Source organism: Rana temporaria, chromosome 3 (genome assembly GCF_905171775.1).
Source record: "Rana temporaria chromosome 3, aRanTem1.1, whole genome shotgun sequence".
Classification (NCBI taxonomy): domain Eukaryota; kingdom Metazoa; phylum Chordata; class Amphibia; order Anura; family Ranidae; genus Rana; species Rana temporaria.
Genome location: NC_053491.1, coordinates 382,040,582 through 382,615,980, shown reverse-complemented (window position 1 = coordinate 382,615,980; position 575,399 = coordinate 382,040,582). Strand labels below are relative to the sequence as shown.

Sequence of the window (575,399 nt, the reverse complement as noted above, 5' to 3'; positions counted from 1 at the left end):
AACTTACGGCGGTGTAACGTAAAGGCGTCCGGCTTCAAATGGGGCGTGTACCATTTAAATTAGGCGCGCTCCCGCGCCGGACGTACTGCGCATGCTCCGTTTTGAAATTCCCGCCGTGCTTTGCGCGAAGTGACGTCATTTTTTAGAACGGCGACATGCGTAACGTACATTCGTATTCCCGGACGTCTTACGCCAAAAAAAAAAAAATTGAAATTCGACCCGGGAACGACGGCCATACTTTAACATGGCTCGTCTAAAGTTAAGCCATGTAAAAGCAGGCTTAACTTTGCGACGGGAAAAAATTACTAGCGACGACGTAACGAACGCGAAAACCTTCGTGGATCGCCGTAAAACCTAATTTGCATACCCAACGCTGGAATACGACGCAAACTCCCCCCAGCGGCGGCCGAAGTATTGGATCCTAAGTTTCCGACGGTGTAAGTCAATTACACCTGTCGGATCTTAGGGCTATCTATGCGTAACTGATTCTATGAATCATTCGCATAGATACTCTCAGAGATACGACGACGTATCAGGAGATACGCCGTCGTATCTCCTCTGTGAATCTGGCCCCGGGTGTCCAACCTGCAGATCAGCTGCCATATGTGGCCCTCTGGTAGTTATGGTGCAACACATATTCTTCAGTTTGGCTTCTAGTAGTTAAATCATTTGGCTTATTTCTTTCACACCTTTTCTTTGCTGCCCGTCCCTTTTTTTGTTTTAGGTTTTGTTTCAAACTTTTATGGATCCTGCTGATAGGAATATAAAATATGGCACAAGTAATTTAAAAGACCAAGAGGCAGATCCACATACGCTACGCCGCTGTAACTTACTTTTGTTTGGTTTGAATCCTCAACGAATTTGCGCCGTAAGTTACGGCGGCGTAGTGTATCTCTTGCGGCATAAGGGCGCGGAATTCAAATGGATGTAATGGGGGCGTGTTTTTTTTTAACTGCGCATGCGCTGTCCCTGGGGGTATCCCAGTGCGCATGCTCGAAATTTAACCGGAACAAGCCAATGGTTACGACGGTGACGTCATTCTACGCAAATTCCTATTCGCGAACGACTTACGCAAACGACGTAAAAAATTCAAAATTGTACGCGGGAACGACGGCCATAATTAACATTGAGTGCGCCACCATATAGCAGCTTTAACTATACGCCGGAAAAAGCCGAACGCAAACGACGGGGAAAAAAGCGCCGGGCCAACGTGCGTTCGTGGATCGCCGTAAATAGCCAATTTGCATACTCAACGCTGATTTCGACGGAAACGCCACCTAGCGGCCGCCAAAAAATTCCATCTAAGATCCGACGGCGTACGAAGACGTATGCCTGTCGGATCTAGTCGAGATGCCGTCGTATCTTGTTTTGAGGATTCAAAACAAAGATACGACGCGGGAATTTTGAAATTATGCCGGCGTATCAATAGATACGCCGGCGTAATTTCTTTGTGGATCTGCCCCTAACTAACTGGTGATCAAGATATAAAGCGCCCTCCTGACTTCCCACCGTTGCGCTAATAGAAAAAGCTCCTAGCTGCCACTTTAAGTAAATGAAATGTGTACAAATAAATATAGTGACTCCAAAATCAAATTAAGTGTGTGTTTCAGAGGAATCCACTTCCAGCAAAGTGATTCAGATACTCCGCATAAGTGATAAAGAAAAGCGCACAATAGTGTAATACTGAAAAGGCAGTTTAATAAAACACAGCACACAATCTGCAACAGTTACACCCACAAAAAAAGCTTTGGTTCAAGCAGTGAATTATAACACAGCACAGCAAACTTCTTTAATATCCTCAGACTGGTTGCACAATGGTCACGGCGGACCTATGATCAGCTTGGAATAATCTCACCACTCCACTGCACAGCACTGTATGAGCTTTGCACCATACACATGGATCAATCACATAGGTTCAGATACTCTCCGTGTAGCCACGCCCCGACATGTTTCGTGACGAATCACTTATTCATGGGCTGGAAGTGGATTCCTTTGAAACACTTTTGAAAGATCCTGATTTTTGAAAGATCCTGATTTTTGAAAGATCCTGATTTATGCTTTGCTGCCAAAACACGCGCGTGTGAGGCATATTGTTCTGGTGAGTGGCCAATTTGATGGGTGAAAGAATCACTGAACACATTGGGTGTGGTGGAAGACTGAAGATTGCAAGGATCTCTTATCACTTATGAACTTTTTTGCTTTATCACCATTATTTAGATTCACGGGTTTATTAATTAGTTTATTTGCTTTTCAATTTTTGAAAATTCAATTTCTTTATTTAGTTATATGTTTATATGTGGTTGTGTAAACAAGACACTTATTTACTGCAGCGCTGCTCAATATTTATGACACTTAATTAATTTAAAAGAGGGAACACACTTAATGACACTTAATTAATTGCTGTAGGGAACACAAATATGGAAGTATTGATTTGTAAAGGAGTTGTTGTGATAGCAATGATTTGTAGCAGTCTCATGTAAAGTGTCTTCAGTCTATGACTGTTGCCTGAAGCATGTCCACCATCTCCAACAACTCCTACTGCTTGTCCATAGTCTGCGACCATCTCCTATTGCATGTCTGCAGTCTCTGACAGCTTTCTGTAGCATTAAATTCACTGAATATTGTGTGCAAACCTTTGGTTATATCAGGGGCTGAACATGAAGCCCCTATATCAAGTAACCACCACTGGTTTCAGCCTTACTGTTTTTAAGAAGCAGATTTAGGACGTCGGCACCAAAATTACCATTGTTCAATCCGGACAATTATACATAAATTTAAGTGTACTGTATGTAAAACCAATTAAAGCATATTGTATGTTTAGCCAAAACATTTTTTTATAGTTTATGCTAGGAAAGTGGTAAAATACCATCAAGTTATTTTCTGTTCTCTATGCCCAGCTGGAGAAATTGCCTTCAAAGTATCTATTACTGGAAAAAGATTTCCCCATGGTAAAATGTTCCCTCTATTTCTGTTTCTGTTCCATGGACAGTGCAAAATTATGTATTTTTTTCTCGTTCTCAGTTATAACAATGGTAAACCAGGACAAATACAAATGGCGAATCTACCCAAGGGGATACCATAAATATTTGTCAGGGGTTCTAATCCTCTCCTACTTCATCTAAAACAAAGTGGTGCCTATACATGCACTTTAACAATAATGCAACTGGAACTCAATGGGGAAGCAACAAAGGCCCAGATTCACAAAGCACTTATGCCGACGTATAACACGTTACACGGCGTAAGTGCCAATGTGCTCCAATGTGCGGCAGACCCACGAACCAACATGCGCCCAAAAACAGGCTACACCCCGCCGACGTAGCTTGCACATGCCGGCGTAGGGTGGGCACACATATGGACTGGGCGCATGGTGCTGCTCCCATTGATTAGCCATTCAAACATGCAAATTAGGGAAATACGCCAATTCACAAACGTGCGTGTGCCCGGCGCATGCTACACGAGATGCGGGTAAGTTGTACGTCCGGCGTAAAGTTATTCCCCATAAATGAGGTGCAACCCGGCAACAGACATGGACAGGTCTGCACCAGGGAACACAAGCCGGCGTATTGTGCGTTGGACGTGTGTCTGGCTGGGCATACATTATGTTCACGGCGTACGCGGTGATCCGGCGTAGCTTAGTCAGTTGTGCCGACGTGGTTGTGAGCAGGCGCAGGGGGTGCTGTGCATGCGTCCATGTTACAGCGCATGCGCAAGTTCGTGATACGTACCTGTCTGGCGCTCGGGCCATCATTTGCTTGGGGTCACGCCCACTTCCACCTACGCTGGTGTGCGCTTTCGAAACCCACGCCACGCTGGCGCAGCGTTGGGAGCACTGGCTTACTGATGCAATGCTTGCCTCTCCGCGCTACGTTGGTGTGCCGTACGGTGTGTCTCTACGGCGCCGTAATGTGCGCCTTGCTCTCTGTGAATCTGTGAGTCTGTTTTCATCCGTTCCGATCCGCCAGACAGATGGAAAATAGGGTTTCCATCTGTCTGAATTTAGCAGATCGGATGTTAGCGGGCATGTCACCGCTGACATCCGTCGCTCCATAGACCTGCATGGAGCGTCTGCCTAAAAAACTGACAGGCGGACCTGAACGGTCTGCCCGTGTGAAAGGGGCCTTACAGGAGTGCATTTCTCTTCCTTGGGGTAGATTTCTTCTCACTTCCTGTTGTCTCCCTCCATTTGAAGGTGGAGTCATTTGTAAGTCGGATGTTTGTAACCCGGGGACCATCTGTATAAGGTACCATATGTACAATGATGAGAGTAGGGGAGAACAGAATCGAAGATTTAACAAATAGACAGTTTTTTCCCTCTCCCTTCCCCATTTTCATCTGTTGTACTCTTATATTTCTTGAGAGGGTGGAATAATTTTTTTTTGACCTATTGGTCTTTTATTTTGTTTGTAATAAAGATTGGCATTCACCTTTTAAATTTATACTTATGATTTTGCTGTTAAACTCCCTCAGGGGTGCTTATTTTTTGTAGTAATCTTCTGTCACCAAGACTTTCAGGAGTATCACTTGAGACGTCCCGTTCCCCAGTCTGGCCAGCTAAGTCAACACAGAGGGAAACAGACACATGGCTGTTATACCATACTGATTGGCAAACTGTGAACTGATCACATTTTCTCTGCATAATAATCTTGTGCTCAGTTGTATATGCAAATGTACAGTATACAGGAACAGTCACACTCAAATATCTGAATACAAGATAAATAAACCATAAATGCATAAAAAGATGCGCTGTTCCTTTAAATACTATCTAACCAGTGATAAATGTTATCAAAAATTAATATTCATAATAATGTTTAAATAAATGAATACATTACTTAACCACTTCAGCCCCCGGAAGATTTGGCTGCTCAATGACTGGGCCATATTTTGCCATACGGCATCGCGTCGCTTTAACTGACAATTGCGCAGTCATGCAATGTTGTACCCAAAGAAAATTGACATCCTTTTTCCACAAATATAGCTTTCTTTTTTCTTTGTGCTATAAACAAAAAAAGAGCGACAATTTTGAAAAACACACAAAATCTTTTAATTTTTGCTATAGTAAATATCCCATTTAAAAAAATAAAAAATAAATCCTCAGTTTAGGCTGATAGGTATTCTTCTACATATTTTTGGTGAAAAAAAATCGCAATAAGCGTATATTGATTGGTTTGCGCAAAAGTTATAGCGTCTAAAAACTATGGAAAAGATTTATGGCATTTATATAGTGTTTTTTCTTTTTTACTAGTAATGGCGGTAATCTGCGTTTTTTTTTGCGGTATTGCAGCGTTGCGGGGGACAATTCGGACACTTTTAAAACATTTTTGGGACCATTGACATTTAGAGAGCGATCAGTGCTATAAATATGCTCTGATTACTATGTAAATGTCACTGGCAGGGAAAGGGTTAACACTAGGGGCCGATCAAGGGGTTAACTGTGTTCCCTATTGTGTGTTCTAACTGTGGGGGGAGGGGACTGACTATAGGAGATGACAGATCGTGGTTTCTACTTTGTAGAAACACACAATCTTTTTTCTCTCCTCAGACAGCACAGGACTTTGTGTTTACATACACATACCCCCATGCTGCCGCTTGTGCACGCAAAGACGCGCAGCCAGCAGTGATCGTGCCCGGCGGCCACACGCATCGGGTTCCCCGCTGTGCAGTGGGCGCATGCCTCCGGAGGCGCTCGCGTGCCCTCTGTGGCTCTCCTGGGCAAAGTCGTACATGTACAGGATTTCGCAGAGGAGAGCCATTCTGTTGCAGTATATCTGCGTGAGCCGGTCGGGAACTGGTTAAAGTGTAAGTAAACCCCCCCCTATCGTTTTTAGCCAAGGAAGCTGCCATCTTTGCCTCTGTTTAATCTACAACTCCTATGATGCTGCACATGTTATGACTTTAGCCATTGGATGGTTTGACAGTTTGGTTGAGAGCACAACCAATGGGAGTGTTATATTTCCGGCACGTGCCAGAAATGAAACAGTTTTATGGATGGGTTTACTTTTGCTTTAAAGCAGAGCTCCAGGCTCCTTTAGAAAAAATTAAAGCGGGGGTTCCGCGGGAAAAATGTTTTTTTTTTTTAGGTGCATCCACCGCTCTTCATATAATACATTTTTAACTCACGTGTCTCATTTTTGTATCCCTTCGCATCGACAATCGGCCTTAGAGAATGATTTATAAAAAAATATATCCATCTTGCTTGTGGGCACTGTGAAGCCCACAAGCAAATACTTCCGGGATACAGGGGCAAATCACGCGATAGTTCTTCTTGTTAGGTACAGAATCGTCTCCTGGGCAGCGTCACGCTGTGCTCCCAGGAGACACTGGGGCGATCGGAGATAAACCGACACGCCCACTCCCGCGGGAGGTGAACCAGGAAGTGCCTCTTTCGGACAAGACAAATACGGTATGGCATCAATATTTACATTTTTGCATAGCCAACTTTAAGTATATACACTGAGCCGGTGTGATTAAGCAAGACTTTGAAATTAGGGTGAACCTCTGCTTTAAGTCAGCAGCTACTATTAATATTAGGACACTGGTCCATGAATCCAGTGGTGTCTTCACCCAAGCTGATTTTTCAATCGGCTCTCAGGTGCTGCTCCCGACTGAGAGAAACCATCAGTGAAGCCTTATGGCTTCATATCTGGTTCTCTACTGCAAATGCGCGAAGTGTGCTGCGCTTTGTTAAGGCCCAGGGGCATGAAAGGAGCAGGGGGGGCGAACTAGTGGCTAAGGTCGCCATGGCTAAGTCACCTGGAAGTGGGAGTGGGTACCTGTCCGAACAAGGTACCCACCCCCCAAAAGGTGCCAAATGTGTCAGCGGAGGGGGGAGAAGGCAAACAAGCGTAGCTTCTCCTTTTGGGTGGAGCTTCGCTTTAAGTGATACAAAAAATCAATAGTGCATTAATATAAATCATGATAGCCCATGCCAAAAAAATCTAAGCAAAAAAGTGATGATGGGACAAATTCACTGCAATGTTGTGTTTATCCAGGTGCTCACACCACACCACCAATTGCATTATCCTCTTACAGGGAACAATTGATTTATATGTTATAGGAGGGCAGCGGCACATGTGGTAATATAAATCATTGCTCCGCACCATGTTCTAACTCCGATATTCCAAAGATGGCCCCCAGTACTTCACTATCTCAATCTCAGGCCCCGTACACACGACCGAGGAACGAACTCGACGTGCCAAACACATCGAGTTCCTCGTCGAGTTCAGTGTGGAAGCCGCCGAGAAACTCGGCGGGCCGACTTTTCCCATTGACTAACGAGAAAATAGAGAACATGTTCTCTTTTCGGCCCAACGAGTTCCTCGTCGGCTTCCTCGCTGAAAAGTGTACACACGACCGAGTTTCTCGCCAGAATCCAGCTCCGACCGAGTTTCTGGCTGAATTCTGCCGAGAAACTCGGTCATGTGTACGGGGCCTCTGTGTAACTGCCATAAAGAGGGAACAAAAACAAGCCACATTGTGTAATACTGGCAGTAAAAAACTGTTTATTCACAGTAGGGTACTCACAATGTAAAAGATAGAGACAAGCACAACAGCATCGCCAGCACTCATGGCAGGGAGCATGATCTGCCCCAGCGCATCGTATCTGAGATACGCTACGCCGCCGTACCTTACCTGGCTTTGGTTCGAATCCATAAAGATTTTGCGCCGTAAGTTACAGTGGCGTAGTGTATCTCAAGCGGCGTAACGGCGCGGAATTCAAATTGGGTGGGTAGGGGGCGCCGAACGAACTGCGCATGCGCCGTCCCTAAATTTCCTGCTGTGCATTGCGCGAAATGACGTCGCAAGGACGTCATTGGTTTTGACCTGGACGTAAATTACGTCCATCCCGATTCACGAACGACTTCCGCCAAAAAAAAAATTTAAATTATACGCGGGAACGACGGCCATACTTAACATTGAGTACGCCACGAAATAGCAGCTTTAACTATACGCCGAAAAAAGCCGACTCGAGACGACGTAAAGGAATGCGCCGGCCGCTCGTACGTTCGTGGATCGTCGGAAATAGCTAATTTGCATACTCAACGCGGAAAACGAAGGGAACGCCACCCAGCGGACGCCGAAGAATTGCATCTTAGATCCGAAGGCGTACAAAGACGTACGCCTGTCGGATCTAACCCAGATGCCGTCGTATCTTGTTTTGAGGATTCAAAACAACGATACGACGCAGGAAATTTGAAAGTACGCCGGCGTATCAGTAGATACGCCGGCGTACTCTCTCTGTGGATCTGCCCCATTCTCTTGTGATGAAACACGTCAGGAGGATCCTAGCTGAGACATGCTCTCCCCCATGAGCGCGCCAATGCTGTTGTGCTTGTCTCTTTGTTTCACATTGTAAGTACCCTACTGTGCAATAAACAGTTTTGTTTGTTTGTTTGTTTGTTAATGAATATTCATTTTTTTTATGTCACTTATCACTGGTTAGATAGTATTTAACCACTTCAGCCCTGGAGGATTTGGCTACCAAAGGACCGGCCCCTTTTTGCGATTCGGCACTGTGTCACTTTAACTGACAACTGCGCGGTCGTGCGACGTGGTTTCCAAACAACATTGACGTCTTTATTTCCCCCACAAATAGAGCTTTATTTTGGTGGTATTTGATCACCTCTGTGGTTTTCATTTTTTGCGCTATAAACAAACATACAACATATAAACAAATAAACAATTTTGAAAAAAAAGCAATATTTTTTACGAAAAAAATATAAAAACTATTTTTATAGCGTCTACAAAATAGGGGATAGTTTTATGGCATTTTTATTGTTATTTTTTTTATTAGTAATGGTGGCGATCATTTTTATTGTGACTGCGACATTATGGCGGACACATCAGACACTTTTGATGCTATAAATTCACATTTATACAGCGATCAGTGTTATAAAAATGCACTTATTACTGTATAAATGGGACTGGCAGGGAAGGGGTTAACCACTAGGGGGCTAGGAAGGGGTTAAGTGTGTCCTAGGGAGTGACTCTAACTGTAGGGGGGGTGGGCTTACTGTGACACGACACTGATCACTGTTCCTGATGAGAGGGAGCAGACGATCAGTGTCCTGTCACTAGGCAGAATAGGGAGATTCCTTGTTTACACAGGAATCCCCCCCGTTCTGCCGCTCCGTGACACTGGCAGACACAGAGCTCGCAGCAGGGGCACACGCGCCACCAACGGTGCGCACGTGCCCACACAACGGCAAATTTAATGGGACGTACCTATACGCCCATTTGCCTGTCTGTGCCATTCTGCCAATGTAAAAGTGTGTGCGCTGGTCGGCAAGTGGTTAAAGGGACAGTGAATCTTATTCATTTATCTTAGTGACGATTGTCACTGAAAAAAACAAAAGGTAGGAAACCCAAAATTTTATAGGGTTTACCGGATCAGTGGGGGGAAATCTTTCAATGATGACACTTATTCTGATGACAAATCTATGAGAGAATTTTCTCTTTTGTTGGAGCAATTTCCTATCATTTCTGGTTGTGGCTCTTGGACAGAAAGTGATGGTAAATCTACCCAGGAGGACAAAGACAGCAAAGAGATTAAAAAATAAGTTTAGGCCTTTAATATACTTTTAAATAATTGAATACTATATTTTCATGTTTAGTGTGCACTTCTACTGCCATTCCTTTCTGGTTGTGATAACATTGTGGCAAGTGCTGAAACCTTCAATCTACAGTGGGGATCGAAAGTTTGGGCACCCCAGGTAAAAATTTGTATTAATGTGCATAACGAAGCCAAGGAAAGATGGAAAAATCTGCAAAAGGCATCAAATTACAGATTAGACAGTTTTATAATATGTAAAAAAAAGTTAGATTTTATTTCTATCATTTACACTTTCAAAATTACAAAAAACAAAAAAATGGCGTCTGCAAAAGTTTGGGCACCCTGCAGAATTTATAGCATGCACTGCCCCCTTTGCAAAGCTAAGACCTGCCAGTGTCATGGATTGTTCTCAATCATCGTCTGGGAAGACCAGGTGATGTCAATCTCAAAGGTTTTAAATGTCCAGACTCATCTGACCTTGCCCCAACACTCAGCACCATGGGTTCTTCTAAACAGTTGTCTAGAAAACTGAAACTGAAAATAGTTGACGCTCACAAAGCCGGAGAAGGCTATAAGAAGATAGCAAAGCGTTTTCAGATGTCAATATCCTCTGTTCGGAATGTAATTAAGAAATGGCAGTCATCAGGAACAGTGGAAGTTAAAGCAAGATCTGGAAGACCAAGAAATATATCAGACAGAACAGCTCGCAGGATTGTGAGAAAAGCAATTCAAACCCCACGTTTGACTGCACGATCCCTCCAGAAAGATCTGGCAGACACTGGAGTTGTGGTACACTATTCCACTATAAAGAGATACTTGTACAAATATGGTCTTCATGAAAGAGTCATCAGAAGAAAACCTCTTCTACGTCCTCACCACAAAAATCAGCGTTTGAACTTTGCAAATGAACATATAGACAAGCCTGATGCATTTTGGAAACAAGTCCTGTGGACCGATGAGGTTAAAATAGAACTTTTTGGCCGGAATGAGCAAAGGTACGTTTGGAGAAGAAAGGGCACAGAATTTAATGAAAAGAACCTCTGTCCAACTGTTAAGCATGGGGGTGGTTCAATCATGCTTTGGGGTTGTATTGCAGCCAGTGGCACAGGGAACATTTCACGGGTAGAAGGAAAAATGGATTCAATAAGATTTCAGCACATTTTGGATGGTAACTTGATGCCATCTGTGAAAAAGCTGAAGTTAAAGAGAGGGTGGCTCCTACAAATGGATAATGATCCTAAACACACCTCAAAATCCACGGGGGATTACATCAAGAGGCGAAAACTGAAGGTTTTGCCATGGCCTTCACAATCTCCTGACCTCAACATAATTGAAAATCTATGGATAGACCTTAAAAGAGCAGTGCGTGACAGACAGCCCAGAAATCTCAAAGAACTGGAAGACTTTTGTAAGGAAGAATGGGCAAAGATACCTCAAACAAGAATTGAAAGACTCTTGGCTGGCTACAAAAAGCTTTTACAAGCTGTGACACTTGCCAAAGGGGGCAGTACAAGATATTAACTCTGCAGGGTGCCCAAACTTTTGCAGACGCCATTTTTTTGTTTTCTGTCATTTTGAAAGTATAAATGATGGAAATAAAATCTAACTTTTTTTGACATATTATAAGAATGTCTAATCTGTAATTTGATGCCTTTTGGAGATTTTTTCATCTTTCCTTGGCTTCGTTATGCACATTAATACAATTTTTTTCCTGGGGTGCCCAAACTTTTGATCCCCACTGTATGTGTTAGTGAACAGTTAACTCTGGATTATGAAACACAAAGGGGTAGCTCTTAATCCTTGCAAATAGTCACCTTGGTAATATACTGCATTTTAAATAATAGCCAGTCCCTCCTTGGTCAGGAAGATTGGGGGGGAGTAACACAGGATTAATGGGCACTGAAGGATTTCTAGAAGAGAAAGACTTAGGAGAAAATCCATCGTCACACTTACAGTAGAAGGAGTTTGGTGTGCGGGGACCTATCCTGAGCAGGATGGCGGTGTGGAATGAGCTTCAGAGATCCAAAAACCTCCTTCTTGTTATCTCCATCCCTCTTCTTCTGCTTCCTCTGCCCTTATTGCACCCCAGCAGTGTAAGTACCCTTTGGCCGTAAATTCTTATGTTTGAACTTTGCCTAAACCTTATCAGGATTTATTATTAAGTAAGCATAAAAGTGCAATGACATTGTGGAAACTGAAGTAACTCGGCAAGAAAGGAACATTTAGTTTACTTCAAATTGGTTGCTGTTGATTTCTATGCTTTGCATATTGTTCTGTCTACATTACTAAATTAGCTTGTATTGCTTTATGATAAATTGATGAAACTTGATCACGGACCTGATTTGCTAGTAAATAGGAAGTAGCTGCGCTCCGCACAACTTCAAATCACATGTGTTTTCTTTGACAGTTGGAATCTGAAAGTTTAAATAAAATTTGTAGCTGTGGGCAACACAGGCAGGTCTTATTTCGTACAAGTGGATAGCTAAAGCTGATAGATCCTACATGTGTTTGATTAGGGATAATGCAATGCAAAAATGGCAAAGGGCCTTCCTCAACCAATTGAATTTCTTCTTTCACTGATCTGACTACCCGTGCAGGGCAAAGGAACGGGTTCACTTTAAAGGAAGCACAGCAATTAGATTAATAATCTCCTTCCCTATCACCCCCCCCCCCCTTTGGCTGCTCTGTTCAGCTGCCCGGAAACAAAGAAAGGAAGCTTTGTATAATCTCCAATTTGCGACATGGAGCTTGCACAAGGCTGATGACTCTCTTCTCACCTCCATTTGGCAGAACTAGGTGTCTGAATGGCTGCCAAGCACTTGTGTTGTCACATGGCCGGAAGGGCAGTGGGTCACATACTCCCCATACCCAGAAGTACTCCCCATACCCAGAAGTACTCCCCATACCCAGAAGTACTCAGTATTTTTCACCACTCCTCACAGCTAAACAGAGAAGTGGGGAAGCAAAGCAAAGGTAAATATAGGCTGCTGGTGCATCTACTAATAAAGTGAACACGCTGCTTGGCTTTACAGCAATGGAAATACATGGAGACTGTAAATGCTAACCACCTTTGGAGAATGCTGGTGGTCTAGCTGTCTCTGGCCTTAAAACTTTATGTGTCATTGACCCAGAAAAAAACATGCAGTATTCAAAAGGAAAGTCATGAGAGGGGTAAACAGCCAGCAGCTGGTTCACACAGTGCCCAAGGCTTTAATGCTGCTCAATAAAAACCTGTGGCATTGCCTAACAAAAAGACAGGCTTGATCTACCTGCTTGCAGGGGGGGTAGGTGGGTGGTACCTCCTCCATGTTCCCCTGCTTGTTGGGCACAAAGTGCAAGTTACATAGGAGGCCTACCCCTGGGAGGGTTCTTCTGGGCTTTGCTAGGCATCATGGATAGTGTCACTACATGACACACATGGTACCTTTACTTGAACAGATAACTGAACCCTCTTCATGTTAATATACACCACCACAGTCACGTTTGCTATTGGGAGGGACATGCAGAGCCAATGCCCTCTCCACCTGTCCAGCATATCTCCGTTACCTCACTCCTTGTGATGGAATGGGGCCCCAACGTGCACCTAGCATGGGCTCCATGTGCACACTTCCTTGACTCTTCCTTTTCCATACCTGGGCACAAGCTGAGAACCTCTGCAGTGCTGATCTGATCACATTGCTATGTGAGATAGACCACTCACGGAGAGAGTGCCGACAGCAAATCCTCCTGCAAGAGGCTACCCCACTTGCCACATGTGCACACTTATGACAGGCTGCTTATAAAACATTTCTTAACCTTGGTAACCACTTGTGTCTTCACACTGTATTAAATCTTGTACTGCTGTCTCAACTGACCCAACTGTTAACTATGTGTGCCGGTTACTTGCATTACACCTATTTAGTAACCAGGCAAGAACAACGTTTCAAAAGCTTTACTGAAAACTCCCAGCATACTAAATAAAGTGCATAGTCTTTTTCTAACATCTCTAAGCCCTAACTCAGGCTTTGTAGCTGCCCCAGCATACCTGCACAGGATAGTATCCATTGTGGCAGATCTCCAGAGTCGGTACACTGTACACTGTAAAATGGACTCTCACAACGGCCACAGGTCTTTTACTATGTGCACCCCCAGATTGGACATCTGTCCCTTTTTTTTTTATACAGCGCAGGTCTAAGGGGTCAGACCCAAGAAAGCCCACCAAGAAAGACCCATGAAGCATTTGAACTCTAACCGTTCCAGCTGGGGCAGCATTAAACATTACCTGCTTACATGCTGGCATTTTTTGGGCAATTTGGTTACATTTTTGGGCATTTTGTCAAGTCACCCCTGAAGAACCCATGGGACATTGGTGTAAAATGGCTGATCTATCATATACATAGTTAGTATATTTGTTTGAAATGAGGGAAGAGGTTGTCGCCTTGCTGCCTGCTTGGATGTCTAATATGGGTAGATCTGTAATCTGAAAGTTTGGATTTTTTGATCTTGGGGGCCTACTCCACCCAAAAAAATAATATAAGTATTGGCAAAAAGACAGTGTTACATAAAATGTGGGACCTGCACTATTGGTGAGACTACCTATCATTGTGGGTGGGAATCTTTAAGGCTTATTCATTCGGTGCTGAAATCCATATTGAAGAATATGCTAGTGTCAGAGAGCACAGGGTGAATGGAGGGACAGTTTGCACTTGTATGTGTTACATTCGACATGTTAGAAAAGATGACTTCATAATTGGATGCTGGCAGCGAAGATGGGTGTGGAACATATAGATACTTTAAAGTGTATGTACAGGCAAATTTATTTTAAATTGGATAGTGTAGAGAAGGGTAGGGAAGGGTTAGAGCCCTTATAAAGGTTTTCTTTGCTTTTACTATCTCACTTTCCCATTATTCTAGACACAACAGTAAATCATCCCAACGTAAGGGTAATTCTATTCTCAGTTCTCATTTAAACAATTGTCCCAAATAGAGGATTTATCTTTACCTCCTGTTCTGCTGACAAATAAAATGTAAAATTTAGGATTTTCCATCGCTTCCTGTCTCAGTAACAGTGGTCACCAGTGACACTGGGAGCAGGACACCAAGTATACCCAACCCATACTGCACTCTATATCACACTTATTCCAAACCTAGACTGCACCTATACCAACTCTATACCTCAGTATTTCGAACCTTTTCCACATCTGAACCACATCTACCTAGTACCTTTCTCAAGAACACACTGTACCTATGCTGCATGCAGGTTTACTAAGACTGTCATTAAGTGCACCGACATTCCTAAAGGGCCCCAAGGATAGGTGGCAGAAGAACATCTCAAAGGACTTCCCCTCTCGTACTACAAATTATTATGCAAGCCTCCTTTTTCCCCGTACCCGCTCTGCTACCATCTTACCTTCTTTTTTTTTACTGTGAATACCCAATCAGTCTAGGACTAGCATCACCACCATAAATGCGCTCTGGCAGTATAGTTCCAGCACTCAGAAGAGTAAACTTTACTACTGCTCACTGTTGCACTTGAGGTGGTCTTATTACTTATTACTGATCTTGACACCAAGTGCTGTCTTATGCCTAGTCCTTACATTTAAAGCGGGAGTTCACCCAATTATATATTGTTTTATCTTTTCCCCTTAGATGGATGCTCGTTTTGTCTAGGGGAATCGGCTAGTTGTTTTAAAATATGAGCCGTACTTACCGTTTTCGAGATGCATCTTCTCCGTGGCTTCCGGGTATGGGTCTTCGGGAGCGGGCGTTCCTTCTTGATTGACAGTCTTCCGGCGGTCGCATCCATCGCGTCACTAGTAGCCTGAAAGAAGCCGAACGTCGGTGCGGCTCTATACTGCGCCTGCGCACCGACGTTCGGCTTCTTTCGGAAAATCGTGACGCGATGGATGCGACCGGCGGAAGCCTCTCGGAAGACTGTCAATCAAGAAGGAACGCCCAGTCCCGCAGCCCATACCCGGAAGCGGCGGAGAAGATGCATCTCGTAAACGGTAAGTATGGATCATATTTTAAAACAACTAGCCGATTCCCCTAGACAAAACGAGCATCCATCTAAGGGGAAAAAGGGTCATGTGCGAGTGAACCTCCGCTTTAATCACTTTGTATGCTGTATTGTGTAATTACCATTGTTAATCAGATCTTTGCTCTCCTAGTTACCAACCATATTGGGTCACAATATATTAGGTTTGTCTTTAATACCTGGTTTGGTGCCTGTTTTCTTTGATATAGCACCATTATTGGTTACTGAGTATTACTTTCAGTGATTTCCTGGGATATTGTACATTTGTTTATTCAACCTTGTTTGCCAGACGGGCTGAGGTTCTAGAGAAATTTGAGGCAAAAAACAGAGAATCCATCCTATCCAGCGGCTTCCACGGGATGGTGCTAAAAAAAAATCTATAATCCAACAAACAAGTTAAAGTAATGTTAAAGGAATAAAAAAATATATATACTTACCTGCTCTGTGGAATGATTTTGCACAGAAAAGCCTTGACTCTCCTCTCCGCAAATGTGCAAGCTCGCTACTGAGCCCTTCTCTTTGTGTCCATTGACATACAGAACAAGGCTCAGCCCCACACCCGTCTCACTGGCTGTGATTGATGGCAGCAGGAGCCAATGGTACCTGCTGCTGTGTCTACACCAATGTGGAGGGACAGAGAGGGGAGAGCAGCTGCTCTTGTGTACATTACTGGACTTAAAATGGGCTCAGGTAAGTATTGGGGGGGCCTGGGGGGAGGGAGCTGCACACAGAAGTTTTTTTGGAATGCATAAGTAAACAAAACAAAAATCAGCCTTTAGAACCACTTTAAAGTGAATGAAGACCTTTTTGCTGCCTCGGAGGCGGACACTTTGTTGGCTAGTATCACAGCAGAGTAACAATCTCTGCTCATAATATCGCTAACCGGACTCTATTCGGTTGCAGGTGTTGTGCCAAAACAGCAATTTGTCAAAATCTCCAATTACTAATGGTTTAAAGCGGAGCGCCACCCTAAAGTGGAACTTCCACTCATCGGATTCCTCCCCCCCCTCCGGTGCCACAATTGTCACCTTTCGGGAGAGGGTCTTTGTCAGGTATCCTTTCCCATTTCTGGGAGTCCGGCCACGGACGTGACGCAGCAGTGACGTCACCGCGGGGCTCCCTCCTCCTCCACTGGCCGCTGGGCTAATAGTAGAGAGGAGCGGGGCCTGGCGCATGCGCAGTAGGGTTCCCGGAGTGAAGCCGAAAGGCTACACTGCCGGGTTCCCTTACCCGCAATGGCAGCGGCAGCACCCGACAGCTGACGGAAACATCAGCTGTGGTGCCGACATCGAGGAACTGCAGAACAGAAGTATCCATTTATTAAAAGCCAGCAGCTTTAAAGAAACCGGAAGTTAAGTAGTTGGAGTTTCTGATGAGTTGGCTATTTTGACAGAACATCGGCAGCTCTGAGCCCTGATTAGAGGGAAGGGACACATTCCCTTCACACAGCAAAGAGAACAAGCACAGCTGTGAATATGGAGTCACACGCTGAATGCTGCAGCTCTCTCTCTCAGCTAAGGACCGCTGTTAGCTGACATCACAGATCTACTCCAGGCTCAAGAAGTATCCCGACCATACTGTCAGGATTCACCCAGCTGCCCGATTGACAGCTGGTTCCAGCTCTCAGCACGCAGCTGAGATCTGCATACAGTTGCACCTGCCTCCCCCCTCCAGCCCGACACTCCAAGGAGCACTGGAGGGGCAGAATGGAAAGAACGGTGACTGGCTTGTAGCAGATCAAAAACTGAGAAATCATTGGTCGTGTGATCACTCAGTTCTCAGAGTCAACGTGGGATAGCTGCAGCATCAGACCAATAGAGTTAAGTATAGATGTTTGCTCTTTTTTAAATACCGTATTTATCGCGGTATAACGCGCTCCCGCGTATACCGCACACCCCTAAAGTGGCCCCCAATCCTGTGGAAAAAAAGTTTTTTTGTTTTTTTGTACTTACAGTTTTGGTGTCTTGCGCGGCGTCCATCAGCGGCCTCGTCGGGTCCGGCGTCCTTCTGCGGCGTCGGGTGTCCTCTTCGGCGGGTCCGGCGTCCGTCTTCGGCGGGTCGGGTGTCCTCTTTGGCGGGTCGGGTGTCCTCTTCGGCGGGTCCGGCGTCCTTCTGCGGCGTCCTCGTGTCCTCCCCGCTCGTTTCCCGCGCCGAGTTTGAATACTGCGCCGACATATACAGAGCGCAGTACACTCGTGTATTGTCGGCAATGCTCGGCTACCCGCGCTGACGTCCTGTACGTCCAGGACGTGAGTGCGGAAGGAGCCGAGACTGCCCGACTATACCCGAGTGTACTGCGCTCGGTATATGTCGGCGCAGTATTAAAAACTCGGCGCGGGAAAGCGGGTATCGGCGTATACCGCGCACCCATGATTTTGCCCTGATTTTCAGGGCAAAAAAGTGCGCGGTATACGCTGATAAATACGGTACTCAAAACTTCTCCTTTAAGCTACAGCTAGTCTGCGAGTTAGGGCTCACATACACTACAAGATATAACCAGTCAGGCACCTAAAGAACTGAAAACCAGGAGGTTAATTCGCCCAGATTTAAGAAAGTTCTTAGGTCACTTTAATCTCTTCTGCCTGCAGACCTAGCAGGTGGTACCCCCCCCCCCCCCTTCTGGTTCCTCTTTTCTCCACTAAGGCTGCTACTTTTCTGGGAAAAAATACCAGCTTTATAATCTCTTTACTTTCAGTAAGACTGGAAACAAGTCCCATTTTTACTGGCCTGGTCAGTAAAACCCCAGCAGTACTCACTTTCCAACCGTCAGAAAATTTACAAACAGTTTGTAAAAAATTTGGATTTTTTTTTACAACTGTCTGTAAATATCAGGGGCTTATCACTTTTCATGCTGTGTTGACCTTTTAAGTGTAAACCAGGCAAATTACGTGATATGGGTATTGTCAGTGTTTCCATATTGTGTTTAAATACAGATTGTCTCATGCCGCGTACACACGATCATTTTTCGGCAAAAAATGTCATTTAAAATGATCGTTTGTGGGCTTCACATCATTTTTCGGGTTTTGAAAAACGACAAAAAAAAAATTCCGAACAGGTTGCATTTCTTAACGACGTTTTAAACTATGTATTTTTTTGGAAAAAATTATCGTGTGTGGGCTAAAACGACGTTAAAAACCTGCGCATGCTCAGAAGCAAGTTATGAGACGGGAGCGCTCGTTCTGGTAAAACTACCGCTCATAATGGAGTAAGCACATTCATCACGCTGTAACAGACAGAAAAGCGTGAATCGTCTTTTACTAACACGGAATCAGCTAAAGCAGCCCCAAGAGTGGCGTCATCCGCATGGAACTTCCCCTTTATAGTGCCGTCGTACGTGTTGTACGTCGCCACGCTTTGCTAGAGCATTTTTTTAAAACGATGGTGTGTGGGCAACGTCGTTTTAATGATAAAGTTGGAAAAACATCGTTTTTTCTACATGCCGAAAAACGTCGTTTTTTTTCATGCCGAAAAATGATCGTGTGTACGCGGCATCAGTTTTGAGTTCTGTAATTCTTAAGGTTGTCAGTAAAAAAAATGTGCTCTGTCAGTAAATTTTCTATGTTTTGTCAGTAAAAAATGCTGCAGGAGGTCGGCAACACTGCTAATTTTGGATTAGTAAGCCATGAGAGAGCAAACACACTACAATTACACGTTAAGGAACTTTCAAGTGATGGGTAGTGATAGCATTTGTAAGGCCGGGTACACACGAACAAACATGTACGGTGAAAGCGGTCCGTCGGACCGTTTTCACCGTACATGTCTGCCAGAGGGCTTCTGTACGATGGTTGTACACACCATCGTACAGAAGTCCGCGCGTAAACAATACGCGGGGCGTGTCCGCGTCGTCGCCGCGACGATGACGCGGCGATGACGCGGAGACGTGGGCAGGCCTGCCATTTAAAGGCTTCCACGCATGCGTCAAAGTCATTCGACGCATGCGAGGGACGGCGGGCGCCTGGACATGTACGGTAGGTCTGTACTGACGACCGTACATGTCCGAGCGGGCAGGATTCCAGCGGACGGTTTTAAAACACGTCCAGGAATATTTGTCTGCTGGGAAAAGGCCCGGCGGGCAAATGTTTGCTGGAATTCGGCCCGCTCGCGCCCACACACGACCGAACATGTATGCTGAAACTGGCCCGCGGACCAGTTTCAGCATACATGTTTGGTCGTGTGTACGGGGCCTTAGACATAGCAGTGTGCACAACACGTCATACCAGTGTAGGGACTTTGCCTTAAGATGGAGAACCCTAGTCTAAATGTAATGTTTTAAATGTAGCATAGACTGATATAGAAAAACTGGACAAAAAAAACATCAATCCATAAACCATATATGATTATCAAAATTCTTAAAAGAAAGTTGATATAATGATCAAAAGTCCCTCTATGAGTAGGTGCTGCTGTAGTAAAATCCAAAAGAGGCAGGATGGAAGGAAACCAAACAAATTGCAGCACAAAACACAACTGTTTGATGGAACCAGTCTGTGATGAATTATTCTGCCACCAAATCGGCTAGGTGTGGCCCTGAGGTGCAATGACGTGTCTGGTGTGGACAAACAGCTGGTGAAAGGTAATGTCATGTGAAGTCATGTAAAGAACTCTACTGCCATGTCCAGATGAGAAAGTAAGCAAGAAAAGTCCTATGCCGCATACACACGACCGTTTTTCATGACGAGAAAAATGCCATTTTTAAATTGGTTCGTTAAAAACAGATGTGTGTGTGTAAGCGGGAATGGGATGTGGCAATTCACAGAGGGAGACACACGTAAAGTTCTCTGAACAAAAACAACGTTTATTACCGTGGAGCGGGAGTAGTAACAGTCATTGCAATCGAACGGCAAATAGTTCCTTTCCAGACCTGGAGACACACATATGCAGTACAGATTCTGTGGTACACAGCTACGTGGATTTCTGAGCTCCCCAGGCACTTCCCGCTTAATGACACACCTCCCGCACTCACAGCGAGACACCGGTTTGGGCCGGTAGCAGCTGGCGTCTTCCACCCGAACAGGGTTACCACCACAGGTCTACGTAGGAACCCTGCACTAATCCTCACAGCAGGGTCTCTGTCTCAATCTGCCTGCAACCACGTTCTGCCCCAAAACGTGTTAGAGCTTTCCTATATAAAGAAACCACCCCAAAATGGCCGCCCAAATCTCTCGAGATCTCGTGCGGCCTATCAGGACACAGGGCTCCTCCAAAATGGTGTTGGAGACACTCCAGAGGTCAATAGTGTTAACATAAGTACATACATAAACATAACAACTCAACTGCAGTGTGAATACATACGATCACTTTACCACTTGCTCTTGCAGCACTAGACTGCCCTATCACTGACAGCTGCTTACATTGCCACCCCGTTTAAGAAGTGCAATCCCTTGCTTTACCTAGGGAGAGACAATTACCACAGTGCGATAAGATAACAAGCAAGTCAATAAGCAAAACAACAGTTCAAGGTATAGTCAGCATAGCGGACAGGTTTCAGTCCCCGTGTCGTACGCCTTGGGAAGCGAGGCTCCAGATCCCCCAAATGTCCATCCCCATCAGCTACAACAGGGCACTGTTTCTCACCCACGACAGGGTCAATAAGTGCTACTTTATCCATAAGAGGTTGATCCTCCTCAGGGATGGGGGCCAGTTGCACATCTGCAAGTTCCATTCAGTTACAGTAGCCGGATTCTCTGTGGCTCCTTCTGCTGGGGATAAGCTCTCTACTGCAGGCAGAGGAGGCAAACACCATGTTGCAGAGTCACTGTTGAGAATTTCCTGGCTGCAGTCCCGTCTAGCTGACGGTGGGAAGACAGGAACAGGATTATCCGTTTGTGACTTCGCACTGAACACACAGGGACGAAGGAGATTACGATGCAGTCTTTTACATGGCCCATCTGGCTTCTCTGAGACCAGATACACAGCTCGCCCCGTGAAAGGTTGGTGTTCGACCCGATACGGACATGGCTCCCACTTAGGCTCCAGCTTGCTGCCCCTCAGATGTTTGGGATTCCTCACCAAGACTCTGTCGCTCGGTGCAAGTGGCAACAATTGGACAGCACTTTCCTCGGCTAAATCTTGGTGCTTTCCCAGCACTATTTGTTTGGCTTGGTCCAGGCGGTGCCAGTGATCTTGGACCCACTCATCTGGGGTCCTTGACATAATAGGCTCTGGGGTTTTTAGGAGTAAATCCACCGGTAACCAGCCGTAACGCACAAACATCATAAAATGAGGAGTATAACCAGTGGCTCTATACACAGTCTGATTGTAAGCCCAAACAACATCTCCTACATACTTCGGCCAACGTTCTCGATGCTCCTGCTCTAAGGTGCGAATTAATCCCAACAAGGTGCAATTAAAACATTCACAGGCCCCATTTACTTGGGGGTGGTAAGGAGTAGTATGCGACTTCCGAATACCACTAAGACGACAGTTCAGAAAACACCTTAGACTCAAAGTTCGGCCCTTGGTCCGACAGAATCCTTTTGGGGCACCCATGGGGCTGGACTAAATGGGTCCAGAACAGTTTAGCCGTGGTGGTGGCAGTCTGATCTTTAGTTGGCACTACGATGGCAAACTTAGAGAAGTGGTCCACAAACACCAAGTCATAGCGATACCCTGACGATGTGTCAGCCACTGTCAGGAAGTCCATGGTCAGCAATTCAAAGGGTTCTCCCGTTCTCACCACCAGAGGGGTAGTTTGCTCTGTCCTTCCCTTGTGGATGGCACAACTCCTGACATGCCCTTTGCACCTACTTAGACAGTCCCGGACAAAATATGTACTTACGAATAAGGGCCTCTGTTCGTTCCGCACAGAAGTGTTCTCCAATCCGGTGAAATATTCAACAAACCTCCAAGGCCTCCGATTGAGGGATAACCAGCTGATGAATAACTCGCGACTCTCCAGGAACCTGTACTTGTCAGTATAAGAGTCCATTATATCTTTCCAGCCGATCCCACTGTTTTAGCAGCTGGCACAACGTCGGTGAGAGCTTTCTTCGCTCCCTGGAGTCTGGCTTCTGATTCCTGTCCCAGTATCTAACGAGCTGATCCAGGTCAGAATTGTTCTGCTGGAGTTGCAACCATTCTCGAGGAGTGTGAATTTCTGACCCTCCTAGTAGGCCCTGATTACTTTGCAGAGTCGTTGAAGCCAGTTGCTCCTACGTGTTGACACGTAGGAGCAACCCTCGAGTTGTTGATCTAGATCATCCTGAGGCCGGTCAAAGGGAAATCGAGAGAGCGTGTCAGCATTACCATTGGAGCGCCCGGGTTTGTAGTGAATGGTATAGCTGAACCGGGCCAATCATGCCACCCAGCGTTGTTCCAAGGTGCCCAGTTTCGCCGTCTCTAGGTAGGCGAGAGGATTGTTGTCAGTATATATGTCCACCCGGCCACTCACCAAGTACTCAGCAAACTTTTCGGTGACGGCCCAGACTACCGCTAACAACTCCAGTTTAACCACTTCATTACTGGGCACTTAAACCCCCTTCGTGCCCAGACCAATTTTCAGCTTTCAGCGCAGACGCATTTTGAATGACAATTGCGCGATCATACAACACTGTACCCAAATTATATTTTTATCATTTTTTCCCCACAAATATAGCTTTCTTTTGGTGGTATTTGATCATCTCTGCGATTTTTTTTTTTTGCACTATAAACATAAAAAGACAGAAAATGTTGAAAAAAACACAATATTTTTAAATTTTTGGGTAATATCCCAATTTAAAAAATAAAATAAAAATTTCCCTCAGTTTAGGCCGATACATATTCTTCTACATATTTTTGTTAAAAAAAATCAGAATAAGCGTTTATCGATTGGTTTGCGCAAAAGTTATAGCGCCTACAAAATAGGGGATAGATTTATGATTTTTTTTTTTTTTACTAGTAATGGCGGCGATCTGCAATTTTTTTGTCAGGCCTGCGATATTGCGGCGGACGTATCGGACACTTTTGACACAATTTTGGGAGCATTCACATTTATACAGCGATCAGTGCTATAAAAATGCACTAATTACTGTATAAATGTGACTGGCAGTGAAGGGGTTAACACTAGGGGGTGAGAAAGGGGTTAAATGTGTAGCCTGGGTGTGTTCTAACTGTGTGGGGGGAGGGGGGTGACTGGGGGAGGTTACCGATGCTGTGTCCCTATGTACAAGGGACACAGATCGGTCTCCTCTCTCCCTGACAGCACGTGGAGCTCTGTGTTTACACACAGAGCTCCACGTCCCTGCTGTAACCGACGATCGCGTGTACCCGGTGTACATCGCGACCGCCAGGCACACGCACCGGTTCCCGAGCGATGTGCCGGGCACGTTGTTTCCCCGCTGCTTGCCCCCAGCGGCGCGCACGGGGAAAGACAACAACAGGACGTCTAAAGACATCCACTCGGCACTTGAGAGCCGCGCTGTGGACGTCTTTTGTCCATAGCGCGGATCCCAAGTAGTTAAAAGAGCTGTGGTTGACTGGATTACGTTCGATAGGGCACCCATGGGGCGCAAGCTCCGACTTGCATAAGCAATGACCCGCTCAGTTCCATCTTGCTCCTGAGCAAGCACAGCCCCCAATCCTTGAAGGCTGGCATCGGTGTACCCCCGGAAGGGTTTACGGTAGTCCACGTAGGCCAATATGGGTGCAGAAGTCAGCTGCGCCTTGAGAGCCTCCAATGCCTCACTCTGTCCTGCCCCTCAACTGTCAATGATACTGGGAGAAGATTTACCCTTGCGATGAGCAGGCTGACCGCACAGCAACTGGGTCAAGGGGGCTGCAATAGTAGCAAAGTTCGGAATGAATCTGCGGTAATAACCCACAAGTCCCAAAAAGGAGCATAGCTCTGTTACTGTTTTAGGGCTTGTCCACGCCCGTACAGCCTGAATTTTATCTGGATCGGGGGACACCCCCTTTGCCTCGACCACATGCCCCAAATACTGGATTTTGGTTCTCATGAGATGACATTTTTCTGGTTTGAGCCAAAGGCCATACTGGGTCAGCCACTGAAGGACTTGATCCAGATGTAGCAAATGGTCCTCGAACGTTCTGGAGAAGATGATAATGTCATCTAAATAAATCAGGACAGATTCAAAGTTCAAGTCTCCCAAGCAATGTTCCATAAAACGTTGAAACGTACTGGGGGCATTGGTCAGGCCAAAGGGCATCCGATTAAACTCGAATAGTCCCAAAGGGGTGATAAAGGCCGTTTTTTCACGATCTTCCTCTTTTACGGGGACCTGCCAATATCCGCTGGCCAAGTCCAGCGCAGAGAAGTACTGTGCCTGCCCCAAGGCCATTAGGGATTCTTCGACCCGGGGCAGTGGGTAAGCATCCCGATGGGTACAGGCATTCAATCTGCGATAGTCCACACAAAAGCGTAAGCTGGCATATTTTTTTCGCACCAGAACTATGGGTGCAGCCCAGGGGCTACGACTCTCTCGAATCACCCCCACTTTCAGCATACCGCGTAACAAGTCTTTGACCTCTTGACAAAGAGCGGGGGGTATATTACGATATCTTTCCCAAACAGGAGCAGTGTCTCCGGTGTGGATGGAATGATCCAAAGCATTAGTATAACCGTAGTCCTCAAGGCCTTGAGAGAATGCATCATATGTCTGTGAACTAATTGCTGGAGCTTGTTACGTTGATCAAGAATCATTCCCGGCACCGGAAGCGCCAGTTGTGCTAACAATTTCGGAAGATGGGCTTCTGCTGAATCAGGTAGAGCCGTTTGCAAAGCAGCGCAGGCGGCCTCCACCCCAGGGCAAGGGTCAGTAATGCAGCTTTTGGTTACTGTATATAACTCGGCAATGGTTACGTCCGTGGGCACTTGAATAGGGGTGGACCCCAAGTTAACCAGTTGCACCAACACCTGCCCCTGACGGACAACAGACTTAGGCCCCATACACACGAGAGAATATATCCGCGGATACGGTCCAGCGGACCGTTTCCACGGATAAATCCTCTCAAAGATTTCCGCAGATTTCTATGCGATGGAGTGTACACACCATCGCATTGAAATCCGCGCGGAAATCCTCTGGCGATGACGTGTCGCGCCGTCGCCGCGATTATGACGCGGCGACGGGCGCGACGCTGTCATATAAGGAATTCCACGCATGTGTCAAATCATTACGACGCGTGCGGGGAATCCCTTTGGACGGATGGATCCGGTGAGTCTGTACAGACGAGCGGATCCATCTGTTGGAATGGATTCCAGCAGATGGATTTGTTGTGCATGTCAGCAAATATCCGATCTGCTGGAATCCATCCCAGAGGAGATTTCTCCGCGGAAACAGATCCGCTGGCGTGTACACACCATAGGATCTATCCGCAGAAACCCATTTGCTGGGATTTATCTGCGGATGGATTCTATCGTGTGTATGGGGCCAAAGTTCTGGCTACCAGCCATTCACCTTTGGTTTCCAGATTGCGTTGTGGCTCTACCATCACAGTGGCCCCTCTTACGTGTCTTCTAGCCGCCACAGGAAGGGGGCACACTAACTCCTGGCGTGGGGGTATAATAACCTGATGTCAGGCAGGGAGGCGGATAAACCCCACTTTCTCAGTATGTTTATGGCTCTGCGTCTGAACTGCCTGACAAACTTTGATCAGATTCTGCAGCTGTGGTTCCGATTGCCCAGATGCTTGTGTTGAAGCCTCCCGAAGGAGGCGTGTTAAGTCCAGTTCCTTTAGGGCGTTAATGCCCAACACTACTGGGATCTCTGGGAAAGAGGCATTCCGAGTCACCACGATTCCAACCCTAGGGAGGGTTTGCTCATACACATTCATGGACATCCAAGTGACCCCTACTACTGGAATAGGAAGGTTGTTGGCAGCTTTCAGTCTCAAACAGGTGGGGTCTAGCATTCGGGTCGGCCCAAAATGTTGCTGGTAGAACGAATAGGCCATGGTAGTGACTTCTGATCCAGTGTCCACCAGACATTTGGCCAGCTGTCCGTTGAACATCACTGTCGCCACGGGGCAATCAGAAATCATTGTAGGATCACGTTGAGGCGGTGACTGAACATTTCCCGCGGGTCGCCCCTCTACCACAGGAATTACCAGTTTAAAGGATGCCTTTGTACGTTCTGGGCTCCCCGTTTCTCACAGTCCCTTGCGATGTGGCCAAACCGTCCACACTGCCAGCATTTGCGGTCAGTATCTGGGTCCCTCCAGAGTGGGTTGGTCACCGCCCGGGGTTGTTCTGACTCTCTCCGCAATGGCCTCTTGTAGGATCACTGTAAACTTCACCGTACCATCAGCCCTCACTCGATCCTTTAAGGCTCTTTTTAATGAAGGGGACCACACACCAGCGAGGAACTGGTCCCGTATTAGCTGATCGGGGTTAGCAACTTCCGGTGGGGGCCATTTTCTCCTCTAACCGGCACCAGATCTCCTGCAATGCCACTGCAAATTGAGGAATAGTCTCTCGATCATACTGCTCCCGACTGTAGAAATTCTTTCGGAGTTCGGCTATGGAGTTACTCTCACCATACAAACTTTCTAAGCGGGCCACAATGGCGGCTCTGTTATCTCTCTACTTCTTAGGCAGAACCATCACAGCCCGGCGGGCTTCTCCTTCTAGCGCATTAACAGCCAAATCTGCAAAGTGTGCTGCGTGTATTTCGAACAATCGGACCGAGCTGTCCAGTCTCTCCACCCAAACTGTCAGGGGAATATTTGCACCATTGAATTTTGGGATCAGGGCTAAGGCCGCTCTGTACTGTGCCATAAAGGACCCTCTAGCCGCTCCCCCGCTTGAGGACAATGGTACTGACATCCTGCCAACTATGCCAAAATGTAAGCGGGAATGGGGTGCGGCAATTCACAGAGGGAGACACACGTAAAGTTCTCTGAACAAAAACAACATTTATTACCATGGAGCGGGAGAAGTAACAGTCATTGCAATCGAACGGCAAATAGTTCCTTTCCAGACCTGGAGACACACATATGCAGTACAGATTCTGTGGTACACAGCTACGTGGATTTCTGAGCTCCCCAGGCACTTCCAGCTTAATGACATACCTCCCGCACTCACAGCGAGACACCGGTTTGGGCCGGTAGCAGCTGGCGTCTTCCACCCGAACAGGGTTAACACCGCAGGCCTACGTAGGAACCCTGCACTAATCCTCATAGCAGGGTCTCTGTCTCAATCTGCCTGCAACCACGTTCTGCCCCAAAACGTGTCAGAGCTTTCCTATCGTTGTTGAGAAAAAAACATTCCCCTCTGGGTGTTCTGTGTACATAGCAGGGATTTAAACAAACTGTGTTGCAGATTCCTACCTTCTGTTATTAAGAAGAAATAGCTGTTTGTCTGTGTCCATGTGCTAAGTCAATCTGTATGAGAGTGGTTTTATAATTATCAATCAGCTGCTGCATCTGCAGGGCTCTTATGAAAAAATTTGGCACGGTCTGCATCTCTTTGGGAGAATCTCCTATTATTGTTGTAATTGTATACACTACATTATATTATTTTTTAGACCAAAGTGGAGTTACTCTTTAAGGCTACATGCCCACAGTCCTTTGGTCTATGTACACCCAATAGCAACATTTTCAGATGCCTGGGAGGCACAGATGCAGTGACCAGCAGTATCACGCTATTCTCACGTTTAGGGCCAAATGCATTCAGGGGCATATGCCTGAATGTAGGAATTGTGTATATGTGACAGGTACAGTCTTTTCTTTCTAAGTCTTAAAATCTTTTTTTTATTTTTCCCTTTGCAGGAATCATCTTGTGCCTACGTGCTGATAGTGACAGCGGTATACTGGGTGTCGGAGGCTGTGCCACTAGGAGCTGCGGCATTGGTACCAGCATTTCTCTTCCCTCTGTTTGGAGTGCTCAAGTCTAGTGAGGTCAGACATCCATAAAAGCTAATATGTATAGCATAACAGCAACTGACTGCATGTATTCCTTCTCTGACACAGCACTGTACATCAACGTTTGGCATCCCAACAATCCTATTGGCTGTACTGTATTACTATAGGGTTGAGCTATATGATATACAGTCATTGTGGTATATATAAATGCAATTAAAAAAAGATTTGTGGCTCAGAGTTCTGCATTTGTACATCTAAAACAGGGGTCTCCAAACTTTTCAAACAAAGGGCCAGTTTATTGTCCTTCAGATTTTAGGAGGGCCGGATTGTGGCCAGCGGGGGCAGAAAATGTCCCGGGCCCAGCATTGGTGAGAATAAATATGGCCTTTAGGGTTGCTGGTCAGTAGGAGGAGGAGTAGGGCCCATATCAGTAGGAGGAATTGAATTCCATCATTGGCATCAGTAGAAGAAATAGTGCCCCATTGTAGGTGTCAGTGGGAGGAATAGTGCCTCATATCAGTTGGAGGAATAGTGCCCCAAGGGCCGAATAAAGCCTAGCAAAGGGCCACATCTGGCCCTCGGCCGCAGTTTGGAGACCCTCTGATCTAAAAGAATGTCTAGAATGCTCTTCAAATTGTGGTCTCCTGCTATCCTTTCAGATTGGAGAGACTTGACTTCTTTCTAAATGTTTGGTTTCCAGTCTCTTCTTCAGCTAAACAAGACATGTCAGTTCAGATATACCTGGACATCTTGGGGAAAATGTATCTAAAGCCAAACTTTTTTTATGTTTTTGATGGAATATGGAAGTGTAGAATCCCTGTCAGACTTTTACTGCTGTCTGTGTCTCCGCTGAAGAAATAAACCCTCTCTATGTGTCCTGTTGACCATTGTCCCTTGGACAGGAAGTTATTTGAAATCCGAAATTTTAAGTTTTTCACCAAAACATGAGGCGAGGGTAAATCTTTCCATGGTTTGGCTTATGTTTTTCCTGGTTTCCCAGGGACAGTGTATGGTTGTCTTTTGTCTCAGGTGATATCCCCCAGGGGCGGACTGACCCATCGAGCACTCTGGCACCGCCTGAGGGCCCGAGGCCATTAGGGGCCCGGACCCAGCCACTACTGCTAATGGCGCGCTGCTCTCCGCCGACCCCTGCGTCGTGACATCGCCTGGGACGGAAGAGAAGAGAGGAGGGGCCGGTGGGTAGCAGCGCACCGTTAGCGGTAATATTTGAGGCATTGGGTGAGTGAAGCTGAGACACCAGGGCCGTCATCGGAGGGGGGGAGGGTGGCGAGTACAGATGTATGTGGCCCGGTCCCCAAAATGACCGCAGGAAGGCCCATGATACTCTCCTGGTACCGCCACCCCCTGTGTTCTCTCCCTCCCCAGTGTCCCCCTGTGTTCTCTCCCTCCCCAGTGTCCCCCTGTGTGCTCTCCTCCAGTGTCCCCCTGTGTTCTCTCCCTCCCCAGTGTCCCCCTGTGTGCTATCCCTCCAGTGTCCCCTTGTGTGCTCTCCCTCCCCAATGTCCCCCTGTGTGCTCTCCCTCCCCAGTGTCCCCCTGTGTGCTCTCCCTCCCCAATGTCCCCCTGTGTGCTCTCCCTCCCCAGTGTCCCCCTGTGTGCTCTCCTCCTGTGTCCCCCTGTGTGCTCTCCCTCCAGTGTCCCCTTGTGTGCTCTCCCTCCCCAGTGTCCCCCTGTGTGCTCTCCCTCCCCAATGTCCCCCTGTGTGCTCTCCCTCCCCAGTGTCCCCCTGTGTGCTCTCCCTCCCCAGTGTCCCCTCTGTGTGCTTTCCCTCTCCAGTGTCTCCCTGTGCAGGTGTGGCTTGAGTGTGGGCAGGGACACAGGGTGCCCCATGATCTTCTATTGCCTGGGGGGCCCCATGAGTCAGTCTGCCCCTGCCAGAGGTAGTGATTGCCAAGCATCACTGGGAATTGTACAGTAAAACACCGACCTGCACTCTCACATTCGAGGTTCATATAATATGGCACTGGGGAAGTGAGGCTCTGTGCTCAGCCATTAATAGAGTGGTCTGTCTCATAGTATGGAAGCAGCTCCTGAGCTCAGAGGCATGACAATGATATCATGCTTCCAGGATGACAGCTGTCAGATTGATTGAAAATGGAAGCTTGGTAGGGGGTTCTCTGCTCACTGTAGGGGCCCTGCTTATCATGGCCTACCAATCCCCAGCCCTGAACATCAACTGCCGACCCAAGGAGGTGAGGGGGAAGAAACACAGACACATGGACTGAGACAATGCACAAAACTTTTTCTGTGCCAATAAAACTGAACTCTGTGTTACTACTGCCACTTAAACTCTGTGTTACTTACTGCTGACAATTAAACTCTGTGGCCCAGATTCAAGAAGCAATTGCGCCCGTGTAACCATAGGTTACACGGCGCAATTGCTTACTTGCTCCGGTGTAACTAATGCTCCTGATTCAGGAACCTCGTTACACCGACTGCAGCCTAAAATCTGCGCGGCATAAGGCTCTTATGCCACGCAGATTTTAGGCTGCATTCTTGCGTGGGCCGCTAGGGGACGCTCCCATTGTGATCAGCGTGTAGTATGCAAATTGCATACTACCACTGATTCACAAACTTGCGCGGGCCCCCGGCGGGATCATTTACATTGCGCGCGCTTACGCCGGGCAATTTTGCTGGCGTGCCCTCGCAATTTACGGAGCTACTGCTTCGTGAATCAAGGGCAGCGCAAAATATTTGTGGGGGCGCAGGGCAAAATCGTTGCCCTGCTCCCCCGCAAATATCGCGCAAATGTACCTGAATCTGGGCCTGTGTTAGTTACCACTGACCCCTGAACTCTATGTTACTTCTGACTCCTGAACTCTGTTACTTACTCCTGACCCTTGCACTTTGCATTGCTTACTCCAGACTATTGTGGTCTGCATTACTTACTATTGACCGCTTCACTCTTCATTATTTACTTGTAACCCTTGCACTCTGCATTCTTATTACTCCTGATCCCTGCATGCTGTGTTACTTACTTCTGGCCACTGCACTTTGAGTTACTTACTATTGACCCCTGCCCTCTGCATTACTTATCATTAACTCCTGCACTTTGCAATACTTATTTCTGACCCCATCACTCTGTGTTACTTACTACTGACCCCTGCACTCTGCAATACTTGTTATTGCCCCTGCACTTTGCATTATATACTACTGACCCCTGCATTCTGTGTTACATACTCCTGACCCCCTTACACTGCATTAGTTAATAGAGAACCCTGCACGTTGCAATACTTACTCCTGACCCCTGAATTCTACATTACATTTTACGGTCAACACTGAGGACAAGGGGGCACTCTTTACGTCTAGAGGAAAAGAGATTTCACCTCCAAATACGGAAAGGTTCCTTCACAGTAAGAACTGTGAAAATGTGGAATAGACTCCCTCCAGAGGTGGTTCTGGCCAGCTCGGTAAAGTGCTTTAAGAAAGGCCTGGATACTTTCCTAAATGTACATAATATAACTGGGTACTAACATTTATAGGTAAAGTTGATCTGGGGAATATCCGATTGCCTCATGGGGGATCAGGAAGGAATTTTTTCCCCTGCTGTAGCAAATTGGATCATGCTTTGCTGGGGTTTTTTGCCTTCCTCTGGATCAACTGTGGGTATAGAATTGGGTATATGTGATTGTGCGATATTATTATTATTTTATTTCTTATGGTTGAACTTGATGGGCTTGTGTCTCTTTTCAACCTGACTAACTATGTAACATACTACTTAGCTTTGAACTCAGCATTTTTTGCTCCTGACCCCTAAGACCTGGTTCACACTGGGGCGACTCGCCAGGCGACACAGCCGCCTGACAAGTCGCGTCCCATTGTAGTCAATAGAACCGTTCTAATAGGAGCGACGCAAGTTGCTCCGACTTAGAAAAAGGTTCTTGTACGACTTCGGGGGCGACTCGGGGCGATTTGCATTGACTTCTATACAGAAGTCATTTTGCAAGTCGCCTTAGAAGTCGTCTTCAGGTCGCATGGCCGAGTCGCCCCCGAAGTCGTGCCGCCCCAGAGTGAACCGGCTCTAAATGCTGTGGTTATTACTTATGATATTAGAACTCTGCATTACTTACTACTTACCCATTGCACTGTAAATGGAAGTGAATGCCAAGTTTCTCACTGAAATTTAAAATGTGGGATAGGTTTATATGTTTACATTCACATTTGTATTATTATATTTTTCTCTTTTTTTAACAAACCTTCATTACTTTTTAAGAGGGCCTTGCTATTGAAAAAAGCATGCTAAACCCTGGTGATCTTTAATCAGTAGAGTGGCAGTGATGTGCCAGGTGCTGGAACACTCTCTGCGTTCCAGCACCCAGCAATGAAAGAAACCAGAACTGTCAGTGATTTATGCCTGAAAGTTGAATTATACAGTCGAGGCTCCAATGGGTGCGAAAGCTTGGAACGCGGGCATGTGTTCAGGTAATGATTGCCAATTACATACATTTTAGGTCTGATTTTAATCCCACACTACATTCCATACACAATGAAGCAACACCCGATTTGAAATCTATTAATTTTCTCTTTACACCTTGCTTGTTCCAAACGTCTGTGACCAATTGTTTGAGGGGAAGGCGTGTTAAAAAAGGGGGTGTGGTGTTGTGGGTGTGGCTATAAGTAAGAGTGTCATTTTTGGGGTGGGGTTTAAGGTGGGAGTGGTCAGTAAGGTGATCCTGGATTCATTTTGAAAATCTGGTAACCTTATTTAATGGGGACACCTGTCACCTTTTTCTTTGATGTCTGACTGTGTCCCTGTGACAGGAAGTTAATAAATACAGTGGGGTAAAATAATTATTTGATCCCCTGCAGATTTTGTAAGTTTGCCCACTTACAAAGAAATGAAGGGTCTAGATTTTTTATCATAGGTGAATTGTATATGATAGAGACAGAATATCAACCAAAAATCTGATACAAATGTTATAAACTGAGTTGCAGTTCAGTGAGTAAATAAGTATTTGATCCCCTACCAACCAACAATAATTCTGTCTACCACAGGTACACAAATTAGTCCTGTCAATCTAAAAAGGTGCTCCTAACGATAACTCACTATGTTTACAAAAGACACCTGTGAATGATCTCAAGGCAGTTGGGACCACAGTCACCAAACACAACATTGGTAACCCAATATGCCACCATCGATTGAAATTCTGCAGTGCCCGCAAGGTTCCCCTCCTCAAGAAGGCACATGATCAGGCCTGTCTGAAGTTTGCCAATAAACATCTAAATGATTCAGAGAAGGTGCTGTGGTCAGATGAGACCAAAATTGAGCTCTTTGGCATTAACTCGACTCGCCATATTTGGAGGAAGAAAAATGCTGACTATGAACCTAAGAACACCATCCCTACAGTCAAGCACGGAGGTGGAAACATTATGCTTTGGGGCCATTTCTCAACTAAAGGTACAGGCTGACTTTGCCGCATTGAGGGGCCATGTATTGTAAAATCTTGGATGAGAACCTTCTTCCCTCAGCCAGAACACTGAAGATGGGTTGTGGATGGGTCTTCCAGCATGAAAATGACTCAAAACATACTGCCAAGGTAACAAAGGAGTGGTTCAAGAAGAAGCACATTAAGGTCATGGAGTGTCCTAGCCAGTTTCCAGACTTTAATCCTATAGAAAATTTATGGAGGGAGCAGAAACTTTGAGTTGCCAAGTGACAGCCAAGAAACCTCAAAGCTACACTAAAGATAAAAAAAAAGAAAAAATAACAAACATGTTATACTTACCTCCACTGTGTGGCTCGTTTTGCACACAGTGGCCCCGATCCACGTCTTCTGGGGTCCCTCGGCGGCTGTCAGGGCTCCCCCTCCGCAAGAGCTTTCCACCTTCATGCGAACGAGCTCCCATGGTGGAAAGCTCTTGCGGGCGCTCTCCCGTGATACAGCGGCGGGCATATCACTAGGCCCGGCCCCCCAGCGTGCTGCATCATCGGCTGTGATTGACAGCCGTGCCAGCCAATGGCTGCGCTGCTATCAATCCGTCCAACCTAGCCAATCAATGGCCAGGCTGGGAACCAAAGAGGATGATGGGGATGAGCATGGGACTTTCGAGGGGTGAGGTAAGTATAACGGGGGCTCGGGGGGGGGGGGCAGTGCTGTCGGATTTTTTTTCACCTTAATGCATAGGATGCATTAAGGTGAAAAAACATTCACCTTTACAACCCCTTTAAGGATTTAGAGAAGATCTGTAAAGAAGAGTAGACCAAAATCCTTCCTAAGTTGTGTGCAAACCTGGCAACCAACTACAAGAAAGTTCTTACCTCTGTGCTCGCCAACAAGGGTTTCTCCGCCAAGTGCTAAGTCATGTTTTGATTGGGAATCAAATACTTATTTTACTCACTGAACTGCATCTCAATTTATAACATTTCTATCATGTATTTTTTTGGTATTTTTGGTTGATAGTCTGTCTCTAATATTTAAAATACACATATGATAAAAAAAAATTATATACCTTTCATTTCTTTGTAAGTGGGGAAATTTACTAAATCTGCAGGGGAAGTTATTATTTTTCTCCACTGTATACAGTGCCTTGAAAAAGTATTCAAACCCCTTGAAATTTTCCACATTTTGTCATATTACAGTCAAAAACGTAAATGTATTTTATTGGGATTTTATGTGATAGACCAACACAAAGTTGCACATAATTGTGAAGTTGAAGGAAAATGATAAATGGTTTACAATTTTTTTTTAGAAATAAATATGTAAAAAGTGTTGCGAGCGTTTGAATTCAGCCCTATTTACTCCGATACATCTAACTAAAATCTGGTGGGACCAATTGCCTTCAGTAGTCACCTAATTAGTAAATAGAGTCCACCTGTGTGTAATTTAATCTCAGTATAATAACAGCTGTTCTGTGAAGCCCTCAGAGGTGTGTTATGCCTTGTTTCCACTGCACGGATCGGTTCGGGTCAGAAAGAATGGAGCGGTTAGAATGGGACCGGTCTATTCTGCAGAGCATTTCCACTGCAAATCGGACCATCCGGGACCATGCAAGGTTTAGGACAAAAGCCTAGCACGTCCACCAATCAGTGAGATGTATTTGTAGGTCCGCCCTAATGGAACCGTTCCATTCTCTATGGCCCCACATCTGAAGCAGGACCCAGAATGGTCCGGTACGGTTCGCTTTTATGGCACGCTTTCATAATGGAAACACCCAAAAAAGCGTACCGTACCGAACCGATCCGCTCAGTGGAAACGAGGCATTAGAGAACCTTTGTGAACAAACAGCATCATAAAGGCCAAAGAACACACCAGAAAGGTCAGAGATAACGTTGTGGAGAAGTTTAAAGCGGGGTTAGGTTAAAATATCCCAAGAATGAACATCTCACAGAACACTGTTCAATCCATCATCAGAAAATGCAAAGAGTATGGTACAACTGCAAACCTACCAAGACATGGCCGTCCACCTAAACTCATAGGTCGGGCAAGGACAAAACGAAATATTGAAAAAAAAAAAAAAATTTCCTTCCACTTCACAATTACGTGGCACTTTGTGTCGGTCATAAAATCCCAATAAAACACATTTACGTTTTTGGTTATAACATGACAAAATGTGCAAAATTTTAAGGGGTATGATTACTTTTTCAAGGCACTGTATACCCAATACGACACACAGCAACACAAAAAAAGAAAAAACTTTCTCTATTAAAAAACTTTAAAAGTTTTACTTTAGATACATTAAAGAAGGAAGCTCTCCTAAACCAATCCACCTAAACTGATATATGTTGCTGTAGCAATAAGAGATCCGCAGAGACTGACTGGGGTAACAAACTCTGGCATGCTTTTTGATAGCCTTATCAGACACCATGGCTATGCTTTGAGAAATCTGCAACACATTTCAGCACAAGGTCACTGAGGAGTCTAATGTTTTGTTCTGTGGCTTTGGGGCTGATTTCTGAGTTTTTGCAACTCCTGGACAGTGTGTTAAACGAATCCGTACTTGGAGTTACATTTTTCGCTCATGGCTGAATATTACATTCTGGGAATTTTTGCAAAGCTCGATCTGTTTATTTTATACACAGGAATAACAAAAGACAGATCTTGACCTGGACATTTAGGCCTTGGCCTTCTTCCTTTTGTCTGAAGCTTCTCGGCGGTGATGATTAAACCCAGTGTTACTGGTGCCTCTGCCGCAAAACCCAGCCATTTCATTTTACCAGCATATCTTATCAACCTGGCATAAATTGACTACCTGCTCTTTTGGAACTACAGGTCCCCATTAGAAGTACACTGCTCCAAAAAATTAAAGGAACACTTTTGAATCAGAACTCCTGGGATATTGATCTGGTCAGTTAAGTAGCAGAGGGGGAGGGGTGTATACAGAGGGGGTTGTTAATCAGTTTCAGCTGCTTTGCTGTTAATTGAAATTAACAACAGGTGCACTAGATGGGCAACAATGAGACGACCTCCAAAACAGGAATGTTTTTTCAGGTGGAGGTGTCTGATATTTTTTTCTCTACTCATGTTTTCTGACTGTTTTTCACTAGTTTTGTATTTGGCTAGGGTCAGTGTCATTACTGGTAGCACGAGGCGATACTTGGACCCTATAAAGGTTGCACAGGCATTCCAACTCCTCCAGGATGGCACATCAATACGTGTCATTGCCAGAAGGTTTTCCGTGTCTCCCAGCACAGTCTCAAGAGCATGGAGGAGATTCCAGGAGACAGGCAGTTACTCTAGGAGAGCTGGACAGAGCCGTACAAGGTCCTCAACCCATCAGCAGGACCGGTATCTGCTCCTTTGTGCAAGGAGGAACAGGATGAGCACTGCCAGAGCCCTACAAAATTACCTCCAGCAGGCCACTGGTGTGAATGTCTCTGACCAAACAATCATAAACAGACTTCATGGGGGTGGCCTGAGGGCCCGACGTCCTCTAGTGTGCTCCGTGCTCACTGCTGGACACTGTGGAGCTGGATTGGCATTTTCCATTGAACACCATAACTGGCAGGTCCACCACTGGTGCCCCATGCTTTTCACAATTGAGAGCAGGTTCACCCTGAGCATATGTGACAGACGTGAAAGGGTCTGGAGAAGCCGCAGAGAACTTTATGCTGCCTGTAACATCGTTCAGCATGACCGGTTTGGTGGTGGGTCAGTAATGGTCTGGGGAGGCATATCCATAGAGGGACACACAGACCTCTACAGGCTACACAATGGTACCCTGATTGCCATTAGGTATCGGGATGAAATTCTTGGACCCATTGTCAGACCCTACGCTGGTGAAGTGGGTCTTGGGTTCCTCCTGGTGTACGACAATGCCCGGCCTCATGTGGTGAGAAAAAGGTGCACTCGCCCCCTCCTCCATGTTGAGGGCATGAGGCCTGGTATGGTTCGGGAGGGGGAGGGGGCACTCACTCATCCCCCCCCTTTCCTGACCTGCCAGCCTGTATGTTCGGATAAGAGTCCCAACTGTCCCTGATTTCGAGGGACTGTCCCTGATTTGAAGCAAAGTCCCTCTGTCCATCATTCCTCCTCATTTGTCCCTCATTTTGGCCTGATCAATATAGATGTGTATAAAATTCACTTTTTATCTATCAAAAAGTGTTTTACAGCACTAAACCTTTCATCTGACTTCTAAAATGCTGCATTTGTAAATTCCAATATAAAGGAATAGTAGTGGTAAAAAAAGCACTTGTGGGTTTAACTAATCTTGTTTTTTTGTACAATTCTCCTTTAAGGGGGCGTGGCAAGGGGTGTTTCCTAGGCCTGCATACTTTTGGTGATAGGTGTCCCTCATTCCCATCTCCAAAAGTTGGAAGGTATGGGTATGGATTTTGGGGGGGACCCCACGTGGCGTGAGGTTTCATCCATTCGGACTCAAACAAAGTTGGATCAAAATCAGATCTTGTTCATTAAAGTCACATGGAAGTCAGATCCGAAGTCGCAGGGCAAAGTCGGATAAGAAGTCCTGTGAACATGGCCGCACTTATACAGGGTAAAACAGAGGACACCTGTTTTGGTGACACCGGTCTAAATAGGGATTGCCCCTTACTACTACTAGGGAGGTTTTCTCTTACTTCCTGTTGTGTTTCTGGAAAAAGAAGTGAAGGGGAATCTGCCCAGTGGGGACAAACACAGAAAGAATTCTATGGTTTAATAATTTCCCCTCTCTACCCAAAACTAGAAAATAAAGTCTTGGCTTTCGATATGCTTTAGGTAGATTGCTCATTCTGATTGTAATGTGCATGGACAACTTACGATGCAGAAAAGGAGGAATGTTGACGCATGGTCAATTGGTTACATTCCTAAGGTAAAACAAAAACATTTCCCAGTTTGTATTTTAAGTTTTAATCTTTTGGTTGTGCAGATTGTAAATAAATAAAATCTCCTGCCTTTGGCTGTCACCTTGCCTTGTACACAGGCAGCACATGGTCTGTTTGGAGTAGATGGCAGAACATTATAAACTTTCACTTCCTCGGTGGGGTGTCAGAGGGATCAGGAAACACAATGCAGCCTTTCAACTTGTGACCACGGGACTCCAGCCCACCGAAATAAGCAGAGTTTTATTAGAAATAACTGCACATGAATCACAGGAGGGGGGGGGCTGGGAAATGAGGTCATCCCAGTGGGGCAAAGGTGGCAGGACTGCCAAACACGTCACCAAGGCTACTGAAGAACTCTTATAATGGCAGATTTGTGCAAGAGGACCTGTCCTGGAAACACAACATGAGCCTGGAGTAAATGTCTCTACAGCTAGCTACAAAACATTGAGGCCCAGATTCTCAAAGGGCTTACGACGGTGCAACGCAATGTGCGCCGTCGTAAGTCCTAATCTGGGCCGTCGTATCTATGCGACTGATTCTTAGAATCAGTTACACATAGATAACCATTAGATCCGACAGGCGTAAGGCTCTTACGCTGTCGGATCTTAAATGCAATTTATTTGTTCGCTGCTAGGTGTTGCCTCGTCGTTTTCCCCGTCGTGTATGCAAATTAGCGAAATCCGCGAATTCCCGAACGTACGCGCGGTCGACGCAGTGAAGATACGACATTTACGTTAGATTTGCGACACGTAAAGTTGCCCCTGCTATATGAGGGGCAACCAATGTTAAGTATGGCCGTCGTTCCCGCGTCAAAATTTAAAAATGTACGCCGTTTGCGTAAGTCGTCCGTGAATGGGGCTGGATGCCATTTACGTTCACGTCTAAACCAATGACGTTATTGCGACGTCATTTAGCACAATGCGCGTCGGAAAATTTTAGGGACGGCGCATGCGCAGTACGTTCGGCGTGGGAACGCGCCTAATTTAAATGCCCCACGTCCCCTACCCGGATCATTTGAATTAGGCGGGCTTGCGCCGGGGGATTTACGCTACGCCGCCGCAACTTTACAGGCAAGTTCTTTGTGAATAAAGCACTTGCCTGTAAAACTTGCGGCGGCGTAACGTAAATGACATACGTTACGCAGCCGCAGTTTTGCGCGATTCTGCGAGAATCTGGGCCTGAGAGTCATTGAATCAAACAGTGGACTATAAGAAGGATTAAAGCAAAGCTCCAGCCAAAAACAACAAGATAAACATGAATATCCTATTAAAAGATAAAATAAGAAAATCAGCTTGTGCAATGTTCACCTTTAATTCAGAGATTTCCTCCACAGTACTTTTCTTCTGCAACTAGATATCCTCAGCCTGAAGGCCAGCATCATTCAACCCACTGTGACTGGACAGTGAAAGGAGAAGCAGTACAGTAATGCGCTCATCTATATGTAACTCTGCTCGCTCCACCTATCAGAATGCTTCTTGTCATTAACTGATCAGCTTCTTGAGCTTCTTCTTCCTCATAAGAAAAAATAAATAAAAATCAGTAATGTATTAATGATTACAGAGCTGTATTATTTTGTGCCATTTATATCTGCCTGGGGTCAGTGGCTGCCCGTAATGCAGGGTGCAGGGACACTGCCCCCCTATCAATGCGTCTGGCCCCCTATTCTAAATGCGGGGCGCAGAACGCATGGATTCCATTTTGTGCAGCCTTGCCAGGAGGAGAATGAGGTGGACGATGGAGCAAGGAAACTGTGTGGCCTGGGAGGGATGCCAGGTTGAGGAAGGGCTTGGCCTCTGGGCAGAAATCTAAAAGAGGAAGCTGTGTTGTGTAGACTGGGAGGAGACCCTGGGTTGAGGGGAACTCTGCCGTAGGGTTGTCACCTGTCCGGGATTCACCTGGACAGTCCGGGTTTTGAATCTTGTGTCCGGGTTTTAGGCAGACTGAATCCCGGACACATTTTCCAGACCGGGCTGTGGCTCCCCAAGTAACCAAGATAGTCACACACAAATCTGTTGTCATACGGGAGCAAGAGCAATTTGGCCACACCCACTGCACGCTATGCGCACCACATTACTATTCTCCATGGAGCACCCAAAAGTATTCCAGGCCACTAAAGTGTTTTGGGTTTGGCTTAAAGAAAAGGTGGCAACCCTACTCTGCCACCAGGCTGGGAGCTGAGAAAGGAAGAAGTACTGAGGGATCTCCACTATCCCATGGTCTCGGTTGAGAGACACCCTGGCTTGCGGAGAAGGACCTGTACAGTAGGAGGGCTGAACAGTCATCTCTTCAGGGCAGCAGTGTTTCCATGGACACTGTGAGTACTTCTACTTCCCCCTGGGCAGAAAGGGTTAAAGTTGCCGGATGTAAAAACAAGCAAGATTTTCTGGGACTGTGCTAGCAAGCTGTGACCCAATCCCTTGCCCTGGGCTGAGCAGCTAGATTTGCTAGAGAAAGGAGAAATAGGGCTCCTGCAAGTGAGATACTGCTACAATTCTACTGTGGGAAACAGAATCCCTCCCTGTAAAGGCAGTTCATAGAGACTGTTCCAGAGGGAAAACAGTCAAGTGCATGTTCATTCTCCTGGATCACATAGAAAGAAAGTTGTCCTCATTATTGTTTTTAACCACTTGGGATCCGTGCTATGGATGAAAGACGTCCACAGCGCGGCTCTCAAGTGCCGCGTGGACGTCCTGTTGTTGTCATTCCCCGTGCGCGCCGCTGGGGGCGCGCAGCGGGGAAACAACGTGCACGGCGCATCGCTCGGGAGCCGATGCGTGTGCCTGGAGGCCGCGATGTCCGCCAGGTACCCGCGATCAGCGGTGACAGCAGGGACGTGGAGCTCTGTGTGTAAACACAGAGCTCCATGTCCTGTCAGGGAGAGAGGAGACCAATCTGTGTCCCTTGTACATAGGGACACAGCATCGGTCACCTCCCCCAGTCAGTCCCCTCCCCCCACACAGTTAGAACACACTCAGGATACACATTTAACCCCTTCCTCACCCCCTAGTGCTAACCCCTTCACTGCCAGTCACATTTATACAGTAATTAGTGCATTTTTATAGCACTGATCGCTGTATAAATGTGAATGGTCCCAAAATTGTGTCAAAAGTGTCCGATGTGTCCGCCGCAATATCGCAGGCCTGACAAAAAAAACGCAGATGACCGCCATTACTAGTAAAAAAAAAAAATCATAAATCTATCCCCTATTTTGTAGGCGCTATAACTTTTGCGCAAACCAATCAATATACGCTTATTGTGATTTTTTTAAACAAAAATATGTAGAAGAATACGTATCGGCCTAAACTGAGGGAATTTTTTTTTTTTTTTTTTTTAAATGGGATATTATTATAACAAAAAGTAAAAAATATTGTTTTTTTTTTCAAAATTTTCTGTCTTTTTATGTTTATAGCGCAAAAAATAAAAATCGCAGAGATGATCAAATACCACCAAAAGAAAGCTCTTTTTATGGGAAGAAAATGATAAAAATATAATTTGGGTACAGTGTTCTATGACCGCGCAATTGTCATTCAAAATGCGTCAACGCTGAAAGCTGAAAATTGGTCTGGGCACGAAGAGGGTTTAAGTGCCCAGTAATGAAGTTGTTAAAGTGATTGTTCTGTTATTGTTCTTTAAAGTGATTGTTCTGTTCTCGCTACACGTTTGCCCCTGGTGTATATGTAGCTCAACATACAGCTTAAACCTTGCATCCTAAATAACCAGACTGTGTGTAACTTTGGATCTTTATTACGATGAACAGGAGGTGGCCATATAAGATGCGTATGAATAGTAGGTGGGAGAATGGATGGACAGCGGCACTCCAAAAAGTCTTGTTGAAAAAAGACGTGCTCTTTATTGTAAAAAGGAAAAAATGCATAGCACACAACAGCATACAGTGGGATAGACAGCTGACGCGTTTCGCATTAACAACTAATGCTTAGTCATAAGCTATGACTAAGCATTAGTTGTTAATGCGAAACGCGTCAGCTGTCTATCCCACTGTATGCTGTTGTGTGCTGTGCATTTTTTCCTTTTTACAATAAAGAGCACGTCTTTTTTCAACAAGACTTTTTGGAGTGCGGCTGTCCATCCATTCTCCCACCTGCTTAATTCTATGCATTGCCAGCACCCGTGTGATTCCTGAGTGGACATTGATTACCTGCCTGTGCTCACCTGGAGCGGCGGTCTCCCTACCTATCGATGCGTATGAATAGTGGTGAAACTAGAGATAAACAAAAAAATGAACATATAAGAATTATATGAACACAAACAAATGTCTACTAGGCAAATAGATTAACAGGGCCGGATTCAGATACCTGTGCGTATCTCTCCGGCCGGCGTAACGTATCCTAGATACGTCATGCCGCTGTAACTTTGGGCGAAAGTTCCGTATTCAGAAAGAACTTGCGCCCTAAGTTACGGCGGGGTAGCGTATGTGGGCCAGCGTAAGCCCACCTAATTCAAATGGGGATGTGGGGGGCGTGTTTTATTTAAATTTTGCTTGACCCCGTGTATTTTACGTTTTTTTTTTATGGCGCATGCGCCGTTTGCGAAAACATCCCAGTGCGCATGCTCGAAAATCCCCCGCAAAAGTCATTTCTTTCGACGTGAGCGTAAATTACGTCCAGCCGTATTCGCGAACGACTTACGCAAACAACGTAAAAATTCAAAACTCGGCGCGGGAACGACGGCCATACTTAACATTAGCTACGCCTCATATAAGAGGGGTAACTATTCGCCGGAAAAAGCCGAACGCAAACGACGTAAAAAAAAAAGCGCCGGGCGGTCGTTCGTTTCTGAATCGGCGTAAATACTAATTTGCATATTACTCGCGTAAAAATACGGAAGCGCCACCTAGCGGCCAGCCTGAAATTGCAGCCTAAGATACGACGGTGTAAGACACTTACACCTGTCGGATCTTAGGGATATCTATGCGTAACTGATTCTCTGAATCAGTCGCATAGATACGACCGGCCGGACTCAGAGATACGACAGCGTATCAGGAGATACGCCGTCGTATCTCTTTCTGAATCCGGCCCACAGTCTTTATCATACCAGCAATGCTGTAGCAGGAGGATCAAGACCTAGGAAACATGTGGTGCAGACTTAGCTGACTCCGTGTGGACTGTCCAGTGGAAAAGAGATGAAAGAGTGGTGATAGGAAGTGAAGACAGTTTTTAGTAACACAACAGGAAATGTACATTACCATAGAACACTGCCCATCAACAGTCCTTTGTTAAGAGTGACATCTAGTGGACAATATTTGAATTACAAGTCCAGAAGATATTACTGTATTTCCTTGTAGGCCAAAGGCATGACAGTGATACTAAAGTCTAGTTTTTTTTTTTTTTTTTATAAAAATAACAAACGTGTTATACTTACCTACTCTGTGCAGTGGATTTGCACAGAGCAGCCCAGATCCTTTCCTCAGGTCCCTCTTTGGGCCTTCTGGCCCCTCCCTCCTGCTTAGTGCCCCCGCAGCAAGCAGCCTGCTATGGGGGCAGCCAAGCCAAGATGCAGCTCTGTGTGTCCATTCAGACATGGATCTGTGACTCCCTCTCTCTCCTCATTGGCTCACTGACTTTGACAGCAGTGAGAGCCAATGTCACCCTGCTGCTGTCTTAGCCAATGAGGAGGGAGCTTTCCGGGCAGCCGAGACTCTCGTGCAACATCGCTGGATCAAGATGGGCTCAGGTAAGAATTAGGTGGGCTGCTGCTGCATTATGTGATGCCCAACTTGACTTAAAAGGCAGAAGTTTTTTTTTTATCTTATTCTTAATGCATTCTATGAATTAAAATGAAACACACTTTCATTTTAATTCATAGAATGCATTAAGAATAAGATAAAAAAAAAACTTCTGCCTTTTAAGTCAGGTTGGGCATCACATAATCTCTATACCCTATCCAAGTTGTTTTCCCCAATAAAACAAGCCCATGGGCTTATTCCTTGTCTCTGAATGAGCGTTGAAAATGTGTGTTGCCTGGCTGTGCAGGAATAGGGGGCACTTAAAATCCAGCGGCTCCTGTGGGGGTAGTGCTAGACATGTGATAGCCCTCTCCTTCTTTGAGGCTGAGGTCACATATCAGCCACATACGGCTAACAGCAGGGGTCTGGTGCGTGCCGATTCACCATTTCAGGTCCAATTTTAGCCCAAATTTTGGGCTGATGTCAAACCTGAAATGGACCAAAAGATGCACAGCGTTTTTGTGCAAAACGCACCGAACCTGCTGCAGAGATATGTAAAACGGCTCCATAGAGAGTCGGTCAAAATCTCATGTTATTGCTGATTGGATGCGGGAAACCTGCATCCAATCTGCAATGGTGTGAACCCAGCCTGAGAGTGTTTAATTGTTCTTTATGCTGGCCCAGCTCCTCAGCCCCTCCCATCATCTTCCTATATACTTTTTTATGTGGCTGCTGGGACTGCTGACATCACATACAAGATGGTGGCACCTATCAGCTCTATTAGGACTTTTAGGCCCCGTACACACGACCAAACATGTATGCTGAAACTGGTCCGCGGGCCAGTTTCAGCATACATGTTCGGTCGTGTGTAGGCGCGAGCGGGCCGAATTCCAGCAAACATTTGCCCGCCGGGCCTTTTCCCAGCGGGCAAATATTCCTGGACGTGTTTTAAAACCGGACATGTACGGTCGTCAGTACAGACCTACCGTACATGTCCGAGCGCCCGCCGTCCCTCGCATGCGTCGAATGACTTCGACGCATGCGTGGAAGTCTTTAAATGGCAGGCCCGCCCACGTCGCCGCGGCGGCGACGCGGACACGCCCCGCGTAGTGTTTACGCGCGGACTTCTGTACGATGGTTAGTACAACCATCGTACAGAAGCCCTCTGGCAGGCATGTACGGTGAAAACGGTCCGACGGACCGGTTTCACCGTACATGTTTGCTCGTGAGTACCCGGCCTTACAGGTAATATCTATATAGATTGTTGTTGAACAGTCTGGCAATAGGGTCTCTTAAAAAAACTGAAAACTTCACCCCAAAACCATTATAGTTTCCATATTTGTATTACGTTGATTTCTTCCACTTGTTTTTTTCTAAAGTTATATCAACTCTATAGAGCTGAGCAGCAAATGCAATCACTCAGTACACATGTTTTTGGATAATTTCCCCGAAGCTCTGGTTTCCCCAGAATTTAGGCAGAAAGTTGTTATTTACTGTTCCACCCAATCACAGGAGCCCATTATATTAATGAATTTCTGATGTGCAAACACGTTCTCCAACCAGATCTCCCAGCTGGCAATATGAAGAATGATATGTTCCCATTTCCTTTCATTTATCTGGCAGTCTCCATGCTTTTTTATTTTTCATGTGGTCTTCTTTATAAACTGACTTTACTGTAAAAGCCTCTAAAGTAATCATCCCAGACACCACTTTCCTTGGACGTAAAAAAACACAAAAAACATCCAAATTCCCATTAGACTACACAGTAATAAAAAAATGTCTAAATCATTGAAAGAATGAGCAAAAAAAAGAAAACAACTTTCACTGTGATTTCAGCTGAAATAAACCTCATTACATTTCACTGGCTCATTTATCATCGTGATTTTCCATTCACTGTTTTTATAACGGCCTTGAGCATCAGACAGATAATTAAAAAAATCAATTAATACCCTAATGTACTTACAAGAAGAGGGAAGAAGAAATACAATTTTTGTTCAGGTTTTAATTCTGTCTGTGATTCTTATTGGGGAGATTTTCTCTCTATTCCTATCCCTGTGCGACACCATATAAGAAAAGGGGGTGGACAGCAACAAAAACATTGTCAGATGTTCTAACCCTTCTCCATCCAGTGCCTGGTAGAGAAGATGGGCCAGATTCTTGTACATCCGTGTATCTCTGCGGCGGCGTAACGTATCCGCTAGGGATGTCCCGATACCGATACTAGTATCGGTACCGATATCGAGCATTTCCCCGAGTATTTGTATTCGGGGGAAATGCTCCGATGCCTCAGCCGATACCTGGGCAGGCAGGGGAGTTGCAAGTCTTCTCCCCCATGCTCCATGCAGTCTTTCCCCCCCCCCCCCCGTGCTCCGTGCAGTCTTTCCTCCCCCCCGTGCTCCGTGCCGCTCTTCTCTCCCCCCCCCCGTCCGTGTCACTCTTCTCTCCCCCCCGTCCGTGTTGCTCTTCTTTCCCCCCCGTCCGTGCCACTCTCCCCCTCAATTTGTGAGGATGGAGAGCGGAGGTTGGAGCCGCTAAATTTAGCGGCTCCTACCTTTTCCGAATGGACAGTCAGTGATCACTGACTCTGTCCATTCACATAACTGAGCATCGTAACCTGTGTTTACGATGCTTCAGTTTGTGAATGGAGAGGAGCTTCTCTCCATTCATTTCAGCTGAGGCTGCAGAGAAAGGGACTGGGGAATCTGTGTCCTTAGTCCCTTTCTCTGTCTTAAAGGGGAGATTTTAGAGGTTATTTAAGACCCCTGATATCTCACCAAAGACCCCCAACAGGGCTGATAAAAAAAAATTGCAATAAATATTTAAAAAAATAAAATAAAAATAAAATGTAAATAAAAAATAAAAAACAAACACCCCCCCCCCCCCAAAAAAAACAAAAAAAATCACTGTTAAAAAAAAATTGGAAAAAAATACCGCCACTGTCACATGACATTTGAAAAAAGTGTCGGTATTTGGTATCGCGAGTACTTGAAAAAAAGTATCGGTACTTGTACTCGGTCTCAAAAAAGTAGTATCGGGACAACCCTAGTATCCGCCTAATTAAAATTTGGATCAGGGGGGCGTGTTTTATGTAAATCTACTGTGACCCGACCTGATTGACGTTTTTCACGAACGGCGCATGCGCCGTCCGTGGAAATCTCCCAGTGTGCATTGCTCCCAATACGTCGCAAGGATGTATTGGTTTTGACGTGGACGTAAATTACGTCCAGCTCCATTCACGGACGAGCTATGCAAACTACGCAAAATTTTCAAATTTCGACGCGGGAACGACGGCCATACTTAACATTGTTACGCCGCACTTATGCCACCATATAGCAGGGGCAACTATACGCCGGAAAAAGCCTAACGTAAACGGCGTAACTTTACTGCGTCGGCCGGGCGTACGTTCGGGAATTCGCGTATCTACCTAATTTGCATACTCGACGCGGAATTCGACGGAAGCGCCACCTAGCGGCCAGCGTAAAAATGCAGTTACGATCCGACGGCGTAAGAGACTTACGCCTGTCGGATCTAACAGCTATCCATGCGTAACTGATTCTAAGAATCAGGCGCATAGATACGACGGCGCAACGCAGAGATACGACGGCGTATCTGGAGATACACCGTCGTATCTCGGTTGTGAATCTGGGCCGTTGACTTGAGCCTTCTCTGCTGCAGTTTTCCTTTCACTTACAGGTCTCCTCCCTTTCCCCACTCTGGGACTGGATAGAGAAAGGAGAGGCAGCAGACTGATGAGGTTTACTCTCTGTAATGCCCCGTACACACGATCGGTCCAACCGATGAGAATGGTCCGATGGACCGTTTTCATCGGTCAAAACTGATCGTGTGTGGGCGCCATCGGTTATTTAACCATAGGTTAAAAAAAAGCCAACTTGTTTTAAATTTAACCGATGGATTCCTAACCAATGGGAAAAAAAACGATCGTTAGTAGGCACGACCATCGGTTAAAAATCCACGCATGCTCAGAATCAAGACGACGCATGCTTGGAAGCATTGAACTTCGTTTTTTTCAGCACGTCGTTGTGTTTTACGTCACCGCGTTCTGACACGATCGTTTTTTTAACCGATGGTGTGTAGGCACAATGGAGCATCAGTTAGCTTCATTGGTTAACCAATGAAAACGGTCCATCGGTCCGTTCTGATCAAATGGACTGATCGTGTGTACGCGGCATAACTCTGCTCTCTCCTCTTGTCAGTATGCTCCATGCACCGCAACATACCTAATTTGCTTCAAGTGCTGCTTCTTCCTTCCCCAGTCTGAGCTCTGCTGTACAGGGACTGCAGAAGCTGATACCAAGCCAACTTTGTCATCCTAAAAATTGGCAGCAGTCTTTCACCTGGTGATTTGCGATGAAGTTATAATATTGCAGTCTAGTCAGTGGGGGAGAAAAGACTGAGGAAATGCCTGCTACTGCCTGCAGAAGATTGATGGAGTCAAGTTAACCTAGGCCAATTCACTCACTGGAATACAAGGATTCAATTCTTCTAATTAATACAGCTGTTTAAAACATAATACTGTTGCTGTATATTATGGCATGTCAGGAATGTGTTTATATTGAAGTTACTGGGTCCACTTAAAATATTTACTTCAATATAATAGTTTCTTCCTGTAGGTGGCTGCAGAATATTTTAAGAATACAACACTACTGCTTATGGGAGTCATCTGCCTGGCTGCGTCAGTGGAGAAGTGGAACCTCCATAAAAGGATCGCCCTAAGAATGGTCATGTTATCTGGGGCAAAACCAGGCATGTGAGTATATACAGGTTCATGTCTGAGACATGCTAGTCTATGATTATTGGTAGCTAGCAAACTAAGTTAATGCAGGGTTCCAACCACAATTAGCATTTTTTAAATGTATGTCCTTTTATCCTGCGTTTTTATAATATAAATCCGGTCACTTACTATTTTGCAATCCGCCGCCGCTCCGCATAGATATTCAAAAAAGATAGTTTATAAAACTATGTCCACACCGTTGTCATTTTTCTTGTGGCCATTGTGAAGCACTTACTTCCTGGAAGTCTTGGATGAGGAGTGATAATTGGACAGCGCACTGCATCCTGGGAAATGATGACACACTTTACCCAGGAGCATTAGAGGGAGATGATGTCAGAATCCTAGGTGATTCCAAAGGCAGATTTTGTGGGACCGCATAGCAACAGGCATTTCCAGATGAGTAAAAAAAATGTTTTTTCTTTTTTAGGTCTAATGAGCACAATAATGGGAAAAAAATTGGGATGGAAGCTCCACTTTAACTTAAATTAGGAGGAATCTGAGAAATTATTTTACTAAGCTATTTGGTTCTTCTATAATTTTTCGGCATGAAAAAAACCTAGTTTTTCAAAAACGTAATTTAAAACGATCGTGTGTGGGCTTAACATCATTTTTCAGGTTCTGAAAAACAACAAAAAAAAAATTCGAACATGCTGCATTTTTTAACGTCGTTTTAAACAATGTTTTTCGTTTTTCGGGTTGTAAAAAATGATCGTGCGTGGGCTAAAACGACGTAAAAAAACCTGCGCATGCTCAGAAGCAAGTTATGAGACGGGAGCGCTCGTTCTGGTAAAACTACCGTTCATAATGGAGTAAGCACATTCATCACGCTGTAACAGACAGAAAAGCGCAAATCGTCTTTTACTAACACGGAATCAGCTAAAGCAGCCCAAAGGCGATTGGAACTTCCCCTTTATAGTGCCGTTGTACGTCACCGCGCTTTGCTAGATCATTTTTTAAAAACGATGGTGTGTAGGCGACGTCGTTTTAATGATGAAGTTGGGAAAACTTTGTTTTTTCGACATGCTGAAAAACAATGTTTTTTTTCATGCTGAAAAATGATCGTGTGTACGCGGCATCACACATTTTTTTCTGCTGCTTCTAGGTGCATCTGGCTTTTTCCCCTGCCTCTCAACTAGGGATGAGCTGAACACTCCCTGGTTCGGTTCGCAGCAGAACATGCGAACAGGCAAAAAATTTGGTCGAACACGTGAACACCGTTAAAGTCTATGGGACACGAGCATGAAAAATCAAAAGTGCTCATTTTAAAGGTTAATATGCAAGTTATTGTCATAAAAAGTGTTTGGGGACCTGGGTCCTGCCCCAGGGGACATGTTTCAATGCAAAAAAAGTTTTAAAAACTGAAGTTTTTTTGGGAGCAGTGATTTTAATATTGCTTAAAGAGAAACAATAAAAGTGAAATATTCCTTTACATTTCGTACCTGGGGGGTAAGTATAGTATGCCTGTAAAGTTTCCCGTGTTTAGAACTGTCTCTGCACAAAATGACATTTCTAAAGGAAAAAAAGTCATTTAAAACTACTCGCGGCTATAATGAATTGTCAGGTCCCGGCAATACAGATCAATGTCATTGAAAAAAAGAAATATGTGGGGGTCCCCCTGAATTCCATTACCGGGCCCTTCAGGTCTGCTATGGATATTAAGGGGAACCCTGCACCAAATAAAATAAAAATGGCATGGTGTTTCCCCCAAAAATCCATACCAATTCATATTAAAATCACTGCTCCTGGAAAAATGTTAGTTTTTAGAACTTTTTTTTGCATTGATACATGTCCCCTGGGGCAGGACCCGGTCCCCAAACACTTTTTATGACAATAACTTGCATATTAACCTTTAAATTTAGCACTTTAGATTTCTCCCATAGACTTTTAAAGGGTGTTACGCGGCTTTTTGCCGTGAACACCCAAAATTGTTCGCTGTTCGAACGGGCAAACAGCCAATGTTCGAGTTGAACTCAAGTTCGACCCGAACATAAAGCTCATCCCTACTCTCAACACTCCTCCATGTTTTGGTGGCAAACAATCCACCCAATTGCAGAATATAAACAAAAAAGTCAGTGCTGCTACCCATACATCACATAGAAAGCAAGGTTCCCGGGTGCTCGATCCACAGTCGCTGGCTGAGTAGAGTAATGAAGAAAAGATGATCCGCACTCTGGACGTTGCTCTTAAAAATTAGTAGTGTTTCTTAACAAGCCACAGTGGACAAACGCAAATAGTAATGGTTGACGTGTTTCAGCCTATAAGGCCTTAGTCATAATCCGCCCAACTGCCCCCCGGTCGATCGCGTCACGGACGGGTGACCACCCCTCCTCCCGATTGGCCCCGCACTTATACTATCTCGCAGACAGCGCTCCGGGCGGCAGCCTCTCTCTCTCCTGGCAGCCAATCCGATCGGATCTCCTTTCGGCCAATCGGGGGACGGGTCCTCCCAGGACCCACTTTTGATTGCCTGGGAGGAGAATCAGTGTTACAATAGCGAATATTCATTCGCTATTGTCACACAACTGGGAGGGCTTTGGGCGCATTGCTCTAAGCCCCAAACCCACCCTTTTTTTAAAGCCTATAAGAGCCTCTTGCTCTAATCACATGCTTAAAAAAACCTGATTGAAATCCATGCGTCTGGCACCCTGCATGTAGATCAGGGGGCCGGGTGCATAAATACAGCGGGTGGTGCCCGTGTGCCCCCTATGGACGGGCCGCCACTGCTTTGGGGTTGATTTACTAAAACTGGAAAGTGAAAAATCTGGTGCAGCTGTACATGGTAGCCAATCAGCTTTTAACTTCAGCTTGTTCAATTAAGCTCTGACAAAAGAAAAAAAAAAACTGGAAGCTGATAGGTTTCTATGCAGATCTGCACCAGATTTTGCACGCTCCAGTTATAGTAAATCAACCCCTATATGTCCATGTACATGTGAGCATTTAGAGGCAAGGGCGTTTAGAAGCGGAAAAAAAACAGCAGCCAGTGCATCCAGCAGCAGCAGAGTTTCAGCAGAAAAAATGCTTGATGCGCCTGAATGCCTGTAAACGCGTCTAAATGTGCCTAAGTGGTAGACTTGTTTAGCTCTTCAGTGTTTTGTTTCAATGGGCAGAGAAAATCCAGTGTGCATGAGGCCATAAGGTAAACTCCAGGATAAGCATATAGGGTCAGATTCACAGAATAGATACGACGGCGTATCTCCTGATACACTGTCGTATCTCTTGTCCTATCTATGCGGCTGATTCATAGAATCATTTCCGCATAGATAGCCCTTAGATCCGACAGGTGTAATTGAATTACACTGTCGGATCTTAGGATGCAATACTTCGGCCGCCACTGGGTGGAGTTTGCGTCGCTTTCCTGCGTCGGGTATGCTAATGAGCATTTACGGCGATCCACGATGGTTTTCGCGTTCGTTACGTCGTCGCTAGTAATTTCTTCCCGTCGCAAATTTACACCTGCTTTAGCATGGCTTAACTTTAGTCGAGCCATGTTAAAGTATGGCCGTCGTTCCCAGGTCGAATTAAAAAAAATTTTTGTTTTGGCGTAAGACGTCCGGGAATACGAATGGGCGCTACGCACGTTGCCGTTCTAAAAAATGACGTCACATCGCGCAAAGCACGGCGGGAATTTCTAAACTGAGCATGCGCAGTACGTCTGGCGCGGGAGCGCGCCTAATTTAAATGGTACACGCCCCATTTGAATTGGGCGGGCTTGCGCCGGACGTGTTTATGATACACCGCCGCAAGTTTACAGGTAAGTGCTTTGTGGATCAGGCACTTACACTGAAAACTTGCGGCGGTGTAACGTAAACGGGTTACGTTACACGGCCGCAATTATTCGTGAATCTGGCCCATATTGCCTAAATACAAGAGCCATGTGTATTCACCCTTGAATCTTGATGTGCTTCGTGTATTTCTTCCACATCTGTGCAATATTCCAGTGTGAAACTTTCCCTCTGGGCAGGAACTTCCATAATAAAGACCTGCCACTGCTGCTCTTTCTTTTTGTGCAGAGTGACTGGTCTTATCTCCGCCCCCTCTAGTTTTCTGTAGACAGCCTGTTTTGGGTGGAGCCTATTGTGCCCCTCCCACAGCTCTGCTCTCTGCACAGGCTAGAGGGAACACAGTGATGATATCACTGCTACTTTGTATCTGATCGTATTATGCGCTGCATTATATCTGACTACATGTGAGTTGCCTGTACACTTCAGATCCACAAGTCAGTATTTAGAAATTTTCTGTGACTCTTTATATATATATATATATATATATATATATATATATATATATATATGTGCATCTTGTCGCAATGAATAGCACACAACAGTGAGAGTATAGGCGCAACAACACATATTTTAAAGTCACTTGAAAGTTACTTAGTTGTCGTTATGCCACCTTCCTTGATGAGTGATTGTAAAATAAAACAGTATGAGTATATTTATATAGATACTAATCTATAAAGCAGGGGTGGCCAACCAGTGGCCTGGGGGCCACATGTGGCCCGCGGAGCCCTTTGATGTGGCCCACAACCTCCTACTCTGGAAGGGTGGGTTGGCAAGCCCAGATTGCAGGTTGCCGACCATCCATACCACAGCATTAGTGTTGTGAATGAAGCTGGTGGTAGAGGAAGAAAGTAAGAAGAAAGAGCCCCATAAGCTGATGCTTCCTGAACAGCACCGGCTTTTGCCACGGGCAGAGACTATAGCAAAGTTCAGCTAACCTGCAGGATAGACACATGTGCAGTACGCTGCACCCGCGGTGTGGGCAAACTACAGCACATCAGTGTGAAAGCAGTCTTAGGCCCTTTTCACATGATCAGCCTGACCCAATCGGATCCTCAATTTACCTCTATAGAGCGGCAGATGTAAACAGACTTTTGTCCACTTACGCCCGCCTACCGCCAATCCGCAAAAAAAAAACAGAAGGGAATTTGTCCCCTTCCATCTGATTGGATCGGAGGGCCTATAAAATAGCCGTGACCTGTCATTCTCCCGCTCTGCTCATTGTAGCCTGCGACTGGTTACCAAGTTGCTTAAGTGGCCCTCGCTCTTCAAAAGGTTGGGCACCCCTGCTATAAAGAATTGTATTCCTAGCTCTATTCATCCATATATATTGGCAGCACAGTGACCCCTACAGGCTACAAAGTAAAACTTGTAACATTGACAAGATATTGGGGGTCATTTACGAAAGGCAAATCCATTTTGCACTACAAGTGCATACTACAAGTGCAAAGTACACTTGCAATTGCACTGAAAGTGCACTTGGAAGTGCAGTCGCTGTAAATCCGAGGGGTAGATCTGAAGTGAGGGGAAGTCCTGCTGATTTTATTATCCAATCATGTGCAAGCTAAAATGCTGTTTTTTATTTTCCTTGCATGTCCCCCTCGCATCTACAGCGACTGCACTTTCAAGTGCATTTTCAGTGCAATTTTAAGTGAACTTTGCACTTGTAGTTTGCACTTTTTGTGCAAAGTGGATTTCCCTTTCGTAAATAACCCCCATAATGTGGTTGTTTCAGTAATTGGGGGTTTAGGGCCCATGGGTTTATATTGCAGTGCTAAAACAGTAATAAAGCCACATTACAGTACTGAGGCATTGCTCTTTATGTTCTGCACAGGCTCTTGATGTGTTTCATGTGCTGCACGGCTCTTCTCTCCATGTGGCTCTCCAATACTTCATCCACCGCCATGGTGATGCCGATAGCAGACGCCGTCCTGCAGCAGCTGACAAGCGCTGAAGATGACCATGAGGGGACAGTGGCCAATGGCTCATCTGCAGCTGAAAATGGACAACAAAAAAGTAGGTCTCTTCTACTTTCACTGCATGTGATTTCCTTTGTGCAGGCCCTTGAACGAAAAGGTAAATGTTCACTTTTCCATGTTATTTTTGGTGACACAGCTGCATCTATGGACTGCAGCATTATCAGTTACAGGCCTCAGCTGGCATAAGCAGGCCATACACGGTCAAATTTTCGAACACATTTTTTTTTTCAAAATCAAAACTTTTTTTTTTTTGTGATCCGATGATGCAACAATTGATTTTCGAAATTCAGCCGACAAAACTTTCATGTTGCCGGGAATATTCTTTTCTTGCACATGCGCATTTTTTTTCTATTACATTTCTCGAACGATTCTCCCATCATTGATCAGAAAATGTTTTGATTTTCAAAAAATTTCCAACATGTCGGATTTCTCAAATTTGTTTGCTGCACGAAAATTGGCTGTTGCTGCAGCCCACGAACGGTGCGAAATTTGTACGAAAATTCTTTGATACGATTTTCGAAAGAAAATTCTTTCGAAATTCGAACCGTGTATGGCCGCCTATAGGCACAGCATTCTGTAGACATAGCTGCATCTGCAGTTCGCTTATGGCAACAAGATTGTCTGAAACCTTATTTTTTGGTGTATAGAGAAACAAGGTGACCCTGTTAGGTTACAAAAAAAATCTTGCTGAAAGTTTCCTGCAAGAGAAGGGCTCCTATACTTCTATAATGTCCTAACTCTCCTCCCTTATAACACTGCAGCTTCTGCCAGACTCTTCTGCAATTGGCGAGTCTGAGGATCCCTGATTCCTGTGTCTTCTGTTATGTGTAGTGGTTTCATCCAACCCCTACGTCACTACCGTGCTCTGTGGTGATGTAGTGCTTGGAACAGTGCAGGAACATGGTTCTTTATCACCCAAGGCAAAAAGGCCAAAGTGTTTTCCCACCTCCATGAGCTGTACACAACCTTAGTAGCATATGTTGTATGTCCTGCTCTTTGTGTGCCTCCTTCTAGTTGAAGCATTCACAGCCGCTGTCTCTACTGCCCACTTCTTGGCCAGACAATGGGTCAAAGGCTGGAACCACAGCATGCAGCAGAGGACACAAGTATCCGACACTCCTGGAAGTGTCAAATCAGAAGAGGCTTGCAGAAGCTGCTGAGCCAGAACAGAGGGAAGGTGGAAAACACCTTGGCCCGGATTCAGATACAATTACATATCTATCGGCGGGCGTAACGTATCTCAGGTACGTTACGCCGCCGTAACTTAGGGCGCAAGTTCCGTATTCAGAAAGAACTTGCGCCCTAAGTTAAGGCGGCGTAGCGTATGTGGTCCGGCGTAAGCCTGCGGAATTCAAATTCTCCATGCAGTGGGCGTGTTGTATGGTAATGAAGGCTGACCCCAACGCATGCGCCGTCCGTGAACGTATCCCAGTGCGCATGCTCCAAATTAACCCGCAAAAAGCCAATGCTTTAGACGTGAACGTAAATTACGCCCAGCCCTATTCGCGAACGACTTACACAAACGACGTAATCGACGGAAAATTTGACGCTGGCCCGACATCCATACTTAACATAGGAAATGCCTCATATAGCAGGGGTAACTTTACGCCGGAAAAAGCCTAACGTAAACAACGTAAAAAAAATGAGCCGGGCGGACGTACGTTTCTGAATCGGCGTATCTACCTAATTTGCATATTCCTCGCATAAATCTACGGAAGCGCCACCTAGCGGCCAGCGTAAATATACAGCCTAAGATACAACGGTGTAAGAGACTTACGCCGGTCGGATCTTAGGGAAATCTATACGTAACTGATTCTACGAATCAGGCGCATTGATATGACCCCGCACACTCAGAGTTACGACGGCGTATCCGGAGATACGCTGTCGTAACTCCTATCTGAATCCGGGCCCTAAAATTTTAGCTGTAGTTAAGACTGTTTTGCTCTAAAACACAATATCAAGTTATCAGATATGTAATAATTAATATGTTTGGCTGTAATTATGAGTATTATTATCCAGGTTTTTGGTTAAGCTTTATCTGATGTGCAAAATTTCTTAAACTTTCTTCTTTTTCATTCATTGTAGGTGGAAAGCAGAACCAACCTTCCATTGAACTTATATTCATCAATGAAGAGTAAGCATACAGTATTTATTTGTATGTGAGTGTTTAAAATGTATCCAGCCACTGTGAATAAGAGACAGCTTCTATTTTAATAAAACTTTTTTTTTTTCTTCTAGGGCAACAGCCAAGGACCTAAGCAAACTCATCCAAAGCAAGGTAAGAGCATCTGTACCCTAGATAGAAATATTGCTGATGTTTTGGAACCATATGGAATTTAAAAGTTGAGAGTATTTAATCTCAAGAAGTAAAAGTGAAGCCATTGAGTCATTTTAACTTTTCCTTTTAACTGTTTAACTTTTATCGGCAGAATCTCAATGGGGTCCATATGATTGCCAATCCAATGACCTTTGTTAAGCCTGCCACTAATGGACAGTCCATCCCACAGGTAGGTAAATCCTGTTCCTATAATGTTGATAATTATCTGTGGCTCAACTGCTTAACCATATTATGCAGGAAAGCATGCTGGGACTTATCCTTCGTCAACATTTGGAGAGCTTCATGAGTTCATATCTTACAGCTGCTGCAGTTGGTCCCTATAAGGTAGGGGTTGAGGTTAATATGGGGTTAAACTATATCTTAAAGGACATAAGCTCAACTTGTCTTTTAGTTAATTCTCTATTTCAGCTGAGTGCAGGCTGCCATATTAAATACTTACCTTCCTCTGTGTACCAGCGATCTTCATTGTGCAGCAGGCCCGGACTGGCCATAGGGCAAACCATTGTGCGGGCCGCATATCACGTCTCCCCAGGGGTGTACCAAGGGGTTGCAGGCCGAGAGGGGAAGCCCAGTTTACCTAATAGCAGAGGTCCCCCTGCTGCCCACATGACCAGTTAGAGGAGAGGAGCTGCTTCTACTCCTCCCCTCCTCTCCTCCTGTATCTGCCCCACCCACTCTCCCCGACAGACACTGTTCTGCTGCCTAAGGGATGTGGGCGGGAAGATTCAAGCTAAAGCCAAACAGAAAGGAAAGATGGAGTCTGATATCCATCCATCCAGTTCCTTCTGCCTCTGAGTGAGTGCACTGATGTAGGGGTGCCCTTCATTCCCTTCTCTCTCTTCACTTTTCTTTCTTTCTTTCTTTCTTTCTGTCTCCCTATTATCTATCTATCTTTATATTTCTTTATCTATCTATCTATCTTCCTTCCCTTCTTTCTTTCTTTCTATCTTTATCTATCTATCCATCTAGCTATCTTTATCTATATATCTATCTATCTTTATTCCTTTCTTTATTCTTTATTTATATCTTTATCTATCTTCCTATCTATCTATATCTATCTATCTATCTTCCTTCCTTTCCTTCCCTTCTTTCTTTCTATCTTTATCTATCTTTCTTTCTTTATCTATCTTCCTTCCTATCTATCTTCCTTCCCTTCTTTCTTTCTATCTTTATCTATCTATCTTCCTTCCTTCCCTTCTTTCTATCTTTATCTATCTTCCTTCCTATCTTTATCTATCTTTCTTTCTTTATCTATCGTTCTTTCTCTATCTATCTATCTATCTATCTATCTATCTATCTATCTATCTATCTATCTATCTATCTATCTATCTATCTATCTACCTTTCTTTCTATCTTTATCTTTCTATCTATATCTTTCTTTGTATCTATTTTTCTTTCTTTCTCTCTCTCTCTGTCTATCTATATTTCTTTATCTCACCCCACATCCCATCATTAACCACGCCGCGCCCCAAACCCCCCCCCCCCGCACCCCCCACCCCCGGGCTGCTCAGTCTAAAATGCCCGGGCCTATTTTTTGTCCCAGACCAGGCTAGTTGTGCAGCCCTGCCTGACAATGCACAGCCCTTCCAGGCCCCACTCATTCCCATAGGTGAGCCGTATTCCACTGGAAGGAAAAAGTACACATCATACACAGCAATGAAATGGGTTGCAGTGTACTTCATATGTTTGGTACTTTGGTTAAAAATATTTTATACATCAGTGAAAATCCAAGAAAAAAAAAAGTTAGCCCTATAACAGGAAAGTGCTATCTTCTCTGTCTGTGCCAGTTGAGGAAAGGTACTCAAACGTAGACAGATCTATTCTAAGCCATAATATATCTTCTTCTACAGACCCAAATCTTGGTTCTTCCATCCTCTGAGACCAAAGATCCAAAAGAACAAGGAAAATACAGATCCAAACACGACCACATGATCTGCAAGTGTTTGTCTCTCGGTGTCTCCTACGCTGCCACCATCGGGGGTCTGACTACGATTATTGGAACTTCCACCAGTCTAATTTTCCTGGAGCACTTCAAGAAGTAGGTATCTCAGTGCCAGTAATGCCACCCAGATTTTATTGCTGAATAATAAAAATCCAGATCTTTTTTAAAGTGTAATGATGACACACAGAATGCAAAGTATCCAGTCAAACTTTATTACTTTTTACTTTTTTAATTCCTTTATTTATTTTATCATATTTACACACTCATGACCAGTACAACATCTGGATAAAACAAAGGTAATACTATTAGCCAGATTCAGAGAGAGTTAGGCCGGCGTATCAGTAACTCGGAATCTGCGCCGTCCTAAGTTTAAGTGTATGCTCAAACTGAGATACACTTAAACCTAGCTATCTTAGGGTGCAATTTTTCCTTTGGCCGCTAGGTGGCGCTTCCGTTGAGTTCGGCGTAGAATATGTAAATGCCTAGATATGCCGATTCATGAACGTACGTGCGCCCGTCGCAGTAAAGATACGCCGTTTACGTAAGGCATTTTCCGGCGTAACGTTATTCCATCAAATAGCTGGCCTAGTCAATGTTAAGTATGGCCGTCGTTCCCGCGTCGAAATTTGAAAATGTTACGTCGTTTGCGTAAGTCGTTCGTGAATGGGGCTGGACGTAATTTACGTTCACGTCGAAACCAATACGTCCTTGCGGCGTACTTTGGAGCAATGCACACTGGGATATGTACACGGACGGCGCATGCGCCGTTCATAAAAATCGTCAATCACGTCGGGTCACAAGTAATATACATAAAACACGCCCCCCACATCCCCATTTGAATTAGGCACGCTTACGCCGGCCAATTCACGCTACGCCGCCGTAACTTAGGAGGCAAGTGCTTTGTGAATACAGCACTTGCGGCGTAGTGTAAATGCCATACGCTACACCGCCTTAAAGATGCGCGCCCCTACCTGAATCCAGCTATTAATCTTATTCAAATAAGTGGAATACTGGAAAGGTAGCTCTATATTTAGCCAATCAAGCCTAAAAACTACTTTAGCTTTTCAGAAACCTATTACACCCAAAGCCCACCCACTCCACAATTAAAAATCTTGAGATTTGATATATGTCATTACTTGTTGCCATCCCATTGCCAGTCATTTAGAATGATATACGGCATTTATATGTCTCTCTATAAATCTGCAATTCTGTTTAAAATACTTTGTTTCTGATCATGTCTTATTGGCTGGTATGGGATTCTGCACTTTGCTTGTTGCTCTTTGTTTTATTAAAGAAGACCTGGCACTATGACCACAGAAATAACTTTGACAGAAATTTGAACTTTTCCCCTCTCTATCCCAAGCTTAAAAAAATATAAAATTGTCTGGAGTTAAAGCGGATCTCCACTCTAAAGTGGAGTCCCGCTGATCGGCACCCTCCCCCCTCCGGTGTCACATTTGACACCTTTCAGGGGGGAGGGGGGTGCAGATACCTGTCTACAGACAGGTATCTGCACCCACTTCCGGCCCTACGATGCGGGCAAAAGACGGGTTTTTCCCTTGCTTCCCGTCCGTCCCCCGTTGTGTGCTGGGAACACTCGGCTCCCAGCACACAGCGGGAGCCAATCGGCGGGCGCAGCGCGACTCGCGCATGCGCCGTAGGGAACCGGGCAGTGAAGCCGGAGCGCTTCACTTCCTGGTTCCCTCACCGTGGATGGAGGGGGGAGCAGCAGGGTGACGAGCGATCGGCTCGTCATCTGCTGCGATCGGCGCTGGACTCCAGGACAGGTAAGTGTCCTTATATTAAAAGTCAGCAGCTGCAGTATTTGTAACTGCTGGCTTTTAATATATATTTTTAGTGGCACATCCGCTTTAAGCTTTAATATGATCACATATCGGAGTGCTGGCACCAATTTGTATCTAAACGCTGTTTTTTTAAAGTGTACTGTGGAGCTGCCCTAATGAAATATCCAGCAGACCCCGATCTTTGCTTTTCGCCATTCACTAAATGCAGAACTAAACCCACAGAATCCGTGGCAACTGTCCAACATCATGCAGAGTGTAGAAATCTTTTCTGCAGGGTTCCTGGTCCTCTTCTTGGCAATGAACTTCCAGCATGGCAGTTGTTAATAGCTTTTGGTCTTTGGGCTGCATTCAAGGCGGTCTAACAGGGACCTGCTCCTCCTCCCCTCGAATCCCCTGAGAAAAGACAATGCATTGTTTACACTAAATGTAAGGTGATCCCTGAATGGAGGAGAGAATCCCGTCATTCGTCCATCTCTCCCCAATTCAGAGATCAAATTACATTCCAATGCACAGGCTTTTCTTAATGAATGAGAGGGGAGAGGTCAACATAGGACTGTCTTAAATGCAGTTCAGCCTGAAGGCCTAATGCCGTGTACACACAACCGTTTTTTTCATTGGAATAAACTAAGACGGGTTTTTCCGACGGAATTCCGCTCAAGCTGTCTTGAGTGGAACACCAAATTCCGACAGTCAAAAGCGCGGTGATGAACAACACTACGACAAGCCTAGAAAAATTAAGTTCAATGCTTTCCGAGCATGCGCCAAATTGTTTCCGAGCATGCATGTTTTTTTCTCCGTCGGAATTCCATACAGACGGAATTTCCGACAGAATTTTTTTCTGTCAAAAAAAAAGAGAAAATGTTCTCTTTCTAAAGCCTCGTACACACGATCGGACATCAAACAAACTTTCCCTTGGATTTTTGTCCGAAGGGAGTTGTCCGGCCACACCCATAGCATACACACGCTCAGACTTTTCTGAAAACTTTTCTAAAACTTTCCCAACATCACATGGTTTTTCTGCTCTTTTCTGCTCTTTACCGCCACCCTTTGGTTAACTTCTGCTATTGTTGGTTGATTTGAACTTTGTACAAAAGTCCGATGGCTTGCTGTACACACGGTCGGACTAGGCACCCTCGGACTTTTGTTGTCGAAAAATGTGTCCGTTTGCAGACCGAACTTTTTGTCCGATGAAACCCGAAAATGTTGGTCCGATGGAGCGTACACACGATCGGACAAATTTGAAAACTTGCAGATTTTGAAGTTTGTTGGCAAAAAGTCAGACCGTGTGTACGGGCCTTAAGTCCGTCGGAATTTCTGACGGAAAAAGTCCGATGGGGCATACACACGGTCGGAATATTAGATGAAAAAAATTTATATGACTTTTTTCATTGGAAATTCTGACAGTGTGTACGCAAATAACCCTTTGTTGTGCCAAAAGTTTGGTGCCAGGAGGACCGAGCACCCAGCAGAGGAGATTTCTACACATAGCTGCAGCCTGCACTATGTGGGACATACTTCATTACAGGTAAGTGATATGACTGCAGCTATAGGGGAAAAATTCATTTTTGACTAAACCTTACCTTTAAAACAACAAAGTGGGTGATTAAGTTTACCATTAGAGTATATTTTATTATTTGTTTTGTAACTTTGTTTTCTTTTGTCACATATTATTACTAAATCTGCAGCCGCTACCCAGATGCCGAGGTGGTCAATTTCGGAACATGGTTTGTGTTCAGCTTGCCCATTACCATCACTGTGCTGCTGCTGACCTGGGTGTGGTTGCATTGGTTGTTCCTGGGATGCAAGTGAGTACATTAAACAAAATACCATGACACATAGGGGGCGTACTCAGTAAGGAAGCTTTTCTTTAAAGTCAACCTTTTAGTAACTGACATGACAGACAGCAACAGAATCATTTTTCAGAAAAGCTCCACTTGTTATCATAAAAAGCATTCCCTCAATCTCCTCTGCTCCAGTTATCATATTGTAACATTGTCACTGTAACAGAATGCACAATCAGCAAAATGATCAGACAAAGGGTAGTTTTAACTTGACATTAACTAAAATAAATAAGAGTAGTGAGAACATTGACTCAGGATCCTTTTTTTAGAACCAATGCATATTTGTTAATCTATGTGGGATTGCTTCTTATCTATAAATGTATTTAGATAATTTCTGGGTATGGTAGGGGGACAGCGGTGCACTTATTGATAATTATAAATTGACCATATTATGCTTTAGTTTTAGGGAAACCTGTTCTCTCAGCAAGAAGAAAAAGACCAAACAGGAAGAACTGTCTGAGAAGAGAATCCAGGAGGAATATGAGAAGTTGGGAAAAATGAGGTATATGAGTGCATATGTACAGTTTTAAATGTTTAAAGGAAAATTATGGCCAAATCTCTTTTGGCCATACTTCTGTGGGTCACATGAGTGCCCTTATTTCTGCACTCCTGTGACCCAGAGTCAGCTGACAGCAACCTGAACCCTGCTGTCGGTTGACGTCACAGAGCCAGTCCAAGCTCTGGAGGGATCACGACATTATTGGCAGCTGGTTTAGCCTTTTAGCATGCCACTGCTCATTCACATCCCATCGCACCAGGGAGTGCTGGAGGGGCAGAGGAGAGAGCTGGTGGCTGGTGGGGGGTCCCGCGGCCACGGTCATGGAGCTTTGGACCAGGTCCCGGGCGCGCGCCCGTGACCCACGGCTGGGCACTTAAAGGGGACGTACAGGTACGTGCCTGTGCCCAGCCGTGCCATTCTGTCGATGTAAATGTGCAGGAGGCGGTCCTTAAGTGGTTAAAGCAAGAAAAGTACTGAGAAGCCCCAAAACCGAGGCACTAAAATCTTCCACCAATGCATTTGTAAGATGAACAGGGTGTCTGTCCCCATCAGGCAGATCTAAAGCCAGCCAAAGAAAGCTATCCTGAGAATTTGGCACCTCTAAGGTCCAACTATCCAACCTATTTTTGTTCTACCTATTTCGGATGTGACGCCAATCATCAACTGATACTATAAAAATTGTTATCAATTGGTTATCAGGGTGCGCACTAAGCACCCTCAGAAAGTTTCTCTCTAATGGCACTTAGTGCACAGGCCCAGCATGTGGTCCTGTTTTAGGCCTGATTCACATCTATGCAGGTTGCAGTTTACATATTGCAGGTGAAGTTTGTGTTTTTCAATACACGCTTTTGATCCATTGAAGTCTATGGGAACAAAAACCAGAAAAAAGTCCCTGGCCCTTTCCATAAAATGCACAGATGTGAATTTCATCCATAGGAAACCATGTTAAATGGACTGTAGCGTGTTTCTGCAAAACTGAAAGCGCACTAAAAAATGCATAGGTGTAAAACAAGCCTTGCTGTGTTCTGGGCCAAAGCTGGGAAAAGCAGAGTGGGAACAAAGGAAGATAAATAAATAAGTTATTATAAATAATAAATATAATTTATCAGTTCCATTTTATTTATTATTTGTAAAAAAAAAAAAGAGAAAATTAGATCTCTATCTCATTCATTCATTTATTTATAATGCTACTGAATGAGACAATGTCCATTTTTAATGCAGTGCCTTGAAAAGGTATTTATACCCCTTGAAATATTCCACATTTGTCATGTTACAACCAAAAACGCAAATGTATTTTATTGGGATTTAATAAGATAGACCAACACAAAGTGGCACATAATTGTGAAGTGGATAAATGGCTTTCAATTTTTTTTACAAATAAATATCTCAAAAGTGTGGCGTGCATTTGTATTCAGCCCCCTTTACTCTGATACCCCTCACTAAAATCTAGTGGAATACAGGGCAATCTTAGAAGAAAACCTGTTAGAGCCTGCAAAAGACTTGAGACTGGGGTGGAGGTTCACCTTCCAGCAGGACAACGACCCTAAACATACAGCCAGAGCTACAATGGAATGGTTTAGATCAAAGCATATTCATGTGATAGAATGGCCCAGTCAAAGTCCAGACCTAAATCCAATTGAGAGCCTGTGGCAAAACTTGGAAATTGCTTTTTTTTTTGTTCCTCTCTCTTCCTCATCTCTACCTTCTTCTCCTTCTCCATGCAAAAATGTCATATGGGATACGGAGACTCTTTGGATCCTGACGCTCACAGTTTGAACTTTAGTCTACAGTTCACAACTACATATGCAATGACCTGAGTGATGCTGACCTTTATGCCGCATACAGACGGTCGTTTTTTGTGATAGAAAAAAACAACGTTTTATGTGATGAAAAAAAACGATGTTTTTCAAACTTCATTTTCAAAAACGATGTAGCATACACACCATCATTTTTTCTCAAAGCTCTAGCAAAGCGCGGTTACGTTCAGCACGTACAACGGCATTCTGTTCCATTCAAACTCGCGTCCTAACTTGCTTCTGAGCATGCGCGGGTTTAAAAACGTCGTTTTAAACGTCGTTTTAGCCTACACTCGGTCATTTTAAATGACACAAAAAACAACGTTTTGAAAAACGACACAAAAAATTGAATCATGCTTCAATTTTTTTTTGTCGTTTTTCACAAGACATAAAACAACGTTTTCCCCCCACACGGTCATTTTAATAACGTTTTTAAAAACGTCGTTTTTTTTCATCACATAAAGTGATGGTGTGTACGCGGCATAATTCTTGGAATTGTTCCTTGGAATTCGCTACACGTATTTACTGTGCGTTCTCTTGCAAAATAAAGTATTAAAAAAAAAAAAAGGGAAATTTCTGTTCACAGATGCTCTCCATCCAGTCTGACAGAGTTTGAGCTATTTTACAAAGTAGAATGGACAAAAATGTCACTCTCCAGATGTGAAAAGCTGGTAGAGACACCCCCAAAAAGACTCGCAGGTGTAATTGCAGCACAAAGTAATGATATTTATTTGTGAAAATCATTTATCATTTTCCTTCCACTTCACAATTATGTGTACGAGGCTTGAGACTTTTTAACCCCTTTAAACTTCTTCACAACTTTATCCCTGACCTTTCTGGTGTGTTCCTTGGCCTTTATGATGCCGTGTGTTCACTAAGGTTCTCTAACAAACCTCTGAGGTCTTCACAAAATGGCTGTATTTACAGTATACTGAGATTAAATTACACACAGGTGGACTCTATTTACGAATTAGGCAACTTCTGAAGGCAATTGTTCTACAAAATTTTAGTTAGGGGTATCAGAGTAAAGGTGACAGACTACAAATGCACGCCACACTTTTTAGATATTTATTTGTAAAAAAAATTGAAAACCATTTATCATTTTCCTTCCACTTCACAATTATGTGCCACTTTGTGTTGGTCTATCACATAAAATCCCAATAAAATACATTTAAGTTTTTGGTTGTAACATAACACTTTGTGGAAAATTTCAAGGTGTATGAATACTTTTTTAAGGCACTGTATATGCCTGACAAAATAAATAAGTGCCCGCGCTATGGTATGTGCAATGGATAATCAAATGTATTAAATTAAGACATATTAATTAAACAATAGGCTGCTGCTGACGTGTAAAGTAAAAAAAAAAACTAATAGTAATACAAAATGATTAAACTCAGCGCTGCTCCTAAATATACAAATAAATAAGTGAACAATAATATATTAAAGTGCTTGTGCAAACACATACGGTGCAATCAAAGTGCAATGTAAACAAGTCCTTTAGTGCAAAATGAATGTGTCCACTTCTGCTTGTGAAGATAAGAGTGCCACTCCATGCTCCCCTCCTGGGCCCCCACTCACCAGAAGTAAGCTTTAAATTTGCAAGGTCTTTATCCCACATCACTAGTTGGGGTGTGTCCCATCAACCACAAACTTTAAAGGATTCCAAGGTCTTTAATCCACATCTATGGTTATTTCTATATAGCTGTTCTTGTCCGTACTTCTTTATGTTATTAATCCTGGTATCCGTTTACCAAAAATGTCTTCCGATTTTCATTTACATATAAAGATGTTTGCAACCGTGGAGGCATACCTAGCCCCCATGGCTACACCCTTAACTTGTTTCAAAAATCGATGTTCATTCATTGTATACCAATATTAAACAAAAAGATGCCATTGACGAGATAAAGTGGGCCTTAAATTGTAAAACCAGTTTGAAGAGTACTCAGATTGAATTTATGGTGGATATATTAGAATTGGTAATGGGTAGGAATTGTTTTTGGCATGCTAAACAATTTTTTAAACAAATTAAGAGTGTGGCCATGGGGGCCAAGTATTCCCCCACGGTTGCAAACATCTTTATGAGTAAATGGAAATCGGAAGACATTTTTGGTAAAAGAGAACCCAGGATTATTAACATACAGCAGATATATATTTTCACATATTCTTAGTATGGGAGAGCACTGAACAAATATTAAAATAGTTCCTACAACAAATCAACATCAATAAATATAATATTTCCTTTTCAGCTAACTATAGTAGAGAGGCAATTATATTATAAATGCTTGTGCACACTCATTTTAAAAGTAGGGACAGGAACAGCTACTTTATATTGCTACTTCTACTGGCCACCACCCAAAATGGATTATGGGCATACTGAAAGGTCAATTAATGAGGATCAAAGGAAATTGTGATCAAAAGGAAGATTATGATATACAATCTAATATGTTGGTAAACAGATTTGCCCAAAAAGGATATAAATGCCCTTACCTACAGAGAATACAGGAGGAGGTTGGCTTAACGGATAGAGGAGAATTACTCACCCCTAAACCACGAAAAAAAAACAGCTTTTTAAATAGCCTTCTGCACAGAATACAATAGACAATATAAACAAATTGAAAAAGTGGTAAGAACACACTGGCCAATCCTAATGAGGGACCCAATACTTGCCAAAACACTTCCCAATCGACCTAAATTAATTTATAGATGACCATCCATATTAAAAGACAAGATTGTAAAGAGCATCCCTGACCCACCAAAGAAACTGGTAACCTTTTTGGATAAGGTTGGTTTCTTTAGTAGTGGCAAATGTCTAACATGTAGAACATGCAAGAGTGAAAAGAAGAAAACCACCCATTTTCAATCCAGATTCACAGGACAGGTGTATAAAATATCTAGGTTCATCACATTCAGGTCCACACATGTCACAAACCTTTTTAGAATGTGAGTGTGGATTACAGTATGTGGGTAGAACCACCAAGGAGCTAAAAGTAAGAGTGCGTGAACATATTAATAACATCAAAAAAGGATTCCGCAAGCACAGTTTATCAAATCATTTCAAAAGATTCCAAAACAGAGGTCCTTCAAAATTTACCTTTTGTGGGATAGATAGAGTAGAAAGACATTGGAGGGGTACTAACATAAAAAAAGCCATATCACAGAATGAAACTAAATGGAAATACCAATTACACTCAATGACACCTACAGGGTTGGATGTAGATTTAGATGTAAATTGCTTTATTTCTAATTATTGATGTTTTTATAATTTATGTATTTTTTTTATGTATTGTATTGAATAATGTATTTAGTTGATTATCATGTTTGTGATGGGCATACACATGAGTAGAAACCGGTATATTATATTGATATACCAGTATTAATTTATCTGGCATGGTGCCTAGTTTGGAAGAATTGGTAATTTTATTAGAACAGGATTTAAAGATATTGGGCCAGATCCTCAAAAGAGATACGGCGGAGTAACTGCTGTTACTCCGTCGTATCCCTGGTCCTAACTATGGAACTGATCCACAGACTCAGTTTCCCATAGTTAGGACGAAGATCCGACATGTGTAATTGAATTACACTGTCGGATCTTAAGGATGCAATTCTAGGCCGGCCGCTAGGTGGCGAGGCCATTGAGGCCGGCGTAGAATATGCAAATGACCAGTTACGGCGATCCACGAACGCTCCGACGGGCCCGACGCTCTAAATCTACGTCGTTTACGTCGAGTTCCGCCGCGTAAAACTAGGGCTAAGCCCTAGTTGTCCTAAGCCATGTTAAGTATGGCCGTCGTTCCCGCGTCGAATTTTAAATTCTACGTCGTTTGCGTAAGACGTCCGTGAATGGCGCTGGACGCCATTTACGTTAACGTCTAAGCAAATGACGTCGGAGCGACGTCAGTTAGCGCAATGCACGTCGGGTAATTTACCCGACGGAGCATGCGCAGTACGTCCGGCGCGGGAGCGCACCTAATTTAAATGGGACTCGCCCATTTGAATAGGAACGCCTTGCGCCGGACGGATTTAAGTTACAGCGCCGCAAAATTCCAGGTAAGTGCTTTGTGGATCGGCACCTAACTTGGGAATTTTGCGGCGGAGTAACTTAAATCCGAAAAGTTACGTTGCGCCGCGGCTTTGTGGATAACCCCCACCAAGTATACTTATTGTCTCGGCCAATTTGAGCTTCTTATGCCACCAGGAAGTAAGTTGGATTGTGCAGGAGTACCAAAATGGCGATAGTAGTGCATAATAGACGTAACGTGAAGTACCAATATGGTAGCTGACTACTTCCTGTATCTATAGGAAAGGCAGGTTAAGCAGACAAGGAATACAAATATGGCTCCTAACATACTTCCGACGGAAGCAGGAAGTCAATAATACAATGCGGTTAGCATCATTGTGGCCATTCAAACTTCCCCATCTAGGTAAGCTGAAAAATATAATAGCACTATAGAGGTAACCGCCACACACAATGTATCAGACGCGGTACATGTTTTATGCGATGGCCGGCAACTTCTTGTGCTCATGGGAGAGTGGGTTGAAACAACAGGGAGTAGCAATATGGCGGCCAACACACTTCCGTCAGAAGCAGGAAGTAGAATAACACACAACGTAGTTAGTGAGAGGAGTAGGAGGTTTGGGTGTATTGTTTTTTTTTCACATATAAGGCAGCCAGTCAAGGTCATCCCTAGCTTCTAAAACCGCCCAGTGGGAGGAGCAAAACGCGTCAAATGGGAACCACACACATGAGGTTCAGTAACGGCTGGCAGCACTCCAAGGTGGCGATTTTTACCTTTATGCCTTTCTTTGATGTATGTGCATTTCTTTGTGTTTTTAACAAAACATTTTAGCAATATTACGCTATGTGCATCTCTCTGTTCATTGACACATGTTATACTCATATCATCATATTGGAGAAATTACCATAGATATGGATTAAAGACCTTGGAATCCTTTAAAGTTTGCTATTCGTGGGATACACCTCAACTAGTGATGTAGGATAAAGACCATGCAAATTTAAAGCTTACTGCTGGTGAGTGGGGACCCAGGAGGGGAGCATGGAGTGGCACTCTTATCTTCACAAGCAGAAGTGGACACGTTCATTTTGCACTAAATGACTTTATTACATTGCACTTTGATTGAACCTTATGTGTTTGCACAAGCACTTTAATATATTATAAAAAACAATGGATTAATTGAGCGCACTCCTAATATAGTTGTAGAACCTACTACTATAAGGGCAACGGTAGTTAGCAATAGATATTCTAGGGAAATTATAAACATAAGTCCATTATCGTGTGTCCATCTAGACTAAAACTTCCGCAGAGGTGACAGCCAGCTTGCAGATGAAGGTAAATCTGAAATGTAGCAAGAGGAAAAAAGCGGCGCCTTCTGAGCGTAGTAAATAAGTGTTTATTAAAAAGTATAAAAAGACATTAGAAATGCACTCACAGAGGAGCTACAAAACACGACTTATCTGTATGGGGGTTCATCCGCTCTAATCCCGGGTACTGCTGATGCTGCGGGGTCGCCGTGGCTCCTTGCCTCTATCGGCAGCGGTGGGGAAACCAGACGCTCTCAGGGAGTAGAGAAGGAGGATGGAGTTCCCGAGCGCACAGCCGTAGATGACGTCACTTCCGGGTCAGGAGTCAACGGGGAGGTGCACGCGTTCAAAGCATGCATGCTTCTTCATCAGGCTCTTTCCTCTTACTTTAATATATTATTGTTCACTTATTTATTTGTATATTTAAGAGCAGCGCTGAGTTTTATCATTTTGTATCACTGTAAAAGCCTGCTTGATGTTTTCTTAAAGTGGAGTTCCACCCTAAAAATGTACTTTCTATTAACAGCTTGCCTTTAACCACTTGACCACTGGGCACTTAAACACCCTTCCTAACCAGACCAATTTTCAGCTTTTGGTGCTCTCACGTTTTGAATGACAATAACTCAGTCATACAACACTATAACCAAATGAAATTTTTGTCCTTTTTTTCCCACAAATAGAGCTTTCTTTTGGTGGTATTTGATCACCTCTGCGATTTTTATTTTTTTCGCTATTAATGAAAAAAGAACGAAAATTTTGTAAAAAGATGAATTTTTCTTCATTTCTATCATAACATTTTGCAAAAAAGTAATTTTTCCTCATAAATTTGGCCTAAAATGTATACTGCTACATATTTTTGGTAAAAAAAAAAAAAAAATTGGGAAATTATTTAGTCTGGGTGAAAGTTATAGGGTCTACAAGCTATGGTACCAATTTCTGAAAATTGAACAATTTGATCACATCTGAATACTGACAGCTTCTCTCATTTCTTGAGACCCTAACAAGCCAGTAAAGTACAAATACCCCCCAAATGACCCCTTTTTGGAAAGTAGACATTCCAAAGTAGTTATTAAGAGGCATAGTTAGTTTTTTGAAGTTGTCATTTGTTCCCACAATTCTTTGCAAAATTAGGATTTTTTTTTTTTCACACCATATTGTCATTATAACAGGTTATTTCTCTCACCTGGCATGTATATTCCACAAATGACACCACAAAATATATTCTGCTGCTCCTCCTGAGTATGGCGATACCACATGTGTGAGACTTTTACACAGCGTGGCCACATACAGAGGCCCAACACCGAAGTAGCAACTTCAAGCATTCTAGGAGCATAAATTACACATCTAATCTCTCAACCACCTATTACACTTTTGAAGGCCCTGGAGCACCAGGACAATGGAAACGCCCACAAAGTGACCCCATTTTGGAAAGCTAACACCCCAACGTATAATCTATGAGGCATAATGAGTCTTTTGAACAGTTAATTTTTTTGCCAATGTTTTTGGAAAATGTGGAAAAAAAATGAAAATGCATTTTTTTTACACGAAGTTGTCCATTTATAGGATATTTCCAACACATAGCATGTACATAGCAAAAATTACACCCCAAAATATATTCTCCTGCTCCTCCTGAGTATGGCGATACCACATGTGTGAGACTTTTACATAGCGTGGCCACATAGAGACCCAACATCCAAGAAGCACCATCAGGTGTTGTAGGGACACAAATTACACATCCAATTTCCTTACAATCTATCACATTTTTGAAGGCCCTTCATATTTCTAACACAGCATTTACATACCAAGAATTACACCCTAAAATACATTCTGCTGAGTAATGGGTAAAAAAAAAGGATTACCTGTGGTTTTAGTAGTGCAATTGTCCACAGGAGGAGAGCCCTGATCCAGGCAGCAGGCAGGGACGTGGTCAGCGACAGTGAATGGAATTGTCCAGGCAGCAGGCAGGAATATTGTCCATAGTCGGTACAGGCAGGGATACTGTCCATATATAGTCCAGGGCCAGTGCAAGTAGAAACATTGCCAGCAGTGCCAAAATATTGGTCCTGGTAGTAAGCAGGAACATGGTCCAAGTAGCAGGCCAGGAAAGAATGGGGACAGGGGTAGAGGCTTCTCCCACCCAAATCTCTTTGAAGCCTCCGGGCAACCAGACCCTAATCTGGGAATGAGAAAACTAAAAATTTAGTTTTTTCATCCAGAAAAACTATTCTGGAGCCCCTCACATATGTGAGACCCCTGTGTTCCCACTAGCATAGCAGGGTAAAAGATCAATCCAAGGGGCAGGCAAAAATCGTGGTCAAACAGTCCAGGGTCAGTTCCAGAGCGGGCAGAAGTAGGTACAGTTTATCGTTAGGCAGAAGAGTAGTCGTATAACAGGCCAGGGTCATTTCCAGAGCAGGCAGAGTAGGTACAGTTTATCGTTAGGCAGAAGAGTAGTCGTATAACAGGCCAGGGTCATTTCCAGAGCAGTCAGAGTAGGTACAGTTTATCGTTAGGCAGAAGAGTAGTCGTATAACAAGCCAGGGTCAGTTCAGGAGCAGGCAGCGGTATGTACAGTGGCATAAGAGGTGTGGCCGTAAATGATAATTACGTTTACCATACTTTCCTAATAATCTAGTAAAGTATGGTAACGGCGGAAACATTGATTGAAACAAAGGCCTGGTTGGGAAGGACAATCAGGGCAATAATATGTAGTGTCTCTTCTAGTTCCTGCTTTGGTGCACACACGGCATCTCTTCTGACGTTTTCGGCCTGATTCATGGGGGGGGATTTTCTCAATAAAGTGTCGTTCATGGAGTCTGCTCACGCAATCGGAGCGAATGCCATCTGGTGAGTCTTCAGGGTACAAAAGGGAGGAGACAATTTCTTCTTGGTAATAAAGATAAGATAAGGGGGTCCTTGTAGATTTACGGTAAATGACATAAGTGTTGTAAATGGCCAAATTGAAAAGATATATGGAGACTTTTTTATACCAATGGCGGCTTTTTCTTGTGGAAAGATAGGGTTCGAGCATCTGATCATTGAAATCGACTCCCCCCATGAACAGATTATAGTCTTGAACACATGCCGGTTTTTGGACAGGGCCGTTTCTTCTGAGGATTTCCACGTGGGTGTCATCATGTATCGTTGAGAGCATGTGTACATTTAGTTTGTCCCTCCACCGGATAGCCAATACTTCTTCATTCCGCAAAGACGCCGTCTCCCCATTTCGCAGTCTTTCCATAATGAGCCTTTGCGGGAAACCCTTCCTATTGGGTCGCACTGTACCACACGCTGGAGTGCCCATCCGGTGAAGGTTGCGGAAGAGGGGCAAGCTAGTATAGAAGTTATCCACATAAAGGTGGTAACCCTTTCCAAAGAGTGGATATACAAGCTCCCAAACAATCTTTCCGCTGACTCCAATATATTCTGGACATTCAGGGGGATGCAGTTGGGTGTCCTTCCCTTCGTACACCCGGAAGGCGTAGACGTACCCCGTGACCCGGTCACATAGCTTGTAGAGCTTAACCCCATATCGGGACCTTTTGTTTGGGATGTACTGCTTGATGCCAAGCCTGCCTGTGAGGTGGACCAATGACTCATCCACGGAAATATTTTGGTCGGGGACAAATAACTGGGGAAATTTCTCAGAAATTTTTTTTAGAAGTGGCCGAATTTTAAATAATTTGTCATGTGATGGGTCATTTCGGGGAGGGCACTGGGTGTTGTCGTTGTAATGGAGGAAACGCATTATCGTGTGGTATCTGGTTCTTGACATAGTGGATGAAAAGACTGGCATGTGGTGGATGGGTTTTTTGGACCAATATGAGTATGATTCATTTTTTTTTTAGATCCCCATGTTAAACGTTAGGCCTAAAAATAATTTAAATTCCTCCACTGTCAATGCTCTCCATTTATAGGGACGGGCGTAACTTGAATCAGGGTTGTCTCTTATGAATTGCTGTGCATAGAGGTTGCACTATGCCACGATGGAGGATAATAGGTCTGGGGTAAAAACTAAATGAAAAAAATCAATAGGGGCAAAGTTCTCTCTGTTCACCTTAACACCTGGCTGGGCGGTGAAAGGGGGGATGTTTGCTGCTCCTGAATTGGGGGGAAGCCAAATAGGGTTTTCAAGGGCATAGGGAAGGCTAGCATGGGTCCTAACCCTTTGGGGCTGAGATGACACTGTGCTGGTTCTTGGCCTTTGCTGCAGTGGTACTTCATTTCTTCTGGACGGCACTGAGCTTCTAGTTGATGCCACTGTATTTCTGGTGGATGGCACTGAGCTGCTAGTTGATGCCACTGCATTTTTGGTGGATGGCACTGAGCTGCTAGTTGATGCCACTGCATTTCTGGTGGATCGCACTGAGCTGCTGGTTGACGCCACAGCGCTACTTGTGGTAGCCTGCTGCTCCATGTCAATACGTCTTCGTTTCATGGGAACACTTGGCTCTTCCTCTGAATCTGAAGAAGACCCACTGCTTACAACCGGTTCATATTCTGAATCAGAATCAGAGAGCTCCCCGCTGCTCTCGTCGGTCAAGCACATATGTTCGTATGCCTGCTGAGTGGTAAAAAACCTTTTTGCCATACTGGTGACTGTAGGCTGTGGTGACAAACTATGGTAGGGAAACGAACAGATATGGCTGCACTGATGGGTGCTGATGAGGCTGGTCTAATGAGGGTGCACTGATGGGTACTGAAGGTGCACTGATGGGAACTGATGAGGGTGAACTGACTATCTGCCACTGATATGCACTGATAAGGTGGCGGTGATGAGGATCCACTGATGAGCACTCACTTATGGGCACTATTGGGCACTCTAGTGGCACTGATGAGCGCTGTAGTGGTGCAGATGAGCACTATAGTGGCGCTGATGTGGTACTGATGGCACTAATGTGGCACTGGGCACTGGTGGCACCGATGGGCACTGGTGGCACCGATGGGCACTGTTGGCACCGATGAGCACTGTAGTGGCACTGATGGAGCACTGGTGGCACCAATGGAGCACTGACGGACACTGATGGCACAAATGGGCACTGATGGACACTGGCGGCACTGGTGTAGCACTGACGGACACTGGCGGCACTGATAAGCACTGTAGTGGCACTGGTGGTGCACTGACGGGCACAGATGGGCACTGATGAGCACTGTAGTGGCACTGATGAGCACTAATGGACACTGGCAGCACCGATGAGCACTGCAGTGGCACTGGGCACGGTAGTGGCACTGACGGACACTGGCGGCACTGATGAGCACTGTAGTGGCACTGGTGGCAACGATGGGCACTGATGAGCACTGTAGTGGCACTGGTGTGGCACTGATGAGCACTGGCAGCACCGATGAGCACTGTATTGGCACTGGGCACGGTAGTGGCACTGATAGAGCACTGGCGGCACTGATGAGCACTGTAGTGGCACTGGTGGCAACGATGGGCACTGATGAGCACTGTAGTGGCACTGGTGTGGCACTGATGAGCACTGGCAGCACCGATGAGCACTGTATTAGCACTGGGCACGGTAGTGGCACTGATAGAGCACTGGTGGCACCGATGGGCACTGGTGGCACCGATGAGCACTGTAGTGGCACTGATGGAGCACTGGTGGCACCAATGGAGCACTGACGGACACTGATGGCACAAATGGGCACTGATGGACACTGGCGGCACTGGTGTAGCACTGACGGACACTGGCGGCACTGATAAGCACTGTAGTGGCACTGGTGGTGCACTGACGGGCACAGATGGGCACTGATGAGCACTGTAGTGGCACTGATGAGCACTGATGGACACTGGCAGCACCGATGAGCACTGCAGTGGCACTGGGCACGGTAGTGGCACTGACGGGCACTGGCGGCACTGATGAGCACTGTAGTGGCACTGGTGGCAACGATGGGCACTGATGAGCACTGTAGTGGCACTGGGGTGGCACTGATGAGCACTGGCAGCACCGATGAGCACTGTATTGGCACTGGGCACGGTAGTGGCACTGATAGAGCACTGGCGGCACTGATGAGCACTGTAGTGGCACTGGTGGCAACGATGGGCACTGATGAGCACTGTAGTGGCACTGGTGTGGCACTGATGAGCACTGGCAGCACCGATGAGCACTGTATTAGCACTGGGCACGGTAGTGGCACTGATAGAGCACTGGCGGCACTGATGAGTACTGTAGTGGCACTGGTGCGGCACTGACAGACACTAGCAGCACCAATGGGCACTGAAGTGGCAGAGGTGGCACTGGTGGGGACTGTAGTGGCACTGGTGGGGACTGTAGTGGCACTGGTGGCACAGATGGGGACTGTATGGGCACTGGTGGGGACTGTAGTGGCACAGATTGGGACTGTAGGGGCACTGATGGGTAGTGGTAGTGGCACTGTGTGGCAATGCTGGGCACAATATAGATGTCACTCACTTGAAAAAATCCCTTCTCTCCTCACACGCTGTATCGGTGTGAGGAGAGAAGAGAAGAAGACCTCCTGATGACCTCTCTATGTTTACATTTTGACTGCTCCCTCATTGGAGGGAGCGATCAGGTGGTGAAGAGCCGCTATCATTGGCTCTTCACCGTGATCCGTGTAGCGTCGGATCCCCTGAACGCGGCGAGCATTGACACTTCCGCGTGCGCGTCGTAGTGGACGCGCAGACGAGGAAGTGCACGAGGACGTCCCAGGGACGTCCTGTCAGAACTACTCGACCGCGCTGTAGCAGTATTTTTGCTATAGCGCGGTCGGCAAGTGGTTAATGTAAAAAATAAATAATAATTAAAAAAAAAACATTTTTACTCACTTCTATCTGGCTGTTATTATGCAGATTTCGTAATCTGCTTAGTTCCTGGTCCTAGTTGGTTTAACTTCCTGTCCTAAGACCCCATTGCCTCCTGGGAAATTATGACACTCATTTCCCAGGACTCTCTGGGTATTACTGTGCCTAAAAATCGCCCAGCATGCACCTCTCCCTGAAAACCAGGAAGAAAAATTAACTGGGCTTCACATGCCCACACATATGATGGATACGGCCACAACATGAGCTGGAGGATAAGGCAAGTGTTTGCAATGATTTCTGGAAAGATTGGGGAGCTATTAATATGTTTTAGGGACTATTTAATGTGATTCATTTTAGCTTGCAAAAAAAAAAAAAACAGCCACTGACTTCACCGTACGTCCCTGTTCTGCAGAATACTTCAGTTTTTATGCAAGTATTACAGCACTGCACCATCCACCCCACTCCCTTTTGTTGGTAGCTTGGTGATCCTGGAACACCATTGCTGGTGATGCTAGAGCACCCACTACAGGCTTCTTGCTGCCTCTTACATATGGAGAGCCCAGTGTTTTAAAAAAAAGCAGTATAAAGATGCTTTTCTCACCCATCAATCATATTCAAACCAGCTTTAAAAATGTGTTTGTGATTGGAGGTACAGAAAGCAGAGACAGAAAAAAAATTACACACCTCAGACTCCAGGAGGTTCCCTCATACTGCCCATAATGATCCTGCATAGAAGTGTGTGCTTTTCATTCATGGAATCACACATTACACACCGTCTACATAAGAGCAGAGTAAAGCAGTGGCGTATCTAGGGTATGGCAGCCATGGTAAGTGCCATGGACGCCATATGTAGGGGAAGCTGTTAAGTGGCTGGGCAGCAAGGCATTTACCAGGGTCTGAGGGTCTCTTCTTCTCCCCTCCCGAGCATAGGCAGGATCTCCTTTTCAGCACCTTTGCTAATGGACAATGGCAGCGCTATCCTTGCTGCGTTCAGCCACAGCCCTCCCCTGCTCTCCCAGGCTCTCCCATTCCATCTGGTCGGATTGGCAGCGCACAAAGAAGAAGGAGGAACATCAGTTTCTCCCTCTCCTCTGTGAAAACTGAGGCCTTATATGATGAAGATTTTATCACTTCCAGTATTGGTTCTGCATTTACCTTGCCTTGGAGGGCAGAGGAGGGATCAGGGGTCTAATAAACCCCAGATTTCTCCATAAAGAGGATATGTCACTACCCAAGGTATCACAAGGGATGATACATATCACTAGTTTTGTTAGCTGTTTTTTTTGTTAAGGTTATCTGAAAGATGGGTTTCCAATGTTTTGACAGGGGCGTAGTTTCAGTGATTGCCATAGGCGCTATTTCCACTAGATACGCCTCTGGAGTAAAGTCTCTGATTTCAGTAACCAATCAAATTTCTGTTTTCTACATTTATATCGCTGTAGACCACTTCACTCCATCTTTATTGATTTTGGTTGTGCCTTACAGAATAAAACCATGTATGTATTTTTCAGCTACCCTGAAAAGGTTACTGTTTTCTTCTTCATCCTGATGACCCTCCTCTGGTTCACTCGTGAGCCGGGCTTTGTACCTGGCTGGGAATCCTTATTTGAGAAGTAAGTATGCAGCATAGATACATTGTTAGTATTAACTGCTCAAAGTTTGTTGGTGCTGGGTCAGATAACATGGTTGGTATCCTTGAGAAAATAAAGCTAAAATGTCATTAGTCTTGTTGAACTGGCTGTAACACAACTCCCAAGTCAAAGTGAAACCGTATGTAACTCCCAATAATTAACGCATGGCATTTGTTGCCCTTTGGTCTGTTAAATATATAATTAAAAGTATTAGGTATTTTTTGCACTTATGGAACAAATATAGCCAATTAGAAGTCTTATGTGCTTTTAACTCCCAGGCTCTCTGCCTGTAGTGTACCTTATCAGTTATCAATTGTTCCCAATTGTCTCTAAGGATTTTTGGCATTGTCACCCTAATGCCTCGTACACACAACCGGTTTTCCCGACGGGAAAACTGCCATTTTTGTCGGGAAAACCATCCGTGTGTATGCTCAATAGCAGTTTTCCCGACGAGAAAACTGCCCGCAAAAAAAATAGAACCAGCTTTCTTTTTTTCCCGTTGTGATTTCCGGCGGTCTTTTTTTTAGTCGCGAAAACCGCTCGTGCGTATGCTTTTCCAAGGGGAAAAGAAACACGCATGCTCATTCTGGTAAAACTAGCGTTCGTAATGGAGATAGCACATTCGTCACGCTGTAACGGACTGAAAATCACAAAGACGGAAAAGCGCAAATTGTCTCTCACACAAGGATTAGCAAAAGCAGCCCAAAGGGTGGCGTCATTTGAATGGAATTTCCCCTTTATAGTCCCGTCATATGTGTTGTACGTCACCGCGCTTTGGTTTGGCGTAATTTGGCATGAACGTGTGTATGCAAAGCAGGCTGGAGAGGAATCACATCAGGAAAAACATTGTGTGTACGAGGCATAAGACAGGACTACAGAACCCCTCCCCATATGTTATGGCAATATTAAGAGGGGGAGGTGTTCTGTAGTCATGTCTTAGGGTGAAAATGCTAATAATCCTTTCATTTAATACAGTAAGTTTTGTCACCCAGGAATAGGAAGCGTGTTACTGGTAGGATGGCCAGGTGAAAATATAGAAAATAAAAGTCTTTCAAAAAAAGAATGCAGCTGCCATATCTAGGCATTGGTAATCTGCAATATATTACATTTATTTTTTGGGTTTAGGTACATTTTAAATAAATCCTTTCTCCCCTATTATTTTATGCTGTTTATTATATCATTTTTTTCTTTTCTCCTTTGTGGCTGGTTCACACTAGAACGCACACATTCCTGTACGTTCTGGCTTTGACAGCCCATTGATTTCAATGGGTTGCCAAACATAATGAAACGTTGAAAAAGTAGTGCGGCTGGCGGTCAAAACGTTCCTATCCTAAACGCGATTCTTCCGCGTTCATGAGAGGAAGGTTGGGGGAGGTCGAACCTCCCCTAACTGCAGCAGCTCCTAAACAATCCTAAAACCCTATTGGGTAGATTCAGGTACGGGCGCGCAATTTTAAGACGGCGTAGCCTAGCGTGTTTACACTACGCCGCCTTAAGTAAGAGAGGCAAGTACATGATTCTCAAAGCACTTACCTCCTTACTTAGGGCGGCGTAGTGTAAACGCGGCGGGCGTAAGGGCGCCTAATTCAAATGGGTTGGAGGGGGTGTTTAACCACTTCCCGACCCCCGCATGTACATATACGTCCACAATATGGCACGTACAGGCACATGGGCGTACACGTACGTCCTCGCCTATTAGCGGGTGGGGGGTCCGATCGGGACCCCCCCCGCTACATGCGGGGGTTGGGTCCGCTCGGGGAGCGATCCGGGACCACGGCGCGGCTATTTGTTTATAGCCGCTCCGTCGCGATCGCTCCCCGGAGCTGAAGAACGAGGAGAGCCGTGTGTAAACACGGCTTCCCCGTCCTTCACTATGGCGGCGCATCGATCGCGTCATTCCCTTTATAGGGAAGACACGATCGATGACGTCATTCCTACAGCCACACCCCCAAACAGTTGTAAACACATACTAGGTGCACCCTAACTCCTACAGCGCCACCTGTGGTTAACTCCCAAACTGCAACTGTCATTTTCACAATAAAGAATGCAATTTAAATGCATTTTTTGCTGTGAAAATGACAATGGTCCCAAAAATGTGTCAAAATTGTCCGAAGTGTCCGCCATAATGTCGCAGTCACGAAAAAAATTGCTGATCGCCGCCATTAGTAGTAAAAAAAAAATAAAAAATAAAAATGCAATAAAACTATCCCCTATTTTGTAAACACTATAAATTTTGCGCAAACCAATCGATAAACGCTTATTGCGATTTTTTTTACTAAAAATAGGTAGAAGAATACGTATCGGCCTAAACTGAGGAAAAAAAATGTTTTTATATATGTTTTTGGGGGATATTTATTACAGCAAAAAGTAAAAAATATTGCTTTTTTTTCAAAATTGTCGCTCTATTTTTGTTTATAGCGCAAAAACTAAAAACCGCAGATGTGATCAAATACCACCAAAAGAAAGCTCTATTTGTGGGGAAAAAAGGACGCCAATTTTGTTTGGGAGCCACGTCGCACGACCGCGCAATTGTCTGTTAAAGCGACGCAGTCCCGAACTGTAAAAACACCTTGGGTCTTTAGGCTGCATATTGGTCCGGGGCTTAAGTGGTTAATGGTAATGAGGCTTGACCTCACGTTTTTGACGTTTCTTGGCTACTGCGCATGCGCCGGGCGCCTACATTTCCCAGTGCGCATTGCGGCTAAGTACGCCGTACGGGCCTATTGATTTCAACGTGGACGTAAATCCCGATTCGCGGACGACTTACGCAAACAACGTAAAAATTTCGAATTTCACGGCGGGAACGGCGGCCATACTTGACATTACTATTCCACTAGGGCCTAGCTCTAACTTTACGCGGCCTATCTCTTACGTAAACGGCGTAAAAGTACTGCGTCGGCCTGGTGTACGTTCGTGAATCGGCGTATCCCCTCATTTACATATTCTACGCCGACCGCAATGGAAGCACCACCTAGCGGCCATCCAAAAAATTGCAATCTAAGATAGTACGGCGTAAGCCGTCGTATCTTAGATATGTTTAAGCGTATCTCTGTTTGAGCATACGCTTAATCATAGGTCGGCGTAGATTCTGAGTTAGGTCGGCTTATCTACTGATAAGCCGGCCTAACTCTTTGTGAATCTACCTATATGTGTATATGGACACGTAGGCTATTTTTTTTAAGTTGCATTTAGGAGCTTTGGCAAAAAAACAAAAACAAAAGCTCCTAAACTCAAGTTTGCTGCTAGTGTACATGAAGCCTTACCCTGGCTCCTTTCCCTACAGAGGAGCCCAACTAAAGTCTCTTACACTGTACACGGAGGGTGCTACACTTAAAGCGTTTGTTACCCCAACACTTCATAATCGTTCTCTTCGTTCTTCTCAAGACCTCCTACTCTCTAGCTCTCTCATCACCTGCTCCCATGCTCATCTCCAGGACTTTTCCAGAGCCTCTCCATAATAATAATATTGCTGATACGTGCCTTCTGTACCATATACATGTATGAGAAAGTATCCTTTTCTATTTGTGTTGTTTCTGTTGTGTGAAATCCCTGGTGTTCCACGTGCTTTCCTATTAAAAACTGACCACACTAAGCAGATGAGCACACCATGGTCAGTTATCTAGCCATGCTCGGAACTCAGTGTACTCTCCTCCAATGATCAGACTTGTCCTGCACCCCCCCCCCCGCACATTCATTCACTGGGAAGCTCAGTGTGCTGCTGCTGCTGCTTCTCGTTCCCCAGCTCTTATGCAGCTGAGAACAGAGGGAATGTGATCACTTATGAAAAAGGGGCAAAAATGTATTTATAAATTTTTTTTATTTTTTTTACAAAAATGTTTTGCCTTTCGTTTCTATTTTAACCACTTAAGACCCGGACCAATATGCAGGTAAAGGACCTGGTCCCTTTTTGCGATTCGGCACTGTGTCGCTTTAACTGACAATTGTGTGACGTGGCCAAACAAAATTGGCGACCTTTTTTTCCCCACAAATAGAGCTTTCTTTTGGTGCTATTTGATCGCCTCTTCGTTTTTTTTGCGCGACAATTTAAAAAAAAAAAAATCAATATTTTTTACTTTTTGCTATAATAAATATCCCCAAAAAATATATTTTTTTCCTCAGTTTAGGCCGATACGTATTCTTCTACATATTTTTGGTTAAAAAAAATTGCAATAAGCGTTTATTGATTGGTTTGCGCAAAATGTATAGCGTTTACAAAATAGGGGATCGTTTTGTGGCATTTTTATTAATAATTATTTTTTACTACTAATGGCGGCGATCAGCGTTTTTTTTTCATGACTGCGACATTATGGAGGACACATCAGACACTTTTGACACATTTTTGGGACCATTGTTATTTTCACAGCGAAAAGTGCTATAAAAATGCACTGATTACTGTGAAAATTACACTCGCAGTGAAGGGGTTAACCAGGAGGGGGCGCTGTAGAGGTTAAGTGTCTACTAAGGGAGTGTTCTTATTGTGGGGGGGCGTGGCTGTGCGTGTGATGTCACTGATCATCGTTCCCTAACACAGGGAACAGACAATCACTGACAGGAAGAACGGGGAAGGTTTGTTTACACTCACCTCTCCCTGTTCTTCCTCTGTGTGACCCGATCGCGGGTCTTGCGGGCGCGGTCACGGAAGACAGGACCGGGTCGCGAGTGCGCCACCGGCGGCGCGCTCACGACCCATGGCTGGGCATCTTATGGCTGCATTCACACCTGAGCGTATGTCATTCGGTTGGTTTTTCCGGCGTTTTTTTCTGGCGTTTTGTCGCGCGTATTAATGCTTATTCGGATTTCTATTTTTTCCCCTCTAGTGTTTGAGTGTCGCGCTTCAGGCGATAAAAAGGCTCAGGTGTGAATGCAGCCTAAAGGGGACGTACCTGTACGTCCATGTGCCCAGCCGTGCCATTCTGCCAATGTAAATAGTCGTGCGGTGGTCCTTAACTGGTTAAACAGAATAGGTTTGTTTTACAAGGTGATCCTTTACAATCATAAGTTTGACTTCATAGCGAAATGATAAATGGGGGAGACTTTTTGGCTTGGTTACAATGATTCCTGGAAAGTATTTAAAGTGTTACTAAACCCTAATAAAAACATACAGTAGAGCAGACCTCACCATGTTTCCATGCCTGCTTTTCATTGAAGCCTGTGATAACTTTTAATTCCTCCTTTGAAAAAGTTTACTGTTTTTGCATGGCTCCATTACTTACAGGGGGCCATTACAGCTTGCACTCCTTATGTTTTAAAACCAGGTAGCTCCAGTGCCAAGCCACTCCATTATTCCTTCCTTTTCTAGGCCAATGATTTAAGGAGGGCACATGCTCCCCTACATGGAAGTTCGGGGAAGTGGCACTGTGTGACCTGGAGCCAGCGGCCAATAAAATCTACTGGGGCATGTTTCACTGCTCTCTGGGAATTTAAACTGGGAGTTTAGTTCTATTTTATGTGGTTTCCCTTGTTACTTTATAAATCTGGTATATATCAATGTTAAATGTGTTTTCTATTTTAGAAATGGCTTCCGGACAGATGCCACAGTGTCAGTATTCCTCGGATTTCTGCTCTTTCTTATTCCAGCCAGAAGACCTCAGTTTAGGTGTTTCCGGAAAGAGGAATCAGGTGAGAACCTCAAAGTCTGTAACGAGCAAAGAAAAGCTCTTCCTGAAAAGTGGAGTTTTACACTTTTCCAGGTTTGTTAAAAACAAAAACAAAAAAAACAGTCCCCTCTAGATAAAATACAATGAAACAGATTCACTTTTTATCATGTTTTTCTTTTTTACGAAGTTCTTTCTGAGAATATTTACTGAATGGTGAGGGGGGTCTACATTCATTGTAATCACATGAGCAGTCTCGGTGTTGCAGCAATCTCAGTAATGGTGACTATAGATTCTTCAATAAATGATCAATTCTTTTTCAATCTGTCCTGATAGGAATAATTGTTCTAAAGTCAACAACTGAAAATGTACTGATCCTCCACTGTTGCTGAGCGCCATTATGTCATCCATTAACCACTTCCATACCTGGCACTTACGCACCTTCCTGCTCAAGCCAATTTTCAGCGCTGTCGCAATTTGAATGACAATTGCGCGGTCATGCTACACTGTACCCAAATTAAATTTTTATCATTTTATTTCCACAAATAGAGCTTTCTTTTGGTGGTATTTGATCACCTCTGCGATTTTTTTTTTTTGCGCAACAACTAAAAAAAACGAAATTTTTGAAAAAAAAATTATTTTTATTTTTTTCTGTTATTTTTTTTGTAAATAAGTAAGTTTTCTTCTTCAATTATGGGCACTGATGGGCACCGATGAGGTGGCACTGATGGGCACCAATGAGGTGGCACTGATGGGCACTGATAAGCGGCGCTGGTATGCTGCACTGATGGGCATTCATAGGCGGCACTGATGGTCACTCATAGGCAGCACTGGGCACTCTTTGGTGGCACTGATGGGCACTCATGGGTGGCACAGATGGGCACTGGGCATAGATGGGCACTAAGAGGTGGCACTGATAGACACTGGGTGGCACTGATGTACAATGAGGGGTGGCACTGATGGCATTGCTGGGCATCATTCCAGCCAGTGCCCATGTTGCCAGTTAGTGCCCATTTGTGGGCACTGATTGGCATTGATTGTGTTAAGTTTTTTTTTGCTCTATTAAGCACCGGGGGCACTCCCTTGTGGTCCAGTGTTGGCATCCGAGGGGGGGCTGCGCGGATAAACAATCAGCGCGAACCCCCCCTGTCAGGAGAGCTGCCGATCAGCTCTCCTATACTCGCGTCTGTCAGACGCGAGTGAGGAAGGGCTGATCAACGGCTCTTCCTGTTTACATCGTGATCAGCTGTGGTGGGACACAGCTGATCACGTGGTAAAGAGCCTCCCCTGGAGGCTCTTTACCGAGATCGGAGATGCAGGGTGTCAGACTGACATCCCGCATCACCGATCGCCGCGCTTCCAGTCAGGATTTCACAACCACCCTTTAGTGTTTCGTCCCAGGGTCATGTGATTTTCTCAGGGGGAACAATAACTTAGAAATTGCATGTGTAGCAACCTTTATTTTTAGCCAACATTAAAGTGGTTGACCCCAGTAGTGTATTTAGGTTTTGTGCTGCCCTAGGCCTGACTAAACTTGCGCACCCCCTAATTTAAATATGACCCACCCCTTCCTGTCAAGGCCACACCTCTTTCTGTTTAAGACCCGGCCTGAAATTTTCGAGTGGGGGACACTAGTTCTTAGGGCCTGGGGGGGGGGGGCATTGGATTCCCATAATTTGCATAGATTTCCTCTCACTTCCTGTTTGGCTATGGGGCAGGAAGTGAAGGGAAATCTCTGCAATGGGACAGGGATGGTAAAAAATTAATTGACAGGGGCTATAACCCTCCCTTACTCTATCCAAAATGAAAGAAAAAAGTGTTGCCTATAGGGGACTCTTTCTGTGCTGCCCCTCTGCAAAGTGCTGCCCTAGGCCTGGGCCTTGTTAGCCTAGGCCGTATACAGCATTGGTTGACCCAAAAGCAAACATCTATTATATTGCAGCTTACCAGTTCTCAGATGTGATGTCCGTTTGTTTTCTTTTTTAGGATTTCTTTCTTCTATTTTCATCTGGTGAGCCAGCCAGTAACTCTGTTGTTTTTCAAAAGAACAAGCGTTTCAACAGAATGTATCAGTTACAGATATGAGACAAACTATTTAATACTAGCAGGGGTTCTTACATTGATTAGCTTTGATTTACCGTATTTATCTGCGTATAACGCGCACTTTTTCCCCTTAAAACAGGGGAAAATCGTGGGTGCGCGTTATACGCGATCCCCTGTCTCTGAGCGCCGCCGCCATATACCGAGCGCAGTACGCTCGGGTACAGTCGGCTAGGCTCGGCCACGCTTGCGGTCACGCCCTGCGGGAGGAGCCGAGCGTGGCTGAACCTAGCCGAGTGTACCCGAGTGTACTGCGCTCGGTATATGTCGGCGGCGGCGCTTGGAGACAGCTCGGAGACAGCGGGGGAGAAGCAGGGAGGACACCACGAAGGCCGAAAACGGACGCCGGACCGGACAAGGCCGCCGATGGACGCCGGGCAAGACACCGAAGAGGGATATTTAAACTGTAAGTATTTTTTTTCCAGGAATTTCCCTCCTAGAACTGGGTGCGCGCTATACGCCGGTGCACGATATACCAAGATAAATACGGTATATAAAATCTTTATCCCAAAAGGAAAAACTGTTTGCTGTACCTTATAATGTATTAGGTGGAGCTTGGCTTCAATTCGTTAGTGTATCTAAATCATCTAATACATTTAACACTACCCTCCCCCCAGACTGACAATGCTGCTGTCCAGAGGTGCCCCTGTGCTCCTTCATCCAGAGTGAGGCTCTCTAATACAGGAGGTGTGTTACTGGCTAGAACACCAGGTGAAAACAGAAGAAAAAAAGCTTTAAAAATAAAACTATTGCAGCCACCACATCTAGTGATTGGTAAGTTGCAATAAATACAATTTTGGGTTTTAGGTAACCACTTGCCGACCGCCTAACTGGGAATTTATGTCATGACTTTGACGTTGAATACTGGGGTTATGGCTGCAGCTAGATGCCATAACCCTGGTATAATTTTTCCCCTTAGGTGGCCGGCTTTTTGTAAAGTGGTCCCTGCGGCGGATTCATTGCAGCATCACTTTTGAAAGTGGTGGGAAAGGTGCCCCCCTCCCTCCTGCCGCTTCCTGGTCATTTCCAGGTGTACGTTACTCATCGCGGAGCCCGGGTACGATCCGGTGTCAGCAGTGTTTTCTCATATGGCCAAGATGGCCACCGCTTATCTCTATGCCCTTTGAGGACTGGAGCGATGTCATGATGTCACTTCAAGTAAACAAGTTGGGTGTGGTTTTTTTTTTAAGCAAAATATAATTTTTTTTTATCTTTTCCTTTTAAGGGTAGAGGAGAGATTTGGTGTCTTTGAGCCCTCCAGAAAAAGTACCTGTCATGCTGTTCTCGTAAGGGATGGTTTGCTACATTCCTTGCGATAGCAATATAAGCGATCAAATTTTTTTTTAAAGTGACAGTGTAAAAATGAAAAAAACGTAATAAAAAAAATATATATAATTTTTTTTTTAAAGCGCTCCTGTCCCTGCGTGCTCACGCACAGTAGCAAACACATTCGCAGGCCAACATATGTAAGGTATCGTGAGGTATCATCACGAATGGCTGAGTGAGAGCAATAATTCTAGCACTAGACCTTCTCTGTAACTCTAAACTGGTAACCTGTAAAAAAATGTGTAAAGCGTCGCCTATGGAGATTTTTAGGTACCGTAGTTTGATGCCATTCCACAAGCGCGCAGAATTTTAAAGCATGACATGTTAGGTATTGATTTGCTCGGTGTAACATCATCATTTATATTATACAAAAACATTGGGATATGTATTATTATTTTTATTCATTAAAGTGTATTTTCTTTAAGCGCTGCGCAAAAACCGTGTGACATAAAAAATTGCAACAACCTCTAGACCTCCATTTTGATCTCTCGGGTCTCTGCTAAAAAAAAAAAAAAAATATATATATATATATATATATATATATATATATATATATATATATATATATATAAATTATGGGCCAGATTCACGTAGAATTCCGGCGGCGTAACGTATCCCATTTACGTTACACCGCCTCAAGTTTTCAGCGCAAGTGCTTGATTCACAAAGCACTTGCCTGTAAACTTGCGGCGGCGTAATGTAAATCCGTCCCGCGCAAGCCCGCCTAATTCAAATGGGGCGTGTATCATTTAAATTAGGCGCGTTCCCGCGCTGAACGTACTGTGCATGCTCCGTTTTGTAATTTCCTGCCGTGCTTTGCGCGAAATGACGTCGCACCGACGTAATTTTTTGAACGGCGACGTGCGTTACGTCCTTTCCTATTCCCGTACGACTTACGCAAAAAAAATTCAAAATTTCACGCGGGAATGACGGCCATACTTTAACATGGCTAGTCTAAATATAAGCCATTTAAATAGCATGCGTAACTTTACGACGGGAAAAGCCGACGTAAGAGAATGCGACGAGCGCACGTAGCTTCGTGGATCGCCGCAAAAACAGCAAATTAGCATACCCGACGCGGAAAACGATGCAAACTCCACCCAGCGGGCGCCGAAGTATTGTATCCTAAGATCCGAAGGCGTACGAAGCCGTACTCCTGTCGGATCTTAGCCAAATGCCGTCGTATCTTTGTTTGAGAATTCAAAATAAAGATACGACACAGCAAATTTGAAAGTACGCCGGAGTATCAGTAGATACGCCGGCGTACTCTCACTGTGAATCTGGCCCCACATATATAAATGTTTTTGGGTTCTACATAATTTCCTAGCAAAAAATACAGATTTTTACACTTTACAACAAATGTCAGAAAAAGGCTGGGTCCTTAACGCTTCAATGGTATGAAGCCTGTCTTGGCCTCATGCAGAAGTTACTGCGCCAGCCATGTGGAGACTGAATAAGAATCCTGTGCACCACCCAGTGGCCAAAAGTAGAATTGCATTTTATTTCTGGATGCATAACCGATTTACCTTATCCTGGGTAACAACTTCAATATGTCTTCAATGTGCCAACTCAATGCGGGAAGAAGGAATGTGTTTATTGTGGACAATTTTACAGAGATTCTTATTTTAATCATTTCCAATTGTGCGCAGTCTGCAGTTTAAGTTTATTTCAGGAAACTGGAGTAAAAGTGCCACAAATAGGCAGACATGACATCAGGGTAGAGAAGATCCAGGAAAGGCACAGAATATGATCACACATATGTTATACGGACAGCTGTTTGCTTGTGTCTGACTGTATTGTTTGTCATAAAAAGTTATGTTGTGCAAAAAACAAACATCTGCACACAATGTCATATGATCCCATAATTGAGGACAACTGTGAATTTATAGACACATTTGATTAGAACCAGATTTATAGGAGAACCAGTCACCTCCAGTCATGTCTAATTGTGTTATTAAACCTTACTTCTTAGCAGTGTTAATTTTGGCAGCAAATTTCGATTTAGTTTTAGTCTTATGCACCGTACACACGATCAGATTTTCCGTCTAAAAAACCTTGGATGGTTTTTCTGACGGAATTCCGCTCAAGCTTGGCTTGCATACACACGGTCACATAAAAGTTAACTGAACTTTTGACCGTCAAGAACACGGTGACATACAACACTACGACAAGCCGAATTGTTTCCGAGAATGCATCGGAATTTTGCGCGTCGGAATTGCTACAGACAATCAGATTTTCTGATAGGATTTTTTTTCGTCTGAAAATTTGAGAACCAGCTCTCAATCTTTTGTTGGCGGAAATTCTGACAGCAAAAGTCCAATGTAGCATACACATTCAAAAGCTCACATCGGACTTTTGCTGGCTGAATTTCCGATCGTGTGTATGGGGCATTAGAGCTAAAATGGAAAAACAAAACTGCGCTGATAATCACACTAAATTAACACACTATAGGCGGCAGCTAGCCGCGCCACAAATTTTAAAACACTCTTGAGAGTATGGTATATAGAAAAAGTCCATATATAAGTAACATGAATCACTTAAGTAAAAGTCTGTGAGGAAATAAACATATCATTTAGGTGATAAGCATACATTCATGTAGGTTAAATCACTGCAGATAATGTCCTACGATTCACACCATCAAGTGACATGTAAAAACAGTATAGGTGAACCCTCCACCGGAATAATAGGCCGCTTACCAGAGGGCAAGCAAAACGAGCAATTGGCTATAGCCCAGCCACGGCCTTTATCTCCTCAGGGACCCCGGATGGAACTGGTTAACCAAAGGTACTCGATGGCAGCCAACTTTATATTCTGATTTGGTCCAGGGCTTCCGCGTTCTGATAACTCCAGGACTGGGCGTTCCTATCCCTGCCTCAGAGCTAAAATGACATTTTAGTTTTAGTCCCATTTTAGTCAATTCTTTTAGTTTTAGTCGTATTTAGTCGACTAAATTTCCAGGACATTTTAGCTAAAATGTCCTACATCTTTGCCGGGTGTTACTTCCGGGTATCGCAGCTCTGGCGCTGTGATTGGCCGGAGCCGCGATGACGTCAAGGGAGCCGCCAGTCATGGCACGGCCTCCTTTAGGAACGGCACGATCGCTATTACTAAAGGGCGCCTGCACCGTTGTCTACTGCGCATGTGCCATAGACATTGGCCCCCGTGATGTTTGTAAATATCTCCTAAACCGTGGAGGTTTAGGAGATATTTCACACACCTACAGGTAAGCCTTAATCTAGGCTTACTTGTAGGTAAAAGTGATTGTAAAGGGTTTACAACCCTTTTAAAGGACTGTTCCAGCTTATACAAAGTTCCAAAACTTTAAATGTTTTCCTTCTTTAGAAAACAGCAAGGACAAAGATGAAGATGAGCCCTACTTGGGTGGACCAATGCTGACCTGGCAGGAGTTCCAGAAACACATGCCCTGGGAAATTGTAGTGCTGGTTGGAGGAGGCTATGCCCTGGCAGCTGGCTGTAAGGTAACTCCTGGCATTTACCATTTTAGGCTTGGTTCACATATTGATGTATTTATTGGTTTTATGCCACATTGTAAGTAATGAGAAGTAAGCATATAGGTAGCGCGAGGGGCTAAAGAATGATTAGGTATTACAGAAGAATCCAAAAGGAATACAAGAACAACCATAGTTAAACCTTCATGCAATTGGCGTGATATTGAAGGATAGATAATTAATGCAAAATGGAAAGAAAAGTGAAAAAAAAAAGAGAAGGAAAAAAGGAAGTGTGCCACGGCCTACTCACACACATCTCAGGATGGCTCAACTCCTGAGACCAACCCACAGAGATGACATCTGTAAGAATGAGAAAAAAGAAGAACCAGAAAGAAGGTAGGAGGGAGTAAGGGAAAGTCAAAGTCTAGGGAAAGAAGGGGAAAAAAAGACTCGGATATGCTGTTGGAAGCAGTCAAAGAAAGCTCGAACAAGCCGGTTGAAGGGAGGGAAACTCATAGGAAATCCAGGGTTCCCAGACTTTAAGAAATTTAGGATGCGAGTCGTTCACGATGCTAGATATCTGCTAATGGAGCATCAAGGCAGTTATACATGACTTTGCCCTTTGAAAGGCAATGCGCGGAGTCTTGCAGGTCTGGGCTATGGTCCATTTAGCAGAAATAAAAATATGCTTCTGCTGGAGTGCGTATAGGCCGGGAATCGGGCAATGCAATAGGGCCAACTTTGCGTGCCTGTGGACCGTTATATAGAAAAGGGTCTGGAGCGGGCTGAAAACCATGGACCAGAACCCCACCAGTTTCGGGCAGGACCACCAGATATGCAGGACATCTCCTGTGCCCACAGTTGCGAAAGCATCTGTCAATACTCCCCGGGTAAGCATAGGCAACGTGGGCAGGGACCCAGTGCCATCTGAAAATAACCTTATAGGCAGCTTTGAGTGTATTGGTATTAAAAGAACATTTTGCCACTGATTTCCAAGCCTACTCCAGTCCTCTAGATCTATTTGGGATTGGAGGTCCCGCTCCCATATTGGATGCATTTCAACTGCATTCAATTCGCATAACATGTGAATCGGACTGGCTTTCAAGGGAGCCGGTTCACACATGTGCGGAGCAACCGTGTCAGTTGTTGATAAGGGTACTATGTGATTTTGGGTCCAGTATAGGTGCAAATTCAAGTAAAAATTTGCATCCGAATCGCACTTACACGGTGAACAAACCTGCACTGTACTCAGGATTGCAAACCACAGCGGATGTGTGAACCCAGTCTCATATATGGCAGATAGATTATCATGAATGTGGATTCACATTAAGGAATATCACAACTGTTATGATTTTTAAGGGTCAGTCCATTAAAAACTGATATTTTCAAAAGTGCCAACTGAGAAACCATTGCCCCTTTCACAGCTGATATGCTTAGCATTGTTTAGCTCAGACATGACATATAAACAAAGCATATCCTTCTATAGTGTGTAGTTGTCTCTATTAAGAGCACCAAATGTCATTTCTGTCTGTTGCTTCCTTCGTCTGTTAGTGCATAAATCACTTCCTGACATCAAGAGAAAAAAGGTGACAGGGGGGAATCTCCAGCTGATTGACAGCCTTATCTCTGTTCCTGTTTGCTGTGTGGAGGGGGGTGTGTCCCTTCCCTCCAATCAGTTCTTGGAGCTCTCAACAATGAGCTCTGCAGAGTGTAAAGCCTTGTACACACGATCAGTCCATCCGATGAGAACGGTCTGAAGGACCGTTGTCATAGGTTAACCAATGAAGCTGACTGATGGTCTGTCACGCCTACACACCATAGGTTAAATAACCGATCGTGTCAGAACGCGGTGACGTAAAACACAACGACGTGCTGAAAAAAGCGAAGTTCAATGCTTCCAAGCATGCGTCGACTTGATTCTGAGCATGCATGGATTTTTCCTTGTCAAATATCTTTATTTGTGATTTGTTAAAGGAATTGTACAAACATTGTAAAATAAAGAACATTACAATTAAGGAGAAAATTCTTTCGCATGTATGTTATCTTGAAAATTTCCTATAACAATAACGATATGTCCATGTTGAAAAAGTTTGTAACGTTCTTACAGTATGATATTTCCGTGGTAGAGTAACTTGAAGTTTAACTTAATACCATACATTCTATATTAATATATCCAATAACAGATCTGCTTATCATGTACCACAGTGAAAGCTTCAATATTTGTTATCCATCAAAGGTAGCTAAAGTAGAATATATATTGTAATCCTAGTTGCGGTCCATAACGCAAGGACAAAAACAAAGACAGAAACAAAACAAAACAAAAAAGGGGGGGGACAGGAGGGAGAGGATAATGCAAGGAAGTCTGCAGGACTAGGTCGGGAGACGACTTCATTATGCAAGAAATGCAGCAATCGCTACAATGGCTGGGCTACCATGGCATCAAAACATCATTATTAAAAGTATTAGACATTGTATAAGTAATCCAAGGTTTCCATTCTTGTTCGAACTTGGTAATCGTGTCCGTGTCTATGGCCGACATTTTGGCGTGAGTCATTGCTGTATTTGTTCTGGTGTGAACTTCCTCCACTGACAAATTTGGGGATTTCCATGCTTTTGCAAGTGTTTGCTTAGCGGCTGTAAAAAGTTGTCTTATAAGTTTAAATTGCGCATTCGATATTTCAATAGGTTTTAAGTTGAGTAACGCTATTTTGGGGTCTAGCGTAATATTCTTTCCCGTTAAAATGTTTGCTATTTGAAATATTTTCAGCCAAAATGTTTGCGCTTTCGGGCACGACCACCAGGTGTGATAATAAGTTCTTATGTTAGAGCATCCCCTAAAGCATAGTTCTGAGTAATTGCGTGTAAATTTAGCAATTCTAGCTGGCACCAAGTACCATCTAGAGAGCACTTTGTAATTTGTCTCTGACGCTATCACATTTGGGGATGCTGTTTTGATATTATACCATATTTGACTCCAGTAAGAGTCACTCAATTCTGTGTTCAAGTCCTCCTCCCATCGGCGGACATATAAAAGTTTCCCTGTGTTGGGTTGTGTAATTATTTGGGAGTAAATGGCAGATATCAGGCCTCTTGCGTGAGGATCTTTTGTACAAATGGTTTCAAAGACTGACAGCTGAGTTGGCAGGGCAGATGTGTCTGCCGAGGGTTGAAAGAAATTTTTTATTTGCAGGTACCTGAAGAGTTCCTTTTGAGGGATACCATATGAATCACATAATGTTGGGAAGGGAATAATGGAAGAAGAATTTAAAAATGTATATTTTTGAGTGCAATCCCTTTTCACCCATTCTTTGAAAGTGCCCGGATAAACCCACGCTGGGTAAAATGCAGGGTTCTTGAAGAATGAGAGTAATGGCGAGTGCGGGGATTGTAGATGGTGCTTAGATTTGATTTTGTCCCATAAGGTTAGTGAATGTTTAAGAATGGGATTACTTACATATTTGCGTAATTTTGGGGAGATCCAGAGCATGTTGGAAATTGAGATAGGGTCGCTTTCTAACGCTTCTATAGCCACCCACAGTGGTGATTCGTGTTTTGCGTGGTACTTTACTAAATTTGCTAATTGTGCCGCATGATAGTAATGTAAGAAGTTGGGATAACCCAGACCTCCGTTAACTTTGGGTAAATGCAGGGTTTGGGGTTTAATTCTTGGTTTGGAGGAGCCCCATATGAAGGATGAAACTCTTTTTTGGATTATTCTAAAGTAATAAGCCGGTATGGGGATGGGAAGTACTCTAAAGAGGTATAGTAGTTTTGGTAGGATTGTCATTTTAATGGCGTTTATTTTACCAAACCACGACAGCGGGAGTTGGGCCCAAGATTTCATGAGGTTTGTTATGTGTTTTTGGAGAGTGGGGTAGTTATACGAAAATAGGTCAGATATTGCGGCTGTTAGGTGTATACCTAAATAAGGGATGCTTTTTGTTTGCCATTCAAAAGGGAGACCTGACCTAGCGGCACTTAGTTCTATGGTAGACAGTGAAATATTTAAGGCTCTGCATTTTTTGGGGTTTATTGCTAGACCTGTGAACGACACAAACTGATTCAGGATAGGGATTAGGTTGGGGCCTGAGACCTGGGGCGACGAGAGGAAAAGAAGAATGTCATCTGCGTATAAACAAATCTTGTGTTTGATACCTCCCAGTTCTATACCAAGGATTGTAGGTTCAGTTCTGATCTTTTGAGCGAGGGGTTCTACAAGGAGGGCAAACAATGGGGATAAAGGACATCCTTGTCTAGTACCTCTTTGTACTTTGAAAGTCTCTGATTTGTACCCCGCATATTTAACGTATGCTTTGGGGTTCTTATACAACTCCAGGATCCACTGTATGTAATTGGGTCCAAATCCCCATTTCCGTAAATTAAATTCTAAATATGACCAAGAGACGGAGTCGAAAGCCTGCTTTAAATCTAAGGAGACAAAACACGCTGGGATTCCTCTCTTTTTAGCGATGTGTGCAATTAAGTTTGCCCTCCTTATATTATCCCCCGCCTGCCTATTGGGCATGAATCCTACCTGATCACGATGGATCAGTGTTCCGATAAATTTGTTTAGACGGCGTGCTAGTATTTTTCCTAACAATTTAATGTCAATGTTCAGCATAGATATTGGACGGTAATTTTCACTTAGGGTAGTGTCTGTGTGTGGCTTAGGGATCATGCAAATAGTGGCCATTAGTGAATCTTGCCTGAAGGATTTTTGCTTTAATAAGTCATTAAATGCTTCTGCCAACCTGGAGGAGATTAAATCCTTGAATGTTTTATAATATCTAGCTGGGAACCCGTCCTGGCCAGGCCGTTTGTTCAATTTTAGGTCTTTGATGGCTTCTGCTACCTCCTCTTGCGATATTATCTCGTCTAACTGTGATTTTTGAACTTCGTTTAAATGTGGTAATTTGATCTGTGAGTAAAAGGCTTCAGCCTCTGATTCGTTAAACGAGGTTGCTTCCGAATACAGTTTCTTTAAGTGCGTGCTAAATTTCTTCACTATCTTGCTTGGGTTACTAGAGGTATAGTTATTTGCGATTTTTAATCTTATTGGGTTATAGGTTTTGTTGATCGAGTTTAGCGCTCTTGCTAAGTATGTCCCCGATTTGTTGGCATTTTTATAGTACGCGTGTTTGGACCTAAGTAGGGTTTTGTCTGCAGATTCTGTGAGGAATAGGTTGTATTCTAATCTCGCTTTATCGAGCCGGGCTTTAGACTTGGGAGTGTGATGCTGTTGGAAGGCCATGTACGCTAAGTCGTGTTCTGTTTCAAGGTTTTTTGCTAATTGTTTCCGTTTGCGCTTAAGGATTCCTAGTTGTCTCTGTAGGATCCCTCTCAGTACCGGCTTATGTGCTTCCCAGAGTGTAAGTGGGGAGATTTCTGGGGTTGCATTTAATTCTAGATACTCTTTGAAGTTACGTTCAATTTCTGAACAGTATGTTGGGTGTTTAAGCAGTATCTCCGGGAGATACCAAGTTGGGTCATGATTCTTCGGAATCGCTGATGCTACTGTGGTAAGTACTGCGTTGTGGTCTAACCAGGGAATGGGAATGATGCTGGATGCGATCACCTCCGGCAGCATTCCTGTAGTTAAAAATATGTGATCTATGCGGCTAGAGGATTGATGAGGATTAGAATAATATGTATAGTGGCGTTTTGTTGGGTTAGTTTCTCTCCAGGAGTCCACAAGATTGTATTTGGCTAACAGATTGGAAAAATTCCATTTAGCTTGTTTGTTTGGGGGGGGAATAGGGCGTTTTGTCTAGGAAAGGGAGGAGGACCTGATTGGAGTCTCCGCATACAAATAGGGCTCCCATCTTATGTGCATTGATTGTTTGGAAGAGGTGTGACATAAATGCCAGTGGGTTAACATTAGGTGCGTAATAGGACACAATGGTCACTGCCGAATCCATGATGTATCCAGTTAGAATTATGTAACGGCCCTCTGGATCTTTAATTTCTGACGTCAATGTGAATGGTGCTGTTTTGTGGAATGCAATTAAGGTACCTCTCTTTTTAACAGAGGCAGATGCCGAGTATACTTGCGGATAGGATGCGTTATAGTATTTTGGGGTAGCGGTAGGGGTGAAATGAGTTTCTTGTAAGCAGATTACGTGTGCTTTTTTGGCCTGAAAATATCTGAATGCTTTTGTGCGCTTTTGTGGTAGGTTTAAACCTTGGACGTTAAGTGACAGTATATTCAACGGAGCCATGGTAGCCAAACCAATATGCAATTCTTACCGTGATTCCATGAGTTGTGTTCTCCCGACCCAATCCGTGCAGACAAATAGGGAAGAGGGGTAGGAGGGGGTTGCAGGAAAAAAAATGTAAAAAGAGAAAGAAAATAAGAGGCATTAGTACATGTTACTTTTTTAGGCAATAGTATTCTGAATAAGCATTCAAGTAAGTCCCGTGATGGGGAGAAATTGTCCCCATCAGGGGAGAGGGTGCTCTCGTCTAGTCCCCGCATATTATTGCAAGGACCAGAGGAGAGCTCAGTGGAGCGCATGTAGCATCCGTGTCATGGAGGCCCGCGTACTGAAATATTTTGTTATATCCGTTTGGATATCTCTAAAAGGTTGCTATAAATAAACCTGTTATAAGCTAAACGAGCTAGATTTGCACCTGGGCGTGCATTTTTGACATGTGGGGGTCAGGGGAGGCTTCCTTACTAGCAGCAACAGGTTGTGCTGGCTGTGACTCGATGTTCTAATGCTAAATAAATAAGGTGGAAGTTTTCTTGGAAAATGTACATAGCGTGTGACAGGATGAATTGAACTAAGTTCTTTTGTTTTGTACAGGAGAAGGTGGCTGGGTCATTGGATTATTTTCGCCAATAAACAACTAAAATCAAGCGTTTTCAGGGTGTTTTACTCTGGGGGTACCAAGAATTGGGTGAGGGCTAAATTTAGCTGTGAACTCAAGTGACGTGACTTGTAAATAATGGGGGGTTACCCATGCGATCACGTTTTTTCCTTTAGGGGTGAAGGGAGTGATAGAGTTGGTAGCTTAAATTACATAAATAAAAATAAATATTAAAATATAAGCAGAAATACTTTCAAGCTATAATATTCAATCAACTCAGGGATGTTGTAAAGCTGAGGGGAGAAGAAGTAGATAGGTTTGAAGATTTTTGTAAAGTAATTTCAGTCCATTGAGTCCTCTTGGTCCTGGGTCTGTGCGACAAATCTGCCCCGTTTGTGCGTCTGCTGTATGCCGTTGTTGTGTCCCTGATGAGGTGGGCTGCTGTGAGAAGATGTAGATGCTGGTCTTCTGCGAGCCATATTTGTTGAAGTGGGACCTTCCACCACCTTGAAATCCATCAGGGCTTGGCGTAGCTGATCTGGGTTTCTACAGACAATTTTTGTTCCCTGAATTGTAAATCGCAGGGAGAAGGGGAATCCCCATTGGTATTTTATATTGTGACGCTGTAACTCCAGCAGGAGAGGTTTCATGGCCCTTCTTTTTGCTATAGTTAGCTGTGATATGTCTGCAAAAATCTGGTATTCATACCCTTGAAAAGACAGATTTTTTTTGTCTCTAGCCGCCTCCATTATTTGTTCCTTTGTCTTATAAAAGTGGAACTTAGCTATTATGTCCCTAGGAGGACCGTCAGCTTTTTTTGGTGTCAGTGCCCTGTGGATCCTGTCCATTTCCAACCTTTCTACCGCTATTCCTGGCACTAGCTCTTGACATAGGGCCAATGCGGTGGCTTGCAAGTCTATGACTGACTCAGGGATTCCCCTGAACCTAATATTGGACCTCCTGTCGCGGTTCTCAAAATCCTCCAGTCTATTCTGCAGTATTTCATTTTCCTCTTTGAGAGTGTCTAATTCTGTCAGGCATTCTTGTGTATATGTTTCAATTTCTTCCACTTTAGTCTCTAAAACTTCTGTACGATTTCCAATTTCTCTAATCTCTTTTGTGAGGCTAGTAGTTATTTGGTCTGAGGTAATTTTTAGGGCTTTGTGAAGCATTCTTTCAAACTGCTTCAGTAATGCTGAGGGGATTGCTGTGTCCTGTTTATTAGCTGGCAACATGTCTGTGACCTCCTCCTCCTCCTCACTATCTGAGCCCAAGTTACACTGTGCTGCCATAAGTTTAGCTGAGTGTGACATTCGTTTCATCCCCTTTCCTGAGGTGATTTTGTCTGTGGAGCCTGGCGCCTTTTTAGCTGCACTTGCGGTCTGCTGTGCTCCGCTAATGGAGATAGATTTGTTCTTGCTCCTTGCTCCCCCTAACACCATTTTTCATTCGGGGGGTGTCCCTCACCTCTCAGGGATATGTGTCCGTGTTACCGCTCGTTTGTAGCTCGGTTTACCGGTAATTATCTGCGGGTAATCTCCTACACGGAGCGGAGCTTCAGCCTGACATGTCCGTCCCGCTGGGCTCCGCGCATGCGCCTCGCATGCATGGATTTTTAACCGATGGTTGTGCCTACTAACGATCGGTTTTGACCTATCGGTTAGGAATCCATAGGTTAAATTTAAAGCAAGTAGCCTTTTTTTAACCTATGGTTAAATAGCCTATGGGGCCCACACACGATCGGTTTTGACCGATGAAAACGGTCCATCAGACCGTTGTCCTCTGGTTAACCTATCGTGTGTACGAGGCCTAACTTCCGCTCTCCAGACCCTTTTTTTCTGACAGCTCAGACAAGCTTTAAAATTCTGGACTTTGAATGGATGTAGAGAAGACAGGTACAATTTATTTAGGAGGATTTGTTTAATCTTTAATTAAAGTGTTACTAAACACAGGACAGGACCCTGCATTCGCTATATCTGGTCTCCCACAGTACACAGAACATGGAAATGCAATTTTTTTTGTAACTATAAACTGCTCAATACCTTTTCTCATCAGCAGTATATAGCAGTCTTGTGATTTCTATCAGTTTCTGGTGAAGCTGTCCTATGAGGCTGCAGGGCTCCTGACCCTCTGTCTGGACAGTGCTGATTGGTCCTGTGCTGATCACATGCAATAAAAAAATAAACATCTCTAGCAATACACACCAAATTGAGCATGTGCAGCCTGACTCCAAAGGCTCTGTCTTATCTGGACTTGTCCTAGGGGAAAATGCAGGGAAGGGAGGGTCTGTTCATACAAGATCGAGCAGCCTTTTTACACAATGCAGAGGATTGACCCCTTAGGTTCCACATTGACTATAACAAGCATGCTTTACTGCATATACTGACTGATTTTACTGTTGTGGGTTTAGTAACACTAATTCCTCCTTGCTCCTTACAGACGTCAGGACTTTCCACCTGGATTGGCCGGCAGATGGAATGTCTCAGCAGTCTCCCATCCTGGGCAGTCAGTCTCCTGGCCTGCGTTCTTGTCTCTGCGGTGACTGAATTTGTCAGTAATCCGGCCACCATCACCATCTTCTTGCCCATACTATGCAGCCTGGTAAGTTTTTTAGCCCACACTGGCTGTATTACTTATTGAGAGCCATGCAATATGGGACCTGAAAATGTTTGGCACTATACAGACAAATTTCAATCACATATCTGGATTTCTAATCGTCTATAGACGATAGAGGGGTAAATATGGATAAATACGGGACCTGAAAATGTTTGGCACTATACAGACAAATTTCAATCATATATCTGGATTTCTAATCGTCTATAGCCGATATAGGGGAAAAGTAAGATATATGGATAAAGGTAAAACCAATGACGTAAAGGCTCTTTTCACTTCTATTTTAATAATGAGTTGAATGTATTATTTTTTTTCTGTTCTCTTTTTTATTAAGTACAGAATGACAATATGGATTAAATAAAAAACAGGAAAACAATTTGGTAAATAGGGAAAAATGGAATGTATTGCATTGTATAAATAAAATGTCTACTTTAAAGTGGAGGTCCTCTCAAAAAAAAAAAAAAAAAAAAAAATTACACCAAAATCCTGTAAAAAAACAAAAACAAAAAAAAATGTTCATAAAAGCTAGTTACAAATTGATAAGCATTTCTTGTTCATATAATCAGGCTGTATAAATAAATAAATAAAATAAAAGTTTGTATTGGGCCCCTTTCACATTCGGTTTTTCTCAGCAGGGGATCTGTCCGCTGATCCCCTGCTGAGCTGAGTGAAGCGGCCAGATGATAGGTTGGTGTCCTATCCACTTATACAGAGCAGACACGGACACGGACACAGCCCTGTCTGCTCGATGGGCAGTCAGATGTAAACAGGGCAATGGTCCGATTACACCTGACTGCCCTTCAATTCAATCTGGCCAGATGGAGGAGAATGGATCCCCTTCTTTTGATTGGAGGTAGATGGGTGTAAAACGGACACAAGTCAGTTTACATTTTTACATTCTCCACTCCATAGAAGACAATGGATGGTCCGATCAGGTCCGCCTGAAAAATGGACAGGTGGATTCGATCGGAGCACTTGTGTGAAAGGGTCTTTAGGGTATAGAGTAACGATGTGAAGCAGTACAAAAAAATGTCACAATATATAATTGTTTGATGGTCATGATTTTTGCTACTACAGCTCTTGGGCCAGATTCTCGTAGATCGTCGCATCTCTGCGGCGGCGTAACGTATCTCATTTACGTTACACCGCCGCAAGTTTTACGGGCAAGTGCTTGATTCACAAAGCACTTGCCTTTAAAGTTGCGGTGTCGTAGTGTAAATCCCCCGGCGCAAGCCCGCCTAATTCAAATGATCCGGGTAGGGGGCGTGATCATTTAAATTAGGCGTGTTCCCGCGCCAAACGTACTGCGCATGCGCCGTCCCTAAAATTTCCCAACAAGCATTGCGCTAAATGACGTTGCAAGGACGTCATTGGTTTCGACGTGAACGTAAATGGCGTCCAGCCCCATTCATGGACGAGTTACGCAAACGACGTAAAATTTTCAAATTGCGACGCGGGAACGACGGCCATACTTAACATTGGATACGCTACCTAGGGGGCATGTTTATCTTTACGCTGCGTATCTCTTACGGAAATGGCGTAAATTTACTGCGACGGGCAAGCGTACGTTCGTGAATCGGCGTAAAGACTCATTTGCATATTCTACGTCGACCTCAATGGAAGCGCCACCTAGCGGCCAGCGTAAATATTGCACCCTAAGATATGACGGCGCAGGCCGTCGTATCTTAGGCATGTTTAAGTGTATCTCAGTTTGAGAATACATTTAAACATACGACGGGCTTAGATTCGGAGTTACGTCGGCGTATCTACTGATACGCCGGCGTAACTCTTTGTGAATCTGGGCCCTTGTGTTTTTCTTTGTTTTTGTTACTCCTACACCACCTCTTTCAACACTTTACCTCTTTATATTATTTTTACTGGAAATTGTTTGAACAAAGGCTACATTTTTTTTTTCTTTTGCAGTCAGAGGCTCTTTATATTAATCCTCTATACACCCTTATACCAGTCACCATGTGCATCTCGTTTGCTGTGATGCTTCCCGTGGGTAATCCACCAAATGCAATTGTATACAACTACGGCCACTGCCAGATAAAGGACATGGTAAGAAATATACATTCTAAATGTTCTATTTTGAAGGCTTGGTGCCTGAGCTGCTAAAGCTGGGTACAATTGTTCATAGAAAAAAATAAAAAACTGTCACAGGGAAAAAAAAAAAACTGTTGCATGTATAAATTCAGGTATGTAGAGGTTTTGGGTTTTCCCCTTGGCAGAGTCTCTTTAAGGCTCCATTCGCACTAGTGCGACTCCTCCAAAGTCAAGTAATTTTGAGTGCAACTTTACACTCTCTGGCACTCAAGTCACAAGAAAGTTGCACCAAAGTTCTGCAGGAACCTTTTCAAAGTTGCTGTGATTAAGTTGGAGCAGATTGGAACAGGTGCCATTTAAAAATTAATGGACTGCGACTTGCCATACGACTTTTGTGTCCAAAGTCGCATGACAAGTCGCACTAGTGTGAAGGAAACCTAAAGGCTATTTCAATTTTATCCACTTCCACGGCAGCCTGGACAGAGTATCCGTCTCTAAGCTCACACAGGAGACCTATTGGCCTTACAGTTCTAAGTTGACAATTCTCATTTTATTTTAGATGGTTTTGGGGAGAGGTTTCTTTGTGTTGCCTATGTAACATGAGGAAGACTATCATTCACTTTTTTGTCCCACAGACATAAGAGGAAGCAAATCTTTCCAAAGAGAGGTAAATTATCACTTAGGCCCGTTTCACAGGCTTCAGCTTGTATAAGAAAAAGTGTAAACAGCAAGCTTTAACAAAGCATTTGCAGAGATTTCAGCAAGTTTTGTTGAAGCTTTTAAACTACCATTCAGCTACAGTTTGTAAATGTTGAACACAGATCCTAATGGGAGTGTTGATTGTCACTTTAAACAAGCTGCTAGTTTGCTTCAGAACTTCTGGAGGCTTGTTGAAAGCCTGCTAGCAGCTTGCTTAAGGTGGCACTGGCAATCAACACTCCCATTAGGATCTGTGTTCAACATTTACAAACTGTAGCTGAATGGTACTTTACAAGCTTGCTGAAAGCTCTGCAAATGCTTTGTCAAAGCTATCTGTTCACACTGTTTGAATACAAGCTGAAGCCTGTGTGAAACAGGCCTTAGATAGTTGTCACCAGAATACCCTCCCTAAGGCACCTTTCACACTGGGGCGTTTTTCGAGCGTTATTCGAGCGAAGCCTCATCTGCAATCCCAATGTGCTGGTAAAGCACCGCTAAGACCCTAATGTTTCAGGGCGTTTTTGCAGTGCCTCAGTGTGAAAGGGTAAGGTGTTTTTACAGCGCTTTTCAATTCATTTCAATGGAGAGGGGCGTTTTTGGAGCGTTTTTTTCAGCGCCCAAAAGCTGCTCCAAAGATGCTGCTTGCAGGACTTCTCTCAACGCCCCGCCAGTTCAATGCCTCCATGTGAAAGGGTAAGGCGTTTTTACAGCGCTTTCAATTCATTTCAATGGAGCAGGGCATTTTTGGAGCGTTTTTTTAGCACCCAAAAGCTGCTCCAAAGATGCTGCTTGCAGGACTCAGTGTGAAAGGGTCCATTGAGATGCATGGAGAGCGTTTTATGAGCGCTATTTTTAACGCTAAAACGCTGTAAAAACGCTTCAGTGTGAAAGGGGTCTTAGAGGATTTCTCCTCTATTCCTGTTCCAGTAACATACAGTGTGTGTCGATACTAGAGAGAGAGAGAGTGAATCTCCCCGTCCTAAAGGATTTTTACCAATGTTCTTGTGGGGAACAAGATGTAAAAGGATACTGTAGCTATTATCAGGGTCGAGGGGTTTTCTTCCCTGCTGAATTGATATATAAAAAATAGAAAAACTATGGTCTGGAATTCTCACCAATTTTATTTTATTTTTTATTGGTACTAAACCCAGGACCCTGCAGTCACTATATCTTGTCTCCCACAGTACATAGAACATGGAAATGAAATTCTTTTAGTAAATATAAACGGCTAAATACCTTTTCTCATCAGCGGTATATAGCAGTCTTGCGACTTCTATCAGTGCCTGGTTAAAGCTTGTAGGAGGAGTTTTGATACTGCACTGGCTGTCCTATCAGGATGCAGGACCCCTGACCCTCAGTCTGGACAGTGCTGATTTATCTTTGTCTCGTTTTTTTACATCACAGAAATCTGACCTTTTAACAGGGGTGTGTAGACTTTGTATATCCACTGTATAGAATGATTTTACTGTTGTGGGTTTAGTAACACTTTAACTAGTTCTGAGTGTTTAAAACGGTATATCAGTTAGTGCTCTCCTCAAGTCTCAAACTCAATTCCCAGAGTAGCAAAAAAGTAAATGCCTTTATACAGGTGAAACGCTAAAAATTTGAATATTGTACAAAAATTCATTTATTTCACTAATGCAACTTAAAATGTGAAACTAATATATGAAATAGACTCATTACATGCAAAGCAAGATAGTTCAAGCCGTGATTTGTCATAATTGACAAATGAAAACCCCAAATCCACAATCTCAGAAAATTAGAATATTACATGCAATCAGTAAAACAAGGATTGTACATATCGGACCTATGAAAAGTATAAACATGCATATGTACTCAGTATTTGGTTTGGGCCCCTTTTGCAGCAATTACTGCCTCAATGCGGCATGGCATGGAAGCGATCAGCCTGTGGCACTGCTGTGGTGTTATGGAAGACCAGAATGCTTCAATAGCGGACTTCAGCTCTTCTGCATTGTTCGGTCTCATGTCTCTCATCTTTCTCTTGGCAATGTTCCATAGATTATCTATGGGTTCAGGTCAGGTGAGTTTGCTGGCCAATCAAACACAGTAATCCCACGGTCATTGAACCAGGTTTTGGAGCTTTTGGCAGTGTGGGGTAGGTGCCAAGTCCTGCTGGAAAATGAAGTCAGCATCCCCATAGAGCTTGTCTGTGGAAGGAAGCATTAAGTGCTCCAAAATCTCCTGGTAGACAGCTGTGGTGACCCCAGATTTAATGAAGCACAGTGGACCAACACCAGCAGATGGCATGGCTCCCCAAATCAACACAGACTGTGGAAACTTCAAACTGGACTTCATGCATCTTGCAGTGTGTGCCTCTCCATTCTTCCTCCATACTCCGGCTCCTTGGTTTCCAAATGAGACGCAAAATTTGCTCTCATCAGAAAAATGGAAAATTGTTATCAATACTTACCGTGATTTTCCTTTCCTGGCCTGTCCTCACGTCAGCACACAATGGGTTAACCCCTACCTCTTGTCCTCCAGTACCACTTTATTTTAGCTGATAAATAGGGGGCCCCTCCTCCCTTGCCCTTGTTCCACTTAACTGGACAGGCTTATAGGGAGGGAAAAGCGCTGTGCTGATGTGAGGACAGGCCAGGAAAGGAAAATTATGGTAAGTATTGATAACAATTTTCCATTTTCCTGGCCAGCCTCACGTCAGCACACAATGGGATCTAATTTAGCTGATATAGGGTGGGGAATATGAACATAAGACTCAAGGCTATGCCACTGGAGGGCAGGCTGAACCTCTACACAAGCCTTTGAGATTTCCTATAATGGGAGGTTATTGTTTGGCCAAACACTGAACAAAGCAATTAAGCGAATGACAGGAGGAAAAGTCCGGGCGGTGGCTACAGACTAGTAAGAGGAAGCCACGATCCTTCACTCAAGCCCACCGAACTTCAGAAGGTGCAGGCTGCAGATTTAACAGATCACAGTGGAGAATTCCAAAAGTTGACCACTTAATTCATCCACTTTATGTTCACCAAATGTCCAGAAGAGAAAAAAAAAAGTTTGCAAGATTTTCATACTGCTACAAGGCCATCATGACAGTGATGCCGGAAACATAGAATCATCTGTGCATCAGAGTTTTCCAGGGGCAGATGGCGCTAAACATGCCCAGCAGAGGCCCTCGTCAGGACAGGCTCTTGTCGTGTTAGGCTCTGCCGCCATCGCGGCCTGGACTGGTCATTAATTGGGATTTATGTCCTGTGCGTGACCCAGACGCATGCAGAGATTTTGAACGGTGGCGGGACTTTTTCTTCCGCAAATGTCTTGTTTTAGGGCTTCTGCTCCTATAAAGACAAAACACCTCCTGGATAGACAGGATATAGCCAATAAGCTTTTTTTTTTTTAAGTAATTTTACCTTGCATTGGTAAAAGGAATCTCTCGGGGTGGCAGTGGATTTGTGAGAATATCTGTTTAGCAGGTGTGAACAAATGAGGTTAATCATTTAGTGGAGACAGCCTAGTGCACACTGACACAGCCCAGCCACCCCTCCCTCTCTGTGAAGGAGACTCATAGAAAAAACTCTTCTCACTAGCTGTAGCAAACAGCACTGAATCCTCTGGCTCTCTAAGTTTTATATTCAGGCTATACCCGACGCCCCGCCCAACAGAAAAACACAGGGAAGGCAGCCAGCACGCTCCTAAGGCGCCGATATTTAGAGAGCATGATAATACAGCAGCACCACAGCCCAGGAAATGGTAAGCTCTATGGGCCAGATTCAAGTAGAATCGCGTCGGCGTAACGTATCCTAGATACGTTACACTGCCGCAATTTTTCATCGCAAGTGCCTGATTCACCAAGCACTTGCGATGAAAACCTACGCCGGCGGCCTCCGGCGCAAGGCGGGCCAATTCAAATGGGCGTGCGAAATTTAAATTAGGTGTGCTCCTGCGCCGGACCTACCGCGCATGCTCCGTTTCCGAACTCCCGCCGTGCTTTGCGCGAAGTGACGTCATTTTTTTGTACGGCGACGCACGTAGCGTAATTCCGTATTCCCGGACGGCTTACGCAAACAACGTTATTTTTTAAATTTCGACGTGGGAACGACGGCCATACTTTACACAGCAATACGATTGCTGTGTAAAGTTAAGGCACAAAAAAAACGACTAACTTTGCGACGGGAAACTAGACTAGCGGCGACGTAGCAAACGTGGAAAAACCGTCGGGGATCGCCGTAACTCCTAATTTGCATACCCGACGCTGGTTTACGACACGAACTCCCCCCAGCGGCGGCCGCGGTACTGCATCTTAAGATCCGACAGTGTAAAACAATTACACCCGTCGGATCTTATGGCTATCTATGCGTAACTGATTCTATGAATCCGTCGCATAGATAGAAACAGAGATCATTTGTGAATCTGGCCCTTTAAGCCTTAATCTGCCCGCCTAGCTCCTGCACATAGAGCGTCCAGTGTAAGAAAAAGGTACTACCTTTATTGTTCTGGACCTTCCAGTCCCAGGAGAGGCTTGAACCTGGGTGGGTTGGTTCGGCAGGATTTTTTTTTTTCTTGTCTGCATCTTCTTCATTCAACGAGTCTGGTGGCCTGGAGTCTGACCAAAAAAAAGGAACAAGGGCAAGGGGAGGAGGGGCCCCCTATTTATCAGCTAAATTAAGGTGGTACTGGAGGACCGGAGATAGGGGTTAACCCATTGCGTGCTGATGTGAGGCTGGCCAGGAAAGAGGACTTTGGACCACTGAGCAACAGACCAGGTCTGTTTTTCTTTAGCCCAGGTAAGGCGCTTCTGACGTTGTTTGTTGTTCAGGAGTGGCTTGACAATAGGAATGCGACATGTGAAGCCCATGTCCAGGATCCGTCTGTGAAGTGGCTCTTGATGCACTGACTCCAGCCTCAGTCCACTCCTTGTGAAAGGCCCCAACACTTTTGAATGGGCCTTTTCCTGACAATCCTCTCCAGGCTGCGGTCATCCCTGCTGCTTGTGCACCCTTTTCCCTTCCACATAACTTTCTATTAATGTGCTTTGATACAGCACTTTGGGAACATCCAACTTCTTTTGCAATTACCTTGTAAGGCTGCTTTCCCTCCTTATGGAGGGTGTCAATGATGGTTTTCTGCACAACTGTCAGGTCAGCAGTCTTTCCCATATGATTGTGATTCCTACTGAACCAGACTGAGAGACCATTTAAAGGCTTAGGAACCCTTTTGCAGGTGTTATGGCTTAATTAGCTGATTAGAGTGGGACACTTTGAGCCTAGAATATTACACCTTTTCACAATTTTATGAGATTGTGGATTTGGGGTTTTCATGAGCCGTAAGCCATAATCATCACAATTATGACAAATCATGGCTTAAAGTATCTTGCTTTGCATGTAATGAGTCTATCTCATGTATTAGTTTCACCTTTTAAGTTGCATTAGTAAAAAAAATTAAGTTTTGCACGATATTCAAATTTTTCGAGTTTCACCTGTATACTCCTACTCATTATTGAGTTAGTCTTTACTTACTCCAATTATATATGTATATCTTCTACTGCATTTTTCTTCAAATCAGCTTCTGCTTATCTTTTGACAAACAATGACCACATATTCTCCTATCCAATATCCCCAACAATGGGCTTGAACCAGAAATGCGTCGGGTATCGGAGATTTTTCAGAAATTGTAGAGTATTAACAAAATAATTCTATGCCTGTTAAGTACTTATGTTATGTTTTTGTTATTCCTCAGTTTTTTTATGTTATGTTTGTATGTATGTGTGATCAAATTTTATATCTATAAATAAATGCTTTTGTTCCTGCAATAGTGGTGTTGTGGCCTTTAAAATCCCAATCAAGGGGGGGTTTCTTTTTTCCTATATATCAGGGATGTGGCAACACTACACCAATCTCTGACATGGTTAAAACGTATCTATATTTGAGTACACTGAAGTCTGTAGCTTGTATAATTTGTTCTAAATGTTGTCTTCTTGTAGGTGAAGGCAGGCCTAGGAGTGAACCTGATTGGTCTGAGTATCATCATGGTGGCTATTAACACCTGGGGCATCAGCCTTTTCCAGCTGGACACATTCCCAGAATGGGCAATGATTCACAACACCACGGAGCACCTGTGAGCCGGCCTGGGTACCCGGGGTCGACTGGGACTGCTGGAACATCTGTGTCGCAATAGCAGAACAGAGAGCACCAGAGAGTTCCCAACAGGCCTGCGATAGAGCTGCACACCAAAGGACCACTAGTTTTCACCGACAGCTGCTGTCTGCTTTTGTATGACCTAAATGTAATCCCTTTACATTTCTCCCAATACACCAGTTTGTAGGGGCCCATTTTCTAGTGTCCATGTAGCATTTTAAAGGATTCTATCAAAATGCAGAACAAACACCACTGTGAAAAGCCGCAGAACAGGTTGTTTCTCCATCCTGGACATGATGCTTCTATCTTATACTTCTTTTTTTATAATTGCCTTTTTTTTTGTATCTTATACTTCTTACATGGGTATTCTGCTTTTTAACAGGGTCCCTTTTAAGCAGACTAAATAGAATAGTAAATTATAAATTTAATTTCTAGTTTCAAAATGCATAGAAACCTAAAACAAGTATATTTGTCTATGCAGAAACAAAGCAACAGGTTTGATGTAATGGGATAGACCCCCAGCATACTGTGCCTTTGCTCCCCGACCACTTCATGCAGCCATTTAAAGTAAACCGGTCATCAGAAACATGCTGCCACCACTGGTCTCTCCTGCAAATGCTGGTTACTTGGCTATTATGCTGATACCACTTGCTTCAGTACTTTGAATCACTGACCTGGAACAGGAATGCAGATAAAGTCTTATTTTTTTCAAACTTTTTTGATTTTGCATATTTATCCCAGGTCAGTAAATCTTAAAATATTAAAGCCACTATCAGCCAGCAATTTTGTGAGGAGTCCGTTTTTTTAATGCTTGCAGTTCCTGGGGGGAAACCACTGCTCCAGACTTCCTTTGGCCAATGGGTGCAGTGACCAATGTAGTCACATGGTCTCTGGTGAAGTAGTTTGGAGTGAGTTAAGTTTGGCAAAACCAGCTCTACTTAAAAACTGATTCTAGCTAGCTCTTTCTCCAGGAAAGGCATTAAAACAAAGATTTTTGCTGGCTATGGATTTACAAAACAGAATACAGCCGTGGTAAAAACGTTTTGAGAATTACACAACTATTATCTTCTACAAAGTCTGTTGCCTCAGTTTTTTATGATGGCCAAATTGCATATACTCCAGAATTGCAATGTCCCTCATTGCCATGAAATGAACTTAATCCCTTAAAAAACATTTCCACTGCAATTGTGAAGAAAGCTTCAGGGTGCCCAAGAAATCCAGCAAGCACCAGGACCGTCTCCTACATTTAATTCAGCTGTGGGGATCGGGGCACCACCAGTGCAGAGCTTGCTCAGGAATGGCAGCAGGCAGGTGTGAGTGCATCTAAATCATGGTGCTGAACCTGTGGCTCTCCAGCTGTTGCAAAACTTACAATTCCCATACTGCCTCAGCCTTTGGGAGACATGCTTGTACCTGTCAGCGGCTTGCAATGCCTCATGGGAATTGTAGTTCCGCAACAGCTGGAGAGCCACAGGTTGAGCACCCATGATCTAAATGCACATTGAGACAAGACTTTTGGAGGATGGTCTGGCGTCAAGAAGGGCAGCAAAGAAGGCACTTCTCTCCAGGAACAGACTGATATTCTTCAGAAGGTACAGGGGTTGGACTGCTGAGGACTGGAGTAAAGTCATTTCTCTGATGAATCCCTTTTCCAATTGTTTGGGGCATCCAGAAAAAAAAAAACCTTGTCCAGAGAAGAAAAGGTGAGCGCTACCCATCAGTCCTGTGTCATGCCAACAGTAAAGAATCCTGAGACCATTCATGTGTGGGGTTGCTTCTCAGTCAAGGAAGTGCACTCTCTCACAAATTTTGCCTAAGAATACAGCCATGAATAAAGAATGATACAAAAACATCCTTCAAGGGCACTTCTCCCAACATCCAAGAACAGTTTGGTGACAAACTATGCCTTATCCAGCATTTTGCCATAAGGGGAAAAGTGATAACCAAGTGGCTTGTGGAAACAAAACATCAACATTTTGGGTCCATGGCCAGGAAACGCTCCAGACCTTAAGCCCATTGGGAACTTGTGGTCCATCCTCAAGAAGTGGGTGAGCAAAAAAAAACCCCCACAAATTATGACAAACACCAAGCATTGGTTTTGCAAGAATGGGCTGCCATCAGTCAGGATGTGGCCCAGAAGTTGATGGACGTCATGCCAGGACGAATTGCAGAGGTCTTGAAAAAGAAGGGTCAACACTGCAAATATAGACTTTTTGCATAAACTTCATGTAATTGTCCATTAAAGCCTTTGACACTTATGAAATGCTTGTAATTATACTTCAGTATATCATAGTAGCATATGACAAAAAGATCTAAAAACACTGAAGCAGCAGATTTTGTGAAAGTTAATTTTTGTGTCATTCTCAAAACTTTTGGCCATGGCTGTAGGTAAAGTCAGGAAGAATTTCCACACTACAGTGGAGCTGTGTTGTGTTGACTGAGTCACAGATCATGTGTGTTGTGTTGACTGAGTCACAGATCAAGTGCCTTGTTCCCCATCAACGAAACCCTGGCTGTTCGAAGATCCATAGAAAATGAAGCTTACTTGTTTTATGAATACTATTGTTTATTTGATCATTATCTCAAAGTCCCATAGAACCCTAGTTATGAGGACATTGCTGGAGAAGGTCGAGAGCCTCATGGGAACGAAGCTTGCTTTTAGTTAAGTTAATGAGGTGCTTAACAGAGGACAAGAGGTCACACAGGGTAGCTAAAATTCAAAAGTCTGCATATATACCCATCAAAAAACACAGGAGCAGGGAGAGCCAGACAGATATTGAAATCTATAAATAGTTAATTGTTTTCCGTTAAATATTCAACACGTTTCAGATTTTCTAAAGGGGCTTCCTTCTTCACAGCTAAAAACAGTGATCTGAGCAACAGCAGATCAGTTTTTTTTTTTGTTGCTCTACATCTTTACAGTAAAGCAAAATCCTATCACTGAAATCTGATATAATTTCTAACATGTTAATGAAATTTGAAACCATGTTCAAGCTTTGTAAATCTGCAGCTTTCATTAAAATAATCCCTGGTGAACGTGCCACACACTTCCTATTATGGGTTAACAACGCTTTGTGCCCGTCTCCCAATTGCGCTCCCTGCAATGCTGCACGTACCCCTGGTGGATTCTAAAAGAAGTTGTGCCGACACACATGGTGCAGACATGGTCTACAATGGTCACTACCAAGAAGCTGGTGGAAAACAATTATATGCAGACAGGAAGGGGCTGAAAGGATCAGCAGCTCGGAGATGAAGAAAAATGAAAACATATTATAGCAAAATGAAAAACATGATGTGAATGTATAATATATATGTAAAGTGCTGCGTAAATTGATGGAGCTATAAAAGGTACCTGTAATAATAATAAATTATAGTGTTTATAACATACAGTGGTTTACCAAACCTTCATCCATTTAGGATTTAGGAACTGCCTAAAGCCCTGATGAAAGGGGGCCTTTAATCCTCTTGCTGCCACCAACACCCATATCTCTCTACAATGCTACCACATAGGAAGGTGGTTCATAGGGCCATGGTTCAGGTTAACGCTAAATTGATGAGAGTTAATGGCTTTTAAGGTGTCCGTTTATGAAGCAGTGAATTCTATTCACTGCTTCGTTCCTCCTCGGCTATCACGGGTAAAGCTTTTTTCTCCTCTGTGTGCCGGTTTATCAAGCGGAGGAAGATCGCTTCACCCTTGGAGGGAGTGAATGATCTACCAACGCTTCTAACACTGGAGAACTGGCCCCTGATACTGGAATCTCGTGAGACTCTACGAGATTAGGGGTGGACTGACCATTCAGGCTCTCGTGCTGAGGCAAGTAGGGACTATGAGAGCAGTGGCGTAATAAGTGGGGTATCACACTCTAGGGGGGGTTTCAGGCCGGGCCACCCCCCTCCCGGTTTATATCAAGGACAGCGCTGGCAGTGAAAGGCACAGGCAGTCAGGGAGGAGGCAAGCTGGGGGGGGCTGTGCGGGGTGCAGGGTGACACACCGCTGCACAAACCATCCCCTCCTCTCGGCTGCGCGGCTGTGTCTGAGCACTGGATGGAAGGGGAGGGGGGCTCAAAACATGATACGACGGCATCTCGGCTAGATCCGACAGGCGTACGTCTTCGTACGCCGTCGGATCTTAGATGCAATTTTCGGCGGGCCCGCTAGGTGGCGTTTCCTTTGAAATCCGCGTTGAGTATTCAAATTAGCTATTTCCGACGATCCACGAACGTACGAACGGCCGTCGCATTTTTTTTACGTCGTTTCCGTTCGGCTTTTTTTCGGCGTATAGTTAAAAGCTGCTATATGGTGGCGTACTCAATGTTAAGTATGGGCGTCGTTCCCGCCTCGCATTTTGAATTTTTTACATTGTTTGCGTAAGTATGTCCGTGAATGGGGCTGGACGCCATTTACGTTCATGTCGAAAACAATGACGTCCTATGCGACATTCATTTGAGCAATGCACCCTGGGATATTTAGGGACGTCGCATGCGCAGTTCGTTCGGCGCGGGGACACGCTTCGTTTAAATGAAACACGCCCCCTACCCGCCGAATTTGAATTCCGCGCCCTTAACGCCGCGAGAGATACACTACGCCGCCGTAGCTTACGGCGCGAATTCTTTCGGGATTCAAACCAAACAAAGAGTAACTTACAGCGGCGAGCGTATCTTATCTTTTGCTAGAAAATTTAGAACCTTCCAAACATATTATATATTTTTAAAGCGGTGGTTCACCCACACTAACAACATTTGAGCATTAAATTAGGCATAGTAGCGCGAGCTACAGTATGCCTGTATTGATTTTTTTAGCCCGGTACTCACTGTGCAATCCTCTATAGAAGATTCCGAGCTCCCCGCGGGGAATGGGCGTTCTATCAAGAGGGGAGATGATTGACGGCCGGCTATGGCACGTCACGCTCCCCAAAGATAGCCGGAACAGGGGTCTCGGCTCTTCACGGCGCCTGCGCACAGACTATGCGCAGGCGCCGTGAAGCGCCAAGTCCTATTTCGGCTATTTCCGGAGAAGCGTGACGTCCATAGCCGGCGTCAATCATCCTCCCTCTTGATAGGGAACGCCCATTTCCCCCGCGGGCAGTCGGATCGTTCTATAGAGGATTGCACAGTGAGTACCGGGCTAAAAAAATCAATACAGGCATACTGTAGCTCGCGCTACTATGCCTAATTTAATGCTATACAAAAAAAAAAAAATGTTTCATTAGGGGTGAACCCCAGCTTTAAATAAAGTGTAATTAAGTTGAATTTTTTTCCCCCTGAAAATATGGATTTGGATAAAACTATGCAACTAAAAAAAAAATTGCAACCATGATTTAAATTTTCCAGGGTTTGCATTTTCAGAAGATAATTTTGTATACTGATGCTTCAGGCCTAAAATGTGTGACCAGGCATAAGCATTATTTATTTTATTACACAAAGGTGCTGTACTGCATCCAAATTGCATTCTGGGTTATATTACTGGACTGTTTAAAACTCACAATTCACACAGTGATCATTTTTAATGTAAACAAATAATACGCTGTTTTTATAGTAACAGTTATTGAACTTTATTAAACCCTCTAAAGCAAAAAGCGGCAGTTATCTTTCGAAAGATGCAGTCTAACGTTTATCTAGTTTTCCCATCGCAGAGTCAACCGCAATATGCACTTCCGCTGGGGCGAAGAGGTGGTAGGATGACCCACAAAAGACATTTCTGCTGGGAAAGAATGTCAACACTGAATGATATAGTTCCGAGTGCGATCCGCAATGCCATCCGCCCCAAGGAGGCTTACAGATATAGAGAGATGTAGACCAGAGACACAGGGATTCCTGGCCAAGATGCAGCACTAAGACTTGTCACCTCGGGGGTTTCTTTTAGCATCTAGATCTTTCTTGAAGTTTTCCAATTTTTTGGACAGGTCAGGCACCTTAAGAAGAAGAGGAAAGAAAAGGATTTAATGAGAAACCAAGTCATTGCAATGAGTTTTAATCTTATTGAAAGGAATTTGATGCCGCTTTTATACGCTGTGGCCACATTTTCAGGACCTTGTGCAAGTACTTCACCAGGTGGTGATCTGTGTGTCAAGGAAATGCAGGTCAGCACCCTCACTGAACAAAAGACAATTACAGTGGTTTACACTGAAAGTGTACAAAGCTCTGTGTACATGCTTGCAATAATATGGGTAGAAAAGGGGGCATCAACGACAATTCCTGTGCCCTACTATTAAGCTACATACACATGGGTATATGGAGTTTTGCAATGTTGGCAGCAAGATCCTGCATTTAAGTTGACCAAACGCAAATGTTTTAGGCAAGTGTAATACTGAAAATTAAGAATGCGGTTAGAAGTGTTAGTTTATTTTTTATCAATGAACAAAATGGAAAGTAAATGAACAGAAGAGGAATCCAATCAATATTTGATGTGACCGCCCTTTTCCCCTCAAAACGAAATTCTTCTAGGTACACTTGCACACAGTTTTTGAAGGAACCCGGCAGGTAGGTTGTTCCAAAGATCCTCTGTGGATGTAGGCTGCCCCAAATCCTTCTGTCTCTTGGTGTGATCCCAGACAGACGGGATGATGAGATCAGGGCTCTGTGGGGGCCAAACCATCATTTCCAGGACTCCTTGTTCTTTTTTTTACACTGAAGATAGTTCCTAACGACATTGGCTGTATGTTTGGGGGTGGTTGTCCTGCCGCAAAATAAAATTTTGGGTCCAATCACACGCCTCCCTGATGTTATGGCATGATGCATAAACATCTGCCTGTATTTCTCAGCATTAATCCTGACCAAATCTACAACTCCATTTTCTGCACCCCAGTTCCTATAATTTCGTGCATGGTTAAGTTGCTTAATCTTGTTTCCATGTCAGAGGTGTGGCTTTTTGGCCAAAGATTCTTCCGTGAATACCACTTCTGGCCAGACTTCTGTGGACAGTAGATGGTGTAGTGGGTCCACCAGTCTGTGCTGATGGCACTGCTGTACATCTTTCGATGGTTGAAGGGAAGCATGATAGCCCTTTCATCTGCTGCATTATGTTTCCTTGGCCAACCACTGCATCTACAGTCATTAACGTTGTCCGGTTAATGAAACGGGAAACAAAAAAAAAACTTGAGGCAGCACATCTTGAAAACCCTGTCCCGCTTTGAAATCTTTGAGTGAGACCCCGCTGATGCAGGTATAACTACTTTGGGGTCTTGTTACTGTGCTCTGTCTTGCATGGTGTATGACCTGCAACATAAAACCGTCTTCCACAACCTCATCTTAGCAGAGTTTGTCTGTTCCTCACCCAGTTTTAACCCCTCCTACAGCTGTTTTTGTTTCAGGTCATGACCGTTTGAACCTACATATGAAATTCTTAATACCCGACTCTAATCCTACAAAATCGCTGACTTTGTGCAAGTGTAAGGATTGATGCTGGTTTTAAAGGGGGTTGTAAAGGGAAAACATTTTTTTTCATAATAAGCATCCTTTACCTGCAGACATTCCTCTTTTCACTTCCTCATTGTTCGTTTTTGCTCAGGAAGTTGCTCTATTTCTTCTCCGTTTTGTTTCACTTCCTGCTTGTCTGATTTACTGACCACAGTGATGGGAGGCTTTACGGCGGTGGTCAGTGACGTGCTCGCCCCCTCCTGGAACTACATTGTGCGGCAGAAGCTCTCTACGTGTTAGAGACTTCAAGGAGGTAGGTGAATTACTGGCGCGTGCCGCAATGCATACTGGGAAATGTAGTTCTTACATGAACGAGCGATGCAAACCCAGGGAAGTGAATGAGAGAACAGAAACTAGAATGCCGGAGGGTGATATAGATGAAGGAATTTAATAGGTATTTACTCTTAACAGAATCATTACACTATTCTGTTCTGTATCTTGCAGACATTAATTTAGGCAAAAAAAAATTTCCTTTACAACTCCTTTAAAGCCAAAAGGGTAGTCACATCAGATATTGATTTGAGTTAGTTTTCTTCCATTTGCCAATTTGTAAATGGATTAAAACATTCATGTTTGAAAGCATTCTTACATTACAGCATTTCTTCACACCTGTCTAAAACACTTACACCCTATTGTTCAATACAGGGTTGACAAATTTGCTTGGAATCTAGGAGCCAGCTAAAAAAGTTAGGAGCCAGGAAAACGCACCCCGTCCCGACGAGCTTGCGTGCAGAAGCTAACACATACGTGAGTAGCGCCTGCATATGTAAACGGTGTTTAAACCACACACGTGAGGTATTGCGCCGCGAGTTGGTAGAGCGAGAGCAATAATTCTACAGCCCTAGTCCTTCTCTGTAACTCAAAACATGCAACCTGTAGATTTTTTTAAACGTCGCCTATGAAGATTTTAAAGGGTAAAAGTTTGTCGGCATTCACGAGCGGACGCGAATTTTGAAGCGTGACATGATGGGGTATGTATTTACTCGGCGTAAACATTATATTTCATAATATTAAAAAAAATGGGGATAACTTTACTGTTGTCTTATTTAAATAAAAAAAAAAGTGTCATTTGTTCCCCAAAAAAGTGCGCTTGTAAGACCGCTGCGCAAATACAGCGTGACAGAAAGTATTGCAATGATCGCCATTTTATTCTCTAGGGTGTTAGGATAAAAAATATATATAAATGTTTGGGGTTCTAATTAGAGGGAAGAAGATGGCAGTGAAAAATGACATTAGAATTGCTGTTTAACTTGTAATGCTTAACTTGTAATACCAACGGCCACCACCAGATGGCGCCAGCTCACACATCTGGTGGTAATAACTTTTAATACCAACGGCTCACCACCAGATGGCACCAGCTCATCTTCCAAGCCAAGTCGCCAGGACACCATTTCTAGTCGCCATGGCGACCTGGCGCCCGGGATTTGTCAAGCCCTGGTTCAATACATTACCAGAATTGCTGTGATTGTTCCATGAAATACATGCTCCCCCATACCTGGAAGTACTGGTTACCCAACAGAGTTCCAATAGAAAAAAGAAGCAAAGTAAAAGGGGAAAGAAAGTATGAGCTATTGATGGGACTCGTTATTTCTGTACTTTATGCAAAAAAGCAGTCTATATGTAAATTATGAACACATAGGGTAGCTCCAATGCACATGTATTACTGCCAAGTTGTAAACAGAAACAAGTTTTTTTTTATACATTAGATACCCTGTCACCACCCTTGCCCCTCCCTACATAATCTTTAACTATAAAGTGTCACTTAAGTGACAGCTAGGGGTCTGCTGAAATCACATCCAAGAGGGTGGCTCCCGGCAGCAGTCTGAGGTCTTTTGGATGTCTACACAAGAGAGGCTTTTTACAGATAAATAGCCTAAAAATGTTAAACACCACATTTATTTATTTATTTATTATTTTTGGATAGCTTGGGAAACAGGTTACAGCTATTCAGTGCGTTTTAACCCTGCTTCACTTCATCCAAAGTAAAAAAAAAAAAAAAAAAAAAAAAAAAAAAACAGAAAAAGAAACTAAGGCCCGGATTTCAGATACATTTTCGTATCTATCGGGGGGTCGTAGTGTATCTCAGATACACTACGCCGCAACTTAGGGCGCAAGTTCCGTATTCAGAAAGAACTTGCGCCCTAAAGGTTACGGCGGCGTAGTTGGTAAATGTGTCGGCGCAAGTCCGCCTAATTAAAAATGTGGATGATTGTGGGCGTGTTTTATTTAAATTTCTTGTGACCCCACGTAATTGACGTTTCTTAAGCACGGGCGCATGCGGCCGTCCGTGAACGTTTCAAGTGCGCATGCTCCAAATTACGCCCCAAACTGTCAATGCTTTCGACGTGAACGTAACTTACGTACAGCCCTATATTCACGAACGACTTACGCAAACAACGTAAATACGACGCTGTTCGTTTGTTTCCAACGTCAATACCCAACATGACTTACCCCTGCTTTATGAGGGGGAACTTTAGCGCCGGAAAAAGTCCTTACGTAAACGACGTTAAAAAAAATGCGCCGGGCGGACGTACGTTTCTGAATCGGCGTATCTACCTAATTTGCATATTCGACGCGGAAATCTACGGAAGTGCCACCTAGCGGCCAGCGAAATTAATTGCAGCCTAAGATACGACGGTGTAAGAGACTTACGCCGGCCGTATCTTAGTAAAATTCTGGCGTATCTTGCTTTCTGAATACAGAAAGAAGATACGCCGGCGCTTCGTAGAATTTACGCGGCGTATCAATAGATACGCCGACGTAAAGGCTATCTGAATCCGGGCCTAAGACTATAAAAATTATATGTAAAGGAAACCTACAGTGGATATAAAAAGTCCACACACCCCTGTTAAAGTGTCCTGTGATGTAAAAAAAAAAATAATAAAAAAAAAAAAAAAAAAAGAAGATCAGCAGAGAGAGAAAAAAAATTATATATATTTTTTTTATTAAGGGGTAGAGCATTGCAAACATTAAAGCGGTATTAAACCCAAAAACAATCACTTAATGCAACTTGCCAATCCTTAGATGTGATGGTCATTTTTTTTAAGGTTTACTTGCCCTCATTTTTACCTGATAATCTGGCCAGTAAGTCTGTTTTTAAAAGCACACGTTTTCTTGCAGATGAAGCACTTACCGTTTAACACTGACAGGGGTGCTTACAGTGATCAGTTTGTATTTATGTTAAACCTTTATTTCAAAAAGGAGAATTTTTGCCGCAACTGCTTATAAATCATTCACTTTAGTGTATTGCACCATTCTAAAATGAAAACTTTAATGGGTCATTACAATTCTGGGTATTACACAACATAAAAGTCTATAAAACAATCTGTGCTATCTTGTTCACTCCACAATATCTTTACTAGGGCCCCCACATGTGGCCGAGGTCCTCCAATCATAAAAGCCCTCAACCTCTGTTAGTACTTCCCCTATTACAGAAAGAGATCTTAGCTTTATAGGTACTTTATCTTCTCTGGTTACAACTTTCCTGTCAACATGGGCACCCTGACTGGTCTGCGGCTAAGTAAACTGTGATGCACGGGTGTTCTGATGGCTTAATATGGGAACCAGCATATTAAACGGTTGTAAAGGTTTGTCTTTTATTTTCTAAAATGGTTCCTTTAAGCTAGTGCATTGTTGGTTCCACTTACCTTTTCCTTCAATTTCCCTTCTAAATGTTCCCCCCCCCCCCCTTTGTTTGAATTTCTCACTTCCTGTTTCTCCTCAGTAAGCTTTCCACCATCATGCGAGCGGTGGAAAGGTCATTTAGAACACCTTACTGAGGAGGAACAGGAAGTGAGAAATTCAGACAAAGAAAACAAAAGAAAAAGAACATTTAGGAAGGGGAAGATTGAAGGAAAAGGTAAGTGAACCAACAATGCACTAGCTTTAAAGGAACCTATTTAGAAAATAAAAAACGAACCTTTACAACCCCTTTAACCGTTTCAGCAACATGAGCTACAGTAGCTCTTCTATTGAATCAGACTACATAAGCCATCTTTGCTCCTCACATCAATGAACCTTGGCCGCTCCATGACCCTGTTGCCAGTTTGCCGATTTCTTTCATTGGATCACTGTAGAACCAGAGCTGATGTATGGGAGCTGTCCTGACTTAGTTGTGTAGCCATTACAATTTAGTCGCTCAAATCCTTCCGCTTGCCCATTTTTCTTCTTTCGACACATCAACTTCAGGGACATGTTTACTTGCTGCCTAATATATTCTACCCACTTTCAGGTGCCATTGTAACAAGATAAGCAAAGCTATTCACTTTGTCAGTCAAAATGCTAAGGCCGATTGTTGAACTGTATATAGAGCCGTCATAAATACTAATAAAATCAGCACTCTGGTAAAACAAATATTTAGTCAACCTTTAAAGGGTTAGTTCATGCGCAAGTTAAGTTTTAGATACAGGTGAGGCATGAGGTGCAAAGTCACCCCTGGTATATTGTATGTCTTATACGCCAACAGTTTAAGCTCCTAGCCATAATTCCCGGCCTTGTTGCTGACGACCTCGTAGTTTTGAGTGTCCCCGCCCAACTTTGTGTATTCCAGCTTTTCCTACATTCTCTACAATTTATAAAAATCCAGCAGAGATCATGGGAGTGCCTCATGATGCACACGTCGGAGGGTTTAGGATAATAGCCCAGCGCAAGGATGGTGGAAACCCCTCAATGTGCACTGCAAGTAAGCAAGCCCACAAACTCAGCACTGGAATGGTAGAGCTCCTCATAATGGGCACATCAGCTGTACAGAGCAAGAGAATTCCATGTAGGGATGGTGGGAGCCCCTCATAATGGGCACATCAGCTGTACAGAGCAAGAGAATTCCGTGTAGGGATGGTGAGAGCCCCTCATAATGGGCACAGCAGCAGTACAGACCAAGGGCAAGAGAACCGGATAGGGAGAGAGTGCAAGGCACAGCAGCAGTACAGACAAGGGACAGTGGGAGCCCCTCATAATGGGCATAGAAAGTGTGCAGACCAAGGGAACTCAGTGTAGCAATGGTGGGAGCCCCTCATAATGGGCATGGTGTGCAGCTCCAGGAACTCGGCATAAGGTTTGTGGGAATCCCTCATAATGGACACAGCAGGTATGCAGGCCCAGGAATAGCACATTGATCTCACTAACAGAAACAGTGTGTGTGTGTGTGTGTGGGGGTGGGGGTGGGGGGGTGTTAACCCTCTAGCATCTGCCAAACACTGAAATATCAGTTTAGGGTTGACTGACCATTTAAGCCCCATCTAATATTCCCAGATAGATTAGACAAGTACTCACCTCATACGTCTGAGCCAAGTACATTCCCACCACATTCCCCAAGGCAAACCCCAACTGAAAGGGAAAAAAAAAGAGAGAGAGACCATCAGCTGTCTGTATACATAACAAGAAACCCATACCTCACCCAGAACTCTGTACCAACTGTAGGCTTGATTCACAACGTATTATGCCAGGATGAGGATACTTAAGCAAGCCAAAGATTACACAGTTTTCATTCCTTCAACAACAACAGGTGTAAGGAAAGAAAATCACTTGATACACTGACTGTCGATGGGGGGAATCCCTACCACTGCACTATTGTGTTTTGTTTGACAGCAAACCTGCCAGCAGAACACATGGATCACTGCTAGCAGGTATAGCTACCTGCAGGGATCGCATGCAAATTATATATATATATATATATATATATATAATATATATATATATATATATATAATCTGGTTGCACTGAAGTCGATTGATGGACTGACTTCAGTACAACATGCCTGGCCATAGATGGATCGATATTGCTTAATCTGATTTCACTGCACACTGAGCTTCTACAAAAATAAGTGCATTTATTATTTTTCTCTAAAGGAGAACTAATCCTTTTACTCTCCCCCAGTCCATCAAAAAAATAAATAAAAAAAAAACACATACAAGTGAGACGCTCAGGTTACATTAAAAGCGTTGTGCACAGGCTTAGCGTCCATTCTCTAGGAGCAAGCAGAGGTTCTGACATAGATTGTGACTCTTCCTCACTCCTCACAACACTTAAAGGAAACCTAAGAGCAAGGATGTGTACCCATAGACCTGTTTTTACATACATTACTAAGGGATCCCTCCCTACAAGATACACTGAGCTGTCATACTACAACCTTAGCACTTTCCAGCCCAGCTAGGGAAGGTTAGGTGTTCTTCTTAAACTCTAATAACTCACCAAGAACTGAAACATGATGTATCCCTCGACCTGCAAAAGCTTCAACTACTCCAGGACACTTAACTTCCTACTTCCGCAGGAAGCTTTCCGGACGCCATTTTTATATAGGGCAATGCAATTCAAGTTCGTAGGTTCCACTATGGGCGGTGGCGACATCTAGTGACCAATAGTGAGAATGCAGTATGGTTTTTACCTAAAAGCGCACAATTAGCAGATAAATCATAGATGTAGAAGGCATCCACACTCTTAACAGGATACTGTTGTAAAGACGCAACTGAAAACGAGATTGGTAATCCGCTCCAGCATTATATAATAAGAAATTGGATGGCTAGCATTTTCTGTTCCAAGATGTGAAAATTATTATTATTATTTATTTATTTTTGCCCACAAATCTTTAATGTTTTTCTGTTTTGGATCCCAGTCCGCTAAGGGGTCCTCGTTTCTACAAGGTTTACTTTTATTCTACCTTTTCTGGGACCAAAGATCAGATAATTGTTAAGCAATATCATAATTCCTAACATATATTCTGGATAGCTTTGAAGTATTTAATTGTTCATGGCTATCTGCCTTTTAAAACCCATTTGTACCAGAACACGGTGCAGGAAACACACTCCAGTTGTGATCTGCAGCCGGTGTCAATATTAAGTTAACCACTTCTGCTCCTGAAGGATTTAATCACTTCCTGACCAGGTCATTTTTTGCGCTATGACTAAGCACTAGATATTAGTGTGAAACGCGTGAGCTGTATATCCCACTGACTGCTGTGACTTGTAGTACTTTTATCTTTTTACTAATTATGCATTAATTACGCTTTATGCATTGCCGACACCTTCTGAGAGGACATTGATTGCCAATTGCATCCATCTCGAGCGGTAACCTCCCTTTCTAATTTTTTTGCAATACAGCACTGCGTTGCTTTAACTGACAATTGCGCAGTCGTGCAACGCTGTACCCAAACAAAATTGATGTCCTTTTTTTCTCCACAAATGGAGCTTTCTTTTGGTGGTATTTGATCACCTCTGTGGTTTATTTTTTGTGCTGTAAACAAAAAAAGATCAACAATTTTGAAAATAAATAAATAATAATTTTTTACCCTCTGCTATAAAACATTTCCAAGAAAAATGTAAAAAAAAAAAACGAATTTATTCATCAGTTTAGGCCGATATATATTCTGCTACATATTTTTGGTAAAAATAATTTCAATAAGCTTATACAGATTGGTTTGCGCAAAAGTTATCGCTTGTACAAAATAGGGGCTAGATTTATGGCATTTTTATTATTATATTTTTCTTACTAGTAATGGCCGCGATCTGTGATTTTTAGCGGAACTGCAACATTGCAGTGGACAGATCAGACACCTATCTGACATTTTCGACTCTTTTTTGGGAACCAGTGACATTATTACAGTAATCAGTGCTAAAAATATGCACCATTATTGTATTATTGACACTGCCAGGGAAGGGGTTAACCTCAGTGGCGATCGAGGGGTTAAATGTTTTCCCTGCAGGTGTTTTCTAACTGTATGGGGGATGGTGTGACTGGGGAAACACACAGATCCATCCTCCTGCTTAGCAGAAAGACAGGACCTGTGTGATCTCCCCTGTCAGAACGGAGATCTGCCTAGTCTACGCAGGCAAATCCCTTTTTGTTCTGTCACTGCGGGGAACGATCGTGGGTGGCCCGCAGACCCGCTGATTGGCTCCCCTGCAGGCCAAAGGGAGTTCCTGGGCCAATGTACACCTACGGCAAATTGCGGGATCGTGCCACCTTGCCGCAGTATAAGGACAGTGGCTGGTCGGAAAGTGGTTAAAGTAGTAGTAAACTTGGGCATGTTTAAAAAACAAACAAAAAAAACCCTGCATAATGTGCTAGTATGCAATGCATACTAGCACATTATGAAATACTTACCATAGAACAGCTGACAGGGATTCCATCTTCACCTGGTCTTCCTTCCGGGTTTGGAGGCTGCCAGGCAACGATTATGTCACTCCCACGCATGCATGCGGGAGTCACAGGAACGGCACACACTCTGAAGGAACGGCACGGGTATGACGTTCCTTCAGAGCACATGTGTCGATGACATCACCGGTTGCATGCTGTGTGAGTATCTCCTAAGCACCGCAAGTTTAGGAGAAATATCCTGTACCCAAAAAATCTGGTCACCTTACTTTAAAGACACCTCAAACACAGGTCACAAAGGCAGTGTGTTTCCCCACACCTGATTGCATGGTACTGAAGTAGCAGTGCATTTCCAAAAGTAGTGCATGCACTACTTTTGGTGCAGTGAGATTTTAGCCCATTCAAAATGAGTGCACTGAAATCGCACTGCACATGAATCGCACTGGAATGCACAACGTCATCCTGTGCAATACCCAGTGTGAACCAGCCTGTACTGTACACACCCCAGAGTAATACAAAATAAATGTAGCGCTACCACCGGAGGAGCCGCTGATTTGTTTTTGGGATCAGCGTTTTTTAAGTTACCTTGATGCAGTCTAGGGGTGCAGTTGAAGAAACAGAGCAGTGAGCGAAGGTCCAGACAGTGAATAAAGGTTTTCCAATGCTTTATTTCCAGGCCAACATCAAATGGGAAAGGAAAGGCTGATGAAGGAAAAGAGAAAAATCTTGCTGTGTCAGGCCTGGATATGAACCGAGCAGTCCTGCTGTCAGTAGTATCAGATTGTGGTTCGTCGCCACTCTAGCCAGAGTGGGTGAAGTGCCCCCGGACAGACCCCTATCATAAGCCTGGCAGCCGAGGTGTCATTTTAGATTTAGCTGGGAGGAACAGGTCTCTCTCACAGGCCTGGCTCTAGGGCCTCTGCTACAGGCCTATTACTTTAAGCGTGCTAGATGGATGATTGAAGCAAATCCTCCCAGTAAGTTTTAGCATAGGTCATCGGATGACAGCAAAGCATACCTGTCAGCATTCCAGTCACCAGATCCCCGATTGGTTCGTTCAAGCCCTGTTGGACAACCTGCCTCCGGGTTCTCCTCAAACTGACCCCCCAATCGAACGCCACCCAGCCTGGGATCCTCTCAATAGAACTGGGACCCAGTAAGTCACTGGAGTCCCTTTTCACCTCTGGATGAGGTTCTGCGTAGCCTGCAAATGTGGACAGGTGGGCCGCGCTGGCAGGGTCCATGGATGCGTGCACCCAAAAGGTGGATGCCGCACCTGGAACCGGGACCCGCAAAGATTTTAGAGCACATGACATCTGTCACAGATATACTCTCCCCCAGCATGCCCCGCGAGGGAAAACTCCTCTGATTGGCTGCTGGGGAAAAAAAATTCTGCCAGAACCCCTCTGGTGCCGACTGCCGGCCAGGGATGGCACTGCATCCCTAGAGCACAGACTGACCCAGTGGACATTTCTGGAACGACAGAAGTCCCAATTTAGCAGATTGCGAATGGGACAAAATAACTCTCCCATTCCCCACTAACTTTAGCGTAGTGCCCATACTGAAAGTAAGGGGGCGCTATATAAACATGACAAGATATTTACTGTGTAAGTAGAAGTATTTTTCAGTGAAAGAGTTCAGTTGGCTATGGCCCCCAAGTCATTCTAATGGTCCTTTAAGCCAGACTCACATCTATTCAAGTCCACTATTGTCTGTTTAAAAGGATGGAAAATATGGTATTGGTAAACTAAACAAAAAAAAACCCATACATACTGAGCTCTAACCCCGATGAAGTCACGTGATGATGACAACACGCGTAGGAAATACGGACACCGGAAGTGACATCCTGGCTGCGAGCTCGCCTGATACACTGCACTTATTATTTTATTAAAATGTGAGTACTTGTCCCTTTTGCTGCATATGTAATAAAACTAATTGAGTTTAAAAACATACTACACTATAGAACTTCCCTTACATTTCTTTATTAGAGATGTACAGAACTGTTCGCCGGCGAATAATTTGCGGCGATTTTTGCGCGTTCGCCGCTGCGGGCGAACATATGCGATGTTCGATCCGCCTCCTATTAATTAACATTGAGCAAACTTTGACCCTCTACCTCACAGTCAGCAGACACATTCCAGCCAATCAGCAGCATACCCTCCCTCCCTGACCCTCCCACCTCTCGGGGCATCCATTTTAGATTCATTCTGAACCTGCATTCTTAGTGAGAGGAGGGAGAGTGTTGCTGCTGCTGAATTTATAGGGAAATCTATAGCTAGGCTAGTGTTTTCAGTGTCCATTCCAGTCCTGAAAGACTCATCTGATCTCTGCTGTAAGGACAGCACCCCAAAAAGCCCTTTTTATGGCTAGTATATCAGTCTTTTTTTTTCTCTCTGTAATCTAATTGCAGTTGCCTGCTAGGCAGCATGTGTGTGTCAGGATCACAGCGTACACTATGCCCAGTGCCACCCACCACTCATCTATCTTGGTGGCACAGTAGATAACATTAAAAAAAATTTTTTTTACTGCAATAGAATAGTAGTCAGTTGCCTGGCTGCCAGCGTGTGTCAGGGGTACAGCGTACACTGTGCCCAATGCCACCCACCACTCATCTATCTTGGTGGCACAGTACATAACATTTAAAAAAAATATATATTTGACTGCAATAGAATAGTAGTCAGTTGCCTGGCTGCCAGCGTGTGTCAGGGGTTCAGCGTACACTGTGCCCAGTGCCACCCACCACTCATCTATCTTGGTGGCACAGTACATAACATTTAAAAAACATTTTTTTTTACTGCAATCGAATAGTAGTCAGTTGCCTGGCTGCCAGCGTGTGTCAGGGTTACAGCGTACACTGTGCCCAGTGCCACCCACCACTCATCTATCTTGGTGGCACAGTAGATAACATTTAAAAACATTTATTTTTTTACTGCAATAGAATAGTAGTCAGTTGCCTGGCTGCCAGCATGTGTCAGGGGTACAGCGTACACTGTGCCCAGTGCCACCCACCACTCATCTATCTTGGTGGCACAGTACATAACATTTAAAAAAAAAATATTGGACTGCAATAGAATAGTAGTCAGTTGCCTGGCTGCCAGCGTGTGTCAGGGGTACAGCGTACACTGTGCCCAGTGCCACCCACCACTCATCTATCTTGGTGGCACAGTACATAACATTTAAACATTTTTTTTTTACTGCAATAGAATAATAGTCAGTTGCCTGGCTGCCAGCGTGTGTCAGGGGTACAGCGTACACTGTGCCCAGTGCCACCCACCACTCATCTATCTTGGTGGCACAGTACATAACATTTAAAAAAAAATATTTGACTGCAATAGAATAGTAGTCAGTTGCCTGGCTGCCAGCGCGTGTCAGGGGTACAGCGTGGACTGTGCCCAGTGTCACCCACCACTAATCTATCTTGGTGGCACAGTAGATAACATTTAAAAACAAAACAAATTGACTGCAATAGAATAGTAGTCAGTTGCCTGGCTGCCAGCGTGTGTCAGGCTCATAGTGTATACTGTGCCCACTTGCCCAGTGCCACCACTCATATATCTGGTGGCATAGTAGATTAAAGTAAAAAAAAAAAACAATTTTGACTGCTATAGAATAGCAGTTAGTTGTCTGCAGGCGTGTGTCAGGCCTACAGCGTCTACTCTGCCAACTTCTGCCAGTGCACAGTGCCACTCATATCTGGTGTCACAGTAGCTTGCACGCATAGTACAACTAAACAAATAAAAAAAAATGACTGGCAGAGGCCCATTTGTTTTCTTCCTGGAACGTGCCCTGCGAAGAGTGCTGGATCAGGCCGTAGATGAGCAAGAGGAAGAGTTGTGGTCACCATCACCACCAGAAACAGCCTTATCAGCATCACTTGCTGGACCTGCAGAAACACTGGAAGAGGAGGAATGTGGCTTTGAGGAGGAGGAATACCAACCACAGCAGGCATCCCAGGGTGCTCGTTGTCACCTATCTGGTACCCGTGGTGTTGTACGTGGCTGGGAGGAAGAACAGACCTTCAGTGAGATCAGTGAGGACGAGGAACGGGACATGAGTAGCTCGGCATCCAACCTTGTGCAAATGGGGTCTTTCATGCTGTCGTGCCTGTTGAGGGACCCTTGTATAAAAAGGCTGAAGGAGAACGACCTGTACTGGGTGGCCACGCTACTAGACCCCTGGTATAAGCAGAAAGTGCCTGAAATGTTACCAAATTACCGGAAGTCGGAAAGGATGCAGCAGTTCCAAAATAAATTAAAAAGTATGCCTTACACAGCATACAAGGGTGATGTCACAGCACAATGGGAATCTAACAATGGAAGAGGTAAAAGTAATCCTCCTCCTACCATGACCATGCCGGCAAGGACAGGACGCTTTACAGACATGTTGTTGATGGAGGACATGCAGAGCTTTTTCAGTCCTACGCGTCGCCACAGCCCTTCGGGGTCCACCCTCAGAGAACGACTCGACCGACAGGTAGCAGTGGCGTCTCCAGCTTTCATATTTAGGGGGGGCACATGGGGGGACAGGGACAAAAGTAGGGGGGCCAACTATAAAATGCAATTTTATATATATATATATATCTCCTGGGGCCCTTTACTACGATCCCACAACGGGCCCTTTTACATGTTCTGCAGTAAGCTCCCTTCCTACTATACTGGGGCCCCCCAGGGTGGCAGAAAACAAGAGATATATGTCACCAGCACACCAAGAAAATATAAGGGTCCAAAGCAGTGGGAGAACTTTCAGGGTTGCAAAGGTTGTCTTGCCACCGGGGCCTGGTGTTCTGCCACTGTGGGGTTCCCCAGCTGTCCTGTCCCTGCTATTGACAGCGCTGGTCTGGCATCTGTCTCCTTGGCAGCGGCGACAGTCTATTAGGACCTAGTGCTGGTGACATTATGGGTGCATGCAGGGGAAGGCTGGCACTATTGGTTATAGAGAGCTGAGCCCCCAGCTGGTCACCTAGCAGCAGTAATGCTGTATAACCTTCTCTGTTGACATGCTGATCGGGTTGTGATCCAGGTAATGCTCCCAGTCAGATCTAATAAATACAGTATTTATTAGCATCAAGAGTACAACCACATATATATATATATAGCATATATATATATATATATATATAGCATAGCTGAGAGTGAGAGGGGTTATATAGGGGGATTTCCCTGCTACTTTCCTTTTCTGCCAGTGTCCAATAACCCAAAGGTAGTTACATATACAGTTGTGCTCATAAGTTTACACACCCTGGCAGAATTTATGATTTCTTCGCCATTTTTCAGAGAATATGAATGATAAACACAAAAACTTTTATTTCACTCATGATTAGTGTTTTTTTTTTTTTTTTGCTGAAGCCATGTATTATCAATCAACTGTGTTTACTCTTTTTAAAATCATAATGGCAACAGTAACTACCCAAATGACTCTGATCAAAAGTTTACATACCCAGTTCTTAATACTGTGTATTGCCCCTTTAACATCAATGACAGCTAGAAGTCTTTTGTGGTATTTGTGGATGAGGCTCTTTATCTTCTGCCCATTCATCTTGGCAAAAATCCTCCAGTTCCTGTTAATTATTGGGCTGTCTTGCATGAACTGCACATTTGAGATCTCCTCAGAGTGGCTCAATGATAGAGGTCATGAGACTTAGATGGCCTCTCAAGAACCTTCACTTTATTCTGCTATAGCCAATGACAGATCGACTTGGCCCTGCTGATGAATGCAAATGTTTCTCTTATGCATTTTTTTGATAACATACTGCATTCATCTTGCCATCAATTTTGACCACATTTAGTGTGCCTTTGTAGCTCACACATCCCCCAAAACATCAGTGATCCACCTCCGTGTTTCACAGTAGGAATGGTGTGTACCTTTCATCATAGGCCTTGTTGACTCCTCTCCAAATGTAGTGTTTATGATTGTGGCCAAAAAGCGAAATTTTGGTCTCATCTCTCCTAATGACTTTGTGCCAGAAGGTATGACTGTGCTGTTTGGCGTATTTTAAGTGGGATGATTTGTGGCATTTGCGTAGTAATGGCTTTGTTCTGGCGACTTGACCATGCAGCCCATCTTTCTTCAAGTGCCTCCTTATTGTGCATCTTGAAACAGCTACACCACGTTTTCAGAGTCCTGTATTTCACCTGAAGTTATTTGTGTGTTTTGCTTTGCATCCCGAACAATTTACCTGGCAGTTGTGGCTGAAATTTTAGTTGGTCTTCCTTACCGTGGTTTGGTTTCAACAGAACCCCTCATTTTTCACTTCTTGATTAGAGTTTGAACCCTGCTGATTGCCATTCTCAATTCCTTGGATATCTTTTTTTTAGCCCTTTTCATGTTTTATACAGTTCAACTACTTTTTTCCCGCAGATCCTTTGCTTTTCCCATGACTCCGAATCCAGAAACTTCAGTGCAGCATTGGATGAAAGATGCAAGGGTCTGTCAGGAGTCCAGAAACTCATTGACCTGTTATACATATACACACAAAAATTACATGCAAACAGATCACAGGTGAGGATGGTTACCTTTAATAGCCATTCAAAACCCCTTTGTGTCAACGTGTGTGCATGTTATCAGGCCAAAATAACCATAATAACAATATGTAAACTTTTGATCAGGGTCACTTGTGTAGTTTTTGCTGCCATTATGATTTAAACAAGTAAAAACACAGTTGATTGATAATAAATGGCTTCAGCCAAACACCAACCATGAGTGTTATTCATGTTCTCTGAAAAATGGCCAAGAAATCATAAATTCTGCCAGTGTATGTAAACTTATGAGCACAACTGTGTAACCATATAAACGCAGTCATAATGATTTAAAGAAGCCTGTGTCCTGTAAGGTACCATCAGGAAAACTATATCTTCTTTGTCTATTGAAGGACAAAGATGTCCTAAACCTTTGGGTAGTCAAAAAAAAAAAAAGTCCAGCTGAAGGGTAGGCAACACAGCAAACAATTATTTACAAGCCCAAGAAAATAGGAAATGGAACTGCCTGTAAAAGGTTAACAGTCTCAAAAATAAATAAATAGAAAAGGTGGTAAGAGTTAGACATTGGTTCAGACTCAGCTGGCGAGAAACAGGAGAGAAATTTAAATATGTATTCCAAGTCCGACAATAGACTTTGTAAAAAGTAGATGTCTCAAATTTTAGCATCATGAGGATCACAGTCTCAGATAAGCCTCAGAACTTGGGTGTAAACAGCCATGCATTTAAAGTCTGTGACCATACAGCAGGATGGAAAATCAGTCCTTGAGAAAGAAGATCCTGATAATCAGTTAGAGCCCATGGAACATCTGCTAAAACTCTTACCAGGACAGTATACACATCCACTTGGGCTAGTCTGAAGCAAAGAGGATCACTGGAATTCCCTTCAGTTCAATCGTGCGAAACACATAAGGGAGAGGTTTCAGACATAAATCAGGGTGTAATGATCCCAGGCAGCCACCAGGGTATCCACTGCTTCTGCTAGAGAATCCCCCCACCTATGTCTCTGTCCAGTTTGTTGAATCTGGAAATCCCCATCCAGTATTCCCCATCCGACACAGGTCCTCAGTGTAGGGACCACTCCCAATCCAGGCGCTATTGGCTGGAAAATCTGCCTCCTAATTGTCTACACCTGGGATGTACATGGTGGACAAGAGTAGAACATGAAGTTCTGCTCAAGAGATGATCCAATCTACATCTCTTGACCCATCTTGATGTACACCACTGCAATGGCATTGACTGAATTTGGATTGAATGACCATCCAAGCAGGATGATTCAATTCTACAGAAAGTTAAATCACTTGAAGTTCTAGGATGTAGATTGGGAGACGAGAGTGTGATCATGACCAAGTCCCCTGCACCAATAGGCTCTTTCCCCGCCAAACAGGTTGAAATCCATTGTGCCTTCCAGAAGAAGGGACTTCTCCGATTCCAGAAACAGCAAACCAGGAACAACATGGTCTATAGTGTGATATTAATTGGTTTGTCCAGGGACTTGAATGACTTGTCCTGCAATAGACAGGGTGGTGTGCTGTAAAGGTCTGGAGTAAAACTGTGCAAATGGAACTGCCTTGAAGAGGCTACCAATAAAACTAGGACTTGCATACAAAAGCTGAGAGAGTTGGAAGACTCCTGGCATGGGAGCTTGAATCTGAGATCAGAGTAAAGTTTCTCCTGTGGAAAATACACTCTGGCCTGAGTTGTGTCCAAGACTAGACAAGATACTTCAACCAATGAGTTGATTCCAGTAACAATTTTTGAAAAACCAGGACCCAACCAAACCATTGCAATGTTTGGACAGTCAAAACCACACTGTTTGAGACAACCCCACGATGATGGGACAGCAGGTGGTCTCCAAGTATCCAACAATAAAGATAACATAAGCTTACAATACGGCAAATACTGGTGCCAGCACCTTGGTGAACACCTAAGGTACAAAAGAGAAACTGAAGACGAGGACCATAAACTGGTATCGTAAGGACTATGTGGATATGCAACCTATAGAAATCTTAAGGGAATATGGAGACTATGACCTTGTTGATTCCAATGACAAATTTCTGAGCTCCAAGTGAACATATTCAGAACTTTGATATCCAAGCTAGATCAGATGTTCTCTTAGGTTTGGGAATGGTAAACAGGTTGGAGTAAGATCCTTAAACACGTTTTGCCACATAACTGGGACAATGACACCTTGGTCCAGAAGACCCAACAAGGCTCAAAGGAAAGTTGGAGGTGAGAAAACCAAGAAGGTGGCAGGAAGTGAAACTCCAGTTTGTAGCCCTAGCATACCACCTCCTGCACAAATGTGCCTCAGATGCAAGCATTCCAGGTGTCCACAAAGGATAGCAAACTTCAATCAACTCCAGAAAGTGCCTTAATGTCGAAGAAGGCTTGTCAATGGATTTGTCAAACTGAGAAACAAAAATTAAAAATTCAACATTTTAGAGTACAGTACAGGACACAGGGAGAGTATTCATATGTCATGGGTTAAAGGAGTGTACCTTTAGGTGACTGGACACTGGCAAAGCTTCCCCGGCACTTCTCCTATAACCCCAACCTATTCCATGAGTTCTCAGTTTTGTAGCAAACAATGGAGTGTAAACCAAGGAATGGAAGGGAGGATGGCCAGTGTCCTGTGATGTACATCAAGATACAGATTTTATAGGCAAGACAAAATTCCTCTGATCTTAATCATGCAGTACAGGGCGCAGGCAGAATATTCATACACCACGGGACATCCCCAAGCAATGAATAAGAAGGGTGGGCTACAAAGAGGTAAACCGAACTGTACCAACAGGCCAAAACAACAAGGGTCAAAAGACCCAACCTTAGAGTGCCCCTGCAAAAACCTTGTGACCAAAAATCTGTATCACTAAAAGATTGGACATCCACCTGTAAAACCTTTGAAAAATTTATACAGACCAGGTGACAGTTTTACAGAACTGAGCTGCAGAGGCTTGGTGCAGAAATGCCCAGGGAGCCCCCACCAATCTGGTAGAATTATTGTGCAAAATTGTGGGAGGAGACTTCTCTTTGAGACTGTAGATGTAACACCCTGATGTTTAGGCAGGGTTGCTATTAAATTTGCCAAGTTATAGTTGCCTTGGCCAATTGATTTCACCCTAATTCTGGAATTGCTGCACTTCTCTCTTCTGTCACTAGATGGTCCGTTATATGGTGGCATTAGCCAAGACAGGGGCATTTCAAGGACAGATTAGGAATTAATGGGGCATCTCAGCCAATGGGCAGATATTTTCTTTGGTCTCTTGGCCTGCTGGGAGAGCCTATTTATTTGGGTGGAGTCAGGTGGCCATCTGGATTGCTGTCCGGGTGGACGTGTGTTGTAATGCCCCGGGCTGCTAGGCCATAAGCCTATCTCAGGGACATATGGCTGCTATGCTGTCTGAGGGCCTATCCAGAAGCAAGAGAACAGAGTAGGGTTGGGACTGCAGCTTGCAGTGCAACCAGAAGCAACGGTTCTGCCGGCTGGTCGGAGGTAGAGGAGAAAGCTGTCGCCACTAAGGGACTATCCACTTTGCTACCGGAGACCACTGCGAATAGCTGATGCAAGTACCCGAGCAGTATTCTCACCAGCTGGGAAAACTTTAGCAGGTGCCAAGCCAGGGACCCAGCCAGTGGAGGCGACTCTTGCAGAGCATTATTGTGTGCCAAGCCAGATACCAAGCAGGCCAATGGGGTGACGCTTGAGGAGTATTTGCAAGTGCCAAGCTAGAGACCCAGCAGGGATGCGGGGGTGACGCTTGATGAATATACTGAGTGAGAAGAACAGAGGAACTCAAAAGATCTAGTGGCGAGTGGATCTGTTAGTTCAGTGAAAGACTGGGAGCTCAGCTGAGTGAAGGTCTACAATAGGAGATTGTAGAAGAAGTGGAGTTCATTAAAAGGCATTGTTAGAAACTGTTACAAGATTGTTGCCATAGGGGAAAGTGGTTCTACTCATGCAGATGTGGCGTCTAGTCCCTGCATGGCTGTCTGCCTATAGAAGTCTCAGAGTCTCCCAATTAACATTGCATCTACTAAAGGGTGTCCTGGCCCTAACCCTCTCCCCCACAGTTCTGTTTAAGAGGCAATAAATCTCTTTGCATTCAAAAAGTGTCTGGCGCCCATCAATCTACTTTGCATTACACCCACCATGCATTGTAACCCACTCTACACAGAAGGATGTCAGCCGTTCCTAACTCTGGAGGTAATCATTGGGCCTCAGGAGGCTCGGGACTTGGCTACATAAGCTTTTGCAATCAGATAACAAATCCATTGTGCAATGATGGACTTTGAACCACGGTGTCACCTTTGAGGTTCCAAAGACAGTACAAAAACAGGGAATCCATCTGTCTGATTAAAGCAGTAGCCTGGAGGTATACTCTAATGGATCCAACTCTAAAAGATGGCAATGAAGCACAGGTTGCTGAAAGGTGGGTGTAATACGAGATACACCTTGAAGAAAGGTTCTTAAGGGAGAGTGAAGCCAGAGGCCTTTTGTCGTGTACACACGATCATTTTTTGGGTTCTAAAAAATTACGTTTTTTTTTTATGTCATTAACCGTTTAAGGACCGCCTACTGTATATATACGTCCACAGAATGCCACGGCTGGGCAGATGGACGTACCAGCACGTCCTGTACATCTACCCAGCCGTGGGTCGCGGGAGCGGTCCGAAGCTCCGGGACCGGACCCGATCGCCGGTGGAGTCCCGCGATCGGTCCCCGGAACTGAAGACCGGGGAGAGCCGCGTGTAAACACGGCTTCCCCGTGCTTCACTGTGGCGGCTGCATCGATCGTGTCATCCCCTTTATAGGGAGACACAATCGATGACGTCACTCCCTACAGCCACACCCCCCTACAGTTGTAAACACACACTAGGTGAAACATAACCCCTTCAGCGCCCCCTGTGGTTAACTCCCAAACTGCAACTGTCATTTTCACAATAAACAATGCAATTTAAATGCATTTTTTGCTGTGAAAATGACAATGGTCCCAAAAATGTGTCAAAATTGCCCAAAGTGTCCACCATAATGTCGCAGTCACAAAAAAAAAAAAAAAAAAAATTGCTGATCGCTGCCATTAGTAGTAAAAAAAAAATAAAAAAAAAAAATTAATAAAAATGCAATAAAATTATCCCCTATTTTGTAAACGCTATAAATTTTGCGCAAACCAACCGATAAACGCTTATTGCGATTTTTTTTTACCAAAATTAGGTAGAAGAATAGGTATCAGCCTAAACTGAGGAAAAAAAAAGTTTATATATTTTTGGGGGATATTTATTCTAGAAAAAAGGAAAAAAATTAGCATTTTTTTCAAAACTGTCGCTCTATTTTTGTTTATAGCGCAAAAAAATTAAAACCGCAGATGTGATCAAATACCACCAAAAAAAGCTCTATTTGTGGGAAAAAAAGGACGTCAATTTTGTTTGGGAGCCTTGTCGCACGAGCGCGCAATTGTCTGGTAAAGCGACGCAGTGCCGAATCGCAAAACCTGGCCTGGGCCTTTAGCTGCATTTTGGTCCGGGGCTTAAGTGGTTAAAAACGATTGTGTGTGGGCTTCAGAGCATTTTTCGGGTTCTGAAAAACGTCCAAAAAAAATTTGAACATGCTCTATTTTTTCAGAATGTTTTTAACGTCGTTTTTCGGGTTGTAAAAAATGGTCGTGTGTGGGCTTTAACGACATGAAAAATCCACGCATGCTCAGAAGCAAGTTATGAGACGGGAGCGCTAGTTCTGGTAAAACTACCATTCGTAATGGAGCAAGCACATTCATCACGCTGTAACAGACAGAAAAGCACGAATCGTCTTTTACAAACACAAAATCAGCTAAAGCAGCCCAAAGGGTGGCGTCATCCGAATGGAACTTCCCCTTTATAGTGCCGTCGTACGTCACCGCGCTTTGCTAGAGCATTTTTTTTTCACGATCGTGTGTAGGCAAGGCCGTTTTAATGATCGGGTTCAAAAAAACGTCGTTTTTTCTAGAGCCTGAAAAACGTCATTTTTTAGAACCCGAAAAACGATCGCGTGTACGCGGCATTAGAAAAAAAAAGCATAAGGCCGAAACATGTACTTTCAGACTGCCTAAGGCAAAGTTTGCAGACCAGTTTGTAGGAAAGACAGAATGTGTGGCACAGTGTAATCCCTAGGACTGAATTGCCTATGTTTACAACTGGAAAATAAGGATTTCCAGGTGCAATAATAGATTTTTCAGGAGGCTTTACTTGCTTTTTAGCAAAATAGGAATCACAGACTCAGAAACCTCCAGCATTTAAGACCTGAGTTTCAACAACCATGCCCCATTATAGGCAGAGACTGAGAAGCAGGATGGAATAGATGGTTTTCACATAGAAGATCTGGCCTTTTGGAAAGAGGCCAGGGGTCATCTGCTAGAAGTCAGTATGTCTGTGTACCAGGTTCTTCTGGGACAATTTGGTGCAATTAGAATCATTTTTTTCTCTCAATATATTTTAATAAGGTGGGATTTGCACTGGAGGGAAGGCCTAAATTAGCCTGCACAGAGACGAGGAGATTATCAAATCATTTAAAGCTAGAGGACCCCTGGTTCTGGCAACAGCCAGAGGTAGTTTGTTGGCTAAGATGTCCACATCCAGAATCCCTGATTTTTAGCATACCAGATTGAAGACAGCTGGATGAAGGGTTCACTCCCCTTGATCAAGGCAATGGAGGCTGAAATAATCCACTTTCCAGCTGTCCACTCTTCAGATGGGGACCACAGAGATCGCTAGACAGCGAGTTTCTGTCCACGAGATGATCTGATTTGCTTCTTTCTAGGCAGCCAGATGGTTGATGTAGGCCACTATTGTTGCACTGTCTGACAGCACCCTGACTGGGGATACAGTGCTGCAGAGCCAACATAGTTACATAGTTACATAGTTAGTCAGGTTGAAAAAAGACACAAGTCCATCCAGTTCAACCACAAAAAACAAAAAATAAAAAAACACAGTAAAATCCTATACACCCAACTCCATACCCACAGTTGATCCAGAGGAAGGCAAAAAACCCCAGCGGAGCATGATCCAATTTGCTACAGCAGGGGAAAAAATTCCTTCCTGATCCCCCGAGAGGCAATCGGATTTACCCTGGATCAACTATACCTACAAATCTTAGTACTCAGTTATATTCTGTACATTTAGGAAAGAATCCAGACCTTTCTTAAAGCAATCTACTGAGCTGGCCAGAACCACCTCTGGAGGGAGTCTGTTCCACATTTTCACAGCTCTTACTGTGAAAAAACCTTTCCGTATTTGGAGGTGAAATCTCTTTTCCTCTAGACGTAAAGAGTGCCCCCTTGTCCTCAGTGATGACCGTAAAGTGAATAACTCAACACCAAGTTCACTGTATGGACCTCTTATATATTTGTACATGTTGATCATATCCCCCCTTATTCTCCTCTTCTCAGACTGCTCTGAGGTCCAAGATGTTAATGAGGAGCTTGGTTTCCTCGACTGCCAGGCATGAGAACACTCCTCTCCAGCCTGAGAAACTTGCATTTGTTGTGATAAAATTTCAAGTGATAAGGAAGGACTTCTCCACCGTTAGGGCTGGGGTGGTGAGCCACCAATACAGGGAATTCTGTGTTTGGCTGGACAGGAGCATGGTAAATAAAGAGAAAGAGCCTGCTTTTTGCAGGTCGACAAAATGTTTAGTTAGAGAATTTGTGAATGGAATTGGGCTAATTGTACTGCCTTGAAGGTGGCTACAATTTAAGCCTAGAACTCTCGTAATCTCATTGTGGGATGTCTCTTGGATCTCAGTTCTCCAGCATGTGCTCTTAGAAAAATATTTATTTTCTGAGAGAAAGACATTTGGCTTGGGATGTGTCCTAGGACCAGACCCAAGTATTCCAGCAGAAGGGCAGATTTGTTGAAACTGATCACCCAGCCAAAGGCCTGGAGTAGCCGAATTGTCTTGCGGACATCTTCTGATGATTGAAAGGAAGGACAAGTCCTTTAGAAGAAGGTAGTCTAGAAAGCCTGTAACTTGGATGCCATGAGTTCTGAGAAGGGCAATCAAAGACCTTTGTGAACACTCTGGGAGCAGAAGATATGCCGAAGGACAGTACGACAAACTGGAAATGGTTGTCTGCCACTGTGAAGCGCAAAAAAAGTGCTGATGAGGTGGGTCAATATGAACATGCAGATAGGCATTGTGGATGTCCACGGATGCCATGTATTCTCCTTTTCTCAGAGCAATTACTGACCTTGCAGATTTCATGCAAAATTCAGCATTTTGAGGGAGTTTGTTGAGGGATCCTTTGAACCTGTCTTGTGGAAGTGCTGGTACAACTCCCTGCATTTGTGGGTTGTGCCGGAATAACAGGTCCGATTCATGGAGGCTCCAACTCGCAACGTAAAAGGATCTGCTACTGATGACTTGGTGCCAGATACCATAGCAAAGTGGGGTATAGTGGAATCCATACCTGAACAGATCAGAGCTGCTTTGGCGGCAAAAGGGGGACCTACTCAATAATATGTGGGTGGTCATAACGTTAAAGTACTACAGAGGCCATATTTTAATGTGAAGAGGTTACCTGAATATTTATTTCTTATGGTAGCTTGGGAAGTTCTGGCTTCTCTTGGTTATAACGTTACCTATAAGGCTAAATAGTGAGACATTAAAAGTTTGGGAAAAACACTTTGAATTTAAATACCCCTGTACCTGTGCCTTGGAAACCACTTGTGTGCATGGTACTGAAGTATGGCTTGCATGATAAGGATTGTAGTGTATGCTAGATATGTAAAACCAGGAACTGGCATATATAATGGTACAGGGAAATCCAATCTTACCTGTTCAGGGTCCAACTCTCGCTCATCACTGTGGGCAGACCCCTGAAAGGGTCTTCGGGGGCCGGGTGACATAGGAATGGTATACAGCCTGGGATGTGTATAGCACCCCAACTAAACTCATTGCACCATGTGCCAAGGCGATCGCTGAACACGGTTTCCAGTGCCCGAAGCAAACATTACAGGCTGACCCTACTTCCGCAGGGTCCAGTTCTTGAGGGGAACCAATCCAAAACTGCTAGTAAGCTATAAAGGCACTAAGGAGTCAGATCTTGATCAGTATCATTTAAAAGAGGAAAACTAAATCTGGTCCGAAAGAGCAGGAAAGAAGAAGGCATCCCATCATCTAAGGACACATGAAAAGAACTGAAGCCTAAGTGGGCAAGGTTTTAATTGTACACTAGGGGGGCGAGTCCAGCAAAGCTTTTGCCAGTGTCCAATTACCTAAAAATAGCAGCATATAATCCATGGTCTATGAATCATTTCCTGTGTCCTGTACTGTACGATAAATAAAATAGCACAGATGAAGAAAAAACGTCCATCATTCTAGGACACTAGCAAAAAGGCATCCTGGAAGTGGGCTGGCCTACAGTTTTGTTTGCTATTGTCCAATTCTCATGTAGGTATAAGTCTAATCTGAGAGTTGAAGACTTCCTGTGTCGCTCAATAAACAATTCCATGTCCAAACATGGGGCAAGGGTGGGCATATTATGACAGTGCCACCCAATATACTGCCAAAGTTTTTCAAAAGAGAATGGTTAGCCATGTCCTTCATTTTAGGTATCTGTTGTGAACAATGGGTCCAGCTGAAACACTGAAACTTAACCGTTTGACCATATAGTGTACAAGAAATGTGCCCTGATCACTTGCCACAGTACCAACTAATAATTTAGTAATTATTATGCGAGTGAGAGGTATTCAAATGGATCAGCATGAGAAAACCATTTTTGAAATATACATTTTTTGTTGTTTTTAATTAGCATGAAATGGTGGTAAAAAAATGTCACATACAATTTATTTTAGTAGAATTGGATTTCCAAAAAAGGTGAAAAAGTCTGTCCATAATTTAGAAAGTAGAAAAGAATTCTAGAACATTCTGGTGCGAGTTATTTCAGATCACGCTCTGGATACTCGAAGAAGGCCTCTTATTCTCCTGACCAGCGCCTGGATGAAGCTGTGCCGAGACCGAACTTTGCAGTAGACACTCTCAATGTCTAGCAGGCGCTTCTGCATGGATTCACCGAAAATGTTGGCACCTTCTCTCTGCAGCTGATTGGGGCAGAATAATAATAAAAAAAGAGATTAGTATTGGCAATTTTATTTAGTTTTGAGATTTAAATCTACTGCAGTCTGTCCTTTTGTTCACACATATTTCTATGACCTAGCACTCAGGAGAACAATCTCACCCACCTATTGCAAAAACACACTCCCAGCCATTATAGCAGTCAGATGTGTTCACATGCCCGTGATGTTGCCAATATAAATCTTATATTGGAGTCAGCAAATGGCTTAAAGGAACACTAAAGGCAATTTTTTTTTTTTTTAAATAACAAACATGTTATACTCCACTGTGCAGCTCGTTTTGCACAGAGTGTCCCCGAACCCTGTCTTCTGGGGTCCCTCGGCAGCTGTCTCTTGTCCTCCCAGCAAGAGCTTTCCACCTTCATGCGAGCAATGTTTTTTCACCTTAATGCATAGGATGCATTTACCCTCTACAACCCCTTTAATTACTATTGGTCATGGATTTTTTAAACCAAAGATGTGCTATATCAATGAATAACAGAATAAACTATAGATTATAACACCCTTTTTAAGGCTCACCATATCAATGTCTTGTTGGGTAATCTTGCTTTGTAATCTGAAGTCAACGTTTGAATCGTTCAGTGTATCTATGGAGGCAACAAAGATTAACATACCAGAGCTAAAACGGTTATGTAGGTTATGATTTTGTACATGCAAACAATCTTACAATAACACCACAATAGTGTCCCCCCCCCATGTCTTGCATGAGACTGAGAAACACTTTACTCACCTTGGAACTTTCTATTGCTGAAGGTTGTGTTGTTGAACAGTGAATCTGGGCTGTCGTTTGGGGTGTACTGGAGCAGGTAGTATTCTAGGTGACGCCATAGTATGAACAGACATGTTTCTATGATATCTAATTTTGCGACAGGTCAAAGAAAATGAGTGAAGATAAATTTACTCTAGATGGGATGGATGTGCTCTCATGCCTAGCATGGTCAGTTTTAAAATAGGAAAGCAGGGGGGGCTTGCAAGATCAGCAGGTATTTCATACAAAAGGAAGGAATACATTGAGAACAGGATACTTTAACATAAGTACATGGTATAACAGGCACATACTAGGCATTTGAAATGTAGGGGTAACATACAGGTATTCTTTAAGGTGCCAAGGAAACAGAGGGGGGGGCTGCACAGGTAGAAAAACTCACGCGACACCCTGCACAAAAAGACTTTACCAAGGAATAAGGTGCAATAGGTCTCTGAAACAGAAAGGCCAAAGCTGAAATCTGTCCCTTGATGGTACTTAACACAGGAGAAATCTGACTAGAAAAAAAAAAAGATGCAACACAAAATACTATTGTGAATAAAAACTTACACATCAAGCAATAAAGGCTTTAAATGTACAGTAGTGCACCTTCATAGAGGTTGACTTCCTTGTCTTGAAGGGTAGGGATTACAGAGTCAGAAACACCCCTATCCCTCAGGACTTGGGCTTCAACAGCCATGCGGTCAAAGACAGTGGGGCCTTAAAGGAGGATCCAAGATTGAATCCTGTGACAGCAAAACTGGCTGAGTTGGAAGAACCCATGCCTCATCTGCCAAGAGATTTACGATGTCTGCATACTAGATCCTTCTTGGCCAAACAGGTGAGATCAAAATCCCTGCAACACCCTCTAGCTTTATCCTGCGCAATAGTCAAGGAAGAAGACGCAGTGGAGGGAAGGCATAGATCAGGAAAAACTGACCACAAGGAGTCAGCAGGGTATCTACCGCAAATGCCTGGTGATCCCTGGATTGGGACACAAACCTGTCCAATTGGTTATTGAATATCGACACCAAGAGATCCACATCTCACATCTCCCACAGCAGACAAATCTCTGCAAAAACCTTTGAATGAAGGGTCCCATTCTCCCAGTGTCAGTCAGCAGAAAGTCTCCCAGCCATTTTCTACTCTGGCAAAACGCCTAGAAATTTCCCCAAAACTTGTATACAAGCCAGTGGGCGGATCAAGCCTGCCTTTTAGTTGCATAAAGCCACAAGTTTTCATTGTGCATCATTACAGCCTTCCAGCCACCAGTTTCCTAACAACCAATGACATCATATCGTTGATAAGGAGGATGTTGAGCACTTGTTCAACATCCTTGTTTGTCCCTCCCTATCAGCCCTGGGGTCAAATTAGCTGAACGAGGGAGAGAAAGCGAGGAAGAGGAGAAATATTGGCATACTAATCAGTACCAAAGGTGTGTTGGCTTTGGAAGAATTATTTCCTCCAACGTTGGGTGTCCTACGTGTGTGGTTATTGCTGTATTATGTAAAGCCTTACACTGCTCTAGAACAGTGTTTCTCAAATCCAGTCCTCAAGGCGCCCCAACAGGTCATGTTTTCAATCTGTCCATTATTTTGCACAGGTGATTTGATCAGTTTCACCACCTTAGTAATTACCACAGCCGTTTCATCTGAGAGAAATCCTGAAAACATGACCTGTTGGGGGTGCCTTGAGGGCTGGAGTTGAGAAACACTGCTCTAGAATACCTCCCTGAATCCATCATAAGGACCTTCGACTTCATCAAAAGGAAATATTTCCCTGCATTCAGCATCTGCACAGATATCCACCATTGTAGAGGTGACCTGGTCTTAAAAGTCAGATTCCGCGGCAGATCCAAGGACTCCTGACGTCTGTGCCATACTGACAGGATATTGAGCTGAAGAGCTCTGAAGTAAAACTGGCTAAGGCAGCTACCATCTTTCCCCCGGCACCCTCATGCATGCCCGAATTAAGGGAGCTTCCCTGGGACTCCATCTGAGATTGAATAGAAGGTATTTTGCCTGTAGAAACATTACTGTTACCTGTGTCGAGGACGAAGCCTTCATACCCCGAAAAGGTTGAGTTGGAACCAAGGCGTACTTCTGAAGGTTCAGCAACTAAAGAAAACTTTTATAGGATCTGTACCATAATTTTACATCAGTCTCTAAGCTGATTGCTCGCTGAGGAGCAGGTAATCCAGGTACCTCACAATGGGATACACTGGGGGTCCTCAAGAACCGTAGAACTGAAGCCAACCTCTTGATAAACACTGGGGACTGTGAACAGGTCAAAAAGGCGATGCCACAAACTGATAGTGGCGATCCTCCACAGCAAATTGCAAATACCATTCTTGAGGCCAGAAGTCCCCTTGATGAAGCAAAGCAATCAACGATCAGGTGATTTCATCCTACATTTATTACTATAAAAAGGAAATTGTTGAGAACCTTAAGGCCTAGAAAATGGCTGATGCCTAATTTGGGGCTAAGGGGAACCAGAAACAAGTTGGAACCTCTCCAGTGTGGGTGTGATGACCCCCTGCAGCTCTGGGAAGACTGCAGTCCCAAAGAAAACTGCTCTTTTATGTGGCTCCAAAGATACCCTTGAGTGCAAATTTACCCCAAACAGTATATACTTTCTGAAAGCAGAGACCCTGGAGAATAATAAAAAAAAAAAAAAATACCGACTGTCGCAATTTATGTTGTTACACAATATTTGTGTGACCATTTATCAAATGCAAATTTTCAGGAAAAAAAAACAAAACACAGACATGAATTTAAAGCACACAAAACACAATATAATACCCGATTCTTTGATAGCGATAAACAATGTTGCATCAAGAAAACGGATACCAAGCTTGTCAAAACAACTCAAATTGCATGCACACATGAAATGGCCATAAACGACGTTACCTAAAATGTTTCATGGGTGATGCTTTAAAACCCTTAACAGGTTATCAGTGTATAGTTGATCAAGAATGATGTCCCTAGAATTACTGTTCATAGTCTGACAATCCTGGGTTTACAAAATGCGTGTGGTACCTACTCATGCGTTTGCACATTTTTTTTTTTAGTTTAAACTTTATTGCCATCAAAAGGGGGCCAACACACCCCTAATGTGATAGCTTTGGGGATGGTAACAGATACTCTTTTTGGAGACCCCCCCAATGTCTCTACCGTCCTCCAATGCAACTAATCAAGCACAGATCATGCTTGATTAACTGCTTCCCTGGCTGTAGCAGCCAGGGAATGACAGCTCTGAAACCGGAAGTTGATGAAAACGTTGTTTCAGACTTCAATAAGTCACAGAGGAGATTGGGGAATAGAGTTAATTCCATCTCCTTGGGGATAGAGGAGCACAGAGCAGATGGGGGAATGGATGTCTCTCTATCTCCTATGTGTTTAGCCATCTCTGCTAAAAAGAAGTCACTGACCCTTTCCAAAAACGCTGAGGCACAAAAATGCATTGTGTAAATGTGTTCCATAGGAACCCATGTTAAAAAAAACATGTCCTGCGTTTCTACAAAAAGCAGGACAAAAAAAAAAAAAAACGCACTGGTGGTGAATGGCACCTAAAAGTCTTCCCCCCAGCAGAAAGTAGTCACTACTCTCCTGTTCAGCCACTGCTGCATGAATTAAAAGGGGGAGATTTTACAGGTAAAATAACATGAATACATACACGTAATAATATTATTAGGAGGCTTTTTCCTTTATCAAAGAGCTACTTAAAGTGGACATAGCACAAAAGCACAAAATGTGTAACACTTCCAGATATGTATTGCCTCTACCAGAGATCAAAGATACAGCAGCTACAGACAAAAGTTTGGCTTTGCTGTGTGATGAGTTTCACCAGTCTCCTTCCGTGCCAAAGCATACTTCTGTGTGCTGGAGATTTTATCTATCCCGACTGGCATCTCAAACTGGGACAACTGAAGATAGAAGAGATATCACTGATTGGAGAATACCTTCCAGTTTTTAAAGACACAATGCAGGACAGAATATTGCGGTCTTGGCAATACCTCTTTAATTTCATCGGGTGGAAGTTGCTCCACATTCTGTAACTGGCTTACGCTCTGTCGATGGATGTCCGTAGTAAGTGAAAAAGTCGCTGAGCATTGCTTAAGGAGAGAGACAAGACAATGCCAAGACTGGGGAGTCTCCATGAGGAAAAGACGGATGTCTGGGAGTCTGTAGTGTAAACAAATAAATAAAATAAATAAAATTAATAAGCCACATTATTTTTCCCACTTACTTTCTCTTCCTGCAGCATTGTCACCCTATGGAAAGCATAGTATAAAGTCGGTCCATGGAGTTTTGCTTTTTTCATTTAACCCCCTGGACGAATACATTTTTTCATCTATCCAAACGAGTTGGATGGAGGAGTTTACCCTGTTTGGGACATTGTAGCTGTCTCATCGAGAAAAGTTTTTGCAGCATGTCCAATTGACTCCTGTTGAGCAGGGACAGCCATACACTGATCGAAACTTGGCCTAGTCCTTGCTGTACCACCTGAAATTCAATTAGTGTATGGCCAGCTTGAGATTGATAGATACTTTGTCAATGGACTAAAAAAATCTTCCATTTTGAAGCTCTTTCAGCAGCTGATTTTAATCTACTACTGATTTAGCTTCTTTTTACCACTTCATGGTTGTACTCATGGTTTATCAATGCAGCCCCCCCCTCCCCTCCGTGGATACCCACCCCAGGATGCCCATTAGGTATGCTACCCTGACCACCAGGGAATATGCTAATCAGTGCCCAGGCAGATGCCAATCATGCCCATCAGCAATGCTTGGCAGTGCCATCAGTGATGCCTATAAGGACCCCCTATCAGTGCCCGTCAGTGCCACCCATAAGTACCCATCATGTAGCCTTTCAGTGCCACCTATGAGTGCCTATCAGTGCCACCTCAGTGGGTCCAGCCGTAATCAGTGCCTGTGTCAAGCTCGACAAAGGAGGCAGCTCCCGAGTTCCATCTACCAGTGCGCATGCTCCTAAACGCAGTTGCATCACCCACCAGTGACGTCATCACGCCCGGCGACGTGTTCCAGCCCACACTATCGGCCGGATCCAAGCCTCGGTTTCATCTTGGTAGTCCCTAGAGTTCCTGCTGGCTAGGATTTCTCCCCCACAGGCTGAAAAATCAGCTCTTCAGAACGCCGCTCTGCAGTGAACACTACACCAGTGTGGATGGACTCATAACCTCCATGTAAGTGAATAATGCACCTGTATCTCATTAAAATGTTTATAGTTCTAACCTAAAGGCGCTTGCAGGGCCGATCCTAGGCAGGGTGCATTGCAGAGGTGGGGGCGCCGAACATCTAACAGACTCTCTAACAGAAGCCCTCTGTGTCCATCAGAGGCCCCCTTCAGTCCAATAAAGTACTCTGCTTCTCTTCCGTATTTTGTTTATTGTTAAGCAGATCATGTAAGGATCCCAGGGTAATGAAGACTTTGTGGGGGAGCATCTCTGTGTTGAGTCATTGCCATAGAAACATTTGTAAAGGGGAGGAGTTAGTAAAATGACGACGCCCATGTGGGGGCGCCAGAAATATTTCTGCACCCAGGCGCCTGTGACCCTAGGATTGGCTCTGGGTGCTTGTGTTTCTTTTCTCGTTTGCATATCTGGAGTCTGCTTTCAACTCCCCCCTCAAAGGCTGCCAAGATTGTTTTGGACTGCTAAAGTGATCTATACAGGTCTCCCCTCTTCATCTCTCCCCCTCCACATACACTGTGTATGCACTTCAAGGACGTATTGATGGACTAATGTATTAAATCTCATACTATTTTTTTCATTTTGATGAGTGCCTGTGACATGTGGAGCAGCAAGTATCAACCCCCACAGCACCAGAAGATCACACCTGTGGGGGTATTTGGCACATGGGACATAATTCATTCATGCAAGTGGTAATATAAAAAACAAAATAAAACAAAAAAATGCTTCACTTCAGCTTTAAACCTTGCAGTGTTCGTGTTTAAATCCAATGCCATGACTGCTGCCCTGGGTTCTGGATTTCAGAGTGGCGCTTTCACTTGAAGCATCTCTTGCATGAAGGCTCTAGAGTTAAGTCTCCCTACACTGTAGCATCAACAGAAAACACACTGCCTTCTAGCCTAGGATGGCAAGGCACTCCCCTGCTCCTTCATCCTCCCCCACCCACTTTCTTTCAATCTAACAGACTGGAGACTGGACCGTCTACTGTTAACCCTTTTCTGCGAAGGCCAGAAGTTCAGGAAGCAGCGCTAAGAGCAGGAGTCCGCAGCAATAAAAGTTGTAAATCGCAAATACTGGGGTAAGAATTTTTAGTAAATAGTTTACTGGGGGAATTCGTATTCAATTGTGCTCAATGTGTTAAACTAAAAAGAAAACATGTCAATAAATGCTGTATTAGTGTTTATACTCACTCATCCATTATAGGATTAGTCTTCTGTATACTGCAAAAAACCTGGTTGATCCGCACCTTCACTGTCCCTCCCCCTGTCTGTCTCCTCCACTGCAGCATGCAATTCTGAAGGGTAGCTACAGCTAGTGCACCTTGCTCAGTTTTAGTGAGTTTCCTGTCTGAACAGCTCACAGGACTATAGAGTTCCACACGATGGGCATATACACACCGGTTAAATGAAAGTCCACCCCCTCCCCCTCCTCCATGCCAAACACAATTGGGACAGGATCCTGTCAATCATGTAGATCTCCGCCCACACCATGTTAGAAAGAGCTAGGCTGGTTTGCAACGCTTATCAAAAAAGTTACTTAAAAAAATAAAATAAAAACATTGTATTAAAAGAAATACAATGGCAATCATCGATATACATAAACGGGACTGAGAAGTGTTTCATCTCAGGTGAAGCAGAAGCAAAATAACCATGAATAGGAACTCCTCTGTGTCCTATGATGTACGATTAAAAAAAATAACAGATCTAGTGGCAGATCAGTGGGTGATTAAACTATGTTATGGGGGAAAAAAAACCTGCTAGGTTAATGCCATTTACAAACTACATCCAAAAAAAGGGATTTTTAATACAGCTTACCTGTAAAATCCTTTTCTTGGAGTACATCACGGGACACAGAGCGGCATATTCATTACTAGTGGGTTATATGGAGTACCTTCAGGTGATGGACACTGGCAATCTCAAACAGGAAGTGCCCCTCCCTATATAACCCCCTCCCATAGGAGGAGTACCTTAGTTTTGTAGCAAGCAGTATGCCTCCCAAAATGGTCCCCATAAGAGGGGTGGGAGCTCTGTGTCCCGTGATGTACTCCAAGAAAAGGATTTTACAGGTAAGCTGTATTAAAAAATCCCTTTTTCTTTCTCGTACATCACGGGACACAGAGCGGCATATTCATTACTAGTGGGATGTCCCAAGCAATGCTTACAATGAGGGGAGGGAGACATCTTCCCAAGACAAAAGGATTTAATTTAGAGATATACTCAAATCATAATAAATCCAACTTAGTTGAGAAAAATAAATTTAAATCTTTAAATTTTACTCAAAAGGGAGCCCCCGGAATCCGAGGGTCTCAAACTGCAGCCCGCAGCACTGCCTGCCCAAAGGCTGTATCAGTATTCCTTCTTACGTCCAACTGGTAGAATTTTGTAAACGTGTGGACAGAAGACCAGGTTGCCGCCTTGCCAACTTGAGCCATAGAGATCTGGTGATGTGCTGCCCAGGAGGCGCCCATGGCCCTAGTAGAATGAGCCTTTAATGATACTGGAGGAGGCAACCCTTTCAAGCCGTAGGCCTGAGTGATTAACTGTTTAATCCACCTCGAGATGGTGGATTTTGCAGTTGCCTGCCCCTTCTTGGGCCCATCCGGTAAAAATGAACAACACATCTGTTTTCCGGATCTTCTCTGTAGCTTTAAGATAGGCCTTCATGGCCCTGACAATATCCAAGGTATGCAGCAACCCTTCCTTTCTGGAAGTAGGTTTAGGGAAGAAGGATGGTAATACCAAATCCTGGTTTAGATGAAAACTGGATATAACCTTTGGTAGGAAGGAAGGATGAGGGCGGAGAACGACCTTGTCCTTATGTAAAATAAGATATGGTTCCTTACAGGATAAGGCTGCCAGTTCCGATACTCTTCTGGCGGAAACTATGGCAACCAAAAAAATACTACTTCCTTGTCAGTAAAACCAAAGGAATTTCAGCCAACGGCTCAAAAGGTTGTTTCTGTAAACTTGACAGAACAAGATTTAAATCCACGGACAAAGCGGGGATTTAACTGGAGGATTAATGCGTAAGACCCCTTGAATGAAGGTCTTAACCAGCGAGTGGGTGGCCAGCGGCCGCTGAAACCATACTGACAAAGCTGAAATCTGTCCTTTGATTGTGCTTAATGCCAGTCCTTTATCCACTGCGAGCTGGAGAAAACTTAATACCCTATCGATGGTGAACTTACGAGAAAGCCATAACTTGGACTCACACCAGCCTGCATAGGCCTTCCAGACCCTGTAATAAATCACCCTAGAGACCGGTTTCCTGGCTCTGATTAGGGTAGAGATTACTTTCTGAGACAGACCTCTACCCCTGAGAATCAGGGATTCAGCCTCCAGGCCGTCAACTTAGATGCCGTAAGGCAGGGTGGAGGATCGGACCTTGCGATAGCGTACTTGGCCGTAGAGGAAGAGTCCAAGGGTCTCCCACTACCATCCTTAGGATTAGTGAATACCATGCCCTTCTGGGCCATGCTGGAGCTACCAGGAAGACTGGTATGTGCTCCACCCTGATCCTGCGCAGCAGGCAGGGTAGTAACTGGAGCGGGGGAAAATGCATAAAGAAGTTTGAACTGATGCCAAGGGCAAACTAACGCATCGGTTCCGCAGGCCCTGGGATCCCTTGTGCGGGACATGAACCTGTCTAGCTTCTTGTTCAGTCTCGATGCCATGATATCCACGTCCGGCACTCCCCATTTCTGGCAGAGTGTCTGAAAGACCTGTGGATGCAGAGACCACTCCCCCGGCAACAGAGTCTGGCGACTTAAGAAGTCTGCCTGTAGTTGTCGACTCCGGGAATGAATATAGCCGATATGCAGGGCACATGGGCTTCTGCCCACAAGAAAATCAAGCTCACTTCTTTCTGAGCGGCTTGACTCTTGGTTCCCCCTTGGTGATTTATATATATGCCACCGCCGTGGCATTGTTCCGATTGTATTTTCACCGGGAACCCTTGTAGTTTGGACGTCCAAGCCCTGAGGGCTAGTCGAGCAGCTCTGAGCTCCAAGATATTGATGGGCAACTGCTTCTCTGCCGCTGCCCAAGAGCCCTGGCGAGTGCAACCATCCAAAATTGCTCCCCAGCCCATCAGGCTGGCGTCTGTGGTTACTATCTTCCAGGTCACAGGACTGAAAGTCTTTCCCTTCAGGAGATTCTGAGGGTTTAACCACCAAGCTAGACTTTGCCGCACTCTTGGTGAGAGTGGCCAAGGAATTTCTAAGGCCTGAGGCCTCTTGCTCCAGGCTGACAGGATGGCTGCCTGCAGGATGCGAGTGTGGCTCTGAGCGTACGGAACCGCCTCGAATGTGGCCACCATCTTGCCTAGTAGCCGCATACATAGGCGAACAGTTGGCCTTCTCTTGCTTAGAACCATTTGTATTAGCTCTTTGATGGCCTTTAATAGGGGTAGAAACACCCTCTGTTGTTCTGTATCCAATCTCATGCCGAGATAATCCAGCTGCCTTGTGGGCAGGAATGCTGACCTGTCTCGATTTAGGACCCAGCCGAACCTCTCGAGGTACTGAACCGTGAGGGCCACTGCTCTTTCCAGGCCAGGAGACGAATGGTCTACGACCAAGAGGTCGTCCAGGTAAGCCAGGACCGTGACCCCCTGGATCCTTAGATTGGCTAGGATTGGGGCTAGGACCTTCGTGAATACCCGGGGGGCCGTAGCCAACCCGAAGGGGAGCGCCACAAATTGGAAATGACGCTGAGCCACCGAGAAGCATAGAAATACTTGATGTGGCTGAAAAATTAGCACATAAAGGTAAGCATCCTTTATGTCTATGGACGCCCTGAAGTCGTCCTTCTGGAGCACGGCGACAGCTGACCGAATAGTTTCCATCCGGAATGAGCGGACCTTTAGATACGCATTTTACTCCCTTTAAGTCCAAAATTGGCCTGACATCGCCGTTGGGCTTTGGGATGATAAACAGGTTGGAGTAGAACCCCAATCCCTGTTCCCGGACTGGTACTTCTACTATCACCTTCTGGCATAGCAGATGATTCAATGCCGCCATCAATGCGGCTCCTTTCACAGGGTCGCCTGGTACTCTTGACTCCTGGTAATGAGGAGGGAATTTTAGAAATTCTAGCTTGTAGCCCGTGGTCACGGAAGACCGTACCCAGCAGTCGGGAATGGTGGCCTCCCAAACCTCTGCAGAGAGACGCAGCCTTCCCCCCACCATCGTGGGTGGGGGCGCCCCTTCATAGGGCCGACTTGGGGGCTGGCTTCGCAGGCTTGCGGTACCACTGCTTCTTGCCCCCAGTGGCTTGGCCCTGCGGCTTATTGTTAATGCCTGATCTTGCAGAAGGCCGTCGATACTGTTTGGTATTAGAGGGCCCCTGCCCCGGGGAGGGCTGGCGCCTAAATGCGGGCCCTCGTGCCTTCTTCTTGACTGGCAAGAGAGTGCTTTTGCCGCTTGATATAGTCTGAATATATCTATCCAAGTCTTCTCCGAAGAGACGTCCTCCATGGAAGGGAACCCTACCAGGAGTTTTTTTGCACGGGGGCTCAGCCTCCCAATTCTTCAACCATAAGAGCCTTCTCATATGGATTAGAAATAAGAATAAACGTGACGCCTGCTGGATGGAGTCCTTGATAGCATCCACCGTAAAGCGTATAGCCTTGGGTATATCCAAAATTCCTCTGCCTGCTGGGCAGGGATAAGTTTAAGCATTTGCTTAGTCTTATCTGATAATGCTTGGGCCACTCCAATAGCAGCCACAGCGGGCTGAACTATCGCCCCTGCTGAAGTAAAGGAGGCCTTAAGTAATGTTACCAAGCGTTTATCAACCGGATCCTTAAACACCTGCAAGTTAAAGATCTGTTCACACATGAGATGGCTGCGTCCACAGTAGGGACAGCCCATCTCTTTGAAAACTCTTCCTCTAAGGGTTACCTGTCTGGCTTAGCCCAGTCCTGAAAAATCAGGTCCTTTAACAAAGGATGTACCGGGAATACCAAATTGGCTTGGGGCGCTTTCAGGGAGCCCAATGAGGATACCGCGGAGGCCAGAGGCTGAGGCACAGGTATCTTAAAAGCCAACCGCACCATATCCGTTAGGGACTGAACCCACAGTCTTTCTGCGTGAGAAGCTGAAAAAGGTTCCTCTATTGTAGAATCCTCAGAACCCAAATGGTCAAGGTGATCCTGACCTCCCTCGTCAGTCGGAGAGGATATCCTCCTCCAGAGACTCAGACCTGGGAGACGGGGATCTAACCCGCTTCTTCCCTGCCAAAGATGCCGTAATTAGAGCGGCCATCCTCCTTTCCAATCCACCCAAGGTGGAGGCTAACATCTCTTCCGTTACATAGGAAGGAGCTGGTTGAGTAGGGCCAGCCATAGCACCTAGCAACCCTGATGGCTCACCTAGGACAACAACTTCCGGGCATTCCGGAGTAGTAGGGGCCACTAGATTTTGGATATCCTCAGAGCCCAATGGAGAACCTTTTGGTTTTTTTAACCGTTTTAGCGTTCTTAGCGCTACCTGCACCCTTAGGAGCCATAATATACAAATTCTGAGGCACTCCGCTAGTATACAACTGACTGTAATAGCTGGAGAAAATACACATATAATCAAATAAATGTGAAACAATAGGATAGGGTAATGTTAGAGGGACTCCAAACCTCCCATAACCTATAAAAAGGGAAAATCAATACTGAGCCCCAAGGGCTTCAACCAGAAAAAATCTTTTTTTTTTTTTTTTTTTTTTGTCTGGTATTGACCCCCTAATGCTGGGCTAGGTGAGCACCCTAAGTGTTCAAAGGCGCTGCTTAGTACACAGGCTTGAATGCAAACTTTTAAGCCAGAGGCTCCTTAGTAAGGTGTACTTCCCACAACTGCCACCGGGTGTCACTGTGCCAGAAAGCTCTGTCAAACCTTCCTATGCTGTAGCCAGCATCGCTGCTCCGTGTCCCCTCACAGCCTTTACAGACTGAACAGCCCTCCAGGATTTATCCTCCCTGTGTGCAGGGGGGAGGAGCCGTCCGGCGTCAACCGCCCCATCCCCGCAGCACCGCCGCGTATGCGCGCGCACAGATAAGTAAAAGCGCGCGCACGCGCGCGCGTCAAACGCCGCTAGGGGAAGCAGGAAGCCATGTGGAGAGGAGACACCAGGACCTTAGACGCTGGAGCAGCCGACACAGGTAAAAGGGAAGCTTTAAACTGTCTCCCTAATGGTATGGTTCCTTCTCTGTGGAACACCCTGCCCAAAAAAAGGCCCTCCTTGTGACAGAAGCAGCAGCAGCCTACTAGCCCAGCCAGGGGAACTATACCTGGGTGTTTTGAGCCATCCCGTTTGAAAACTTTGTGGTTCTCCTTTGCCCATGCACAGAGGCATAAATAGGCTGCCCAAGAATCCCCTGTAGGAAGCCTACTGACAAACCAAGTTCCGTAGGCCCCCTGCTTACCTTTCCACGCCGCAGGGTATTGCTCTGCAAGAGGCCCAATCTTCACCCTTCACCGTGGGTATGGTCATAGACCTTCAGGGACTGGGGTCTTAAAAGAACACCACAACCTGGACCTATACAGCACCACTGGCAACAGGTATTCTCTAGGTTAGAAACCAGACCTGGAACCCAGGGTCCAGCCCTCCAAGGAGAGGCATTATAGGCAAAACCCCATCCACGAATTGGGGGCCCGGGTACCGTCCACTTTGGCTATGAAGCACCTTGGACGGATCCGGTCAGCTGGCCCTGGTCCCAAGGACTACTACAGGCACAGCCTCAACGTGCACCAACACCTAAGACACTGGCGAAAAAACTAAGGTACTCCTCCTATGGGAGGGGGTTATATAGGGAGGGGCACTTCCTGTTTGAGATTGCCAGTGTCCATCACCTGAAGGTACTCCATATAACCCACTAGTAATGAATATGCCGCTCTGTGTCCCGTGATGTACGAGAAAGAAATATATTTTTTATAACATTTTGCCAAAGTTCCACTTTAAAGTATAAACAACACACACACACACACACACACACACACACACACCAGAGTCCTTTTGTAGAAGCTGTCCAATACACAAGATAAAGTAGCCAATCGGGCAAAGCACAAACATTTTAGTAGACCGGCCACAAATTTAAGAGCATGCATTCCCCAACATCTAACAGAAAAACTCTGGCAAATCATTGGCTGTTTTAGGAAGTCACCCGGTATTTTAGGAAATTTAGCTTATTGGTTACTGATATGAACTTGTTCTGCGGTTTTGAATGACTGAAAAGTTAAAAAACATATATTTAACAGCTCGTTGGGAACTTGTGACATCAATGTGGTAAAAATCATAAAAAAATAAATTGGTTGGCCATTCTACCCCACAGCTGCAGCAACAGGTTTATTGACCATAAATGAAAATACAAAGCTTCCCAATCACATACCTAATCTTGGGCCTTCTCTGGAAGTGCTCTCGCTTAGACTGGGGGTGAATAGACACACCATTTGCTGAAGGTTGGGGGAGGTTTGTATCATTATTGTATGGCAGTATTCCATCACATTGGCACAAACCTAGAGGAAACAGGACATGGGAGATAGGAGGTAACTACATTCAATATGTCAATTAACAAAGCCAAGTCAACCAAAACTTGACTCTAGGTAAAAGACTCCTCTACACGGAGAACTAGCTAGAAGGCACAGCTTACCTGCTGCATGGCCAGCTCCATATCGTCTCTTTTGTTCACGCCATCTAGCTGGGATCCATCATTTTGTAAATTGAGCTGCCGGAGTTTGTCAGAGCCTCCAAAACGGCTTAATAAAGTTAGGCTGAGACGCTAAAAATAAACAAATAAATTAGTGTTTTTCCAAGCGTTCAGGCTGGTATTTTTTGGGTCGCTCCTTAAAACAATTGGCAAGTTTAAAGCTGAACGACAGGAAAACAACTAAATGGACAGATAAAATGCATATTTCAGCAGATATGTCAATCGTAAGGATGAGCTGCCGCGTGTTCGCAAAGTCCACGTGCAGAGCCCGCCAGGAAGTCGGCACTGCGCTAATTACAGGCAGCGAGACATTGTCCCAGGAGCCACACATCAAGTCAAAGCATGCTGTGGAATAGTGAGAGGCAGTCTCCCCACCAGGCCACGCCCCTAACTACTACTACTACTCTTTTTACAGGTACTATTTCAGTCTATTTTTCAAGCAAACAGGGTGGGCTTAAGGTGAACCTGTGCCCAGATTATGGAAAATAAAGCAGTTGAGGAGCTTTAAACCAAGGCCCCACTCCCTAGCACAATCCTATCTGCCAGGGCAGAAAACCCAATTTTTCTTTGCTGCAGTAACATTTGCAGGTCTTGTACCTCCCCCTCAACCCATGACGAACAGTGAAAGAAATGGCAAACAGATTGTCATGCATCCCCTTTCCCAGTCTGAGCAGTACTATACATGGAGTTATAGGTTTAAATGTTGTCAAATTATGGTATCCATACAGCATAAATTTAGAAGATGACAATTATTAAAGTATTAATCAATACAGAGTGGCATTAATTTGTGTATTTTATATAAGCCTGGAGATCAGCATTAATAAGTGAACTAAAAAACATAAAAAAAAAAAAAAAAAGGAAAGGAAAGGAAAAGAAGTTCCGGTACCTGAAATCTGTTAATGTGTCCATGCAGTTCCATCAAAGAACCATCGTTCAAACTAATGTCCAACTCGTTAATCACACCTGGAAAATGACATTGACTGTGAGATTCTATATGCAAAAATCCTTTACTTGAAGGACATATTATTCAGTGTATACCTGCTAACAGGCACTACATGACAATTAGATGGCTGGTGGTGCTGGCCAAAGAGGACAAGCAACTATCTTAAGTGTCCAACCTCTTAGTAGCTAAGCCATGTTATTATTCACTGTTCTTGAGGAAGTCATTGACACCAAAACATGTCAGGTGGAGTTACATCATGGTGACATCAGCATGTAGTTGCACGCAGGTCTCGACTCTAGTGAAACTTTTGCGGTGCAGGCATCCGTAAGCCCTGGTTCACACTGGTGCGTTTTGACATGCGATTTGGCATGTCAAATCGCATGTCATAACGGCGGTATTTGCCGCAAATTGCCGGCAATGGCACCATCCTAATCGGTGCGACGCCGCATCTGCCGCGCTTCACCGATTTCAAAAAGTAGTTTCTGTACTACTTTTTGCGATTTACATTGACATCTGTGCAGAAACCTGCACAGATGTCTCTAAAATCGCGGCTGAAATCAGGACTGCCAGCGGGAGTGAAATCCTGCGAGTTCAGCTGAACTCGCACGGCCTCACTTCCGCAGCCCAGTGTGAACCAGGGCTAAGAGCCCTTTCACACTGAGGCAGTTTTCAGGCATTTTAGCTTTAGGAAAAGTGCCTGAAAACTGCCTCCCATGCGCTAGAAAAAGTCCTGCAAGCAGCATCTTTTGGGCAACTTGGGAGCCCTGTATACAGCGCTCCCAAACTGCGCCTGCCCATTGGAATGCATGGTAGCGATTCGAAAGAGCTGCAACATGGGCGATTTTAACCCCTTCTTAAAGAGGTTGTAAAGGTTTGTTTTTTATTTTCGAAATAGGTTCCTTTAAGCTAGTGCATTGTTGGTTCACTTATCTTTTTCCTTTGATTTCCCTTCTAAATGTTTTTTTTTTGTCTGAATTTCTCTCTTCCTGTTCCTCCTCAGTAAGCGTGCCCCCATCATCCGAGCCGTTCTGGCTGGGGGTTAGTCAGCGTGCTCGCCCCCTCCCTTGGGACTACATCGCTGCGGCAAGACGATGTGAACATTCAGTGTCTCCCCGCAGGGATGTAGTCCCAAGGGAGGGGGCGAGCACGCTGACTAACCCCCAGCCAGAACGGCTCGGATGATGGGGGCAAACTTACCAAGGAGGAACAGGAAGTAAGAAATTCTGGCAAAAAAAAAAAAACATTTAGAAGGGAAATCGAAGGAAAGGGTAAGTGAACCAACAATGCACTAGCTCAAAAGGAACCTATTTAGAAAATAAAACACGACCCTTTACAACCTCTTTAAAGGGATAACAGCTCCCCACTAGCGGCCGAAAAGCTGACACGCCCGCGGCCCCAGTGTGAAAGGGGTCTAAAGAAATCTCCCTCTACCGAGTCTGGCTGCAGCCTATTTAACTGTCGGCAGCTGAAGCTGCTGCCTGTTCACTTCCTGGATTTACACAGGAGGCACACCTCCAGCTCTGTAGGTTTCATTGGCCCCCTTATGACTCACCCCCCCTCCCTTCTTGGCAAACTCTCACAAGAGTGAGAGCTGTGCATGATGTCATAAGCCTAGGCTTTTCATTAGACAAGAAACAGGAAGTGGGCTGGTATAAGGTATTTACTGGCAGAAAAAAAAAATGTTTTACTATCCAAAGAACAACAAGGACAGATTTAATAGATGGAAAGTTGAAAAAAGGACCGAAGGTCCGCTTTAATAAGGGAAGTAAGACTGATTGGTTGGTTTGGTTCAGGATCACAATTTTTTTTTTATATAAGCAATGTTATTAGCCCTGCTTGAGTTCTCCCGTGTTGGACTACAGAACAGTTCCCTTCATAAAGACAAGAAAAAAAGGAAGGCGTTCTGTAGTTGAGAAGGGAAAACTGGACAGAGCTAAAAAAAATAAAAATAAAATAAAAAATAAAAAAGACAGCTTGGGATTTCAGTGCAACAAAAGGCAGAGTTGTCAGCTCAAAGTTTGGATCTCACTTGATTTCTGGCTGATTTTTCTGTACTTTGTGTTTTTAAAGGGATAAAGCATAGGAAAATGTACTGCAGAGATTTAATTATAGTCATCAATCGCATTAGGCGTTTCTGTATAAGTACGTAAAGTGAATGACCTGGCAAAGCAGCTTTGCTGAGGAGTCCTGTGAGTAGAGCAAGTTCCTGCAATGATCCTAGGCTCCCGTCTTGGCCTCTCAGAATAGCTTGAATCGTGTCAGAATGAGCAACCAAGAACTGGAACACCTGGCAGACAAGAAGCAGAGGCGCAAATTACAAAGTAATCCTAAAACAAACACTGCAAACATCTCAAAGGTTTCTGGGCATTCACCTGTCCGGCAGCCTGTAGGTGCTGAGCAGTGCTGGAGGTCAGGATCACCTCGCAAAGCAGAAGAGCAGGTAACAAGATCTGCCTGTATCTTTCCAATGGTGCAGAGATAAAGATGGGGGTCTCTCGTAACCCATATGATCTGAAATAAAGAACATAAACTTCATGAATAGGTCAGCTCTAAAAAGGTTTTCTGCTCTTGCTTTAAAAGTATCAAACCAATCACATGAGATTATTGAAAGATTATACTGTCCACTGAAGTAGTATCAGGGTTTCTCCTTCAAAATGACATCCTACCACCATGTAATTTTTTATTTATTTTTTAATTACTGGTTTTTAATACTTTGGGGAACTGACCTGAAACATTTGTCAAGGTGTGTGGTTCACTATCACCTGGATGGTATCCAGACCTAAATATTTCAACCTCTGGGTTGGGACTAAAGTCGATATTTGCAAATTCAATACCCATCCAAACCTCTTTAAAGTGTGCACCATGTGAGACACATTGGTCTCCAATACCCACTAAGTTGGGTGGAGAGCAGAGTCTGTCAGCAAAAACAATGTTCTAGAATTGCCCACTAAGTGTTTGGGAGGAACAAACAGCTCGTCAGGGTGTTTTCCCATGATCACACCAGAGAGAACTAATGAGGACTCCGATGATGGAATAGAATCTAAGCCGGAGTTCACACTATTCCAACATGAAACTCCGATGACTTCCGATCCGACTTCAATGAATGGGATCCGACAATACCAGGCCCTTTCCGTCTGGTATGAATCTCACTCACTTTGCACCCCCCCTTTCCTGACCTGATGTCGCATCACTGTGAACCGGGCCTTAACGAAATTTGGCCGGTTTAGCAGGGACCAGCTGAACTTTGATACATGTTTGGCCACTCCTACTCAACAAAAATTGATCTAATGATCGACTTATGTTGAACTGGCGCTGTCAGAATTCAATGTCTTAGCAGGGCGGATTCCTCTAGCCACCTTGATTTTGTGGATAGAAGAATCTGTCTGCTTTTTATTTTTCTTCAGCCTAAAGTAAAAAAAAAAAAAAAAAACACACCACACACCATTACCAGCCTTTAGAAGGCAACATAATTATATAATTCTAGGCTGCAGAAGCCAGCACTGTCAGTGAACACACTACAAGCTGCCCCAGAGTCAGGGGCACCTAAAACAGGGGAACTGTCCTCCTCATGTCTAGAATCAGACACACTGTGACCATGTGGCGGTAAAGCAACTTAAAGTTCAGGGTAACAAACAAGGCCAAACAGCTGGTAGTTAATGAGTCAGGTGACCAAAGCCACTGTGTGGAGGCATCAGGAATGGACTAAACATCAAAGATCCATGTGACTCTTTGTAACCAGAGGCAGCGAGATGCTTCTGCAAAACTCTATAGCAGTAAAGAGTACATGGGCATGCTGCAGTCCATCCAGTGGATGTCATCATCACCCTATATTTTCTGTGGTGGAAACCAGCAGGAAGCAGGGCATTTAAATGCACCCAGTGACCATTGTAACTGAGGTAGCTCCCAATGCCTAGCCCAACCTGCATACTCACGGAGTGAGTCTTCAGTGACAGGGCAAGTGTTGAGGCAATGCCACCAGCTCTGGACCTGGAAAGTGTTCCATGACTAATTTATAATACCAGATCAGAGTCTAGAAAGTACCCTGCACAGAACCCAGTACCCTGCAATGTCCAGTCCAGTGGGTTTTGGATGGAGCCCTCAAAAAGTCAAGCTAAGGACGGTTGCACCAGACAGCTGCAAATCAAAAGTACCAGCACTAGCTAAAAGAATAAGGAAAATAGTGGTAGTACAAATCTTAATCTTTTACACATCAGAGCTGAACAAAAGAATTTTCGTCTGCCAGCTTGCTATGGGGGCACCCAAGCTGAGCCGCTGCTCTGTGTGTCCATTTTATGTGACTTCTGCACATAGAAGGTTTTTTCATCTGAATGTATAGAATGCATTAAGATAAAAAATCTTCTGCCTTTAGAACCACTTGCCCTTCAAAATATTTTTCTTTTAATTAGGAGATGTTTCAAGACTAGGCATACAAATGCAAAAACATACAAATCAATATCATATGTACGTTATCAAAGATTGTCAAAAACCAGATTCACCATGTAAAACTGAGACATGTAAAATGATAAACCAAAATTAGGCCCCCAACAAGCACAGCATTATTCACCAAGAAGTGTAGAGAGCAAAAAAAAAGCAGCGCTCTTCGATGTATGAAACACCTTGCTTCCAAACAGTTCAGGCTGATTACACCCTATGACAGGTGGGTCCAAATAAAGCTTTCTCTACTCGGTTCACACTGGGGCGACCTGGGATCCGACTTCAAGACGCCCCAAGTTGCGCGGTCGAGAAAATGAATGGAAGTGAATGGGAGCCGTCTTAAGTCACTCCGACTTCAGAAAAGGTTCCTGTACTACTTTAATCCGACTTCTAGGCGACCTGTACCCATTGATTTCAATGGAAGTCACCTCAGAAGTCGGATCCCTGTTCACAGTGAGGCAACTTTACAGGAAGTCCCCCCGGTGTGAACCTGTTCTAAGGCAAGCTCCTCCCTCCCACAGGGGAACTCCACGCCAAATAAAAAAAAAAAGGTTTTTTTTTTTTTTTTTTACACAGCGACATGGGTTCCCCTACAGGAGCATACCTAAAAAACGGCGTGGGGGCCCCCCCCCCAAATCCATACCAGACCTGTATCCGAGCACGCAGACCGGCTGGTCAGGAAAGGGGGTGGGGACAGGCGAGCGCCCCCCCCTCCTGAACCATACCAGGAGGCATGCCCTCAACATGGGGGGGGGTGCTTTAGGGCGGGGGGCACCATGTGCCCCCCCCACCCCAAAGCACAGTGTCCCCATGTTGATGGGGACAAGGGCCTCTTCCCGACAACCCTGGCCGTCGGTTGTTGGGGGTCTGTGGGTGGGGGGCTTATCGGAATCTGGTAGTGTCGTGGTTGGGATTTGAACCAGTGACCCTTTTTACTGCTAGACGAGAGAGCTACTCACTACACCACTGTTCTGCCCGGTATGGATTTGGGAGGGACCCCCACGCCGTTTTTTTCGGCGAAGGGGGTTCCCCTTGAAATCCATACCAGACCTAAGGGCCTGGTATGCTCCTAGAGGGGGAACCCATGCCGTTTTTTTATTTAAAATTTGGCATCGAGTTCCCCCTCCTGGAGGCGACGTCAAGTCGTGTTGTAAGTCGCGTTGTGATTCATACTCAAGTCGTGTTCAAGTTGCCTCCCAAAGTCGCGCTGAAAGTCGTGTTGCCCCTGTGTGAACCGGCTCTCAGTGTTCTTTTGGGATTTATCAGGTGTATAAAATGTACAAAACCTTCACCACACCTTGTGATACAGCTGTCAGCTTCCCTTATAAACCCATGGCTTTGCTAATGCTTTCTGAAGCCAGATTGTGCTTACATTGTTAAGCAACAGCTTCCTGAAGGTGGGTTGTTCCAAAAAAAAGCAAGCAGTTTGAGTAGTGCAACCCTTATGCCGCGTACACACGGGCAAACATGTACGATGAAACTGGTCCGCCAGACCGTTTTCACCGTACATGTCTGCCCGGGGATTTCTGTACGATGGCTGTACTAACCATCGTACAGAAATCCGCGTGTAAACAATACGCGGGGCGTGTCCGCGCCGTCGCCGCGACGACGTGGGCGGCCCTGCCAGTTAAATGCTTCCACGCATGCGTCGAAGTCATTCGACGCATGCGAGGGATGGCGGGCACTCGGACATGTACGGTAGGTCTGTACAGACGACCGAACATGTCCGAGCGGGCAGGATTCCAGCGGGCTGTTTTAAAACAAGTCCAGAAATATTTGCCCGCTGGGAAAAGGCCCGGCGGGCAAATGTTTGCTGGAATCCTGCACGCTCGGGCCTACACACGACCGAACATGTCTGCTGAAACTGGTCCGCGGACCAGTTTCAGCAGACATGTTCGGTCGTCTGTACGGGGCCTTAGAGTTACATGGCAGCACGGTGTGTATATGACTTCTCTTCAAGTCAGAACAGCTTTTATCTATACCAAATTCAGTAGGAATGCAAAATATAGCCTAAAGCAGATGGTGCAGCTCAGTAGGAGTTAAAATGCAGGTCAGAAGGAAGTCAAAGTGTGAAGGAAATCAGAAGCATGGCAGGTTGAATGCTCTTGAAAAATCTGCATTTTCACAAGCTCATAAACAGTTCAAAGGGAGCGGAAGGAGTACAATGTAACAAAGCAGGACAGCAAAAATCAGGGCACCCCTCTCTAACAAATAGATAACACAACTGGACTCTTCAACTTACCCGTGTTGGTCAACCTCTGGGCGCATATCATACACTTGGCACTGTGCCAGTCTTACAATCACCCCGCACCGCAGCAGCTCCAGTGCACCCTGCTGGCTTTTGGCTACTCGGGTAAGAAATGCCTATATAAAATAAAAATGTACAAAAAAATAATTATGCCTCACTCCAATTTCTACAAAGACATTAGCTACTAACTCAACAAAATAAGTCTACTTGTCTGCGGATTAGTGACAAAATGCACAAACTGAAAATCTTCTCTACACTACTCTAATGCCGCGTACACACCATCACTTTATGTGATGAAAAAAACGACACTTTCTGTGAAGTAAAAAATGACGTTTTTGAAACTTCAATTTTCAAAGACGAAGTTGCCTACACACCATCGTTTTTCTCACAATGTTCTTGCAAAGTGAGGTTACGTTCCACCACGTTTTACCATTGAAGTAGCTTCTGGGCATGCGTGGATGAAAAAACGTCTTACAAAACGACGTTTTTTGCTACACACGGTCAATTTCTGTGAAGTAAAAAGTGCACTTTTGAAAAACGACACATAAAATTGAAGCATGCTTCAATTTTTTTTTGGTCGTTTTTTACAAGACATAAAACGACGTTTTCCCCCCACACACAGTCAATTAAAGTGACGTTTTTAAAAACGTCATTTTTTTTCATCACATAAAGTGATGGTGTGTACGGGGCATAAGAGCTTCACTTTTCCCACATTTTGTTATGTTCCAAAAATTTGTTAAAAATGAAAAAATCCCATGTACATAAGTATTCACACACAGCCTTTGCCATAACACTTAAAATTGAGTTCAGGTGCATCCTGTTTCCACTGATCATCCACTTGATTGGAGTAAACTTGTGGTAAATTGAGTTGATTGGACATGATTTGGAAAGGCACACGCCTGTCTATATTAGGTCCCACAGTTAACAGTGCATGTCAAGAGCACAAACCAAGTCATGAAGTCCAGGGACGTCTCTGTAGACCTCCAAGACAGGGTTGTATCAAGGCGCAGAAAAAAAAATCTGCAGCATTGAAGGTCCCAATGAGCACAGTGGCCTCCATCATCTGTAAACGGAAGTAGTTTGGAACCACCAGGATCTCTTCAGTTTGGGTGCCTGGCCAAACTGAGCAATCGGGGGACTAAGGCTTTAGTCAGGGAGGTGACCAAGAACCCGATGGTCTCTGTGGAGAGAGGAGAACCTTACAGAAGAACAACCATCTCTGCAGCACTCCACCAATTAGGCCTGTATGGTAGAGTGGCCAGGCAGAAGCCTCTCCTCAGTAAAAGACACATGACAGCCGGCCTGGAGTTTGCCAAAAGGCACCTGAAGGAATCTCAGACCAAAAAAAATGCAGCCACCACATCCAAAGACCAATAAGATGCAATATATTAAATCTTTGTTTTTGGGCTTAGAAGTGCTTTATTATCTAAGGGAGGGGATGAGATTACAAAAAAAGTTCAATTTGTAGTGTTCACTATCCTTTTTTTGTTCAGATATTCACTGCTTCCCACAAATTTGAAAAATCATAAAAGCACAACCCATTACTGCTAGTAACAAATATACAGACATATGAAATAAATATATGTCATTTTTTTTACAAACAATGTCTCTGCAGTTCAGAACTACTTTAGAAACCACATACCATTTTAGATTCGTAGATGTACAGAGCCTTCAAGGCTGGAGACTGAGGCAACAGAAGATTCTGTAAGACAATGTCATCCTGAGCCAAAGCGTCTACCAGCACCTTAAGATATCCGCTGTTGGACAGATAGAGAAGCCACTGTTGCTGCTTGTCCATACAAACCATCCGGTCTAACAATGCCAGTGCCAACATCTGAAGTACAAAAGAAAGACATTTAGGAAAAGGGAATTTTGCACAACAGAACACAACACAGCAGAAAATGAGGCATAGCACCCTCCTTACCCTGCTTATCTCACGACCATCGCAGGCATCTCTGCAGACGACTTCCATCAGAGGGGTCCAGTAGCTCTCAAATATTGCCAAATTGTCCCTCTGTAATTTACTGAACACATCTTCAGGAGCTGTGAGCCTCTCCCACATGGACTTATTAGCTGAATGAAAAAAAAAGTAAGATGGCTGAAAACACATAAACATAAAAATAGGAAGAAAATAAAAAAACAACTGTTCTACACATCTTCCATGGAGTAATGCTTGCTTACACCCTTACCACTGCAGTTCCAAAAATACTGCATCAAGTGTAGCTCTGGACGTATCTGTATAGCCACAGAAAAGTGGGCCACACAACAGAACATATTTTTACATCTGCTATTAGTACATTACACCTTGATGCACCCAAGTCAAAAATGTGAATGTAATGCACATTAAAAGCAGAACTCCAGATTTTGTTACACTCTCCATAGTTCATTTGGGCCAGCTTCTATGTCCCTCACCAAAATGTGAGGCCTCTGGACACGCTTTATAAACTGTATGTAGCGGAGTCCACATACAGCATAGTGTTCCCAGGGCAAGCAGAGGCCTGTCTGTCTTATACCCGAACACAGAGTTTGAGCGGCACTTAGCCATTCATAGAAAGCAATGTATTCTAGCAATGAATACAAAGCTTCTTCTGATTGGCTGAGTCAGAGGCGGGCTGATGAAGTCACAACCTCTGATTCAGAGGAACTGTATATAGCCCCAGCAGCCTCATATGTTAGTGAAAGACATAGTTTGGGCCGAGCCTGTAACAAAGCCTGGAGTTCAGCTTTAAAGTTTTACAGCAAAATTGTTACCTGTACACTAATCACTCATAGGCCTAAATGGAACATTGCTCCTGCAGTACAGGTATGAATTTCCTTCACATTGTTTAAAATAATAAAAAGCATGGTTTGTGTGTGAAACATGTTAGCTTTCCTTTCCCTGCTTGAACTTTTTGTGCTCTCTCAGTTTTTACTTTAATAAAGGCATTTTTTTGGATCTCAGCTTGGGAGTACAGCTAGTCTGACTTTTTTTGATTACTACAGGTATTAAGGTCAATTGAACATTACCAAGTAGGCAGCCTGGCTCTAATGTTTTTTTAGGCAGGGCTGAAGGCTGAAATTACTATTACAACATCATCTTTACAGGTCAACGATCTTTATAATTCGGATACAAAAATGTGGTCTAGATCATCCAACCTATTTTATGCTACTCAAGATTTTTTTTTTTTTTTTTATCAATAACAGTTTTATTCAGGCTACCCAAGATTTTAATGGTGAAAGGATTTTTTTTTTTAAACCTAAACCATAAAAAAAAAAAAAAAAAAAGAAGATAAAACAATTTTTTTTTTCTTCATGCGTGATCTGGTACATGGGAGACCTAATCCAGCACCCCCACATAGTTCTGCAGTAATAGATCACTTCTAACACAAGCCTATTGCTGGCTGGGGGCTTTCTGCTCAGGAGGGGATTTTGGCTTGAAAGCTACAAAAAAGCACCCAAGGCCAATCCTTAAAGAATCTCAAACAAACATTTGATTAAACTAGGAAAATATGGACCTTTCTTACCTGCTTCTAGTGTATCAGGTTCATCCGGTCTCTGGGCAATTTGCAAATAATAAAGCAAAGATCCGTATAAATGGGTCCGAACTTTCTGCAGCCCACCTCCTGTACAAACAGCAGACACAAAAACGGTTAGCAGAAATTTAAAGCTGTAAAAGTCAATCAAAGAGACCACAAACAGCTAAATATGCATTAAAAAATACAAACAAAATATTCTACCAGCTAAAAGCAGGGATCTGTTGTGGAACTACATATCCCATGAGGCATTGGAAAACTCTGACATTCACAGACATGACCATGTATGCTGGGAATTGTAGTTCATGAACAACTGGAGGGCCATAGTTTGGAGACCCCGGAGCTAAAGGATTTGTAATTCTGTGCAGTCAGTCTTTACAAAAAACTTCAACAATAAAGTCAGGAACACTATTATGTCCTAATTCAGCGCACCATATCACCTCTCTACATCAGACAAGTAACACAGGAACCAGAAAATAGTGAGAGTGGCTTGTATGTAATTATTAGACTTGTATGCCATGCAGATATGCAGACATTATGTTTGTTAGAAATGAAAAGGCTAAATTACCGTTTCTGACACTGCAGCTGTGCGATCACGTGATCCCCCCTGTGCTGGCAGGCCTCAATCTATATGGAGAGAAGTGGGAGAGACTGCGATACCCCTCTGCTGGCTGGCTGATGTCACAGTGGAATCTCCACCCTTCATGCTTCTCTCCATAGATCAAGGCCGGCCAGCACAGGGGGGATAACATGACCGCACAGCTGCAGTGTCAGAAACTGTATTTCGCCCTTTTCATTTCTAACAAACACTTACACTATTGTTAATGGCTGCATATGATACAATGATATGTGCTGCAATATGCAGCTGAATAGAGGCGGGGAGGAAATCGATCTCATGCTGACGGGGGAGGGAGACTGTCAGGAGAGACAAAAACTGTGGATGACAAACCACGTAAACTGACCACGGTAATCAGGGATTAGCAGCCATGATTATCGTTAGGAAGAGAAGATTTTCACAGCACAAGCACTGTGCTGTTATTCATGCATTAAAGCAGGGGTCTCCAAACTGCGGCCCGAGGGCCAGATGTGGCCCTTTGCTAGCCTTTATCCGGCCCTTGGGGCTTTATTCCTCCCACTGATATGAGGCAATATCCTTCCCACTGACACCAACAAGGGGGCACAATTTCTTTCACAGATACCAATGATGGGATACAATTACTCCTACTAATAGGGGCACTACTCCTTATCTTACTGACTGCAAACTCTGAGGCTAATTTATTCTCACCAATGCTGGGCCCGGGACATTTTCTACCCCACAATCCGGCCCTCCTAAAGTCTGAAGGACAATAAACTGGCCCTTTGTTTGAAAATTTTGAAGACCCCTGCCTTAGTGTTTTTTTTTTTTTTTTATAGGGTTACAAACATTTTAATGAAGTTTGACGCCAAAACACTAGCTATGTAAAACCAGCAATGCCTGCGCTAGGAGAGATGAGGGAGATTGTCAAGCAGTCCCATTACATTCATACCGGTCTTGAGAATGAATTCTAGCAGTTTTCTGAGGATCATATGAAGTGATGAATCTCCAATCGAGACATATCCTGTGGACAGAGATTTGCTTCCCGCAGAAGCAGCAAAGGACCCATCTAAGATGTTTATGTACTGTGACTGGCTCATCCCTGAAATCGGCATTGGCTGCTTCTGTTCAGTGCATATGGCCTGTTGCAGGTGTGCTGTAAGAGTAAAGACGGCACCAGCTACTACAGGCATAAGCTCTTTTGTAGCGTTGTCATCCAGGATCTGTGGTAAAAAAAAGGAGACAAATTAATAACTTTGCTGTCAAGTTAGCAGTTGGCAAACAATCTAAATGACATAATGATCTGCAGTTGCAATTACAGAATCACTCAACATTTTTAACAGGGTTTAAAAGGTGTCAGACAAAGAGGAGTAGCTAGATGCCTGCTGGGCCTGATACACCGACAAGGAAAATCAATTCTTGTTAATTGTTGATCAATAACTGCAATTTGCTCAGTTGGCAACAAAGCCTGCTGTTTAAATGTAATGGAACGCAACTATGGTCTTTCCTTACTACAGCAAGCACAGCACAGCCGGAACAATCACAGGGGACACCCTGCACTAAGGCTTTACCAAGGAATAGGGCTCAGTAGGTCCAACACCCCATTTACACTTTTGCGACATGTAATATAACTTTCGACATAAAAGTCACAGGACAAATCGTACCCCATGTTTTCGAAAGATAACCATTCATATATGCGCGACTTAAAGTCCTAGCGACTTCAAAGTAGTTTATGTACTACTTTGGTCTGACTTTCCTGCACTTGAGGGCAATAGACTTCAATGTTAACCCTCAAAAGCAACAGTGGGTCTGACTTTGCAGAGGGACAAATCACACCCAACCAGTTGCGCTTCAAAGTCATGCAAATTTAGAGTTGCACAAATGTAAATGGAGCCTAAAAACACAAACGCTGAGATCTATCCCTTGATTGTTCTTAAAGCCAAAAGACAGTTTCACATCAGACTGGCTAAAATCCAAAATGCAGCCCACAACATACTATAAATGAAAAAATGTTCACCAGTCAAATAATTTTTTTCCCCCCATGCATGGTAGTACTCCTTCCTGGAAGTCAACTTTCTTGTCTTGTGGAGAGCAGAGATTACAGAGTCAGAAAACTGGATTTTTGTTCTCACTGCAAAATCATTTTCTCTTGAGTTCATTGAAGCACACAGCTGAATTTCTCAGATAGATTTGATGCCAACACCTTCAGGAGCAGGACTCTAGTGAAAAAAATGTAATTAAAGGCACACCTAGGGGGCAGCCCTCTTGTGGTGGCCAGACCCCCCCCCCCCCCCCCCCATCGGCAACCCAGGATTCAGTTAGTAGCCAGCAGTACAAGAATGACAACCAGTGCCAAAACATGACTGGGCTGGAGCTGTCTTTTAGTGAGAAAAAATAAAATAAAAATGTATGATGTGTACAAAAATAGGATTTTTTACTCACCGTAAAATCCATTTCTCCGAGTTCATGGACGGACACAGCAGCTTTGACTTTAGGGTTATGTACCCTTTCTCTAGGAGAGACTAGGCAGACAAAAACAGCACTTTTAGTGTTAAACACTTTTTAGTACAGCACCGCCCATGGGGGCGTGTCCCCCGGGTACATCCCACTCTCTGGAATCATCCAGCCCCAGTTCGTAGACAAGCAGTAGAAACAAGGAGGGGTGGGTGCTGTGTCCGTCCATGAACTCAGAGAAATGGATTTTACGGTGAGTACAAAAATCCTATTTTCTCTTTCGTTCATGGACGGACACAGCAGCTTTGACTTTAGGGACGTCCCCAAGCAGTGTCCAAATTTTTGAGGGGTGGGAAAAAAACACAGCAAACCAGGTTTCACCCCAAACAAACCAGAGTTCCTCAACGGAGGAACTTCAAACTTAAACTGCCGCCTGTAAAACCTTGCGGCCAAAAGAGGCATCCGAAGATGCACTCACATCCACCTTATAACATTTTGAGAAGGTGTGGATTGACGAGCAGGTCGTCGCCTTACAAATCTGTAAGACAGACGCTTGGTGACGGAAAGCCCAAGAGGCACCAATCGCCTTGGTCGAATGCGCCGTGACCTGAAAGGGAGGCGCCCGCCCCTTTAGGGCATAGGACTGGAGCACGACTTGTCTGATCCACCTAGAAATGGTGGCCGACAAGACCGCCAGACCTTTTTTAGGACCAGTCACCGACAAGAAACAGCGAGTCCGACCTCCGAAACAGAGCCGTAGCAGAGTACACCCTTAGGGCTCGAACCACGTCCAAGGAATGTAAAGTGGCCCCTTTTTCGGCTGAGGGCATAAGGATGGAAGAACAATGTCCTCATTAATATGAAAGGCCGAAACAATCTTTGGAAGGAATGATGGCTGCGGTCGCAGCACCACCTTATCCTTATGGATGACTAAGTAGGGAGCCTTGCAAAACAAGGCCGCCAGTTCCAATACTCATCTGACCGAGGTAATAGCTACCAGAAAAACCACCTGAGACAGAGTCAACAAGGGATCTCCCGAATGTCCTCGAACGGAGCTTCTTGAAGCTCCGAAAGAACTAAATTCAAGTCCCATGGAGGTAGCGGAGGACGCACAGGAGGGGCCACATGACGGACTCCCTGCACAAACGTACGCACCAGAAAGTGCGACGCTAAGGGTCGCTGAAAGTAGACAGCTAGAGCCGATATCTGACTCTTCACCGTACTCAAGGCTAGAGCCTGATCCACTCCACGCTGTAAAAACAGCAAAATTCGGGACACCACGTATGAACGGGGGTGCCATTTCATCTCTTCACACATAGAGATGTAGGCCTTCCACGTACGATGGTAAGTCTTTCATGAAGTAGACTTCTGTGCCCGTAGCATGGTAGAAATCACCGGGCCCGACAGGCCTCGGTCCTTCAACACCCGGCTCTCAACAGCTACGCCGCCAAAGCCAGCGACTGTAAAGCAGGGTGAAAGATAGGACCTTGTCACAGCAGGTCTTCTCTCAGGGGTAGACGCCAAGGAACGTCTGCCACCAGCCACACCAGGTCCGCGTACCAAGGACGGCTCGGCCAATCTGGGGCGATCAGGATTGTTGGTATCCCCACCCTGCGAAGCAGGCGAGGAAGAAGCTGCAGGGGAGGGAAGGCGTATATTAGGCGGTAGTGACTCCAAGGCGCTACCAGCGCGTCTGACGCGTCCGCCCACGGGTCCCTCGATCTGATCACAAATCGTGACACCTTCCGATTGAGACGGGACGCTAGAAGGTCCACGTCTGGAGTGCCCCATTTCTGGCACAGAGTCTGAAACACCTCCGGGTGTAGCGACCACTCTCCTTGGTCTAGCTTTTGGCGACTTAGATAGTCGGCTTGCCAATTCAGCACCCCCGGAATGTACACCGCCGACGTAGCTTTCGGCCACCGGAGGATGTGCGCGACTTCCGTCGCCGAGCTTCGTGTGCCCCCTTGATGACTGACGTATGATGACTGACGTATGCCAGGACTGGACTGGATTCTGACCGGTTGGCCTTGTAGGCCCAGAGACCACTTGAAGAGACACAACGTGATCGCTCGGAGCTCCAGTACATTGATCGGAAGACGGGACTCCTCCCGAGTCCAACGCCCCTGGGCTGACTGGACACCCCAGACACCCCCCGCCCCCAGCTGGAGAGGCTGGCATCCGTTGTGATCACTGTCCAGTGACACGGCAGAAACGACTTTCCGTTCCTGAGTACCGGAGATGTCAGCCACCACACTAGGGAGGACTTGGTCAGTCGACTCACCCGAATCTGGTAATCCAGAGACGAAGGAAGCTTGTTCCATTGTGACAGAATCTCCTTCTGCAACACTCGAGTGTGGAATTGGGCATACGGGACTGCCTTGAAAGAGGCCATCAGACCTAGTACTCATGCAAAAGCAAAGTGACACCCATTTCTGGGTCACCAACCGCTGCACCGCAGAGTGCAGGATCTGCAGCTTTTCTGCTGGGAGGAAAACTTTTGCCTCCGAAGAATCCAGGACCAACCCCAGATACTCCAGCCGCTGAGACGGTACCAGTACCGACTTCTGTAAATTCAGTAGCCACCCAAACTCCCAAAGGGTCTGACAGGTGATAGACACGTCCTCTTCTAACTCTGAGCTTGAGGAAGCTCTCAGAAGAAGGTCGTCCAGGTATCCCACGATAGCGATCCCGCGCTGCCGCAGCAGGGCCAAAATCGGGGCGAGCACTTTGGTAAAAACCCGAGGTGCCGAGGCCAGGCCGAACGGAAGGGCCACAAATTGAAAGTGGTCCTCTCCGATCGCAAAACGCAGAAATCTCTGGTGTTTTGCACATATGGGGATATGCAGGTATGTGTCCTTTATGTCCAAGGACGCTAGGAAATCCCCCTGATGGAGCGCCGCTATTACTGAGCGTATTGACTCCATCCTGAACTTTTGTACAAAGCAATTGAGGGCCTTGAGGTCCAGGACTGGACGGACCCCGTCCTTCTTGGGGATTACAAACAGATTGGAGTAAAACCCCTGAAAGCGTTCCTGTGAGGGAACTGGCACAATCACTCCTCTGTCCAGCAGATCCTGGACAGCCCCTGACAGATCCTTCAGGCGACCCGGAGGAAGCCGGAGGTTGGAGGGAAAAAATCTGTTTGGCGGACAAGAGAGAAATTCTATCTTGTACCCCGAGGACACTACTTCGCAAACCCAACAGTCGGAAAGAAGAGACCTCCACCGAGCCGCGAATTCGCGAAGTCGGCCCCCCACCCGTGTCGTGGGCGAGGCAAACCTTCAGGCGGAGGCAGGCTTGTCCGCAGGCTTGTTGGGCTTGCGGTACCAGGTGCGCTTTTGTCCTTCAGTGGACGTCTTAGAACCCTGAAAACATTTTCCTGTCGCACTTGGCGAGCGAAAAGACCGCTTGGGGGTAGTAAATGAGGGTCCTTGCCTACGGCGAGGCTTCTTTCCCTTCCCAGACTGCGGGAGCAGAGTGCTCTTACCGCCTGTGGCATCCTTAATGAGGTCATCCAGGGAAGCCCCAAAAAGTCGTTCACCCTTAAAGGGTAAGTCCACCAGGGACTTCTTCGAGGACTGGTCCGCAGACCAACACTTCAGCCACACAAGGCGGCGTAGTACCACCGCGGAGGCCCTGGAAAGCAAGGGAAGCGTATCCAGGGCTGACTCACAGACAAATTTTAGACCAACTGGTCGGCCAGGTCAATGCAGGTCTCAGAAGCACCCTGCGCCTCCAGCTCCTGCACCAGGGACTTAGGCCGTTCGGTAAGAGTCTGACACCAGAGCCCTGGCCAAAACCGGTCTCACTGCCGACCCCACCACTGTGAATAAAGAGCGGGCCACAGCCTCAGCTCTCCTGTCTGCGGGGTCCTTAAAGGTGGGAGCCCCTTCCACAGGCAACGTGGTAGCTTTGTTCAGCCTGGACACAGGGGGGTCCACTGATGGAGGAGATACCCTTTTGGGGAGGATTTCCAAAAAAAGTGGGTAACGGACCGCAAAGTACTTTGGTACAGCAAAAGCTTTCTGCTGCCGATCCCATTCCTTGTATAACAAGTCGTCCAGATACGGAACACAAGGAAACACTTTCGCGGTGCGGGGGGCTTGCGGAACCCAAAAGGGACCGGCATGTCTGATGCCTCCTCCAAATCCTCAAGTTTTAGAGTATCCCGCACTGCAGTGATAAGAGCTCCAACAAATTCCTTATCCTGATTTGACCCTAAAGCAGAATCATCCTCACTGTCCGCGTGGGTTAAGTCTGCATCCCCTGAAATGACAGAATTGTGGTCAAAAGCAGAAGCAGCACCTGATTCTGCGTCAGAGACATCCCCAGAAGCAGGCTCAGGTAGGGGGCGCTTTTTACCCCCCCTTCTGGCCACTAGCCGCTTCCATCCTGGCAACAAATGCCTCCAGGACTGCCGTCACAGCATCCAGCGAGGCCACAGGAGCAGGGGCACTAAGGGTTAAGTCTGGCATGAGTGGGGAAGAAGCCTCACATGAGGGCCCTGGTGGTTCAGACTCCATGCTGTCCACAAAAAAATGTTGCCACCTTAGTAAACAGACCCAAAACTGACCCACCGGTCACCCTCCTGGCTGAAAATAGAGAGTAGGGACCCCCAGGATAGGCTGTACTGCTGAGCAGAGAAGAGAGAGAGTGCTGCTGTGCCGTGTCGTTCTTCTCAGAGAGAAGCCGCGGTGTGCGCGCCGTTATTTCAGGCACTAGAGGCCAAGGAATTTCCAAAATGGCCGCCGAAAAGCACAAAACAGCATGCGGGCTACAGTAAAATGGCCGCCGAATGCATAGAACCGCGGCTCCGGCAAAATGGCAGCCGTACACGTGCAGTAAAACACAGTGAAACGCACAGCCCAACACAGTCAGAGCCCCTCAGTAAAAAATAGCCCCAGTACAGTAACACACAGTACCACCCCCGCAAGGACAGCGCCCCACCGGTAGTCGCAGGTGGACCCCCACCTTACAACCGTCACCCAGAAACTGGGAAGGAGGGAGAGGAAAGGGAGAGAGGAAAGCAGGGAGGACCCTCAGTCGAAATGCACCAGCCGAAATCACCCCTTCGAAGCAAGGGGAAACTACTTACCCGTCCTGAGACCACCGGCTGCAGGCATTCCAAACAGAACCAACGTCAGCATGCGGCATGGCTGTCGGCCCGGCACACTGTGACACAGCCAAGAGACCGGTCATATGTGCGCCCTGAAACATGTAGTTCACCGGCCACCCCTGGAGCAACAGGGCATGTCGTGGACGGCCTAGTGAAAGACCGGCACGCGCCCGATGGCCGAACATGGGACGACTACAAGGATTCAAAATCCAGCCTGTCACCCAGTTGGCAGTTGATAGAGATCCCAGGATCCAAAAAGCAGGAACAAAAAAAAATTCAAAAACAAATTAAGGCGAAAAAAATCGCCCAAAAACTCCAGAGCACAGGACTCCAGAAAAAGGCCAAGCTCTCCTGACGCTAGGCAGATGAAAAACTGAGGCTGGATGATTCCAGAGAGTGGGCGGTGCTGTACTAAAAAGTGTTTAACACTAAAAGTGCCGTTTTTGTCTGCCTAGTCTCTCCTAGAGAAAAGGTACATAACCCTAAAGTCAAAGCTGCTGTGTCCGTCTATGAACCAAAGAGAAAATCAAGTTTTCTCTGTCGTCCATTAAAAAAGCTGAACTTCTCACGAATGGGTGAGTTCTACAGAGCATAGCGAGGATTGTTCGCTGCTCTGCTTTATACTGTCTGTTCTTTACTTTCCAAATAATCAATAAAAACAAATAAAACAGAATGGGTGAGTCCTCAACAAAAAAAATTAAAACAGAAACTGACCCTAAGTGGAACCCACACCACTGCCTGCAAGACTTTCCGGCCAAAGCGGGCACCCGAAGCAGCAGCTATATCCACTTTATAAAGCTTGGCAAGCGTGTGAAGTGATGACCATGTAGCTACTTTGCAAACCCGAACGAAAGCAGAATACTGAAAAGGCCAGGACGCGCTAAGCACCCTAGTACAGGGCTCTGCAAAATCCGGCCGCAATTGCGACAAAAAATAGTGACCCGGGGAAGCTTAGGCCTGTAGAAGGCTGCGGCCTCAATTACCGGCCAGCCGTGATCGCGCGGCAGGGGCGCACGGAGACACAGGATCCTGTGTCTCCTTGCGTCCCCACCGGCCGGTAATTGAGGCTGCGACTTTGCGGCCTTCTGAAGGCCTAAGCTTCCTTCTGTGATCTTGTGGTGCTCGTTGGCATTACAAGTAAAACAGCAATCCAGCAATTCTAATGTGTTTTCATCTCCTTCCCTCTAATTAGAGCCCCCAAGCATTATATATATTTGTTATTCTAACACCCTAGAGAATAAAATGGCGGTCGTTGCAATACTTTCTGTCACACTGTATTTGCGCAGCGGCCTTACAATCGCACTTTTTTGGGAAAAAAAAAATGTAATTAAAAAATAAGACACCTGTAAAGTCATCCCATTTTTTTTTATATTGTGAAAGATAATGTTACGCCGAGTAAATTAATAGCCAACATGTCACGCTTCAAAATTGCGTCCGCTCGTGGAATGGCGACAAATTTTTACCCTTTATAATCTCCATAGGCGACATTTAAAAAAAACTCTACAGGTTGCATGTTTTGAGTTACAGAGGAGGTCTAGGGCTAGAATTATTGCTCTTGCTCTATCGATTGCGGCAATACCTCACATGTGTGGTTTGAATACCGTTTACATATGCATGCGCTACTCACGAATGCGTTCACTTCTGCGCGCAAGCTCGGCGGGACGGGGCGCGTTTTCTGGCTCCTAACTTTTTTAGCTGGCTCCTAGATTCCAAGCAAATTTGTCAAACCCTGCCCTAGTAGTTTGTGCAGCAATTGGAAACTGAGCCTTCCAGCCCACAAGCACATAGGCCTGGATCACCTTCCTACGAATGCACATTGAAATGGTAAAGGATGAGGCAGCTTGACCGTGTCTAGGACCTTCTGGAACAATGAACAGTGCATCAGACTTCCGAGATGCTGTGGCCAAGAGATAAACACCAATAGCTTGCACCACATCCAGGCAATGTAGAGCGGCTTCTCTCGGATGAGAACGATGGAAGACACAAGGAAGGTAAGACTATGTCCTTGTTAAGGTGAAAAGCTGACACCACCTTTGTTAGGAAAGACAGCCCGGGACAAGAACCACTTTGTCCTTATGCAACACTAAAACAGGCTGCTTAAGGAAAGAGACGCATGTTTGGACACTCGACATGCAGAAGTGATGTCCACCAAGAAGACCACCTTTTGTGACAAGGTTAAGAGATAAATATCCCAGATATTTTCAAAAGGGATGTTTTTTGTAAGGTTGACAAATCAAGATTTAGGTCACAAGGCAATAGAGACCTAGAAGGCAGAGCCATTTCGGGTGACACCCTGAATAAAAGTACAAACAAGAGATAAAAGCCAAGGGATGCTGGAAGAGAACGGCCAACCTGTGCTCCATGCCCATTTGAAGAAAGGGCAGAATTTGGGCAACCGGAAAATTGAGGGAATGGACCCCCGCAAAAAACAAAAGTAAGCCTTTCAGGTGCAATAGTAGATGAATCGAGAAGTAGACTTCTGAACCCCACGCATGGTGCAAATAACAGCAAGAGACAGGCCCCTGCCAAGCTGTCAAAGCAAGGAACTGTAAAGGCTACTAAAAATAACAAAAAAAAAAAAAACACCTTAAAGTGAACCCAACATGTTGCTTTTTTTAAACTTACCATTCCCGCCGCAGGATACTGCTGGAACCCAGCTGGATCCAATTTTCACCCATCATGGCGGGCAGAGTCTCTTATGGACCGGATGCCCCTTAGCATTCTTGGGGTCACACCCTTGGACCCGTACAGCACCCTGCCTAGGACAGCCTTTGGCTTCTTTACATAACCAAGGGTCCAGTGCTCCAAAAGGAGGCACATTACAGGCAAAAAACATTGGTCTTGATTGGTATTGATTCAAGGCAGGACCTTCCACCGGTCGCAGTGCAGAGACACTGGTGAAAAAACTGGTACATCCCGAATGGGAGGGGTTATATAGAGGGGGACTTTGTGTCTTTTGGTGTGAAAGTGTCAATTCACCTATAGGTGGCGTATAACCCAGATAGTAATTACTATAGCTGCTCTGTGTCCAGCGTGCAAATGCGTTGGAAAAGCTTGTGGTAAACACCTTTCTTATACAAGCTGAAGGCAGTATGAACATTGCCTAACTAAAACCAATGGAAACCTTTCTGACTTGTGCATTCTGTCATTATATCTCAGTCTCACATAAGTCTATTAAAGAGGAACTTAAACCTAATTCTCCCTTTTTTCCGCCTTTACTCACATCCAGCAATATTCTGCTGTGCTCCTCTGCCACACACTGGGTCCCCGTGCCGCCATCCTACTTTCCGATTTGGGAGTCAGCTGTCTCTTCTGGGTTCTTGCACCCAGCCCCTAATGATGCGCTATTAGGTCAGCCCTTCATCCACTGTGTGTCCCTGCACCAGTAGCCTCATGGTATATGTAATGGGAATATGCCAGGAGGCTGCAAGAGCAGGGACAGGTCTTTCTTATCTAGGTGAGAATGAAGGCAGTGTGTATGCCGGATTAAAAAAAAAAAGAAATGTAAATCTGTTTTTTTTTTTAAACAGCAGAGGGGGAGGGTTGCAGTAGGGAAATGTCCAGTTTTGGCATGAAGGCCTACTCAAATTTATACTGGAATATTGAATGACAGCAGTGCAATAAGGATATATACATTTATATAATTTAGCTGACAAAGAGGCAAGGATAACACCCCTCTGTAAATGATACCTTATCATGTACATCTTGCAGCAGGTCTCGGATAATCAGCTGCCTTTGCTCAGCTGGAACTAGATCCTGAGGACAGGCTGTCAGTATGATCTCCACTAACTGTCTCCAAGACTCCAGAACATGACGTTTGGCATGGAGACACTGCAGGAGACGGTTCCTCTGGACAACAAACTGTAGGATAGTATTTATTTCCTGGGGAAAGAGGGAATACAAAGACAACGTAACTAACACAGAAAGGAAATTCATTCAATGTACATTAAAAAAAGTATCCATGTTACCAAGTTGTTCCCCTTGGTAGCTTTAAATTCCTTTAGATTTACCACCTAAAAAACGATAATGAGGGCCCGATTGGATAAAAATTAAATGGATGGTCTATGCAGCGCACAGTTTATCCATATGTATGTAGCAACCCCCCCCCCCCCCCCCATTTTCAGAGGCCTGGAGGTGACAGGGAGGGGTGACATTGTTCCTCAGGGTGAAGGTTACTAGGCATGGTGAATGATGTAAATGGTAGAAAGATGGACGCCAGTTACTTTTATGCTTGAACAAAGAGAAAAGTTTATTTCTCACAACAGGAAAAATATGGGAGAGAGGGGTAGGGCACAGGACACTCAAAAACAGCAGCGACTAGCAGACCGACTAGCAGACTCCTTAGACAAAAATATGCAGATAAAGTAAACAGCAGTACAGGAAAAGGGCCTTTAAGCTGGAATCAGCAATCTGTACTTGCTTAACTCCCGGAATGTGCAGGAATTCTATAAAATCCATAAATACTACAAATTAGCCAGGCTAGCTACCACCCAGCAGAGCCAAATTTACTTGTAGCCCTGTGTAAGGATAGGAATAAATCCTGGACTGCCGCACTCCTTAAAATGATGTCTTTATTATGTAAATAAAATCCAAACAACAACCAAAACGATGCAGTCAAAATAAAGTGAACAGGAAAAAGATAGCCGACATGTTTCACATCGTGTGATGCTTACTCATATGGTTTAGTGGAACGGAAGCAAAGCCAAGGGATCAGCAGTTTTTAGAGCGGTATCATCTCTCACTTCATAGCCCTGTTTAAGACAAAGGTGCAGCACATACCTGATGGTCACCCCTAATATGAGCTTGCTTAGCATAAAACCTTAACCATTAAATATAACATGGATTCTGCTTATGGCTAGAAAAGCATCCACGTTACTGGGAAGACACATTCAGCCAAAGGAGCATTTGTGAGGTCAAATTTTGATGTTTGACAAGAAACCTGGCTCACAGTTGGTGCATCAATGTATCCTAAAGTTTAGTAGTGTTGAGGACAGACCTTTATGCATGTCACATGACTTTCTACACAGCAAGCTCACCAAATCAATGTCTTATAGCGCTGGCACGGGGGCACAGCCATGCTGTTAAAACTGACAGTATACGGTGTGCATCACTGCTGTAGAACCTTAGAAGCACTAATTAGATGGCTAAACAGGTAACTTACCTCCATAATTAAAGGTCTCTGCCCAATCGCTGCCATTCCCTGTAAGGCATTCACTTCCGCTAACAGAATGCGCTGGAGATGCTGAAAAATTACAAACAAGTTAGTAAGTGAACATGTGGCACACCTTTTATCACTAGAGAGAGTAAAGATCCCAACAGAAAGGTTGCCTTACCCTAATGCTGCAAACGGTCTGTCCTTGGCGGTTCTTGTGCTCACAGTTAACCATTACTTGCTCTATCTGGCTGCGGTCAAAGAAATCCAACTGTGGCAGCTCTGGGATCTCCTGGCTGAAGTCGATTGAGTCTAGTATGCTCAGAATCTTTCTACGGGCTACATAGACAATGATTGGGAGAATTAAAGTAGATTAATCCGTAACTTTACAAGTCTACATTAACATATTTGGACATGTAATAAAGCAACAGTATGGTTTTCAAAAAAGCTCCACCATTTAGAATTTAAAAGCCTCGAGGTCTGGTCCAGTGATTTTTCCCAGGGTGAGAGAATACCGTCAAATCAGCAGCAGGCAGGAGAAAGCATTTCCTCAGTCTCCTCTTCCCAAGTGGTTATTGCTGCAATACTCACCTAGAATATCCTGGAGTGAACCCCATCTTCCCCACCATTCCCAGGTTGAATAATGGCCAACATTAGCAAAATCATTTCTTGTGAGCCTAGATGGTCATAGACATGCCCCTTGAAATATATTTTTTGTTCTACAAAGAGAAAAGCACAAATCTTTTTTTTTACCTTTGGAGGTGGTGTCAAAATGAAGAAAAGTACTGACGTTCCTGCTGTCATCTTCCATTCCCAATTCACCGTCTGCTGTTTGAACAAAAGGGAAAATTAGGACTGTACTCAGGAATTTAACCAAGGTCTCCGTTTTCATAACTTTACATGGAAACTGTCAGAAATCATTTTCAAGCTAGCTCCAAATTGGCTTCTATGCTTTGGCTGAAATCAAACTGTTATACTGGAATAGATTTACAAATTCTATACACAAAAAAGCAGCTGTGTCAAATTCCATGGCAAATGAAGCAAACACCTTTAAGGGAATAGTTGAAAAGGCAAGTTTATCTTAAGGTTGACCTCCAGGTAGATGTAAAATACACAAATGAAGGCAATTATAAAAAGGACATTTTTTAATTTATTAAATAAAAGTTTAGATTTACCTGCTCTGTGCAATGGTATCACACAGAGCGCCCCACTATCTCCTCTTCTGTGGTCCCCTTCCTGCGTCCTCCACAACTCGGCCCTTCTCCGAGTGCTGTTTTAGCAAGCTGTGTGCGTGTGGGTACCCATGAGGGAGTGCCAGCGAGCAGGTCAGAGCAACTGTATTAACAATCCAAAGTTAGTACAGCAATCTCCCCTGCTGTTCTATTGTGTTCCGATAGGGGGATAGCCCTCCGCCAGAACACCAAGTTAGCACTCTCAGTCATACACTTAGGCCCCTTTCACACGGACAGATAGAATGGTGCTTTTAGCTGTGTGTTTTTAGCTGCGGATTTTCTAGTTTTCTACTGCAGCTAAAAGCACACAATGCTTTCCTATGGCCCCATTCACACACAGCGTTTAGCTGCAATTTCATTACATGCGGTTTGGTGCGAATAAAAAAAAAATGAATTGAATGCGTCCAGGAGCGATTTAGCGCAGCTATATGCACATAACCGCAGGTAATCGCAGTCTTGTGTGTCAACTATGGATAGCAGCGTAAGAAAAAAAAATAAAAAAAGAACAGGAAGCACATCATAATAATAAAAAAAAAAAGTTGCTATGGGAATGACTACCGCAGCTAAACGCGGCCGCATGTAACCGCACGTAAACGTAGGTAAATGCAAGATACAAATGCAGCTAATTGCAGTGCCTGGAGCCTCGAATTTCACAGAACATTTACATGGTTTTAACTGTGGCAAAACAGCCGTCCGTGTGAAAGGCGCCTAAGAGCGCAGCTCAGGAGCCGATTGGCAGACCTTTGCCAGTCATGTGCCTTCGACAGAAGCTCGACCAGCTTCTGTCGGACCGGCTGCAGTACACACGGGCCGAATGCCGCCCGAAAATTGGCCTGTGTGTAGGGGTGCTTTACGCCGATTTCTTGAAGACAATCAAATTTGTTCCACAGGGTACTTTCTGTGGGGGAATGATTACATAATTTCTCTCAGATGGTAGCACTTCCTTCATTACCTCTCACTATTGCTGATGAACAGACTAGGAAAGATAGAATATGGATAATTCAAAATATGGATAATGAAACGGTAACACATATCTGCAAGCATGCACACAAGCACAATAGTAACTTGCACTTTCAGCACATCTGCATTTTCAAAAATACGCTTTAGTTCTGCTTTATTGTAAGCCTAACAATAATAACTATGAAAATATATAGCATGATTTAATCCAGTGCAGAATAAGAGAAAGAACAATCATCATTCTGTAAACCCGGGCCTCACCTGCATATGGTCGCACAGGCATGTCATTTAGTAGTAAGCTAAGCAGCCTATGTGTATGGGAACGCTGGCGATTTAGGGATGTAATGCGCAGCTCAATGGACGCAGTCTTCATCAGCCAGGACATCTGATTCAGAGTGGCGATCTCATGTTCTGATGAGGGGAAGAAAAAAAAAATCACATTTCTATCAGCACCAGACACAAATACAGATTTCTTGCAAAATAGATGGTTTAAATATAAAAAAAAATTCAATTACATTAGAAAGCACCATGCTAAAAAGAAGTAAGGGCTTGTTTGTTTTTTGCAGATTTATTTTTACCTAGGTGGATGCAGCATCAGTCCAATGCTGCATCTGTCCCCCGCTGGCTCCAACACTGAGAATTGAGCGATCAAACACTGCTGATGACTCTGTTTTTAGGGCTCCCTTAACAGAAATCTGGTGACTGTCCGCTCTGAGCGGTTGGCTCAGGCTCTCAGCAGCTCGATGAGAGGCTAAACTGGGTGCCGGTCAAAGCACATGGGTGGATCCCGGCCATATGGTCGCAATTTTGCCTGAGCCTGGACTGGCCATGTGGCGTCAGGCGACAGCAGGCTGCAGAAGTACATACAAATGAGCTTTGGCTTTACGTCTCCTTTAACTGTGCTTAAAAATACATTCCAGGAGAGGTTTTTCACATATTTTCTATTTATTATTACTACTACTATATTTGTATAGCTCTAAACCCAACAACAAATATATAATGTTTTGCAGCTCACAAGTCCTTAGATGTGGTGGCTGCATTATTTTTCTTTCTAGCCAAGAACATTTTTTTTGCAAGTGCAGAAAATAAACCTGTGTTCACTTCCCGTGTCTTTGTTAATTTCTGTGGAGGAAACAGAAGTCTCAAAAAACAATCTTGGCTGCTTTCTCAGCTATCTTCTGTAAACTATGAAGCCATCTACCTTTATGTCATGCAGAAGAGGGGGAGGCATTTCTCTAAATCAGGAAAGTGGACTAGGGGGACAACCCCACTCCACTATAGATAGATCTGTGTGGTTCAAGGCCAACTCAAAAAGACCCCAATCCTGCCCCACCTTCCCCTCCTCTCTATAGCAATCTTGTCACTCATTCCCTGCAATGGCTGCAAAACACTTATTGCTTCAGGGAACATATGATCAATCGGTAGGTCCGAGTACATGACAGAAGGGGTGACACTACCACGTTCTGTGAACCCCAACACCAGCTGCTACCTGCCATTGTGGTGGCAGCTACAGCAGAGGAGGTGAAGTTAAAGTGAATTTGAACACATTTTCAGGAGGAATTCAAGACAACAAAAAATAAATAAAAAAGGCTAATATTTCCTGCATACTGTTTAGATATAATTAGCATTTCTAATGGTTTCCTAAATGGATAGCAAATCTTCACTTTAAGTGATGTCCAAATCAAAAACAGGTTCACTTAAACCACATCACACTTTCAGCACCCATAAACATAACCTACCTGCCACAGAGAAAGGTAGGTGCTGCAGTTGGGTAATCAGGAAATCTTGACTGGTCCGAAGGTAACGCAGGGTTGGGCCTGAGGTATCAGCACAACCGCATAGCTGATAGATCACCTGAAATGACAATGCAGCATGCAGTTAACCAATGGAACAAACGGATCCTTCATTTCCTAAAAAGGGCTTACAGCTTTAAGCCAGTTGGCTCCATAACACTAAGTGGTGGAGGGTGAACCACAGAGGAGTCACTTCTTTTGATGAAGCACGACACAATGGATTTGAAGATTTTGAATAAAAATATATAGTGGTATATATACACACACACACAGTATATGCATTGGGATATTATTTATACAGTACACTGGGATGTGGTAGTTATTTCACAGAAGCGCTGCATTTATTGTTTTAATCTCTAAGTGCTATCCCGCTTCTAAATAGTTGCTTTCAGGCAACAAAAGGCAGTCCTCACTAGACACCTTGGTAAATAGAACCCAATCTTCACAGGAAGCTCTATTGATGTGGTCCCTGCCAATCAGAAATAGGTGAAACTGCCATTAGGACAGGAGAGCCTTCACAAGTTCTCTTTATCATACCCGATAACACAGTTCTGCCAGGTGTGGGGACTCTCTGACAGCAACTGGTCCCGTTCTTCCATCAGTCCCTTTCTTAAGAATATCCAGAATAGAGTGAAGACAGGTTCGTGGGCAGCCCAAAACACCTGCAAATTAGTGAAAGCGATCATTTTAGAATAGCAAAACAAATAGATTTGTAATAACATAAAAAAAACTGTTGAAAATGTTTCTCTCATTAGACTGCTGAAACACTGCCGATTACAAGCTGTAATCAAAGCTTTTCAGTTTTCTCAGAAGGAACTCTGAAATTGTGGATCACAGAGCCCCCCACCCCCGAATGTCATTATTATATAAAGCAGTGATCTGCAGCCAAGTGTAAACATTTAGCAATTGAGGTATAGATAAGTACAATGGATAAGAGTTGGAATTAACATACCAGAGTCCTGAAGATTTGTTGTATTAACTGGCTTCTTCAGCTCAAACCCCAGCAGATAGAGGGCCAGGTTTGGTGGTTTCATTTCCAAAGAGGTAATCAGAAGGTCCAGGATGTGTATTTTGGTTTTGTACTGAACAGAGGCCTGCTCACTTTCTTGTTCAGGTTCTGAAAGGCAGAAATAATTGACACATTAAAAAGAAAAAAAAAAAAAAAGATGAATGCGCATGACAATTCAGAAAAAAATAATCTAACCTCGTGTTCCAGTTTTCAGGCCAGGCTAGCGAGTAGGTCACTGTCTGGTCCCTGGCTCCCTTGCAGCTTAACCCCATTGCTGGAACTGCTGTTAAATCAGGTACCTGGTTCAAGCTAGCAAGCATGGCTGTGACAGAATGGGCTGCCAGCAAGACCTAGTAGGCATGCCATGTAACGCAATAATAGGATTTTTATAACAGCTTACCTGTAAAATCCTTTTCTTGGAGTACATCACGGGACACAGAGAAGCATAGTACCGTATTTTTCGGACCATAAGGCGCACTTAAAATCCTTTCATTTTCTCAAAAATCGACAGTGCGCCTTAAAATGCGGTGCGCCTAATGTATGGTTGTGCTTTCTGACCTAGAACCGATTTTATGTGGTACAATGCGCTCAAAAAGCACTGCCTTGAAAAGCTACGAAGCTGCACTGCTTGGATTGAGCATTACGGCCATCGTAGTCAGGAGGTGTGTGCATTCATTCATTAATTTTCTATACCTGCTGCCCCAAAAATGGCTCCTGTTAAGAGACATGCTTATGAAGCGGATTTCAAACTCAGCGCTATCAGTCACGCAGTACAACATGGAAATAGAGCAGCTGCGAGAGAATTCAACATTAATGAATCAATGATACGGAAGTGGAGGAAGCAAGAAGACGCCCTGCGCCAGGTAAAGAAGACCAAACTGAGTTTCCTAGGGAACAAGGCGAGATGGCCACAGTTGGAGGACAAAATTGAACAGTGGGTTATTGAACAGAGAACCGCAGGTAGAAACGTCTCTATGGTCTCTATTTGACCCAAAGCAACAGCGATAGCACGCGACATGTAGATCAACAACTTTCGAGGAGGTCCCTCTTGGTGCTTCAGTTTTATGAACAGGCGTAATCTCTCCATCCGCACAAGAACTACAATCTCACAGCAACTGCCAAAGGATTACGAAGAAAAGCTGGCCATTTTCCGCACCTACTGCACGAACAAGATCAATGAAAAGAAGATCCGGCCAGAACACATCACCAACATGGACGAGGTCCCCCTCACCTTTGATGTCCCTGTAAACCGTACTGTTGAGAAAACTGTGACCAGTACGGTATCTATACGCACAGTTGCGGAACTACCGCCATAGCGACCCACGCGGGGACTGCACTTAAAATCCTTTCATTTTCTCAAAAATCGACAGTGCGCCTTAAAATGCGGTGCGCCTAATGTATGGTTGTGCTTTCTGACCTAGAACCGATTTTATGTGGTACAATGCGCTCAAAAAGCACTGCCTTGAAAAGCTACGAAGCTGCACTGCTTGGATTGAGCATTACGGCCATCGTAGTCAGGAGGTGTGTGCATTCATTCATTAATTTTCTATACCTGCTGCCCCAAAAATGGCTCCTGTTAAGAGACATGCTTATGAAGCGGATTTCAAACTCAGCGCTATCAGTCACGCAGTACAACATGGAAATAGAGCAGCTGCGAGAGAATTCAACATTAATGAATCAATGATACGGAAGTGGAGGAAGCAAGAAGACGCCCTGCGCCAGGTAAAGAAGACCAAACTGAGTTTCCTAGGGAACAAGGCGAGATGGCCACAGTTGGAGGACAAAATTGAACAGTGGGTTATTGAACAGAGAACCGCAGGTAGAAACGTCTCTATGGTCTCTATTTGACCCAAAGCAACAGCGATAGCACGCGACATGTAGATCAACAACTTTCGAGGAGGTCCCTCTTGGTGCTTCAGTTTTATGAACAGGCGTAATCTCTCCATCCGCACAAGAACTACAATCTCACAGCAACTGCCAAAGGATTACGAAGAAAAGCTGGCCATTTTCCGCACCTACTGCACGAACAAGATCAATGAAAAGAAGATCCGGCCAGAACACATCACCAACATGGACGAGGTCCCCCTCACCTTTGATGTCCCTGTAAACCGTACTGTTGAGAAAACTGTGACCAGTACGGTATCTATACGCACAGTTGCGGAACTACCGCCATAGCGACCCACGCGGGCGCTATGGGGCCCGCAGCCGAGTGGGGCCCGGCAGTGTTGCCAACAGGAAGCCTGCAGGACTCGGCAAAGATCGTACAAACTCGGCTGGGCGGCTCATGCGCAGTAGCGAAATGTCGCCATCTGGCGCCATTTTTGAATGGGCAGTGGCGCGTCTCGGCATCAGTGGAGCGGGCTTTGGAGTCGGGCAAGGCGGTGCAAACTATTCCTGCCCTATGACTGCGGATGAGCGCCGGTGGATGGATTCCCCTCCCAGCACCTTCTGCAGCCTGCCCAGTGAGTATGGGATTGCCCGGCCGTGCCGCCCTCCTGCTGTGTGCCTGGATGGGAGCTCCGGTGGATGGATCACATCCCGGCGCCTGCTGCAGCCTGACCGACCCCCCCATAAAGAAAGTGAGTCCCCGGCCGTGCCGCCCCCCTGTGTGCCTGGATAGGAGGAGCGGCGGGGACAGCTGCACATGGAGGAATTGATCTTTCCATATTCCTCCTGCAGCCGCTGAATGACCGCTTCTTCTGCGGGCGTTCATTGGCTGCAGGAGGAATATGGAAAGATCAATTCCTCCATGTGCAGCTGTCCCCGCCGCTCCTCCTATCCAGGCACACAGGGGGGCGGCACGGCCGGGGACTCGCTTTCTTTATGGGGGGGTCGGTCAGGCTGCAGCAGGCGCCGGGATGTGATCCATCCACCGGAGCTCCTCCTATCCAACTTTTTACTGCCAACGTGCTCCCTAGTTCCTCCCAGTTCTCCCTGCATACCTCCTCTGCTCCCTGGCTCCTCCCCAGTGCTTTCTGGCCCCCCGTGCTCCCTGGCTGCCCCCCCCCCCACTGTGCTGCCCTGTCCCCCCCCCCTGTGCTCTCCCCCCCCCCACAGTACTTTCTGTGCTCCCCCATGCTACCCCCACTGTGCTGTCCAGTCCCCCCCCCACTGCTCCTTCGCTCCCCCGCAGTGCTCTCTGGTCCCCTCTGTGCTCCCTGGCTCTCCCCCCTCACTGTGCTGTCCAGTCGTCGTCGTCCCCCCAATAGCTCTTCACCTCCCCTCCAGTGCTCTGTGCTCCCTTGTTCCCCCACACTGATATCCCCACCACAGTGCTTTCTGGTCCTCCCTGTCTCCCCCCCCCCCCTACTCCCTCCCAGTGCTCTCCAACCCCCTGCTCCCTGGATCCCCCAACATTGCTCTCCAGCCCCCTAGAGCTCTCTGCTCCCCACGTACTCCCTACAGGAGGGGCTGCAGACATGGACGGGGCTAGAGATCCCTCTCTCCCCTCCCCCTCTTGTTCCTGAGCCAGGAAGAGTGGGCTGCTGGGGACCAAGCCTGCCTTGAGACTGTAACTTTAATGGAGGTCATCTGTGTTGCACTGCTGAAGTGCTGTCAGAGTCAGTAATTTTCATATGTGCCCATATCTTGTCTTCCCCGAGCCGTAAATGGGTAGCAGTCTGTTTTCTGGGCACTGCAGTCTGAGGCTCTTTTGCTGTTGGGGACAAAGGCTGCATCTCTCTGTGGGGGGGGGGGGGGGCAGAGGCTGCGTCTCTCTGTGGGGGGGGGGGGGCAGAGGCTGCGTCTCTCTGTGGGGGGGGGGCAGAGGCTGCGTCTCTCTGTGGGGGGGGGCAGAGGCTGCGTCTCTCTGTGGGGGGGGGCAGAGGCTGCGTCTCTCTGTGGGGGGGGGCAGAGGCTGCGTCTCTCTGTGGGGGGGGGCAGAGGCTGCGTCTCTCTGTGGGGGGGGGGCAGAGGCTGCGTCTCTCTGTGGGGGGGGCAGAGGCTGCGTCTCTCTGTGGGGGGGCAGAGGCTGCATCTCTCTGTGGGGGGGGGGGGGGCAGAGGCTGCGTCTATCTGTGGGGGGGGCAAAATCAGTCTCTCTCTCTCTTATAATAACCTGCCTTGCTATATATATATATATATATATATATATATATATATATATATATATATATATATATAATTAGTAATGTCTTGTTCAATGGCATTAGTTCATTTTTTTTGGAGGGGGGGGGGGCCCCATACAACATTTTGCTATGGGGCCCTGTGATTTCTAGTTACGCCCCTGTATACGCACTACAGGAAACGAGAAGTCATCCTTCACTGTAGTTCTCGGTTGCCAGGCCAATGGCCAAAAACTACCACCCATGGTAATTTTCAAGAGGAAGACTTTGCCAAAAGAAAAGTTTCCGGTTGGCATCATTTTAAAGGCTAACCCAAAGGGCTGGATGGACAAGGAGAAGATGAGCGAGTGGCAGAGAGGTTTATGTCAAGAGACCGGATGGCTTTTCCCACAAATCTCCGTCCCTATTGATCTGTGACTCCATGCGCGCTCATCTGACCGATACTGTCAAAGCCCAAGTGAAGAAAACTAATTTGGTGCTTGCCATCATTCCGGGTGGATTAACCAAAGAACTCCAGCCGCTAGATATTGGTGTTAGCAGGTCGTTTAAAGTTAAATTGCGAGCTGCGTGGGAGCATTGGATGACAGAAGGCGAACACACATTCACCAAGACAGGAAGGCAACGCCGGGGCAAGTCACGCCACCATCTGCCAGTGGATCGTGGATGCCTGGGCGAAGGTATCAGTCTGCAGTGTCATCCGAGCTTTCAGGAAGGCCGGAATCATCACTGAACAGCTAAGTAACAGCAACGAGACTGACTCTGATAATGATGATAATGATGAGGGATCCAGGCATGCTTGATGCCGAAATCGCCCAACTGTTAAACTCAGACACTGAAGATGAAGAATTTGAAGGATTTGTGGTAGAGGAATAAACTAAAAAGTCAGTGTATTGTTATGTATTTTGTGTGTGTAACACTGAACAATGTTGAGAGTTATTGTGAAAGAGTTGAATAAAGAGTTGAATAAAGTTTGACTTATCAGAGTTTTGTTTCATTTAATGCGCCTTATAACCCGGTGCGCTTTATGTATGAAAATAAACCTGTTAGCAGTGGATCAAAGATATTTCGCCTTATAACCCGGTGCGCCTTATGGTCTGAAAAACCAACGTTAGACCTACCGGTAACGGTATTTCTATGAACCTTCCAGGACGGCACCCGAGAGATGATGGCTCCTCCTGCAGGAAACACAATCACATGACAGTTTAAAAGGCCCCGCCCTTCCCCTTGCTCCTCAGTATGCAATAGAGTAATCCTGAACTGGTTCACAAGGGACGTAGTCCTTATAGGTACTTACCTTTTTTCCCTCCACATAGGGTGGGAAGTAGGCCTGCCGTCCTGGAAGGTTCATAGAAATACCGTTACCGGTAGGTCTAACGTTGGTTTTCTCTTACCACCTTCCAGGACGGCACCCGAGAGGATAATTGAGTAATAAACACAGGCCTACCTTCAGGGTGGGACCACAGCTTGTAGCACCTTTCGACCAAAGGCTAAGTCTTGCTGTGACAACATTTCCACACGGTAGTGCTTCAGGAATGTATGATGGCTGGACCAGGTGGCCGCACTGCGGATTTGTTCCCAGGAGGCCCCTGCTTTCTCAGCCCAGGAAGTTGCTATGGCTCTGGTAGAGTGAGCCTTGATCTTTTTGGGGGCTGTTGCTCCAGTACATACATAGGCTTTGGATATTGCTTCTCTAATCCATCTTGAGACTGAGGCTTTTGATGCCTGCAGTCCCTTCCTGGGCCCAGCGTGTAGAACTAGTAGGTGGTTAGATCTTCTAAAACTTTTAGTTCTCTCTAGATAAATGAGAAGACACCTTCTCACGTCTAACAAATGAAATTTCTTTTCTTTTTCGTTCTTTGGTTCAGAACAAAAGGACGGCAATATTATGTCTTGCGTCCTATGAAATAGGGATGCCACCTTCGGCAGGTACAGGGGGTCTGCTCTGAGGGTGATCCTATCTGGCTGTACCCTCAGGAAGGGCTCTTTCATGGATAGCGCCTGCAAATCCCCTACCCTCCTGGCCGAAGTAATGGCTAACAAAAAAGTCAACTTTAAGGTTAGAAACTTAAGGGGAACCTCTTTCAGAGGTTCGAATGGGTGTATAGATAACGCCTCTAACACCCTAGTTAAGTCCCAAGGCGGACAATTATATTTTTGGACTGGAGAAATTCTTTCTCTAGCTAACAAAAAACGTTTTATAAGGTCCTCTTTCGCCAATCTTTTATCCAGATAGACTGAAAGAGCCGTTATTTGGACCCGAAGGGTACTAACTTTTAATCCTAAATCTACCCCATCCTGGAGGAAGTCCAGGATAACCGGGATAGAAGTTGAAGCTACCTGTCTTTCCTTACGCCAGGAACAGAAGGTCTTCCATACCTTTTGGTAAATCTTTTGAGTTACTGGTTTTCTGCTCATGAGAAGGGTATCTATGACCCTCTCTGAGCAGCCTTTGCGTTCTAGAATCTGGCGCTCACTAACCAGGCTGCTAGCTGGAAGAATTCCGGCTTTGGATGGAGTACTGGGCCCTGCCTGAGGAGATCTGCCCTGTACGGGAGCTTCAGAGGCTCCACCATTGCCATGGCTCTTAGGTTTGCGAACCAAGTTCTTTTTGGCCACCATGGTGCTATCAGAAGAATCTGGCCTGGAGACCTGCTGAGTTTCTGAAGAACTCGCGGAATGAGCGCTACCGGCGGGAAGGCATAGGCCAGCCCGAAGCGCCAAGTCTGGGATAGCGCATCCAGACCTTCCGACTGTAGTTCCCAGGAAATCGAGAAATACCTTTCTACCTTCCTGTTTAGTCTGTTGGCAAACAAGTCTATTTCCGGTTCCCCGAAATACTGGACTAGGTGTTGAAACACCTCTGGGTTCAGTTCCCATTCCTCCTCCCTCAACTTGTGACGGCTGAGGAAGTCTGCTTCTATATTGCTCGTCCCCTTTATGTATATGGCTGAGATAGAGAGTACTCTTTCTTCTGCCCAGGTTAGGATTTCCCTGGAAAGTTCTAGTAGGGGACTGGACCTGGTCCCTCCCTGGTGACCTAGGTACGCTACTACTGTAGAGTTGTCTGAGCTTACTTGGACTTCTCTGCCTCTGATGTCTTCCTGGAAGGCTATTAAGGCTTCCCCCACTGCTCTGAGTTCTCTGTAATTGGATGACCTGCGAGCTAGTGAGCTGTCCCATTGCCCCTGCGCTTTTTTCCCCTCCAGGTGGGCGCCCCACCCCCAGGAACTGGCATCCGTGGTAACCTTCACTGGGTTCCACTGAGCCCACGGTCGCCCTCCCCTCAGGTTTTGGGGAGATGTCCACCACTCCAGGGAGGACAGAACCTGGGGGGTGAGTAGTATATCCTGATCTAAGGACTCTTTCCTTTTGTCCCATGAGGACAGGAAGAAGAAGTGTAATGCCCTTGCATGAAGCTGAGCCCAAACCACCGCTGGGATGCTTGCTGACATCAGGCCTAGAACTCTCAGAACATTCCGTCTGGAGAGTTTGGGGTTTTTGATAAGGTTCCCGACTGCTGAGGCTAGTTTTAAAACTTTTTCTTCTGGTAAGAAGAGTCTCTGCTGCCTGGTGTCCACTACGTATCCCAGGAAGGTCTTGACCTGTTCTGGGTTGAGGGAGGATTTTTCTATGTTGATTATCCACCCTAGGCTCTCTAGGAGTGCCATTGCTTTGTTGGCATCCAGCGTGACTTGGGCGGCTGATTTTCCTGAAATCAGCAAGTCGTCTAAATAAGGTATAAGGGATATGCCCTGAAGGTGCAGGTATGCCACCGCTTCTGCTAGGACTTTTGTAAAAATCCTTGGGCTGGAGGTTAGCCCGAATGGTAGTGCTCTGAACTGCCAGTGGAAGGTTTCTCCTTCCACCACGACCGCAAACCTCAGATATACCTGGTGATCCACGTGGATTGGCACGTGGAGATAGGCATCTTTGAGATCTAGGGTCACCAAGAAGGCCTCCTTCATGAGGTTCTTTCTTACCGAATAAATACTTTCCATAGCAAACTTTTTGTATTCCAGAAACTTGTTCAGGTTTCTCAAGTTTACCATTAGACGGTATTTCCCGGAGGGTTTCCGTACTACGAAAATATGGGAATAAAATCCCTGGTACTGCTGAGCTTTTGGTACTGGTACTACCACTAGTTGTTTGGCTAAGTCCTGTATGCCCTCCAAGAGGGCAGACCTTTTCAGGGTATCCCTGGGAAGGTGAGTAATGGTGATCATGGTGGGGGGTGTAGCCAGAAATTCTAGGCGATAGCCTTTTTGAATTATTTGGCAGATGTAATGACTGTTCGAAATTTTTTCCCATAGGGGAAGGAATTGAGATAGTCGACCCCCCACTCTGACTACGTCGTCACTTGGACGGTTTGTCGCTGGGTTTTGGAGGAGGGAAAAGGAGGTTGTTCTTCCTGTTCCCTTTGCCAAAGTTCCAACGCCTAAAAGGTTCCTTTTTGGCTTTTTGTCTACCCTGCCCCTGGGGGCCTCGAAAAGTTTTCTTGAAACCTTCTTTTTTGGGTTTAACTGGGAATTTTTTACCTTTTTCTGATGACCTAGCCAGGACATCATCCAGGTCTTTCCCAAACAACAGGGAACCTTGAAAGGGGATGCCACAGAGTTTTCCCTTGGATGTAGCATCTCCTTCCCAGGCCTTGATCCAAACTGCCCTCCTAGTAGAGTTAATGAGGGCTGCTGTCTTGGCTGCTGCCCTTGCAGATTCCGTAGCTGCATCTGCTAGGTAAGCAATCACCTTCCTCACCACTGTAAGTGACTCAACTACCTCCTCCGCCTCCGCATTCTGGGCGAGGTGGTCGGTGAGTGTCTCTACCCAAACATCTGTATTCCTAGCTACACATGCTGCTGCTAAGGCTGGGCTTAGTGCTGCCGCATTGGCCTCCCAGGCTTTCCTAAGGAGAGACTCTGCTCTACGGTCCATCACATCCTTGATGTTACCTGTATCCTCAAAGGAGAGATCAGACAATTTAGTGACTTGCGACAAAGCCGCATCAAGTCTAGGAAGCTTAAAAAAGACTTCCTCATCTTCCTGGGAGAAGGGGAACCTTCTTTTCCAGGTTTTTTGTTTGATTATTCTCCTTTCAGGGTCTCTCCACTCCTGAAGGACTAACTCCTTGAGGGATTTGTGCAGGGGGAATACTTTAGATTGAGCGTCACTCAGGCCCCTATAAACTTTATCCTGTGCTGAGGTAGGTTTAGGGGTCTCAGGAATTTCCTCTGTGGCGTAGATAGCCTGGAGGAGACTCTAGATCTTCTACAGCAAAGAGGTGTTTTCTTGGACGTGTGTCCTCCTGAGACTGACTAATGGAGTCTCCATCTACCTCCCCTGAGCTGTGCCTAGACCTAGGTAGACTGGCTACCTCACTCTCTTCACCATCTGCTTCCCCCAAAGGGGGATTTTGTGAAGGTGTAAAGAAAACACTTGGGCCCTTAGAAAAGGGGGTCTCCTGAGAGGAAGTGCCTTCCTTAGGGGTAAGTTCCTCTGTCTCAGTCTGTGCCGACTGCCCGGCTGCCTCCCGAAAGGCTTTGACTGTTGCTAACATTTCTGTTTGCATGGATGAGAGAAAACTCTTCATCATGGCAGCAGCCTCCTTTCCCGCCAGTATATTAATACATTTGTAGCAGAAAGGTTTTGTGTAGGACTTGGGGAGCTTCTCTCTACAATTCCCACATTTTTTAGAGGAACTATGCCCTGTAGCGGAGGGAGACTGAGCTGAGGCCTCCTGGGGTCCGCTGGGGGTTTCTGAAAGACATGAAATATACATTTAAATTGTCTTTTTTCCCCCAAGACTGCTGGCTGTACTGGGGAGGGGAGGAAGTAGACGAGAAGGGACCAGATCCTGCTCCGGTCGTTCCCTAAAAGTTTGGGAACTCTCACCACTTCCCCCCTCCCTTTCCAGGGGGATTGGTACTTACCGCCCCCCGACCTGGATCTGCCAGCGGTCGTGTCGGTCTTTCCGTCCTCTTCCATGAGGAGGGTGACTCGGTCCTGGCTGTCGGTACTCCTGTACTGGTCACCGCAAGCCGACCCGTCCACCACCCACGCTGTCTCCTCGCTCCACTGGGAACTTCCGGGTTACGCCGTCCGGAACCGCCCACTTCCTGTGATGCAGTTCCTGTCTCAGAATGAGGCCTGGAGCGCGGCGTTTTTACGTCTGGAGACCCGGGAAAACGGCGATTCGAATGGTGGTGGATTCGATGGCACGCAGTGATGGCTCACCTCCCCGCAGCTCAGAGCACTGGTGCTTCCATAGGGCGACCTGTGAGTTTGGACCGAAGTCTACAGGTAAGTTCAGCCCTCCCCGGCCTCCCTTAAACCTGTCTCACAGGGGTACCTTCGACCCTCCCCGGTCTCTAGGTTTCCATAAACAAAACAAACGTGTCGCTGTGTTGGAGAAACACAATCAATACTGAGGAGCAAGGGGAAGGGCGGGGCCTTTTAAACTGTCATGTGATTGTGTTTCCTGCAGGAGGAGCCATCATCTCTCGGGTGCCGTCCTGGAAGGTGGTAAGAGAAAATACGGTAATTAATATGTGGGTTATAGAGTCTAACTTCAGGTCATGGACACTGGCACACCCTTAAGGCAGGAAGTTTCCTCCCCTATATAACCCCTCCCATACCGGGAGTTCCTCAGTTTTGTAGCAAAGCAATAAGTGTCCCAAAAAAAAACATCAAAAAGGGGCGGGAGCTCTGTGTCCCGTGATGTACTCCAAGAAAAGGATTTTACAGGTAAAATGTTATAAAAATCCTATTTTCTTTATCGTACATCACGGCACACAGAGAAGCATAGTAATTACTATGTGGGATGTTCTAAAGCAGGGGTCTCAAACTCAAATTACCTGAGGGCCACAAGACAAGTTTCCATATCCCATGGGGGGCCGCATGCAAACTTTCAAACTTCAAAAACATTCCTGGTGTCAGGGAACGCATTATTAACCCTGCCACTGGAAATTTTTTGGATATACTTAACCAGATCTTGCCCAAACAAACGCTCCCTTGTGGAAGGGAAACCCGGCTAGAAGCTTTTTGCACGGGGTTTCAGCAGACCAGTTGTTCAACCAAAGCAGCCTACGCATATGTACTAACAGGAGCGTAAGGCGGGAGGACTGTTGTATAGAGTCCTTGATGGCATCAACTGCAAAGCACAATGCCTTGGGCAAGTCGGCCAATTCCTGAGTTTGCTGAGCCGGGATATCTTTCAAGACCTGTTTCATCTGGTCTTTTAAGGCTTGGCAGATACCAATAGCTGCAATTGCAGGTTGGGCTACCCCTCTGATTGTAGAGAACAATGTTTTTAACAACATCTTCAGTCTATTATCTGTCGGGTCTTTAAACATCTGCACGTTGTCCACCGGACAGTTCAGAGTCTTGTTCACACAGGAGATAGCTGCGTCCAACGTAGGGACACTCAATTTTTTTAGTGAACCGAGCTGGATGCTGGCTCTAATAGAGGTAACTTGAAGGCCGAATGGACCATCTCAGTAAGGGACTGCACTAACAACCTTTCGGACTGAGAAGCCGAGAACGGTTCCTCCAGGGTAGAATACCCAGGGTCAGAGACATCTGACTGACCCCTCTGCCTGATCCCCTGAGGGTAAATGTACCTTTTCTGAGGATGGTTGTTCCGTCAAAAGGAACTCTGCAGGGGGAGAGGGAGACCTGGTGCGTTTATCTCTAGAGAGAGAAGATGCAATTAAAGTCACCAATCTTTTTCTCCAGTCCACCCATGGCTGAGGCCAGAGCCTCCTCTGTTACAAACACTGGAGCAGGCGGGGTAAGGGCAGCTGAGGCACCTAACAGCCCTGATGGATCACCCAGGGCCACCTCTAATTTATCAGGAGAGAAAAAAGCTGCAGGAGCATACCCGAGATCCTCTGAGCCTGATGGCGAACCCTTTTTTGCATTTTTAGTCCCTGAGCCCTTTGCCACAGTAAAGCCGAGCTACTCACAACCAGGAATTGCATCCACTTGCGGACCTATAGACCAGCACTGACGCTGCTATTTGATGGTCAGCGAGATGCAGAGCACACTATGAGCCTTAAGAAAATGCCACTGTCAATTTGTGCACAAAAGAGCTCTGTGTCCACCATCAGCCAGTATGGGTGAGGCAGCCTGAGCTTTATGGTCTAGGTTCAGTCACCTGACCTGCTCTGTCCTGCAATTGCAGTCTCATAGCGAGCAGCTGAAATAAATCCACGCGCGCTTATTTGAAGGCCGTGCACATGCTGCGCGTCTATCCCAAGGCCGCACGCGCACCTGTATGCTTATATATCTTAGGCTACTGCGTGCACGCGACACCAACGCGCCCGCGCACAAAGTCTGCTGTCAGCCGAAGCCAGCATGGAGAATCAAACAAACTTTCCTGTAGCCAAAGTTTTTTGGAGGAATTTCCCCAGAAACCAGCTACCAGCAGGCGGAGGGTAAATGACGCACTACAGGCAAGTACTCATTATACATACATCTCACAAACACTGCTATCAGGACAATGAACGGGGAGAGAAGGCACAGACAGGCAAACTTTAGGCAAACTAGCATAATGGCTCAAAAGAAGAAAACTTTTAGAACCAAGTTCTGAAAGACCCTTCGCTTACCTTATACAACGCTGCATGGACAGGAACACCACACCCCTGGACCCATATTGCACCCTGTCAGTAAGCTTTTGGTATTGGGAAATTGACCAAGGTACTAAAAACCCAGGATCCAGCCCTCAAAAGAGGAGCATTACAGGCAAAACACCGTTCTTCTCAACCGAGGCCCGGGTACCGTCCACTTTGGCTAAGAATCACTTTGGACGGATCCGGTTGTATGGCGGTTTTTTAAATCCAACATGGATCCCTCCAGAGGAGCTCCTCAGAGCACATGTTCACTCGTGACCAACACCTTAGACACTGGTGAAAAAAAAAAAACTGAGGTACTCCCGGTATGGGAGGGGTTATATAGGGGAGGAAACTTCCTGCCTTAAGGGCGTGCCAGTGTCCATCACCTGAAGGTAGACTCTATAACCACATAGTAATTACTATGCTTCTCTGTGTCCCGTGATGTACGATAAAGAAATAGGAATGTGCAAAGTAGGCTGAAAACACTACCACAGCATCAGGAGGCTGTGGTTAGCACTGTCATGCTATTACAGGAAGTGCAGTGAGACAGCTAAAACCAACAGGATCACCAGGTATTAATTATTTGTTTAACTTATTTAACAAACCAAGCTGTTCAGACAAAGTAGCAGTTAGAGGGTAGAGACAAACCATTTAAAACTAACAGGGGTGCTTACAATGGACAACTTTTATTTAAAGCAAAACCTTATTCCCAAAAGGAAAACACCATTTACTGTAACTGCTTATAAAACTAAGATCAGCTTCAAATTGGTTAGTGATGTCTAAATTTGCTAGTCTAACACTACCCTCTCATCAAGCTGACAATTCTGCTGTCCAAAGGGGTCTGTTTAACTACTTTATTCAGAGAGCAGACACCAAGACAGAAAATGTGTTACTGGCGAGATCACCAGGTGAAATAAGAGAAAAAAGATCGAAAAAAGGAAAAAACATATCTACCACATCTAAAGATTGGTACACCGTATTTATCGGCGTATATCGCGCACTATTTTCCCCTTAAAATAAGGGGGAAATCGTGGGTGCGCGATATATACGCTGATAGCCGCTTTCCGCGCTCAGTTTGAAATCATGCGCCGACATATACCGAGTGCAGTACACTCGGGTACATTCGGCCAGGCTCGGCTTCGCTCGTGCTCACGCATAAACGTCACAGAGCGTGAGTGCGAGCTAAGCCGAGCCTTGCCGAATGTACCCGAGTGTACTGCACTCGGTATATGTCGGTGGAGGCGTTCGAACTGAGCTCGGGAAGCAGGGACTCGACGTGAGGCGCGCACTGGAGAAGCCGGGAGGACACCATCGAGGCCGCAGACTGACGCCGGACCGGACGATGGACACTGGGAAGACACCAAAACTGTAAGTAATAAAATCATATAACTTTTTTTTTACAGGAATTTCGGGGGCAATATTAGGGGTGCGCGGTATACGCGGGAGCGCGTTATTCCGCGATAAATATGGTAAGTTGCAATATATTACATTTTTTCTTTTATTACTGGTTTAACATTTGCGTTTACAGCACTTTAAGACTACCTTTTTCCCCCGGACTCTCTCTGCAACCCATTTCTCCAATACACCGGAATCATTTGTACAGTAAACCTGCCATAATAATAATAAGCAACAAAAAGCAACCACAACCTTGGTGCACTTACCTTCCATGGGAATAACAGCCTCCTCTATATCCTCATTGTCCAAACATTCCACAAAACCAGCCATCAGCTTCTGGCTTATATTCTGCCACAAAAGAAGGGAAAACCAGGTATAAAAATTTACAGGGAGTGGGCACTACAAATGTCTGAAAGGCATCAGTTTCTAGTAAACACTTTAAGCGTCATCAATAAAAGGACGCACATAAAACTGGCCAGCAACTATTGCTGCAAAGATTTATTTCTACCTGGTCCTGGGTAAAATCTCCCACAAGCTTGGCTTGTATGTTGACATTACAGGATATACTATGCAGGATCTTGGAACTTTCAAAGGCCAGTTCAGGGTTGCTGTTACTGTGATAAAGGTACCTGAGAAACAGACAAAGAAGAATTTTTTTGTTAACGTTATGCCTACCATACTTTATAAAGTTTGCCAGCATACAAATGAGTTCTGACTGTTAGACCTAGGAGGTTCTGTATATGCCGATTGGTTTGTACTGCAACAGAAGCTCTGTGAGTCTCTAAACTTTAAAAGCTGAACTCCAGTCAGATATAAAAAAGGACACAAATGAATGTAGGTTTGTATTCGCAAATGCATCATTCAATTTAATTTTGTTAAATGCAAGCAATTTTGGTAACTGAATATGGACTTGGTATCAGCCTACTATCATTTTTTTGGTAGAGCAGAGCACAGACTGGGAGAGGAAAAAGAAAAAGAAAAAAGAGCCTATCAGTTGTGTTGCAGGGCTCCTATGCCAACATGGGACATGCTAACTGGAAGAGAGAGCAGAGCGACAGAGAGATGAGATAACCAGTCTGCAGCTTCACCATTCACAGGCAATGTGCACATTTATCCATGGTTTTATGCTTTTGAAGGCCCAGCAAGTACAAATACATTTTGATCTGCAGGAAATAAACTCCGCTCCCAAGTTCTGTTGTGGGCTGACAACACACAACATTATTGTGGATTGAGTGATGTCAGCACTGCCCACTGTCTTTTGTTAAACTACTCAACCATCCCGAGTCTCAGATCAATTAGAAGTAAAATAGGTGACGTTCCATCGTCAGGGTTTACATACAATAGTGGCAGCAGACAAAAACTGGGGCTCTTGCCTACTGATCAGGGCCACACTGAGGCAGAGCTGTGCAAATCTCAGTACTGAACAGCCAATACAAATCCTTTGGCAGTTAAAGGGGTTGTAAAGGTAAAAAATGTTTTCCCTAAATAGTAGAGCTGCATGATTAATCGCGGAAAGAATAGCGATCTCGATTCTCTCCGCGGAATGACCCGAGATTCTTTTATTTCACGGCCGGTTCCACGTAACCAGCGTGGAACGCAAATGGCGCCGATATCGGAACCGACGTCAGCAGCCTGCGCCGCTGGATGGATGCCTGGGCTTCTCTTGCAGATCTGTACAACTGTAGTGTGTATCCAAGCGCCACCCAGTGGTTGCCGGCGGTACTGCTTCTGATGTATTAATCTTTCTCACAGTTCTGTGAAACTGTGTATCCATGCGCCACCCAATGGTTGCTGGCGGTACTGCTTCTGATGTATAAAAAAAGAGACCAGTGATATGTCTAATGTTAAAGACCATATATCTCCTATGAAAAAAGCAGAATCAAAGTTTGATTCTGCTTTTTTTATAGGAGTTATATGGTCTTTAACATTAGACATATCACTGGTCTGTTTTTTATATATTCATATTTTCAGATAAATCACAGGTTTATTTATTTGGGGGGGGGGTGTAAGTGAAGGAGGACTGCACTAAAGTAAAGGAAGCTATTCAGGGATTTTTTTTTACCTTTACAACCCCTTTAAAGTGTATCCAAAACCGAATAATAAGCATCTCTCATTTGATCCCTTCTTGTCAGCTAAATATACCATTAAATATAATTTTTTATTTTTTGCTGTTATATCTTGTAAAAAAAAGTGCACAAGAAGGGGTTACGGAGAATATGTCAGTGTTCTTTGCAATGCTTCAGAAATGAAGTAGGCAGGACTGAAAATACACTTGGGGAATGAACATAGTGTAACAGACCTAAAACCTAAACTGAGAACATGGAGCAGATCCAGTTCCTATTTAAAGTGGGTGTATGCCCCTTTGTGAATTAGGCGCAATCTGCTCTATTTTCAATGCTGTGTCTGTGTCAGGCACGGCATAGAAAATTAAATAGCTGGATCATGTAGAAGGCTATTAACCCTGGATTTTCTAGGGTTAACAGCCAGACAAAGGAGCTTTTTTCTTCCTACAGTATATTGAAAACTTCTGCAATCACGTATTATTTAGGGCCAGAATCTAGGCCAGTTTCTACTTCATTCTGAAGCAGAAACTGGCGCAAGTAGACCTGAAAACACAGGCCTATCAGCTTTGTTAGAGTGGCACACACTACTTATGCTAGTTAATATCCTTACTGTGTTGTCATGTCATAGAAAAAGGCTGAAATTTTCTGGCACATAAAGTACAGTGCCTTGCGAAAGTATTCTGCCCACTTAAACTTTGCGACCTTTTGCCACATTTCAAGCTTCAAACATAAAGATATAAAACTGTAAAAAATTTTTGAAGAATCAACAAGCGGGACACAATCATGAAGTGGAACGAAATTTATTGGATATTTCAACCCTTTTTTAAAAATAAAAACTGAAAAATTGTAGCGCAACCTTTTGCTGCGATTACAGCTGTAAGTCGCTTGGGGTATGTCTCTATCAGTTTTGCACATCGAGAGACTGAAATTTTTGCCCATTCCTCCTTGCAAAACAGCTCGAGCTCAGTGAGGTTGGATGGAGAGCGTTTGTGAACAGCAGTTTTCAGTTCTTTCCACAGATTCTCAATTGGATTCAGGTCTGGACTTTGACTTGGCCATTCTAACACCTGGATATGTTTATTTGTGAACCATTCCATTGTAGATTTTGCTTTATGTTTTGGATCATTGTCTTGTTGGAAGACAAATCTCCGTCCCAGTCTCAGGTCTTTTGCAGACTCCATCAGGTTTTCTTTCTTCAGGTTTTCGTCCTGTATTTGGCTCCATCCATCTTCCCATCAATTTTAACCATCTTCCCTGTCCCTGCTGAAGTAAAGCAGGCCCAAACCACGATGCTGCCACCACCATGTTTGACAGTGGGGATGGCGTGTTCAGGGTGATGAGCTGTGTTGCTTTTACGCCAAACATAACGTTTTGCATTGCTGCCAAAAAGTTTGATTTTGGTTTCATCTGACCAGAGCACCTTCTTCCACATGTTTGGTGTGTCTCCCAGATGGCTTGTGGCAAACTTTAAACAACACTTTTTATGGATATCTTTAAGAAATGGCTTTCTTCTTGCCACTCTTCCATAAAGGCCAGATTTGTGCAGTATACAGGGACTGATTGTTGTCCTATGGACAGAGTCTCCCACCTCAGCTGTAGATCTCTGCAGTTCATCCAGAGTGATCATGGGCCTCTTGGCTGCATCTCTGATCAGTCTTCTTCTTGTATGAGCTGAAAGTTTAGAGGGACGGCCAGGTCTTCGTAGATTTGCAGTGGTCTGATACTCCTTCCATTTCAATATTATCGCTTGCACAGTGCTCCTTGGGATGTTTAAAGCTTGGGAAATCTTTTTGTATCCAAATCCGGCTTTAAACTTCTCCACAACAGTATCTCGGACCTGCCTGGTGTGTGCCTTGTTCTTCATGATGCTCTCTGCGCTTTAAACAGACCTCTGAGACTATCACAGTGCAGGTGCATTTATACGGAGACTTGATTACACACAGGTGGATTCTATTTATCATCATTAGTCATTTAGGTCAACATTGGATCATTCAGAGATCCTCACTGAACTTCTGGAGAGAGTTTGCTGCACTGAAAGTAAAGGGGCTGAATAAATTTGCACGCCCAATTTTTCGTTTTTTTTTTTTAAAGTTTGAAATATCCAATAAATTTCGTTCCACTTCATGATTGTGTCCCACTTGTTGATTCTTCAAAAAAAATTACAGTTTTATATTTTTATGTTTGAAGCCTGAAATGTGGCAAAAGGTCGCAAAGTTTAAGGGGGTCAAATACTTTCGCAAGGCACTGTACTTTTTCTGTACTTACAGCATATGTAAAAGGAAAAAACACGGGGAAATGTGCATGTGTTACATGTAGATAGGGCGGATGAATACTTACCTGTCATCGCATTCTTGTATCTGTAGTTTGTTGCCGTTACTTCATTGGATATGTGCAAGTACAGTTTTTAGCCCAATAAACTCCTTTAAGAAGGTTTTACACTATTGGAGCTCTTTTTTGTTTTATTTTAGCCATGGCTGGAATGTCTGGGTAACCAGAGTCCAAGTCTGTAGGAGTTGTATATGGATAATATACCACCACCACTGCTTTTCCTTGGATCTTGCTAAAGGTGGATGTACCCAGGCGGATTTGACCTTCTGTAATTAGAGGGTCCTGGTGTTCCAGTAAGAGTACATCTTAACCTGTGTGTCGGTGGCTCCATTAAAGTGGAGGATTTACCTTTCTACTTTCCCTCTCTTGCACCACTTGAGGAGTTTCTATTTTCCATCACCATTGAACTATGTGAACTTGTGCGTTTGGACTCTATTGACCCCTTTCTTTTGTTACACTTTTTGTATATTTATCTCTTCAGTGCAACTTACTTTTTATATATATGTGGTTTGTGTTGTATCTCATATTTGTTGCTGCTTTATATTTATTTTACACAAGCACAATATTACGTTATAGTTTCTTCCAGAGATGTGTTTGATACATTTTGCAGTGACATACCCCTGGGGGGGGTTGGGGGGTTGTGGGACGCCTTCTATAAACTGTATGCATTTAATCTGTGTAATTAGCTGGTTACCTGAAGTTTAGCTTTTATGCAATTACTATTTATCCATTTGAAAAAGTAATTTGAAAACAATGAAAAAAAATTCTGGCACACCTTGCAATATTCACCACATGATCCGCCTTCTTTGATCGGAGGTTGATGCCCTGGAGCAGCTGTTCTAGAGGGGTGACAATGAGGGAGAGGTGGCTTTCCCGCAGTAGGTCCATGAAAAGATTCTCCTTCTGTAGAGCAAGGTTCAGGAGCATGAAACAAAAGGCAACCGCTTTCTCCAAGTGCTTCTTACCTAGAAAGCATAAGTTGGGGGAATGATTTATAAAATGAGCTCAGGGACATGGTACACAGGATCGGAGCAGTATGAGAGAACATTCAACTTCTCCGACCTAAGAATACTTTTGAAATAAGTAACTAAATCACCAAAAGTGAGAAAAAAAAAAAAAAAAAAAAAAAAAAAAAACTTACATCTTTCTTAGAAAGAAAGGGAAGCGAATATATAAATCCAAATGTGTGACATTCTCACATACTGTGGACATATGGTGCTAGCATTTTTTAAAGAAAACAGTCAGGGGTCCCCCGATTCAGCGATACTCATCTCTCACTCCTCCATCATATCGAGGAGCATACTGACCTCCCATGAAGCAGTGCTTGTGCTCAAGCCTAAAAAAACATGAATTTGCAGCTGCTGTACACAAAGTGCTAGTCACCCAAAAACTGGAATATATAGAAAGAAAAGGAGGGTGCACTGACCTTGTGTATTACCAAAGATAAAAATGTATTTAAAATTGTAACAAAAAGAGTAATACTCGCAAACAAGCGTTTTAAAAAAAGGCTCATCAGTGCTCCAGCAATTCGGAACCATCTCTCTAGACACCTGCAACCTGGACCGGATGTTAGGAGGAACCAGATGGCATTGCAGACAGCTTACAAGGGAGAACCCTCTTCATCAGAGCCACAGCAATAGTAGACTGACCTCCTCAAATTCCTTTTGCACATAGCCATATCCATGTATCTAGGTGGACGCCCACCAGAGCCCGCCACACCAATCCGGATGGGTGCCATCCACCATGTCAATCCATCATAACATAACATTTCTACATAGAGTCGACCTTTTCCCAATGAGCAGGGAGCCATGTCCCTGCGCTATCGACAGGGCGCAACTTCAGCATGCACTAGGCTGTCGTCTCATATAGCGATTAGGTCTAGCAATCCCCATATCACATTGTAGCATAATAGTAATTGATTTCCATGGGATACACCCATGTATACACCCATGGAAATAAATCAGTATTATGCTACAATGTGATATGGGGAATACAAGACCTAATCGTTATATGGGACGACAGCCTACTGCATGTTGAAGTTGCGCCCTGTCGCTAGTGCAGAAATATGAAAGTGCCTGGTCTCCCCTTCCTCAACTCCGGGGGGGGGGAACTATATGAACGACTGGGCGTCTCCGTCCATCCTGTTATATTGAGTTACTTATGAAGGACCTGCTATTTCAGTGTGGTTTCTCCACCTAACAGTGGTACATATGTGGAGGTCTCCTGCCATCATCTTATAATCGCAAGTTTGAATTGGTTGGCTGGATAAGCGTATGCGTTTTTAAAAAAAAAAAAATTTATCACCACTGTTTCTATCTCCAGATATTCATCTGTGCCTGAAAAAGCAAGGTTTACCTTGCGAAACACGTAGCGAGAAAATCAGCACAGACCATTAATTTGTGATGAAAGGTTTTTAATTTTAAGCGTCTTAATGTTATTCACCTATGTACTCCCACTGTAGGTCACCATGTGACAATAGGTTTTTAAATGTATGTAATATTTCTATTTTTGAATACTAAATTCTTTTGTACATTCTATACCTTTTTGGGTAGGACTTGTTAAAAGTCCTGTGGGCAATGAAATGTGGTTCTGTTTGTACAATTTGAGACCGAGACATGCCCTTATTCCATGTGTACCAGCCTCTTTTGTGAAAAATTCATGATGCACTTAGCTGAAACCGACATAAAATTTTTTTTTTTTTTATGTATGTATGTATGTATATTTATATATATATATATATATATATGTTATTAAATTTAAGTTAAAATTAATATTAATTTATTGTCGGGCATTATCGGCACATTTTTGTGATGTTAAAAAAATCCTGCTTGCTGCATTTTTGTTGCATATTTGGTCAGTTGAAAAAAATAAATAAATAAAATTTTCACCAAAAATGCACCTCCACATTGAAAAAGCAGCAAAAACTCAATAATGCACCTGTGTTGCATTTTTAAGTCACATGACCTATGAAAAGCGCACCATAAAGCAAGGTAAAACCACAGCCAAATCCCCGGGCATTTTCAGCAGCCATCACCTGCACTTTTTTTTTCTTTCGGCACAATGCTGAAAACCCAATTTTCGGTGCATTACTAGCCTTAAGTGACACTTTAATGCAGTGTTTCTCAATTCCAGTCCTCAGGCCCCCCCAACAGGTCAGGTTTTCAGGATTTCCATTATTTTGCACAGGTGATTTGATCAGTTTCACTGCCTTTGTAATCACCACAGCCTTTTCATCTGAGGGAAATCCTGAAAACCTGACCTGTTGGGGGGGCCTGAGGACTGGAATTGAGAAACACTGCTTTAATGCAATGAATCCAACAATTTCTCCACATTACCTGGAAAAGGGGAGTAGGTGTCCAACTGTGTGACGCCCTCTTCCAGCAGGCTAAGGCACAGTGCCAACGTCTGGGAATCATTAAGAAGGTGATGCATAAGGGTGAAACCAGGAGGCTTAAAAGCAGCTCTCTCTTCCCCTGAAAACAAAGTGAAAAGCTGGAATAAATTCTGAAAACCAAACATGCAGCTGTAAAAAAAAAAAAAAAAAAAAAAAAAAAAAAATCAGTTAATTTAAGCGATCAATCCACTCAGAAATTAGGTTTCATATTTTGGATAATGCTGGTTACTTAAACCTTCCACAGACTTCTTTCTCACATACTTCAGTAGAGAAATCTCACCAATTAATTCTGTTCCACAACTGAAAGCACAACATATGCTAGGGAATGATCTCTCTACCAGAGAAAATGTATAAAAGCTGGTAGGTACATACCAGAGAGAAAAAAAAAAAGACAGTGTAATTAAATATTAGATTTAGGTGCACAGATTTATGTATGCACTGAGGTTATGACTTTAGTTTATGGTTAGGATTTACATGAACCCAAAGCCTCCTCAGATTCCCTGCTAGTGGTGAGAATGTCATGTGGTTGTCATAGACTTTGGGACACCCAAGGCTTGCGGCTTATAAACCAGGATTTAGACTGGAGAAAGGTTTAGCTTACTTTTACCCAACAAATTATCATCCTGAATAATTCAGAAAAAAAAAAAAAAAAAAGCATATAACAGCACAATAACTGAACATGTTTACCATTAAATAAAAAAAATAAAAAAAAGAAGACACAAACCTTGCATCTCCACAAATTGATCTACAAAATCCTCAGGCTGTGGCTCATAATCTCTGAGGAGCTTGTAAAAAACATCAAGGACAGCCTCTGCCACCTCCCACTGCAAAATTAAATAAGAATAAAAATAAAAATAAAATAAAAAAAAACACCACATCATAAAACTAGACCTAGCACTTGTACATCTGAGCTTCTAAAGCTATGAATGTGTATGTAAAGCTAAAATTAACTTTTGAATATAACGAGGAAGTGTTGAAACCCTTGCTGGGTCTCCAATTGTGATCTGTGTCCCTTGTACAGAAAATGACGGGGAAAAAAAAAAATAGATTTTAACAGAATGAACAGAGGGGAAATTTTCCAATGGGAACATTCGTTCTGGGCAAAACTAATGCACGCGGTCGGTTTTTTGTGATGAAATAAAACAACATTTTTAAAAACGTCATTTAAAATGAGCGTATGTGGGCAAAACGTAGTTTTGTGTCTTCTGAAAAACGACAAAAAAAAAATTCGAACATGCTTCAATTTTTTAGGTCGTTTTTCAAAACGTTTTTTGTGTCATTTAAAATGATAGTGTGTGGGTAAAACAACGTTTTTAAACCCGCGCATGCTCAGAAGCAAGTTATGACGTGAGCTTGAATGGAACAGAGTGCCGCCGTACGTGCTGAACGTTACCGCACTTTGCTAGAGCATTTTGAAAAAACCATGGTGTGTAGGCAACGTTGTTTTTTAAAATGAAGTTTGAAAAACGTCTTTTTCCATGAGAAAAAAACGATGTTTTTTTACAAGACAAAAAATGTCCGTGTGTACGCGGCATAAGAGGCGATTTCCCTTCGCTATGGAAATGTTTACCTCCGGTTGTGATTCTGGGACAGGAAGTAAGGGGGAAATGACCACCGTAATTACAGTGAGTTTTTTAGTAGTAGTGAATGGAGGCAATTGCAAAGTGTCAATGCCTGCCAAACGCTACAGGAAGTATTCTTTTGCTCTTGTTTAGCAGGGAGGATTCTTCTTAATGTATGTTATCCGACAGGGTCACTTTGAAGACTGCAGTACAGAAAAAATTATACTTTTAATGCAAAACATATTCACATATACACAATGGTTTTATTATACAACCTGGAAACACAAACTCCTAGGTTTAAAGGGAAATATAGGACCTTCCCTGAGTGGTATTTTCTGAGGCAACACTCAGGATGGCCTGTACAATCCATTCACAGTGTACCTTTTCTGCAGGCCTTCTGTAAGCTCTATTGTTGAAGCGGAGGAACACAGAGTCTCTGAGAAAATCCAGGTATGGCTCAAATCCAGGAGGTCGCAATCCTGCTCCGAGGTTGGATGGAAAAGAACTCTCCACCAAGGTGCCAATGAGGTGGCAGAAGGCTCGGGTGAGTGGGTACTCCTCAGCACGAGACTCAATTTCATTCAACTCCACCTTGCCAAAGAAATCACAATTAAACAAAAAAATTGCAATGCTTGCATGAAGTTCATGATAAACACTCACCTGCCAACTTCATTACCCAGATTTAAAATCTCAATATACTAGAAAAATAAAACCTAGGAGCTAACAATTTGCACTGAGCTTGGTGGCCAGTTAAAGTGTTTGAAAAGGCAGAATGTTTTTTACCTTCCTGCATTCTATGCATGAAGCCCGATCTAATGTGCAAGAGAGCCGAGGCCCTCCCAGGTCTGTCGCTCCTGATTGGCTCAGATACAGTGGAAGCCATTGGCTATGTACCATATGCAGCTTGTTATGGGGGCATGCGGCGGGGAGTAACCAAAAGCATTGATCCCAGAGGAGGAGGAGGATCTGGGCTGCTCTCTGCAAAACCATTGCACACAGCGGGCAAGTACAACATGTTTTTGTATTTTAGGATAAAAAAAAAAAAACACAAGGCATACATTCACTTTCATTTATTTGAAAAAAAAAAAATTAACTGATCTATTACGGTATATCTGTTTACTATAACATCTTTGGTTTACATGAAAAAAAAAAAAAAAAAAAAAAGAAGAGAACATTTTTTTTTTAGACAAGGAACTCTGATATTGCAAATTCATATTTTGCATCAAAGCCCAAGTGAACTTTTAGAAATCAACTAAATACATTATGGATGCATCAAAATTAAAAAAGGTATGCAAAGTATTACATGAAAAATATACTAAAAACGATGGCTCTATGAAGAGAAGTCTTATTAGTAAAACTGGACAAGTTAAGCCTAGGTTCAATATGGTGCAAGTTGAATCCGTTTTGCAGTGTGATTTGAATGCAGTTTTCATACACCATTTTTCTCTCTCTATTACAGCCAGTCAAGTCTATGGAGCCAAAAATCGTATCAGTGTGAGCCAGGGCTAAGTCACTTGGAAAAGAATTGCGGATGTTAGCTGCTCCTATATAGCAGGGGTCGGCGGCCCACACCCAGCCCGCCACCACTGAATGTTCGGCCCGTCAGTGCCTGTGATTACTTCACGGGCACCCGGCCCGGACATTTTTGCCGATGTCCTCTTCACTGGACAGCAGCGAGTGGCCGTCATCACAGGGCTGGATGGGGGCAGGAAGTTGGGAACTGCTGGAGTTTACCTTTTCATTAAACAGCAGGTGATTGGTTGCTAGGATCAACTGTGAAAAGTTAACTTCAGCAGTTCTCGCCCTCATCCAGCCCTGTGATATCAATCTCTGCTGCTCTGCTTGCTGTACAAAGGTGTAAGGTAGGAGAGTTCTACCTAAACCGCATGCGTTTGTGGGGTGGGGGACAGAGGACACTACAGTGGGGGGGTGCAGGGGGACAGAGGATGCTATAGTGGGGGGGGGGGGGGGTGCAGGGGACAGAACTGCTATAGGGGGACAGGCACCCCTTCTCGCTTGGGGACAGGGACCCCCATCGGGACAAGGACCGCATCACCCATTGGGACGGGGTACCCATCTCCCCTAAGGGAGGATACCCCATTTTCCCTAGAGGGAGGAACCCCGTCTCCAGACAATGCTGGCTAGCAGGGCTGGTGTCAGCCACCCATGGGTGCCAGGATGGGGGAGGAGGCAGTAAAAGCTGAATCCCCAGTACATACTCCCTCAGGATGAACTGGCTTTGTATTAGTTAAGCACCTCAAAATGAGGCAAACCTGTACTGTCAATTCACATACATTGAATCTGGCCCTTAAGTGGAAAAAGGTTGCTGACCCCTGTCCTATATAATGATTTTGAGTAACATATTGCACACATGTAAAGAAAACAGAAGAGGGCACCAACAGCCAAGTGTAGAGAAGTTATTAAAACAAAAATAAAAAATGGTTAAAATGCACTCACTGCGTAAAAAGAACAAACTGCAAATCATCAGGGAAGAGCTGTCTGTAGAATCATAGGTAGTGTCAATGCCGTCATCCAGTGCGAAATGCAAGCAGGGCAAGATGTGGCTGGGAGGCTTCTAAAACATTGTGGCAAGCCATGCAGCACTCGGTACCACATGTCACACAGAGGCGGCATGGCTACACATTTCAGGGCTAAAACCGCCCATTTGTCAAGCCAAAATCACTTTCCAGCCGCATTCCTGACGAACTGTGCACTACCCTATGGTTCCATAATATGCAGTTAATACATTTAACCCTTTTATTCTTCTTGTCATTAATCCTCTACACCTAGATGTTGGTGCCTTGTTCTGGTCTCTTTAAATGTATGCAAAGTTTTACAGTTTTTTTTATTCTGTGGTCTCTCTGCAGAGGTCCAACACAAATCTGCTCCCAATGGATGGAGGCAGTGGAGATAAAAAAAAAAAGAAAAAAGAAAATGCTGGGTATGAGTTTTTTTATATTGCTTTTTAATAAAATTTTAAAATGTTTTATAATCCAAGAGCATCTCTCTTATTTTTGGCGAGTTGCTTTTGAAAGAGAAGGAGAGCCTGCACATTGGAGGGGGAGAGAGGAGTAAAGCGTGGAACCAAATAAAACCGTTTTGACCAACTGGAGATAAGCAGTCAAAATCATCTGAAGAATCCAAATCTCTTCAGGCTTGTTTACATGAATTGCCAGGGGGCGGTAAAAGCAGGAAATTGAGCCACAGGTTTAACCGCCCCAAAACACCCATCTGAACATAGAAACACAGCTGCTCAGGGCTGTACACATGCCGCAGTAAAAATAAAGTAGTGCAGGGCTTGACAAATCCCGGTTGCCAGGGCGACTAGAAATAGCGTTCTGGCGACTTGGCTTCGAAGGTGGGCAAAAAAAAACAAAAATTTTGAACACCGTTTACATATGCGGGCGCTGCTCACGTATGTGTTCGCTTCTGCGCGCAAGCTCGTCGGGACGGGGTGCGTTTTCTGGCTCCTAACTTTTTTAGCTGGCTCCTAGATTCCAAGCAAATTTGTCAAACCCTGAAGTAGTGTATTGCATTTGATGGGCTGTACCACAACTGAATGCGACCCACACAAATAAATGGGGTTGCACCACAGCCACATGCAATGTACATAGTTGTCATGTGCTTGGTCGGCATTTTGATAGTTAAAACAGGTAGTGAGGAGGCAACACATCCCGTCCTTAACGCATATCAATTGCCTTCTAAAAACCAATCTGTATTGGCAGTAATAGCCCACGTGATGAATTGACACAATTGTTGGAGGGCACGGAGAAGTAACTGAAAACTGTTTAAAGCACATCTTACACTGGGCACTTCTTTTCAGACATTTTTTTCGGAAGATGAATTGTTTTAGGGTCACAGTTCTCATCATAAAAACTCAGTCTGGATGTGCGTTTTTCCTGCTCTATTTTTATTAAACTGAAATAAGGACATGTGTATTCCAGTGCATTTGATGCTTTTTACAGCGTTCCAGTACAGTCCAGTGCAGGTAAAATGCAGCATGTTCTACTTTTTTTTTCTGGAACTACAAGCACTGGTGTGAGCTATGCCATTAAAGACCTCATAACCTACTTTCCATGTAAACACACTGGACTCCATGTGGTGTGAACAGGCCCTTAAAGTGGACTTTTTTACGACATGCACAGTCTTATTTGTACGTAAAATTACAGAACAGCAGATTCCAATGTATTTGGAAGGTGTAACTTCATGTCTGTATACCATGTATCCTAGGTTCCCCTCTTTGTTTTTGTGTACCAATACCTTCTCTATGTATAACACAATGATCTGTGTTTTTTCCCCCCTATGTTCTTACATCAATAAAAATGATTGAAAGAAAAATTCCATTGTGTCATTTGTGAGATTTTTTGCTTGAAGGTTTATTTTTTTTTTTTTATTTTTTTTTTTTTTCCACTTCAGACTCCACCAAAGATAAAAAGGATCTTTTAGGCGAGGAGGGGGCCAGACTCTTGGCCCATACTTCACATGCCGATATCATCTCCTCTATGGTATCGCATCATAAGTGGGTGGTAATCTTTTATTTGATATATATATATATATATATATATATATTATCCTTTTTTTTTTTTTTTTTTTTTTTTTTCCCTTTCTTTCTTTTCTTTCCGTTTAAATATTTCAAAAAGGAAAAAATTACTTTCCCTCCCTTTCCATTTCCACTTTAATTTTCAGAGAAACTACATCACTCTGGAGATCTGTATGGGAAAAAACTACCCATCCTAACCCTCCCCCCCTCCCCCCTCCCTCATCTTTCCCTGCCAGTATCTATTTATTAATTTGATAGTTTCGGAGCCAATATTATACCCAAGCTTCCCTTTCTTAATTACATCACTGTCCCTTGCGCCCTGGTTCTTGCTTGTATGTGTGCGAGAGGCCTCCCGGAATCTCTTGGGCCCGGATGGTCTCTCCCACATCAATCCTATCAGTACGTGCTTATCCAAGTCGTGTCCAAAAGGGGAGAAAGAAAAAAAAAAAAAAAAAAAAAAACCCCAAAGAAAAGAATCAAAAAACATAAAACATAAAACATACCTGTCTCCCCCTAGTTCACTGGATATCCATAGCATCAGCGAAACCTATTGTGTATTTAAATTTTTTCCATTTTTCCCATTTTTCTACAAATTCTTCCCAGTTCGCCTCATCTTTAAATCTTAGATGTTCTAAATTATAAATTTCCTCCACTCTGTTACACCACCCGTGCAGGGAAGGGCTCTCTTTTTTCTTCCAATTACGCGCTATCTGGTGTTTTGCTGCGTTCAAGAGTTGTGGAACCAAAGTTTTCAAGTATTGTTTTGTGGGAATTCGTGATCCATGTAATACGCATACCCAAGGGTCATCTGGGAGGTCATTATTTGTAATTTCCTGGATCTTTTTCCTTATTTCCCTCCAATATGTTTTTATTTTGGTGCATTTCCACCAAACATGCGCCATTGAGCCCACTTCACCACACCCTCTCCAACATTGTTGTGAGGTAGATTTTGAAATTTTATGTAATTTATCTGGTGTAAGGTACCATTGAACCAAGCATTTATAGTTTAGCTCCCTGGTATCATTATTTATTGAGGTTTCATGGACCCTAGTTATTATTTGATTGATCTCAAAATCATTTACCCGGGATCCCAACTCTTCCTCCCACTTCGCGATATATGGTAGAACATTCTGTGATTTTGTTTCATTTAATATCTGATATATTTTAGAGATGATGCCCTTCTCCGTTTTTCCTTCACATAAATTTTCGAAAGGGAGTAAATTTGTTTCTGCTCTAACTGGTTGGGGAAGACTATCAAAAAAATGTTTTAATTGTATATAGCGCCATTCATTAATAAGAATCATATCCTGTTTATTTTTTAATTCCTGAATTGTTAAAAGCCTGTTAGACCTCATAACGTCTTTTAATTTTATATTTTCTTGCAATATCCATTTTCCAAACCTATTTTTTTCTCCTGGTAAGAAATACTGTGTATCCGTTAAAGGGAGTAGGGGTGAGTTATATTCCCATTTATTTTTTTTGTGAATTTGATCCCATATAGTTAAAGCATATCTCGTAATATAGTGCGTTTCTAAATTAATTCCTCTATACTGTGCCGGTACCCAGATTAGTTTTCCCAGTGGTAGTTTACTCGTCGTGATTTCTAAATGTACCCACCTTTTTTCTGTATTATTTCTTGCCCAATCCATGAGGCGTGTTATTACAATTGCTTGGTGATATTTTTTAATATCCGGTGCCCCTAACCCTCCCTGTGATTTATCTTTAATCAGTATATTCATTTTAACCCGTGGTTTTTTCCCCCTCCAAATAAATCTTACAAGGAGTGATTGTAATTTTTTAAAATAGGTTTGGGGAATTGGTATCGGAAGCATCTGTAATTTGTAAAGTATCTTTGGCAAGATTGTCATTTTATATATGTTTATTCTTCCAGTCCAGGACAATTGCCCCGGAGCAATTCTATTTAACTCGGTTTTAACCTCGTTTAATAACGTCATAAAATTAATTTTATATAAGCTCTCTCTAGAGATTGCTAGCTTAATTCCCAGGTATGTTAATTCCTCTTTCCAGGCGAACTTAAAATCTTTTTGTAAGGCACTTCTATCTTTTTTTTGAATGTTAATACTCAAAATTTCTGATTTCGCGGGGTTAATTTTGAAATTGGATAATTTACCATACTCATTTATTATTTCCATCAGGTTAGGTAGCGTGGTCCTGGGGTTCATAACGTAAAATAATATGTCATCTGCATAAGCAGCAATCTTATGTTCCTCGCCCCCGGATATTAACCCCGCGATATCCGAATTTTGTCTTATTGTTCTTAGGAGGGGTTCTAATGCTAACGTGAATAACATGGGTGATAAAGGGCATCCCTGTCGGGTGCCATTTTTCATTTCAAACAGCTCTGATAAACACCCATTGACTTTGACTCTCGCTGTCGGTCTGTTATATAAAGCTCTTACCCATCCTCTCAATCTCGGGCCAAAGCCCATTGATTCTAAAGTATTTTGCATGAAGCCCCAGTCTACCCTATCAAAGGCCTTTTCGGCATCTATGGCTAGGAGTAGACCTGGGGCTCCACTTTTCCTAATCTCCTCTATCGCTAATAGGGTTCTAATCCCATTGTCCCTTCCTTGCCTACCTAAAATGAATCCCACCTGGTCCGTGTGTATCATTTCCTGCATCACATTTTCCATCCTTATTGCAAGAATCTTGGAGAAGATTTTTAAATCAATGTTTAAAAGGGAGATCGGTCTATAACTGGAGCATAAAGAATCATCCTTGCCCTCTTTGGGGATTACTGATATAATCGCTTCCAACGACTCTTTCATCATCTCCCATTTTTCGCCAATGCCATTAAAATAAGAGCATAATTTGGGAATTAATATATCTGAAAATTTTTTATAGTATGAGCTGGTCAAACCGTCCGGGCCAGGGCTTTTCCCATTTGGTAACATGCTTGAAGGTTTAGATATTTTATCACTTAGTGCTTTAGTTTGAGAGCAATAGGAGTGCTGGACTGTAAACACTGACTGATTGAAAGTTCACAAGCTTATTATAAAACAAAACAATGGCTACACAGACACACATGAAATACAGCCATAATTACCTCTATTCCAGCACCCTGTCTCTGTCCAAGGGGTCTGACGGTTTGCAAAATCTGAAAAAATTATGAAGAAGAAAAAAAAAAAAAAAGATAAATAGATGTTAGGCATCATTAAAAAAAAAAAAAATGTAATAATAATAATGAATACCATCACACTTCACATGAATCAACAGAATACAACATTACCAACTAAGGTATTTTGTGCAAGAAAATCCCACCCTTTTTGCCTTAAAGTGATTGTAAACCCTCACATATACCCAGTGAAGTGACTAAGGTGATCCTCAGAGATTAAACAAATTCTCCTACATAAGTTGTACCAGTTTACCTACGGTATTCTCTACATCCATTTAAAGTGCAGAATTTATAACGGAGAGCTGGAGTTACACTCTATAGAGGACTACTATTCTGTTTTTTGCAGGACTTTTTATTTTTTGTTGACAGCTATCCAATTTAGCGCGTAGAGTAATAGAAAACCAACAGACCCAACAGTCATGACATGCATGCTGCTGATTCTGTGTAATTGAATCGTTAATTGAAAGAAGCGTGTTCAAAATAATAGCAGTGTGGAGTTCATCCAGTGAGGTCAAATCAGTCTGTGACAAAACAGATGTCAAACAGGTGGCCCTTATTTAGGGACGAAGACAGCAAATGTTGCATATGCTGAGTATAGTACACTTCTCTTTAAAAATCGTAGTAAAATGGGTCATTCTAGACATTGTTCAGAAGAAGACTGTACTTGGATTAAAAAGTTGATTGGCGAGGGAAAAACATATAAAGAAGTGCAGAAATTGATAGGATGTTCAGCTAAAATGATCTCAAATGCTTTAAAATTGGCATCTAAAAACAGGAAGACGTGGAAGAAAATGGAAAACGACTATTCGAAGAATAGCCAAAATGATTCAAAAAGATTCAGTCAATGATCAGCTCCAGGGTAATCAAAGAAGGTCTGAAGTTACCTGTGAGTACTGTAATAATTAGAAGACGCCTACGTTGAAAAAAAAAAAAAAAAAAAAAAACATGTACTGAAGAGGTTACAATTTGCCAAAGAACACACTGGCCTAAAGAGAAATGACGCATGATTTTGTGGACTGATGAAAGCAAGATTGTTATTTTGGGGGTCTAGTGGGCTGCAGACAGTTTGTCACACGACCCCCAAACACTGAATTCAAGCCACAGTGCACTGTGAAGACCGAGAAGCATGGTGGCGCAAGCATCATGATATGGGATGTTTCTCATACTATTGTGTTGGGCCGATTTATCGCATACCAGGAATCATGGATCAGTTTGAATACATGAAAATACTTGAAGAGGTCATGTTGCTATATGCCGAAATGACGACAACGACCCCAAACACACCAGTAGGCAAGTAGTACAATGGAACCTCGGATTGCGAGTAACACGGTTAACAAATATTTCGCAATATTTTAATATTATTAAAAAAAAATCCTGACTGGGTTTGCGAGTGCTTTCTCGCAAAATGAGCAGCATTCAAGCCTCTGCTGTGTGCAGTACCGCATTTGGCTAGGAGTGTGGGGGCACCTGAGCCGTTCGGAAAACACTCGGAAATACTCCGTTCCTACTCTGTTCCTGTGGGTTTCCAAAAACAGCGTCTCTCCGCCCCCCCCCCCCTCTGGCCACATGCAGTATTGCATGTCATAGAAGTCAATGTGATACTAATTATTTTAGTTTCCATTGAATTCTATGGGAAAACTCACTTTGATATGCGAGTGCTTTGGATTACAAGCATTATCCTGGAACAGATTATGCTTGTAATACAAAAGTTCCACTGTATCTTGATTCCAGACCAATAAGATTAACGTTATGAAGTGGCCAGCCCAATCCCCGGACCCTAATCCAAAAGAAAACTTGTAGAGCGACACAACAACAAATGCCGTTTCTGTGGTAAAACCAAGAAATGCAGAAGAATTGTGGAATGTAGTACAATCATTCTGGGCTGAAATACCCGTTCACAGGCACCAGAAGTTGGTCGACTCCATGCAACACAGATCTGAAGCAGTTCTCAGTAACAGTGCTTATACAACTAAATATTAGTTCACAGATTCACAGGAAAGCTAAATCTCCAATCATTTATCAGTTCATATAGTAAATGATTGAGTTTGTAAAGAAATAAACAGACACTGATGTTTTTTGGAGTAGCCCAATATTCCCTTTTCTTCACTTTCTGTAAAGTAACAACAGATATGAAACATTGTTCTTCATGTTTTGATTTGGAATAGACTGTGCAGTGTTCCCATGGCATTTGTGTGTGTATGGATATAAAAGCCATTATAAGGATTTTGAGCTTTACTCAACTTTTTTTTAAAACACACTGCTATTATTTTTGAACACAACTGTAAATGCATGTTGTGGTTACTAGAATTAATATCTCTGCGTTTTCAGCTTTGGTTGTACATTTAAAGTGGTTGTAAACCTTTAAAAAAAAAAAATATCTCCTTAACCTACACGGTTAAGTAGATATTTCCAAGAAAGACAGCAGCGATGTCTACGGCGCACTGAGCGTGCCGGTACCAACGGCATCATGCCATTAGTGGCGGCTCCCACACGCATTCGCGGGAGTGACATCATCGCTGCACCGGCCAGTCACAGCGCGGGAGCAGCAATACCTGGAAGTCTCTCCGGGTATCATGGCAGTGACAGAGGAGGTGTCATTATGCCTTTGTCTTGCAGGGTTTTTTTTTTTTTTTTAAGAGAGGGTTTACTTCCTCTTTAATAAAAATTTTCTTCACAAGCACAGTTTCTGTCTCTGTGATACATTTATTCAAATAACATACAAAATGACAAAGGCAAGCCACTCCCAGGAAGTTTTAGAAGACTTACCTGAGTGTATTCCAGGGACTGCCAGAGAGCAGCGGCGATTTCTGGAGACTTCCCAAATGCAGCCAGTGTATTCAGCAGCTCAGCTTTCAGAACAGGAGGGATACTGCACTGCAGCAATCCCAGGATCACGACTACCGGTGTCCACTGGGCATGCTCACAAAGAGCCAGGCGGGCACTCTCACTCTGATTAGAATTACAAACAGTCAAAACATGGCACAGCTAAATGTACATACCAATACAACCTGAAACAGACTTTGCAATAGGCACAAGCAACTCTGGCCAAAAAAGCACTAAACTTCTGCCACACAATAACCCTCAATGCATTTCTAAAGGATATTGTCTGACGCCCCACAAATCACAATGTAAGCTGAAAAATGCACAAAAGCATGAAAAGCAGGGACTTTATGCTAAACAACATAGGGTGGCAGAAGGAAATCTATATAAAATCCAGTTTACTTTAAATACACATGTACATAAAAAGGTTAGCAATAACTGACAAATTTAGCGGACAACGCTCATTTAAAAAAAAAACAAAAAAAAACAAGTTTTACCCATTCAATGACGGTGGTGGTGAGCTGCAGGCATGCGATAAGTCCATCCATTTCACGCTGGGTGATTCCCCTAAGCGGTGGGTGGCGCAGGTGAAGACTGTCTGGGTTGGGTAGGTCCTTCCGTAAATGCTCATGGTACAGTCCGAGTGAATGAAAAAAGTGATCCCAGGATACAGGACTGCCACCTGCTCCCTGCAAGTTCTCTGCTGAGGTTGAATCAAAACTTTGTAAAACAATTGCTTGTAGCTTTTTTTTTTTTTTTAAACAAAGAAACATTTAATACAGGGTGCAATCATGACCTCTAAAGGGAGCATCAATTTTTCTTTTTGGAAAGCTCTGGGTCTATCCGACCAAAAATTATATCAGAGAGGCCGCCGCTTCCACACACAGATCAAGGATCCTTCTCTGTAGCATGCTGGCCAGGGACAGGCTTTTCTACTCGGGTTGTGACTGCTTTCTAAAGAAAATTAACTGGCTGTGGCTGATAAAAAAAACAAAGCAGTACAGCCCTGTACACACGATCGGATATCTGATGGAATCTAATCCGATCGATTTTTTTCATCGGATATCCAATGAAGCGGACTTTCATCAGTCTTGCCTACAACACACCATTGGTCAAAAATCCGATTGTGTCCAACGCGGTGACGTAAAACACTACGACGCGCTGAGAAAAATGAAGTTCAATGCTTCCGAGCATGCGTCGACTTGATTCTGAGCATGCGTGGATTTTTGACGGATGGACTTCCCCACAGACGATCGTTTTTTTATCCATAAGAAAAATTTAAAAACACTGATCGTGTGTACAGGGCTTAAAGACTATCTTATGTTGCACCTGGAAAGTATTTAGCTGAAACTCAAAGTTAAATTTGACTGTTCCATCCAAGTTTTTTATTTGTTTCTGTGGACAAAGGCCATTACCTTCTATTCTTTAAGCATAACAGTCGCAGAAAACCAGACACACTCTCAACCACTTTAAGACTGGGCCTATTTTTCAAACTTTGCGTTTACAAGTTAAAACATTTTGTTTTGCTAGAAAATTACTTGGAACCTAAAAAAAAATTCTAACACGCTGGAGAATAAAATAGCGGTCCTTGCAATACTCTGTCATATCGTATTTGCACAGTGGTCTTACAAGCACACTTTTTTTTTTTTTAAATACACTTTTTTGAATAAAATAAATAAATAAAAACAGTAAAGTTAGTTCAGTTTTTTTATATTGTGAAAGATAATGTTACGCTCAGTAAATTGATACCCAACATGTCACGCTTCAAAGTTGTGCCCGCTCGTGGAATGGCGGCAAACTTTTACCCTTAAAAATCGTGACGTTTAAAAAAAATAAAAATACTACAGGTTGTATGTTTTGAGTTACAGACATGTGTGGTTTAAACACCGTTTTCATATGCGGGTGCTACTCACGTATGCGTTTGCTTCTGCACGTGAGCTCAGCAGGACGGGGTGCGTTTAAAAAAATCGGCGATCGGTGGTGTGGTGTGTCAGTCTGACGCACCGTAACACCGATCTCAGTAAAGATCCTCCGGCAGAGGCTCTTTACCACGTGATCAGCCGCTTTCAATCACAGCTGATAACGATGTAAACAGGAAGAGCCGTTGATCGTCTGACAGACGCGAGGAGAGACGATCGGCGGCTCTCCTGAAGTGGGGGTTTGCGCTGATTGTTTATCAGAACAGCCCCCCCTCGGATGCCCACACTGGACCACCAGGATGCCGCCCAGGACCATCAGGGAAGCAACCAAAATGTGGATGGCCAGGTAAGTCCCCATGGCCATTCACATGTACAAATGTATGCATAACATATGCCAATCAGTGCCCACAAATAGGCACTGACTGGCACCATCATGGCACAAACAAAATTTGTGATGCCCAGCAATGCCACCCACCAGTGTCATCAGTGCCACCCATAAGTGCCCATCTGTGCAGCCATATCAGTGCCCGTTATTGAAAAAGAAAAGGTACTTATTTACAAAAAAAAATTCACAGAAACAAAGAAAATGTTGTTTTTTCCAAAATGTTCGCTCTTTTTTTATTTGTTGCGCAAAAAATACCATCAAATACCACCAAAAGAAAGCTCTATTTATGGGAACAAAATAATAAAAGATTTGTTTGGGTACAGTGTAGCATGACCGCGCAATTGTCATTCAAATTGCGACAGCGCTGAAAGCTGAAAATTGGCTTGGGCATGAAGTTGTATAAGTGCCTGGTATTGAAGTGGTTAAAAAAAAAAAAAAATGTAAACATCCCTTGTAATAGAAAAAAAAAAAAGCATGACAGGACCTCTTAAATATGAGATCTCGGGTCAAAAAGACCTCAGATGGCATATTTACACAAAGAAAAAAAAAGAAAAGAAAGAGTTGCTTTAAGAGCTATGGGCGGAAGTGACGTTTTGACGTGGCTTCTGCCCTGCATTGGTTTGGAGCCAGGTGGGGGCCATCTCCCCCTTATTCAGCTCCATACCTACCATGGAGAAGGATTCGATCACCTCCGATGGCGGCTCCAGAGAGCAGCAGCAGGAGCCCCCCCCCCCTGCCGATAAGAGCGTTCTCGTGGCGAATCGGTCGCAAAAAAACAAACAAAAAACTTTTATCTAAAAAAGCAGACCGCCTACTCTTGGAGAGGATACTGGGGTTATGGTAGCTAGCTGCTGCCATAACGATACTCCTCTTCAAAGTACTGCTGTATAATGATGCCGGGCGGTCCATAAGTGGTTAAGCAACATCATTATAAATACCATATACATGTAAAAACCATGTATGCACTCACCGTGGCTGCTACCATTGACTTTGAGGAAGCTGAAGCAGTAGTGAGAAGAGCGTGGACCACTGGCAAGCCCTTGTAGCATCTTCAAGTATGGTATGTACAGAGTGGGTGGTAACAAATCGCTCATCTGTCTCACAAATTTGGACAACAGCACCTGCATGGAAAGTGCAATTTAAATCTGTATGACATGTTGGACGCCTGAACAAAAAGGTACATATCTAAAAAATAGCAATATAAAACTTATCATTAGCGAAAATAGGGTCTGCCATACTAAATTGGCTGTCACAATGACCCACTACTCTTGATGTCACAGACCAGAAACAAGCAGCCCACAAAGAGATATGCAATGCCTCCTCCAATAGACAAAGTTTATTGCAGTGGTACACCATTTCCCTCAGGAATTGTTAACAGAAATTAAACTTCTGTAAAAAAAACAAAAAACAACACAAAAACAAAACTAAAGTGGGCAGGTGGTCTTGCATCATTTGGAATACCCCCTATAGGCTACTCAGTTATCTCTGGCTCACAAATCAATGAAATGCAACTTAACCTCCCTTACACCCCCCACACCATCTGAAAATAATCAACTAATGGTGCACGATACAGACCGACTTTTAAAGATTAAAAGCTTATTCTAAAGGGGAAGTTTAGCTTTATGCCATTCCTGTCCGGCCTCTTATTTTTTTATCTGGTTATGAGGTTTTGAAAGGTCGGCATGGAGATCCATAGGGACTTCACCAGTATTTGTAGCTGCTGACTATTTTTTTTCTCAAACAGATTGAAGAACCACTTTAAGTCAGTCAATGTCAACCTAATATTTAAAAAATGGTGATGTACCTGACGTTGAGGTGGTCTTTGATGAGGAACCCCAAGATACGACCCCATCAAAGAAGTGCTTTGGAGTGGTTCGGCTGGACACCAATATTCTAGAGCCAGTTCAAGATTGAAGGGGTCTTTCGTGTACAGCTCACTAATCTGAAAAAAAAAAAAAAAGAAGAATAGACACATTATATATATACACACACACACACACAAACAAAATGGATATAGAAAGTCCACACACCCCTGTTAAAATGTCAGGTTTCTATGATGTAAAAAAATGAGACAAAGTTAAATCATTTCAAAACATTTTGCACCCTTAACGTGACATATAAACTGTCCAACTTAATTGATAAACAAACTTAAATCTTTTAGGGGGGGGAAATAAAAAAATAAAATGTGATTGCATTAGTGTGCACACCCTCCTATAACTGGGGATGTAGCTGTGTTCAGAATTAAGCAATCACATTCAAACTTATGTTACATAGGAGTCAGTACACACCTGAAATCATTTACAGTTTCCCTGATTAACCCCAAATAAAGTTCAGCTGTTCTAGTAGGTCTTTCCTGACATTTTCTTAGTTGCATTCACAGAAAAAGCCATGGTCTGCAGAGAGCTTCCAAATCATCAGAGGGATCTCATTGTAAAAAGGTATCAGTCAGGAGAAGAGTACAAAAAAAATTCAAAAGAATTTCCAAGGCATTAGATATACCATGGAACACCGTAAATATATAAAAACATTACATTTCCATACAACAAATAAAATAAAGTGATTTCTCGATTGCTGTGAACAAATATTCCACCACTATGCTTTTACCAAAATTCTTGAATATAATATGCTGTGCACACAGTATTACAAGACGTCCGCTCGCTCACCACTCTGATGGTGTGACGTCACGGGCTCGGCCCAAACCCGTGACGTCACTCCATCCAAGTGGTGAGCAAGCGGATGTCTTGTAATACTGTGATAAGCGATTTTATCTTTTTACTCTTGCAACTGCAATGTTTTATGGGGAGGTTGGAATAAATGAGTGAAATGGAGAGCACTAAGTTAGTTTTGTATTTGCACGATCACAAACCATATCCCGATAGGAAATCTTGTTTGCGAGTTGTCTAAGAGAGATATCAATATTGAACAACAGGCTGGAGCAGAGATTTCATTCAGAGCTTTTTTGGCTCAATGTTGAAGTGAGCAGGCATAACAGCTGGTGGAGGTGTGCACAGCATATTATTTTGAAGTTGATAAACATATATATGAACTTTTATTTTATTTGTTGAATGGAAATGTAATGTTTATATATTTTTCAATGTGTTGAGATTAATTTATTTAACAGGCACATGAAAGTCGGTAGCGCTGCACTATTTACACAATAAACAGTGACATTACCAAGAGCTGGACGTCCCTCCAAAATTGATGAATAGATGAGAAGAAAACTGGTCAGGGATGGTGCCAAGAGGCCTACAACAACAATAAAGGAGCTGCAGGAATATCTGGCAAGTACTGGCTGTGTGGTACATGTGACAACAATCTCCTGTATTCTACATATGTCTAGGCTATGGGGTAGAGTGGCAAGAGAAAGCCTTTTCTTACGATGAAAAACAAGCCCGTGTTATGGTCTAATGAAACCAAGGTTGAACTTTTTGGCCATAATTCCAAAAGATGTTTGGTTCAAAAACAACATTGCACATCACCAAAAAGAACACCATACCCACCGTGAAGCATGGTGGTGGCAGCATCATGCTTTGGGGTTGTGTTTCTTCAGCTAGAACAATGGCCTTAGTCAAGGTAGAGGGAAATATGAACAGTTCCAAATACCAGTCAAGTCAAGATGTGCCATGCTGATACTCATACCCAAAAAAAAAAGACTGAGTGCTGTAATAAAATCTAAAGGTGCTTCGACAAATTATTAGGTTAAGGGTAGGCACACCCTTATGCAACCATATTATTTTATTATTACTTCCCTCCACCTAAAAGATTTCAGTTTGTTGTTCACCCGAGTTGTACAGTGTATAGGTCACATTAAAGATGGAAAAAGTTCGGAAATTATTTATCTTTGTCTCATTTTTTTTTTTACATCACAGAAACCTGACATTTTACATCCACTGTGAGGAAGAAAAAAAACAGTTTATTGTACAATATTTTTTAAAGACAAAGGTAAATAATATGTTTGGTAGAATATTTGGGTTGGAGGGTTCAGCTTACCAATAACATAACATGTTCAAGATCTCGCCGTAATGACATGGGGGGCTCATTACCCATTTGTATGCTCATTTGAATTAAACGAGCATCTTCTTCCGCCCGGTTCCTTAGCTGTTTAACCTGCAAGGACATAAAAAAATATAAACTTCATAAAAATTACAACTTATAAAAAGCTTACTGGTTAAAATGAAGAAATTTGTTTATTTTTTTGGGGTATACAACCGCTTTAAACGAAAACTGCATGCCAAACAACTCGCATGGTAAGAAGTTAGCTTTTAGAAATTTAAATGCATGAATTACAGTAAGAATTATTGTTTTGGCACAAAGGCAATGAACTCCTATTACTACCCAACACTACTACACTTGACTCAATTTACTTTTACAATCCCTCTGCATAATTCACTGCAGGCAGGTTGGGCAAGATTTTCACCATGTGCGGATTCCCTCATTGAAAAAAATATAAAGGGGCAGTGGTCTAGGTTAGGGAACATACCAACTACATTTAGACACGGGTCCTTGACTGTTCGAATAAAAAGCTATGCCAGAGCATTGTCATATGGCAGAAGGAGTGACATCATTGCTCGTCCTAGTCTCGAACACTTGGGGTCAAGAGGGATTTTAGCGCCAGAAAAGAGTGCCAGGAGAAACACTAGCAAGGTGAGTATCAGTGGGTCGGAGGGGCCATTCGTAAAGAACAATTACATTTTGCCCTAAATGCGCGAGGTAATAACCAAGATGATAAACTAAAGAAGTTGAGGATCTTCAGTCAATAAATTGCTGTTGAGAGGTGACAGGATAAACTTTGCTGCCAGGAAGACACAAAAGAGTTAAAAAGGATAGTATCTTATCTCCATATTCTCTCTTTTCCCCCTAATCAGTAGCCTGTGAACTTCAAGCGACTCTACCAGCAGAAGTTTTTTTTATCCTAATGCATTCTATGCATTAAGGTAAAAAACCTTTTGTGTGCAGTAGCCCCTTCATACTTACCTGAGCCCCATGTTGATCAAGCGATGTTGCACGAGAGACCGCTGTCTGAGACTCTGCCTCCTGATTGGCTAAGACAACAGCGGAGCAACATTTGCTCCCACTGCTGTCAAAGTCAATGAGGGCTCCATGTCTGAGCCTAGGTTCACACTTGTGTAATGCGGTACAGCGCCAGTTCCCGCATGGCATCTCTCTCGCAGGCAATTAACACTGCCCTCTGCAAACCACATTGTTAAGGACACCCCCAGATTGGTTCACAGATGGCAGTGCGAACTGTGAACTTGTGCAGGAATCGGATCGCATAAGTGAGAACACCCTTGCGATCTGATTTCAGTGCGGGGAGAAAAAAAAAGTCTCTGCACTTTTTTCTACAAATCTAATGCGAGTTCAACCATACAACTGTATGGCTGAACTTGTATCTAGGCTAAATGGATGTGCGGCGCTGCAGCTCGGCTGACCTCATAGCAAGCTGCTTGCTAGGGGGGCACTGGCAGGGGGGAGGGGCCAGAAGGGCCGAAGAAGAATCCGAGAAGAGGAAGATCTGGGCTGCTAGGTGCAAAAATCACTGCACAGAGCAGGCAAGTTTAACATGTTTGTTTGTGAATTTTAAATTGAAAAAAAAAAGCACAAGGCTTTAGTATCACTTTCAGCACTGTAAACATTTTGTCAGCCTTCCTTTCTAGCTAAACTAAGACATACAATCAAGGTTGTAAATACATATTTCAAAGTGATTCTAAAAAGGCTCAACATTTTTTTTTTCTCAAAAATATTTTCGAATGTTACTTACCTGCTCTGTGCAATGATTTTGCACAAAGCAGCCCCAAACCTCCTCTTATCTGGTCCCCCACCAGCACGCCTGGCTCATTACTCCACTGAGTGCCCCATAGAAAGGTTGCTTGCTGTGGGGGCACTCGCGCATGCTTGCTCGCCAGCCAGATCTGAGTGTCCATAGGAAAACAGAGTGTGGCTTGGCCCTGCCCTTTCCTCACTGTCTGATTCAATGCATTAAAAGGAAAAAAACAAAAAAAAAAAAACAAAACAAAAAAAAAACACACACACACACACACCTTTTACCTTTAGAACCACTTTAATTACAAAATGTTAAATAAAAGTTTTTGAGACCCAGGAGAGGGGAGAGTTCTCAGTAAGGAAGTTACTGCTCTGAGCTTCAACAAAATGGCAGCCCGCAGCAAGCAATAACAGGAGCAATGCTGGAAGCAATTTACAGCACATACTAATTTTGGTAGCATAATTATTTATGTGGAACATGTGTTCTTTTGTTAATGAAAATTGTTATCAAAATGTTATGGGTATTAAAAGTCCTGCTTTATTTTGCACAAGATTGACTATTCAAAATAAAAAGGAACTTGTTTAGAAAGTGCACATCGTGTTAGAATTTCTCTTCCTGGTTAGCACTGCAGTAAAACCTGGGCATACACTAAAGACAGCTGATTGGAGGAAAGGGACACACCCCCTCTCCTCATAGGTAGAGACTTTCAGCTCTGATCCTTGAATCGTTCATCTCTGTGCTAATCTATTTATAGCATGTTTCCCCAACACAAAACTCCGGCTGCTTTCATCATATGTGACGGAGAACTTTTCAGAAGTTATCAGGCCGATAACAGAAGCACAGAGCAGGAGACAGCTACGGGACATAGTGCTTCGAAGAGAGAGGAGAAAACACTGCAGATATATGTGCCCAGCTCAAATTTCATGAACCGGGTTTACATCCACTTTAATATATATATATATATATATATATATATATATATATATATATATATATATATATATATATATATATATATATATATAATCACACAATTTCAGTGAGGATTCTCAACTAATTTTCAAAAATAAGCCTCGGTATTTCTATAAGGATTCTGTATGTAGAGAAGTCGGGTATGGGAGAACACTAAAACAAAAGTGCAAATCAACAAGGACTAGCCATTCTAAACAGAACAGGTACCACAAATCACCCTTTCCAACAAATGTAATAAAAAAAAATAAAAAAAAACAACTCTTCTTTGCACCACTATAAACCTAGATTTTTGTAGTTATTAAAGGTTTTTCCCGCTTTCAGAACTAAACCATCCAATGTGATCCCCAGAAGCCTACAAGGGGACCAAAACAAGTGTTGTCTAAAAAGCACGGCCTCCCATCAGTGACATAAACAAATGGTGAGAAGAAGGATCTGCGACATACTTTCATAGGCATCCGAATAAGAAAATCCGTGATGAGAGTGTGAATCCTGCGGATGAAGAATTCTTCATGGAAGAAGGTTTCGGCACACACCACTGCATCTGTAAGGAATAGGAAGGCATTGCCTCCTATAGCCATCTCAGCTATTACTTCATCGGCCTCTGTGAATTCTGCAAGAGCTAGTAGAAAACAGAAACATTGAATTCAGAGAACATATATTAAGAAAAAAAAAGGAGTGCTTGTGCTGTGCAATATGGCCCCCTGAAATACCTGGCTGATCAATGCAGTTTCTGCCCTCCCCTTTGTAAACTGACCACATTTTATTAGGGCTGCCTGACACCGTGGTCAGTTTATGTGCCTCTGTCATTGGCTGTGTCTCCTGTCTCTCCTCTGTGCTCTTCCCCGTCCTCTCTCCCTCCCTTCCCTGCCTGTCAGCTCCGTGTCCGTGCCCACCCCCTACTCAAATTAGGGTTAAATTTACATTATCCTCTCATGTGATTCATGTAATGCCCCCTGTGACTGCGATATATTGCAGCTGTATACCTGTTTACAAAGCGCAAGTCGGTGCTCATGTGACCTGCCGCGGGCGGGGCTGCCTCTCTCCTCCTGACGTCAGCGGGGGATCCTCGGCCCTGTCCGCTGCAGCTGTCAGGTTCGAGAGAGGAGAGAGCCGGCAGGTCAGATGAGTGCCGATCTGCGCTCTGTAAACAGGACTGTATATAGCTGCACATTTTTCTTTTTTTTATATATATATTTTTTATATATAAAAAGCAGTGTCACAGGAGGACATTACACAAATCAACCGAGAGGGGAACGTAAATTTAACCCTGTGGGTTAATAACCACTTTAAGCTGAACTCTAAACCGATATTAAAAAAAAAGGCACACATATGCATCTCTGTATTCATAAATACATCATTAAAGCAGACAGCCGAAAAAAACAAATAAAAAAAAAACATGGTATTTTTGGTTAACTTGTAAAATCTTTCTTTGCGTACATCATAGGACACAAAATATCTTCATATTCATTACGACTGTGTTATACTGCATCCTTCAAGTTAATGGACACTGGTAAAAACACACATAAAATCAACTCCTACGCATAACGCTTTCCAGCTAGGCAAGGCTTCAGTTTTTTGTAGCAAGCCATGAACCACAAAAAGGCAGAAGGGTGTGATCCCGATGTCCTGTGATGTACTCCAAGAAAAAGATTTTACAGGTAAATCAAAAACCCATTTATTTTTGTTTTTAAATCTTACATCTCAGGACACAGGGAATCTTCATATTCCTTAGGGCACACAAGTCCCAAAGCACTGAATATGAGGCCACCACGGCAACACCCAAACCTTAACAGATAAGAACCTGATGTAGCAGCCTGCAAGACTTGCCAACCAAAGGTAGCACCATCAGCAGCTTGAACATCCACTTGGTAAAAGTATGAATCAAAGACCAGGCAGCAGCTTTACAAATGTTGAAGTTACAAATGTTGAAGTAACAAAGACTTATGACAAATGGCACAGAAGACACCACTATTGCTGGTACATAGTTATTCTAGTAAAAAAAAAATAAAGAAGACGGACGACATAAGTCCATCCAGTACAACCTAACACACACACACACTTGATCCAGAGGAAAGCAAAAAAAAAAAATCCCCCAGTAAAGTATGATCCAAAAAAATTACTTCTGATCCACCAAGTGGCAGTTTTATATTCCCTGGATCAACTAGGAATGCACCGATATATTGTCTACTGAAAATTATCGGTCGAAAATAGGGTTATCATATCATAATGGCATGCTGCGTTCCATTGACGTCAATGCAAAATTTACCAGCCACATCGATTTTATTAAAAACATTTTTTTTTTTTTTATTACAAACTGGCCATTTCAGTTTTGGTTTTCGGCCATCACTAGAAGGATTCAAGGTTGTTTTTTTTTTTTTTTTTAACGAACAGGCCAAAACCAGCTCTTGAGGTAGTATATTCCGCATTTTCACTGCTCTTACTGTGAAGAAGCCTTTCCATATTTGGAGGTTAAATCTCTTTTCCTCCAGACATAAAGCATGCCCCCTTGTCCTCTGTGATGACCTCAAAGTGAATAACTCTACACCAAGTTCACTATATGGACCACTTGTTATTATACAGGATGAACATATAATCACCTCTAATAAAGCGAGAATAAATTCAGTTTAGTTGATTTGTCCTCATAGCTGAGATCCTCCATTGCCATTATCAGTTTGGTTGCCCTTCTTTGCACTTTCTCCAGTTCCCTAATATCATTTTATGAACTGGTGCCCAAAACTGAAATACATATTCCAGATGAGGTCTTACTAATGATTTTTACTGGAGCAAAATTATCTCTCTCTGCAATCCATACCTCCCTTAATAGAAAAAAGGATTTTGCTCACTTTAAAAACCGCAGCTTGGCACTGCATGCTATTAAGCTCATGATCTACCATAACCCCCAGATCCTTCGCCACCATAGATTCTCCCAGTTATACTCCACCTAGTATGTATACCGTGTGCATAACTTTACATGGTAAAACAAGCCATCGCTGAAAACTTGGGAACTTTGCGCTATAGACCAAAAGCTTGTGTAAGCTGACAGATCTATTGAGAAATGGTAAATTTGGAAGCTGCATGGCCCTTCCTAGGGCCTTCAGGAAACACAGAGAAAGAGGAACAAGAGGAAATCAGGCTGACAAATTGCAGCTGTTGACTTCAGGTAACATCTGATATCACAAACCACATCCAAGGCATGAAGAGCTTTGTCCCCTTGCATCTGAGGCTTGGGGCATAAAGAAAGTAACACCTTGGAGGTACAATGCAAGATTTTCCCTGGTACGAACTATCTACAGCTCTATTGTTTAAATGGGAAATCCTGATCCCCATATACAGGGCCTTGAAAAAAGTATTCACATCCCTTGAAATGTTCCACATTTTGTCATGTTACAACTAAAAATGTGAAAAGTGTTTTGTTGGGATTTTATGTGATAGACCAACACATTTATGTGTTGGGGTCTTCATGGTATTGGTTCAATAGGAATGGACTAGGGCCCTGGACCTGTATAGAACCCTATAGATGAACTGCTTCTACTGTTGTATTAGAAGACAGTGAAGTGTTGATTGAAGAATCCAAAGTAAAATAATAAACCAGTTATGCTATAAGTGAGTTCTCCATAAGGGGGAAGAGGTCCATCATGAGCCTCTTAAATGGAGAAACAGCACAAAAAATGGAGTTACACTTACCGGTAACGTCCTTTCCAGTAGTCTTTCAGGACAGCCACAACTTGAGAGATAGGCTCCTCCTCTTCCTTAGGAAACACTGCCCAGCCTTTAAAATCTCTCCTCCCCCTGCTAGATCTCAGTTTTTATACGAGCACTCCGGTCCGCTGGGGAGACACAAGAACATGTTAGTAATCCATAGTTAACACATCAATATCATACTATGTTCCTGGATTAGTTACCCTCCCTTCTTCCTACTTTTCGGGAGGGTAACTAGGGCTGTCCTGAAAGACTACTGGAAAGGACGTTACCGGTAAGTGTAACTCCATTTTTCCCTATCCGTCTTTCAGGACAGCCACAACTTGAGAGGATAATCGAGTACTTACAATTTAGGGTGGGACCACGGCTTGCAAGACTTTTCTCCCAAAGGCTTGTTCACCTGCTGACACCAAGTCTACTCTGTAATGCTTGATGAAAGTGGCGTAGCTGGACCAAGTTGCGGCTTTGCATATTTGATCTGGCGTCGCTCCAGCCCTTTCAGCCTGAGAAGTAGCCACCGCCCGAGTAGAGTGTGCCTTAATTCCTGTAGGGACTTCCCTACCAGTCAAGGAGTAAGCCTGCCCAATAACTAGTCTGAGCCACCTAGCAATAGTGCGCCGAGACGCTTTCTGTCCCTTTCTGGTCCCAGAAAACAAAACGAACAAAGAGTCTGACTTCCTAAAAGCTCGAGTCAGCTCCAAGTACTGTAGGATACATCTCCTAACATCTAGTGTACTAAACTTAAATTCCCTTTCACCAGAGGGATTGGAACAAAATGAAGGTAACACAACCTCCTGGCTTCTATGGAACTTGGAAGCCACTTTCGGAAGGAAGGCCGGATCGGTTTTAAAAACAACTCGATCCGGAAAAATTACACAAAAAGGAGGACGAATGGACAGGGCTTCCAATTCACTGACCCTCCTGGCAGTAGTCACTGCAACTAAAAAGACTGTTTTAAATGTTAGATCCTTTAAAGAACACTTGTCTAAGGGTTCAAAGGGCAACCCTGTTAGCACCTGCAAAACTAGTGATAGATCCCACTTGGGGAAGGGAGGTCCCTGGGAAGGTTTCTGTCTGGACAAAGCCCTAAAGAACCTGATGACCCAAGGGTTGGATGCTAGAGGGCTTTCTAGAAACACACTGAGTGCTGAGACCTGGCCTTTAAGGGTACTCACTGACAAGCCTTTATCCGCTCCGCACTGGAGAAATTCCAGAACGGACTTGTGGCTTTGTGTTGGAAAGGAAAATTCCTGGCACCAAGTATTAAAACGAATCCAAACTTTTCTATAAATAGAACGTGTCTCCTTCTTCCTACTGTTAAGAAGGGTGGCAGTCAGTTTGTCCGAAAAACCTCTGGACCTCAGCAAGGACTCCTCAGTAACCACGCCGCAAGGTTCCACCTGTGTGTCTGAGGGCACAGAACTGGACCCTGCGAGAGGAGATCCTCTCGAAGAGGAAGAAAAAGAGGGGGCTCTGAGGTCAGTTGCTTGAGAACCGAAAACCAAGCCCTCTTGGGCCAGTGGGGTGCCACAAGGATAAGTGAGGTGTTCTCCAGCTGAAATTTTCTCAGGACCAGTGGTAGAAGAGCTGGGGGTGGGAAGGCGTAACAAATCTCGAATCGCCAGCTCTGGGATAGGGCATCTATCCCTCTTGCTCCCTCTCCCCTGCCCCGAGAGAAAAAACAAGGTGTTTTTGCGTTCTCCCTGGATGCGAAGAGATCTATCTCCGGAGACCCCCATCTCTTGACCAAAAGATGGAAGACCTCCTGATTGAGGGACCACTCGTCTTCCCTCAGTTGACTTCGACTGAGGAAATCCGCTGTACTGTTTTCTATCCCCCTTAGAAAAACTGCTGATAAGGACAGGGTGTTTGTTTCGGCCCAGCGAAAGATTCTTGTTGTTATGGCCGACAGGGCTACACACCTGGTGCCACCCTGTTTGTTTACATAGGCCACGGCCGATGCATTGTCTGACCTCACCTGGACGTGGTGTCCTCGAAGTCTCTCCTGAAAGAAGATGAGAGCTAAACCGATCGCCCTCAGCTCCTTCCAGTTGGAAGAATGTTTCAGCTCTGCCACTTCCCAAACACCCTGTGCTGGAAGTACCCCTAGGTGAGCTCCCCAACCTCTGCCGCTGGCATCTGTGGTGACAACCAATGGAGACCGGATATGCCATAGACGACCCTGTGACAGATTGGTGATCTTTCTCCACCACCAGAGGGATCTCTTTACCTGACTTGGGACCTGTACCAGGACGTCTAGGTGTTCTGAGCTGTGGTCCCAGATTCTGAGTACAAAGGCCTGCAGGGCCCGAAAGTGAATCCCTGCCCACTGGACTGCCGGTAGAGTGGAAGTTAACAGTCCTAGTGTTGACATCAGGAATCTGATTGAAACCTGAAGGCTGCCCTGGAGGGCAGATACCGACTTTTCTAACTTTAGAGCCTTCTCTAATGGAAGGAAGACCTTTAGCAGGGTGGAGTCCAGGGTGTACCCTAAATAAGGAATGCGTTGCGATGGTATTAGACTGGATTTTTCCAGGTTTAACAGCCAACCTAGGTCCATAAGGGTCTTTTTGGTTAGTTCCAGGTCCCTGGAAACTTGTTCCGGAGAGGCTGCAAACAGAAGCAGGTCGTCCAGGTACGCTATTATACCCACTCCCTGAAGACGCAGAAAAGCTATCGGTTCCGCCAGGACCTTTGTGAACACGCGGGGTGAGGAGGATAGACCGAAAGGCAAGGCCTGGAACTGTAGGTGCACCACCGAAGTTCCCAAGTCTATCGCTAGCCGTAGAAACTCCTGAGACCCCTCTGCAATGGGTACGTGCAGGTACGCGTCCCTGAGGTCCAGGGAGACCATAAAGCAATTCTGTGGTAGGAGGGCCCTTACCGTGAAAATTGACTCCATACGGAATCTTTTGTATGTTACTGACTTGTTCAGCGGTTTCAGGTTTAAGATTAACCTGTACTTGCCAGAGGGTTTCTTTACCACGAAAACGTGGGAGTAAAACCCTTTTTTCTCCTCTCCTTTTGGGACTCTGCAAACAACATTTTGGACCTCCAGATCCCTCAAGGCCCCCACTAGAGCTTCTGCTTTTTCCTTGGCTCTGGGAAGCTGAGTGACTAGGTACCTCTGTGGCGGAAGGAATGAGAACTCTAGGGAATACCCCCTTCTCACTATCGCCAATACGTACCTGTTTGGGGAAAAAGACTCCCATTGTGGGAGGAAGGCCCCCAACCTTCCCCCCACTCTGATCTGGGAGTCATTGTTTTTTGGGGGGTTGGTCAGGTGGGCGAAAAATCGCTCCTCTTCCCCTACCCCTAGGTGTCCAGATCCTTTTTTGAGTCTCTGGTTTTTGGACCCCTGTTTGTCTCTGGGGACGAAACCCTCTCCCTTTTTGTGGAGTTTTACGTTTAAACGGAAACGATTTTTTCTTATCCGCCGTGCGGTCTAAGACTGACTCCAGGTCAGGACCAAAAAGGAGATCTCCTGTAAAAGGAATCCCACATAACTTAGACTTGGACGCAATGTCTCCTGACCAAGTCTTGAGCCAGAGAGCTCTTCTGGCAGAATTAGCCAGGGCTGCTGACCTGGCTGACATGCGGACGGATTCTGCTGAGGCGTCCGCAATGTAGGCTACCCCTTTTAAAATTGTGGGGAAGGAAGCCAAAATAGTGTCCTTGTCCGTATCTGCCTCAATATGTTCTTGGATCTTTGAGAGCCAGTGTTCTAAATTACGGGCCACTACTGTAACTGCTAATTCTGGTTTTAAATTGCCAATTATGGACTCCCATGCTTTTTTCAACAATGAGTCCATTCTCTTATCCATAGCATCCGTCAAGTTACCCATATCCTCAAATGCTAAATCAGTCTTTTTAGAGACTTGTGAAAAGGCCGCATCTAATTTAGGGTTCTTATTCCAAACGGACGTGGAATCTTCCGCAAAGGGAAACCTTCTCTTAAGGGATTGAGAAAAGAAAGGCTTTCTTTCAGGGTCCTGCCACTCCTTCTTAACAGTATCAACCAGAAGTTCGTGCACTGGGAAAACCCTGCCCTTGTGTTCCCCTAGACCTTTGTACATCTGGTCATGGAGACTAAGAGGTTTAATATCCGTGTGAATGCCTAGGGTCGTGTAAATGGCCCCTAGTAGTTCCTCAACCTCATCAAGAGATAGCTTGTATCTGGAAGACTTCTTGGACTCACTGTCCTGGTCTTCTTCACCTGACTCTGCCTGCGAGTCGGAAGCAACATTCTCCATTAAGGAGTGCTGCCCCTGAGAAGGGCCTGCAAAATCAACTGCTTCCGCTGAAGGATCAGGAGAGGCAGGTGCAGGACCCTGAACATCAGGGTGGGCTGTAACCTGTGTGGGTACCAGGGGGGGTTGCACCCTTTCAAACAAGGTTTTGAAAGAGGAAAAGGTAGAGGCTAGTTCCTTAACTGAAGCAGCTAGACTATCCTCCTGTTCTGCATCCCTTTCCCTAACTAGAGTGTTTATGCAATCTCTGCATAAAACTTTTGCCCAAGAATCAGGAAGGGAATCCCTACAGGAAGCACATTTCTTCTTAGAACTATGTGTCCTTCCTGTTTTTTCTTGGCTCTTTTCTAGGCTCTTCTGAAAAATAGAAGACATAAGGACCCACATTTAAAAGAGCAGAGATATAAAAAAAGTTTTTTTTTTTTTTTTTTTTTAAAAACCAACAACATGGTTACAACCCTCTGGGAAGCACTAGACAGACACTACTGCTAGGTGCCCTTGCTGTCTATCCCTCCTCTCCCCCAACCACCAAGGGAAAATAGAGGAAGGAAAAGAGACATAGTCTAAAGTTTTGGGAACCCTCCCCAGGAACCCTTACCTTGGACTGGCTGGAGGTAGCGTCCCTAGTCGGGTCCCGTTCCGGAGAGGTCACCGACATAGCGGGGTGGTTGCGCTGTGTCTAACTCGTCCCAACGAGTATCCGACACCTCCAGCAGGACGCGTGGGTCTCTTATCAGCGCCGCGACCCGGAACCGGAAGTCGCGGGTCATAGGGAATCCTTTCCGAGGCGCACCGGAAATGACGTCGCCCGCCACTCGGCCCGCATTTTTTAAAAGAGAAAAACAATGTGCGGCCTGTAATCAGGGTGCCCGGAGCTGAATTCCCCCGCCGCGGTCCTGTGGACACGATAGGGACCCCCCCACAAACCGTCTGTCGCGCTCGACCTGGTTGGGGTGCGTTTCTTTTGGCGGAAAGTTCTTTCGCCCAATCTCCTTTAGGAAGCCCTTGCCTCCTCCATAGGAAAATAATGATGGCCACAGTCCCCTGACTGCCCTGCCTGGTTCCTTAGCAGTGTCTCCCCACCGGAGGAAACACTAAGAACTGAGGTCTAGCAGGGGGAGGAGAGATTTTAAAGGCTGGGCAGTGTTTCCTAAGGAAGAGGAGGAGCCTATCTCTCAAGTTGTGGCTGTCCTGAAAGACGGATAGGGAAAAGCAAATTAGTGTGCTACAAGGGGTGTGCTGGCAGAAGGAGAGAGAGAACAGGGACAGACAGAGTAGCTCATTGTGCTGCTTATTCTTTCACTGTCCAATCAAAGGCTAGGGAAAGGACAATATCAAAATGTGAAACAGTAGAACAAACAAAAAAACACACACATCTATTGCCCTTCCAGACGGGGCTGTTCTGTGTGGCAGAGCTGTGAAATTCTCAGACCTTGATGAAAAGATATTTCATTTTTTAGCAGGTAAAAAAGCTCCCATATATGCATTTCAGCTGTGTATTTAGCAGTTTGCCTAGAGTTCAGTTTTAACACACACACACACCTTGCATTGTGCATTTATGTTTATGTACCATCCTCCCTGTGGTGTTTGCTTTAAATTCTATTACCTGATGATGATAGAGGCTTGTGCTTGGTGCATACCTGTAACTTCCGATAACTGAGATACACCCCGAAGAGTGAGGGCCCATGCCAGACGGACAGTAGCTTGAAGCCCAGCTGATTTCCACGGCTTGGGGTCTTGAAGGCGCTGGTGAATGGCTGTCACGTACGGTCTCTCGTTGAGAAGAAGCGACTGTTGAATTAGTTCTAGGAGAGTGCAGAGCATACTTAGCCCTCAATGAAGCAATACAATTTTTTTAACATAAATAAACTATAAAACACATCAACCAGGAGGCAGCAAACTATGTGTGGTCATACCATCTCGATCATCTGTCCCATGCTCCAAAAAGCCCACATCCAAGCAGTATAGGAGGGTCATAAGGAGGTACAGATTTACGCTGTCCAGGGTGCCATCTGCTTCCAGGGTAACTTTTTCAAGGTATCCAATCAAAAGCAAGGTGTCATCTTTACGCAGAGGAGACTGGCAGGCCCAGGAGAAGAGGCTCTCTGCCAAAGACTCACGGCATTCCTTTATAAGGTCTGTCACCTAAATAACAAAATCCCCAAATTACTATCAATGATTGGGCACTTGCTGTGCAACCATCAATACCAAAAAATTGGTCTAACATCACTGGTGGGGAGGGAGGGAGAGGGAGACACACTCTTGACAATGAGGTGCACATTCTGAACAATTGGTTTGCAAGGTGTAAAAGACCATCTACATCAAACTAGAAAAAAAATTGTAATAATTGAGCAGGCCTTTCACAGATCATACAGTTTTGACATCTCGACCTGGGCACTTGACAACAATTCACACCTTAAGGGTTATGTTGACACCAGCCGCTGCATCACAACGTGGCAAGTGCTGATCTTGGCGCATTGCACTGTTAGTTTTTTTTTTTTTAAAGCAAACCTTATTGAAATGTTACACAGACATCTCAAAGTTCAATTGGCCACTGCACAGTGTGAGGCTGTGAACTGTCTCAGGCTGCGTTGCTCTGAAAAAAAAATAAAATAAAAAAAAAAAAACACACTGCATATGGTGTGAACGTAGCTTCAGCCATGTAAATCGAAGAATAAAACACTTCCCACCCAGCCTTTTGTCAAGTGATGATTGGGTGGGACCTTTGTCGTTCAGGGTGTACGTCCACCAGACACAGCCAATAACTGATCAGTGTACCAGCCTGCTGCCATTACCATGTGATCAATCGCAGCAGGTCACATGACAATTGTAAACAATGAATGGCTTTGATTTATGCCATTCATTGTATACAATTCTGTTGCTAGCTGTGAATAGTGAGTTATCACATAGTACACACAGGGCCAATCACAGCCCATCTGTACCATGCGATTAGCCATGGCTAATCACAACAATACACACTGAATGAATCAATTTCAGTCTGTAAAAATGGGCTGAGCTGTGTTCGGGGGAAGATCAGAGCCAATCACTGGGTGCCAGGGGCCAATCATTGGTCAGTATCCAGTGATCATCATGTGCAGTGACAAATCACAACACAGCCGGGCGCGCCCCCTACCCAGAAAAAGCAGAATTTTTATTACACGCGCGCGATTCTGCGCAGATGGGCCACACTAGCAGAAAAGGCGACCTTACACTTGTCCCCCAACCCCTAACCCACCCCCCCGTCCCGCAATCACCTGCAGTCAGGCACCAGGACGCAGCTTCACCAGTCTGGGGTAAAGTCTTGCTTAGAGCCCCCAGCGATGTGACCACGCTGTCACTCACATCTCCCAAGAAAGTCTATATATTTCCGCCAGCATACCAAGGATCTACAATCACCGTCCAAAGGTTTTTATTGCAGAGAGATCACATCAGAGATAAGTGCAACATTTTGGAGTCGCACAGGACCCCTTCGTTAGGCAATCCTCTGACATCAGATGACGTCAAATACCGCCAAAATATGTTCAAAAAGCTAATGGCGAGAGCAAAGTGTAACATGCATCAAAAATAAATTACATAGTAAGGGGGAATATAGTCTGTATAGATCCCATCATTACAGCTTCTCCTAATCGGGCACATCAGCCTTTTGAATATATTTTGGCGTTTGATGTCAAAGGATGGGGTGGCACTATTTTTCTTATGTTCCAATTGGTGATCGATGTACAAATATTCTGTTTTTCCACTGTTACACTATCACATGATGAAGGGGTCCTGCACGACTCTGAAATGTTGCACTTAACACTGTGATGTGATCTCACTGCAATAAAAGCATTTGAACGGCGATTGTTGATCATTGGTGTGCTGGCAAATATATACACTTTCTTGAGGTTTCCAGGATCCAGCTGGTAATCGTTAGAGCACCCACTATTGATGAGCCTTGTTTTCCAGGAACGTGTGTGATAAGAATATAGGCAAGACCGACTCCCAGTCACTGTTTATAATTGGAAACTAGTGGAACAGGCTTCTGATCACAGTGACAGCTAAATCACACAAATCCCATGTAATGTCTGCAGCTTATGAACGTTTAACTGCTTGCCGACTGCGCACCGCCATTCTACGTCGGCAAGCTGGCTCTCCTGGGCGAGAGCACGTCATACTACGTCGGCTCTTTCAGCCGCCACTAGGGGCGCGCCGCCGGAGGCACGCGCCCCCCGTGCGTGTGCCCGGCGGGTGCGATCGCCGCCGGGCACACGCGATCGCTCGTTACAGAGCGGGGACCGGGAGCTGTGTGTGTAAACACACAGCTCCCGGTCCTGTCAGCGGGGGAAATGCTGATCTTCTGTTCATACAATGTATGAACAGAGGATCAGTGTTTCCCCTAGTGAGGCCACCCCCCCCCCACAGTAAGAACACACAAGGGACATACTTAACCCCTTCCCCGCCCCCTAGTGTTAACCCCTTCACTGCCAGTGGCATTTTTATAGTAATCCAATGCATTTTTATAGCACTGATCGCTATAAAAATGCCAATGGTCCCAAAAATGTCCGCCATAACGTCGCAGTACCGAAAAAAAAAAAAAAAAAAAAAAATCGCTGATCGCCGCCATTACTAGTAAAAAAAAATATATTAATAAAAATGACATAAAAATACCCCCTATTTTGTAAACGCTATAACTTTTGCGCAAACCAATCAATAAACGCTTATTGCGATTTTTTTTTACGAAAAATAGGTAGAAGAATACGTATCGCCTAAACTGAGGAAAAAAAATGTTTTTTTATATATTTTTGGGGGATATTTATTATGGCAGAAAGTAAAAAATATTAATTTTTTCAAAATTGTCGCTCTATTTTTGTTTATAGCGCAAAAAATAAAAACCGCAGGAGGTGATCAAATACCACCAAAAGAAAGCTCTATTTGTGGGAAAAAAAGGACGCCAATTTTGTTTGGGAGCCACGTCGCACGACCGCGCAATTGTCTGTTAAAGCGGCGCAGTCCCGAATCGCAAAAAGTACTCTGGTCTTTGGGCAGCAATATGGTCCGGGGGGTAAGTGGTTAAAGGAAAAGCTGCCTCCAGCTGGAAAGGGTTAATTTAGCCTAACATTCCACAAAAATAAATTCATATTTACATATGTATTAGAGAATAGGCACATAGAAGGAATTTCTCAAGCAGTAGTGATCTTGTTTAGTTTTGCAGTTCACTTGCCTCCTTTCGATGTTTCTCATTGCCCAGCCCTCGTTCCTTCTGAAGTTTATCAAATTCATTGTTCACATTGATCTGAGAAACCAGAGTGAGGATCTTCTGAGTCAGCCCGCTCTCCATGAGATCATCGACGAAATGGGTTGTCATGGCCACAACCTCTGGGCTGTGAAGGAGAAGAGAAGACTGTAAATTGGGCCTTCTGTAGGAAAACCATCAATTAGATAATCAATATAGAGTGCTTGGATGGAGCGCCACATTAAACCCAGCATGAGATTTAAAGTTTTTCTTAGGCTCCTGTATGGAAAAGCAGAAGACTTATAGCTAGATTCACATAGAGTTAGGTCGGCGTATCAGTAGATACGCCAAACTAACTCGGAATCTGCGCTCACCTAAGTTTAAGTGTATTCTCAAATAGAGATACACTTAAACCTATCTAAGATACGACGGCTTGCGCTGTCCTATCTTAGGGTGCAATATTTAGGCTGGCCGCTAGGTGGCGCTTCCATTGCGGTCGGTGTAGAATATGTAAATCACTAGATACGCCTATTCACGAACGTACGCCCGGCCCCCGCAGTACAGATACGCCGTTTACGTAACGCTTTATCAGGCCTAAAGTTATTCCATCAAAAGTTATTCCATCAATGTGCAATGCACACTGGGAAATGTAGGCGGATGGCGCATGCGCCGTTCCAAAAAAAGTCAATCACGCCTATTTTGAATTAGGCGCGCTTGCGCCCGCCGCATTTACGATATGCCGCCGTAAGTTAGGAGGCAAGTACTTTGAAAATACAGTACATGCCTCTTTGACTTAAAGCGGGGGTTCACCCTTAGAGGGCACTTTTCCCCCTTAGATTCCTGCTCGTTTTTCATAGGGGAATCGGCTATTTATTTTAAAATATGTGCAGTACTTACCGTTTACAAGATGCATCCTCTCCGTCGCTTCCGGGTATGGGCTGCGGGAATGGGCGTTCCTTCTTGATTGACAGTCTTCCGAGAGGCTTCCGACGGTCGCATCCATCGCGTCACGATTTTCCGAAAGAAGCCGAACGTCGGTGCGCAGGCGCAGTATAGAGCCGCACCGACGTTCGGCTTCTTTCGGCTACGAGTGACGCGATGGATGCGACCGTCGGAAGCCTCTCGGAAGGCTGTCAATCAAGAAGGAACGCCCGCTCCCGAAGACCCATACCCGGAAGCGACGGAAGAAGATGCAGCTCGAAAACGGGTAAGTACTGCTCATATTTTAATACAAATAGCCGATTCCCCTAGACCGAACGAGCAGGAAGCTAAGGGGAGAAATTTTTTTTTTTTATAAATGGGTGAACTCCCGCTTTAAGGCGGCGTAGCATAAATACGATACGCTACGCCGCCTTAAGGTTGCGGCGGCGCCTGTGAATCTAGCTTTTAATTTTTCTCTGCTGCAGGTCAGTACCACCTACAGGCCTTGTCCTTCCATTATGTCCCACTCCCTATTCCTTCCCAGATTTCTGCAGTGTGAACCCAGAAATGCAGCATTTCTGTGCATTCCTGGTTCACAGCTGTCAAAATCGACAGAAAAGCCAAGTAAACAGCAGACCAAGCACAGTCCTATGCCTAATCCGCTGGAGCAGAGGAAACATTAGGGGTCCAACAGACTCTGATGTCTTTATAAAAAGTATTATTCACCTACCCTATGCCAAAGCTGGAGGAACTTAATTTCCCCCTTCAGATAAAAATAAAGTTCATTGAAAATAATAAAAAGTGTTAAAATGTGAAATAAAATAAAAAACGACAGTTAAAAAGAGAAGTAAAGGAATTTTTTTATTTATTCTTGCCTAGGTGGATGCAGCATCGGTCTGCTGTATCTGTCTACCAGCGCCTCTGCACTAAACACTGACCATTTGAACACCACCGATCGGTCAGATTTCAGAGCTCCATGAGCAGAGAGCTGCAGACTGTCAGACACAGCTCTCTGCTCTATTCCCTCCTCACTCATTGGAGCGCTGGGCTGTGGAGGGGGCGGCTGACTCAGGCTCAGGAAAGGCACCTGGCAGACCCAGAATCTCATTGTCGGGATGACGCTGTGCCTGGACTGACATTGGTGACGTTAGCAGAGAGCGGACTTCAGAGCGCTCTCTGCTAAAAACGGGTCACAGGAGTGCAAAACGAATTGCACTCCTGTGATCCATAGGAGAAGTCCAGACAAACGAGCTTTGGCTGGACTTCTCCTTTAAAAAATAAATAAATAATAATGCATTTCCATCCCACACACAAACACAAACGTAAAACAATTGCAAAGAACATTCTAGATGTCACAGAGATACCTCATTTACAGTTAATTCTAAACTCATGAGCTGTAAAGGCATTTTGAGATTCAACTAATGAGAATTTAAGGTATTATAATTTAGTTATTTTAGAAAATATATTATGGTCTTGAGGTAAAGTAGTTCTATAGCCAAATATTCTCATTTTAACCACAAAATGGTTACAAAGAATACATAAAAAAGGTATGTGGGGAGTGAGTGGCTAAAAACTGAACGTAGACAATATATGCCAATATGAGAAGTAATGATTATATAATATGAATAATGAGGCTTTATTACACAATAAGGGCTTTAAAATAAAACTACAAAGTACCTGAGATCCAATGTAAAAGTCCTTCCTTTCCGGGACTGGATCAGAGTTCTTAGAGAATTGGCAATACATCTTTTCCCATCCCAGAATAACAGAACAGCAACGAGTCCACGTGTCAGACCAGGAAAGTGAGGCTGTTGGTGTTCTCCTGCACAGGTGCAATTCATGTTAATGTGGGCAAGTAACTCTCTAAAAGAATCATCATGAGTTAACTGAACAAATGTAAATCACATTTTCTTGTGGATTTCCAGCTAAAAATACAGGCTCTAAATAACAAATCATGTTCATTTGAAGTGCAACAAACATAGCCGAATAGACAAGGAAAACTGAATTTTTAGTGCAGTTATCCTTCCAAGCATAAAAACGTATAAAACACACACCTCGCCAGTCCTTATATGGAGGTAGCTGCAATTATTAAATTTTTTTCAGTCATCCCCCTCCCCCCTTTATTTTACCAACTGACTCGACTTAACACACTTCTTGTCCTAGGGCAGTGTTTCTCAATTCCAGTCCTCAGGCCCCCCCAACAGGTCAGGTTTTCAGGATTTCCATTATTTTGCACAGGTGATTTGATCAGTTTCACTGCCTTAGTAATCACCACAGCCTTTTCATCTGAGGGAAATCCTGAAAACCTGACCTGTTGGGGGGGCCTGAGGACTGGAATTGAGAAACACTGTCCTAGGGTGACAGCTTTCACTTCCTGTACCAAGTCTATGGACGAGGGAGCAGTGTTGTCACCCTAGGACAGAAAGTGTGTTGGACTACAAAAACACATTCCTTCATCAGGAATGGGCCAAGGCATTGTCCCATAGTTCACTGCAAATGGATAACACTAGCTGATATTTCTGTGCAAAAAAAAAAACAAACAACAACAACACACACACAAAGTCAGGAGTTTAATGACTTTCTGGCAGGATCAACATGTATTTGCACTTAGAGTATTTAAAACAAAATTATTTCCAGAGAGAATAAATTATATACAATTATATAAATGTATAAAGTGCTGCAAACAAGTGATATAAAGTGCAATAATAATAAATATTTAAAACTTGATATTAATTAGAATAAAAAACAAAGCGTGTAGAATTAGAAACAAATGGAAATAAAGTCCATTGTGAGTGTAGCAAAAGGTGCAAAAGGGCTGGCGAATCTCAGAAGGGGAAAATCAATTCCCCTGGATCCAGGGTGCAGAGTGTAGTGTTGCTGGTGCTCTGTAACAGTAACAGGTGGCACTTTGGTGTAAGTAACACCCGTGGGTGTACTACCCCCTTGCCTTACTGCAGTAGATTTTTTGAGGCGTGTGTTGGGCCAGCTATAAGAGGAGGTTGGAGGCTGGTATGTTTTTGAGGCGTGTGTTGGACCGGCTGTGAGGGAAGGTTGGAGGCTGGTAGGTTTTTCAGGCGTGTGTGAGGATCAGCTATGAGGGGAGGTTGGAACTCTTCTGGTCTTCAGAGGTGGGAGGAGTCTTTCCAGCTTTCTTTCGGCTTTCTCTGCTGGGGAAATGAGAACTCTTTCCACCAGTAGGGTCCTTCATGGAGAAGTCCAAGGCCTCACTCACATGATGTGTATGAATCTGTACCTTGTGCATTAACACCTTTCTCTAAGGGCCTTAGAGAACAGAGGCTACATATGGGCAACACAGATGCTTAGTGGTTAGCCTTGCAGCACAGGGGTTCTGGGTTCAAATCCTGGCCAGGACACAATCTGCATAGAGTATGCATGTTCTCCCTGTGTTTGCGTGGGTTTCCTCCCACACTACAAAGACATGCTACCTTTGCGTTGGTGGTGCAGTGGTGAGCATAGGTTCCTTCCGAGCAGTTGACCCGGGTTAGATTTCCAGCCAATGCCATCTCCAAGTACATCTCCAAGTCCCCAGAGAGAAAAGCACTATACAAGGTCAATGCTGAGTGCATCTAAACGCATCAAAAATACACCAGAGAGCATTTAAACGAATAACAAATACATCATAGCACACCTAAACGTATCAAAAACACAACAGAATGCATGTAACCGCATCAAATATACAGCAGAGAACATTAAAAATACACCACAGTGCATCAAAAATACACCAGAGGTTGACTAATATGGATTTTTCTCTGGCCAATGCCGATATTTAGAAATTGGGGTGGCCAATGGCCGACATATAATGCCGATTTTTGTGGCCGATATTTTAGGCCGATTTAAAAAAAACACACACACACACCCACTCCACTCCACCCTGCTTGCTCCTGTCACTCTACCACACACACTTGATGTCTTCAGTACAGATGGCACTGGCAGGTGGCACTGATTGGCAGGCACTGGTTTGAAACTGACAGATGCCACTATTGGCACTGGCAGGTGGCACCGGCAGGTTTCACACTGAGCTGATAATGTAACTGTGTGTGAAACTGACATGTAACAGAGGAGAGAGAGAGGAGCGGTCAAAATTGAGCTGGATGTTGAGGTGGGCGGGACCCAGCAGCTATCAAACACCAGCCAATGATTGGTCTCCTTAAGAAAGGGGCGTGGCCACATACTTGTAGTGACCCGCCCAGATCCCATCCCATTGGCTGGTGTTTGATAGCTGCTGCATCCCGACCCCCCCCCCCCCCCCCGACATCAAGCTCAATTTTGACAGCTCCCCTCTCTCTCTGCATTCAGTTACGTGTCAGTGTCACACATTCAGCGGCTTTGGCAAGCATCAAGCACCGCACTGAGTGTGGAGAAGGGAGGAGGGTGCGGTCAGTGTTAAATATCGGCCTAATTTGGATAATAATTGGCCAATGCCGATTTATAAAAAAATTGGGCAAATAAATCGGCCGACCTCTAATGTAAACTAGGGGATTTTCAGGCCTTTGCGATCGTATGCGTGTAAATTTGTAAGATTTCAGTCTAGAACATTTGAGCCATAGTACAACTCCACCAGATGTGTGGAGCCTCGAAAGCATGTAGGTGGGCAAGATGGAAGGCATTTAGAAATCTGAGCAGGGACCAAGTACCGGCGGAATAGCACTTTATAATTTGGTAAAGAAGGGTTGGAGCCGAAGGAAGCGGAAAATTTCAGAGGCAGGAAGACCAGACGATTCACATAACACAGGAAACGTTTTGAAAGCCTCAGGGGTGGTAAAGGAGTGGGCGCAAATGAGACTGGCAACAGACCAATTGTGAAAGGAGGAAGGTGAGGACCACACAGGATTACGTAGGTAGGACCAGGGGTTTTTTTTGTTAAAAACAAAGACTTTACAAGTCGTTTATTCAAAGTAACAACAAATGGTCCAACCAACGCGTTTTGGGGAGAAAGACAACGTCCAAGAAGTGTAGTCTCTCTTCTGCCGAACGAGGCTTAGAGAAAAAAGAAGGCAAAGTAATGTCCTCATTTAAATGAACTTTTGGCAAAAAGGATGGAACAGGTGGTAACACATGTCAACTCCAACACCCTCCTAGCTGAGGTGATATAATTTAGGAAAGCTAGCTTGCGTGACAGCAAATCTAATGGAATTTCCTTGATAGGTTCAAATGGTTGTTTCTGTAATACACAGACAACACCCAAGTTCAAGTCCCAAGGACACATAGGTGACCTAATGGGGGGAAGAAAGCGAGTTGCCCCCTGTATAAAGGTTCGGATCAGTGAATGGGAGGCTAAAGGCCTTTGGAAGAATACTGATAGGGCCGAAACTTGACCTCTGATTGTATTCAAAGCCAATTTGATTTTTACAGCGGACTGAGAGAGAGAGAATTCTCCCAACGACGCCATTTTTTGGCTTCAAATCAAGCAATACAAGTCTTCCAGACCTTATGATAGATCTTCCTAGTGACAGCTTTTCTAGCATTTACTAGGGTAGACAATACTGGTCCCGAGATGTCGCGGTCCTTTAACACCATGGCTTCAATAGCCATGCCGTCAAATTTAGAGACTGTAAATTGGGGTGGAATATAGGACTTTGAGGCAGTAAATCATGGTTTCTGTGGAAGTATACAGGTAAAAAACATCCAGACACAAGCACAAGGTACACTTTGTAAACCCCCACAGCTGGCCCAAAAAATCTCCCGTATGGTCACCGCACACAGGTGTCCAGCCGCTAGCTAGGTTGACGGATTGTTGCAATCACTGGGACACTCCACGATAGAGATATATATACATATATATATATATATATATATATATATATATATATATATATATATATATATATATATACTGTATAAAAATAAAGGGGTTTCACTTACCCGTCCAGGCGCAGGGCAGCTTAGAAACTAAGAGCCCAATCTTCACCCATCACGGCGGGTTCCTGTCACTTGAGGACCTTCAAGGACTGGATACCCTTTTCATGTTTAGGGTCCATTCCCTTGGACCTGTACAGCACCCTGCAGGAATGCCTTAGCGCTGTAGTGTCCAGGATTCCACGTTACAGGGTCCATCACCCGGAGGCAGCTTACAGGCAAAACCTTGCAGGATCTTGAGTCTTCTTTGCGAGGCTCGGGTACCATTTATCTAAGCTGTAAAGCCTGTGTCAAATGGATCCAAACGATCAATCCCTTGATTCATTTTGGAACCGTTTATGGGAATAGAGACCTGGAGCTCAGCGAGCTCAAACAAAAGTGCAATCCACCTTGTAGACATAGGAAAAAAACTGAAGTAACTTCCTGTATGGGAGGGGTTATTTACGGGATCACTTACTGTCTAAAGACCTTGATCTACCAGTGTTTATTCACCTGATGATGGAATATAATCCAGCAGGTAACGAATATTAGCCTGACTCTGTGTTCCATGATGTATGAAAAAGAAACATCAATTTATTTTGTAGGGATTTTATGTGATAGACCAATACAAAGTGGCACACAATTGTGGAGTGAAGGAAAATGATATTTAACATTTTTTACAAATAAATATCTTCTATCAGGACAACAACTCTAAACATTCAGCCAGAGCTACAATGGAATGGTTCAGATGAAAGCATATTCATGTGTTAGAATGGCCAAGTCAAAGTACAGACCTAAATCCAATGTAGAATCTGTGGCAAGACTTGAAAATTGCTGTCTGACAGAGTTTGAGCCATTTTGCAAAAATTTCACTCTAGACGTGCAAAGCTGGTAGAGACATCCCCAAAAAGACTTGTAGTTGTAATTGCAGCAAAAAGGAAGTTCTACAAAGTATTGACTCAGGAGAGCTGAATAAAAACACTCCGCACTTTTCAAATATTTATTTGTAAAAAAAAAAAAAAAAAAAAAAAAAAAATTGAAAAACCATTTATCATTTTCCTTCCACTTTATAATAATGTGCTACTTTGTGTTGATCTATCACATAAAATCCCAATAAAATACATTTAAAGTGGTTGTAAACCCCACTTTTTGACTTTTACCTACAGGTAAGCCTATAATAAGGCTTACCTGTAGGTATAAAGAATATCTCCTAAACCTGTACGGTTTTAGGAGATATTCCCCTCGCAATGCGCCGCTGATTGCAGCGGGGATCCTCGGCTAAAGGGCCGGCCCTTGCCGGAATGAAATCTCCCGCGCGCATGCGCGGGAGTGACGACATCGCCGCTCCAGCCAATCACAGCGCTGGAGCGTCGATACCCGGAAGATGACATCTCGCTCGGCGTGGACCAGGTAAGTTCCCTACACCTCGTTTTAAGGTAAGTATTTCATAATGAGCTAGTATGCGGTGCATACTAGCTCATTATGGCTTTTATTTTTCAGGTGTAAAAAAACAAAAACAAAAGCGGGTTTACAACCGCTTTAAGTTTTTGGTTGCAACATGACAAAATGTGGAAATATTTAAGGGGTATGAATACTTTTTCAAGGCTGGGTAAATGTTATGAAATATTTGGCTTGTTTGTTCTATTCGTGCAGTTCCCCTTTCAATAATTAGATCTATGAAGATTATTTTAATGACAGACTCATCACTCACCAGCTAAAAGAAGCTCCACAGCTGCCACTTCTCCGATATTGAACAAGTCGCTGAGAATGAAGGCCTCCTTGATGAGAGACTCTGGGAGAAGCTGAGTCCCCTGCCGGCCTTTAATGGCCACTCCCTCTGCGCTGGCTTTCTGGATTTTTTCATGTTGCTGGTGACTTTTTGGCTGGAAAAAAAGAATTCCCAAACAAAGAAAAATTTAAATGTCAATAAACTCACATAATAAAAAAAAAAAAATCAATAAATTGTGTATACCATGCTGTTCATACACACTCAGTTAATATGATATTCGTATACTGTATTAAAAACTGGTTGATCCTGTTCACCTTCTGTTCATGTCCCCAATTCAGCTAAGGATTTAGTAGCTGTAGTGGCAACTCTGCACATGCTCAGTTATCACTGAGTTTCTATGCTGAGCATTTCCTCCCTACCACATCTGAGCAGCCCATGTGACTAGAGTCCCACACGTGGGCGTATATATAGTGGTAAATGACAGACCACTCAATCCCTCCTCCCCATGCCCACTAACAAAGACAAAAACAATGAGGGTGCGATATTACATGTAAATTGATGGAGGCTTTATCTCCCTCTTATTCTAAGACACAGGCTGGAGGGGTGTGACACAGCCTGTGACTCACAGAAATCTACCCACACCATGTTATTGTTGAAAAATAATAACGATTTTATTTCAAATATATATTTGTATGACAATTTAAAACAGTTTGATATTAATATTTTTACTCTGTATTCCAAAGGCTGTTTTTTTATTTATTTTAACCTTCTGGCCCTTTAAGAGGTTTATGATGCTGGGAGATGGGGCTGGGGATAAGCACATGTGACTGTCGTAATTCGCTGTCACATGAGCCAAAAACTCCTTGATCGCTGCTAGCTTTCGGTTAGGCCCCCGTAACTGTCTTGATCGAGCAGCGAGCATACTCTCTGTACAACCGTTTGAGCAGCAATTCATGCAATCATGCAGCCCCTCGGCGCCAAGCACTGAGAGGCCGCATATTTGCGTGCAGCCAGCGCCAAGGGGTTAAACATGTGACCAGCAGCAGAGGACTAGAAGCCCAGCTGTAGATCGATAAGAAAAAACAAAAAGGTACTTTGATTTAAAAAAAAATTATTAAAAATAGTTACAGTGCCATCATCCACATACAGAAAGAGAAGGGATACTGTAAAATAAACAGTGCCTGTTTATCATCACTTTAAACCACTTATCTCAGCATTCTGAGCCAATCTCCAGACAAACAGGTAAATATACATTTATATTACATATGCCAGTCTTGTGATTCACACTGCTGTCACACAACACAGCCAAGCCAGGAAAACATCATTTCTTATTGTAGCTTCCAGTGTCAACTCCAACCTGCAAATGTGTAAGCACCATCACCTCTGTCCAGTAAGGAAGCAGGCGACACAGAAAAATGCAAAAACCAAACAGGATTGTCATCTGCCTTGTTCTGCAGTGTGGCAGTGGTTTGTGGATCTCAAGTCTTAAAGTGATCCTGTCTCCACAGGGTCACTTGTATGCCTCTTATCAAAAGAGTGAATACATTTATCTTTCCAGCGGCCTGTGTATTGAAATGACACCGCTTGGTTGCCCATCAGCTCCAGCAAACATTCGAACCATAAGATGGGTCAAGTACCCATTTCAAATGCAGCACACTTTGCTCCTCCCACTGACATACATCCAATAGTGATGTATAAGTATAAGTAGGAAAAAACACAGAATGCGGTGAGGCAGCAGGCAATACTCACACCTGATAGTGTGGAATATCTGAAGAGCCATGGGGGTTCCAAAGCTGTGGCATTTATAGATGTTTTTGTATACAAGAGAACCTGCGGGATTGTTGTACATACATTGGGGAAATTATTAGATCATTTGCCGATTTTGTGAGTTTGCCCACTTACAAAGAAATTAAGGGTATATAATTATCATAGATGTATTTAAATGATAGAAACAGAATATCAAACAAAAATCCAGAGAAAAAATTAAATAAAAAAACACATAAAACAAATGCTATAAATTAAGATGCAGTTCAGTAAGTAAAATAAGTATTTGATCGGTGATCCCCAAGCAAAACATGACTTAGTACTTGGTGGAGAAACCCTTGTTGACAAGCACAGAGGTAAGACGTTTCTGGTAGTTGGTTACCAGGGTTGCACACATCTCAGGAGTTTTGGTCCATTCTTCTTTACAGACAAAGTCAGCCAGTACCTTTAGCAGAGAAGCAGTCCCAAAGCATCAGGTTTCCACCTCCATGCTTGACTGTAGGGATGGTGTTCTTATGGTCATAGTCAGCATTTTTCTTCCTCCAAACACTGCAAGACGAGTTAATGTCAAAGAGCTAATTTTTAGTTTCATCTGAAAAAAAGAACTCCCTCCCAATCCTTTCTTTAGATGTTCATTGGCATGACTGTAAATGCGTCTTGAGGAGGGGTACTTGCCACGTTTGCAGGAAGAAAAATGCTGACTATGACCCCAAGAACACCATCCCTACAGTCAAGCATGAAGGTGGAAACATTATGCTTTGAGGCCGCTTCTCTGCTAAAGGTACAGACCAACTTTGCTGCATTGAGGGGCCAATGGATGGGGCCATGTATTGTAAAATCTTGGATGAGAACCTTTTTCCCCTCAGACAGAATACTGAAGATGGGTCATGGATGGGTCTTCCAGCATGACAATGACCCAAAACATACTGCCAAGGCAACAAAGGAGTGACTCAAGAAGAAGCACATTAAGGTCATGGAGTGGCCTAGCTAGTCTCCAGACCTTAATCCTAAATAAAATTTATGAAGAGAGCTGAAACTTCAAGTTGTCAAGGCTCTAACACTGAGGGGGTTATTTACTAGGGTTGTCCCGATACCACTTTTTTAGGACCGAGTACAAGTACCGATACTTTTTTTCAAGTAGTCGCTGATACCGAATACCGATACTTTTTTTAAATGTGTCCCCAAATGCAGCCATGTCCCCCCCCATATGCAGCCATGTCCCCCCACAGATGCAGCCATGTCCCTCTAGCCATGTCCCTCACATATGCAGCCATGTCCCTCTAGCCATGTCCCTCACATATGCAGCCATGTCCCTCACATATGCAGCCATGTCCCTCTAGCCATGTCCCTCACATATGCAGCCATGTCCCTCTAGCCATGTCCCTCACATATGCAGCCATGTCCCTCTAGCCATGTCCCTCACATATGCAGCAATGTCCCTCTAGCCATGTCCCTCACATATGCAGCAATGTCCCTCTAGCCATGTCCCTCACATATGCAGCCATGTCCCTCACATATGTAGCCATGTCCCTCACATATGCAGCAATGTCCCTCTAGCCATGTCCCTCACATATGCAGCAATGTCCCTCTAGCCATGTCCCTCGATGCGGCGGCGCGATGCGGCGGCAGCGGTGGGGGGGGAAAGGGGGGGGAAGTATTCTATTTAGGTATCGGGGGTATTTGCGCGAGTACGAGTACTCCCGCAAATACTCGGTATCGGTCCCGATACCGATACTGGTATCGGTATCTGGACAACCCTATTATTTACTAAAGGAAAATTTACTTTGCACTAAAAGCGCACTTGGAGGTGCAGTCGCTGTAGATCTGAGGGGGACATGCAAGGAAGATAAAAAACAGCATTTTAGCTTGCACATGATTGGATGATAAAATCAGAAGAGCTTCCCCTCATTTCAGATCAGCCCCTCAGATTTACAGTGACTGCACTTCCAAGTGCACTTGTAGTGCAAAGTGGATTTGCCTTTTGTAAATAACTCCCTGAGACTCGAGTGATCAAATACCACCGATTGCTCAGTTCTCAGAGCTCCCTGAACAGAGAGCTGGAGATAGTCAGTCAGCACTCTCTGTTCAGAACGAACTGCACTCCTGTGATCCACAGAAGTACAGCCAAAAGAGCTATGGCTGTACTTCTTTAAAATCCAGGATGTACATGCCTGTTCAGACCTAGTGCACCACAATATCACTTGCTTTACTGCAGCCCAATGCAGTGCTCAGTGTAACTCTAGGTCAGTGATGACAAACCTGGGCACCCCAGATGTTTTGGAACTACAATTTCCCACGATGCTCATGCACTCTACCGTGTAGTTGAGCATCATGGGAAATGCAGTTCCAAAACATCTGGGGTGCCAAGTTTGGCCATCACTGCCCCAGGTTCACACCTATGTGTGTGGCTGCGGGTGCAGGAATAGCAGCAATTCTCGCACCTGCAGTGAAAAAGTTCTGCTGTGAGAAAATGTGTAGGGCTGCCATTCTCTTGGAATCCCCCCCTCAAACGCAGCGCATATGCAGGATTTGCAGGGAAATAACATAGTCAAAATGACCATTCGATTCCCCTGCAGGTCGTGTTTTGAAAAAGGTGGAAAAAGGTGGAAATACAGGCACAGCAGCCCATTTAAAATGGGCTGCTGTGCCCACGCAAACGCGGTCCGCAAAAACGCAAAGGTGCGTACCTAGCATCAGTGTATTGCCATTAATTTTGAATAGCACCCCAATGCACATACAAAAGTTGCATACGCATCTCATACATTGTGGTGCACTGTAGTGCAGGTGTATGTCTATTTGGATACTTTTTAAAACAAATGCCATAACACATGTGCTGCAGCAAAGCTACATGGTATAGGGCATTCCCCTGAACTGGGGTTTACACTAACATTTTAAAGGAGAACTGTAAGTCTAAGAGGGGTGGTGAGGGTGTACTTTTTTTTTGTTTTTCTAAGTACTCACTAGAAAATATTTTAGCAAGTATCTTGTAATGACTCATTTCAATACCTACAAAACAGAGGCAGACAAAAGGTCCGTAATAAACCTAAATTTGTTGAATCCCATGTCTTTGAGGGGACCGTTGTCTACAACCAATAAAGTTTTGCTTTAATTAGGAACATGGAAAACATACTGGGTTTTTAAACAGGGAGATGAAATCAGGTTTGTGCTTCTTTAACAAGATATCCAGGACATGCACTGCTTCAGGCTGTCTCTTCAACAAGGCGCTATCCACTGTCTGCCAGATGTCTTTGTATGGACCCCATAGACTGGCCACTGCAAAAAAAGAAAAAGATTAGCAGGTTACGCGGTTATCACAGAGTAGTGAGTAAATAAGAGAAATTATTTGTTTTCCATACCCTTTAAACTGAACTTTCTGCAGTGGACAATAAAACGTAATTTTAGGGAGACCATTCACTAGAATGAACATTGTGGGGCATATTTACGAAAAACAGCATGGTACAAAATCTGGTGCAGCTTTGCATAGAAACCAGCTTCCAGGTTTTATTGTCAAAGCTGAAAGCGGAGTACCACTCAAAATTGGAACTACCACTTTAAGTACTCATGACCCCCTGACATGCAACGTTCGGTATGTTATTTTTGGGAGGGGGGCGGGTACCCAGTTGACGGGTACCCAGCTCCCACATCCTCTCCTGGTGCGTGCCCGGCTGTAAAGCCGCATGCTATCACTGCCAGGTGCCCACACATGCAATGCCGGCAACGTGGAAAGGAGGGGGGAGAGGAGCGAGGCTTCAGGCAGCCGCATCGCTGGACTGTGGGACAGGTGAGTGTCTGTTTATTAAAAGTCAGCAGTAGCCAAGGACGTTTAAATGGGTGAAACACTGCTTGAAGTTAGAAGCTGATTGGCTACCATGCACAGCTGCACCAAATTCTGAATGCACCCGTTTTAGTAAATCCATTTATATGTTGTTTTTGCCCCTTCTGGGCATTGATTTGTATGATATATTTTATTATATGCCCAGCTTTTAAGTCCTCTTTATTAAAAAAAATGATAATACACGCTTCTGCCTTACAGCACCAGGGTCCTTAGTTCAAATACCAATAAGGACCCAGGAAATGTTTACATTTGTTTTCATAATTATTTGGGAATATCATGAATTATTACTTGCTGACTGAAAAGCATACATAGTAAGCTGTGCACACGGTTGATAATGTGTGGGTACAGTGCGAGCAGCAGCATATAAAGACAGTGAGGCAAGGATTGGCAACTACACCAGAGCTTTCTTCAGAGGTCATACACGTACTTCTCCAATTACTTAAAGCAGAACTTTACCCATAACAACTTGATAAAAATAATGTTCTTTAGCAAGGAACATACATTCTGCGTACCGCGTAGCGCCGTCACTGGTCCCCGCTCTCTCCTGGGAACAGTGTGTTTTCCAGAAGACAGCGGGGCTGCGGGTAGAGGCGTGTCTGCCGCAGTCCCGTATGCCCGGAAGTGGGTGCAAATACCTAGAGGGGAGTTCAGAAAAGCGGAAACTCCATTTTTGGGTGGAGCTCCGCTTTAAGACCCCAAATTCCTCCTCTGCTCTTGAAAGCATTCAAAACACACCAATATGAGTGTTTTTGAATGCTTTCAATTTTTAAAAATGGTGCCGTTGACATCCTGGTAAACTTGCCAGCCAGCCGGTCAGGTGGGTCCCCGGGGTGGACATCCCCTCCCACTGCTTGTAAAAGCAATCCAGCAGCTAGTTATCAATGCTACTGTCTCTTTGTATTGTGGGTCTGTGATGTCCTTCTCCGTGGATTTTATACAATAAAGCTATTTTTTTTCTGAAATTTGGTCAACCCCCCTTCAACATCATCCCGGTATAACCACCCAAAGTCCAATGATGTACTGGTACGTTGATGGTCTGGAAGTGGAGAAGTGATCACATGGCCTCTGTTCTCAGCTGCAGTAAGGGCTTAGAGAGGCAAGAGTGAGGGGGGGGGGACAGCAGGAGGCCCAGGAACAGAAGTACACTGATCTTCTCAGTAAATACATGGGGGGTGGGGGCAAGTGTCAGCAGTACGCTGATCTTCTCAGTGAATAGATGGGAGGGTTGTCCACATAAGGGGCGCATCAGCAAAAGGCATAGAAACAGCAGTACACTGATCTTCTCAGTAAATAGATGGAGGGGGGGGGGGGGGGGGCGTGCATCGCATCAGTAAAAGACATATAAACAGCAGTAAACTGATCTTCTTAGTGAACAATTATAAGGGGTGGGTGTCAGCGGGAGGCATAGAAACAGTAGTACGGTACACTGATCTTCTCAGTGAACAGATATAAGGCGGGTGTCAGCAGGAGGCAAAGAACAAAATTACACGGATCTTCTCAGTGGATATTGGGGGGGAATGTAAGCAGGAGTAGTAGTACACTAATGTCTGTGAATAGACAGGGTGGGGGCGTGGGCAAAAGGCATAGAAAGCAGCAAAAGGGGGGGGTGTCAGTGGGAGGTATAGAAACAGTAGTACGCTGATCTTCTTCTCAGTGAACAGATACAATGGGGGTGTCAGCAGGAGGCATAGAAACAGCAGTACACTCTTCTCAGTAAAAACATTGTGGGGGCGTGTCAGCGGGAGGCAAAGAAACAGCAGTACACTGATCTTCTCAGTATACTGATATAAGGGGGGTGTCAGCAGGAGGCATAGAAACAGCAGTACACTGATCTTCTCAGTAAACAGATATAAGGGGGTGTCAGCAGGAGGCATAGAAACATAAGTACACTGATCTTCTCAGTGAATAGATTGTGGGGGGGGGGGGGGGTGTTAGCAGGAGGCATAGAAACAGCAGCACACTGATATCAGTGAATAGATGGGGGGGGGGGTGTCAGCAGGAGGCATAGAAACAGAAGTACAGTGATCTTCTCAGTAAACAGATATAAGGGGGTGTCAGCAGGAGGAATAGAAACAGAAGTACACTGATCTTCTCAGTGAATAGATTGGGGGGGGCGTGTCAGCAGGAGGCATTAAACAGCAGCACACTGATCTTCTCAGTGATTAGATGTGCAGGCATAGGGGAGGGTGTCAACACACATTTTGGACATTGGAGGACAGGCAGGCAGTTCTTCCAGCACAGCCAGAAAACTAAGCACTCTCGGATGGATGTGCCCAGTGTGGTCAGTTTAGAATAAGGAAGAAGAGAGACTGACACGCACACCAGGTATTTTAGTTAAAGGAAGTAAGAAAAAGAGAACAGGATATGTTTTAAGACAAGTACATAGTACAGCAGACACATGCCAGAAATATGAAGTAATCAGGGGACATAGGCTTTAGTTAGCACTCCACATGTGGGCTCCCTCCTGACAGGCCTCCTACTTTATTCTATGGAGGAATGCAACTGGAGGAGTGAGGCTGGAAAGTGAAAAAGGAGCTGGTGGCTCCTGCCCCCCCCAAATATATGACTCCACCTGAATGTACATCTTTTTTTTTTTTTTTTAAGGAGAGTGATCCTTTAATATGCACTTTATCACTGTGGAATTGGTTAGTAAAATAATATTGGGGGGGGGGGGGGGTCTTTATACGCGTGTGTGTATGAAAGAGGGCCAGTGGTGATCTCTGTCACAGGCTGCACATGTCCGGACTCCCCCATTACTCTATGAAGAGACACGTGCACCACCAGGAGAGTGTCTACAGTGCTGCCTGTTCCCTCACACCCAGAACCCCATATCGCCTCTCCTACCCCTCAGTCAGAACAACAACTTTCATTTTTACCTGAATTTACCGCCAACGGAGCCTCCATCTTAGTAGCAGACCTCCCAACCGGAACCAGCCGGCTCTCTCCAGGGGCTGTCCTCGGAGATGCCTGATAAAATCTTCCGCGATAAATCGCAGCTAAAATAATACCAAACCAGATTCTTCCGCCTACTTCTGCTGCTAAAATGACGAGACCAACGAGTAAAGCAAACTATTTAACGCCGCTAGATATTTCTATAATCTGCTGCTGAGCTTCCAAGGTGACAGGACCTCCGCGGCTGTCCTCGCAAATGCCCGATAAGAACTCACATTTATCGCGCTATCCAAACGGTGTTTTTCCGTTAGTTTTAAATTCCATTGTCTGTTAGATTTTATATTCTTGTGAAACGATCTGTTCTTTTTTTACTTTTGAATAATTTTGTTTCTGAACCGTTGTGACAGTACCGCGAGTTTTGATGGGAAATGTAGTTCCGTCCGCGCTTGATGCCGTACAGGCCAGCAATCATCGGACTATCTTTCCCATCAACCACTGCAGGAAGACTCCTTTTTGCTTAACAGGGACTTAGTAATAACAATACTGTCATTTAAATAGACGTTTTCAGTGATTAGAGAGATATTTGCTCCTTTTAGAAAAGGGTTTGCTAAGAATGGTCAAAGTTAGTGGAATGCCCCGCGCAAAGCACGCCGGGATTGTAGTCCGAGCAGTGTTGTCAGGCGAAGAGTCACCAGGAGGCTGTACTACATTTCCCGTCATGCCCTGCCGGCCATGCTACGGCCTCGTTCTCCTTCCCTGACGTTTGGCGCCTGCGCACTGCACGCCCCCTCCCCTCAGCTGCCAGAACAGAGTATCTCACCCCCTCCTCCAATGTAAGATGGTGGTGGCCGTCTGGTGGTGAAGAATCTCCCCAGCACAAGAGCAGACGAGCCCCGCCTGGACCGCCAAGTGTCATAGCGCGCCCCAAGCCGGAGCTGACGGGAGTATTATCCGCCCCCCCAATACACAGTGCCAGAGAGGAGGAGGAGCCGCCGGTCCGCCCCCTGCCGCGCGCCATTACCAGCCCAACACTGGAGAGAGAGCGGCGCGAGGGTAAGAGGAGAGATAAGGGGGGCGGCTGTCATTCCGGGGGGGTCACGTGCGGCCTCCACTTTACAGACCCGGCCCGTACACAGCCTCCAGTCTTGCCACAGGAGGGCCTCACCCACTCCTAACACACATACTGCCATAGGGAGCCCTGCAGGCCTCACCCATCTCATATATGGCTCAAGGGCCTCTAACCCTCAGGTCTCCATTCAGGCCTTGCACTGACCTGAACAGACTCATCCAGAGCATGGGCAGCCTCTAATCTCCTTACAGGCCTCACCCTAATCATGGTCAGCCTCTATTCTCCCCACAGACCTCACCCTGATCATGGACAGCCTCTATTCTCCCCACAGACCTCACCCTGATCATGGACAGCCTCTATTCTCCCCGCAGACCTCACCCCGATCATGGACAGCCTCTATTCTCCCCACAGACCTCACCCTGATCACGGACAGCCTCTATTCTCCCCACAGACCTCACCCCGATCACGGACAGCCTCTATTCTCCCCACAGACCTCACCCCGATCACGGACAGCCTCTATTCTCCTCACAGACCTCACCCTGATCACGGACAGCCTCTATTCTCCCCACAGACCTCACCCTGATCACGGACAGCCTCTATTCTCCCCGCAGACCTCACCCTGATCACGGACAGACTCTATTCTCCCAGCAGACCTCACCCTGATCACGGACAGCCTCTATTCTCCTCACAGACCTCACCCTGATCACGGACAGCCTCTATTCTCCCCACAGACCTCACCCTGATCACGGAGAGTCTCTATTCTTCCCGCAGACCTCACCCTGATCACGGAGAGCCTCTATTCTTCCCGCAGACCTCACCCTGATCACGGAGAGCCTCTATTCTCCCCGCAGACCTCACCCTGATCACGGACAGCCTCTATTCTCCCCGCAGACCTCACCCTGATCACGGACAGCCTCTATTCTCCCCGCAGACCTCACCCTGATCACGGACAGCCTCTATTCTCCCCGCAGACCTCACCCTGATCATGGACAGCCTCTATTCTCCCCGCAGACCTCACCCTGATCACGGAGAGTCTCTATTCTTCCCGCAGACCTCACCCTGATCACGGAGAGCCTCTATTCTTCCCGCAGACCTCACCCTGATCACGGAGAGCCTCTATTCTCCCCGCAGACCTCACCCTGATCACGGAGAGCCTCTATTCTCCCCGCAGACCTCACCCTGATCACGGAGAGCCTCTATTCTCCCCGCAGACCTCACCCTGATCACGGACAGCCTCTATTCTCCCCGCAGACCTCACCCTGATCACGGACAGCCTCTATTCTCCCCGCAGACCTCACCCTGATCACGGACAGCCTCTATTCTCCCCGCAGACCTCACCCTGATCACGGACAGCCTCTATTCTCCCCGCAGACCTCACCCTGATCACGGACAGCCTCTATTCTCTCTGCAGACCTCACCCTGATCACGGACAGCCTCTATTCTCCCCGCAGACCTCACCCTGATCACGGACAGCCTCTATTCTCCCGGTAGACCTCACCCTGATCACGGACAGCCTCTATTCTCCCGGTAGACCTCACCCTGATTACGGATAGCCTCTATTCTCCCCACAGACCTCACCCTGATCATGGACAGCCTCTATTCTTCCCACATACCTCCCCCTGATCATGGACAGCCTCTATTCTCCCCACATACCTCACCCTGATCATGGACAGCCTCTATTCTTCCCACATACCTCCCCCTGATCATGGACAGCCTCCAGTCCTCCCTCTAGATCTCACTCCAATCACAGATGGCCTCCTGTCTCCCCACAGATCTCACCCTGATCATGAGCAGCCTCTAGTGTCCAAACCTTGGCCAGCCTCTAAGTTTACCCTGATCAATAGGAGAAAAAACAGTAAAATAACATTTGAGAAGTGCGGTAGCCATAAAAACCAACAGTCTGTATGCCGCTTGATTCTGATTGGTTGCTAAGAGTAATACTTGCCACTGAGTACTTTGTTCCTTTTTACAACATAAGCTCATCAGTAATATGAGGACCTGTCTAACCTTTTCCTTCCCGTCAGGCGGGCCCTTCATGTGTAAAGTTATTGGTAGATCTAAAAGATTTCATGCTCAGATTGTAACGTGTGGGGTGAGCTTTGGTCTCCTTACACTGCTACAGATATCACCCAGATCATGAGTAGACTTGGTTGAAGACAATAAAGTGTCAATTAAGTGCAGTATCCATAGCAACCAGTACTCTGCCTAATAATGGTCTGACGTGTTAAAGTGGAACTAAACCCATCTATGTAACTTTAAAAAAAAAAAACTTTACATTCCTGACAATCTAACTGTCACATTGGCCTGTGCTGTCACCCAAACTGTCAAATCAACAAATGTCTGGTGTCATAACTGATCACATGTGCAGCATCATGGCCATTGCAGATCAGAGGCCAAGATGGCAGCTTCCTTGGCTGATAAGGAGGGCTTAGTTCCACTTTAACTCTGTTTGCGATGAATTACTGTACTTTGCATGGAGTTCTTTGCTCAGACTTTATACCGATAATTAAATGCTTCCAGATCTGATCCTGCCTGCTCATACCCTCCAATCTACCCATTGGCATCATCCACCAATATCATACATTAAAGAGGAACTAAACCCTCCTATTTTTTTTAAGCCAAGAATGCTGCCATCTTGGCTTCTGTTTGATCTTCAACTATAATGATTCTGCTCAGTTCTGACACCAGACATTGATGGTTTGGTTGAGAGCACAGTTAGTTATATTCCTGCCACGTGCACGTAACTTTTTTTTTAACTGTTACATTGATGGGTTTAGTTTGGCTTTAAGCTTCTCAATGCTGCTATCAGGAAGGTATTAATCCTCCAGGTCTCCTCTTGCCCTTACAGTCTTGGGTCTCTTTGTTGGCCTCCCTTTATTGTGTGTACAGTGTTTAGGGCTTAGCCTTGCTCATTGCAGCTTCCAGGGCTGAGCCCTCTATCACAGCCAGCTTCCAGTTCACCCTTCATTAAGGCTTGATACCTCTGATCCTAAGGATTAGTGTGATCACATCAGTAGCCAGTTGCTTGAAGTGTATGTATGGTCAAAATGTAAAATCATATATTCATTTCCACATTAAAGCAGCAATAAAAACAAAAATGTATTCGATCGCAGTTCACCGATCATTAGATGTGGCGGTTGTATTTGTTTTTCCTTTTTATGCTTTTCCCCTCTGTTTTCACCTTGTGATCTGGCCGGTAATACACACTTTCTGTGTTGAGTGCCCCCCACTACTGTTGGAGCACGGGGGGCACCTTTTGGAGAGCAGCATTTTTAGTCCGGGGCGGAGGGGCAGTGTTGGATGCACCAGCAGATTAAGATACACTAACCAAACTCCAGCTCATACTTTATAAGCCGTTGTGGCAACAGTTTTTTTTTTCCTTTTTGGGATAAAGGTTTTGCATAAAAGCTGGCGGTTGTAATCACCTGTCAGTGTTAAAGATGTGGAATATAAAAAAAAAATCTATATTCCCCTGTGTGGCTGCAGCTGGCCCCCGTCGGCTCTAAGACCAAGAACTGAGTGATCACGGTATCGCTGTATTGTTGCTTCAGTTAAGACAGTGATCTGACTTCTGAGGCGACTTCCATTGAAATCAATGGGTACAAGTCGCCTACAAGTTGGATTGAAGTAGTACAGGAACCTTTTCTGAAGTCGGAGCGACTTCAGTAGTGTACATTAAGACGGCTCCATTCACTTCCATTGATTTTCTCAACCACACGACTTGGGGAGACTTGAAGTCGGATCCCAGGTCGCCCCTGTGTGAACTGGCTCTAACAGTCTTAACATTCGAAAACTTTTCCTTTAACTTCCTTGAACTCTGTGACATGTATTCACTATGCCCTGTGAGTATGCACTGCTGTGTGTCACACATTTCACCAAACCTGCCTTCTGTACTACAGAGGTGCTAAGAAACGTTTCAGGAGGTGGAGTCAGTACAGGAAGCACACCACATATGATATGCCTGCTTGCAGACAGCATTGTACCATGGGATATATAGTCCAGAGGAATGGAAATTAAACTTTGATGGACTTTAGACAATTCTGCACAGTTGTAAAAAACATGAAGAAGGGGGGCTAAGGAATCCCGATAATTTCTATCTTTAAAAACGTTAAGGGGAGCTGTGGCTGCTGACTTTTAATAAAGACACTTGCCCAGGGATCCGTCGCTGTTATCGCCTGGGTTAGTCCTTTACTGGTTTTCTGTTCGCTGCCATCTTGCTTGCGGGAAGCTGGTTCCCCATTGCTTTCTGAATGGACCTGAAGTCCCCTGGGACCTGTAACAAGTCCTAGTAGGTTGCGTGGGGGACTTCCATTGTGCTGGTCTAGGGGAGCCGAGCCGAAGTGGGAGTGGTTACCTGCCGGGAATAGATAAGTGGGAAAGGAGGGGAGGAAAAACGTTTTATTTTTTTTATTAGGTGAAGTTCTGCTGTAAGTTGGTCAATAAAGATTCACTCAAACCTCCAGACTTTCTACATTCTCCCTTTCATATCTCCCAAAATTCTCCTGACCTCATAGCACAGCTTACAGGAACTACAAATAGTCCTGTGCACTTCCCCTGGCTGTATGAATGAGAATGGAATCGGCTCCTGAGTTTGGGAGGAGATCCTTGTCCAAGGCTGTCCCAAAATGGCAAAGTGGGTTCTGTGGGATGACTTCCTCTCACTGCGAGGTCTGTGACACATGCTAACTGCTCTTATATTTACCATGGCTTGTGTGTGTATACGGGTTACAAGTGGCTGTCGCATTCTTTTCACATTCCCTATTGCAACATTGATACACGCCTGTACTTATCTTATCTTTACAGTTTGATGTAACTGAAAAATCTTGTCTTTTTTTAAATGACCCTAAGAAGTTTATTGCGTTTTGTATCTTGTCAACTTCAGATCTGTCTAATAGTTATCAGCTGTTCAGCTTTCCATACCTGATCTCCATGTGTTGATATTTCAGATTATGTATATAAAAGTTAGTGAATATACCGTACATCTTCTACTGTGGTGACATTTTTGTGTGTGTGTTTTGGCTTTTGATTGATGTCATTGTGAGGAAAGCATCTATATTTTGTTTGCTTTGCTCAGCTGAAACTGTCTGATATAGTAATTGACAGTTGGATGTATTGGGGCTCCAGCTTCAAGCATTGTTTTTCTTTGAGGCCTGGTTCACACTAGTGCGTTGCTTTTTTGAGCTGCGTTGTCGTTGCAAATTTCTCTAGAGGGTGTTCTGCAGATCAACTGCTGTTTAGCTGCAGATCAGGTGCGAATTTGGAGACCTGGGAGAAGTTCCAGGTGAGAGGAGAGTGGGGGAGAATTGTATTGAGCTGAATGAGAGAAATTCCTGCAGAGAACTGAACACATGTGCGAATTAGATGCGTACCCATAGAAGATAATGGGACTGAATTTGCACCTGAGCCGCACCGCAAGACATAAAAACCGCATGCGGTTTGGAGGCAATACGCAGTGCGGATGCATCGCACATATGTGAACCAGCCTCATTGAAAACAATGTATTTTGAAATGTCCTGCGAATTAGATGCGGTTTAAACCGCACTCAATTCGCATAGGTGTGAACCTGGCCTGAATGTTCATGGGTCTGCACGGGGATGCAGAATGTTGACGTTCTGTGTATTGTCTTAGGTCGTAGTCTGTTACCTAAAAATATCTATAGCCAAAACACCTTTTTTTTGGGATGTAGTGGAAATAGGTTGGAACACATGTCGTGTTTTACTGATATCTGAGACTTGATTAGAAAGATTTTTCACTTTTTTTTTTTTTTTTCTCCTGTCCTGGTGACACCTTTTTGGGTCCCTTTCACATGGGTGCCATCCATCTTGATCAGCAGGGGGTCTGTGAAAAGATCCAATGCTGGTGTAGAATAGATGTCACTTTTTTGTGACATCCATATACATTCAGTTTTCAGCTTTCCAGACCTATGTTTCATCTATGGCCAACTGGATGTAAACAGAATTCCGTTTTAGGTCAGACTACTTCAGACCTGCCATGTTTAGGTCACAGATCTTGTATTTTTACAGATCTGGATGATAGTCGTGTGTAAATGGATGTTTTACTCTGGTGGACTAACCTGAAGTTTCTGTCGGGTCAACCTAAAAACTGACAAGTGGACCTGTTAAAAGTTCATGTTTTTTCACCTTAATGCATTCTATGCATTAAGATGAAAAAACATCTGACAGTTACCTGAGCCCGTTCACCTGCTGCGCTCAACCTCCGATGTCCTCTTCTCCACTCAGTCTGGCCGTTGATTGGCTAGAGTCCATGGATTGATAGCAGCGCAGCCATTGGCTCGCGCTGCTGTCAATCACATCCAATGGTGGGGCAGGGCCAAGTGATACAGTGAGCGACTGTATCACTGGAGCGTGCCCGCGAGGACTAACTCCCATGGGAGAGAGCTGCCATGAAGGGGTTAGTTCTTGCGGGGAGGAGCTGAGACAGCCGCCGAGGGACCCCAGAAGACCTTCATGGCAGCTCTCTCCCATGGGGGGTTAGTCCTTGCGGGCACGCTCCCGTGATACAGCCGCTCACTGTATCACTTGGCCCTGCCCCACCATTGGATGTGATTAACAGCAGCGCGAGCCAATGGCTGCGCTGCTATCAATCCATCGACTCTAGCCAATCAACGGCCAGACTGAGTGGAGAAGAGGACGTCGGGGGCGAGCGCAGCAGGTGAACTGGCTCAGGTAAGAAGACCAGGTTTGGGGCCACTCTGTGCAAAACGAGCTGCACAGTGGAGATAAGTATGACATGTTTGTTATTTTAAAAAAATGATCCTTTACAACCCCTTTAAGACCACCCCTGTGAAAGGGACCTTGGTCAGCTGTTAGTTTTGCCATCGGTACAGTTTTAGAGTTCCTCTGTGTAAGTTCTTGTCCTTCACCAGTTATCTTTTAAAAAGGCCTGCGTTACAAGTATGGTGACAACCTATCAGTGCGTTCTACTAACGTGCTCTGGAATGGCTGCATGTTTGGATTTCTGGTGCACTCAATCACTGTGCTATGTACGCAATTGCTAAACTCTGAACTGTAGTTTTGCCATCATTGGTACAGAGCAGTCCTCTCAATGTACATGAAGCCTGCAGCTGTGGAAAACTGCACTGAGATTTTATGTGAACGATAAAACTAGTTGGGATCAGCATTGGTCATGTGCTAAGACGCTATATTCAGAAACTCAAATGGTTGGGTTCTGGCTTTTTTTGAATGCTTTAAATAAAAATGCACATTCCCTAGCTTTTCAGTGTCGCTTGGGTGTTTTTTTTACCCTGAATCTGATGAAGCTTTAGAACGCTGTCAGCGGCATTTAAAGGCATTTGCCTTTTGCCACCTTGGGAACAGTCTACATACCCTATAATGCAGTGGTCCCCAACCTTTTTGGCACCGGGGACCGGCTGCGTGGAAGAAAATTGTGCACAAAAAATGGGCAAGGGGATCTGTACTTTTCCCATTCTAGCAATGAGTTGCTATTGCTTGCCTTCCTCTTGGTCCCTTGCTGCCCCAATCTGTCACTAGATCTTATTAGATAAGCCTTATACTTCTGGTTTTGGAATGGCATATAATGCTCCCAGCTGCCTCTTGAAGCTCATTGCTTTATATCTCAGAGGCTAATTGCCAAGAGAAAACTTGCATAGCTCTTCCAGCACATTTGGATGTCGCCATCATGAGGAAGTTAAGTTTATATAACCTTTGGTCACTGCTCTGCAATTATACTGTTGCATTGCTTAGAAGACCTGGACTGTGGAAGTGATGTCCAGAAGAGGCAAAGACCTAATCACCAGTCCTGACTGTATTTCCCCTGCAGTTATTCTTTCCCCGCGATTGACTTTACTGTGCCTCTGTGGAGACAGCCATCATGGTAAGGGAGCATAGATTTGATTTTTATCTCGGAATTCTTCCTCTGATGACTGTTGATTTATTAGCTGGTGGGATAGTGATCAAGGAGCGGTAAGAGGCATAAATTCAAGAAGCAGCAGGGGAGGTGAAGAAGCACAAATCTATGGAATACACAAAGCAGAAGTAGGTGGATCTTTGTTCTGCATATCCTCAGGTACAGCTTGCTTTCCACCATGGGGAATGGTGAGCAGCACAGTAGTAACATCAGCAAATCTTATTTGATATCGGGTGACTAGCAGTCAGAGGCAGCAGAGCCTCATATGATCTTGCGCTGTAAATTCATCTATGAGGCTCAAGGCACAGGAAGTAAAGTAAAAAGTACATTTTACAGGGTACTAAGGCACTAGAAAGTAGTTCCAAAATCTTTTTTTTACCTTAATGGATTAAAGCTGAGTTCCACCCAAAAGTGAAACTTCTGCTTTAAACACTGGTTTTGAGTGGGACTTCCACTAACGGGCCGCCTAGGCAACTCATACTCTTCCCCCTAGGTGGCCCCTCCCTCTCAACAATGTTCTGGGACACATAACAGGTCCCAGAAGATTGCCTTCCACTAGGAGAGCCCAGCATGACTCGCGCATGCGCAGTGCGACCCTGGCCGTGAAGCTGCAAGCTGTCACGGCAGAGTGCCCACAGTTTCAATGGAGGAGAGGAGCGAGGCTCTGTGCGGCTGCATCGATGGACCGTGGAACAGGTAAGTGTCAACCACTTGCTGACCATCTGCCACAGTTTTACTGTGGCAGAGTAGCACTGCTGGGCGAAGCGACGTTGCCTTACCGGCACACCTCCGGAGCCGATGCGGGCGTGATGTCCGCCAGGCACCCACGATCACTCGTGACAGAGCAAGAGCCAGGATCTTGGTTCTCTTAGACCCCTTTCACACTGGGGCCGTTTGCAGGTGCTATTGCGCTAAAAATAGCGCCTGCAAACCGACCTAAAACAGCGGCTGCAGTGCGCTAGCAGGACCGCTCCAAAAGTCCTGCTAGCCACATCTTTGGAGCGGTGTGCTTACCGCTCCTTCCCATTGAAAGCCATGGGAAACCGCGGCTATATCGCCGGCAATGCGCCTCTGCAGAGGCGCATTGCCAGCGGTATTGACCCTTTTTCGTCCGCTAGCATGGGGTAAAACAGCACCGCTAGCAGTCGAATACCGCTGCAATTCCGATGGTAAAGCGCCGCTAAAAATAGAGGTGCTTTATCGTCACCGCACCTCCCGCCCCAGTGTGAAAGGGGCCTTAGGGGAGGGGAGACTGATCGTGTGTTCATACAATGTATGAACATCGATCTCGCTCTTCCCCCTGGTAAGTCCCATCCCTGTACAGTTAGAACACAGTAAAGGGGACACAGTTAACCCCTTGATCGCCCCTAGGGTTAACCCTTTCCCTGCCAGTGACATTTATACAGTAATCAGTGCACTTTTTTAGCAGGGATCGCTGTATAAATGTGTGGTCCCAAAAATGTGTCCCGATAAAAGTAATTTCCTGACTAGTAAAATAATTAAAGTAAATAATAAAAATGAGATAAAACTACCCATTTTGTAGATGCTTTAACTTTTGCGCAAACCAATCAATATACGCTTATTGCGATATTTTTTGTAAAAAAAATTTAAAGGGGAAAAAAAAAAAAACATACGTCTTTTACTTTTTGGTATAATAAATATCCCACTTTTTTTTTTTTTAAACTTGTTGCTCTTTTGTTTATAGAGCAAATAATAAAAACCTCAGAGGTGATCAAATACCTCCAAAATAAAGCTCTGTTTGTGTGTGGGGGGGGGGGGGAGGACACAAATTTTGTTCGGGTACAGCGTTGCACGACCGCGCAATTGTCAGTTAAATCGACAGTGCCAAATTGTAAAAAAGTGCTCTGTCAGGAAGGGTGTAGACTCTTTCGGGGCTGAACGATTAGAAGTCAGCAGCTAAACTTTTTATAGCTGCTGACTTTTAATAAATAAATAAACAAAAAGTCTGGAACTTACCAGTCTGAGATCCATCACTGTGCCAGACTGCAGTCTCCTCTTCACTCTTTTCCTCTTCCACAGAGACTTGGGCAGCTCAATCAAAATGTTGGGGGGGGGGGCAGAGCCACGCCACACCACTCCCAGCTTACCTCATAAGTGCACACATACATGTGCCTCTATAGCAAGCAAATTACTATGGGGGTCAAACAAAGTAGAGGAAGAGTCTAAAGCGTCTGTGAGGTACCCAAGAAGAGGCTTGGTGCTGCTCTTTGCAAAACCATGGCATAGCCATAGAGAAAGTACCGGTAAGTATAATTAATTTTTTTAATGGGGAGGGGGGGGGATACTAGGCTTTAAAATCGGTAGCTTTCTGCCCCCCACATCCTAAATGCTTAGCAGAGTACCCTCTCGATCCCGCGCTGTGCTCATCTGCAGCTTTTCTCCTTTCTTCCTGCTTTCACAGTACCTTCTTCTGTGAGCGGGGGCCATTGCCCCGACTGCTGTTAGTCAAATCCTGTAAGCAGGGGGTGGAGCCAAGCTGCGATGTGTGTCTATGGACATACATTGGAGGGATACATTTTATAGGAAAGTTTGTCATAATGTGCTAGCATGCGGCACATACCAGCACCTTACGGCCCCCTGCAGGTTAGGGTCACTTTTTTTTTACGCAAACTTTACTACTGCTTTAAAAAGCAGGGCCACAAACCCTCTTGGTCAAAGATATACCAAGAACATTTGGGCTGAACAGAGAGACATCATTTTAGCTTAGGCCAGGATTGTGGAAGCAACTTCAGAAATGTAAAACAGCTAGAAGGTTAGGGATTAAAAACATGTAATGTTATCTCCTGAAGTGGGATGTACCCACCCTTTCATGGTTTGGAATGGCGTCTATCCTAAAGATGACGGTTTTGCCCCGTCTGCTATACAAGATGCAGACTGTCCCGATTCGCCTACAGGAAAATGTGTAGATCCTTCCTGTGGGGGGCAAAGTCAGCCCGTATGGGCTGGGCGAAATTGGTACTGCCTAAAGGAAAAGGTGGAATAGGGCTCCCAGACAGCGGTATTATTGGGCAGTTCATATGTCGAGAGTGGTAGACTGGAATGTGCATACCTGTTGTAAAAGCTGGGTGAGCCTTGAGAGTCTGATTGTGGGAACTGAACTTGGCTTGCTACCCTGAGTTTCTAAGCAGAATGTGCCGCCTAACCTACATGGTCATCCAATGGCGGGGGCGACCCTCCAGGCTTTTGATGGGGCTTGTAAAGCCCATGCTCTGTCAGGCATTGACTGCCCGATTACACCCCATCAGAAATAATACGGATTTCTCCCCAGGCTTATCGAAGTCTTTCCTTTTAGCGGAAAGGCCACACACATATGCAGGCAAAAATATAATGAGTTAAAGCGGAGTTCCACCCAAAAGTGGAACTTCCGCTCATCTGATTCCCTGACTTGTCTTTGACTGGTATCCTTTCCCACTTCTTGGAGTCTGGACCGTGGCCTTTGACGTCACCGCCAGGGCTCCCTCCTCCTCCCCTGGCCGCTGGGCTAGTAGGAGAGAGGAGCGGGCCTTGCGCATGCGCAGTAGGGTTCCCAGCGTGAAGCCGAAAAGCTACACTGCCGGGTTCCTTACCCACAATGCCGGCGGCAGCACCCGACAGCAGATGGAAACGGCTGCAGGTGCCCACATCGCTGGACTCCAGGATAGGTAAGTGTCTCATTATTAAAAGCCAGCTGCTGCAGTATGTGTAGCTGCTGGCTTTAAGTTTTTAAAAAAATTTGGGGGTGGAACATCACTTTAAGTTCCACTTTATGGAATTGAGAAGCCAGTCTGTCAAGTCAAGATTTTTACCTTAGGAGACCACTTCATTGACAACAACTATCAGGCACCAGCTGTAATCATCGTTATGAGTAAGCTTGATCGACTCGAGTGAAACGCGTTGACATATTTGCTCCCTGTGCACTGTCTGGCTGGATTCCAATATTTTTTTTTTTTAAAGAACTTGACTATGTCTGTGGTGTGCCACCATTTCCTGTATTCCTATATTGTATCCGGTGGCGAGCCAAGGAGAGCACCCACAGCTGTTATTGCAGTGTGTTACTTGTGATTAGACTTCCAGTAACACACCTCCTGTATTGGTGAGACACAACTCTGGAGGAATGAGAACAGGAGACCCAGTGGCATTGTCAGTTGGGGGAGAAGGTAGTGTGAAATGTATTTGCAGATTTAGATACACTAACAAATTAAAGCCAAACTGTAACTTACACATTAAAAGTAGTTACAGCAAACTGATGTATGTTGGGTTTTTTTTTGGTAAAGGTTTTGCGTGGATTTTAAGAAAGCTAATGCTTTTAACTCCCTCCGTCAGCGTTGGGCTTCGTGTACACTGGCCTACTTTGCCGCGGAAGACGCTGCAAAATCACACCACGGATTTGTGTTCCTATCCTGAACGCGATTCTTTCATTTTCAGGAGAGGCAGGTGGAATCTCGCCTAAATACGGCAGCTCCTAAACTCTGCTGAAAGCCTATGTGTACATTTACACACTGTACATAGGCTTTTATGGAGATGAGTTTGAGGTTTGGCAAAAAAAAACGCAAAATCACCTAAACTCCTGTCATTGTAGGCTAGTGTACATGAAACATAAAGTGATTTGTCTCATCCGTGCAAACTGATAGATTCTGCTGGACCGATCGGTGTTTCCATGTAGGGACACATCATCGGTCTCCTCTCCTTGACAGGACTTGGATCTGTGTGTTTACACACACAGATCAACGGTCCTGCTCAGTTACTGGGCAATCGCGGGTGCCTGGCGGACATCGCCGCCGCCAGGCACGTACATCGGTTTCCCAGTGACGTGGCGGGTGCGCTCCCCCTAGTGGCTCGGGAAGGCGCAACTTCATATGACGTCCGCCCAGAACGAGAGATTGGCGGGCGGTAGACAAGCAGTTGACATGGTTTCCTATGGATGTAGTTCACATCTGTGCATTTTATGGAGAGGGCCAGGGATTGTTTCTGGTTTTTGATTTCATAGACTTCAATGGAACAAAAATGTGTATTGAAAAATGCAACAGCAATATGCAACCTCCATAGGTGTGAACCCGGCCTCAATGTGACCTATAAACTGTACAACTCAATTGAAAAATAAACGAAAATAATGTGGTTGCATAAGTGTGCACACCTTCTTATGGAGGGTGTGGCGATGTAGCTGTGTTCAGAATTAAGCAATCGCATTCAAACTCGTGTTAAAGCGGGGGTTCACCCTTAGAGGGCACTTTTTCCCCTTAGATTCCTGCTCGTTTTCTCTAGGGGAATCGGCTATTTGTTTTAAAATATGTGCAGTACTTACCCGTTTACGAGATGCATCCTCTCCGTCGCTTCCGGGTATGGGCTGCGGGAATGGGCGTTCCTTCTTGATTGACAGTCTTCCGAGAGGCTTCCGACGGTCGCATTCATCGCGTCACGATTTTCCGAAAGAAGCCGAACGTCGGTGCGCAGGCGCAGTATAGAGCCGCACCGACGTTCGGCTTCTTTCGGCTACGAGTGACGCGATGGATGCGACCGTCGGAAGCCTCTCGGAAGACTGTCAATCAAGAAGGAACGCCCGCTCCCGAAGACCCATACCCGGAAGCGACGGAAGAAGATGCATCTCGAAAACGGGTAAGTACTGCTCATATTTTAATACAAATAGCCGATTCCCCTAGACAAAACGAGCAGGAATCTAAGGGGAGAATTTTTTTTTTTTAATAAATGGGTGAACTCCCGCTTTAAGTAGGTGTCTGTACAGAACTGACATTATTTTAAAGTGCCTCTGATTAACCCCAAATAAAGTTCAGCTGTTCTAGTAGGTCTTTCTTGATGCATTCTGGGCTTAAAAAAACATCTGTTCTCTTTGGAGTAAAAAACTTCCATATAGAGCATTATTGTACAAAGTTTAGACAACTTTAGGAGAGTTTTACATTTTTTCTGGCAGTGAGCTCCAATCAGAAACGTGAATGAGTTTTTTTTCTTCCTGCCTCTAAACGATGTTATCAAAATATGCCTCTTAACGTCCTAATGTACATGGACACATAGGATAAGATTGAGTTGCTTCTACAGGCAGAACACAAAACTCCTGTAGAAGCAATGTTTTTTACGCCAGTGTGCATGAAGCCTTAAAGGGGTGTTCCAGTCATTTTTTATGTTTATTAAAAGTCAGCAGCTACAAAAGTGTAGCTGCTGGCTTTTAATAAACATACACTCACCTGCTCCACGTTCCAGCGACGCGCCGGCCGGGGCTCCGCTCCTCTCCCCCCCTCTCCGGCCGGCGTCTTCATTCTAAGTGTGGGCACCTGGCCGTGACGGGCAGGCACCCACTGCGCGAGCGGCGCTGCGCCATCCCATTGGACAGGCGATTGCCTGGGACCTGTCACGTGTCCCAAGCGATCGCCTACAGGGAGGGGCTGCCAAAAGGCGATTAGGCTTTTCGCCTTCGCAGTCCCTCGGCGGAAGGAGGAAGTGGGATCGAAAGTCCCACTCCTCCTGAAGCCGCCCCCCCCCCCAAAAAAAATCTGTAAGGTGGCGAGGAGTGGATTAAGCGGAAGTTCCACTTTTGGGTGGAACTCCGCTTTAAGGTTAAACCACTTCTCCAGTCTCATTGTGTGGCCTTGTGTCCTACACTGGGATCACCAATGAGGTATTTGTATATGGCAGGGTTCGACAAACCCCAGGCACCTAGTCATATTTATGACTAGAATTGGCAACCTGGCGCCTGGGGGGGCACAGCTGGGGTATCCTGTGTCTGCAGCAGCGCTTTGTCAGCAGTATAGCTGCGCGTAAAGCTTTGGTCGTTAAAAAAAAAAAAAAAAAAAACCTGGCTCCTAACTTTTAGCTGGTTCCTAGATTCCAAGCAAATTTGTCAAGCCCTGGTATATGGTATTGTATAACATTGTCACCTGGTTTTGCTAAAAGTGTATATAGATTTTACCAGCTGGTTCCTTATTCCTTCCCTTGTGAAACTCTCAGTACCTTATTATATTGTGAATGTGCCTGCTGGTAAGATGCAGTCAGGTGGTACTTTGTGATTCTTGCAGTGTGGATATGAAAATGAAAGGAAAAGTTTCCTTGCTGTGGACACACCATGACACTTCATTTCAGTCTTCTCTATGATTTAGCTTGTCATAGGTTTATTACTCCTAGTTGTACCCTAATGGTAAACACTGCCTTCTCCACATGCCTCTCCTGATTCTTCCTCTGTACATATTCTATTTTTGGGATTGCAGACGTGCTGCTTTCCAATCATAGCCCTGCGCCACCTCCTTATTTTAATTTCTGTGCTGTACTAGTCCCTGAGCTAGGACAGATCACCCACGTATGCCCCTGAACTGGGAATTGTGTGATATGGAACTTCCCATATGGCCACTGTTCCAGTCACTTATAAAGAGCTGTTTGCTTACAGATTTACCTTCCTAGTGCTTCCTGATTGCACAGTGATGTAGTGTATGTATGTGTGATGATGTGTACACTCTGACTTGGACTGACCTTTGTATATCTTGCTGTGTGTGTTGCAGGAAGCAGCTTGTCATGTAAACCTAATTCCAGCCCATTTCTGCTGGATTTCTTAACTTTTGTATAAACGATATGATCACTTTGTTTTGAAGTTTTTCTAGTTGTTTTACATCTGATTATTTTTAGGTTGTCTTTACTTTCTGGAGCTGACAGTCTTTGCAAACTTCGATTGCTAGCTGTTGCTACTTCATATACTACTTGTCACGTACCTTACTGTGGCGCCCGAGATGAAGGTGGCCTCTTGCACAATTCCTGTCCAAGCACCCCTGGTAGTGGAGACAGCGACTGCTAGGGCAGTGAAAGGGTGCAGGTGCCTGGCAGCTGTGGCAGTGAGCTGTGACTTAAAGACACGGGAGTCCTTCCAGTGGTGGCATGGAGTCTGGTCACAAGCCTTGTTCAGCAGGAGGTAGGCAGGCAGGTGCTGAATCGGGATCAGTTGCAAGGTCGGAAACAGGCAGAAGTTGGTAACGTGCTGGCGGTGGGGTACCAAATCAAGAGGCAAAGCCGTAGTCATAAATCCAAGCCGGTAGGGCCGAAACAACTAATCGATTAATCGTCAACTAATCGATTATGAAATTAATCGATTAATTGGGCAGTAACATAATGGGGTTAAAACAAAAATTAGCCCTTTATAGTACAAAAAAGCAAATCGCTACTGTAAATATTACTTTCACTGTCCCACAGTAAAAAAAATTAACCCCTTACAGTAGCGATTATTTGCTCTTTTTGTACTTTATTTTTGTTTTTTAACCCCATTATGTTACTAAACATCTCAGGCCGGGTCACACCTCAGTTTTTTGGTGCTTTTTGCAGAAACAAACTACAGTTCATTTACATGTTTTCCTATGGGACACGTTCACACCCATGATTTTTTTCAGCTGCTGCGTATTTGGAAAGGGCAAGGACTTTTTAATGCAAAACGGTGCTATTTAGTTTTTTTTGGTTCAATATACTTCAATGGAGAAGCTGCAGAAAAGCATGTAATGTGTTTTTGTGGCAATTTGTGTTTTGTAACCTGCCCAACAACAAATTGGCCCAAAAAAAAATAAAACATTTACATTTTTTTTTCTAAGGCTATTATCCGATTAATCGGCCAACTAATCGATTATGAAAATAATTGTTAGTTGCAGCCCTACAAGCCGGGGTCGGTAACATAAGAAGCAGATATAGCAGGCAGGGGTGATCCATGAGAGTTGTCAGACGTAGCCCAGTCAGGAACAAGGTCAGCAGACATGGATAAGAGTCAGAAGTACAGGAACTAAAGCTGAAGACAATCCAGCACTGAAGCCAGGTAGACTCAGTTTAAATAGGCTGCTGGGGGCCAGAATCTATAGATGTGTGCATGCACGTATGCGCCAATGTGCTTGTTTTTGCTTGTCTTGGTCTGAAACTCTGTACATGCGCATTAGCTAAACGGGAATGAGCCCTTATGACACGTACACACGATCGGAAATTCGGACAACAAAACCGTGGATTTTTTCCCGGCTGAATTTTGGCTCAAACTTGTCTTGCATACACACAGTCACACAAATATTGTCGGAAATTCCGAACGTCAAGAATTGTGTAACCCCACATCCCTAACAAGTTTGGAGAAGCAGAGAAAAGGGATCAGAATCAGTGTACTTCTGGACCTTTTTATAAAGTATTCAGATAATGTCAACCTGTCCATTTTTTTTTTTCATGTACATCGGTATGTTTCTTAAAACCATAATTTTTTTTTTTTTTTTTTTTATATATACTTTTTGGTGTTTTTTTTCTTCAAAGCGGGGTTCACCCGAAAAAATGTTTTTGACATTAGATTGAGGCTAATTGTGGGAAGCACAATCGGGTGTTTTTTTTAATCAATGCAGTACATACCGTTTTAGAGATAGATGTTCTCCGCGGCTTCCGGGTATGGTCTTCGGGACTGGGCATTCCTATTTGATTGACAGCCTTCCGACCGCCGCATACAGCGCGTCACGAGTTGCCGAAAGAAGCCGAACGTCGGTGTGGCTCTATACGGCGCCTGCGCACCGATGTTCGGCTACTTTCGGCAACTTGTGACGCGCTGTATGCGACGGTCGGAAGGCTGTCAATCAAATAGGAACGCCCAGTCCCGAAGACCATACCCAGAAGCGGCGGAGAACATCCATCTCTAAAACGGTAAGTACGGCATTGATTTAAAAAAAAAAAACACCCGATTGTGCTTCCCGTAATTAGCCTCAATCTAATGTTAAAAATGTGTTTTTCGGGTGAACCCCCCGCTTTAATTATGAAGTAGTAAAATATGTACTCGACCTGTAGGACCAAATAAGTTTATAAAAAATAAATAAAAGGGCAGACTCTGTGGATCCGTTGTTCTTTCTACTGTCATTGTTTTTTTGTTTATTTATTTAGAATTTTTCTTTTGTTCTTTTCACATGCTTGTCTTGGTTTTATTACCCACTGGTTGTTCAATGTTCTCAATGATCCCGCTGGTTGGTGATCTCCCACCTCCAGATCTAATGTCTTCTAAGATCTTCAAATAACAATTCAGCTTGGAACTGCAATGGATTTTTATGATATAGTAATAAATACCCAGAGATCTGATTTAGTGAATAATCGCATGCGTGAATTTTGGAGTCTTTCACATAGTTCCTATATGCTGACCTATAGTAATAGTGACATGTTTCAGGCCATAAATTCCACAAATGACCTACACCATTTCTTGACCAGGCGATATAGGTATGTTTGGTCTATAATTAAATGCTTGTTTAAACAAAACAATGCTATCAGCAACAAGGCCCAGCGGTCAGGTAGACTAGCATTTATTTTGTAAACCGATGACATCGGACTTGTTGCAAGAGTGTCATTCATTGTGGTTTATGTTTAAAAAGAATATGGATGAGTGTTAAATTGGAAGCGGCAGATTAGGACAGCAGAGGGAGGTTTGCTGGCTGGTTCTGTCCACTGAATGTAAGGGAAATGATAGACTGTTTCTACGCCATAAGGCTCCATGCACAAGGAGACCTAGGTGAAGAGCTTTTTAACCTTGGTGCATTATATGCATTAAGGCGGGGTCAGCAACTTTTTTCCACTTCAGGACCGGATTCAATGTATGTAAATGCCCGGAGGGCCGCATTCACCTGCTAATAAATTAACATCATCATAATCCTAACATAGTAATTAGGGCCGAAACAATGAATCGATTAATCAACAACTAATCGATTATGAACGATTACAATTTTCATAATCGATTAATCGGCCAGTAACATAATGGGGTTAATAAAACTAAAATTAGCCCTTTATAGTACAAAAAAGCAAATCGCTCCTGTAAATATTACTTTCACTGTCCTACAGTAAAAAAAATGAACCCCTTACAGTAGCAATTATTTGCTCTTTTTGTACTTCTTTTTGTTTTTTTAACCCCATTATGTTACTAAACATCTCAGGCCTGGGTTCACACTAGGGATGTCCCGATACCGATACTAGTATTGGTACCGATACCAAGCATTTCCCAGAGTACTTGTACTCAGGGTAAATGCTCCGATGCCTCACCCGATACCTGGTCTCCGTGTGCTGCCTTCTCCTTCTCCCCCCCCCCCCCCCCCCGCCGTGCTCCATGTGCTGCCTTCTCCTCCCCCCCCCCCCCGCCGTGCTCCGTGTGCTGCCTTCTCCCCCCCCCCCGCCGTGCTCCGTGTGCTGCCTTCTCCCCCCCCCCCCGCCGTGCTCCGTGTGCTGCCTTCTCCTTCTAACCCCCCCCCCCCCCCCCCCGCCGTGCTCCGTGTGCTGCCTTCTCCTTCCCCGTGCTCCGTGTGCTGCCTTCTCCTTCTCCTCCCCCGTGCTCCGTGTGCTGCCTTCTCCTTCTCCTCCCCCGTGCTCCGTGTGCTGCCTTCTCCTTCTCCTCCCCTGTGCTCCGTGTGCTGCCTTCTCCTCCCCCGTGCTCCGTGTGCTGCCTTCTCCTTCTCCTCCCCCGTGCTCCGTGTGCTGCCTTCTCCTTCTCCCCCCCCCCCCCCCCCGTGATCCGTGTGCTGCCTTCTCCTCCTCCACACCCCCCCCGCCGTGTTCCGTGTGCTGCCTTCTCCTTCTTCCCCCCCCCCCCCCCCCGTGATCCGTGTGCTGCCTTCTCCTCCTCCACACCCCCCCCGCTGTGCTCCGTGTGCTGCCTTCTCCCCCCCCCCCCGCCGTGCTCCGTGTGCTGCCTTCTCCTTCTAACCAGACCCCCCCCCCCCGCCGTGCTCCGTGTGCTGCCTTCTCCTTCCCCGTGCTCCGTGTGCTGCCTTCTCCTTCTCCTTCCCCGTGCTCCGTGTGCTGCCTTCTCCTTCTCCTCCCCCGTGCTCCGTGTGCTGCCTTCTCCTTCTCCTCCCCCGTGCTCCGTGTGCTGCCTTCTCCTTCTCCTCCCCTGTGCTCCGTGTGCTGCCTTCTCCTCCCCCGTGCTCCGTGTGCTGCCTTCTCCTTCTCCTCCCCCGTGCTCCGTGTGCTGCCTTCTCCTTCTCTCCCCCCCCCCCCCCCGCCGTGCTCCGTGTGCTGCCTTCTCCTTCTCTCCCCCCCCCCCCCCCCTGCCGTGCTCCGTGTGCTGCCTTCTCCTTCTCCCCCCCACGCTCCGTGTGCTGCCTTCTGCCCCGCGCTCCGTGTGCTGCCCCCTCCGTGCCGTCTTCTCCACCCTCCGGCTCCTACCTTTTCCGAATGGACAGAGTCAGTGAGCTTCTCCATTCATTTTAACTGAGGCTGCAGAGAAAGGGACTGGGAAATCTGTGTCCTTAGCCCCTTTCTCTGTCTCAAAGAGGAGAGACCCCTGACATCTCACCAAAGACCCCCCAACAGGGCTGATAAAAAAAAAAAAAAAAAAAATGTAAATAATAATAATAAAAAAACACACACACTGATAATCTCCATCCCCACCCCAAAAGTAAAATAAAATTGTAAAAAAAATTACTGCCAATGTCACATGACATTAAAAAAAAGTATCGGTATTCGGTATCGGCGAGTACTTGAAAAAAAGTATCGGTACTTGTACTCGGTCTCAAAAAAGTGGTATCGGGACAACCCTAGTTCACACCTCTGTTTTTTGGTGCTTTTTGCAGAAACACACTACAGTTCAGTTACATGTTTTCCTATGGGACACGTTCATATCCATGATTTTTTTTCAGCTGCTGCGTATTTGGAAAGGGCAAGGACTTTTTAACACAAAACTGTTTTTTTTTTTTTTTTTGGTGCAATATACTTCAATGGAGAAGCTGCAGAAAAGCATGTAATGTGTTTTTGTGGCAATTTGTGTTTCGTAAACTGCCCAACAACAAATTGGCCCAATTTTTTGAAAAAAATGCAAATTTTTCTTTTTTTTAAGGCTATTATCTGATTAATTGAAACAATCGGCCAACTAATCGATTATGAATATAATCGTTAGTTGCAGCCCTAATAGTAATAACAGTACAGGTGTACTTCACTTTAAGGTGCTTCACTAATACAAAGCCAGTGATCTGGTAAATCACAGATTTATCGGCTGCTTCCTCCGCGCTCCACCCTGACAGATCTGGGACAGGAGGACGCAGGGAGTGGAGAAGGACATGACGGGGGACCTTGGGAGCACAGAGGAGGACACAGAACACTGGGGGTGATCAGTGTGGCGGTAGAGTTGCAAGCACCAATCTCCTTGTGTAGATTTCAATAAAGCACTAAAAGCTGGGGGAGGAGGAGAAGTCTGTCAGCTGCTTTGACATCTATACAGGGAGATCAGAGCTTGTAACAGCCCTCACCGATCACCCCCCTGACTGCCCATGTATCGGATCAGGCACCGTGCAAATGCTGGGTATCAGTGCAACCCTACTTCCTGCTCTGAAGTCCTTCACAGTGGTTGTGCTTTGCAGGTTTTTTTTTCTCTCGATGTTTGTCTTTCAATGTGCATTCAATAACTTGTCTTTTCTGTTAAAGGGGTTGTAAAGGTTTGTCTTTTTTATTTTCTAAATTGGTTCCTTTAAGCTAGTGCATTGTTGGTTCACTTACCTTTTTCCTTTGGTTTCCCTTCTAAATGTTTTGTTCCTTTGTTTGAATTTCTCACTTCCTGTTTCTCCTCGGTAAGCTTTGCCCCCATCATCCGAGCGGTGGAAAGTACTTGAGAACAGCTTACTGAACACCTTACTGAGGAGGAACAGGAAGTGAGAAATTCAGACAAAGAAAAAAAAAACATTTAGAAGGGAAATTGAAGGAAAAGGTAAGTGAACCAACAATGCACTAGCTTAAAGGAACCTTTTTAGAAAATAAAAAACAAACCTTTACAACCCCTTTTAGAAAGAGACTGTAACTGTGCACAGCTGCCCCTAGTGGCTGACCTATAAATATTCAATAGAAAAAGGGTGACGTCTGTGAAAGCCATGTCAAAAACTGGAATATCAATGGTAACTTAAATTTGTGAATGACCCTGTTAACCGACTCGGGAGGGAAGATGCTGCAAAAATTAAGCAAGTGGCAAATTTATTCCAGTGCGGTTCAGTGTGTTGCTTTGACTGACCAATGTAAAGCAAAGGATTCGGACAATTTCATTAATTATAGTTGTACAGGAAATTGAAGGGGAAAAGTACAAAAAGTGTTTTTGGTGTCAATGAGCCCTTAGTCATCATTGCTGCTGTGAATGACTGCAGTGGAGGAACTCGTCATCTTGTGAGTGTGACAATGACTTCATATGTGTTAGTCACCCGTTGTATAGACACTCAATTCTCTTGTAGCAGCAGCACACAACTTTTTATCTAATATGCAATGACGATTACATTTTAGTTCGTAGAGACTTTTCAGAAAAGCAGCCAAATCATGTCCTTTAGGATGCACTACTTGCATCATTGGTCAATTGCTCTTTTTACTATTGTTTCAATATTTTATTGTAAAGAATGGTACCAATACAGATAGTACAATGCATTAACAAAAATAGAATGAATAGCAAAGTCGCGGTCGCAGCCGCTATGCGATCAGGAATAAATGCATAGTATACAAAAAAAAAACGACATTCGTGACAACATGCGAGTACAACACTTTCTGGTGATCTGCCCTTCGAACTATACCTTGTCACATATAAGAAGAAATGAGAGGAGATACCTTAGAGGTTGTGTGATCATCGTGCAATGATCAGGATAGATGGGAACATCTAGTAGGTCTCGTCAGAGGAGGTAGAGAGAGGATGTGTTTCCAGTAAGGAAATACCGGGGAAATTAAGTGCATCGAGGGGGGGGGGTAGCGAGGGAGGAATCTAAATAGACCATAGAGAATTCGTGTTACGAGCTCATTGCATATCCCTATAGAGATGCATTGTAGGGAGGGACAGGGTGGGTGAGGTATGGGGGAGAGGGGTCCAGATGGGGCGAGGTTGGGTATCAGAAGTGGGAGATTTACCGTGTCTCACCACAGCTCTCGGAGGTCCACTAAGGTGCGGCCGATTTATACTCGGTCGTTGAGGTGAAGTGCAACCAGCAGGCCCAGGTCTCGGTGAATTTAGAAGGCGTATCGTGAGCCTGGTGTATCAAGTTTTCCATGTCAGCAACTTGATTCACGCGTCTAAACCAGTCCTTTTTACTAATTCTTATTCATGTAATTGTTTGTGTGAACTGGGAACTTTGATAAGTACTGTTGAAGCAACGTGTTGATATGAAGGCTAAAGCCTCATACACACGTTCTGATTGTTAGCAGGGGATTGTCTGTTGTCCTAAAATCTGACTGTTGGTACGCTCCTTCTGACAATTGTCCAACTTTCGGCCAACAAATGTTGGATGACAGGCTATTTACATTTTCAGTGGACCACGGCTTGACTGCTGATTTTCGTATGGCCAGTACACAAATCCGTCACACAAGTCGAAAGTACAAACGCGCATGTTTGGAATCAATGCTCACCAAACACGAAATTAGAAGAAGGGGCCCATAGGGCGGCGCTCAAGCTAAAATTCCTCGTAGTACGTCACTACGTCTTGTGTTTGTTAGCCGACAATTGTGTACCATTTAGTATGCAAGACAAGATCCAGGCACAAGCCCTTTGCACAAAGATCAGATGCTCGGTTGGCCAACGATCGGATCGCGTGTACCAGGCTTAAAGGGGTTGTAAAGACAAAAATATTTTCCTCTTAAATTAAAGTCTGACAGTAGCTGATAAAGTAAAAAGTAATGTTTTGCATTATAACTAGTTTGATACCTGTTGAAATCGAGCCGTTTTATTCACCTCCGTCACTCCTGAATCATTATTCTCACTGACTTCCTGGTTTGCGGTGCGCATTCATTCTTGCTACATCGCGGCCTAATGGGAACTACAGTTCCCATTAGGCTTAGCCTCCATGCCTGTGAGGGATAAGAGAGCATCTTCACACAGGGCTGTAGTCATAGGGAGGGGGTGAGCACATTCTGCTTTCCACCATGCAAAACGGCTCAGATGCTGGTGGAAAGCAAGTAGAGGAGTGACAGGAAATTGCATTTTCAAACCTGGATTACTGTATTTTGGAGGTCAAAAGGAAAAACAAGGTAAGTGATATTTAAATGCTCTTGCTTACAGCAATCAATTGATCTAATAAAAAAACAAATCTTTAGTGTTCCTTTAACACTTCGACAGGAAGTAATGAAAAATGCCCTACAGTGGGGATAAAAGACAAAAATAACTCTAAGGAGGGAGACATGAGTAAGCACCCGACCTTGGTGTGAAACATGTAATCTGATACCTGTAGTTCACCTTTTGTATCCAGTGCTTGAATAAAGAAATTGCACAGAAGTGCGGCCGTCCAGCCTTTTGTTCTATGAGGAGGGAGAAAGGATGATTTGGGGGACCAGAACAGCATGGGGGGGGGGGTAGAGCATGGGGATTTGAGCAGCAAAGGGGGGGAATAGAGGAGCATGGGGACCTGAGCAGCAAAGGGGGAATAGAGGAGCACTGGGGACCAGAGCAGCAAAGGGGGAATTGAGGAGCATTGGGGGGGGGGGGGGTAGAAGAGCATGTAGCTGAAAGCCTGGCTCCTAACTTTTTTAGCTAGCTCCTAGATTCCAAGAAAATTTGTCAAGCCCTGCCATACAAGCTTCATGGTGGGATTTGCCCTCAGGGACCCCATTACCACATCACCACAGTGCTTTAGGGGCCAGTTCAGAACTTGCAGTCCTTGTCCATAATATTATTCAATGTGCATTAATGCATGTTTTGTTTCGAAGTGTGTTACATTAAGGCAATGGGCTCCAAACTGCAGCCCTGGGGCCGGATGCGGCCCTTTGCTTGATTTTTCCTGGCCCTTGGGGCACCATTTCATTCACCGACACCAACAAATGAGCACAATTCTTCCCAGTGACACCAACAATGGGGGCGAATAACACCAATGATGGGGGACTATTCCTTCCAATGACACCAACATGGGGTACAATTACTCCCAACAACACCAAAGATGTGGCACAATTCTTCCCAATGACACCAACAATGGGGCCAAATAACACCAATGTTGGGGGACCATTTCTTCCAATGACCAAAGATAGGGCACAATTCCCCCCAATGGCATTAACAATGGGGGGAGGGAGCATAATTCCTGTCACTGACACTAAAGGTTGGGCCTTGTTTACACCAACTGATGCTGGAACTTTTTCTACTTCCTATGGCCACAGTTCGGCCCCCCTAAAGTTTTAAGGAGAGTAAACTGGCCCTTTGTATAATAAGTTTGGAGACCCCTGCATTAAGGCAATCCGCTTATATAAATGGGCTGGTGATGCACCAGAATGTCCAAGTAAATGGGCAGGAATTATTTTTGGTGACGAGCTGCAATGCTGGTGTATTCTTAGTGAAATGGGGGTGCCATTTAAAATGAATAGCCCTGTGCTAATGTTACATGATCTGTGATACTACAATGTAACGCCTGGGGGGAAAATGTTTTCGACTTGAGCACTTTATAATGTGTGGAAGGCAAAAACATCCTGGAGAGGTTTACTAGTGCAACTTTCTTTTGGCATTTGAAGGAGCATTACATTCTTATTGCATTGATGTCACTCAGGCTTGTTGATTGATTTAAACGGCACAGACAATATGTATAGAGGGTGCGGAGGCCGGTCCTCTCATCTGTTTGCTGAACAAGATTTTGCTCAAGCCATAAGATTATATATATATTTTTCCCCTCTTTCATTCATTCACTCGTGATTTGCTTTCCAAGCAGAGCAATAAACTGCAAGCTCAGTTAAAACTAAAAATATCCCACACAATTTTAATGCTTACTTGATATTTTTTTTTTCAACTGGTTAAAACTAGACTAGTAAGCCTTTAAAAAAATAAAATTTGGCTAGAGTGGAGGGGGAATTAGAAGACTAGTTAGTTTTTATTGCTGCCGGTGCCCCTATTGGAGGGATTAACCCTCTCTATTTGTCCTGTTTACCCCGATCACTAAAAGTAAAAGAAAATCCCAAACTTTGGGCTGTCCCCAGAACAGTAAAAGATGGTAAATCTTCCAATGGGGACCCTAGTTCTGATGACCTGGGGGGCCCCAAGGGATAACCCTAATTTGCAGGGATCTCTCACTTCCTGTTTGGCTATGGGACAGGAATTGATGGGAAATCTCCCCAATGGGTCAAAGATACAGACGGGGGTTATAACTTTATCCAAAATGGGTAAAAAAAAATTAAAAATTGCCTATGATTCTTTAACCACTTAGGGACCGGCTCACGTACATTTACGTCATCACCTTAAAGATGAATATCTCGGTAACGGCCGCTGCTGCTGCCACAACCAAGATATCCATCTTTTCTGTGGCCGGTCCTGTAAACGATAATGGTGGTCTCGGCAGCGGTTTTACCACAAGATAACCGTTATCGGCGGCGGGAGAGGGCCTCCCTGCTCTCCTGCTCCCTCCGTCGCTTGCCGAAGCCATTGGCAGAGGCGATCGGGTCCTTCACGCTGCTTGCCATGGATACGAGTGAGGGCAAGATGGCCCCCACCCATCTCCATAGCAGGGTGGAAGGGACGTCAAAACGTCACTTCCGCCCATTCGTCTTAAATGCACTTTTTCTTTTTTTTAAATAACAGTTAATTTTTATTTATTTTTATTGCATTTTAGTCTAAATATGAGATTTTGCACTCTCCAGTTTTAGTAACTCAAGTCCATAGTGTGCTTGTACTTCATAGTCTGTTCAGCCTGAGGCTAGATGCAGGCTGAGCTTGAGCAAGGGGCGTGGCGGCTCAACAAGTACCTAATGTGGGCATGCTGTGTGTCTGCACAGTGTCATGTGCCTCATGAAAGGCCCAACATAGGATACAAACCGACCACTCTAACGCAGATTGCCTTCTGAGCTTTGTGTGGTCAGGTTACAACAAGGAAGAATGCTTCTTGCCAGGATGATCAACCAGATACTTCAGATGGAAGAAGTACATGAAAATGACAGATTTATAAAATTCAAATATGTGAAAGCGTGCGCCCATTCACATGCACATTTTTGGTACCATACACTTGGTCATTTTCCTAGCTGCTGGCAATGGGCACTGCTGTGTCATCCTGTCTGCACATGGGCATGTTTCAAAGCCTGATGTTTCAAAGCCTTATTTCTTCTGAGAAATCCTCACTTCCTGTTCTTCTGTCTGTAACTCCACACAGTAATGTGAGGCTTTCTCCCTGGTGTGGAGTGCCGTGCTCGCCCCCTCCCTTGGGCTACAGGAGAGTCAGGACGCCCACTAACACACAGCTCTTCTCTATCTGCAACGTAGAGAGTGTCCTGACTCTCCTGTAGTCCAAGGGAGGGGGCGAGCACGACACTCCACACCAGGGAGAAAGCCTCACATTACTGTGTGGAGTTACAGACAGAAGAACAGGAAGTGAGGATTTCTCAGAAGAAATAAGGACATTTAAAAGCAAAATTGAAGGATGAGGTAAGTGAAGGAGGACTGCACTAAGGTAAAGGAAGCTATTTAGGGAAAAAAATTACATTTACAACCCCTTTAAAGGCTTAGTTCACACTTCCAATAAAAGTTTCCTTGCATTCAAGCCTAGACTAAAAATTGCTCTAAAACTTTTTAAAAAGGTTTTGTTGTTTTTGGGGTTATTTTTAAATGTCAAATTTTGTAGGCTGTCAGAAAAATTCCTTATGTGCGTGACCCCCACCTTGCCTAGTTACCAGATTGCACTGTGAGTTGGGAGATGTACACTTATTATCTGCTAGGCTAAAGAGAACTGGAATATCATTGTTCTAAGTAGAGCTATTTTATAAAATTATCGCTTAAACTCATATATGTCTTGATTAATATTACTACATTTTTAAGGGTAACTTAGGGGTGTGCTTCAAGAAATAATTTACTTTAAGTGTTTTAATGGACAATTTTCGCTTATTGTTGCTTTACTTTAATTGTACTAGCCAGTCTTTGTGTAAATGTGTCACAGATTCACATGACAGTATTTTTCATTTGCCTCACAAGTATGGAGCCTGCTTACACCAGCACTATAATAAAATATCATCTGTATTTTTATAAATGATGGTTTACCATGATTAGATCATTTACTGCGTCTCCCCATGGACAAGCACAGTAGGCTTAGTTTCCACTCAGGTTTATGAATTGCTGGTATTACAGGAGTGGTGCACAGTTGCCTGTCCACTAGATGGATTCTTCTAATAACTGATCTCAGCACTCTGTCCTTGTTAGTGTTCATTGGCAACAGTGATTTACATTTGAATACTTTTGCCTTGCAGTGTTGGGGTCCTAAGTTCAATTCACACCAGGCATGCTCTGCACCAGGTATATACTCTGTAAAGTCCCTTAAAGTGATTCTAAGCCTATTTTATTTTTTTAAATAATAAACATGTCATACTTGCCTGCTCTGTTCTATGGTTTTGCACAGAGCAGCCCCAATCTCTTGGGTACACTGCTGGTGCTCTTAGTATTGTTGGTGTGCCACCATAGGAAGCGGGTTCGATCCCGAGCAACACTGTCCTATGTCGCAGGATTTGATTGACAAAATAATCGACCAATCACTGTGTGTGTGTGTGTGTGTGTGTGTGTGTGTGTGTGTGTGTATGTTTCGCTCGCTTGCTCTCTTTTCTATGAGGAGGGAGAGGGCAGAGCTGGATGGAGATCGGGTTTGGATAAGTATAAGGCTCCATGCACACTGGATGCTAAAATAATGTTATAAAAACGCCTGTAGCTTTGCAGAGTCTTTATAGGGATTCGTAGCCCCATTGCCAAAAGGGGCATTGCCGAGGAATATGGAAGGTGGATTAGGGTAAGAAAAAATAAATAAATACGGGGCACAGACTAGGTGGCCACATTTGTCTACCGAAAGGAAAGTGGTCTGGACTCGGACCTCTACCTACTGGAAGGATATTCTTTTGCATCCCCAGGGTGTTGCTTAACATGAAGTAACTGTGTTTTGCCAGTGCAGAAAAACCCACCTGGTTATTGCTGGGTCCCACATCCTTGCTATCCATTATTTTCCCTGCCATTTTGTTGGTTGTCAACACTTGGGGATTACACATGGCTGACTTCTCTCTCTCGCATTACCTGCTTCCCTATACTTATGAAGTTTTTAGCCCTACATTCGGAAGCAGCAGGGTTAGCAAGGGAAGGTGATTATGTGCAGTTGCTGGGGTGGCCACTTAATTGAACCTTTTTGTTATGCTTTGCATGGGTAAAACACAGATGCATGTTAAGGGACTTCGAAGTTCTTAGTATTAATAACATTGGATACTACAGCTGTAAGGCCCCATGCACACGAGACACTGCTAAACTCGAGTTCAGAGGCATTTGGGCATTTTTTTTCAACTGCCCCTGAACACATTTAATGTTATCCTATGTGTCCATGCACACGATCACGTTTTTTAGCGTTTCAAAGCAGTTGGGTTTAGGGCCGTTTTTCCAAACCCAAAATTTTGGGTTCAGAAGCTTTCAGCTTTTGCGTTTTAGACGCAAATTGCGGCAAAACGCCGCTACACGCGGCACAAATAGTTTGATTCTGAGCTTGGGGAGGGTCTACAGTGTTTTGGGGATAAACGCTGACAGACGCAAATCGCGGTAAAACGCCGCAAATCGCGGCAAACCGCCGCGCAATTGGCGGGAAAAACGGGCGTTTTAAATGCCGGTTTTTGCCTTTGAAAAGCTGAGATTAGAGGCGTTTGTAATAGCGTCTCGTGTGCATGGGGCCTAACTGTGTAAAGTTCCTTACATTCAAGTGTCCATCCCACACCAGTCCACCAACATATCCGTTCACTATTGCTGGCTTCTAGATTTTGGGATGTCTAGGCCTGATTTGTATCCCTTTCATTGTCATCTTTCCACCATGGTTTAGTTTGAAAGGAAGTATTTTGGAGTTTTGTGCCAGAGCCAGCTTTGTGAAAGGCTCTTTCTGTGTCTGGCAAGTGTCCTCAAGTGCAGCTCTGGTTGCCATGGTTCCATCAAGTCAGAAAGTGAGGCCCAAATCGGTTTGTGAATTAACCACTTCAGGTGCTGGAGGCCTCAAGGTTCTACATATTGAGGCAGGTGAGAAAGTCTAAAATTGTGCATGCAGTATTTTTCTCTCCAACTTCTAGCCTATAACTGCTCCTAAAGCTTCTGTTGTAGAGTGCAAATAGTGTAAGTACTCTGGGAATCCATGCTGAAAGAAAAACCCTAAGAGCTTATATTCAAATGCCCTAAATTATTTTTGCTGATACTCTATAACAGGGGTCTCCAAACTGCGGGCCGAGGGCCAGATGTGGCCCTTTGCTAGCCTTTATGCGGCCCTTGGGGCTTTATTCCTCGCACTGATATGAGGCACTATTCTTCCCACTGACACCAACATGGGGGCACAATTTATTTCACTGATGCAAATGATGGGATACAATTACTCCTACTAATAGGGGCACGACTCCTTATCCTACTGACTGCAAACTCTGAGGCCATATTTATTCTCACCAAAGCTGGGCCCGGGACATTTTCTACCCCCACTGGCCACAATCCGGCCCTCCTAAAGTCTGAAGGACAATAAACTGGCCCTTTGTTTGAAAAGTATGGAGACCCCCCTGCTCTAGAACTTATTGCAAGTTCCTTCAAAGAGTATGTTAGGGAAAACTAATAAACAAAAACATATGCAGTACATAAAAAATACCTATGGATCCAGTGGATCTCTCTCCTGTTGAAGCTTGCAACTCTGCCTCTGGGGTTCGGAAAACCCAAGTAGTGTTGTCATCCCCGCCTGCATTCTCATCTGGACTACAAAAAAATCACCTGTTTCTGTTATGGAGATGAGGGGGGATGAGATTTTCTTTGCTTCAAAAGGAAAACCAAGGCCAGACTGACGGGCACACTTTAGGTGCCACAGAGACAACGTTTCAGCTTGGAGAAGCTCCAGTCTCTCCCCAGAGAAATTAAGTTGGCAGCTACAAATACTGCAGCTGCTTAGCTTTACTATAAGGACATTTACCTGTCCAGGGATCCAGCATTGTCCTCACCCGAGCTGATTCTTCAATTTTCTTTGGCGCCAGCATCTTAAGTAAGGGAAACTGACAGTGGAGCTTCACAGCCAGATTCCCAGTGCACATGTGTGAGCCGTGCTACGGTTTGTGAATGTTCCTGCCTGTTTTCTGGGACCTCTGTGTCCCAGAAGGTCCCTGCAATCTGAGTGGTAGCCGCTGCCTCTCCCAGGCTCTGCCATCCGATCGTGTAGCCTGGGAGCACTCCATCTGGCGGTGCCAGCTGCACAGAGAAAGCGGAACTGGCATTGTTCCTCCCTCTCCTGTGACCCCGGAAACCAAAAGCGACTGAGAATTTTGTCGCTTCCGATTCTGTCTCTGTTTACATGGCTGTTCGCTGCCAGCAAAGCAACTGATAAGACCAATCTGTGTCTGATCAGCTGCATTGGAGGCCAGAGGAGAGTATTTTGGGCCTAATAGTCCCCCGTTTTCTCTCCATAAAGAGGACGACCAGTCATGGCCCATGCTGTCGAGGGATTTTGTAATAGCAATAAAGTTAAAGCGGGGTTTCGGCATAATTTATTTTTTTGCAAGCTAAAATTAATCGCATTAAAACATATTCATAGATCCCCAATCATTCCAGAAACACTTGCCTTATATCCTCCAGCTCATGTTGTGGCCGTAACCATCATATGTGTGGGCATGTGAAGCCCAGTTATTTTCTTCCTGTTTTTCAGGGAGAGGTGCATGCTGGGCGATTTTTAGGCACAGTAATGCCCAAAGACTCCTGGGAAATTTGTGTCATAGTTTCCCAGGAGGCATTGGGGTCTTAGGACAGGGAGTTGAACCACCTAGACCAGGAACTAAGCAGATTCCGAAATCTGCCTAGTAACAGCCAGATAGAAGTGAGTAAAACGTTTTTTTAAAGGCAAGCTGTTAATAGAAAGTTAATTTTTAGGCTTTAATACAAAAAAAAATATAAAGAAAGGGCATAAAAATTGTTTTAGATAAAAAAGAAAATTTAAAACATCCCTCCCACCTCAATGCTTTTTATGCGCAAATGCAAGCGCATACACAAGTCCCACACGCATATGTAAGCGGTGATTGCACCAGTCATGTGAGGTATTGTTACGAACGTTGGAGCAAAAGCAAAAATTATAGCACCGGACCTCCTCTGTAACTCTAAACTCACAACCTGCGCATATATTATTATTTTTATTTTTTTTAACGTCCCATATTGAGAATTTTCAATACTGTTGTTTTGTTCCATTCCACAGGCATACGCAATTTTAAAGCATGACATGTTGGTTGTATATATTTCCTCAACTGCTGGTCTTCACCTCACTGGAAAAGAAGATTTAGTTGGCATACAGTTATTATTGTTGGAGGGCAACACTGAGCAAAGAGCTCGACACACAACATATGTATATACAGTCATGGCCAAAATTGTTGGCACCCCAGCAATTGTTACAAAAAATCAAGTATTTCTCACAGAAAAGTATTGCAGTAGCACATGTTTTGCTATACACATGTTTATTTCCTTTAGAACTCTCCAGCGCTTTGTTGCCATCCATTTCTGGGTGCTTTTTGATGTATGTTAGGGGTCATTGTCCTGCTGGAAGTCCCAGTTTTTGGTAAACAGTAGAATGATGTGCTTTACCAAAGAGCTTTATCTTGGTCTCATCTGTCCACAAGACTTTTTCCCAGAAGGATTTTGGCTTGCTCAAGTACATTTTGGCAAACTGTAGTCTTGCTTTTTTTAGGTCTCTGTGTCAGCAGTGGGGTCCTCCTGGGTCTCCTGCCATAGCGTTTCATTTAAATGTTGACGGATAGTTTGCGCTGACACTGATGCTCCCTGAGCCTGCAGGACAGCTTGAATTTGTTTGGGGCTGCTTATCCACCATCCAGACTATCCTGCGTTGCAACCTTTCATCAATTTGTCTCTTCCGTCCACGCCCAGAGAGATTAGCTACAGTGCCATTGGTTGCAAACGTCTTGATAATGTTGAGCACTGGGGACAAAGGCAAATCTAGATCTCTCGAGATGGAATTTTAACCTTGAGATTGTTGATATTTTTCCACAATTTTGGTTCACAAATCCTCAGACTGTTCTGTTCTCTTTCTGTTGTCCATGCTAAGGATGAGCTCTGGCGTGTTCGCATCTCTGTGTTCACGATCTCTGCAGCCGAGCATCGGGACAATGTCTCCCGGGCTGTGATTAGCGCAGCGCCGTGCACACTTCCTGGCGGGCTCTGCACGTGTTCTATGCGAACATGCCAGAGCTCATCCTTAGTCCATGCTTAGTGTGGCACACACAGACACCCCATGCAAAGACTAAGTGAACTTCTCTCCTTTTTATCTGCTTTCAGGTGTGATTTTTATATTGCCCACACCTGTTACTTGCCCCAGGTAAGTTTAAGACCCGGTTCACACTGGGGCGACTCGTCAGGTGACGCAGCCGCCTGACAAGTCGCGTCCCATTCTAGTGAATAGAACCGTTCTAATAGGAGCGACGCAAGTCGCTCCGACTTAGAAAAAGGTTCTTGTACTACTTCGGGGGCGACCTGCATTGACTTCTATACAGAAGTCCTTTTGCAAGTCGCCTTAGATGTCACCTGGCCGAGTCGCCCCCAAAGTCGTGCCGCCCCTGTGTGAACCGGCTCTTAAGGAGCATCACAATTTTGAAAGGGAGCCATGATTTTTGACCAGACCATTTTTAGAGTGTTGTGTGACATTATGTCCAATTTGCTTGTTTTTCCTACTTTTTTGTTTTGTTCCAATACACACAAAGGGAATAAACATGTATATAGCAAAACGTGTTACTGCAATACTTTTCTGTGAGAAATACTTTTCTGTAAAAATTTCTGGGTTCCAACAATTTCGGCCATGACTGTGTGTGTGTGTGTGTATGTACAGTGAGGAAAATAAGTATTTGAACACCCTGCTATTTTGCAAGTTCTCCCACTTGGAAATCATGGAGGGGTCTGAAATTGTCATCGTAGGTGCATGTCCACTGTGAGAGACATAATAAAAAAAAAAAATTCCAGAAATCACAATTTATGATTTTTTAACTATTTATTTGTATGATACAGCTGCAAATAAGTATTTGAACACCTGTCTATCAGCTAGAATTCTGACCCTCAAAGACCTGTTAGTCTGCCTTTAAAATGTCCACCTCCACTCCATTTATTATCCTAAATTAGATGCACCTGTTTGAGGTCATTAGCTGCATAAAGACACCTGTCCACCCCATACAATCAGTAAGAATCCAACTACTAACATGGCCAAGACCAAAGAGCTGTCCAAAGACACTAGAGACAAAATTGTACACCTCCACAAGGCTGGAAAGGGCTACGGGGAAATTGCCAAGCAGCTTGGTGAAAAAAGGTCCACTGTTGGAGCAATCATTAGAAAATGGAAGAAGCTAAACATGACTGTCAATCTCCCTCGGACTGGGGCTCCATGCAAAATCTCACCTCGTGGGGTCTCAATGATCCTAAGAAAGGTGAGAAATCAGCCCAGGACTACACGGGAGGAGCTGGTCAATGACCTGAAAAGAGCTGGGACCACCGTTTCCAAGGTTACTGTTGGTAATACACTAAGACGTCATGGTTTGAAATCATGCATGGCACGGAAGGTTCCCCTGCTTAAACCAGCACATGTCAAGGCCTGTCTTAAGTTTGCCAATGACCATTTGGATGATCCAGAGGAGTCATGGGAGAAAGTCATGTGGTCAGATGAGACCAAAATAGAACTTTTTGGTCATAATTCCACTTACCGTGTTTGTAGGAAGAAGAATGATGAGTACCATCCCAAGAACACCATCCCCACTGTGAAGCATGGGGGTGGTAGCATCATGCTTTGGGGGTGTTTTTCTGCACATGGGACAGGGCGACTCCACTGTATTAAGGAGAGGATGACCGGGGCCATGTATTGCGAGATTTTGGGCAACAACCTCCTTCCCTCAGTTAGAGCTTTGAAGATGGGTCGAGGCTGGGTCTTCCAACATAATGACCCGAAGCACACAGCCAGGATAACCAAGGAGTGGCTCTGTAAGAAGCATATCAAGGTTCTGGCGTGGCCTAGCCAGTCTCCAGACCTAAACCCAATAGAGAATCTTTGGAGGGAGCTCAAACTCTGTGTTTCTCAGCGACAGCCCAGAAACCTGACTGATCTAGAGAAGATCTGTGTGGAGGAGTGGGCCAAAATCCCTCCTCCAGTGTGTGCAAACCTGGTGAAAAACTACAAGAAACGTTTGACCTCTGTAATTGCAAACAAAGGCTACTGTACCAAATATTAACATTGTTTTTCTCAGGTGTTCAAATACTTATTTGCAGCTGTATCATACAAATAAATAGTTAAAAAAATCATACATTGTGATTTCTGGATTTTTTTTTTGGATTATGTCTCTCACAGTGGACATGCACCTACGATAACAATTTCAGACCCCTCCATGATTTCCAAGTGGGAGAACTTGCAAAATAGCAGGGTGTTCAAATACTTATTTTCCTCACTGTATGTATATGTGTGTGTGTGTGTGTGTGTGTGTGTGTGTGTGTGTGTGTATATGTGTTTTGTCTTTGGAGGTTCTGAGTAATTTTCTAGCAAAAAATATTTTTACATGTAGGAGAGAAGCGCCAGGATTGGCCCGGTCGGCGAGTGGTTAATTACTCTGCAGACCATGTGTGGCAGAACTGAAAGGTTTTATTAGGGGATACAGTGTTCGGATTGTGTCAATCCCAATTCCCTCAGAGGAAGTGATAACCTAGATGTTTGTAAGCAGATATGGAGATGAGCAAACTCTTAACGTACTGCAGTGTTCAGTTACAGATTTCTAGCTGAAGCATTGAATTGGGTATTTACAGCTTGACAAATAACTGTTATAGTAATGGCCAGCAGAATGTTTTTTTTGTTTTTAAATGTCCAGGTCCTTACTAAACTGTTTACTCAAGTTAGATGACTCAGGCTGGGTTTACACTTGTCCGACAAACGGTCCTACATTGGGAGCCTCATGTAGCATGACGTGTGAAAAATCAATGTTTCCCTATGGGAGCGTCTTAACTGGTCCTACACAAGTCGGTCCGACTTTGAAAATGCTCCCTGTACAACTTTTGGTCCTACATTGATCCTACTTCAGGCCCATTGAATATCATTGAAGTTGGACCAAAGTAGTATCCTGTTCATGAAAGTAGGATGGATGTAGGACCAATGTAGGATAAATGTAGGACCAATGTAGCAGAGCAAAGTAGGATGAAAGTAGTGTAGTACCCAGCCTAAGGCTTGCTTTGTACTGAGGTTATGAGGTTGTGACTTAAAGTGGAGGTTCACCCGGAAATGTTAATTTTTAACATTAGATTGATGCTCATTATGTCAAGGGGAATCGGGTAGTTTTTTTAAAAACGAAGCAGCACTTACCGTTTTAGAGAGCGATCTTCTCCGGCCGCTTCCGGGTATGGGCTGCGGGACTGGACGTTCCTATTTGACAGGCTTCCGACGGTCACATCTATCGCGTCACGATTTTCCGAAAGTAGCCGAACGTCGGTGCGCAGGCGCTGTATAGAGCCGCACCGACTTTCGGCTACTCGTGACGCGATGTATGCGACCGTCGGAAGCCTGTCGGAAGACTGTCAATCAAACGCCCAGTCCGGAAGACCATACCCGAAAGCGGCGGAGAAGATCGCGCTCTAAAACGGTAAGTACTGCTTCGTTTTTAAAAAAACTACCCGATTCCTCTAGACAAAATGAGCATCAATCTAATCTTAAATTTTTTTTTTCGGGTGAACTCCCGCTTTAAGCTGGGTATACACTACATTCGGACAGTGTGTACAGCTGACAGTCTCATGGCAGGCTTCTGTCGAACGGTCTTGCTGGAAATCCAGCATCTGATCAGCAGCTAAGTGTGTTCTGGAGGGGGGGAAGTCCCCTTGTGAGAATGCAATAGCACAGCGGGGGAAATTGCCGCACCAACATCACTTGTGTTAGTACGGCGATCTGTCTCTTTTTTTTTTCACCCCGCTGGGTTGAACGAAAAGAAACTGAGTGTAGAGGTCGACCGATATATCGGTCGGCCGATATATCGGCCGATATTTGGCCGTTTTTAAGAAATCGGCATCGGCCGATTATTGTAAAAAAATCGGCCGATTTTCGGCTGCCGCGCTAAACCCCGCTCCACGAGAAATGAATCCTTCAGCCACGCTGCTGGTAGCCTGCGCGCCGGCCCCTCCCCCCCTACCTCGATGGGCTGTAGCAGAAAGCAAACTTGTCACAAGCCCAAGCAGCTGCAGTAGTTGCTTGTCTGCGCGAAGAGATCACAAAAGCTTCCTACAGCCCGTCGAGGTAGGGGGGGGCGGGGCCGGCGCGCAGGCTACCAGCAGCGTGGCTGAAGGATTCATTTCTCGTGCTGCTGGAGACTGGGGTAATGTACAGTATTCCTATCATCTCTGATAGGTGCCTCGGCTCTCTAGTGATTGTACTCCAACTCACGTGGGAGCTCACAGGTGTCATCCAATGGACAGTGCTGGAGGGAACAGTGTGTACATGTTAGAGCACACACCTCTCCTGTATACACACTCATTTTATATATATCCATCCCCACCCACGGCCAGCTCCATCCATCCATCCCCCTTCACAATACATCCCCCACCCACAGCCAGCTCGCTCCATCCATCCATCCCCCTTCACAATACATCCCCCACCCACGGCCAGCTCCATCCATCCATCCCCCTTCACAATACATCCCCCACCCACAGCCAGCTCGCTCCATCCATCCATCCCCCTTCACAATACATCCCCCACCCACGGCCAGCTCCATCCATCCATCACCCTTCACAATGCATCCCCCACCCACGGCCAGCTCCATCCATCCATCCCCTTTCACAATGCATCCCCCACCCACGGCCAGCTGCATCCATCCATCCCCCTTCACAATACATCCCCCACCCACGGCCAGCTCCATCCATCCATCCCCCTTCACAATACATCCCCCACCCACGGCCAGCTGCATCCATCCATCCCCCTCTACAATGCATCCCCCACCCACGGCCAGCTTCATCCATCCATCCCCCTTCACAATGCATCCCCCACCCACGGCCAGCTCCATCCATCCATCCCCCTTCACAATACATCCCACGGCCAGCTCCATCCATCCATCCCCCTTCACAATGCATCCCCCACCCACGACCAGCTGCATCCATCCATCCCCCTTCACAATGCATCCCCCACCCACGGCCAGCTTCATCCATCCACCCCCCTCTACAATGCATCCCCCACCCACGGCCAGCTCCATCCATCCCCCTTCACAATGCATCCCCCACCCACGGCCAGCTGCATCCATCCATCCCCCTTCACAATGCATCCCCCACCCACGGCCAGCTTCATCCATCCACCCCCCTCTACAATGCATCCCCCACCCACGGCCAGCTCCATCCATCCCCCTTCACAATACATCCCCCACCCACGGCCAGCTCCATCCATCCACCCCCCTCTACAATGCATCCCCCACCCACGGCCAGCTGCATCCATCCACCCCCCTCCCTCCATCCACAGCCAGCACCATCCATCTCTCCCCCTCCACAATGCATCCTCCACCCACGGCCAGCTCCATCCCTCCATCCCCCTCGACAATGCATTCCCCACCCAGGGCCAGCTCCATCCATCCACCCCCTTCCCTCCATCCACAGCCAGCACCATCCATCTCTTCCCCTCCACAACGCATCCCCCCTCCAAGGCCAGCAACATCCAGCCATCCCCCTCCACAATGCATCCCCCAGGCACAGCCAGCACCATCTTTCCCCCTCCACAACGCATCTCCCACCCACGCCCAGCACCATCCATCCTCCTCCACAATGCATCCCAATCCAAAAATCGGCCCAAAATATCGGCCGCAAAAATCGGCCTCATATATCGGCCATCGGCTGCCCCGATTTCTAAATATCGGCATCGGCATCGGCCAGAGAAAAACCCATATCGGTCGACCTCTAACTGAGTGTACCCATCTTTGTTTTTGTTTTTTTTTGCTTTGTACTGAATCTCATGGCAAAGGTCTCTCCTGGCAAGTAGTGCCCCTTTTTCCCCCCTCTATCCCTGCTGGGGAGTTCCCCCTTTCATTTAATAGAGGTTTTGATTGTAGAGGCCACAGAAATATGTTGACATGCAATTCCAGTCAAAACCTAACTAAGCTTAAATCTTACTCCATTCTAAGTTTATTCCATCTACCCTGTAAAAAAAAAAAAACACTCACCAGCGCCGGCCTCAGTGTGAAAGAGAGAGCAACGACATTGGCTGTGCTTGTGCGATGACGCCACCCATAGGCTTACTATGGGGCATGCGTTGTTGGCTGTACCTCCCTCTACACTGAAGCCAGCGCTGGGACACAATCATGTGACCAGACTGTAGTGCCCTCAGGATAGGCACGTATAGACTTAATTTCTTTCACAGGGTAGATGGAGGTAGATTTTTGGCTTGGTTTTAGGTTTTGACTAGAAATGGTTACACTATTTTTTGTAATCTCTAATATTTTTGCAGTGGACTCCCCTGTATGTAATGCCTGCTTCTTTCACATATGTTGAGAATTTTTAGACAATCTTCTGGTCTGAGGTGGCGCTCGGCTCGTGCTCTCCCCTACTCACTCCCTCGTCTTTTCTCTTTCTCTTTTTCTCTTTCTCTTTTTCTCTTTCTCTTTTTCTCTTTCTCTTTCTCTTTTCAAATTAGCTTTATTGGCAGGACCAAATACATGTAAGCATTGCCAAAGCAGTTGAGTTTGTATAGTCTGTGACACAATGTCACTTATTGGGCAGCTATCTTCACCATTGGCTCCTCTTCTCCCAGTATAAATTGGAGTTTCCTCTTCTCTTCTATAGAATTGAAGTCCTGGTTGAGAGTGGAAAGTCTCTGGAAGTGAGTGTCCCTCACTGATGAGTACTTTGGACAATGTAGCAGGAAGTGGTCCTCATCCTCCGGGACCCTCTGGTCACATTGCTGGCACAGTCTACTCTCCCTTGACTTGTAGGTCTGTCTGTGCCATCCTAATTCCATTTCCAGGCTCATTGTCTTTGGGGTCTTGTAGCACCTCCAGGTATGGAGCCAGTTTGTAGTCTCTCTGCAGTGACTAGTAAACAGTTTTTTGGAGTTTATTTCATTTCTCCGTTCTCCAACATATTTTTCTTTTGGCGTTATTCATTATGTTTTTTATTTGAGTTTTTGTCAGGCCACATTGTTGAGAGTTTTGGATAGACAAGGTGTTGAGTTGTTGCAGGCCACACAGCTTGGACTGGTCCTTGCTGTTCAGTAAAGCTCTATGGTGGTATGAGTTGGGACTGCTGTTTTGTAGGTGGCCCCAGTATGATGGCGTCCTCTTCTGTACTGCAAGAAGTAAGGGAAATCTGCCTAACTCAGACCGGCAAGCACTGTTGGAGGTACTCCGATGGACTTGGTCGAGGTGCTTGCAAAATTCCAGATGGAATATTTCTGTTGGGCTCGGGTCACATTTGGATTGGTCTGGGTAGGTGACAGGACCCCAAACGTCACTGCCATAAAGAATTGGGGCGATGACGCTATCAAATACACTCACTGGTGGTTTTAGGTGGTACAGCTGTCTTTTTGATGGCATATAAGGCTCTGCATGCCTTGTCTTTTAGTGCCACTATGGTTGGCTTGAAACTTCCTGATTTGTTTATTTCTAGGGCAAGGTATGTGTAGCTGTTTCATCAATGGTGCAGTTGTCTATTGTAAGGGCCAGTTCACACTGCTGCGACTTGGGATCCGACTTGTCAGACCTCAAGTCGCTTGACATCAGTAATCCCATGTTGGTCAATGAGAGCCGTCTTAATGTACACTTCTGATGTCGCTCCGAATTCAGAAAAGGTTCCTGTACTACTTCATTCCGACTTCTAGGCAACTTTGTACCCATTGATTTCAATGGAAGTTGCTTCCAAAGTCGGATCACCATCTTAACTGAAGCAACTTTACAGGAAAATAAAATTGTTTACTCAGGCAAACCCCTCCCTCCCACAGAGCTGAGTATTCTTTGATTGGCCACAGCCAAAGTCGCCTGTCCTGGAGGCAATTTTAAAGGGGTTGTATAGGTAAAAAAAAATCCCTAAATAGCTTCCTTTACCTTAGTGCAGTCCTCTTTCACTTACCTCATCCTTCAATTTTGCTTTTAAATGTACTTATTTCTTCTGAGAAATCCTCACTTCCTGTTCTTCTGTCTGTAACTCCACACAGTAATGTGAGGCTTTCTCCCTGGTGTGGAGTGTCGTGCTCGCCCCCTCCCTTTGAGGGGGCGAGCAGGAGTGTCAGGACGCCCACTAACACACAGCTCATTTCTCTATCTGCAACTTAGAGCTGCAGAGGGAGGGGACAAGCACGACACTCCACACCAGGGAGAAAGCCTTGCATTACTTTGTGGAGTTACAGACAGAAGCACAGGAAGTGAGGATTTCTCAGAAGAAATAAGGATATTTAAAAGCAAAATGGAAGGAGGTGGTAAGTGAAGGAGGACTGCACTAAGGTAAAGGAAGCTATTTTAGGGATTTTTTTGTTTTGTTTTTACCTTTACAACCCCTTTAAGTTGCGTTGTAAGTTGCTTCAAGGCGCGCTGAAGTCGCCATGCAAAGTCTTGCTGCAAGTCAGGTTGCCCCTGTGTGAACCGGCACTAAAGGGAGGGCTCTTTGTTTTTGTATTTTTCTTTTGGAACACCATGAGTTTTGTTTTGCTTGAGTTGATTGGTAGTGAATTTCTCCAGTATTTCTTTTTTTCGCTCACTCTTCTCTCCTCGGGAAGCTTATGTAGAAAAAGTCACTGCTTTTCCATTCACACCGCTAAAAATAATCCACCACGTGGGCCTGTGAAAACGAAAGACTGTTGTCTGTTTATATTTATCTGTTACAGAGGAAGTCTTTTGCCGAAATTTTTTATTGAATAGGAAGAATATTTAATTCACCTCTGTGAGCCTGTTCCACTATGCACACTAAAGCATTACCCACCAATGGAAAAACCTACTATTAGGGACAATTTTGGCAGCCTGATTGCCAGCACATCTTAAAGGATCCATTCACCTTTAAAAAAATAAATAATGTGCTCCCCCAAGGGCATAATGCAAGGCTCATGCAGTCTGAGTGTAGCTGTCTGCCTGTACCTCCGATTACAGGCAAGCAGTTCCCTAATGTCCGGACTCCATGAACTATGATCGATGATCTGCAAAGGCTGACGATTGTCGTTCGTTGATTCACAGGGATCTCTTAATGATGCAGCTGTGTGGGCGGAGCCCCACAACTTTGTGAATGTTCAAAATAACAAAAAGTTCCGTGCTGCAGATCAATCGTCGATCACGACGCCCACCGCTGACCTGAAAAAAGGATAAAAAAAAAACTTTAGGTCCAGACAACGGCGCTTGCTAGCTCCACTATCTGACGGCTGTTAAACAACTGAGGGGCACCATGCCCTCAGTTTGTGACGCTAAAAGGGGGAGGTGCCACCCTGCCCCTTGGCTATTTAAGTCTCTTTAAATGCTACCACTTCTGCTGCTTATGCCTTCACTGTGGAAATTACAAACTTACAAATCGTAGCTTACACCAGGCAAAGGCCCTCCCTCCACCCCTTTTTGTGACGTTGTTTGAGCCTGGCGATTGGTTGCTCAGGTCCTGAGCACTGCATCCTCAGAGGACGGCAAAACAATCGCATGCCCCCCCCAACCTGGAAGTGCTGGGTGTTTTCAAGGGCTCTGGTTGGAGAACAGAGTAGTGGGGGAGTATGAACAAGGTAACAGTAGCAAAGGAGGTGGGTTCTAAAAAGTATGTTCCTTTGCTCTTTTACTACATGTCGTTCATGAAGTTGTGAATTTGGGGTTTTGTGATGTATATTTATGGCTAATTTTTTTGTTTTCTCTTATTTCAGATCGCTGCATCCAACAAATTTTAATTTCACTAAGTTATTCTCAGCCTGGAAAATACCATTTTTTTTGTTTTGCTTTCTACTCCTGTATTTCTGGGATTTTTTCAAGATGTCGCGCAGCCCTGACGTGAAGGAAGATCCTGTGGAGTGCCCTCTTTGCATGGAGCCTTTGGAGATAGATGACATTAACTTTTTCCCTTGCACATGTGGATATCAAATATGCCGCTTCTGTTGGCATCGTATACGCACAGACGAGAACGGGCTCTGTCCCGCATGCAGAAAGGTCAGCTTTGGGAAAATTCTGCTCTGGGCCTTATAGCAAGCCTGTATTAAGGAAGTCATGGAGGTCATCATTGCTAATGTCTTAAAGATCTGGCGACCTGGCTGTCATTCTAAACGGCCAGCTTTGTTGATATTCATCTCACTTTCCTGGAAAATTATGCAAACAAGGAGTTCTGACATACAGAAGATGCATATTTTGTTCCTGGTCAGTGTTTCAGAAAACACTAAGGGCCAGTTCACACCAGATGCAGTTCCGTTTTTTCTGCACCAATACAGTCAGTCTCTGCACTGAAAACTGACTGTATGGTGGGAACTAGAGCCATTGGAATACATGGAAAACTCTGCTCATGCATTTTTAGTGCAGAAAAAATGCGCACAGGGCTGTACGGAACTGCGTCTGGCGTGAACTGGCCCTAAAACGCAGACAGCCAGGCAGCTAGTAATTTCTGAAAAGGGTCAGCAGCGGCAGGCTCCATATTTCTTGCATGACAGGTTCTCTTTAATCATCTTGCATTCTGTGGAGTTTAATGGTATAAACCCTTATTAACTACTTAAAGAGGAACTTCACAAGAGGGTTTGAAAATGAAATCCGCAGCTACAAAATCTGTAAGGGCTCATTCACACGTGTGTTGATTATGAAAAACAAAGCCATGCACATTAATGTGCCTATAGCATTTATGATGTGTTCATGATGTGTTTTTGTTGTGTTTATGAAGCTTTAAAAAAGCTTCAAGAATGCTTAACCACTTGACCTCCAGAAGATTTACCTCCCTTTATGACCAGGCTGTTTTTTTACGATACGGTACAGCGTTGCTTTAACTGACAATTGCACGTCGTAACGTTGTACCCAAATAACATTTTATGTTTTTTTTTTTTTTTTTTTTCCACACATTTTTGATCACCTCCGCGGTTGAATTTTTTTTGCGCTATAAACAAAAAAAGTCATCAGTTTAGGCCAATATGTACAGTATTTTTCTACATATGTTTTTGTAAAAAGATCGCAGTAAGCGTATGTTGATTGGTTTGCGCAAAAGTTATAGCATCTACAAAATAGGGGATACATTTTATGGCTTTTAAATAGTTTTTTATTTTTTTTGCTAGTAATGGCATGATCTGCCTTTTTTTTTTTTTTTTTTTTTATTTTTTTTATTACGGTGGACAGATTGGACACTTTTGACACGTTTTTGGGACCATTGACATTTATACGGAGATCAGTGCTATAAAAATGAACTGATTTACTGTGTAAATGTTACTGGCAGGGAAGGGGTTAACACTACGTGGAGATCAAGGGGTTAAATGTTCCCAAGGGAGGTGTTTCTAACTGTGGGAACAGTGTAGTGACTGGGGGAGGAGACAGATCGCTGTTCCTAATCCCTAGGAACAGGCGATCTTTCTATCATCCCCTAAGAGAACGGGGAACTGTCTGTTTACATTGACAGATCCCTGTTTCTCTCAGGAGCAATCGTGGGTGGCCAGTAGACATCGCGGCTGTGCCCATCGACGTGGGAGCCCCATAGTGTTGTTAAATGGGCCGACGTACAATGATGGTGATTCACCCAGGAGAGCCAACCTGCCGCAGTACAAACTTTCAAGTGGTTTAAGAGGAAGTGTAATGTAGAGGAAATTATCTACTTTGTGGTGTGTTCAGGTTGTGGTGTGATGGCTCTTTTATGAATTTTTTTTATACTTTGATTTTTTTACCCTTAGCTTGGTCCAGGTCAACTTTACCAACACACCATGTAGGTGCTGTAAAGGTACAGAGCGTTACGGCTGACCAGCATTGATGTCTTATGAAAGCGATATGCTGCGCTGCTTAACCGCTTGCCGACCAGCACACTACGATATATGTTTGCACAATGGCCCAGCTGTGAAAATGGCCCTTTAAAGCGGAGCTCCACCCTAAAGTGGAACTCCCGCTGATCGGAACCTTCCCCCTCTCCGGTGTCACATTTGACACCTTTCAGGGGGGAGGAGGGTGCAGATACCTGTCTAAAGACAGGTATTTGCACCCACTTCCGGCCACACAGTCTCGGGTAAACTGCAGGCATAAAGTCTCCTCCCAACCCCCATCCCCCCCCAAGTTGTGTTCTGGGAACACTCGGCTCCCAGAACACAGCGGGAGCCAATCGGCAGGCGTAGCGCGACTCGCACATGCGCAGTAGGGAACCGGGCAGTAAAGCTGGAACGCTTTACTTCCTGGTTCCCTCACCGAGGATGGCGGGGGGGCAGCAGAGTGATGAGCGATCGCTCGTCCTCTGCTGCGGACGGCGCTGGACTCCAGGACAGGTAAGTGTCCTAATATTAAAAGTCAGCAGCTGCAGTGTTTGTAGTTGTTGGCTTTTAATATTTTATTTTTTTCAGCGGACATCCGCTTTAAATCGTGGCATAGTGGGCGTGCACAGCCTACTACGTGAGCATGCCCGCGGGTCCCGTCGACTCATTGTCCACCGGGGCCTGCGATCGTGACACGAAGCGGCAGAACTAGGAGATGCCTATGTAAACAAGGCATTTCCCTGTTCTGCCTAGCAACATGACAGGGATCAACTGCTCTGTCATTGTGAGCAGTGATCTGTCATGTTCTAGTGAGACAATCCCCCCTACAGTTAGAACACAGCAAGGCAACACAGTTAACCCCTTGATCGCCCCCCTAGTGTTAAACCCCTTCCCTGCCAGTGTCATTTATACAGTAATCCGCACGGATCGCTGTATAAATTACAATGGTCCCAAAATAGTGTCCGATGTGTCCGCCATAATGTTGTAGATTGCCGCTACTACTAATAAAAATTATAATAAATGCCATAAATCTGTTCCCTACTTTGTAGGCGCTATAACTTTTGCGCAAACAAATCAATATATGCTTATTTCGATATTTTTGAAAAAATAAATGTAGAAGAATGCACACCGGCCTAAACCAAGAAAGAAATTATTTTTTAATATGTATTTTTGGGGATATTTATTATAGCAAACCGTAAAAAAAATTTTTACAAAATTGTCGCTTTTTTTTTATAGCGCAAAAAATAAAAACTGCAGAGGTGATCAAATGCCACCAAAATAAATCTCTGTGGGGGGAAGGACTTCAATTTTGTTTTGGGTGCAACGACTGCACAATTATTAAAGCCACGCAGTGCCGTATGCAAAAAGTGCTCTGGTCAGGAAGGGGGTAAATCCTCTCGGGGAAGTGGTTAATTTTCAATACGACACAACGCTATTGCTTTTGTTTGAACAGCACTGTGTGGTGGCATAGTATTATTCACAGCAGACCTTGAAGGCTGGTCATGAGGCTTTAAAAATGCTCATTAAATGGTGCATAAACACAGCGTATTGACACGTGTGAAGGAACCCTAATAACCAAGTCAGTACACGATGTCCAGAGGTGTCTCCTGCTCAGCTGATGCTTCTCAGGTCTTTGAATTTTCTGCACCGCCGTCTTGGATTTGGGAACAGACAGTAATTTCCTGATGACTCACCACCGGACCCCGGCTGCATACAGTGAGATTGGTCCTGCAGCTTCCTAGTACATGTGACGTGTATCCCAGAAGAACATACCCAAACCATGGTCCTACCACATTTCATCTCCACTCTGTCAAAAGTATGAAAACTATAAGCCAAACTCCAGAACGTAGCTTTTCTTTCTGTATTTAAAGTTCCACCCACAAGTACAAGTTCCACCGCCTTAAGCACTCCTTACCCCCTGACATGTCATTTTTGTGGGGGGGCGAGTGTGTATCCTCTTTTTAGTGGGACTACATGTCCCACTTCCTGCTTCATTTCTTCGGCCTCCTAGGTGACGACTCCTCTTGCCCTAGGTGGCCCCTCCCTGCCAGCGATCTTCTGAGACACAACTCAGGTCCCAGAAGATCGGCTGGCCAATAGGAGAGCGCAGCGTGACATGCGCAATGCCCGTCCAGCCGTGAAGCCTTACGCTTTCACGGCCAGGTGCCCACTGTTACTATGACGGCATCGAGGAGGGGGAGAGGAGCGAGCCTCCGGTCGGCCGAATCGCTAGGCTGTGGGGCAGGTAAGTGTCGGTTTATTAAAAGTCAGCAGTTGTGATTTTTGTAGCTGCTGACTTAAAGCGGTGGTTCCCCCTAAAACAAATTTCTAACAATAGATTCGTAAGACCCGTTACACTGCGGGTAGGCTGGCTTTTGTTTTTTCGTACATACCGAGATCTCGCCGTTTCGTCCCTTGGCGGTGGGCGTTCCTAGTTGATTGACGTTCCTCGGACGGGCGCATACGTGACGTCACGACTTTCCGACAGAAGCCGAACGTCATTGCGCAGGCGCCGTATAGAGTCGGCTCTATACGGCGCCTGCGCAGCGACGTTCGGCTTCTTTCGGAAAGTCGTGACGTCACGTATGCGCCCGTCCGAGGAACGTCAATCAACTAGGAACGCCCACTGACAAGGGACGAAACGCAGAGATCGAGGTATGTAAAAAAAAAAAAAAGCCAGCCTACCCGCAGTGTAACGGGTCTTACGAATCTATTGTTAGAAATGTGTTTTAGGGGGAACCACCCCTTTAATAAACGAAAGAACGGGTGGAACTCTGCTTTGGTTTGTCAAGAGATTGCATTCATTGACGTCTCCACTTGAAACCAACCTTCCTTGACGTGTTTGACCACTGCCAGCTTGCTCACAAGGATAGGGAAAGACTTCCTCTATCCTTGTGAGCAAGCCAGCAGCGGTGCAAAGCATCAAAAAAGGTTACCGTGTATACTCGAGTATAAGCTGACCCGAATATAAGCCGAGGCACCCAATTTTACCACAAAAAACTGGGAAAACGTATTGACTCGAGTATAAGCCTAGGGTGTCCATCTCCATGCCTCGCCTCACTGTGCCCATGCCTCGCCTCACTGTGCCCATGCCTCGCCTCACTGTGCCCATGCCTCGCCTCACTGTGCCCATGCCTCGCCTCACTGTGCCCATGCCTCGCCTCACTGTGCCCATGCCTCGCCTCACTGTGCCCATGACCAGACTGACGTTTGACATGGGAGTCTATGGAAGGGGTGCCCAGATTTGAAAAATCGGTGCTCCCCAGCCGTAGGTTTCCTTAGACAACAAACTTTGCACACTTGTAGAGGAAGAGTAGAGCTACATGTGTGCCAAGATTGCGGTCCAGGGGACCTACGGCCGGCCGGTTCCGGGTCCCCAAATCCGGGAGATCAGGCGCAAAAAGGTGACTCGAGTACAAGCCGAGGGGGGCATTTTCAGCACACAAAAATGTGCTGAAAAACTCTGCTTATACTCGAGTATATACGGTAGTTTTAGGTGGAGACATCAATGTATGCAGACCTTTTTTTTTTTTGGGGGACAAATCTCAAACACGGGAAAAAGAGCCGAGTTCTGGTGTGCGGCTTCTATTTTTTTTATCCGTTTACTGAGTGTATCCCAGGAGGCTACAGGCAGGCCAGGCCAAAGCGAGTTCATCCTCATCTAGGAGACGATGGAGTGCGAGAAGGTTCAATCAAATAAACTTGCAATTTCTTCAGACTTGGGGAGAGAGACTGCGTTTGACCTTTTACAGGTAAAGGCCCACTTTAATAACTGCTTTAAAATTGGTCACTGGTCATGAGAAATTAAAAGTTGAACTCCTGGGATAAAATGAAATACCACAGACATGTTTTCTTACGTGACCATTGTATTTCTTGTAATAAAGACCAGTCACTGCTGCTCTCTCTCCTTGTGTAGGGTGACTGGTCTGGTCTCCGCCTGCTGTAGTTATCTGCAGGCAGCCTGTAGTGGGTTGGGTCTACCAGGTTCCCCCTGATCTGCCAAGCTGGTTCCAGGTATCGTGGAAGTTCCTCTGCAGGCGCAATCTGATCTGCCGATATGGTTCCGGCTAACGAGAAAGTTCCTTTAAGGACTGCGCTGGCGCAAACTTGCCGACGGAAATCTCCAAACCTCGGCCGGCATCCAGGGCGACGTGGATTTCGAGGAAAGTGGCCACTCGGCCTCCTGGCTCTTTTTTTAACATCCTCCAATCCACGGGGATGTTAAAGAATGAGCCTGGATGCCGGGCGAGGTTCGGAGATTTCCGTCGGCAGTCCTTGAAGGAACTTCCCCGTTAGGGGAACCTTAAGGACAGGTCACCCCCTACACTTCTGCTTTCTGTAGAGGCTGTGTAGACAGCGATGCCACTTTACTTTTACACAATACCATTTAGGTATGCAAAGGCATTTGGTGTACTCCAATTGGAATGCTATCCTTTGACTATTGAGGAATACATTTAAACATGTTTTGCCTGTTCTGTCAGGTTTTGTTGTGGTTTTCACTAGAAACTTCCAAAGTGAGGGGAAATCCTGTAATAGACCGTAGTAACCATAAAATGTGTCCCATTGGAAGCTTTACCCTCACCTTTGTTCTGGTAAGAGTTTACATTTAGGTTTTCCCTTCACTTTCTCTTTAGAAGACAGTGATCACAAGGACACATAGGGGGATGACATTTCCCAGCAGGGACAGACAGTAATAAAAACTGACAGATTTTAACATTTCTCCTGTTTTCAGGCTCCTTTCAGACCTGAATGTTTCAAAGTCACACGTTTTTACGTGTTTTTTGCTGAAATTTTGTTCAGGTCACCAATGTAAAAGGCAGAAGAACGCCTGTAATCTGCGCCAAAGTAACTCCTGTTCTTCTTTGAGCTTGGGGCGTTTTTCAGGTGTTTGCTTCAGGGGACACAACGCTCAGCTATGAACAGGTGCCATTGAAATGAATGGGATTTTGCTTGTTGGGCATTTTTTTTAGCGTTTTATCAGCTGAAAACGCTTGGGTGTGAATGCAGCCTTAGGCATGTTTTGAATCTGATTTGCGATCCCCCCCCCCCCCCCCTTTTTTTTTATTCATTTATATGTGGGTTTCCGTATAGGAGCAAAGAGCTTGCAGTTGGGTGTGTTTCAATCTGCAAGCTAATGTCCCAGTATGCATTTTTTAGTATCTAAACCCAAGAGCAAAAAATTATTTTTTGATCATATAGAACACATGATAAGCTTTCTTAGACAATTGCTACAGCTACCGTTCATCTATGCAGTTTGCTTTTGATCCCTTTCTGCAGTGTACTTTGCATTTTTGCGCACACATTTTTTATACGTTTTGCATTTTGTGTGCTTTTTCTTTTTTCTTTTGCCCGATTAGTTGTTGGAAGTATGTTTATTACTGAATCATACTTGCCTAGGTGGGTGCAGCATTGGTCCGATGCAGCAGTTCCCCTCAGCACAGCCTCACCTGTGCTCATCAATGCGGCCTCACCGCGCCCACCATTGCAGCCTCACCGCGCCCACCATTGCGGCCTCACCGCGCCCACCATTGCGGCCTCACTGCGCCCACCATTGCGGCCGCCTCATCCCACATTGCCGATTCACTTTGCCCCCTTAGAAAATTGTTCAAAACAGAATTTGCATTTGATAAAGATCTGTCAATTTCCATGTTTGCACAAAAGTTTGGCAGGGGAAAGAACTTTGCTGTGCTTCCAGGATTAACTTCAGCCTGCTCATACACTAGGTTTTTATTTTTGGTCTGTTTTTGATCGACTCCACCACTTAAGTTTAGAAAATTGTTTGTTTCAGCCACAAAATCACACATTTTTGTATTCTGAGAATCAAGTTGAGCCCTTATTTAAAAAGTTGAACAAGCAAGCATTTTTGAACCATTTTCTACCTACAGTATATATGGCCCCGATGGCACTCCACTCCCAGGCTGCCCAGCTTCTCGCCAGACCTAATTTTCCACTCGCAAGTGGAAAATTTGAGGTCTGGCTTACTTTTTACAAATGCTATTTTCCTTTTCACCTGGTGATCCTGATATTAAAGCGGTGGTTCCCCTAAAAATAAAATTTTGACATCGCATTTAGCAAATAAATTACAATTAGAATCGGCTTGTTTTATTTAAAAAATACCTCCGTACGTATCGTTTCCTATATTCGGTCCCACCGCCACTTCCGGGTACAATGCAGGCGGTGGGCGTTCCTAATTGATTGACAGGCATCCGACCGACGCATCCATCGCGTCACGAGATGCCGAAAAAACCCGAACGTCGGTGCGCATGCGCCATATAGAGCCGCACCGACGTTCGGCTTTTTTCGGCATCTCGTGACGCGATGGATGCGTCGGTCGGATGCCTGTCAATCAATTAGGAACGCCCACCGCCTGCATTGTACCCGGAAGTGGCGGTGGGACCGAATATAGGAAACGATACGTACGGAGGTATTTTTTAAATAAAACAAGCCGATTCTAATTGTAATTTATTTGCTAAATGCGATGTCAAAATTTTATTTTTAGGGGAACCACCGCTTTAACAAACTTCACACCTCTCACCTAGGGTGACAACTCTAACTTACCATATTGTATCTGTGGAGAAGTAGTGTTGTGACCCTAGGGCAGAGTTTCTCAACCTAGAGTTCCTATAGAGGTTGCCTGGGGTTTCTTGAGAAACGTGTGCCTCTCAGATAAGTTCCCACTCATGATCTATTTAGTTATCTGTAAGGGGGAATTCATCCCAGTGACCATCACTAATGTATCATGAGTTGTAGAATTCCATGCAGCAAATATTTTGTAATTCAGAGGTAATTTGGACATAGCTGATAACTTTGTTCTCTCTCTGCAATGTTATCAACCCTCTGGATTTCTGGCAGGATCAACAGGTATTTGTAACAGACCAAAAGGGAGCAAATAAAAGGTCAGTGTTGGGGTTTACATTTAAATTTTCAGTTTTGTTTGGCATGTGCCTTTTAATCTATAGAGGTTTGCAGGCCCACCATCTCACTATTATTGGGGGTAAAAATCGTAAAAATTGGATGACCTGTATTTTATTTTTTATTAAAAGAAATTGTGAGTGACTGTTCTTTTAAAGGCCATTTCCTGTCTCACAGCCATATCCAGAAGACCCTGCTGTCTACAAACCTCTCTCCCAGGAAGAGCTGCAGAGGATAAAGAACGAAAAAAAGCAGAAACAGAATGAACGCAAACAGAAAATTTCAGAAAACCGAAAGCATTTGGCCAGCGTGCGCGTGGTTCAGAAAAATCTAGTCTTTGTAGTGGGCCTTTCACAACGCCTCGCAGACCCAGAGGTACATGACTGCAAAAAATGTGCATTATTGAAACACAAGTTTTAGGCTGATGTTGATAAATATAGTAGAAGTATTTGGTTATCTGTAGCAGAAAATGAAAATCCATGTTATATGCTAAAGGATAAATATCAATCTTTTGTAATGAAATCTGATCTGTTGAAAGATTCCAGCATTTTGCCCAATTTTGAATGGTTTCTAAAGTGTAGTTCCACCAAAAAGGGGAAGTTCCGCTTTAAAGCCTCCTCCCTGGCTCCTGTTTGGGAAACGGCTTGTGGGGAGAAGGGGTGGCCAGGTACTTGATTTTGACAGGTACCCGCTCCCACTTGCTTTTGGTCGCCGGAGGCGATTGGAACAGATTTTCTCCTTCTCCTGGAACTCTGCTTTACCACTTGCCGACTGCCTAACTGGGAATTTATGTCCTTACTTTGACGTTAAATACCGGGTTTATGCTCACATAGGTCACTCCCACATATGTAAATTGTGTTTGCACCACACGTGTGATGCCATGAATTTCTGAGCGAGCGTAATATCTCTAGCACTAGACATCCTCTGTAAATCTAAACTGGTAACCTGTAAACATTTGTCAAGCGCCTATGGAGATTTTTAAGTACTGCCGTTTTTGAGCAATTTTAAAGCATGACATGTTGGGTATCTATTTACTAGCGTAACATAGTTTTTCATGTTCTACAGAAACTTTTTCACAGAAAAAGGTTTGAAAATCCGTGTGACATTAAAAAAACATTTCAATGACCACCAATTTATTCTCCAAGGTTCCCTGCTAAAAAAAAATTTGGGGGTTTTAAGTAATTTTCTAGCAAACCATACAAAAAATGTTTACGTTATAAACGGCAAATGTCAGAAAAACGTTGGGTCCTTAAGCAGTTAGTGTGTGTCAAGACAAATACTTTTTTTTTTTTGGATAAAGTAGGGAAGGGTTAAAATTCCTGTGTGTGTTTATTTTTTGCTTTGTACTGTTTGAGAAATTTCTTTTCACTTCCTGTCCTGGAGATACAATTGGAAGTGGGAGGAGGAAATCTCAGCAAAATGGGGGAAAAAGTGTGTGTGCCCTTAGTGTGAGAAACACAGGTTTGCACTAAGAAATAATGGCATGGATTCCTAATAAATAAGTGTGTGACTTTCTCATGTTCATTGTACCAGCACAGAGCTTTAAGCCCTGTACACACGATCGGTTAGGCCGATGAAAACCGACCGATGGACTGTTTTCATTGGTCAAACCGATCGTGTGTGGGCCCCATTGATTTGTTTTCCATCGGTTAAAAAAAAATAGAACATGTTTTAAATTTTTCCTATGGATAAAAAACCGATGGGAAAAAAACGATCGTCTGTGTGGAAGTCAATCGGTCAAAAATCCATGCATGCTCAGAATCAAGTCGACGCATGCTCGGCAGCATTAAACTTAATTTTTCTCAGCACGTCGTAGTGTTTTACATCACCACGTTTGGACACGGTCGGATTTTTGACTGATGGTTATCCGACGAGAAAATCCATCGGATTAGATTCCATCAGATATCTGTGTGTGTGTGTGTGTGTGTGTGTGTGTGTGTGTTACAGGGCTTTACACTTCAAAGAATCAGTGTTAATCTGCACCAGATATTCACAGGTGTTTAGGATCAGCCTTGCCCAGCAGCCTTTATAAATTATTATGGGCATTTGAGCAGCCCTGGATGCAGATTGTACATCCACGGCCCCTTTTCAAATCGGTCACAAACCGATAGGTTATGCTGTTAAAGCACATTTGAGCTTTGTGCAAACGCCTGTGAATACCCAGCGCAGATTTACACTGATTCTTGGCGGTGTATGGCCTTGATCAGCCGTGTGGCTGAGGCTTTACATATAATGTTGGGCAGTAAATTGTCACAAATGTATCTGAAAGCTGGACTTGTGCCTGACCATACACTATTCTCATTGTACAATTTTCCTTATATTTACCAAAACTATAATATGAGGACAAACCTAACCAATCTATGCATAAAGTATCACATCAGGAAAGCCCTTGTATTTGTTTTATGCTGGATCTAAATGAAATTGTACAGTGTATGGTCAGCCTTAGAGACTGTAATTTGCCCAATCAGGACAGCCCACCCTTTGATCCACTGTTATTCATCTTGACCATGCCCTTGCCTTACCTACACACTGCATCGTTGAAGCCCCATTAAAATATCTCCTCCTCCCGTGATGCAATGCTCGAGCCTAGATGCCAATCGCCAGACATAAACACTGTCGCAGCTTACACAGGGTTTGTCTCCTGGCTTTGATAGAGGAACGGAGTAGCAAAGGTGAGGCATGTCAGAGGTTGGGCTAACAAGAGACTGTCGCTTTGCCTTGAATGGGCAGTGACATCGTCTCTTTTAAAAGACTGTTTCCAACTTAAATTGCAGGTAAAAGGACAGAAAAATCAAGTCTTTTAATAGCTTACAGCAATTAGGAATTGACGCTTCCTGAAGTAGTCAAATTTACGTAGAATAGGCACCTCCCTTCCTGCTTTTTATACCCATTTTCTCTTCTGGGAATGTTTGTGCTGACCCAGCTTTTCTGCCTCACATAACTAATCTTTTATGTAGCTTATTGGGGGGGGGGGGGGGGGAGTGAAGGGGAATACTATAGAGTGGCACTTGGTGACAGCTGTGAGTCTACTGGGGCTGGTGACATACCAAAGATGGTGGCTCCCAGCAGCTGCTTCAGGGCCCTTGGCTATCTGCACAATGGAGGGTTTTACAGGTAAATAACATGCGTAAAACAAATTGTTAATATATTCTTAAAGTGAAAAAATATATTTAATCGGCGCAAAAAAAATTATTGTGAAAATAAAATAATCAATATAATTAACCTACTAATAGGCTTGATGTGATTGCTGCCCACTCCACTTAGTGTATCCACTTGTGACTCTCAATAGGTAATAATCAAAATTATATAATAGTGTAGTGCAACCAAAAACTCATAACTCAATTCCAAATATTAACAAAATATGACTCGAATGCCTGCTCACCTTTCAATATTGACCCCACTACAGAGTCGCACAAGCCTGTTGTACTATCTCTCAGGATGCCTCGGGAAACCCTTCCTCCTCCTGGTGTTCCTGGACAAGACAGACCTTCTCCTGGGTTCTCACGATATGGACCCCACTACAGAGTCACACGCTTGGTGAAATCTCTCTCAGGATACCTAAAGCACATATCCTCATGTCTATGCACCTAGACAGCTCAGACCTTCTTGGATCTCCATTCAGTCATGTGTAGCCATATAAAACAAAGGCAAACCATAGTGCTCTCTGCTAATAACCTTTAATAAAACGTAACTCTGATAACATTTTCACATACAATCGTGAAATGCATGCATATCGTCAATCATGAGAAGAGGAAAAACTTCCTAAATGGCGGTACCTCGCACCTGTACGCGTTACTCTCTCTAATGAGCTTCTTCAGCAGGCGAGGAGCCGTCCAAAATGAGAGGAATGAATAAATTAACCTTATCATTAATAATCACACAATTGCGGACACCTGTATACTCAGCTGAGGGGGATCATCATGGGTGATACTGGATGTTGTCACATGACATCATATACTCTTCCTACCTGTAATTTGTGGGACTTCCACCCACACGTGACATCATATTCTCTTCCTCCCTGCTTAATGTCTACCTTGTGGGAACTTACGCCTTACTCCTCAACAGGAAGTGGCATATCTAAGATGTGAACCTATCACTCAGGGCTAAGAGAAAACCAGAAATGATGTTCCTGACCCTGAATCTAATCGATTCTGATGTTAACTTCCACCCTTACATGCTGCCCTGTTCGTAAATCACAAAAATATAAACCCAGGAACTAGCCAACATTATGGAAATCTACTCGCTCTGTGTGTGAGGGATATGATATGCATGTATTTCGCATTTGTATGAGTTTTTTTTATCCCCGAGTTAAGTTTTAATAAATGTTATCCGAGAGCACTATGGTTTGCCATTGTTTTACATGGCTACACATGACTGAACGAGATCCCGGGAGGAGGTCTGAGCTGTCTAGGTGCACTGTGATGAGGATTTGTGTTCTCAAGGTATCCTGAGAGATTTCACCAAGCGTGTGCGACTCTGTATTGGGGTCAACATTGGGAGGTGAGCAGCCATTCCAGCTAGAGGTGGTGGTCACTGAAGTCAATGGATATCAGTGAACTGTCACTGAAAGTTACACTACGGTTGGACTTGATTGATGAGTTTTTGGTTGCGCTCCACTATACAGACGGTCCCCGTGTTACAAGCGAGATAGGGTCTGTAGGTTTGTTCTCAAGTTCAATTTGTATGCATGTCGGAACAGGTAGCTCCAGCCAATTTGTAAGCTTGGCCGTAACATTTGTTTGCCCCTGTTCAGAAGATTACACCTTACATTCTGTTCCAATGACAATTGGATTTGGAAATTGTTGGGTTGTTGTGGAAACAAGAATTGGTGATGAAGCTTTAGCTGAGAAAGCTTTTTCCCATAACTAATTTCCCTTCCTAGGGGTAGATTTCCTCTCACTTCTTGTTGTCTCTGTCCGTTTGTAAGTAGGAGTTATTTGTAAGTCTGATGCTTGTAACCCGGGGACCGCCTGTATACAGTTGTGCTCATAAGTTTACATACCCTGGCAGAATTTGATTTATTGGCCATTTTTCAGAGACTGAATAAAATTGCAAAAAACTTTTCCTTTCATTCATGGTTAGTGTTTGGCTGAAGCCATTTATCAATCAACTGTGTTTACTCTTTTTAAATCATAATGACTGGTGATTTTGGCCTGATAACCTGCGCACAAGTTGACACAAAGGGGTTTGAATGGCTATTAAAGGTAACCATCCTCACCTGTGATCTGTTTTCTTGTAATTAGTGTGTGTGTGTGTGTGTGTGTGTGTGTGTGTGTGTGTATAAAAGATTAATGAGTTTCTGGACTCCTGACAGACCCCTTGCATCTTTCATCCAGTGCTGCACTGACGTTTCTGGATTCTGAGTCATGGGGAAAGCAAAAGAATTGTCAAAGGATCTGCGGGAAAGGGTAGTTGAACTGTATAAAACCGGAAAGGGATGTAAAAAGATATCCAAGGAGTTGAGAATGACAATCAGCAGTGTTCAAACTCTAATCAAGAAGTGGAAAATGAGGGGTTCTGTTGAAACCAAACCACGGTCAGGTAGACCAACTAAAATTTTAGCCTCAACTGCCAGGAAAATTGTTCGGGATGCAAAGAAAACCCCACAAATAACTTCAGGTGAAATACTGGACTCTCTGAAAACATGTGGTGTGGCTGTTTCAAGATGCACAATAAGGAGGCACTTGAAGAAAGATGGGCTGCATCGTCGAGTCACCAGAAGAAAGCCATTACTACGCAAATGCCACAAAGTATCCCGCTTACAATATGCCAAACAGCACAGAGACAAGCCTCAAACCTTCTGGCACAAAGTCATTTGGAGTGATGAGACCAAAATTCTGCTTTTTGGCCACAACCATAAACTCTCTATTTGGGGAGAAGTCAGCAAGGCCTATGATGAAAGTTACACCATTCCTACTGGGAAACACGGAGGTGGATTGCTGATATTTTGGGGATGTGTGAGCTACAAAGGCGCAGGAGATTTGGTCAAAATTGCTGGCAAGATGAATGCAGTATGTTATGAAAAAAATACTGTAGGAACATTTTCGTCAGTCATGAAGCTGCTCATGGGACGTACTTGGACATTCCAACATGACAATGATCTAAAACGCAAGGCCAAGTCAACCTGTCATTGGCTACAGCAGAATAAAGTGAAGGTTCTGGAGTGGCCATCTGTCTCCTGACCTCAATATCATTGAGCCACTCTGGGGAAATCTCAAACGTGCCGTTCATGCAAGACAGCCCAAGAACTTCCAGGAACTGGAGGCTTTTTGCCAAGAGGAATGGGCAGATTTACCATCTGAGAAGATAAAGAGCCGCATTCACAAATTTCACATCAAAGTAATGTTTGATCTGCTATCTGTCATAATGATTGAATACCTTGATAAGTTATCAACTTTTTGTAGAATATATTGTTACATTTTTAATTATTGCTTTTTTTTTTTTCTCGTTTACAGGTTTTAAAACGACCAGAATACTTTGGAAAATTTGGTAAAATACACAAAGTGGTCATCAACAACAGCACATCCTATGCTGGCTCACAGGTCAGTAAATGTTTTTTTTTTTTTTGTTTTGTTTTTTCTGAGTACATAAAGCAAAAATAACTAGGTTCAAAGTTATACGCCTCCACGTAGATGTACTTAAAGCGGTAGTTCACCCTCCTTTCCATCATTAGACCATTAAATTCGGCATCGTAGCGCGAGCTACGGTATGCCGGTCTTAAATTTTTAATCCCCGTACTCACTGTGGTATCGTTGATTGAAGAATCCGACTCCCGCGGGGAATGGGCGTGCCTATGGAGAGGGAGGATGATTGACGGCCGGCTCTGGCACGTCACGCTCCCCGAAGACAGCCGGAGTAGGTCTCGGCTATTCACGACGCCTGCGCACAGGCTATGCGCAGGCGCCGTGAATAGCCAAGCCTATTTCGGCTATTTCCGGAGAAGCGTGACGTGCCAGGGCCGGCCGTCAATCACCTTCTCTCACCATAGGAACGCCCATTCCCTTTCCATTTGTTTAGCAACCTGCTTCCTTGGTATTCTGCCCAACCTGCTTCCTTGGTATTCTGCCCTACCTGCTTATTGTAGATTAAAAGAACAGCGGAATATCGTATTTTGGTCCCTCCTCCTGTGAACATGTTCACAGTGTTTTACAGCCCTGAGCAGTTCTATAGGTGTCCCAAATCGACTGCTGTAAGTGCATGTTGCTTTGCAGGGGGTTGAAGAAGCTCGTTTTGGCTGTACTCGTTCGTTCTGCGCTCCTGTGAGCCTCTTTCAGCAGCGGAGGGAGCAGAGAGTGGGGACTGACAGTCACCAGCTCTTTGCTCATGGACCCCTTGAACTGAGCGATCGGTGGTGTTAGATCTCTCGGTTCTCAGTGTTAGAGCTGGCGGGGGAAAGATGTGGCTTTGGATGGATGCTGCATCCACCTAGTAAAGTATGATGCTGCAAAAAAAAAAAAAAAAACACCCCTCAAATGACATCTCCTCCTTTAACCACTTGCTTACTGGGCACTTAAACCACCTTCGTTCCCGGAGCAATTTTCAGCTTTCAGCGCTCTCACACTTTGAATGTTAATTACTCAGTCATACAACATTGTATCCAAACAAATTTTTTGTCCTTTTTTTCATACAAATAGAGATTTCTTTTGTTGGTATTTGATCACCTCTGGACTTTTTATTTTTTGCGCTATAAATGAAAAAAGGCGATTTTTTTTTTTTTTTTTTTTTTTTTTTTTTAAATGAATTTTTCTTAGTTTATGCGATTAAAATTTAGCAAAATATTAATTTTTTTTCATAAATTTTGGCCACAATTTATACTGCTACATGTCTTTGGTAAAAATAACCCAAATTAGTGGATATTATTTGCTCTTTGTGAAAGTTAGAGAGTCTACAAGCTATGGTGCAAATCATAAAAAAATTATCACACCTGTTGTACCGGTGCCTATCTCATTTCTTGGGGCCCTGAACACGCCAGGAAAGTACAAATACCCCCCAAATGACCCCTTTTTAGAAAGTAGACATTCCAAGGTATTTAGTAAGATGCATGATGAGGTTTTTGATGTTGTAATTTTTTCCCACAATTCTTTGCGAAATTAATATTTTTTTTTTTTTCCCCCTCACAAAATTGTCATTGTAATAGGTTATTTCTCTCACATGGCATGTGTATACCACAAATGACACCCCAAAATACATTCTGCTACTCCTCCTGAGTATGGTGATACCACATATGTGGGACTTTTTCACAGCCTGGCCACATACAGAGCCCCAATATGCAGGGAGCACCATCAGGTGTTCTAGGAGCATAAATTACACATCTAACTTGTTGACTACCTATTACACTTTTGAAGGCCCTGGAGCACCTGGACAATGGAAATGCCCACAAAGTGACCCCATTTTGGAAAGCTAACACCCCAACGTATAATCTATGAGGCATAATGAGTCTTTTGAACGATTCATTTTTTTCCAAACGTTTTTGGAAAATGTGGAAAAAAAATAAACGCAATTTTTTTATGCAAAGTTGTCCATTTATAAGATATTGCCAACACATAGCCTGTACATAGCAAAAATTGCACCCCAAAATACATTCTGCTACTCCTCATGAGTATGGCGATACCACATGTGTGGGACTTTTTCACAGCCTGACCACATACAGAGGCCCAACATGCAAGGAACACCAACAGGTGTTCTAGGGACACATAGCATGCACATGACAAGAATTACACCCCAAAATACATTATGCTAAGCAAAGGGTAAAAAAAAATGTACCTGTGGTTTTAGTAGCGCAGTTGTCCACGGGACGATAGCACTGGTCCAGGCAGCAGGCAGGGACTTGGTCAGCAAAAGAAAATTCAATTGTCCAGGCAACAGGCAGGGATATTGTCCATAGTCACCACAGGCATAGGTCCTACAGGCAGCAGGCAGAAGTAGGGCCTCGTTCAGGACAGAATGGGGACAGGGGTAGAGGCTTCTCCCACCCAAATCTCTTTGAAGCCTCCGGGCAACCAGACCCTAATCTAGAATGAGAAAACAAACAATAGGTTTCTTCATCCAGAAAAACAATTCTGGAGCCCCTCACATATGTGAGACCCCTGTGCTATGAATCCCACTAGTCCACTAGCAGGGTAAAAGATCAGTTCAAGAGGCAGGCAAAAAGAATGGTCAAACAGTCCAAGGTCAGTTCCAGATCAGGCAGAGGTATAAACAGAATCGGTAGGCATAAGCGTGGTCAAATAACAGTCCAGGGTCAGTTCCAGATCAGGCAGAGGTATAAACAAAATCGGTAGGCAGAATCGTGGTCAAATAACAAGCCAGGGTCATAAGCAGAGGTATAAGGGGTGTGAAGGTAAATGGCAGGAAGGGACTAATAATTTAGTGAGGAATGGTAAATGTGGAAACAGTCAACTACGCAGAGGCCTGGTTGGGAAGGGCATTGGGCACAATAATGGTGTCTCTTCTCACTCCTCCTTTGGAGCACACCCGGCATTTCTTTTGACGTTTTTGGCCTGTTGGTCTGGGAGGGACTCTATCTGGGAAGTGGCGCTCGTAAAGACGGCTAACCACATCGGAACGAATGTTTGCTGGTGGGTTGCTGGGATATAAAAGGGCAGTGGTGATTTCCTCCTGGTAGTAAAGGTAGGATTTGGGTCTTCGAGTGGATTTCCGATAGATTACAAGTATTGTACATGGCCAAATTGAATAAGTAAATAGAAACGTTCTTGTACCACTGGTATGATCTTCTTGTGGAAAGGTACGGTTCCAGCATCTGGTCGTTCAAGTCGACACCCCCCATGAACTTATTGTAATCTTGAATGCATTTTGGTTTCCGGATTTGCCCATTCCTCCTCCTGATGGTAACAAATGTGTTTTTGTGGATGGTAGAAAGAACGTACACATCCCTTTTGTCCCTCCATTTCACGACCAGAACTTCCTCATTCCGTAAACTCGCCGTCTCCCCTTTTTTTTATTTTTTGGTGACAAGGCTTTGAGGAAAGCCCTTCCGGTTCGACCGTACGGTGCCGCATGCGGGTGTCTTTTTTCTATAGAGGTTTCGGAACAGGGGCAAACTTGAATAAAAATTGTCCACATACAAATGGTATCCTTTCTCCATTAGTGGGTTTAGGAGTTGCCAAACTATTTTCCCGCTGGTCCCAATGTAGTCTGGACAATTAGGGGAGTGTAGCTGGCTGTCCTTTCCTTCGTATACGTTGAAGGCATAGGTATATCCGGTGGCTCGGTCGCATAATTTATAGAGTTTCACCCCATAGCGGGCCCTTTTGGAGGGAATAAATTGCTTTATGCCGAGCCTGCCAGAAAACTTTACAAGTGACTCGTCAACACATATGTTTTGGTCCGGGGTAAACAACTGGGGGAAAATTTGGGAAAAATAATTAAGTAGTGGCCGAATTTTATAAAGTTTGTCAAAATTTGGGTCATCTCGGGGAGGGCACTGGGTATTGTCACTGTAATGTAGGAATCGCATGATCATTTGATATCTGGACCTGGGCATTTTTGAGGAAAAGACGGGCATGTGATAGATGGGGCGTTTTGACCAATATGATCGTACTTAGTTTTTATAGTTTAGTCCCATACAAAATACGAGGCCCAAAATTTTTTTGAATTCCTCCACTGTTACGGGTCTCCACTCGAAGGGACGGGCATAATAGGACGTGGGGTGACTGGGGTGACTGGAAATAAATTGTTCGGCATAGAGATTGGACTTGGAAACAATTGAGGAAAGCATGTCTGTAAAAATTAGATTGAAAAAATCGATCGGGGCAAAATTTTCTGTGTCCACTTGGACTCCTGGCTGGGCCGTGAAAGGGGGAATGTTGGCTTCTCCTGAATTAGGAGGAAGCCACAAGGGGTTCTGAAGGGAATAGGGAAGGCTGGCATGGGACCTACTGGTACGTGACCTTTTTTGACGAGGTGCTGCGGTTCTGATGGATGAAACACGGGTGCTGGTGGATGGCACCACGGTGCTGGTGGATGGCACTGCCTCCTCAGCAATACGCCTTCGTCTGACAGGTGGACCCTCCTCCTCCTCTTCTTCCTCTTCTTCCTCCTCCCCCTCCTCCTCGGATGTCTCTGTTCCACTGCTAACTACTGGCTCGTAGTCAACGTCAGATTCGGCATCTGAATTTGCGGAGGAATCCAAATCGGGGAGCTCCCCGTTGCTCCCATCGGCCGCAATAATTTCGTACGCCTCCTCGAGTGAAAAAGAACGTTTAGCCATTGTTGTTGATGACACTGACGGCAAATGGCACGGGTAGATGGCACTGGCAGGTGGCACTGATGGCAGATTGCACTGGCAGGTGGCACTGATGGCAGATTGCACTGGCAGGTGGCACTGATGGCAGATTGCACTGATGGCGGATGGCACAAGCAGGTGGCACTGGCAGGTAGCACTGGCTGATGGCAGGGGCAGGTGGCACTGGCTGGTGGCACTGGCTGGTGGCACTGGCAGGGACTGTGGGCACTGATTTATGTGATTTATGTGTTTTTCACTCACTGTAATCGCTCTGTAACTCACTCTCTCCTCACACGCGGTCTGTGTGTGAGGAGAGAAAGCCGGCGATGAGAGATGATCTCATATGTTTACATTTGAGATCATCTCCCATTGGACGGCTAGATCGAGTGCTGAATGGCCGCTGTGATTGGCCATTCAGCACGATCTGTGATTGGCTGTGTCCAAGGGACACGGCCAACACAGTTTTTCGCCCGATGCGCGCTCGCGGGGACGCGCAGGGCGATGTAAACACAGGACGTCCACCCGGCACTTCAGGTCCGCGCTGCGGACGTCTTTTGTCTATAGCGCGGATCTGAAGTGGTTAAAGGAGGCTGTTACCCAGACAGCTTGAACAGTATAAAATGTAAAGCTGAACATTTAAATATATTCATTGAATTACTTTTACATTGAAGGGAATTGCTGGCACTAACAAAAAATTATATCTTGATTATTACTGCAGTGATGACTGAGAGATCACTCTTCCAATTCAGAGACGTACCAGTACATCGCTGGATGGGAAGTGGTTAAAGAATATAGAGTTGAATTAATTGGTGTGTTATATCAGCTTCATAAAAAAATGTCCAGAAAGGAGTTAATGACTATGGGGTAAAATGGGCTACAAATAAAGTTTTTCTGTAACTTTAGAAACAAATAGTAAATTTAAATTAGTTGCTCAGGAACTGCACCTAGCTAATTTTAATATATTAGTGTTTTGTTTAAGTTTTAATAAGCAAAAGACCGTAGATGTCTTTATTTTGTGATCAGTACTGAAATTTCTTCTAAAAGCAAGTTATACACAGATCAGGACTCTGATTGCTGGTCCCAACAATGGAAGCCTGGATTCAATTAGCATGTAGTTTTAATGTTATTTAGTTAGTTATTTTGACTTGCAGATGTTAATGGGTTCTTCAGACTTGGAGTATAAGCCCCTGTTCACACTGGTGCGACTTTGAAATTGCTCTACTTCAGTGTTTTCAATGACGCACATCTGTGCAATTTGCACTGCCGATTTTTTTTTTTTTTTTTTTTTTTTGCAGCTTGCCACTTAATTAAACAGAAGTGCAAGTCACAATGTAATCTGTAAATAGTAATGCAGGAACCTTCTTCTGAGTCACAGCGATATGAGCGGTTCCATCGCCAGCAATGGGATGCGACTTGTCATGACATTTGGAACTGTCAAATCGCATGACAAGTTGCACCGTTGTGAACAGGGACTAATAGGGATTCCTGTTATGTACACACAAACTACAAGAATTTATTCAGTTTCTCAATTTGAGATTATTTGTGGTGCACTGCCTGCAGCAAGCTCATTACAGCAAAGTAAATACAATTCTACTTGGTAGCGAGATATCCCTAAGTCTGTGCTTGGGCTAATTTGCCTGTTCTGTCTCTTTCAGGGTCCAAGCGCTAGCGCATATGTAACGTACATACGGTCAGAAGATGCACTTCGAGCTATACAGTGTGTAAACAATGTGGTAGTAGATGGAAGAACACTTAAGGTGAGAGGCTTTGGTAAATTTTGTTAACTTTAGTGCTGTGTTAGCCTGTTTTGGTATCATCTGTTTATTTTTTTTAGAATTCGATATCTTGCATAGTTAAGTTGAAAAAAGACAAGACCATCTCTAACCATATCAAGGTCCATTTAATTATCTCCTAAAGACTCAGAATCCTTCCTACCTGCCCCCCGCTCCTTCGTTCCCCACTGCACTTATCTGTATTTATTTTTAACGATTTGCCTACTGACCACTTTTACTCCCTTCCTGTCCAAGCCAAGCTTTCATCGCTGTCGCATTTTGAATGGCAATTGCACGGTCATGCAACCCTGTACCCAAACTAAATTTGCATCTTCTTTTTTTTTTTTTTGCTAAAAGGGACCGAAATAAATGAAATTTTTGCTAATTTTTCTCTTTCACTAATGTGCGCTGATGAGGCTGCACTGATTGGTGGACTGCACTGATCAGCCGTGCAGATCTCCCCTGTGAAGAAATGCTGCTGATCAGCTCTTTGCTTCTCAAATACTGTCAGTGTGAGGAGAGGAATGCCGATAACTGGATTTTCCTTATTTCCATGTGATCAGCTGTGATTGGACACATTTGGTCACATGGGTAAAGAGCCTCCTCATTGGCTCTTTACCGAAATCGGTGATGCGAGGGACCGAAAGCACCACCGATCGCTGCGCACCCCCGCGGCGATAGTGGGACGAGGTCATATGAAGTCATCCCACAACAAGAGAGCCACTGTGTGCCCATCAATTCACAATACGCTGGGCATTGATCATCCACTGTCGACTGTTGCCAGTGTACAGATTGGTAGAGTTGAAAACTCTGCACACAACCGCAGAACTTGTGTAGAAGCATATTCTGTAGGTTTCCAGACATTGGTCATGTGACAGTGCTGACCATTGAAAATCTCTTCTTGGGGACAAAAGACCTTCATTGGCCAGCACTGACCAGTGACCTGGAACAGTTGCACAGATTAGGCTTCTACACAGCTTACAGGGCTATGTACAGACTAGTACACTGGCAACTGTGTGCGGTGTATGATTGAAAACAGAACCAGATAAGTGCAATGGGGAAAGCAGAGGCAGAAAGGCTTTTGAGTGGGATTTTCTTTTTCCAGGCACAAAGGTGGAGATACCAGTTAACCACTTGCCCTCCGGAAGTGTTACCCCCCTCCATGAGCATGCAATTTTTTTACGATACAACACTGCGTTCATTTAACTGAAAATTACACGGTTGTACGATGCTGTAACCATATTTTTGGTTAAAAAAAAAAATCCCAGTAAGTGTATATTGATTGGTTTGTGCCAAAGTTATAGCGCCTACCAACTGTGGGATATATTTATGAAATTTTTATTTAGTTTTACAAGGCAGTGAACAGCAACTTATAGCAGGAATGCGATATTGCAGCAGACAATCGGACACTGACACTTTTAAAACTTTTTTTTGGGGATCAGTGACACTAATACAGTGATCAGTGCTAAAAATATGCACTGTCACTGTACTAATGACGCTGGCTGGGAAGGGGTTATCATCAGGGGCGATCAAAGGGTTAACTGTGTGCCTAGCTGGTGTGTTTGTGGTTTTTTTTTTTTGTAGTGTGGGAGGTGCTTTTACTAGGGGGAATACATGGATCCTAGTCCCTGCTTTGCAGGAACACAAAATCCATTCATTCTCTCCTGACAGAATGGCAATCTACCTTGTTTTCATAGGCAGACTGATGTTCTGCTTCCGTACTGAAATATCGGCGGGTAAAGGTGGCTTCTAATGCTTTGTATGGATAGGGGACTAAAGGGTAGGTTTTTTGTTTGTTTTTTCTTCTTCTTTTTTTCTCTTTCATTAAAGAGTGCTGATGCACAATGAGGGGAGAAGTTGCATGGAAACTAATCCTTTTTCTCGATCGGCAAAATGCCGACCACACCTTTTTCAGTTGATATGTTTCAGCCGCATCGCTAGTAAATGCCATCCCACCCTAGTAGTTGCCACTGGTCCACTTTAAGATTTTCTTCTGAGCTCTCCTGCCAATGTCCTTCATACCTTTATCTCTAAGGGTGCAGCTGAACATATTTCTTCTTCTTTTTTTTTTTTTTCTTTTTTTTTTTGTTAAAGGCATGTATGTGTGTTATGTGTTTTTTTTTTTTTTTTTTTTTGACCTGTAAACTGTGTACTGGAAATTGGCTTTGTTCAGTCATAATGATATGACTGAATGGCAGGGGCCTTGGGTAGCACCAATGAATGGAAACACAACAACCTGCTATATTCATCTGAGATTTGTGTCCCTGGCATCAGGCAAGATTTCAAGCCTTATGTTTGTTCATAGTGGCAGAGCCTATGAGTCACATATCTTTTATGTTGGCAAGGTATTGTGTAATGTTCTTCTATAAGAACTAGAAATGAGAATACTGAAATTCTGGCAATTAAAAATAAACATGCATTTCAACTGTGCATTGTAATATCTACCAAGGCATTTATTAGTTTAAGTCAATGCAAATGCCAAAGTAAATTTAGCTTTCTGTTCGGCTTATGATCCAGACAGAACAGTCCGCTTCTGGACCTCCCTGGAGGTGAGAGTAGTTGAAGAGCAACTTGTCTGATCTTCCAGAAAGCAGGGGGTGGGGAGCTGAAGTTTCACTCAGTGAGAAGAGCTGATTGGAGGGAAGGGCACACCCCCCATTACACTGCACATAGGAACAGAGCTGAGGCTGTCAATCATGGGCTGTGTGCTGGAGCTCCCTCCCCTTCACCTTTTTATTCTATTGACATCAGAAAGCCTGCCAGAATTGGCTTCTGCTGATGATGGAGGAATGGGAGAGCAGACATAAATGACAATTGGTGCCCTGAACTGAGACAAGTACACACTATAGCATTATATGCTTTGTTCATATTTTATGTCTGAGGTTTGCAACCACTTTAATAGAAACCTGGACATGAGTCCTCCACTGATTAGCCTATCTTAGTGCTCACCCCTCCTTTAGGGTGCATTTTTCAACGTTTTAGAAGCCTCTATTGACCCTCAATCTACAGTATGTGTTGGTGTTATGAATGCAGCTATAGGAGGCCAATACCTACAAAGATTTGGGTACTTCTGCAGCCATACCTGAAGAAGGTGCACATAGAAAAAGGGGCCCAAAGTGCACTTCTCGGCACCAGGGAAAATTAAAATCACTGATTTTGAGACTCCACTAATAAATTAGAAGGGAGTATAATGATGATCATACAGATACCAAACCCCCTATCAAAATGATAAAATCATATATTGATAAGATAATAGGATATGTGCAGCAGCTGTTTAAAATATAAATGAAAAGCATCATATAATAATAAAATAATATGTACCAAGCACATGGAACATGGAACCATAAAAAGTACAATTGGTAAAACAGCGCTAATACTGGATAAAGTCCAACTTCAGAAATAAATACATAAATATAAATGATGACGTAGCAAAAGTCCTAAAGTGGCAAGTGCTTCTAGAGCTTGGATTGGTAGTGCACCCTACACCAGCTCCCAGTCTTCACCACAAAATTGAGGCACACTCCTCCGCTGGGGTTCACACTCACCAGAATGTAGAATAAGATTTCTCTCACTTAGACCTCCGTCATCACCTCGGAACCAGCAAGGGTTCATTTCCATTCACGGTTCATATAAAACACAAAGGCACTGACGTGGTGTAATCCTGCTTTAATAAATCAAAACCCTGTGTACAAACACCCCCCTTCCGATATACGTACTATTAATATACTTGTAAAAGAATATAAAAAGAATAGGAGTAGTTACAGCTGTCCTCCGAACACAGGGGTCGCACAGCGCTAAGGATTCCTTCCTGGTTTCTAACAGCAGCCGGTGAAACGCACTTCCTGGTTACGCCATCGTAGCCACGCACTGACGCGTTTCGTCACTTCCGACTTCCCCAGCTATGTGAAACAATACATCTAATAATGAAACTGAACTGAGTTAAATGATCAAATCTGCTGGCGTTCAACCTTACGGTTTACCTGTAGTTAAAAGTAAAGAGGAATTGCGTGGGTGAAGGTTTTACCTTGTGCAAATCTTAGTATAGCAAATGCCGGTTGCACACGGGCCGTAAATCAGCTGAGGTCAGCCAGTACAGTAGAAACCGGTCGACATATTGCCTATTTGTACAACTGCCTGTCCAACAGAAGCCAGTTACCCCTATCAGAGCGCTGTTGAATTGGCTACTGTACACACGGGCCAAATGTCGTCCGTTTCTATTGAACTAGGCTTTAGTTCTAATAGGTGTCTGTCTGCTTTCTGACTCCCACCACCTACAGCAAACACTGTGCAGAGATAACACATAAAAATATATTTTAATTCAGGGATCGACAAATCCTGGGCGCCAGGTCGCCATGGCGACTAGAAATGGTGTCCTGGCGACTTGGCTTGGAAGGTGGGCAAAAAAAAAAAAATTTTTTTTTTGAGCAGGCGCCATCTGGTGGTGAGCCGTTTGTATTACAAGTTAAGCATTACAAATTAAACAGCAATTCTAATGTAATTTTTCACTGCCATCTTCTTCCCTCTAATTAGAACCCCCAAACATTATATATATGTTTTATCCTAACACCCTAGAGAATAAAATGGCGATCGTTGCAATACTTTGTCATGCCGTATTTGCGCAGCAGTCTTAAAAGCGCACTTTTTTGGGAAAAAATTACACTTTTCTTAATTAAAAAATAAGACAACAGTAAAGTTATCCCCATTTTTTTTTAATATTATGAAAGATAATGTTACGCCGAGTAAATTCATACCCAACATGTCACGCTTCAAAATTGCGTCCGCTCGTGGAATGCCGACAAAATTTTACCATTTAAAATCTCCATAGGCGACGTTTAAAAAAATCTACAGGTTGCATGTTTTGAGTTAGAGGAGGTCTAGGGCTAGAATTATTGCTCTCGCTCTACCAATCGCGGCTATACCTCACGTGTGCTTTGAACACCGTTTACCTATGCGGGCGCTGCTCACGTATGTGTTCGCTTCTGCGCGCAAGCTCGTCGGGACGGGGTGCGTTTTCTGGCTCCTAACTTTTTTAGCTGGCTCCTAGATTCCAAGCAAATTTGTCAACCCCTGTTTTAATTGCTTTTAAAGTCTGTGGCTAGCCAGACAACTATTAAAGCTCAGCTCTGTGCAGAATTGAATCCAGTGCTGCAGATGTGTTTGTTAACAGGCTTTCTCGTGCTGATGTTTTCACCTTTAGATTCTGACTGCCAAAAAGATATGTCCCTGTCACGCAGGCAGTGACATGGGCATGCTAAGAATGACTTTGCCTCCTGTTAACAAGATGCATGCCTCAATTGCACAAGCACAGCAGTCCATTCATTTGAATGGACTGCTGTACCTGCATTTCCTGTAGGGAATAAAGTCCCAGAATCCTTTTTTTTATTATTTTATTTTTTGGCTGCACTGAAACTGCATGGTGCTTTGGAAACAACACTTTTTCAGTGCATTGGGGTGCCATTAAGCGTTAATGGCATCCCTGCGTATTCTGTTAAAAGCAGCGTGTTTGTGCAGCTGCGATCTGGTGCTAAAGTGTGCGGTTTGCATGCACTTTTACACTTAAACAGATGTCCATTGCCTAGGGTACTACAGTATCAATATGACTGTATTTGTGGAAAAGATGATACTTGGTACAAGCATCTGGATGAAGAGCGTGATGTGCTTTATGGTGTGTTATATGGGAGTTTAATGATTGGGGTTAGCTCTACTTTAAGTGGTGCCTGAGGTAATATCTGTTCATCCTTGATTTATAGTTTTCACTATGACCTCTTCCCAAACTGTGGTATTCCTGTATAGCTGACGGTTTTCTTTTGTTTTCAAGGCATCTTTAGGTACAACAAAATACTGCAGTTATTTCTTAAAAAATATGCAGTGTCCAAAACCAGACTGTATGTATCTACATGAGTTGGGGGACGAGGCGGCTAGTTTCACAAAAGAAGAAATGCAGGTAATAGAACCATGTGACTACCTTATGTCATTTAGCATTATTTTGTCTTTTAGTTTGTGCCACTCCAAGATAACACTAGCACACTTTATTTATTGTTTTTTTGTTTTTTTTTACAACTGTTGTGCACACATGGTTTGCTGGTGATCTCTTGGATTTGGATTGTCTGCACTGAATCTTTAATGTTGATCGCCTGTGAATTTAAAGTGCATTTATTGTAAACTACAGGAAAATACTTTAATATGCAATGAAACTTTATACTTGACTGTCTCATCCGCGATTCTTTCTTTCTTTCTTTCTTTCTTTCTTTCTTTCTTTCTTTCTTTCTTTCTTTCTTTCTTTCTTTCTTTCTTTCTTTCTTTCTTTCTTTCTTTCTTTCTTTCCCCTTGCCAGATTGACAGCACTGTGCAATGCAGTCAAACCTGATTGGCTCACAAAGCAGCTGAACACTTATTATATACCAGCTTTATTTGAAGAAAAAACACAATTGCTATTAGGTTTTTGTGTCTTTTCTGCCTGAAAACGCCTCCCCATTTTTAACTAGGATTTTTTTAATATTTTTTTTTGTTGGTATGCACACGGTTTGTGGTGCATTCACATTGCAATGTGCACATGCTACATTTGTAAGCTGCCAAGAGTGGGAGCCTGGATAAAATATTGCAACTCTAGCACGCATACACATAAGTTTCATCATCAGTGGTCACGTAAATACAATACAAATACATTGCATCACTTAAGTTTAGTAAACTAATTTTCGATATGAGACTAGCATGCAAAAAAAAAAAAAAAAACGGATGATCATTCACCTGATAATCCTCATTGTGTGTACCAGGCTTTAGTGGTCAAAGAAAGAAGGCACTGAACATGTAGAGCTGTTATTGGTGGAGGATAAACTGAGCTGTATATATACTATGCTGCTTTTTAAGAAATATATGTGTATTAACCTCCCTGGCGGTACGATTATTTCAGAAAAAAGATGCTGAAAGCGGTACAATTATTTGCAAGGAAATTTGGCGTTTTATATTGTAGGCCTGTAATTCTTAGGAATAACTCACTTAAATCTGATCAAACAAGAGTCTAGTAGGCATCCCGGGTATGATTTTTTTTTTTTTTTAAAACAAAATTATAAATCATAATAAATAATTATAACAATTAATAATATAATTATAATAATTATTCAATAATGTAATCAACTCAAAATCACTGAAATTTGCTCAGTTGCAGAATTGTCGCTGTCATTACTTTTTATTTTTTTATGATGAATTTCCCCACAAATCGCTATCGCACAATTCTGCAAGTGATTATAATTTATTATCGCTGTTTTCTAGCTGCTCTATAACCATTTTTGACATAAAGGGACACTTTTGGTTGCTATGGACAATCTACAGTTTGCAGGCAGAAAGAACAGTTTTTATTATATAAAAGAACATGTAGGACACTGGGCAGACCACTAGGGACAAGGGGTGTGTGTATTTTTTACATTACTGTAATCTATAAGATTACAGTATACTGTATGTAAGGTGTTTGTTTACCTTTTTGAATTTGGCGCCGTTCTCCGCTCCCGTGTGTCGTAACGTCGCAGGGAACGGAGATCGGCGGCACACAGAGGCACTGTGTGAATCGAGTGAGGTCCCGCTCGCTCACACAGCGCGGTGGCATCGCTGGATCCAGGGACAAGGTAAGTAAACACTTCCTGTGGATTCAGCGAGGCGAGCCAGAGTCTGACTCGGGGTTACCGATCGCAGCAGAAAAATCTCAGTCAGACTCGGGAATACCGCCAGGGGGGTTAATTGGGTATAGTTTAAATCTGACAGAAGTTTGGTTTTAGAAATGAAATGCCTTTTTAAACTTTCAACAGCAAGCTAAATATTGATACACAGGACCCAAATATTGACCAGTTCAACAGAAACCGGCCAACATTTGGCCCGTGTGTACATCAGCCTGTCTGACAGAGCTGGCCGAAGGGGCATGCTGAAAAACCTGATCAGCGCTGGCAGCCAATGGTCTGCACCCTCCTCATTTACCCCGTCTGTCATTCCAAACAACAATAAGTCGTCAGTGACAGACAAGACAGAAATGCATTTGATCTCACTAACAAACTGTCTTTAAGTACAAAGTTTATCATACACAAACAGCAAACTGCTTCTGTGCCAAGCACTCGTATTTGAGTTGATTTTTTTTAACACTGTACAAGATTGTCTGAGCTCATTTATTATGCATTCAAATTTTGATTGATGCAAGTCATTAAAATCAAAGAGTAATAAGAAATGCTTGCAGCTATGTAATAACTCAAATTGCCTCTACAAAATATCTGAAATATAATTAGTAATATGCTAATCATAATCCCCGCTTTAATAATGAAAATGGCATGTGGTAGATGTCACATACCCAAAGATTGGTTTGTTAAATATAGGCACTTCCAAACTTTTCCTTTTAGCACAGCGTGCACATAATTGTTGGTTATGTTTCCCATAGAGATTTTTTAACTGAATTGCTTGTCCAGAACACATTTAAAGTGATTAGAAAGTCTATTTTTTTTTTTTTTTTTTTTTACTAAAATCGAAACGATCTACTTATCTGCTCTGTGCAAGGGTATTGCACAGAGGACCCTGAGCCTCCTCTTTAAGGTTCCACACTGGCTTTCTCTGCCCTGCCTATTCTCTGTGTGCCACAGTTGGAAGCCGCTTTATATGGGGGCACACATGTAAGCACGCTCTCAAACCAGGCTGTGTGCGTCCATAGACTCCCACATTTAAATACAACCTTTCTGTTTTGGTTACATACCTTAATTTATGGTCAGTGTCAACATCACTGTCTGTGTTTCTCTATGCAATGTTGGTAGATTATTTGAAAGTGTGCTTGTTCCTAGGCAGATTGTATTTGTGGTGCTGAACCTCCATGGTTAAAAGATCTGAAATCCAATAAATGAAAGAAGCAGGCCAGGGACTGTATGGCTGGGAAACAAAGCGCTAGATCCGTGATGGTGAACCTTGGCACCCCAGATGTTTTGGAACTACATTTCCCATGATGCTCATGCACTCTATAGTGTAGTTGAGCATCATGGGAAATGTAGTTCCAAAACATCTGGGGTGCCAAGGTTCGCCATCACTGTGCCAGATGATGATGGATGCTCTACAGCAGGGGTGTCAAACTCAATTTCATTGTGGGTCACATCCGCATTATGATTGCCCTCAAAATGTCCGGTTGTATCTGTAAGATTAGATGTCCAGCGCATCACCTCTCCTTTACATTAGATGTCAAGAGCAACGCCACCATCAGAAATTGAGTCCCCCACTCTCCCTTACATCACAGTGCACCCCCCTTTCCTTATGCTACTGCTGGGAAGAAGCTGGATGCATTGCTTGAAAGCAGAAAGTAAGGGTCTGGAGTAGGACCAGAGGAGGGCTGGATTTCTCCTGCAGCTGCAAGAGAGGTGCGAGGGCCACATGAAATGGCCTGGAGGGCCAGAATCGGCCCGCGGGCCTTGTGTTTGACACCTGCGCTCTACAGCATGGATTTTTTTTCTTTTATATGCTAAGCAGCATTTTGAAACCTTTGCAGCGAGCCAAATAACAGATTTAGTGGCACATTTGAAACCTTTGTTGCTGAATGCTTCCTTCATGTAGGTCTGTCTCTTTTATATACAAATGCATTGCAGATGTGTGAGAGGATTTGTTGATCTGTGTGGTACTCTCTTATCTACCTGATCTGGCTGTAAAATTGTTTACCATGTTAATTTATTATTAGTAGTGACAATGGGGAAATAGCTGTAAACATAAAATCCCATTTAAATACAAGTTTACACAAAAATAAACACCACTCTTAAAGTGGTTGTAAACCCATACAGACCACTTTAACTTACAGGTAAGCCTAGATTATTGCTTACCTGTAGGTGCAACAAATCTCTCCTAAACCTACACAGTTTAGGAGATATTTGCAGAAAAGACTGCACCGATGTCTACGGCACATGCGCACCGTAGACAACGGCACAGGTGCACTGAGCGTGCCGTTAGTGAGGGCGACCGCGCCGTCACTGACGTGTGACGTCATCGCGGCTCCAGCCATTCACAGTGCCGGAGCCTGCGATACCCGGAAGTAACTCGGGTATCAATGGCCGCGGCGGAGGTGAGGAACGAGAGTCGCTTCGATCTCAGGTAAGTAATTCATAATGAGCTAGTATGCTATGCATACTAGCTCATTATGCCTTTCTTTTGCAGGGTTTTTTTTTTTTTTTAAGAAATGCTTTAGAGCAGTGGTTCTCAACCTGGGGTCGGGACCCAGTTGGGGGTCAAATGACGATTTGCCAGGGGTCACCAAATCCTGGGCTGTTCCTGATGCCCGTGCTGCTCTCACCTTTTTTGCAGCCACCCAGCAGGGCTGTTCCTAAAGCCCGCAGCCACCCATTCAGTTCACAGCATGGCTGGGGGGCAGAGACTAGAGGTCAGCTGACTGGTAAGAAATGTGAAGTGGGAGGGGATATAGGAGACCCGATCTCCTGATTTCGGCATAGGTGTCACTGCTACGAGACACCACAAAGTCGGAGACACAGTGAGTAACACTACCTGTGATTATAGTTGCCATTATAGGTCCCCACTACAATTCTCAGATAAGCAGATGACCTTGATCAAGAACACCTAAGTTGACCGATCAGAAATCCCCTCCCAGCACTGCCACTCATTCCAACTCTGCCTAGCACTGCCACTGATCTCACCCCCCACCAGAACTGCCACTCGTCCCATTCCCCCTACTAAGGAGTAAGAGAAAGAATAAAAATAGAGAACACATGGAAGGGAGAGGAAAAGAGGGAGTGGAACAAAGAAAAAGGAAAGAAAGAATAAGAGAAGGAACAAAAAAGACTAGAGAGGGATTGGGGGGGGGGACAAAACAAGAAATTAGGATATCGAGAGCTAAAAGGGAAAGAAAGAAGAACAAAGAGAAACCGTGGCACATCCTAAAATGTACCAGAAGGGGTTTTAATACTGTACAAGTGGAAAGGACTCAGGGAGCCATAAATGTCTGTGGGTTAGGGGTGCAAATTACTTGTCTTGCCTTGGGTGCTGACAACCCACGCTACGAAAATAATTTTACTGTTAGGGGTCCCCACAACCTGGGAAATTTTATCAAGGGGTCACGGCACTGCTTTAGAGGGTTTACTTCCTCTTTAACCCCACTAATCGGTTGTGTGTGTATTTAGCCTTCACTGTAATATTTGTTGTTGTTGCAGGCGGGCAAACATCAGGAATATGAACAGAAGTTGCTTCAGGAACTCTACAAACTTAACCCTAACTTCTTACAGTTGACTACGGGTACAGTTGACAAGAACAAAAACAAAGTGACACCCTTGCAAAGGTATGATGTCTAAGTACTGCCACATCACAGTCCGGTCTCCATCTGCATGTCTGTGTGCATGTGGTGTCCTCTGGATCTTTTTTTTTTTCATTCAATTTTTAAGTTTATTTTCAATAAAAGAAGGTACAATTAAATTAAATTAGCGTGAGATACATCAATGACATATATAAATATAATCAATAAAATATATTTCACATAAAATATTCCTTTCTTACTGTCTTCCTTCCTCACCCAACTAGTTTATAGACTTAGTATCATATAATATGGGAAAGGAAATATAAATAAGCATATAGAATAAAATTATATAATATAATAATTTATATTTAAAAAAATGCCCTTGTATATTAAGGAATTCATTAACCTCCTAATACCACCCAATATATTAAGGAATATAATGTATATACCAGATCACATTTTTAAATCCACTAAAAGGATAGAATTTTAGAACATTTCCACCTCTCTGACACCCCTAATAGGACCATTCTGTGTCCAAGAAGTAGAGCAATCCCTTCAATCCAACCTCCTTCCAAAAATTAAAATTGGATTAAATTGGTAACTGAAAATAGATTCCATAAAATCTTCAACTAACTTAATTTCCCAAAAGGAAAGAGGGAATCCTATAATTAAGTTTATATAAACATATCCTCCCAAAGTAAAACGCACAGAGGATGTAATAAACTAAGGATATCACCCTTATAGAAAAAATAAAAGAAGTAAAAATAACTATAAGGGGGAGTGAAAGAAAGAAACAAGAAGATTAAGGCTGCATTCACACTACAACGCTGCGTATTTTACTGCGAATTGCCGCGACAAAACGCAGTAAAATACGCCGCGGTAACATACACAGGAGGGGTGATCAACATTGTCGGCTATGGCCGAAAGCCGCCTGATAAAAAGGTCCGGGACTTGTTTTGGGCTTCAGGCGTTTCGGCGTTCGGCGTGGAGATGTGAACCATCTCCATAGCCGACAATGTAAACTCACCCCTCCAGAGTATCAGGGGCTGCTGCGGCGTCGCGCTTCAGGCGTATATACGCCTAGGTGTGAATGGGCACTAAGAGAAATAGGCAGCCTGCCTGCCAACGGTTCACTTCAATCTGAAGTCACAATTATTATCAATATATTCACAGGGAATAAGATATCCCCGTGTATTTCAACCAAGGTTCCCAAATTTCATGGAAAAGAGTAGATTTATCTAACACGGAACAGATCCTCTTTTCTTGTTCCATAATCCATGTAACTTTTCTCTTCATATACAAAATGGAAACAGTTGTTTTTTTCCATGCAGCTGCGATAGTGATTCTGGCACCTGTCATAATGAACAGGATGAGCTGTCTGGTAACCTTGGAAATCTGAGGTAACATTCCATTAAGTAAAGCAATTGTAGGAGACTGATGTAAGTTACAGCCCGTGACTCGTCTGACGTTATTAAACACCTTATTCCAGTATCCCCCTATTTTGGGACATTCCCACCAAATATGTATCATAGATCTCATAGATCTTTTTTTATGCCTTTACATCTTTGTAAACTGTTATGCTACTTTTTTGTGTTTTTAGTAAGGACATACTGTGTTTCTGAGGAGTACTTGTGTCATTTTTCTTTTGAAAATAGGGATGTTTTTTCAGTGAGAAAATGTTTGTAATGGGCTCAGCTAATAGCTATAAATTCACTTTGTGTATGCCAAATGCCTTTGCAAACCAAGATATTACCTTGTAAAAGTAGTGGTGACCTCATTGCTGTGCTTTACATGGCCATATAAGATGTGTGAGAAGGGCCTAGCAGGTTCACATAATTAGTCTACACTACACAGAAAACTACAGGAGGGGGCAGATACAAGACCAGTCAACCTGCACAAGAAGAGAGAATAGCAATGACTGGTCTTTACCACAGGACGCCCCTTGCACAGGTAATGTTTCACACTAGATCTTGGGCGTGCGCAGGGGTGTTCTTGTTGTGCCTGGACACACCCTAATCTGGAGTCGGCAACCTGTCAATCGCAATCTGCCCGCCGATCATGGGCAGGTGATGGGTAGACCATAATCTTTCCTTGCATCTCCTGGAAACTGGACAGAAAGGGAAGCATTTACTGGGTCTGATCTAAATTTTATTCCTGTAGCCACTGAAATTCTGCTTCTCCCTCCTCTCTGCCGCCAGCATTTAGCGGCTGGAAGAGGGAAATGCAGTGAATTGGTATCCTTATAACCCCCCCCCCCCCCCTCCATCATCCCTGTTCCTCTTCTTTAAGATCAGTCACTTCCTATGTTCGTTCAGAACTGACTGAATCATAGTAAACTGTTTTCTATGCCTCATTTTGTGAATGAACAGAAAGCCACTTGGCACAAAGTACTTCGTGTTCATTCACTGTCCACTGCAGAGAAAGGCACTGGGGAATCGCTGTCCTCGGTCCCTTTCTCTGTCTCAAAAGTGAGACATCATCTGTTTAAACCCCTGATTTTTCGTCAAAGCCTCCCAATGGGACCTATAGATAAAAAAAAAAAAAAAAACCTGGCATCGTCCACCAATGCCCTACTGATTGACACCATCCACTGCACTGTTTAGCTTTTTACATTTTGAAATGTTTGTGTACATTTTATTTATAAGAGTGTGTGTATATATAATATATGCATTTTCGCTTTGGGGTACACCCTCCTAATCCAGTAGGCTGCGCACACCTATGCCCTTGATTACTACACACATCTGGAAAAAAAATAAAGCGGAGGTCCACATAGACACGCTACTTAAAATACAATAAAAAACATTAGTAGAAAAAAAAAATTTGTTTACTTACCAGAAATGGCTATTAGGCAGATCGTCCTAATCTGCCACATCCTATTCCATGGCAGTCTTCATTCTTCTTCTCCTCGCCATGTCTTCTGGGAAATTTGGGTGCACCCATGTGTCCCAGAAGACAGCTGGTCATTCGCAAAGCGCCGCGTGACTTGCGCATGCGCAGTAGGAAACAAGCAGTGAAGCCGCAAGGCTCCACTGTCTGTTTCCCTAGTGAGGATGGCGGCTCCGGCACATTATACGATTAGCGGGTGGGGGTGGCGACATCGCAGGCACCCTGGACAGGTAAGTGTCCTTATTAAAAGTCAGCAACTACAGGGTCTGTAGCTGCTGACTTTAAAAAAAAAAATTTACGGCTGGAACACCGCTTTAAGAATAAACCTACAGACCCTATCCTGTTTGTAACTTGGAGACTGCCTGTAGTTTAAACATCACAAATGCATCAACAATTCATCAAAATATATACAAAATGGTGTCAAACTTGGTTCACGTGCAAAGAATTCTAAAATTTCTGTGCATACCCAATGTCCCAATCAGCATAAAGTCCAGTGTGTCAGAAAATATGCCTAAACATATTGGGGACAAAACACCACTGGATGTTCCCACTCCTTTTCACAATTTTCACCATCCTACTGTTATGCTCACCCCAATATAAGACCTCTGTAAATGCAAAGGGTCAAAAATGCTCAAATACGCACATGGTTCCTAGGCTTAAATAGCACTCCAGGTTCTTTGTTCCACCACTTTTTCTTCTTTCTTCTTTCTTCTTCTTCCCAGCGTATTCCACCTAAAAGGAGCACTGTCCCCCAGTCAAAAACACAAAGGCAGGTAGGATCTAATGCTTGAAGGGGTTATACCCCAAGGGCAGCTGCAGGTATCACCCCAGTACTGTTGTGTTTTTTTTTTTTAGAGTGGGAGGGGACTTCCGCCGCTCTTCCCGCCCCACCCGGAGACCCAATCCACGATCCGGCACTTTCGCCAGTTATGCTGGACTGAAACAAAGCCAGAAACTGCTTCGTTCCAGTATCCTATATAAAAACAGGCTACGTCACAATGTCGCTTCCGGTTTACTCGGCTGCCAATGGTGCGAAAAAAAAAAGACAGTTTTCAGAATCGCCGTTTTTGTCAATCTGAATACTTTGAAGTGCAAAGGAGGGATTTGGTGTCTTTTAGACCTCCATTCCCTCCATAAAGAGTACCTGTTGCAACCTATTACTGTCACAAGGGATGTTAACATTTCTTGTGACAGCAATAAAAGTGATCCAAATTTTTGTCAAGTGACGATGTAAACATTTTTCAAGTGCCCCCTGTCCCTGTGAGCTTGCACAGCAAAGAAACCGCATGCACAAGTCGCGCCTGCGTATGTTAAGTGTTTAAATCACACATGTAAGGTATCGCCACGATTGTTAGAGTGAGAGCAATAATTCTAGCAAAAATAACTAGTCTAACCTGGCAACCATTAAAAAAATATATATATAAAATGTTTGGGGGTTCTAAGTAATTTTTGAGCAAAAACTACTGATTTTTACTTGTAAGCAACAAATGTCAGAAATAGGCTTAGTTTCTACTTATTTATAGCATCACTGATTATTCATAGACCCAGGATTATAGGCTGGTACCTGGCAAAGCTTCTGAGGACATTCCCCCTGGGCATCCCACTTGAGTCCTGCATTTTTTTTTTTTTTTTGCTAGTGTCCCTATGGAGAAATCACTCTTAAGTTAAATATTTTACCTTTGAGATTATTCAATCACCACTTCAATGTCTTTTAATATAACCATAGAAGCAGTGTATCGAGAGCTGTGTATTCTTGATAAAGCCTTGGCAGTCATACCCAGATGCCACACCATGGAAACGGTCTGTAATGCTGCTGCAGGCGCTGGATCCTGCTTGGGCATTAATCGCTCCTAGGGCGTGGTCCAACCCTCTGGAACCCAGACTCTGAAGATGCCTCTGGGGGTATGTCCACCATGACGAGTGAAGCTTGGACCTGATTTAGGGACATGTAAGACAGGGTACCCTCTTTCTGACCATTACTGTAGTCCCACAGCAAGTATTCTACAGAATATATCCATTGTTTATTTTACACTATTTATGTGTATCCTGAATAGTATGCATTGCGATGTAAAAAATATTAAGAAACCATTAATGTATTTGGAATATATGTATTCTCTATAATACAGTTCAGTACATAACATAGGGTTAAAACATATATGGGATATAGAATAATGGGTCTGTTTGGCTAGGGTACAAAAAAAAGGGGGGGGGGCATACAATATGGAAATGTGATACAACTGTAGAGTAGCTTGGGTTACAGAGACAATATAGGCAAGGACGTCACCATATAATATAGTCATATACTTGGGAAAGGAGATATAAAAGTGGGTTAACAAAGTAACAGTTATAAAGTATGACATTCTGGTGTCCAGTAAATCCATTTTTCATTAAAGATATGCATGCTGTCAAAGTGTGGTAGAATTCTACTGACAAGTGCATACCATATAGGTTCTAAGTATTTACATTTCCAAAAAAAGGGAGATGGTTGCCTACTTCGGGGCAACCTCTAAAACAGTCTGGGGAAGCTGTGGGGTAAAAGGAGTGAATTTTGTCTGGGGTCATATACCATCTAGTGAGAAGTTTTAATGAGGAGCAGCACGGTTGCATTTACGTAGGTTCTCAATCCTATCAGACCATTGGTCAACAGTAAAGGAGCAATCTAGTTCAACTTCCCAATGCAACATCGGACCAGACTTTTCAGGTTGATGAAGACTATTAAGGTTGTTGTATAGTTGGGAAATCAGGCCTTTGTCTCTAGAGGAGGATATGCATATGTGTTCAAATAAATTGCCCGTGGGGTTGATGGAAATAGAGTAGTGTGCTGCAATAGAAGTCATGAATTAGGGAGTATTGAGGGAAATCTGAGGGGGGATGGTTAATTTTAGCTTGTAGTGAGTTAAATGTAAGTGATTTTAAAGTGGTGAGATCATTATTGATCCAGTTATAAAATAGGGTCCTATCTAGGAATGCAGGGGGGAATCTGGGGTCGCCAAGGTATGAGGCCAACGGAGGGGTTTGAGAGGAGAGTTAATAGACATCTTTAATTCTGTTCCATAGTTGCAAAAGATGGGCAACTATTGAATTCCGTTTGGGAAGAGTGTGATGTGGCTTTGTTTGACCACATAATGCCTTTTAGGTTTAATGGTAAAATAGAGGTGGACTCGATTCTTAGCCAAGGAATATTGGTGTCTGAGGAAAACCATTGGGCTAATTGTACAAGTCTGGCAGCTAGAAAGTAGAGCCAGAGGTTCGGAAGTCCCAGTCCGCCACTATGTTGTGTTCTATGAATGAGAGAGTAACTACATCTGGGTTTTTTATCGTTCCAAATGAATCTGTTAATTTCACGTTGGAGAGCTTCTAAATGAGTTTTGGGGACATGGATAGGTAGTGCTCTGAAGTAGTAGAGTAACTTGGGGAGGATGGTCATCTTAAAGGCGCATATCCTACTTAGGTAAGAGATATGATAAGATGACCATACTTTTATCAGTGAGCTAATATGAGAGAATAAGGGGAGATAATTTGTTTTGTATAATAGGTTATGTGAGGCTATAATATAGATTCTGAGGTATTTAAGTGAGTGAGGGGACCATATGAAATTAAAGTCTTTTTTCAATAGTGATAGTAGATCAGGGGGGACAGTAAATGGGCAGAATAGAACATTTGTTTTTGTTGATAAATAGACCAGAGAGTTTGTGGAATGAATGAAGTTCTGAGAGGAGATTAGGGATTGAAGTAAGTGGGTCTGTTAAAAACAAGAGGGCATCATCAGCATATAAACTAATATTTAAAGTGGTGGGGGTCTCTGCAGTAGCCGTGAATGTTGGTATTTAGTCTAATGGCATGTGCAAGGGGTTCAAGGCCTAGAGCAAAAAGGAGGGGGGAAAGGGAAAGCCCTGCCTAGTTCCTCTGCTCAGGGGGAAGAAGTCTGAATTGCTACCTGGGATCCTGATTCTGATTTTAGGGAGATGGTAGAGGGCATTAAATCCATGTATACATTTTTCAGAGATGACAAATTTAGGTAGAAGGTGATTTAGATAAGACCAGTTAACACTGTTGAAGGCCTTGTGAATGTCAAGGCTAAGTAGACATAAGGGGTGGGAGTGAAGGTTGGCATCTCTGTTATCTACCATTTGTCTACCAGGGATAAAACCTGTCTGGTCTATATGGATTAGGGAAGAGATAACCGAGGCTAACCTGTCTACTAGTAATCTACCAAAAAGCTTAAGGTCATTGTTGAAGAAATTGGGCGGAAATTGTGAGGTAATGTGTGATCTTTTTGAGGTTTGGGTATTAAGGACAAGTTGGCCAGCAACATGTCGCAAAACCATATTTTAACACCGGTCTCAGCATTTTGATTCTAGCGGTCACTGTCCTCTGACAACTAACTGCTTTAATACAGCCATCGCTGTCCCGGACTCAAAGGCACCAGGCCCTTCTCCAACCCTCCTTTTCTATCTAAGGCAGATTACAATGTGCTTGCTCTAGGACAGTGTTTCCCAACTCCAGTCCTCAAGGCACACCAACAGGTCATGTTTTCAGGATTTCCCTCAGATGAAACGGCTGTGGTAGTTACTAAGGCAGTGAAACTGATCAAATCACCTGTGCAAAATAATGGAAAGCCTGAAAACATGACCTGTTGGTGTGCCTTGAGGACTGGAGTTGGGAAACACTGCTTTAGGAGATTAGAAGGGAGACTGGAGGCAGGTTCAAAGGATTGTGTTAAAAGCTGTTCATGGAATGAAAAAACCCAATGGGGGGGGGGGGGATTTGTCCTATCAAAAATGCCTGAACAAGTACCACCAAAGTCCAAAATTTGTTTTGGAATCCGCAAGGTCAGTTATTGCCTCTCTAAGACAAGGGAAATGCCTGGCATCTGAAAGGCATAGTACACAGGGGCCGAATGTCAGGCGACATCGGCCGGTTCAATAGAAACTGACAGACATCTGGTTTGTGTGTACTGCAGCAGGTCCGACAGAAGCTGGCCTTTTGGTCGGCTCCTGTTGAAGGTGCACGACCGAAAAAGGTCTGTCGATCGTGTTCTTGAGGGGGGGCCTTCCCCCCTGTCAGAACACAATAGCACAGCAGGAGAAATCTCTGTACTAACATTGCATAGTTAATAGGGTTGTCCCGATACTAGTATCGGTATCGAGACCGATACAGAGCATTTGCGTGAGTACTTGTACTCGGGCAAATGCTCCCGATGCCTGATCCGATACCTGGGAGAGAGAGGCAGCGTGTAATGCCTGTGTCCCTGTATAATGCTCAGACGGCGGCCATCCAGTGTACAAAAGCCGCGCCTCCTCCTTGTCTGTGATAGGGGAACACTCCCAGAAAGTGAGTTAGTGTTCTGCCTATCACGGACACCCTCTCATCCTCATCCCATGGACGAGGATGTCTGTGATAGGTGGAACACTAACTCACTGATGGGAAACAGAGTTCCCCTATCACAGACGAGGAGGAGGCGCGGCTTTTGTACACTGGATGGCCACCGTCTGAGCATTATACAGGGACACGGGCATTACAATTGGCGTCATTGAGAAGGGAATTGCGGTCTTTGGCCTGGCAGACTCTTTGAGGTAAAATGAGAGAGGTTTAGTGGGCTGAGCGCTAAAAATTTCCATCCAATCCAAGTGTTGTGTCATGTGCTTTCTATAGATTCTTTTTTATGAAATTCTTTTTAGATTTTACATGAAAAGCCTAAATGTGGCCAATCAGAGACGTGATAACATTTACTTTCCAGCTATTTGTTGGATGAACAAATAATCTATCTGTCTGTCTGTCTATCCTTTATTGTAATTTAAACCACATTCTACAGTTATGGAAGTGGATGTCTGTCAGTGCCAGCCATCAATGCGTCACTGTCACATGACTTTAAAAAAAGAATCGGTATCGCCGAGTACTTGGGGGGGAAAAAAAGGATCGGTACTTGTACTCGGTCTTATAAAAATGGTATAGGGACAACCCTAATAGTTACAATTCTGTATCATATCGTTTTATTAGGACAGTTGTAAATATTCAGGCTTAAATTTAATGTACACCTATAATACCATCCATTTTTAAACCACCCCTTCACAAAATCATCATGCAAATAAAAATTTCCAATATAAATAAGAAGCTGCACTAAATCCTGCAATCATGAATAATCATATGGTAAATGATGTGGCATGAAAACAATTAAACATCCAGTGAATAAAATATGAGCAAAATATATCATAAAAATATCAATCCTATGAATGTGGTATAATGAAATGGGTGCAAAATCCAGTTTTAGGTGAACATAAAGTCCTTTCAATAATAAACAAGTGTCCGCAACGTACAAAAAGGTGTATAACTAACGTTGCTTGATGAAATCCACCACCAAGCACCAACAATTGGCATACACTTCTTACCAGATGGCGTGGACCATAAATTATTATGGTCATAAAAACACAAAATAACCCTGCATCCGAGAGAGGCTGTGGCTGCTCAGCAGCAGCTCCAAATGGATCGGGGGAAAAAAAAATGAACAAGCATAGTGAAGCCTGCTAACATTTTAAGTCCTTTTATTTAAAATATGTAAGAAGTACCTTCGATAGGTGGTAAACAGACAAGTCAAAAACCAGCAGACTGTCAGCTCATGAGAAAGAACGTTATGGGTAACGGCTAAGCAAGGGTGATGTCTTCATTAACGGCCAATTCGGATGCGTTTTCGTCATTGATGCCTTCTTCCCAGGGGCAGGGGCAGGCCAAACGTCAAAAAAAAAAAAAAGGTTCATTCAAATAATTTTTGACTTTGAGACCCAGTGACCTTGTCACTTTGTCTGCTGCTCTTTTGCTCTAAGGTTAGTTGGAGAGGCTGGCAAGTTTCCATAAACATCGCATTTACTGCTCTCTGCCTAGGGCCTTTATTGAAGAGCATTATAATAAAGAACACACCTACCTGCTCACCGCTGTGTTCTGGAAACTTTAGTTGTGCAGTCCCCTGATTGGTTGCTTGGGCATGAACATCTAAGGGATATAATGCTCAGGAACAAAATGGTTTACTGGCAGAGAGGGTGAATAGCTATAAGACGCATACAACAGTACAGAACAGGAGATGCAAGTTTTCTGGCGAAGGGAACGGCTGGAGTTCAGCTTTAATTAACTTTAGGTAAACGTGGTTTTTGATTTTTATTATAATTCTGTGTTTTCTTTATCGTACATCACGGGACACAGAGCAGCATAGCCATTACATATGGTTATATAGTGTACCTTCAGGTGATGGACACTGGCACTCTCCGACAGGAAGTTCCCTCCCTATATAACCCCCACCCATAGTGGGAGTACCTCAGTTTTTTCGCCAGTGTCTTAGGTGTTGGTGCACGTTGAAGGTTGTGCCTGCAGTTTGTCCTTGGGACCAGGGCCAGCCGACCGGATCCGTCCAAGGTGCTTCATAGCCAAAGTGGACGGTACCCGGGCCCCAATTCGTGGATGGGGTTTTGCCTATAATGCCTCTCCTTGGAGGGCTGGACTCTGGGTTCCAGGACTGGGTTTTTTAACCTATGAATACCTGCTGCCAGTAGTGCTGTATAGGTCCAGGTGTGTGGTGTTCCTGACTTGGACCCCGGTCCCTGAAGGTCTATGACCATACCCACGGTGAAGGGGGAAGATTGGGCCTCTTGCATGAGCAATACCCTGCGGCGTGGAAAGGTAAGCGGGGGGCCTACGGAACTTGGTTTGTCAGTGGGCTCCCCACAGGGGACTCTGGGGAAAAGCCTTTTTTATGCCTCTGTGCATGGGCTAAAAGAGAAACCACAAAGTCTGCATGACTGGATGGCTCAAACACCCAGGTATACTGTTCCTCTGGCTGGGCTAATAGACTGCTGCTGCTGCTACAAGGTGTTTTGCTCCATGAAATGTAAAAGGGAGCATGTCAGGTTTAAATTACTTACTTCCTGATGTCTGTGTGTCTCCAGCAGCTCCCGGGCTCCTCTCCCCACATGGATTCTGCTTCCTGAGAGCGGCGTCGGGAGCGCGCGCGCGCGCGCGTGCGCGCGCACTGTTATAGGCGCCGACGCTGCGTGGAGGGGCGGGGGACGCCCAGGGAGTTCCCTCCCCTCTGTACATCAGAGGGAAAAACTCTATTTAGCCTGTCAGTTTGCTGAAGGCTGTGAAGGGACACGGAGCAGCGATGCTGAGCTGAGCAGGATAGGTTTGCCTATGTTATGCTGACACAGTGACACCTAGTGGCCGTTTTTTTTTTTTTTTTTTTTTTTGTACACACCTTGCTAAAGAGCTGTTTAAGCTCATATTTTCTCTGAAAAGCCGGTGTACTAAGTAGCAGTCAGAGTACTTAGTATTTGGTACTCTCTTAGCCCAGCATTAAGGGAAGCAATATTAGGATATGATTAAGCCCTTGGGGCTCAATATTGCTATCTCTTGTTAGGTTTTGGGAAGTTTAGTTTCTGTCTAACATTACCCTAGCCTAAATTTTTTTCCTCATTTATTTAAATGTGTGTTTTTCTCCAGCTATTACAGTTAGTTGTATATTAGCGGAGTATCTCAGATTTGTTATTATGGCTCCTAAGGGTGCAGGGAACGCTAAAAATGCTAAAGGTGTTAAAAAGCCGAAGGGTTCCCCATCGGGCTCGGAGGATATTTCCCAGAATCCACCTGCCCCTACCTCCCCGGAGGATCCGGAGGTTGCTGCCCTGGGTGAGCCATCGGGGTTGCTAGGTGCTATGGCGGGCCCTATTCAACCAACTCCTTCCTATGTCACGGAAGAGATGTTAGCCTCCACCTTGGGTGGATTTGAAAAGAGGATGGCCGCTCTTATTACGGCCTCTTTATCCGGGAAGAAGCGGGCTAGGTCCCCGTCTCCCAGGTTTGAATCTCCTGAGGAAGATGTCCTTTCCACTGAGGAATTGGAAGATACAGGAGACCAGGCTGAGGATCATCTGGAACCTGGTGTTCCCGGTCCATCCTTTGTTAAAGGACCTGATATTTCAGGACTGGGTTAAGCCAGACAGGATTTTTTTGCCTCCTAAAAGGTTCGCAGTTATGTACCCTTTAGAGGAGGAGTTTTCAAAAAAATGGGCTGTCCCCACTGTTGACGCAGCCATATCATGTGTCAATAAAGCTTTAACATGTCCAGTGGACAATATTCACATGTTCAAAGATCCTGTGGATAAAAGGCTTGAGACCTTACTAAAGGCATCCTTTTCCACAGCGGGGGCAGTGGTCCAGCCAGCTGTAGCTGCCATTGGCGTCTGCCAGGCTTTAAAAGACCAGGCCAAGCAGGCCCTAAAGGACCTCCCGGCTCAACAGGCTCAGGACTTAGCCGATCTACCTAGAGCCTTATGTTTCGCGGTAGACGCTATCAAGGATTCAATCCAACAGGCGTCCCGCCTATCCCTGTATTTGGTCCACATGAGAAGATTACTTTGGTTAAAGAACTGGTCTGCAGAAACCCCCTGCAAAAAACTCCTTACAGGATTCTCCTTTCAAGGAGAGAGATTGTTTGGAGAAGATCTTGACAAATATATTCAAAAGATCTCTAGTGGTAAGAGCACCCTTTTGCCGGTTAAGAAAAGGTTCCGAGGTCCCTCTTTTAAGCGCCCAACCTCTCCAGTTCCAGGGCCCTCATTCTCTAGGCAGTATCGACGGCCTCCTGGACGCGCAGCTGCAAACAGGCCCCAGGGGCAAGCTGCAGGGAACAAGAGACCGTGGAACCGTAAGCCGGTTAAGGCTGCCCCTAAGGCAGCCTTGTGAAGGGGCGCCCCCACTCTCTCGAGTGGGGGGAAGACTCCGGTTGTTCTCGGAGTTGTGGGGGGCCCAAGTTACCGACCAATGGGTTCTGTCCTCAGTAACTCAGGGGTACAAGCTGGAGTTTCGGGAGTTCCCCCCTCCTCACTTTCAAATGTCAAGACTTCCAGGCGACCCTCAGAGACAGGCATCGCTTCTGTCCGCCCTAGAGCGACTCCTATCTCAAGGAGTGATTATGGAAGTACCAGCAGGGGAGCAAGGACAAGGGTTTTACTCAAACCTCTTCGTTGTCCCGAAGCCAAACGGCAACGTCAGGCCTATTCTGGACCTAAAGTTATTAAACCGCTTTTTAAGAGTCCGGTCTTTTCGAATGGAGTCCATTCGTTCGGTGGTGGCCGCCCTCCAAGGAAAGGAGTTCTTGGCCTCCATCGATATAAAGGACGCATACCTGCACGTTCCGATTTTCCCAGGCCATTACAGGTATCTGCGTTTTGCCCTAAACTATCGGCATTATCAGTTCGTGGCTCTTCCGTTCGGACTAGCCACGGCCCCTCGGGTTTTTACGAAGATCCTGGCCCCCGTATTAGCCATCCTAAGGGAACAGGGCATTCTGATCATGGCCTACCTAGACGATCTTCTGGTAGTCGACCACTCAGCGGCCGGTCTAAATCGGGCAGTGTTGCTAGCAGTAAACTGCCTAGAGTCCCTGGGTTGGGTTCTAAACCGGGACAAATCGGCTTTACAGCCCACAAGAAGGTTGGAGTATCTAGGTCTGATTTTAGATACAAGACAACAACGGATCTTCCTGCCCCAGTCCAGAGTGGACTCGATAAGGGAGTTAATCCACATAGTCCTAAGCAGCACAAGGCCATCTATACGCCTCTGCATGCGCCTGTTGGGAAAGCTAGTGGCCACCTTCGAGGCAGTGCCCTATGCCCAGATCCATTCTCGGAGGCTACAGAGAGCAATTCTCGCGGCCTGGGACAAAAGACTCCAGGCCTTGGATCTTCCCATTTCCCTTCCCTATGCGGTAAGGCAGAGCCTGTGTTGGTGGCTAGTCACAAAAAATCTTCTGAAAGGAAGATCGTTCAATCCCCCCTCATGGAGGATAGTAACCACGGACGCCAGCCTATCAGGTTGGGGTGCAGTCCTAGACGATTTAACCCTACAGGGGAAATGGTCAAGGGCAGAATCAGCCCTACCCATAAATGTCTTAGAGATCCGAGCAGCTCGGTTGGCTCTTTTGGGCTGGACGGAGGTTCTGCAGGGCTCCCCAGTAAGGGTACAATCCGACAATGCCACTGCCGTAGCTTATATAAACCACCAGGGTGGCACCAGGAGTCAGGCAGCCCAAAGGGAGGTAGATCGGATCTTTTCATGGGCAGAAGCCCATGTCCCCTGCATCTCAGCTATCTTTATCCCCGGGGTGGACAATTGGCAAGCGGACTTCCTCAGCCGCCAACAGATGTCCCCAGGGGAGTGGTCCCTCCATCCCGAAGTGTTCCAGGTCATTTGCCGGAAGTGGGGTACTCCGGAGGTGGACATTATGGCGTCCAGATTCAATGCCAAAGTAGCAAACTTTGTCTCTCGAACGAGGGATCCATTGGCCTGCGGGACAGATGCCTTGGTGTGTCCTTGGCATCAGTTTTCGCTAATCTATGCCTTCCCTCCAATACGGATGCTACCCCGTCTTCTTCACAGAATTCAAAGGGAACGCAAGCCAGTGATTCTAGTGGCCCCAGCGTGGCCCCGAAGACCTTGGTACTCCTTGATAAAAAGGATGACCGTAGAGGAGCCTTGGGTCCTCCCTCTACGTCCGGACCTCCTCTCACAAGGGCCATTCTACCACCCTGCCTTACAGGCCCTAAATTTAACGGCCTGGCGGCTGAGTCCCTGATTCTCAGAAACAGAGGCCTTTCAGGGCAGGTCGTTTCTACCCTTATAAACGCAAGAAAACCAGTTTCCAGGTTAATATACTATAGGGTGTGGAAGGCCTATATTACCTGGTGTGAAACCAGGAAATGGGATCCCCGCAAATATACTATTGGGAGAATCCTGGAGTTTTTACAGTTGGGAGTGGAAAAAGGTTTGGCGGTCGGCACAATCAAGGGGCAGGTGTCTGCCTTGTCGGTCTTCTTCCAGAGATCGTTGGCTGCCCATTCCTTAATGAAATCCTTTTTACAAGGTGTTATTCGGGTGAATCCCCCGATTAAAGCTCCCCTGTATCCTTGGGATCTAAATTTGGTTCTATCGGCCTTGCAAAGGCAGCCCTTTGAGCCCTTGTCCGTGATTCCTTTGGTCCTTTTGACTAGGAAACTAGTGTTTCTGGTGGCCATGGCATCCGCCAGAAGGGTGTCGGAGTTGGCAGCCTTGTCATGTAAGGCACCTTATTTATTATTGCATAAGGACAGGGTCGTTTTGCGGCCGCTTCCGTCCTTCCTGCCTAAGGTGGTATCAAATTTTCACCTTAATCAAGATGTGATTCTTCCATCATTTTTTCCAAAGCCTTCTTCTAAGGAAGAGAGGTTACTACATTCCTTGGATGTAGTTAGAGCTGTAAAGATTTACTTGGAAGCTACAGCCCAGATTCGTAAGACGGACGTCTTATTCATTCTGCCGGAAGGGCCCAAGAAGGGCCAGGCAGCGTCTAAGGCCACTATTGCTAAGTGGATTAGGCAGACGATTATTCAGGCCTATGGCCTGAAGGGGAAGAGTCCACCCTTATCGGTTAAGGCTCATTCCACTAGAGCTATAAGTGCCTCTTGGGCAGCGTATCACCAGGTCCCTATGGCTCAGGTCTGCAGGGCAGCAACCTGGTCATCTGTCCACACATTTGCAAAATTTTATCAAATGGACGTTAGGAGGAACGCTGATTCAGCCTTTGGGCAGGCGGGTACTGCGGGCCGCAGTTTAATCTCCTCTTGTCCGGTGGCACCTCTTGTTTGGTTTTTTTCTGGTTGTCTCCCTCCCCTCATGGAGCATTGCTTGGGGACATCCCATATGTAATGGCTATGCTGCTCTGTGTCCCGTGATGTACGATAAAGAAAAAGGGATTTTTATTAACAGCTTACCTGTAAAATCCTTTTCTTGTAGTACATCACGGGACACAGAGCTCCCACCCCCTCTTATGGGGAATTTTGGGATGCATATTGCTTGCTACAAAACTGAGGTACTCCCACTATGGGTGGGGGTTATATAGGGAGGGAACTTCCTGTCGGAGAGTGCCAGTGTCCATCACCTGAAGGTACACTATATAACCATATGTAATGGCTATGCTGCTCTGTGTCCCGTGATGTACTACAAGAAAAGGATTTTACAGGTAAGCTGTTAATAAAAATCCCTTTTTTTGTTTTTGACCCCAGCCCTGAAAGACAGACCATAACATCAGAGCCAGACAATACAGTAGCTGCAGTGATCTAACTCTTCAGCTGGTACCTCTTTTAATGCTGCTGGATTGTCTTTTCTTTTAAGCTGCTTTCTATATTCTCAAAGTGACAGAATCTCCTAAAGTTGACCACCTGTCCTGGCTCACTGAGAATGTCTGCAGACTCGTACATTGCCAACTGGCCTCTAAATAATTGTTATACTTTGACAGTTGTGAGTTTCATTTTGTGTAATTCAATTTTCATATAATGGCACTTGTGGATTCTTTTAACTTTTGTTTGGTGCTGCTTTAGAAGCACATGCCAAATTTAATTCATAGAGATATAGTTGTCTCAATGGAACTTTAGGGCCAGTTCACACCAGATGCAGTTCCGTTCAGTTCCGTGTGCTTTTTTTTCTGCACTAAACATGCATGCACAGTGTTTTCAATGTATTCCAATGGCTCTAGTTCACCCCATGCAGTCAGTTTTCGGTGCAGAAACTGACCATGAACTGACTGCATGGTGTGAACTAGAGCCATTGTAATACATGGAAATTTTGCGCAGAAAAAAAGCTCACGGAACTGTGTCTGGTGTGAACTAGCACTTAACGAATTCAAGTCAGCACCAAGTTGACAAATCCTTTTGGGGTCTTTGCTTGTGATAATTCCCAGAATTTATCATGGAAAACGAGCATGAAAGTATCATCGTATACATTTGTGAATGAAGTCTGTGAGTAACTAATCATTTAACTAATCACGTTTGTGGATTAGCATGAGGTCACAAAGTCTTGTGTTCTTTACATATAGAATTGAAGGGGAATTTTAGTCCATCTGTAGTGGTGTATTTTTTTTTTTTAACATTTTATGCATATTTGAGATCAAGCTCAACTGACCTGCAGATGCCATACGCCCCCAAGATGCATTACTTTACTCAGACTGGTTTCCTAACTTGCTATTTTGCACACGCCTTTTATTTTACTTGAATTCAGATTATTTCTTCACCACTTTTTTTTTTTCCCCTTTTTGTTTTGCATCTTTTCCATTTTTTTTGTATTCCTTTAGACCCAACAGTAATATCACAGATGCCTGGCCGTCATTACAGAGTTCAAGCAGTTCCGCCAACGGTTTAACACTGGAACACGGAAAGTCGCCTCCTTTCTTAGACAATGGCTTAGATACCGACCATTTAACTCCAGACGGTCCCGACTCAGACTTTGGGTAATTGGACTGCCTCTCTTGTGTGGTTCTCTCCCTTTTTTTTCATTTCTTCTAGTTTTGTAACATCCTAGTTTTCTTGGTCGTTTTTCATTTTGTCATATCCCATTCCATAAGGACCATTAAATTTCATTTCATCTTTCATTTCTTTCTTGACTTGCGTAGTACATTCCTACACTTTTATGTAGAGTTTCTTAAAGACTGACTAGAATTTGTGCAACATCAGTGACCTTAAACTGTTTATAGATTGACACAAATTCTTGACGCTCCCTTCCACTTTATCTTCATCTACTGTCTTGCTTCGGTTTAAAAGGAGCAGAAACTAACATTCTTCTTTTTCTTTTTTTTTGTTTGTCTTTTAGCCTAACCTATTCTTGCAGTTTTAATTTTTGTGTAGTCTTAATCTTTCAGACAGTGTCTGCCAAAAACATTTCTGTTTCTACAATACTGCTGCTTTAAACCCCCTGTTTTTCACAAATTTTTAGGCTGTTTTGGGATACCGCTGAGCATAATGTTTCCAAATTTGGCAGGGTCATAGAGGACGACACAAGGTATGTAGATATGACTCATTAGGCTAAACCGTTCTTTTTTGACAAAAGATGGGGTTTCAGAAACCTTTTAGAAATTTAGTTGTAGTTGAAACAAGTGATTAATTTGGCGGTTTAATTCCAGTTTTGGTCTTTTACCTTTTATAATGGTGTTATAACTTCTCTTTCAGTAATTCTTACCTTTTCCAAATCTTAAAATTAAGTGAACCTTTGTCTCATTTGATAAGCAAGACTAACCGTCATTGGTGTTTAATTGTCATGTTAGTCTGGTACTTTCAGGTATTCAGATCTTTGTTATATTTTGGGTTTTTATCTCCAACTGTTGCAAGTTGTGATTCTAAAAACCAATCGGTTTACTTTCTTTTGACCTCTGTTTACAAATTTTTGGACATTTTACACACATGCTGTTTTGCTTTTGGTTTGCCCTCTTCCATCTTTAGTTAATCATATTGGTGTCTGTGTCAGCATTTGTAGCGCTGGCCATAGACTGTTTGAATCTTGAGATTCAAACTGTGCAGGGACATGCTAAATGTTGATAAACCTGGGTGCAACCAGCATGCCAGACTTCACTTGCGATTATCGCTAGCGTCTGCTATAGCTGCAAGCAAGAATCACTTTCTTCTCCTAGCAAGAATCACTTTCTTCTCCTGGCAAGGATGGCTACCCCCGCCCTGCCGCCGGAAGAGTACAGCGGCTCGACATGAAGGCTTTTTTTTTTTTTTAATAGCTTATGTGTGGAGGCACATTGTTAATGATCTCCAGGCATGAGTCCAAATTGAGCCCCAAACCTCTCTCTCCTCCTCTAGATTAAGTAACGTGTTTTCTTTGATTTTCTTATGTTAATTGTGCAGTACGGGACACAGACTGATAATTTTATAGGTTGAGAATAAGTGTGTGTGTGATGTACAGTACGAGACACAGACGAAGTATTCATAGACTGAGACTATACGTGTGGGGATGATATATCTTTTGGGGTCGCCTTCCTTTTTAACCCCCTGCTTACCTAGTTGCCAGTCCTGGATAGTTAAGGTACTCGCTTGAGCTGTGGATTCAGCGGTCTACTGAGATTGGCTTCTCTTCTCTACCCCTACCCTCCCCTATTCGGTCCTCTTCGGTGATATCATTAAGCAGCTTCAGGCTTCTCTTAGTTCTGCCGGCAACTCTACAATAACATGCGTCTAGGCCTTGCTCCTTTCTCAATGAAAGACCAAGCCTCCTGGGATATGTGACGTACATATCCCAGGAGGCAGAGCGGGCAAAGTGCAAGCCATTTGCATAGGCTGGATCTAGGCAGGCCAGATGTTTAATAAAAAAAAAATAATGCTTTATGTTGTGCAGCGGAAGGGAGAAGAGGTGGATGGGAGGCAACATTTCATGGAGGGTGAAGATCAGCTAAAACTAATTTTTTTCTTAGGAGTCCTCAAACAACTTTCCTTCACTGTCTTCTGATGGAACTATAGAAGCAGTGCATCTGGATCAGTGCAACTTCAGTAAAACTTTGAGAACTGTACCCAGACCCACTGCTGTGGGGAACGTCTGTATTGTTGGTTTGTGCACTGAATCCTGAATGTTTGCTTGCCTTGATGCTTTGTGCAATGAATTTAGTTAGCCTGGCCTTAGGGTTCTATAGTGGTCCATGGTTGTGGTCCATCCCTATATATACACCAGACCATGAAGGCCCTGCCCGAGGGGTATGCCCACCACGATGGGCAAAGCCTGGACCCTATGTAGAGATCAGTGATATGAACAGGTAAGACTGGGTTACCCTGTATCTCTGACTGTTGTAAAACCAGCACTGTTTCCCTGTACATTGTAAACTTTTCACACTTGACACTTGAACTTAGGCTCAGGTGTTGCATGACTGCACAGGTTGCACACTTTATTGCCACTTTTTGCTATAAGACAATCTGCACTTGGGTTGCTGCATACTTCAACATGCATACCCTATTTTCGCACCTTGCTCTGTGTGTACCCCAGAGGGGGAATACCCTCACCCATAACAATACCAAGTAGACGAGTGCTATGCCAAAGGCGCAGGTAAAAATTTACTCTGCTGAACACTCGCTTTCACAGTGACTAAGCTTCCCTTGTACTAGAGCAGGACACAATTTTAACACCAGTCGGTGAATCGGATTCTAGCTCCATCTCAGGCGCACAATAAGTGATCTACCTGATCTGGAACAGACTTTTCTGCAACTTTGTAACAATTCCTAAGCCAACTAACGGCTGCAATTTCAGATCCAGTTTTCCCTGCCCTAGATGAGGCCGGTATAGATGGGAATGGAGAGGATGTGGATGCTGGCAGTGTTGGAGGAGACTGCGGAAGACCTCTTACCCCCAGGTTCTCTTTCACCTGCTGTTACAGCTTCACATAGTAAGAATGCCAATGTAGATATACCAACTTCTTCTGTATGCAAAAGCCTCTGCATTGCTGCTCTTGCATCTCCCCTGTCTTGCTATGCCCGCATGGTCAGTTATTGTCTCTCTGAGACAAGGGAAATGCTTGGCATCCGTAGACATCCAAGGTGCCTATCTGCATATTCCTACTTATCTACCTCATCCACCCTGTTTTAAGAAAAAGTCACTTTGTCACACTGCTATTTAGCCTTTCCTCTGCCCTCAGAGTGTGCACAAAGATCCTTGTACCTCTCTATTGGCCTTTATAAGATCCCAGGGCATCCAGGTCATCTAGACAACTTTCTCCCAAAGGACTCCTCTCCCTTATGCTAGAGACTTGAAGTCAAAGAAATGCCCCTCTGTGAGATTTTCCATGAGATTGGGTTTCGTGGTAGTCTCCTTCCAGGCTGTTCTATTTGCCCAATTTCATGACCCCCCCCCCCCCCCCCAACTTATTTTGTTGGCATAGAACAAGCATGCCTCTTTTTCCTGGGGAGGAGTGTTCAAGTTCCTCAGAGTTCAGGGAAATGTGATAATCGGTGGTAGCCAGGAAGTAATGCAGTCTTGAGAGAGGAAAGCCAGATTCTCATGGACAAAGAAACACTGTTCATAGCAGTCTGACTACATCCCAGGAGGGGACAACTGGAAGGCTGATTACCTTAGTTGTCACTACCTAGACCGAGGGAAATTAGTTCTTCACCCCAACATCTTAATCAGTTATGTCAGAGATGGGGGACCCCAGGAGTAGATATCCTGGTCTCCAGATTCCAATAGTTACCCCTGTTTGTAGCTAGGACCAAGGATCCTCTAGAACTGACATCTCTGATGCCCAGATAGTTCATTGGTTCTACTTAAGATTTAATTATGCCTTCCCTCCAGTGCAAATTCTACCTCCGCTGCTCTACAAAACTGGCCCAGAAGAAACTGGTACACAGACATACTCGGACTACTGGGACACAACCCCCTGGCCACTTCTTAATAGGTTAGACCTGCTGTCTCAGGGCACCCTAATTCATCCTGCCTTCTCCATCTTTAGCTCTAACGGCATGGTTTTTAAGGAATGGAGAAATTTGAGACTGTTCCAACTTTGTTAAAGGCAAGAGAAGCCACTTTGAGAATGATCTGCTATTGTACCTGGACATCTTCCTCTGCTTGGTGTAAACACAGCCACTCCAACCACAGAGTTTATTATGTTCCTTAAGCTTTTTGATAGGACGGATTTTAGCCTTGACCATTCTTGGTTTCTAGCCTCTTTGATGTCTATCACATCTGTCAAATGTGTCCAAAGCCCTCTTGTAAGGAGCCAGTCTTCATTCTAAGCGAAGACCAGATTTGCTGGTTGGAAGCTGAAGAGTGGGAACTTTGAGTGGAGAGTAAAAAACAGTTTTGCTTTTGACTGCTTCTGATTGCTGTGTTGCGTTTTTAAGTTCGTTTTGGGGTCTTTCCTTGCAGCTTTTTAACACCTTTTCTGTCACTTTTTTTTTTTTTCTTCAGACTACTAATTAACCACTAGCCGACCAGCCGCCGCAGTTTTACGGCGGCAGGTCGGCTGCGCGAAATCACGTAATATAAAGTGATTTCGCATTTCAGCCACTAGGGGCGCGCATGCCCGGCGGGCGCGATCGCTCGTTACAGAGTGAGAACTGGGAGCTGTGTGTGTAAACACACTGCTCCCGGTCCTTTTCAGGGGGAGAAATGACTCATTGCATGTTCATACAATATATAAACAGCGATCTGTCATTTCCCCTAGTCGGTCCCACCCCCTTCAGTTACAACACACCTAGGGAACATAATTAACCCCTTCCTCGTACCCTAGAGTTAACCCCTTCCCTGCCAGTGACATTTTTACAGTAATCAATGTATTTTTATAGCACTGATGGCTATAAAAATGCCAATGGTCCCAAAAATGTGTCCGAAGTGTCCGACATAAGGTCGCAGTACCGAAAAAAAAAAAGCAGATCGCCGCCATTACAAGTATAAAAAAAAACATTAATAAAAATGCTATAAAACTACCCCCTATTTTGTAGACGCTATAACTGTTGCGCAAACCAATCAATAAACGCTTATTGCAATTTTTTTTTTTTTTTTTACGAAGAATACGTATCTGCCTAAACCTGAGGAAAAAAATCGTTTTTTATATATATTTTTGGGGGATATTTATTACAGCAAAATGTAAAAAATATTCTCCTTTTTTTTTTCAAAATTGTTGCTCTATTTTTGTTTATAGCGCAAAAAATCAAAAACACAGAGGTGATCAAATACCACCAAAAGATAGCTCTATTTGTGGGGAAAAAAAGGACGCCAATTTTCTTTGGGAGCCACGTCACACGACCGCGCAATTGTCAGTTAAATCGACGCAGTGCCGAATCGCAAAAAGTAATTGACCAGCAAAATGGTCCGGGGCTGAAGTGGTTAAGGGGAGTGGTTAATTGGTCACATGTGCTTCGGGTCCTATATAACTTTCTGTAGAATTATTTTCTGAGCTTGCCACCTTTTTGCTTGCTGTAACTAAGACCAAGTGGAACTGGACGAAGTGGTGATTTAAAAACCAGATTTGAAAACAGGAGATTAGAAGAGGAGTCATCAAGCCTGTAAGTAACATTTGAAATGTCCTGTTTTGTATTATTATTTATTATAACTGGGGAAGTGTGTGCTAGCAAGATTGAAGGTTTTATGTAGTGCACAGTGTGCCACATTTACAATAATGGAACTTCTATATGGGATTCTGTAATCGTAAGGACTGATAGAATAATTTGTCGCCGGGATCGCCTCAACCGAATGGTTTGCAGTCTTCCTGGTGCCAGGGTTCGGCATGTGATGGACCAGGTTCATAAATTACTGGAAGGGGCTGGCCATGACTCCGCTGTCTGTAGCGAAAGGAACTCCAAGGTGATATTCTCTGAAATATTGCCTGTGCCATGCGCAACACAGGAAAGGAGGGGGGCGATTAGAGACTTGAATGAATGGCTAAAGAACTGGTGTAGGAGGAGGGATTTGGGTTTTAAGAGCACTGGGCTGACTTTTCATTGGGGTGCAACCTATATGCTAAAGGGGGTCTACTGTGCTGGGGGAGAGGTTTATGGGAAGGCTTGAGGAGTATTTGAACTAGAATTGTGGGTGAATTGGATTATAATGGGGCAGACAGGGGTCAGCCCCTATTGGTGGGTGGAATGATTGGGGTAGGGCTATGGCAGATATGAAGGTTCCTAGGTTACAAACAACCATTGGAAATGGTACTTTTAGTCCAAAAAGAAAAAAAATATGCATACATTTGCAAAATGTGACAATGAATTGAAGTGTTTGTTCACCAATGCCAGAAGTCTGCCAAGCAAAATAGGGGAGTTGGGAAAGGACAAAACACGTTTGGGGTGAGCAGCATTTTCGCTCTACCAGAAGTAGCATCAAAGATGCAGCTGCCTAAAAACCCCATTGGGGAAAATTTCTCTGATAATAGGGGAGTTGGGAGCTCTGGTGCATGAGGAGAACTATGATCTAATTGGTATTGCTGAATCTTGGCTTCATTCTTCTCATCACTGTTGGCTATTAATATTCCTGGTTATGCTCTCTTTTGGAGAGAGAGGGTAGAACGGGGGAGTGGTGGTGTCTGTTTTCTATGTGAGAAGTAATCTCAAAGTCATTGTGAAAGAAGACCTAGTTGATGAAGAGTGTGATGAGTCTAAAGCAATATGGGTGAAATTGAACATTGGTGTGCATACTACAAAGGTTATCATTGGAATTTGTTATAGACCTACCAGTGTTAACGAGTAGGTGGAGACTCTGCTCCTTGCCCAGATGGAAAGGGCTGGGACAGTGATAATAAAGGTAAATGTTAGAATACCTGGAAATTAACTGTAGGAATGGCACCGCTGGGAAAGTTAAAGGGCAAAAATGTATAAACCCATTACAAGACCATTTAAGGTCCTGTTGTTGAGGCCCCGACTAGGAATGATGCTTTGCTAGACCTGGTAATCTCAAACCATGCAGAGCTTATTGCCAATATTTATATAAAATAACATCTGGGTGAACATAACATGATTTCCTTTAAGGTTGGCTGTAAAGAAACAAATGTATAACTGGAAAAATAAAAACAACTTTAAGAGAGCAAATTTTCCAAGGATGAGGGCTGCTCTCCAGGACTTAGACTGGAGGGAATATTGGCATCAATAGACACAGAACAGAAATGGTAATTCTTCAAAGACTGTATGCAATCTCACTGCAAAGTATATTTAAAGGTTTTATTTTTAGCCCTTAAAACATATACTCGTGTGGCTCATGGACAAGTTAAAATGGCTATAAATAATAAAATAACTTTAAAATAATATAAAAATGAAGGAACACTTTCATTGTTTCAATACTACAAAGAATGAAACAAAATATGTAAAAAAAGAAATCAAGGATGCAAAAATTCTAAATGAACAGCACATAGTACAAACCCCCAAAACTTCTTCAAATGTATTAATAGTGAAGAGGTCAGGTCTGAGCATGTATTTTACAAAATAATCTCGAGTGTATGATGGGACAAAGAAGGCAAATTTATTAAATACTTTCTTCAGTTATGTGTATACAAAAGCGCATGGGGGCGCTCGTGTCCATAATGGGGATGGTTTTGACACAGCCCCAAATGATCCACAATGGCTCAAAAGTGATGTGGTCCAGAAATATTTAGACAGACTACTAGTTGGATAAAGCACCTGGACCAGGTGGCATCTACCCACGGATCCTAAAAGAATTGACCTCTGTCTTTTCAAATCCATGGTTTCTAATTTTTAGGGACTTGTTAATGACTAGAATGGTACCACTGAATTGGCTCTGGGGCAAACGTGGTGCCTATATTTAAAAAAGGCTCAAATTCTTTAACAAGTAACTATATACCTGTTAGTTTAACTTCTATAGTCGGGAAGAAACTGGAGCGTTTAATAAAAAACAGACAAGTTCTTGCTGGAAAAAATAATTTTAAGCAACAGACAGCATGGTTTCTAAAAGACAAAAAATTTCAAACAAACCTGATTTGTTTTTATGAGGAGGCAAGTAAAGTCTTGGACTTGGGGGCTAAGAATATGCATGCATCATACATACTAGGGGGAGTACAACTGGGGGAATCCATAGTGGATAAGGATCTGGGTTTTTGGTAGATCATAAGCTCAATAATGGCGTGCAATGCCAAGCTGCGGTTTCCATAGCGAGCAAAGTCTTTTCAACCTATGTAACGATGTAGGCTTGCACCTAAGGTCTACTTTTCTTCCTATAGTGGTACTAATTTTCCACATCAATGAAGACAAAGTCCTGCCCTTTCGGCACCCTGCTCAAAGGAAATTGCTTTTCACTTTTTGAACGTAGTCTGAGCTATCAGTCAACCTTTAAAGCAACAGCTTCTAATGGGAGGCAAACTCCCTATTCGTCCTATCCTCAGGACCTCTTAAGAGACATCCTGTTTCAAGTCCACTGTTGTTAAATGGATAAGATAGCTCATCAGAGCTTTTTTTAAAACGTATCCGTAGTGCATTTCTGTGGTGTGACCTGACCCTAAAAATGCACGCACAGTGTTTTCCATGTATTACAATGGCTCTAGTTCACACCAGTGCAGTCCGTTCCAGTCAGTTTCCAGTGCAGAAACTGACCCGAAACTGATTGCATTGGTGTGAACTAGAGCCATTGGAATACATGGAAAACACTGTGCATGCATTTTTAGTGCAGAAAAACAACGCACGGAACTGCATCTGGTGTAAAATGGCCCTAAGAGGTAGTCAATAAGTTAAATGTGTAATTTATGTCCCTAGAACACCTGACGGTGCTCCCTGCATGTTGGGCCTCTCTATGTGGCCAGGCTGTGTAAAAGTCTCACACATGTGGTATTGGCATGCTCAGAAGGGGGAGTGGAATGTGTTTTGGGGTGTAGTTGCAAGTATGCATGTGCTGTGTGTGAGAAATAACCTGTCAATATGACAATTTTGTGGGAGGAAAAAATCCCCCCAAAAATCGTCATCTTGCAAAGAATTGTGGGGAAAAAATACAACTTCAAAAAACTCACGATGCCTCTTACGTAATGCAGAGTTCCACACAAAAGTGTGACTTCCGCTCATTTACCTTTTCATTTTTGCAGCGAGAGGGCGGACCTCGAATTTAAGACCTTGAAATGTCTACTTTCCACAAAGGGGTCATTTGGGGGTGTATTTGTACTTTCCTGGCTTGTTGGTGTCTGAAGAAATAGGCTGTCAGCACATCAGGTGTGATCAATTTTCAATGATTGGCACCATATCTTGTAGACTCCATAACTTTCACAAAGACCAAATAATATACACTGATTTTGGTTATTATTACCGAAGATATATAACAGTATACATTTTGGCCAAAATTTACGAAGAAAAAATATTAATTTGCATATTTTTTAACAAGCGAATAAAACTGCATTTATTTTATACACATTTTTATTTTTAGCGCAAAAAAATAAAAAACCCAGTGCTGATTAAATACCACCAAAAGAAAGCTCTATTTTTGTGGGGGAAAAAAGGACAATTTTGTTTGAGTACAGTGTTGCATGACTGAGTAACTGTCATTCAAAATGTGAGAGCACCGAAAGCTAAATATTGGTTTGGTTACAAAGGGGGTTTAAGTGCCCAGTGGGTAAGTGATTAAGCTGAGCCTTGTATACTTGGGCTGTGGATGTTCTATTACACTGAAACGCATCCTTGGAGCTAGATGATTATTATAAACAAATGTATTAGTAGTCATTCTCTATGTCTATTTTTGCCTTAACCACTTAAGGTCCGGACCAATATGCTGCCAAATGACCCAAGGGGTTTTTACAATTCGGCACTGCGTCGCTTTAACCAGTTCCCGACCCCCGCATGTACATATACGTCCACAATATGGCACGTACAGGCACATGGGCGTACACGTACGTCCTCGCCTATTAGCGGGTGGGGGGTCCGATCGGGACCCCCACCCCCCCCCCCCGCTACATGCGGAGGTCGGGTCCGCTCGGGGAGCGATCCGGGACCACGGCGCGGCTATTTGTTTATAGCCGCTCCGTCGCGATCGCTACCCAGAGCTGAAGAACGGGGAGAGCCGTGTGTAAACACGGCTTCCCCGTCCTTCACTATGGCGGCGCATCGATCGCGTCATTCCCTTTATAGGGAAGACACGATCGATGACGTCATTCCTACAGCCACACCCCCAAACAGTTGTAAACACATACTAGGTGCACCCTAACTCCTACAGCGCCACCTGTGGTTAACTCCCAAACTGCAACTGTCATTTTCACAATAAAGAATGCAATTTAAATGCATTTTTTGCTGTGAAAATGACAATGGTCCCAAAAATGTGTCAAAATTGTCCGAAGTGTCCGCCATAATGTCGCAGTCACGAAAAAAATTGTTGATCGCCGCCATTAGTAGTAAAAAAATAATAAAAATGCAATAAAACTATCCCCTATTTTGTAAACACTATAAATTTTGCGCAAACCAATCGATAAACGCTTATTGCGATTTTTTTTACTAAAAATAGGTAGAAGAATACGTATCGGCCTAAACTGAGGAAAAAAAATGTTTTTATATATGTTTTTGGGGGATATTTATTACAGCAAAAAGTAAAAAATATTGCTTTTTTTTCAAAATTGTCGCTCTATTTTTGTTTATAGCGCAAAAACTAAAAACCGCAGATGTGATCAAATACCACCAAAAGAAAGCTCTATTTGTGGGGAAAAAAGGACGCCAATTTTGTTTGGGACTCACGTCGCACGACCGCGCAATTGTCTGTTAAAGCGACGCAGTCCCGAACTGTAAAAACACCTTGGGTCTTTAGGCTGCATATTGGTCCGGGGCTTAAGTGGTTAACAGACACTTGCGCGGTCGTGCGACGTGGCTCCCAAACAAAATTCGCGTCCTTTTCTTCCCACAAATAAAGCTTTCTTTTGGTGGTATTTGATCGCCTCTGCGATTTTTTATTTTTTGCGCTATATACAAAAATAGAGCGACAATATTGAAAAAAAAATCAACATTTTTAACTTTTTTGTTATAAGAAAAATCAATTAAACTAAATTTTAGTCAAACATTTATGCCAAAATGTATTCAGTCACATGTCTTTAGTGAAAAAAAAGGCAATAAAAAAAAAAAATAGCTACCTAGCGGGAACAGCGACACTAATACAGCGATCAGAATAATGATTGCTTAGTGACACTGGCAATAGGGAGTAAAAGGGTTAACTAGGGCGGTGATCAAGGGGTTAAAACTTTATTAGGGGGGGCTACCCTGGACCTAACACTAACTGCCTGTCACACTGACACTAAATGCAGTGATCAGTACATATATGATCACTGCATTCAGTGACACTGTGACAGGGGGGTGGGGGGGTGATCGCAAGGGGTTAAATGTGCCTGCATGTACTGGTGTCAGTGTAGTGTTGTGCAGACTCACTGTGTGATGTGATCTCTCCTCAGCGGCGGTTGAAAATACCGACCCACGTCTAGGCAGGTATGTGGATGTGCCTGTCCATGCCATTCTGCTGACGTAAATGTACATGCGGCGGTCCGGAAGTGGTTAATACAAGCAATCTCAGTACGCTATACCTATACTTGTGATCTTTTCACTGTATGTGGAAGCATTATGGTTCCTTTTTGTGGTTCTCTTGGGTTTACGTTGTGTAAATGTATAGTTTTTGGGCAGAGAGAAGCTCACTTTGTTGTGTAGTGTACCTTTTTTTTTTTTTATCTGTCATGGACTTCAACAAAATCTGTTCACAGGGCATGCATATTTCTTCATATTTTAAGCTTTATAGTAAGGTAAACTGAAATGTTTTTACTGGCTATAAATCGCAGTAAATCAGATCTTTTTATTGGTGATCTCCATAATAAGCAATAATTATCTAAGATGACCTATACTGCGAAAGCTGTGCTTCAAAAAGTCAAGCAGAGGGCAAGGGACTAGTCCACCATATTGTCTGTGATCCCCCTGCAGCTGAGCTTTTTACCATTACAGATTTGCTATGCCCTGTTCTACACTGTTTCCTCCACTATGTGGAGGTGGCTATCTTGGTAGAGTAAGGACTTTGCTTTACATGTCAAGCTGTCCTCCTTGATGACTGGTGGGGGCAACCATCAGGAAAGAAGTAGTAGAAGAGATGGAGGAGCCACAGACTGAATGAAGCAAGAGTTTCTTGAATAGTACTGACATCCTCTACATCAAGTGAGACCGGTAGTTGGATACAGCAGTGTCTTAGATGCTCTCACACTGCAGGTGTGTGGGCCTCAAGGCACAGGAAAAGTTTTGCTATTTTTCAGAAAGAGTTCAAGACAAATGGTGAAACTTTCACAATATGATAAACCTCTCCAGTTTTTTCCCTTTTTTAAAATGGCAAATTATCACTTTCTGTGTGTGTGTCCCCCCCCCCCTTTTTTTTTGTGCTTTATCTGCGTCTTCTAAACGTCTCCTGCATGATTGTTATCTGGATTTAGTGAGTAAATCCAAGTCTTTTATTTTGCATTAGATGCATATGATCTTACTGTTTTTACTCTATTTTGTTAGGCTAGCCATGCAGTGGGTATAGAAAAAAAATCATATTTTGATGCTACAGCTGTATTTATATTTACTCAGTGCAACTTATAACATCCAAGTGAAAATAGAACATTTAAAAAAAAAAATCAAAAACAGAATCGCTGAGTTGGGAAAAGGATCACCCCCCTAATGTCAGTATTATCTTGGACCATGCTTTGCTTTAATTACAGCCTATAGTCTGTTGGGAAATGTCTCTACTAACTTTGCACATCTAGACTTTGCAATATTTGCCCGCTCTTCTTTACAGAACTGCTCAAGTTCAGATAAATTTAATGGTAACCGCTTGTGGACTGCAGTCTTCAAGTCATTCAACAGGTTTTCAATGGCAAGGATATTCACCTTTTTTCTCCCTCAACCACTGTGGTCATTGTTGCTGTGTGCTTTTGGGTCATTGTCATGTTTTGAAGGTAAACCTTCTTCCCATTAACAATTTTTTTTGGCAGAGGACAGCAGATTTTCCTCAAATTTCATTTTTTGCCCCATCCATTTTTCTTCTATCCTGACCAGTGCTCCAGTCCCTGCTACAAAAAAAACAACCCCCATAACAGGATATTACCACCTCCATGCTTTACTAATAGGAATGGTGTTATTTGGATGGTGGGTGAGCTGTATTGGATTTCCACCAGACATATCGTTTTGGTGTTGAGGCCAAATAATTAAATTTTAGTCTCATCTGACCACCTTAACCACTTAAGACCCGGACCAAAATGCTGCTAAAGGACCCGGCCAGGTTTTGCGATTCGGAACTGCGTCGCTTAAAAAGACAATTGCGCGGTCGTGCGACATGTTTTCCAAACAAAATTGGCGTCCTTTTTTTCCCCACAAATAGAGCTTTCTTTTGGTGGTATTTGATCACCTCTGCGGTTTTTATTTTTTGCGCTATAAACAAAAATAGAGCGACAATTTTTTAAAAAAAATACTTTTTGCTAAAAAATATCCTCCAAAATATATAAACATTTTTTTTCCACAGTTTAGGCCGATACGTATTCTTCTACCTATTTTTGGTAAAAAAAAATCGCAATAAGCGTTTTTGGTTTGGTTTGGTTTTCGGTTGGTTTGCGCAAAATTTATAGCGTTTACAAAATAGGGGATAGTTTTATTGCATTTTTATAAAAAAAAAATTGTTTACTACTTATGGTGGCGATCAGCGATTTTTTTTCGTGACTGCGACATTATGGCGGACACTTCGGACAATGTTGACACATTTTTGGGACCATTGTCATTTTCACAGCAAAAAAATGCATTTAAAATGCATTGTTTATTGTGAAAATGACAGTTGCAGTTTGGGAGTTAACCACAGGGGGCGCTGTAGGGGTTATGTGTGACCTCATGTGTGTTTACAACTGTAGGGGGGTGTGGCTGTAGGTGTGACATCGATTGTGTTTCCCTATAAAAGGGATCACACGATCGATGACGCCACCACAGTGAAGAACGGGGAAGCCGTGTTTACACACGACTCTCCCCGTTCTTCAGCTCCAGGGAACGGTCGCGGGACTCCAGCGGCGATCGGGCTTCGGACCGGGTCGCGGGCACGCGCCCGCGACCCACGGCTGGACAACAGCACGTACAGGTACGTGCATGTGCCCAGCCGTGCCATTCTGCCGACATATATGTGCAGGAGGCAGTCCTTAAGTGGTTAAATAATCCTGAAGATTTTGAGGCCACGTGGAAAAAAGGTGTTGCAGTTTAGGATTTTAGGCTTCACTTGCTGCCTTTTTTTTGTTCTGGTCAGTAATTCAAGACTAGCTTTTTGAGATGGTGAATGGTAGCCTCCATTTTAACCTCATGCAAGGTTTACATCACTTTCAAATGAATGACATAATGAGAATATTTACACTCCGTATTTAGGCATTACAAACGGACATGTTTTTTTTTCTTTTGTAAGCCAACTTTAAAGTCTATCACTTCTGCTTTTTTTTTCAGTTCTGTTGACAAGTCACCCGAATCATTAAGTATAGGAAACGGAGATAACTTACAACAGGTGAGTAATAAAGCTCTGTTCTGGAAAATTGGATCATTCTTTCCCACTTATGGAATCTATTACCAGCTTAGTTATGAATAAAGTAATTTTACGACCAGGCAATAAAATTTGATTTTGAAATGGAGGTTGATCGCACACTAACCTGTCGTTCATATTTTGTTGCGCTAAATTCCAGGCAGATATAAGACAAATGAATCCAGGCCAGTTTGAAACAGGGGAACTGACAGGATCACCAGACATTTCACACAAAGGAAGAAATACAAAGAGAACAGGATACTTTAACACAAGTACATGGTACAACATACACATAGCAGGAATATGAAATGTGGGGCAACATAAGTCCCATGAAGCATATGCCATCCTATGTATGGATTCACCTTTTATTTACATTTGATATTTTTACTGAGCACCGGGGTATAGCCACCACTGTACCTCCTATGCTCTGATGCTGGAACTTAGGATCTCTGATACTGAAGCTACAGAGTTGTGCAGTTGCTGTACCCGCCTCTCCCCTTCGCTTACCCAATCACAGAAAACTTGGTATTATCTGAACCCATTCACAAAATACAAAGCAATCTATGAATGGACAGCTCAAAGGGAGGGCTGGCAGGCACACCTCATCTGCATCTTTCCTGTCAAAGCACATACACCTTGCTGTTGGGTAAAAAAGTGTTATACAATTTGATATACAATTTCCTTGTGGCAAAAACTGGAATCGGTAATCCCATTTCCAAATACATTCCCCGCACATAGAGACACCTGCCAATGAAGTCTTCTTCGTCTATTCTGTTTACCCTTCCCCTAGCTGCTTTAATCCAAACATTTTGTTTACTATAAGGCCTCATTCACACAGGCGGACTCCGTCGCTACGGGCCGTTCAGGTCCATGACAGGCGGACCTGAACGGCCCGTCGTGTGAATGAGGCTTAACACTTGTATCATAACTGCTTGGCTGATCTTCTGCAAACTCTGTCCCACCTTCCTGTTTACATGCACTTCAGCTATGGCTGCATTGCATTTCTCAGTGATGATGACCACACTAGAAAATGCCTGTGCCAGCCAATTGTTGTCGCCATCAAAAGTTCATATGACCGTGTAATAGCACAGGAGCACAACTGAACAACAGGGAGTGTTATTTTAAAAAGAAGTATGGCCAAAGCTCTTTTGGTCATACTTTTATGGGTCACAGGATTGCACTTAGTTCTGCGCTCTTGTGACTATAATTCAGCCAACAGCAGCCTGTCGACTGACTTCGCAAAGCTTGTCCAGGCTCTGCTGCTCTTCTGGGATACCTACAACAATATCTGGTTGCACCCAGGTTCCCAATTGACAGCTGGCTTTAACCTCTCAGTGCACCGCCAGTGAGCACTGGAGGAGCAGAGAGCCGGTTACTGACAGTCACAGCTTTTTGCTTGGTGAATACTTTGGAGAGTTAGTAGGGGATGGCTGCAACCTCAGACTGATGCAGCATCCACATAGGTGAGGATGTATGTGTTTTTTTTTTGTTTTTTTTTTAATCCCGCGATTCTCCTTTAATGAAAACTACAAATTTTAGAATATTAAAAATCACTTTTGACACTCCATTTTACATTTTCATAACAGCTATAACATGTTAGTTTTGGATAACGTTAATGATGGAGCACAGTTCCTCCAACTGACACCATGGATGGGGGATTGTTTACTCTCACTGATGTTGAGACATGTTGTACTCCCATTGGCCACAGTCCGGCCCACCTAAAGCTTGAAGGACAGTAAACTGGCCCTTTGTTTAGAAAGTTTGGAAACTCCAGCATTATAGGAGAAGTTAATCAGTCTGAACATGTTACACCTGTATTTAGGGTGTATCATGTTAAGCAACCTCCCTCTGCACCCCTGATTCCCCCCACACCATTCTCCATGACAGTGGGCGAGGGATCCTCTCACTGCACCTGCTGTGATATATTGAAAGTGGCATGGCTGTATGGGGCTCTGCCATGTAATTTATTCACATGAATCTGTGAATGAGAAAACTACAAGTCCTGTCATCCACCACGGCAGTTGAGAATGGACTACGAGTGTACTGATTAGCGCACGCTGTCCATTTAAACTCCCTCCAGCTTATCAGTTGACAAGCTGGTACAGGAAGAAAGCTGGAGAGAGTGAGTGCAGGAGCCTGAAATTGATGATCATGGGTATAATACTTTGCAGGCTTCTGTGTAAAAAAAAAAAAAATACAGATTATTAACCTGCAAAAAAGGTGCTTTTGTTTTGTGAAATGTGAACTTGGCATTTAAATTACCACTTCATACAAGGTCTTCAAGTGGAAACCCACTCTTTATATGTAACCTGTGCAGTTATATGCCTAAGATTAGTTTTGCTAACTGTTTTCTTTTTTTTTTTTTTTTTTCATAGATATTAACAAGTGACACCCCGTCTCCTCCGCCAGGTTTATCCAAACCCAACACAGCCATCCCCACCAGTTCAGCAAATCACAGCGCACGGTCTCCCTTCGAAGATGCCATGGCAGAATCACAGTCTCTGTTCTCGGACAACTTCCGACACCCAAATCCCATTCCCAGTGGACTTCCTCCTTTCCCCAGTTCCCCACAGACATCAAGTGAATGGCCCACAGCTCCGGAGCCACAAAGCGTCTTCACATCAGGTGCCTAATGTTTCTTATAATGGAAGAAATTATTATATAGTCGCTTTTTTGGTTTGTGTGTTTTTTTTATTTTTTTATTTTTTTAAATAAACATTATTTACTTGCCTGCTCTGTGCAATGGAATTGCACATACCGGCCCCCGAGCTTCCTCTTCTCGAGTTCCCCCTCTGACGCTCCTGACCCATCCTCCTTTCAGTGTACCCTCAAAGCAAGCCATGTCCATAGACAAAGCACGGCTCCCTTGTCACAGGATTTGACTCACAGTAGTGTGAGCCAATGACTCCCACAGCCTCAGTAAAGCCTGTGAGAGCATGGAGAGTAGAGAGCCACAACAAAGGGGCACAGCGATGGATCAAGTGAGGACTCAGAAGGTGGGGGGGGGGGGTGGCGAGGAGGCAATACCGCCACTTAAACATTTTTCTTATCCAAATGCAGGAAATATATTGCGCTAAAACATTTTAGGGCTTATCCTGCTCGGAAATTAACAATAGTCAAGTGATCTGGTTAAATGCTATAAACAGTTTTTTGTTTTTTTATATCCTGTTACGGTCAACCTTAAATAACTGAGCTCTAGAAGCATGGATTAGTTTCCTGTATTGCCTGTGGTCTCCCTGCAGCATTTTTTTTCCTGATTACTGACGTACCACGTCGTCTTCATTGTGTCTCAGTGTGGAAGCTGCCATCTTGGTAGAGTCAGGGCTTTGCTTCTTAAAGTTGGAGCCTCCAGTAAGGAGAATTGTGAGCAGCACAGTATTGACATCACCAAATCTCAAGATTCTAGCAAGATGGAGAAAGCAGTGTTTTAGATCTCACTTTGAGGCTCTCGCATAACAGGAAGTGCAAATGGTTTTCAGTAGTAATTCTATACGAAAAAAGTAGATGGCTTTATACAGTACAGGATTTGTATTCTGACAAGTTTTTCTGGTACTGTTCCTAGGAGAACACTCGTATAACCCCACCTGTCTGGAAGACTACAGTTTTGCTAGTGTCCTTAGGTAAAGGACTTCTCATTTGAAGATTTTATTTTTATTTTTTGCCACAAGTGTAGTTCTTTTGAGTTTGACTACTGTGGTGGATAAAACCTGGATTCTTAGAGGGCTCAACAGAAATAAGGTAATGCAGGGTTTCCCTGTACTGTGAATCGGTTATAACCATACCAAAATTGTAGTGCCTAGCACTCAGGGGATTGCCCTGGTTTGGCATTTAATCCTTGTCTGGCTTTTCCTGCATTTTGTTTGACAATCATGCCTGTGTATTTTTAGGTCTGCTCTGAGTATTACCATTTTACTCCCACACCACCAAAATTAAGGTTTCATTATTTGGGTTCAATTTATAATAAGCTTCACTAAAGGAGGGCTATATCGAAGTGATTGCGTGGTGTTTTTTTGTTGTTTTTTTTTTAAAAGTAAACCTGTTGCTGACGTTGTCTTTTGTTTATGCAGAAACAATCCCGGTCTCCTCATCTACGGACTGGCAAGCTGCATTTGGCTTTGGCTCTTCTAAACAGCAAGAGGACGACTTGGGCTTTGATCCCTTTGATATCACCCGCAAAGCCTTAGCAGACTTGATAGAGAAGGAACTGTCTGTTCAAGACCAGCCAGCACTGTCTCCCAGCTCTCTTCAGAACCCCTCTCCACACACTACTGCCAAAGGGCCAGGATCTGGTTTCCTTCACCCCACCACAGTCACCAATGCCAACTCTGTCTCTAGCACCTTTCCTGTTTTACCACAGCGGTTCCCACCCTTTCAACACAGAGCAGTTTATAACTCGTACAGTTTCCCGGGCCAGGCAACACGGTATCCGTGGATGGCCTTTCCTCGCAATAACATCATGCACTTGAACCACACGGCAAACCCAACCTCAAACAGTAATTTCATGGACTTGAGCCACCCTTCTCAACACAACACAGGTCTGGGAGGGATTCCTATTTCAGGTATGTTTTTAAACTTTCTTTCGTATCAAAGGGGTTAGAAAACCTCTGTTCCTGGTCAGTGAAAGTCTTAAAGGGTGGGCTACATTCCTTAAAATGGTCCATACTGCTGGGCAAAAGCCAATGAAGTTAATTCTTGTACTGGACTGAGCGATTTCTTCCTTTGCTGAATTTCACTTTATCTGGTCATTTATTGTATGTTAGATCATAGACAGCTTTCTAAAGCAAATTTATTGGATATTTCCTAATTTGTGTAAAGTTCAGTTAAGGTCCTTTTCTGTTTCAGCATGATTGTGCCTTTGTGCATAAAGCTAGGTTTATAAAGACCTGGTTTGCCGAGTTTGGTTTAGGCTATAAGTACATTGAGCATATAGCCCCATTGCATGGGTCTCTGGTGTTTAGCTGCAGGCAGAGGGAACAAAGACCCATCTCTGCTGCAGGCAGCCTGTCAGCTTCTGAGAGGCTGGCAGCTAGACAGTGCACCTAATGGTATTCCCATTCCCAGACAATGGACTCCTTGCATGCCAGGCATTTGTTCCTGGGCGCATACTGCCCTAAACGTTTATGTATACCTCCTAGCTGCACTGTCCATCCACAGCATCTGTCAGCCTCTCAAAGATTTTCACAGGCTGCCTGCAGTAGGCGCTGGATAGAACACTTGTGTGCTCTACCTGCAGCTACACCAGAGCCCCATGCTTCAGGTCTACACACCCAGTTTGCAATTAGACCTTAAAGGAAGTTGACTGACCTGCATGAAGCCCAGACCTCAACCCTACTGAACACCTTTTTAAGATGAATTGGGACCCTCATCCTGCCACACAGAGTAAACTCCTTATTAAACCGTGGTCTTTGCCACAAACTTTTGGCTATATAGGGTATTTAAAACCTGGATATAAAGAACACAAAGTTGCCAACGTGTTATTTTGGTACAGGAAGGAGCTAAAATGTCTTAAAGTTAACCTGTCCTGAGTGAAATATAGGGCTGCCACTAATACCTGTCTGTTTTGCTCACCACCTGCCTTCATTACCTTTTGAGTGACTGACTTGTAAAATGTATGTACATCCTGAATCTCTTAAAAGTTGACATTGTTTTTACTAGTTCAATGACTCTAAGCATTAAAGCAAGAGTATTAAAGGCTAAGTTCACCACTTCTTTTTTTTTTTTTTTCTTCTGAATTCCTACTTCCCAATGTACCACTGTTGCAAAAAAAGAAAAAGCCTTTTCTATATTCTAGGGCAGGCCTTACCTCAGCCTCCAGTTTCTTGTATAAAAAAAGTCCTCCATGACTTCCTGCTATCCATCCTTTGGGACATGAAAACTATTAGATTAAGGAAGTAATTCACAAGCTGACCTCATTAATGCACACCCTGCACATGTCCTCCCCCTCCAGGAGATTTCTTCCACCCACCTCTGTGGTTGCATGCAGTATTAATCGGTATGCACTTTTCTCCCTGGATACATATCCAGTGTTTACATCTGCTGATTGTTTTGTACCTTGCCTACTTGTATAGATTGTTCATTTTGCAAAGTGTGCAAGAGTTCTGCAATCAGAGGCAGTGCTGTAGTATTGAAAATATGACAAGTGTGTCCCTGGAAGTCTGTAGAGCTCGCCATACAATCTGATTGTACAATTGTATTGCAAGGGCCTGCTTGATTGGATAGAGAGTGATTTAGATGGGTGTGTCCTCCTATTCTATAGTTTATAGTTCTATGCAGACCATACATTATAAAAAAATAATAATAATAATTCAGTTCAACCAGTGGCTTGAACGAAACAAATGTGCAGATTCCCCATCCACAGATTCGATGTGGATGGGGGAATCCTTCCCATTGAGCTATTGTATTCTGCCAGCAAGGAGCCTTCCCCAACGGGAGAATACAATGATCAGTGTTGTCAGCTATGGCCGGTGGCTCTTATCAGTCAGGAAAACCCCACAGGCTAGTTGTGTACAAGTAGACTTGTGTGTGTGTGTGTGTGATCAGCTAGCCCATACATGGATCGAAATTCAGCCAAAACCTGATGAAGTTCAGTACTTGAATTAAGACAAAACCTCACGCCAAATGTTTTTCTTTTGTGGATGAATAAAACGAAATAAGCTGCTCCCCTGAAAGTGTAGAATAACTGACTTTAAGTGAAAAGAAAAAATTAAGGGGGTGCTATTGATTCTAATGTGTTACCAACTAAGCGAGTTTCTACGGTACCTTACAAAAATAAGACTGTTTCAACCTCGTACATCAAATACATTAAAGTGCTAAATTATAATGTGAATTGTAAACCAAGTTAAAATTAAAAGTCCAAATCTTCAGTGATGTCTTCAGTATGACATATTGTGGGAAAAAAAAAATCACCCCCTTGCAGTGTATTCAAACACATACCCGATGTGCTCAATAGGCTGTCCTACTCACCAGACAGCCATGACCTCTTTACCTAAAAAGGTCCAATTGTGCTCAAATTGTAAGGTCTTGAAGCTTGCTTAAAAGGTCTTAGGGCTATTTCAGGAGACTTGTCTTTTTATCCTCCTCTCCAAAAAAATAAGGGAGGGAACCAGTAGCGTAATTTTTATTTAAAAGCTTAAAATTAAATAAAATGACTGCATATATATATATTTTTCCGGCACAGGGGATAGCCCGCATACATGCTGGAAGGAACCAGCTCATGCTCGAGGGTCGGCATGTGTTCCACTGCCGTGTTGAGACAAACTGGAAGCCAAGGGCCCGGAAAGCCCGAAAAGCGCTTTGACGTGCATTTCGCTTTACAACGTCATCAGGAAGTGTTAACGTCACAACGCTTCCGGTTTGTCTCAATGCGGAAGTGGAACGCATGCCGACCCTCGGGCAGTGATGGTTTCTTCCGGCGTGTATGCAGGCTATCAGTGCCAGAAGAAGACACCCATATATGTAAGCAGGCATTTTGTTTCATTTTAAGCTTTTAAACAAACACAATATTATGCTATTGGTTCCCTCCCTCTCATATTTTTTATTAATTTTTTTAACAAGAAAGGGTTTATTTAAACCTTTACATTACAAGCGATGAACAGGCACAGTCGGTAACATTTACATTACAATAGGGATTACTGCAAAGAGCAATTTGCTGATATCCCAGAGGAGAAAGGGGTGTGAGACACCTAAAATACAGAAGCATGGTCCTCTGACACGTGTATTGTACTATATGGATACATGAGGAACCATAGAGACGGGGGGCCACAAGTGATGAGATTAATTACAAACTCTATGTATTAAAAGGCAAGGGAACAAGTGAAAAAACGGTTATCAAGGCACAGCTTCATGACCTAGAGCATAGTCTGTAATCGAAGCCCCAAGCGTCGATCCATCCTGACCAGATTTATGGAATTTGTTAGGGCAATTCTGGTTAAGATAAGTGATTCTTAACAGTGGTAAAACAGAGCGCCAAGTAGATACCATGGGTGGTGCAGCATCTTTCCAATGGAGAAATATCTCTCGAAGTGCATAAAAAGTGGCATAACTTAAAGGATCACTAAAGGAATTTTTTTTTTTTTTTTTTTTTTGCTAAATAGCTTCCTTTACCTTACTGCAGTACTGGTTTCATGTCCTCATTGTTCGTTTTTGCTTTGAAGTTGCTGTAATTCTGCTGTGATCTTCACACTTCTTGCTTGTCTGGCTCCTTATGAAAAATCTCATGGCAGCTTTTCACTGTGGTCCAAGCTGTGTGTCTAAAACTCCTCAGAACCAATCAGATTCATTTTAAAAACAAATCACTGCCCTGGATTTGTTTGTTTTTGTTCTGTGGGTCTCTTTACTTTTCATAAACATGAAACCAGTTTAAAAACGAAAGTGAAACTACAGGCACATTATATGATTGAATTTAATCTATTTTTAATCATTTTTAAAAGGAATCAGTTAACTTTAATGTCTCTATACCCTGTAAACAGTCATTTCAGCAAAAAAAAAAAATTTCCTTTAGTGATCCTTTAAGAACAACCTATTATATTGGCCCTTAACGTTAATGCTGAAAACGTTAAGCAGCATAAACCTGGGATCCGACTCAAGTGTTAGAGAGGTAATCCTATTGAGATCAGTAAAAATCTGACCAAAAGGCATCAAGACGTGGACAGGACCATTCCATATGGAGAAAAGAAGCAGCCTGAGTACCACATCTGGGACAGGATAACTGGGGCCACCGGGTTCATAATGGTCAATCTTTTTGGGGTGAAGTAGGCCCTGTGCAAGAACTTCACATGTAGGAAACGGTCTCTGGCTGAGACCATGTTAGTCACAAGAGGACAAACAACCCTCCCAATCCTCCTCAGTTAAGCCAGGGATGTCTACTTTCCACTTGTCAAAAGTCTTTTCTAATTTATTAGTAGGGGGTATGGATAACTGGAAGTACAGGGGAGATAGAGGTTTGTCTATTACCTTAGCAATAAGCAATCCTTCAACGGGGTCCGATTCTAGGGTAAGAAAGGGTGGGAACTGTTTATGAAATACCTGGCGCAGTTGGTAGTAGCGGAACAACAGCCACCGTGGTAATGTATACGCATCTTTAAGGACGGGGAAAGAGCGCATCTTGCCGCCTGAAACATGTTTAAGATTCACTATCCCTCTTGTTGCCCAAACCTGCGGGTCACAAACACTATTCAGATGCAAAAGATTTGGATTACCCCAAAGGAGGGTATGTGGGGAGAACATATCCAGAGAGCTATAATGGGCCCTCACCCTGTGCTACACCAAAATGGTGGTACAAATCATATCTGTAATTCCGGGGTGTGATTTTGCTCCCCTGAACACCAAGGTACTAAGGGTGGAGTACGACACCATGATGGCCATCACCAGAGTAACCGCTGGGTTATCTTTAGGTTTGGAGAATCGCCATCTTACTGTTACCAGGAACGCCACCCAGAAATAAGCATGAAAGTTAGGTAGGGAAAGGCACCCCTGGGTGAGAGGGAGCTGTGAAGTAGAGATGGCCAAATGCGGAGGCCTCCCATTCCACACAAAGAAGGATATAAATCCCCGTAGTTTGTTGAAGGAAACTGGAGGCACCAGAGGGGAACTACGGAAGAGATAAAGCAATTTGTATAGATATACCATCTTAAGGTTCACTCTACCCACTGGAGTAAGAGGGAGAGACCTCCAGGCTATACATTTCTGAAAGCAGGTCCTAAGCAACAGCAAGAGGTTCAGCTCAGAATTTGAGGAGAAAGGGGCCCTTATCAGTACGCCTAAATATTTGAATTCTGTAGTCCAGGTCAACGGAGTACTAATCTGGGTGTGGGGATCTGAGGCATGTAACGGGGATGTTGGTGACTTTCTCCAGTTAACCTTGATGCCCGAAAAGTATCCAAATACATCTGATTTGAAGGGTCGTAAGGAAGAGAGGAGATGTCTTTCAGGAACTGGAGAGTGTTGTCTGCATACAGGGATATTTTGTCTACAATCACCCCCACCTGGATGCCCTCAACTGAGGGAGCAGACCTAATGCACACAAACAGGGGTTCCATTGCCAACGCAAACAGGTCAGGGGAGAGCAGCCCTGTCTAGTACCCCGAGTCAGGGGGAAAGGAGAGGACAGTGAGTTTTTGGTCCGTATGTGGGCCATAGGGTTGTGATAAAGCAGTTGGACCCACTTAATAAATCGAGGGCCGCTTCCAAATTTAGGTAGGACGGCCCAGAGGTAGCGGCACTTCACTGAATCAAAAGCCTTTTTCGGCATCCAAGGAGGTCACCAACCCTGAACCGTCCCCGTCCGCCCTAGAGAGATGTGTAAGCAGGCGTTGGATATTAATGTTGGTTCCCCTACCTGGCATAAATCTGGATTGATCTGCATGTACCAAAGCCGTGATTAGAGTGTCCAATCGACCTGCCAGGAGCTTAGCTAAAAATGTTACACCCACATTGAGGGATATTGGCCGGTAGGAGGAACACTGCTTCGGAGCCTTACCAGGTTTGAGAAGCACCACAACAACCGCTTCAGACACGGAAAGAGGAAGAGACCCCTCCTCCATTGCGTTTTGAAGCATAAGCCTAAATGTAGGGAGCAGTTCCTCCACATATGTCTTCGAATTCAGCAGGGAGGGCATCGGGGCCCGGTGTTTTACCATTTTGAAGAGAAGCCACCACCCGCCAGAGCTCCTCCGCGTAATGGGGCCATCCAATGCATCTCTAAAACTAGATGTTAAGCATGGCGGCTCAATTTCCTCCAGATAGTGGAATAGTTCCTCATCCGTGCCCACCATCCGAGATCTATACAGCTCTTGATAATACGATGCGAAGCAAGCATTAATAGAGGCAGGATCAGTCATCAGCGACCCATTAGTCACAAATGCCAAAGATAGACTCAGGCAAAGAACTCTCCCTAGCCAACCATGCCAGCATACTCCCAGTTCTTTCCCCATGTTCAAATATGCATTGGAATTAATGTAGAAGCTGGGTTTTAGCAGATGTTAGATGCAGAAGAACATCGCTGTTACCTGAAAATCCAGAGTAAACTCGGGAAGCTCTTGACAGGGAGTATGCCACCTCAAGGGCAGCCACCCTCTATTCATCCCTCAGCAAATCTGCAAACCTGACGGACATATGACTGCAGACTGCCTCTGGAGAACACTTTAAAAGCATCCCAAGAGGTGGACAGAGAGATAAAACGGTCCTGATCCTTCCAGTAGTGTATCATGTCAAATCTATAAGGCTCAGAAACCCTTGAATCGGACAACCAGAACCCAGACATGTGCCACAAGCTATCCTGCAGGGCAGTAGATGCATTCAGTTTCAAGGCAAGAGGAGCATGGTCTAAAATGCTATGAGGTAGGATGGAGATGTCCCGAATTCTAGAAAGGACAGACCCCCCCAGCTTTAGACTAGATCTATACAGGAAAAGTTTTTTTCTGAGGTGGAATGACAGGTGTAGGCGCGTTGATGGGGATGACGCCATCTCCATACATCCTTCAGATTGGAGGCTTTCATCCAAGCAGACAGCTCTGAGGGAGTACACACCCCGATGGAAAGTCTGTCCATCCCAGGATACGGGACCATATTGAAAAATCCAAGGATCATCTATCTGTACAGTAGGTATCAATTTTGGCAATCAATTGGTATATGAGGAATGGTAATGTCCCCTACCCAGGGTCTCTTAAAACTCAAGAGATTACTGCCTACTAAATGGGTCTCTTGCAAAATACAAATCTGGAGACGGTAGGAGTTCTAAAGTTGAAAGATGAGGGACCTCTTCACTGAGGGGTTCAGGCTACTGGTGTTCCAAGACACTATATTGGTCATCCATAGGCACTAGGCAGTACAGAACTAGGCAAAGATATCCAAAAAGGGACTAGAAGCAGAACCCGGACCACCGCATAAAACATTTCATGCAAACATGGCACCCTAAGATATGAAGGGGCATGTCCGGCAGCCAATTAGCACACATTTAGCACACAATTTGGGACCGGATCAGAAATGTGGGTGCAGTCTCCCAGCAGACGCTAGGGGTACAAACTTGAGCAGCATAACTGCATAGAGCAGTATGCGTAATCACACAGGCTATGGGGGGGGGGGGGGCAGTGGATAGTCTATCCAGGCAGGAGTAACAAAGGATGTGTCAAGGGATGACAAAACATCTCCCTCCCAATGGAGTACCATGGGACCTGTAGTGAGCTGGCGACGGGAGGTATAGTAATTTAAGGAGCCAGTCAGTAGCCAGTGTAGTAGAAGCGTAGACCTAGGAGGCACTTGATCTCTGCATCCTATGTAGAAGATCGGCCATCAGCAATGATCAGCGTCAAGGCAGGGTGTCAATCCAGTCTGAGGCCTCCTGTAAAAAAAAAGCAGACAAACTGTCTTCCACCCGCAGCCTTGCTGGTAACAAAATGCTGTATTTTATACTCTTGTAGCGGAGTCTTTCTCTCACCGCCTCAAAAGATTTTCTTTGCCTCAGTTTCCAGCGAATATTCTGGGAAAATCAGTAGATTGGCATTTCGAAGCGCAGCTCACCTTTTGGATCTGGCCTCCCTCATCACTAGGTCATGATCGCAGATATGGAGCAGTTTTAAGATGAAAGTGAATGGTGGTGCTCCTTGGGGGGGCTCCCTCTCATTTTTAATGGGCTACCACGGTGGAGAGTAGGATAGAAAGACAAGTTTCCTGATATATCCCCCAAGAACATTTAAGCAAGCTCTAAGACCTTACTATTTACCATATTTATCGGCATATAACACGCACTTTTTTTCCCTTAAAATCAGGGGGAAATCGTGGGTGCTTATTGTACGCCGATCCCCGCCGTCTCTGAGGGCAAGAGGAGCATCGCCGACTTAGACCGAGCTGAGCCGTGTGTACTGTGTGCTAGCCTCGGCTCCACTCGCCGTCACGCCCAGTCCCGCCTCCTAGCCTTTACGTCCCGCCATTGGACTGTTGTGTCCATCATAGGAGCCGGGCCAAGGGGCGGTACTGGGCAGGACTATGAGACGAGCCGAGAGGAGACAAATACACAGGACATCCGGCTCTGTGTATCTCGGCGGCGCTAAATTTAAAAAGACAACGTGCTACAATGCTGTGCAAGGCTGCAGATGGACGCTGTGCAAGGCTGCAGATGGATGCTGTGCAAGACTGCAGGTGGACACTGATAAGGGCTTTTAAAATGTAAGTTTTTGTTTCCTCAAACTTTCCTCCTAAACATTTTTTCCTTAAACTTTCCTAAACTTGGGGTGTTATATGCCGATAAATACGGTAAGTGCTTTTTTACCATCTCTTTAGGTAAAGAGGTCATGGTGAGTAGGACATCATATTGAGCACTGTGTGTGTGTGTGTGTGTGTGTGTGTGTGTGTGTGTGTGTGTGTGTGTGTGTGTTTTTGGATAGATTGCAAGGTGGCGATTGTGTGTATTTTTTTTTTTTTTTTTACACCTGGTTTTCAATTATAATTTAGCACTTTAATGTATTTGTATGAGGTTGTAGCAGTTTTTTATTTTTGTAAGGTACTGTAGATGCCCTCTTAGTTGGTAACACATTATAATCACTAGCGCCCCCTTAACTTTTTTTTTCCACTTGTTTAATACATGTATGGCCGACTTAAAGGTGTTTGTACAGAAATTGTGCAATCAGATTGTATAATATAGGGCCATCTTTATACACCTAAAATAAGCTAGTTGTGGTTTATGTGCCTTTAATTGTTAATGGCACCCCAAATGCAGAAGCAGACACATTTTGCTGTGTGAAAAAATGTGCGACAAAAGCAGCAAAGTGCAGAGTAAAAAAAAAAGTTTACACTGTGACACTCCAAAATGTCTCACAAGCTACTTTGCCAAGTGTAGGACAGCCCATTGAAATCAAGTACAGTGTATGGCCTTAAAGGAAGGAGGAGGATAGTGGATGAAAATAAGAGGGAGATGTGGTCCAGAGAAGTAAAACGTGCCCTATTCCTTGATGCAGTAAGACCATGCATGGTGGAGTATGAAGTTTCCTGGATGGTCACCTGATGCTACAAGAATTCCTTTTTTAGAATGCATTTTTTTAAATTTTGAACAGAGATGTACAGCATTGAAGCTTACATGAACTAGGTAAGTGACATATAGGCACATTGGGAAGGCTTGGGCAGAAAATACATTGAAAAAGGCTTCTGTTATTGTGAAATTCTGCCTGAAAGGGTTAAAGTGGCCAACCGGCTCACGCAGATAGACTGCGGCAGAATGGCTCTCCTGGGAAAAATCCTGTGTGTATATATACGGCTTTGCCCAGGAGAGCCACCAGAGGGCGCATGAGTGCTGCAGGATGGACACGTGCCCGATGCGCATAGCCGGCGGGTGTTATAGCCACCAGCCATGCTCGATCGTGTGCAAGAGAGCAAGCACAGGGATTTGTGTGTTCACACACACACATTTCTGTTCTGTCAGAGGAGAGGAGACAGATCGTGTGTTTCTACAAAGTAGGAAAACTGATCTGTCACCTCTCCTAGTTAGTCCCATGAACACAGTTAACCCCTTGATCGCCCCCTAGTGTTAACCCCTTCCCTGCCGATGACATTTATACAGTAATCGGTGCATATTTTTAGCACTGATTGCTCCATAAATGTCAATGGTCCCAAAAATGTATCAAAAGGGTCAGATCTGTCTGCCGCAATACCGCTAAAAATCTCACATCGCCATTACTAGTTAAAAAAAAAAATGCCATAAATCTTTCCCATAGTTTGTAGATGCTATAACTTTTGCTCAAACCAATTAATATACGCTGCTTGTTTTTTTTGTGGGGGGGGGGGGTATACCAAAAATATGTAGAATACATACATTTTGTTTTATTTTTTAAATAGGGGGATATTTATTATAGCAAAAAGTTAAAAATATTGTTATACTTTTTTCAAAATTATCGCTCCATTTGTGGGGAAATAAAGGCACAAATTTTGTTTGGGTACAACACTGTATGACCGCGCAGTTGTCCATTAAAACGACGCAGTGCCAAATTGTAAAGTGCTCTGGTCAGGAAGGGGGTAAAATTTTCTGTGGCTGAAGTGGTTAAGCATGGCAGCCAGTTGGCTAATATGTAGAGAGAACTGGTATGCAATGATGGCCTTCACATTTCTTATGCGACACGGTTCTCTAAAGCCCAATTGAAGGTTTCACAACACAAAATACAGCTGACTGGGTCTCCACTGGTCTGGCACACACCAGCACAGTTCTCCTGTCAACTGTGTCGCTCAGGGAACACATGAGTACTGGTGTTGGCCACGTAGTCATTAACTGATGCAACATATGTTATCAGGTTATTGTGCACCATCGCTCAGACTATGGACATACAGTGATACCTCGGTTCACGAATGCTTCTGTTCACGAACAACTCGGTTCACGAACAGAAAAGTTCATAAAAATATGCTCCGGTTCACGAACTCCGCCTCGGTTCACGAACAGGAGCCACGGCCATTTTAATGCTATTTCCAGGCTGTCACATGGTCGTGACTTCCTGTAGGAAGACCGTGGAGAGAAGAAGACACACAGAAAGAAGTGCTGTGAGTACTCTGCAAACATTTTAAGTGATTTTTGGATTTTTGGTGTGCTTTTTAGCACATACAGTACTGTACTGTACTACAGTAGTGTCCTTGCTATATTGTACAGTTCACTGGACACCCAATATGGCTCCTAAGAAGCATAGTGGAAAGAAGAAAGTGCAGAGCAGCAATGCAGGTGACAATGTGCAAAGTGGAAATGCAAGTGATAATGTGCAAAGTGGAAATGCAAGTGACAATGTGCAAAGTGGAAATGCAAGTGACAAGAATGTGCAGCGCAAGCATGGTGGCAAAAAGAAAGTGCAGAGCAGTAGTAAAGGTGACAGCAAGGTTGTGAAGAAAATATACATTACTATGATGTACTAATGTGTATTGTGTGTAGTTTGTGCTTCAAAAACCCCCAAAAAAAGGTCAGCACAGATTAACCGGATTTACATTGAACCCTATGGGAAAATGTGCCTCGGTTCGCGACCAATTCGGTTCGCGACCAGAGTCAGTTCACGAATTAAGTTTGTGAACCGAGGTATCACTGTATTCTTAACAAGCATTAAAAGCTTTACAACAAGCCATCCCTAACCTCTCTAGCTGCTTCCACAATGAAGTAAGTCATTCTTAAATATCAATGCAAAGACTGAAGTTGGTTTCAGTCAGTTTTTAACAGCTTAGAAACACCTGCTGTGTGTTTTTCATGAATTTTTTATCCACTTAGCACTGGCCTTGCACATACATGCGGCCTTTTGGCGTGCGGGCCGGCCGGCCTTGATGCTGAGCAGCTGCATATTATGCGACCCATTGCTTACAACTTACCGTGCTGAAAGTGCACTCCCAGCATGGTAGCTGGCAGGGAACGGTAAGCTTTTGATGCCTACTTGTTATCGGGAACTTTCCCATCCTGTCACAGCCAATTACAGCAGTCACATGACCGCAATGCTCTCCTCCGCCTCCCAGGTTTTTAGAACTCTTAAAGGGCCCGGGAAGTGGTCGGTGGTAAAGGGTTAAAGTCCTCCTACTGCTGGTTCAAAAAAATGTAAATACTTTTATTGTGTATATTCTGGAAGCAGGTTCACTCTAAAATTGCTACATGGACTGACAGTCATCTCATTAGACTAGAGCTACACAGTAGATTTTAGTAGTTTACTGAAACTGCTAGTGATTCATCTCTAGGAAGCAGCATGTAATTGATCGTCAAATGGAAATAATGACTCTCCATAGAGAAATCTTCTTGAGCAACATCTGGTAGCGATCATTTGAGTTGTTGATTTATGTGGTACCTGTGTGGCTTAAATTAGAAGTTCAGTCAAACATGAACTATACTTAAATCCACTCCCACCCCCATTTTAAGCCTTTTCTATCCACCTGGTGCAAGGAAAGATCTATATTCTTACCTATTCTGAGGGCGCTCCAATCCGGTCCCAGTGCCGGCTTCAATGTAGAGGAGAAATAGCGGACAACGAATGCCCCATTGTAAGGTTATGGATAATGTCATTGCCTAGACTCTGCAGCCGTTGTCAGCAGTCTCCCCTCTTCACTGATGGTGGCACTGCTGGGGACCTGATCATGTGACTGGACCAGAGCACCCTCAGCATAGATAAGCATGTAGACCTTTCCTTTACAGGATAGATAGAATAGGCTTAGAATGAAAGAAGATTCAATTATAGTTCGACTAAACTTCCTCTTTAACATTTAAAAAAAAAATTGTTTTTTCCTCCCCCTCTTTTAACCAGTTTGGACTTTCAGATGAAATCGGCAAAGTACTTTCCAGATGCATAAAATAAAAAGGTGTGCAAAGTTTTAGGGTCCCCCCCCCCCAGAAAGGAGCCACAGCCTGAGAAGAAAAGCCTATCCAATGCCAATGTGCTGTAGAGAAGGAAGCCGTGGTTTCTCTGCAGAGGTCTGTCATTCCCACTGCAGATTCAGACCTATAGCGCTGCAGTCAACACAGCTCTGGCCCCCTACTGATTGTGGAGCTCCGGCTGTGACTCGGCAAAGTTTTGGGTATTTCCAAATTACCTTTTGTAAAGTCTCTGAAACTGTTACTACTACTTTTTGTAAAATTTCTGGAACAAGTATCCATGCTTGTAGCACCTATAAATGTAATTGTAAGCCCAGTGGGCTGGTTGTGCCGTGGCTGGTTCACCACTGTTCAAAGGCACATAATGCTAGAGATACTTTTCACCTACAGTCTGTGGGAGAATTTTAATGAAGGCATTCATTTTTAATATGAAGACAAAACTCCTATGTAGAAAGCAGTGTATGTGACTTTAACCAAACACTCTGCTGGTGAATTAATCACTCATTTAAAACGCATGCACCTATAAGATTCATCTGTAGTCAATGTTTAGTGTCAGTTTCATTACTTTATAAATGGGCTTCTTCAATTATTTGTAAAAGGTTTTTGTTCTACTTTTTAGGCCTCTTTCACACGGGTAGTCAGATCCAGACCCAATCGGGTCATCAGTTGCCCTCTATTGGGCGGCAGATGTTAACACGGACACGCGGCCCGTTTACATTTAAATTGCCCGTAGGGGGAAGGTGAGCTATGTCCGTGTCCACTCTGCAGAAGCCGAGCCGACACAGATTTGTCATCCGACCGCAAAGTGGGGATCGGCACAAAGATCCCCCGCTGAGCAGGCGAATCCACTGGCAGTGTCCACCTGTCTAAAAGAGCCCTTAGAATAGGGAAGGATTAGACCCTATATTTGTTTATGGCTGGCTGTTTCCCTGCTGGGGTGACCATTTATAAAAATATCACCAGCACACCATTAACAAGAATTAAAATAAAACAATTTATTTGGCTCCCTAGGACACGGTTGTATTTCAGCTGAGGATCCTTTTCTCAGGCAGGTAATGACTTCCTCACAAACAAATTTCCCAGCGCACTTGCCAGCCAGCCTCCAAACAAACCAAAATGGCCCTATCTAACAATTCACATTAAAAGCCAAAGGTTTAGTTGCACAAATATATGTGGAAGCTGCAATGCCCACGTCAAGGCTTCTCTGTATTCTGCAGTCCCAACTCTTTTTGAGAGTGTCTAAGTTGGAGCACATATAGCAGTGGATAAATTAAGGCTATGTTTGCCTGGACAGAGCTCACTCCTTAACCACTTCTATATATATTCGTCATTACGTTGACTTTAAATACCGTTTTTATGGCAGCAGCTAGCTGCCATAACCCTGGTATTTTTTTTAAACTGGATGATTCGGCATCCAATAAAAGTGGTCCTGGTGGCAGATTTGCCACAGGATCATTTTATAGGCAGTGGGAAAGGCACCCCCTATTGCCGCTTCCAGGTCGTACCCCCGCTTTCTGGAGAGCTTGGTTAAGGCGGAAACGATTCGATCCCCTGGAACGATAGGCAGGAAGTCGAGTGAGTGCAAGATGGCCCCCACTTGACTATGCCCTTGGAGGACCAGAGCGACGTCTAAGGACTTTTTTTTTTTTTTTGCTTTTAAGTGTAAATATGAGATCTGAGGTCCTTTGGACTTTTTAAGTTCCATAAATTTGTTACCATTCCACAAGCGTGTTCGCAATTTTGAACCATGACATGTTGGGTATCTACTTACTTGGCGTAACATTATCCCCAAAAATTGGGTTAACTTAACGTTTTTTTTGTTTTTTTAATTCATGAAAATATTAATTTTCCCCAAAAAATTGCATTTGAAAGACTGCTGCACAAATACAGTGTGACATAGGACCGCTGTTTTATTCTCTAGGGCAGGGTAGGCAACCTGGGGCCCTCCAGCTGTTGTGAAACTACCTTTCCCATGGGGTATTGCAAGGCTGGCAGTTACAATTACTACCTGAGGCATGATGGGACCTGTAATTCTGCAACAGCTGGAGGGCCCCAGGTTGCCTACCCCTGCTCTAGGGTCTCTAATATAAAATATATTTGTGTGTGTGTGTGTTTGGGGGTTCTAAATAATTGTCTAGCAAAAAATACAGATTTAAACTTGTAAACAATAAGTGTCAGAAAAAGGCCCGGTCCTTAAAGAAGAGGTCCAACCACCCCACCGAAAAATGAAGTCGATTGGTACAAATACTGTAGCTGCTGATTTTAATATATGGACACTTGATGTCGGCACCCCAGCTGATCTTCGGATCGGTTGTCGTATGAAGCTGCCGTCATTCCTGGTAAGGGAAGTCTGCAGTAAAGCCTTTTGGCTACACAGCCTGTTCCCTGCTGCATGAAGCGTGACAGGCTTTGTAATTGGTCTGGCAGCAGAGGAAGGAGTGGGCCGAACTTCCGGGAGTGGGAAATAGTACTTGTCAATGACAAGGGGAAGTTCCACTTTTGAGTGCAACGCCGCTTTAAGTCGTTAAAAGCATAGGGACACATTAGACACCCAGAAAGAGTAAAATGGCCACTGAAGGTATCCATTATGTTGCCACACCAGATCCAAGAACAAGCTATATAAAGAGATTGCAAACCACCCCATTTTAAGACTGGCCTTTGCAGTACGGTGCCCATGGAAAAGGGCGATGCACATCACAAACATAAATTTGCCAGCTCACTTACCAGCTAGCCTGCAAAACAAGGTTGACCCTGTCTAATAATCCACATTAAAGTGGTAATAAACCGCTGTCTTTTTTGGGGGGGGTTGTGTTTTTTTTTTTGTTTTTTTTTTCTTCAGAGCGCTTGCGTAGGTGACGTCGCCGGCTGCATGTATGGTAAATATCTTCTAAACGGAGCACGTTTAGGAGATATTTACAGTATCTATAGGTAAACCCTATTATAGGCTTGTCTATAGGTACAAATTATGCATGGGAGTTTACTCCCACTTTTTCGAGGGCTTTGTTGTGCAGTGCCCACCCCAAGGCGTCTGTATACTGCAGTCTTAACTCTATATTTTTGAGAATATCCAAGTTGGAGAAGGTTGTGATTTCCTGCCTGAGAAAAGGGGTCCTCAGTTGCCCTAAAACATCCCTTTGGCCTATGGTGGCAAATAAATTGTTTGCTTCGAATTCTCATCAGCAGTGTGTCAATGATTTTGAATTTGCAATTTTACTGTGCCATTTTCAATACTTTCTGTCACACCGTATTTGCGCAGCGGTCTTACAAGCTCACTTTATTGGGGAAAAAATACAAATAAAAAAAATACAAATAAAAAAATAAGGCAACAGTAAAGTTATCCCAATTTGTTTTTATATTGTGAAAGATAATGTTACGCCGAGTAAATTGATACCCAACATGTCACACTTCAAAATTGCATCCGCTTGTGGAATGTGACAAAGTTTTACCCTTTAAAATCTCCATAGGCGACGTTTAAAAAATTCTACAGGTTGCATGTTCAGAGGAGGTCTAGGGCTAGAATTATTGCTCTCGCTCTAACGATAGCGGCGTGTGGTTTGAACACAGTTTTCATATGCGGGCACTACTCAGATATGTGTTCGCTTCTGCACGCGAGCTTGGCGGGACGGGGCGCGTTTTATGGCTCCTAACTTTTTTAGCTGGCTCCTGGATTCCAAGCAAATTTGTCAAACCCTGGTCTATGGCTATACAGGAGTGCACTGGATCATGCAAGCCTTTGTACATGAGATAAAATTAGGCGATATGTAATGCAGAATTGGAGGGGCAGTTAAGTTAAGGTACATCTGTTCTGGGGCAATTAAAAGGGGAATTCTCAACAATGCTACGCAAGCCAGAAAAAATAACCTGACTGTTTTTAACCCTTCCATACTCTCTCAAAGAAAAGTGATTTGCCCATCCATTTTTACAAGACATTCTTCTATTACCAGAAGTGGAATTTAACTTTGTAATTGTGTAAGATGTGTTAATTTTGAATTTCTTTCCTTTTTGACAACAGCATTGATTCAACAAGTTATGTCTAGTAGAGAGGGGATGCCTTGATAGTCTAACAAAAAGACTTGAGTTTGAGGAATAAATGTGGAGTATGCCTCTTTAGTGTGAATTTTTTGTCTTTTTTTTTTTTACTTTAATTTCAAAACAAAAAATTGAGCAGGTGCTGATTAAAGAAAATAAAGAGAATGACATAATTTATACAAATTTTTTCCATATAGCTTCATTACAAAGGCTATCGTACCAGTTTTGACATTTCATTTGCTTGAAAGCCTTTTTGCATACACATTGTTTACAGCAGTCATAAAGCAATGTCCATGTGCCTAAATGTCCAATTCTTATATCTATTTACACAGTGCTTGCCTTAACAAAGCGCAGGTGTGACCACCAACACCCCCCCCCCGTCCCCATGCTTCCCCTAATTTCAAAAAGCATATTGCACATGATTGTTCCAGTGTGTATACACCGTGCCGGAACAGTGGTATGAAATGTAAATATTCTGATGCTTTTTTAAATCATCAATTGGTGCATATTTCATGCACCAGCATTTTAACTGTGGGCACCCGACTGTGACTTGTTCCAGAAGACTGTGGGGAGGGAAGGAGAACTTCTCCTTTTTAGATTGCCAGGCAATCCGGGTGGGAGCTAGTACCTGTTGTAAAGTTCAGGACAATGTAGCTCAAAGGTAGCGCTTGCCAGCGGGTATAGTCTGCTCCAGTATGTCATTGAAGGATTTGTTGGTCCATTTTTATTAACAAAAATACAAACAAGGTTCCAAAAGACAAAATCAAAGTTTTTTCCTTACAGGGAGGTTTCACCATTTAGGCTCCATGCACACAGAAGCTGATAAACTGCAGTTTATTGGCGTTTTTTTTAAAAAGCCCATGAACTGAACTCTATGTTGGCCTATGTGCCCATGCACACATGGGCGTTTTTTTAGTGTTGAGATTTGGAGTTTTACTGGCTTTTTTCTGAACGCCCGATATTTGCGTTCAAAGTGCCGTTTTTTCGTCGGGAAAAAATGGTCAAAAACACTGGCGCCAGCATTTTTATCCATTGAAAAAAAAAGTTAAAAGACACTACACTGGAAAACGCTAATAAACGTTATTGCAAAAACGCTAAAAAAAACGTTGAAATGCTCCCTGCAAAGCTACTGGCATTTTTACAACTTTTTTTTTTAGCTTTTGTGTGCATGGAGCCTTTACACAAAACTAGATATCTGGTCTCTTGGCTCTTATTGGCAAAGAAATAGACAATCCGCCTCCTGGCTTATACATAAAGCCATGCCACTTCAGGCCCTCGTCTGTGTCCCACAGACCATTTTCTAACCAACACTATTTGCATAGCAAACAGCCCCTTGCTGCTCTGGCCCACAGACTTGGGTCTCTGTCTTTTACAATACAGACATGCACCCCTCTTGCTTCTCCCTTGCACACCTGGACTCTTCGAGAGGGTGGAGCCCTGAACCATCGTCGGGTCTCTACAAAAAGACCAGCACACACCTGACCAATTGGTGTGCCGTTGTTCTGAACACCAGGATTGGAGATTTCATCCCATCCAGATCTCTAAGAAATCTCCACGCTCCAGGTTTCAAAATGGATTTTTCTAAACGAGTACCGTATTTATCGGCGTATAACACGCACCATAACTTTAAGAGAGAAGTTTCAGGAAAAAACGTTCCATAGCCCCCTGCGTATAACATGCAGGCACAGTTTACCCTCTATTTGCAGGGTAAAAAAGTGAGTGTTATACGCCAATAAATACAGTGAATTGAAAAGCCAGTTTCCTCCTAATTGAGCAAACCCCCTGGAGCCCCTCAACCTGCCTGGTTGAGAATTCTGGGTTAACATCACCCTGGTGGGGCATCGCACTGTCAATCTAGGTAACCCACTCCCCAATAACAGTGTGCTACGATTAAGGCTCCCATATGCCTTGTGTATCCACCTGAAGAGAGAGTACTAGCATTCATCCCTGGGCTTGTAAATCTAATATATCCAGATTAAAGTCATAGAAGCAACAGCAATGTATGGCTATGAGTAAGGCCGTTTGTGGCTGGAACATGTCAGCACTGTTGCATTTGTGAGTTTTACCTGGGTGTTTTGAAAAAGATCAACAAACCCAGTATGAGTGTCTGTATTTACTCTTCCTATCATTAGTGGGATGTGATGAAAGTGGTACTACTGTACGAGGGAGGTAATGTCCTCATTCCCTTATTTGCCAGAAGTAAAAAAATATATATATTTTTTTACCAGGAACTGGACTTCTAGTAGAGCAATTATAATGCCTGTCTGGTCCTCCCTCTCTAGCCCCGTTTTATTAGCCATTTGTTATTTTATAAATACAGCTGGAAAAAGGGAGGAACCAAAAGCAGGAATAGTAGGAGTTTCTGCCCCTTAAACAATTATAGAAGCATAGTGACCTACTAAGATGGAGGTATGGAAAGCCTAGCATGTCTTAAAGGCACATGGTGTGGAGAAAGCCTCTTGAGGGGGAAGGGGGTGAGCAGGAGCGTCAGGACGCCCACTAACACACAGCTACTTTCTCTATCTGCAAAGTGATACGGAAATAGTTATACCGCACTTAAATAATTCAAATAAGTGATTAACCACTTCTCTACTTTGGGTGTTTTTCAGATTTGGCGTTTACAAGACTAAAACATTTTTTTTTGCTAGAAAATTACTTAAAACCCACAAACATTATATATATTTTTTTTTCTAATACCCTAGAGAATAAAATGGCGATCATTGCAATACTTTGTCACACCATATTTGCGCAGCGGTCCTACAAGCGCACTTTTTTTGGAAAAAAATCACTTTTTTGAATTAAAAAATAAGACGGCAATAAATTTGGCCCAATTTTTTTATATATTGTGAAAGATAATGTTACGCCGAGTAAAATGGTACCCAACATGCCACGCTTACAAATTGCGCCCGCTCGTGGCATGGCGTCAAACTTTTACCCTTAAAAATCTCGATAGGCGACGTTTAAAAAATTCTATAGGTTGCATTTTTTGAGTTACAGAGTAGGCCTAGGGCTATAATTATTGCTCTCGCTCTAACGATCGCGGCGATACCTCACTTGTGTCGTTTGAACACAGTTTTCATATGCGGGCGCTACTCACGTATGTGTTCGCTTCTGCGCACGAGCTCGTCGGGACGGGGCGCTTTAAAAAACATTTTTTTTTTTTTTCTTATTTATTTTTATTTATTTTATTATTTTTTACACTGGGAAAAAAAATAAAAAATAAATGATCACTTTTATTCCTATTACAAGGAATGTAAACATCCCTTGTAATAGAAAAAAGCATGACGGGTCCTCTTAAATATGAGATCTGGGGTCAAAAAGACCTCAGATCTTATATTTAGACTAAAATGAGAAAAAAAAAAAAAAAAATTGGAAAATGTCATTTTTTCAAATGACAAAAAAAAAAAAATTTTCCTTTAAGAGGCTGGGCGGGACTGACGTTTTGACGTCACTTCCGCCCAGCCGAGCTATGGGGACGGGCGAAGGAGATTTTTCCTTCAGTCTCGTCCCCGCTCAGCTCCCGAACGGTCGCGATCTCCTCCGCCGCTACCGACGGCTCCGGTAAGCGGCGGAGGGCGCGGGAGAGCGGCGGGAGGGGGGGCCCCTCTCCCGCCACCGATAACGGCGATCTCGCGGCGCATCCGCCGCGGAGACCGCCGTTATCGTTACCAGAACCGCTGACAGTAAAGATACATACCTCGGTTGTGGCAGCAGCTGCTGCCGTTACCGAGATATGTATCTTTAAAGTTAGGCCGTATATAGTCGTACAGCGGTCTGGAAGTGGTTAAAACCTTTTTGTCTATATAAAAATGAACACAAAGAATAGAGGTGCAAAAAAGAAAATATTACATTTATTGATACAGAAAAGAAACTTGTATTAATCTGATATTCGTAACCATAACATAAATGATATCTTTAAAACACAGATGATACCGAATAATACAAATAGGAATATGGCTATAATGGACACAGCAGTAAATAATGACAAGTTGTAGTGAAATGAATCTATGAGGAAAGCAAAAGAAGTGAGATTAATTTAAGGCCAAATCTTAAGATAGAAGGGAGAGAGATAGAGGGGGGGGGGGGGAGAGAGAGATATTACATCACCATGTCTCGTTCAGGTCATCATCTCCAGGGAAGAGAAAGCTATGGGCTGCATTCTGATATATATACACCTTCGTAAAACCCCACCCCTCCTCAACCCCCCTTCTATATGGTCAGACTTCAAAGGATAGGGCTTGCCCATAAGCTAGATGGGGTAATGGGCTCGGTTATGCCAGGACACAGCTACCCTTTTAGCCTCAAGATCTTCCTGTCCCTTTGTCACATCCCCCCTCCTTGAGCTAACATCAATATACCAACAAATGGTCAAATAAGAACCTTTTGTCCGGTGAAATTCCACAGCTGTGTAAGCTGTTAATTCTAAACATGTTCTGACACTAGAGTCATTGAAAGATAAATTTAAGTCACATTAATAATAAAGTCTTGTAAAAAAAAATATATACATCTTCTTGTTATAAATATGGATTTGCATAATCTCCACCACAGTTCCCCATGAAGTTCATCCTTGAACTTCTGTCCCCCTTCAATGATTTTGTACCAACCCACAACAGCCCAGAAGCCCCAACCCTTCCCTATTACCACGGCGGCCTCCTCTTCCTTTATTGAACATGCCGGAACCCATCATGGTAGATTTGAGACAGTTCTGGTGCCTTTGCAACTTCACATCCGACCCACGAGAGTCTGTACTGCAATGTTTCATCGCCCCTTTGCTTTGGAAGAGCGGAATTCCAACATTGATGGCGGGATCCTGGCATATCTAGTCCTGTAACTTGGGAATATGATGTAATGATTGGATCGGACCACAAGACAGCACTTTTCAGCATGGTGAAGGAAAGTTCAGAAGAGTCTTATTCGTGGCACATTTGTCTCAGGAAATTACTCGGTTGTTGTTGCTTTTTCAGGTGGTGGTTGGGCGGGCCTCCAGACAGTCGTGCATGAATCCAAAAAAAAGAACGTCAGTTATACAGTTATTGGAGGAATGTCAGACAGGAGCAGTGGGGTGGCTTTTATGACTATAAAGCCATAGGTTAGACTAGGGGAGGTAGAATTACATTAAGACATAAAAACTTGGATGTCCAGGGATACTTTGGTTTCACTGGGTGTACAATATGATAAAAACAAAATATGACTGATGTCCTAGTTACATTATCTTGAGAATATGGATGATAGAAACCAAAAGAAAAACATAGAGAGCATAATATTAAAGGAAGAGAGGCTAGTAATGAAAGAATAAGGAGAATAGAAAATAAATAAATATTCAATGCTGCTCCAACCAAGATCTCCAGTTTACATTCCACTTTAGATTGTTAAAGAGCATTTAATCGGTATTCAAAAAAACTAATACCTAGTTGCCCTGACAACTCTAGCTGACAGCGAGAAAGAGGGAAAAAAAAAAATATTGTTCCGTTAAAAAAACGACTCCTCTCATACTAGTAATTGGCGGTATTTTTGCCGGTCAGATATTAACGAGGGAGAGAGAGCAAAATTCAAGAAATTTTAGAATTTGGGTAAACCTGACTGCACTTTATTATTACAAATTGAAGAGGCTTATCCGAGAACAACGAAAAACAAGAAAAATATAGTTCTAGGGTCCTCAAGTAAAGAGGAATAAAAAAAAAATAGACAACTCCTCAATTTTTTTTCTATTCTCCTTATTCTTTTTCATTACTCGCCTCTCTTCCTTTAATATTATGCTCTCTGTTTTTCTTTTGGTTTCTATCATCCATATTCTCAAGATAATGTAACTAGGACATCAGTCATATTTTGTTTTTTCCATATTGTCTATTAGTGATCAACAGGTGGTCATGGTCACTACCAATATACAAGTCGGGTTCAAAACATTAAAAATATTAAAAAGGAGAGGCTAATCGATGGTTGCCAAACTTTTATAATTTAGTCAAACCCGACTGTACTTATTACTAAAAAAATATATATGTATATCGGCTTTTCCCCAAACCAAAGAATAATGATAAAAAATAATATATAGTTCTTTAACAAAAGGGCAATTAAAAAAAACAATGCATTATTTGTATGTTCAGGTCTATGCACTACTCCCCCCCCCCCCCCTTCAGGTGGACAAAGTTCAAACCTTTTGGAACTTTTCTGACCTGAATGAAATGAGAAAAAAAATTTTATGAAAAAAACTTTAAAAATGAATAAAAAATTAAAAGTAAAAAAATAACCATAACACTACATGGAAAAAAATGAAAAAATGTGTATATATATATATATATATATATATATATATATATATATATATATTTTTTGTAAACAATTTGAAAATCTATTAAAAAAATGAATACAAAATAGAAATAAAAAAACAGAGAGAGAAAAATGAATAAAAAATAACTTTTACAAAAATTAAAAAAAATGTGTAAAAAAATTGTAATGAATAAAAAATTGGATGGATGGAGATTTTTTATTTATATATATATATATATATATATATATATATATATATATATATATATATATATATATATATATATATATATATATATATACACACACACACATACATGAATAAAAAAAAATAAAAGAAAATATTGTAATGAATAACAAATAAATTGGATGGATGGAGATTTTATTTATATATATATATATATATATATATATATATATATATAATTATTTTTTTTTTTTTTTAATTTATTATAATTGTTTTATATTTATATATATATATACACACACACCAAAACAAAGAAATTTAACATGATAGAAATTTTGTTTCTGAGTGGCTTTTTTGTTTCTTGAGAGAAGATACCTCGTTGAGGTGCACATTCTCATAGTTTTGGCATTCTCCTGATAGTAATGCACATTACTTGCATCAGGGAGAGCAATAAAGCTACACAGATTAGGACAACAACAGGGTGGAGCAAAATGTTTAGGAAAGCTGTAGCGTTAGGACTATACCCAAATAAACTTTCCCACCAGGAAATCTTAGCGTCTGCATCTAAAGCGTGGGATACTGGGATCCACTTATTTTGATCATGGGTGAGTCGTATGGTGGCTTGTTTCTCAGCATCTCTTAGCACATTTAATATTTCACCCTGTTGCCCAAAGTTTACCTACCCAAGGGGATGTCAGGTTTGCTATAAAACCTTTCTTCAGGGCTTATCGGGGTGCAACCCGGGGTTCCTTCTATATCCATCCCAAGGACAAAAGAATAGGTACAATAGACTCCCCGAGGTAGTGTACCCAGCTGAGTACAATTCAACCTAATGCTGACAACAGTGCATCATTATACATGTGATACCAGCACCAGTACCCCGGCATTCGGTATGAAGTCTTAACAGCACATATACCATTGAAACAATGACAAAACCCACAAAAACTCCATCCTTGTGACTGGATTTCAGTGACCATGCCCCTCTACCCCCTGGTAGGTTCAAGAAACACCCTAGTTCCATGACCAACACCACATCGGTATCCTCTAGAACAAAGAAACAAAACTCGCCTATGTCCTAAATAATACCTAGGTGTTTGCTCCCCCGCGATGATCTCCCCATCCAAAACAGAGTGAAATACCTTCCCAACATTCCTCATTCACCACCGTGTATTGACCTGGAATGCAAAAGACATCGTGGTCACGCTTCTGACAGAGGGTAATATCAACCTGCCCCCCAGCTTCCGTACCCTCTGATCACATGTGGGTCACTTATGCCTTGTTTCCACTGAACGGAACGTTTCGGGTCAGTAAATTTGGAGCGGTTAGAATGGGACCGGTCTATTCTCGTGAGCGTTTCCACTGCAAATCGGACCGTCAGGGACCATTCAGGGTTTAGAAAAAATGCCTAGCTCGTCCACCAATCAGTGGAATGTATTGTATCTCCGCCCTAATGAAACCGTTCCATTTTCTATGGCCCCACATCTGAAGCAGGACCCAGAATGGTCCGGTACGGTTCGGTTTAATGGCACACTTTCATAATGGAAACACCCAAAATAGCGTACCGAACCGATCCGCTCAGTGGAAACGAGGCTTTAGCCACAAATGCAACAAGATAGAATCCCCAGTCAGTAAGCCCAATAATGCCACCAGTTCTACAGACCGAGTCTGCACTTTTGTATATGGGATCATACAGCACCTCACCTTTCACAATCCAAACCAGTACAGCCCATCCAGGCATTTAACCATTGGAAAGAAGGGGGGTCATTTGGGCTGTCAGCAGCTGAGAACACACGTCACACGACACAACATATATTTTATATTGCCCCTGTTCACTACTCTGGGGATGTGGACTCCCACCATTTAAGTTGCTGTCCCTATTAAAAATACTCACCTCATCAGTTCTGTTATTCTACCATCCCTGTACTCCAAGCATCTCTTTACCTCTTTTAAAATACCGTTTCCAGTCCAGCGATTCCCAACATTTATTTCACCACCCAAGGTCCATATTTATCTATAATTTCTTCCTTCGGGGTCAAGTGGTAAGGTTCCCCATGGTTAGACTCCCTTTTTGAAGCGATCTGATTTCCCATCCTTTACGGACGAAGGACCTTGAGCTGATCCTGCAAACCTCCTATAGGTCACTTATTTCAAATCTAGCAACATTGAAGGATGAGGTGAGTGAAGGAGGACTGCACTAAGGTAAAGGAATCTATTTAGGGGGGGGGATCCTTTACAACCCCTTTAACCACTTGCTTACTGTGCACATATACCCCCTTCCTGCCAAGGCGAAATTTCAGCTTCCGGCACTGCGTCGCTTTAACTGACAATTGCGCGGTCGTGTGATGTGGCTCCCAAACAAAATTAACGTCCTTTTTTCCCCACAAATAAAGCTTTCTTTTGGTCGGCTCTGCGATTTTTATTTTTTGTGCTATAAACAAAAAAAAGCGTAAATTTTGAAAAAACAAACACTTTTTTACTTTTTGCTATAATAAATATCAATTAAAAAAAAAAGTCTCCCTCAGTCTAGGCCAATACGTATTCTACATATTTTTGGTAAAAAAAAAAATCGCAATAAGCTTATAGTGACTGGTTTGCGCAAAAGATATAGCGCCTACAAAATAGGGGACATAATTATGATTTTTTTTTTTTTTATTACTTTTTTTTTTTTTTTTACTAGGAATGGCGGCGATCTGTGATTTTTATTGGGACTGTGACATTATAGCGGACACATCGGACACTTTTGACACATTTTTGGGACCATTCACATTTATACAGTGAACAGTACTATAAATATACATTGATTACTGTATAAATGTGACTGGCAGGAAAGGGGTTAACCACTAGGGGGGCGGGGAAGGGGTTAAATATGTAGCCTAGTGAGTGTTCTAACTGTAGGGGGAGGGGGGTGACTGGGGGAGGTGACCGATCTGTGTCCCTATGTACAAGGGACAGAGCATCAGTCTCCTCTCCCTGACAGGACGTGGATCTCTGTGTTTACACACAGAGATCCACGTCCTGCTCAGTTACTGGGCAATCGCGGGTGCCCGGCGGCCATCGGCTTTAAAAGACGAGGACGTCATATGACGTCCTGTCAGAACAATTGAGCTACCTTGCCGCCATCAATTGACGGCAGCTGGTAGCTGAGTGGTTAAGGACCTAGGTTGTGTTATGAGGTTTCAGACACCAGGCTTTGGTTTCCTATGTTTAAATATTACTACCTGGTCCTCCATCCATCCTTTACAGAATTATGTAGGTTGAAAGTGACTGCATCAATGGATGCCAGCTATGGACATAAAATCTAGCAAGCATTAACGTTGCATCTCTGTTCATTTCAAGAACTTTTTTGTTTTCTTTTGGGTGCCGTTGACTGCCTTGTCTGCGTTTTCAACATTCCACGCACTGAAATTTGAAGTTGAAGTGCTGTGTCATAAATGGAATTTTTGTACTCTGTCAAACCCTTTTCTTTTTGAGGGACTTTTTGAAGTCTTAAAGCTCAAGTTACAGCTGTGGAAGGTAGCAACCAATGTAGTAGTCGTTGCCATTAGTGATCGCTGCAGTCTTCTGTATCCTAAGCCGAACGGCTCCTCTTCTGCATAGCGACCACAAGGGGTCACTCGGTGCTGCCACCATTCTCTGAACGCATTGTATTTTTTTCAGTGAATACAAGGTATTCTTTGAACAGGATTGAGATTACACACACCCACAGCAGGTAAAATAAGTATTTAACATGTCACCATTTTTCTAGGTAAATATACAGTAAAACCTTGGGCTGCGAGCATAATTTGTTCCAGAAACATGCTTGCAATCCAAAGCACTTGTATATCAAAACAAATTTCCCCATAAGAAATAATGGAAACTCAAATGATTCGTTCCACAATCATTTATTCATAAGTCCTTCAGTTTATCAATCCATATAAAGATTATAGCAATGTGACCAGGTTGTGTAACCCAGGGCTTGACAAATTTGCTTTGAATCTAGGAGCCAGCTAAAAAACTTAGGCGCCAGGTTTGGTGACGTCACTAGGGTTGGTATCGCCCCCCCCTCCATTAACTACAGATCCCCCTCTCTCAGTATAGACCCCCCCCCCACTAAGTCCAGACCCCCCTCCCGCAGTATAGATCCCCCTCACCAAGTCTAGACCCCCCTCTCGCAGTACAGATCCCCCTTGCTAAGTACAGATCCCCTTGCTAAGTACAGATCCCCCTCGCTAAGTACAGATCCCCCTCACTAAGTACAGATCCCCCTCACTAAGTACAGATCCCCCTCACTAAGTACAGATCCCCCTCACTAAGTACAGATCCCCCTCACTAAGTACAGATCCCCCTCACTAAGTACAGATCCCCCTCACTAAGTACAGATCCCCTCACTAAGTACAGAGACTCATTGCAGACCCCCCTCCATCAGTACAGCCCCCCATCATTGCAGACCCCCCTCCATCAGTGTACACCCCCCTCAGTGCAGATCCAGCCCTCAGTGCAGACCTCCCTCTCCATCAGTGCAGCACCCCCCTCAGTGCAGCCCCCCATCATTGCAGATCCCCCCTCCATCAGTGTACACCCCCCTCAGTGCAGACCCCCCCCATCAATGTAGACCCCCCTCTCCATCAGTGTAGGCCCCCCACAGTGCAGACCCCACTCAGTGCAGACCCCCCTCTTACCTCCCATAGCACCCCCCAGCACTTGTCTATTTGGACTACATTAAAACATTTACAGACCTCAGAACAGCGCGGGATGGAGCAGGAAGGGAGCGGCACAGCAGCGGCTGACACGGCGGGAGGAACGAGTGGCCAGCAGAGTGAAGTCCAGCTGGGGATCCTCGGCGGTCTGTCACTTAGAGGCGCATCTCTTCTCTTTATAGTCAGTTGTGATATGACGCTACTTGTATAACGAGGCATCGCTTGTATATCAAGTGAAAATATATTAAAACATTTTGCTTGTCTTGCAAAACGCTCTCAAACCAAGGTTTTATTGTATTTATTTCTAAAGGTGTGATTGACATCAAAGTTTCACCATATGTTGGTAACTGCCCATGCAAATCCATACATTCAAAGAAACCAAAACAAATAAGTTCTGAAAAGAAGTTATGTGTAATAAAATGGAATGACGCAGGAAAAATATTGAACACGCTACCTGAAAATTATTTAATACCTTGTACAAAATCCTTTGCTGGTAATGGCCGCATCAAGATGCCTTCTGTATGGGGAAAGTAGTCACATGCGTTGTTCAGATGTGATTTTGGCCCATTCTTCCACACAAACAGCCTTCACATTTTGAAGGTTCCGTGGGCCTCTTTTATGAACGCTGATCTTTAGTTCTTTCCACAAATTTATTGACTTTAGGTGTGGTTATTGGCTGGGGCCATTCTAGCAGCTTTATTTTCTTTCTTTGCAACCAATTAAAAGATTCCTTGCCTTTGTGTTTGGGATCATTATCTTGCTGAAATGTCGACCCTTGTTTCATCTTCATCATCCTGGTAGATGGCAGCAGATATTTATCAAGAATGTCTTGGTACGTTTTTCCATTCATCCTTCCTTCAATGATATCAAGTTTGCCAGTACCATATGCTGAAAAAGAGCCCCACACCATGTTCCCACCTGTTCTTGTGTGACACCTTGGTAATGAGACACCTTTTTTATAGGCCATCGGTTAAGATTGAACCAGCTGATATTAATTTGCACTGTCGTGGCTTTTCATGCCTTTTTGCACCTCCTTTTCTTCCATACTTTTTCCCTGTGGCATTACATTTTTTTACACAACTTAATTTCTGACTGTATTTTTTGTTTTATTTTCTTTTGTATGTTTGAATTGCGTGGGTTGTTACCGACATGTGTGAAAATTTCATGTAAGTGGCACCTTTAGAAATATATTTACCTAGAAAACTGGTGAGGCATTCAATACTTATTTACCTGCTGTATGTGTATGTCGGGGTTCGGCAAAATCCGGGCGACCTGGAATTAGTGACCTGGCGCCCGAGGAAGGAAGCTTAGGCCTGCAGAGGGCCGCAAAGCCGCGGCCCAACGCCATCACGCGGCAGGGGAGGTTGTGGCACACGGAGACACAGGATACCCCATCCTGTGTCTCCGTGCACCCCTGCTGCGCGATCGGGTCGGGCCTATGCTTCCATCTGTGATCTGGCGCCATCTTGTGGTGGCCGTTGGCATGACAAGTAAACCAGCAATTCTAATTAGGGGTGCACCGAAATGGAAATTTCAGAAACTAAACCGAAATTAAAAATAAACTGACCGAAATCGAAAATGACCCCATATTTCAATTTTTTTTTAAATAATTGTATGTGTTACATGAGACATTTTAATTAGCTTCATTGATGGGCACAGTGACTGCGTGTGATGGGCACAGTGGCGCTGCAATTGATGTTTTTTTTCCACAAACGTTTTTTTTATCTGCCATTTTTTTCATTAAGAAAGTGCTGGTCAGTTTCAGCCCGGATGCTACCTTCTCATTCACATGTGTTCGGGTTTAAAGGGATGAGGTAGCAACCCTACCTTCTGATCCGTTTCAGCCTGGATGCTACCTTCTGATCCATTTCAAATCTGATCTAGCCTGGATGAGCTTGTTTGAATGTCAGCACCCGATCCGTGCTTTGCACTGCAGGAGGAAGTTTTGCATTTCTTTAAGCAGTGCTCCAAGTGTTTGTGTATGGGTCAGAGTAGTCAGGATATTTAGAGTTAGTTCATCTTTTCATTTTTTTGTGAAAATGTGAACTTAGCTGTTAATATGTGCGTCATAAAGGTGTGTGTTATGATGGGTGATAACATTCAATATGAAGGGTGTTGAAAATATGCATCTTTGCACTCTTTATTTTTTTTTTTTTTTTTTTTTAATGAAGTGGGGGAAAAAAAATGCTCTGGTAAGCAAAATAGGTGTGACTCTAACCTCAAGGTGCATTTAAGGCTGCATTCACATCTAGACGGACGAAATCGCGGCGTTTTGTCGCCGCAAATCGCGGTAAAAATAGCGGCGTTTTGTACCGCGATTTGCGGCGACAAAACGCGGGTATTGTCCGCCTAGATGTGTCCCAAGATGACCCCCTCTATGGAGATGATTGCCATCTCCTAGCCGAACGCTCGAAGACGCCTGAAAAAAAGGTCCGGGACCTTTTTTCACGCCGCAGGCGACAGGCGTCCGGCGTTCGGCGTGGAGATGTGAACCATCTCCATAGAGGGACATGTATTTCCAGCCCTCTGGCGGCAGAGGCGTAGCGCTACAGGCGTAAAAACGCCTAGATGTGAATGGGGTCTTACATGATTAGCAGTTTTGCTCTCCCCCATATGTATCTGTGAGCTTGTACAGCACTGCTGATGATGGTGCTACAATAATAGCAAAAAATAAGAACATGCAGCTGACAGTCTCACTGCATTACTAACCGTTTCCTTTTACGGTTGTATTGTGCCCCTGAGTATCCTGTCGTGTATAGACACAAGGAGTGTGAGGTTATACAGTATAGATAGGAGGAAGGACACGGCTCTTACCTGCTCTGCTATTGTTCTCCTGAACAGTAGTGTGTAGTGTCACAGCCTTGCCGTATGAGAAGTCAGTAGAGGAGACAAGCACCAGGTCATTGGGAACACATGAAGGATGGACAGGCAGAAAGCGGCATGTGTGTAGCTAGTGACCCGTACTAGCCCCGCCCCGGAACATGCTCTCCACCAATCGCAGGCTCGCTCTCCGCTCTGACCTCTCTGTGGAGGGAAGTGTGATAGTGTGTAGAGCAGTGTGTGTCTCACAGGACGGGTATGTGTGTGTGTGTGTATATATATATATATATATATATATATATATATATATATATATATATATATATATATATATATATATATATATATATATATAAATTTTATTAATATTCTAACACCCTAGAGAATAAAATAGCGGTCGTTACACTACTTTCTGTCGCACCGTATTTGAGCAGCGGTCTTGCAAGCTCACTTTTTTTAATAAAAAAAATAAGACAACAGTAAAGTTAGTTCAATTTTTTTTTATATTGTGAAAGATGTTACGCCGAGTAAATTGATACCCAACATGTCACGCTTCAAGATTGTGTCCGTGGAATGACAAACTTTTACCCTTTAAAATCTCCATAGGCGACGTTTAAAAAATTCTACAGGATGCATGTTTTGAGTTACAGAGGAGGTCTAGGGCTATAATTATTATTTGCGTTCTACCGATCGCGGCGATACCTCACGTGTGGTTTGAACACAGTTTACATATGCGGGCGCTACTCACGTATGCGTTCGCTTCTGCACGCGAGCTCGACAGGACGTGTTTTCTGGCTCCTAACTTTTTTAGCTGGCTCCTAGATTCCAAGCAAATTTAACAAACCTTGGTGTATATATACTGTGTGTGTGTGTGTGTGTGTGTGTGTGTATATAATATAAAATATATATCACACAGTGGGGAAAACAAGTATTTGATACTGCCGATTTTGCAAGTTTTCCTACTTGCAAAGCATGTAGAGGTCTGTAATTTTTTATCATAGGTACTCTTCGACTGTGAGAGACAGAATCTAAAACAAAAATTCATAAAATCACATTGCATGATATTTAAGTAACTCATTTGCATTTTATTGCATAACTATTTGATACCTCAAAGATAATATTTGGTACAGAAACCTTTGTTTGCCATTACAAAGCTCATATGTTTCCTGTAGTTCTTGACCAGGTTTTCACACACTGCAGCAGGGATTTTGGCCCACTCCTCCATACAGAGCTTCTCCAGATCCTTCAGGTTTTGGGGCTGTCGCTGGGCAATACGAACTTTAAGCTCCCTCCAAATATTTTCTATTGGGTTCGGGTCTGGAGACTGGCTAGGCCACTCCAGGACCTTGAGATGCTTCTTATGGAGCCACTCCTTAGTTGCCCTGTCTGTGTGTTTCGGGTCGTTGTTATGCTGGAAACCCAGCCACAACCCATGTTCATTGCTCTTACTGAGGGAAGGAGGATGTTGGCCAAGATCTTGCGATACACGGCCCCACCCTTCCTCCCCTCAATACGGTGCAGTCGTCCTGTCCCCTTTGAAGAAAAGCATCCCCAAAGAATGTTTCCACCTCCATGCTTCACGGTTGGGATGGTGTTCTTGGGGTTGTACTCATCCTTCTTCCTCCAAACACGGTGAGTGGAGTTTAGACCAAAAAGCTCTATTTTTGTCTCAGATCACATGACCTTCTTCAATTCCTCTTCTGGATCATCCAGATGGCCATTGGCAAACTTCAGGTGGGCCTGGACATGTGCTGGCTTGAGCAGGGGGACCTTGCATGCGTTGCAGGATTTTAATCCATGCCAACGTAGTGTTACTAATGTGTTTCTTTGAGACTGTGGTCCCAGCTCTCTTCAGGTCACTGATAGGTCCTGCCATGTAATTCTGGTCTGATCCCTCACCTTCCTCATGATCAATGATGCCCCACGAGGTGAGATCTTGCGTGGAGCCCCAGGCGGGGGAGATTGACCATCATCTTGAACTTTTTCCATTTTCTAATAATTGCGTCAGCAGTTGTTGCCTTCTCACCAACCTGCTTGCCCATTGTCCTGTAGCCCATCCCAGCCTTAAGCAGGTCTACAGTTTTATCCCTGATGTCCTTACACAGCTCTCTGGTCTTGGCCATTGTGGAGAGGTTGGAGTCTGTTTTATTGTGTGGACAGGTGTCTTTTTATACAGGTAATGAGTTCAAACAGGTGCAGTTAATTCAGTTAATGAGTGGAGAACAGGAGGGCTTCTTAAAGAAAACATGGGTCTGTGAGAACCGGAATTCTTACTAGTTGGTAGGTGATCAAATACTTGTGTCATGCAAATAAAATGCAAATGAATTAAAAATCATACAACGTGATTTTCTGGATTTTTGTTTAAGATTCGGTCTCTCACAGTTGAAGAGTACCTATGATAAAAATTACAGACCTCTACATGCTTTGTAAGTAGAAAAACATGCAAAATCACAGTGTATTAAGTACTTGTTCTCCCCACTGTATATTAGCATTTTGTGAATGGCAGCAGTACTAAGCAAGTGACACTACCCCAACCCTGTCCCCAATGGTTACTATGCATAAGGGAAGTCGCTGGGCACAGTACCTGGAAGATATGGTGATCACTGTAGCAGTGATGACTACAGTTGTCACCTGCCACAGCTGTCCTTCATATATGCATACATATTTTGCTCCAGTATAACCCGGCAAGAGCGATCAATGCTCCTGTAAAGCAGGATCTATAGCATAGTGCTTCTAAAATGTAATTTGTACCATTCTTGTAAAATATCTGGATGGTCCTGCCTGTTCCTGTGTCTCCCCCTCCCACCATGTGTACTGACCATGGTAATTATGGCCGCTGATCCATGATACCGTGGTTCATTTACATCCCTCCATCATCCCTTCTACCCCCCCCCACCCCTGCCTGTCAGTTCAGTAGTCTGTGTTGTGAGAGCCAATTTCCTACCCTCCTGCTGCTATTTTGCTGTGGCTGTTATGTATGTAAATTACGTCTTTCCCCTCTGTTTTAGGAAGATAATTAAGTACAGTGTCAGTTTTTTAAATTACAATTCTAAATACCTTCTTGCCGGCATACATCAGAGGTCAATCCCAGCCCCTCCCACTGCTCTCATTAGATCGGGGAAGGAAAGCAGAAGGTCAGGTGACCTAAGAGTTGTGCAAGAAGGTATTTAGATTTTTTTTTTTTTTAAACTGATGTACTGTACTTATCTTTCTAAAACAGGGGATAGAAGTAATTTATCAATGAGACTTAACCACTTTCAGCTTTAAACCTTCAGGTTATACTGCTCTTTACAGAATGATTGGGCACTGGGAAAATCCTTTTCTCCAGTGGTTCATTGGGGAACACAGCTCATCTCGTTCCTGGATTATTATTTTTTATTATTTATTTTTTAACATGTGCCTGTTTTTTTTTCTGAGAAAGATGTTTCCCTCTTTTGGTTCACTGGTTGCTACTTCTGGGCTTCTTGAGCAGGTGTAGAGGTAAAGTCTCTAGTGGGGGAAATTATTTTGCATAGTGTCCAAACCTCCTGTAGGCAACAGCACATGCCCACATCAAAAGATGAGTCCTGCGTCTTCCAATGAACTACTTGAGAAAAAAGATTTACACTGAGTTCAAAGATGTTGCTTTACTCTCAAAAAGGTATGGGTATTGGAAATCTGTTATTAAAAGATATCTGGTTTCATGAGCAAAAATAGGATTAAACATAAGGAGATCATACAAAGATGAGCATCCCGTCAGATGAAGCTGCTTTTTGGTTATTTTGACAGCATTTTGATATTTGAATACAATAGCCCAGCAGGGCGATTTGTCCATTGGCGCTATATATCATGGATAAAGAAATATATATTTTTTTCTTCTTTTTTTTTTTTTCGCCTATGGTGTATGGCTCGCTTTAGTCCTATATACATTTATATAACAATAAGCCATATTGCCATTTCCACTGGTAAACATGGAAAGATATTGTTGACTATGCGTGCTAAAGGGGTTAGTCTCGCTAGTAAGGTTTTTCAACATGTTTTCAAATGAGGTTTCTGTCAATTCTGCATCACTGTCTGGATTATTCTCCTTGCCCCGTTAGTATAATTAAACCATATGCATGTCCTTACTGCCACAACTGCAATACTTCATATAGGTTTTTGAAGGGAATCATTATGGTTCTCATTTTCACTCCAGGATGTTTCCTAGCGTGTGTGAACTTTGCACTTATATCACTGTTTTTGCTTTTTGTTTTTTTGCGTTTTGACTATTTTTAGAACACACTTTTAATCCTAAAACCCTATTGCAATCAGTTAAAACGGATTAAATCTAAGCCTCATTATTAAGCAAAAAATATTAATGGAAACTTTATCTTTTTTTTTTTTTTTTTTTTTTTCATTTATTATTTTTTTTATTTCTTTTCATTTTGGATAAATCTACCAGACCACAGCAATTCAATAGAAAGTATAAATATGAAGGAATGGCAGGATGGTCTTAGGGCCCTCCTGCCCAACATAAACATCAACTTTGGTGGGCTCCCCAATGCTTCTTCCCCTTCCAACGCTACCCACAGTGCACCAACGTCCAACACTGCCACAACAAACAGCCTGAACTGGGACTGCCCGGCCAGCTGGATGGATCCCGCTATCATTACAGGTAACTGCTTCTCCCTCCTTCCCCCTGCATGCCCATTATAAAATTCACTCACCCCCTCTGCCCAAACAACTACAAGACTACATTTAATCAGCATCTGCAGCCAAGCACATATTCCGTTTTTAGGTTTCGGTTGCAGTGGCAGAGGGACAATCTCGAGAGAATCATTCTGATCTACAAGATTACTTTCTAATATTTTTCCTTCCTGAGTAATTTGGTGAAATCACTGGGTAGCATTAGAAAGCATCGCTATTTGTGCTGCGATGAGGCCAATTGATTTGTAATCTCTGTAGCAATACTCCACATTTGTTCAGAATGAGATGGACTAATTGGTTTAAATATCCATCAAGAAATGTAAAACTGAATTTTATATGTGTTAGAAGTCATTTGTGCATTTTCCACTAAAGTGGATCTAAAAACAATCGCTAAGATTTCATATTAGCTGCAGCATGTTAAAGTTGATCCAGAGATGTACAATCTTAAATCTGCAACTTTCAATCGAATAATGCCCAATGCTTGTTCATGCATGTCTTCCAGTTGTACTTTAGGTTTGTCACCCTGTTATTGTTCACCTGGGGGGTGTATGGAGACTACAAGCAGCCATGCCGACGCTCATTGCTCAAGCTTGGTCCACTGTTGTCTCTATCAGAAATCAGACCCAGATCAGCAATGATAAATTATTTTGGTCGTCATTGGCTCTAAAGCCAGTGGTTCAATTTTAGAAACGTAAACAGTGAATTAGATCAAGATTACTTGTGTTAAATCCTGTTCTTATGCTGCTTTCGATCTGCGGTTTGTTCGCAGCACGGCTGCAGGGTTAGCCACGGTTTCCCATAGACTTTATGTCCTGCGTCTTTGGCGTGGTTAATGAAAGTGCTCCAAAGTTGTAGCCCACTTTTAATGCGCTTTCAGAAAACACACCAAAAACACAGGATGTAATAGAAAGTCTTGGGGAAACCATGGGTAACTCACATGAAACACATGGGTACAGTGTGCTGCACCTGCACTGCAGTCAAACCACAGCGCAGCAGTGTGAAAGTGACCTCACTATTTTTCTGCCTCCTATTAACATCCTCTGTGAGCTCCCAAACCCCTTTCCCTCTCACTTCTACAGTACTCCGCATAAATAAGTACACCCCTTTTGAAAAGTACAATTTTAATCAATATCTCAATGAGCACAAGAACAATTTCCAAAATGTTGACAAAACTGAGTTTTATAGAACATTTGAACAGCTCATTACATGAAAGTAAGGTTAATAGTTTAACTTGGATTACAAAATCTTCAGTTTTACTCAAATTAGTTAATGCAAAAATGAATACACCCCACAACAAAAACTACTACATCTAGTATTTTGTATGAACTCCATGATTTGTAAGGACAGCACCAGGTCTTCTAGGCATGGAATGATCAAGTTGTTGACATATTGCAACATCTGTCTTTTTCCATTCTTTAAGAACGACTTCTTTTAGAGCCTGAATGCTGGCTGGAGAGTGATGCTTAACCACTTAAATACCACCTAACGCGGATATACGTCGGCAGAATGGCACGGGCTGGGCGCAATCACGTACCTGTACGTGATTGTTTAATGCCCAGCCGTGGGTCGCAGGCGCGTGGCCGCGGGACTCGATCGCCGCCAGAGTCCCGCGATCGGTCACAGGAGCTGAAGAACGGGGAGAGGTGTGTGTGTAAACACACCTTCCCTGTTCTTCACAGTGTCGCTGTCATTGATCGTCTGTTCCCTGATATAGGGAAAGGTGATCAATGACGTCACACGTCCAGCCGCCATTAGTAGTAAAAAAAATTTTTTTTATAAAAATGCAATAAAAGTATGCCTTATTTTGTAACGCTATACATTTTGCGCAAACCAATCGATAAAGGCTTATTGCGATTTTTTTTTTTTTTTTTTTTTAACAAAAATAGGTAGAAGAATACGTAGCGGCCTAAACTGAGGAAAACAAACATTTTTTTATATATATATTTTTGGGGGATATTTATTATAGCAAAAAGTAAAAAAAATATTGAATTTTTTTCAAAATTGTCGCTCTATTTTTGTTTATAGCGCAAAAAAAAAAAAAACGCAGAAGTGATCAAATACCACCAAAAGAAGGCTCTATTTGTGGGGGGAAAAGGGCGCCAATTTTGTTTGGGAGCCACGTTGCACGACCGCGCAATTGTCAGTTAAAGCGACGCAGTGCCGAATCGCAAAAAGGGGCCTGGTCCTTTACATGCATATTGGTCTGGGTCTTAAGTGGTTAACTTGCCTCTTTACAATTCCCCATAGGTGTTTGATTGGGTTCAGATCAGGAGACCTACTTAGCCACTGAATCACTTTCACTCTTTTCTTCAGAAATGCAACAGTGGCCTTAGATGTGTGTTTTTGATCATTGTTGTGTTGGAAAAGTGCATAACAACAAAGGGCACAGAGTGATGGTAGCACATTCTTTTTCAATATAGAGCAGTACATCTGTGAATTCATACCATCAATAAAATGCAGCTCCCCGACACCAGCAACACTCATGCAGCCCCACAGAAGGACACTGCCATCACTGTTTCACTGTAGGCACCATGCATTTTTCTTTGTATTCCTCACCTTTACGACGCCATCCGTTCCAAAAACATTTATCTTGGTCTCATTACCCTACCAGAGTACCGAGTCCCAGTAGGCTTCTTCTTTTTCAGCATGGACCCTGGCAAATTCTAGGCAGGCTTTAGGAGAGGCTTCCTTCATGGATGACACCCATGCATTCCATTCCTCTGGAGTGTATGCTGTATTGTGTCACAGCAAACAATCACCCCAGTTTGGCTTTTTACGTTGGCTACTGCCGTGAACTTGCATCGTGATTTTCTTCAACTCTTCTCATCAGAACACACTCCTGTCGAAGATGTTAACTTCCGTGGACATCCTGGATGTCTCTGTAAATTGGTAGCAGTTCCATCTTTGTTAAATTTTTTGTATCATTTTTGCTACAGTATTCTGATAAGTAAAGCTTTGATCTTCCCGTAGACCTTGTGACATTTCTCTTTTCATGTGGTGCCATTGCTGACAGCAGAAATATTGTAAGGGGTTGTTAAGTAACGCCTTTTAATAATCAGCAGTCTGATGGACACATGTTTAATGAATAATTAGACTCGCCTGTAGTTGAATTCTTGGTAATTAGAATTTTGTTATCTAAAATTTAGCTTTGCTCCTAAGAATGCTGTGTATTGATTTTTGCACTAGGGTCTTGAATGAATTTGTTAGGAAAAATGCTTTATTGTGTGTGCAAATTAACAAATCTTGGTTGCAATCAATGGCCTGTATTTGTGGGAGTAGTTTATAGTATAGTGTTGCATAGAAAATGTTGATTCTGAAAGGAAAGTAGGGTTTTAATGACAAATCTGTTGGGGTGTACTCATTTATGCTGAGCACTGTTTATTTGAAACTAGCAGTCCATGTTGAGATAATTTGCACTTCTCTATGCACACTACAAATGCCATACTTCCTAGTTTACAGGGTGGCTACATTCTACATGGGTCCACATAGCTACCCTCTAACAGTCTGATCACAGCAGCAAAAATACATTTGGAGGAGGCTTAGGCCCTGTACACACGATCAGTCCAAACTGATGAAAACGGACTGAAGTTCAGTTTCATCGGTTCACCGATTTAAGCAGACTGATGGTCTGATGTGCGTACACACCATCAGTTAAAAAACCGATAGAGTCCAACGCAGTGACGTAAAACACAACGACGTGATGAAAAAAACGAAGTTCAATGCTTCCAAGCATGCGTCGACTTGATTCTGAGCATGCGCAGGTTTTGAACCGATGCTTTTGCGTACTAACCATCGGTTCTGCCCCATCAGACAAAAGTCTGATGGGGCATACACACGGTAGGTTTGGACTGATGAAACTGAACTTCAGTCCGTTTTCATCAGTTTGGACTGATCGTGTGTACAAGGCCTTAGAGTAATAGAATGTGATTGTTAGAGTTAAGAATACATACTGAATTTTTTTTTTTTTTTGGGATGGTATTGAGTTCCTCCTTTTTGTGCCGTAGGGAGGTCATAAGGTGATGGGATCTAGGGGGTCACGGGGGAGGAGGGGGGGGGGCTTCTTTCCTTTCCCCTTCTCCTCTTTCTCTCTCCCTAGCGTCCCTCCCTGCCTCTTGTAGGTGGGGAGTGGGATGGGGGGGATTGGAGGAGGGGGAGGCCGATGGTGCCCATGGGGGGGGGGGGGGGCATAATGTAATGTATGAAGGTATTTTTATTTAAATATGTACGGAGATGTCTTTTTGTATTTCTTCTTGTCATTGTTATTTGTTTTTTTGGTGCAATTTGGAAAAAATAAAGAAAATAAGCAATTATAAAAAAAAAAAAAAAGAATGCATACTGAATGGATTTATTTTTAGCCAGGCTTTAGTGTCACTTTAGCTCTCCACCATAAACTTGGTGGAGAGTTGGCATTTGAGATGGGCTGTCATTTTGAGTGCATCTTTTATTTAGAAATGTGGATACACCCCCCTACCCAAACAAGGGTTAATAGAATTATTCAGAATTGATATAGTGATAACAGGGAGACAGTACAGTTACAATAAAATACAAGAGGGTTATAAGGGCCCTGCTCATAAAAGCTTACAATCTAATAGGCTGGTAAAAAAAGGTAATAACTGTGGGGGATGTGCTGATGGAGGAGTTAAAACTTGTTCGTTGGGGGTGGGATGGGCTTCCCTGAAGAGATGCGTTTTTAGGGACCACCTCTGGGTGGCCAAAGTGGGAGATAGCTGGACAGATTGACAGATTGAGGTAGTGTTTCAAAGGATGGAGAGGTGATGTTCTGGAGATGAGCATGGAAGGAGGAGATTAGAGCTAGAGAGCAGGTCTTGGGAAGAGCAGAGAGGATGGTTTGAGTCAAGATTTCTGATGTAGCTCGGGGGACGAGTTGTGAATGGCTTTGTATGTTAGTATTTTGGATTTAAAGCAGAGGTTCACCCTAATAGCATGTATATCTGACCAACTCCCTTATAGTCGTAAAAAGTACTGTCCGCAATTAGTTTTATTTTTTTTATGCTTTACGTACCTTGTAATCCATTTTTTAAATCTACTTCTCCCCGCGGGAGTAGGCGTTTCTATGCCTAGGGGGATTGTCATCTGGGAGGTCGTCCAGGTGATTGACGTCTGTTCGCCCCGGCAGATAAGGCCCGCCCCCCATATTGCGTAGGCGCGCACGAGTTACGGGGCTTCCGAAAAAAGCCGAAATGCAGAGCGCAGGCGCCGTATAGAGCCGACTCACATCTCCGCATGTTCGGCTTTTTTCGGAAGCCCTGTAACTCATGCGCGCCTACGCAATACGGGGGCGGAGCCTTATCTGCCGGGGCAAACGGACGTCAATCATCTGGGCGACCTCCCAGATGACAATCCCCCTAGGCATAGAAACGCCTACTCCCGCGGGGAGAAGTAGATTGAAAAAATGGATTACAAGGTACGTAAAGCATAAAAAAAAAACTAATTGCGGACAGTACTTGTTACGACTATAAGGGAGTTGGTCAGATATACATGTTATTAGGGTGAACCTCCGCTTTAATTCGCTGGGCAATTGGAAGCCAGTGGAGGGATTGGCAGACACTGAGTGATTGGTAAGGTAAGAGTCTGGCAGGAGCATTCATGGTAGACTGAACAGGGGATAGCTTATGGAGAGGTTGCAATAGTCTAGTTTCATCAATTAAAAAGGGGCAGATTTTAGAGCTGTTACGAACGTGAAGTCTACAAGCTTCAGTGCCAAATCCAGCGATGGGGCTCCAGCCCTAAATCCAGAGATTGGATTTGGGGCTGAAAGGAAAGGTCTAAAATTACACCCATTACCCTGGCGTAAGGAGAGGGGACTGATGGTTGTATTGATCTTTATGAAAGTCAGGGATGTGGGTATGAGCTTGGAGGGGGGGGGGGGGGTATTACCAGCTGGTTTTTCTTAAAATTTTGTTTCCAGCAAAGTGTAAAAAAATGTTTTGTTTGTTTTTTTTCTTTTATGTGAGAATGCAGTTATCAATGGGGATGGCTGCAACATTTTGGTCAGTAGATACTACAGCATACCAATATATGTCTTAATTATACATTACAGGACACAGGCAACATTCATACACCTTGGGGTTTAGGTGCATACCTACGGGTGACTGCACATTGGCAAGCTTTTGAGGACATTCTCCCTCTGGGTCACCTCCCACTTACTCCACCCAGTGAGTCCCCAGTTTTTTGATGGTGTCTGAAGGTGAAAATTAAACCACTCAGTTTCAGGTGATGCATCACACCACTGGTCGCACATTTTAACAACACTTCCACCCAGATCCCTTATAAGTTTTCTTCTGGCCATTTCACCACATGAATTAGTTGCATGAAGGTCTAAATATTGCGCACCACGCACCCTATCCTCCCACAATCTACTTTGAGTTCCTCACAGGGGAATACCCTCACCTGTAGATATGGCAGAGACCAGGCAAAAGTGGGCCAATTCAAAATAACAGGTAAGTCTTTGGGTCCCTTGCACCAGAGCAGGACCCAGTTTTAACACCAGTCCCAGCATCCGATTCTAACTCTATTTCAAGCAAGTGGACTAAAACAGAATTTTATGCATCTGTTTTATGGCATTCTTGCAGCCATCTGGGGCTCAAATTCTTGCTCCCATTTATTAATCGGAACCAGATCCCAATATGCACATCCTATGTCTCTATATTAAAAAGGAAGCTTCATGCAACATGCTTGCTAACGTTAAAAAGCTCATTGCCTCTGTCCACAAAAGCCTTCACATTGTTTAACTTCTGATTAGCTGAGTTAGAAAGGCAGGCTGATGTCACAATTTCCGACTCGGACAATCTGAGGAAGCTTTGTATTCATTGATGGAATACAAAGCTTTGTATGAATGGCTGAGTGCCGCTCAGGTTGACAATAGCATCACCTACATACCGAAAATCCAGTGGTTACACATGTTAGGTTGATAGTTTGTTTGGGTCAGCTTGGCCAGAATGATATATTTAAACTGCAACGAAAGCTGGAGAGTGGCTTTATTTTTTTACACTAAGTTAGCAATTACATTTTTACTCACACGCAGCATGAGCATACTTAGAATTACGGAAAATGGAAATCTCGCGCCAATTGGTAAAGTAATTAAATTAAATACAGTGTGAACCATAAAAATTAACTGGTAAGCTGCTCCCCAAAGAAACAGTGAACTGAATCAAATATGTGAACAAAGTGAAAGGTGGGGGCGCTAGGGTGAAATAAATAAATAAGTAAGTATAGGAATTAAATAAAATTATAAATAAACCAACGTTGAGTGAACAAACCGTTACGAGATAAATTTATATAGTACACTACCAATGATAAACCAGTGATAGGGGTAGTGAATAACACCACCAATAGACAATATAAACAAATCTATAAAGGCCATTCACATAAGTCTGTGTTCAGTAGTGTTTGTGCTCAAAGTAAATGCTTGAAGTTCAATAATAAGGGTTCCACCTTCACCAAGACTCAAATTCAAGGGAACTAGAGCCGCGCATGGAGTCCTGAAGTACCGGGTTTTGTGATCTAAAGCTTTTTTTTTACCTCTTTTTAATTAAAAAGGTCAACACCTTGTGGTAAGGAGCCATGCTTTTGTGCACGTTTGGGGTGAATTTGAGTCTTGGTGAAGGTGGAACCCTTATTATTGAACTTCAAGCATTTCCTTTGAGCACAAACGCTACTGAACACGGACTTATGTGAATGGACGTTATTGATTTGTTTATATTGTCTATTAGTAGTGTTATTCACTACCCCTATCACTGGTTTATCATTGGTAGTGTACTATATCAATTTATCTAGTAACTGTTCACTCAACGTTTGTTTATTTATAATTTTATTCAATTCCTATATTTATTTACTTATTCATTTATTTCACACTAGTGCCCCCACCTTTCACTTTGTTCACATACTTAAAATTACACCCCAAAACACTTTCTGCTACTCTTGAGTATGATAAAATTGTCTCTTATGTTTGATACAAATCAACCAGTTTTGTAGCATGTACTGTAATCACCTCTATACAAGTGGTATAGCAGTGCCCGTTCCTTTAAGCCAAGCAAGTATAGCCTGCTGGTACATAACTGCCCTCAGGAATGCTGTGTACAATTGACTGGTGTCCCACAGGAACGTAGTCGGTGGTATGTGCAGATGGATCATAGGCAGAGATATGGTCAGCAAACAGACAAAGGATCGGTCTTGGCATCAGGCAGAAACATACTCAAAAACAGGCCCGGGTTAGTGCAGGCAGAGGCAGCACTGCATTGGCGTAGCGGTGGTTAGGGACCATGTATATGGTGTGGCGGCGATCAGGGATGCTAACTGGTGTACCGGTGATCAGGGACAATGTAAAAGGCATGGCGGTGAATAACGACAAAATGACTGTTGCTGCAGTGGTCAGGGACACTGACTGGTGTGGCAGTGATTAGTTACACTGTGAGTGAGTGGCAGTGATTAGGGACACTGACTAGCAGCACTGGTCTGGTGACGTACTGCTGTGGTGGTGATCAGAGATAATGGCTGGCGGCACTGACAGTGATATCAGAGCAGTTAGTCATTGTACATGATCACCTCCACAGCGGTACAATGTCAGTTTAGTGACACTGCACTTGCTCTGTTGATGGTGTTTACTAAAAAAAAATTGGCGACGCTAGTACTCTGGGTGATGATCAGTAATTTTTTTTTTGTTTTTTTACATTGCTTACAGTGATCAACTGTAATAAGCAATCGGGAACAATGTATAAAGGTTTCATTCATGAAACTTTTGGTTACTATTGTGATGCTTTGATTGGTCACAGCTATCACATGGTACAGGGCCACTGTAATTGGTCTGGTACCATGTTATCACTGTGATTTATCACAGAAATCAGAGTTGTAAGCAAGGTGTCATCAATGACGGCCTTGTTTACTGCTGTAACTGATATTGCTGCGATTGATCACAGGGATCACATGGTTACCAGGGCTGGTCACCCCTCCACCAGATACAACCACTCTAGGTACATCCTCTCAAAACTAGAGAGCACACGCCTAGCCGTTTATGTACAGCGACCGGGCAAGAAGTCGAATAGACCCCAGATGTCTCGTTAAAGAGAAACTGTCATGCTTGTTTGCTATCACAAGGAATATTTTACATCACTTGTGATAGCAATAAAAATGATTTAATAAAAATGAAAAATGAAATTTAAAAAATATATATTTTAAAGCACCCCATGCCACCGTGCTCATAAGCAAATGCGAACTCATTCATCGCTCGTTGGTATGTAAATTGCGATTGTACCACCACCTGACGTCCTGTGTAAATCTCAAGTGTTAACCTGTAAAGGCTTTTAACGCATCGCCTATGGATTATATAATGTACGTAGTTTGACATTGTTCCACAGTCGTGTGCAGTTTTAAAGCGTGACATGTTGGGTATCAATTTACTCGGCCCAGCACCATCTTTTATATTTTTCCAAACAATTGGGTATTGTGTTTTTGTGCAATAAAATTTATGAAAGTGTATTTTCCCCCCAAAAAAACTGCATTTGAAAAACCGCTGCGCAAATACGGTGTGACCTAACAAGCTGCAACAAACACCCTTTTATTCTCTAGGGCCTCAGTTGAAAAAAAGTATATAATTGTTTGGGGGTTCAAAAAAAATACCCATTAGCAAAATACAGATTTTTACATGTAGAAGAGAAGTGTCGAAATAGGCCTGGTCTTTAAGTGGTTAACCATGAGTCTTCAGTGCAGAAACATCATAACTGAGTTTTGATCATCTCCACCTGGGACAAGACGAGCAAAATGTACTGTTTACCAGACCAAAATGACCCTCAGGCTGGGTTCACACTGGTACGACCTGACTGTTGTACGACTGTCATCCTGCTTTGCCCTGCAACATCGGTCCTATGTTCATCCTACTTGAATAAACAGGATAAGATTTTGCTCCAACTTTGAGATAGTCTGACTTGACCTTTGACCAATCAAAACAATCCCAGTGTGAAATAAATTCCTTTTACTGCTGCTGTAATCACCATGTCAGATGTCACAAGTCAGATGGTCAGATTTTGATCCTTCAGTGATATTAAATGGGCTGAAGTAGGACCAAACTAGTGCAGGAACCTTTTTCAAAGTTGGACCGACTTGTGTCGGACCAGTTAAGACAGCTCTCGTAGGGAATCATTGATTTACACACATCATGTGACATGTGTTCCCAAAGTCGGAGCTTATGTCCTACCTGGCCTGTGAACCCGGCCTCAAAAATTTAGTGGTCAGAAGCACTTGTGGGAACAGTCCCACGCAGCCCAGGCAAATATTATTTCTCCCTATATAAATGCCAAACTTGGTGGAATTAATAAAGTATAGCCTCACAGTGTAATAATTTAAGACTCCTTTATTAAAAATGTCAAAGTGTGCAATGACATTTTATATAAAAGGTACCGTTTATTACAAGCAGTAGAACCGAAACAAGTTCCTGTTTGTTTGGCCCGGTGTGAAAGCAGTCAATTTAGTGGGAGTAGGGTTTTAGTGGGGGTACATGTTTTTAACAACCCATTTTATATGAATATGTTGCATGTGTCCTCTACTGTATTCCAAGATATGGAATATACAGGAGTCCATTTTTATTTTTATTTTGCTTCCAATCCTGTGGTAGTTTGGAGAAGGCCCTTTTCTGTGTCGGCATGACTGTGTTCCTGGGCACAAATCCAGTTCCACAGTCAGTTGGTTTGACCAGTTTAGTGTTGAGAAAATCGAGTGGGCCTACAGAGGCCTGACCTTTTGGGAGGATGCATTGAAATGTGGGTTGAGAGCAGGTCTTCTCACTCAACATATCACCTGACCTTACAAGTAAACTTTTTGTTGAAGGAGCACAAGTTCCCACCAAGACACTCCAAAATCTTGTTGCACATTCTTCTGGAACAAGCTTGTATAGGTGTGAGGGTCAAATGTCCACCAAATTTCTCAATTTAGTATAGGATTGGATAGCTGCACATCTTGAATAAAATTGTGTTTTTGACCCTGGTGGTCGTCACGTGGAACATGATAGAAGTGATTCAAATCTTTCCAATTGTCGGAGGAATAGAAATAGAAGATTTTGGTTGTTCAGTGGGGACAACGGTTTCACTGTGCACTAGCTAAGGGGGAAATTCTCGAATCCTAATGTGTCGGCTGCAAAAGAGAGAGTAATGGGACAAGCACAGCAAGAAAAAAATATCTTTGTTCTGTACTTTAGAAGCACTTTTTGAAGGTTCAAGTTTGTTTTACAAGCACTAGTTTTGGTATGCTCCCAAAACCTATACTTTACAGTGCGATTTGCGTCAGTACAAAATGGGTGCAAATCGCACTGCAAAGAATTGCATGCGATTGAAAGGGGAATGTGGTGCGATTCCTGTATGTGTCCACTACGCCTGTGTGTGTCGAAAGTTATTAAAGCGTCATCTAGTGGGCAGTTTAATTTTTTTTTAGAACTCACAGTACATAGAGCCTGCATACACAGGCCGCTGGAGGTACTCACATGGCTGATGTAAAGTTGGTCCTCCCCCAAACTGACATCACTTCCGCCCCTTTACCCACGGGGTCTCGAAACATTTCCAGCCCATTGAGCACCCCCAGCAGCCCTGATTTTATATCATCGGTGGACCAGGACACCCATGTAGATTATTTTGCATGTGGCCAGATGTACTGTGACATCTAAAAAAAAATTCAAATGCTCACTAGATGGCGCTTTTCCCTTTATATACACACGCTTGCAGTAGAGGAAATCTCATGTGGTTTGGACAGGAAACGCACTGCATTCATGTTCAAATTCCATGCGATTCTTTGCAGTGCGATTTTGTGCCAATTTTTTTTCTGTATTGATGAAAATCCCACTGCAAACACTCTGTACATGTACTCGCCGATAAATGGTATTGGTGCAAACCTACAGTCTATCCATTACCAAAAAAAACTAGGTGCAGCTCCAGCCCCCCCCCCCCTTATATTTACCTGAGCCCCATCTTGATCCAGTGATGTGCATTAGAGCAGTGGCTCTCCGGGGTCTGTCTGTCTTTCCTCATTGGACAGCCGCAGCCATTGGCGTGTGTGAATAAAGACAGTGTGGCAAGAGGCATGCTACTGGGGGCACTCGGCAGGGGAGTGAAGTCCAGGGTATGCCGGTGGGGGGGACTCAAAAAGAAAAGGCTTGTGTCTACTGTATGCAAAACCATTGCACAGAGCAGAAGTATATCATGTTTGTTTATTTAAAATAACTTTCCTTTTAAAAACACTTCAAAAACAAAAAAAGGAATAGGTTGATATTCCTAAGCCAAAGGAACCACAGCCAGCGGCCATGCAGCTTTTAAATGTGGTCCGATGAAGGTATTAATGGTATTCAGGCTGCATTTAAAAAGGCCTCCTAATGTAGATTTTCTAGCTCCTGAATTTAGTAGCATGTGCATTTTACTGTAAACCATGTATTTACACTGTCGCTTTTTTCTCCTTTCCAGGCATCCCGTCATCGACAGGAAACGGTTTAGAATCTCTGCAAGATGACAATCCACCACACTGGTTAAAGTCCCTGCAAGCTCTGACAGAGTTGGACGGCCCCAGTAGCAGTATACCTCCCCACCACCCTCATAACAACCTCTTCAGCACACAAATCCCTCTACACAGAGCAAATTGGAGCCCATACCCTCCCCCCACAAACCCTGCCAGTTTCCACTCCCCACCCCCAGGTTTTCAGACCGCCTTCAGACCCCCTACCAAAACACCTACAGATCTACTACAGAGCTCCACCCTGGACCGTCATTGAGAAAAAAAATATATGGAACTGCTAGAATTTGGGATGTCCTTCCCTGCCTCAACCACAGTTTTCAGTCAAAATAAAACCCTCAGTGTTTCCCTCTCATATAATTTCTTCTCCTTCTCTAACAGTTTCCAGAATTATCAAGAATCTTCATTTTGAGGGGATCAACAAGCCCTTCTCTCTCCCAAAAAAAGTTGCCATTTGAGAGTCTGTCATCATTTGAAAGCTCGTTATTGAAGGTGGCCAACATCAAAGAGCACCACAAGTTTCCAAAAAAATTTAGAGAGATGAAAATTCAAAAAGATTTTGTTAAATCGCTTCAAAAGAGATCATTGATCTGCTGCATGATATATATTTTTGTTTAAAAATAAATGAATTTATTGTGATTTAACAGCTCTCAGATCTAGCTAGTGCAGGTAGCAGGAAAAAAAATAATCTTAAAATCTTTAGGGAATTAGTATTCTAACCTGATCAGTAAGTAAATATGTGTTTTTGTTAATGGAGAGCACCATGCAAATGAAATGCCATTTAGGTTTTGTTGAGAGTTTTTTGTCCTTTAAACAGTTTAAGGTCTGGCGAACAAAACCATTACATTAATTTTCTTCAGGACCAAAGGGGCAGGTTTTTATCAACATTGATTTTCAGGCCCACTGGAATTGAAGGGGTTTAGATGCAATAAGTATGTATAATCGTCTTACTTATTGCCTTTTTTTTTTTTTCTCATTTGCCATTTGTTAGTGGTGCTTTCAGTGTTCAGTACCGCTGGCTTTATCTGGGTATGATGCAGTTAAGCCATGAATTTTTTTCAGCTGAATAAACAATCCACTGTTTCTTACAGTCAACCAATCTCTCTACCAGTACAGATGTGTTTTTTTTATTTTAGTTTTTTGGTAATTCAAGACCTCAAAAGGTGTTTTGTAAATGCTTTCTACTGTTGAGCTGCACTCTGTCATTCTTCAGCCACGAAGATCCAAACCGTTTTAATCATCATGAATAATCTGCCTTACCAGACCTGTGTTTCATTTGCAAAATCGGGCAGTCTTTGCACTTACAGATATTTTGCTCTTTGTTCAAGTGGCACATGTGTCTAGGTATTGGGAAGAGACGGTTGAGTTTTTTTTTATTTTATTAATGTGCTCTTTCTGCAGCAGATCAATCAGTTTTGCTTTTTCAAAATGTGACCAGTTGATGACAAACCCAACAGCTTCTTCATATCATTTTCAAAGTCACGTATGGGAGTTTGACCAGCCACCTGACCTAACTTCAGCATTTCTGGAAGTTACAGCAGTATTGAAGATTGGGAAGAGGAGAAGCCTACAAGCGAGGGGGAAAAATAAGACAAATTTAAAACATGGTTATAACCTGACGCTAAAACTAAACCAAGAAAATGTACCTCTGTCTACAGAATTAAAACTAAAATCTTAAATAAAACAGAAAACTTGATGATAACTTGTTTGTGGGCCTTGCTTTAATTGTAGACATGGATTGTGGGTGTCCTCATTGGTAAGGTGTGTATGTCTGCCATTGCGCTCCTCTACAAATGTAGGCTGTCCTAACTGGAGATGCTCAGTTTAGTCAGTTTAGAGATGCTGTTTGTCTGCTTTCTAGCACTTTTATATAGGCTCCATGTTATCTACCCACCCTTTCTGGAAGATTCAGTATGGTAATAAAGACGCAAATCTAGGCTGCCGTATACATGTCTATGGCCCCCATAGTGGTTGGTTATGTTTTAGCTGTACCTTCTATTTTAGTCTCTGCTTTCTAGATAGCTTTTATGGGCCCCATGTTATCTACCCACCCTTTCTGAAAGATTCAGCATGGTAATACAGACACTGATCTAGGCTACAGTATAAATTCATCATTGATCAATGTTTTTTTTTTTTTTGGCACTTATTTAACATGTTTAATGAAAAGCCCCCTTCTGGTATTCTAAGGTCACAGGAAGCAAAAATGAATGTTTGGGTTTACATACACTGTAAAGAGAAACTCACGGCAAACATCTAAATACACAATTGAAATGCATACGTTTCTTGGGCGTACATTTTGGGACACAGGACAGAATTCTTAAACGCTTGGTTATACTACCACCTTCAGGAGATTTTGACTTTGGCAGAGCTGTAAGAACAACCTAGTGTAACTCTGTTCCCAGCATGCCTAAGTTGTTTGCTAGTGTCCTTACAAGAACAGATATCTCTGCTCTCAGATTTAAGACTATTATAATTTTTTTGAAGACCTTGTTTCCCTCAAAGATGCTACATTTTCTGCAGAGCAACTGGGCCCCCTGTTTGCAGGTTCTGTGTCCGTTACTTCTCAGCTTTTTCTTGGCAGGCACTGCATCAAGCATTTGGCACTCACCTAGGCATGTGGTGCAGCATATTTAGTTGGCTATCTTGTGCTCTATGTTCAGGGCCAGGTCCCCCCCCCCCCTTCTGGTCTAACCCAGACCTTTATGCCTGCTGGATGCGCAAAGATTGCTGCATAAGGCTTGTCATTGGGCAATTTGCAGAACTAAAGATTACTACTTTGAGTAGGGGCTGTTGCCATTTAAATAGGAGCATTGATGGCCTACTTCAGTCCCCTAGGGGTTTAGCAATGGTGCGCTGACTGCTATATTTTGTCTCCCAAGCTTTGGTCTGGGCAAACCCACTGAGCCTGTGTAGCTTCCTAGGTCAGGCCCACTGGGCGTACCCATTTAATTTTGGAATGTGTGTGTGTGTGGACCCAGCTCAGTTTTTTATTTCCTGAACCTGAACCAGAGATCCTCTGGGAGGTTTCTTCTGTGATCCCTGTCTTTAGTGACTGTTATGGGTGGCGTTAACCCCTCCTCCCATGCAGTTTATTGTTAGTACCTCTAGGGGTGTTCTTGCACCTATACTATAGTGGATCATAGGTGCAAGGAGGGTGGCCCTGGGGTCAGGCTGGTTCATGTGCAGCTAACCGTGCAGTCGGATGATGTCAGTCTGGACCACGCTCCCAGCCTGAGTCACTACCCTTGTCAGGATCCCCCTTAACACCTTTTGGAATGGTCCACTCACCTTTTTTTTTTGTGTCTGCGGACTCGAGCCATCTATCCCAGATTTTGTTGTACTTATCTAGACAACCTCTGTTAATGTATATGAACTTTTTGTAGGGAAGATGTTGTTTATCTACTTTCCCGTTGTTGAAGCTGGGGGGAATGGGTCTCATCCACTGTCTGGCTATAATTTTTCTAGCAGAAAACTCACTTTAAGTACTGCATTTTCTGCTACAATGTCAGAATTTATGGGTCGGCTTTTGGCCTTGTTGGTCTTCTGCTTACCGGGGTCCCAAACAGGCCCCTCTACATCTTCCATAGAGTCATTTTTTTTTCTTTAGCAACAGCTGCTGTTTCCCATTCAGATGTGAAAGATAAGGATGGTGATTTGTTAGGTTCTTGGGGCTCTGCACGGGAATCGAGTCAGAAGGCTTACAGGTCTCCAAAGCTTAAAGTGGTTCTAATGATTGGGGTTTTTTTTTACCATTCTATCAGTGCTGTGGAGTCAGGAAATTTTGGGTACCTGGAGTCGGAGTCGGCAAACAATGCACCGACTCCAACTTTAAAAAAAAAAAAGCAAGTTTAAATGTCCCAATTCACAAAAAGTTATAATTAATGACTTCTCTACTGTAAGAATATAGACCAATGCATGCAGTGCCTCACGTAACCGCAAAACGAACACGTTAAGTGACCGTGAAGAAGCATGCTTTTCATGTGCTTCACTATATGGCACGCAACGCACAATTGGAAGCGGGAATACTTACCATAGTGTTGTGTTCTGCTGTTACAGGGAACGCAGCGCCCATGGGTAACCTAGCCTCTCACTGATAAGGGATTAATTAAATATGTTTTTTGCAGAACTAGAGACACTTTTATAAGTGAAGGGAATGGAGGGTCAATAGTTAGACTGAAGCTGTAAACCATTGGAAAAGCTGCTGTCATTCAGCTAAGGCTATAAAAACTTGTAAACTCCGATTGTTGGCTTAAACTTTAAACATGACTATAGGATTCTACTAGGAAAATCATGTTTTATAATAAATGCCCCTTCCTGGATCCTCCCACTGCCCTATCTTCAGCAGCAGATCAGCACACAAAAAGGAGAAGGCAGCAGCTTCTGCCCAACTACTTTAACTGTTCAATACAGTACTGTTGGCTTCCCAGCCAGTAGCCCTGTGGTAATATGTATGTTGCCTTTCTTTCCTTCAATGAATGTATAAAATACATTCGCATATTAATACAGAATTTGCGGCTCGGTGGAGGTCTCTTCTTTCCAACCGATGGGTTTGCGAAGTAGGTTTGTGAGCAACTAGAGGAATTATCGGGACTACTGCTAATGTTTGGCGAGAGTGGCCTGGAAGACCCATCCCACAGGAGAGGACCAGAAGGTTGATTTGTTACCGTTGCCGGGAAGAGGGACATGTAGCAGCGGTTTGCCCAGCGGGTGATGAACCCATGCAGTGTGACTTTCTGACAGAGACGACAGTCCCTTTTTGCAACCACATGCACTGCAGTAACGGGAAATAAGAAACCTTTATATAGAATGTGCTTAGATGGTAAAGATGTTGTATTGTTGGATTCAGGTAGCCTGGTCACCTTGGTGAAAAGTGATCTAGTGGTGGGAAAAACCTTACATCCTAGGAAAATGGCTGTAGTTTGTTTACATGGGGACACTCGAGAATATCCGGGGACTACGGTTTCCTTTGAAACCTCCCTCAGTAACTTGTGTCACCAGGTGGGTTTAGTTCCCAAACTGCCACATGACGCCATTGTGGGAAGGGATTTCCCAAAATTCTGGGAACTCTGGGACTGCCCAGATTCCCCAGTAGGTGGTTCTTCTGAGCCTGAAACATCTACTCCAGAAACTTCTAACTGTGAGGATTCTCCTGAGTTTCCATCCTCAGTCTTAGCAGGGGAAACACCAGTCCCTAGGGAGGAGCCTGCTACCTCAGAAGAGGAACAGCGGCCAATAGGGTTTGATGACCTCGAGGTGCACAGAGAAAATTTTGTCACTGAGCAATTGAGGGACCCCACATTGCTAAGAGCCCGGGAGAATGTAGTGAAGATAGATGGGGAGTTAGTTAACCCTGACGAGAGGGTTGCCCTTCCTTCATTATTGAAAGTGACCTGTTAAATCGAGTGTCACAGAGGATAGAGGACACCATTGAGCAACTAGTAGTGCCTAAACCGTACCGCAAGATTTGGAACTGGCCCATGGGCACATTCTTGGGGGACATTTGGGAGCAGAAAAAACCCGGGAGAGGATCACCCAGAGGTTTTATTGGCCTGGGATCAATAAGGAAGTGGAATTATACTGCTCTTCCTGTCCAGTGTGTCAGATTACTGCACCCATGCCACATTTCCGCAGTCCGTTGGTACCCCTGCCCATTATCGAGGTCCCTTTTGAGAGGATCACCATGGACTTGGTTGGCCCCTTACTGAAGTCTACTAGAGGGCACCAGCATATCTTGGTAACAATGGACTATGCCACCCGTTACCCAGAAGCGATTCCTCTCCGAAAACACCTCTGCTAAAACCATTGCCAAAGAGTTATTTCAGGTTTTCAGCCGTGTGGGTCTTCCTAAGGAAGTCCTAACTGACCAGGGCACCCCGTTTAAGTCTAGGGTGACCAAAGAACTTTGTAAACTCCTGAAAGTGACCCAATTACGTATATCACCCTCAAACAGACGGGTTAGTGGAAAGGTTTAATAAAACCTTAAAACAAATGTTGAGGAAGGTGGTGGATAAAGAGGGAAAGAATTGGGATTATCTGCTCCCTTATCTGATGTTTGCCATAAGAGAGGTTCCCCAATCGTCCACAGGGTTCTCTCCGTTTGAGCTATTATATTGGAAGGCACCCCCGGGGCCTACTGGACATTGCCAGGGAAACATGGGAGACTGAGTTCCCCTCATCGAAGTGTGATTGAACATGTGGCCCAAATGCAAGATAGAATCGCCCAAGTGATGCCGATTGTGAAAGAACATTTAGCCCAAGCCCAATTGGCTCAACAAAGGATTTACAATCGTGGGGCTCAGGTCCGTTCCTTTGCACCTGGTGATATGGTGTTGGTATTGGTCCCCACGGTCGAAAGTAAATTCCTAGCCAAATGCCAGGGTCCCTATGAAGTGTTGGAGAAAATGGGGGTGGTGAATTATAAAATTGGCCAACCGGGAAGACGAAAACCTGAGCAGCTCTATTACGTCAACTTGCTGAAACCATGGACGGATAGAGAGTCCTTGGTCGCTAAGACTACCCGATTTTCTGCTCCATTTAACCTGGCTGTCCCTGAAGTTGGGATAGCGGAGACTCTATCCAAAAAGTTTTCAGACCTGCCAGGTTGGGTCTCCGGAGTTGAACATGACATTATCACCACACCAGGGCATAAGGTCAACTTGAAGTCTTATAGAATTCAAGATGCCCGGCGAGAGGCAATTCACCAGGAAGTAAAAAAAAATGCTTGAGCTGGGGGTGATAGAAGAGTCAAATAGTGATTGGTCCAGTCCCATTGTCTTAGCGTCCAAACCAGATGGAAGTTGGCGGTTTTGTAATGACTTTCGCCGCCTGAATAAAATCACTAAGTTTGACACCTATTCTATGCCCCGCATAGATGAACTAATTGATCGCCTAGGCACTGCCCGGTACATGACGACGTTGGACCTGACCAAGGCTTATTGGCAAATTCCTCTCTCGGAGTCGGTCAGGGAAAAAACAGCATTTGTAACTCCAGACGGATCTTTCCAATATCAGAGGATGCCTTTTGGGTTACAGAATGCTCCCGTCACATTTCAACGCACCATGGATAAGACCCTTCGGCCTCATCGAGCCTATGCTGCTGCATACCTCGATGACGTTGTCATCCACAGTGAGGATTGGGAATCACACTTGCCAAAAGTTCAGGCTGTGTTGGATTCCATCTGGAAAGCCGGGTTTACAGCCAATCCAAAAAAATGTACCCTTCGGCTTGAAGAGGCAAAGTATCTGGGGTATACCAATGGAAGAGGTCTAATCAAGCCCCAAATAAACAAAGTTGAGGCTATTCAGGATTGGCCACGTCCCACCAATAAGAAACAGGTTCATGCATTTTTGGGGATTGCGGGGTATTCTCGCCGCTTTATCTCCCATTTTGCCTCATAGGCTACTCCCCTGACCAATTTGACCAAAGGGAAGGAGTCTGTCATGACCAAATGGACTCCCGAAGCAGAAACAGCTTTTCAGGCTTTATGTAGTCAGCCAGTTTTAAATTCGCCTGATTTTTCACGGGACTTTGTGGTTCAGACAGATGCGTCAAATGTGGGGTTAGGAGCTGTACTGTCCCAGATTATCAACGGGGAGGAACACCCCGTTATGTACCTCAACCGATAGTTGAAGGCCCATGAGGAGAATTATGCCACTATTGAGAGAGTGTTTGGCGGTGAAATGGGCTTTGGATTCTCTCCGGTACTACCTCGTGGGTAGACGGTTTGAACTGGTGGTGTATCATGCCCCATTGAAGTGGATGGCACAGAACAAAGTGACCAATAGGAGAATAAATAGGTGGTTCCTGGCCCTCCAGGAATTTAGTTTTGTGGTAACGCATCGCCCTGGTACTAAAATGGGGAATGCAGATGGGTTGTCCCGAGTGCGTGCCTGCCTGGCAACCTGTGTCCCAACCCTAGGGTTGTAACGAGGGGGGGTATGTGACAGGAAGTCGGGTAAATCTGTGGGTGTTGTCAGACGGGACATACATTTCTGCCTTGTTTAGACAATACACTAATTATTATCAGGTGTCGGCTGCAGAAGCAGCCAGAAAAATTTAAGGGCGTTGGAAAACTTCAGCTGTTCAGAATGAGGCAATTAAGGCCTCTATAAGTAATCCAGAGGATTACTACTGAATGCTGCATCCTGAGGCTTTTTGAGTAAAGGAGAGCAGTGAACAGAAATACTTCTGAAGAGGTGAGGTGCTGTTGATTTTTCTGTGAGATAAAAATCAAAAAGACTATTTGTTTTTCTGCTGTATGACCAGCAGTATCTGCTCAGCAGTAGGCTGTGCCAGACTCCATATATAGGTCCCTGTGTGGTGAAGGTAGACGCCCCAAGCGGCCAGGGTTTATTTTATGTTTGATTTTGTTTATGCTGTGTGGATGCTTGCACTTGTTTCCAGCAAGATGGAAGAATAAACCAAATTCTTTGTTTTCAACCGTCTTCGGCTGTTTCTCTGTATCGTTCAGTGTGTCGTGAACCCATCCAGGGGGTCACACACCCCCCGCTACCAAGAAAACCCCTTACAAAGGATTTATAACCCTAAGGTCAATGCTGCTGTGTCGGTCCATGAACTCAGAGAAATGGATTTTACGGTGAGTAGAAAGATCCTATTTTTTGTGATATGGCACTACGTTACTTTATCTGACAATTGCGCGGTCATGTGACTGTAGCCAAATAACATGATGTCCTTCCTGCCCCCCCCCCCCACACACACACACACACATGCACAAACAACAAAAAAGCGACAATTTTGAGGAAAACAATAACAACTTGTTATTTTCTGCTCTAAAACATATCCAATAATAAAAAAAAAAATCTAATTTCTTCATCAATTTAAGCCAATATGTGCTCTGCTACATATTTTTGGTATAAAAAAAATCCCAATAAGCGTATATGGATTGGTTTGCCCAAAAGTTATCACGTCTACAAAACCATTTCAGACTCGCAATAATACATTTCAACTAATCTGAAATAAATTCAGATTTGAAAATGAATTTGAATTGGAAAATGTATTTGAAAAGGGAAAAAATAACCATATTGCAATAAATACAGTAAGGTATAAAAGTGAAATAAGATGGTGATTCCTACTTAGGCTGCTTTATAGAATAGAAAATAATAAAATAGAATAAAATTTTAATTTCATAAGACGGCTATAGTCGTTCTTTTATTTTATTTTATCTATTCCTATTCTCTTCTATAATGCAACCGAAGTAGGACTCGTCTTCGTTCACTTTTATACCTTATTGTATTAGAATAATAATTTTGAATTGGAAAATATATTGCAACATAGAATAATTTGTTATATTGGAATAATTTAACATAACGAATATGACGAAACAAAATTATTATGTTGACGAACGAATCCAAAAAAAAAAATTCTGTTGTGCACATCTGTCAAGTAACCTTTCTGTCATCTTCCTCCTGTTTTTTTGCCCACACCTTCCCCCTACGTGCAGTAAGCTCACCTTATTCTACTTTGACCTCTTATCAACTTTGGCCACTCAAAAAGCACTAGGGTGTTTTTTTTTTTTTTGTTTGTTTTTTTTTTTCTCTAATTGCCAGCCAGGCTCTTTTTGAGGGCAAGGTGTTACCAAGACATTTGGCACTTTATTTTTGGACTGCATTGTTGATGCATTGCACAAATGAGCTTTCTAATGCCAAAATTAAGGCACTTTTTACTTGAGCTCTTTAGCCGTGAATTTTTACTAGAGCACTTGCACTTTATTAAGCCCTGTTCACACTACCCATAGCAGGAACTAGTGTTGCCGCTCGTGATTTTCACAACACAATTCTCACATGGTTTTGTGTGTTCCACTCATTTGAATAGGGTGCTTTATGCGTGTTGTTGGCCAACAGAAGCTCCTTATTGGGAGACACGCTTTATGCAATTTTTTTTAAAGGCACATTTTACTATGATTGCCACACGACAATAGCAGGAACATTTTACTGTGTTTGTGGTGTCATTTAGAATGAATGGCAATTAAACTTGCATTGCATGTTTTGAAGAGATTTGCTGTGCGATTTGGAATTGCCCCATTGCCACTTTTGTGGGTTAACATGAAGGAGCAAATAGTCATAGCTTTGCTACTTTTAATGATGGGCTTCTAGAGGTTTCCCATCTTGTTTACTACATGCGTCTTCTGCCTGTAACACATGAATTAACTTTGGGTAAAGTTCTAGACTGCAGAACCCATGTCTTGTATATTGCAAAACTTAGGGGACGATGATCGGATCAATTCACTAAGAGATAAATACTGCATACATTTTTTTGTTAAAATAACTTGCGCTGTATTTATTTCAAAAATAGTAAATTCACAAAAAATGCATTTACAGAATGCGTTAAATATTTGGTTACTTAAATTTTGAATTATTTTTGACAGTTTTCTCAATTTAGTTTTTTACATGCCAACACTGCACCAGAGGAAGATAGTTTGTGTAAATGTACACAGAAATAATATGAAACAGTGAAAACATCTTTCATGAGCTCAGGGCCGAACATTTTCATGCTGTGTGTATATACACTGCTCAAAACAATTAAAGGAATTATTTTGAATCAGAACTCCTGGGATACTGATCTGGTCAGTTAAGTAGCAGAGGGGGAGGGGTGTATACAGAGGGGGTTGTTAATCAGTTTCAGCTGCTTTGCTGTTAATTGATATTAAAACAGGTGCACTAGATGGGCAACAATGAGACGACCTCCAAAACAGGAATGTTTTTTCAGGTGGAGGTGTCTGACATTTTTTTCCCTACTCATGTTTTCTGACTGTTTTTCACTAGTTTTGCATTTGGCTAGGGTCAGTGTCACTACTGGTAGCACAAGGCGATACTTGGACCCTATATAGGTTGAACAGGCATTCCAACTCCTCCAGGATGGCACATCGATACATGTCATTGCCAGAAGGTTTGTCGTGTCTTCCAGCACAGTCTCAAGAGCATGGAGGAGATACCAGGAGACAGGCAGTTACTCTAGGAGAGCTAGACAAAGCCGTAGAAGGTCCTTAACCCATCAGCAGGACCGATATCTGCTCCTTTGTGCAAGGAAAAACAGGATGAGCACTGCCAGAGCCCTACAAAATTACCTCCAGCAGGCCACTGGTGTGAATGTCTCTGACCAAACAATCAGAAACAGACTTCATGGGGGTGGACTGTGGAGCTCGATTGGCATTTTCCATTGAACACCAGAATTGGCAGGTCCGCCACTGGTGCCCCATGCTTTTCACAGATAAGAGCAGGTTCACCCTGAGCATATGTGACAAACGTGAAAAGGTCTGGAGAAGCCACGGAGAACTTAATGCTGCCTGTAACATCGTTCAGCATGACCGGTTTGGTGGTGGGTCAGTGATGGTCTGGGAAGGCATATCCAAGGAGGGACACACAGACCTCTACAGGCTAGACAGTGGCACCCTGACTGCCATTAGATACCGGGATGAAATCCTTGGGCCCATTGTCAGACCCTATGCTGGTGCAGTGGATCCTGGGTTTTTCCTGGTGCACGACAATGCCCGGCCTCATGTGGCGAGAGCATGCAGCCAGTTCCTGGAGGATGAAGAAATTGATACCATTGAATGGCCCCCACGCTCACCCGACCTAAATCCAAAAGAACACTGCTGGGACATTATGTTTCGGTCCATCCGGTGCCGCCAGGTTGCACCTCTGTTCAGGAGCTTGGTGATGCTCTGGTCCAGACCTGGGAGGAAATACCCCAGGACACCATCCATTGTCTCACTAGGAGCATGCCCTGATGTTGTCAGACATGCATACAAACATTTGGGGGCCATACAAACGACTGAGGACCATTTTGAGTTGTTGCAATTCAATTTCAGCAATATGGACTAGCTTGCTGCATCATTTTTTTCACTTAGATTTTTGGGGTGTCTTTGAATTCAGCCCTCTGTAGGTGGATAATTTTCATTTCCATCAAATGATGTGCCATCCTTTCATTTCTAACACATTTCCCAGTCCATATCAATATAGCTATCCAGCATGAGATTTTTGCCCGTTTGAGATCTGATATGTTTTCAAAGTGTTCTTTTACATTTTTTTGAGCAGTGTATTTCCCCTCATTGTTTTGTATATTGCTAAAATACCGACTGCCAACTGGCAGGTGATAAATAATGAGTGTGTATGTGTTCTTTAATGAATTGACTGTAATGATTTATCCTTTTTTCTTTTTTTTTTTTTTTTTTGTGATATTTACCCAAGTTGATATGTTACTTTGAATTGAGTCTCATCGCATGGGATATTTCAAGTGTTACTACATTCACTATATCTGATTTCCCACAGTGCACAGAACATGGAAATGTAATAGTTTTGGTAAATATGAACTGCTAAATACCTTTTCGTATCAGCCTTTAGAGCAGTCTTGTGACTTCTATCAGTGTCTGGTTAAAGCTTGTAGGGGGAGTTTTCATTCTCCCCTGACCGTCCGGCGAGGCGCTCTCTGTATGGACAGTGCCGATTGGTGCTGTGCTGGTAAATGGCACCCTCCCAAGAAAAAAAAAAAAAAACTCCAGCATTACATACCAAACTGAGCATGTGCAGTTTCCCCCAATGCTCTGTATTAGCAGCAGATGGATTGGGGACAGTGGAAGATCAGAGAAACAGGCTCAAACAGCCTTTTTGCACAATGCAGAGGATTAACCCCTTAGGTTCCACAGTGAGTATTACAAGTATGCTTTACTGTGTGTGTATGTATATGTGTGTGTGTGTGTATGTGTATATATATATATATATATATATATATATATATATATATATATATATATATATAATGTCAGGGATTCTAAATAGACCAGTACTGTGTGCCTACACAGAGGAGACCAACACTGTATGCAGTGACATAAAAGGTGTTTATTTACAAGGTGAACAAAACATGTGAAGACAACCAGTGCACAAATAAACAACAAAGCGTATATACAAGCCAAGGGGGAATGCCGTAATCATAAACAAAAGCCAAGCCGAGGTCATATACCAGGAGATCGCAGAAGATGGGTGAGGACAAGGATCGGGTCGGATAGGAATCGGGTCCAGAAAGCAGGGTCAGAGTAACAGGCTCAGGATCAAGGTAGTAGACTGATACCAGGGCAAGGAGTGATTACACATGCCGGGTATTTATAGAGGTGTGCTGATTGCATTCAGGTCACACCTGAACGCGGGAAGGGCTGTATGCTCCATACTGCTAAGAACCCCCCACTGGTGGACGCCAGTACTGCAGCCCAAGGATCACATAATACCACCAGGGGAGAGCTCCCCTGGCAGTCCAAGACTGCCGGGAGACACCTGGTGGTGGGCCACAGTACTGCACGCCAAATACCAGGCAGTATCACCAGCGGGGGGAACCTTTCCTGACCATATATATATAATAGAGAGAGACTGATTTTACTGTTGTGGGTTTAGTAACACTTTAACCCCATTGTCTTTTTGGATCTACTCCTAGAGACTCAATCTCTTACCTCCCAGCCTGTTTTTGTTACTTCACAAATTGGTAGACCTTCACAGGTTTTCCTGATCAAGGTGTCACTGCCCCACTTGTGGGAGAACACTTTCACTCGACATCTTCACCCTGCCCCATCTTGTATTTAAAATCACTGGATGCATTCATTCAAGCCTAGAAATTCTAATTGATTCTACCAGGTCTGTCAAGCCTTTCTTTCTAGCCTGGCTGGACAGAAATTATGTGTATGTCTCTATTTTCCAGTGCAGCAGTGTGTCCTATGCTTAGCTGTGAAACCTCTTGTGGCCCTGCCCTTTGACCCATTGTTTGTACCTCATGCATTCACCAAGGCGCTGGCCCCAGTAGAAGCATTGCTGCGTGCTTATGGCATCCCTGTTATAGGATACTTGGCCTACTATTGAGGTAACACTCAATAGGTCTGCACAGGCTTTATCTAGGCATTTATAGTAGTTCAGATGGATCCTGATCCTTCCAAAATCTTCATTGGAACTGAGTACCTGGGTCTTGGACACTGCAAACCAATGGCAACCACCCAAACATATAACTGGCCTTTGCAGCAAGGAGCAGATGTAAAAGGCGACGCATGTCAAAATACAACAAAGAAAAATTCCCATCTCGCTTACCAACCACCCTGCAACTAATCAAATTGTCCTGTCTAACAATTCACGTTTAAACCAGTGGTTTAGTTTGCACACATTTGCAAATATATTCATAAAGAAGGAGGGGTGGGGACAAAAGAATAGTTGCTGAAGCTAGGCTTTGGAGCATACCCACCCAAATATTGGTCGACTATCTCGGTACTGATGAACAATAGAAATTGTTGAATTAAAAAAGTTTATTACAGATAAAAAAATTACAAAACTGTCATAAAGATCAAAGATTGGGCAAAGTCTCTACTAGTTTTGCGAGGATACCGCTTCTTCAGGAGAGCCAATATATAGAATACATAACTCCATAAAATCATATAATACAGTTCAGCCAAATTAGATAATACATAGAAAGGGGTAGTGGTAGCTTACCCGATGAGTAATAAAACCAGTGCGGAGGCAAGCCACCCAAGTGGTTCCCCCTGCGGCAGACATGGGGGATAGTGCGTTGATCTCTGGGTAAAAGATGTATAATTGATTAAAGAACCCAATATAAATAGACCTATGGCCAGGTAAGCGGGGGGGGGAGAAGGAAAGGAGGACCCGACCATAGGGGTATCATTGGGGATGAAGCTTAGCTTACCACAGCAGTAGAATCTGTGGATGCATTAGACAAGGTGGAACAAAGGATGCCGGCTGGTGCAGATGCCCAAGGGGTCATAAGGAGTGCGATGTCTGGTGTCGCTGGTAACTAACCAGTATAGTGTCAACCATGGAGCTATCCATATTGGTAAAAGAATGCAGGGTAGTGCATGGACTAAAATTTAATAAAAGCGCCCATTAAGGTCCCCAAGGCACTGCAAACCACGTCAGTGCTGTTGCTGCATCACTAATCACCAGGTCGAGATCCACGCTGCTCATCCATGGGCTAAAGCCCATTAAATGAGCTCCCCAACCAGGAGACGTCCAAACGCCGCCAGGACAGCGGCGTCTGACATCAGCGGGTCAGCTTCCCCGCACAATGCAGGCACGTGATCCTACCCTGCTGCGCATGTGCGATCAAACCAAACTAGGGGGCGGGAGGCCCCGAGGTAGGGAAGAGCAAGAGGGGGTGAACTGGGAGGACCTCCCCACCAGGGGAAGCACAAATCCGCTGCTGTGGGAGGGACGGGCAGCCAGAGACCGCACCACAACATACCCAGGGGATGCTGATTACAACAGATGAATAATAAACATAAGTAAAAACATTATTAATACAATAATGGAAGTGGTGGGGGTATAGTCCCACTGCATGATTACTATATTTTGGTGACATATGACATTGTCACCTTGTAGCTGACAGCAAAAGAACCTACGGAGAGAGGCATGGCTAGAGGCAGGGCATAAATGAAACATCCCCCATATGCCGTGAAGGTGAAAAGAAGAGGTGAGATGAGGGATTTGGTGTGTAGAGAGACCGCAGAGTGTCAAGGAACCCATCAAAATGGGGACATCACATACGTCCCTGAGTCCATGTTGAAAATAAATAAATTGGAACAAAAGTGATGGAAGATGCCGCAATTGCATGCAAAGAATTAAGTGATGTGAAAATAAAATGGTATGAGATGAGGGGAGTACATACCAAGGAGAAAGGAGCAAAATAGCAGTGTAAATAATAAATTACTATGTCCCATAAATTGGGGGAAGTAGTGCAAATGAATAATTACAAGGTGCCCAGGCATGTTAGAAGATTGAACCTTAATGTCTATATGAGAATGAGTAGCAGGGTTATAGGCATAGAAGAAAATGGAAAAGGTTGCCGTGTGAATAAAGCCATGTTGGGAAAGGGGAACCGGGAGGGAGGTGCAGCTTTCCCCCCCCCCCCCCCCGCACCCCCTGCTTACCTGGCCATAGGTCTATTTATATTGGATTCTTTACTCAATTATACGTGTAAGGTGAAAATACTGCGCTGTCTTAAATTAAATTAAATTCAAAAAGTGTATAAAAACACAATATGCTGCTGCAACTAACCATGTGAGATACACACCATAGAGAGCAAATGTTAGAAAAAATAGCTGCGCTGCGAATGCGATAAAGGAAAACTGAAAGTCTCAGCTATTTTTTCTAACATTTAATCAATTATACGTCTTTTATCCAGAGATCGACGCACTATCCCCCATGTCCGCTACGGGGGGAACCACTTGGGTGTCCCGCCTCCTCACCGGTTTTATTACTCATCGGGTAAGCTACCACTACCTCTTTCTACGTATTATCTAATTTGGCTGAACTGTATTATATGATTTTATTGTGCTATGTATTCTATAGATTGGCTCTCCTGAAGAAGCGGTATACCCCGCGAAACTAGTAGAGACTTCGCCCAATCTTTGATCTGTATGACTGTTTTGTAAAGTCCAGCTTCAGCAACTATTCTTTTGCCCCCACCCCTCCTTCTTTCCACATTAATTCGGATGATGGTACTTTGTTACAGCTATTACTTATTTCTTATATGAGGCTATACTCTAATTTTGTTCAAAAATATATTCGTAGGTTGCAGGGCCACTTTACGGCACCCTAGTGTACTGCAGTCCTAACTGTATACATTTTGAGAGCCTGCAAAGCTGGAGCACATAAATAATGGATAAATTAAGGGCAGGTATGCCTGGAGGGAGCTCAGCCCTCTTTAAAAGGTATAGGAATGCACTGGACACCCAGCAATAGCACAATGGCAGCGAAGGTATCCAGTGTGTTCCATCACCAATTCACCAACAGTACAAACAAATGGCAACCAATCCAACATCACGTTAAACCAGGGGTTTAGTTTGCACACCTATTCAAATACATGCATAAGCTGCAGGGCTACTTCATGGCAGCCTAGTGTACTGCAGTCCTAACTATACATTTTGAGAGCCTCCAAAATAAAACCTGTCCTTAATCCATCTATTATTACATATGCGCTCCACCTTTTGGAGGCTTTCAAAATATAATAGATATATTAAGGGCAGGTTTTACACACACTGGCCCGGATTCAGGTAGCTTTGCACCTTATTTACGGAGCAAAAATGCTGCCCTGCGCCCCCGCAAATTTACTGCGCTACCCGCGATTCACGGAGCAGTAGCTCCGTAAATTGCGTGTGCGCTGTGTAAACTTGCCCTGCGTAAGGGCGCCTAATGTAAATGATCCCGTAGGGGGCGGGAATCATTATGCCACGCAGATTTTAGGCTCCAGTCGGCGTTACGATGTTCCTGAATCAGGAGCATCTGGGCCATTGTTTGCACATATTTAACCCTTTGATCACCCTATATGTTAACCTCATCCCAGCCAGTGTCTTTAGTACAGTGACTGCATAATTTTAGTACTTGTCACTGGTGATGTTAGTATCAGATTTCCTGCCGCACTATCACAGTTCCACTAAAAGTCGCTGATCCCCGCCATTAATAGTATAAAAAATGCAGTTTAAAAATACAATTCCAGTATATATACCATAGTTTGTAGGCATTATAACTCTCATGCAAACCAATCGTTATACACTTTTGGGGATATTTTTTTATCAAAAACATGTAGCAGAATAAATTTTGGTCACATTTTCTGAAGACATTTTTTTTCCTCAGATGTTTTTTTTTAGCAGAAAATAAAAAAAAATGTTTCATTATTTTTCTAAATGTGTTTTTTTTTTTATCATAAAAAAATAAAAAACCCAGTGGTGATCAAATACCACTAAAAGAAACCTCTATTTGTGGGGGAATTTTTTTTTTAATATAAATATCGTTTGGGTATAGCATTGTATGACCGTGCAATTGTCAGTTAAAATAGCGCAGTGGGGGTATGGGGTTTTTGATCCAGAGAAAATCCAGTTGCCTCCTGATCAAAGTATTTTTTTTCCCTGCTAGAGCAAATTGGATCATGCTTTATTGGAGCTTTTGTTGCCTTCCTCTGAATCAACTGTGGATATAGAACTGTGTATATTTAGGTTTTCTATATTCTATACAGCGGAAAGTGCTAATAGTACTAGCTGCTGCAAAAAGCCACTTTGAGTAGTGAGTAACAGAACAAATCAACAGCGCTCAGGACTTATTAATAGGAATTATAACTTCCAAATTATCCACCACAAAAGCATACCATATGCTATTAATACATGAGTATGAACTCCCTGGTGATCATCACCGTACATTTTATTAACCACTTGCTTACTGGGCCCATAGACACCCTTCCTGCCCAGACGAAATTTTAGCTTTCAGCACTGTGTCGCTTTAAATTAAAATTGCGCCGTCGTGCGACGTGCCTCCCAAACAAAATTGACGTCCTTTTTTCCCCACAAATATAGCTCTCTTTTGGTGGTATTTGATCACCTCTGTGGTTTTTATTTTTTGCACTATAAACAAAAACTTTACTTTTTGCTATAATAAATATCCCATTTTTTTTTTTTTAAAAAACTATTTTTTTTCTAAGTTTAGGCCAACATGTATTCTACATATTTTTGATTAAAAAAAAATCGCAATAAGTGTATAGTGATTGGTTTGCACAAAAGTTATAGTGGCTACAAAATAGGGGATAGATTTCTGACTTTTTTTTTTACTAGTAATACAGTGATCTGTGAATTTTTTCAGGACTGCGATATTGCGGTGGACACATCGGACACTTTTGACACATTTTTGGGACCATTCACATTAATACAGCGAACAGTGCTATAAAAATGCATTGATTACTGTATAAATGTGACTGGCAGGGAAGGGATTAACACTAGGGGGCGAGGAAGGGGTTAAATGTGTATCCTGGGTGTGTTCTAACTGTGTGTGGAGGGGGACTGCCTGGGGGAGGTGACCGATGCTGTGTCCCTATGTACAAGGGACACAGCATCTGTCTCCTCTCCCTGACAGGACGTGGAGCTCTGTGTTTACACACAGAGCTCCACATCCCTGCTCTGTCATTGCCGATCGCGGGTAATTGGCGGTCATCGCGGCTACCAGGCACGCGCATCGGCATCTCGGGGACGCGCCGGGTCAAAAGACGTCCTCCCGGATTTAAAGAGCTACCTTGAAGCCATCATTTGACTATGGCCCGGGGCTCAAGTAGTTAAAGTCGGCAGTTATTAAAAATGTGCTGAATATTTAAAAAAAAACAGACGTAGATATACAAGTGCAATGGCATTGTGCAATGCTCCAAGTAAACATATATTACTCACTTTCTTGTAAAAAAACAAACAAAAACATATTACTCACTGTAACGGCTACCCATGTAGTGAGAGGGTCTCAGCCGTTGGAGAAGTCCCTTTCCCTGGCAAGCTGCGATATGCAGGTACCGCCGGTATATCCCATCGAATGCCCTTTCAAGAAACGAGACGGGCTACGTTTGCAGAGTCAAGCAGGACTGACTTTTTAATGGTTCACTCTGAGATTTTATACAGTATTCAAGGCACATGAACAATCAAACTGTCAAACCACCCACACATCACACCGTGGGGAGGCTTCAATCACCTTCTTTGAGCTAATTATAAACATTTCTTCACTACCAGAACTCAAACACAATGATCTCCTTGAATCAATCAGTCTCTAGACGTTCCGGCACCGAGATCTACTTAACATGACCTGGCCGGGCACATTCCTTTCTCAATAGAATTCAATTAACCTTTAGAACAATATACACTCACAGATCATCACGTTAGCATACACCTGGCAGGAGGCTGTTACTACACAAAAGAGAGTCCATTAGCTATGTAAAGGGAATATTAGCATTCAGCAGTGAAAAAGTCCCTTGTATAATTAACCCTTTGAGCTCAGAATACAATGTGGTAAATCCAATTGTAACGAGCCATGCAGTTCTTTGTAGACCTCACTGTAGGAGTATTATAGGATGTCCCGGCAGAATAGTTCATACGTCCGTTACACTCACCATTTAACCACTTGCCGACCAGCGCACAACGATATAAGTCAACACAATGGCTCGGCTGGGCATATGGGTGTACAGGTACGTCCCCTTTAATATGCGGCATTGTGAGCATGTGTGCTCACCGCGAGCTCCTTGAGTCCGACCGCGGGTCCCACGGACTCGATGTCCGCAGGGATTCCCGCGATCGTCTCACGGAAAGGAAGAACGGGGAAATGCTGATGTAAACAAGCATTTCCCCATTCTTCCTAGTGACAGGATACTGATCACAGCTCCCTGTGATCAGTGTCGTGTCACACGTAGCCCATCCCCCCTACAGTTAGAACACATCTACTGGTTAAGCCCTTCACTGCCAGTGTCATTTTTATAGCACTGATCATCTGTATCAATGACAATGGTCCCTAAATAGTGTCAAACGCGTCCGATGTGTCCGCCATAATGTCGCAGTCATGATAAAAATCGCTGATCGCCGCCATTACTAGTAAAAAAAAATATTAATAAAAATGCCATAAAACTAGCCCCTATTTTGAAGACACTATAACATTTGTGCAAACCAATCAATAAACGCTTATTGTGATTTTTTTTTTTTTTAACAATAATATGTAGAATACGTATCGGCCTAAACTGAGGATTTTTTTATATATATAATATGTGTGTATATATATATATATATATATATATATATATATATATATATATATATATATATATATTAATATAATTTTTTTTTGGGGGGGGGGGGGTATTAATTATAGCAAAAAGTTAAAAAATAAAAACCGCAGAGGTGATCAAATACCACCAAAAGAAAGCTCTATTTGTGGGGAAAAAAAGGAAATAATTTTGTTTGGGAGCCAAGTCGGTTAAAGCGACACCGTGCCGAATCGCAAAAAGTCCTCTGGTCTTTGGCCAGCCAAATGGTCCGGGGCTTAAGTGGTTAATTATGTTTAACAAGTATACTATTGATGTTATTGCTGATTAATCTGTATACTTTTATGTAAATTGTGGAAGAAAAGATTTCCCTTTTATTGGCTCCCCATAAATATCCTTGTAGTTTCCAGCAACCCTCTGATATCATTTCCAAGGCACCTTGTTGACGAGAAGAGTCCTGGCCCGGACATTCCCTAGTGGTGTAGTGACAGAGCTTTGCTTACAAGCCTATATGGGGAAATTTTTCTTCCCCCACAGCCATCATCAATGGTAAAAGGATACTCCGGCTTGCACTTGTATATCTATATTTGTTTTTTACAGCATTCAGCACGTTTTTAATAACTGTGGGGGTAATCCTCAAAAGAGATACGACGGCGTATCTACTGATACGCCGTCGTATCCCTGTTTCTATCTTTGGGACTGATCCACAGAATCTGTCTATCTCTTGGAAACTGAAGATCCGACATGTGTAATTGAATTACACTGTCGGATCTTAAGGATGCAATTCTAGGCCGGCCGCTAGGTGGCGAGGCCATTGCGGCCGGCGTAGAATATGCAAATGAACACTTACGGCGATCCACGAACGCTCCGACGGGCCCGTCGCTCTAATGCTACGTCGTTTACGTCGAGTTACGCCGTGTAAAAATAGGGCTGAGTCCTATTTGACTAAGCCCTATTAAGTATGGCCGTCGTTCCCGCGTCGAAAATTCAAACTCTACGTCGTTTGCGTAAGACGTCCGTGAATGGCGCTGGACGCCATTTACGTTACCGTCTAAGAAAATGACGTCGGAGCGACGTCAGTTAGCGCAATGCACGTCGGGTAAGTTACCCGACGGAGCATGCGCAGTACGTCCGGCGCGGGAGCGCGCCTAATTTAAATGGGACTCGCCCCATTAGATTCAGCACGCCTTGCGCCGGACGGATTTGAGTTACACCGCCGCAAATTTCCAGGTAAGTGTGTTGTGGATCGATACCTAACTTAGGAAATTTGCGGCAGTGTAACTTAAATCACTTAAGTTACGTTGCGCTGCGGGGCTGTGGATTTGGCCCTGTGGACCTAAACATAAAATTTATGGTTATAGTCAGCCAGGAGGATACTCGGACAATTTGGAAGTTTTAAGTGCTATTGATAATTCATGAGTGCTGTTGACTTGGTTTGCCTGTTCTTGTAGCCCCAGTAACTCTGCAAGGTAAGTGTCTGAACTGTAACCTTTTTACCTAGGACAACATGCTGTTGGGATTCAGGACTGTCTTTTGCCTCAATCAGGACATCATTCTTCAATCCCACTGTCCGGCCACAGTTTACTAAAAGGATTTATTTTTTAAATTTTTTGGTATTTGGTTTGGGATGTGATAGTATCTTTTGAGTACTGCTACTTTCAAAAGTCTAATTTCCTTTCTGTCATCCTGGATGGTTCCCCTAAGGCCTTGTACACACGACCGAACATGTCCGCTGAAACTGGTCCGTCGGACCAGTTTCCGCGGACATGTCCGACCGTGTGTAGGGCCTACCGGACAGTTTTCCGGCCTAGCGGACAAAAGTTTCTTAGCATGCTAAGAAACTTGTCCGCTGGAAGCCTGTCCGTCGGACGCCTGTCCGTCGGACATGTCCGATGGTCAGTACGACTCATCGGTCATGTCCGCTGGCCCGAAATCCCACGCATGCGTCGAAGTGATTCGACGCATGCGCGGAAGCATTGAACTCCCTGGTGCGCGCACGTCGCTGCGTCATCGCTACGTCACCGCGTATTCTGTCCGCGGGGAATTTGGTCTGATGGTGTGTACACACATCAGACCAAATGATCCCAGCAGACATGTCCGATGAAAACCGTCCGCGGACCGTTTTCATCGGACATGTCTGGTTGTGTGTACGAGGACTCAGGGTGCACAACTTCTCATTCCATCTCTAGTTTGGTATAGACGAACAATGAATCTAAATGAATGGCTTCCACCATTTCCTGTGAAGATGCTCTCTACTAGATATGCAAGTGCTTTTTGGTATCAAACTGGTTTCCCTTGTTTGGAAGGCTGTCAAATGGTCTTCTATTTTACATGTTTTTTCTAAGTTGAATCTCGAAAAATTTGAATATCGTGCAAAAGTCAATTTATTTCATTAATGTAACTTAAAAGGTGAAATTAATATATGAAATGGACTCATTACATGCAACGCAAGAAAGTTTAAGCCGTGATTTGTCATAATTGTGAGGATTATGGCTTACAGCTCATGAAAACCCCAAATCCACAATCTCAGAATATTAGAATATTGTGAAAAGGTGCAATATTCTAGGCTAAAAGTCTCCCACTCTAATCGGCTAATTAAGCCATAATAGCTGCAAAGGGTTCCTGAGCCTTTAAATGGTTTCTCAGTCTGGTTCAGTAGGAATCACAATCATGGGAAAGACTGCTGACCTGACCGACAGTTGTACAGAAAACCATTATTGACACCCTCCATAAGGAGGGAAAGCCTCAAAAGATAATTGCAAAAGAAGTTGGATGTTTCCAAAGTGCTGTATCAAAGCACATTAATAGAAAGTAATGTGGAAGGGAAAAGTGTGGGAGAAAAAGGTGCAAAAGCAGCAGGGATGACCACAGCCTGGAGAGGATTGTCAGGAAAAGGCCATTCAAAAGTGTTGGTGACTTTTACAAGGGGACTGTGGCTGGAGTCAGTGCATCAAGAGCCACCACACACAGACGGATCCTGGACATGGGCTTCGAATGTCGTATTCCTATTGTCAAGCCACTCCTGAACAACAAACAACGTCAGAAGCGTCTTGCTTTGCATGTAATGGGCCATATTCACATACATTTAGATAGGCGCAGCGTATCAGAGATACGCTTCGCAGCTGTAACTTACTTTTTCATTCTTTGAATCCACAAAGATTTTGCGCCGTAAGTTACAGTGGCGTAGTGTATCTCTTGGCGCGTAATTCAAATCGGCGGGTAGGGGCGTGATTCATTTAAATGAAGCGCGTCCCTGCGCCGAATGAACTGAGCATGCTCTGTTTTGAAATTTCCCCGCTGTGCTTTGCGCGACATGACGTCGCAACAATGTAATTTTTTTTACTTAGATGTGAATTACGTCCATCCCTATTCACGGACGACTTACGCAAAAAAAAAAAATGTTGACGCGGGAATGACGGCCATACTTAACATGGCAAGTCTATCTATATGCGGAAAAATAGCAGCTTTAACTATACACCGTAAAGAGACGACGTAAGAGAATGCGACGGCCGCGCGTACGTTCATGGATCGTCGGAAAAAGCTCATTTGCATACCCGACGCGGAAAACGACGCAAACTCCACCCAGCGGACGCCGAAGGATTGCATCTACGATACGAAGCCGTACGCCTGTCGGATCGAACCCAGATGCCGTCGTATCTTGGTTTGAGGATTCAAACTAAAGATACGACGCAGGGTAATTTGAAAGTACGCCGGCGTATCAGTAGATACGCCGGCGTACTCGCTATGAGGATCTGGCCCAATGAGTCTATCTCACCTTTTAAGTTGCATTAGTGAAATAAATGAACTTTTGCACGATATTCTACATTTTTCAAGTTTCACCTATAGACAAAGTGCTGTATCAAGGCAGCTACTGCTGACAAAGATTGCTTTTTGCTGCATAGGTTTTACATTCTTGGGAATTATAGACCCTGTCACAACTTGGTACTTATGGGTTCATCCTAAAATTGTACACACTAAGGCCCCTTTCACAGGGGCCTTAATCTAGGCTTACCTGTAGGTTAAAGTGGTCTGTATGGGTTTACAACCACTTTAAAGCCCAACTCTAGACAGTGGCCCGGATTCAGAAAGAAGTTACGCTGGCGTATCTATTGATACGCCGCGTAACTTCTAGGATGCGCCGGCGTATCTTTTTTCTGTATTCAGAAAACAAGATACGCCGGAATTTTGCTAAGATCTGACTGGCGTAATGCCGCGTACACACGGTCGTTTTTTGTGATGAAAAAAAACGACATTTTTAAAAACGTCATTTAAAATGACCGTGTGTGGGGAAAATTTTGTTTTATGTCTTCTGAAAAACTACCAAAAAAACATTTTTTATGTCGTTTTTCAAAACGTTGTTTAAAACCCGCGCATGCTCAGAAGCAAGTTATGAAGCGAGCTTGAATGGAACAGAGTGCCGCCGTACGTTCTGAACATAACCGCGCTTTGCTAGAGCATTTTGAAAAAACGATGGTGTGTAGGCAACGTCGTTTTTTAAAATGAAGTTTGAAAAACATAGTTTTTTTTCATGAGAAAAAATTACGTTTTTTTCATCACAAAAAACGACCGTGTGTACGCGGCATAAGCCTCTTACGCCGTCGTATCTTAGTTGCATATTTACACTGGCCACTAGGTGGCGCTTCGGTAGATTTACGCGAGGAATATGCAAATTAGGTAGATACGCCGATTCACAAACATACGTACGCCCGGCGCATTTTTTTACGTCGTTTACGTAAGGCTTTTTCCGGCGTAAAGTTACACCTCATAAAGCAGGGGTAAGTCATGTTAGGTATGGACGTCGGAAACGTACGGACAGCGTCGTATTTTACGTCGTTTGCGTAAGTCGTCCGCGAATGGGGCTGTACGTAAGTTACGTTCGCGTCGAAAGCATTGACTATTTGCGACGTGATTTCGAGCATGCGCACTGGGATACGTCCACGGACGGCGCATGCGCCGTTCGAAAACATCGTCAATTACGTGGGGTCATGATAGTTTAACATAAAACACGCCCACTACCAGCCAAATTTGAATTAGGCGGGCTTAGGCTGACACATTTACACTACGCCGCCATAACTTAGGGCGCAAGTTCTTTCTGAATACGGAACTTGCGCCCTAAGTTACGGCGGCGTAGTGTATCTGAGATACGCTACGCCCGCCGATAGATACGATAATGTTTCTGAATCTGGCCCAATGATTTTATGTTTAAAATGGTGAAAAGTCTGGTCCTGTTTTGTCTTTTTATGTTTGGCAGCCTGTGACATCCCAGGTACACCAGGAAAGATCTGTTCTGCACTTTGTACTTAAGCCAGCAGATGGCATGGTCATACCTAAGAACTGCACCAAAGGTTGTTTCTGGGACCTTATTGCAGGCTTATATACCTGTAGATATGAATTCCAGTTAACCGGGGCAGGAGACACTGGTACTGAGGCTTAACAGTCTATGACCAGAACCTTTAGATACAGTATCGCACAAAAGTGAGTACACCCCTGACATTTTTGTAAATATTTTATTATATCTTTTCACGTGACAACACTGAAGAAATTTCACTTTGCTACCATGTAAAGTAGTGAGTGTACAGCTTGTATAACAGTTTCAATTTGTGGTCCCCTCAAAATAACTCAACACACAGCCATTAATGTCTAAACCGCTGGCAACAAAAGTGAGTACTCCCCTAAGTGAACAAAGACAAATCTCCTGCGCTCCGGTATTTTTGGAAGATGTTATGGGATGATAAAGTTCAATTAAAAAGTATCTTCCAGAGTCTTGCAGCCCTCCTCAGAATCGTGGGAATTCATGAGACTAGAAAAGAAAAGAAAAAGAAAACTCCCCTAAGTGAACATATCCAAATTGGGCCCAAAGTGTCAATATTTTGTATGGCCACCAATATTTCCCAGCACTGTCTTAACCCTCTTGGGCATGGAGTTCACCAGAGTTGCCACTGGAGTCCTGTTCCACTCCTCCATGACGACATCACAGAGCTGGTGGGTGTCAGAGACCTTGCGCTCCTCCACCTTCCGTAGGAGGATGCCCCACAGATTCACAATGGGGTTAAGGTCTGGAGACATGCATAGCCAGTCCATCACCTTTTACCCTCAGCTTCTTTAGCAAGGCAGTGGTCGTCTTGGAGGCAGGGGCAGATCCAGGGGGGCAACAGGGGCAGTTGCTCCCCCCCAGAAAATAATGAGCAGGCAGGCGGGTGAGCAAGCGGACGGGCAGGCCAGCGAGTGAGCAATCATGCCGCCGTCCCGGTCAGGCTTGTGACCGAGCGAGCAGGCAGGTGTTCTGTCAGGAAGCCACTCCCCTTCTGAATATGCAACTGAAGTGATGTTGTGTCGTGGCCATCTTGGTACACCCGCACGCAGTAAGCCTAGAGTTAGAAGTCGGCAAGCGGACATCTTTATACACCCACCAGAGTCTTGCTTTTTATTTTTAACAGTAAACCCAACTTGTATTTCACTATATAAGCTGAGTTTACTGTTAAAAATAACTGTGATTTGCAAGACTCCTGGTGGGTGTATAAAGATGTCCGCTTGCCGACTTCTAATTCTAGGTTTACTGCATGCGGGTTTGCCAAGATGGCTGCAATGCAACATCACTTTGTTTGCATGTTCTGATGGATAGCAGCTTTCTGACATCATCTCTCACCACCCGCCCTCACTCTGGGACACAGCCACTGGCAAGTGACAATTCATATTTGGTGGCAGGGGATGTGGCAAGTGACAATCCGCATCTCGTGGCAGGCAACGGTAGCAAGTGACACGCTCAGGGCTCCCAATGATTCTGCATTATGGTGAGTTTAACTATTACATTTTATATTACAATGTAATAATACAAATGTTGCGCTTCAATCATCCTGACACCATAACAACCATGGCGCCGTGATGATTGAAGCGCCAACACCAGCCATCGCCCCGACAAATTGCCCGAAAAATTTTCTGGCAGTGCCCCTCCTAAGACTAGACTCTGGATCCGCCCTTGCTTGGAGGTGTATTTGCTCTGCTTCAGTATGTCACAGTACATGTTGGCATTCATGGTTCCCTCAACGAACTGTAGCTCCCTCCACTATGCTTGACTGTAGGCAAGACACACTTGTCTTGGTACTCCTCACCTGGTTGCCACCACACACGCTTGACACCATCTAAACCTAATAAATTGCAAATAAGCTACATTTACATATCATGGTTATCTTTGCGCCAACAAAATTGATATGCATAATATTCAAGGTCACAGTTCGCCTAAGCATACTGATTACATTTTTTGGGGGGAAATACTGCTCTAAGTGATAAACAAAGAATAAATAAATAAGCAGCAGCTCAAAGAGAGATACATACAAAGTAGAAAAATGGTTAGAAGGAGCTGCACTAAATAAATGAAAAAGCAACAATAGTGCACAGATGAATGTGCATAATCTTAGTGATCTTGAAACAACTCTTAACACCGCTACAAACTTGTGAAGCTATCATAAGCTTGCTTGCGTACTGACAGGGTGGATAAAGATGTAGGTCACGTGTAGGGCTGCTCTATGCACTACAAATACTGAAGAAAGTCCCAAACCATTTTTCAAAATTACACGGTGCCAAGGCGCATGTCAGCAGATGCATGAGGGTGTCATCAACAATTAATGGCACTGCTGTGTATCTGCTAAAGGGCCGCACGTTTCTGTGGTGTCAGGAAAGCGATTTTGCATGCGTTCCCAACACACATAAATGTGAACGCAGGCCAAATGTCTCAGTTACATTGGTGGTCAGTGTAACTCCTCATTACATTGGGGCTTGGTGTAGAATCCTTTCATTCATACTAGTGGCCAGTGTGAATGTCCCCCTTACCTTGGTGGTCAGTGTAAATCCTTCTAATTAATTCTAACCCCTATTAAATTGGTGGCCAGTGTTCAAACCCCTCTTTATATTGATAGTCGGTAAAAAAAAAAAAATCAGCATTGCCATTGATCACACCCTCCCCCCAGCACTGCCACTATTTCCAGGAGTCCTAGGATCTCTATGGGTTTTCTGTCTATTAATGGGTCTACTTACCTCCCCAGCCCATTGTGTGTAGGCAGCGAGGAGATGATTTGCTGTAACCTCTAGCAACTAATCAGTGACCTGTAATGTGTGTTGTAACCTCTAGCAACCAGTCAGTGAGCGGTAATGATACACTGTAACTTCTGGAAACCAATCGCAATCGCTGCCTGATCTGATTCAGTAAACTGATTTTAGCTGCTATTTATTGTATGTCTCAGAGCAGGTGGAGAGCGAAACTGCATGGACGGGGCCCAATAAATGTTTTTGCCCAGGGTCCAATCAATATTAACCACTTCCCGACGGCCGTACGACTATATACGGCCGCCGGGTGGCTCTGAATCTCTGGGAGGCCGTGTTTTTACGGCCGCCCCTTTTCGCGTTCCCCGCGCGCGCTCCCGAGCGCGCAGCGGGGAACTGCTGTGCTGGCCGTGTCCCTTGGACACAGCCAGTCACAGATCGCCGTGAACGGCCAATCGGAGCGGCCGTTTCCTAGGCGATCTGTGCGGCCAATGAGAGATGATCTCATATGTTTACATATGAGATCATCTCTCATTCCCGGCTCTCGCAGAGACAGCGGTGCTGTCAGGGGAGAGAGGAGACGGATCTGTGTCTCTTGTACATAGAGACACAGATCGGTCACCTCCCCAGTCACCCCCCCTCCCCCACAGTTAGAACACTAATTAGGATACACATTTAACCCCTTCCTCACCCCCTAGTGTTAACCCCTTCCCTGCCAGTCACATTTATACAGTAATTAGTGCTTATTTATAGCACTGATTGCAGTATAAATGTGAATGGCGCCAAAAATGTGTCAAAAGTGTCCGATGTGTCCGCCATAACGTCGCAGTCCCAATAAAAATCGCAGATCGCCGCCATTTCTAGTAAAAAAAAAAATTTATACAGTAATTTGCATATTTATAGCACTGATTGCAGTATAAATGTGAATGGCGCCAAAAATGTGTCAAAAGTGTCCGATGTGTCCGCCATAACGTTGCAGTCCCAATAAAAATCGCAGATCGCCGCCATTTCTAGTAAAAAAAAAATTTATACAGTAATTAGTGCATATTTATAGCACTGATTGCAGTATAAATGTGAATGGCGCCAAAAACGTGTCAAAAGTGTCCGATGTGTCCGCCATAACGTCGCAGTCCCAATAAAAATCGCAGATCGCCGCCATTTCTAGTAAAAAAAAAAAAATAATAATAATAATTCTGTCCCTTATTTTGTAGGCGCTATAACTTTTGCGCAAACCAGTCACTTATTGCGATTTTTTTTTTTTTTTTTTACTAAAAATATGTAGAATACGTATCGGCCTAGACTGAGGATAAAAAAAAAACGTAAAAAAAAAAAATTGAGCTATTTATTATAGCAACAAGTAAAAATATTTTTTTTTTTTTCAAAATTGTCGCTCTATTTTTGTTTATAGCGCAAAAAATAAAAACCGCAGAGGTGATCAAATACCACCAAAAGAAAGCTCTATTTGTGGGGAAAAAAGGACGTTAATTTTGTTTTCGAGCCACGTCGCACGACCGCGCAATTGTCAGTTAAAGCGACGCAGTGCCGAATCGCAAAAAGTCCTCTGGTCAGGAAGGGGTTTAAGTGCCCAGTAAGGAAGTGGTTAAAGATGGGCCTGGTGGGGGGCTAAATTAAACTTATGTTGGAAGGACAGCAACATGCCATTCCAAAATATGTGGGGCAGCAGAGTCACACCAAAGGTGCGCCACCTGGGCCCCTATTGTAGCGTAGCCAGTTCAACATAGGAGAGGTATCCCAAATTGGGCTGTATTCAGTGAAAAAATATATAAGGGCCAAAGCTCCAAAAGACAGTGATACAGATACTAAAAGGTAATGATAATAATAATAACTTCGTGAAAATGTAATGGATAGGAAATATTATCACATGACTGGAGCAGCTGCAGTGTAAATTGATGTAAACAATTGATAGATAATAAAGAATAAACCGCGCTAAATTCTACATACAACAAAGTTAATAATGAACCACTAAGTTAAAAAAAAACGCACTAAAAAACGATCCGTGCTTCTTATGTGCTTAAAATAGGGTGCCCCCCCTAGTAAATGTGCACTCACCCTTAGGATTGGACCAACTATCGCTAGTTAGGTCCATCGGTCTGTTTTCATCAGACGAACCGATCATGTGTACAGGGCATAACTGTGTATATCTCTGCATCGTTCCTACCTTTTGGGCCTAAGCACTTCTTCTTGCTGCTTGAGATGTGGACAATTAGATGCGGACCTGTTCAATGCTTTTTGGTCATGCCCCAGGATTAAATGTTTTTGGAATTCCATAGTACATTATACCATATACCTGGTAAACTACTTACCTCTTACTCCTGAATGGCTCTTTTTGGTCTAATTAATTTACCGGGGCATTAAAATATCAGGGGCTGCAAACAACTGCTTTCTATCATAACCCTTGTGGCACTAAAGACTATTTTACACAAGTGGATCTACCCAGAACATCCTACTATGGGGGTTATTTACGAAAGGCAAATCCACTTTGCACTACAAGGGCACTGCAAGTGTAGTCACTGTAGATCTGAGGGGAAGATCTGATGATTTTATCATCCAATCATGTGCAAGCTAAAATGTTGGTTTTTATTTTCCTTGTATGTCCCCCTCAGATCTACGGTGACTGCACTTCCAGTGCACTTGTAGTGCAAAGTGGATTTGCCTTTCGTAAATAACCCCCACAGTCTTTATAGCTAAATTATGATGCGTTTTTCGCATTGAATGGGTGGAGTCCTCACTTCAACATTTGGCAATCTTTCATTCAAACCTTCCCCGTAGAAACTCAACAAGCTATGGTATCTACTCAGAATCCTAGCCAATGATCCTCCAGTTAACATTCCATCCTCTCTTAAATTGAATTACACATCTTAATCTAAAAATTGAAGCCTCCGTCTTTTCCCTTTGCTTGCTACTTACTAGACTGACAGACATCCATTCAAATATTTTTTTAATGTATGCCACAAGACCCAGCACTGCTAGGTTTGTCTCAACTTATACTAACATTCTGTACATTGTCTTTCTTGATTTAACTTGTTGGACAAATTTTGGGGCCATTGTTCTTATTAAGTGCATTCTCCCAATACAATGTAAAAAAAAAGAACTGCAGTCACATGAAAATCAGATCGCATGCTGTGCTCACAAACCTTCCACAACATGATTGCAATGAGACATGATAAATTATGTTAATGGTAAAAAAGATATAGTTGCGCTAAAATCAACCCATTAAATATAATAACAAAAGAATCCACCTGTGTAAAAATATAAAAAGTGCTACTAAATTGGTGCACAATGTGTATATCCAAAAATTAAATGCATAAATAAATCAATAAAACCAACATCTATAAACAAGTGCAATGTGTTTGTCTAATTAAGGACACTGCAAGGTGCTTCCTAACATGCAGCAATCCCTGCTGATCACCAGCTGACTGACAGACAGATCCAGGTATTCGGTATAGTTCTCCTAGTCCAAGATTGCTTCAAACAATAAGGCTCTCAAACAAATAAGAAAGAGGTGAGCATAGCGTAATATGCTGATGCTGACTTATAGATCTAAAGTGTGCAGGCAACTCACATGTAGTCAGATGTATTGCAGATGTAGGTTACCTTGAAAAAGTCACGTGACAAGTGATGTAACACGTAGGGGAGGGGCCTAGTAACAAGACCCGAGGAGACTGAGGAGTGAAACATTGTATCTGATCGTATTATGCGCTGCGCTACATGTGAGTTGCCTGCACACTCTAGATCTACAAGTCAGCATCAGCATATTACGCTATGTTCACCTCTTTCTTATTTGTTTGAGAGCCTTATTGTTTGAAGCAATCTTGGACTAGGAGAACTGTAACGGAACCCCAACTGGGACAGGGGTTAACGCCGTTTAAGATATTCCATTCCCGAACCCAAGACAGCTATCGACACTCCACAGTCAGGCAAACAAAGCCCAATAACGAGACACACAGCTCTGTTTGAGGTTCCACACGAATAGACCCTTTATTGAGAAAATCAGGCTCTTATATACAGTTAGTAACCAAAATGAACAATGACCCAACTCCACCCACAACATTACACAATGGTTCCCAACGAGCCCCCTAAATACACATCTTTTAGTCAGACATTCTGACTCCGGCTCTGACATAATTTACATGAGCTAATTAACTACAACTGATAATTCAGACACCTGACCTTCAGGCTGTCTACTAACTCACAATACACATTTATCATCAATAGACCTCCACACAATACAGGGTCAATGAGCACAAGCCGTTTTTAAGCCTAGATTAATTTACATTACAGTAGCAGACTTAATTACCACAGCAAGCTTTATAGTACACAACAGCCAGGTAGCTGGAGGTGATGACATCTTTCAATTAACATCTTTCAATTAACCTGTTGAGTTCAGAATCAACAACCAGTAATAGTTCAAGATATCCTGGAATATATTGTGAATTACAGACCCATGTTAAAGCAACCCAAGATATATTCTGACTGTCCATTATTTTCTGGCTCATACTTTGTAAGAGCTTCTGGCTCCCATGGGCCCTCCCGTTACAAGAACTATACCGAATACCTGGATCTGTCTGTCAGCCAGCTGGTGATCAGTAGGGATTGCTGCATGTTAGGAAGCACGTTGCAGTGTCCTTAATTAGACAAACACATTGCACTTGTTTATGGATGTTTGTTTTATTGATTTATTTATGCATTTCATTTTTGGATATACACATTGTGCACCAATTTAGTAGCACTTTTTATATTTTTACACAAGTAGATTCTTTTGTTATTATATTAAATGGGTTGATTTTAGCACAACTATACTTTTTTTTATCATTCACTTAAGTGCCAGATATACATCTATTGTAGCTGCAGCTTTTATCATTTGACTATCCATTACCGCCATGCTGCATATTAAAAAAAAAAATCACAGACAGTCATCACAGTTAATAATCTTCAGACTGCATCATTCCGTATGGCAATGCAGTCTAAAGATTATGAAATGCAAATGTGATGACTGTCTATGATTTTTTTTAATATGCAGCGGCAACGCGATGATCATATTGGCTGGTGGCAAACAGGGGTGGGAGCGGAGTAATGTATGCAATGCAACACACCGACAGACATGAATGATGGCAGTGACAATCGACGGCGCCGGCGGCCCTGGCCCACCGATGTGCGGGAGGCGGCGTGTTATTGTGATTTGTCGCTCTTTTACGATCACAAGGGGGTCAAACGCCCCCTCCTGCCCTATGGAGCGGTCACCCAGGGACCATACGGATCTGATTTAGAGACCCCTGGAGGGGTAAATTTTTCCTCATGTGTGCTTGATCTCTGTAATTGTGGATCACAACCATCTAGTACAGGGGTCCTCAAACTGTGGGCGACATATGGCCCCCCCCCACAGTCATTTACCTGGCCAGCCCACCCCCCACAATGAGCAGTCTGCACTCAGCCGGAGTTGGCAGCTTGGTGCCTGTCACCTTTACACAGGCTATCGTGTACAGCCTGGACTTCAAAGTTACCGAGCTGCAGAGACCCCCACGGACCCCACCCCATAGGGTGAAACAGGAGCAATCTTTGGCATTGTCCAGGGTGGGTGCGGAGACACAGAGAGCCCGCTCCGGCATTTTACTTATCTCCATATTGACCTTTATGGACTACTCAATTCACTGTTTGATTGTATAGTGATACATTTTCAGTATTTCATTTCTTGCATAGTAACCAGAAGCGCAGTATTATTTATGTATATATAACCCTCAAAGATGCCAATAAGTTCACCTAATTCCTCTCTGATACAATTCATAATGTTCACAAGCGGCACCATCCTCCACTGGGGGAGGCCAGCCCAAATACTCGTCTCCATTCATATTATCTATCTATTCCACTTCCTCCATAATGTGCTGTATCATTTAATCAGTACAATGAAAAGCATGTCTGTTTGTATAACAAGCATGCTTCCTGCCCTACAGACTCCGTAGTCACATCAAAATCTTACAAAGAAAACAGAAAATTAAATAAAATTCATCTGAGTCTACGGCCTTCCCTGAAGATAGTACTATCAAAATGTTCTGCCAAATAAAGTTTATAAAAAGTGTATTTTTATAAAATTTATTTGGCAGAACATTTTGATGGCCAAGGCCAGCTTCATTATAATCCCTTTTCACTGCAGAGAAATGACAGAAGACCAGTTGTATCAAACATGTCTTTACTAAGAATGAACTTATTTCCCCTCTGTGACCAGTCAGAATTGGAGCTGCCCTGAAAGTTTAAATATGATTGGTGGCTGCGAAAACACCCCAATTTTCTTAGAAAGATGTTGAACATGTTAGGTCCAGGTTGGTACATTGATATTCCATTGTAATTCTATTTTTAGGCTCGATTCACACCAATGTGTTTTTTGGTGCATTTTGCAGAAATGCAGGGAAATGTTTTAACATGGGTTCCTATGGAACATGTTCACATGAATGCTTTTTTGTGCCTCTGCGTCTTTGAAAAGGGTCGGGGACTTTTTTCCCCGCAAAAAGTTGCGTTTTGCATGTAGTAGAATTCAATGGACCCGCATCCAAAAAGCAAGTACCGCGTTTTTACCGCGTTTTTGCAGCGATTGGGGTTTTTTTTTTTTTACCTGTTTATAGCTGGTTGTTAAAGGAAATGTAAAAAAATTAAAATTGATGTCCAAAAAAGAAAAAAAACGCAAATCGCGGTAAAAACGCAGCAAGCACCGCAAAAAGCACTGCAAAAACGCTCAAAAGCAACATGCATAGGTGTGAATCGAGCCTTAATGATATTTAAATAATTAAAGCGGTTGTAAAGCTTCTTGTTTTCTGAGAATAATAAACATGTTATATCGTATTTATTGGCGTATACCACGCACTTTTTTGCCCTGAAAATCAGGGCAAAATCGTGGGTGCGCGGTATACGCCGATACCCGCTTTCCCGCGCCGAGTTTGAATACTGCACCGACATATACCGAGCACAGTACACTCGTGTATTGTCGGGCAGTCTCGGGTCCTCTTGCGCGGACGTCCTGGACGTACAGGACGTCAGCGCGAGAGTAGCCGAGCCTGCCCGACAATACACGAGTGTACTGCGCTCTGTATATGTCGGCGCAGTATTCAAACTCGGCACGGGAAACGAGCGGGGAGGACGCGAGGACGCCGCAAAAGGACGCCGGACCCGACGAAGAGGACACCCGAAGCCGCAGACGGACGCCGGACCCGACGAGGCCGCCGATGGACGGCGCCCAAACACCAAAACTGTAAGTACAAAAAAAAAAATTTCCACAGGAATTCGGGGCAACTTTAGGGGTGCGCGCTATACGCGGGAGCGTGCTATACCCCGATAAATAGGGTACTTGCATGCTCTGTGCAATGGTTTTGTACAGAGTGGCCCTAAACTACCTCTTCTAGGGTCCCTCGCCGGTGATCTTGGCTCCTCCTCTTCTCCGGGTACCCCCATAGCAAGCTACACTACATAGGGAGCAGCGGCAAGATTGTTTGGGACTTGGTGTCACCCTTATTCGGAAAGGGGTACCATTTATATGTGGACAATTTTTATTCAAGTGTGCCACTTTTTAGACACCTCTATCAATCAGGAATTGGCGCATGTGGCATCGTGCGATTCAATTGTCAGGGCTTCCCCCAACGGCTTTTAAAGGCCCAACTTAGTCTGGCGGAGCGAGCCTGCTTGAGGACCAATGAGTTACTTTCAGTAAGATGGAAGGAGAAAAGGAAAATTTTTGTTCTGTCTTCCATTCACCCAGACACGGCAGTCCAAATTCCTACGGCGATTGGTGTTGTTGAGAAGCCCCTCTGTGTCCACGAATACAACCGTAAAATGGGAGGGGTGGACTTCAACTACCAGATGATGGCGTCGTACTTAGTTGCCCATAAGGCCAGACGCTGGTATACTTATTCCAATTGTCTCTGTTCAATGTTTATGTGCTATACAAAACGTCTGGGGACAGTTTCCATCGCTACCACACACTAGAGCCGGCTTCACTAAATGGCGGATCGCAGTCCTGTTCCGGCCCTAGTGGCCATTCTACCTGGACCGCGGCCTCGCCAAGTAGTTTCCCGTGTGTCCTCTCCCCTTCGACGGCTCGCCCGCCCGCCTGCCTCCTGCTCCACTATCTCCACAGCATGACAGGTCCAGCTCTTCCGTTGCTGCACTACCTCCCTCCTCCCCACACTGCCTGTCTTATTTACACAAAACATGAAGCGTTGCCACTCTGGACAAAGGGCGGGACTTTTTTAGTTAAGAGGTGGGTGATTGGTTGCTCGGCAGCGGGGAGGTCCCAGCCATCGATCACCTACCTTTAACGTGAAAAGTCCCGCCCTTTGTCCAGAATGGCACGCTTCATGTTTTGTGTGAATAAGGTAGGGCTTTGTGGAGAGAGGCAGTGCCGTGCCGTGCCGTTATGTGCTGTTATGAGAAGGACAGGGGTTTGATATCGAAGACTATGATGGGGGTGTCCGTCTGTGATTAGGGGGGTCATTTTGTGATGGGGAGTTAGTCTGATGAGGGGTCAGTCTGTGATGGTGAGGGTCCGTGATGGGTCAGGTTAGTCTATGATTAGGTAGTTTGTGATGGGCCAGGTCAGTCTGTGATGGGTCAGGTCAGTCTGCGATGGGGGGGTCTGTGATGGGTCAGGTCAGTCTGTGATGAGGGGGGGGGGGGGTCTGTGATGGGTCAGGTCAGTCTGTGAGGGGGGTCTGTGATGGGTCAGGTCAGTCTGTGAAGGGGGGTCTGTGGTGGGTCCGGTCAGTCTGTGAGGGGGGGTCTGTGATGGGTCTGGTCAGTCTGTGAGGAAGGGGGTCTGTGATGGGTCAGGTCAGTCTGTGATGGGTCCGGTCAGTTAGTGATGGGGGGGTCTGTGATGGGTCAGGTCAGTCTGTGGGGGGGCAGTCTGTGATGGGCAAGTCTGTAATGGGGAGTCTGTGATGAGGCAGGCTGTGATGTAAAGGGAGGGACTATGGGCATTGATGTAAAAGGGGGTCTGTGATGTGATGTGAAGGGGGGACTGAATACACTGATGTAAAAGGGGTTCTGTGATTTTTGCACTAGCAAGACACCGGTTTCTGCAAGGGCAATAGAAAACAATTGTTTTCTATGTGTCTCTGTTTTTATGCACCGCAACTGAGCTGCAGTGCATAAAAATGAATGAAATGTATTTTCACATTTCCATAAAGTTGAAAGAAAAAAAAAACACAAAGTGTGGTGTGTGTGTGTGTGTGGGGGGGGGGGGGTGATGTGCACGGGAGGCTGAGATGTGGGGGATATCATGTGTCATAGCACCAATATGACACTCGGACCTCCGCTGGAAGAATTGTTTTCCGACCGGAAATGCTCCCAAAACTGCGCTGGGTTTGCAAGGCGTAAGTCGGCGTAAGTGGAAGTGGGCGTGAGCCATGCTAATGAGGCGTGACCCCATGCAAATGATGGGCCGAGCGCCAGACAGATAGTTATCACCAACTGCGCATGCGCCAGGACGTGGACGCATCGTTATGCGCATGCTCAGAATCACGTCGGAACAACTGCCTAAGATACGCCAGATCACTGCCTATGCCGTGAACGTAACCTACGCCCAGCCATATTCACGTCCTACGTAAAATAGGCCGGCTTGGGTTCCCTGGTGCAGCCCTCTGCATGGATGCTGCTGAGTTACACCTCCTTTATGGGGCATAACTTTACACCGGATGTATGACTTTACGCGCACTGCGTCGGGCGCACTCACGTTCGTGAATCGCCGTATCTCCCTCATTTGCATATTTGAATAGAAAATCAATGGGAGCGCCAAATGCGTCCAGCGTAAAAATTTGCGCCCACTCTACGCCGGTGTAGGCAAGTTACGTCGGTGGGATGAAGCCTTTTTTTAGGCGTATATTAATTTGTGGGCCCGGCGCATAGATACGACGGCGCATATTTGCACTTACGCGGCGTATCCGGAGATACGTTGGCGCAAGTGCTTTGTGAATCCGGGCCATTGTGTTTGCCTGCACCAGATTGCATTTACAAAACGACCATGCAAACCGGTTGCAATGCGGTTAGAAAATTGATAAATGCATGACTTTGGTGCGGAGCTCCAATCATCGCTATAGCCTAAAAAACCTGGAAGCAATGAGCATTTAATGACTTTGGTTTTGCCAGATATAAACAGCACCATATTATCCCACCAATCTTAGTGTGCTCAGATGCTTGGTGTGTTCAGATGCTTTAAGGGCTGAGGAGAGATCTAGAGTCCAATAGACCCCAACATTTAAAAAAAAAAAAGTACCTGTCACTACCTATTGCTATCATAGGGGATACTTACATTACCTGTGATAACAATAAAAATGATAAAAAATATATATATATATATATATATATATATATATATATAATTAGGGGTGCACCAAAATGGAAATTTCAGAACCGAAACGAAACCGAAATTAAAAAAAAAACCAAACCGAAAATTACTTTTCTTTTTTTTTTCCTATTTCAATTTTTTTGGCCTGCGTTTGATGGGCACAGTGGCTGTGTTTGATGGGCACAGTGGCGACGTGTGTTGGCACAGTGGCTGCATGTGATGGCACAGTGGCTGCATGTGATGGCACAGTGGCGACGTGTGTTGGCACAGTGGCTGCATGTGATGGCACAGTGGCTGCGTTTGATGGGCACAGTGGCTGCGTTTGATGGGCACAGTGGCGACGTGTGTTGGCACAGTGGCTGCATGTGATGGCACAGTGGCTGCGTTTGGGCACAGTGGCGACGTGTGTTGGCACAGTGGCTGCATGTGATGGCACAGTGGCTGCGTTTGATGGGCACAGTGGCTGCGTTTGATGGGCACAGTGGCTGTGTTTGATGGGCACAGTGGCGACGTGTGTTGGCACAATGGCTGCATGTGATGGCACAGTGGCTGCGTTTGATGGGCACAGTGGCTGCGTTTGATGGGCACAGTGGCTGCATGTGATGGCACAGTGAGGCTGCAATTGGCTCAATAAGCAGAAAAAAGCAAGCATGGCTCAATAAGAGAAAAAAAGTTTTTTTTTTATCTGCCATTTTTTTTTTTTTTCAGTAAGAAAGTGCTGGTCACCTCAGTCAGTATTAGCCACCACCACCCACCCTCCAATCTAGCCATTTTGTTTGTTCTATCTAACTTCTAACAGGTTCTTCTGTTCTGCTTACTTTTATAGCAGAACACTGGTTCCTCCTAGGCAGGCTCCTCGTGAGTGTCACTAGTCTCTGTGTTACAGGCAGCTCCGACACAGCTCCCTTGCCCAGCGCTCCGAGTCCTCCCTCGCCTCCGGCCGTGACGTCACACGGCTCACGCCGCTGGACTGCACCGCGAGACTCCCCCATAGGGGGAGTAAAAAATGCAGACAATGGAGCTAGGACGTTGCTCCGGTGGAGCGCGATCGGCAGTTGGCACACAATTTGTACAGTGCCGCTGCCCGCACTCTGTATACTGGTCTGGCGGCCGTGGCTGCATGTATATGAGAACTGCGCCCCCTCCTATAGGAAATGGTACCGCCCATGGAGGGCGGTCATTATCGGCAACTTTAAATGTATTTCGGCATGTATCAAAAATAGATGTTATCGGCCACCGATATATCGGTGCATCCCTAATATATAGATAGATAGATAGATATGAAATGAACAGTGTAAAAAATTAATAAAAAAGCAAAATAAATAATAAAAAAATAAAATATGTGAAAGCACCCCGTCTTTCCATGCTCCCGCGCAAAGGGCGAACGCAAGCGTCCGTCTTGTGGTGTATGTAAACAGCAATTGCACCATACATGGGAGGTATCACCGCGAACGTCAGATCGAGGGCAGTAATTATAGCAGTAGACCTCCTCTGTAAATCTAAAGTGGTAAACTGTTTATGTAGTTTGTTGCCGATGCTCGGTTTGAAAAATCGCTGCCCGAATACTGTGTGAAAAAAAAAATGCAACACCCACCATTTTAATCTACAGGGCCTTTACTTTAAAAATATATATAATGTTTGGGGGTTCAAAGTAATTTTCTAGCAAAAAAAAGTATTTTTTTATGTAAACAAAAAGTGTCATAAAGGGCTTTGTCTTCAAGTAGTTAGACGAGTGGGTGATGTGTGGCATAAGCTTCTAAATGTCGTGCATAAAATGCCAGGACAGATCAACCCCCCCCCCCCCCAAATGACCCCTTTTTGTAAAGTAGACACCCCAAACTATTTGCTGATAGGCATGTTGAGTCCATGGAATATTTTATATTTTGCCACAAGTTTTGGGAAAATTAAAATTACAATGGGTACATGTGGAATTACACCCCAAAATACGTTCTGCTGCTTCTCCTGAGTAGGGAGTGTTTGCACACTCCATGTGCAGGCAGGGAGAATCGCATGCAGGGAGACATTGTCCCGATGCGCGGCTGCAGAGATCGGGAAAGGTCTCCCTGCCTGTGATTAGCACAGCGTCGTGCCGACTTCCTGGCGGGCTTTGCACATGGAGTGTGCCAGAGCTCATCCCTACTCCTGAGTATGGGGATACCACCTGGGTGGGACTTTTTGGGAGCCAAGCCACATACAGGACACCGGGTGTAATTTCACATATATCAATGGCATGTTTCAGCAATATATAATTTTAGTGATATCTTTGTGTAAACATTATTTTTTTTTCCAGCAATTTCCTTGGGGTGTCTACTTTCCAAAATGGGGTAATTTGAGGGGGGCCGCTCCTGCTGCTGTCAATCAAATCCAATGACTTGGGGGCGGGGCCGAGTCCTGCACTCAGTGGCTATGTATGCCGAATGCAGGACTCGTTAGCGCGCCTCCTTGGGATAAGAGCGCTTCCCATAGGGGGTTATCTGAAGCGGGGAGGGGTAAGAGAGAGTCGCAAAGGGACCCCAGAAAACGGCGTTTGGGGCCACTCTGTGCAAAACGAGCTGCACAGTGGAGGTAAGTATGACATGTTTGTTATTTAAAAAAAAAAAAAAAAAAAGAAACGTATAGTATCACTTTAAGGCTTCAGCATACCAAGACATTTTGGACAATTTCATACTCCCAACTTGAGAATAGTTTGGGGAGGGTCCTTTCCTGTTCCAACATGACTGCGCACCAGTGCACAAAGCAAAGTCCATAAAGACATAGATGAGCAAGTTTGGGGTGGAGGAACTTCACTGGCTTGCACAGAGTCCTGACCTCAACCCGATAGAACACCTTTGGGATGAATTAGAACGTCTTCTTGTCCAACATCAGTGCCTGACCGCACAAATGCGCTTCTGGAAGAATGGTCAAACACCCCTATAGACCAGGGGTGTCCAAACTTTTTTGAAAGAGGGCCAGATTTGATGAAGTGAACATGCTTGAGGGTTGACCATTTTGCCTGTTATTTTTTAAACCATTAAAATTAGGTATAAGTGTGTTCGTTCGAGCACTAATACACTGCCCAACAAGAATTGTTTTGCCTTTGTGGCTGTGTGTGAGTAAAGAGATGAGCTTGGGCGTGTTATTTGGATATACCGTATTTATCGGCTTATAAACACACACCTTCACTTTAAAAAGGAAGTTTCAGGAAAAAAAATCTTACATTTTAAATAAAGAACTGTGAAGCAAAATAAGGGTCAGTGCCTATCAATGCAGCCTAATCAGTGCCCATCTGCAGCCTCACCGTTGCCATGAATGCAGCACCTACTCCATTGCCATGAATGCAGACTCACCATTGTCATCAATGCAGCCTGCAGAGGAGACAGGGAGGGGGCGGGACGAGCGCCAACAGACATACATACCGTTTTATCGATGGGCCTTTTTAATTGAAAGTCCCGCCTCCTGTGATGGACAGAACAGTTGCCCAATGGCAGCGCAGGAGACAGGACTTCCTTTTACACAGCACTCTTCCCGTCCCCTCCAAGGCAGCATACCTATCTTTTGTGGGATTGGGGATTCGTTGGGGGCCACAAAAGATATACATGTCAAGATTACCAAGCAGGCCGTCCGAAACCGGAACGCGGGCCGCGATTGGCCCCGGGACGGTCTTTGGACATGCCTGCTATAGACGCACTCCTAAACCTTGCGGACAGCCTTCCCAGAAGAGTTGAAGCTGTTATATCTGCAAAGGGTGGGCCAACCTAATGTTGAACCCTACGGACTAAGATTGGCATGCCATTAAAGTTCATGTGCGTGTAAAAGCAGGTTTCCCAATACTTTTATCAATATAGTGTATCACTAATTGGAGATTTCTGAAACGCCCTTGTAACGGGACGGATTTTAGCGTGTGGCCTCCAATCATTACCAACAAGAGGCCTTTCCCTGCAAGTTATAATCAGATTGGGATAATTCTTCTCACATGAGCCTCAGCTCCTGTTCTCAGAACTTTTCCGGTGTGGAAGAGAAGATTCCCAGTTAAGGTCGTGACGTGCAGTACGATGCTTAGATGAACATCAGTAGTATTCAGCCTGTAGACGTGTGTTCGTCAGCTGCCTGGAAAATGATGGAAGGGGTGAAGGTCTGCAATGGGCTGGACAATGCTGTCTTCAAGGCAAGTGATCTCTATTCTAAGTATATTATATGAAAAAGATTGATTCTGCTTCAGAGAAATGTGGTATTCTCAGGCAGGGAATTAACACTGCATTTGCATTTTTACAAAGATTGTAACTATCTTGTCCCTATACCTTTTGTCTGCTCTACTCAGATAATAATGTTAGTTTGTCTGGCTGCAAATGATGGAAACACTGACTTGTTCACCTAGAATACATAGGAGATATTTTTGTTTGTTACTTGATTTAAAGTATAAGTAAAGGCAAAACTTTTATTTTTATTTTTTTCTAGTTTTGGACAAGGTGCCCTGCAGAGTGCCCTGGTCTCTGTGCCCCCAATAGGATGATTAGATTTTTATCCTACTGACCAATCACTTAACCACTTCAGCCCCGGAAGAATTTACCCCCTTCCTGACTGGGCCATTTTTTGCGATATGGCACTGCGTCTTTTTAACTGACAATTGCGGGGTCATGTGACGCTGTACCCAAACAAAATTGACGTAATTTTTTTCCCACAAATAAAGCTTTCTTTTGGTGGTATTTGATCACTTCTGCGGTTTTTATTTTTTGCGCTATAAACAAAAATAGACAGACTATTTTGAAAAAAAAGCTATATTTTTTACTTTTTGCTATAATAAATATCCCCAAAAAATATATAAAAAAACAAATTTCTTTCTCAGTTTAGGCCGATATGTATTCTTCTACATATTTTTGGTAAAAAAATTGCAATAAGCGTATATTGATTGGTTTGCGCAAAGTTATACAAAATAGGGGATAGATGTATGGCATTTTTATTATTATTGTTTTTTTAATAGTAATGACGGCGATCTGCATTTTTTATTAGGACTGCAACTTTATGGCGGACAGATCGGACACTTTGACACTATTTTGGGACCACTGACATTTATACAGCGATCAGTGCTATAAATAGCCACTGATTACTGTATAAATGTCATTGGCAGGGAAGGGGTTAACACTAGGGGATGATCAAGGGGTTAATTGTGTTACCTAGGGAGTGATTCTAACTGTGGGGGGGATGGGACTGCCTGGGTGAGGAGAGCAATCGTTGTTCCTAAGCATTAGTCGGCAAGCGGTTAAAGGAGAAGTGCAGCCTGAGCTCGTTTGACTGGGCTTCTCCTAAGGCTCCTTTCACACGTGCGGACCGTATGTCCGCTTTTTCATCCATCCGTTTGCGGATGAAAAAGGGACATACATTGGTTCCTTTGAGATTGCGGGTGTTAGCGTATGAACATCCGCTGACACCCGATCTCGTCCGCCTCAGCAAAGATCCGATTTTGCAGACGGAAGAAAACTCTTTTTTTCCTTCCGTCTGCAGATCGGATGAACACGAATAAACGGTCCCATAGGGGAGAGCGGAGAAAAGACAGGGCGGTCCCTGCACAGTGTGCGGAGACCTCCCTGTCATCCGTCTGCTCAGCGGGGATCAACGGAGCGATCCCCGCTGAGCTTACGGAGCATACGGAGTGTGAAAGGGGCCTAAGAGTCACAGGAGTTCAATTCGATTTGCACACCTGTTAACCGCTTTCATCAGAGAGTGGACTGAAATCCGCTCTCAGCTGACGTCACAGGAATCAGTCCAGGCACTGCGTCATCCTAACAATGGAAGTCGGGATCCGCCATGGGGCAATCTCTCCCGTGGAGCTATTGTGTTCTCCCAGTGGTGGGAGGCATGGGGATTCACCACCACTGGGAGAATACAGCGATTATTGATAGTGGCTAAATTTCGTATGTTGGTTGTTCCCAAGTCGATCAATGCATCGACTTTGGTACAATCAGCCTGCCCATGGATGGTTCGAACCTTAGCCAGTCCCTGCTGGACCATTTAAGCTTCAAACCATCTACAGTCGGCTTAAGGCTTCTCTTGAACAGGAATATTGGAAAAATGTCATTCAGTTGCTGCATGCAGCCAATGGGCTGCATTGCTGATCAGTGTATTCTAAAAGTAGAGGAATCCTGCTGTCAGAATACAATATAGCACAGGGAAGCTTTCTTCATCCACATTGCTTGTATGGATGGGGGTATGCGTTCTTTCCTTCCTTTTTCATTTTCAGACCACTGGATGATGGAAAAAGAAAAAACAATCCATCTATGGCCAGCTTAAAAGTGAAAGAAAATCCCAAATGTTTGGTTGTCACTAGACATGTGCACAACAAAAAATGTTTTTTTTTTTTTTTGTTATGTTTCGTCTCATTCCGTAGATTCGTAAAGATTTGTAATTTCGTAAGACACAAGTTTTCCTATTCGGACCCGTTCGTATTTTGTAAGACGCAAGTTTTTCTATTCGGACCTGTTCGTATTTGCTTTACAGTTTTGTTTTCGTTTATACTGAATGATTCGTAATTCTGTCTAATTTATTTTTGTCGATTTGTAATTTTGTTAGATAATAATTTTCGTTTAATGAATTCGTAATTTTGTACTTTCGTAAATTCATTGCGGCGCAGTCATTCGCAATCTCGTATTTTATTTTCATTTTCAACACGCGGCTAATCCATATTAAGATAGAATTTCTCTTAAGCCGCATACACACTCTCTGACTTTTTGCCTACAAACTTCAAAATAAGCGCTTTCCAAAAAATCCGACCGTGTATGGTCCAAACTTTTTCGGTTTCAAAAGTCCGGCCAACTCCCTTCGGACAAAAATCCACGGAAAAGTTTGTTTGAAGTCCGATAGTGTGTACGAGGCTTTACACTGTACAATGTGACTCAGCACACAAGAGATAAGCTGATTGGCTAAGATATTAAGTAAGATACATCACTTACTAACTACACTGCCCAGTGCCCATTCGAAAGAACGATACAAGTACACAAATTTACGAACAGACAAAGAAACGAATTTACAAAACACACAAATGAAAATACAAACATACAAATGAAAATACGAATACACGAAATTACGAACAGACAAAGGATTTAAAATACGGAATGTTCGTTATAAATGTCATTTTTGTTCTTTTGCAGTTTCGGTGTTTCGTATTTTAGTAAGATTGTCCAATCGTACGTTCGTATTTTCGCTTGTTTGTTATTTTTCTTATTCGTAATTCCGTAATTTCTGTATTTTGGTTCTTTCAGCTTTTCGGATGTCCGAATTGATCCGAATGTACGAATACTAACAAATTTGTATGAAAATCCATTAGTTACGAACGGGAAAGCACATGTCTAGTTGTCACCAGAACAGGAATAGTTGGGAAATCTTCCAATGAGGTCCATAGTTCTGGTCGACAACCAGGTATTCCCTAAAGCCTCGTACACACAATCAGATTTTCCGACGGGAATTGTATGATGATAGACGGTTGGCTTAAAATCTGACCGTTTGTACTCTCCATCAAACAATTGTTGTCAGACTTTCCGCCGACAAATGTTGGATGGCAGGCTTATAAATTTTCCGTGGACAACTGTCAGATTTTCCTATTGTGTGTACACAAGTCCGTCAGACAAAAGTACAAACACACATGCTCGGAATCAATGCTCACCAAACACATCATTCGCAGAAGGTGCCCAAAGGGTGTCGCTCAAGAGCTGAAATTTCATGTAGTACGTCACTACGTTCGTGTTTGTTGGCCGACAATTGTGTGCCGTTTGTATGCAAGACAAGTTCATAGCCAATGCCCTTTGGACTAAAGTCTGATGCATTGCCTGCGGGAAAAACCGATTGTATGTACGAGGCTTAAGTGTGGAGGGATTTAACTCTCTCTTAGTTCCAAAAAAATAAATTTAGCCTTTAAATCTGGTTTACGCTGATGCAATATCTTATGAATTCCAGAACACATGAAATCGCATGACAAGTGAAATTACATGAGTTTCTATGGAGGCTCTTCACATATATGTAGGAAGAATCCAAAGGGTCATGTGCAAGTTTAGTGTGGTGTGAAATTACATGAGTTTCTATGGAGGCTGTTCACATATATGTAGGAAGAATCCAAAGGGTCATGTGCAAGTTTAGTGTGGTGTGAAATTACATGAGTTTCTATGGAGGCTGTTCACATATATGTAGGGAGAATCCAAAGGGTCATGTGCAAGTTTAGTGTGGTGTGATTTGTAGCTCCATAGACTTGCATGTAAATTTCATGCAGATTATAGATCTGTTCTAAAGCAGAGAAAGAGAGATCAAAGCTGTGTCCAAATTGCATGAAAACGTGTTAGTATTGCATCAATTCGCACTGGAGCTGCTCCTTCAAATCTCACTGCAAAGCAGATTCAACTTGCATCGGTGTGTGAACCTAGTCTCACGATCACGATCGGAAATTCCGACAACAAATGTTCGATGTGAGCTTTTTGTTGGAAATTCTGACCATGTGTATAGGCTCCATCGGACATTTGCTGTCGGAATTTCCAACAGCAAATTTTCCGACAATAAAAGTTCTTGTTGGAAATTCTGATCGTCTGTAGCCAATTTCGAAGCACAAAAATACTACGCATGCTCGGAATCAATTTGACGCATGCTCGGAATCATTGAGCTTAATTTTTCTTGGCTCGTCATAGTGTTGTACGTCACCGCGTTCTTGGCGTTCGGAATTTCTAGGCCTCGTACACACCAGCGGACAGTCCCATGAAAACGGTCCGCCGGACCGTTTTCATCAGACATGTCCGCTCAGAGATTTCGGTCTGATGGTTGTACACCCCATCAAACCGAAATCCGCGCGGACAGACAGCGCGGTGACGTGGCGGCGACGTGCGCGACCCTGGAAGGTCAATGCTTCCACGCATGCATCGAATCACTTCGACGCATGCGAGGGATGGCGGCCGATCAGACATGTCCGGTGAGTCTGTACAGACGACCGAACATGTCCGACGGACAGGCTTCCAGCGGACATGTTTCTTAGCATGCTAAGAAACATTTGTCCGCTGGAAACCTGTCCGATCCGCCAGACATTTGTCCGGTCGGCCGTACAGACAACCAAACATGTCTGCTGAAACTGGTCAGCGGACCAGTTTCAGCAGACATGTTCGGTCGTGTGTACGAGGCCTTAGACATTTGTGTGACCGTGTGTATGCAACACAAGTTTGAGCCAATATTCCGTCGGAAAAAAAATCCACGGATTTGTTGTTGGAAATTCTGATCGTGTGTACGCGGCATAAGTGTATCTAGATCAGAGGACAGAAATGTGATATATTGCAGCTTACCAGTACTTTGATGTAGTGGCTGCATTTGTTTCTTTTTCTAATTTTTCACTTTATTTAAGGGTGCCAATATCGCCCTTCCTGTCTTAGGGTGTCAATGCTCACTGTATCTATAAAGTAGTATCATTGTCAGTCTGCTGTGTGAGTTTATTTGGCCACAGGACTGCCGATCCTGTTTACGAGATAGACAGCCCAATACTCCTGAACAGGTGACCCCACTGTATTTTCCATACTGGAGAGGGTGATGTTTTTATCCTTCCACTGAGTTCCCAGGGAATGCTGAGTATCCCAAATCTGGTGAGATAACACACCAGCACAGTGTGGGCACATTTTATCATATGATTTAGGATACTCCGCACTTGCCTGGATCCTGCCAGAAGACTGATAATGTCACCATTGCCTAGATCCTACAAACAGAGGCCCATACTTTGATAACAGTATATCATAGGGTTGCACCAATACAGTTTATTGGCGAGTACGAGAGCCGATACTTTGGTCAAGTACTCGCCAATACCAAGTATGGATACTTTGCAGTGCGATTTGCATCAATAAAAAATAAATGGAACCAAATCTCACTACAAAGAAAAGAATCGTGTGCTATTTGAACAGGAATGCAGAGCGATTCCTGTCCTAATCTCATGCAATTTCCCCCACCGCTCTTGTGCATGTGTGTATAGAAAGGGAAGCACCATCTACTGGGCAGTTTATTAAAAAAAATGTATAACTCACATTAAAGTGGAGGTTCACCTGGAAATGTTAATTTTTAACATTAGATTGAGGCTCATTTTGTCAAGGGGAATCGGGTAGTTTTTTTAAAAACGAAGCAGTACTTACCGTTTTAGAGAGCGATCTTCTCCGCCGCTTCTGGGTATGGGCTGCGGGACTGGGCGTTCCTATTTGATTGACAGTCTTCCGACAGGCTTCCGATGGTCGCATCTATCGCGTCACGATTTTCCGAAAGTAGCCGAACGTCGGTGCGCAGGCGCCGTATAGAGCCGCACCGACTTTCGGCTACTCGTGACGCGATGTATGCGACCGTCGGAAGCCTGTCGGAAGACTGTCAATTAAATAGGAACGCCCAGTCCCGAAGACCATACCCGGAAGCGGCGGAGAAGATTGCTCTCTAAAACTGTAAGTACTGCTTCGTTTTTAAAAAAAACTACCCGATTCCCCTTGACAAAATGAGCATCAATCTAATGTTAAAACAATTTTTTCGGGTGAACTCCCGCTTTAAGTACATATCTGGTCAAATGCAAAATCTGCAAAGTGTCCCAGTCCCGCCAATGATAGAAAGTCATGAGCGCTGGAGGTGTTCACAGGGCTGGAGGAGAAGTTTCCAGGGACCCCTGTGAGTATAGAGCGGAAGTGATGTCAGCTTGTTGGCGAATCGCCTTTACATCTCCTCCAGCTCTGTGAGCACCTCCAGCGGACGTGATTTACTATCATCGGCGGGACGGGGACACTATCAGTGGTGGCTGGTGATTTTTGGTTTTGAAGAGGGGACGGCAAACAACTACCCACCCGACACCTCAAACCCCCCCTTACTGTCTGCCGGTCCACTGGCACTTACCCCATCTAGGCGGTTGGTACATCAGGCCTGGTATGCTCTTGAAAGGTGGGACCCATGCTGTTTTTTTTTTTAACATTTGGCGTGGAGTTCCCCCTAAAGATTCATACCAGACACAGTGCCTGGTATTGTCGGGGATCAAAGTCCGATCCCTGTTCATTGAAGTCTGACACATCGGGCTTCGGCCTGCATCGGGCAGCGGCTCCTGTGTCTTCTCCTCCTCGCTTCCGCTGTGCGTCTCCTTCCCTCCTCCTTAGCATCCAATAGGATCGCCTTTCCTTTCAGCCAATCAGGTGATGAGTATCAGACCCGCTTCCCAATTGGCCAGGAGGAGGATCAGTGTTGCAACAGCAAATTTTCATCTGCTGTTGTAACACCTGGGTGGGCTCGTGGCGCAATGCTCTGTGCCCTGAGCCCAACCTATTTCGAAGCCTATTGGAACCTCTGACTCTAATCAGGTGCTTACATTAGATGGTAACCTTTGAATCTTTTTTATTTATTTTTTGCTAAATCGGGACATGTATGCAAATTTAGCACATGAAAGGCACATTCTCAGGGAATAAAACAAACAATAGAATAGCATAGACTGTGCTGACCCTAAATACACCACACAGCAGTCCATGTTCAAAGTGAGAAGTTATCCCTCCAAAGTTGAGGAATCCCTGATTGTCACCAGAACTAGTCTCCTCATTGGAAGATTTCACCTCTTTTCCTGTTCTGGTGACAACCCCAAAATGTGTCACTTTTGGTTATAATGGAAAACTGGACAAATAAGGTGACTCTCCTTAAAGCGGGAGTTCACCCATTTAAAAAAAAAAAAAAAATCTCCCCTTAGCTTCCTGCTCGTTCGGTCTAGGGGAATCGGCTATTTATATTAAAATATGTGCAGTACTTACCCGTTTTCGAGCTGCATCTTCTTCCGTCGCTTCCGGGTATGGGTCTTCGGGAGCGGGCGTTCCTTCTTGATTGACATTCTTCCGAGAGGCTTCCGACGGTCGCATCCATCGCGTCACTCGTAGCCGAAAGAAGCCGAACGTCGGTGCGGCTCTATACTGCGCCTGCGCACCGACGTTCGGCTTCTTTCGGAAAATCGTGACGCGATGGATGCGACCGTCGGAAGCCTCTCGGAAACCTGTCAATCAAGAAGGAACGCCCATTCCCGAAGCCCATACCCGGAAGCGACGGAGAGGATGCGTCTCGTAAACGGGTAAGTACTGCACATGTTTTAAAATAAATAGCCGATTCCCCTAGTAATAACGAGCAGGAATCTAAGGGGGAAAAGTGCCCTCTAAGGGTGAACCCCCGCTTTAACTGGGACACATACAGCAATAAAATCCTGACAGGCGTTCTATACCCTCTCCTTTCCACCCAAAATGAAAAAAGAGAAACTTTTGCTTTAGTTTAAGCTCACGCCTGTGTGAGAAAGAAATTGGCCCAGGAGGTATCATTCATTCCCGACTTGATTGTGACACTGATAACGTTCAGTGATGCTCTGTTCTTTATGAATGAAAAAGTATAGAGACCTTAGATAAGAAGTAGATGTTTCATAATTTGTATGTTAAGTAACAGATTAAGAAACTGGAACTGAATTTAATTTTCTTTGACGTGGACATGCATGCTTATATCCTGCCAGTTCACGTTATCTAACTTTGGGCTCATTCACACCAACTGCGGTGTGGGAAACGCGTGTTCCCTACAGTGTGGGGCCTACACTACACAAGGAAATGCATTGGGTGTCACTGCCATTAATTAACAGCACCTTTAACAAACACACATGGGTTGTGGCCACCAAACTGCATGGTATCACAGTACCATGTGGTTTGGTGCAGTGCATTCTTAAAAGTCTCATCTTCCGTACTTCATGAGCGTTCCTGTGCGTTTGGCAGCCATTGAAAATAAATGGGAACAAAAACACACCCCTTCTGGTGTGAACTATCCCTTACGGCCCATTATTATTTATTTAATGAGAAACAAATGGTGTGATTTTGACCATGAGATTTTGATGCACAATTTTTAGATGCTGATATTTCATTGTGTTTAATCACTAAAACATTGCATAACATTATTGGTATCAAAAAAATATGTGTAGTGTGTTTTTATTTTTTGACACTTTTCTTTTTTACCCATACTCATTCACATAGGGTGGGGGGCCAGGATCTGGGGGCCCCCTTGTTAAAGGTGGCTTTGAGCTTCCGGTAAGCCCCCCTCCCACAGACCCCAACGGCCAGGGTTGTCGAGAAGAGGCCCTTGTCCTCATCAACATGGGGACAAGGTGCTTTGGGGTGTGGCCTACCGGGCTGCGTGCTTGGATAAGGGTCTGGTATGGATTTTGGGGGTCCCCAACACTGTTTTTTTGGCGTAGGATTTCGCCTTAAAATCCATTTCAGACCAAAGGGTTTGGTATGCTGTTTTTTTTTAAATCTGGTGTGGAGTTCCCCTTCAAGATTGTCAGAGCTCAAGTCGCATGCCAAAGTCAGATCAGCCAAGACCGCGATCCGACTTTGATCCGACTTCAGTGATATTCAATGGGCTGAAGTAGGACCAAAGTTGGACCAAAGTAGTGCAGGGAACGGGCTTGATTGTGTTCGGATCAAACTTGCCAGGAATTGCTCTAGAATTTCCTGGTAGAGGGCTGCGCTGACTTTGGACTTGAGAAAACACAATGGACCAACACCAGAAGATGACACGGCTCCCCAAATCATCACGGACTGTGGAAAATGTTGCATTTCATTTGGAAATCAAGGTCCCAGAGTCTGGAGGAAGAGTGGAGAGGTTGCATTGGGTCCAGTGTAAAGTTTCCACAGTCAGTGATGATTTGGGGAGCCATGTCATCTGCTGGTGCTGGTCCACAAAGTCAGCACAGCCCTCTACCAGGAAATTCTAGAGCACTTCATGCTTCCCTCTGCTGACCAGCCTTATGGAGATGCTGATTTCATTTTTCCAGCAGGACTTAGCACCTGCCCACACTGCCAAAAGTACCAATATCTGGTTTATTGATCATGTATCACTGTGTTTGATTGGCCAGCAAACTCGCCTGACCTAAACCCCATAGAAAATCGGTGGGGTATTGTCAAGAGGAAGATGAGAGACACCAAATCCAACAATGCAGACAAGCTGAAGGCCACTATCGATGCAACCTGGGCTTCCATAACTCCTAGCGCTGCCGACTAGCTCCAGGGGGCTCCTTAGGACTCGAGGAGCCTTTCATACAATAGTAATGCCGGCAATCTGGGAACAGTGTGACATAAGAAGACTTCAATGCAGAATCTTCAGAGCTCATGCACACAGGATTATGACACAGTGAGCAAGAGAAATCTCATGGAGGCGCAAACCCTTCCCCATACATCTAAGGGCTGGTTCACACCAGAACATGGAGTGTGAAAGGTGTATTTACCATGTGTATTTCCCGAACCATGGTCAAAATGCACTGCCTTTGCAATCTACTGTGATTGCCAATACATTAATGGCAGCTCAAACGCAGATCATAAACGTGTTGCATTTGCAGGTACCAGACCACATGGTACCGCAGTACAATGAGCTTTTGTGTGTTCTGTTTTTTTTTCTAAAAAATCACACTGCAGGGGAACGCGGTCCACGTGACCTGGCCCTAAATCTAAAATCTATGGACAGATTTGAGTCATAAAGGTCCACTAGGACAGGCAACTTGTCCTTTACAAACAAAAAATGTTGCCTGGCCAGTTATGTATGGAAAGCCTGTTTCTGAGTCTGCTGTGGTTGATGCCCCATAGAAAGAATGATTGTTGTCTGAAGCCGCAAACTCTCAACTGTCACTATTATGCATCCAGTCAGTGTGTGTTATTGTAAAAACAAGGAGGGTTATTCTGGAGAGTGGTTGAAGTGTCACTGCTTGTCTGCCTAAAAATGAACAATTCTTTCATTGTCATGAAAAGAGACAATTTTCTGTAATGCCCCGTACATACGGTCGGAATTTCCGACAAGAAAAGTCTGATGTGAGCTTTTGGTCAGAAATTCAGATCGTGTGACTTTTCCTGTCGGAATTTCCGCCAACAAAAATTTGAGAGCTGGTTCTCAAATTTTTAGACAGAAATTCCCATCGTCTGTAGCAATTCTGATGCGCAAAATTCCGACGCATTCTCAGAAACAATTCGACACATGCTCGGAAGTATTGAACTTCATTTTCTCGGCTCTTCGTAGTGTTGTACGTTCTTAACGGTCAAAAGTTCAGAGAACCTTTGTGTGACCGTGTGTATGCAAGCCCAGCTTGAGCGGAATTCCGTCGGAAAATCCAATCGTGTGTACGCGGCATTAGTGACAGATTGCTGCTAAAGGGTGACCTCAACGAATGTGGCTAGAGTCTCTGTAACGTTCAACATCCACATAACCTTGTTGTTATGTGGTCTTTGAACCTTACTGAGATTCTAGCCACATCCATTGAGGTCACCTATGCCTAGTGGGCCATCCCCACAAATTGACATTACTTGTTCCCACAGCCTAGTTGCCCTCTGCCTGATATTTTCTGCAAGCGCTTGCCAAAATTACATTTGACTTCCACACCAGTGTGTCTTCACCACCTACATGCGGGCAGGTGTTGGTCCATGAACTGACCCTGTGTGCAGTCAGGGACACGCACCCACACCCACCTATGTTATACTAGGAACAGTGCCTGTGTCCATGCAGCTGCATTTCCCAATAGAAATTAATGGGACACCAGCATGGGGATGCATGCAGCTCCTGTGCACCCCCATGCCTATCATTCGGATTTGCTGCTGGGTCACTTTCAGAAGCGTCCCTCCTGCAAATTTCCGGTTGTTTTCGGGCTTACCTGGTGGATTGGGAAGTCTGAAAACCGATCCGGCTCAGACTCTGTGCACAAAAATGAGCGAAGGAAAGCTTGCCTCTGCTCATCTCTATGCCCTAGGAGGACCAGAGCGATGTCATGATGTCACTTCCGGTTCCGTCCACATGTAAACATTTTTTAAAGGAAGAGATCAAAAAAAGTTTGACCTTTTTGCTTTTAAGGGTAAAGAAGAGATTTGGGGTCTTTTAAACCCCAGATCTCTCCATAAAAAGGATCTGTCATCCTGTATTGTTATCGCAAGGGATGTTTATATTCCTTGTGATAACAATAAAAGGGATCAAAAAAATAAAAATGTAAAGTGTAAAAATAAAATAATAAAAAAAAACATTTAAAACATCTCATATGTAAATAGTGTTCGCACCACACATGTGAGGTATCGCAGCGAACATCTGGGGGAGAGCAATAATTCTAGCTCCAGACCTCTTGTGTAACTCTAAAGTGTTAACCTGTAGAAATGTTTAAAGTTTCGTCTATAGAGATTTTTAAGTACCGTAATTTGGCGCCATTCCATGAGCGCGCGCAATTATAAAGTATGACATGTTGGGTATCCATTTACTTGGCGTAACATCAGCCTTTATATCATACAAAAAAATGGGTATATATATATTATGTTTATATATATATATATATATATATATATATATAATGTGTGTGTGTGTGTGATTTTTTATTTTTTTTTGTTAATCATTAAAGGGGTTGTAAAGACAAAAATATTTTCCTCTTAAATTAAAGTCTGACAGTAGCTGATAAAGTAAAAAGTAATGTTTTGCATTATAACTAGTTTGATACGTGTTGAAATCGAGCTGTTTTATTCACCTCCAGCACTCCTGAATCGTTATTCTCACTGACTTCCTGGTTTGCGGTGCGCATTCATTCTTGCTACATCACGGCCTAATGGGAACTACAGTTTCCATTAGGCTTAGCCAACATGCCTGTGAGGGATAAGAGAGCATCTTCACGCAGGGCTGTAGTCATAGGGAGGGGGTGAGCACATTCTGCTTTCCACCATGAAAAACGGCTCAGATGCTGGTGGAAAGCAAGAGGAGGAGAGACAGGAAATGGCATTTTCAAACCTGAATTACTGTATTTTGGAGGTCAAAAGGAAAAATGAGGTAAGTGATATTTAAATGCTCTTGTTTACAGCAATCAATTGATCCAATAAAAAACGAACCTTTAGTGTTCCTTTAAAGTTTATTTTTTCCAAAAAAATTGTGTTTGAAGACTGCTGCACAGAAACCGTGTGAGATAAAAAATTGCAACGACCACCATTTTATTCTCTAGGGTGTCTTCTTAAAAAATATATATAATGTTTGGGGGTTCTAAGTAATTATCTAGCAAAAAAATACTGATTGTCACTTAACCAACATTGTTAAACAAGTGTCAGAAAAAGGCCTGGTCAACAAAACGTATAAACCAAAAAAGGGTCAGCCCCCGTTGCCCAGGCGTTCTTTTTCTGGTGACACTTTTCGATGTTTCTCAGTAGTGTGTTTGCTCAGTACTGTACAATGCAGTGACACTGCCCAATGCGCATAGCCTGGCATACTCTGGGTGATTTGGCACCTTGTGAAACATGCAACCGGGCAACCAAATTCTCTACATGATTCAATTCCCATGACTATTACTTATAAGCCTCATTTCTATGTGTGGGTTATTTTTTCCTCTGCAGTTGTACAAACAATGTTCACACATACTGTACAACTTAGACCTTCAAGTAGATCTAAACCCTGGATGACATTATCAGTAGTTACTGTAGCTAAAGCACAGAGAATCATAAACAATTGTCTTTTTTTCCCACCATAAAATAACAAATTTTTCTTTTCAAATATTTTATTGACTTTTACAAGGTACAAGAATATTCGTACATTGGTAATAAAAACAGTAAAATCATAAAGGAGGTACAGATAATTAAATATTATCAAGCAGAGGTGAATTAACAAACTGAATCAATCACATTGTAAATATATACAGAACAAGTAAATTAAGAGGACAAGGATGGCAGAGAGTGTTTGGGCGTACTTAGTTGGGGAGAGAATGGAGGGTTGTCAGGGCCAGGTTCCGACACTATGGCCTGGCTTATCTCGGTGAGAAGATCAATATCAATTTCTGTCCCTAATGTTCGCATCTGATAATCTGATATCAAATAATATAGTAGACAAACAAACTAATAAGAAGTGGGGGAGGGGAGGGAAAAGGAAATGAAAGATGGGGTATGGGAGAAAGGAGTCTCAGTAAGGTAGAAGAATCAAGATATCTACTCATATAAGTGCAGTATGGAGGAAAATATTACTGGCAATCAAGGTAGTAGCAGTAAATTGTCGAAACCAGGAGGTAGGTAACGGGAATTTGGGAATGTTATCAAGAAGAATAGCTTCCGTTGTTGCATGTATCATGGCTTGTGTTACTCTGTGTCTAACAAACAGTATACAGAGTCAAACCGACTTCCCAGCTTTCGCTATGGTTTGTTTTGCTTCCATAGTTACAAAGAGCAGAATTTTAAATTGACGGTGATCAATAGAATGTGGTTTACTGTTTAACCACTAGAGGTCCGCGCTATAGCCGAATGATGGCCACAGCACGGACCTGAAAATCCGGGAGGCCGTCAATAGACGTCCTCCCCTTTGCACGCGCGCCCACTGTGATCCCCGAGTCACTGAGACTCGGGTGATCATAGATCCGTGTAAGGGGCCGGCCCCGGCTCCTTACCATGTGATCAGCTGTCAGCCAATGACAGCTGATCACATGATGTAAACAAAGGATCGGTAAGGAGAGAAAAAAGCCGATCACCGGTTTGTGTACAAGGGCCTCAGTCCCGAAGAGGAAGAGGCAATTCTGCCTCATCTGTGCCCACCTGCCAGTGCCACCTGTGCCAGTGCCACCTGCCATTGACACCTATCAATGCTCACAAGTGCCACCTATCAATGCCCATGAGTGCCACCTATCAATGCCCAAACAGTGCCTCATCGGTGCCACCTAGTAATGCCTCATATCAGTGTAACCTACCAGTGCGATCAGTGCCCATCACTGCCACCCATCAGTGCCCATTACTGCCACCTATCAGTGCCACCTCTCAGTGCTCACCAGTGCTGCCTTATCGGTGCCCACCAGTGCTGCCTTATCTGTGCACATCAGTGCAGCCCATCAGTGCCTACCAGTGCAGCCTCATCAGCATACATCAATGAAGGAGAAAAATTACCTGTTTACAAAATTTTATAACAAAATATAAATATATATATATATATATTTTTTTTTTTTTAAATCGGACTTTTAATTTTTTTTAACAAAAAATAAAAACCGCAGAGGTGATCAAATACCGCCAAAAGAAAGCTCTATTTGTGGTAAAAAAAATTATAAAAAATTAATTTGGATACAATGTAGCATGACCGCGCAATTGTCATTTAAAGTGCAACAGCGCTGAAAGCTGAAAATTGGTCTGGGCAGGAGGGGGGGGGGGGATTACAAGCAAGTGGTTAAACGCTCTATAGCAGGGTCAGTGGGTAAGGGGGTAGAAAATAAAGTATAAAGAATTTTAAAAACCTCCATCCAAAAGGAACTCACAATGGGGCATTCCCACCAGGTGTGGGCATGCGTGCCCGGGGTATTACAACCATGGAAGCAATGAGAGGAATATTGAGGACTGACTTTGGCTATCTTGGCAGGAACCAAATACCATCTGGTAAGAACTTTATAGTTGGTTTCAAATTCAAGTCCCACTATATTTGGAGTTGCCGATTTTGTTGCCTGCCAGATCTGGACCCAATTCAGATCTTTTGGTTGGAGGTGAAGGTCAAGCAGTATAGTTCGGGTTTCCATAGCAAATAATGCAATGCTACGACTCCACAATGCCTATTATCTCCTGGGATTAATGACACACATCAATGCAAAGTGGGAAATGACGCACAGGGCCGTGGCCACGCAGGAGGAAGTGGAAAATTAAAAAATCCTAAAATACAGTAAGTAATCCGCCCAAAAAAAGAAAAAATATGCCAATTTATTACAAGTATGCAGTTTAGTGCTGGATGGTGGGGAGTACAAAATGTGGGTGGAAATCTGCTTTAAATGCCCCAATATTACCTAGTTGTTGGCAGATCTATAGGAGATTGCACAATAAGATTGTATTGTGTGTGGTCATCTTAACAGATATTGGAAAATAAAATAAAAAAAAATCCCCATTAGCAAAAGGAAATGTTTTCTATTTTAACAGGAGAGTCTCTGCAGAATTATTCTGTAACAGGGAAAAGATCAGGGCAATAAAAGGATAGACAATGCATGTCCCTGCGATGTATGGAGCATAACGTCTCCCAGTGACTGTGACAAATCCCGCAGGCTGAGACGCTCATCCCTAACCTCCACAAATAGTTTCCTTGTTCTATTACTCATTGACTGGTGTTGGGTAATAGAAGGCAGACACATAGCTAAGACCTGATCTGAGCACAGACCGAATTAATCTTGGGTGAGTTCACCTGTCATTGGGCAAATAGGTCAGCAGTTCACCAGAAGACACCATTATCACCTGCAGAGAGATGGAGAAAGACATTGATGGTCTGGACAACCCCACATTTGAGGTCAGAATTTTCATTAAGGGGAATTTTTTTTTTTAAATTAGTCATTAAAAACGATCACGTGTAGGCTCCAGAGCATTTTTCTCGACGTGAAAGATGTCCATTAAAAATTTAGAACATGCTCTAATTTTCCTTGTCGTTTTTCACATTGTCATTTTTCACGTCGTGGAAAACAGTCGTGTGTAGGCTTTAATGACGGGAAAAAAAGCACATGCTCAGAAGCAAGTTATCAGACGGGAGCGCTCGTTCTGGTAAAACTAGCGTTTGTAATGGAGATAGCACATTTGTCACGCTGTAACAGACTGAAAAGCACGAAGACTGAAAAGCGTGAATCGTCTCTCACCAAACTTTTACTAACACGAAATCAGCAAAAGCAGCCCAAAGGGTGGCGCCATCCAAATGGAACTCCCCCTTTATATTGCCGTTGTACATGTTGTACGTCACCGCGCTTTGCTCGAGCATTTTTATTCACGATCGTGTGTATGCAAGGCAGGCTTGACAAGAATCACGTCAAGAAAAACTTTGTTTTTTTCCATGACATTGAAAACGGTCGTGTGTACGCAGCATAAGATTTTTTGAGACTCTGGAAGTGTCTCCTGTTGCACTTTTTTGGGAATAGCGTTCCTAAGGTTATTGTTTGTTTTATTAGGTTATCAAAATAAATACAATAAAATAGACAAAGTAAGCAGGAGAGCCCTACGAGTAGGATCACATAGAATAGTACAAAACGCACATAAAGGGTACAGTAACAATACACTATAATAGGAATATACATAAAGTGCCACGCTAAACATGTGTAAATACATACAAATAAGGTGCAAATGCTGTACAATAAGGTAAATATATCAATATAATCAATTGAGAAATAATCAAACTAAAAAAAATCCACAAAAAAATAGTCCAGTAGAAAAATCCATAAATCCTTGCTGAGGATATAGATTCCGTGCTGAGGATATAAGCCAAAAAAAAAAATCACCAGCTTGACACCCACCACATATTAACAATTAAAGGCTTACCAGAGAACCAGCGACCACCCTTACTCGGGGTCAGAAAGTGCTCAATCGGATCTCAGATCCACTCGCTGGGAGCCCAGATGCCCTCCCTGACACCATCTATGGCTTCCGGAGAGGTGCATATAAAAATAAGTAAAAAATCGAACTACTTCTTCAATTTAGGCCAATATGTATTCTGTTATATATTTTTGTTCAAAAAAATCCCAATTAGCGTATATTGATTGGTTTGTACAAAAGTTATCGCGTCTACAAACTATGGGATAGATTTATGGACTTTTTATTTATTTTTTTACTAGTAATGGCAGCAATTGGCGATTTTTAGCGGGACTGCGACATTGCAGCGGACAGATTGAACACTAATGCCGCGTACACACGATCGGAATTTCCGACAACAAATGTTCGATGTGAGCTTTTGGTCGGATATTCCGACTGTGTGTAGGCTCCATTGGAAATTTGCTGTCGGAATTTCCAACAACAAATGTTTGAGAGCTGGTTCTTGTCGGAAATTCCAATCATATGTATGCAATTCAGACACACAAAAATCCTACGCATGTTCGGAATCAATTTGGCGCATGCTCTGAATCATTGAACTTAGTTTTTCTCAGCTCGTCATAGTGTTGTACATGACCGCGTTCTTGACATTTGGAATTTCCAACAACATTTGTGTGACCGTGTGTAAGCAGCACACGTTTGAGCCAACATTCCGTCGGAAAAAAATCCACGGTTTTGTTGTCGGGAAATGTCCGATCGTGTGTACGCGGCATAAGTGACACTTTTTGGGGACCAGTGACACCAATACAGTGATCAGTGCTAAAAAAAATGCACTGACACTGTAAAAATGACACTGGCAGGGAAGGAGTTAACATCAGGTGCGATCAAAGGGTTAAATTTGTTCCCTGTGTGTGTTTTTTAACTGTGTGGGGGATGCTGACACTACAGGAAGAGAGAGATCGTGTTCCTGATTAGTCGGAATCACAGATCTCTCTCTCTTCCTCGGTGACAGAACGACGGTCTGCCTTGATCGCCATTCTGTCATTCCCCTGAACGTTTGTGGGTGGACAGTGGCCATTATGGCCGCCAGACCCACTGATTTGCTCCCATGTGTCCAATCACAACGGGAGCAGGTCGCCGACGCACTCGCACACGCCCTAGACCCTGAGGAGGAAACAATGTACAGGTACGTTGGTTTGCACAGTCGGGCCACCCTGTTGCAGTAAATGTACAGTTGGGTGGTCTGGAAGCATTAAAGCTGACTATAGATGGATTGAAAAGTGGCCAGTTCAGCCACTTAATTTAAGGCTGTTTCTGCTCAAAAGAAATCGATCCAGGGATCAGCTTCTCTAAAACGGAAATGTTGAAAAATTTTCATTCGATCAGCACATGCAGACATTTGCCTTCTGCGCTGATCAGTGTATTCTAACAATGAAGGTGTCCCGCTGTTCTAATACAATAACACAGCGGGGAGGATTCCCCTATCCATCTCAACTGTGTAGATTGGAGAACCCATTCATTTATACTTTATATTAAAAAAAAAAAAGTGCCACTCTTATTGTTATAATTCACATTAGTGGGCAGGGGAACTCAATAAAAAGCAGCAGAATATTCAAAACCCCTTTCATAGGGGTCCCATTAGGAAGCCTGTTGTTACCAGTGGCGGCCTGTCAACATATGTGTTTGCGGTGGGGAGCCAGACTAAAGCCTGGTACACTCAACTGGTTTCCCGTTTGGAAAACTGCTATGAGAGCTTTAGGTCGGGAAAACCAGCCGTGTGTATGGGCCATCGCAGTTTTCCCGACAGGAAAACTGCCAGGGAAAAAAAGAGAACCAGCTCTCTTTTCCCGCCGAGATTCCCGGCAGTTTTTAACCCGGCAGTTTTCCTATGGGAAACACTGCGATGGAGCATACACACGGCCAGGATTCCTAACCAAAGCTCTCTTAGCAGTTTTCCTGTCAGGAAACCCAGTCGTGTGCAGGGGGAAAAAGTTACCGAGCAGGTTCTCGGTTTTGCCCCTGGGTTTCCCGGCGGTAAAAAGTCTGCCGGGAAACCCGTACGTGTGTACGTGGCTAAATGGGTGTCTTATTAGGTCAGTAAACTTTTGAAAAGCATGTGATTTGAGGCTGAACTCTAATTGGTTGCTGCGGAATGTCCTTGGGGCGCTCCCCCCCCCCCAGCCCTCCCACTTTTGATTTTGGCAAATCAATGTTGTTTTTGTGTTTTTAGTCTCAGGTGATTGGACTGTTCTCGACGAGTCTCATTCCAGGGAGAAGTGCCTTGAGGTGAAGGAAGGTTCAGTTTTGTGTTTTGCAGCAGTGCCCTTTCACTGGGTGTTCGGATGAGGAGGGGAGGATGCGGGAGCTTGGATCGGATCGACCCAGCTTTCAGGTTCAGCAGCGGTCGGGTGGTCGCGCGAGTGATTGCCTAGATTGCTTGACTCATACTGATAGTACAGCGCAACTACATTTTTTCCATTGTCTAGTTTGTGTGTATATCACTTTTTAGTTGCTGCTTTTTATTGTTGTTCACTTAGCGCAGTATTTTTTTCTATTTAGTACTGCTGTAGGGTTGATACTGATGCGGTTACTGCTGGTAGTGGGCCCGCATTGAGCTCTGATTCACAGATGTTTTGCTTTGTTTGCGCCCCCCAATTTTTTTTAGTACCAGCCACCACTTGTTGTTACATTGTCAATGATTGCAAAGTTTTAGCTGTTTATCGGAGATACTATGAGAATACCAAACGGATGATGTCAGGAATGTTTTTGTTGGATGCAGATTTGGTAATGATTAAGCAGGAAACAAAAACACAAGGGCATTAGATTAAACTGCTTACAATACAATATACCTATTTTTTATCTACAAAGATTGTGGATTTCCCATCACTGGACAAAGGTTGCCAAAAGAGAAAAAGACCCCATTCACACTAAGCTGAGGGTGTTTGGTCACGTTCTGGATGTTTTTTATAGTGTCTGTACAAAAACAAATTCTGCATGTATAACAGCAGGCATGAGTGGTTATTAGTAATATGTTTTGCGGCAAATTGAACTGTATTTATTAGGCAAGAAAACACATTTATTTTCGTGCTTCAGCTAAGATCTATTGGGGCAAAAAATGCATGATTCTGCCCCAGAAATAGCTCATATACCCTTTTGAGCAATAGCTCGTGGCAATAATCGCATGCCAATAATCCGACAGGCTGTCCATACATGGATCAAAATTTGGCCAGTCCCTGCTGAACCAGCTGAATTTCGATCCATGTATGGCCAGCTTAAAGTATTTGTTAACCCCAACACTTCATATTCCCGATATGTGCCTGCCATACCATGTACTTGTTTGAGAAAGTCTCCTGTTCTCTTTGTATTGCTTCCTTTATGTGAAATCTCTGGTATTCCTTCCACTCCTTCTACTTTCGTAATAAAAACTGACAACACTAAGCAGGAGAGCATGCCATGGTCAGTTCTATAGCCATCCTGGGAACTCGGCCTACTCTCTTCCAATGATCAGACTTGTCTCGACATGCCCTGTTGCACAGCCATTCAATGGGAAGCTCAGTGTGCTGCTGCTTCTCCTCTCCCAGCTCTTATGCAACTAAGAACAGAGGGAATATGATCACTGATCACCTTTTTTCCCTTTTTTGTAGGTATTTTATAATTATTATTTTATTTTAAAAAAATGATATCTTTTACACAAATGTTTTGCCTTTCATTTACATTTTAAACTGAATGTGTTTTTTTTTTCAAGGTGATTGTTCTCAATCACTTTAAGCCTAGCAAACTCCACATCGAGGCTTTAGACTGCCCTCAATTCTCGTATGGAATTAATGTGAAGTACATGAGAAGTACAGTTCCTTGAAAAAGTGCTCATACACCTTGAAATTTTAAACATTTTGTCATGTTACAACCAAAAACGTAAATGTATTTTATTGGGATTTTATGTGATGAACCAACACAAAGTAGCACATAATTGTGAAGTGTCAATACTTTGTAGAACCACCTTTTGCTACCATTACAGCTGCAAGTCTTTTTGGGGATGTCTCTACCAGCTTTGCACAACTAGAGAGTGAAATGTTTGCCCATTCTTTTTTGCAAAATAGCTCAAGCTCTGTCAGATTGGATGAAGAGTGTCGGTGAACAGCAATGTTCAAGTCTTGCCACAGTTTTTCAATTAGATTTAGGTCTGGACTTGCCATTCTAACACATGAATATTCTTTGATCTAAACCAGGGGTCTCCATACTTTTCAAGCAAAGGGCCAGTTTACGGTCTTTCAGAATTCAGGGGGGCCGGATCGGGTGTAAAAAATGCCCCAGGGCTGAGCATCAGTGAGAATAAACATAGCCCCAGTGTTGGTGGGCAGTAGGAGGAGGAATAGGGCTCCATCATTGCTATTAGTCTAAGAAATAGTGCCCCATTGTTGGTGCCATTAGGAGAAATAGTGCCTCATATCATTGGAAGCATTACTGCCCCAAGGGCCGGATGAAGGCTAGCAAAGGGCCACATCTGGCCCTCGGGCCGCAGTTTGGAGACCCCTGATCTAAACCAATCCATTGTATCTGTGGCTGTATGTTTAGGGTTGTTGTTCTGCTGGAAGGTGAACCTTTTCCCTAATCTCAAGTCTTTTGCAGACTCTAACAAGTTTTCTTCTAAGATTTCCCTGTATTTTGCTCCATCCATCTTCCCATCAACTCTGAACAGCTTCCCTGTCCCTGCTGAAGAAAAGATTCCCCACGACATGATGCTGCCACCACCATGTTTCACGGTCGGGATGGTGTATTCGGGGTGATGTGCAATGTTTGTTTTCCACCACACTTAGCGTTTTGCTTTTTGGCCAAGAAGTTCAAATTGTGTCTCCTCTGACCTTCTTCCACGTTTTCTGTGTCCCCCACATGGCTTCTCGCAAACTGCAAACGGGACTTCTTTCTTTCAACAATGGCTTTCTTCTTGTAACTCTTCCAAAAAGGCCAGATTTGTGGAGTCCACCACTAATAGTTGTCCTGTGGACAGATTCTCCCACCTGAGCTGTGGATCTTTGCAGCTCCTCCAGAGTTACCATGGGCCTCTTGGCAGCTTCCCTGATTAATGCCCTACTTGCCCGGCCTGTCAGTTTAGGTGGACGGCCATGTCTTGGTAGGTTTTCAGTTGTGCCATAATCTTTCCATTTACAGATGATGTATAGAACAGTGCTCTGTGAGATGATCAAAGCGTGGGATATTTTTTTATAAACTAACCCTGCTTTAAACTTCTCCACAATTTTATCCCTGACCTGTCTGGTGTGTTCCTTGGCCTTTATGATGCTGTTTGTTCACTAAGGTTCTCTAACCTCTGAGGGCTTCACAACTGTATTCCGGTAGTGGGCCGCGGACCGGGGGTTGGAGACCCCTGGCTTAGAGGACTCCAGACAGGTAATTGTCTACAGGCTCACAATGAGGATGCAAAGCTCCCAGCGGAAAATATAAAAACAAACATAGGCTCCATAGTGCAGTACTTTAAACAAACATAATTTATTCAATAGCGTATGCACTCACAGTTAAGTAGATATAAAAAGCATGTAGATAGACAAACTCCTCCGCTCTCGGCCGCGAGCGGGGATGACGTCACCAACGGCTCTCCTCCTTTCCTTACGTGGCTGTAAGAGTGACGCTTTGTGGGTGTTTTAACCGCTTTTAAGCACCCCGCTCGCCCACCCCAGTGCGAAAGTGCCCTTATGCCGCGTACACACGATAATTTTTCAGCATGAAAAAAAAACATTGTTTTTCAAAAACGTAATTTAAAATGATCGTGTGTGGGCTTCACATCATTTTTCAGGTTCTGAAAAACGACAAAAAAAAAAAATCGAACATGCTGCATTTTTAACGCCGTTTTAAACAATGTCATTTTTCGGGTTGTAAAAAATTATCGTGTGTGGGCTAAAACGACGAAAAAAACCTGCGTATGCTCAGAAGCAAGTTATGAGACGGGAGCGCTCGTTCTGGTAAAACTACCGTTCATAATGGTGTAAGCACATTCATCACGCTGTAACAGACTGAAAAGCGCGAATCGTCTTTTACTAACATGAAATCAGCTAAAGCAGCCCAAAGTGTGGCGTCATCCGAATGGAACTTCCCCTTTAAAGTGCCGTTGTACGTGTTGTACGTCACCGCGCTTTGCTCGATCATTTTTTTAAAACGATGGTGTGTAGGCAACGTCGTTTTAATGATGAAGTTGGGAAAACTTCGTTTTTTAGACATGCTGAAAAATGATCGTGTGTACGCGGCATAAGAGTTTCAATTTGTATGCAATCGGGCAGGCCCTTGCACTACATGGTTTTGGTAAATCTAAAGGAAATCGGACAACAAAAGTTGTATAGTGTGTAGGGGGTCTTAAAGGGGTGTTCCAGCCTTTTTTTAAGTTTATTAAAAGTCAGCAGCTACAAAAACTGTAGCTGCTGGCTTTTAATAAATAGACACTTACCTGCTCCACGGCTCCAGCGACGCGCCGGCCGGGGGCTCCGCTCCTCGCCCCCCCTCGCCGGCCGGCATCTTCATTCCTAGTGTGGGCACCCGGCAGTGAGAGCTTGCGGCTTCACGGCCGGGCACCCACTGCGCATGCGCGAGCGGCACTGCGAATGCACGAGCGGCGCGGCGCCGTCCGATTGGACAGGCGCTCGCCTACAGGGAGGGGCTGTAATAAGGCGATTAAGCTAATCGCTTACCAGCCCCTCGGCGGAAGGAGGAAGTGGGACAGGAAGTCCCCTTCTCCTGAAGCCCCCACTCCCCCCCCAAAAAATTACATGCCAAATGTGGCATGTAAGGGGGCGAGGAGTGGGTTAAGAGGAAGTTCCATTTTTAGGTGGAACTCCGCTTTAAGGAGGCTGAATACAAATGCACGCCACACTTTTCACATATTTATTTGTAAAAAAATTGGAAAAACATTTATCATTTTCCTTCCACTTCACAATTATGTGCCACTTTGTGTTGGTCTATCACATAAAATCTCAATAAATACATTTAGGTTTTTGGTTGCAACATGACAAAATGTGGAAAATGTCAAGGGGTATGAATACTTTTTCAAGGCACTGTGATGAGCTGTGAACTACAGAATAGACTGCTCTTTGCAAACAGTAAACTCATTCCTGGTCAATCCTTTAAAACATGAATAGTCAATTATTAAAGAAAATTAACAAATGTATGTCTAGTTTTTTTTTTTTGGATAAAGCAAAAAAGTGAAAAAAACTCTTTTAGTGTTTTAAAGCCATCTGTGTTCCCTCCCTGTTTGTCTTTGTTATGAATTGCAGTCAGGACAGACAGTGATGGGAATTCCAACATTTGACTGTTGTCACTACAAACAGAAGTTGAGGGAGGATCTGTCAACATGCTGTGGTGACAAATAACTATTTAAAGAGGAACTCCAGTCTTTTCACAAAATTTGTAATAAAAACATATTTGCCATTTTGAAGCTTCCCTCCAATCACTTTGCATATAAATGTATATATACTGTGTTTCTGTACTTGCCAAATATGCTGCAGAAATCTCCCTCCACTGAGTTTAACTGCAATAATTTTAACTGTGGGCAGCTGAAGCTGCTGCCTGTTCACTTCTTGGATTTACACAGACACACCTTCAGCTCTGAAGCTCTCATTGGCCCTCTTATGACTCATCCCCCCTCCCTTCCTGGCAAACTCTAACAAGAGTGAGATAGAGAGCTGTGCATGATGTCATAAGCCTATGCTAATGACCAGACAAGAAACAGGAAGTGGGCTGTGTAACGGTCACCACCGTTTACGATATCCCCATTCCATCAACCACGACAGCTTATCTGACACTCCAACCATCCAACAGACACGATCCATACCAATTTCCCAGAACGACGAGACAAGCGCCGTTCTCTGAGTCAAAATGTATGAACGAACTTTAATGGTACACTCTCAGCTTTTTATGCAGTTACAGTTAATCACAGGGACAAAGACACACTCCCCCCACACATCACACAATGGGGGGGCTTCAATACCTTCTCTTAGACAATGACATTCAGTTGAGTTAAGTATTAGTCATTATCCAGACAGCCTGTCTCTGCCAAGCTGTTCTCACCTACTTCATAATACACATTCCTTAAGTCAGACGTCTGACCTTTAGGCCTCGTACACACGACCGAACATGTCTGCTGAAACTGGTCCGCGGGGCCCCCGGGCAACTGCCCAGCGTGCCCAATGGAAAAGATGGCCCTGCACACCAAGGATAAGGAAGCATCCAAAACTCATAAGGATCCAAAGGTCTGCGGGTCCAAGAGAGGCAGCAAATCCTGCTTCCATTGATCCATTGATCCCTGCTTGCTCCTGACTCTCGCGCGCCTGCCCGGCGGTCGCTATCACCGCCGGGCACCCGCGTTTGCTCGTTACAGAGCGGGGAAAGGGAGCTGTGTGTGTAAATACACAGCTCCCGGTCCTTTCAGGGGAGAAATGCCTGACCGTCTGTTCATACAATGTATGAACAGCGATCAGTCATTTCCCCTAGTGAGGCCACCCCCCTACAGTTAGAACACACCCAGGGAACATACTTAACCCCTTCCCCGCCCCTACTGTTAACCCCTTCCATGCCAGTGGCATTTTTATAGTAATCAATGCATTTTTATAGCACTGATCGCTATAAAAATGGCAATGGTCCCAAAAATGTGTCAAAAGTGTCCGAAGTGTCCGCCATAATGTCGCAGTACCGAAAAAATCGCTGATCGCCGCTATTACTAGTAAAAAAAATATATTAATAAAAATGCCATAAAACTACCCCCTATTTTGTAAACGCTATAACTTTTGAGCAAACCAATCAATAAACGCTTATTGCGATTTTTTTTTACGAAAAATATGTAGAAGAATACGTATCGGCATAAACTGAGGAAAAAAAATGTTTTATATATATTTTTGGGGGATATTTATTATAGCAAAAAGTAAAAAATATTCATTTTTTTCAAAATTGTCGCTCTATTTTTGTTTATAGCGCAAAAACTAAAAACCGCAGAGGTGAGCAAATACCACCAAAAGAAAGCTCTATTTGTGGGAGCCACGTCGCACGACCGTGCAATTGTCAGTTAAAGCGACGCAGTGCCAAATCGCAAAAAGTGCTCTGGTCTTTGACCAGCAATATGGTCCGGGGGTTAAGTGGTTAAGGTGATTTACCTTCATTTGGAGAGATTTTCTTTTACTTCCCATTGAGAAGCTGTGGCAGAAAATCAAAAGAATTTTCTCCAACAGGATCAAAAACTAACACAAGTTTTTGGCGTTCACATTAGAATTCATAATTCCAAGCAAATAAATGATTTTAAAGATGCATATTGAATGAAGCTGAACCAGAGCTGGCAGTCGTGCTTCACGGCCACAGAGGTGACTGATTTCATCACCATCATCCCTTTTATTGGTCGGTAATTCTGTCCACAGAAAGATAAAATGTACTAATAATTATCAACTGATCCGTGGAAGACTTCTGACCTCTAACCAAAGTTCTGATCTTTTTGGCAGATTGAAGATGTCAACCAATACAACATCATATCTTCCTATAACGCCAAAGACCCCGGGGATGATAAGGAGAGGAAGAAGATCAGTCCTGACTATAATGAGCGGAACAAACCGGCATACATGGTGACAGATGTGCCGCCATGGTACTTGTGCATCTTTCTTGGTGTCCAGGTATGTAAGTGGATTTCCATTTGGAAGGCTATGGTCCACCTTATGGCAAAATAATGAACTGACATGAGTTGCTGTCTGTCAGCAGTCAACAGGGCAGTGACAGTTTTATTCCCTGTTTCATGATCGGCAGATAATAAAACTGTTATGTTAGGCCCCTTTCACATAAGGCCGTCTAGATGCACTGCATCCCTCCCAGAGTTTTCTGGGCCGGTCCATACCAAAATGCATGCTCTGTTTTTGATAATTTTATTAATTTTAGACATGTGCAGTTTGTTTTGTGTTTCGGAAATTGGGATGTATCCGAAATCTCCGAATTACAATAGTAATTACCGTATTTAGCGTGGTATAGCGTGCTCCCGCGTATAGCGCGCACCCCTAAAGTTTCCCCGAATTCCTGTGGAAAAAAGTTTTTTTAGTACTTACAGTTTTGGTGTCTTACGCGGCGTCCATCGGCGGCCTCGTCGGGTCCGGCGTCCGTCTGCGGCTTCGGGTGTCCTCTTCGTCGGGTCCGGCGTCCGTCTGCGGCTTTGGGTGTCCTCTTCGTCGGGTCCGGCGTCCTTCTGCGGCGTCCTCGCGTCCTCCCCGCTCGTTTCCCGCGCCGAGTTTGAATACTGCGCCGACATATACCGAGCGCATTACAATTGTGTATCGTCGGGCAGGCTCGGCTACTCTCGCACTGACGTCCTGTACGTCCAGGACGTCAGCGCGAGAGGCGCCGAGACTGCCCGAAGATACACGAGTGTACTGCGCTCGGTATATGCCGGCGCAGTATTCAAACTCGGCGCGGGAAAGCGGGTATCGGCATATACCGCGCACCCACGATTTTGCCCTGATTTTCAGGGCAAAATAGTGCGCGGTATACGCCGATAAATACGGTAAATTAAACGAATCCGAAATAACAACATTAAATTCGTCCAAAATTCGAGTTTAATTTGAATCGGGTTTGAAAACGAATTTGAAACCGAATTCGAAAACAAGTATAGAATAAAATAGAATAGAAAATAATTATTTACTAAAATAGAAAAGAATAGAATAGCTAAAGTAAGAATAGAAAATAAAAGAATAGAATAAAATTGAATAGAAAATAAAGGAATAGAGTAATAATAGAATAAAACAGAAAAGAATGGAACAAAATTAGAATTGAATAGAAAAAAGAGAATAGAATAAACAAGAATATAATAGTCTTCTAAAATTTGAATTTTGAATAGAATACAATTGAATTCAATAGAAAATAATAATATAGAAAGAAAATTACCATCTTCTGAAACTCAAATTTGGAATAGAATAAATTTGAATTGAAATAGAATGGATTAGAATAGAAAAGCAAAGAATAGAATGGGATATAAAAAAACAATAGACTATAATAGAATAAAATAGCATATAACCGTCTTCTGGAATTTCAAATAAAATAAATTGGAATAGAATAGAATAGAAAAAAATAGACTAGAAAATAAGAGAATAGAATAGAAAAAAAACAATATAAATTTCTTCTGAAATTGGAATTTCAAATAGAATAAATTAGAATTTGAATGCTAATTCGAATTGAATTTTAACCAAATTCTAACGCAAATAAACAAAACAAATTTAACTAATTTAACTAAACAAAATTATTTAAATAAGGGAAAGAGAAATTACCGCTCCAGGTGGGTCTGCTGGACAATCAGTAGCTGCTCAGGAGGCCAGGAGTTCCGACAATGCACAAGGCAAAATGTAGAAGCTGAAAGGATGGACAGCCGCACCTCCAACAAAAACCTTAGGTTGTCTTTATTTTAAAAAATTTAATGGAAAATGCACTACAAATAACTGCAAAGGGTGGAATACAGCCTACGCGTTTCGGACTGCGATCAGTGCTTAGCCATGACTGAGCACTGATCGCAGTGCGAAACGCGTAGGCTGTATTCCACCCTTTGCTGTTATTTGTAGTGCATTTTTCATCCAATTTTTTAAAATAAAGACAACCTAAGGTGTTTTTTTTGGAGGTGCGGCTGTCCATCCTTTCAGCTTCAAAATTATTTAAATAATGAAACTAAAATTTTTTGTTTTTTCATTCTGCACATGTCTAATTCATTTCAAAGGGCTGGAAATGCAGAGGAATGCACAAAAAGTAAAGGCAGGCGCAACTTTTAAAAATCTCGCCACACCAAACCACATGGTACTAAGGTACATTCACATTAGTCTCTACCATCTGTGGTCCTTAACTCACATTCAAACATACACTAGCTGGGGCCAATTTAGGCAGGAGCCAGCAAGAAAACCCTAATACAACTTTCTTGCCTAACTCATATAAAAAAGTTCTGTGTACTTTCCTATTTTTAATCAGCTGATCACATGATCCCGCAGGTCCACCTCCCCTGTGTCAGTGAGAGGCTGCTGCAGGGGAGATGAAGGGGCATCGACAATGGCTGGGCCATGGGAACCTATGGTGATGTCGCAGCTCATGGATATCACAGCCATTGTCGAACACTCCCCAAGCCAAAGCTGCAGAATCTCGGAACCAGACCTGAGCATATTGATAATCGCTAAGTACACAGATCTTTTTTTTTTATACAGGTTAGGCAGGATAGGTAGGAGGGGGAGGGGAATTTTTAGAAATAGTTATGGTTCTGTTTTTTTCTCCCACTTCAAGCATGTAATTTTTTTTCTAATCTGCCCTTTTCTTCTTTCAGCATTACCTGACAGCACTGGGGGGTATTATCGCCATCCCCCTAATCTTGTCGAAAGACCTGTGCTTGACCCATGACCCGCTGACTCAGAGTAACTTGATCAGCACCATCTTCTTTGTCTCCGGGATTTGCACCCTCCTGCAGGTTCTGTTTGGGGTCAGGTAATGTGACAATCAGAGGAAGTTTATCTGAAATATTGATCTTTTGAGAATGACTGACTGCGATTTTTTTTATTTATTTATTTTTTAAGTTTGTCAAGTTTTGTACGCTGTGTTAAAAGATTTTGCGCCTATATTGAGTTTGTATTTCTGTCTGTGATGCCAGTGCGGAGATTCACACAGTTTAAGTGACTAATATCATGACAGAAAGTGATGGGAAATCCAAAATGTTACTGGCTGTGCACTGACCCCCACTCCCCTCAAACACAACTGATTGGGGACCAATATGAGGTTTCAATCGGAGAGAGAAAGTCTGAAAATAAACAGCTACTGCTGTGCACTCCAGCCGACAAAACACGATTACTGCTAGCGGTTATTGCCACAGGCTGGAATCGCATGCCACAAAATCCAACAGGCAGATTTTACTGAAGTTAACTGATGGATCGTAAATCGCGACCAGGTGACTGGTAAATAGCGGTCTGGGCTTGCTGATCCCAGAGTATCAGAGGGATTATTTGTAAAGTTGGAGCTGTAGTAGGGAGCAAGAGTGGCATAAGCCAATGTCTCCCCTGTAGTGCTGGCTCCTGTCCCATGCAGAGTGATACCAACTGCACTTCACCTTTTATCCCGGTTAGTGGTCTGAGTGGTGCCAGCAGCAGCAAAGAATCCTTAAAGTGGAGTTCCACCCATAAATATAACATTACATCAGTAGTTTTAAAAAAATGTAATTAGTCCTTTACGAATTTATTTTTTATTTTTAGATGCCTTCAAAGTGTTGTTGCTAGGCAGAATAGTTAATCTTCCCACTTCCTGCACCTAGGTGCTTAATGCTTCCTAACCTACACTGCACAGACTCCTGGGAATGTAGTGGGTGTAACTTTCCAGGAGTCTGTGCATTCCCCAGTCTCAAAGAATCATGTGACTTGGACAGCACAGGTGCTGAAACCTGATCTGACACTGCTTGTGCAGCACTGAGCATGTGCGAGATTTGCAAGGCTGAAATCCAGGAAGTCATACAGTCTGGCTTCATGATGCCCACACTTAAGATGGCCCCAGTCAATTTCTATTTTATAAAGTGTCTAAATGCTGTAACAACCTAACAAAACGGACCTTAGTTTACAGACTAACTTTACTAGAATACATTAAGCTTGTGTATTACAGGGGTATTTATATTTAAAAAGCGAAATTGTGGCCGGAACTCCGCTTTAAAGTGGTTCTAAAGCCTCAAGAATGCATTAAGGTGAAAAACCTTCTGTGCTGCAGCCCCCCCCCCAATTTTTTTTCTTACCCAAGCCCGAATCGATCAAGCCATGTGCATGAACGCAGCTGCTTCAGCTACTGTTGCTCTCCTCATTGGACAGATTGATAGGAGCAGGAGCTATTGACTTCTGTTGCTGTCAATCAAATCCCATGACACAGGATCGGGGGGAGGGACCAGGCCCCACTGCTTGTGTCAATGGATGCAGCAGCGGTTCTTGGGAGCGAACCTGCACAGGTGCCCCTAGGTTTTGTGCTGCCCTAGGCAAGACAAAAATTGCCCCCCCCCCCCACCTAAATTTGTGGTCAATGGAGCAGAGGACAGGGTCAGCAGGGCAGAGGATGAAGCTGCACTGATAGGCACTAATGGGAAGGCACTGATGAAGCTGCACTGATAGGCACAGATAGATGGCACTAATAAGGGAAGCACTGATTGGTGACACTGATTGGCAGCAGTGGTTGGCACTGTTGGGGTGTCAATTAACATTGGTCGTGTGTACGCGGCATTATGAGAGACTTCATACTACACTCAGCAAGAAAAGCCTTGTACACATACACACTGTTGACTGTTGCTCGTAGTGATTAAAGCGTAACTCCAGGCAAAAAACAATTAAAATGTGTTTATCATTTACCCTTTAAAAAATAAGTTTACCTTTGGGAACATATTACATATTTAACCCGTTTTTAGGTCGGAACATATAACTTCTGCACCCCACACAGCTGATTTCCCCCTCCCTGTGACAGCAGACAGGGGATCTTCTCCCTGCACCCGCTGTCACATTTAAAAAACAGTACGGCCACGTGTGGCTCCATCCACATGGCCATGTCATTCATTCATAGTTTCCTGTGAATGGATAGACTACAAGCATCGTCAGTCATTGTGGCTGACAGCTTGTCATTCTAAGGCCCCTTTCACATTGAGGAGTTTTTCAGGCGGTAAAGCGCTAAAAATAGCGCTGCTATCCCGCCTGAAAAACTCCTGCACTGCAGACTCAATGTGAAAGCCCGAGGGCTTTCACACTGAGGCGATGCGCTGGCGGGAGACAAAAAAATCTCCTGTCAGCAGCATCTTTGGAGCGGTGAGAGGAGCGGCATGTATACCGCTCCTTCACCGCTCCTTCCCATTGAAAACAATGGGAACCGCGGCAATACCGCCCGCAATGCGCCTCTATAGAGGCGCATTGCGGGCGATATTAACTCTTTATCGGCCGCTAGCGGGGGTTAATACCGCACCGCTAGCGGCCGAATCCCGTGGTAATCCCGGCGGTATAGCGCCGCTATATTTAGCGGCGTTATACCGCAACCGCAGCTCCTGCCTCAGTCTGAAAGGGGCCTTAATGAAGTACGAGGGAGACGGTGAGCACACTGGTAGTTCATTGATTCTCCCTGCTCTCAAGTAACTACCTGCCCATATGAGGTAATGGGAAGAGAGCTATCCTGAGAGTCTGCTGGAGCCAGACATTGATTGCACCCATAATCTGCTGATTGTGGATGCAATGCTCTGCAGGCTCCTTTAGAAAAAAAATATTAAATGGGAATTTTTTTCCTGCAAAAAATGTGCATTTATTTTATTTCAAAAGATGAGCTTGGCCATTGAACCAGCCATAGATCGATATTCGGCCAGTTCAGCAGGAACCGGACACATTTAGACCCAACTTTGGGAGGCTGGCTGTACCGAAGTCGATCTACTGTCTGTGTTTTTTCACCGATCACTGCCTGTGACTATAGCCGCCAGCAGTAATCATTGTTTTCTGATGGCAGGGAAGCCTCCAGTTGTCAGTCTTGATAGCTCTAATATCATTGGTTAGCTGGAGGGGAGTTACTAATATTCAGGAGTTGGGTCTTACCCTATAAGCAGAGGATGCGGTGCTTGCTCTGACTGCCCTGAAATGCATATAGGCCAAGGCAGGTAGGTGGTGTCACCGGCTCCCACACAACCTTTTGTTATGTTGCTGTGCACACTCAGGAGCTGGAAATTGTATATCATCGGCTTGAGGTCATCTATACATTGTGATTGGTTCCCCTTAAAGTGATCTCAACAGGTGGTGTTTTTGTTTTTACATTTAACCCACTGGTTAAATGGGGGGGGGGGGGGGGGGGACTGTGTGTATCCTGCTAAGGGGCCCTCTACGGCAGCAATGTGAGGGGTTTACACGGAATAGTGGGTGTGACTTATATGGGCGTGGCTCTGAGGGGTGTGGTTAGAGTCTGAGATGAATGAGGGATGTAGGGAGAAAAAAAGAAAGAAAGAAAGAAAGAAAGAAAGAGGGATAGACAGAAAGCAGGCCCAGATCCTACACCACAATAGAAATCAGTTTATTTCAGAAAGTTTAACAAATCGGCAGATAAAGATACTCCAAACACCTGGTGTTGGCGCTTCTGTCATCCCGGCACCATGGTTGTTATGGTGTCAGGATGATTGAAGCAAATTATTTCTATTATTACATTGTACTATAAAATGAAATCATTCAACTCACCATAATGCAGAATCAGTGGAAGCCCGGAGTCCCTCCTTACACCATGTACGGTCGTCAGTACAGACCTACCGTACATGTCCAAGCGCCCGCCGTCCCTCGCATGCGTCGAATGACTTCGACGCATGCGTGGAAGCCTTTAAATGGCAGGCCCGCCCACGTCGCCGCGTCATCGGCGCGGCGACGACGCGGACACGCCCCGCGTATTGTTTACGCGCGGACTTCTGTACGATGGTTAGTACAGCCATGGTACAGAAGCCCTCTGGCAGACATGTACGGTGAAAACGGTCCGACGGACCGGTTTCATCGTACATGTTTTCTCTTTAGTACCCGGCCTAATAAACACCAGTTAGGAAATGTCTGAAACTCTCTGTGACTGTCTATTAGTTTAACAATGCAATAAAGATTATGGGCCAGATTCACGTAGCTGCGCGGCGGCGTAACGTATCTCATTTACATTACACCGCCGCAAGTTTTACGGGCAAGTGCTTGAATCAAAAGCACTTGCCTGAAAACTTGCGGCGGCGTAGCGTAAATCCATCCGGCGCAAGCCCGCCTAATTCAAATGGGGCGTGTATCATTTAAACTAGGCGCGTTCCCGCGCCGAACGTACTGCGCATGCTCCGTTTTGAAATTTCCCGCCGTGCTTTGCGCGAAATGACGTCGCACCGACGTAATTTTTTGAACGGCAACGTGCGTTACGTCCTTTCCTATTCCCGGACGTCTTACGCAAAAAAAATAATAATTAAAATTCAACGCGGGAACTACGGCCATACTTTAACATGGCTGGTCTATTTTTACACCACCTAAATAGCATCCGTAAATTTACGCCGGGAAAAGCCGACTAGCGACCACGTAAGAGAATGCGACGAACGCGCGTACCTTCGTGGATCACCGTAAACAGCTAATTAGCATACCCGACGCGGAAAACGACGAGAACTCCACCCAGCGGGCGCCGAAGTATTACACCTACAATCCGAAGGCGTACGAAGCCGTACGCCTGTCGGATCGAAGCCAGAAGCCGTCGTATCTTGGTTTGAGAATTCCAAATAAAGATACAACGCGGCAAATTTGAAAGTACGCCAGAGTATCAGCAGATACTCCGGCGTACTTTTTCTGTGAATCTGGCCCTATGCTTCTATAGAATTGTTTAAGTACATATGCATTTATATTGGGGTTACCATTATTTGGTTAGTTTCGTAATACAGGTCACAGGTCTATTTACCCACATAACATTACCGTTTGACCACAGCAATGGGAGTTGCAGAGCACACGCGATACGCTGGCTGGCTGTGCTGCTCTCCTCTCCTCAGACTGACTCCACCCCCCAGGAGCCACGAGATTCAGCACGTAGCCGCTCGCGGACTACTACAATGGCGCCGGCTGTCGTTCTAGTATTCTTCAGACATCAGTGAGTCAGGTGACGTTGCGTAAGGCGGCCGCCGCTGTTACTTATGGGAGTTGTAGTCTACAACTCCCATAAGCAATAGCGGCGGCCGTCTCACGTAACGTCACCTGACTCACTGACGTCTGACAACACTAGTGAGTCACGATTCAGCGCCGCGGGCGGAAACTAGGACAGCCGCCGCGGCAGCCATTGTTTCGGTTAGGATACAAACAGAAACTCAATGCTTCCCAGTAGGGCCGCGAGTAATTTCCGGGGGCCCTACGCAGCTTGCGTAGTCTGCGTATAGGGTGGATCGGCCCTGACCACTGTAAATGTAAAAGGAGTCCTAACTCTCCTATACCGGATGTATCTGTATCCACTGCCATGCATATAATATGTATTTATAGCATGTCACGTTGAATTTTACACTGTTTTTCCACACTCCCATGTATAATTTTCTTGATTTTAGATGGCTGATACAGAGAAATGTCACAGGTTTACATCTACACAATGACACGTTTTGTTGCCTATGTTTTATAATGTCTTATTACTTGCATGCATTATGCAAACACTACACATTAAATTTAAAGCTGAATTCCAGGCAAACCACTAATTCCATAGATCAAATATATGTAAAGAAGCTGTTAAACCTACCAAAGAATTTTTTTCCTTCCCATCGAGTCTTAAAGGATCACTAAAGGAATTTTTTTTTTAGCTAAATAGCTTCCTTTACCTTACTGCAGTACTGGTTTCATGTCCGTATTGTTCATTTTTGCTTTGAAGTGGCTGTAATTCTGCTGTGATCTCCACACTTCCTGGTTGTCTTTTTCCTTATAACCACAGTACTGGGAGCTTTTCACTGTAGGTCTAAGCTGTCATTACTGTGTGTCTAAAACTTAACAGAACCAATCAGATTCATTTTAAAAACAAAACACTGCCCTGGATTTGTTTGTTTTTGTTCTGTGTGTCTCTCTAGTTCACAGGAACATGAAAACAGTTTAAAAGTGAAACTAACCTACAGGCACATTATATGATTGATTTTTTATCTATTTGTAATCATTTTTAAAAGGAATCAGTTAACTTTTATGTCTCTATACCCTGTAAACAGTCATTTCAGCAAAAAAAAAAAAATCCTTTAGTGACCCTTTAATATTTTCTACTGCAGTTAAAGTGGTATTAAACCCAAAAGCAGATTTATTATATTGCAGCTTACCAATTCTTATATGTGAAGGCTGCATTCATTTTCTGTTTTTTTTGGGGGGGCTTTTTCTTCTATTTTCATCTGGTGATCCAGCCAGTAAGTCTGTTTTTCAAAAACTCAAGTTCTCCATCAGAATGCATCAGTCTACACGGATGAGACACACCATTTAACAATAGCAGAGGTGCTTACAATGATCAGCTTTTATCCATGGAAAACCTTTACCTGTAACTGATTATAAAGTGTGAGCTGGAGTTTGGCTTCAATTAGTTAGTATCTGCTAATACATTTAATACTCCCCCTCCTCCCAGACTGACAATTCTGCTGTCTGCTGTGCCAAAGAAAAGAAAACAAATGCAGCCATCACATCTAATGATTGGTAAGCTGCAATAAAATTTTTGGTTTTGAGTTGAATACAGCTATACCCCCAGCCTGTGATTGGACAGTGAAAGGAGAAGCAGCAGACCGATGAGCTCTCTGTCACTCTGCTCTTTCCTCCTGTCGGAAAGCTCCTTGCACTACTGATTGGATCCTTGTACGGCCTCTTCCCCTTCTAGTCTGAACTCTGCTATACAGGGACAGGTAGATGTTATCAGACCACATTCAGGTACTTGCACTACATTTTAAAAGACATGAAATTATGTATTGATGATTACAGTGCCATTATGATTATGAGGAAAGATTAGAGGAACTACATTTATTCACTCTTGAGAAGAGGAGAATAAGGGGGGATATGATCAACATGTACAAATATATAAGAGGTCCATACAGTGAACTTGGTGTTGAGTTATTCACTTTACTGTCATCACTGAGGACAAGGGGGCACTCTTTACGTCTAGAGGAAAAGAGATTTCACCTCCAAATATGGAAAGGTTTTTTCACAGTAAGAGCTGTGAAAATGTGGAACAGACTCCCTCCAGAGGTGGTTCTGGCCAGCTCAGTAGATTGCTTTAAGAAAGGTCTGGATTCTTTCCTAAATGTACAGAATATAACTGAGTACTAAGATTTGTAGGTATAGTTGATCCAGGGTAAATCCGATTGCCTCTCGGGGGATCAGGAAGGAATTTTTTCGACTCGAACGTTACGAGCCGTTTGTGCCAAATTCGAGTGGCGCGTCATGGCCCATAATTCACTGCGGCATCGCAGTGCATTGCTGGCTGATGATTGGCCAAGCATGCACTATGACCCACATGCTTGGCCAATCACAGCTTGCAAAAAACGGAGAGCCATAATTGGCCAAAGCCAGGGTGGCTTTGGCCAATTATGGCTCAGGGGGTTTAATACACGCCCCACACTATAAAAGGCCGTCTGCAGGTCGGCCTTGTGTAGTGTGTTGCGGTGGTTAAGAGAAGACAGAGAGAGAGAGTGTCATTTTTTTGTAGGTAGCAGGCAGGCAGGTAGGCTAGTCAGTTAAAGTTAGTGTGTGGAGGATATATATGCATCCCAGGTGTTGTATATATATTTATACACTGTATAGTTTAGCTAGATCCGCTCTTCCTAATTTACTGACAGGCAGGCAGGTGATTTTTATTGTCTGTGTCCTCTGCACATTGTGCACCTAACGTAAAGCTGGTGTTTCTCATATTTACTCCTAGAAGCAGAGATCTTCTCATATTATTACTACAGGCAGGGTATATTGCTGCAAGTACTTTCACGTGGTGTACTGTCTGTGTCCTCTGCAGTGTGCACCTAAAGCTACGGGGTGTGTGTACTGTCTGTGTCCTCTGCAGATTGTGCACCCGACGTAAAGCTGGTGTTTCTCATATTTACTCCTAGAAGCAGGGATCTGCTCATATTAATACTACAGGCAGGGTATATTGCTGCAAGTACTTTCACGTGATGTACTGTCTGTGTCCTCTGCAGGCCATTAGTATGTCTGGAAGGACAACAAGGAGAGGCAGAGAGTCACGAGCCGATAAAAGAGGGCAAGCAGACTCTGTGTCTAGAGGCAGCAGTGCTGGTCATGGACACGGTGCATCCTCATCAGCACGTGGCCGTGGGACACGCTCGTCCTTTATTTTGGCAGCTGGCCGTGTTGAGCCGCAACATGCTGAAGACTTGGTAGAGTGGATGACCAAGCCGTCCTCATCCTCCTCATCCTCTCTCACCCAGGCTCAGGGTACTTTGTCTGGCAAAGCAGCTGCCAAAGCGGCCTCTTCCCTCTGCTCAATGGCATCAGTCACTCCTTCCCTAGCCCCACCATGTCCTCCTGAGGAGTCCCCCGAACTGTTTGACCACAGTGTTGGGTACATGCTGCAGGAGGATGCGCAGTGTTTTGAAGGCTCCGATGATGGTACACAGCTAGAGGAAGGCAGTAACGTGAGCCAAGAGAGAGGGGGTGCCCAAGAAGGACAGCAATCTGGCAGTCATGTTCCCCCAGCTGCAGCATACTGCCAGGTTTTCTACAGTGATGAGGAGGGAGGGGGTAATGAGGTCACTGACTCTACGTGGGTGCCTGATAGGAGAGAGGAGGAGGAGGCACAGGCACATCTCCAACGAGGCAGGATGCCCTCCAGGGGCCAGCTTAAGGGCAGCACACCGACTGCATCACAATGCAGAGCTACGCATGTGCAGGGCGCTGCTGTCTCTCAGCGTTATTCCAAAAGTTTTATGGTGTGGGCCTTTCTTGAGATGAGTGCATCGCTGCTATTTGCAACATATGTCTCAAGCGTATCTTGCGTGGCCAAAACATCACCCGTTTGGGCACCACATGCTTGACCAGACATATGTCGACCTGCCATGCAGTTCCTTTGCGAGCGTACCTCAAAGACCCACACCAAAGAACAAAGCGGATCTCTCCTTGCTCCTCATCAGCTGGGATCTCCAACCCCACTATACCCTCAGTCCTCCCTGAAGCCTGCACTGATAGGAATGAAGGTGTAGAATTAGGTGTGTCACAGCAAAGTACTTGTGGGCAATCTACTATCGGTACAACGATGGCAGATTGTAACAGGCAAATTTCCCTGCCCCAGCTGCTGCAGCTCCAAAAGAAGTTCTCTCCCAGCCATCCACATGCCCAGCAGTTGAATGCTAGCTTAGCTAAATTGCTAGCACTTCAACTGCTGCCTTTTTAGTTGGTAGATTCTGCTGGACAAGGTACAGTAGTGGTGGAGGTTGTTGGAGGTTGTTCCGCCACCACGCCTCCAAAATGCTACTACTGGTTGTGACACACCTCTCTCCTCCACCCTCTCCTCTTCTTGTTCCTCTGTGGCCTCTTCCTGTGCTACACGGAACCAGCGGTGCTCCGTAGGCGTTCAAGGGGCTACACAGGTACGCAGGCAAAGAGATGCCATGCGGTGCTTGAGGTGGTGTGCTTGGGGGACAGGAGCCACACTGGGCCAGAGGTTCTGTCAGCTCTGCAGGGGCAGGCTCAGAGACGCCACGCCAGCTTAAGCTAGGAATGGTGGTTTGCGACAATGGCACCAACCTCCTCTCCCTCCTGCGACAGGGACAACTGGCCCATGTGCCCTGTTTTTCTCATGTCCTTAACTTGGTGGTGCAGCGGTTCTTGGGCAGGTACCCGGGCTTACAGGATGTCCTGAAGCAGGCCAGGAAAGTCTGTGTGCATTTCCGACGGTCATAGAATGCCAGTGCTCGGCTGGCAGACCTCCAAAAGTAATACAACCTGCCCAAGAACCGCCTAATCTGTGACATGCCCACCAGGTAGAACTCTACGTTAGCCATGCTGCAGCGGCTGCACACGCAGCAGAGGGCCATCAATGAGTATCTGTGCAAATATGGCAGCAGGACTGGGTCAGGGGAGCTTGTTTTTTTCCCCACGCCAGTGGGCCATGATCAGGGATGCATGCACTGTCCTGTCACCATTTGAGGAGGCCACGAGGATGGTGAGCAGGGACAGTGCATGCATCAGTGAGACTGTCCCTCTTATTCACCTGTTGGAGCACACACTGCATGGAATAATGGACAGGGCCCTTGAGGCAGAACAGAGGGAGGAAGAGGAGGACTTCCTTACCTCTCAGGGCCCCCTTTATCCAGACAGTGTTCCTGCTTGCCCGCCTATCACACAGGAAGAGGACGAGGAGGAGGAGGATTGTCAGCATGGAGGTGGAGCCTAGCACTCAGCATCAGCAGCAGTCTTCAAGGGATCCATTACAGTCCCAAGAAACCCATGGAATTGTACGTGGCTGGGACGAGGTGGCTGCTGATCATGTCGTCCTCAGTGACCCAGAGGACTCCGCACCGAATGCCTCAGCAAACCTATGTTGTATGGCCTCTCTGATTCTGCAAAGCCTGCGGAAGGATCCTTGCATTCGTGCTATCAAAGAGAGGGATCATTACTGGCTGGCATTCCTCCTTGATCCACGTTACAAGCGGGAGGGAGCAGAAGATGAAACATCTTCGGGAGGCCTTGCAGAAAGGTCTGTGCAACGCGTTCCCAGATACTGGGAGGTTACAAAATCCTGGTCCTGGACAACGTGTTGCTGAGGCTTTGGTCAGTCACAGAAGGAGCGATGGAGAAGGTGGCCGCCTGACCGATGTGTTTAGACAATTATATAGTCCGCAGCCCCAAAGTATGACCGGTTCCAGCAACCATTGCCAGCGTCTGTTTTACATGGTGCGGGAATACCTAGGGGCAAGATCAGACTAGGACACCTTTCCCAGCGAAAATCCTCTGGCTTACTGGGTCTTGAGGATGGATCACTGGCCAGAGTTTGCACAGTACGCAATTGAGCTACTGGCTTGTCCTGCATCCAGTGTTCTTTCAGAACGCACATTCAGTGCTGCTGGAGGCTTTGTAACCGATCACAGGTCGATCGACTGACCTTCTTCATAAAAATGAATCAGGCTTGGATCACCACCAGCTACCTACCAAGCACCTGATGCTGATGTAACTGAATATTTTTTTTTAAATGTCAGATCCCTTCAAGACTGCCTATGCTGATGCTGAGTGACTATCCTGTTATGCTGAGTGACTATCCTTTTCCTCCTCAATGATCATGCTGATAGCTTGTAAGAACATTTTTGGTTCTGGGCACCGCCACCAGTGGCTAAGGCCCAATTTTTCTGCCCCTGTTTAACAGGGGCGTGTAATTACAATTTTTGATGCAATACTTTGCAGCGGGCTCATTCCTGTGCTCCAACTAGAGTATCTGTGAGGGGTTGCAGTGTTGTGGCACCAGCACCAGTGCCTAAGGCCCAATTTTTCTGCCCCTGTTTAACAGGGGCGTGTAATTACAATTTTTGATGCAATACTTTGCAGCGGGCTCATTCCTGCGCTCCAACTAGATTATCTGTGAGGGGTTGCAGTGTTGTGGCACCAGCACCACCACCACCACCAACAAAGGCCCAATTGTTCTGCCCCTGTTCAACAGGGGCATGTAATTACAATTCTTGATCTAATATTTCACAGCAGGGCCCATTCCTGTGCCCACCAAGAGTAACTGTGAGGGCTTACAGATTTGTGGCACCAGCACCACCACCAACAAAGGCCCAATTTCTCTGCCCCTTTTCAACAGGGGCATGTAATTACAATTTTTGATCTAATATTTCACAGCAGGGCCCATTCCTGCGCCCACCAAGAGTAACTGTGAGGACTTACAGTGTTGTGGCACCAGCGCCAGCACCAAAGGCCCAATTTTTCTACCACTGTTCAACAATAGCATGTAATTACAATTCTTGATATAATAGTCCACACAGCAGGGCGTTCTAGCACCCACCAAGACTAACTGTGAGGGCTTACAGTGTTGTGGCAACACCAACACCTAGGGCCCAAATGTATGCAGAATATATACGGCAGGCCCCTATTTTCAAACATCCAACTCACAAACGACTCCTACTTGCAAACGGAAGGAGACAACAGGAAGTGAGAGAAAATCTACCCCTAGGAAGGGAAATTCTCTTCTGTAAGGGGTGTCTCCTGTCCACTGATTTTTTATCACTGTGTAACAAAAAGGGGGGGGGGGGGGGGTTCCTTTTATATACACCTATCACCAATCCTTGTTTCACTAAAAAACCCAAATTTTCAAAAAATCATTTGTCATTGGGACAGAAAGTACATTGAAATCTTCTGAACAGATGCACACAGACAGCAAAACAAATGTTACAGGGGTGATAACCCTTCTCTATGTTTTAAGAAAAGCTTAAAAATAGATCTTATGGCTGGAGCTACACTTTAAAAAAGTACCAATTCAAAATTACAAACAGATTCTACTTAACAACAAACCTACAGTCCCTGTCTTGTTTGCACCGCCTGTATACGGGTGTTCAAAGTATATAGGGCCAAAGGGGCCTGTAATGACCTGGGGGGAGGTGGGGGGAAACCCATGCTATTTTTCTCAATGATTTTCATCCATATTGCAGGGACCAGACATTACATTAAAGACCGTTTTTAAAACTTTTTTTTACATTGATACATGTTCCCTGAGGCAAGACCCGGGTTCTCAAACCCGTTTTATGACAATAACTTGCATATTAGGCTTTAAAATTAGCACTTTTGAATTCGAACGTTCAAGTTCCATAGACTTAAATGGGGTTCTAAATGTTTGCGCGAACGTTCGGTCCGTTCAAAGGTTCTGGTGCGAACCAAACAGGGGGGTGTTCGGCTCATGCCTAGCTCTGATCCTCCTCTTGTTGGGTTCCCTGCCAGAACTTCTGACTTACATTAAGACTAGTGTGTCACCCTCTAGTGTGTGCTAGACAGGGCCACTGTTATAAATCACGGGGCCCCATACAGCCTACCTGACAGGCCCCCATACCCCCCCATGCAAAAATGTCCAAACTATCCCCCCACAATCCCTCCTATTAGCCCAAATCCGCCTACTTCCTCCTGGCACAAAATTTGGTGTGCCTGGCTGTGCAGGGTGGGGGATCCCAGTTCAACTGCAGGTCTTTAGGGGGTGCGCTACACTACATTAAGTTAAAAAACCTTCTGCCTTTAGAACCACTTTAATGTGTGTCTTTTATATGTGGATGGAGTTCAGCTCTAAAGGAAATCTTTGACGTGGTAAGACGTATGCTTGCTGTAATGTAGTTTTTATACTAATCTAATGGCTTCGATGATTTCTAAGCCACAGACCTAAAATAAGTGGGAAATCATGTTCTTATTGCACTGACTGTGTAAATGAACCAGGCAAGGTACTGACCAATGATGACACCCTACTGGTGAGGGCTGGCAGCCTTAGGTCTGGGGGGCAAATCCAATCAAGTGGCCCATTGAGCCGCGGAATCAACTCACCATCCATGGCCCACCTGGTTTTTCAATGTAGCCTCACAAGTGCCCATCAATGCAGCCTGATCACTGGGGAAGGTTACATGGGGTGTATGGGGGGGGGAGATGGAGGGTCAGCTAGGGGTGTAAGGGTCTCTCACCTCAGTGATCTCAGCTCAGGAGGTCCTTGCACGCCACGTCCCGACTCCCTGGCACGCCCTGCCTCTGCCTGCTTACAAGAATCCGGTCCCAGGGAGTTGTAGTTTCCTCCCGTGCTGCTCTGTTTTCCACCCACTTGGAGCTTGAGCACAGACTACAACTCCCGGAATGCAACAGCTAGTGGTCGGTCGCCATGGCCGTGCCCCCGGCCCAACTTCCTAGACTAGAATAAAAAAGAAAATGGTAGCGGGCAGCGGCTGTCGGCCATTTTGAACATAAGTTGGAGTGGCCTGGGAGGCAATTGCCACCCTGTCCCCTGGCCCAGCCCTGCCCTGGCACCCTGCATATATCTTCCACCTCTGGTTAGCTATGTGAAATATTTATTTCTCTAATTTTTCCTTTTGCAGGCTTCCCATCTTACAAGGAGGAACTTTTGCCTTCCTAACACCATCCCTCGCCATGCTGTCCCTCCCGCGGTGGAGATGCCCAGAGTGGACCCAGAATGCCAGCTTGGTGAATGCCACCTCTCCTGATTTTATTGAAGTTTGGCAGTCAAGGATAAGGGAGGTAAACCTATGCATTCCACCTTTTTATCATAAAAAAACATCCTTATGCTCTAGTCCAGTAATGGTGAACCTTGGCACCCCAGATGTTTTGAAACTACATTTCCCAAGATGCTCAACTACACTGCAGAGTGAATGAGCAGGGCCGGTGCTACCACTAGGCAAATTAGGCAGCCGCCTAGGGCACACGCTGCCTAGGGCGCCCGGCCAAAGGTGTTCCTACTCTCGTCTCTCTGCACCAAGCAACTCAGCATCAGCAGGCAGCCGCACATAGTGTCACAGCGGCGGTGGATGACTGTGTCTGTGTCCCGACTCACAAATTAATGGAAGTAAGCAAACATTCATTGATGGGCGGTGGTGAGGCTGCATTTGATGGATGCTGGTAGGCTGCATTGATGGGCACTGGTGAGGCTGCATTTGATGGGTGCTGGTGAGGCTGAATTTGATGGGCGCTGGTGAGGCTGCATTCGATGGGCGCTGGTGAGGCTCCATTTGATGGCCGCTGGTCATAGGTGTGCGCACGGGCACACCCTAATCAACCCTTGTGTGGCGCAGATTCCCCCTGTTTCCACCCCTGATTTTCACCAAAGCCCCCTTTGGGGCTTTTAGGGCTCCTAACAAAAATTGTAAAAACAAATACAATAAATAGATAAAAAAAAGACTGACACCATCCATCCACTGCCCTACGGACACCAATTCCTGCCCTACTGACACCATCCACTGCTCTACTGACACCATCAGTATAAATACACATGCACACATACACATGGGTGTTTGAGCTTTGAGGTGCACACCCTAATGCAATAGGCTGTGCACACCTATGGCGCTGGTGAGGCTGCATTTGATGGGCGCTGGTGAGGCTGCATTTGATGGGCGCAGGTGAGGCTGCATTGGTGGGTGCTGGTGAGGCTGCAGTGATGGGCGCTGGTGGGCTGAATTTGATGGGCACTTCATTAAAAAGGTGTGGTATACATGGGCAGGGCAAAGGGGGTTGGGTAAGGGTTGGAGTTAAGGGTAAGGTAGAAAAATGAGGTTTCACCTAGGGTGTCAAAAATACTTGCATCAGCCTTGTGAATGAGCATCATGCGAAATGTAGTTCCAAAACATCTGGGGTGCCAAGGTTCGCCATCACTGCTCTAGTCCAATAACTTTGCCTAAACTGGCCATGACCTGTTCGTTTTTTTTGACTCCCCCATCCACACAACCCAGGTAGATGGGGGAATCGCGCTGCCTAAACTAAATTCCCACCACCACCACCATTACTACCTCAGTCATTGAGAGAAATATTTCCCAGCATGTCCCTTCAACAGATGTCAATCAAACGATCGACATCTCTTGAGCAGGGATGGCCATGTACTATTGAAATTCAGCCAGTCCTTACTGAACCAGGCAAACTTCGACCAATGTATGCCTAGCTTTAGGCTGAGAAAATATCAATCTTAGCAATGTTTTTCTACTCCGTATAATCATTATCCTGGTAATTTGGGATAAATCATTGACTAACATACATAACAATTTCCTGGGGCCTGCAGAGTTGGTATGGCAGATAAGTGATATATTTACAGTTCAAGTTTCATCATTTTATCAGGACAATTATCTCAGATAGTTTGTTATTCTTCCAAGAGACCTGATAAGTAAATCCATTGAAGAACTATGACCAGTCTGCAATGAGCATCCTGTAAAGGCTGCAATACCGCTTTATGGTCTGTTTAATAAATCTGACCACATGCAATATAACCTCCTTTTTTTTTTTTTTTACAATTTAATCTTTTTATGATTGAATGACATTTTTATGTAATGTAGGCAAACAACATAGTACAATGTTCTAGTCCTAACCTGATTATATCATGTTCAGTCTGTACACCTCCATGTTTTTATTGTGTCTTCTTGGATAAATAAAGAATAAAAAAATCAAAATAAAAAATCACATTCCTGTGAATATTTAGGTAGATTCAGGTACAATAGTGCAAAGTTACGGCGGCGTAGCTTAGCCTGTTTAGGCTACGCCGCCGTAAATTAGCTAGGCTAGTAATGATTCTCAATATACTTGCCTGCTAATATACGGCGGCGTAGCCTAAAGCGGGCGGGCGTAAGGGCGCCAAATTCAAATGACTTGGAGGGGGGCGTGTTTAATGGTAATGAGGCTTGACCTCAAATTTTTGACGTTTTTTTTCACTGCGCATGCGCCGAGCGACTACATTTCCCAGTGTGCATTGCGGTTACATACGCCGCACGGGCCTATTGATTTAGACGTGGACGTAAACGACGTAAATCCCGATTCGTGGACGACTTACGCAAACAACGTAAAAAAATCGAATCTCGCAGCGGGAACGGCGGCCATACTTTAACATTGTTATTCCACCTAATAGATGGAATAAATTTAGGCCTGTAATGCGCTACGGAAACGGCGTAAATCGACTGCGGCGGCCGGGCATACGTTCGTGAATCGGCGTGTAAACTCATTTACATATTCTACGCCGGCCGCAATGGAAGCGCCACCTAGCGGCCTTCCAAAATATTGCAACCTAAGATAGGATGGCGCAAGCTGTCCTATCTTAGATATGTTTAAGCGTATCTCTGTTTGAGCACACGCTTAAACATAGGTCGGCGTAGATTCTGAGTTAGGTCGACTTATCTACTGATAAGTCGGCCTAACTCTTTCTGAATCTACCTAATTGATTGTAAAGATTGCCTTACACACGCAACAATTCTGATTGTACAGACCCACAGGCTGTAACTTGGAATTGTAGTATAACAAGTAATGGACAGCAATAAAAAAAAACATTTTAGCAAGTGAAAAGTTGAAACTGCCAAATTAGAATATGTCAGACAAGTGGTTTTGTAGCAAAGATTAAACACTACCACAAATTGTAAAATGCCAACAGTTATTAACAGTGACTTGCAGCTAGCTATTTACAGGGGGTCCCCGACTTACGAACGCCCGACTTACGAACTACTCCTACTTATAAACAGGACGCTGCGGGGACCATCTACCGTTCTGAGCATGTGCGGCCAGACGGAGCCTCGGAAAATTTCGGAATAGTCCATAATTGGCCGCGCATGTGCACAACAGAATTCGACAAAACATCGGAAATGTCCGTAATTGCCGTTCTGCGCATCCGCGGCCCGACTTACGAACATTTCCGGATTACAAACAGGAAAGTCCCCAACTCGTTCGTAAGTTGGGGACTCCCTGTAGTTGCTAGTCACTGACAATTTGTCTGTGCTACAAGTCAAACCCATGCTACAGCATTGGGTAGATGTATTCTGCTACAAATCGCACTCATTCAGCAATTTGCAGTTCTACCCATAAAGGGACCTCATCATTCAGTTATACCTGGTTTACCCTGATGGGTTTTACTTCCTCTTTTGCTTGCTGCAAAGCCTGCAAATGAAAAGCATAATGGGCTAGTAGGCACTGCCTACTAGCCCATTATGTGACACTTACCTGCAGAATCCTGCAGAATTCAGTGATGTCCCCTGTGTAGGCAGCGTCCATCTTCTGGCCCCTCTTCCTTCCGGGCCGCTGACTCCGGCTCTGTGATTCGCCGGAGCCGCATGACCTCACTCCCGCGCTTGTGCACGGGAGCCACCATTAACGGAACAGGCTAGAAAAGAAACGGCACTTTGTTTTGTTTCTTCCCCGTGCATGCGCCGTTGGAATTTTTGGCAGACTACAAGTGAAATATCTCCTAAATGGCGCATGTTTAGGAGATGTTTCCACTATCTATAGGTAAGTCTTATTCTAGGCTTACCTATAGGTAGAAGTCCAAAAGTGAGTTTACAACCACTTAATGCATTTGTAACTTTCTTGTCAGAAAAGTCCATGGAGGAAAATGAAGAGCAATTGTTGCTGGTGCTCTTGTCACCAACCTAAATCTCTTTCAACTAATCGCCTTTCTGACATCAGTCTGTATATGCAGTAAAACATGCTTGTTATACTCACTATGGAACCTAAACGGCTAATCCTCTGCAATGTGTAAATCTGATCATGTCTTCTCTGATCCTCCCCTTCTTTCACAGTCCGCAATCCATCTCCTCATAGTACAAAGCCCTGGGAGGCACTCTGCACATGCTTAGTTTGGTGTGTATTGCTAGAGAGCTTTTTTGGGGGGAGGGTGCATGTGATCAGCACAGGGCCAATCGGCACTGTCCAAACAGAGGGTTCAGGGGTCCTACAGCCTCATAGGATAGTTAGAGGAGAGTGAAAACAACTCCTACAAGCTTTAACCAGGCACTGATGGTAAAACTGATATTTACTGCTGATGAGAAAAGGTATTTAGCAGTTTATCTTTACTAAAATAATTGCATTTTCATATTCTGTGTACTGTGGGAGATCAGATATAGTGAATGCAGGGTCCTGGGTTTAGTAACACTTACATTTTCTCTCCATTTTTGTCAGTTTCTGTTCAAAAGGAGTCTATCTAATAACCCCATTATCTGTAGGCTTTCTTCCCATATCTCCTCTTCCTGATACCCTTTTATGCTTTGATTTTTCAGGTTCAGGGGGCCATTATGGTCGCGTCTTGTTTCCAAATATTTGTTGGATTTTCTGGTCTAATCGGCTACCTCATGCGATTCATTGGCCCATTGACTATCGCACCTACTATCACGCTAATCGCACTGCCTCTCTTCGAGTCTGCTGGTTCTGACGCTGGAGCACACTGGGGGATATCGGCCATGTGAGTGAAAATTGTATATGGATTGGGATAGACATATATGAGCTTGTAGGCAATTGTAAGCCACTGAGTACACTAAGCTGAGTATAAAGCTGTTAAGGTCAGGGAAGATGGGTCCCTTTTTTTTTTTTTTGAATCAAAAAGCAAGTTTATTGTATACAGATAGGAATACAATCATATAATTGTACACAGACAGATCAACATTATTTGCAGTTTACAGGGAAGAATCAGGATATAATCCTATATCCAACATATCCATAAACAGTACAATCATGAGAAAATGTTATACTTTACAGTACTGCATGTCATATGTAGCATCACCCTGGGAAACGTAATCTGACTGTGTGCAGATGCATCCGACTGCAATCTCAGGAGGTAAAAGAAAGTGAAATAAACTAAAGTTGGAAGGAAAGGGAGGAGGGTAAATAGGAGAGAAGGAGGAAAGAAAAGAGAAGAAGAGGAAAGAAAAAGAAAGAGAAAGAAAGAAAAAGAAAGAAAGAAAGAAAGAAAGAGAAAGAAAGAAAGAAAGCTGTGGACCTCTATCATATTCTCCGTGCCTTTTTAGGTTCTCCAATAAATGATGTAGCATGTTCCTCTCTCTCTCCCCACCCGCAGCACCATCACACTCCCTTTCACTAAAGTAAGATACTCTATCCCTGTAGCAATCTGTCTCTCACCAATTGCAAGGGACCCAGTCCCGGTACATCCAGCCATGGCTGCCACATAGAGTAAAACTTTTTTAAGGCACCCCGGTGTTGATATGTTAGTTTCTCACGTATTAAAATACTGTTAGCCTGTTTCACCCATTGCGCACCCGTTGGTACCCTAGGGGTGATCCATAGTTTAGCAATCTCCTTGCGGGCAAGATAAAGCAGTCGTAGCACTGCAGTATGGCCATTTGGTGACAGGTCAGGTAGTTCCAAGGCACCAAGGAGGCAGACCACTGGGTCAGTAAGAACTGGTATCTGAAACACCTGAGCTATAGTATCCAGAACAAATTTCCAATACCGAAATAGTTTGGGGCACTTCCACATCATATGCAGCAGATCTCCATTTTGTGCGGTGCATTTAGGGCACAAGGGGGTGTCTCTAAAGCCCCACTTGTGTAGCCTAGCCGGGGTCCTGTACACCCTGTGTAGTAGATATAAGTGGGACAGTCTCTGGGAAGCAGAGACTGAGACTAAGGGGGCAGATGTCAGACACAACTCCCAGGTTTCCCCGTCTATAGGTCCCAAGTCACGCTCCCACCCACGTCTACAAGGAAGTTTACTGGCATCATGTGTATGTTGAAGTAGCCTTGCATAGACCCGTGAAATCATGCCATTTCTATCCTCCGTGGAGAGCACATCTCTCATCAACGGGTGTGCTGTCACAACTAACGGGGAGAGTCTACTCTCGCACTGTACTGCGTGTCTCAACTGTAGATATTGATAGAATTGAGTGTTATGTAAGCCAAAGTCCTCTTTCATGGCAGCAAAAGTTTTAAAGACATTACCAGAGAACAACTGGGTGACGTAATGTATCCCAAGAATTTCCCATGAGCCGAAGCCCTTCAGAATAAAGAGTTCCCCCAGGTATTTATTTCTCCAGATTGGAGTGAACTGGCAGATTGATTTAAGTTTAAAAATACTTCTCACATACTTCCATAGTTTGTTCAACAGGCCTATTGTGGGAAAAGTATCAGGGAACTGGGTAAGACCAGCCTCCAGATACACCAGAGCCGGGAGAGCCGAATCCACCGGGACCATCAGTGACCTAATCGGGTCAGAGCTATCTACCACTCCCCAGTTGCCAAGATGTTGGAGTTGCGAGGCTATAAAATAGAATCTAGAGTGTGGGACTGCTAAACCCCCCTGGTCTTTTGTGAGCTGCAGTGAGTGTAGACTAATACGAGGTGATTTACCCCCCCAAATTAATTCCCTAAACTGAGAGTCTATCCGAGTAAACCATCTATGAGTGATCCAGATTGGGGAATTGTGAAAGATGTATAGGAGCTGAGGCGCCCATACCATCTTAATGAGGTTGACCCTACCAGTCACAGATAGTGGCAACTTCCTCCAGGCTGAACATTTTAGGCGGAGTTTCTGTAGCAATGGTGACAGGTTTTTGTCTAGGTAGTTAAGCGGGAATGGCGTGACTTGTATGCCCAAATATCGAAATTCATCCACCACAGCGATGTCCCTTGCGCACTCAGGCAATGGACCCGGCAGGGGATCTAAGGGCATAAGAACAGATTTGTTCCAATTGATAGTGAAACCCGAGAGCTGACCGAAGCCAGCAATCAGGTTCATGACATTTTGTAGAGAGTTGTCTGTGTCTCCCAGGTATATCAGAGTGTCATCAGCGTAGAGGGAAACCACATCCTTCCTAGGCCCTCTCTGAAACCCCACTATGTCCTGCATGTGCCTGATATGTATGGCCAATGGTTCGAGAGCCAGGGCAAACAGCAGGGGCGACAAAGGGCACCCCTGCCGAGTGCCCCTAGCGAGATGAAAGGGTTCTGATACTTCCCCATTGATGCGCATTCTCGCCGTCGGGGAGCTATACAGGAGCTGAACCCATTTCAAAAATGTGGGCCCCACCCCAAACCGAGCCAGGACCTCCCAAAGATAGGGCCATTCTACGCTGTCGAACGCCTTGGCGGCGTCCAACGATAGAACCGCCCTGTTACCCACATTATCTGGGGGGATTTGTAAGTTCAGGAAGAGTCTGCGCAGATTCTGTGAGGTAGACCTCGTTGGAATAAATCCAGACTGATCCCTGTGAATCACCTTTTGTATACATTTCGCCAACCTGCTAGCCAGAGCCCTGGCCAACAGCTTGACATCACATGTCAGAAGCGAAATTGGCCTGTAGGAGTCCGGTGACAAGGGTTCCTTACCGGGCTTCAGCAGAACCACCACAAGGGCCTCATTCATGGATGGGGGGAGGAAACCTGTGTCAAGTGCATGGTTATAGACCTTGAGTAAAGCAGGGAGGAGTTGGGTAGCATATCTTTTGTATACCTCAGATGGTAACCCGTCCGCCCCTGGGGCTCGGCCGTTTTTCGAGTGTGCCAGTGCTTCTAGTAGTTCCTCCTCAGTCAGAGGGGCATTAAGTAGAGCAACATCTGAGGCAGACAAAGACGGAATGGGGTATTTGTCTAGGAACGAGTGGATTTCGTCCTGAGTGGGATTAACTTTGGAGGAATAGACATCCTGAAAAAAAAGTTTAAAGGCCTCTATAACTTCTTTAGTTGAGTGGCAAGGGGACCCCGCGTGATTCGTGATCGACGCAATGTAAGATGATGACTGTTGTGATCTAGCGAGTAATGCTAACATATGGCCTGTGTTTTCACCTTCTTCAAAGTGACTCTGTTGTAGGAAAAAGCGTTTATTTTCAGCTAACTGCATGGACAGGTCTTTAAGTAAGGTTTGAGTCGCTAACCACGATCTTCTATTATCGTCTGTGGGGTCTGCAATATACTTGGCTTCAGAGGATCGCACCTCCTCTAACACTGACATTTCCCATTGCTTTGTAGACGTTTTAACCTTGGAGATTTCCCTAATAAATTGGCCTCTTAGGAAGGCTTTGGTCGTATCCCATACCACGTCTAATGCTGCAGTGTTCAAGTTTCGTTCAAGAAAATTTGTGAGGAGTTCCGGGATAGGGTCAGGATCTGGGATAAGTGATAGCCAAAAGGGGTTGAGCTTCCAGAGGGTGTTACCCCTGCGGGCCCCACACCTGATGTCTATTGAAAGTGGGGAGTGGTCCGATACCTGTCTGGGGTGATATTGGGAAGACTCCAACATTGGTAAAAGCAGATCATTCCCCAAACCTAGGTCAATTCTGGATAGACATCCAATAGAGGCAGACTGGCAGGAGTAAACTTTGGCCTCTGGATTATAGACCCTCCAAACATCTGTGAGACCCATTTCCGCCAGTAAACGGGCAAACGGAGTAGGCCCACTCCCTCCCTGCCCCCCCACCCCTCCCCGCGCAGACATCCTATCCCTAGCAGTATCTAGACAATTATTAAAATCCCCGATCACTAATACAGGTATACCCGTAAAGCGGGCCATGAAGTCAGTCAATATCTTCAATATGCTAGATGAAAAAGGAGGGGGAATATAAATTCCAGCCAAAATACATTTGGTACCGTGTATACAACATAAGATAAAAATATACCTTCCATCCGGATCAATTTGCGTTTTCAGGGCAGTGAACTGTGTGCCCTGCTTGACCAGGATACTCACCCCCCTCGAGTATACTGAGAAAGTGGAATGAAATTGGTGGCTAAATTGCCTTATCGCAAATTGGGGCGTGGAGGTCGGGGGGAGGTGAGTCTCCTGCAGACAAATAATATCAGCAGCTATCCGCCTGATCGTGCGAAGCACGGCCAGGCGTTTAACCGGGTTGTTTAGTCCCCTTACATTCCAGGACATAAATCTAGTCAGTGCAGCCATTGTAGTATAGGAACAGGTAAAACATGTATGGGAATGATAGTACTACAGTGCTGAGTAGCAGGACAGTAGTGCAGACCGGCAAGGAGAACATGGACCCGGACAGTGCATGCGATACATGCGACATTGGTAGCAAAAATAAGGCAGAGGACATCATATAATAGGTACTTGAGGTAGTCACAAGAGAGAGGACAAATTCAGGGTGTGGTCGGAACATGACGGGTAGAAATGGTCCCACAGCAAGGGTGTCCAGTAGGTGAAAAGACAGTAAAAGGGAGAACAAGGTCATATAACCATAGGCCAACATGGCCAAACTTATGTGCCCGTAGGCGAGGTGGGGCCTAAGCCAGATCCACATGGGGGCAACAGTGGAAGTGCACCAAAGCGTTCAAACTTCTCAACAGCTAAAACGAATAGCCCAATTAGTGGAGTGTGGATTAAGCATCAGCAGCTTCTCCGCCTTGGAACAAGAGCAAACAGGTATTTATCAGTAGTAATTGAATCGGTGTATCACCCATCCTGTTGAGCGCGGCGTTGGATACGACCATCCCGGAGTGAGCGTTCCTCTCTGTCCAGCCATTGTGCGGCTGAAGACGGAAGGTCAAAAAAGTGAACGGAGCCCAGCGCTTCTACCCTTAGTTTGGAGGGATATAGCATAGCATACTTTATGTCCAGAGCCCTGAGACGGCGTTTAATGTCTATAAACTTAGCACGTTGCTTTTGTAACTCAGCTGAGAAGTCAGGGAAACAAGAGATTTTTGCATTATCTATCTTCATGGCTTCAGGTTTGAGCCTGGCATTGCGTAGTATAGCATCTCTATCCTTATAATGGAGCAGTTTGAACAGAAAGGGTCTTGGAGGGGCCCCCGGTGGCAGAGGCCGGGAAGGCACTCTATGTGCTCTCTCAACTGAGAATAATGGAGTGAAAGCCTCTTTGCCAAAAGCAGTCACCAGCCAATTTTCAATAAACTCGACAGGGTTCTTTCCTTCAGCTCTTTCAGGCAAACCCACCAGCCTCACGTTATTCCTTCTCATTCTGTTCTCTAATTCCTCTAAACGGGATGAATGCTGAGTAAGGAGATGGTTGTTGTATGAGAGATCCCTTTGCATGGGGGCCATGTCATCCTCTATGGAGCTTATCCTGCCTTCTACAGCAGAGGTTCTTTCCCTCAATTTTTGTGCATCTTGCCTCAGAAATGTTATTTCAGCCTTAACCCCTTTGATGTCAGCAGTCAGGGCAGTTAGGGACGTATTGCATGTGTTAATAGCTGCAAAAATGTCTCTGAGTGAGGGCTCATTATCAGAAGCAGGACTGGGGAGAGACTGCGGCCTAGTGGGGTTGCCATTAGGTGTACTCACGTCACTCCATGTGAATTCCGGGCCTCCGCCATCCTCCAGGGGGACAGTATCGTCCGCATCGGATGAACCCCCGGATCTCTCGTTCTGCCTCTCTGGGTAAGTGCCGGGATCTGTAGCCAGTACTCTGGAAAAGAGCCTCTCCGCTCCATCCCTGTGCTTTTCTTTGGCGGTGCGGGAGGCCTGCGCGCCATCTTGGATCGCCATGCTGTCTGCGGTCCGGGACGTAGTTTGCTTCCTATTCGCCGACATCCTCCTCGGATCTAGGAACGGAGGGCACCGGGGTGGTCAGGGCTCTGTTCTGAAGCGATCGGGCTTCAAAACCAGGCAGGATGGGTGCTGGTAAGGATGGATGTCAGGAGATTCGGCGGAGCGAGCTGAAAGTGCGTCCGGTTACATCAGCTGCCTGGCCACGCCCCCCCCTTTTTTAAATAACAACTCCATTGTGTTAAAAAAAATGAGTACAGTGTAATAAATTGCTGCTTGAGCCATTTTGTAATTTAACCCCTTAACGCCAACACCTCCCAGCCCTTTGAGCTGTTTTTGATGCCGAGAGGCAGGGTGGGATTTCTGATCATGTGACCACCATGATTGGCGGTCACATGATCAGAAAGCTCTCAATCGAGAGTAGAGATGGGGAGCTTTCCATAAGCCCGCTCTGGGTTAAAGTATTTGTAAGGTCTCGTGTTTTTTTTTTTTTAATAACAAACACATACTTACGTCCTCTGTGCAGTTGGATTTGCACAGAGCAGCCAGGATCCTCCTCTTCTCGGGTCCCTATTCTGCTCTCCTGGTGAGTGCCCCCTCAGCCAGCAGCTTGCTACAGGGTCACCCAAGCCGAGTCAGAGCTCTGTGTATCCATTCAAACTGGGAGCCCACGGCTCGGCCCTGTCCCCTCTCTTCCTTGATTGGCTGACTGATTTGATTAACAGCCGTGGGAGCCAATGGTGCCACTGCTGCTGTGTCTCAGCCAATCAAATGTAGTGTCTGGGACTGCTAAGACACTCGTATCCATTGCTGCAGAGAGTAGGGGCTCAGGTAAGTGATTAGGGGGGTGCTGGGGGGGCTGCTTTAAGATAAAAAACCTTCTGCCTTTACAACTCCTTTGAGGCCCACCTGCTGAGAGGCCACATATGTATACCGTCAGCATGAAGAGGTTAAAATTACATTTCTCTTTCGTTCATGGACGGACACAGCCTTAATCTTGACAAAGTGGGTATTAGCCTTCCTTTAGGAGTGACTAGGCAGAAAGTGTTAACAACTTCAAAGCTGAACAGCCCCGCCCAGGGGGCGCTCCTACTGGCTATATCCCCTCAGCACCAAGCAGCTCAGTTTTTTTCTGCCTAGTTAAGGAAAAGACATGGCTCCCTTCGCGTCCTTAGGCCTAGAGGCTTTATTTCAAATTCAGTTTTGGATTTTTTTGGAGGGTTTTATTTTCCTGTGATCTTTGATCAACTGCCGACTGGGCAACAGGCTGGATCCCAGATCCTTGTAGTCCCCCCAGTTTCGGCCATTGAGCGTGTGCACTGGGTCTTCCACGACATGCCCGTCGCTCTATGGGTGGCCGTGAGCTAGATGCTCCAGGGCGCGCATATGACCGGTCCATAGGGCCAAGTCGCAGCAGCCAGGCTGACAGTCACCTCCGTCACCATGCGGGAGATGATCTGTCTAGGATGCTTCCAGCACAACCCTCAGGAAGGGTAAGTAGTAATCCCCTGCTTAGTAAAGGGCCCTATCCCCCTTCTCCTCTCCCTCCCTTCCCTCCCCTCCCTCCCCTCCCTCCTCCTTAGGATCTCTGAGCTAGCTGCCGTGCAGGGGTTCCTCTGGGGAGCTTCACCTGGGGAACCATGAGTCACTAAATTAGTGTATGAAGCTGCATAAGAGATTCTGCTTACCTGTGTGTCCTGCTCCATGCTGTCAGCGGCCATTTTTGCTGTGTTCCATGCTTTATTGCTTTACTTGCACTGGCGGCCATGTTCTTGTGGCCGCATTGTATTGGCCTCTAGCGACGCTCGGCGGCCATGTTCTTGGTGATTCCTGCTGATGTGTACTGACTGCTGTATTTACTCTGCTGCACTGTGGTTTTCTGCTAAGCGGCTGCACGGCAGCCTCCGCATTTTTGCTCTAGGCTCCCAGATACGGCGTCTCTCTGAACGATCGTTGTTTCCTGTGGCCGTGCTGGGTAGGCCTCTAGCACCCGCTCGGCAGGTCATTTTCCTGTAGATCCCACACTCATCTATGCTGGCGGCCATGCTTTTGTGGCCCACGCACTGTTGGCCTCTAGTGTCACATTAGGAGGCCATTTTACCATCGATCAGACCATTTAAAAACGGCCAGACAAACAGATACACGCTGCTGACTGATCAGTCTGAAAAAACTGACAAAAGTAGCAGCCCCACAAGCAGCCTACGATCGTAGCTTTGAATAAGCACAGGTCGACAGACACACTCTGCTAGAGGAAGCAGCTCTGCTAGCAAACCATCTTACTACTGTTCCTGGGTGGTGAACCCCTCGTCTCTGCTGCAGCTAGGAGGGTGGGTTACTTGCATGGGAGTACCCTGTGTCAGGTGTGTGGACTGCATGACGTCAGAAGCAGAATTTTTTTTCCCCCCGAGACACCTGAGCTGGCAATTGATGCCCCTGCACCCGATGTATCGGTGGACGCTATGTCGGCAATCCTAGATGCCTTTGTGGCCAAGGTGGAAGCAGCACGTGGGAGAACGGGGGCTAGAAAGCGCCCCCTCCCCCTGCCATCTTCTGGGGACAACTCAGATGCGGAGCCGGGTCCTGCTAGCGCTCATGACCCTGGCTCTGTGGCATCTGAGGATGCGGACCAAGATCGCCCAGACAGTGAGGACGACTTCGGACCCAGGTCAGCACGCTATAGGGCTCTAGTAAGTGACCTTATCACCGCAGTGCGAGATACTCAAAAGATAGAGGGGTCTGCAGAAGCAGCAGACACGCCGGCCCCCTTTGGGTTCCGTAAGGCAACCCGCACTGCTAAAGTGTTTACTTGTGTGTCTTATTCAGACAAACTTTTATACAAGGAGTGGGATAAACCACAGAAGGTTTTTTCAGTCCCTAAAAATCTGGCGGTGCGCTACCCTCTTGAAGAGAGTTTCTTGAAAAAATTGACCTTGCCCCCGATAGTGGACCCTCCTGTGTCCAGACTAAACAAGCTAACCACCATACTGGTGGAGGGGGCTCCCGCCTTCAAAGACCCTGTGGACAAGAAGGCTGAGGCGATTACCCGCAACCTGTACACGGTAGTGGGTTCGGTGGTACGCCCAACCATAGTTGGGGCCCTGGTGTCTCAGACACTCACGGAATGGGCAAAGATGCTGCTCAATGGGTTACAAGCACGTCAGGCTTCCCCGAACGAGGTAGCCCTAGCTGACCAACTAGTACAAGGCCTAAAATTTCTTTGCGAATCAGCCTGGGACACTATTCCTCTGCTGGCCAGGGCTTCAAGTCAGGCGGTGGTGTTACGCCGTCTACTTTGGTTAAAGATTTGGTCCGCCGACCAATCTTCCAAGAAGGCCCTAATGGACTTGCCCTTTAAGGACGACAGACTATTTGGAGCCTCCCTGGATGACATAATTAAAGATGCCACAGGAGGTAAAAGCACACAGTCCAAAAAGGGGAAGGAGCCACGCAGTAGGCAAAGGCCCTTCTTCACCGCACACAAGCGTTTTTTTCATCCGCCCAGTGCGGCAGGTAAAAGACCTAAGGCCGATAAAGCGCCTGCTTAGGGACAGAGACGTCCCTGGTTTCGCAAACCCAACAAACCTGCAGACAAAGCTACGTCAGCATGAAGGTTTGCCCTCACCCATCTCTCGGGTGGGGGGACGTCTTTGCGAATTCGTGACCCGGTGGACATCTCAGAGCCCGACCGGTGGGTTTGCGAAGTAGTGTCTTCAGGGTACAAGTTAATATTTCTATCTTGCCCACCAAACAGATTTCTTTCCCTCCAACCTCCAGCTAGACCTGCTGAAACGTGGGGTGGTTATTCCTGTCCCAGTACAGGAACGGTTTCAGGCTTTTTACTCCAATCTGGTCATAGTACCAAAGAAGGAGGGCGTTCGCCCAATTCTGGACCTCAGGGCCTTCAATTGCTTTGTGAAGGTACAGAGATTCCGGATGGAATCGGTTCGCTTTGTCATCACTGCCCTCCAGCCGGGGGACTTTCTGGCATCCTTGGACATCAGGGATGCCTATTTAAATGTCCCCATATGCACAAAACATCAGAGATATCTGCGTTTTGCGGTCGGGGAAGACCACTATCAATTTGTAGCTCTCCACTTTGGCCTGGCATCGGCACCAAGGGTGTTCACCAAGGTGCTTGCCCCAATTCTCACTCTACTAAGACAACGTGGCATCGCTATCGTGGGCTACTTGGATGACCTGCTTCTGAGGGCCGCTTCAGCCTCAGAATTAGAGGTGAGCGTGTCTATAACCCGTTAAACCCTCCGACACTTTGGTTGGGTACTGAACATTCAGAAGTCAGTGATGGTACCAACTCAACGCCTAGTTTTTCTTCCCTGTGGAAAAGTTGCAGACCCTTCAGGCTGCGGTGCGGCAGTTGACATCCCAGAAATGGTCGCTTTTGCATGCGAGCACTGGGCCTCATGGTGGCCTCCTTTGAGGCGGTACCATATGCGCAATCTCACACACGAGTGCTACAGAAGGAAATTCTGTCCAGATGGGACAAGCGCCCATCATCCCTGGATTATCAAATCTAGGTGAGACACCTGGTCAGGACCTCCCTTGTTTGGTGGCTGACCTCACTGGCACTCCTGTCCGAGAAGTTGTTCCTTCCTTTTCACTGGATAGTCATCACAACGGACGCCAGCCTTACCGGTTGGGGGGGGAGTCTGGGGGGTTCAGTCGACCCAGGGTCGCTGGTCTCCGGAGGATTCCCACTTGCCGATCAATGTCCTGAAACTTCGGGCGATCAGGCTGTGCCTCTCCACATGGTCTCAGAGGCTACAGGGGCATCCAGTCAGGATCCAGTCGGACAACGCCACGGCACTGGCATATGTCAACCATCAAGGAGGAACAAGAAGCTGAAATCCACTGACTTATTTGGTGTCCAGAGTCCTGCTGTTCTTACAGCGTGGGGTGGACCAAAGGCTTGCGCTAAGCACGTTTAAGGGGCAGATATCTGCACTGGCTGTTTTTTTTCATCGACCCCTGGCGGCTTACTCTCTAGTGAGAACATTTGTACAGGGGTTTGGCATGTGGCCCCTCCGGTCCATCCTCCGCTACCTCCGTGGGACTTGAATTTGGTCCTCTCGGTGCTTCAGAAACCACCGTTTGAAGAGATCAGGGAGATTCCCTTGTTGACACTTTCTCAGAAGGTGGTCTTTTTGGTGGCAGTCACGTCAGTTAGACGACTTTTGGAGCTGGCAGCCTTGTCATGCAAGGCTCCTTATCTGATCTTCCACAAGGATAAGGTGGTGCTGTGTCCGCAGCTTTCCTTTCTACCTAAAGTCGTCTCGGCCTTCCATCTCAATGTACTTACATCCTTGTGTCCTCATCCGTCGCACCCTAGAGAGGTGGCATTACATTCCTTGGACGTTGTCCAAGCTCTAAGAGTATACTTATGTGCTACTGCACCATTCCAGAGGTCAGACTCACTGTTTGTTTCGGTGGCTGGTCCCATGAGGTCTCATCGGCCACTATTTCAAGGTGGATCCGACAGATCGTGATCAGGCTTACGCCAGAAAGGGTCGGGCGCCTCCCTGGCATGATGCAATCGACCAGGCCAATGGTGTCTCTTGGGGTTTCTGACATCAAGTGTCTGTTTGCCAGGTGTGTAAGGCGGTGACCTGGTCGCCCGGTCACACTTTCACAAAATTTTACAAGTTAATGTGAATGCATCTTTGGATGCTTCTTCGGCCGCAAAGTTTTACAGGCGGATGTTTAGAGTTACAACTCCTCAGGTGAGAAGCTCTGTTTTGTTTTGGGGTGAAGTTTAATTTTATTCTATTCCCACCCCTCATTTTGAAACTGCTTTGGGACGTCCCACTTTGTCAAGATTAAGGCTGTGTCCGTCCATGAACGAAAGAGAAAATAGGATTTTATACTCACCGTAAAATCCTTTTCTCTGAGTTCATGGAAGGACACAGCACCCACCCTCTTTTTTTATGTTTGTACTGCTTTATACGAATTGAGCTGCTTGGTGCAGGCTGAGGGGATATAGCCAGTAAGACCGCCCTCTGGGCGGGGCTCTTCAGCTTTGAAGTTGTTAACACTTTCTGCCTAGTCACTCCTAAAGGAAGGCTAATACCCACTTTGTCAAGATTGATGAGCTAGCATCGCATACTAGCTCATTATGAAATACTTACCTTAAAACTAAGCTGTTGCAGCTGTCCCCGCACACCGCTGTCATGGCCGATATCTTTCCCGGAGCTTCTTCCAGGTTTGTGGGTTCTGGCACTGTGGCTGGAACCGCGACGTTCACGGCAGGGGCTCGGAAGGAATTGCACATGTGGGCCCTTCCTTCAGAGCACATGCGCCAGTGACGTCATTGGCTACATGCACTGGAAATATCTCCTAAACTGTACAGGTTTAGGAGATATTTTCCTTACCTATAGGTAAGCCTTATTATAGGCATACCTATAGGTAAAAGTTTGCAGAGGAGGTTTACTTTCTCTTTAAGGTCTTCGTGTTACATAGTTGAATACCATGTCATAGATATATTATTTATCAATGTAAAAAATAAATTTTGCACACTTTTTTTTTTTCCCCAGAAAAAAACACTATGGGAATAAAAATCTAATTTATTTCCATTTTTTTCCGGGCCTTCCCATCTCTAATTACAATACAACACATTACATCATTTCTGAAGTTGTATTCTTTCAAACGAGAATTTTCATTTCAAACCTATTGGTTTTTGATATGAGACTAGCATGCAAAAAAATTGACGATTATTCGTCTGATATTCTCATCGTGTGTACGAGGCTTAGGTGCCAATTACGAAGTGCACTGGATCTGGTCCAGTCATATTCACGCACATTCTACAACTGCTGTAACAAGAAAATTAAGATTGTTAGTACAATATCTGACTGCAAATCCATTTCTTTGGCTTCAGTTTGACTTTCTAGGAAAAAAATCTTGGTCAAAATGTGTCTTGAATTTTTTGTAATTTGCAGCAATGTTCTTTCATTGTCTGTTTATCTCATTCTCCTTTTCAGGACCACATTCTTCATAGTATTGTTCTCTCAGTACCTGAGGAATATTCCAGTACCAATTCCTTATTACTCTAAAAGTAATAGAAAGTGGCAATACTCCAGGACCTACATCTTCCAGATTTTCCCGGTAAATGCAAATCTGCAATAGCGCTGGTTAATGTTCTAATTTTTTTTGCTGTATTCTTGTTGGGTAGGTTCACTCTGTTTGTCCTGGTTACCACTGGTACTGGGACACACATTGATGGATGAATCTAAATTGTTAGTTGTCACTAATACAGAAAAAAATATAAATCTTCCAAGTGTGACCCATGTTCTGGTGAGAATGGTCTTCTATTCTCATCATTTGTATATGGGACAGAAAATTAAGGAGAATAGAAAATGAGCAAAAAAAAAAAAATACACACACACAAAATAAAAATAAAAAAATGTGAGCAGTGTAAGTACCTAAATCTGTCCTGGTATTAGTCTCTTGCAGTCCTGTACAAGAGGGCTACATTGTGTGTGGAACAGGCATTACAAGGAGCCTATCAGGTCATGTGCTGATAAGAAGCATGCTAATAGGAGGAGGAGCAGAGTGACCGAGAGGTTCATCACTGCGCTGCTTCTCCTTTCACTGTCCAGTCAGAGGCATGTGCAGGGTGACCCAGACACAGATATGGATGGAATAATGCAGGCTATCAACCCAAGCACATCTAGCAGCAGAAAAGGGTGTGCAGGAGAAATCTGCAATGAATTGAACATTGTAGCAAAAGCTGGTTGATTTGATCTTTTATTAGGCTATTTGTTTTTATCTTAATACTTTTTGGCTGGAGTTCTGCTTTGAACCCTTCCCTACTTTATACACAACTAAAAGAAGATCTACTTCTTTAGATATACTTTACAGCACCTATAGACCTACCTCCCAACTTTCTCAGAGGGGGGGAAAGGTACACCTTTTAGCAGAAAATATTAAAGCAGAGTTCCACATAAAAATTGAACTTCGGCTTAATCCGCTCCTTGCCCCCTTACATGCCACATTTGGCATGTAATTTTTTTTGGGGGGGGAGTGGGGGCTTCAGGAGAAGTGGGACTTCCTGTCCCACTTCCTCCTTCCGCCGAGGGGCTGGTAAGGCGAATAGCTTAATCGCTTTATTGCAGCCCCTCCCTGTAGGCGAGCGCCTGTCCAATCGGACGGCGCCGCGCTGCTCGCACATGCGCAGTGCCGCTCGCGCATACGCAGTGGGTGCCCGGCCGTGAAGCCGAAAGCTGTCACTGCCGGGTGCCCACGCTAGGAATGAAGACGCCGGCCGGCGAGGGGGGGCGAGGAGCGGAGCCCAGGCCGGCACGTCGCTGAAACCGTGGAGCAGGTAAGTGTCTGTTTATTAAAAGCCAGCAGCTACACTTTTTGTAGCTGCTGACTTTTAATAAACTTAAAAAAAGGCTGGAACACCCCTTTAATGTAAAGCCTTATTATTAAAACTTTTTTTTTTATTGGGTAAGGAAGGGTCAAAACCCCTGTTAGTTAATTTTTTTCTGTGTTTGTCCTGTTGGGATATTTCTCTTCACTTTCTGTCCTGGGGATGCAACAGGAAGTTAGAGAAAATATATTTACAATTGAAAGGGAATTCCCTCTTAGGGCTCGTTCACACCAGAACACGGTGTTGGAAACCCACATTCCAGGCTTATTTCCCTCACTGCATTCAAAACACACTGGGTGTACGATTTGCTTCAGTTGTCAATGTATTCCTACCCCTTCACCTCACGCACAGAGCGCAAACACGGTGGGTTTACCTGTACCAGATCGTATGGTATTGCAGTGCATGCACTACTTCTGGTGCAATCCAGTGAGATTTCAGCCCATTCACATGAATGGGCTGTAAATCACACCACACGGATTCACACACAAATCGCGGACCACATTCCTGTGCAATTCAGGTGTAAAATGGCCCTTAGAAAATTGTCACTGGAACAGGTATCCCCGTTGAAAGATCCCCCCCCCCCCTTTTTTTTTGTTTTTTTATTACCCTGATTTTGAATTTGCCATTGTATTTTGTCTAGATGAGGTCACCAGCATAAATTCAGGTGGTGTATCTCCCAGGCTTTGACACAGCAATACAACTTGAGCAGTAGAAATAGTACAAATAACTCTCTTATTTATTGTTCTTGTAAGTTATAGATCAACTGAACTGGACTGAGAACCCCTACAGCATGTGCTGTCATTTAACAGGGTTTATAGTTCCAAGTACAAGGCCAATAAAACATAATAACTTTATTGCAATTCATCTAAAAGTAATTCCGTGTATAGATTTTCAATGTATACAATACAACGTATACACATACACCCAAAACGTAAAATGTAAGCTTCTGGACCATTCTATACCATTTTCTTGTTTAGAACGGTCCAGGAGATTATCCAATGACTCTTTTTTTTCCACTTTTGCACAGGTCCTTTTTGGCATTTCGATCTCCTGGCTGATTTGTTACATCCTGACCATCACCAATGTCTTTCCATCCAGCCCGAATACATATGGGTATTTAGCTCGTACAGATGTGAAAGGGAATGTACTTGATCGTGCCCCATGGTTCCGCTTCCCTTACCCAGGTATCATGTCTAACACAGCAAGCTGCTGAAACTTTACCAATTTAGTACTAGCCTCACCTAACCTCCAGAAGTCAGTGTACCATTTTTTTACTTAACACTTTGGTTTATGATTCTTATTTGTATTTCAGGACAGTGGGGAATGCCTACCGTAAGTATGGAAGGAGTGTTTGGTATCTTGGCTGGAGTTATCTCATCCATGGTGGAGTCAGTTGGTGATTACCACGCTTGCGCTCGTCTTTCGGGGGCACCTCCTCCTCCCAAGCATGCCATCAACAGAGGAATTGGTATAGAAGGCATCGGTTGCCTACTGGCTGGAGCTTGGGGCACTGGGAATGGCACGACTTCATACAGCGAGAATGTTGGTGCTCTGGGAATCACAAGGGTAGGTGTACGAGACATCACCAATCCAGGTACCTGAGCACATTAGTCTGCTAATGTCAACTATCATCAAACATCACTTGGGGAGATGGTGACATGAAGATGATCAACTACCGTATATTAGGGGACACCAAATGCTTATAATTTTATTCAAGAAATACAACAAATCCCATAACATATATCTATGATCAACTGTTTCATTACAGGATGCTAAAGCTCAGCTCCAGCCAAATGATTGGAGCATCTCTTGGGGTTTCTTGTTTGTTTGTTCTGTGCCCCTCCTACTGGGGGAGATTTCCTCTCACTTCTGTCAAAAAAATAAATTATGGGAAGTCTCTCCAATAAAGACATATTTTAAGTGGCCTAAGGAAGGGATAAAACTTTTAAAAAACATGTTTTGTGTCAGCTTGGTTTAAAGATGTATCAGGCCTCGTACACACAACCGTTTTCCTTGACAGAATCCATCAAGAAACTTGGTGGGAAAGCTTTTTTACAGAGGAAACCGGTCGTGTATACGTGTTTCATCGAGGAAACCGTCGAGGAACTCGACGAGAAAAAAAGAGAACAAGTTCTCTTTTTCCTCGACGGGAGTCTCAATTTCCTCGTCGTGTTCCTCGTCAGGCTGGTTTTCGATGAGAAACACGATGTTGTGTATGCTAAGAAACCCTTGCATGCTCAGAATAAAGTATGAGACGGGAGTAAAAGTAGCATTTGTAATGGAGATAACACATTTTTCACGCTGTAACAGACTGAAAAGTGCAAATTGTCTCCGACCAAACTATTACTTAAAGCGGGAGTTCACCCATAAAACTGTTTTTTCAAACAATCCCCTTAGCTTCATGCTCGTTTTGTCTAGGGGAATCGGCTAGTTGTTTTAAAATATGAGCTGTACTTACCGTTTTCGAGATGCATCTTCTCCGTTGCTTCCGGGTATGGGTCTTCGGGAGCGGGCGTTCCTTCTTGATTGACAGTCTTCCGAGAGGCTTCCGACGGTCGCATCCATCGCGTCACTAGTAGCCGAAAGAAGCCGAACGTCGGTGCGGCTCTATACTGCGCCTGCGCACCGACGTTCGGCTTCTTTCGGAAAATCGTGACGCGATGGATGCGACCGTCGGAAGCCTCTCGGAAGACTGTCAATCAAAATAGGAACGCCCAGTCCCGCAGCCCATACCCGGAAGCGGCGGAGAAGATGCATCTCGTAAACGGCAAGTACAGCTCATATTTTAAAACAACTAGCCGATTCCCCTAGACAAAACGAGCATGAAGCTAAGGGTAAAAAGTGTCATGTGCGGGTGAACCCCCGCTTTAACACGCAGTAACATGAGATTAGCAAAAGCAGCCCCAAGGGTTGTGTCAGTGGAATCGAACTTCCACTGCCATTGTATGTTTTGTACGTCACCGCGTTTGAGAACGAGGAGATTTTGTCTTGACAGTGTGTACACAAAGCAAGCTTGTCGAGTTCCTCGACAACCCTAACAAGGAACTTGTCGAGGAAAAGGTTGTGTCTCGCCCGACGAGTTACTCGGTCGTGTGTACAAGGCCTTACAGATGATAAAACCTAGATAAATACAGCATGATCAATCCAGGTTCACAACTTCTTCATTTGAAGTTCCAGGAGGCGATAGCCCGTATTACATACTTCCCTTCTGAATCCAGCTTGGCTAGCCCCTGGTCTCCTATATATATATATATATATATATATATATATATATATATATATCAGGGTAAAAAATGGCTAAAACTGGTTTGAACCACACCATTGAAAAGCAAAGGTCAGAGGTTCCCAACTCCCACAGCATGATGAAGCAGTATATAGATAGAAGTGATTACTTCTAACATAAAACTATTACTACGTTTCTTGTAAATCAATAACTATTGAAAACCCACACTACATGCATAGGAGGAAGGATTAGAACTCCTGTGGGGTTCTACTGCTATAGACATTTCTTCTTACTTCCTGTCCTGCTGATGTTTTACCAGACAGGAAAGGAGGGAAACTCTCCAACAGCAGTAAAGCCAGAAATATAATGGCTTTTCCTTTTGTATAGGAGGAAGGCTTGGAGCCCTTTTCAGGTTTTTATTTCTGCCGCAGATTTTCCTTTGCTTTGTGTCTGGTGAAACTGTTGTCTGTAGACAAGAATTGAGGGTAAATGCTTCCAATGCCTCGTACACAGGGCTGGACTTTCCGAAAAAAAAAAGTCTGACTTTTTTTGTCGGACGGCCGACGGACCTTAGATAGAGAACCTGTTCTCTTTTTGTCCGTCGGACTTCCGACGGGGTCACGGCGGACTTTTGCACGGTCAAAAGTCCGACCGTGTGTTTGGGGCATAAGAAAGCATGACAGAGGTTTTAATGCTTCACTGTTCTGTCCAAAAAAGCTTTTGTGTTGGCAAACAGAGATACAGTATACCATTTGGGTTGGTTTGATCTAAATTCAATTTGCAAAGCTCTGGTTTGCACCTAGGTATCAATAATTGATCACATGAGAATTTGATTTTGAACAAAAAAGGGACATCTTCAAAAACATCAACAAAGTTTCTAGAATGCATCTCTTACGCCCCGCTTCTCTTCTCCTACCACCATGCCCGCCGCCGGCTATTACCAGCAAGATGTCGAATCGACAGCTGGTAGTTGCTTTGTATTGCACAGCAGGAGCAGATGTCAAAATGCAGCTACTTCTGTATAAAATGACATTTGCAGATAGTCTACAGTGTCATTAAGTAATATAGTGTAACAAGTGTACTATTACATTGTATTTACTATTTCATTCAGGTGTAGAGATCAAAGGTATAAACTGTATTTCTTAACCTCTTATTAACCCTTAGTAAACCCAAATCCATTCTAATTAACTCCTTCACGCCCTTTTCCCCTTACCTTTTTAATTTGTTAAAGTACCGTAATTAGAAAGTTATCACCAAATAGGTGAAAATTTAAAGCTACAGTTGGAAAAACTGTTGGTGCTATATATTTCCTATATAATAATAATTGTTCTAATCCATAAGGGGGGTATACAGGTCGGAGAGATGAAGTGAATGGTATCAAGTTCCAAGTGTTAGGTGACTAACTGGCGCTAACTGCAAGGTTAGGCTCTCGTTGTAATGGCCCACCTGCAGGATTCCTTTGAAGTACTATTTCTATGGGACTCTAACATTTATTTCTGCCTTTCAGGTTGGAAGTCGGATGGTCATTGTTTTCGGAGGGATAGTGATGCTTCTACTGGGCATGTTTGGTAAAATTGGTGCTATATTTGCCACTATACCGACTCCAGTAATCGGCGGAATGTTCCTGGTGATGTTTGGGGTAATTGCGGCAGTTGGGATGTCCAATTTGCAGGTGAATGGGAAAGACGTTCTTTGTGTTTGTTTTTTCTTCTTTTATGTCTTGAAGATCACTTTAAGAAAAACTTACAAATTAAAACACTCTCTAGTCTAGAACAGTGGTTCTCAACCTATTTAGTGCCGTGACCCCTTGATAACATTTCCCAAGTTGTGGGGTCCCCTAACAGTAAAATTATTTTCGTAGTGTGGGTTGTCAGCACCCAAGGCAAGACAAGAGAAGTAATTTGCGCCCCTAACCCACGGACATTTAGCGCTCCCTGAGTCCCTTCCACTCGTACAGTATTAAAAACCCTTATGGTACATTTTAAGATGCACCACTCTTTCTCTATGTTCTTCTTTCTTTCCCTTTTATCTCTCTCTATACTAATTCCGTGTTTTTTTCCCCTTCTTTCTCTAGCCCTCTTTATTGTTCTTTCTCATATTCTTTCTCTCCATCTTTCTTTATTCCTCCCCTTCTTTTCCTCTCCCTTCCATGTATTCTTTATTTTTACTCCTTCGCTTACGCCTTGGTAGGGGGGCGTAATGGGATGTGTGGCAGTGCTGGCGGGAGTTGGGATAAGTGGCAGTGCTGGTGGGTGGGTGGGGTGAGTGGCAGTTCTGGGGGGAGTTCTGATCAGCCAACTTAGGTGCTTTTGATCAAGGTCATCTGCTGATCTGAAAACTGTAGTGAGGACTTTTAATGGCTCCAGCCAATTTAAATGAACTATAATTACAGGTAGTGTTACTCACTGTGTCAGAAGTGACACCTATGCCAAAATCAGGAGATAGGGTCTCCTTTCAGCCCCTCCCACTTTACATTCCTCACCAGTCAGCTGACCTCTAGTCTCTGCCCCCCAGTCATGCCGTGAACTAAATGAGCTGCTGCAAAGAGGCTGAGCGAGCATCTGCGAGCTCCAGGAACAGTCCTGCTGGGCGGCCGCAAAAAGGCTGGGAGAGCGTTGCGGGCTTCAGGAATAGCCCAGGATTCGGTGACCCCTGGCAAATTGTCATTCGACCCCCGGGGGGTCCCCGACTCCAGGTTGAGAACCACTGCTCTAGACCTTGGATACAATACTTTTGGTACACATGAAGATCTGTTCTGGTTTTATTTATTTTTTTACAGTTTGCTGACATGAATTCCTCCAGAAATATATTTATAGCTGGATTTTCCATATTTTGTGGCCTGACCATTCCAAACTGGGTGAACAAAAATGCAGCACTTTTAGAAACGGGTAAGGAAGAGAGTTTACTCGGTGAACTGTCCCAGTTCTATCATTTTTTTTAATACCGCTATTAGACTGTTTTTGCCATATGCCATTCATCATAACTCTTCTGAGTGTTTATTTTACATCCAATTAAAGTGGAACTGTCATCAATCATTTTTTCATGTTAAGTCCATACTTTTAATATGTCAGTGTATATCGGTGCCAGGTATTTATTACCTCTCACTGAGATCACAGTACTCCCCCCTGACAATGCCTTCATCTGCTTTTCTCTCCAGAATAACATTACCCATCTGTTCAGGCATCACACAGGGTCATCATATAATTTGTGAACTGGGATGCCAGCTCAGATATGACACAGTCATGCAAATATTGGTGCCTGTGCAGTCTTTTCTCTGTGTTCACAAATGTCTGATGTCAGATTAACCCCTGCTGCAGCCTCTCACCTTTTGACCTGGTACCAGGTTACAATGTTGCAGTCTGCACACTGGTGGAAATGAGAATGAGCAAATGCTTCATCCTGCCTGCACCAGACTGATGACATCACACACCACATTCAAAACGCACTGCCCTTGCAATCTGCAGCAGGTGTCAATCCAATGCTAAGGACACCCCAAATTAAGGTTGAAAACGCAGTGTGTTTACCTGCACCAGATCACACGGTACAGTATTACCATGCAATCCAGTTGCAGTGCACTTTTTGGTTTGGTGCAGTGCCATTTCAGCCCATTCAGAAAACGCACCGCACTCAAATTACACAGGAACGCAAGCACATTCCTGTGCAATTTCTGGTGGATATATGCATTAATGTGGATGAGCCATCACTTTATATGAGAAAAAGAGGAGAAATTAATTGGACTTTATGTGTGCAACATAATGGTAAACAAAGTTTATTTCCTTTTAAAAAACTATTTTTATTGAACAATAATCTAAAATATTAAATCGATATAAAAACATATGCACTTATGACCCAATTTATATGGTCCTTAGTTACATAGCGGTATTGTACAGATGAATCCCAACATGTTTCGCCCGTTAAGGCTTCTTCAGGTGATGAATTATCCGCTAGGGGTCAAGGCGTTCTATTAAATGAAAACAGAGTATAAGTATTCACAAACCATACCAAAAAGGTAATTGTGTTGTGAACCAGCCCTATTCCAAAGGAGTTTTTTATTGGTATTGAACTAGGCATAAAGTAACAACATCAATCCTGACATAAACATGCACCTATGTATGTTGGAAAAAAACAGGCAAAGGAATAGATAAGGCAAGGTCTCTGCAATATGGCATATGCAGAAGGAATGTCAAGAACTGATTTTGAGTAATAAAAGTTGGATCTCTTTTGACAAGGTTCTGTAATTTGTGACTTTAGGGGTTTAATCCTGTAAATTTGTAAGGGCCACATTATACTTGCTTTTCCAGTACTCTCCTGTGGCGTCCCTTTCTATTGCAGTCGGCACCAAATTACCCAGTGTCACCCCCTCTGTCATGTGAGGAGGTCAGAGGCTCCTCTATAACCAGAAGTACTCTGTATTTAACAATGGCAGACACCGAAAAAGGAGCACAGAGAGGTGAATATAAAGGGGTTAGGGATTAGCTTTACACAGACAATGTCACTTTGCCCTCAACGGACAGGGTAAGAGGATCTCTTTGAGCATGGCTGCTAAACCTGTTATGACCACTAGAGGGAGAACTTTATCTAAAATACAATGATCAAAATATGGAACAGCAAGCAGGTAAAAATCTCATTAAAAAATAAATGACCTCCTTCTGAAAATGGTAGTTGCCTCTCTGTTATCCTGTCCACAATTTACTGACCAAGACCAACGGTGAGTTTTGAATAAGTCACTGTATTAAAGCTGTTGGATCAGCATGACCGCCAGACAGTTGGCATTTCAGAAAGAGGTCAGCATAGGCTGCCCTTTTATATGCTGCTCTTTGGTACAACTTTAATTTAACTTCACAGCGTAAGTCAGAGAATGGCTCCTTCCATCACATAAGAATATAACTGTTAAGGAAATTTGTAAGTTCTGTATATCATTTTATTCTATACTGTGGGCCAGATCCACAAAGAAGTTACGTCGGCGTATCTATTGATACGCCGCGTAACTTCTAGGAAGCCCCGTCGTATCTTTGTTTTGTATCCACAAAACAAGATACGACTGAATGGGGGCTAGATCCAACTGACGTACGCCGTCGGATCTTAGGTGCATATTTACGCTGGCCACTAGGTGTCGCTTCCGTTGATTTCCGCGTAGAGTATGCAAATTAGCTAGATACGGCTTTTTTCGGCATAACGTTACCCCTGGGTCTATGAGGCGTACGCAATGTTAAGTATGGACGTCGGGCCAGCGTCGAATTTTCCGCTGTGTACGTCGTTTGCGTAAAACGTTTGCGAATAGGGCTTTGCATAAATTACGTTCACGTCGAAAGCATTGACTATTTGCGACGTGATTTTGAGAATGCGCACTGGGATACCCCCACGGACGTTCAAAAAAAACGTCATTTACGTGGGGTCAAGTTGAATTAACATAAAACATGCCCACATCTTTGTCATTTGAATTCCGCGCCCTTACGCCGACACATTTACACTACGCCGCCGTAACTTTAGACGCAAGTGCTTTGTGAATACAGCACTTGCCTCTCAAAGTAGCGGCGGCGTAGCGGAACTACGATACGCTACGCCTGCTTAAAATTACGCCGATCTACGTGGATCTGGCCCTGTATGTTTTGCACACTGCCCTCACTGTAATCACTAATAATGTTTTCAGTGCATGTTTGCATTCTTTCGAGTCCCGATCAGAATTAGTCTGCCTATGTTATGCCCCTTGTTACTATAAACGTACAATTGTAATATTAATGTGATTCCTACGTAATCATGTGTATAAAAACCTTCAATTACATCATAATAAAGCAGAACAGTTATTTGGAAAGATGCTGAGTGTATCTTTTGTGCCTGTTACCTACTGCAGTGGATATTATTAATTTGGAACCACTAATCAATATGAGGATAGGAGTTGCCTTTCAATAAAATTTTCAGGTCAATAACTAAAAACATACATTTCTTTCTTCCCAGGAATCAGTGGGCTAGACCAAGTGATTCTGGTGCTACTAACTACAGGAATGTTTGTCGGAGGTTCCCTAGGCTTCATTCTAGACAACACCATACCAGGTAACCAAGGTTTAGCACTAAAGAAGACCTGCCTTTGTTTAAAGAGGTCAGTCCACCCAAAACTGATATAAAAAAAAAGCCAGGGACTGGTGGGCAAAACCAACCGTGGGTTAAATCAACCATGGGTTAATAGTGGAGACTCCAGGGCTGGGATAATCAGACTGGCATTTACAGCTCTGCATGACAACTATTTATATGGGCAGAATATGTAGGACTAGCAGGAAACATTTAAGTAGCTGAGGGGAATTTGTTTCCTCAGCTGGACCTGCTGTAAACTGAAATATCATCTTTTTTAGTCAGACTGCCCCTTTTAAAGTAGTTATAAAGGCTGAAGGTTTTTTACCTTCATGGATAGAATGATGCATAAAAACCTTTTTTGTACAGCAGCCCCCCCCCCCCTGTAATACTTACCTGAGCTCCCTCATGATCAAGAGATGTGCACTCTGGGGACTCTCCCTCATTGGCTGAGACAGCAGCATTAGCCATTGGCTCCCGTTGCTGTCCACTACCTCCAGTGAGCCAATGAGGAGAGAAAGGGGACGGGGCCGAGCCGTGGCTCCTTGTCTGAATGGACATGCAGAGAAGCTGCTCAGGAGCATGCACTGCTTGTGTGCCCCTATTGCATGTTGAAAAGGAGGGGCCAGAACCTGAGAAGGAGGATCGGGGCTGTTCTGTGCAAAATCACTGCGCACAGCAGGTTAAGTATGACATGTTTGTTATTTAAATAGGAAAAATAAAACATTTACAATCACTTAAAGCACATTAAAAAAAAGTAAATATATACTGTGTGTGTGTGTGTGTATATATATATATATTGGTGTTCAAAAATAAAAATTATATACTGTATATATAATGTGTGTGTATGTATGTGTGTTTTTTTTTATTTATTTTCAAAAAGAGGTTGGGGGAGGTATTCTGTAGGAAGTTATGAGTACACTGGATTTGTGGCTGGATCAGCAGGTATTTTTCTGTACTTGCAATATTTTTAAGGGATAAAACTTGCTGTATTGCATTTCACAGTTTTATTTTGCCCAGACATACACTTTAACCAGTTAACAACCGCCCTATAGACGAAATACGTCTACAAGGCGGTTGCTTAACTCTGGGAGGACGTCCATGGACGTCCTCCCAGAATCGCGCTCCGGCGCGCCCCCTGGGGCGCGCGCGCACACGGTAATGTCCAGAATGTCTGGATCACGATAGCGGCGGTTTACCACGTGATCGCTCCGTCCAATGACGGAGCGATCACTTGTAAACAAACCGGCGTCATGTGATGACGCTGGTTCCTCCCTCCCCTCTCTGTACCGAACGGTACAGTGTGTGAGAGGAGAGGGGAGAGAGCGGAAGCAGCAGCAGCTGCTGTGGGCTGGATCTGTGACAAATGCAGTCACAGATCCAGCCATCCATCCCTCCCTGTGCAATACTCTGCAATAACACCAATACTCTGCAATACCCCCCATACTCTGCAATGCCCCAAAATACTCTGCAATACCCCACAATACTTTGCAATACCCCACAATACCCTGCAACGTCGCCTATGGGGATTCTTAGGTAGCGAATTTTGGCGCCATTCCATGAGCGTGTGCAATTTTGAAGGGTGACATGTTGGGTATCTATTTACTCGGCGTAACTTCATCTTTCACATTTATGCAAAAGAATGAAGAAAAAATACAAAATTTGCTAAATTTTATAACAGAAACAAAGAAAAATTCATTTTTTTTACAGAATTTTCAGTCTTTTTTCTCTTATAGCGCAAAAAATAAAAAACCCAACGGTGATTAAATACCACCAAAAGAAAGCTCTATTTGTGTGAAAAAAAGGACGAAAATTTCATTTGGGTACAATGTTGTATGACTAAGTAATTGTCATTCAAATTGTGAGAGCACCGAAAGCTGAAAATTGGTCTGGTTATTAAGTGGGTTTACGTTCCCAGTGGTTAAAGAAACTTCACAGATGTAACAAAGCGAGTTTCTTCTATTTCTCTCTTTGTAAACACATATTTGACTCCATTCAGTCCCAACTCCTCCTATCTTTCCTCCTTTTAGCTATTATTATTATTTTTGCTGGTTTTTATTTTATTTTTAGTTTTTGTGTATGCTCATTGTATTAAATACATACATGTAAATGTATCCCCTTATTCACACTGAAAATTACATTTTATTTTTAAAGTCTTTAACTTTGCCATAATTTGTGTTAGAAACATGTATAACATAATTTTATGTTATACAGGACAAATCACAGAATAAAACTGCCACTTTTTTTATCACAGTAGCAGTTCCTTTGAATAGCCATGAATCTGGATATTTTCACAGAATATTATTATTATTTTTTTTTTTTTACTTATGCAGGCACAAAGGAAGAGCGAGGACTCATTGCTTGGAAAGAGGTGAACGGTGAGACAGACTTGGATTGCTGCGATGTGAACAATGTCTATGACCTTCCCTTTGGCATTGGAACAAAATTCTGTACCGCCTCCTGGCTCCGATATGTTCCATTCTGTCCCAAACCCAAAGAAATGCCTTTTGTGACTAATGAGAACGGTGACTTAAACAGCTACACGGAGACAAAACACTGATGGCGTCCAATGCGTCTCACAGGTCATGGACATTACCAGGCGGCTGTACATTGGGAGTCTCCAGGAAGCACCTTTCACTGCCACAACAAATGGGAAACAAAATGTCATAGCAAAAAAAAAGAAATCCAGACTGTTTAAATCAGATGTTTAACTTGTATATATATAATCACGGAAAATGTCCACGCATTTAAATTGTACTTTGTCTAACCTACCTGTAATCCTCCCTTATGTTAAATAGCCACCCTCTACACACCAGCTGAAAATCAAAACCAGCTGCAGTGCTTACTGAAAAAAGGGGAAAGCTCAATTCTGGGCACTGTCATTTTATTATATAGTGCCTTTTAATAATTGAATGTCCAATTACTTCAAATGGTTTAAAGAGTACTTTCAGTAAGTACAGCTCTTCTGTTCCTGCTGAAAGGTTCACCCACAAATACCATCAGCATTGGCATCAGCTCTGAAATCGTGTCTCTGCCCCCGTCTGCGACTGGCCATTCCCGATAGGAAACCTGCGATCGTGCAATAGGAGTCATAATCTGGTTAGAGTGTTACTAAACCCAGAACCCTGCATTCATTATATGTAGTCTCCTATAGTACACTCATACAATATAATGCAAAACCACAATCAAAACAAAAGCATGTGGCTGGTTAATCATATATGTTTATATATACTGTATATACGTATTTGTTAATGTGCTTGAAGTGATATTAAAGGCAAAAATAAAAAACATGTCATACTTAGTGTTAGTAAACCCAGCACTCTGCATTCACTATATCTGGTTTCCCACAGTACACAAAGCATGGAAATGCAATTATTTTAGTAAATATAAACTGCCAAATATCTTTTTTTCATCAGCAGTATATCGCAGTCTTGTCACTTCTATTGGTGCCCGGTTAAAGCTTGTAGGAGGAGTTTTCATTCTCCTATGACTGTCCTATATGGCTGCATGACCCCTGGACAGTGCTGATTGGCCCTGTGCTGATCACATGCACCCTCCCATACAAAAAAAAAAACAAACTCTAGCAATACACACCAAACTGAGCATGTGCAGACTGACTCCAAAGGCTCTGTCTTATCAGGAGATGGATTGGGGACAGTGTAAGAAGAGTAGGGTCAGAGCAGACAGGATAAAACAGACTTTTTTAGAAAATGCAGAGGATTAACCCCTTAGGTTGCAGTGAGTATAACAAGCATGCTTTACTGCATATACAGACTGATTTTACAGTTGTGGGTTTAGTAACACTTTTAAATATTTTTTTCATTTGAAGAAGTCGCACAATAAAGAGGAACTGCAGGCTGCTCACCTAATTTGTAACAAAAAAATCTTTGCCATTCTGAAGCTTCCCTCCAACCAATTTGCATATTATTTTAAATATACTGTGATTCTTTACTTGCCAAATATGCTGCAGAAATCTCCCTCCACTGAGTTTGGCTGCAACTATTTTAACTGTGGGCAGCTGAAGCTTCCTGGATTTACACAGACACACCTGCAGCTCTCATTGGCCCTCTTATGAGTCACCCCCCCTCCCCTTCCTGGCAAACGCTCACCAGAGTGAGAGAGAGAGAGAGAGAGATAGCGAGAGAGAGAGAGAGAGAGAGAGAGAGAGAGAGAGAGAGAGAGAGAGAGCGAGCTGTGCATGATGTCATAAGCCTAGGCTTTTTACCACAAAAAAAAACAGGAAGTGGGCTGTAGAAGGTATTTACTGGCAAAAAAAATATGTTTTACTATCCAAAGTTAAAACAACAAGGGCAGAAGATTTAATAGATGGAAAAATGACTGAAGGTTTAAAGCCAAAAAGTTGGATCCCCCCTCCCCACTTTGTGTACTGGAGAGGGATGCTCAGAGAGCATTAAAAAATAAATAAAAAAATTGGCCCCCGAGTAAGTTGGTTAACTATGGCACTGCAAAGAAATCCTCTTCAAATGAAAACTGAAACAAAGGCTGAAGAGAGCAGGGTTTTCCCCCTAAAAATACAGTAACGTTAAAGTGGCATTAAAATCTGCCCCCCAGGTTTATGCCATAACGTGTTACTATGCAACGAATGCCAGTGCATTATGACAGACTTAGCTGTCAAACGGAGCCCCCCCCCCCCCCTTGTAGCGCTGCCACTGTTCCCGCTGGTATCGGGCACTTACATCTTCCGGATTCTGTCTTTTCGGCCACTTGATAGGCCGGGTGGCGATAACTTCCTTCCCATGCACACAGGAATCACATCACCATAGCAAAGAGCTTGAATAACTCAGGGAGAGGCATTTATGACTTCTGTTATAAAAACCCTGCCACAGATTTTTGCAAATTTGAGTTGAATACCTCTTTAAAACAGACATTTGTTATTGCGACTCTAGATTACATACTATAATCATTAAGTACTAAATGTAACGCATAATTTAAAAGGTGACTGACCTCTGTCATAACAAAATATCCGGCATTGTATATTTACACCATATATTTTGATGAGTATGTTGCGCCACAAGCATAAACATTCTACTTATGATAAAATTGCATGCAATTTGTTAATCAACAATAGACAACATAACGGAAAGATCATAGACTGAACCACTTTAGAGCACAGTGCTCCAAGCTCCAAGATTTTATCCTTGAACGTCACTGTGCATGTCATTTTAATAAGATATTATTTGAAAAACATTTCCCCAGAGTACTTAAACCCCTTTCACACTGAGGGCGTTTTGCAGGTGCTATAGCGTTAAAAATAGCGCCTGCAATCCGCCCTTAAACAGCTGCTTTATTCAATTCAGTGTGAAAGCCCGAGGGCTTTTACACTGGAACGATGTGCTGGCAGGGCGTCAGGAAAAGTCCTGCCAGCAGCTTCTTTGGAGCGCATTAGGAGCAGTGAACTCACGGCTCCTAATGCGCTCCTCCCCATTAAAATCAATGGGCAGCGCCGCCGGCAATACACCGCTGTAGCGGTGCATTGCGGGCGGTATTAACCCTTTCTCGCCCACTAGCAGGGGGTTAAAAGCTTCCCGCTAGCGGCCGAAATGCGACGGCAATCCGGCGGTAAAATAGTGGCATTTTACCGCCAACGCTATGCTGCGTGAGTGAGACGTGAAAGGTCCTAGTCTCACGGTCTGAGAACGATTTTCCAGAAATTATGAAAACCATGGTAGATCCGAGTCTGCCACTCCAGCCACCTCTGTTAGGTGGGTTAACAGGAGTTTGTGGTCTACTGTGTCAAAGACAGCACTAATGTCCAGCAGAATCAGGAGACAAGATTCTCCGTCATCTGCTGCTTCGAGAGCGTCATCCCATATTTTAAGAAGTGCTGTTTCCGTACCATGTCCTGGACGAAAACCCGATTGTAGCGGGTCCAGCAGTTTGTGGGTGTCTAAATGGTGGTGTACTACTACTTTTTCCATAACCTAGGAGAAGATATTGAGGGAGGTTATGGGACGCCAATTGTTTGGGTCAAGGTTAGTTTTTTTTAGAAGGGGTTTAATTATGCCTTGTTTTAAGGAGGTCGGCACAAAACCCTCCTTAAACGATTGGTTTATAAGGTGAGTGATCTCTGGTGCCAAAATATCGGCACATTCTTTCACCAGTTTTGTGGGAATGATGTCATTGGGAGATGTACTATCTCGGAGACTTCCGATGAAATTGTCTCTAGTGAAAATTTTATTGATTTAAAAGCGTTTGTATTTTCTTTTTGATTAGTGGGGGTGAGGTTGGAGTTTTTTTTTTTTTGCTGAATTGTTTTACGAATTTTTTCGATTTTATTAATGAAAAAATCCGATAATTCATTGCAAAACTCTTGTGTTTCGTTTTTTGGAGCCTCTAGCCAGGCTGGGTTCATATTCTGAGCGATTATGTTGAAGAGCTCTCGCGGACGATTCCCGGCTTTTGCGAGTATATTTGAAAAATGCTCTTTTTTTGCTTTGAAGATTTCCTTGTGATATTTTTTAGTAATTAATTTATAATTTGCGTGGTTTTTCTCTGTAGAGTTTCTTCTCCAGGCGCTTTCCGCTCTCCTGCGTTCTTACTTCAATGACATAAGAGTGTCATTGAACCAGCTGGAGTTATTTTTACGGATAAGCGCTCTGCGTTTCAGGGCGATTATATCTGCGGTCTGCAGTAAAACTTTATTAATAGAGTTGAGGGTTTCTGCTGCTGATTGAGTTTGCTTTAATGCTGTCATTTTATTTAATAATGTAGTTTTGAAGAGTTCCGAGTTTCTTCAGGGATCTGGTCCAATATGTCCTTTCCTGGTTTGCAGGTTTTTTTTGAGATGGTGTTGGTGGTTATTGTGAATTTAATCGCATGATGATCTGTCCAGGGTAGTGGTCTATTTTCTGAAATATTGACGTCTATATCATGTTTGAAGATCAGGTCAAGGATGTGACCTGAGGCATGCGTGGGCTCACATATCAGTTGCTGCAGACCAAGTCCTTCTAGTTGGTCAATGCAAGCGCTGGCTATGGGGTCCTGTACGGAGTTGGCCCAGAGGTTGAAATCCCCGAGTAGCAGGAGATGTTTGGCTTTTTGAGTGTAAGTAGCGATACCTTTTGTCAGCGATGTAGGAAGGTGCGTCTTTGGGCCTGGCGGTCTGTAGAATAATAGTATGTGGACCATGTCCTGGTGTGTTGTTTGAAGTTGCAGAGTGAGCGTTTCCATGAACGGCAATGAGCTCTGTAAGTCTGGTTTGGTGAGAGCGAGATGAGATGTGTAGACTACTGCTAGGCCTCCTCCTTGTCGCCCAATTCTGTTCTCGGTTAGGATACCATAATTCTCTGGCACGAGTTCTCCTAGGATGGTGTTACAATCTAATGTTAGCCAACTTTCGGTGATGAAGAGGCAGTCTATGTTGTGTTGGGTGATGACGTTGTGGATTTCCAGTATTTGCTTGACTGCGGATCTTGCGTTAATCATGGCGCATGAAAGGTGTTTTTCCTGAGGAGGTGTCCTACTGTATTTGCAGGTTCTTAGCAATTGTTCATTTATTAGTATTTTTTTAATGGCATCTGGTAATGTTGCGGTGGTCTTCCTTAAACCATAAATGGCTTTTGCTGAGTATTTCATCTTAAGCATGATACAAAAGACGCCTAAGATGGCGCGACGGTTAACCGTGATAGTCACTAGAGAAAAACGGCGGCCAAGACTGCCTGGTAAGACCGTGCTGATAATGATGATCAGAGACGGAATTTGTGGCCCCCCAATCTAACCCAGGTTGATCCAGAGGAAGGCAAAAAAAAAAAAACGCAGAGCGAGGCCAATATAGTGCAGCTAGGGAGAAAAATTCCTTCCTGACCCCTCGGGAGGCAATCGGGTAGACCCCTGGATCAACTATCTATGGTGAATGGGCCTGGGTTCTTACCTGTTTGAAGTGGGACGTCACGACTGTTTGTAGTGCAGTTGCTTATCTTCTGGTGGATCAGCGGTGGGTGCGGAGGTGAAAAGTGAGGAAAAAAAGTGAGGAAAGAAAAGTAGGGGGGGGGGGGTCCGTGCTGGTCACAGAGGTCGTATTTTTGTGGTAGTGGTATATTTTGTAGTGGTGATAGTAAGATTAGATGGTCTGGGTGTACCAAGATACCTGCCGGAACGGTAGTAGGCCCGAGCCGTGGACTTTCCCACTGGGGGTGGTGGGCCCTCGGCTCGGGGGGGGGGGGGGGCTTCGTCTAACCTGTTTAGAGCAGGGGGATGCCTGGGGGAGCTGGATTTGCGGTGGCGGAGTTCTCGCTGCGGCGATCGGCCTGCAGACTATCGTGGGAGGCTTTCACCTACCTCTTGGGGCAGGCTCCTGGTTCGGGCTGCACTCTCAACGGTGTCTGGAGGCATGGCGGACCTGCGGGAGGAAAATGGTAGGAGGAAAGGAAGGGGGACGGCTCGTGTTTAGGCCGTGGTCTGTCCTACTGGGCTGCTTGTCAGCTGCTCTAGGGCCCGTAGGTGACAGACCGTGGCTTGCGGGAAGTGAGGCTGGGTCCTGTATGATTTAGGGCGGGCTAGGGGGAGAGGAATTGAGAGAAATTGCGGCTGATGGAAGTAGATGCTGGACTGAGAGCTGGAAGCCGGAGCCTGCCTGCCTGGAGCTATGAGCCGCACGTCCTACTCCTAGGATCGTGCGCCGATTTGAGCTCCTGTTGCTATCCTTTGCTTCCTGTACTAGGCTTTAGCCCTTTTGATCTAAACCATTCCATTATAGCTCTGGCTGTATGTTAAGGGCCGTTGTAAGGTCAACCTCCGCCCCAGTCTCAAGTCGTTTGCAGACACTTAAGCCTCGTACACACGATTGGATTTTCCGACGGGAATTGTGTGATGACAGCCCATTGGCCGAAAAACCGACCGTTTGTGTGCTCTATCAGACAATTGTCAGATTTTCTGCAGACAACGGTCTGTTGTCAGATTTTCCAATCGTGTGTACACAAGTCAGTCAGACAAAAGTACAAACACGCATGCTTGGAATCAATGCTCACCAAACACAATATTAGCAGAAGGTGCCCAAAGGGTACGCTCAAGAGCTAAAATTTCACGTAGTAGGTCACTACTTCCGTGTTTATTGGGCAAGAATTGTGTGCCGTTTGTATGCAAGATAAGTTTATGGCCAATGCCCTTTGAACAAAAGTCTGACTCTTTGTCTGCGGAAAATCCGATCGTGTGTACGAGGTTTACTTCTAAAGCCTGGTACACACGATTGGATTTCTGCAGACAACGCGTAGGACTTTTGTCAGAAGGGCGTTGGCCAGGAATTTGTCTTGCATACAAACTGCACACAATTGTTGGCCATCAAACACGAAACTATGTTTTTTTTTAGCGCCACCCTTTGGGCACCTGCTAATATTGTGTTATGGTTAGTATTGCTTCTGAGCATGCGTGTTTGTAATTTGGAGTTTTGTCCGATGGACTTCTGTACACATGATCGCATAATCCGTCAACACACATTTGTTGTCAGAAAATTTTAAAGCATGCTATCCAACATTTGTTGGCGGAAAATCAGACAATTGTCCCATGGAGCGTACAAACGGTCAGATTTTCTGACAACAGCCTGCCATCACACAATTCCCGACAGATTAGGCATGTGCAAAAGGGAAAATTTTGTTTTGTTTTAATTCGTTATTTAATTAATTTCATTAAGTTAGGTTCGTTACATGTGTTAAATTCGTTTTCGGAACTCGTTCGTTTTCGAACGAATTTCGAAAAATCCGGTCGAATTCGAAAATATTTCGTCCGTTTTCGGAATTCGTTCGTTTTCGACCAAATTTTTCGAAAAATCCGGTCGAATTCGAAAGTATTTCGACCGGATTCGACAACAAATAGTCTCTTTTCGAATATAATTTCGAAATTCTAAAAAAAAAAAATATTCGAATTCCAAATCGAAAACCCGCGGACGAAATTCGATCGGAATTAAAAAAAAATAAAAATTTTTTTTTTCGAATTCCAAATCGAAAACCCGCGGACGAAATTCGAAAAAAAATAAAAATTTTTTTAATTCCGATCGAATTTCGTCCGCGGGTTTTCGATTCGGAATCGAAAACGTTCGTTCGGATTCGGTAAATTCATTAATATTGCAATTCGGGAATTCGTATGCATCCGAATGTCCGAATAATGAAAAATTTGTCCGAATTTCGATTCGGAACGAAACGAAATGCACATGCCTACGACAGATAATCCGATCGTGTGTATTAGCAGGGCCGCCATCAGGGGGGTACAGGCAGTAGACCTGTAAGGGGCCCGGATGACAACCCCTTTTAAAAAAAAATGTTTTTTTATATATTTTGCGGACAGAGTGGCAAAAATGTTCCATGCAGCACGCTTTGTTGATAGTACTGCCCACACAATTCTAGTGAGTAAGCACAGTGTAGCTGTGTGAAACGTGTCCACCATTGTTCCGGCTATTGCACTTGTGGTGTATGTCATGTACCTTTCTATGGGATATTCAATAGGGATGCACCGAAATGGAAATTTCAGAACCGAAACAAAACCGAAATAAAAAAAAAATTCAGTCCGAAACCGAAAATGACTTTTTCTTTGTTTTCCCCCAATTTCATTTTTTTGGCACAGTGGCTGCGTTTAATGGGCACAGTGGCTGCATGTGATGGCACAGTGGCTGCGTTTGATGGGCACAGTGGCTACATGTGATGGCACAGTGGCTGCGTGTGATGGGCACAGTGGCGGCAATTGATGGGGCAAACTGGCAGTGGCAATACTTGATGGTTATAGTGGCTGCGTTTGATGGCACAGTGGCGACGTGTGATGGCACAGTGGCTGCGTTTGATGGAACAGTGGCTGCGTTTGATGGCACAGTGGCTGCGTTTGATGGCACAGTGGCTGCGTTTGATGGCACAGTGGCTGCGTTTGATGGGCACAGTGGCGACGTGTGTTGGCACAGTGGCGACATGTGTTGGCACAGTGGCTGCATGTGATGGCACAGTGGCTGCGTTTGATGGGCACAGTGGCTGTATGTGATGGCACAGTGAGGCTGCAATTAATGTTTTTTTTGGTAGTCAGATAAGGCAAGCATGGCTCAATAACACACAAACGTTTTTTTTTTAAAAACGTTTGTGTGTTATTGAGCAATGCTTGCCTTATCTGTCTACCAAAACAAATATCAATTGCAGCCTCACTGTGAAAAAATGGCAGATAAATTTTTTTTTTACAGTCACCTCAGTTAGTTAACCATGTGCCTCCGCCCCCCCCCCCCCCCTCCTAAAACAAGAGATGAACTAGCCATTTAACAGATTGCTCCTAACAGGTTTTGTACACAACTTAGTACTGCTTACTTTTTAAGTGGAGGACACTGCTAGGTTCCTCCTAGGCAGGCAGTGTGTTGTGACTCAGTCTCAGCCTCAGTCTGATGCTCCGACACAGCTCCCTGCGCGCTCCGAGTCCTCCCTCGCCTCCGGCCGTGACGTCACGCGGCTCACGCCGCTGGACTAAACCAAGAGACTCCCCCATAGGGGGAGTCCAAACAGGAATAGGAGCTAGAAGGACAAGGTGGAGCGCGATCAGCAGTCGGCACACAGTTAGCGCAAGCAGCGGCAGTGGCTTTGTACTATGTGCAGGTCTGGCGGCCAGCATGTGGGTCTACGTATATTGATATGAACATTGCCTCCCCCCCCCTCCTAGTAAAAAATGGTATCACCCATTCACCCAGCTTTATTATCGGCATTTTAACTTTATTTCGGCAGGGACCCAGAAACGCTATTTTCGGCCGATATGTGTCGGCCACCGATAATCGGTGCATCCCTAATATTCAATAAATGGACTTCTATTATGTCCGTGGTTCTCTTGAAAAGCAAGAACGCGGTGAAGTCATTGCGTACGACGAGCATGCGTTCGTCACATTCGATGCCGCCGCCATCTTGCCTCACCCTACCTTTGCCGTGGAAGCTACCGCCCATGCGTCAGTCATTTCGATCATGCGCAGGTTTCCACGGCGACCAGGTAAGTATACACACTCTCGGCAGGAAAACTGCAGAGAATCTCACAACGAGAAAATAGAGAACATGTTCTCTATTTTTTTCATCTAGATTCTGGGCAGATTCTGACCAGATTTTTTTCCATTGTGGAATGAGTAAAGGAGGGCTAATGCAAGTTTTGCTTAAATGACTGTCCACTGTTACATCCATTGTTCCCATTAAAGGGAACATCTGACCCGTGTGACAGATGGAAACCCTATTTTCCATCCGTCTAGCGGATCGGATGAAAACAGACTCTAGGGTCCGTCTTCATCCGATCCCCCATAGGGGAGAGCGGCGCTCTGACAGGTCGGTCCCTGCACAGTGTGCAGAGACCGACCTGTCATCTGCCTGCTCAGCGAGGATCGACGGAGCGAACCCCGCTGAGGAAAGGGGAGCCATAACATGGACGCGTCTGTGTGAAAGGGCCCTAAAGCAAACCTGTCAGAGATATTTTTCATTCAAAGCAGGTGCACGTTACAGAGCACAGTACTCCACCAGACAATTCCTTCATCTGCTTTCCTCTCCAGAAGAATGGCTTCATCTTTGTTTAGGCATCATCCAGGGTCACAGTTTTACTTCCTGGGCTAAGGTGCTGGCTCAGGGATAACATAATCATGTAGATATTGGTGCCTGCATAGTTCTTAGCTGTGTTAACAAATATCTAGCACAGTCCAGCCCCTGCTGCAGCCTCTCACCTTGTAACTTGCTGCATTGCAGATTGATGACTGAGGAGGAGGAGACTAAAGAAATGTTTCTTCCTGCCTGTAGCAGACTAGGAAAAGTCACTGGATTGGAACTCAAGGATGTCTACTTGATTTTTTTTTTAGGCTCTTGCATACACATATGGACATAATAAAATTCTAAAATCCACTCACTGGCAGAAAGATCCAGCTTAAAAAAAAAGTAATGGTCCATAACCTGCTTCTGTTTACACGTGTAACTGTCCGTAAATCATTCACATCTTTAACCACTTGCCCACTGGGCATGTAAACCCCCTTCCTAACCAGACCAATTTTCAGTGCTCTCACATTTTGAATGACAATTACTCAGTCATGAAAAACTATAGCCATATGAAACTTTTGTCCCTTTTTTCACACAAATAGATTTATTTTGGTGATATTTAATCACCACTGGGTTGTTGTTTTTTTGCGCTATAAATGAAAAAAGACTGAAAATGTATCTTTCTTCGTTTCGGTTATAAAATTTTGCAAATATGTAATTTTGTTCCACCTAAATTTTGGGCCAAAATTCATACTGCTACATCTTTGGTAAAAATGACTAAAATCAGTGTATATTATTTGGTCTTTGTGAAAGTTATAGTGTCTACCATCTATGGTGCCAATCTCTGAAAATTGATCACACCCGATGTACTGACGGCCTATCTAATTTTTTGAGCCACCAACAAACCAGGAAAGTACAAATACCCCCCAAATTACCCCTTTTTGGAAAGTAGACATTCTCAATGTATTTAGTATGAGGCATGGTGAGTTTTTTTATGTCATTTTTTCCCACAATTCTTTGCAAAATTAAGATTTTTTTTCTTCACAAAATTGTCATAACAAGTTATTTCTCACACACAGCATATGCATACCACAATTTACACCCCAAAATACATTCTACGACTCCTGAGCATGGCGATACCACATGTGAGAGACTTTTACACAGCCTGGCCACATACAGAGGCCCGACATGCAAGGAGCACCTCCAGGTATTCTACAGACATAAATTACACATTTAGGCCCCTTTCACATTGGGGCGGGAGGCGCGGTATAGCGCCGCTAAAAATAGCGGCGCTATACCATCGGAATTCGGCCGCTAGCGGGGCAGTATTAACCCCCGCTAGCGGCTGATAAAGGGTTAATACCGCCCGCAATGCGCCTCTGCAGAGGCGCATTGCCGCGGTTTCCCATTGTTTTAAATGGGAAGGAGCGGTATACACGCCGCTCCTCTCACTGCTCCAAAGATGCTGCTGACAGGAGATTTTTTTCTCTCCCGCCAATGCATCGCCTCAGTGTGAAAGCCCTCCGGCTTTCACATTGAGGTTGCTGGGAAGGAGTTTTTCAGGTAGTATAGCAGCGCTATTTTTAGCCTGAAAAACTCCTCAGTGTGAAAGGGGCCCTAGTTTCTTGACTACTACCTCCTCTTACACCTTTGAAGGCCCTGGAGCACCATGACAATGGAAACGCCCAAAAAATTACCTCATTTTGTAAAGCAAACACCCAACATATTTTCTATGAGGCATAATGAGTCTTTTGAACATGTAATTTTTTTTCCACAAGTTTTTGGAAAATGTGGAAAGAAAAGTTGTCCATGTATAAGATATTTCTAACACATAGCATGTACATACCGAAAATTACACAATATATTCTGCTACTCATCCTGAGTATGGCGATACCACCTTTTGTGAGACTTTTACACAGCCATGCCACATACAATGCCAACAAGCAGGGAGCACCATCAGGTGTTCTAGGAGCATAAATTACACATCTAATTTGACTACCTATTACACTTTTGTGAGACACTGATGGGCACTGTAGTGGCATGGATGAGACCTGATGTTGGCATGGATAGGTACTGATGTTGGCATGAATGTGGCACGGATGAGCACTGATGTGGCATGAATGATCACTGATGTTGCACAGATGATCACTGACATGGCACAGATGAGCATGAATGAGCCATGGATGGAGCATAGATGGGCAGGAATGTGCGGAGATCAGCTCTGTGGGCACTTCAGATCCAGCCCACAGCACTGCTGCACCCGACTCCTTTCTCCCCTCGCACACTGTATCGATCGGTGCGAGGAGAGGGGAGGAGCTGAACTGGACATGCTCTCATCTGTTGACAACTGATTGCTTCGTCATTGGACAGGGCGAACACGTGGTAAAGGGCTGCTGTCATTGGCCCTTTACGTGATGTGCTGGGTCTGGAGGACCCAACAGTCATGGACTTTCCCGGGTGCGTGCCCCAGTTGGTGCATGGGAGTGAGATTCTGAGAGGACGTCATATGATGGCCTCACAGAGTTATCCGACCGTGCTGTAGCCATCATTTGTCTGAATTGAGCACATGAACAGAAGGGGGAGACTGAGAGCAGTAGGATTAACCAACAGCCGGTAATACACCATTTATTAATAGTTTTGTTATTATGTAGATTTAGTGACGCTTTAACAGAGCACAAGATTACTAAGCACAATGCAGCTGTGCGCATGGGCCCATCATATATAAGACTGCTGCATTCAGATCCGTAAGACTCTGTACTGATCTTAACACAGTGGGGCAGATTCAAGAAGCTATTGCGCCCACGCAACCATAGGTTGCGCGGCGCAATAGCTGTTTTGCTCCCGCGTAGCGAATGCCCCTGATTCAGGAACATCGCTACGCGGACTGCAGCCTAGGATATGACAGGCATAAGCCTCCTTATGCCTTCATATCTCAGGCTGCATTCTTGCGTTGTCCGCTAGGGGGCGCGGCCATTGTGATCGGCGTATAGTATGCAAATTGCATACTACCACCGATTCACAAAAGTTGCGCGGGCCCTGCGCACGCAAGGTACGGAGTTTCCGTACGGCGACTTTAGCGCAAGGTTGCTCCTGCTGTAGCAGGGGCAGCCAATGCTAAAGTATAGCCGCCCTTCCCGCTCGTGAAATTTAAATTTCACGTCGTTTACGTAAGTGATTCGTGAATGGCGCTGGACGCCATTCACGTTCACTTAGAAGCAAATGACGTCCTTGCGACGTCATTTGCCGCAATGCACGTCGGGAAAGTTTCCCGACGGAGCATGCGCTGTTCGCTCGGCGCGGGAGCGCGCCTAATTTAAATGATTCCCGCCCCCGGCGGGATCATTTACATTAGGCACCCTTACGCCCGGCTATTTAGCATAGCGCCCGCGCAATTTACGGAGCTACTGCTCCGTGAATCGCGGGCATATCAAAATATTTGCGTGGGCGCAGAGCAAAAATCGTTGCCCTTTGCCCACGCAAATATTGCGTGGATCTACCTGAATCTGGCCCAGTGTTTTTTTTACAACCAAGTGGATGAACCCATATTGTGCAATGTTAGGAATTTACTGCATACTTTCAAGGTTTGTAAAAGTTCCCCTCTTTCATAAATGCCACCCAATGATCACATCAACCTTTTGGTCTTTTAATAGAAAAGACCTGATTTTGTATGGCTTTCTTTGGGAAATGCAATATAACAGGTCTTGCAGAAAAACTCCACATTACAAAAAAAAAAAGAAAAAGCATTAGTCATTATACATAAAACACACCTTATATCCAGAAGGTGAACACTTTAATTGAGCTTCAAGGAAACAGTTCTGCACAGCAGTTTAGAAATGCCTTTCTTCCCTCACAGTAAAAAGCACTAATGAAGGATTTTTTTTATATTTTAAATACGCTGCATGTCTTAAATAGATTAAAACATCCTTTTTTTTATAGTCTTATAAATACTTTTTTTTGTTAAACAAAATGTATTAAAACTTTCCGCTACATTTCTAATATAAATAGATATATATATATAACTTAAGAACAATTCTGGTCAGTATTCTTATAAACCTCAGTACTGCTCTGAAGTCATCCGTTGTAAAGATAACAGTTGTGTCTTTGGGATCCATTTCCTCCCAGACAAAGAAGCTCAATGTAATGAAGCCGCTCTCTGCTACGTCCAAGAAGCTAAAACCAACTTTGTTCCAGCAGGGGGTGACAGATGTCAGTTGCTGGGTGGAGTGTTCCCTATTGTGCTCAAACAGTAAAGTTGGTTTGAGCTTCTCAGAAATAAATTTCTGGACCAAAAGATAAATAAGGGCCTCAAAAGGTGTATGCATACCCAAAAACTTAATTTTGGATGGCGTTTGGAAGAGTTAGACCTCCTGTCATGTTTTTATTACTGTGTCCCTGCTGGGAATATTCACCCTCTCCATTTGTCCTGGTGATGGAGCAGTCACCAGAACAGGAAAAGAAGATGAATCTTTAAACAGGGACAAAAATGTGTAAGAGGGGATCATTTCCCTTCTCTGATAATATTTCTTTTTACTTCCTGCTGCACCTTCAGGACAGGAAGTTAAAGAGACAGCGACAGCACAAAAAATAAATTAGCTGGAGTTTTAACCCCTTCCATATTCTATTCAAAACTAAAAAAAAGTTTTAGTTATATGTACACTTTAAATTGAAAAAAAAAAAAAAAAAAAAAAAAAACCTGGTTTAATTTTATCCCCTGCACTGAAGAGGACGCCAAACCCCAGGCAACCCCAGTCTAGAGAAAAGTGGAGAAAGAATGCATATGCATGGCCAGCTTTTTGATTGTTGGCAGCAGCAGGCATTTTGCATGGGTAATGTGACATTGTTAAGGCAGTTTGACATAACAGCCACTGAAAAAGGATGTTGTTTTTTGGGCTGAAGAAACTCCTTAAGGGCACGGAATGCCTTAAAGTTGGATTCCCTGTGATATCTGAGAATAAAGATGAAACAAGCTAAAACGCTCTAACATGGCTACAGCTAAAAATGTATAAACCCATAAAGTTTAAAATTAAGTATGAATTGTTAGCTGTGTTCAACAGACAGCCATTCTGCACACAGAATAACTTAATATCTGTCTGCTCTAATGCCGCGTACACACGGTTGGAATTTTCGATGGAAAAAGTTAGATGGGAGCTTTTCATCTGATATGCCGACCATGTGTATGCCCCATCGGAATTTCCGACGGACTTAGATAGAGAGCAGGTTCTCTATTTTTCCGTCTGAAATTCCGACAAAGTTTTGCCCGGGCAAAAGTCTGACCGTGTGTATGCGGCATAAGAGTTTAGCCAGATGGAAAAAAATTTGTTGGAAATCTGTGACACAGCTTTGGCACAAAAAATGGCCTGCAGACTCAAACCACAAATATGGTGGCTGTTTTGATCATTCTTTTTTCTGTCGGTGTAAGTGCTGAAAAGATGGCTTTCAGGGCGTTCACAGGTCATCTTCATCGTCAAAGGATTCGGTACATCTCAAGAACATTGTCTCATAATCGAACTGTTGGGAAGACATCTGGAAAAGGAAACACACATCAAATATATATATATATAAACCTTAAAAATAAAATAAGGGAATATAACTTACCTGTACAATTCATATCTTGAAATACAGTATAGGACACAGGCTGAATATTCATAGACCCTGGATTTTAGGCTTGTACCTACAGTGATTAGACACCGGCAATCTTTTGAGGACAGGCCTCCTGAGCATCCCCCTATAACCCTACCCCACTCTGTGAGTCCTCACATTTGCAGCAAGCAAAGCAGAGTAACAGAGAAGCTCCAGTAATGAGTTGTCCTATCCATTTAGCCATGTCAGACTTGGAAGCAGGATGCCCCTTGCAAGGGTCCTGAGTGTAAGACAAATAGGAAGTTTGACTTCCTGACAGAAGCTGTTGCTTTGTCCAATATAGAGATCCCTTTGCGTGAATGCTACCTAAAAAAATATCTAGCTAGAGCACCCAACACTCAATTAGAAAAAAGTGCAAGGAGTGAATAGTGTAGTGCTTTTACCCCATTACACAATTAATACAACATCAAATTTACTTGTCACATGTAACCACACTTTGTCTCCCATACGTATGCAATCAATAAATATGTGATACTCATACAGTGCCTTGAAAAAGTATTCATACCCCTGGAAATTTTCCACATTTTGTCATGTTACAACCAAAAACATAAATGCATTTTATTGGGATTTTATGTGATAGACCAACACAAAGTAGCACATAGTCTCACACTTTTCAGGATGAGGGCGCCTCTTCATTGGGAAGACTTGGTGGGCCAAGTCTTACACCACAAGAAAAGGCTGAACTTGGGCTTAGAAGGAAAGGGATGTTGGAATCTTTTCTCCTGTTGATTACATTTTCAAGTGCTCCGCCAAAGAGACATCCTCATTCAAAGAGAATACATCTATTACAGGCAGCTTCAACTGACAAGGGTTTGAGCCACAATGTTCTATGCATATGAATGGAAATTAGAGCCATTCTGCAGATTTGTGTCATAACTTGTTCTAAGGCATCCACACAAAAGAGCAGGGCAGAAGGTAATTCCGTAGGTAAAGTACAGTCCTGGAATATCAGATCATGTTGATTGTCCATTGCCCTAGTCCAGTTAGCTTTAGTTTGACAGACAAAAATTGCAGCAATAGCTAGTTGCAGAACTTGGCCTGCAAGAGCAAAGAGAGCCTCTAGGAACATCTCAAACTTCCTGGGCCAGATTCACGTAGCGCAGCGGATCTATAGATCCGCTCGATCTACGTGAATTAAGATCCGCTCCCGCAAGTTTAGGAGGCAAGTGGCTAATTCACAAACCACTTACCTCCAAACTTCTTCAATTGGTCCAGTGAGATATTTAAGACTGAGATGACAGAGTCTGCTACCACAGAACACCACTTTTTTTGTGAACACTTTTTCCACTGGATCGAGCTCAGCAATGATTTTCAGAGCGGTGAAAGTGATTTTTGGATTGATTTAATCATGATAAATTGCCCATTCTATATGTTAATAAACAGGAAATGTATTTTTGTACATAAACAGTCATGGGAAGATGGGAGATTCACGTGTAACAAAGCCAGGGCTCTTGTGCACAGTAGAAGTGAGCATATCAACATTTGCAAGGATATTGCGTGAAGCCATAACATCAGGTGCATAGGTGACCAGGGTTGAGAAATCTGGCATTTTGGAGCCCTGGAAAGTGATAGTTGTATTAAAGTGGTTGTTAACCTAGTTACACCACTTTTACCTACAGGTAAGCCTAAAATAAGGCTTACCTGTACGTACTGGAAATAACGCCTAAACCTGCACGGTTTAGGAGATATTTACCATATACGCTTTGCGAGCTGTTTCTAAAGGGTCCGTGCTGTGACTGGCGGATATCTCGTCCATGCACGGGAGTGACGTCACGAGACTCTGGCCAGTCACAGAGCCGGAGTCCATGTCCCCGGCAGGAACATCGCGGGCTTCCTTTGCAGGTAAGTGGTACATAATGGGCTACTATGCGATGTATGCTAGCCCATTATTATTTTACTTTGCAGGGAACAAAAGAGAAAGTAAAATCCATCAGGGTTTACTTCCTTGTTTTAAGTCTTTAGAGGAATTATGACATAGTTGGAGAAAAAGTCTGTTTTAAGCTGTCTACACATTATACAATTTTTGGGTTTAATTTCAGGAATGGATCGAAATACAGACATGAAGCAACTTTTCTTACAATCAACACAACACATGGTAGTGCAGGGATGTCTGCAACAGGCAGCACACAAACTCATTGGCACAGAGAACACCAAAAATATAGACTTGGGGTGTTGGTTTTGGTCAGTAATTTAATCATAGAATAGACATAAATGAAGAATAAAAGATTGGTAGGGGGGTTTCACCGAATGAAAATATTCCCCTGCAAAAGCAGATGTGCTTGGAGACTCACAGTTCTGTTGACAGGCTGGTTCTCCGATTCAGCAATGGAAATGTGAAGGATTAATCAGGTACAACATTGGGAGGACTTCTAAGGAACACTGTCATTTACCCAGTAGTCATCTCTCCTTTTGGAGAGGCTTTGCTTATACTTTGCAGGATGCACTTCTGCTGAGTAGTCATGAGAACTCTTAATTCATGAATCAGAAGTCCCTCATACAAGATAAGAATTTCATCCAGTATGGTCTTGTGCAACAAATGTGGATCACTTCCAAGTCAGCTGATTAACTTCCCTGACTTCCCTGAGGGATGTTAAACTATAATGTCTCATTGTACAAGTTGAGGCAGAGGGTCATCCTTACAGTGTAACAGACAGCTGACAGCTTATCTATGGCTTTAGGTGCAGCACAATATCCGGACTTAGAGGAGCCTTTTTTTTTTAGTTTAGTATTGGATAGAATGAGGAAGAGTTATGCTGCATACACACGATCGTAAATTCTGACAAGAGAAGTCCGATGTGAGCTTTTGGTCGGAAATTCCGACCGAGTGTAGGCTCCATTGAAATTTTTTGTCTGGAATTTCCGCCCAAAAAAAATTGAGAGCTGGTTCTCAAATTTTCCGACGGGAAAAGTTCTTGTCGGAAATTCCATTAATCTGTATGCAATTCCAACACGCATGCTCGGAATCAATTCGACACATGCACAGAATCATTGAACTTCATTTTTCTCGGCTCGTTGTAGTGTTGTACGTCACCGCGTTCTTGGCCGTCGGAATTTGGTGTGACCGTGTGTATGCAACACAAGTTTGAGGCCCCATACACACCATAGAATCTATCCGCAGATAAATCCCATCGAATGGGTTTCAGCGGATAAATTCTATGGTGTGTACACTCCGGCGGATATTTATCCGCGGATATTTCCGAATTCCAGCAGATAGATATTTGTCGACATGCACAGAATATTTATCCGCTGGAATCGGATCCCACGGATGGATCCGCTGGTCTGTACAGACTCACCGAATCCATCCGTCCGAAGGGATCCCCCGCATGCGTCGCAATGATTCAACGCATGCGTGGAATTCCTTATATGACAGCGTCGCGCCCGTCGCCGCGTCATAATCGCGGCGACGGCGCGACACGTCATCGCCAGAGGATTTCGGCGCGGATTTCAATGCGATGGTGAGTACACTCCATTGCATTAAAATCTGCTGAAATCCTCGAGAGGATTTATCCGCGGAAACGGTCCGCTGGACCGTATCCGCGGATAAATCCTCCCGTGTGTATGGGGCCTAAGCCAGAATTCAGTCGGGACAAAAATCCACGGTTTTCTTGTCGGAATTTCCGATTGTGTGTACGTGGCATTTGAGTTAGATCTAAACACAATCACCAAAATTTCAAGTTGTTAAGGCTCATTCACACCAGATGCAGTGGGGTGCATTTTTGACTGCACTCCAACTGCATAGACAGTCCAAATCAAGGTTATCTCATGGGTATGAATCACAATATTGTAGTGCATTAAAATAATGCAAATGCACAGAAATTAATGTAAATACACAAAAATGCATTGTAATACTCTGCAGTGCATACAAAAGCCCAAAGAAGGAAGAATACAGAAGTGACCTCGAAGAAAATCCAAGGTTATGAAAAATGCACCGCAAATGCAAACACATTTGTGTTAAAAATACATACATCACTGTGCATGCAAAAACATGCAACCATAAAACACAGTTTCTGGTGTGAATGGACCCTAAAATGTTACTGCAATTTCAAAGATTATTTTCAACGTTTTTAAATCTGCAGCCTTCATTAAAAAATGCATGGTGATCCTGCCATGAAAGTCTTTGTTCATGCACTTCCTGCTATAGGGTGACAACTCTCAGTCCCAGTCAACTGTGCACTAGTTTTGTCCCCCTGTCAAGAGCACTTCTGATGCAGAGTACAAGTGACAGTGTCGACGCACGTTGTTCAGGCATGGTCCAAAGCATCAATGTACAGCCAATGCTGGAACTAGTTCACGTAGACAGGAAGTGTCTTTTTGAGGGTAGAGGAGCTCAGTGACACCGAGATGCAAAAAAAAAAAAAAAGATTGATTGAAAAGGTGAAATTTGAGATTTTTGTACTTACCATAAAATCCTTTTCTTGGAGTCCATTGAAGATCAGATGAGGTCTTAAACATTTGGGTTATACTGTCACCTACAAGAAGATTGTACACCGGCAAACAAAAAACAGCAGTAGGCAAACTAGCAGTATAACCCTGCTACTACCAACATGCCTCTGTTTTGTAGCAAACTAGTGCCAAGAGCAGGGTCATAAACAGAGGGATGAGGTCTGTGTCGTTTCCTGGACTCCATTGGGGGACAGAAGACATCTAAAAGCAGTCCAACTGACAGGTGAGCAACACAGTAAACAATCACAAATAGGCCAACGTAAATACAAGGAAACTGGGTACTACTTGTAGCCAAAGGACTTTATGCCTGAAGCTGGCATCAGATGATGCTGAAACCTCTTGTAGAACTTAGAGAATATGAAAACAGCAGACCAGGTGGCAGCCTTACAAATCTGGGAAACATATTTTTGTTGCCAAAAAGCTCTTGCAGATCTAGTAGAGCTGTAGTGGTCAACTTTAATGATATGGAGGACCTCGACATCACAAAAGGGCCACACATAACATTTAATGAGTATTCAGTGTCAGGAGACAGCAGGCAGACAAGAGGATTTAATTAAAGACTAATGGCATAATACAGGATTGGTCAGAGACTGTGGACATAAAACAGAAGGTGATCAGAGACTGTGGAAAGAATACAAGAGATGCTCAGAGACTGTAGACGTTATTGTCAGAAACTGCAGACATGATACAAAAGACGTTCAGAGACGGCAGACAAGAAACAAAAGACGGCAGACATGGTACAGGAGATGGTCACAGACTGCCAACATGATACAAGAGATGGTCAGAGACAGGGGACATGATTCAAGGGACAGTCATTAATTGGAGACATATTACATGAGACTGATAAAAATCACTGCTATAATAGGGCAATAGGAAAACACAGGTTAGTGTCTGTAGGGGTCCCGAGGCCTACACAAAAAGTGCCAAAAGGGCTGCAGGGTGAGCACCAGAGTATTGGTATACAGTAGGCCTCAACAGGAAAGAGGGGAAGCCAATTCTTAGACCATTAGCTTGTATGATGGTCTGTCTTAGCCACGATGGAACATTTGGGATGACAAAATGGGAATCAGTCTTCTCAAAGAAGCAATGGCTAGAAAGAGACTCCCACAGCTCGAAACACATCCATACAATGGAAATACATTTTTTTAATGTCAACAAGATAATAGGCCTAAACATCACCTTGTGCCCCAACAAATGCTCTTTGAAAGATAAGGTCTCCAATTGAGACACTCCTCTCGTTCCAAAAAAAACTAAATCATTGTGGGTAAGAGAAGAGAGAGAAATGTCTTTAATAGTTTAAACAGTCAAACAGTGGTTTCTGAAGCGCAGAGAGAATCAGATTCAGATCCCACGAGTAGGGAACCAAGTGAAGCCTTAAGATAAAAAATGGGGTGAATTAGCTCTTTGGCTTTGGGAACAGTGAACAGGTACAACCCCTGTAAGCATTCTACCACAGAAACTAGGATAAGGACACTCTGATCCAGAAGACTTAAGAGGGCCGAAAAGATCTGCTAATCTGTGCAGACACAGGAAAGTTGAAGTCAGAAGAACTAGGAGGAGGAAGGGGGACAACTATGACGCCCCTTCTGCTCACAAGCATTTGGACTGCAAGCAAGCATCTGGAAAGGTCAAAAGGCATACTCCCACTCTGAAGAGTGGAGGCGCACCTTCATATCAAGGAAGACTTGTCAGGCTTGGAGTGTTAGAATTTGCAGGCAAATTGGGAGTGAGGACTGAATGTTAAACTTGAGTAAGTGGAGAAACAAAAGGGCTGCTGCGAAGGAGAGAATATGGGCTGACCAGGTTTTATTTATTTGTTTGCCAGTGTTCAGCCCCTAACATTTACCTGAGGTCCCTCTCTATCCACATGTGTCTTAGCAGTCGCCACTGGATCCCGCTGCTGTCAAAGTCAGCTAGCCAATCAGGGGAGAGATGGGCAGGGCTGGGTCGGGGCTCCGTGTCTGAATGGCCATAGGGCAATAACTTTGGGAGACGTATAGCCGGTCACATTGGTGTGTGGGGTCACTGCAACGGCTTTGATCCAAGGTAAGTATTTCATAATAAACTAGTATGCAATGCATACTAGCTCATTTTGCCCTACAGTTTTTTTGGGGGGGGTTTACAACCACTTTAACGCTTATTGAATGAGAAAGAAACAGGCGTTTATAATAAAAAATTGGAGAGAAGTACTGGGAACCGAGTATGGATTGCAAACTAATCATTGATGCACCCTGAATCAAATGTTGACCTGTAAACTAAACACTACATACAAATACTTAAAATAAAACAAATTGATTAAAACATACCCCTATTCACTTTTTGAAAATATTTAAGAATTAATGATCAAAAATCATCCTACTTTACCTGTAAAGGCTTATAAAAACTAGTATCAGTTTTGTACCTTGGTGTAAGAGGTCAGACTGGACCTCAGGAAGTCATAGATTTGCTGGTACAGATAGAGGTTTCCTTCTGGGCTCTCCCAAGGCAAAAGGTCATGTAAACCACTTCAGGAAAAGCAAAAATGTTATATAGACATGTGTGATACTGGGGAGCAAAGAGCAACAATATCTTCAGGTAAGAAAATGCAACACATTATCAAATAATTTACTAAAAATGTATACATTGCCAAACATACTGGAAAAACACAGATTTCAGCACTAGAATGGCAGAAACACCGAGGCCCAGATTCTCAAAGGAGAAGATACGCCGTCGTATCTCTGAGTCTGAGCGGTCGTATCTATGCGCCTGATTCTTAGAATCAGTTACGCATAGATTTCTATTAGATCCGACCGGCGTAAGTCTTACGCCGTCGGATCTTAACTGCATATTTACGCTGGCCGCTAGGTGGCGCTTTCGTTGTATGCAGCGTCGAATATGCAAATGAGCAAGATACGCAAATTCACAAACGTACGCCCGGCCGACGCAGTACAGATACGCCGTTTACGTTAGGCTTTTCCCGGCGTAAAGTTACCCCTGCTATATGGAGGCGTACCAATGTTAAGTATGGACGTCATTCCCGCGTCGAATTTTGAAAATTTTACGTCGTTTGCGTATATCGTTTGCGAATAGGGCTGGGCGTCATTTACGTTCACGTCGAAAGCATTGGCTTCTTGCGGGTTAATTTGGAGCATGCGCACTGGGATACTTTCACGGATGGCGCATGCGCCGTTCGTCAAAAGCGTCATTTACGTGGGGTCACAGTAAATTAACATAACACACGCCCACATCTACCACATTTGAATTAGGCGGGCTTACTCCGGCCTATTTACGCTACGCCGCCGCAACTTTCGTTTGAGAATACGGCACTTGCCTGTAAAAGTTGCGGAGGCGTAACGTAAATAGGATACGTTACGCCCGCACAAAGATACGCAAATCTACGTGAATACGGGCCTAAATCTGTAGAAGTACAGGCACTGAATTGCGATGTCACTCTTGTTAAGCCTTGCATGACACATGATACAAATCTCCACTCCCCTTTACCAGAATCGCCTCTTGAGCACTAATTTTATTTTTTCTTATTTCAGGCTGGCTGTGCATTGCTTTGCCCACACAGCATCATGATCCAGGTTTGAGAATGCCACCATGGCAGAAGGAACTCTGCAGATGCACACTTGGGGGCAGATCCACAAAGAAGTTACGCTGGCGTATCTATTGATACGCCGCGTAACTTCTAGTTTGCTCCGGCGTATCCACAAAACAAGATACGCCTGAAGCTGTGCTAGATCCGACTGGCGTACGTCTTGTGCATATTTACGCTGGCCGCTAGGTGGCGTTTCCGTCGATTTCCGCGTCGAGTATGCAAATTAGCTAGATACGGCGATCCACGTTGTTTCCGTAAGGCTTTTTTCGGCGTATAGTTACCCCTGCTATATGAGGCATATCCTATGTTAAGTATGGCCGTCGTTCCCGCGTCGAATTTTGAATTTTTTACGTCGTTTGCGTAAGTCGTTCGCGAATAGGGCTTTGCGTAGAATGACGTTCACGTCGTAACATCACGGCTTGTTGTGGGTTAATTTCGAGCATGCGCACTGGGATATCCCCACGGACGGCCGTTCAAAAAAAACATAAATTTACGTTGGGTCAAGACGTATTTACATAAAACACGCCCCCATCACATGCATTTGAATTGCGCGCCATTACGCCGCCAAAGTTACACTACGCCGCCGTAACTCACGGCGCAAATTCTTTCAGGATACAGAAAATACGCTGTAAGTTACGGACGGGAAGATGCGCCAGGCTACGTGGATCTGGCCCTTGGTGTCTCCATCTCTGTCTCAAGTTCCTCCTTCAATGAAGTGATGTCACAAAATGAACAAGCGGCACACAGACTGAATGGATGCTGCTCATTCTTGTGTGGTAGCCACAGTCTGGCAGTAAGGTGGGAATTCTAGTCAATTATCCTTGAATGCATTTTCACAGAAGAATAACAGCCGTGCATCTAGCATGGAGGAGGTTGGTTGGAGCAGTAGCAAAATTAAATCACACCAATTTGTAGCCCTTCCTCCAGCTCCATAACAGAAAGTCCCTATCTCTGTATGGACCTGAGCTATTTTCAACTTACAGCTTTCAGAGAGTTTGTAAATGGCACAATTGATTGTGTAGGTCCTGTAATGGCTGTGCAAATGTTCATCAAAAATATATTTTTGTTAAAAAAAAAAATACACTAAAATCCTTATTACACTACACTCACAAAGACAACATAACTTAAAGTGGTTTTAAAGTCAGAAGGTTTTTAATCTTAATGCATTCTATGCATTATGATAAAAACCTTCTGCATACAGAAGTCCCCCTCAACCTTCCTAATACGTACCTGAGCCCCATCTCGATCCAGCGATGTTGCACGAATGTCTCGGCTCCCTCCGCATTGGCTGAGACAGCAGTGGGGCGTCACTGGCTCCCGCCGCTGTCAAAGCCAGTTAGCCAATGAGGTAATGCTCTTTTTACAGAGGCTTCCTTTACTATTCGTCATTTATGACTAAACACAGGAGTGATCGGTACTGGTTCATTTGGAAAAAGAAGGGATCGGTAAATATGACATTTATTTAAAGCGGAGCTCCACCCTAAAGTGGAACTCCCGCTGATCGGAACCCTCCCCCCCTCCAGTATCACATTTGACACCTTTCAGGGGGGAGGGGGGTGAAGATACCTGTCTAAAGACAGGTATTTGCACCCACTTCCGGCCACACAGTCTGCGGGTAGACTGCGGGCAGAACGTCAGTCCCCCACCCCGTTGTGTTCTGAGAACACTCGGCTCCCAGAACACAGCGGGAGCCAGTCAGACGGCACAGTGCGACTTGCGCATGCACTGTAGGGAACCGGGCAGTGAAGCCGGAGCGCTTCAATTCCTGGTTCCCTCAGAGGATGGCGGGGGCAGCAGAGTGACGAGCGATCGCTCGTCCTCTGCTGCGGACGGTGCTGGACTCCAGGACAGGTAAGTGTGCTGATATTAAAAGTCAGCAGCTGCACTATTTGCAGCTGCTGGCTTTTAATCTTTTTTTTTTCAGCGGACATCCTCTTTAATCAACTGTTTTTTTTAGCAAAAGGGAGACACAGCCTAAAAAGGTAACTACGTTTTTATAAACAAATAACTACATATACAAAATCATAATTTTTAACCACCCCCCCCAAAAAAAACACGACAATGTCTCCAATAGCGGGGCTACCGACACAAAAACTATTACCGCTAACTAAATTACACATAACAGACAAACTATATTGGGACTATACCTGGGGCTGGAAGTGGTCTGAATAGCACCATGGTTTAGAAAATCTGAAGCCACATCGAAAGCATCTTCAAACAGAATCTGCTGCCAGAATATAAAGAAATTAAATTCAAGATGGTTCTACCTCCTCTGCAGTTATATTGATTTGTAGGGATATACAGTACATTGGGCAAGGGATGGAAGGACATTCCATGAGCACTTCAAAGGTCAAAGTGGATGGTCAGTCCATTAAAAACTAACATTTCTGTTAGAAGCTGTTGGATTGAGCTACAAATTATGCTCTTCCATCATTAGAGATTCCTAAATGTACTCCATCTGAAGTCCAGATTCAGCCCCAATTTTGGTGTTTCAAAACTGCCGCAGCTGGATAAGCTTCACTCACCATGCATTCTCAACAAAGTAAAATAAAAAAGGACCCCCCCCCCCCCCTTTGTATTCCCTAATGGTTGCAGTAGATGGGTGGAGCTGGGAAAGTCAGTCCTGTAAGAACCCAATGAATCAATCAGATCACCAACATCTAAAGCTGAAATATCAAGATTTTTGGTTTTCCTGTAAAACACTTTTCTTGGAAGTACATTACAGGACACATATGAATTAATCTTGACTACTTGGGTTAGTAACCTTCAGATAAATGAACACTTGCCAAAAAAAAGGCAAGATTCCATGGTGCTGGTTGCTTATGAATGGAACCTTTCTTGGACTGTGAAGGCATCGCCTGTTTCTTGCCTGTCACCTTCATAGTCTTGTTAAGGAGTAAGAGTGTGCTTTTTCCTACAGTCACTTTTTGGATACAGGCATCCACATCATGTCAGGGGAGAGGAGAGACAGATTGTGTGTTCCTGGTATATAGGAACACCGATCGGTCTCCTCCCCAAGTCAGTCCCATCCCCCCACAGTTAGAAACACTCACTAGGTAACACATTTAACCCCTTGATCGCCCGCTATTGTTAACTCCTTCCCTGCCAGTGACATTTACACAGTAATCAGTGCATTTTTATAGCACTGATCGCTGTATAAATGTCAATGATCCCAAAATAGTGTCAAAAGTTTCCATAAAAATGCCATACATCTTTTCCCTATTTTGTAGGCGCTAGAACTTTTGCGCAAACCAATTTATTAATTTAAGCTTATGGCGATTTTTTTTACTGAAAATATGTAGAAGAATATTTATACTGAGGAAAACATATTTATAAAAAAGTGGGGATATTTATTATAAATAGCAAAAAGTAAAAAATACTGGGCTGGATTCAGGTAGGAATTGCGCCCTCTTACGGAGGCGCAGCGTACCGTTTTAACGCTGCGCCTCCGTAAATTACCTGCGCTACGCTTCATTCATGAAGCAGTAGCTATGTAATTTGCGTGGGCGCTCCTTAAAACTGCCCGGCGTAAGGGCGCGTAATTTAAATGATCCCGTAGGGGGCGTGGATCATTTAAATTTGGCGCGTTCCCGCGCCGAACGTAGTGCGCATGCTCCGTCTGGAAACTTTCCCGACGTGCATTGCGGCAAATTACGTCATTTGCTTCAACGTAAACGGCGTCCAGCGCCATTCACGATTCACTTACGCAAACAACGTAATTTTCAAACATCGCAACGCGGGAACGACGGGTATACTTAGCATTGGCTGCCCCTGCTAATGGGCAGCCTTACGCCGAACCCGATGAACGTAAACTGCGTACGTAGGGCGCGCGTACGGTTGTGAATCGGCGTTAGTATGCAATTTGCATACTCTACGCTGACCACTACGGGAACGCCACCTAGCGGCCATCGTAAGAATGCAGCCTACGATACGACGGCATAAGAGCCTTATGCCAGTCATATCTTAGGCTGAAGTCGGCGTAACGAGCTTTCTGAATACAGAAAAGTCGTTACGCCGGTGCAACTAAGCAATTGCGCTGCGTAACTATGGTTACGCAGACGCAATTGCTTACTGAATCCAGCCCACTGTGTTCTTTTCAAAATTGTCTGTCTTTTTTTGTTTAAATAGCGCAAAAAAAAAAAAATCTGTGGGGATGATGAAATACCACCAAAGTAAAGCTCTATTTGTGGGGAGAAAAAAAATCTAAAAATGTCATATGGGTACAGTGTAGCATGATCGCGTAATTGTCATTCAAAATGTTACACCGCTGAAAGCTAAAAATTGGCTTGGGCATGAAGAAGGTGAAAATGCCATGTATTGAAGTGGTTAAAAAAATAAAAATAAATTATTATTTAAAATGCACGTCTTAAATTAACATTCATCATTCAGTTAGGGTTTACATTCACTTTAGGCTGATTCACCCAAATAAAATACACATAATCCCCTTTAACCCCTTACAAAATAAGTCACTACAATACAGACGATAAGTTTCTCACTTCTTCTGGTGTAGAGGAAAGAAAGGAGCTTGTAGCCTCCTGGCTCCCTGTCGAGCTTTCTTTTGCACCCCCGTCGGTGAAGACTAAGTCAGGCAGAAACGTGAAGAAGCACGGAGTACTTTGAGCCTGGGGGATACCATACTGGTAGATGCTGGAATTCCCCTCCCGCTTAAGGTCTTGCCACAGGTTAGCAACCACTTTGGACACCACAGGTTGTGCAATCTGTTCTGGGGAAACCATATGGCTCTCTGTCAGCATATCCATCATATGCTTATAAAAATGCAGGTACCTGTGATGAAAGCAGAATTAGCCTCATCAGATGATCAACAGAACAAAAAAGCAGAGCCTTGCCATAGATTTTGGCTTTGGAACCCAGCACAGCAATTCCATTTGGAAGGTTTTTGGGGGCCAAAACAATTAACTTGTGCAGCTTTATCCCTGACTGGTTGACAGACACACAGCAATTTTGTACTACTTTTAACAGCTTTCCATTGCAAAAACAATCATATGGATCAAGGCAACTTATATCCATCCCTATCGTACAACCTGAAGGTAAAGCTGGTTGCAAGAAATCTGTCCCATGTATGGTCAACATAGTACGGTAATTAACCTGATCCTAATGCCGCGTACACACGATCATTTTTCGGCTTGTAAAAAACGACGTTTTAAAAAAATGTAATTTAAAATGATCGTGTGTGGGCTTCACATCATTTTTCGGCTTCTGAAAAACGACCAATTTTTTTTCCAAACATGCTGCATTTTTTAACAACGTTTTAAACTATGTCGTTTTTCGGTTTGTAAAAAATTATCGTGTGTGGGCTAAAACAACGTGAAAAACCTGCGCATGCTCAGAAACAAGTTATAAGAGGGGAGCGCTCGTTCTGGTAAAACTACCGTTCATAATGGAGCAAGCACATTCATCACGCTGTAACAGACAGAAAAGCGCAAATCGTCTTTTACCAACACAAAATCAGCTAAAGCAGCCCCAAGGGTGGCGTCATCCGCATGGAACTTCCCCTTTATAGTGCCGTTGTACGTCACCGCGCTTTGCTAGAGCATTTTTTTTTAAATGATTGTGTGTGGGCAACGTCGTTTTAATGATGAAGTTGGGAAAAACAACTTTTTTTCTAGATGCTGAAAAACGTTGTTTTTTACAAGCCGAAAAATGATCGGGTGTACGCGGCATAACACTTTCCAGAATCCTCACGCTCTTGTTATTGGCTCTCTGCCTAGCCCAAAAGTTTGCATGGAACTTAAAGTGAATTTGTGGCCAGGCTATGGACATTTGAGTGTTTAACAAAGTGGTAAATGTTCCTTAGGAAAAGCCTTCACTTAGCTGCTGGCACCGTGGAGCAATTCATCCTCAAATTTCACAGTAGAAGCACAGAAGTCATTAAGAGTGCTCTCTCTGGCGCTCCCTCTTCCCAGCAGTGGCTTAGCAGCTCAGCTCCCTGTTCAAACATTGACTTAACAGTTTCCTCTGCTCCCTCCATGCAGCAGAGAATCAGCAGCTCAGCTTACTCTGCAAGCACTGACTCAGCAGCTCAGCTCCATCTGCTCCTCTCCCAGCAGTGACTCAGTAGCTCAATTACCCTGATCCTCTCTCCCAGCAGCTCAGCTTACACTGCTCCCCTCTCCCAGCAGTGACTCAGCAGCTCAGCTTACGCTGCTCCTCTCTCACAACAGTGACTCAGCAGCTCAGCTTACCCTGCTCCTCTCTCCCAGCAGTGACTCAGCAGCTCAGCTTACCCTGCTTCTCTCTCCAGCAGTGACTCAGCAGCTCAGCTTACCCTGCTTCTCTCTCCTAGCAGTGATTTAGCAGCTCAGCTTACCCTGCTCCTCTCTCCCAGCAGTGAGTCAGCAGCTCAGCTTACCCTGCTCCTCTCTTCCAACAGTGACTCAGCAGCTCAGCTTACCCTGCTCCTCTCTTCCAACAGTGACTCAGCAGCTCAGCTTACCCTGCTCCTCTCTTCCAACAGTGACTCAGCAGCTCAGCTTACCCTGCTCCTCTCTCCCAACAGTGACTCAGCAGCTCAGCTTACCCTGCTCCTCTCTCCCAACAGTGACTCAGCAGCTCAGCTTACCCTGCTCCTCTCTCCCAGCAGTGACTCAGCAGCTCAGCTTACCCTGCTCCTCTCTCCCAACAGTGACTCAGCAGCTCAGCTTACCCTGCTTCTCTCTCCAGCAGTGACTCAGCTTACCCTGCTTCTCTCTCCTAGCAGTGATTTAGCAGCTCAGCTTACCATGCTCCTCTCTCCCAGCAGTGAGTCAGCAGCTCAGCTTACCCTGCTCCTCTTTCCCAGCAGTGACTCAAGTTTGCCCACCCTGCTTCCCCTCCCAGCATTGACTCAATGATTTAGTCATACATTTACTGTCAAGTTAACCATCTGATGCTGTTAAATAAAGATGATGATGATTTTGGGGAAGTGAAGTCAGTAGACAGGCCAGGCAGAGAGGGGAAGTTTTTGTCTGTATACTAGCTCCCTGACTATATCACCAATGCTTTTCCCTAAGATCAGTTCAAAGAATCAGGAGACAATTGTTTAAACCATTTTTAATACCGGTTGCTTCAGTGGGTTTACAGAAATGTAGTTTTACTTACTCAAATTCAGTAAATAAAAAATAAATAAAATCACACAGGTAATTATAATTATGTTCAGCAAAAATAACCCTGGGCTAAAAAAATTAAATAAAAAAAATAATAAAGATTTTACCTTTCAAATTCAATAAGATCTGGAGAGGTAAGGGGCTCTGGGGTCTGCGGTTTGTCAGTCAGCAATTCTTCCACTGCTTCTTCCAGCTCCACATCAAAATCTGACTGAAGCACTTTCAGATGTCACCACAGGGTTGGCAGGAGCGCCCCTAACAGTTAAACAGTGCGTGTTACAGACAGGACTGAGAGGCTCCGTATACTGAGCTCCTACTGTACATAGTTTTTTAATCCCTTTCTGAGCCAACACTTTGTGCACTGGTGGCTCTGGATCCTGGCTATTACTGACATCTCTAATGCACTCAGATTGGTTTGCCATCAAAAAATCACTATGAAAGCTATGACAAAAACGTCAGTGAAGCCTTTCAACCTGCATGTGATCAAACTAAGCCATCATCTTGCAGATGGCACTGCAGACTGAAGGAGAGGTTCATATGTTTAATACTATAAGATTTATATACAATTACAGTATTAAAAATTACTTTTATTAAAAAGGAATCTTTTCTGCATATTTTTGATGTATAATAAAAAATACAGAACAACGTTTTTAATAAAATAGTGTACCAATAATATACAGTAGAAAACACCTGTAGTAATTCCCTGAGGTGTTGTGCAGTCGGTGCACTGGCTTGTAGTGTCCTCCTAGTACCCACAAGCACACATGTAGATGAAAGAAAGCCAGCAGCTCGATCTTCCATAATGAATACGTTTATTAATCCAGGTGTGGTACAAAATATTACAGGGCTTACGTGTTTCGGCGTGTAGCCTTAGTCGTGGCTATGGGGTCGAGGAACTGCCCCCTATCCCTCATATTATTTGTCCTTACCCTGGAACAATGTATTAAAATACAGCCTAATATACATGGCTTATACTCTACAAAGCCAGGTCGGCAGACGATTTCTTGTTAACTTTGACAACAACCTCCCATTACTTTGCCCAACTTATTGTTTGCTTCACCCAAATTTCTCTGGTTCTCAACATTTCCCTACCCAATTCCATGCTCAATTTGCTTAAATCATGCTTTAAAATTTACTTAGGCCACTAAATGGATTGGATATCTGGGTATCCAAATTACTCCCCATTATTCTGAATTTTAATAATAGTATAGGAAAGTATGAAATATTCCAATAATTTGCTCTCTGCCCACCTTCCCTGTGCCTTTAAAGCAATCCTCTTTTTCAACCAGGACTCAACTCCCCCTTCCACCTTTGTTTGGTGGACTACACACAAATTTACCTCAGCCTTCTTACTTTTGGAGAAGTCCTCAGTTATATCATGGCCAACCCTCAGGGAACAGTTTAGGGGCCACGTTCTCCAAACTATTTCGCTATACCCAACGTTGACACTGGCTTACTTCACTTATCCGTGACAAAGACCTCTCCTCCTCTCTGACTATTTTCGAACATACATGTCACCATACCCCCCTGCCGATTAAATATATTTCTACAGTCTGTTTTCAACTCAACCGACTGCCTTCTTCTAATATGCACACCTATGTTACCAAATGGGGAGGAGATTTATAAGCCAATAAACCTGAAAATAACTGGTATGATACACAGTCCACCACTGCTAACAGTACTAATAATGTTACTACTCTTAAATCAGCACAAGGATTTACCTAGGTGGTACTTGGTGCCTTCTAGACTTATCCACGTTTCCTGGACACTTGGGATTCTGTTTTAGAGGTTGCCAGGTGGCGGGGGATGTTCTCCATAGTTGGTGGACTTGCCCAATGCTTAGTTGTTTTTGGACTAAAAAGTTTGCACTTCTGAATAGGTTATTTGGGATTTGCCCCCCCCCCAGAGACCCCTGGATTGCCCTTCTACATTTTGAACCACCTGGTATTACCGAGTGTTGCACCTGGTTACTTCAAAGTACCGGTGCTATTTAAATTTAGAGGGAGATCAGAGTGTTAGTTAAACTCTGATCTGGTTAATGTGTTCAAACTTGGGTCTCTGTCTCAGCTTGGCTGTGCTGTGGGCTCGTTCTGTTGTTGCTGGGGTGCTCTACCCACCCCAGGACAGTAGGTGGCAGCAGTGGAGTCATGGTTTGGGTGCTTTTCCCCAGCAGCCAATCAGGAGGGTTGGACCTCGCTGTGCATGCTGGGGGAGGGTATTTATGGGGCAGACGCCATTAGTTCTGGGTCTTCTTCTTCCAGTGCGGCACCCACCTTTAGGGTGTCTGCACCACGGCGTTATGGCCTACCGGGCCGGGGCGTGTGCGTGCCATACGGAGTTCCTGGTCCTGGGACCATGTTTGTCCGGAAAACAATTGAGCTGTGGCAGGGAGCCCAGTGGTCGACTGGGTTCCCAATTCTGAAGATCCCAAGCGGTATAGCTGTTTGGTGGGGAGTCCATCTGAGGAGAGCCAATGAGAGGCTGGCGATCCAATAGGGTCTCGACAAACCACCAGGGAACGAGGTATCCGGACACTGAGAGACTGTTCACCTGTCAGTCGGTACCTGAAAGCAACTTGAAGGAGATCCAGGCGTAATTCTACCAAGGAGGTTCATCTCCGTAACGACAATCAGGAGGGCCTGTGGCAGAGAATTCGTTCCAGGAGGGTCTGTGGCAGAGAATTTTCCTTAAAGGTTCGAACGATACTATGGCTACAAGGTCAGTGAGAGAGGCCTGTCCAGGTACACTATTCCCACTCAGTTAGGAGTGGCGCAAGAAGTGTTACACGTGGGAGCAGGATTGTTTCCCTATTGCTACACCTAAATTTGCTATTCTTCTTCTCCTTTCAACTCTTCCTTCTTCACCACAAGTTTATTGTTTTTACCCGGCTGGTTAATAAAGAGCACAGCAAAAAGACACCTGTCGTGGACATTCCGTTACTACGGCTATATGCACCATACACCCCTAAGACGGCGGAGGAGCCATGAGGCAACGTGCCACCCAAAAAAAAAAAACAGCAGCTCCTTCGGGGGTAGTGCTACACAAGCAACCATTTAAAAAAACAAATTTTGTCTTTTTTGGCTCCAATTTGACAATCGCTAGAGCTTGGAAGAAACCAGTGACTTGTTTTCTTGAAGATGAAAACAGATTAGACAGTTTCTTCTTAAAACAACATTTTACCAGCATTTCTACGAGTAACCAAGCCAAATGCCTCAATATCCAAGATCCACGGATTACATATCGCCATCCAGCTCTTTTGGTATATCACTTGCTTGCCAATCAAGCACCCACGTGGTAATTTGGAATTCTCTACGTCCTGCCTCTTTTCCCACTCCTTCTTTTCCCCTCCTCTCTTCTATATTATCCTAGAGCTTCGGCTTTTCTTGTTTCTAGCTTCTCCTACCTGCTTTGCTTTTCTCCCACTTTCCTTTTTCGGATACTGACTGCCGGCTGGCCCAGAGCTGACACTAGCTTTCTAACCACTCCAGACCCTATAATTCAGGCTACAATGTTGCCTATCTCTTATACCTTACATGCCTAAGGCATTAGGATGTCTTTATTGTATTTTCTTACAATTCATGGTCTGTACAATTGCTGTAACCTGGGATTATGGATCCCCAAATGCATTGTTTACTATTTGGCAAAGTTAAAACTAATAAATATGTCAGTTTACAGAAGAGAGAGGATATTAAATTATGTCACCTCCGATACCTCTCAGTGGACTCATGCGCATTCGTCACTATCATGTGACTTCCTCAGGAGTCACATGATAGTGACGAATGCGCATGAGTCCACTGAGAGGTATCGGAGGTGACGTTGGCGACAGATTGCCCCTCTTTTTTACATGCTCAATTGTATTTTGGATTATGTGAGTACCCCTGTCTATTTTCTTTGAGAATTAAAATTTTTAAAACGGTATCACACCATCGATGCTTTATTTCTTTGGGGCGAGAAACTGACCAATCTGGGACGAGAACTCCAAGGAGGACCTGCCGTTGTTGGATCAGAGCCCATCGAGTGAACCATCTAATGTGGTTGGATCTATATGCTGTTACCTTACAGCAGTAAGGTAAGGGGACATCCTTACTTACTTACTTACTTACCCTAAAAGGATCACTGGATACCCATTTTTCTCTCACTCCATATTGCGGACCTACACTTGCACTTTTGCTTTCTTGGACTTTTGAAATTTTACTTATATTTTTTGCCAATATTTTTCAAACTCTGTTGATGGACTGTTTATCACCAGTATAGGAGTGTCACCTAGCACAGTTACCTGGGATTTTTTTTTTTTGCACCATTACTTATAGTGTATTTCATCACATTAAGAGGAACCTGTGTAGTTATATGATTTGCACCATTACTGTTATTGTTCACTGATCATTTATATTTATTTTTATGCTGATGCCATTTGGGCTATATTGCTCCTCATTTCAATTACACCTACTTTCATTCCCCTCCCCCACCTCTTTATTCACTTATCCATTCACCACTGATTAGCGCAGCACTACCCTCCCCATTTTCAATTGCTTATGGTTTGATACACCTTCCAGTGCCGCAGCTGTACCTCCACTTCTCATCACTTTCATTTCCCCTCCCCCTTTCTTCCCCTCTCTGTTTCCCCTCCTTTGATAAGCGCGGTAATATCCATTTTTCCATTAAATTATGTATTTACAGTAAATGGCAATGGCTTGAAGCAGGGGTCTCCAAAGTACGGCCCGCGGACCACATCCGGCCCGCTAGGACATTTTGTCTGGCCCGCAGCTTCAGTCATCAGACTCACTGCAGGAAAGGACTCTGCTCGAGTTGCAGGGCTTGCTCTGCCTTTGAGGGGGTGTGCAGCGCAAGTCCCGCGACTCGAGTAAGCCAACAAAGCCTATGCTATTTCAGTGCAGACCTGCTGCACCTCCCAGCTCTTGCCCCACAGTTAGATTCAGTGTCATTTTTTACTGTAACAGCGTGTCTGTGTAAAAGTGGGGCGGGACCTGGGAAATGCAGCATGTCTGCTCTAATGGTAGCCCTTCAGAGAAGCAGAACAGCGGTAATGACGCAAGTATAGAGGGGGGCTCTGATGGGGACAAAACTGTGGGGGGTGGCTCTGATGAGGATGCAGATGCTTGGGGGGGGGGGCTGATTGGACACGTGTGTGTGTGTGTGGGGGGCGCTCTGATGGGGGACGCAAGTGCACAGGGGGGCTCTGATGGGGACACAAAATGTGTGTGTGTGTGGGGGGGGCACTGATGATGCCAGCCCTTCAGAGAAGAAGCACAGGGGTGATGAACAAATTTATCTATGGGGAAATAGCAGGCGGTGATGGGGAAAGGAATGTGCTGGGGGGGGACACAAGTATAGAGGGGGACAAAACTGTGATGGGGATGCAGATACTTGGGGGGGGGGGGGGGGGCTGAGTGTGTGTTTGTGTGGGAACTCTGATGGGGGACACAAGTGTGCAGGGGGGGCTCTGATGGGAGACACAAGTGTGCAGGGGGGCTATGGGGACACAAAATGTGTGTGTGACTGATGTGGGGACTCTGATGTGGAACACACGTGAGCAGGGGGCATGGGACATGGGCAGGAAGGGTTTTAATGGGCGTGGGGAGGTGGCTCTGAGGGGACACGAGCATGTGGCAGGAGTTCTGATGGGGACACAAATGTGTGTGGGGTGGCTGTGATGGAAACAGAAATGTGCAGGGGGGGGGGGGGGGGGGGTGTTAATGGGAACACAGGCGTGTAGGGAGAGTCAGATGAGGACACAATTGTGTGGGAATATTCTGCTGGGGACAATTGGGGACACAATTGTGTGGGGAGATTTTGGTGGGGACACAAATGGGCAGGGAGGCTGACAGAAACACAGATGTAAGTCCTCATGCACACTTAATGTTTAGCTTGGTAAAATGTACAGTACATAATCCACTAACGGTTCTGGGGATGTCAGATATGCATATACATAAGAAGAGAGGGCCTCTGTCCACTGCAGTAGGCAAAAAAATCTAATGGTTATTGCTGGAGACAACTCAGTTGGAAGCATGAGTAAAGCAGGGTATACACTTATTAAAAGACCGTTCAGCAGGAACCAGCCGAATTTCAATGTGTGTGTATCCCAAACCAGCATTCGATTAGCACATGCAGCCAATGGCTGATCTGTATATTCAGATGGGGGGAAGTTCCCGCTGTCAGAATAAAATAGCACGGTGGGGGGAGGCTCACACATCCGCTGGTTGAATGAAAAAAAAAAAAAAAGTTTCCGGGTATACCCAGCTTAAAGTGGTTGTAAAGTCAGAAGGTTTTTCTTATCTTAATGCATTTTATCTGTGTGCAGCAGCCCCCCCAATACTTACCTGAGCCCCCTCTCGATCCAGCAAAATCCACTAGTGCCTCGGCCTCCCTCCTAATTGGCTGGGACACAGCAGTGGCACCACTGGCTCCCGCAGCTGTCAAAGTTAGTTAGCCAATTAAGAGAAAGAGGGGATTTGTCCGAACCATGGCTCTGTGTCTGAATGAATACACGGAGCTGTGCCCAGGCTTGGGTGCCCCCATAGCAATCTGCTTGCTGTGGGGGCACTCAACAGGAGGGAGGGACCAGGAGCACCAAAGAGGGACCCAAGAAGAGGAGGATCTGGCTGACCTGTGCAAAACCATTTCACAAAGCAGGTAAGAATAACATGTTTGTTGTTTTTATAGAAAAATAAATAAAAATTAGACTTTACAATAATTTTAAGGAAACTTGTAACCAAGAAGACTTAAATTCCACTAAGAATGCATGGTTTCATACCCTTGCTCTTGATAAAAAGTCATCTGCATGTATTCCTCCTTGACATCCTTCAGACTGCTAGAGCCACCATCTTCGGCCTTAAAGTGACCTGCCAGGCAACACAACAAAGAATTGAAATAGTGAGAGTTTACATCATTTAAAAATGGTCACACTAAAGCCTCGTACACACGATCGGACTTCCATCTGACTTTTCCATGGATTTTTGTGTGAAGGGGAGTTGGACGTGAACTTGGTATGCATACACACGGCAGAACATTTTCAGCCAACATTCACCAAATCACGTGGTTTTTCAGCTCTTTACCGCCAACCTTTGGGC

At 44.1% G+C, this 575,399-nt stretch overlaps 6 protein-coding genes across 12 annotated transcripts; 3 read left to right on the top strand and 3 right to left on the bottom strand.

Moving 5' to 3' along the window:
* The first annotated feature begins 11,336 nt into the window (after positions 1–11,336).
* SLC13A4 (solute carrier family 13 member 4) lies at positions 11,337–109,847 on the top strand. The gene is made up of 16 exons (XM_040345678.1): positions 11,337–11,643; positions 28,266–28,394; positions 48,955–49,091; positions 54,729–54,910; positions 56,959–57,007; positions 57,112–57,151; positions 57,303–57,380; positions 59,062–59,249; positions 62,644–62,763; positions 63,200–63,301; positions 78,689–78,790; positions 84,321–84,427; positions 91,171–91,307; positions 100,527–100,688; positions 102,624–102,761; positions 109,402–109,847. The coding sequence occupies exons 1-16, from the start codon at positions 11,545–11,547 to the stop codon at positions 109,537–109,539; spliced, it is 1,908 nt and encodes a 635-aa protein (XP_040201612.1). The 5' UTR covers positions 11,337–11,544; the 3' UTR covers positions 109,540–109,847.
* A 5,198-nt stretch (positions 109,848–115,045) lies between these two features.
* Positions 115,046–123,267, bottom strand: STMP1 (short transmembrane mitochondrial protein 1). The gene is made up of 3 exons (XM_040345677.1): positions 123,161–123,267; positions 122,243–122,296; positions 115,046–115,467 (listed from the first exon to the last, which is right to left on the bottom strand). The coding sequence occupies exons 1-3, from the start codon at positions 123,173–123,175 to the stop codon at positions 115,387–115,389; spliced, it is 150 nt and encodes a 49-aa protein (XP_040201611.1). The 5' UTR covers positions 123,176–123,267; the 3' UTR covers positions 115,046–115,386.
* Positions 123,268–141,292: 18,025 nt separating this feature from the next.
* On the bottom strand, positions 141,293–259,073 carry NUP205 (nucleoporin 205). Its single transcript, XM_040345676.1, is given in 45 exon segments — positions 141,293–141,606; positions 142,159–142,226; positions 142,370–142,495; positions 146,188–146,239; positions 146,241–146,309; positions 146,400–146,513; positions 146,516–146,568; positions 155,972–156,098; positions 156,233–156,361; positions 157,176–157,252; positions 159,393–159,519; positions 159,605–159,743; positions 163,909–164,030; positions 165,557–165,748; positions 165,839–165,987; positions 167,418–167,516; positions 168,953–169,223; positions 179,264–179,455; positions 180,735–180,815; positions 180,907–181,064; positions 181,479–181,550; positions 183,176–183,325; positions 184,654–184,768; positions 185,245–185,369; positions 185,660–185,824; positions 200,051–200,132; positions 200,293–200,413; positions 204,951–205,140; positions 207,511–207,648; positions 208,294–208,393; positions 209,513–209,722; positions 216,739–216,789; positions 219,574–219,756; positions 220,125–220,330; positions 222,902–223,052; positions 223,736–223,873; positions 225,922–226,038; positions 229,108–229,283; positions 238,254–238,418; positions 238,530–238,758; positions 241,814–241,973; positions 244,424–244,568; positions 250,314–250,485; positions 255,226–255,368; positions 258,807–259,073. Coding segments are annotated over 45 exon segments (6,030 nt in total). The 5' UTR covers positions 258,835–259,073; the 3' UTR covers positions 141,293–141,453.
* A 523-nt stretch (positions 259,074–259,596) lies between these two features.
* CNOT4 (CCR4-NOT transcription complex subunit 4) lies at positions 259,597–421,545 on the top strand. 7 transcript variants are annotated; one of them, XM_040345668.1, is made up of 15 exons: positions 259,597–259,875; positions 302,491–302,770; positions 311,632–311,829; positions 317,910–317,996; positions 324,355–324,456; positions 330,290–330,415; positions 335,637–335,761; positions 337,048–337,116; positions 352,752–352,907; positions 353,390–353,455; positions 367,321–367,378; positions 369,769–370,018; positions 371,461–371,952; positions 407,095–407,307; positions 419,798–421,545. In XM_040345668.1, exons 2-15 carry the CDS (start codon positions 302,597–302,599, stop codon positions 420,100–420,102), a joined length of 2,421 nt encoding a protein of 806 aa, XP_040201602.1. In that variant the 5' UTR covers positions 259,597–259,875; positions 302,491–302,596; the 3' UTR covers positions 420,103–421,545. The 7 variants fall into 7 exon arrangements, with proteins under 7 accessions (XP_040201602.1, XP_040201603.1, XP_040201604.1 ...); XM_040345669.1 differs by lacking the exon at positions 337,048–337,116 and having other exon boundaries at positions 259,598–259,875; XM_040345670.1 differs by lacking the exon at positions 407,095–407,307 and having other exon boundaries at positions 259,599–259,875.
* A 57,284-nt stretch (positions 421,546–478,829) lies between these two features.
* On the top strand, positions 478,830–538,353 carry LOC120932869 (solute carrier family 23 member 1-like). Its single transcript, XM_040345667.1, has 12 exons — positions 478,830–479,032; positions 489,519–489,686; positions 492,353–492,510; positions 506,558–506,717; positions 511,214–511,395; positions 524,390–524,513; positions 526,811–526,967; positions 527,096–527,349; positions 530,514–530,678; positions 531,786–531,894; positions 534,962–535,057; positions 537,406–538,353. Exons 1-12 carry the CDS (start codon positions 478,991–478,993, stop codon positions 537,630–537,632), a joined length of 1,842 nt encoding a protein of 613 aa, XP_040201601.1. The 5' UTR covers positions 478,830–478,990; the 3' UTR covers positions 537,633–538,353.
* A 14,431-nt stretch (positions 538,354–552,784) lies between these two features.
* Positions 552,785–571,558, bottom strand: STRA8 (stimulated by retinoic acid 8). The gene is made up of 6 exons (XM_040341690.1): positions 571,492–571,558; positions 568,419–568,530; positions 565,705–565,993; positions 563,356–563,435; positions 560,030–560,132; positions 552,785–553,068 (listed from the first exon to the last, which is right to left on the bottom strand). Exons 1-6 carry the CDS (start codon positions 571,556–571,558, stop codon positions 552,991–552,993), a joined length of 729 nt encoding a protein of 242 aa, XP_040197624.1. The 3' UTR covers positions 552,785–552,990.
* Positions 571,559–575,399: the final 3,841 nt, after the last annotated feature.

Coding starts and splice junctions, on each gene's coding strand:
- SLC13A4 (XM_040345678.1), top strand. CDS start 11,545: ATGGCGGTGTGGAATGAGCTTCAGAGATCCAAAAACCTCCTTCTTGTT. Junction 11,644..28,265: donor CCTTATTGCACCCCAGCAGT/GTAAGTACCCTT, acceptor TTCCCTTTGCAG/GAATCATCTTGTGCCTACGT. Junction 59,250..62,643: donor TTCCTGGAGCACTTCAAGAA/GTAGGTATCTCA, acceptor CTAAATCTGCAG/CCGCTACCCAGATGCCGAGG.
- STMP1 (XM_040345677.1), bottom strand. Junction 115,468..122,242: donor ACTTGGCTCAGACGTATGAG/GTGAGTACTTGT, acceptor CTTCTTCTTAAG/GTGCCTGACCTGTCCAAAAA.
- CNOT4 (XM_040345668.1), top strand. CDS start 302,597: ATGTCGCGCAGCCCTGACGTGAAGGAAGATCCTGTGGAGTGCCCTCTT. Junction 337,117..352,751: donor GGTAACCTTGGAAATCTGAG/GTAACATTCCAT, acceptor GTATTCCTTTAG/ACCCAACAGTAATATCACAG. Junction 367,379..369,768: donor ACGGAGATAACTTACAACAG/GTGAGTAATAAA, acceptor TTTTTTTCATAG/ATATTAACAAGTGACACCCC.
- LOC120932869 (XM_040345667.1), top strand. CDS start 478,991: ATGGAGAAAGACATTGATGGTCTGGACAACCCCACATTTGAG. Junction 511,396..524,389: donor CACTGGGGGATATCGGCCAT/GTGAGTGAAAAT, acceptor TCTCCTTTTCAG/GACCACATTCTTCATAGTAT. Junction 527,350..530,513: donor GTGCTCTGGGAATCACAAGG/GTAGGTGTACGA, acceptor TCTGCCTTTCAG/GTTGGAAGTCGGATGGTCAT.
- STRA8 (XM_040341690.1), bottom strand. CDS start 571,558: ATGGCGATATGTAATCCGTGGATCTTGGATATTGAGGCATTTGGCTTG. Junction 565,994..568,418: donor GATCTTATTGAATTTGAAAG/GTAAAATCTTTA, acceptor CTTTCATCACAG/GTACCTGCATTTTTATAAGC. Junction 563,436..565,704: donor TTTCCTCTACACCAGAAGAA/GTGAGAAACTTA, acceptor ATATTCTGGCAG/CAGATTCTGTTTGAAGATGC.